Source organism: Macaca mulatta, chromosome 15 (assembly GCF_049350105.2).
Source record: "Macaca mulatta isolate MMU2019108-1 chromosome 15, T2T-MMU8v2.0, whole genome shotgun sequence".
NCBI classification, from domain to species: domain Eukaryota; kingdom Metazoa; phylum Chordata; class Mammalia; order Primates; family Cercopithecidae; genus Macaca; species Macaca mulatta.
Genome location: NC_133420.1, coordinates 24449528 through 25000000, shown reverse-complemented (window position 1 = coordinate 25000000; position 550473 = coordinate 24449528). Strand labels below are relative to the sequence as shown.

The following is a 550473-nucleotide window of genomic DNA, read 5'->3' as shown; positions in this document are numbered from 1 at the left end:
TCCGCCGTCCAGGGCAGGGGCCCCAGTGATTGGTCCAGGGAGGCTGGGTAGGTCTGACTATGAGGGGATGAGGAGGTCGGGGCCTCTTTCTGGCCCCTGTCACTGTCGGTAAAGATGGGATGCTCCTCTGGCTTGGATGTCTCATGTCATTGTTTAAGGGACAGTAAAGGGGGAAATGAAAGCTTATAGCAGGGAGAAAAAGACTTGGGGTTCATCTGGGGCTAGACCTAGAGCCAGACCCTAGACCAGGTTAATGTTGCTGTTGCAGTGCCTCAGGTTCTTCAACATTCAAAACATAAACGTTCAGCCAGGTACAGTGCCTCACGCCTGTAACCCCAGCACTTTGGGAGGCCGAAGCAGGAATTCAAGACCAGTCTGGACAACACAGGGAGACCCCATCTCTACAAAACAAAAAGAAGAAAAAAATGTTAAAAATAAGCTGGGCATGATGGCATACTATGCAGCCATAAAAAAGAAGGAGACGATATCCTTTGCAGGGACATGGATGGAGCTGGAGACCATTATCCTCAGCAAACTAATGCAGGATCAGAAAACCAAACACCACATGTTCTCACTTATAGGTGGGAGCTAAATGATGAGAACATGGGGACATATAGAGGGAACAACACACACTGGGGCTTATCGGAGGGTGGAGGGTAGGAGGACAGAGAGAAGCAAAAAACAAAAAATAAATAGTGGATACTAGGCTTAATATCGGGGTAGTAAAATAATCTGTGCAACCAACCCCCATGACACACATTTACCCGTGTGACAAACCTGCACATCCTGCACATGTACTACCCCTGAACTTAAGAGTTAAAAATAATAATACCTGTAATCCCAGCACTCTGGGAGGCCGAGGCGGGCAGATCAAAAGGTCAGGAGACCAAGACAATCCTGTCTAACATGGTGAAACCCCGTCTCTACTAAAAATACAAAAAAAAAAAAAAATTAGCCGGGCGTGGTGGCAGGCGCCTGTAGTCTCAGCTACTTGGCAGGTTGAGGCAGGAGAATGGCGTGAACCCGGGAGGGGGAGCTTGCAGTGAGCTAAGATCGCACCACAGCACTCCAGCCTGGGCTAAAGAGCAAGACTCCGTCTCAAAAAAATAATAATAATAACAATAATAAAATAATAAGTTAGCCAGGCGTGATGGTGCATGCCTGTAGTCCCAGCTACTCGGGAGGCTGCGGCAGGAGAATCACTTGAGCCCAGGAGGTCGAGGCTGACTTTGAGCTGTGATTGTGCCACTGCACTCCAGCCTGGGTAACAGAGCAAGACCCTATCTCAAAATAGTAATAATATAAAAGTCCCTATCTCAAAATAGTAATAATATGAAAGTTCCTAGATGTTACCAGGTAAAGGAATACAGGCTTATTTTCTACCTGTACTTATAAGAGGCTAATCCCCAGAAGCACCAAGTGAAAGCTATGTTAGCTCCAAGTGCTCCAAGTGTTCCTAGATTCTTGACGTTTTAAGCTTCTTCATGGCCAGTGTGTCTGCACCTGCCCTCCTCGGCCCCAGGAGAACATCTTCAGGATCCACTTAGACCAAAGAATGGGACTAAATCGGAAGAGGGAAACATCTGTCCCCTGTGGTCCATGTAATCCACGTCTCAGGAAAATGGCTTAATAGCCAGAACATGCACAAGTCACTTTTAAACTCCCAACAGCTGGGTTTGAATTTGGCCAAGGTTAGACTAGTTCAGGCTTATGATAGAAGTTAGGAAAGGATCAGGATTGAATGGTTAGAATAAGGTTAAGATAAGGTCTCAGGCTATTGCTAAGGATGGGGTTCAGTTAGGGTAGGTCAGGATTAGGGTTAGGGAGAATTAAGAAATGATCAGGTGGGGCGGAGCAAGATGGCCGAATAGGAGGAGCTCCAGTCTCCAACTCCCAGCGCGAGCGACACAGAAGACCGGTGATTTCTGCATTTTCAACTGAGGTACTGGGTTCATCTCACTAGGGAGTGCCAGACAATCGGTGCTGGTCAGCTGCTGCAGCCCAATCAGCGAGAGCTGAAGCAGGGCGAGGCATCGCCTCACCTGGGAAGCACAAGGGGAAAGGGAATCCCTTTTCCTAGCCAGGGGAACTGAGACACACAACACCTGGAAAATCGGGTAACTCCCACCCCAATACTGCGCTTTAAGCAAACAGGCTCACCAGGAGATTATATCCCACACCTGGCCAGGAGGGTCCCATGCCCACGGAGCCTCCCTCATTGCTAGCACAGCAGTCTGCGATATCGCAGCAAGGCAGCAGCGAGGCTGGGGGAGGGGCGCCTGCCATTGCTGAGGCTTAAGTAGGTAAACAAAGCCGCTGGGAAGCTCCAACTGGGTGGAGCTCACAGCAGCTCAAGGAAACCTGCCTGTCTCTGTAGACTCCACCTCTGGGGACAGGGCACAGTAAACAATAACAAAAGCAGCAGAAAGCTCTGCAGACGCAAACGACTCTGTCTGACAGCTTTGAAGAGTGCAGTGGATCTCCCAACACGGAGGTTGAGATCTGAGAAGGGACAGACTGCCTGCTCAAGTGGGTCCTGACCCCTGAGTAGCCTAACTGGGAGACATCCCCCACTAGGGGCAGTCTGACACCCCACACCTCACAGGGTGGAGTACACCCCTGAGAGGAAGCCTCCAAAGCAAGAATCAGACAGGGACACTCGCTGTTCAGCAATATTCTATCTTCTGCAGCCTCTGCTGCTGACACCCAGGCAAACAGGGTCTGGAGTGGACCTCAAGCAATCTCCAACAGACCTACAGCTGAGGGTCCTGACTGTTAGAAGGAAAACTATCAAACAGGAAGGACACCTACACCAAAACCCCATCAGTATGTCACCATCATCATCAAAGACCAGCGGCAGATAAAACCACAAAGATGGGGAAAAAGCAGGGCAGAAAAGCTGGAAATTCAAAAAATAAGAGCACATCTCCCCTGGCAAAGGAGCGCAAGCTCATCGCCAGCAACGGATCAAAGCTGGACGGAGAATGACTTTGACGAGATGAGAGAAGAAGGCTTCAGTCCATCAAACTTCTCAGAGCTAAAGGAGGAATTACATACCCAGCACAAAGAAACTAAAAATCTTGAAAAAAAAAGTGGAAGAATTGATGGCTAGAGTAATTAATGCAGAGAAGGTCATAAACGAAATGAAAGAGATGAAAACCATGACACGAGAAATACGTGACAAATGCACAAGCTTCAGTAACCGACTCGATCAACTGGAAGAAAGAGTATCAGCAATTGAGGATCAAATGAACGAAATGAAGCGAGAAGAGAAACCAAAAGAAAAAAGAAGAAAAAGAAATGAACAAAGCCTGCAAGAAGTATGGGATTATGTAAAAAGACCAAATCTACGTCTGATTGGGGTGCCTGAAAGTGAGGGGGAAAATGGAACCAAGTTGGAAAACACTCTTCAGGATATCATCCAGGAGAACTTCCCCAACCTAGTAGGGCAGGCCAACATTCAAATCCAGGAAATACAGAGAACGCCACAAAGATACTCCTCGAGAAGAGCAACTCCAAGACACATAATTGCCAGATTCACCAAAGTTGAAATGAAGGAAAAAATCTTAAGGGCAGCCAGAGAGAAAGGTCAGGTTACCCACAAAGGGAAGCCCATCAGACTAACAGCAGATCTCTCGGCAGACACCCTCCAAGCCAGAAGAGAGTGGGGGCCAATATTCAACATTCTTAAAGAAAAGAATTTTAAACCCAGAATTTCATATCCAGCCAAACTAAGTTTCATAAGTGAAGGAGAAATAAAATCCTTTACAGATAAGCAAATGCTTAGAGATTTTGTCACCACTAGGCCTGCCTTACAAGAGACCCTGAAGGAAGCACTCAACATGGAAAGGAACAACCGGTACCAGCCATTGCAAAAACATGCCAAAATGTAAAGACCATTTAGGCTAGGAAGAAACTGCATCAACTAACGAGCAAAATAAACAGTTAATATCATAATGGCAGGATCAAGTTCACACATAACAATCTTAACCTTAAATGTAAATGGACTAAATGCTCCAATTAAAAGACACAGACTGGCAAACTGGATAAAGAGTCAAGACCCATCAGTCTGCTGTATTCAGGAGACCCATCTCACACGCAGAGACATACATAGGCTCAAAATAAAGGGATGGAGGAAGATTTACCAAGCAAATGGAGAACAAAAAAAAGCGGGGGTTGCAATACTAGTCTCTGATAAAACAGACTTTAAACCATCAAAGACCAAAAGAGACAAAGAAGGCCATTACATAATGGTAAAAGGATTAATTCGACAGGAAGAGCTAACTATCCTAAATATATATGCACCCAATACAGGAGCACCCAGATTCACAAAGCAAGTCCTTAGAGACTTACAAAGAGACTTAGACTCCCATACAATAATAATGGGAGACTTCAACACTCCACTGTCAACATTAGACAGATCAACGAGACAGAAAGTTAACAAGGATATCCAGGAATTGAACTCATCTCTGTAGCAAGCAGACCTAATAGACATCTATAGAACTCTCCACCCCAAATCAACAGAACATACATTCTAGGCCGGGCGCGGTGGCTCAAGCCTGTAATCCCAGCACTTTGGGAGGCCGAGGCGGGCGGATCCCAAGGTCAGGAGATCGAGACCACAGTGAAACCCCGTCTCTACTAAAAATACAAAAAATTAGCCAGGCGCGGTGGCGGGCGCCTGTAGTCCTAGCTACTCAGGAGGCTGAGGCAGGAGAATGGCGTGAACCCAGGAGGCGGAGCTTGCAGTGAGCCGAGATCGTGCCACTGCACTCCAGCCTGGGCAACAGCGTGAGACTCCGTCTCAAAAAAAAAAAAAAAAAAAAAAAAGAACATACATTCTTCTCAGCACCACATCGCACTTATTCCAAAATTGACCACATAATTGGAAGTAAAGCACTCCTCAGCAAATGTACAAGAACAGAAATTATAACAAACTGTCTCTCAGACCACAGTGCAATCAAACTAGAACTCAGGACTAAGAAACTCAATCAAAATCGCTCAACTACATGAAAACTGAACAACCTGCTCCTGAATGACTACTGGGTACATAACGAAATGAAGGCAGAAATAAAGATGTTCTTTGAAACCAATGAGAACAAAGATACAACATACCAGAATCTCTGGGACACATTTAAAGCAGTGTGTAGAGGGAAATTTATAGCACTAAATGCCCACAAGAGAAAGCAGGAAAGATCTAAAATTAACACTCTAACATCACAATTAAAAGAACTAGAGAAGCAAGAGCAAACGCATTCAAAACCTAGCAAAAGGCAAGAAATAACTAAGATCAGAGCAGAACTGAAGGAGATAGAGACACAAAAAAACCTCCAAAAAATCAACGAATCCAGGAGTTGGTTTTTTGAAAAGATCAACAAAATTGACAGACCGCTAGCAAGACTAATAAAGAAGAAAAGAGAGAAGAATCAAATAGACGCAATTCCATTCACAATTGCTTCAAAGAGAATAAAATACCTAGGAATCCAACTTACAAGGGATGTAAAGGACCTCTTCAAGGAGAACTACAAACCACTGCTCAGTGAAATAAAAGAGGACACAAACAAATGGAAGAACATACCATGCTCATGGATAGGAAGAATCAATATCGTGAAAATGGCCATACTGCCCAAGGTAATTTATAGATTCAATGCCATCCCCATCAAGCTACCAATGAGTTTCTTCACAGAATTGGAAAAAGCTGCTTTAAAGTTCATATGGAACCAAAAAAGAGCCCGCATCTCCAAGACAATCCTAAGTCAAAAGAACAAAGCTGGAGGCATCACGCTACCTGACTTCAAACTATACTACAAGGCTACAGTCACCAAAACAGCATGGTACTGGTACCAAAACAGAGATATAGACCAATGGAACAGAACAGAGTCCTCAGAAATAATACAACACATCTACAGCCATCTGATCTTTGACAAACCTGAGGGAAACAAGAAATGGGGAAAGGATTCCCTATTTAATAAATGGTGCTGGGAAAATTGGCTAGCCATAAGTAGAAAGCTGAAACTGGATCCTTTCCTTACTCCTTATACGAAAATTAATTCAACATGGATTAGAGACTTAAATGTTAGACCTAATACCATAAAAACCCTAGAGGAAAACCTAGGTAGTACCATTCAGGACATAGGCATGGGCAAAGACTTCATGTCTAAAACACCAAAAGCAACGGCAGCAAAAGCCATAATTGACAAATGGGATCTAATTAAACTAAAGAGCTTCTGCACAGCAAAAGAAACTACCATCAGAGTGAACAGGCAACCTACAGAATGGGAGAAAATTTTTGCAATCTACTCATCTGACAAAGGGCTAATATCCAGAACCTACAAAGAACTCAAACAAATTTACAAGAAAAAAACAAACAACCCCATCAAAAAGTGGGCAAAGGATATGAACAGACATTTCTCAAAAGAAGACATTCATACAGCCAACAGACACATGAAAAAATGCTCAGCATCACTGGCCATCAGAGAAATGCAAATCAAAACCACAATGAGATACCATCTCACACCAGTTAGAATGGCGATCATTAAAAGTCAGGAAACAACAGGTGCTGGAGAGGATGTGGAGAAATAGGAACACTTTTACACTGTTGGTGGGATTGTAAACTGGTTCAACCATTATGGAAAACAGTATGGCGATTCCTCAAGGATCTAGAACTAGATGTACCATATGACCCAGCCATCCCATTACTGGGTATATACCCAAAGGATAATAAATCATGCTGCTATAAAGACACATGCACACGTATGTTTATTGCGGCACTATTCACAATAGCAAAGACTTGGAATCAACCCAAATGTCCATCAGTGACAGACTGGATTAAGAAAATGTGTCACATATACACCATGGAATACTATGCAGCCATAAAAAAGGATGAGTTTGTGTCCTTTGTAGGGACATGGATGCAGCTGGAAACCATCATTGTTAGCAAACTATCACAAGAACAGAAAACCAAACACCGCATGTTCTCACTCATAGGTGGGAACTGAACAATGAGATCACTTGGACTCGGGAAGGGGAACATCACACACCGGGGCCTATCATGGGGAGGGGGGAGGGGGAAGGGATTGCATTGGGAGTTATACCTGATGTAAATGACAAGTTGATGGGTGCTGACGAGTTGATGGGTGCAGCACACCAACATGGCACAAGTATACATATGTAACAAACCTGCACGTTATGCACATGTACCCTAGAACTTAAAGTGTAATAATAATAAAAAAAAAAAAAGAAATGATCAGGTAAATTTATGATTGAATTACAATTATGCAAACTTTATAATTTGGGCTGGTTGTTATTAGTGATAGATTTGGGATAAATTTAAGAGTTTGGGCCGGGTGCGGTGGCTCACGCCTGTAATCCCAACATTTTGGGAGGCCGAGGCAGGCAGATCATTTGAGGTCAGGAGTTCAAGACCAGACTGAGCAACATGGTGAAACCCTTTCTCTACTAAAAATACAAGAAAATTAGCCAGGCATGGTGGTACATGCCTGTAATCCCAGTCACTCGGGAGACTGAGGCAGGAGAATCACTTGAACCCAGGAGGCAGAGGTTGCAGTGAGCCAAGATCATGCCAGTGCACTCCAGCCAGGTTGACAGAGTGAGACTCCATGTAAAAGACCCAAAAAAGAGCCCGTACAGTCAAGACAATCCTAGGCAAAAAGAACAAAGCTGGAGACATCACGCTACCTGACTTCAAACTATGTAAATAAATAAATAAGAATTTGGATAAATCTTGTTAGAAATATTACAATTATTTTAGGGTTAGTGTTAGAATGGGAGATTAAATAAGACTGGAATTCAGATTTCATTTGTATTGCTCAATTAAATTGGAGTTAGAGTTTAGTTCATATTAGACTTAAGTTGGTGTATGGGTAATGTTTGTGGTAAGTCTAAGTCATAGTCTGGTTATTATTACAGGTAAGCTGGGATCAGAATCAGATGAAATTTAGGCATAACAGTCTTTTAGGTATCAAATTGGCATGCTTGTGGTCACTTTAAGATTTAGTTGGGGTTATAAATAATGTTACTTAAAGCCTAAGGGTGGGGGTTGGTTGTTGGTGAATTTCAGTTTCTTTAAGAGTTATGAGCATGAGGCCGGGCGCGGTGGCTCAAGCCTGTAATCCCAGCACTTTGGGAGGCCGAGACGGGCGGATCACGAGGTCAGGAGATCGAGACCATCCTGGCTAACACGGTGAAACCCCGTCTCTAATAAAAAATACAAAAAAAAAAAATTAGCCGGGCGCGGGTGCCTGTAGTCCCAGCTACTCGGGAGGCTGAGGCAGGAGAATGGCGTGAACCCGGGAGGCGGAGCTTGCAGTGAGCCGAGATCTGGCCATTGCACTCCAGCCTGGGTGACACAGCAAGACTCCGTCTCAAAAAAAAAAAAAAAAAAAAGAGTTATGAGCATGCCTGGATTTGCATGTGGTTGGGTAGGATTAATATCATGACTGTTTGGTGTTAAGATTCCAGCACTGAGGTAGGGTTGGAGATGGAGAGGGAATGCCATAACCCTGACCCCTTGGGCAACAGTAACTACACTGCCTCAAGCCTTGAGTCATGGAGGACCTCCAAGACCCAGAGCTCTTAGGACTTTTATTCACCCCGAGTTCACAATTTTGACAGATTTCTTTTGTCTCCATGACTCTTTTACACATAGGCAAGTCCCAAGGCACTGCATTCTCCCTGGGAAGCCTCTCTCTGCAGAAGCAGACAGGAATGGACCCTAGGAGTTACAGGAAAGAGCCTCCAAGAAGAGGTGGAGCATAGTCAGATTTAAGTGTCAGCTTCTACCTGATCCTCCCTCCAGTTTCCCTGATTATGGCCGAGGTGAGACCAGGGGTGGGAAAGGTATGGGACTCAAACAATGCTTCACCCAATAGGCTGCCCATGGAGTCTCTTCCTTGGGCCCCAGCCAGGTGCTGGCCTTGCCCCTCTACACTCTCCCTTCAAGGAGAAATCAACCACCTGGCACGTAGACTGCAGGAAAACTGAAGGCTTCGACCTGGCTCCCTGGGAAGAAGATGCCCCTTGTTGCCAGGACCAACACCCTCCCTCTTGGTAACTATGGCATTCTTGGAGGTCCCAGGCTAATAAGGAGAAGAATGTGGACAAGACCGTCTCCTCAAATCTTACAGAACTTTACAGGTTTCCTGACTCACCCCAGTTTTCCCAGAACAGTACCAGTTTTGTTTTTGTTTTTGTTTTTGTTTTGTTGTTGTTGTTGCTGTTGTTGTTTTGAGATGGAGTCTCACTCTGTCGCCCAGGCTGGAGTGCAGTGGCGCAATCTCGGCTCACTGCAAGTTCTGCCTCCCAGGTTCACGCCTTTCTCCTGCCTCAGCCTCCCGAGTAGCTGGGACTACAGGCACCTGCCACCACACCCAGCTAATTTTTTGTATTTTTAGTAGAGACAGGGTTTCACAGTGTTAGTCAGGATGGTCTCAATCTCCTGACCTTGTGATCCGCCCGCCTTGGCCTCCCAAAGTGCTGGGATTACAGGCATGAGCCACCGCACCCGCCAAACAATCCCAGTTTTAAAACTCCAAGTCCCATGTCCCAAGACACCCTCAGTCCTGGGCAAATCAAGATAATTGGTCACCCCACTTCCTGATGAAGCAGCATCTTGAGAGAAAAGGTAAAATTCCCAAATTCAGCACATTTTGAAAAGACTTAGATAAAATAAAACCCCTTCTCTCATCACAAGACTCAATCATCCTCTCCCAGTTCCCCAACTCCTCTTGCCTCCTATCACCATAGCAACTCAGATGCCATGACAAAAATTGGAGGCATTGTCAAAAGAGTTGGCAACCTGAGGACTGCGAATGTAAGGCTTACCCCAAATTTAACATTTAGACTCAAAGAACTCCTCTATGATCCTTTCTCTTTTTTGTGGGTTCTTAGGCTCTCATGACATACAGCAGCTGCCACAATCAGTGGAAAAGTTTCCAGAGGGATAAGGCCCCTCCCATCACCTTGGCCCTACAGGATGGCCATGGCTCCTTCCACATATTTAGCATCCATGGAGCAGCCAGATATAATAATTATATAAATCCTAGAAATCAGCTAAAAGAAATATCAAGTTTCAGGCTATTATACTGGGCCTACTTGATAGATAAGAAAACAAACAAGAGGGAAGGGGAAAGGGATCGGAAGACAGTAACAGAGCCCAACCTGGAGAATGAAGGAAGAGAGATAAATCACCCCTCCTAAAGTGAGATGCCCATAAGAATGTGCCCAATTCTGATAAAGCATTTCCCTTCAACACCACTTACTAAAGCAGGCAGTGAGGACAGGAAGATGGGGAAGACTGGGGCACTCATTGCACAAAATAAGTTGGGCCCTGCAACATGGGTAGAAATTGAGGGCAAGAGGCAATTGCACCAGGGGCATGAGGGGCAAGTATATACAAAGGCGTGGAAGTGAAATAAGCTCAGCATGAGCGGAAGACTCTAAGGAGACCAATTTAACTGACTTGAGGGGGTATGCTGGGAAAGTAGAGGGAAGTTTGAAGATTGAAAATTAGGGAATGAGAAGAGCACTCCATGGCTTCAATATTAGGTAGAAAATTTAGACTTTATTCAAGAGGCAACAGTAAATCGTTGGAAATTTATATATTCAGAATCGTTCTCTCTGGTTATTCCAACAGTGTTATGTAAAGCTATTCCCCCCTGGAATAGTACATACAGGTTCACTTCCCTTATACTGCAGTACACACCCAGAAACACATACCCCTTCAATAAAGACCTAATGTCCTATTAGAAATATTCCTCACCAGAAATAAGAGAGAACACAAACAAATGGAAAAACATGCCATGCTCAAGGATAGAAAGAATCAATATTGTGAAAATGGCCATACTGCCCAAAGTAATTCATAGATTCAATGCTATTCCTATCAAGCTACCAGTAACTTCCTTCACAGAATTAGAAAAAACTACTATAAATTTTATATGGAACCAAAAAAGAGCCCATACAGTCAAGACAATCCTAGGCAAAAAGAACAAAGCTGGAGACATCACACTACCTGACTTCAAACTATGCTAAAAGGCTACAGTAACCAAAACAGCATGGTATTAGTACCAAAACAGATATATAGACCAATGGAACAGAACAGAGACTTCAGAAATAACACCACACATTTACAACCATCCGATCTTCAACAAACCTGACAAAAACAAGCAATGGGGAAAGGATTCCCTATTAAATAAATGGTGCTGGGAGAACTGGTTAGCCATAGGCAGAAAACTGAAACTGGACCCCTTCCTTACTCCTTATACAAAAATTAACTGAAGGTGGATTAAAGACTTAAATGTAAAACCCAAAACCATAAAAACCCTAGAAGAAAACCTAGGCAACACCATTCAGGACATAGGCATGGGCAAAGACTTCATGACTAAAACACCAAAAGCAACAACAAAAAAAACCAAAATTGACAAATGGGACCTAATCAAACTAAAGAGCTTCTGCACAGTAAAAGAAACTATCATCAGAGTGAACAGGCAACCTACAGAATGGGAGAAAATTTTTGCAATCTACCCATTTGACAAAGGGCTAATATCCAGAATCTACAAGGAACTTAAACAAATTTACAAGAAAAAAACAAACAACCCCATCAAAAAGTGGGCAACGGATATTAACAGACACTTCTCAAAAGAAGAAATTTATGCACCCAACAAACATATGAAAAAATGCTCATTATCACTGGTCATTACAGAAATGCAAATCAAAACCACAATGAGATACCATCTCACACCAGTTAGAATGGCAATCATTAAAAAGTCAGGAAACACCTGGGCGTGGTGGCTTACACCTGTAATCCCTGCACTTTGGGAGGCCAAGGTGGGTGGATCACGTGGCCAGGAGTTCAAGATCAGCCTGGCCAAGATGATGAAACCCCATCTCTACTAAAAATACAAAAATTAGCCAGACATGGTGGTGGGGCCCTGTAATCCCAGCTACTTGGGAGCTGAGGCAGAGAATTGCTTGAGCCCGGGAGGTGGAGATTGCAGTGAGCCAAGATCGTGCCACTGCATTCCAGCCTGGGTGACAGAGCAAGACTCCATTTCAAAAGAAAAAAAAGGGAACAACAGATGCTGGCGAGGATGTGGAGAAATCGGAACACTTTTACACTGTTGGAGGGAATGTAAATTAATTCAACCATTGTGGAAGTCAGTGTGGCAATTCCTCAAGGATCTAACCAGAAATACATTTGACCCAGCAATCCCATTACTGGGTATATACCCAAAGGATTATAAATCATTCTACTATACAGACACATGCACAAGTATGTTTATTGCAGCACTATTTACAATAGCAAAGACTTGGAACCAACCCAAATGCCCATCAATGATAGACTGGATTAGGAAAATGTGGCACATATACACCACGGAATACTATGCAGCCATAAAAAAAGAATGAGTTCATGTCCCATGCAGGGACATGGATGAAGTTGGAAGCCATCATTCTCAGCAAACTAACACAGGAACAGACAACTAAACACCGCATGTTCTCACTCATAAGTGGGAGTTGAACAATGAGAACACATGGATACAGGGAGGGAAACATCACACACTGGGGCCTGTTGGGAGTGGTGGAGTAGGGGAAGGATAACATTAGGAGAAATACCTAATGTAGATGACAGGTTGATAGGTGCAGCAAACCACCATGGCACATATATACCTACATAACAAACCTGCACGTTCTGTACATGTATCCCAGAACTTAAAGTAAAATTTTTTAAAAAAAGAAATATTCCTTGTTAAAGAAACACTCTCATAGGTCTGGCACCCACACAGACACAGATGCAGCTGCACACTGGGACACACATCCGAGCTCATGGACAAATTGAGTTGCACAGAGGCACAATCGCTCTCACAAACACAGCTCTACAAATTGAGATCGTTGATAGTAGTTGTGATTGCCACAGTCACCAGGGGCACAATTCCTCCCACACTCCACACATCCTACAAGAAGTCACCAAGAGGTGACAGTGACAGGTGAGGGGAGAGAAGGGTTGGCTCCAGAAGCTACAGCTGTAAACCTGGGATCCCCAGGTCACTCTACTTGGGGCTGAGAGGTCAACTTGACCCTTCTCTCTCATCTTCACAAGACAGGGGCTGAGGAGCAGCAGCTTTGCAGTAGGGCTCCTGAACATCCCCTGAGTTAGAGGTGGCACCAATCACCTCCTCCTCCATCAAACTGATCCCTAGAAAGGAAGGATAACAAGCCCCACAGTCAGGCTGCCTTGTTCCCCAGGGATGAAGGCCACAAGAAGAGGTTGTTGCCTCTGGGGAAAAGCTAAGGTGCTCCCAGGGCTCTAAACCCCATAAGCATGGCCAATCATTCCTTCCTCAGACCCTCCAGTGTCAAGCCACTCCTGGGCCCCACAGCTTTTCCCTCCTGTGATGTGCAGAACCCAGAGGGTACACTTGGGGACAAGGGTCCAGGCTGCAGAGTGTGCAGATCTGTCTTCCTGTGTGTGACTGTCTGCACAAGTCATATGTGTGAGTATGAGAGTATGTGTTGTTTGCAAGGCTGTGATTGTACATTACCATCACTGCACAATGGTTTCATCGTAGGGGGTAGGAGGCAGTGTGTATGTGCATATGCCCCTTTAGCGTGGCACATCTCTGCCGTGATCCACCATGAGCCTACGTGAGTGCAGCCGTATATGTGAAGCTGTGAGGCTATGTGCAAAGATGTGATTGTATGATCAATGAGGGGATTCGGTGTGACTGGTCATGCATGGATGGGCACAGGGTAGAGTGCTCACACACAGTAGGCAGTCAGTGAGAACATGAATGTGCTTGATGGGTCACAGCAGCTGTGCATGGCGCTATGTCTCCATCAACAGGAGTATGTGAATGATTGTCACCCTCTGGCCTTAGTGCCATTTTGTGATTGCATTTGGCCATGTGTGCAGGTGTACAATGATCTTGGCCTTTGAATCCTGAGGTAATGGTTGTTTGCCTACTTTGCTGTGAATGCATGTGCTGGCTCCACATTTCTGTATATGACTGATTGTGCCTATGTATTTGCAGAGACCAGCCTGAGGATGCACATGTCTGCGTGTCTGCATGTGTGTTTGCAACTACATTTGAATGTTTCTACAAACACCTTTGTATATTTGAACGTTTATTGGGACCAATTTAGACACAGGTCAGAGCAGGTCCATTTCCCAAAAGCAATTTTGTAAATAGACTTCCCCTTCCATCCTCCCCAATCATCCTGATCCTCTTCCTCTCTCGGAAAGTGAGAAAGAATTAGGGGCTTAAGAAAAGATGCTTTAGAGGAAGCCAACACCAGAGATTCTTCTTAACCAATGGAGAGAAAAAAAAAAAAGGAATACAATAGGGTAGGGAGGTCCTTCATTTGACGTTTTTTTAATAGAGAAAGATGTGGAAATAAACTAAAAGATCATTTCCCTGTAAAGGTGGTTTCAACATAGTCTTCCGCAAAACTGTGCCCTAAAATTCCTCTCAGTTACTTCTATTCCCTTCTTGGAGAATTGCCCAAGATTTCTGCAATGAAGTTCAGACAGGAAAAAACTGAGACATTGAAAACAAGTTGCCTCTGTCCTTAAGAGTCAAGTTGCTATGCCTGGGCAGATGTGTCCATCTGTCCACACGAGTTTCTCACACTGTGATGTGCATCTACCTGGTGCTTGCTTGGTAAGTGTTTGATTTCATGGGGAACATTTTCAGGGATATGAGGAGTCATTCAAATTCTCTTGTTCTTTTTTTTTTTTTTTTGTGTGTGTGTGTGTGTGTGTGTGATGGAGTCTCGCTCTGTCACCCAGACTGGAGTGCAGTGGCACAATCTCAGTTCACTGTAACCTCCGCCTCCCAGGTTCAAGATATTCTCCTGCCTCAGCCTCCTGAGTAGCTGGGATTACAAGTGCGTGACACCACACCTGGCTAATTTTTGTGTGTGTTTGTTGTTGTTGTTGTTGTTGTTGTTGTTGTTAAGTAGAGACGGGGTTTCACCACATTGGCCAGGCTGGTCTTGAACTCCTGACCTCAGGTGATCTGCCTGCCTTAGCCTCCCAAAGTGCTGGGATTATAGGTGTGAGCCACCACGCCCAGCCTTGTTTTGTGTTTTAAGTCCGAAAATATCTGTATTCTTTACTCACACTTGAGTAGTATTTTTACCTAGTGGAGAATTCCAAGTTCGAAATATTTTTTTCAGAATTTGAAGATTGTTAAACTGTGTTCTATAATCTACTGTTGAATTGAAACACTCGATGGCAATCTAATTATATGGATATCATCAGTTCATTGTACCCCATGCCCTTAGGAAGTACTGGATTCTCCTCTTCATTACCAGTGTTCTAAAATTCCACTATTTGTGTCTAGGTGTTGTGGGTTCGTATTCATTTCAATGTAAACATATGTGCTCTTCAGACATTTTTTTTTTCTAGAGTTTCTTTCTTATGTTTCTCTCCTCCATCTTGGTTTGGTTTCATTCTTTCTTTTCCAAAATGAATGTCCATTGGTCAGATCTTTCTGTGTCGAACCTCTCTCGGTTTCATCTTTTCTTTCATATTTTCCTCCTTCCCTGATCTAAATCTTGTGCAATATCTTTTGTTCTATTTTTGCTTAAATCACAAACTATCAAAGTTGGACGTGACCTTGAAGATGAGCTACTTCAATTCTCTTCTTTCGCAGATTGAAAGTCTAAGGCCCAGAAAGAAAGAAGTTTCAGGGAGGTGAAATGACTTGCCCACAGTCACACCTGTGCCTAAGGACCAGGGCTACCTGACTCTAAACTCTTGATTTTTTCCCATGGCCAGGAAGCCTTGCACAATTTATCCCCTCCCCTTTTCCCTTAGACATCAGGGGGGTGACCCATCAATAGAAAGGAGCCCTTGAGGTTCCAGGTGAATAACCAGCCTGCCATGGAGGCTGCCAATGAGTCTTCAGAGGGAACCCCATTCATTTTATTGGGACTGACAACAAGTCCTGGACAGCAGCGGCCTCTCTTTGTGCTGTTCTTGCTCTTGTATGTGGTCGGCCTCCTGGGTAATGGACTCATTGTGGCTGCCATCTGGGCCAGTCCAGCCTTTCACGCACCCATGTACTTCTTGCTGGCCCACCTGTCTTTCGCTGACCTCTGCTTCACCTCCGTCACTGTGCCCAAGATGTTGGCCAGCTTGTTGGTCCATGACCGCTCCATCTCACTGGCTGGCTGCCTGACCCAAATGTACTTCTTCTTTGCCCTGGAGGTAACTGATAGCTGTCTCCTGGCCGCCATGACCTATGACCGCTACATGGCCATCCAGCACCCCCTCCACTATGCCACGAGGATGTCCCGGGCCATGTGTACAGCTCTGGTGGGGATGGCATGGCTGGTGTCCCACGTCCATTCCCTCCTGTGTATCCTGCTCATGGCTCACTTGTCCTTCTGTGCTTCCCACCAAGTGCCCCACTTCTTCTGTGACCACCAGCCTCTCTTAAGGCTCTCGTGCTCTGACACCCGCCACATCCAGCTGCTCATCTTCACCTAGGGCGCCGCGGTGGTGATCACTCCCTTCCTGCTCATCCTCGCCTCCTATGGGGCCATCACAGCTGCTGTGCTGCGGCTGCCCTCGGCCTCTGGGAGGCTCTGGGCTGTGTCCACCTGTGGCTCCCACCTGGCTGTGGTGAGGCTCTTCTATGGGACAGTCATTGCAGTCTACTTCCAGCCCACATCCCGATATGAGGCAGAGCAGGGCCATGTGGCCACTGTCATGTACACTGTAGTCACCCCCATGCTGCACCCCGTCATCTACAGTCTCCAGAATCGCGATGTACAGGGGCAGTCTGAGCCCTTGTCACTGAGCGAAGGATCTCAGCTAGTGACTCCTGAGGGCAGGACCCCACCGAGGACAGACCACATCACCCACGCTGGCAACTGTTGAACATGACCCTCTGTCCTCTGCTATGCCCAAAAATCATAATGGCTGTCATTTTCTGAGCACTTGTCCGGTAGCAGATCCTTGCCTGATCTCATTTTATTCCCACAGCCACCCAGGATGTAGATATTATGATCCTGTTTTACGTACAAGAAAATTTGTCTTTGGGCTCAGAGATAAGCAGTGACTTTCCAGCCAGGTGCATTGGCTCACGCCTGTAATCCCAGCACTTTGAGAAGCCAAGGGGGTGGATCACCTGAGGTCAGGAGTTCGAGATCAGCTGGCCAACATGGTGAAACCCTGTCTCTACTAAAAATACCAAAATTAGCCAAGCGTGGTGGCACGCAACTGTAATCCCATCTACTCGGGAGACTGAGGCAAGAGAATCACTTGAACCCAAAAGATGAAGGTTGAAGGGAGCCAAGATTGTGCCACTGAGCTCCACAGCCTGGGCGACAGAGCAAGACTCCACCTCAAAAAAAAAGAAAAGAAGAAGAAAGAAAAGAAGAAGTGACTTTCTCAAATTCATACAATTCTTAGCAGGCAAAGCTTGGACCCCTTCTGCCACATCATGCTTTTCTAATGATCACTCTTAGGCAGTTAGAATGCATTCCACCATTTCCTACAGACCAAGGGCAATCCAGGAGAGTGTGACATCCGTGGAACGTGCCTTGTATGAATGAGCACTTTCTCTTCAGTCCATGTGTTCTCAAATAAATTGGCTTCTCAGCTGGGACTGGAATAGAGAAATTCACACACTATTCCAGTGTGAAGGGCCGGCCCCTCCTAATGAGCTCAGTGTGGCACACAGGGGGCCCTCTGCACATCTGAGATGAATAAATGACTCTATGTTCACACTAACGTGCGTTTAGAAGAAGTCCGTTCTTCTTATTCTTTGTTCTTTCCCTTATTTGCTATCATGGCACCTGTTCTGCCACACCTGGCATTCTGTAGAAGGAGCACGTTGTGGACATGCACGGTCATGAATAAACAAAGCAAAGCTAAGAAGGAGGAGGCATAGGTGTTGGGGCAGATGGAACAGGCATTGGATAAGTCTTTATCGTATGCCAGCACTTCACTTATTTTTACCCACAAAAAGCATGGATATTCTTATTACCACTTTACGAACGAGGAAACTGAGGCTCAAAGCTGGTAACCTACTCAGTGTCGGAGCCAGAACAAGCCCTTATGCCACATAGGTCATGCAGGTGTATTTTACTGGGCCCCATAGAATCCACGCCCAGGTTTTGGTGCCTCAGAGGAAGTACTTGCAGGAAGAAGTCTCAGACCAGGGCAGGTTCCCTGCCTCAAGTAAGGGCACATTCTGGGGTCTGAAAGGGCCTCATGGTGCCCAAGTTTTTACCAAACAGGTTTGTGAGGGAGCGTTTAGGCCTATGTTTCTCTAAGAAATCTGCACCCACTTCCCCATCCCCTAGTCCCAACCCCACTCCTACCCCCTTTCCCGTGCTCTGGAGAGAAGGAGAGAGAGCTACAGTGGTCCTAGAGCCAGGTTAGCAATAGCCCCTTCCAGATCACACAGGTGTGCTGCCACTGCCCAGTCCCAGAGCTGCTGCACTATGCTGTTTAGATCAAAAGGGACCTTAAAGGTCTTTAGACTGGTAGCTTTAACCACAAAAAAAAAAAAAAAAAATCCATAACAAAACGAACAGAAAACAACAACAACCAAAAAAACCACATTATTTACATAGAAACACAATATATAAAACAGGTTGGGGGAGAAGCCGTGCAGTGCAGAAGAGGGAGGGTCAAAGGAGGCCCAGAATCTGCCTTCAATGCTTCTCCTCACCCCCACTTTGAAAGGTCTCTGATCTAACCCAACACCTTCCCTTTATAAATGGGGAAACTGAGGCCCAGAGTGGTTAAGGGACCTGCTCAAGATCACACAGAGTCAGTGGCAACCTTCAGGCTTCCTTGTTCAACCTGCCAGTGCCCCAAAGCCTGGCCCTGCCATGACACGGAGACCGTCCTTTCCCGGCCTCCCTTCCTCCCTCCCACGCCCAGGTTATTTGTTTGTGCTGTGATGCCAGATCCTTGCTACTCTGTCAATAACTCGTCCCTGCCCCCATGATCTACTTCCTCCCCTCTGCCTTCTCTAAAGCTTCAAAAACACACTGGCCATGATGCACATTCACTTGTGCCTGGAAACACCGGCGCCACCAGCCCTGCCCTATGGCTTGGAGTCAGCTGCTAATCATCAGGGACCTTGCCCAAGGCATCTCTGGGTCCCTTGAAGCTAGCACAGAGAACATGTCTGAGACACGCCGTGGCCTTGTGTGTCTCATGATCTCCTTCCAGGTGAGTCATCTGCATCAGGAAAGGGAAAGGGGTACAGCAGAGTTGGGGGTTGTTAGTGCTCCTGTCTCCTGGGCCACCAGCCCTGCCCCAGCCATCCTGCTCAGATGTCAGCCCAAAGAACAGGCCGCATCACTGAAGGGGCAGCGAACTCTCACTGGTCTCCACTGCCAACGGGGTAGCTTCTGTCCCTGGACTCTGACCACCAGCAAGCTACCTCTTGCTGCCTCAGCATGGTCAGTGCCTCCTACAGAATCACCACGACCAGAAGCACAAGCTCTTCCAGGTCTCACAATCACCCAGTGCCAAAACCCTATTTTGGATATCAGGAAACTGATTCTCAAAGAAGTGAGGAGACCTGTCCTTGTTCCTTCCGCCAGCCAATTTAAGTTATAATTCTCCTGTCCTCAGTATCATGCTGTTTCCTCCACACCATAAATCATCGCTCAAGTTAATTAATATGTATTGATCACTTGCTCTGTGCCAGGCACTGGGTTAGATGCTTAATATACCACCAGACAACCCAGGGACAATGAGGAGAAGGGAATGGTGGAAGCGGCAATAGCCCAGTCTCCAGGCATGTGACTCCCTGGACCACCGTTCCAACCCACCCCACCCCAACTAGACCTGACCTCTTGTTTTACTTTGGCTAGCCCTAGAAGATGAAGTGACCTGGAGACAAGATGAGGAATCCATCCTTTCCCTGTCCCCAGAGAGACCATAAGGCTGGGCGCAGTGCCTCATGCCTGTAATCCCAGCACTTTGGGAGGCCGAGGTGGGCAGATCATGAAGTCAGGAGTTGGAGACCAGCCTGGCCAATATGGTGAAACCCTGTCTCTACTAAAAATACAAAAATTAGCTGGGCGTGGTGGTGCATGCCTGTAGTCCCAGCTACTCAGGAGGCTGAGGAAGAAGAATCGCTTGAACCCAGGAGGCAGAGGTTGCAGTGAGCCGAGATCATGCCACTGCACTCCAGCCTGGGCAACAGAGAGACTCCATCTCAAAAAAAAAAAAAAAAAAAAAAAAGACTTCATAAATCCACTGAGGCAGTTTTCCCTGGATCTTTTTCACATAAAATATAAAGAGACCGATTTTTAACACCTTCAATAAAACAAGTATATCCAAATGACGGACTCCCTTCCCAGCAGTCCCCTTGGAAGAGCTTAGGCTTATTCCAGTGAGGCTGCTTCAGCTCAAAGGATTTTTGCAGCCCCTCTTTGCAAGGCCTTTGAGCCACACGAGGAAATCTACCTCTTCTCACCTGCTACATTTCCTGAGTTTGTCCTCAAGTGACTTCTGGCCATTTCAGAATCAATTCATCTCACCCTCCCAGCACCGATATTTTCAACCCTTCAGTTTATTCAAAATAATGTGCAGTGAACCACCTCCTCCAGGAAAAATAAATAATTGCATTGCAAGAAAAGAATTCCAGAGTCTGCCTCTACAGCCTCATTTGTAATGTAATCTTTGTGCACTGTAAAGTAAGGCAGCCTTCATTTCAAAGGTATAGCAATTGGAGATATTTTAGTAGTAAAAGAAGCTCAGATCACAAATGGTAAATTGATCACTCCTTCTAAGGGTGCAAAGAAAATTTCTAGAACCTAAACCTTCTTTTTTATTTTTTTATTTATTTATTTTTTTTTTTTGAGACGGAGTCTTGCTTTGTCGCCCAGGCTGTAGTGCAGTGGCCAGATCTCAGCTCACTGCAAGCTCCGCCTCCCGGGTTCACGCCATTCTCCTGCCTCAGCCTCCCGAGTAGCTGGGACTACAGGCGCACACCACCTCGCCCGGCTAGTTTTTTGTATTTTTTGGTAGAGACGGGGTTTCACCGGGTTAGCCAGGATGGTCTCGATCTCCTGACCTCGTGATCTGCCCGTCTCAGCCTCCCAAAGTGCTGGGATTACAGGCTTGAGCCACCGCGCCCGGCCCTAAACCTTCTTTCAATGCAAGGGCTTCCACAGGGAAAATGCAGCCATTAGGGATGCAAAATAACAACATAAGGACTTTTTCTTGATGCAGAAATGACTGCTTTAAAAATACTAGAAATGGGCCGGGTGCAGTGGCTCATGCCTATAATCCCAGCACTTTGGGAGACCAAGGCGGGTGGATCACCTGAGGTGAGGAGTTCGAGACCAGCCTGGCCAACAGGGCGAAACCCCATCTCTACTAAAAATACAAAAATTAGCTGGGCATGGTGGTGCGCACCTGTAATCCCAGCTACTCACTGGGGAGGCTGAGGCAGGAGAATCGCTTGAACCCAGGAAGCAGAGGTTGCAGTGAGCCGAGATGGCTCCATTGCACTCCAGTCTGGGTGACAAGAGTGAAACTCCATCTCAAATAATAAAATAAAATAAAATCCTAGAAATGGATCAACAGCCCAAGAAGCTGACAAAGCAAGCAGTTCAGCTCATTCTGAATCATTGATGCTTCCTCTAACTCACTCTCTCCACAGCTCTTCTATCCTGCTTCCTCCACATCCTTTACCTTTACATGCCTGTCCTGTTTTCTCCTTTCTTGTCATATATGTTCCTACTTCCTTCCCTTTTTGTTCTCTGCTCTCTCACTTATTTACTATTATTTACTGGTGCCAGCCTCCATACTAGACACCAAGACTATAAATAAAGTCCTTGCCTTCACATGCAATACAAGCGCACAGGTCATGATCAAAGCCAGGAGAGAGATACAATATGCTGTGGAGCAGGGGTCTCTAAGCCGCAGGCCACAGACAGGTACCAGTGCATGGCCTCTTAGTAGCCAGACCGCGCAGCAGGAGGTAAGCGGCAGGCAAGTGAGCACTGCCACCTGAGCTCCTGTCAGCTCAGTGGCAGCATTCGATTCTTATAGACGTGCAAACCCTATTGTAAACTGCACATGTGAGGGATCTAGGCTGCAAGCTCCTTACGAGAATCTAATGCCTGATGATCTGAGGTGGAACAGTTTCATCCCGAAACCATCTGCCACCTCTGTCCATGGAAAAATTGTCTTCCCTAGTGCCAAAAAGTTGGGGACCACTGCTATAGAGGAAGCAATGACTTGGGTTGGAAGGGAGGGGATAGTTAAGGAAAACTCACAGAGTGTGGTAGGTTACATCATTTGCCCTGGTTCCTCACCCATCCCTGATGCCATCATACCTTTGGCCACATAACTTTGCCCTCCAACCATGACTGGGGGCTCAGCCATGCAAGTCGCTTTAATCAGTAGGATATTAGGAAGCATGACTTTAGTAAAACTTGAAAAGTATCTGTGATATTGGCTGGGCGTGGTGGCTCACGCCTGTAATCCCAACACTTTAGGAGGCCAAGGCAGGCAGATCACCTGAGGTCAGGAGTTCAAGACCAGCCTGGCCAACATGGTGAAACCCTGTCTACTAAAAATACAAAAATTAGCCAGGCATGGTAGCACACGCCTGTGATTCCAGCTACTCGGGAGGCTGAGGCAAGAGAATCACTTGAGCCCAGGAGAATCACTTGGGCCCAGGAGTTGGAGGCTGCAGTGAGCTGAGATTGCACTGCTGCACTCCAGCCTGGGCAAGAGTGAGACTCCATCTCAAAAAAAAAAAGTATCTGTGATATTGGGCTTGTTTGCTTGTGTTTCTCTAATTGCCATGAGAAGGACATGTCCACCTAGTCCCCTGGTCCCAAGACGAGGAAGAGAGACACTTGGGACAGGGCTGCTATAGTGAAGGTGACCTAAGCAGAGCCCTCAGCTGACCTGCAGATGTAAGAGCAAGCCCAGCCAAAATCAGCCAAGCCCCAGCTGTCCCATTGACACATGAGTGACAATGAATGACTCATGTTTTAAACCACTGAATATTGGGATGGTTGTTACACAGTAATAGCAGACTGATACAGCTCCCATAACTATTTCTGATTTTGCCTTTTTCACTGGTGCAGTCTGGCTAGCCCCTTCAATGTCCTGGGGGCTGATTGATCCATCAACATATACTTGCTTTCTCTGTTTGCTTTTGGGGATTTAAATGTGAGTATGTCTCTGCCCTCAAGACTACACCAATCTACCAAGGAGTCTTTGAGGGTAAAAGTCAGGTTTTTCTACTGGCCTGGGAACTCCTGGAATAAGAGTCCCAGCTCCCCTTTTTTCAATCTCATTATCACATCCATGTCCTCACTATAGATACTGTTTCCTCTCCTGGTTGCCTTCTTTGGAGGCTGTCATTGAAATCCGCCCCCCACACACACAGATTCAATCTACACTGGAACATTTTCAGCTCATCTCTAGGGGGCAGGAAAATCGAAACTGGAAAGGCATTGGTTACTGGAAGGATGACATGAGTAAAACAAATCAAATCACCCTCTGTTTGGCAAAGAGCTTGACCTCACCCACACAGACTCCCACCTCATTTTCTCTCCAAGGACCACAATTGGCAGGTAGAGAAACCATGTCCAAGACCATCCCCACACACATCACGAAATCACGTAACCACAGACCTTGGAAACCACAATGACATGGTAAGAAGTTAACTCAGCATAGGCCAGATGTGGTGCCAGTGGCTTTACATTCCTTGTACCATTCAAAACTCATAACAATCCATTGTGGCACACATTATTGTCTCCATTTTACAGATGAGAAAATTGTGACTCAATGAGGTAACTTGCCCAAGGCTCCAAGCTAAAAAGCAGTGGAACTAATATTTGAGCACAGATCTGTCTCTGGGCAGAAATGAGGGATAGCAAAAGCCCTTCCCTCACCCGATTCTGACTCCAGATCCACTCATCATGCATCAGAATCATGTGACATGCTCATGGGAAAAGCTTTTTTTTTTTTTTTTTTTGAGTCAGAGTTTCACTCTTGTTGCCCAGGCTGGAGTGCAATGGTGCGATCTTGGCTCACTGCAACCTCCACCTCCCGGGTTCAAGTGATTCTCCTGCCTCGGCCTCCCAAGTAGCTGGGATTACAGGTGCCTGCCACCACACCAAGTTAAATTTCTTGTATTTTTAGTAGAGACAGAGTTTCACCATGTTGGTCAGGCTGATCTCAAACTTCTGACCTCAGGTGATCCACCAGCCTTGGTCTCCCAAAATGCTGGGATTACAGGCATGAGCCACCACACCCAGCCAAAATCGTTTTTAAAAAAGGAAATGGGATAAGGAAAGACTGGATGGGCTGGAGGTGCTTCCAGGCAGGTAGAGAACTCTTTGGCGTACCAAGATGATGACAAGGAACTGAGGCCTTCGGAGTAGAGAGAGAGCTACATCAAAGACAAAGTCACAGACTGTAAAAGCTGCATTTCCTGATCACCAACTGTAGTAGTCTGCTCAGCTGCCCTAAAAAAATACCACAAACTGAGTAATGATAGAAATATATCTTGTCACAGTTCTTGAGGCTGGAGGTCCACCAACACCATGGTGCCATAAGGGTTGATTTCTGGTGAGGGCTCTCTTCCTAGCTTGTAGACAGCTGCCTTCTAGCTGCATCCTAGCATGTATCTGCTCTGTGCACATGCAGAGAGCAAGGGAAGGGAGCTCTGGTGTCTCTTCTTATAAAGACAGTGGTCTTATTGGATTAGGTCCCCATGCTTATGATTCATTTAACCTTAGTTACCTCCTTCAGTGGCCTATCTCCAAATATAATCACTTGGGGGATTTGGGAATTTGTGCTAGATGGGGGACAGTTCAGTCCACAACACCAACTATAGGGCAGGCACCTTTCATCTCTTTCCAAGAACCTTTTTCGATAAACATTATTATTGCCTGTTCATGGGTAAGGCTGCCCAGACCGTGGTAAGAAATCTGAGTTCGGAGCTGAGTTCCTAGGTTTAAGTTCTGACTTTACTATGCGCTAACCAGATGATCTTGGGCAAATCATTTAACTAAAAAACGAAGATAATAATACAGCTCTGGAGTGGTGAGAATTATCTAAGAAATAAATATAAACTGCGTAGAAGCTGGGCATGGTGGCTCTCACTTGTAATCCCAGTACTCTGGCGGGCCAAGGTGGGAGGATTGCTTTAGTCCAGGAATTTGAGGCTGCAGTGATCTATGGCTGCACCACTGCATTCCAGTCTTGGCAACAGAGCAAGACCCTGTTTCAAAAAACAAACAAAAAAATGGAAAAACAAAGTTCTTGCTTACTCTCACTATGACAGCTCTAGGGGACAGAGGGATTAAGTCACTGGAAACAAATGGTGGGATTGGGATTTGAAACAAAGATTGTACTCTTAACTAAGAAGCTATGTCTCCTCGAGTCACCCATCTTGCAGCATCTTGGGACTGGTGGGTGACCCCTTACTTCCTGTTCTCTTCTGTCTCTTTTTTTCTCCCCCTTAGTTGACCATGATCTGAAAGTCAAGTGTATATATGTTGTCTTCATCAAATACCATTTTGTTTGATTTGTTACTCATTATTTAAAGTGCGTGTATTTAACACTTTCCTGTTCTCATTCCCAAAAACAAATTATCTAACGTTATTCTTTTTTTTTTTTAATTTATTTATTATTATTATACTTTAAGTTGTAGGGTACATGTGCATAACATGCAGGTTTGTTACATATGTATACTTGTGCCATGTTGGTGTGCTGCACCCATCAACTCGTCATTTACATCAGGTATAACTCCCAATGCAATCCCTCCCCCCTCCCCCCTCCCCATGATAGGCCCCTGTGTGTGATGTTCCCCTTCCTGAGTCCAAGTGATCTCATTGTTCAGTTCCCACCTATGAGTGAGAACATGCGGTGTTTGGTTTTCTGTTCTTGTGATAGTTTGCTAAGAATGATGGTTTCCAGCTGCATCCATGTCCCTACAAAGGACACAAACTCATCCTTTTTGATGGCTGCATAGTATTCCATGGTGTATATGTGCCACATTTTCTTAATCCAATCTGTCACTGATGGACATTTGGGTTGATTCCAAGTCTTTGCTATTGTGAATAGTGCTGCAATAAACATACGTGTGCATGTGTCTTTATAGCAGCATAATTTATAATCCTTTGGGTATATACCCCGTAATGGGATGGCTGGGCCGTATGGTACATCTAGTTCTAGATCCTTGAGGAATCGCCATACTGTTTTCCATAATGGTTGAACTAGTTTACAATGCCACCAACAGTGTAAAAGTGTTCCTATTTCTCCACATCCTCTCCAGCACCTGTTGTTTCCTGACTTTTTAATGATCGCCATTCTAACTGGTGTGAGATGGTATCTCATTGTGGTTTTGATTTGCATTTCTCTGATGGCCAGTGATGATGAGCATTTTTTCATGTGTCTGTTGGCTGTATGAATGTCTTCTTTTGAGAAATGTCTGTTATTCTTATATGGTGCTACGTATCTCCCTTAGGCCCCAACTCTGCAGTCTGTAGCACCGCGTGGGTAATGGGAACAAAACAATTCATTCCTTCTCCTCTGCTGCCACCACGTGGTCATTTTGAGTTATAACCCGCATTTCTACAAAGTAACCAGGAGGTAACAAACTCTTTGGCAAGGCTGAGGATTTAACTTGATCTTGTTACCCGGTTCTCAGTGAGCATAGGTAGTAGACGTCTAATTAAAAATATGTAACATTTATGGAAACATGATACAAGAGATGACCTTCTGCCCTATTGTGGTGAATTCCAGCCTACTCATGTTGCCTTGGGGATTTTCCCCACTGAAGGAACGTATATTAACTGATGCCGGCTCAGATCAGAGATCAGAGATGACAGGACACAGTCCCTGTCCCCAAAGAATTAATAGTCTGGTCTGTAAACAAATCCAGTTCAACTTTGGCTACCACACACGCTGAAGATGGAGTTACCCTACAGGAAAGGGAGACACAGCTATTCAAGTCACCAGGATTTCCCATCTCACACTTCAGGAAAACTTTAAATATTTCATTAAATTGAATTAAAATAATAGCATGATGACAACAACAGATAATTTATTGAGACATTTCTATGTGTTATGCAAGGTGCTAAGTGTATTAACGAGTATTAACCCACTGACCTCCTTTTTTCTGAGATGGAATCTCACTGTTGCCCAGGCTGGAGTGCAGTGGTGCAATCTCAGCTCACTGCAACCTCTGCCTCCCAGGTTCAAGCGATTCTCTTGCCTCAGCTCCCCCAGGTAGCTGGGATTACAGGCGTGAGCCACCACGACCAGCTAATTTTTTGTATTCAGTAATGACAGGGTTTCACCATGTTGGTCAGGCTAATCTGAAACTCCTGACCTCAGGTGATCCGCTCGCCTCAGCCTCCCAAAGTGCTGGGATTACAGACGTGAGCCACTGTGCCCGGCCTCATTGACCTTTTATCCCAACTACTGTTATCCCCCTTGTACAGGTGGGAAAATGGAGGCATGGCTAGTATTGGATGGACCCAGGTTTTGAGCCCTCAAACATTTTAACCAATGTCGCCATCACCTGTAAGAAGACATGTAACAGTATGACTGCCTCTCTCTGAAGAGATAGCAAAGACTTACTAAGGATCCAGAGAGGATGTGAGTGAGGTTTGAGCTGAGTTTTCAAGGATAAATAGGATTTATTTGAGTTGACAAGGGGGAAATGGGTGTTTTGTTTTGTTTTGTTTTGAGACGGAAACGTGCTCTGTCACCCAGGCTGGAGTGCAGTGGTGCGATCTTGGCTCACTGCAAACTCCACCTCCCGGGTTCACGCCATTCTCCTGCCTCAGCCTCCCAAGTAGCTGGGACTACAGGCGCCCGCCACTAGGCCCGGCTAATTTTTTGTTTTTGTATCTTTAGTAGAGATGGGATTTCACTGTGTTGGCCAGGATGGTCTTGATCTCCTGACCTCGTGATCCGCCCACCTCGGCCTCCCAAAGTGCTGGGATTACAGGCATGAGCCACTGCGCCTGGCTGGAATTGGGGTCTTAAAGCCCTTTTTTAATAAGTGGGATCAGGGTTTTGTAGAGGATGGATAGTTAAAAAAAAAAAAAAAAACTGATGACATCTATGGATCTAAGGAATGTTTGCTAGCTGCCTCACCATGCTAAGAACTTTAGCTCATTGAACACTTTCAGTCGCCCCGTGAGATAGTTACTATTTATCCTCACTTGGGAGATCACAGCTCAGAGATAGTAAGAAATTTGGCCGGGCGCGGTGGCTCAAGCCTGTAATCCCAGCACTTTGGGAGGCCGAGATGGGCGGATCACGAGGTCAGGAGATCGAGACCATCCTGGCTAACACGGTGAAACCCCGTCTCTACTAAAAAATACAAAAAACTAGCCGGGTGAAGTGGCGGGTGCCTGTAGTCCCAGCTACTCGGGAGGCTGAGGCAGGAGAATGGCGTGAACCCGAGAGGAGGAGTTTGCAGTGAGCTGAGATCCGGCCACTGCACTCCAGCCTGGGTGACAGAGCAAGACTCCGTCTCAAAAAAAAGAAATTTAACCACAAGCATTCACAATCAAAAATAAATTCTTGGGGTGGAGGGAATCGATGGGAGTGAGGCTTCTCTGAGAACACAACTTCATATTCTGCTGACTTTTAAACTGGGTAAATGTTTTATATGCTCAAAAAGGTGGAACCAAAAAGGATGTATTTTTTAAAAGTAAACTCTAGGTCAAACACAGCAGCTCACGCCTGTAATCCCAGCACTTTGGGAGGCTGAGGTGGGAGGATCGCTTGAGCCCAGGAACTTGAGGTTCCAGTGAGGTGTGATTGCGCCACTGCACCCCAGCCTGGGCAACAAAGTGAAACCCTCTGTCCTAAAAATGAAATGAAATGAAAATAAAGAAAATCACCTTTATGCATACCCCAATGTAATAATTTGGTTCAGGCAAGGATGCCAAAACTATTAGGTGAAACGTTATTGCAAGAAGAGTCTCAAAGTATCACAACACAGATTTCTTTCTGCTAACAAAAGGGAAATAATTTTACAATACGAAGATTTGTCATTCACCACCTTAACCAGGTGATTAAACTTAGCATTACCAAGCTGACATCAGATACTCCCTGACTTACTACACAACATCACCTCTGGTTGTATTATCGCCAAAAATAAGGAAACAATCTGAGAATTCAGAAATTGGAGCATTTTATGACAGTTGTGCCTTTAAAAAGCCACAGCAGAAGGGTGGCCAGGCTGCCAAGTGGGCTGGACATGATGGACCCAGCTGCTGGCCCAGGCTTAGGCCCATCCCCAGCCACCTAAATGAATAAATGATAAAATTCACTGATAAGGCTGGGTGTGGTGGCTCATGCCTGTAATCCCAGCACTGTGGGAGGCCTAGGCGGGCAGATCACTTGAGGTCAGGAGTTTGAAGCCAGCCTGGCCAACATAGTGAAACCCCATCTCTACTAAAAAAAATATATACGAAAATTAGCCGCATGTAGTGCACACCTGTAATCCCAGCTACTTAGAAGGCTGAGGCAGGGGAATCGCTTGAACCTGGGAGGCAGAGGTTACAATGAGCCGAGATCGTGCCACTCCACCTCCCAGCCTGGGTGACAGAGCAAGACTCCATCTCCAAAAAGAAAAAAAAAAAAAGGCCAGGTGCAGTGGCTCAAGCCTGTAATCCCAGCACTTTGGGAGGCCAAGGCGGGAGGATCACGAGGTCAGGAGATCGAGACCATCCCGGCTAACACTGTGAAACCCCGTTTCTACTAAAAATACAAAAAATTAGCCGGGCGTGGTGGTGGGCGCCTGTGGTCCCAGCTACTTAAGGGGCTGAGGCAGGAGAATGACGTGAACCCAGGAGGCTGAGGTTGCAGTGAGCTGAGATCATGCCACTGCACTCCAGCCTGGGCGACAGAGTGAGACTCCATCTTCAAAAAAAAAAAAAAAAAAAGTCTCCATTACCATTACATGTCTGCTTACTTTTTTTTAACTTTTTTTTTTTTTTTTTTTTTTTGAGACAGGGTCTCTGTCGCTCAGGTTGGAGTGCAATCATGGTTCACTGCAGCCTTGACCTCCCAAGCTCAAGAGATCCTCCTGACTCAGCCTCCCAAGCAGCTGGGACTACAGGTACACCACCACGCCCAGCTAATTTTTTCTATTTTTTGTAGAGATGAGGTCTCGCTGTGTCTGCCCCAGCCTCCCAAACTGCTGGGATTATAGGCATGAACCACCACACCCAGCCCTACTGTATTTTAGAACTTCTATTCTTGAAAAGCAAAGTCAAGTTCCCTGTAAGTGCATAATATATTCTCATTTTCAACGAGAATAGAAGATGGTTTGTAAAAGCTATTTTTAAGTGTCCCTATTTGCCCAGTAATTCCTCTTCTAGAAATCTATGAGAATAATTCAAAATATAGCCCAAAACACAAAGGCATTAAGTGTTCAGCAAAACACTGAGAATCTAAATATCCAATATAAAGAGATTGGTTAGGCTGTGCAGGGTGTTCACACCTGTAATCCCGGTACTTTGGGAGGCTGAGGCAGGCAGATCACCTGAGGTCAGGAGTTGGAGACCAGCCTGGTCAACATGGTGAAACCTCATCTCTAGTAAAAATACCAAAATTAGCCAGTCCCCGGCATGTGCCTGTAGTCCCAGCTACTCAGGGGGCTGAGGCAGGAAAACTGCTTGAACTCAGGAGGTGGAGGCTGCAGTGAGCCGAGATCACCCTATTGTACTCCAGCCTGGGTGATACAGCGAGTCTCCATCTCAAAGAAAACAAACAAAATAAATAAATAAAAATAGAAAGACTGGTTAAATAAATTATTGTATATCCAAATGATTAAATATTATGAAGCCACTGAAAATTATTTATTTAGAATTTTTGAAACATCAAAGTATTTATGAAACAATACTAAATAAGGAAGAGCACAGAACTAAATTCAATAAGTACTCAATGTTTTTTAAAATATTGAAAAAGACTGAAAGGAAATAAGCTAGACTAATAGTTCCCTGTTTCTAATAATTTTCTATACATTCCACATTCCACCCTTTCTACTACAATGAGCTTTCTTAGTCAAAAAAAAAAAAAAATGCACTCTGTTTGTTGATTAAATACAGCAAATACTTTCAAGACTCTTTTAGTTAGTCAATTCCTGAAAATCCAGGAAAATCAAAATTGTGAATTTTAAGGCTAATATTTAATTCCAGATTACATTTCCCCTGACCCTAGAACATGTATTTTTAAAGTAAAAAAGCAAAAGGAAAAAAACTCAAATGATAGTTATTATAAATACATAGAAAAAAAGGCTATAAAAATGACTACAAATATGACAACAGGGATTAATTTTGGTTGGTGGAATTATATGGCTTTTAAGTCTTAACAGTGTTTATTATATTTTCTACAATGAACATCCATCACTTTTGTGATTTAAAAAAAGTGTTTGCTATCTTTTTAAGAGACAACCATCAAGCAAATTATATCACATCTATATGATGGAATATTAATAGACATTAAAAAAAAGTTGCAGAATATTTGATAATATGAAAAAAGGTCTGATATATTATTAGCTGACCATACTATAAAACAGTATGTTCAGAATGATCCCATCGTTTTGTTTAAAAACAAACAAAATATCCACGTATACACAGAAAACACCTTGGCAGGAAATAGACCAAAATATAAATAGTGTTTTATTCTAGGTAGTAGGTAGTAGGATATTTTAATTTTCTTATTTTTTGCTTCTGTTTTGGTCAATTTTCCTCTACTGAATATGAATTATTTTTCCAATATGCAAAAAAAAAAAAAAAGTTTTAAAAAAAAATCTAGGTTAAACAAAAAGTTACCTTGTTAAACAAAAAAGAGACAAAGACAAGCGGGGCATCTTACCAAAAGATCCTCCTTTACAAAGATTTCCAGCCCCACTCCAGCTCTGATGTTTAAATCCATAAACCACTCGTCTTCCAACATCAGCAAGTCAGTAAGCATCGACCCTTCCTGCTGTTCCAGACTTAGTCATGCTGGAGGACGACATCAAATCCAGCAGCAGAGGCCACCCCTCAGGACCGGGTGCGGTGACTCACACCTTTAAACAAGACCCCAGTGGGGGGAAAAAAAAATCTAACCACCGTCTAGAGCTATGGAACTGATTACAAGTAAATATAATTTACAATCATTTGATTAAGAAAATGCATTATTTACACTGCAAATAACACACACTACCTACAGAATTATACTCTCGGACTTGGCAGAAACCTCTGAGATCATCTGAAGACAATTTCCAAGACATTGTTTTTAGGATGCTTTGTAAATATTGACTGGAAACAATAACAGAGATGTCTTGCCAGAGAATCTTAAGTAAACAGTTCAAAAGCCTGGCTTCCTGTTTATACAATTGTAAGTCACCTTATTGCTGGCTACAAGGTTATTCAGCATTCTGATTTAATCTAAGAATTTCTTGATGTTACACATAATAAAAGGGACTACAAAGAACAGCTGAAAAGCCAGAAGACAAAGAAGGAACAAAAATAAACAATGACATATGTATTCCAACCCAAACAATGAGAAATCTATGCAACTAGATTATCAGTTCAATCTATTTCTAGGTCACTATCCTCACTGTGACAGGTGGCAGAGTTACGCACAGATGTGAGCACCAAGACTTCCTTTTCTGGGAGTAATCCAAATTCCTGGAGAAAAGCTTCAAGGTCCACAGCAAAGAAATCATCCCCCAGCTGGTCAGTAACACGAACAAAATTGCCGATCAATTCACCCCCCTTATAGATCAGCAGGGCAGGAAGGGCATTCCTGGTGAACCGACTGCTGGCACCAATAACTGAGCTCTTCACCCTGCAGAACTTGACAGCTGGGTACTCTGCGGCAAGGCAGATCATGCAACCATTCATGGCTTCGGTCCCTGGAATGCCATCCTCATAAATATGAACCATGATGACAATGCTTTTCTGTTCTTTATCAATCATGTCTAAAAACCCTTCTCCACTGGAGATCTCAAAAACCTGCTTGAATTGGGGCCCCTTGTGAAGCTGCTGCCGCATCTCTTCCATTCGCTGCTTCCGGTACTGCTGCAGAAACTCCTCATCGTCTTGGTCCTCATTCATCATGGCAAACTCCTTCAGAGTCATCTGCAGCAGGACCAGCAAGTGAGCATAAATATGAAAACTGAACACTCGTGATCCAACAGTTAATATGGGCCGGGTGTGGTGGCTCACGCATGTAATCCTAGCACTTTGGGAGACGGGTGGATCACTTGAGGTCAGGAGTTCAAGACCAGCCTGGCCAACATGGCAAAATCCCATCTCTCCTAAAAAAATAATAATAATAAAATAAAAAATAAAAAAAGTTAGCTGGGCATGGTGGTGTGCACCTGTGGTCCCAGCTACTCGGGAGGCTGAGGCACGAGAATCACTTGAACCTGGGAGGCAGAGGCTGCAGTGAGCCAAGATCACACCACTGCACTCCAACCTGGGCGACAGGGGGATACCCTGCTCCAGAAAAGCATATAACAATAAAACAGTTAACATGTACTACATGCTGATAATATATGAGGCACCATGCTAAGTATTCTACATGCATTATATCTCACTGAATTCCATAACTCCATCGGGAAGGGGCTTTTAATAGCCCCACTTTATAAACAAGGTTCCAAAACTTGACATTATTTGAACAAGTTAACCCAGTAAGCATAAGACCAGGACTCGAACTAGATTTTTAAAACCCATGTTTTTAACTACAATATCACATTGCCTCTCAGTCCAAATAGGTGCATCATATAATCTCACTTCATGAGCTTTTTACTTTTTGTCAGTCTTGACAATATTTTATCTACCGTGTTTTTTTTTTTTTTTTGGAAAGATAACAAGACATTACAGAATTTTAGAAAGAACTCTCAAAACCCCTGCCCCACACCATCCCCAAACACACACACACAGTCATATGGACTCTAAAAATTCTTTTTATTACCAGTCATACTAAAATAGTTTTGCTTTTATAGCAGCAGCTGTGGGTGTACCAATTAAGCTATAACCTGCTTTCGAGACTTAGCATGATTATAAGTATTTCCTCATGTTTCCAAATATTTTTATGAAATCATATATAATGTGTCACTTTGCTTAACCACTTCCCTAATTCTGCCAGACAGTTTCCAGTTCTGTTCTACTGTAGATAAATCAGCAGGACAGGAACAGCCTCTCTCAAGACTGATTCATGTGATGATATGATGTTGCCTCATTCTGGCCTCTCACCTCGGTATCAGGAAGCAGCTGTGAGCAGAACGCACAATGCCCGAGAAACAGCTCAAGCTATGAAAGCATCTTCCCTCTGCCCCGGTGCAACAAGACATCCCCGCTCCTCTCATAAATCCTAACTCTGCCCAATGTTGCATAGATTAAGAGACCACACTAGATCAGAACACATGTTGTGACTGTATCATAACCAGCAACATTCTGAGTTCACTATTTTACTTATTGCCAATGTTCCTCCCATCTCATAGCCCTCCACTTCAACTCGGTCTACCACAGTGGCTTCTTCTGACCTACTGAAGTCTTTGGCTAAGTGTCATGTCCTAAAATCAGCCTCCTGGTCAAGGTGAATGATTCCCAGCTTAATCCTCTTATTTGCTCCCTGATCCTGTATGGTATTTTAGCTTTGGGCCATAACTAAATGATCTCAGGCACTCACAGACATTCATCCGCAGTCAGAGGGCATCCAGGGAAACAGTGAATCCCTTTTAATACTGATAGGATAAGAGGCCATCAGGGGCCGGACACCACGGCTCACACCTGTAATCTTAGCATTTTGGGAGGATACGGTGGGAGGGTCACTTGAGCTCAGTAGTTCTTAGACCAGCCTGGGCAACAGAGACCCTGTCTCTATTAAAAAAAAAAAAAACAAAAAATCAGGGACCTACTTCCAAATATCTTCCAGAGTGTCTGTTTGCTTATTATAATGCCTCCTTAGAATAAATTCTCATGAATAGGCTTCAAATGAAACAGCAACATCATGGAAAAAACAGGAATATTTGGGTTAGAACCCTAGCTCCTACTAGAATTTACCAGTTGCATTGCCCTGAACAAGTCTCTAATGCCCTCTAAGCATTGCTTCTATCATCTGTAAGAAGGGGATAATACCACCACCCTCAGAGGGTTATTTCTGGCCCAAGATAAAACCTCAATAAAAGAAGGGAAACTAAAATTTACTGAGCACTTTCAATGGGCCAGACACTGTGATGGGCATATTAACCACATAGCCCTGTACGGGGAGGATACTGACATCATTTAACCATTGAAACACTAGATTCAGAAGGGAAGAGACTTTCCCACAGTCACTAGTAGCAGAACTGAGATTCAAAACTGGGTGTGTTTGAGTTTTGACAGGGCTCTATGATTTCTCCTGCACTGCACAACTTCTTGGAGGTCAAATCAAGCATCCTCCACCTCTTGAATCACTCACCCAGCTCTAGCAGCCACAGCAGCCTCTAAGAAAAGCCTGGGTACTGCTAATTACCTTCCCACTGATCTTCTCCTGGAGGTCTTTCTGTTTCTGTTGCTCCTCCTCTTCATCCAGATGGGACCTGCAAGTCATTGACAGCTTCTTGATCAGCCTTTCCATCTCCCGACACTGCTCCTCTTTCTGCTCTGTCTCCAACTGCTTGAAGCGGCGCCAGTCATTGATCACACCTTTTGGGCCTGAGTAGGGTGAACACGGATGTGACCAAGGAGAATGGGCAAGGAATTATGGACCAGCTCACACCTGTAGGTAGGAGTAAACATCTGCCTGAAGTTTGCTTCATCTATTGCACAATTATCATAGGGACTCTGTGCACTCTGCCACGGGGCAGAGTGGCTATTACACAATGATGTGCCCTGCAACAGTCTGCAACAAGGGCCAAGCTAATGCCCAACATTAGGAGATGAGTTTAAAAAATTATAATCTACCGACTCAAAGGAAAATAAAGCAACTCTTAGAATAAAGCAGCTCTATGTTTCCTGCCATTAAAGATATTCCAAATATATCAGGTTATTACAAAAGCAAAATGAAGAATATCATAGTATAATCCTCTAGTTTCTATAAAAAAAGAACTGTATGTATGTACATAATTTATGTACATAGACATGCATACATGTTTGTGTATACACTTGTACGTTCATAGAAAAAGAGCTTGCAGGATCTGTAAACTGTGAACAGTGGTTGTCTCCAGGTAGTAGGATCTAAGGGGCTGGTGACAGAGATCTTTTACATTTTTTTTCTGTACTTCTATATTATCTGAATTTTTTTTTTTTTTTTTTTTTTTTTTGAGATGGAGTCTCACTCTGTCGCCCCAGCTGGAGTGCAATGGCGTGATCTCGGCTCACTGCAACCTACGCCTCCTGGGTTCAAGCGATCCCCCTGCCTCAGTTTCCCGAGTAGCTGGGACTACAGGCATGCGCCACCATGCCCAGCTAATATTTGTATTTTTAGTACAGACGGAGTTTCACCATGTTGGCCAGGATGGTCTCCAACTCCTGACCTCAGGTGATCCACCCGTCTTGGCCTCCCAAAGTGCTGGGATGATGGGTGTGAGCCACCGCACCTGGCCTCTGAATTTTTTATAACAAGATTGTGGCAGGTAGTATTACTGTTCTGTTATTCAAGCTACCCTTAACCCCCACCACGCCCTGTGCTGCTGAAGGACTTATATGTCCTTGCCCCTTGCTATGTGACTTATGGTACCTCCTGTGGGATGCGTACATATATCCCCAGCCCATTGATGCTGGGCTTGACTATGTGACTTGCTGGCCAACAGGATTGTGAGCAAACATGAAGTATGCCACGTCTGAGCAAAACAAAAAGTATGACGTGCATGAGTCATTCCATGTTTCCAGCAGCTCCTCTCTTGCTCTCTATGCTTCACCATGAAAACGGTGTGTCCCAAATACAGGAACACAGCCAAATGGAGGCTGTTACTCCTTCAGCCTAGCTCCTGGATGAAAGAACATATGAAGCATAAGCAGAGCTGCCATTGACCTATAGGCTGCATGTAACATGAATGAGATATAAACCTTTGTTGTCATAAGCCACTAAAGCTTTGGAGTCTTTTGTTACCACAGAAAAAAATAAATCTATATGAAGACAACTTTCAAATGCTCCCAAAAAATACTTGAAAGATTTGAATAAATAGAAACACAATACCATGTTCCTGAACAGACATACTCAACATCACAAAAGTGCCAATTATCCCTAAATTAATCTATATATTTAATGTATTCCCAATGAAAATACATGAACACATATATGTGTCCAGCTCCTAAATTTCCTTTGGAAAAAATAAAGCAAAGGTTAATTGAAGAGGGTCCAGCCTTACCAGATACTAAAATATAACATTACAATAATTAAAAACAGTATGACACAGCCCAGTAAAAGACCAATCAATGGAAGAGACTACAGAGTACAGCTAAAGACTCAACATAAACAGATAAATTCAGTACATAATAAAAGTGACATCTCAAGAAAATAAAGATGGCTTATTCACTAAGCGGTACTGAAACAACTGAGTAGCAATCTAAAAAAAATTAAACTGGAGCCCTACTGCACCCTGCATCAAAGTGAATTCCACAGAAATCAATACTTAAGTGTAAAAAATGAAATTACAAAAATACTAATGAAAAGTATAGAAGAACTTTTTTTTTTTTTTTTTTTGGAGACAGAGTCTTACTCTGTTGCCCAGGCTGGAGTACAGTGGCATGATCTTGGCTCACTGCAACCTCTGCCTCCAGGGTTCAAGCAATTTTCCCACCTCAGCCTCCTGAGTAGCTGGCCCTACAGGCGCATGCCGCCACACCTAGCTAATTTTTTGTATTTTAGTAGAGACAGGGTTTCACTGTGTTGCCCAGGCTGGTCTTGAACTCGTGAGCTCAGGCAATCCACCCGCCTCGATCTACCGAAGTGCTAGGATTACAGGCGTGAGCCACTGTGTCCAGCCAGGAGAACCTTTTTATACAGCAAAGTGAGGCCCTTTATAAAGTAGGGTGAAGAAAAGCCTTTTAAGTAAAAAGCAAAATTAAAAAACTATAAAATACTTTTAAGTACATAAAAATAAAATTTTTCATTCAGGAAAAGAACATAAAGTCAAAAGACAACAAGAAACTGAAATATTTACAACTCATATCACAGATTAATTTCCTTTATAGTTCCCCAAGAAAAAAAGACTAATCATGTAATTTTTTAAATGAGCAAAGGATATAAAAATCTCTCTTAAAATTATGAAAAGAAGTTTAAGTTCCCTCTTCAAAAGACATATGGGCCCGGTGCATTGGTTCATGACTATGGGAGGCTGTGACAGGATGATTGATTGAGGCCAGCAGTGTGAGGCCAGCCTGGGCAACAAAGTGAGGCCCCATCTCTACAAAAAATAAATAAATAAATTAGCTGGGCACAGTGGCAAGCGCCTGTGGTCCCAGCTACATGTGGTCCCAGCTTTTTAAGAAAGGAACCTCATGGAAGCTGAGGCAAAAGGATCATTTGAGCCCAGGAGGTTGAGGCTGCAGTGAGCCATTATGGCACCAAGGCACTCCAGCCTGAACAAGGTGAGAACTTGCCTTTAAAAAAAAAAAAAAAAAAAAAAAAAAGGTGGCAGGGGCAGAAATAAACCTACAATGAATTACTACAATAACAAAGATCAATGAGTTTCATAACACAGTAGCAGGACAAGTATATGGAGAAACACAGATTGCTGATTAAACTATAAATTACTGCCACCTCAACTGATAGCAATTTGACAATATTAAAAGGTACAAGTGTAAATATGCCATTTTTAGGAATTTGTACTACCCATATACTCATACTTGTGATTTATGAGATATCAAACTATTAATATGAGATGCAGGATTCAAATCCAGGCCAGTCTGTGTTCACTACCATGCTGCTATGCAGATACATTTGTATTGTGCACTAAAAGCCTAGAAGCACACATAATGAAAAGACTAGATTATCTCTGAAAGTGGGACCAGAGTTAAAAATGATCAGGAGACTTCTAATTAATATGTATTTAATGTACATTTTTTTAAGCCTGTTCCCAGAGCCCAGCGTTTCTCAGTACCTGTGTTAACTGAGATGCCTTCGCCTGCCAGCTCAGCCTCTGCAGGAACAGAACTGCTGGCCGGGGCACCTCTGCCTGGATCCTTGTCCTCGTGGTCACTGTCCTCATCCTCACTGCTGCTGTAGTAGTACTGCAGTTTCTCCCCCAGCAACTTATCATCAAGGGTGGTCATGGTGCCTGAAAAAAGAAAGCATATCAGGTTCTTTGCTGATTTGAGCTAGACAGACATGAATCTGAAGCATAGGGGGCTCGCCTGTGCTGAGATACTGCAATTTACAGCACACTAAAAGTGATTATTTTCATAACCAGAATCTTAACAAATCCCTACCATTACCCTGTGTGTTAGGGTTTATCACCCTGTTTAACAGAAGGTGAAACTGAAGCTCAGATAAAGGAAGTATCTTCACCAAGCTTAACAGCGAATGGTGGAGCTGGGACCAGACCCCAGAGATTCCTGACTCCAAAAGCCTGAGGTATAAATTACTCTCGTCTGAGTAAGTGTACAAGCCACCTGCACTGGCTTGGAGGAATCTACTGAGTAGTGGTTTTATCTGTGCTTTTAGTTTTCCCACCAGCTAAGACTGCTGCCTAATTGAAAAAGTGGGTAACTATCCTCTGGAAAAACTTCAAAAAGAGGCACCAAGAGTACAATGCTGAGTCACTATTTGTCTAGGCAATCACCCTCTGTCACTGCAGCCTTCAACCTCTCAGACAACACCCTGAGGGCTTGGATGGATGGTCTCTGAAACCCTACCTATTCTGACAGGTTAAAAGAAGAGCCCATACAAAAATTTTAATAACTCCCAAGGGTTTAAAGGACCATGATGGCCTGGATCACGCTGGTAATCCCAGCACTTAGGGAGGCCAAGGCGGGAGGATCACTTGAGACCAGGAATTCGAGACCAGCCTGGCTAACATGGTGAAATTGTCTCTACTGGTAAAAAAAAAAAAAAAAAAAAAAAGCCAGATGTGGTGGGGGGCGTCTGTAATCCCAGCTACTGGGAAGGCTGAGGCAGGAGAATCCTGTGAACCTGGGAGGCAGAGGTTGCAGTGAGCCGAGATCACACCACTGCACTCCAGCATGGGAGACAGAGCGAGACTCTGTCTCAAAAATAAAAACTAAAATAATAAAGGACCAGGCTTCTGCATCAGAAGCAGCCAAGGGCATTCTGATGAAAAGATGCAGCTTAGCCCCCAGAGGCCTGCTTGAGAAGTCAGCAAGAACGCGGCTGGCGGGGAGGAACCCTTCTAGTACTCCTTCCGCTAAGCAGTCCTACATTATGCTGCCTTAAAGACTTATCACCAGGCCTATCATACCCCATTTACAAAGTGACTCTCTCCCACGGGGCAAGTAGTTCTTGAAAGTAGGGACCTCTAGTCACTGTCTCCATCCCCAACGCCCAGCACAATGCCCCTGCACAATTTGCTAAACCAGCAGCCTGGGTCAACGGGAGAATCGGAGGACTACAGCAGTCAGATGCAAAGGAGACAGGGATCATGGAGAGAGAGGTGGAGGTGCCAGGAAGGGACAACACCAAACTTAAGGGACAAGGAGGTACCAGGAATGGGCCAAGCGAGGGGCACACCGGCGGCGGAGAGGAGGGAAGGAGTTGCGCTCCTGAGGGAGGGACCGCTGCGGGGAAGAGACGAGGGCGAGCCCCGTGGAGACAAGAGCAGAGGAGGCGGGGCCCCCGGAAGGGAAGCGGAGGGGTGTGTGGAGCTTTTGGGGGAAACCTGGAAGAGCCCGAGGGAGGTGGAGCCAGAAGACGAAAGGGGACGAGGAAGACGCGGAGACCTTGGGAGTCGAGACAGCGCGAAGAGGGAATTTTACCCAAGCTCGCCAACCCCACTCCCTCCCGTAGTCCACGGCCGCTGCTGCTTCCCAGTGGACCCCAATGCAGTTACCCGGCCTAGCTCGCTCCGGATCCCTTTGGGCCAGCAGCTCCGGGCGTCGGAAGAAATGGAGCACTCACTTAAGAGGAAGAGCAGTGGGTCAGCGCCCTGAGCGCTAAAGAGACAAGCCGCCGGAGCCCGACTGCGCGGACCAATGAGGCGGCCTTCCTGCGTCGTGGCGGACGCGCATTGTCCAATCAGAAGCTGCTACTCCAAGCTGCGGGACGGCGGAGAAGCTACGGGTCCTACCTTGGAACAAAACACCTCGACAACAACGCGCTCCTAATTGCTTTGTTTTGGTTTTAATCTGGACAACGAAAAAGTGAATTGTATGGCCCAGCGTCAAACAATAAGAAAAATGTATTCACAGGCCGGGCGCGGGGACTCACGCCTGTAATGCCAACACTTTAGGAGGCCGAGGCGGGCGGATCACTTAAAGTCGGGAGTTCAAGACCAGCCTGGCCAACGCGGTGAAACCCCGTCTCTACTAAAAATACAATAATTAGCCAGGCGTGGTGGCTGACGCCTGCAGTCCAAGCTACTCGGCAGGTTGAGGCAGGAGAATCGCTTAAACCCAGAAGGCGGAAGTTGAAGTGGGCCGAGATCGCGCCACTGCACTCCAGCCTGGGCGACAGAGCGAGACTGTCTCAAGAAAAAAAAAAAGAAAGAAAAGAAAAAGAAAAAAGAAAAGAAAAATGTATTCACTTCCCTTCGAAGTTTCCGAAGCCATTCCAAATTTTATTGGTTCTTCATCGCATCACGTCTATTTGACGGAAAAGTGACTCAGAGACATTTGGTAATTTGCCCGAGAACACAAATCCCTCAAGTACAGGGCGTAGATTAAAATAATTTCTTTTTTTTTTTTTTTTTTGACTGAGTTTCGCTCTTGTTGCCCAGGCTGGAGTGCAGTGCCGCGATCTCGGCTCACTGCAACTTCCGCCTCTCGGGTTCAAGGGATTATCCTGCCTCAGCCTCCAGAGTAGCTGGGATTACAGGCGCCCACCACCACACCCGGCTAATTTTTTGTATTTTTAGTAGAGACGGGGTTTCACCATTTTAAAGCAACAGCAGCCAGGAGTGGTGGCGCGCGCCTGTAGTCCCAGCTAAGCAGGAGGCTAAGGCGGGAGGATCGCTCCACCCAGGACTTGGATGTCAGCCTGGGTGCCAGAGCAGGAACGTAATGTGAAATCCGGAATTGGCTCCTGGTATAGAAAAACGACATGGGGCCGGGAGCGGTGATTCACTCCTGTAATCCCAGCACTTTGGGAGTCCAAGGCGGGTGGATCACCTGAGGTCAGGAGTTCGAGACCAGCCTGGCCAACATGGCGAAACCCCGTCTTTACTAAAAATACAAAAATTTCTCAGGTGTGGTGGCGCACACTTGTAATCCCAGCTACTGGGAGGCTGAAGCAGGAGAATCGCTTGAACCCGGAAGGCGGAGGTTGCAGTGAGCAGAGATCACACCACTGCACTCCAGCCTGGGGGACAAGAGTGAGACTTCGTCTCAAAAAAGAAAAAAAGGACATGAATGGGACAACTGACAAAATTTGAGTAAAGTCTATTAATTCGTATTAGTAGTATTTGTGTCAATAGTTTCAATAATTATACTATGTATGATGTTAACTTTTGGAGATTCTATTAGATAAAGAATCTAGGGAAACACTATCCTATTTTTTCAACTTTGTTTTCTTTTTCCAGAGTAAGGTCATACTATGGTATTTTGCAACTTTTTTTTCTTTTTCCTCAGGCATACCTTGTTGTCTGTTTTTGCAACTTTGTTAAAACCTAAAATGATTTCAAATTCTGAGTCCTTGTTGAAGTATCCAATACACAACCGTGAAGTTGCTCATAGAAAGCTTTGGGTAAATTGGATCTAGAAAATATTCTAGAAAGATACACTATTTAAAATAGGGCTCTTAATTTGTGGTTCTAGGACCACCTGACATTGTCTGCAAATTTCCGTACCTGCCTGTTTTTCGGAGAGGCTGTTTGTTGAGGCCCTCAGAGGAGTAAAAAAATAACACACACAAACACACACCCATTCAAGAACATTGTATTAATAAGTCCGTTTTCATACTGCTATAAAGAACTGCCCTTGGCCGGGCGCGGTGGCTCAAGCCTGTAATCCCAGCACTTTGGGAGGCCGAGACGGGCGGATCACGAGGTCAGGAGTTCGAGACCATCCTGGCTAACACGGTGAAACCCCGTCTCTACTAAAAAAAATACAAAAAACTAGCCGGGCGAGATGGCGGGCGCCTGTAGTCCCGGCTACTCGGGAGGCTGAGGCAGGAGAATGGCGTAAAAACCCGGGAGGCGGAGCTTGCAGTGAGTTGAGATCCGGCCACTGCACTCCACCCTGGGCGACATAGCGAGACTCCGTCTCAAAAAAAAAAAAAAAAAAAAAAAAAAAAAAAGAACTGCCCGACACTGGATTATTTATTTATTTAAGACAGAGTCTTGCTCTGTTGCCAAGGTTGGAGTGTAGTGGCACAATCTCGGCTCACTGCAACCTCCGCCTCGCAGGTTACAGGTGCCTGCCACCATGCCCAGCTAATTTTTATATTTTTTAGTAGAGATGGACAGGGTTTCACCGTGTTAGCCAGGATGGTCTCGATCTCCTGTCCTAGTGATCCACCCGCCTTGGCCTCCCAAAGTGCTGGGATTACAGGCGTGAGCCACTGCATCCGGCCATATTCAACCTTTTTTTTAAAAAAAAAGTAGAGATGGGGTCTTGCTATGTTGCCCAGGTTGGTCTCAAATTCAGACCGTTTAATATATTCAGTCTCCTGGTTGTATAGATATAGTGATGTCTTTGTTAGGAATGTAGCTTGCATCTGTCAGGAATATGTCTGTGTACATGAGTTAGCTATCTAATAATATTCAACAGGACCACTCATTTTTCCTGTTAGAAATGTGGAATGGGCCGGGCGTGGTGGCTCACGCCTGTAATCCCAGCACTTTGGGAGGCCGAGGTGGGCAGATCACGAGGTCAAGAGATCGAGACCATCCTGGCCAACATGGTGAAACCCCGTTGCTACTAAAAATACAAAAATTAGCTGCGCGTGGTGGCGCATGCCTGTAATCCCAGCTACCTGGGAGGCTAAGGCAGGAGAATCACTTGAACCCAGCAGGCAGAGGTTGCAATGAGCCGAGATCGTGCCACTGCACTCCAGCCTGGCGCCAGTGAGACTCCATCTCAAAAAGAAAAAAAAAAAAGAAATGTGGAATGATGTGGATAATGAAGTTTCTGTTTAATGAGAGTACCATATGCCATATGTAATTTATAGTTTTAAAGGCATTTTACCACTACTGTAAGGTTTTTGTTGGGCTGTTTATCAGTAGAGTATATTAAAGGTATTCCCTAGTGGGGAAAACAACCCATGAGCTGTTTTGTGACGGCTAAAGCATTTATCTTTAAGCGAGGGAAAACCTTAATCCAACCAGATTTATAGACTACTTTTAAACATATTTAAAATTTTGAAATAACTGAATGAAATTCATATATAAATGATTAATAGGCCAGGCACGATGGCCTATGCCTGTAATCCCACCATTCGGGGCTGAGGCGGGCAGATCATTTTAGGCCAGGAGTTCAAGACCAGCCTGGCTGACGTGGTGAAACCCCATCTCTACTAAAGATACAAAAATTAGCTGGGCAGAGTGGAGCATGCCTGTAATCCCAGCTACTTGGGAGGCTGAGGCAGGAGAATCACCTAAACCCAGGAGAAGGAGGTTGCAGTGAGCTGAGATCGTGCCACTGCACTCCAGCCTGGGAGACAGAGTGAGACTCCGTCTTCACACAAAAAAATAAATAGATAGATAGATAGATAGATAGATAGATAGATAGATAGATAGATAGATAGATAGATAAAATAAATGATTAAATTCCTTGAAGCATGAGTTCCAAGGCTTGCTCTACTCTTACAGTTTTTCCAAATCATAACAGAGGTAAAACAAGATTGGTCTTACATTGAGTTTCTCATGTTAAATTTTTTCCACCAATATTTTTGTAAATTTAGAACAAATTTGTCCAGCAGGCAGAGGTTGCAATGAGCCAAGATCGTGCCACTGCACTCCAGCCTGGCGCCTTATTTTTTTATATAAGAATTAAAGGTCCAGAGATGATTTTGAATGACAGCAAACCAGTTGAGGACTGTTTGAGATAAACAACTTGTCCATCTGTGTTGTCTTTTCTTTCTTTTTCTTCATTTCCTTAATTCTTTTACTTTTCTTTTCCTTCCCTTCCTTCTCCCTTCCTTTATCTTCCCTTCTCCCTTTTCTGCTCCCTCTCCTCTTGTCCTTTCCCCTCCCTTGTTTCTCTTTCTCTCTCACTCTAACTTTCCTTCTCTGGTGGTGGTGGTGGTGGTGGTGTGTGTATGGTGTGTGTATGGCACTGCCTCAGCCTCCTGAGTAGCATGCGCTCCTGATTACAGACAACGCGCCACCACGCCCAGCTAATTTTTGTATTTTTAGTAGAGACGGGGTTTCACTATGTTGGTCAGGCTGGTGTCAAACCCCTGACCACAAAGTGCTGGGATTACAGGCGTGAGCCACACCATGCCCAGCCTAAAAACCTTTTTTTGTGTTAATGAAGAGAAAACCAGTAAAGATAAGAACCACTTCCTTATATAATAGTCAGATTCTCTCTGTCTCTCTCAATTTTTTTTGAAATTTTAAAAGTGGTATCTTGGCTGGTGCAGTGGCTCACACCTATAAACCCAGCACTTTGGGAGGCTGAAGCAGGCAGATCACCTGAGGTCAGGAGTTTGAGACCAGCCTGGCCAACATGGTGAAACCCTGTCTCTACTAAAAATATAAAAATTAGCCAGCCATGGTTATGGTGGCACGCACCTGTAATCCCAGCTACTCGGAAGGCTGAGGGAAGAAAATTGCTTGAACCCAGGAGGTGGAGGTTGCAGTGAGCTGAGATTGTGCCACTCCAGCCTGGGTAATAGAGCGAGACTCCCTCTTTAAAAAAAAAAAAAAAAAAAAAAAAAAGCGGTATCTTTGGTATGGCCTTTAATTTTAATTTTTTATTTTATTTTATTTTTTTTTAGATGTTGGATTGTCTAAAAGCAACAACTAAATTACTATTTTTCCCCTTTGTTTCTTTTCAGAGACAGGGTCACACTCTGTCACCCAGGCAGGATGTCACCCAGTGCAGTGGGATGACCATAGCTCACTGTGGCCTAACCTCTGGGGCTCAAGCGATCATCCCCCTCAGCCTTCAAGCAGCTATAGGACGATAAGCATGAGCCACCATGCCTTGCTTTTTTTTTTTTTTTTAAGACAGAGTCTTGCTCTGTCACCCAGGCTGGAGTGCAATGGCATGATCTCAGCCCACTGCAACCTCCACCTGCCAGGTTCAAGCAATTCTCCTGCCTCAGCCTCCCGAGAAGCTGGAACTTCAGGCACCCATCACCACACCTGGCTAATTTTTGTATTTTTAATAGAGACGGGATTTCACCAAGTTGGCCAGGCTGGTCTCAAACTCCTGACCTCAGGTGATTCACCCACCTCGGCCTCCCAAAGTGCTGGGATTACAGGCATGAGTAATCGCACTGGTCCTTTTTTTTTTTTTTTTTTTTTTTTTTAAAGTAGAGATGGGGTCTTGCTATGTAGCCCAGGTTAGTCTCAAATTCCTGGCTTCAAACGATCCTCCCACCTCAGCCTCCCGAAGTGCTGGGATTATAAGTGTGAGCCACTGCACCCAGCCTTAAATTTCTTTTTTTAAAAGTTTGGATTAAGAAATCAAAGAAAATCAGAAAACCTCTGCTTTCATAGTTTTAGTAACAATACTTTTAGCAACTACCTTTTTCTTTAGCCCACACCTTTAAAATTTAAGAAGTAAAATCTCTTTTTCAGAAATACTTGAGGCTGGGACTGGTGGCTCATGCCTATAATCTGAGCACTTTGAGAGGCTGAGGCTGGGGATTACCTGAGCTCAGGAGTTTGAGACCAGCCTGGGCAACATAGCGAAACCCCATTTCTACTAAAAATACAAAAGAAAATTAGCTAGGTGTGGTGGCACGCACCTGTAATCCCAGCTACTCAGAAGGCTGAGGCAGGAGAATTGCTTGAACCCAGAAGGTGGATGTTAGAGGTCACAGTGAGCCGAGATCATGCCACTGCACTCCAGCCTAGGTGCAAAGAGTGAAACTCCATCTCAAAAAAAAAAAAAAAAAAAAAAAGAGTTTTTCTTATTTATGTATATATTTTTTAATTTCTACAAGCCAATCAGAATGGAATACCATTAAATTTTAAGAGACCTTATAATAATAGAATATAACCTTTACTTTGTTAATATGGTCAAGTACACAGATTGATTTTCAAATGCTAAAGCAACCTTGCATTCCTGAAATAAACACTATTTGGACTTGATGTATTATATCTGATATACATAGCTGGATTTACTAATATTTTAAGGATTTTTGCATCTATGTTCATGAGAGCTATTAATCTATGATTTTCTTTTTTTGTAATGTCACTCTGTGGTTATGTTTATCTAATAAAACTAGTTGTAAGTTCCCTCTTCCACTTTCTGAAGTAGCTTCTGTAAAATTGGCATTATTTCTCCCTAAATATTTATTAATAATAGAATAAACCTGTGAGGCCATCTGGACCTGGAGTTTTCTTTGTGGGAAGGTTTTTCAAAATTAATTCAATGTCTTTGGTAGTTATAGGGCTATGGCAGGCAGCTTCTAAAATGGCTCCTATGCTAATGATCAATGTATTGCCCCTCTGCTCCCAATCCCCCTTAAATATATGCTCTTCAGTAATGGATGGAATTCAGTGAAGCATCTCTCTCCTTTGCAGTGAGCACAGTGATGAGCTTTCTCAGTAGAGGGCGCTGGAGGGGCATTGCAGGAGGAGGGGCTCTCCTACTGTTTCCTACAGTTTCGTGGTAGGTCAGTGATGTGGATGTAAGGACATCCAGGGGAGCTCTTCCCCAGCCATGTGTCCAGCACATATGGTCCCTTGGTGACATTGCAACCTCAGTCTAGACCAGCAACAATTTTCCTGTGGCCCTCTCAATGTGAAAATTAGCTTTCTGAAGGCTTCCTGTCCCCTACCAGTTTCCTGTCCCCCACCAGCCAACTCTCTCTGCAGGCTCCTGTGTACCTCTCCTGCCGCCTGGAGAGTAGCTTTCTGTCTGCCAGTAACTAGTTCCAGCCTGGGCCAACTAGCAGACCTCTGGGCTGAACTATAGCTTCTCTGAGGTGTGACCTTCAGCCTTGAGAAGAGGACCCCTTTCCAAGTTTGTGTTTCCTTAGGTACTCTCCCTAAGCTATAGAGTACCATAAGGAATTTACTTTTAGCTGGTAGTCATTTATTAGCATTTAATGATTCTTTATATTAAGGTTTACCCCATATAACTTACTGTGTAGTTTCTACCTCCTGATTGGACACAGAGTGATACTACTCCCAAAGTTCCCTGCCTCCTGGTAGTCATGCCCTGTGTAATTGCTTTCCCTTGCTTCTAAGGATTAGAATACCACAAAAGTAATGGGATGTTACTTCCAAAATTTGGTTATAAAAGATCATGATGTCTTTTTAGCATGCTCTCTCTCTCTCTCACTCTCTGTTGTCTGTCTTGCTTGCTGCTTGGATGAGCCACTCTACCATATTGTGAGCTGCACTACAAGAGGTTTATGTGGCCAGAAACTAACAATAGCTGTATTAGTCCTTTCTTATGATGCTATAAAGAAATACTTGAGATGGCCGGGCACGGTGGCTCATGCCTGTAATCCCAGCACTTTGGGAGGCTGAGGTGGGTGGATCACAAGGTCAGGAGATCGAGACTATCCTGGCCAACATAGTGAAACACCATCTCTACTAAAAATACAAAAATTAGCTAGGTGTGGTGGTGTGCACCTGTAGTCCCAGCTACTCAGGAGGCTGATGCATAAGAATCACTTGAACCTGGGAGGCGGAGGTTGCAGTGAGCTGAGATCACACAACTGCACTCCAGCCTGGGCGACAGAGCAAGACTCTGTCTCAAAAAAAAAAAAAAAAAAAAAAAAAAAAGAAATACCTGAGACTGGTATTTCTACGTAAAGAAATAATGATTACTGGTAAAGAAAAGAGGTTTAATTTGGCTCACAGTTCCGCAGGTTGTACAGGCATGGCACCAATATTTGCTTAGCTCCTGGTGACGGCCTGAGGAAGCTTACAAGCATGACAGAAAGCAGAGAGGAGCCAGCATATCACGTGGTGAGAGCAGAAGCAAGGTGGCGGTGGGGGAGGTGTCACCCTCTTTTAAAACAACCAGATCTAGCAGGAACTGAGCAAGAACTCATCACCAAAGGGATGGCACTAAGCCATTTATGAGAAATCCATCCCCATGATCCAATACATCCCACTGGGCCCCACCTCCAACACAAGGTCACATTTCAACATGAGATTTGGAGGGGACAAATATCCAAATCATATCATTCCTCCCCTGACACCATCACACTCACACACACACATCTGATGTCCTTCTTACATTGCAAAATACAATAATCCCTTCTCAGAAATCCCCCAAAGTCTTAGCTCATTCCAACATCAAATCAAAAGTCCTAAATCTTCTCTGAGACTCACCTTCTTTCACCTATGAATCTGTAAAATCAAAAAGAGTTATTTATTTCCAAAAAACAATGGTGGTACAGGCATTGGGTAAACATTCCCATTCCAAAAGGGAGAAACTGACCAAGATAAAGGGGCTACAGGCCCCATGCAAGTCTGAAACTCAGCAGGGCAGATATTATATCTTACAACTCCAAAATAATCCTTGAGCCTGCGCAATATCGCGAAACCTGTCTCTACAAAAAATTTAAAAAATATATTATCCAGGCATGGTGGTGTGCACCTTGTAGTCCCAGCTACCCAGGAGGCTGAGGTTGGAGGATCAGTTTAGCCCCAGAGGTCAAGGCTGCAGTGAGCCATGATTGCGCCACTGCCCTGGGCAACAGAATGAGACCCTGTCTAAAACACACATAGAGTCCACAAAGACTGACTCCTGTCCTCTCGCTTTCCTCCCCAGACAGCATGAGCTTCACCACTCGCTCCACCTTCCCCACCAACCACCAGTCCCTGGGCTCTGTCCAGCTGCCCAGCTTCGGTGTCTGGCCAGTCAGCAGAGAGGCCAACATCTATGCAGGTGCTGGGGGCTCTGGTTTCTGGATCTCCATGTATGTCCTGCTTCACCCCTTCTGGGGTGGCTTGGGGTCTGTGGTCCTGGCCACAGGGATGGCCAGGGGTCTGGCAGGAATGGGAAGCATCCAGAACGAGAAGGAGACCATGCAAAGCTGAATGACCACCTGGCCCCCTACCTGGACAGAGTGAGGAGCCTGGAGACTGAGAACCAGAGGCTGGAGAGCAAAATCTGAGAGCACCTGGAGAAGAAGGGACCTCAGGCCAGAGACCGGGGCCATTACTTCAAGACCATCGAGGGCCTGAGGGCTGAGATCTTCACAAATACTGTGGACAATGCCAGCATCGTTCTGCAGATCGACAGTGCCCGTCTTGCTGCTGCTTACTTTAGAGTCAAGTATGAAACAGAGCTGGCCATGCACCAGTCTGTGGAGAGTGGCATCCATGGGCTCCACAAGGTCACTGATAACACCAGTGTCACTCAGCTGCAGCTGGAGACAGAGATCGAGGCTCTCAAGAAGGAGCTGCTCTTCATGAAGAACCACAAAGAGAAAGTAAAAGGCCTATAAGCCCAGGTTGCAGCTCTGGGTTGACTATGGAGGTGGATGCCCCCAAATCTCTGGACCTCACCAAGATCATGGCAGACATCTGGGCCCAATACAGTGAACTGGCTCAGAAGAACTAAAAGGAGCTAGACAAGTAATGGTCCCAGCAGATTGAGGAGAGCACCACAGTGGTCATGACGCAGTCTGCCAAGGTCGGAGCTGCTGAGATGACGCTCACGGAGCTAAGATGTATAGTCCAGTCCTTGGAGAGCAACCTGGACTCAGAAATCTGAAGGCCAGTTTGGAGAACAGCCTGAGGGAGGTGGAGGCTCACTATGCCCTGCAGATGAAGCAGCTCAACAGGATCCTGCTGCACCTGGAGTCAGAGCTGGCACAGGGTATAAGGGCAGTGCCAGGCCCAGAAGTACGAGGCCCTGCTGAACATCAAGGTCAAGCTGGAGGCTGAGATTGCCACCTACTGCCGCCTGCGGGAAGATGGCAAGGACTTCAATCTTGGTGATGCCCTGGACAGCAGCAATTCCACGCAAAACATCCAAAAGACCACCACCCAGATTGTGGATGGCGAAGTGGTGTCTGAGACCAACAACACCAAAGTTCTGAGACATTAAGCCAGCAGAAGCAGGGTACTCTTTGGGGAGCGAGAAGGCAACAAAAAGTTCAGAGGTCAAAAAAATACACACACACACACACACACACACACGCGCACATCCTTGACTCCATGTCTTGCATCCCGGACACATTGGTGCAAGATGTGCACTCCCAAGGCCCTGATCAGCTTCACCCCTGTGGCTTTGCAGGGTGCAGCCCCTGTGGCTACTCCCCTACCAGCTGGAGTTGGGCACCTGTGATTTTTCCAGGCTCAGGATGCAAGCTGCAGGTAGCTCTACTATTCTTGGGTCTAGAGAGCGGCAGTCACTTCCCACAGCTCCACAAGACAGTGACCCAATGGTGACTCTGTGTGGGGCCTCCAACCTCACATTTTCCCTTGGCATTGACCTAGTGGGTATCTTCTTTGGGGACTCTGTCCTGCAGCAGGTTTCTGCCTGGGCACCTAGGCTTTTCCATAAATCCTCTGAAATCTAGGGAGAAGCTCCAAGCTTCGTTCACTCTTGCATTCCATGTGCCTGCAGACTTAACAACACTTGGAAGCCACCAAGGCTTTGGGCAACTTGCACTCTCCAAAGTGGCAGATGGAACCATAGCCGGGGACCTTTGAGCCAAGACTGGAGCTGGAGCAGCCCACTGAGGTTGTGCAGGGCAGTAGTGCACAGGGCAGCAGCACCCTGGCCTCACCACAGAAACCATTCATTCCTCCTTGGCCTCTGGGCTGTGACTGGAGGGGCTGCCTCAAACATCTCTGAAATGTAATACAGGTCTTTCTCCCATTTTCTTAGATAGTACCACTTGGCTCCCTTTTAGTCATGCTCATTTCTCTAGCACGTGGTAGTTCTGCAGCCTGCTTGGATTCTTCCTCTTCCACAGGAAACAGTCTGCAAATTTTCCAAACTTTTCTACTCAGCTTCCCTTTTAAATATAAGTTCCAACTTTAAGTCATTCTTTTGCTCCCACATCTCATCATAGGCTGTTAGAAGCAACCATGCTACATCTTGAATGCTTTGCTGCTTAGAAATTTCTTCCACCAGATACCCTAAGTCATCACTCTTAAGTTCAAACTTCTACAGATCCCTGGGATATGAACACCATGCAGTCAAGTCTTTTCTAGGGCATAACAGGGGTGACCTTTACTCCAGCTTTCAATGACTTCCTTATTTCCATCTGAGACCTCATCAGCCTGGACTTCACTATCCACATTTCTATCGGCAATTTGGTCACAACCACTTAACAAGTCTCTAAGAAGTTCCAAAATTTCCCTTGTCTTCCTGTGTTCTTCTGAGCTCTCCAAACTCTTCCAACCTCAGCCTGTTACCCAGTTCCAAAGCCACTTCCACATTTTCAAGTATCTTTATAGCAATGCCACACTCCTCAGTACCAGTGTTCTGTATTAGTCTGTTCTTGTGTTGCTACAAAGAAATAACTGAGACTGGGTACTTTATAAAGAAAAGAGGTTTTTGTTTTTTTTTTTACTGTCAATAATTATTTATTATTATTATACTTTAAGTTGTAGGGTACATGTGCATAACGTGCAGGTTTGTTACATATGTATACTTGTGCCATGTTGGTGTCCTGCACCCATCAACTCATCATTTACATCAGGTATAACTCCCAATGCAATCCCTCCCCCCTCCCCCCTCCCCATGATAGGCCCCTGTGTGTGATGTTCCCCTTCCTGAGTCCAAGTGATCTTATTGTTCAGTTCCCACCTATGAGTGAGAACATGCGGTGTTTGGTTTTCTGTTCTTGCGATAGTTTGCTAAGAATGATGGTTTCCAGCTGCATCCATGTCCCTACAAAGGACACAAACTCATCCTTTTTGATGGCTGCATAGTATTCCATGGTGTATATGTGCCACATTTTCTTAATCCAATCTGTCACTGATGGACATTTGGGTTGATTCCAAGTCTTTGCTATTGTGAATAGTGCCGCAATAAACATACGTGTGCATGTGTCTTTATAGCAGCATAATTTATAATCCTTTGGGTATATACCCAGTAATGGGATGGCTGGGTCGTATGGTACGTCTAGTTCTAGATCCTTGAGGAATCGCCATACTGTTTTCCATAATGGTTGAACTAGTTTACAATCCCACCAACAGTGTAAAAGTGTTCCTATTTCTCCACATCCTCTCCAGCACCTGTTGTTTCCTGACTTTTTAATGATCGCCATTTTAACTGGTGTGAGATGGTATCTCATTGTGGTTTTGATTTGCATTTCTCTGATGGCCAGTGATGATGAGCATTTTTTCATGTGTCTGTTGGCTGTATGAATGTCTTCTTTTGAGAAATGTCTGTTCATATCCTTTGCCCACTTTTTGATGGGGTTGTTTGTTTTTTTCTTGTAAATTTGTTTGAGTTCTTTGTAGGTTCTGGATATTAGCCCTCTGTCAGATGAGTAGATTGCAAAAATTTTCTCCCATTCTGTAGGCTGCCTGTTCACTCTGATGGTAGTTTCTTTTGCTGTGCAGAAGCTCTTTAATTTAATGAGATCCCATTTGTCAATTTTGGCTTTTGCTGCCGTTGCTTTTGGTGTTTTAGACATGAAGTCTTTGCCCATGCCTATGTCCTGAATGGTACTACCTAGGTTTTCCTCTAGGATTTTTATGGTATTAGGTCTAACATTTAAGTCTCTAATCCATCTTGAATTAATTTTCATATAAGGAGTAAGGAAAGGATCCAGTTTCAGCTTTCTACTTATGGCTAGCCAGTTTTCCCAGCACCATTTATTAAATAGGGAATCCTTTCCCCATTTCTTGTTTCTCTCAGGTTTGTCAAAGATCAGATGGCTGTAGATGTGTGGTATTATTTCTGAGGACTCTGTTCTGTTCCATTGGTCTATATCTCTGTTTTGGTACCAGTACCATGCTGTTTTGGTGACTGTAGCCTTGTAGTATAGTTTGAAGTCAGGTAGCGTGATGCCTCCAGCTTTGTTCTTTTGACTTAGGATTGTCTTGGAGATGCGGGCTCTTTTTTGGTTCCATATGAACTTTAAAGCAGTTTTTTCCAATTCTGTGAAGAAACTCATTGGTAGCTTGATGGGGATGGCATTGAATCTATAAATTACCTTGGGCAGTATGGCCATTTTCACGATATTGATTCTTCCTATCCATGAGCATGGTATGTTCTTCCATTTATTTGTGTCCTCTTTTATTTCACTGAGCAGTGGTTTGTAGTTCTCCTTGAAGAGGTCCTTTACATGCCTTGTAAGTTGGATTCCTAGGTATTTTATTCTCTTTGAAGCAACTGTGAATGGAAGTTCATTCCTGATTTGGCTCTCTGTTTGTCTGTTACTGGTGTATAAGAATGCTTGTGATTTTTGCACATTAATTTTGTATCCTGAGACTTTGCTGAAGTTGTTTATCAGCTTAAGGAGATTTTGGGCTGAGACAATGGGGTTTTCTAAATATACAATCATGTCATCTGCAAACAGGGACACTTCGACTTCTTTTCCTAACTGAATACCCTTGATTTCTTTCTCTTGCCTAATTGCCCTAGCCAGAACTTCCAACACTATGTTGAATAGGAGTGGTGAGAGAGGGCATCCCTGTCTTGCGCCAGTTTTCAAAGGGAATTTTTCCAGTTTTTGCCCATTCAGTATGATATTGGCTGTGAGTTTGTCATAAATAGCTGTTATTATTTTGAGGTACGTTCCATGAATACCGAATTTATTGAGTGTTTTTAGCATGAAGGGCTGTTGAATTTTGTCAAAAGCCTTTTCTGCATCTATTGAGATAATCATGTGGTTCTTGTCTTTGGTTCTGTTTATATGCTGGATTATGTTTATTGATTTGCGAATGTTGAACCAGCCTTGCATCCCAGGGATGAAGCCCACTTGATCATGGTGGATAAGCTTTTTGATGTGTTGCTGAATCCGGTTTGCCAGTATTTTATTGAGAATTTTTGCATCGATGTTCATCAGGGATATTGGTCTAAAATTCTCTTTTTTTGTTGTGTCTCTGCCAGGCTGTGGTATCAGGATGATGTTGACCTCATAAAATGAGTTAGGGAGGATTCACTCTTTTTCTATTGATTGGAATATTTTCAGAAGGAATGGTACCAACTCCTCCTTGTAACTCTGGTAGAATTCAGCTGTGAATCCATCTGGTCCTGGACTTTTTTTGGTTGGTAGGCTATTAATTATTGCCTCAATTTCAGAGCCTGCTATTGGTCTATTCAGGGATTCAACTTCTTCCTGGTTTAGTCTTGGAAGAGTGTAAGTGTCCAGGAAATTATCCATTTCTTCTAGATTTTCCAGTTTATTTGCGTAGAGGTGTTTATAGTATTCTCTGATGGTAGTTTGTATTTCTGTGGGGTCGGTGGTGATATCCCCTTTATCATTTTAATTGCATCGATTTGATTCTTCTCTCTTTTCTTCTTTATTAGTCTTGCTAGTGGTCTGTCAATTTTGTTGATCTTTTCAAAAAACCAACTCCTGGATTCATTGATTTTTTGGAGAGTTTTTTGTGTCTCTATCTCCTTCAGTTCTGCTCTGATCTTAGTTATTTCTTGCCTTCTGCTAGCTTTCGAATGTGTTTGCTCTTGCTTCTCTAGTTCTTTTAATTGCAATGTTAGAGTGTCAATTTTAGATCTTTCCTGCTTTCTCTTGTGGGCATTTAGTGCTATAAATTTCCCTCTACACACTGCTTTAAATGTGTCCCAGAGATTCTGGTATGTTGTATCTTTGTTCTCATTGGTTTCAAAGAACATCTTTATTTCTGCCTTCATTTCGTTATGTACCCAGTAGTCATTCAGGAGCAGGTTGTTCAGTTTCCATGTAGTTGAGCGGTTTTGATTGAGTTTCTTAGTCCTGAGTTCTAGTTTCATTGCACTGTGGTCTGAGAGACAGTTTGTTATAATTTCTGTTCTTGTACATTTGCTGAGGAGTGCTTTACTTCCAATTACGTGGTCGATTTTGGAGTAAGTACGATGTGGTGCTGAGAAGAATGTATATTCTGTTGATTTGGGGTGGAGAGTTCTATAGATGTCTATTAGGTCTGCTTGCTACAGAGATGAGTTCAATTCCTGGATATCCTTGTTAACGTTCTGTCTCGTTGATCTGTCTAATGTTGACAGTGGAGTGTTGAAGTCTCCCATTATTATTGTATGGGAGTCTAAGTCTCTTTGTAAGTCTCTAAGGACTTGCTTGATGAATCTGGGTGCTCCTGTATTGGGTGCATATATATTTAGGATAGTTAGCTCTTCCTGTTGAATTGATCCCTTTACCATTATGTAATGGCCTTCTTTGTCTCTTTTGGTCTTTGATGGTTTAAAGTCTGTTTTATCAGAGACTAGTATTGCAACCCCCGCTTTTTTTTGTTCTCCATTTGCTTGGTAAATCTTCCTCCATCCCTTTATTTTGAGCCTATGTATGTCTCTGCATGTGAGATGGGTCTCCTGAATACAGCAGACTGATGGGTCTTGACTCTTTATCCAGTTTGCCAGTCTGTGTCTTTTAATTGGAGCATTTAGTCCATTTACATTTAAGGTTAAGATTGTTATGTGTGAACTTGATCCTGCCATTATGATATTAACTGGTTATTTTGCTCATTAGTTGATGCAGTTTCTTCCTAGCCTCGATGGTCTTTACATTTTGGCATGTTTTTGCAATGGCTGGTACCGGTTGTTCCTTTCCATGTTGAGTGCTTCCTTCAGGGTCTCTTGTAAGGCAGGCCTAGTGGTGACAAAATCTCTAAGCATTTGCTTACCTGTAAAGGATTTTATTTCTCCTTCACTTATGAAACTTAGTTTGGCTGGATATGAAATTCTGGGTTGAAAATTCTTTTCTTTAAGAATGTTGAATATTGGCCCCACTCTCTTCTGGCTTGGAAAGTTTCTGCCGAGAGATCTGCTGTTAGTCTGATGGGCTTCCCTTTGTAGGTAACCCGACCTTTCTCTCTGGCTGCCCTTAAGATTTTTTCCTTCATTTCAACTTTGGTGAATCTGGCAATGATGTGTCTTGGAGTTGCTCTTCTCGAGGAGTATCTTTGTGGCGTTCTCTGTATTTCCTGGATTTGAATGTTGGCCTGCCCTACTAGGTTGGGGAAGTTCTCCTGGATGATATCCTGAAGAGTGTTTTCCAACTTGGTTCCATTTTCCCCCTCACTTTCAGGCACCCCAATCAGACGTAGATTTGGTCTTTTTACATAATCCCATACTTCTTGCAGGCTTTGTTCATTTCTTTTTCTTCTTTTTTCTTTTGGTTTCTCTTCTCGCTTCATTTCGTTCATTTGATCCTCAATCGCAGATACTCTTTCTTCCAGTTGATCGAGTCGGTTACTGAAGCTTGTGCATTTGTCACGTATTTCTCGTGTCATGGTTTTCATCTCTTTCATTTCGTTTATGACCGTCTCTGCATTAATTACTCTAGCCATCAATTCTTCCACTTTTTTTTCAAGATTTTTAGTTTCTTCACGCTGGGTACGTAATTCCTCCTTTAGCTCTGAGAAATTTGATGGACTGAAGCCTTCTTCTCTCATCTCGTCAAAGTCATTCTCCGTCAAGCTTTGATCCGTTGCTGGCGATGAGCTGCGCTCCTTTGCCGGGGGAGATGCGCTCTTATTTTTTGAATTTCCAGCTTTTCTGCCCTGCTTTTTCCCCATCTTTGTGGTTTTATCTGCCTCTGGTCTTTGATGATGGTGATGTACTGATGGGGTTTTGGTGTAGGTGTCCTTCCTGTTTGATAGTTTTCCTTCTAACAGTCAGGACCCTCAGCTGTAGGTCTGTTGGAGATTGCTTGAGGTCCACTCCAGACCCTGTTTGCCTGGGTATCAGCAGCAGAGGCTGCAGAAGATAGAATATTTCTGAACAGCGAGTGTACCTGTCTGATTCTTGCTTTGGAAGCTTCCTCTCAGGGGTGTACTCCACCCTGTGAGGTGTGGCGTGTCAGACTGCCCCTAGTGGGGGATGTCTCCCAGTTAGGCTATTCAGGGGTCAGGGACCCACTTCAGCAGGGAGTCTGTCCCTTCTCAGATCTCAGCCTCCGTGTTGGGAGATCCACTGCTCTCTTCAAAGCTGTCAGACAGAGTCGTTTGCGTCTGCAGAGGTTTTGGCTGTGTTTGTTATTGCCCTGTCCCCAGAGGTGGAGTCTACAGAGACAGGCAGGTTTCCTTGAGCTGCTGTGAGCTCCACCCAGTTCGAGCTTCCCAGCAGCTTTGTTTACCTACTTAAGCCTCAGCAATGGCGGGCGCCCCTCCCCCAGCCTTGTTGCTGCCTTGCTGGTAGATCACAGACTGCTGTGCTAGCAATGAGGGAGGCTCCGTGGGTGTGGGATCCTCCTGGCCAGGTGTGGGATATGATCTCCTGGTGTGCCTGTTTGCTTAAAGCGCAGTATTGGGGTGGGAGTTACCCGATTTTCCAGGTGTTGTGTGTCTCGGTTCCCCTGGCTAGGAAAAGGGATTCCCTTCCCCCTTGCGCTTCCCAGGTGAGGCGATGCCTCGCCCTGCTTCAGCTCTCGCTGGTCGGGCTGCAGCAGCTGACCAGCACGGATCGTCTGGCACTCCCCAGTGAGATGAACCCAGTACCTCAGTTGAAAATGCAGAAATCACCGGTCTTCTGTGTCGCTCGCGCTGGGAGTTGGAGACTGGAGCTATTCCTATTCGGCCATCTTGCTCCGCCAAAAAAAAAAGAAGAAAAGAGGTTTAATTTGGTTCACAGTTCTGCAGGCTGTACAGGCATGACACCAACATCTGCTTAGTTTCTGTTGAGAGCCTCAGGAGGCTTACATTCATGGTGGAAAGCGAAGGGGAGCCAGTGTATCACATGGCAAGAGCAGGACCAAGGTGTGTGTGGTGTGCAGAAGTACAACACTCTTTTAAACAATCAGATCTAGCATGAACTGAGTGAGAACTCACTCATCAACAAGGGGATGGTGCTAAGCCATTCTTGATGGATCTGCCCCCATGATCCAATACATCCCACCAGGCCCCACCTCCAACGTGAGGTCACATTTCAACATGAGATTTGGAGGGGGCAAACATCCAAACCACTATCAGTAGCCTCCAGCCTCCAGCCTCCAGCCAGCAAAAAACTGATGCCCTCATTCCAAGGGGCATAAAGAATTGAATGAATCCTGCCAACAATCTCGTGAGTAAGCTTGGAAGCAGATCCTTCCCCAGTTGGGCTGTGAGATGACTGGAGTGCCAGCCAACACCTAGATTACAGCCTGTGAGAGACCCTGAAGCAGAGCACCTATTTAAGTCATATCCAGATTTCTGACCTACAGAAACTGAAGTGATAAATTTTGTGGTAAGCCCCTAAGTTTTAGGGTAATTTGTTATACCAATAGATAATTAATACAAGAGTTACTCCAATTTTTATTTTCATCTTGTATCTAGTTTGGTAAACTGTATTTTTAAGGAATTTGTCCATTTCCAAATTAAGACCTTATAGTCTAATTTATTGATTACCTTCAGAGGTAGACAAAGTATACCAATTCATTCACTATTAAAAAAAAAAAAAAAAAAACCTTCAGAAATAAAAACTTAACGTCCACACAGAAACGTGCATACAAATGTTCATAGCAGCTTTATTTGTAATAGCCAAAAATTTGAAACATTCCAAATGCCCTTCAATGGGTTAATGGCTAAAGACACCATTACCATGCTGTATAGTATACCATGTAGTATACCATGGTACTACGGATGTACCATGGCATATTACCCAGCAACATAAAGAAAAAACTATTAATACATGCAACCACTTAGATTAATTTCAAGGGAATTATGATGAGTGAAAAAAAAAGCCAATCTCGAGGTTACATATGGTATAATTCCAGTAATATAACATTCCCGAAATGACAAAATTATGAAGATGGAGAAGAGATTAGTGGTTGCCAGAGTTTAGGGATGGGAGAATAGGGATAAGCAAGGAAAATGGATGTGATATAAAGGGGTAGCATGAGGGATCACTGAGATGAAACAGTTCTTATCTTGATAGTAGTGGTGGTTCCACAAATCTACATGTGAAAACTACATAGAACTTACACACACACGAACATGCACATGCATGCAAATGAGTGCATGGGAAACTGGTGAAATCTAAATAAGCTCTGCATTGTAGGAATGTCAAGTTCCTGGTTTTAATATTATAATTAGGGGCTGGGCTTGGGTGGCTCATGGTTGTAATCCTAGCACTTTGGGAGGCTGAGGTGGGTAGAACCCTTGGGTTGAGGAGTTTGGGACCAGCCTGGACAACATGGCAAAACCCCATCTCTACAAAAACTAACCAGGCAAGGTTATGTGCACCTGTAGTCCCAGCTACTTAGGAGGCTGAGGTGGGAGGATCACCTAAGCCCGGAAGGCGAAAGTTGCAGATCACACCACTGCTGCACTCCAGCCTGAGTGACAGTGAAACCCTGTCTCAAAAAAAAAAAAAAAAAAAAAAGAAAAGAAAAAGGAAAGAAAAGAAAAGATATATATATATATACACACACACACACACATACTATAGTTATATAACATTTTACCATTGGAGAAAGTGTGTGAAGCTATATGGTCCTCTGTACAATTTTTTTGCACTTCTTGTGAATCTACAATTATTTCAAAATATAAAACTTTTTTAAAAAACTTCAATTGATCTTATCCAAAATCTTGGAATTTAAATATCTATTTAATTAATTAATTTGAGAAGGAGTCTCACTGTCACCCAGGCTGGAGTGCAGTGGCACAATCTTGGCTCACTGCAACCTCCAAATTTCAGGTTCCAGTGATTCTCTTGCCTCACCCTCCTGAGTTCCTGGAACTACAGGTGCATGCCACCATGCTTGGCTAATTTTTTTGTATTTTTAGTAGAGGCGGGGTTTCATCATGTTGGCCAGGCTGGCTCTAACTCCTGACCTGAAGTGATCTGCCCGCCTTGGCTTCCCAAAGTGCTGTGATTACAGGTGTGAGCCACCATGGCCGGCCCTAAATACCTATTTTAAATAGCACCCTCCATCTGATTCTCACTGGATCTGCCTTTTGAATAAAAACCTGAAGTGAAAGATCTAATCATGAAGCTACTCCATGGGTTTCTGGGATACTTTGTTAATGTGCATGATAATTATTTCAACAGATATTATAAAGGAAATAAAATCTCCCTGGAATTTCATTTCCTTAAGTTTCCTCTCCCTTACCACCCATCCATGGTTTTTCACCCTCTTCCTCCTTCCTGATCTCTGTTGTCACATACTTTAGGATGTATACAAGATTACACGTTTTACAAATATTGGACTGTTCTCAGCAATGGGGTCTGGGATTTTAAGCCAAATTTAATCCCCTATATTGATTGGGTAGATGTCCAATAGACTTCCTACACTACAAATCCTGTCAATTGCTGTCTCTTACTTTTAAAATCCATCTCTTTTCCTCCATCCCAGCTTGGCCATGCTCTCAACACTTCTTACCTAGATTGCTGACCTGGCTTCCCTGCTGGTCTATCTCCAGCTTTACTTTTCACCCCATGGCTAAAGGGATCTTTCTAAAATCCCAAGTTGTTTAGATTATATAAATTGTCTTTTTAGAATGGTATTTGCTGTCCTTCATGGAAGTCCCTACCTACCTCTTCTGTGACATTGGGCAAAATCTCTATGATCTCTGCCTCAGTTTTATGGTCCTAAGTCATGATATTATTATTGCACTTACAACCGTTCCTGGAACATACTAAGTGCTCTAAGAGTTGGCTATTTATATTAGTCACTGAAGCACCATTCCTTAAACACCTCTTCCATTGTAACACTTATGGTCAATATAAGTTCCGATCACTATCACCACCACCACCTCCTTGGGAGGTAGAAAAGAGGCAGACAAATCAGAATTCTGATTCTACTACTTTGTAGTTATAACATCTGGGCAAGTTATATAACATCTCAAACATAAGATACGGGCTGTAACATCTAAAGTAAAGGACGGTAGTTTTTTTCCTTTTTTTTTGAGACCGAGTCTCGCTCTGTCGCCCAGGCTGGAGTGCAACGGCACGATCTCGGCTCACTGCAAGCTCTGCCTCACGGGTTCATGCCATTCTCCTGCCTCAGCCTCCCGAGTAGCTGGGACTACAGGCACCCGCCACCACGCTCGGCTAATTTTTTGTACTTTTAGTATAGACAAGGTTTCACCGTGTTAGCCAGGATGGTCTCGATCTCCTGACTTTGTGATCCGGCCGCCTCGGCCTCCCAAAATGCTAGGATTACAGGTGTGAACCACCTCGCCCAGCCTGTTTTTTCCTCTTTTCTATCCAAGATAGTACTTCAAGGAATGATCATTCAAGATTGAGTGGGTTGTTGTGAAGATGGAGTTGGAACTCAGGGTACTTCCTCTACTTATCTCTGCTTGGTGCGATGTCATGTAGCTAAAAGTACAGCCGGAGGTCATTTTACAGAGAAGTACTTCCTTTTGCTCACCACTGCCACTAACCCCTTAATTTCCTTTTGGAGTTTCCCTACACCCTACATCAGAAGAATAGTTCACTGAATTATTCTAATTTGTCTTCTGATTTTCCATACTGTTTCTAGAGAAGAAACTCATGTTTCACGGACCTTTAACCTTACCGAACAGCGCAGACAGGGGTTTAAAATATACCAGCTGAATGAATGAATAAAACCACTTGAGGCCCAATAAAAATGGTGTCTAGACCAAGCCACTCTGCTGAGGTCCACAGAACTGTCTTCAAACTTCTATGATACATCACTTTGTATTAGTTGTGTATCTGTCCTGCTTTTCCCACTAGACAGTAAACTCAGTACTACCTGCATCCTCATCTCCCACACAGAAAGTGCTGTGTGTTGAATGAAGTGACTTGATAGAATTAAGGTATATCTCAACCTCCTTGGGTCTATTCATTTCTTTCAAACCCTTCCGTATGATATATAGATGAGGCAGGTAATCATTTAAATCTCAAGGAGTGGCCTGGTAGCTCTGTTAAGCCAAAAACTATGCCAAGAAAATCTAGATAACTAAAATATACCATGAACTTAATATTGACATTAAACAAACAACTTTTAAGGTGGACAAATAATTTTATTTTGTGCATGCAAATACATGTCAAGTACTGCAAACTTTTTCCATCAATTTTCTCTCAAACACTGAAAATCATGATGCTCTATTTTGTGAACAGCCAAAGCTAGTATCTCTTCACTTCAGTGCTACAGCAAAAACACACAGAATTCACTCCTTGCTATTCACTATCATCACAACCCTCATTGTTCCATCTCTGCCCTCCCCCCATATACAGGCCTTATAAATCCTAGTCTTCCCCCATTTAATCCTATTCCTATAGCACAAAGGGAAACATTACGATTTGGAAATTCAAATTGAAATAAATGGAATAGAATTTATTCCCATATATATTCCCCATTTCATTGTACAGAATTATTTTAAATTATAGTTTTAAATAGAAGCTGAGTATATGCCTTAAAAATGAGCATTAAATCCATCTTAGAGATGGTGCCTGCTTTTTACATGATGGGTGTACACCATCTTTAATTTCATTTACATTTCAATCGAACAATAGATTTGCAAAGAAAATGTCTAATACAGACGTAAAAATATTCACACTAGAGCTTCACAATCGGTTGTACAATTGACAAACAGGCCTCTTTTCCCAAACTTTCCAGCTAAGCAAATTTATAAAATGTAATCAATGCAACAAGAAAAACATTTCTCTTTCACTTCCAGGGAAAAGAATATGCAATAAACAGTATAAATGCAGACAGCAGTTGCTGCAAGCTAACCACGATACTCCCAAGTGGCTGTACAGTGGATATGTGCAGTACAAATAAAAGCCACATGTGTTGTATCACAACTACAGTATAATTGTTTGCCCAGCTAAGAGAATGCATGCACTTCCATGCCTTGGGTTATAAAGTGAGGCCTAATTCTTGACAGGTTGATGGAATATGTGCAAATGACCTTGGCTTTTGGTACTAAGTACAGCCAGTGTCTGTGTTCCACTGGTTTGGGGATATTTTAAAAATTTTATTAAAAAAAAGGAAAAACTGCCAATTTTAGACTCAAGGAGAATAACTGCTCTTGGAGTAAAAATAAGACTCCACTCAAATGTGGGGTGTTTTGATCTGTGGCCTTGACGCCTTGTATTCCCTTGCCAGCAAAGGGATACAAGGAAGTCGCAGTATAAAGACGTTACTAGCAAACTTATTCAATTTATCCAGAAAATGGGATAGTCCTTGAGCATGTTCTTTTGTGTTCTGCTTGCAGAAGGGGTCCTTATGTAGAAGGAGTTACAGTAAGTGATCCCATCAAGCCTCTTCATTCATTAAAACAAAAGTTCTTCCAGGAAACCAATGCATAGTTGCAATGCAACTTTTCCCTTTAATGCTTAGTTATCAATACTGGTGACAGTCTGCTCAGAAAATGACTCAAAGAAGATAGGGAAGAAATACTCAGATTCAAAGGTGAAATCATATGCTGAATCTGGTTGTTATAAATTCCACCCCTGTTAACAAGACAACACAGGCTTTAATGTCTAAAATCCAAAAGCAAGCTAGATGGTTTTTAAAATACTTTTTCAAATGTTTAAATGATCCCATTTGAAATACCTACAAATTGCTGTGCATCCTGTAATTTTCTCAAGGCAGCATATAAAATTGGGATATGCTTTATATACTTAACCTCAACTTGAAATCTAAATGAAAGTGACTAGATCCATACAAATGGAAAATTTCAGTTCTTGCATAGGAAATTTCTTTTATTATCCTCTTACTAGAATAAATAGCTACGATGGGAGGGAAAAGTCAGTGCCACTGGCCTAATGAACTCCCTTTTTTTGAAAATTACAATGCACAACTTTCATGTATGACACTGGTTTATCACGTGACATTGAACATAAGACACGGCAGCAAAGGCAAGGGAATCTGCTTTGTTCAGGTACCAAATAGAAAAAATATATATGTAACTTCCTCTGTATTCATAAAATGAAATGAAACCACAAAAAACTGATGCTACAACCACAGTAACTGAATGGGGCACATGGACTTCAGAATGGAACTTAGAAATTAAAAAACAAAAACAAAAAATGAAAGAAAATAACCACAACTTTCTTGCATTCCAGACCTCAGACTTTTTTTTTCTGACTAGACAATAGGTAACATAGGCAGTTTTGTTACCCCCATTACACATTTCCTCTCTTGTTGCTTTGTATCCTTTGATTCCAAATTTGTACATCACATCTTGTTGGTAAGGCGGCCAAATGACAGGAAATGCCTCAATTGTAAAAAGTCATATTCTAGGTCTGATTTGTAACATTTTCCTCGATGATATCAGTAGGTACCATTCTGAAGAAGGATCAGATGAACTGCCCTTTCTTCAAAAGTGGCAGAGAACCAATGGTTTTACTTCACATTAAACCCACCATGACAGACAGAAGGTGACCACTACACAGAGAATGGATGCAACACAGAATAATCTCAACACAGAAACAATTCCTATGTTGTTAGTGAAAAAGAGAGTAAGTTTTTAAGAACAGGGAGTTATTGTTTTATGGGATCACCTGCTGCAAGACAAGCATTACTTTAATATAAACGTTCTGAGACATACCAATAAGGTTGGCAGGTATATACATATACTGATGCAAATGTAATTTCACTGGACAAGTAGGCAAACATTTAAGCAGTTTATCCCAACCCCCTCCAGCAGAGCACAACCAAGTTTCAAAATTTCAATTTTAAAATTAAAAAGATAAGGTTAAATACACAAGATCAATTTATGTAGTATATATTCACCCTCAGAACGTGCTGAAGATGTTTTGTGTAGTTCTGTTGCACAGAGGGTTCTTTCCCTGAGGGCACATAAGGAGCTCTCAAACTGTTAATAGGTCTCTATTTTGTAACAAAATAGCAATTTTAAAATCTTAAAAAAAAATACATTACCTTCAACATGGAAGATCTCACTATTAAATATCCATGAAATAGACAGACTGGTTTGCATATCCTTTTTGGAATTACAAACAGCAAATAAAGTACATTGGAAGCATTTCAAATGTAAGAAGCACATATTTATAGAAAGGTTCTGATATAAATTATATAACAATCATGTTCCTGTAATATTCTAGGCTAATTTATAATGTCAGAAATAAGTTAATGTAACATGGTTTAAAACCCTTGTTCCTATTCATTTCAGGTTACAGAGTGAAATAAATAAAATGTCTTCATAGGGATGGGGAGCACTGGCCATGGCAAAAAGGTACAGTACTAACCAAAGGAAACTAAGTCAAGGCTACTGTGCTGTTGTTATGCTACAAACAAACATCTTCATACATTTGAGTATTAAATAAATGTGTAAGATCTTCCATACTGACACCAGAATATCAAAACTACCCCTTTGTTTCTCAGGTATATTTACAACTTATCAGTCACCTTATGAGCATGTTCATTAAGACAGGTATCAAACACCAGTATTTACTCATTCTAATCAAGAAATTTCAGGGAAATGTCAACCCTCCCGCCCCTGGAAATGTGCACAAAACTTTTTATCAAAATCTTATCTGATACAATGCTGTGGTTTTGTAAAACAACTAAATAGCTCAGACGACCAATAACATGATCCTGTTTAAGCATCTTGCTAGCAGGAAAAGCCCTTACATACAGTACACCTGGTGAAAGATCAGCTTGGCTTAAAATATTCCAGTACAATTTTCAGAGTAAACAACTTCACAGAAGTTAATTAAAAAAATAATAATAAAAGTCAAACTAATCTTAAAGAAACAAAAGAAAAACAGATAAACTATAGGTAAAGATCACCAGGAAGGAATGCCCAGCTTTTCTTTTCAAATGTTAACTGAAATTTAGGTTTCAATACAATACCTCCCACAAATCTGAGGCATGACTTGTTGAACACATTGTATACTTTCAGATGCCAAGTCAAAACCATTTCAGTCACATTTTAGCAAGGCAGAAATTATTCATGTTTCTAAGTATGAATAAATGTTAGCCAATGTTCTACTATTACATGGTTCATAGTCTTATCAACCTAACAGTCAAAAAACAAGAAAAACTAAATCCCAACATGAAGTAACAATAAACAATATTTAACCAAGATAATGCAATGAACATCCAAATTAATTAGTTTAAATTAAAAACCCAGCAATACCATCTTGTTAGTCAGTGCAAACGCTACATACAGGGTTTTCTCAAGAAAGCTGAAAGCACCTGATTCTTTTGCCAAGTCATCAGATTCAATAATGTACAGGCTTAAATCTGCATTTTAAAAAACTGCCATTACATTAGTGCATAATTTATCAAAATTGTAAAAACGATTCTGCATAACTTAGGAGAATTTAATATCTAGTACATCAGCTGAAAGACTTAGGCACTTGGTTATATTTTTAATTAATTACTTCAACAAGTAGCCTGTGTATAAATATTAACAAAGCAGAAACTACTCTTGAAAAATGGAAAATTAAAAAAAATTATATGCTACAGATAAAAGCACTGCACCACACTCCTACATATAATGCAGTAAAGAAAGCTGTATATAACCCTGTAAAATTCTATGGTAAGAACATCTAACTCCACTCTTCAAAATTAAAAAAAGAAAAAGAAATCCATGCAAAGTTCCATGAAAAAGATAAATAAAGCAGCTGGAATGAGATGGAAACTTCTCTCAGTGAAACATAAAATAGAAATAAATAAGTTAACTAAGTCTACTTTCACTAGATGTATCATTGTAGGATCCTGCTAGTTTAATAACTGAGTTGTTAATTTTCTATAGAAGCCATTTAAAATAGGAAATGGCTCAGTTACTGCACCGGATTGCTACAAACTCATAAAAAGCTGCTTGAAGCTTAAGTTAAATGTTGTCCAAATTCCAATCACTTCTGGAAAGTGAACATGTTACCCTAGTAAAGTAAATTTTCTTTTTTTTTTTTTCATAATGCTAATGCAAGAGGGCTTGAAGTATCAAAGAGTCCACAGGAAATGGATGCCCCCAGTAATATCTTTTTTTAAAAAAAATATACATTATATAATATATATTATATATATAAAAAGCTAGTGTAAATGCTTCCATGGTGTGGTCACAAATTTGAAAGATGAACCTCTTTTCAGCTGTTAACCATCTTCCCATTTGCAACAGGTTTTAAAAAGTCGTTTTTATCTTCAGACATAACATGAGTTTTCAGAATGAGGTTGCCAACACTGACAGACGTGGTGATGGGGAGGCAACTTGCATTGCTAATAGACACTGGGAGTGGCTGGCTAAAGCAAGAAGTTACCGGCAGAATTGTTTTTTGTTCCTCCCTGAGAAAAAAGAAATGACATTAAAAACAAGTTAGCTTTAAGTGAAAACTTTTAAGGGTAACTATACATACTTAAGGAAAGCTACATCAAACTTTAGGAGTCCCTAGCAAAGAGATGTCTTTATCACTAGAAGTATCAGAAGTAACTTGAAAAGTCCTATTTTCCTTTTTTCAGACAGTCTCCCTCTGTTGCCCAGGCTGGAGTGCCGTGGCATGATCTTGGCTCACTGCAACTTCCGCCTCCTGGGTTCAAGCAATTCTCCTGCCTCAGCCTCCCAACTAGCTGGAATTACAGGCGTGTACCACCACACTCAGCTATTTTGCATTTTTAGTAGAGACGGGGTTTCACCACGGTGGCTGGTCTACAACTCCTGACCTCAAACGATCCGCCTGCCTTGGCCTCCCAGAGTGCTGGGATTACAGGCGTGAGCCACTACTCCTGGCCTGAAATGTTCTATTTTCCAAAAGTTATGATAAAAATTAAAATACTAGTTAGTTTAAGGCCATACAAACTATTAAGTTGAAGATTTAAGCCCATATTTTGGGCAGTAATTATTCCAAATGGCAGTATTATAGCCAAGAAAAAAAAAGATATATATATATTTTTATATATATTTATATATAATATATATTTATATATAATATATATTATAAATGTATTATATATTTTTTATATATAATTATATAATAAAAATATTTTATATATAATTTTTTTCTTGGCTATAATACTGCCATTTGGAATAATTACTGCCCAAAATATGGGCTTAAATCTTCAACTTAACAGTTTGTATGACTTTAAACTATATATATATATATTTTTTGAGATGGAGTCTCAGTCTGTTGCCCAGGCTGGAGTGCAGTGTCACGATCTTGGCTCACTGCAACCTCCGCCTCCTGGGTTCAAGCAATTCTCTTGCCTCAGCCTCCCAAGCAGCTGAGACTACAGGTGCCTATCACTATGCCTGGCTTTTTTGTATTTTTGTAGAGACAGGGTTTCACTATGTTGGCCAGGGTGGTCTTGAACTCCTGACCTTGTGATCCACCCACCTCAGCCTTCCAAAGTGCTGGGATTACAGCCATGAGCCACTGCGCCTGGCCTAGCTGAGAAAATCTTAACATGATTTTCAAAAAGAGAAACCATTAATCCAGGTTTTCATTCTCCATTTTGTAATCTAGAAATCTGGCAACCAGATTAAAGAAGCATAACCTGATGCTGGAACACAGATTAACTTTATCTCAACAGGCCGGGCGCGGTGGCTCAAGCCTGTAATCCCAGCACTTTGGGAGGCCGAGGCGGGTGGATCACGAGGTCAGGAGATCGAGACCATCCTGGCTAACATGGTGAAACCCCGTCTCTACTAAAAATACAAAAAACTAGCCGGGCGTGGTGGCGGGCGCCTGTAGTCCCAGCTACTCGGAGGCTGAGGCAGGAGAATGGCGTGAACCTGGGAGGCGGAGCTTGCAGTGAGCCGAGATCGCGCCACTGCACTCCAGCCTGGGTGACACAGCGAGACTCCGTCTCAAAAAAAAAAACAAAAAAACAAAAAAAAACTTTATCTCAACAAAAAGCAAGTTTCAGGCTACCAAAATGGACTGCTTTGTTAGTTCAATTTTACTTTTTCTCCCCTCAAAATTCAGACTGACCAAATCATTGCCCACAAAAGGTCTTCCCCTTACAGCATAAAGCCAAAAATGAATTTAACATTTTTTTCTCTTTATTATGTCCTATGCCCACTGTTTATGAATTTTCTGTCTAACACTCACAGAATCACATGGTCTTCACCTAAACTCTGTTTCTTCTGCTTTGGTGGCTCCTTTTGGTGCTGCTGCACTGGATGCCCATTTTCCACTGCCGTTCCATTTAGCAACTGATCATTTTGAGAACTGATACCAAGCTGTATGTCCAGGATCTCCTAAGAAAATAAAATGTCAATCCTTCAGTATCAAAGTATTTTATACTTTTAAATTTTCAATCGAACAAAGCCTCTCAATTATCTAATTGTGGCACTTACTTCAATTGGTTCACTTTGTCCATCAGGTTCATCAGTATCAAGTGCTGAAAGCTCTAACTCGATATCCCTATCAGGTTTAGTATCTGTTGAATCTTCTGTATAATCACTCTGTAACTAAGAAAAATACTGATTTTATACCTGTGGAATCTGGGGCTTCCCTTTTAAATTAAAATAAAAAATCCCAATAATCAGCCAGATACGGTGGCTCACACCTGTAATCCTAGCACTTTGGGAAGGTGAGGCAAGCAGATCACTTGAGGTCAGGAATTCAAGACCAGCAACATGGTGAAACCCTGTCTCTACTAAAAATAGAAAAATTAGCTGGGCATGGTGGTGGGTGCCTGTAATCTCAGCTACTCGGGAGGCAGGAGAATCACTTGAACCTGAGAGCCAGAGGCTGCAGTGAACCGAGATTGTGCCACTACACTCCAGGCAATAGTGCAAGATTCCATCTCCAAAAAAAAAAAAAATTTTTCAATGATCTAGTTAAATAATTATTTAAGAAATCTAGGACTACAATTTTATTTCTATTATGAGTTTTAAAAGCAATCGATCATCTATCAGAGATATAGGCACACCAAAATACACTCAGTAATGGTATAACCAAGATGCAGCAGCAGAAAACAAATACATTAAGCATGAAGCCGAAAGATTCAGTTTCTTTACCTCTCCATTTCTTAGTTCAATTTCCTTGCTTAAAAGGTTTAAGGTAAGGTGACGGCCTTCATCCAGGGAATTCCACTTCTGTTGCATGGCCAAAGCATTGGCCTCTCTCTGAAGAAGTAATGAGTTGCTCTTGGCCTATATGAGGAGGAAAGAAAAGTAAAGTTAGCTTCCAACCATAGCTTTCAACTGGCATTCTATTTTTTAAAAATTCATAGCTAAGTTACAGAGCCTACCTGCTGAAGTTCAAGGCTCAAAAGGTCCCCAGTACTGGAATGCTTTCTATGACCAGATAAATCAGTAACAATGAATCTGTCCCTTTAAAGAGAAATATGTTTACTGTAATAAAAGTTAAGTCAATGAAGCAACAAAAGCAGTAATAACCATATGTTTTATGTGACAGATCAACCCTGAAAACTTCAGTCATTCCAAATTTAAATGCAAATATTTTTCAGAAATTTGTTACATAGCTCAGACAAGCAAAGCACATTTCATGAACTGGGGGTAGGATGTGTACTCTTAAGATACATACAAGTCTGAGAATGGAGAATCCTATAGAATTAAGAAAAACGTTACCTTTCAATATAGTGTGCTGATGATGTGGCCTCGTTGCCATATGAACTCCACCTTGAATCAACAGCATTGACATAAGGGACATAATCTACAGACATGTAGAATGAAACAATGGTCAAAAAAGTGACAAATTAGTGTACTGATATGAATGTATACTTCTCAAAATAGATCTGTACTTTATCCCACTAGCCATATGATGCTGGTTAAACCACCTAATTCTGAGTTTCCCATGGTTGTTAAATGGAGGGAAATGTTTTCCATCTCACAAGCTGGGGATTAAAAAGCATAGTGCTTAGGACGGGCACAGTGGCTCACACCTGTAATTTCAGCACTTTGGGAGGCTTAGGCAGGTGGATCACATGAGGCCAGGAGATCCAGACCAGCCTGGCCAACATGGCGAAACTAAAATACAAAATACTCTCTACTAAAAATACAAAAATTAGCCAGGCGTGGTAGTGCACGTCTGTAATCCCAGCTACTTTGGAGCTGAGGCAGGAGAATCACTTGAACCCAGGACACAGGTTGCAGTGAGCCGAGATCGCACCACTGCACTCCAGTCTGGGCAACAGAGTGAGACTCTGTCTCAATTAAAAAAAAAAAGAAAAGAAAAGAAAAAGCATAGTGCTTAGAACATATCAGGCTAGGTATTATCTAAATAGATTACCTGATACACTGATGGGCTTAGTCGCACTTCCTTGGGAAGCAGTGGCCTGGACAGGATCTGTGGTATGGTAACCTGTACGGGAAGATCTGGAAATTGCACCCCATTTTGAGATGATGGGTCCATCACTAAAGGGAATTATTGGATCTTCTTCTTTTGTCCTTCTCTGAGTTTCAAATAAATGTACTCTTCTCTTAACATCGCCACTGTCCAGGTCCTGTGTAAACCAAAGAAAATCAACAAAAGGACTGTTGGCTATTACCTCAGCTAGTAAATATACGCTATCAAAAGACATGTAACTAGGTTTTTTGGTTAATTTAAAACTAGCTCTAGACTCAATGATAATCCAACAAACTACCATTAAACCACCAATGTTCAAATAATCTAAACATTAAATATAATTTATTTCAGACTTACCTAAATATAACCCTGCTGCTACTAATGAGTTATAAGGCAACAATATGAACGAATGAATAGAAAACATTCATTCTACAACGTGAGTGAACATGCATCATCTCTCACCTCCAACCCCTGCAACCCCAGCAAAATCATACCATTAACACAGCATTTGAATTAGCAATTACATCTTTGGGCTCTGAATCAATGGCATTTATACAGGAGCCTATGGTGCCACAAGACCAGGGAGAATAATGGGAAAGATGATCTTCTTCAAATTTTGTACCACTCACACTCTCTGAGAACTGGTTAAAAAAAAATAAATAAAGCCAATTAGTAAGAAGCTTAAATTTACAAGCTTGTAACTACTATAAAGGAACTATTATAGAATTCAGAGGACTTCATAGCAAACAATTACACTCTTTCAATAACTAATATAAAAAACTGTAATAAGCAACAAATGGTATTTTTACAATAGAAAATGGCATGCTTTCTCTTTTCACTTTGTCCTTTAAGTGCTCATATGGAACATTTGACTAATACTATCAAAACCAATTAACTAACATTTATAGTATGCTACTAAATGGTATGGGGTGCTCCAAGAAAAAAAAAAGTAAGAGAAAACAAATACATAGATACACACAGAGGTCACAGTCCATATCCTAAAGAAGTTTATAATTTTCTTTTTTCTTTTGAGACAGAGTCTCATTCCTACCGCCCAGGCTAACGTGCAGTGGGGTGATCCCAGCTCACTGCAGCCTCGACTTCCCAGGCTCAGGTGATTTTCCCAGCTCAGCTTCCCAAGTAGCTGGGACTATAGGCATGCGCCACTATGCCCAGACAATTTTTTATATTTTTAGTAGAGGTGAAGTTTTGCCATATTGCCTAGGCTGGTATCAAACTCCTGGGCTCAAGCAATCCACCCACCTCGATCTTCCAAAGTGCTGGGATTATAGGCATGAGCCACTACACCAAGCTGTGTTTATAATTTTCTTGAGAAAAAGAATGACATGTGCAAATAAGGGAATATAACTGATAAATTATGCAGTATCAAATAACAAAAGGAATTCAAAGAAGGCTCTGGAGCTAAAGGGGAAATAAATAAATTTTAAAGGGACTGTGAATAAGGAATACTTACAGGACCAGAACACTAAAGTTATACGAATCATTAAATCTAGTTTACTAATTATTCAGATTTAAAAACTCAAGGCCAAAAAAGTTAAATAACTTTTCTCAAGTCAAACTCAGCAGATCTGAGTCTCAGGGAAATACTCACTTCCTGAAGCATACATTGTATACTAAAAAAGAAAACAGAAGTGGCATCTAGCAAGCAAGTGGCAGCTCTGTCACTCTGTTGTCAACATATTTACCTGCTTTGAAGAAGTCTAAGTTTGACAAGACCAATTTGGATCTAGTTTAAAATTTCAATGCTTTATTGAAATATTTATGGGTTAAAAAATATAATGCCTAGGATTACCTCAAAACAATTCAACGGGAAGAGGGGGTACAAATAAGACAGTACTGACTGAGTTGATAACTATGGAACCTGGGTGTTGGGTACATGGAGTTTATCATATTATTCTCTCTATAGCTGTATATGTTTGAAATTTTTTATAATGAAAATATTTTAAAAATTTTAATATCAGAACTTTTGGGGGTGGGGAATAAACCAGAAAAAACTTAAAAAAGAAATTAATGGTTTACTCTAAATATAACAGTACTGAAAACACCAGATTAAATTAAAATCATCCTGGTACAAAAACTTATTTTGTAATGCCAAGAACAATAATTAACAGTGATGTAAAGAGCATAAATAATACTGTAGGTATTTCTGCATCTCTTATGAAGTAGTGAAGAAATACCTCAGACAGCACAGGATTCAAACCCCAGCTATTTACAGCTGAAAGATCTTGGGCAAATCACTTCTGTAAGTAAGATTCCTACCCTGTAAAATATAGAAAATACCTGCCCCCTAAGGTTTTTGTGAGAATTAAATAAAATAGCTTTATGCAAATGCTTAGTACAGTGTTGGCATGAGTAGGTGCTCAATAAATGATAGATATAAATCACACTATTAATAAAAAACCATAAAATAATTACACTACTGGAAAGATTTTGAATTCCTGGTAAAGGACTATGCCTTAACAGTCTTCAGAGTCTCATAACACCTAGCCATTGTGCATATATATTCAGTGTTTACTGAACTAAACTCAACTGCACACCAAACCACTGCAAAATATCCAACATAGCTATTCCTGGTTTGAATGCATAATTTGAAGTCAGCTGTTTGACCTATCCCTGCAACATTAAGTAATTAAAACCTTTCTTACATCCGCACGGAAGTCTACACTGAATAGAGGAGAAGGTGGTGTTGGTGACTGTGTTGCCACAGGAAGAGTTGAAGAGACAAGAGGTGCTTTCTGAGTGTGGTACTGTGCCCACTGATCTGGCTTTCTTCTTATCTGCTCCTCGCAACTGGTCTTCAAATGACCACAAGGTTCCTAATGGGGGATAAAAGAAACAATCTTAATCATCTAGGGAGTGGTGAATAAATTTAACTGTGTGAAAATGATGTAAACAGTTTATGATATTGTTGGGATAAAAAAATACAGCAGGGAAAGTCACCCTAGTCTATTCTCCATACACTTAAAAAAAATGGTTAATATTTATTCAACTGATGTTAAAAGCAGAATCTGAGCATTCACTTTTCTTGTTTAGGAAAGTAATTTGTATGTATGTGGTGATACTGAAAAAAGGCCCTAACCTTGTATTTTTAAGAGTTTTCTACTTTCCCAACAATTACCTATCCGAACATAACATTTATTGAGCATTAACATGTATGAGGCCCAGTTCTAAGAGGTTTGATTTTCTGATTTAATTCTCACAACAGCCTTATGAGGTAGGTACTACTATTATTTCCATCAAACGAATGAAAGAACTGAGGCATAAGGAGGTCAAGTAACTTCCTTAAGTCACACAATTAGTAAGTGGAGGAGCCAGGATATATACCTGGGTGGTTTGACTCCAGACACTGGGCTCTTTTTTTTTTTTTCTTTTTTTTTTTTTTTTTTTTTGAGATGGAGTCTCGCTCTGTCGCCCAGGCTGGAGTGCAGTGGCCGGATCTCAGCTCACTGCAAGCTCCGCCTCCCAGGTTCATGCCATTCTCCTGCCTCAGCCTCCTGAGTAGCTGGGACTACAGGCGCCCGCCACCTCGCCCGGCTAGTTTTTTTTGTATTTTTTTAGTAGAGACGGGGTTTCACCGTGTTAGCCAGGATGGTCTCGATCTCCTGACCTCGTGATCCGCCCGTCTCGGCCTCCCAAAGTGCTGGGATTACAGGCTTCAGCCACCGCGCCCGGCCCAGACACTGGGCTCTTAATGACTACATTATAGTAGCATCTTTACTTACCCTTGGTAAAGGCACAGTTGTCCTTGGCTCACTTGGTGGCTGACAAGCCACCGAATAATATCCATCTAATGAGTTATATCTTTCCCGCAAAGATGTCTGATAGACAGATGAGTGCATCACATCCATTGGAGGTAAAGAATTGCTTCTAATAATGTCATCTCGTTGGTACATAGGTGGGCGCCAGATGCGCCTGCTGTCATACACAGGAGCATACATTCCAGAAGGTACTGGAGGAACTGGTCCATACGGCTGCGGAGGAGGAGGTTGGTAAGGAGAAGAATTCATTCGATCTCGAGGGGAAAATGTACTGTAATGATCGGCATATGGCATGGAAGCAGGTGGGAGGGAGGACTCTGGAACATTATTGGACCTCACAAAGCGAGGAACACAGGGAGCCACACCAGCTGGTACCGTTGGAGGTGGTGGATAGTATCCTTGAAAATTGGAAAGAGGAATATTTAATGTAATCTTAGTACAATCCAACATTTTATAATGGCTTAAATCTAAGGCAGCCCTTAATGCAGGAAAATACAATATGCTTTGAACCTTACCTTACCCTGCTTTATAAAGCTTTATACCTGGCTTTTTCTTTTATTTTTTAGTAGAGACAAGGTCTTGCTATGATGCAAGCCCAGGCTGGTCTCAAACTCCTGGGCTCAAGCAATTCTCCTGGGCCTCCCAAAGTGCTGGGATTACAGGTGTGAGCTACCACACCTGACCAGAAGCTACATATTTTCAAGATACCACTATATGAAAATCATTAACGTTCAATACTTTGCTAAAGTGCTCCTTAAAACACATGACAGAGCTATTAACAGATGGCTGGTAAATATCCTTCCAGGGCATCTATTGCCACTGGTTTTGGATTAAATAGTTACATCATTGATTTTTATTAACCTTTTTGGGAGCAGACGTTGAAGACCTCTCTCAAAATCTATGTGAGTTGTCCACTCTCTTTCCAAAATTGTACATAAGCATACATAAATAAAGCATTTTTTTACATCATTTCAGGGGACTTACAGAAAACCCCCTAAAGTTCATTCCTGACCCTATACTTGATTTGTAGGAATAACAACCTTAAAGCTGTTAGTATTTAGAAGCACAGATCCTTGGAGAAGGAAAATAACTTATGAGTCATATGGTCAAAAGGATTAATTTTTTAAATGTAGACATTCTAGAACTATTCACTCATTTATCTAAGGGAAACAATGTTTCTTTTTTTCTTAGAATCCTCTAAAATTACTCACCTGTCTGTGGGTACTGTGGGACTTCAAAGGGTATCTGAGTCCTTGGATCTTGAAAATACTGAATGTTTTCAGAATGCGGAGGATATACTGGTACTCTAGTTAGAAATGGGCTGGATTTTTGAGGCACAGAATTCAGCTCTGTTCCAACATTAGAGGGCCCAGCTGAGGTAGCTGCTACATTACTTACAGGAGTCTTGGGTGGAGAACCAATTTTACTGGAGAGAAAATTTAACAAAGGGCAAAGGATAAATCACTGTCTATGACTGTCCTCCTTAGTAGAAATTTTTAATAAAATTATATTCTGAAACCATTAATAGAAAACACTTCAGATATTGCCACATTGACAAATAAGGCAATGAATTTCACTGCCACCTTACACAGCTAATTTACATAATCATGGTAACAGAGTCATATTCCTGTGTAAGCCACAGGGAATAAAAACGATTCCCAGATATTAACGTGACTCATTAGTCACCATTTACCCTTTTTTTTTTTTTTTGAGACAGGGTGTCACTCTGTCACCCAGGCTGGAGTGCACTGGCACAATCACAATAACAGCTTACTGCAGCCTTGACCTCCTGGGCTTAAGCAATCCTCCCACCTCAGCCTCCCAAGCAGATGGGACTACAAGTGCAGGCCACCACACTCGGCTAATTTTTAATTTTTTTGTAGAGATGGGGTCTAGATTTGTTGCTCAGGAGGGTTTCAAACTTCTAGGCTCAGGCAATTCTCCCACCTTGGCCTCACAAATTGCTGGGATTACAGGCATGAGCCACCATGCCCGGCCATTACTCATTCTTTAAGCAAACATTTTTCCCTACTGAAGGTTAAAAAAAAGAAAATTCTGTTCAACAAGTTCTCAACCGAAATAATATAGTCCATTAGTAGAACTATTTGGGACAAAGAAAACAGACATGGTAAGAAAGGGTTGTTTTCTATGAGGAGTTAAATTAGCTGAACTATAAACTCCTTGAGGAAAGGCCACTTTTGTTTATTTTGATAACTCCTATATCCCCAGCACCTAAAACAGTTCCTGGAACAGAGTAGGCACTTGGTAAATATTTATCAGACAAATAAAACAGTTCCTGGCATGCAGTAGGTACTCAGTAAACACCTGCTGGGTGAATGAAATGGTAACTCATTAAATTGAGGCAAAACACACCAACCTTTTATTATTATTATTATTAACACAAAAGAATTTTCTTGGTTGAGTCACTAAGTAATCAGCTCGAAAGGATGTTATGGCTTTCTTAACTCCTTTTAAGAAGTCAAATTTTGGACGGGCACAGTGGCTCACGCCTGTAATTCCAGCACTCTGGGAGGCCGAGGCGGGCGGATCAACTGAGGTTGGGAATTCGTGACCAGCCTGACCAACATGGAGACACCCCGTCTCTACTAAAAATGCAAAATTAGCCAGGTGTGGTGGTGCATGCCTGTAATCCCAGCTACTCGGGAGGCTGAGGCAGGAGAATCACTTGAACCTAGGAGGCAGAGGTTGTGGTAAGCCGAGATCGCGCCATTGCACTCCAGCCTAGGCAACAAGAGTGAAACTCTGTCTCAAAAAAAAAAAAAAAAAGTCAAATTTTGACAGAGCTTTAGATATGTGATGACTGCAGAAAACGATCGTGTTAATTATGCAGGAACTCAATACACTGCATCTCAACCAGATTAGAGGGTTTTTTCTCAAATTAGAACAATCATTTTAAAGGTAGGGTATAGGCCGGGCGCGGTGGCTCACGCCTGTAATCCCAGCACTTTGGGAGGCCAAGACAGGCGGATCACGAGGTCAGGAGATCGAGACCATCCTGGCTAACATGGTGAAACCCCGTCTCTACTAAAAATACATTAAAAAAAATTAGGCAGGTGCGGTGGCGGGCGCCTGTAGTCCCAGCTACACGGGAGGCTGAGGCAGGATAATGGTGTGAACCCGGGAAGTGGAGCTTGCAGTGAGTGGAGATTGTGCCACTGCACTCCAGCCTGGGCAACAGAGCAAGACTCCGTCTCAAAAAAAAAAAAAAGGTAGGGTATAAAGAAAAAGGTACATGGGCTGCCTTTAAGTTTATCACAGATTAGTCTAGGAGATGTTTACTTGTATGTGTAACTGTGTATTAAAATGTAAAAAATAACTAAGGAACTGTGGGTAATAATAGTAGGTACAAATGTAAGGGTTTAGAGTATAAAGATATTTTAGGGCTGTGCTTATTCTTTACACAAGTAAAATAGAGACAACAAGGAAAATGATTAGGATTTCCTTGAAACAATAATAATTAATATTTATCAAGTGGTTATTTCAGTCTATTCCAGGCACTATGCTTTACATAGATTATCTGGTTGCTCCATGTCAAAATGTTATATACCTAAAATTTGGATTAGTACTTTGAAATGGTAAACTCATAGACTTTTGTTGATAAACAAAAAGGCAACAAGATCCATGATAAGGTCAACATTTATCGCCTCATGAAATCATGCAAGCTATCTCAAAAATTGGAACTTATGGGAAAAGCTAATCTTCAGTCACATCCTAGTGAGAATTAGATCACTATCCTAGATGACTTTCAGGATTCTAGGCTCTCCAATATGGCAGCTTCTCTCATATCTTATTGATTTTGCCTGTGCTGCCTTCTTCATTCACAAGGCCCTTCCTTCCTTGCTATCCATACTTTTGGATATAGCTCAGGTATCATCACTTCACCTCTAAGAAGCCATCCACAATACCTCTCATAGAATTATTATTTTTCCTGTGTTCCAATAACAACTGGAACAATTGTGTTCCAAAAAAAATTTAGATTTATTTTTTGAAAGTCTTTACCAGCTGGGTGCAATGGCTCATGCCTGTAATCCCAGCCTTTTGGGAGGCCAAGGGGGGCGGATCACTTGTGGTCATGAGTTCCAGACCAGTCCGGCCAACATGGCGAAACCCAGTCTCTACTAAAAATACAAAAATTAGCTGGGCATGGTGGCGGGTGCCTGTAATCCCAGCTACTTGGGATGCTGAGGCAGAAGAATCGCTTGAACCCAGCAGGTGGAGGTTGCAGTGAGCACCATTGCACTCCACCTGGGTGACAGAGCGACTGCATCTCAAAAAAAAAAAAGTTTTTACCCTAGTCTATTTTGTTAAAAAACTGAGATATAGTTCATTCTTTTAGGATGCTCAATTCAGTAATTTTTAGTATATTCACAAGGTTGTCCAATTATCACCACTATCTAATTCTGAAACATTTTCATCATCCCCAAGAGAAACCTATACACATTAGCATTCACTCCCCATTCCTGTCCCAGCCCTAAACCCCTAGAAACCATTAATCTACTTCCTATCTCTACGAATTTGTCTATTCTAGACATTTAACATAAATGGAGCCATATAAATATGTGACCTTTTGTATCCGGCTTCTTTCATTTAGCACAATGTTTTAAAGGTTCATCCATATCGTAGCACATAATAGTACTTCATTCCTTTTTTATGGCTGAATAATATTCCATTGTATGGATACAAAACAGTTTTACAACATTACCTTGCCAAAACTCTTCAAAAGCTTATTTCCTAAACATGTATACATAAGGTCTCCATAATCTGGCACCAACCTATCTAATCTTATTTTATACCAGTCCCTAACATAAGCCTTCAGATCTAAAAGGCTGGTCTCCTCAATATTCCATATAATTACAGACAGATTTAATCCATGTTATGTTGTTCTTTTTTTCTGTAATTCCCCATATTTCTCCCAGCAATATAACATTTTCCTGTCCTTTAATCCAGCTTCAGTATTGTTTCATATGTGTAAATGCTAATATTACATAAATCCACAACTATATCATAAATCACTTAAAAGCAAAGGTATCTTACGTTTCATGTGCCAAAAACAGAGCTCCAAGTTTGAGTGCATAAATAACATTTGTTAACTAGACAATGTTCTCGAATATATCTTTTCTAAAATCTTGCCCAGGGAAGATTGTAAAAGTCCTTTTTTTTCTTTTTTTTTTTTTTGAGACGGAGTTTTGCTCTTGTTGCCCAGGCTGGAGCACAATGGTGTGATCTCGGCTCACTGCAACCTCCGCCTCCCAGGTTCAAGCCATTCTCCTGCCTCAGCCTTCCCAGGTAGCTGGGATTACAGGCATGCGCCACCACGCCTGGCTAATTTTGTATTTTTAGTAGAGAAGGGGTTTCTCCATGTTGGTCAGGCTGGTCTTGAACTCCCAACCTCAGGTGATCCACCCACCAAGGCCTCCCAAAGTGTTGGGATTACAGGCCTGAGCCACCATGCCCAGTCTGTAAAAGTCCCTTAATAAACAATTTCTCCCATCATGTGCTGACTGCAGAAGTAGCAAACGTTATTGCTTATCTATCCATCATTGATTGCTATGTGCCTAGCACAATGCTTTTTTCCTAGCAGGCATATAACAGATACTGATAGACTATTTATAGGCAACAAAATCTGAACATCAACATAATTGATATTTTACTAAATCTTACTCAAGATTTTAGAGTTGGAAATAACTTTTCAGATCATCTGAAAATTTAAAAACTTTTTTCTAAAGGCACCAAAACCTTTTGACAAATGAAATCTTATGCTGACACTCAATAGCAATTAACAGTGACAATAATAATAAGGCAAATATTTACTGAGCGCTTACTATATGGCAGGCATTGTTCGAGGCATACTGAAGAATTAATTCACTTAATCCTCGCAACCAATATAGGAAGTTGACACCATTATAATTCTAGTTTTATGAATGAGTAAACTAAGGTAGACAGATTAAGTAGCTGGCCTAAGATCAAACAGCTGGGAAACCATGAGCCAGAACTTGAGCCCCGAGAGTGTGGTTCCAAAGAGTCCCCCCCTTTTTTTTTTTGAGATGGAGTCTCACTGTCACCCAGGCTGGAGTGCAGCGGTGTGATCTTGGCTCACTGCAAGCTCTGCCTCCCGGGTTCACACCATTCTCCTGCCTCAGCCTCCTGAGTAGCCGGGACTACAGGTGCCCGCCACCATGTCCGGCCAATTTTTTTTGTACTTTTAATAGAGACAGTGTTTCACCGTGTTAGTGAGGATGGTCTTGATCTCCTGACCTCATGATCCACACACCTCAGCCTCCCAAAGTGCTGGGATTACAGGCGTGAGCCACCGCGCCCGGCCAAGAGTCCCCTCTTAAGTGCTACACTTCATTACAGAGTATAAAGTGAAAGTGCTCTGACTGAAACAGAGCTAGAGGCTCAGCATTTTACCTGCTTAGGTTTCTGTTTAGTTCTTTTCTAGCATCTTTATGGAATCAATACTACAGTTCAAGAAAATAAGGTGTGAAAAAAAAATTCTGGTCCAGTCTCTTTGGGAGAGTTGAGGAAAACAAAATTCAGAGTTAAAGTCACTTTCCAAGTTCACAGGGCTATTCAGTTGCAAAGCCAAAGTAGAACTCAAATTTTTTAGTATTTAGTGTTTCTTCTACATCACAAAATATTCTGTGTAAAAATTCTGATTAACTGGTATTCATCAGGAGAAGTAAAAACACTCAGGCATTTCTAAAAAGTAAAAAGAATTTCTAGCAATCATTTTTACCTAATACCTACTTTTCAGTTACAGAATCTGCAGAGGGCCCAGCAGCATTCTGACCATTAGTGCCAACTTTTCCCACTTTCTTCACGGTCTCCAGAGCTCTTAAGGTACTGTCAGTACTACGTGAGATTAGCTGGGAAACACTGTTTTCTGCATTTGAAATTCCGTTTGTACTTGGAACAATTTTCCCTGTTGTTTCAGTACTTCCTATGACAGAAATGACATTTCCGGCTGTGGTTGTGACAGTGTTGTTTACACCAACTTTATTTAGAAGAGGAAACGTTCTTACAGTGGCATTGATCTTTTTGTTCCTTAATCGATACCTGTTTCAAAAACAATCAACAGATTGGTGAATATTTCACTAAATCTTACTCAAGAAAAAAAATGGCAATGGGCAATGGGAAAAGATTGAAAAAGGAGGAAACAGTTTTGACAACAAGTTTCTTCAGCTAAATAATCAAATACAGTCTGTATCAAATTCTACTGCAACAGATGCCACATGAAAATATATATGCCATTCACATATGTATATAATATACATGTAATTAATATAGCAAGCCGAGTATACATGTAATCTTTTTTTCCCCCTCATGCCACTCTGTCCAAGAATGTATTAAAAAGAACCTTTTGAGGGAGTGGAAAGAGATCATTTGAAAATTTTGTGTAACTAGAATATAAGGTATGTTATGTAAAAATGACGGGAACTGGCAACGAACTTGGTTGAGAACACAGAGTAAAGAGAAAAGGTATGCAAGAGCTGAAGCCATTCTCTGTTGTTACCAAACTGTAAAAGGATTATATAATTTTAAAAAATAATTTTAAAAACTCATTCTTAAACATTACACAAAAATAGAAATTCTTTATTACATTTTTCAGATTAGTTTATACCTATAGTTAAAAACATTTCTATTAGAGATTTTTCTGATACTAAGTTTTGAGTTTAAGGTGATCATTGGATATAATATTCTAATACACAAAAGGACTGGCAATTTGATTTTGGATTCCATTTAAGAAAATGTGTTTCCACTTATATACCAAAATTTCATTATAATGTAATCCTTAACAATGCTCCCTAATATATGTATGTGTGTGTGTGTGTGTGTGTGTGTGTATGTATATATTTTTTTATTTTTGAGATGAAGTTCCACTCTTGTCAACCAGGTTAGAGTGCAATGGTGTAATCTCGGCTCACTGCAACCTCCGCCTCCTGGGTTCAAGCGATTCTCCTGCCTCAGCCTCCCAAGTAGCTGGGATTACAGGCACCTGCCACTATGCCTGGTTAACTTTTGTATTTTTAGTAGAGATGGGATTTTGCCATGTTGGCCAGGCTGGTCTCGAAATCCTGACCTCAGGTGATCTGCCCACTTCCGCCTCCCAAAGTGCTGGGATTACAGGTGTGAGCCACCATGCCCTGCCCCTCCAATATTTTTAAAGTGGTGAAAAATTAAGTTCATGAACAGAAAGAAGGCTATACATATTTGGGGTCATAATTATATATGCCTAAAGTAATGTTATTAATATTATATATAAACATATGGCAATTAAATATGAACAGTGTTAGTAATAAGCAATGCCTTCACAATAGTTTCCCTTTTAGTCCTCTGGTATCTATAAACAGCTTCATTATTCAATCCTTTTCTTCTCCTTCTCTTTAACATGTAAACATTGGCAGAGGAACATGATGCTCAATAAGAGACAAGTGCTCCTAGATAAGACTGGCTAAAAGTGAAGTAACAGAACGTAAAAAAAAAAAAAACAGGTGATAGCCAGTTTACACAACCTTTTTTTTTTTTTTTTTTTGAGACGGAGTTTAGCTCTTGTCACCCAGGCTGGAGTACAATGGCGTGATCTCAGCTCACTGCAACCTCCGCTTCCTGGGTTCAAGCAATTCTCCTGCCTCAGCCTCCGGAGTAGCTGTCATTACAGGCGCGTGCCTACCACCACACCTGGCTAACTTTTGTATTTTTAGTAGAGATGGGGTTTCATCATGTTGGCCAAGCTGTTCTCGAACTCCTGACCTCAAGTGATCCGCCCGCCTTGGCCTCCCAAAGTGCTGGGATACAGGCATGAGCCACCGTGTCCGGCCAACATCATCTTACAGATAAGAGGAAAAGCAATAATTACATCTTTCAAGAAGGAAGGGCATGAGCAGACCTATATTTTAGGAAGGCAATCTGGTGGTCTGGAGGGGCCCAAAGATCCCTATACCTTCCTTCACATGCTCTCTGAAACCTACTCTCATTATTCTTTTCCTCAGAGTTTTTATACAAAATATCGTGTCTCCTTGCTTTCTATCTTCAAAAAACAAAACTTGGCCGGGCATGGTGGCTCACACCTGTAATCCCAGCACTTTGGGAGGCTGAGGAGAGTGGATTACCTGAGGTCAGGAGTTCGAGACCAGCCTGGCCAACATGGTGAAACCCTGTCTCTACTAAAAATACAAAAATTAGCCAGACATGGTGGCACATGCCTGTAATCCCAGCTACTCGGGAGGCTGAGGCAGAAGAATTGCTTGAGCCTAGGAGACAGAGGTTGCAGTGAGCCAAGATCGTGCCACTGCACTCCAGCCTGGTCAACAGAGCGAGACTCTGTCTCAAAAAAAAAAAAAAAAAAAAAAAAACCAAGAGATAATCCACAAGGTTGCTCTAGAAAGCAAAAAATAAAGTTTTGACTATGAACCTCTCAAAAGAGAGTCAGGAGAAATAAAATCTTAACCAAGTGAGTGAGGTAAAGTAAGTGACAACTAGTGATATACATTGGATTCTTAGTATTGGGGCAGCTACAGGCTGTCTTTTTAGAGACAGGGTCTCACTATGTTGCCTAGACTGCCTTAAATCCTAAATTCAAGTGATCCTCCCAGCTCTGACTCCAGAGTAGCTGGGACTACAGATGTGCACCACCATGCCTAACTCTCCCTATTCTTTTTAAATCCCTTCTTACCCATCTTAGAATCCACTATCTACCATTAACTCCTCCCTTGTAAATAATTTTTAACTCCCTTGATCCACACTCCCTCTGTACAACTCACTTGGTAAAAGCTCAATCCAATTCTTTATTTATTTTGTGCCTGCTCCCAAGCAGCTAAATGTTGGAGAAAAATCGTGCAGTCACAATCCCTTCAAAATTACAAATAAGCAATTCATTAACACCCTTCTTTACTAAGTTCATTTTCCCATCTCCAACAGCCTTTTCCCCTCCACTTTCAACCATCCCTCCTACAGCTAAATGATACTGTCTCCCACTTAACCACGAAAACAGATGAAAGCAGAGAATTACTTATCTTTCCACTACTAATTTCAGTAACCTTCCTGCACCTGTAGCCACATTCCTCTTAAAGATAAGGGGCAATGAGTTCCTGTTCCTGACTAAAGCCAGTCTCACCACCTGTGGCCTAGGTCTCAAGTCCATCTGCCTCCCTCTAAGACTTCACTTAGGTAATTATCTTTTTTTCTCTTGGACACCTTCTTCGACTATCAGTTCAAATGTTGTATCTTCTAAGAGTCTTTCCTAGACTATCCTATCTAAGAGATTTCCCCTTTCTCAATCATTCTTTTTCTCCTTTGTGTGTTTTTTTTCATACTGCCTGTCATTATAAGAGATGCTATATTTATTTATTTCATGTCTGTCTTCTTACTACAATGTAAGCCCCCGGAGGACAAGAATTTTGCCTTTCTTGCATCTATCTTTAGCACATAATACACTGCCTCATAACATCCTAAGTGCCCAATTATTATTATTTTAAAGGCAGGGCATGCCCAGACAATTTTTTTTTTTTTTTGGTAGTAGAGACAAGGTCTTGCTATGTTGCCCAGGCTGGTCACAAACTCCTGAGCTCAAGTGATCTTCTTGCCTCAGCCTTTCAAAGTGTTGGAATTACAGGCGTGAGCCACCTCACCCGGCCCCCAATTATTATTTGTTGCATGAATATAGAATAAGCTTCAAACTTCATATGGCCAAAAGAATCACTGATTTTCTGCCCTGATGCATTTCCCATTTCAGTAAAAGAGATCACTCAGTTATGCAGGCTCCATACCTTGGGGTCATCCTTGATTCCCCTCTTTTCTTTATAGCCCACATTCAATTGGTTCACATTGTCAGCTCTACTTCCAAAATATATTCTAAGTATGACTACTTTTCATAATTTCCATTGCTATAGTCCTACCTGAGCTACCAAACTACCACCTGTGGACCACTATGGAAGTTTACCTTGTCTCCATCCATGCAGACACCAGAGTGATATGTCTAAGACAAAATAAAAATCTCATTCCATTTAAAAAAAACTCTAAAATGACTTCCTATTGCAACCAGAATAAAATCCAAATTGTTTGCCATGGCCAAAATTGCTTATTTACATGTTTACTATTCCTTTTTCCATTAGAAACATCTTGAATAGTACCTAGTATATAATAATCTTTTATAACTTTTTTTTTTTTTTGAGACAAAGTCTCACTCTGTCACCCAGGCTGGAGTGCAGTGGTGCAATCTCGGCTCACTGCAACCTCTACCTCCCAGGTTCACACGATTCTCGTGCCTCAGCCTTCCCAGTAGCTTGGATTACAGGCATGCACCACCATGCCTGGCTAATTTTTGTATTTTTAGTAGAGACAGGGTTTCCCCCATGCTGGCCAGGCTGGTCTCAAACTTCTGACCTCAAGTGATCCACCAGCCTTGGCCTCCCGAAGTGCTGGGATTACAGGCATGAGCCACCACTCCTGGTCACTATTTGTTGAGTTGGTTGATCCCTCGCTTTTGACACTCTTCAGAATAGCAATTCTTAAGATCATAACCCCAACATTCTAGTTCTAAAACATATCCACATATTTACATAATATTTATTCTACATATTTTATGTTTACATATAATAAATACATATTCTAAAAAGGGATTATTGGGCATGCACATTTTGTTTCGTTAGAGGGGTGTATAATAAAGAAAATATAGATAAAATTAATTTATTTAAGTTGAACAAACATTTGCTGAGTTTCTGGTGTTACGTGAACCAAGACAAACAGCCTATCCTCAAAAAGCTCAGAGTGGGGTAGCAACATGTATTTTTTAAACTGAAAGGACAGTCACATTACCTACTTCTCTAATCCTTTGTATTATCCCTGTTTGTTTAAACAGCAATAGAGTGTGTGAAGCTGGCTGGAAATAAGAACTGTATATTATTTGCTCCTCCACATAAAGATACTGAGTTTATGTATCAGGTATTTTCTAGATGCAGGACATATAAAGATGAATAACCCTTGCCAGGCGCCATGGCTCATGCCTGTAATCCTAGCACTTTGGGAGGCTGAGGTGGGCAGATTGTTTGAGCTCAGGAGTTCGAGACCAGCCTGGGCAATATGGTGAATCCCCATCTCTACAAAAAATACAAAAAAAATTTAGCTAGACATGGTGGCCTGTGTCTGTGGTCCCAGCTACTCAAGAGGTTGAGGTGGGACAATCACCTGAGACCGGGAGGCAGAGGTTGCAGTGAGCCAAGATCATACCACTGCACTATAGAGTGAGGTCCTGTCTCCAAAAAAAAAAAAAAAAAAAAAAAAGATTAATAACCCGTGAGATAAATGAAGTCTAGTGAAAACACACATGTAAATAAACAATTATAAATTTATTTATTTATTTATTTATTTGAGACTGAATCTTGCTCTGTCATCCACACCGGAGTGCAATGGCGCGATCTCAGCTCACTGCAACCTCTGCCTCCCAGGTTCAAGCCATTCTCCTGCCTCAGTCTCCCGAGTAGCTGGGATTACAGGTGTGTGCCACCACACCCAGCTAATCATACCATAATTTTAAAACTACTATGTATGCAGTGCTGTGGCAGCACGGTGAAGGATGCAATTAACGCTGCCTAGGGAAGTCTGAGGGAAGGTAATATCTGAGTATGATTAGAAATAGCTCTCCAGATAAAAAAGAGAGAGAAAATAATACAATATGGAGTAAACAATATAGACAAGTGAAAAGAAGAGAGAAAAAAATTTATATAGTAATCAACAGTGATTGATTGAATATACCTTAAAAACCAAGTATACAAATGGCGGAGTAGGGTTAGAGTATAAGATCAGATGAGATTCTGTGATATACTGAAGAACTAATTAAGAATTTAAAGAAGACATACATATTTTAAAAATAAAATAGTGGAAGTGGAAAAGACAGTTTGAAACATAGGAAGATACTGGATAAAAAGTCATGGAAGCAGTAAAACAAACTGGATTACCATGTGAAACACTAAAAATGTGACCAATAATTTTGCTATTATTATTATTTTTGAATGAGTGATATTTTATACATTTATTCTTTTATTATTTTTATTTATTTATATTTTTGAGACAGAGTCTTGCTCTGTTGCCTGGGTTGGAATACAGTGGTATAATCTCAATTCATGGCATTCTTGACCTTCCCAGGTTCAAGCGATCCTCCCACCTCAGCCTCCTGAGTAGCTTAAGATGACAGGCGTATGCCACTATGCTCAGCCAATTTTGTTTATTTTTTTGTAGAGGCGAGGTCTCACTGTGTTGCCCAGGCTGGACTCAAACTCCTCGACTCAAGGTATCCACCTGCCTTTGCCTCCCAAAGTGCTGGGAAAACAAGTGTGAGCCACCACACCCAGCTTGGCTATTATTATTTTTACTACTACTATTTTTTTTTTTTTTTTTTTTTTTTTTGAGACGGAGTCTCGCTCTGTCACCCAGGCTGGAGTGCAGTGGCCGGATCTCAGCTCACTGCAAGCTCCGCCTCCCGGGTTTGCGCCATTCTCCTGCCTCAGCCTCCTGAGTAGCTGGGACTACAGGCGCCCGCCACCTCGCCCGGCTAGTTTTTTGTATTTTTAGTAGAGACGGGGTTTCACCGTGTTAGCCAGGATGGTCTCGATCTCCTGACCTCGTGATCCGCCCGTCTCGGCCTCCCAAAGTGCTGGGATTACAGGCTTGAGCCACTATACTACTACTATTATAAGTCTGGCAAAAGATAATAAAGTTCTGAACTAGGTACTGCAGATGAAGAATGTGAAGTCTGTTTGAAGGTATGAGAGAGAAGAAAATGGATTTTCAGCATGGGCACTAATTGAGGGTGGAATGGCAATGAAACCACAGTTTCTTCTCTGACTTTTTAAGTCTAACTGCTCCCCAGCAAAGTATTCTCAAAAGCTCCCCTTTTAGCTAAAAAGCTCTATTTCAGGTATGGACAAGCTGAACATATTTCCTAGAGTCTCCCAAATTATCTTGATGTGAAATTCTGTATATGGAACTAGTTTGACTGGGTGCAAACAGCATCTTTTTTCCTTAGGACTCCTGTATCCTCTCTCTAGGCTCTTCAAGTGGGGAAAAAAACTGAGAAGAGAAGCATGTTTCTGCTCTTTTCACTGCACACACACTTATCTTCTATCACACTGCTGCTGCTTGTAGAGCTCATTATGTACAGTGCCCATGCTAGCCACTGAGGAAAGGAGACAACAATATGGAAACAACATAGACCATGGGGGTTACACCTATGGAAGGTAGACAAACATTTAATAAACAGATCATGGGCCATAGTTTCTGTAAAGTATTTTTATAAATAAAGTTTACAGCCATGCCCAATTTATGCATTGTCTGCGGCTGTTTTTTTGCTACAATGGCACTGCTGAATGGTTGTAACAGATTCTGTGGCCCACAAAGCCAAAAATGTTTGCTATCTGGACTTCATAAAGAAGTTTGTCAAGCTCTAAAGCAGGCCATTAATTAATTTTATGTGATAGTATGAGAAAGAGGCAGCTGGTTAGTATGAAGTGTTGGGGCAATTACCCTGAAAAACTGAAGGATGAGCTTAACAAAGGAATGGTCTCAAAGGCAAGGCTGGGAGTAACAGCATTATGTAAAAGACCTGAGGTGGGAAAGAGCACAGTGCATACCATGAACCGAGACAAGGTCAGTGTGGCTTGAGTACAATTAGTGTTGTGTAATGAGATCAGATTACATGATGCAGGGTCTTAGAGGCCACAACACCGATTTTATATCTTAATCTATAGGACAATGAGAGCCTATCAAAGGCTTAGGTGAAGAAGGGTGGTTATGAGTAAATCTGTGCTTTTAAAATATTTCTGTTTTAAGGGAAATAATGGGAGAAGGGGTGGACAGCAAGAGATTTAAGACTAGTTAGAAGGCAACAAGAGATCGAGAAAAGGGGATGACAGCTTGGATCACAAGAAAGGAAGGAAAAAGAAAAAACAGAAATATATAGGAAGATGAATTGGCAGAATTTTTTGACTGATTAAGCGGAAAAAGCTGAAGGAAGGACAGCTGACAAAGATGATTATTATAACATAGCATATATAACAGGCTGGATGGCTAAACAGGGTACATGAGGTGAGTACAATGGAAGGCAGGAGGAGGAGATATGGGAGGAGAAAATTAGCTCAGTTTGTTTAAAGTATCCAAAAACAAAATGAATATGTCCACTAAGAGTTGATAAGACAGGGCCGGGCGCGGTGGCTCACGCCTGTAATCCTCACACTTTGGGAGGCCACGGCAGGCAGATCACTTGAGGTCAGGAGTTTGAGACCCACCTGGCCAACATGCTGAAACCCCGCCTCTACTAAAAATACAAAAACTGGCCAGGCGTGGTGGTGGGCACCTGTGGTTCCAGCTACTCGGGAGGCCGAGGCAGAAGTATCGCTTGAACAGGGGAGGCAGAGGTTGCAGTGAGCCAAGATCATGCCACTGCACTCCCCCCCTGGGTGACAGAGCAAGATTCCATCTCAAAAAAAAAAAAAAAAAAAAAAAGTTGATACACTGGCCAGCAGAAGTAGGAAGGCTGGGATGAATTTTTTGGTGAGGTCTCAATAATGAAAGTTTTGTTTAAAAAACAAAACAACAAAAATTGGATAATAGTATTAAACCTTATATACATTAACTTTTATGTCTCGGTTAAATGGACATAGAAAAAGAGGTTACCCACAGGAGAAGAGAAAGAATACACAGGAAAAAAGAATGTTAAAAAGACCAAAAGTCATAAAAAAGATATATATCTGTTTTACCATTTTGCCTGAGACTTTGCTGCTAGGTTTAACTGAATCTGAGCAAATAAGACTGCAAGTATTTTCATTCTCCACAGGTGCTCAGTAGAAATATGGATTCCAGCTATAAAATGGTCTCAAAATATATAAAATGGTCTCATTGAGTGAGGGTCTAAATGCACGTATGTTAATCTGGTACCCAGATCTTACATGCTTTGTTTTGTTTTGTTTTGAGGCGAGTCTTGCTGTGTCCCTCAGGCTGGAGTGCAGTGGTGTGAACAACTTACTGCAGCCTTGACCTCTGGGGTTCAAGCAATTCTTCCACCTCAGCCTTTTGAGCAGCTGGGACCACAACTGTGGGCCACACAGCTAATTTTAAAATTTTTCTGTAGAGACGGGGGTCTCCTTATCTTGCCCAGGCTGGTCTCAAACTCCTGAGCACAAGCAATCCTCCTGCCTCAGCCCCTCAAAGTGCTGGGAATACAGGCATGAGCTATGATGCCCAGCCCCCTTAACTTGCATTTTTGAAAGTCATCACCAACTTCAGGACTGTATATAACACTCCCATAAAAATAAAAAATTAAACCCATATAAAAGAGAATTCTCGACACTTACTTTTCAAGCTCTTCCTGAGAATGGGCAAATGTACAATTTGTTCCTCGTGGACAACCCCCTTGCTGTCGCAGATCTCGGCACATGCTAGTCTTGTATTTGCTGTTTGGCTGAGGCTACAAAAATGGAACACATTCAATGAGTGGCAAAGTGAAGATTCCATTTGTAATTCACTCTAGGAAGTTCAGAACTTTATAATTACACCTTTAATTCTTTTTCACATTAGACAAGTAATTCTTGTGCTGAAACAACTAATATTCCATTGTTTCCTGTTGTGAGTTATGTGACATAACCCTGAGTTGGCACTTTAGATATTCCTTCTGAAGATTATTTGAAACTGGCTCAAATGTTATTATGTCCATTTATTCATTAGTTAACAGAATGCCCAGAAAAAGACAATATTTTTTCATCAATTTATTGCTGTCTTAAAATTCTGCTACCAAAATCAAACAATTTTAAAAAGCATTTAAAAAAGCTGAAAGCTTTGTGTACTTAAACTTTCTCAGAAAAGGTAGAATACAATTCCCTCAAAAGTGAAAAATTACCAATTCACTTGTCAACTTGAGGGTACAACTCTCAGGCTTAAACTATCTGAGTTCACACAATGCGGCAGAATATTAAAATTTCACTATGACTTCTACAATTTGCATCAAAATCTAAGATATTCTTATGGGCCTAAGATGAAAACATTTGCTTTTCAGTCAACATTTTAAGTTATAATGTCTCCTAAGAATGAGGAAAGAAGAGTACAAAGTATGGGTTTGATCCCAGCTCTTACTGACAGCACAATCTTTTTTATTTATTTTTATTTTTATTTTTGAGACGGAGTCTGGCTCTGCTGCCCAGGCTGGAGTGCAGTGGCGCCATCTCGGCTCACTACAAGCTCCACTTCATGGGTTCACGCCATTCTCCCTGCCTCAGCCCCCAAGGAGCTGGGACTACAGGTGCCTGCCACCACGCCTGGCTAATTTGTATTTGTAGTAGAGATGGGGTTTCACTGTGTTAGCCAGGATGGTCTCGATCTCCTGACTTCGTGATCTGTCCCCCTTGGCCTCCCAAAGTGCTGAGATTATAGGCATGAGACACTGCACCCACCCCCTGACAGCACAATCTTATATTATTTAACCTCTTTGAATTTCAGCTTGGATATAGCAACTACATTGCAGGTGACTGTGAGGATAAGAAATAATATATGTAAAACATTGAATGTAGTGAATGGCTCATAATAACTTAATAAACAGAAGTTATTAGTATAAAGGATTATATCTTAACTTCTTTTTATTTTATTTTATATTTTTGGAGACAAGAGTCACTCTATTGCCCAGGCTGGAGTGCAGTGGCGCTATCTCGGCTCACTGTAGCCTCTATCTCCCGGGTTCAAGCGATTCTCCTGACTCAGCCTTCTGAGTAGCTGGGATTACAGGTGTCCATCACCATGCCAGGCTAATTTTTGTATTTTTTATTTTTTTTTTAGTAGAGACGGGGTTTCACCATGTTGGCCAGGCTGGTCTCGAACTTCTGACCTCAAGTGATCTGCTCACCTCGACCTCCCAAAGTGCTGGGATTACAGGCGTGAGCCACTGTGTCTGGCCAGGATTATATCTCAATTTCTAAAGTACATTGAAAATTACCTTGAAAATTCAAATTTCAGCTGAGCACGGTGGCTCACGCCTGTAATCCCAGCACTTTGGGAGGTCGAGGTGGGCAGATCACCTGAGGTCAGGAGTTTGAGACCAGCCTGGCCAACATGGTAAAACCCTATCTCTACAAAAAATACAAAAATTAGCAGGGCATGGTGGCGCTTGCCTGTAATCCCAGCTACTTGGGAGGCTGAGGCAGGAGAATTACTTGAACTCAGGAGGCAGAGGTTGCAGTGAGCTGAGATAGCATCACTGCACTCCAGCCTGGGCAACAGAGTGAGGCTTTGTCTCAAAAAAAGAAAAGAAAAAAGAAAATTCGAATTCCATAAATGACAATTTCCCACGGTAGAAAAGAAGTAGATAAAACGTTTGGAATCAATTATCTACATTTGGTCAAAAAAATTCTGTAATGAAGTATACTCACATCTAAGATACCCTCAAAACTCTTGCTGTGCTATAAAATGTTACCAAGTACATTAAAAACTGGGTTTCTCCCAAAAGAACAGAGATGGTAAAAACTTATGAGTCACATACTGAGTCCAATTAACAAAACAGCTTGTTAAGATGTTCAGGATGAAACTGAGTTAGAGATAATAGCAGTCAGAAATGTAATAAATATACTTACCTGAGGGGTCTCATGGCCTTTTCTACTATAATTTTGTATGAAGTCCACAAGGCCATGAACTACTGTTTTAACAGCTACCATTGCATTTTCTAGCTGCTCCCAAGTTGGTGAAACAGCATCTAAAATAAGCCACCAAGGGCATGGGGGTTGGGAGGGGAAGAATGTTAGCAGTAATTCTCTTGTATTATTCACCTCGAAAGTAGAAAAAAATATAAGCAACTGAGCATGTTCCCACATACCTGGATTAGGGTCTATGTTTGCAAGAAGCTCTAAATGAGGTCTCAGTCTATTTAAGTTAGCTGGGTCACCTGTTCGTTGCAAAACAATTGTCAATTCCTGGACACTCTTTGCAAATGACTCTGGAGACTGTAGCTAACAAACAGAAATGAGAATGCTTTTTACTTTGGTTCTCATGACACATTTATATTCAAATACTTTCAATTTTCAACACATTTAATAGGTTTTCAAGTGTCTTCAGATTCCATAGTAGGACTATCAGTGATGAATTAAATTTTCACCTCAGAATCTGCCCTATGAAATTCATCATTAGACACTTAGAAAACTTATAAGCTGTATTAACTCTCTGAGGTCAGAATATAGATAAGCTTGAAATTTTGTAAGCCTCACTGCTTTTATGCTAGTATCATGTATTTGTTTCCCTGTTGCATCCCTTTATTTTGCAAGTAGAAAAATAAAAAGAAAATAAGGATAATTTATAAGAGTCTGACATTTAAAAACACAGGAATCTCCAACTGTTTGTGTATAGACTCTTTAGAATATTCTATTACTCTTCAACGTAACAGCAATGGTAGAACATCAGCATCTCTAATTTCACAAACCTTATCAATGATAGACTGCATGTGTGATTTATGAGCCAAATCACCATACAAAAGAGAGGACCACTGTTCAGGTGAAATACGGAGTCCTGCTTCCATAGCAATATGAACAATTTGGGCATCATGTTCCCTGCGTAACGCTTCATAACTCCGAAATTCTTCCTTCAGCTGCATTAAGGAAGAGTCTTCATCTCTTTTGGTAACCTAAGAAATAGAAAAGAGAAAAAGAAACTCATCAGAATTGGTCTGTGCTTTCTCCCTTCAACTGATTCGTTTATTCTTTTTTCACGGAGGCTGGGGGATACTTACATATCAGACACCAAACAAATAAGGTACATAGATAAGATAATGTCCTGACCACAAATTCTTTCTGGAACAGAACAGAACTTACATAACTAAATACATAATCCCTGCCTTCAATGATTTCAGCCACTGTTAAGAAAGAGAAACTTGTAAGTAGAAAATTACAGTAAAAGTGCTATTATAAGGCTTGATGGCAACAAAGAGGAAAAGGAATTAAATTAGCGAGAAGAACGGGATTTCAGAAAAGGCTTCTCCCAGCTGAAAGCTACATGAATTGATTTGTGTACAATAAATATGAGTTTCCTGAGCAAAGAAAGGTGAGGAGGCCGGGGTGGTGGCTCATGCCTGTAATCCCAGCACTTTGAGAGGCCGAGGTGGGCGGGTCACTTGAAGTCAGGAGTTTGAGACCAGCCTGGTCAACGTGATGAAACCCCATCTCAAATAAAAATACAAAAATTAGTCTGGCGTGGTGGTGTGAGGCAACTGTAATCCCACCTACTCGGGAGGCAGAGGTTGCAGTGAGCTAAGATAGCACCATAGCACTCTAGCCTGAGGGACAGAGTGAGACTCCGTCTCAAAAAAAAAAAAAAAAAAAAAAAAACGAAAAAAAAAGGGGGAGAAATAGAATTTTTAAAAGAGCAGCAAGTGGTGAAACAGAAACATGAAAAAGCAGAACACATAGGGTTAAGGTATGATACAGGCTAGAGAATAATAATAGAAGGCATTATATACTACGGTAGGAAATTTGGATATTATCATGAAGGGAATGTGAACCCACTGATTTTTTTGGAGGGGTGGGGATGGGGAGGACAGGGGATGGGGGGGACAGGGTCTCACTTTGTCACCCAGGTTGGAGTGCAGTGGCACGATCTAGGCTTGCTGTAGCCTTGACTTTCTGGGCTCGAGCAATCTTCTCGCTTTGGCCTCCCAAAGTGCTGGGATTACAGGTATAAACCACTGTACAGGGCTGATTTAGGATTTTTAAGCAGAGAAGTGACATGATCAGATTTATGTTTTAAAAAACATCACTTTGGTAACAGGAGAGGATAAAGATAGACAAGCAAGGAATCCAGCTAATAGGTACACATATATTAGCACTACCACATGATAATTAAGAAATTTTCTTGGGAGGCTGAGGCAGGAGGATGGCCTGCGCCCAGGAGTTCAAGGCTGCAGTGAATTATGATGGCACCACTGCACTCCAGCCTAAGCAACAGAGCGAAAGTCCGTCACTTAAAAGAAGAAATTTTCTGCTACCCCAGAAATTATCATCAGGGTATATAGCTTTAACCTCTACTTAAGTAGTAAAAAACTATACATTAAAAAGTTAAAGAGTTTTATAGGGCCTAATGAAGTGTGTAGAACTAGAGATTAATTTCAATAGTTGCCCTAAGAGCATGAAACTAAACACTATGACTATGAGGCAGATAGTGTCCAAGTCTCATTAGTGGAGTTAAATGAATTAATCCCAACACATTTCTATTACCAATTACCTGTTATCTCAAACTAAGCGGTCTGCCAAGAAAACAGTTTTCTGTCTGTACTATTTTCACTCTTGGGAGCTATAAAACCAACAAAATAACCTAAATAAGCTTTGGTTTCAAATTTAAATGTTTTACTTTCATAGAAGCCAATAGGCCTTTCTACTTCCAAGTACATGAGACATTCTCAAGACCCAGGCAGCAACCTACACTCTTGGATCATAAAAACACTTTAAGGATTCAGCTTGCTTTCAGTATCTGTTACTACCTGCTAGCCTATTAGACAATGAAACTACATTTTAAAATATATTGGGGTTCTTCCCTACCCTTTCCACTAAACAAAAAACAACATCTAAAAGCAGAGTGGACCAATCTCCTCAACCTTCCATTTCCTTGTTGTATGTGAGATAACATGTAGGCCATTTTCAGATTAAAGGTATTAATCTAATCACTACAGAGAATGAGATAACAAAAATAATAATGGGTTACAAAGTTTACATACTCCTTATGAAGTTTTCAATATAGTTCCTGATTTCCTTTTAAGACACTAAATGTAAAGAAATTAGGTTTCTGCAGTCCACTTTTACTTGATAAGAGTCAAGTTTACCAAATGATTTCCTTATGTTCTTTCTGTTACTGACATCTTCACATATATACTCTTATTTTGCCAATAGATAGTAACAGGTACTACCAAAAAGGTGGTACCGCAGATGCAATCAATGCAGAAGGAAAGTTTCCTCTCAACTCTTGTAAGCATTCTGTATTGCTAGGGCCTCTAGACTGGGTAACAGGAATTTCAGGAAGTATCTGTCTCACAAACAGGCATGTCTTTCCATAGACACTTAGTGCTTACCTTAAAACAAGAAGCTCGATACAGTAGTTGCACAACATGACCAATACTTGTTTTTGATGCCTGAGGAAATCTTGGTTCTAGTCTCTGCACAACAAAAAGTACCAGAACTTTCCTTGAGAGGGCAGAACCATCTTCCAATGCCAGTAATACCAGCTTCAAGGCCTCTTCTTGCATAGCTAAAAATATTAAAGGAACATAAGTTCATGACAAATGAGGAACCCATCAGATCATGTGTGTCACAGACATCTTTGGGTATTAAGAGTTTATAGTGGCCCATTACCCATAATCTATATTTAATCAGCACAAAGAGGACATCACACGTACATAGTTTATTTAAAAGGTAATCAAGCAAAATAAAACATACTTTCCGTAAATAAAACATTCTTCCACTAAATACCAATCAGAACACAAGTTAACAGAACTTAAAGTATCTTCTGTATTTAACAGTCAATTAGATGATGATAAGGTTAAGGTAAAAAAAAGTCATTTATAAAACACATAGCTGGGTGTGGTGGTTCACACCTATAAATCCCACCACTTTGAGAGGCCAAGGCAGGGAGACTGTTTGAGCCCAGGAGTTTGAGACCAGCTTGGGTAATATAGGGAGACCCTGTCTCTACAAAAAATGTTAAGTATTAAAAAAATTAGCCAGGCATGGTGGCATGCGCCTGTGGTTCCAGCTCTTGGGAGGCGAAGTGGAGGATCACTTGAGCCCGGGAGGTTAAAGCTGTAGTGAGCTGTGATCACGTCACTGCACTCCAGCCTAGGTAACAGAGACGGACCCCATCTCAAATAAATATATAAAAATTAAATACACAGAACTGCTCTGACAACGATATGCAAAGGACCCACAGCACGCTTATAATAAATGGTATTGTTTTCATGCATGAGACTGTTACTTTGCCTGTCAGAACTATTTTGCATATAATTTAAAAAATATTAGCCTCTGAATGCAAAACCCAAAGAAGGTATTAATTTCATTTATGTTGCTTTATAACCAGGAATATATAGTATAATCTGAAGCTAATCATTAGAGAAAATCAGATTTCTAAATTAAGAAATATTCTGAGGCTGGGCACGCTGGCTCATGCTTGTAATTCCAGTACTTTGGGAGGCCGAGGCGGGCAGATCACCTGAGGTCCGGAGTTCGAGACCATCCTGACCAACATGGTGAAACCCCATCTCTACTAAAAATACAAAAATTAGCTGGGCATGGTGGTGTGCATCTGTACTCCCAGCTACTCAGGAGGCTGAGGCAGGAGAATCCCTTGAACCCGGGAGGCAGAGGTTGCAGTGAGCCGAGATTGCACCGAGCCGAGATTGCACCACTGCACTACAGCCTGGCGACATAGCGAAAGTCCATCTCAAAAAATAAAAATAAAAAAAGAAATATTCTGTAAAATAAATAGCCTGTATTCTTCAAGAATATGTGTCATGAAAGTTCCAGAATAAAGACGACTAAAAAGAGACATGACTAAAACATACAGAAAGTGATCTTGAACTGGATCTTACACTTGAAGAAAATAAATACTATAAAAGATATTTTTGGAATAGGTGACAAAACTGGAATATGAACTACAAATTGTATATAGTACTGTATTGTATCATTAATTTTTAAAAATTTAATGAATGTAATATTGTTATAAAAGAGAGTATCCTTGTTTTCAGGAAACACACCGAAGTATTAAAGGAACGGAGCATAAAATAAACAACCTACTCTCAAATGGTTCAGAAGAGAGGGAAAAAATAACAAATATGGCAAAATATTAGAAATTGCTGAATGTTGGTAAAGAATATACAAAAAATTCTCTGCACTATTCTTACAACTTTTCCAAAAATACGAAATTATTTCAAAATTACAAATTACAAATACATGGTTATCAATCAAAACAATACAGCTTAAGAGCTGAAATATTATCTGGATTCAAAATACCAACCCTTTTTCTAAGTGAGGCTATTGAGGTCCAGAGAAGTTAAGTGTTTAAGCCAAGGTAACATATCTAGTTACCAACAAAATTGGAACTATAATGGCAAAAACCACAATTACTTTTGCACCAATCTAATAGAACCAAGGACTTTTAAAATTTTTTTAATTTTTTCTTTTTTCTTTCTTTCTTTTTTTCACCTCCCAGTGTTTCTCTGCTAGCAAGGACTTCTTTTAAAAACTGAGATAAAATTAACCATTTTAACTGCACAATTCAGTGGTATCTACTATATTCACAATGTTGTACAACCATCAACTCTAATTTAAGACATTTTCATCACCCCAAAGGAAACTCACTGCCATTAAGCAGTCACTGTTCATACACTCTATACACAGCCCTGGCAACAGTAGGCTGTCTGGTTTCTTTAATTTAATGTGGGTTTTTTTTCTTTTTCTTTTTCTTTTTTTTTTTTTTTGAGACAAAATCTCACTCTGTCACCTAGGCTGGAGTGCAGTGGCACAATCTTGGCTCACTGCAACCTCCGCCTCCTGGGTTCAAATGATTCTTGTGCCTCAGCCTCCTGAATAGCTGGGATGACAGGTGTACACCACCATGCCCAGCTAATTTTTTTGTATTTTCAGTAGAGACAGAGTTTTGCCATGTTGGCCAGGCTGGTCTCAAACTCCTGACCTCAAGTTATCCACCTGCCTCAGCCTCCCACAGTGCTGGGATTACAGGTGTGAGCCACTGCGCCCAACCTAATGTAGTATTTTTGAAGCTCATCCACATGCAGCATATATATGCATTTATTCCTTTTATGGCTGAGGAATAGCCTATTTATGGACATACTACATTTTGTTAATCCATTTATCACTTGATGGACATTTGGATTGTTTCCACCTTTTGACTACTGCAAATAATGCTGCAATAAACACTTGCATACAAGTATTAGTTTGAATATCTGTTTTCTATTCTTTTGGGTATACACCTAGGAATAAAACTGCTGGGTCATATGGTAATTGTTTAACTTTTTAAGGAACTGACAAATTATTTTCCAAAGCAGCATACCATTTTACATGCCCACATTCTCCACATTCTCATCAACATTTGTTATGTTCCATTTTTAAAAATTATAGCTACTCCCAGCATTTTGGGAGGCCGAGATGGGAGGATTACTTGAGGCCAGGAGTTCTGAAGTTACAGTGGGCTAAAACCATGCCACTGCACTCCAACCTGAGCAATGGAGCAAGACCCTGTCTCTGAAAAAATGAAATAAAATAATGGCCAAGTGGGTATAAACAAGTATGTCACTGTGATTTTGATTTGCATCTCCCTAATAACTAAATACACTCAGGATTTTTTCATGTGCTTGTTAGCCATCATGTCTCTTCTTTGGAGAAATGTCTACTCAAGTTATGTGCCCATTTTTAAATTAGGCTGTCTTTTTGTTTCTGAGCTGTAGAAAAAAGAGATTTGACACCTAGTCTAGTGCTTCTTTAAAAGTAAACATCAGAAACATCTAAAGGTAACATTCTTTAATTCTGTATGAAACTAGATTTTTGAAATATTTTAAAAATTTGTATAACGGAAAATTTTAAACATACATAAAAGCAGAGATAACATGCACCCATAACACAGCTTTTGCCAGTCAGGTTTCATCTACTTCGTGCTCATTTTTGTAGTTTACTTTGGTTGGAGTATCTAAAAGTCCCAGACAATATATTACTTCATTCTTAAGTACTTCAGTATGTAATTCTAACAGATAAGACTTAAAAAATTGTTTTAATATAACACCACTATCACACCTAACAAAAGTAATATATTTTCTTTCTTTTTTGAGACAGGGTCTTGTTCTGTCATCCAGGCTGGAATGCAGTGGCATAACTGCACTCATTGCACTTCCACCTCCTGAGCTCAAATGATCCTCCTGACCACAGGCATGTGCCACCACACCTGACTCATTTCTGTAGAGATGGAGTTTCGACATATTGCCCAGACTGGTCTCCAACTCCAGGACTCAAGCAATGCGGCGCCTAGGCCTCCCAAAGTGATGGGATTACAGGCATGAGTCATCCCACCCAGCCACATTATTTTCTTAATGTGATCTAATATTCAGTCTGTTCTATTTTCTCCCATTGTCTCAAAAATGTCTTCTCAAAGTATCCAAAGTTCACATATTGCTTTTGATTGATGTATCTATAGGCTTTAGAAAAAAATCTGTATCAATTCTCCACCATCCTCTAACCCTCTCATTTAAAAGAAAATCCATTTGTTAAAGAAAAATTTTTCTGAAGTTTCCCACATTATAGATCTGATAATTTTGCGCTGACAATATTTTTAATTTTTTATATATTATTATTTTTTAAGACAAGGTGTTGCTTTGTCACCCAGGCTGGAGTGCAGTGGCATCATCAAGGCTCACTGCGGTCTCAACTTCGTGAGCCTCTGATCTTAGCCTCCTGAGGAGCTAGGACCACCGGTGCATGCCACCATGCCCGACTAATTTTTGTATTTTTGGTAGAGATGGGGTTTCACCATGTTTCCCAGGCTGGTTTCAAACTCCTGGGCTCAAGCGATCTGCCCAACTTGGCCTCTCAAAGCTCTGGGATTATAGGCATGAGCCACTGTGCCCAGCCTATGATATTTTTTTTTTTTTTTTTTTTTTGAGACGGAGTCTCGCTCTGTCGCCCAGGCTGGAGTGCAGTGGCCGGATCTCAGCTCACTGCAAGCTCTGCCTCCCGGGTTCATGCCATTCTCCTGCCTCAGCCTCCAGAGTAGCTGGGACTACAGGCGCCCGCCACCTCGCCCGGCTAGTTTTTTGTATTTTTTAGTAGAGATGGGATTTCACTGTGTTAGCCAGGATGGTCTCAATCTCCTGACCTCGTGATCCGCCCGTCTCGGCCTCCCAAAGTGCTGGGATTACAGGCTTGAGCCACCGCGCCCGGCCGCCTATGATATTTTTAAGTATGGTCCTCTAGCCTCCTTAATTCATGTAAAGTTTGTTTGCTGCCAAGGGCACCTCTTATTCCATGCATCATGTCAAGATATACACAGTACAGGCCTATTGTTTTCCACTTTCAGTAATGCTAAGATTTATCAGTGGGTTCAGACTTTATCCATCTATTATAAATTTCCCCAGTTACCCCTCATCTAAAGGGTTTAACAGCCATAAATAATTCTTGCTGAAGCCCATTAATACATTTGGGGATGCAAAATTGTGATTTTTCTAGTTGTATCATTTTCTAAATGTATTATTAGTTTGAATTCAGCTAAAAGAGGAAACTTTCCTCAATATGTAAGAATCGTTTTGTACATATTGTGTTTCAATGCATTGGAGTCATTCATTATAATGTTTAAATTGCCCTACTTACATCTAGTAGGAGCTCCTTCATGTTCAATTCTTTGTCCTTTCAACAAAATTGTCTCTCCCTTATCTCTTTCTCTGGGGGTCAACTGATCCTCCCACCTAAGCCTCCCAAAGTACTGGGATTATAAGCTTTTTTGCTTCCCCTCTCCCCACCCAGCACATGACTTCCTACCCCAGGACTGGAATAAGGCATTTACCCAAAGAGCTCTGCCTCTGTTTAGTGGGAAATGGTATATATGAAAGCCCACAATCTGGGTGTTAGGGTTATTCATCACTTCTAAGTATTTTCAGTGGACAGACCATGGACACTGGCATTTTTTAGAAATAGAAAAACAAATGAGTCTGTATTAAAATTGCCAATTCAAATTTAAGGCTGCAGGAGTTTTACTTAAATCTTTGATTTTATACTTTCTTTTTTTTCTTTTTTTTTTTTTTTTTTTGAGATGGAGTTTTGCTCTTTCACCCGGGATAGAGTGAAGTGGCATGATCTCGGCTCACTCAACCTCTGCCCCCAGGTTACAGCGATTCTCATGCCTCAGCCTCCCGACTAGCCGAAATTACAAACACCTGCCACCATGTCCGGCTAATTTTTGTATTTTTAGTAGAGATGGGTTTTTGCCATGTTGGCCAGGCTAGTCTTGAACTCCTGACCTCAGGTGATCCACCCGCCTTGGCCTCCCAATGTGCTGGGATTACAGGTGTGAGCCACCGTGCCTGGCCTTGTATCTTTTTTTTAAATGCTGAAAGTCTTGATTCTGGTGGCATTAACTTAATTATTTGCTTACTTGTTTTATGCTACTGTGTGTCTGTTTAAGTTTCTAAATAACAATACCAGTAGAATTATGAACAATATGACAAATGAATATAATTTAGGATTTATTGTATATTCCACTAGGGATATAAAGGTCAAAACACTGTGTTCTAAAGTAACCTGAAATAATTCATTCTCGAATGGATATGCTACCAACTTGTTTTAGCTTTATTTTTAGGTATTATTTTAATCATTTTTAATTAAATTTTAAAAATATTTAAAGTTGTTTTATAATTACATAAAACACTTATGTGGTTCCAAAGTACAAAACAAGATAGAGTTGACAAGGTATAGCTTCTGTCCCTGTCTGCTTTCCCTTGATTCCTTGTTCTTCTATATACTGGTATTAGTCTTTTTTTTTTTTTTTTTTTAAACCATTGTTTCTTTTGGAAAATTTAAATGATTAAGTTGGATTTTCTCCCTCCTTCTCTTACTTAGAAAGTACTATACTGAGCACATCATTCTGGACCTTGCTTTTATTTTTTAACTTACCAACGTATCTGGAGGTCACACCCTAGCAGAATATATACTTCTTCCTCATTTCTTTCGACAGCTGCATAGTACTACACTGGAAGGATATACCACAGTTTATTATACTAGTACCTTATTACGCATAGGCATTCAGGTTGTTTCCAGATGTTTGCTATTACAAATAGTTCTTTTAAAACTTTATGCATTCTATACCTTCTGTTGTCTCTTTGGGATAGATTCCTAGAAGTGGGATTGCTAGACCAAAGGGTAAACACAGAGGTAATATTTTCAGATGTTGCCAAATTCCTCTCTTGCACCACTTTGCATGCCCATGACTACTGGATGAGAGTACCTCACACACTTGCCAACAGAATTATTTTCAGACTTTAAGATTCTTCCATCTGATAGGTGAGAAATGGTATTTCTTGCATCTTTTGTCAATTTTTCAATTGGTTGTTGGTCTTTTTCTTCTGAATTTTTAGACGTACCATATATATTAGTTATATTAGCCCTCTGTGTACATTTGTTACATAATTTATATTTTCCCCAGTTGGCCTTCTTTTACCTTTGGTTATAATTTTTTTGTGATGTAAATTAAACATAAAAATTATACAGTCAAATATCAATTTCTTCCCTTATTGTTTCTAGATTTTGAGTTAAAGTTAGAAAAATGTTCCCTACTCACAGGTTATACAGAAATACATTCTTTTATTGGTTTTTATTACCTATATAATTTATTTTTATTTTTAATAAGGATTTCTGACATGTTTGTAATTTATATAGTTTATAGAGAATAAGAAATGCATCTAATTTTGTCTTTTTCCACATTTTGATCTAGTTGTCCCAATATCACTTATTAAAGTTTCCTTTCCAAAAATAAATTCTACCCAAACTGTAGTTCTAAATCACAAATTTCAAACAATAAACCTTCTGGAAGAAAACACAGCAGGGTACTTCATAACCTTGGTATAGGTGAAGATTTTTTAAGACAGAACATAGATAACACTAACCATAAATAATTATCCCCTAAAAACGATTAAGAGTTTAAACATTTTTTTCAGACCAAAAAACAGCTTACCTTTCTTTGGTTTATTACGTGTTCAATCTTAGGCCACTAACTTGGTTTTCTAATTTGTAAAACTGTAGCTATATTGCCTATCTTGACGGCAATTGAAGCTTAAATGAGAAATTTGTTTTAAAACACAAAAGCACTGTCTATCATATAAATTAAGATTAATAAAAACGGATATATCTTGGCTGGGTGCAGTGGCTATAATCCTAGAATTTTGGGAGGCCGGGCGGGCGGATCACCTGAGGTCAGGAGTTCAGATCAGCCTGGCCAACATGGTGAAACCCTGTCTGTACAAACAATAGAAAAATTAGCCGGGTGTGATGGTGTGTGCCTATAGTTCCAGCTACTTAAGGGGCTAAGTCAGGAGAATTGCTTGAACCTGGATGTCGAGGCTGCAGTGAGCCAAGACTGCGCCACTGCACTCCAGCCTGGGTGACAGAGTGAGACACTGTCTCAAACAAAACAAAACAAAACAGCAATAACAACAACAAAAACAAATTTATCTTTAATTATATCAATATTTGTACATATAAAGACAGGCTGAGTCTCAGGATTCACCGAGCTCCAGAAATTGGCATCCTCAAGCCCCTTACTAATAAAAAAGGTAAGATAGTAACCTATCTTACCTGGCCCTAAAAACTGGCATCCTCGAGCCCTGACAGCGGCCCATAGATTGGCAGACAACTGCTGAGGGTTCTGGTGCTGTAATATCAGTTCTGTTACAGTTCTTTCTCCAAGGGAACGAGCTGCTCGCATGGCTCTTACACGACCTTCTTCTTCCACCAGTTGACAGTTTACAAGTGTCACCAGTTTCCTTTGCATCGGACGGCTCAGTGCACTCTGGTTCAAACTAGCTACACCTTTAGGAAAAGGGAAACAAAGGGAGCTAAAGTTTTTTCAATAAAAAATAAAAGTCAATTTTCATTATCTGTATTTAATGATTAAGCCATAATTCCTAATGAGTCCCTTCTAATGTGCTTTCATTTTCCTAACAGTATTCTGTCTCTGTTATTACATTAATATTATATTAATAATATTATATTAATAAAAGCACTATTAAACAATGAATTCAAATACTGTACAGATTTCAAGATGCAGTGACTCTGGTAAATTTTTTTTTTTTTTTAGACAAGGTCTCACTCCCATTGCCCAGGCTGAGTGCAGTGGCACGATCACAGCTCACAGCAATCTCAACTTCCTGGGCTCATGTGATTCTCCTACACCGGCCTCCTCAGTAGCTGGGACTACAGGCATGTGCCACCATGCCCACCTAATTTTTTGTATTTTTAGTAGAGATGGGCTTGGTCTCAAACTTCTGGGGTCAAGAAATCCACCCACCTCAGCCTCATAAAGTGTTCAAATTATAGGCATGAAGCCACCACGCCCAGCTTTAATTTTTTTTTTTTTTGAGACGGAGTCTCGCTGTGTCGCCCAGGCTGGAGTGCACTGGTGCCATCTCGGCTTACTGCAAGCTCCACCTCCCAGGTTCATGCCATTCTCCTGCCTCAGCCTCCCGAGTAGCTGGGACTACAGGCGCCCTCCACCATGCCTGGCTAATTTTTTGTATTTTTAGTAGAGATGGGGTTTCACCGTGTTAGCCAGGATGGTCTCGATCTCCTGACCTTGTGATCCGCCCACCTAAGCCTCCCAAAGTGCTGGGATTACAGGCATGAGCCACTGCACCCGGCCCCAGCTTGAATTCTTAATGACAATATTGGTTATTTTCAGAAAATAGGACAAGGTAATTTTCTGAATCTATACATTTTTCTTATTTTTTTTTTTTTTTTTTTTTTTTTTGAGAAGGAGTCTCGCGCTGTCACCCAGGCTGGAGTGCAGTGGCCGAATCTCAGCTGACTACAAGCTCCGCCTCCCGGGTTCACGCCATTCTCCTGCCTCCGCCTCCCGAGTAGCTGGGACTACAGGCGTCCGCCACTTCGGCCGGCTAGTTTTTTGTATTTTTTAGTAGAGACGGGGTTTCACCGTGTTAACCAGGATGGTCTCGATCTCCTGACCTCGTGATCCGCCCGTCTCGGCCTCCCAAAGTGCTGGGATTACAGGCTTGAGCCACCGCGCCCGGCCATCTATACATTTTTCAAGGCATTTCTCAAGCAAACTCCTTTTCCACAAATTAATAGGGTATCCACATCAAGTCATTCCAGGTAAATGTACTACCAAGCCCTACTTATCAGTAAAAATGCATTTTATGAACTTACCTTTACCTCCACTTAGTGGTTTTAAGTAGAGTGCCAAATCCTCAACGCATTTCTTTGCAACCTCATAGTGTTTATTCTCACCTAGATTACTTAACTTAATTGACTGATGATCTGGTACCTTAAAAAAAAAAAAAGAAGTATTGCAGAAATATTCATTCAGCTCATGCAACTATTATTTATGTACTTGGTAATAATCTTGGTGACTATAAAATTACAACGCATAGATACTACATGAAAGCCATTTAAGTAAAATTAAAGTCAAACACCTAGCCAAACTGCTTTCTATAAACCAAAAATGAGGCCAGTCATGGTGGCTCAGGCCTGTAATCTCAGCACTTTGGGAGGCCAAGGAGGCAGATTAACTGAAGTCAGGAGTTTGAGACCAGCCTGGACAACATGGTGAAATTCCATCTCTACTAAAAACTACAAAAATTAGACAGGTGTGGTGGTGGATGCCTGTAATCCTAGCTACTCAGGAGGCTGAGGCAGGAGAATCTCTTGAACCCAGGAGGCTGAGGTTGGAGTGAGCTAAGATTGCACCGTGCACTCCAATCTGGGTGACAGAGCGAGACTCCATCTCAAAATAACAACAGCAGCAGCAACAACAAAAAATAACATACTTAATAGCAGGAGCTGTGTGGATTAATGAAGAAAGAAAAGAAGCAGAAAGTTAACAGTATTGTATCAATGCTAATTTCTTGGTGTTGGATGTTAACACTAGGTTAAGCTGCGGAAAGTTATACAAGTTCTCTGAATAGTATCTCTTGCAACTTTTTTGTAAGTCTGAAAGAATTTCAAAATTAAAGAGTGGAGAAAAAAGGCAGAGTTGTTTTTTCTTTTCCCCCCATAGCACTTATCACCTTTTCACTATATTATTTACTTAAGATAAGCATTATAAGATAGAGTGTTTCCATTCAAAGGTCAAAACTTGGGTAAAAATTGCAGCTCTGCTACTTCTATGAATGACCTTGAGTAAATTACTTAATTGCTCCAAGTCATAATTTCCATATCTGCAAAATGAAGATGGAAAATCTCTATTTTGTAGTGTCACTACGAAAGTGCAATATAATTCAACAAATATTTATATTTATGGAGAGCTTACCATGCACTGGGCACAGTTATAGGTACCAGGGATATATCAATGAGCAAAACAGACAAAATGTTTTGCCCTTGTGGAGCTCACATTCTAGTGGACAGTAGAAGAGGCAGCCAATCAATAAATTAAAAACATAATAAATAGATATGTAGTGTTTCAAGAGGTGAAATTATAGAGCAAAGATAAGGGGGACTGGAAATACTAGCGAGGGGTTACAATTTTAATTAGGGTAGTCAGGATTGGCTCCTTGAAAACTGCGAGATGTGAATAAAGAATGTGAAGAGAGAGGCTAGGCATGGTTGCTCACGCCAATAATCCCAGCATTTTGGGAGGCCAAGGTGGGCAGATCACTTGAGGTCAGGAGTTCGAGACCAGCCTGGCCAACATGGTGAGACCCCCATCTCTACTAAAAATACAACAGTTAGCTGGGCATGGTGGCGCGCACCTGTAATCCCAGCTACTCGGGAGGCTGAAGCAGGAGAATCACTTGAACCTGGAAAGTGGAGGATGCAATGAGCTGAGATTGGGCCATTGCACTCCAACCTAGATGACAGTGAGAGTCCATCTCAAAAAAAAAAAAAAAAAAAAAAGAAAATGGAGAGAGACTGAACATTCTAGGCAAAGGTAACAGTCACTATAAAAGCCATCAGGTGGCAATATACTTGGTATATCTGAGAACTGGCTAAGAAGCCAGTGTAGCTTAAGCAGAATAAGAACAGTAGTAGAAGAGGTAACAGAAGTCACATTGTAAAGACCTGTAAGCAATTTAAGGACCAACGGAGATAACATTTACAAATGATATTAACACAGTACCCGCTGACCTATAGCAAATGCTAAATAAATGGTAGCTAGTTTTTCTGCATTTTTTTTGAGATAGGGTCTTACTCCGATCACCCAGGCTGGAGTGCAGTGGCATGATCTTGGCTCTCTGCAGCCTTAACCTCCTGGGCTCAAATGAACCTCCCATCTCACCATCTCAGCCTCCCAAGTAGCTGGGACTACAGTCACACACCACCACGCCTGACTAATTTTTGTATTTTTTGTAGAGATGGGGTTTCACCATGTTGCCCAGGCTAGTCTCGAACTCCTGGCCTCAAGCGGCCTGCCCACCTCAGCCTCCCAAAGTGCTGAGATTACAGGCGTAAGCCACTGGGTCTCGTGGTTAGCTAGTATTCTGACAAAAAGTTTATATTTTATCAAATCTAAAATGTTATTGTTTGCAAGAGACATTATTTTATACTCCATTAACAAAAATATATTGCCAATTAAATTAAGATACACTATCGATTGTAGATGCACCTTGATTTCATGGTGTGTAACTTGATTATAAACACTGAAAAGAGATTTTGTGCTTTACAAGGAGGACTTCAAATTCAAGATACTAAGGGAATGAATGAAGTATTTTGGTTTATTGGATTTTCTATCAAATCAGAAAAATAATTCCTTTTTGGCTTTAATATGTAGTACATGATGTATAGAATTTCATCATCTTCGTAACCTGTAAAATGGGGATAATAACCACCTGAAAAGCTATGGTAAGAATTAGTAATAATAAATGCTGAATACTTACTGTCAAACCTAATGTAAAGTAGACCCTCATTAAATAGAAGTTATTTCAAATCTAGAATCTTGCTTTGATTCAATAAAATAATTACAAACACGAATTCTATAGCACATGTTCTTTTTTTTTCCCCTAACGTTCGACTCAGGCATCACATAGCTCAGAGGTGTCTTCTGGCTTCTGTGGGCCACACTGGAAGAACTGTCTTGGGCCACACATAAGATACACTAACACTAGCAATAGCTGATGAGCTTAAAAAAAAAGAAAGTTTACGAATTTGTGTTGGGCCACATTCAAAGCTGTCCTGGGCTGCATGCAGCCTGAAAGTCAGACAAGCTTGATATAGCACATGGTCATAAGAAATCATGCAGAATTTATTACTGACACATTGGTTTTTGGTTTTCCATATAAACATCCCTACATAGACCTTATTTTTTCATTTGCACTATTATACAAAAAGTTAAGTGGCCGGGCGCGGTGGCTCAAGCCTGTAATCCCAGCACTTTGGGAGGCCGAGACGGGTGGATCACGAGGTCAGGAGATCGAGACCATCCTGGCTAACACGGTGAAACCCCGTCTCTACTAAAAAATACAAAAAACTAGCCGGGCGAGATGGCGGGCGCCTGTAGTCCCAGTTACTTGGGAGGCTGAGGCAGGGGAATGGCGTAAACCCAGGAGGCGGAGCTTGCAGTGAGCTGAGATCCGGCCACTGCACTCCAGCCTGGGCGACAGAGCGAGACTCCGTCTCAAAAAAAAAAAAAAAAAAAAAAGTTAAGTGAAGTAACAAAGAGTAACAACGACAACAGAAAAACCTGTTTCTGCTCAAAGCTTTGATTACATTTCTTTTCATATCACCTAGTGAACACATATGTACACTTACATAAAAACGTTTCTTATCCACCAAAATCACTTACATACATAAATTTTAGCCACAGAATTAAAGAAATATGTAACTATAATATAATCTATGGTTTGTATAAGGATATGACATTATCTAAAGAAAATCTTTCGCAGAATACAATCCTGAAAATCAGGTACGTTGAGATTTATTTTTTACACCTTAATGATCACTAAACATACTTTATACCTATTACTGAACAAAGTTCAATAACTATTTCATGTAACAAATTATTAGGTTGCTGCAAAAGTAATTGCAGTTTTTGCCATTAAAGCCACGTAAGATGGCCGGGTGCAGTGGCTCATGCCTGTAATCCTAGCACACTGGGAGGCCGAGGTGGGTGGATCACTTAAGGTCAGGAGTTCCAGACCAGCCTGGCCAACATAGTGAAACCCTGTCTCCACTAAAAATACAAAAAAAATTAGCTGGGTATGTTGGTGCGTGCCTGTAGTCCCAGCTACTTGGGAGGCTGAAGCAGAAGAATCATTTGAACCTGGGAGGTGGGAATTGCAGTGAGCCCAGATTACGCCACTGCACTCCAGCCTGGGAGACAGAGAGAGACTCTGTTTCAAAAAAAAAAAAAGGCCACGTAAGATACACTAACGATAGCTGATGAGCTAAAAAAATAAAAATAAAAATAAATCACAAAAAAATCTCACAATGTTTTAAAAGTTTATGAATTTGTGTTGGGCTGCATTCAAAGATGTCCTGGACCGCATGTGGCCTGCAGGCTGGACAAGCCATTAAAATAATGGCAAAAACAGCGATCACTTTTGCACCAACATATAGTAAAATCTTGAACACTTACCTGGGCTCCAACTAACTGGAGAAGTGCAAAGTTGACAGGAAGTACATCAATATCTGTGTTGATGGCAGTCTGGTCAAAAGGACAAGCTTTTCGATGAAGTTTATTCAAGCAGGTCTTGCAAACAGTGTGTGAACAACCTAAACTGATGGGTTTGTGCACATTCTCATCAAATTCATTATAGCAGATTGGACAGGACAGAAATTCTGTCCATTGAGCTGCCTGCACAGGCATTGTGGAAGCTGGACGCTCGGGTTAGCAGTCTAGCAGATCATTATTTTGCTGTGTAGTGTTTTGTAAGCTAGAAATGGACAAAAGTATGAATTAACCACATATTCATCATTCACCTTTCAAGAGTTAATTGCTTAAGTCAACCAATAGCTGCAGACCTAAAATACTTCTGAATAATTTTATAACATTTGGATGTATTTTTTAAAAAACCTATTTACTGAATTAATTAAATTTCTGAAATTCTGCATGGAAACAATACCTTAATAGTGTTCCTTTCAATTAAACTGTATTTATATTGGTTGCTCACATAATAATCAAAGCTTTTATGTTTTTTTCTCAATGACCACATCAAACAAGCAAATTAACTTTCCATATTCCATCTTTAGGAACACAAATTACTTTGGACCGCTGGGGTGTTTGTCTTGTTGTTTTGTTTTTTAAGTGTTTCCCTTGGATAACCAGTACCCCAAAACATAATAAGGTACGGCCAGTAGTTAGTGAACTTTGGAAACCACTCATCCAAATAATATTGTAGAGACTCAAGTGTGAAGAAAACAGCCTTGCCACCTTAAAGAGGAAATCTCTGACAAGACTTGGCTAGGAAGCAAAATGAGGTACTGAAAATCAACATATAAGAGAAGACTGTGATGAGTGAGAGATGATTAAGAGAGCTGTTTGTTCATAAATGAAAGAATAATGCTGACCACAACATACAGTGCCAAAGTAAAACCAACAAAAAAATTGTCTTAAAAATCTTGTATTGTTCATTACAATACTTCTGATAAAACTATATTATTTAGTGATTGATATACATAACCAAAACTGTAAAGTCCAATGAGGAAGACGTAGAAGAAAAAACATCATTCTAAAATGGTATATAGTCATGATTAAAAACTGAAAAGGCACATGTGAAAAAAAACAGTGAGAGAATTTTTCTTGTTTCTAAGATCAAAATATTCCTGCCGGGCATGGTGGCTCACACCTATAATCGCAGCACTGTGGGAGGCCAAGGCGGGAGGATCACCTGAGGTCAGGAGCTCGGGACCAGACTAACTAACATGGATAAACCCGATCTCTACTAAAAATACAAAATTAGCCACGTGTGGTGGCACATGCCTGTAATCCCAGCTACTAGGAAGGCTGAGGCAGGAGAATTACTTGAATCTGGAAGGTGGAGGTTGCAGTGAGCCAAGATCACGCCACTGCACTCCAGCCTATTCAACAAGAGCGAAACTTTGTCTCAAAAAAAAAAAAAAATCCATAACTTTAGTAAAGTAAAAGATTTAGTAGCAAAACAACACTAATTTGAACACACTAAACTTCCTAGATTTTCTTTATCTTCCAATTCAAGACTTATATAAGTCTGACAAAAGCTCTCTGGTGAACAAGAAATCTAGGTATTTAGGGCAATTAAACAACCAATACTTTATTTCACAGGAATGTTTACCAACCCAAATATATTAGTTCCAAAGAAATTAGATGTTTAAAAATGTAGTCACATTCAGGAGAGAAAAAATATATAACTGAAACTATTTTCCATTATGCCAACATACAAAAAAATTCTATTAGCCTTTATTGTGTTTCTTTTTTTTTTTTTTTTTTGAGAGTCTTGCTCTGTCACCCAGACTGGAGTGCAATGGCGCGATCTCGGCTCACTGCAACCTTTGCCTCCTGGGTTCAAGTGATTGTCCCGCCTTGGCATCCCAAGTAGCTGGGATGGCACCTGCCATCATGCCTGGCTAATTTTCGTAGAGAAGGGGTTTCACCATGTTGGCCAGGCTGGTCTTGAACTCCTGACCTCATGTGTCTGGCTGCCTCAGCCTCCCAAAGTGCTGGGATTGCAGGCATGAGCCACCGTGCCTGGACCTGTGCTTTTATATTCACAAAAACTAAGATAAAAAAAAAAAAAACTTGGTAAAAATGAATTACAGAGCTTGCTATGTAAAAAAGCACCCGCATATAAACTTAACAGCTCTAACGCAAATTATCTAAAATCTTATCTTTAAAGTAACCAAATCTTCCAAGTTATTTATTTTACAACTTTCATCCTCAAATTACCACATCTATTAATGCCATCAATCTAAAAACCAATTAGTTTCCTTCCAACTTTAGAGATGAGCACTGAGCAGGTGAATATATCACTCCCTAAAACTACTGAACATTTTTAACATGCAGTTTTCTGGTTTGCAGAGTTATACAATTAGAGGCCTTTGAGGAAGAATGAATTTCATCTTAAATCTACTGAAAGCCCTAATTTAGTTAATAACTTGAACTGATTAAATATTTATCAAAACAGGACACTGCATGTAGTTTTTCATAATGGCCACCTGTTTGGAAATGTTAATTCTGTGGTTTAGGGTGTCACAGGCCACCTGGTAGTACAAAATAAGAGCAAATACCTTTTCCTTAGTTTTCCAAGGCCTTTCTCAAATGCTTTATATTAAAGCACGTAAGTGGGGAGTTGGGGGGGGAGTTTCAACTAAACAGAAAAATGCTATCTTTCATATTGTCACCTACTACATAGTTTTAAACTGCTTCAAACTATACCAGAGCACACTGAATAGTTTTATATTACAATAGTCCTTAGTGTGTTTAGGCATAGAAACATCAGAGGTTTTAACATAATTAATGCTGAGAAGTTTAATTTCTACCACAAATTGAATTAATACCTTTAAGATATAAAGAAAAAACACTGCCAAAATTTTGGCAATAACTCTACCAAATTTTCTTCTCTGTGTCAGAGTATAACTTTCTGATAGTAAATTATGAACTAAACTTCCCTTACACGATCAGATATAAGAAATGCTTTTTCTAAAAATGTTTTTCTTCAGTGATATTATCAGTAAATCCTAGATTCCTCAATTAAGATAAATACAATATAAAATTTTATCTGAAACACAGAAGAAACTTCATTCCTTCAAAACAGGCACTTGGCAAATGTTTACCTAAAAATATTTTTGTAACTACCCAAAATGGTAAATATTCTATGGTCTTTATAATTTAAAAAGCATATAAATGAACCATGGAGCACAAAGACTATATATTAATTTGCAAAACTTCTAGACCTATACTAATACATTTTATGCAACTCATTTGAGTCTATGTAAGTCTAAATTGCTACGAATATTTATAGTTACTACCGAAGTATTCTTCCCAAATAATCAAAACATTTCAAACTGAGATAAAATGGATTAAAAGGCCTACAACTCAAGATATCTAAAGTGATTCCTTAAGAAAAACATTCTAATTATTTGTATAAACTAATTTTAGTTACCAGTTACAAAAACTGAAGAAGGGTAACAAGATAAAGCATAGGAGTGAGAAATGCCAAATTAAAGGTGGGACCATAAACAGTTTTTCCCTCAAATAATTTTCCAGACTGCAAGTTCCTTGCTATGAGTGCTGACACACAAAACAGGAAGCATAATAGGCACCTCTTACATGATTCAAATTACAAACTGCTTTAATAAGAGCCAGCTAAATACTTTCATTTTCTCTTATTAGTCCACCATATTATGCAGCCAGTTCAGGTCTACAGCATCTGATTTTAAAATGCCAGAATAAAGTTTATGCTTCTTTAATTGTCATATATGTATATAGCATTTTATAATTCTCTTAATAAAAATGTAAACATTAGGGCTTAGTTCTTCTAATTAAAACAATCATTGTTTTCATTCTAGTTAACCCATGTGAGGAATATAAGCTACTGAAATGGACTGTCACAGTACTTCCCAGTTTAGAAAACTTAAAAATAATTAGTTTTGTTCTTAAAAAATGATATTTAAAGCATAAGTACAATTTGGATCTCAAGCTAACAGACAAGTAAAAACCAAAACACCAATGGAAACAACTTGTAAGCTAGAAACTCTGCATTGGAGAAAAAGGAATTGAATTGCAATTTAAAAGACTGCTATAATATGTGACTTTGCTGTTAACATGTGAAGTATATATGACTCAAATTTTACTTCTTAAATACACTATGTGGTTGAACTCAGTTTTAAAATAACTATTAGATATAACTTCCAATGCATTCTTATTTTTTTTTTCATTCTGTTGCCCAGGCTAGAGGGCAGTGGTGCGATCTTGGCTCACTGCAACCTCCGCCTCCCGGTTTCATGTGATTCTCCTGCCTCAGCCTCCTGAGTAACTGGGATTACAGATGCACACCACCATGCCTGGCTAATTTTTGTATTTTTAGTAGAGACGGGGTTTTACCTGTTGGTCAGGCTGGTCTCAAAGTCCTGACCTCGTGATCCACCCACCTTGTCCTCCCAAAGTCCTGGGACTACAGGCGTGAGCCACTGCGCCTGGCCTCAATGCATTCTAATAGGGCAGTAATGAGATAACTTCTTTTTTTTTTTTTTTGAGACGGAGTTTCACTCTCGTTGCCTACGCTGGAGTGCAATGGCGGGATTTCGGCTCACTGCAACGTCTGCCTCCCGGGTTCAAGTGATTCTCCTGCCTCAGCCTCCCGAGTAGCTGGGATTACAGGCATGCGCCACCAAGCCCGGCTAATTTTTTGTAATTTTAGTAGAGATGGGGTTTATCCATGTTGGTCAGGCTGGTCTTGAACTCCCGACCTCAGATGATTCACCCACCTCTGCCTTCCAAAGTGATGAGATTACAAGCATGAGCCATCTTTCTATTTTAACAAATATAACTAATATTAGTGATGACTAGAAAAATACTTTTTTTTGAGATAGAACTTACTTCTGCCTATCAAATAATAGCCAATGGATAACTTCATCCTTCATATTACCAAAGTCCTTAGCTCTTTAATTATTCTGATTGTAGCAGGATAATCTATCTGGAAGTTTTGGATTTTTATACATCTACTTTTATTCCAATATATTTCTTGGAAGAGTAATGCTGATCTACAACAGTAATGTCCAACAGAAATATGTGAGCCATTATAATCCAAGTAATTTTTAATTTTCTGGTAGTCACATTAAAAAAGGTTAAAAGAGGCCAGGTGAGGTGGCTCAGACCTGTGATCCCAGCACTTTGGAAGGCCAAGGTCGGAGGTGGGTGGATCACTTGATGTCAGGAGTTCTAGGCTCGCTTGGCCAACATAGCAAAACCCCATCTCTATTAAAAAATACAGAAACTAGCCTGGCGTAGTGGTGCCTTCCTGTAATCTCAACTACTCAGGAGGCTGAGGCGCAAGAATTGCTTAAACCTGCAGCGGAGGTTGCAGAGAACCCAGATGGTGCCACTGCACTCCAGCCTGGGTGACAGAGAGAGACTGTGTCTCAAAAAAAAAAAAAAAAAAAAAAAGTTAAAAGAAAATAGGTAAAATTATTTTTAGTAATACATTTTATTTATCCCAGTTTATACAAAATATCATTTCAACATGTTGTCAATATTAAAATTATTGAGATATTAAAAAAATTTTGGTACTGTCTTTGAAATCTGGTATTTTACACCTACGGCACATCTCAATTCACACTAGCCACATTTCAAATCCTTAACTGTCACATGTGGCCACTGGCTAGTACTGGACAGTGCAACTCTAGAATATTTAAGATTACAAAGTAATACTCAAAACTAACTTTTATCAAGAAATTGAGGTAAAACTCACACACTTAAAGCTTTAGTAAAATTAGAAAACGCTGATCATAACATTCATGAGACTGGATGCAAAACACGAATTTATTTTTAATTTTCAGCTAGCTTTATTTTACCCATGCTTCCTTTTCCCATCACTAAAAAGTGAAACTCCAACACAGTCCAAACTAAACAGTAAGTACTTACTACAACCTTGTTATAAAGTTTTTTTTTTTTTTTTTAGCGTTCTTAGTTATTGCAAACAATGTAGAAGTTCAATTTTTGAATATAAAATCCTGAGTGTAAAGAAGAATGCTTTGCCAAAATGGAATTTTTTGGTTTTTTCAAAGTGGAAGACAGCAAATCACAAAAGCAGAGTATGATTTAACAAAAATATATGAACAAAGGACATAAGTCTTCTTACATGTCAGGTTGCCACAACAGAAATAACAGATCGGGGTAACTCAAAGGATCCACTAATGAACATGAGTGTAATTAAATCCTCACAGAACAAGTGCCTGTTTGAATTATAACATCTGCTTTTCCTAAACGTAACTAGAATATATGTTTTACATTCTGTCCTCTAGCAATTTTCCAAACTCTAAAATTTTGAAAACATGAATCTCCAAATCAACGAAAATGCCCATACTGAAAAACAGTATTTACATTGTTTTTCCTTTAACAGGATGTAATGACCTCTACTTCTTCAAAAATTGAACGTGGAAGTAAACAACGTAAGAAAGGCTTGTGAAGCTAGAACAGTGGTATAGCTTTTTAGACAGATAAAAGGTGTTTTAAAAAGAAGAATCTATTAATATTCTTAATATTGTAAAAAGTGTTTAACTAAGTTTGTATGTTTAACCATTAAAAGGCTGCACCGGCTAACATTTGTTTCTTTGCTTTTGAGTGACATTTTACCACTGTGGTGTAGCAACATTAGCTTTCTCAGGTTAACCAAAAGTTCCTATTGGAACTTAAAGTTTGACCAATACAAAATTGGAAAAAAGATTACTTAAAGCACTTTATTTGGGATACAAAGTCACCCACCCACAATGGGTAGGGGGAGAGTAGAAATGAAAAAAAAGAAAGGCCCTGGGTAAGGGGAGAGGACGAATTAAAAAGGGAACCCAAGGGTTATGAAAATATAAATAAATCACTGGATTAGATTTACTTTATGCCAGTGATTACTTGAGTCAATTTTGGTGTGAAGGATGTATCCGCCGGTATCTTAAACTGTTGCCTTGTTATTTGAAGGATGGAAATGACAGCTACCCTTATCTTCTCCCATCCTGAAAGCTAAGGATAGAAAAAAGTACAGCTGCTTCTCTGAGAAACAAAGATGCTTTCTACCATTCTTCTAAGATGGTGGAAGAGTCTCCTCAAGAGGCTACACCAAGAAGGAAAAATCAGAGAGGTAAAGAAGAAAGCCATAGCAGAATTCCCTGGCTGTGTTTCATGCCATTGCTCCTAGCCACAACCCCTGTGCAACCACTCAGGTCCGGCCATCCCCATCGAGGGAGGTTAAGCCCTCCCAAGGCATTGTTTGGCCGGGGTTCCTATTTACCACTCAGATCGCCTCCACCATCCCCTACGCTAGGGTCTCGGGAAGCCCCAGGGTAGAAATCTGAAAAGCTAGGAGAGGACTTGCTTTCGAGGACCTCTTGCAAACCCCCTTACTAACTGGTGTAGGAAAGGGAGAGTGAAGCCGGGCCTCTGCTTGGGTGGGTTCCTTAGGGGTCAGAGGCGTCCGCTCAGCCAGTGTCGAAGGAAGGTGGCCATTTGAGCCGGTCGCTCCGCATCGAAAAAGCCCTACCAGAGAGAGGGGCCTCCGCAGGGCCCGGGTTCCGTCCGAGTGTCAGATGCGGCCCTCAGTTCCCAACCCTCGAGGCACCAGGGGCGACAGCTCACAGGCCCCAGGGCTGAGAGTGGTCTCCCGCCCGACCGCCGGGGACCAGGCACCCGGGCTGGGGCCCGAGCCGCATCGTGCCCGCCCCCGCCCTACCTGAGGGGGCCCGGGTGGGGTCGCTAAGGGCCGCTCCCGGGAGCCCCGCGACGGCGCGGCTCGGCGACGGAGGCGCCTCGTCTCGCCGGGGCAGAGCTCGGCGGAGGTTTCACGACCTCAAACTCCATCGGGAGCTACAGGGACAGCCCCGTTGGCGGCGGCGAAGGCCGCGACGGGGCCTCCTCCTCCTCCCTCTCCCTCCACCTCCGCCTCCTCCTCCTCCTCCTCCTCCTCACCACGGAGGCGGACCTGGAGGGATCCCGACCTAGCTCTCGCGAGAAGTTACTCCCAACTTAACGCGAGATTACGCAAGCCCGGGAGTCGGGAGTTGGAAGGAAAGCGTAGTAGCCCCAGCCACCCAAACTGCGTATCAACTTCCCTCTGCCTCAGCGAATCCACCCCGATCACGTGACAAGGGAGCCCCGGAGCACTGTGGGAGGTACTATGAGAAGGACTAGGCAAGCCGAAGGGATTGATGGGAAACTCCCTGCACATTCATCTGTGCCTTGAGCCGGCTTCCTAGACGCTGGTTTGAGCCAGTGTCTCCTTCGTGAAAAGCGTCGAATCCATTGAGCAGAATCTGATACATCTGTGTTACATTCTACTTCACGTTCCTGTAATGACATGCTGACAGGATCCCTCAATCCCTCCACAATGTCAAGTAATCTCCCAATTACAAAAACAAAAAAGAAAACATGTATTTGGCAGGCACTTCCATATCTCCGTTCTTTATTAAAGAGAGAGCTCTGTTCCTAGACAAAGAGTCCAAAGGAAAAAAAAAAAAAGCTCTGAGCTCCTCAAAAGCTGGCAAAGATAAAAATTTAAGCACAAATTCTGGCATCATATCTCAAATATTTGTTGAAGCTTTTTCCACAGCAAATTAAGGTAAGAATGATTCTTACTGTTTATAATTTATAGATGAAACAGACTTGGAATAGGGATAAGAGAATTAACATTTATAAACTACTTAGTATGTGTAAGGTCCTATGTTAGGTGATGTTTAATTTTAAATGTTTTAGTTTTATTTACATTTTATTTAATTAGCAAGGTGATCCTAGAAGGCAGATACAATGTACCTCTTGTTACTGATGAGAAGCTAAAGAATGTAGGCTAGAAAATGACCATGACGCCTGGCGCGGTGGCTCACGCCTGTAATACCAGCACTTTGGGAGGGCGAGGCGGGTGGATCACGAGGTCAGAAGTTAGAGACCAGTCTGGCCAACATAGTGAAACCCCGTGTCTACTAAAAATACAAAAATTAGTCGGGTGTGGTGGCGGGCACCTGTAATCCCAGCTACTCCGGGGACTGAGGCAAGAGAATCGCGTGAACCCGGGAGGCGGAGGTTGCCATGATGGAGACCGCCATTGCGCTACAGCCGGGGGGTGGTCAGTGCCAGACTCCGTCTCAAAAAAAGAAAAAGAAAAAGAAAAAAAAGGACCATGACTTGTAATTAAACTCAAGGCACTTTCCTATGTGAAATCAGATGTCCAACAACAAAAATATGCAAGTAAACCTACGATGAATTAGAATATGGAAAGGTTGCTTTTACAGTTTCATCAAAATATATGGTTATTACCTATTATATTTGTCTGAATGACAGGCAAAGATCAATGGTTTTGAAAAAAGATTCATTGGCCACATCAAAGACGTTTCTTCCACACATTATCTTTTTCGTTCTCTTCTCCTTTTTATTTTTTTGAGACGGAGTCTCGCTCTGTCCCCCTGGCTGGAGTGCGGTGGCGAGATCTCGGCTCACTGCAAGCTCCGCCTCCCGGGTTCACGCCATTCTCCTGCCTCAGCCTCCTCAGTAGCTGGGAGTACAGGCGCCCGCCACCGCCCCCCGGCTATTTTTTTTTTTGTATTTTTAGTAGAGACGGGGTTTAACCGTGTTAGCCAGGGTGGTCTCGATCTCCTGACCTTGTGATCCGCCCGCCTCGGCCTCCCAAAGTGCTGGGATTACAGGCGTGAGCCACCGCGCCCGGACACGTTCTCTTCTCTTTATGATACATATGCCAAGCCTAGAGAACTGTTAACAACCAATACTTGTTTCAGTAATTTCAACTGGACAGTGATAGGTGATTTTACATGTACATATTTGTTTTCCACACTACTGTGTGTATACACACACACAATACATATATAAATATATACACATATATGCATACATATTATATATATATATGTACATATATATATTTTTGAGATGGAGTCTCGCTGTGTCGCAGAGGCTGGAGTGCAATGGCGCAGTCTCGGCTCACTGCAACCTCCGGCTCCCGGGTTTAAGGGATTCTCCTGCCTTAGCCTCCCCAGTAGCTGGGATTACAGGCACCCGCCATCATGCCTGGCTAATTTTTTTTTTTTTTTTTTTTTTTTTTGTATTTTTGTAGAGACAGGGTTTCACCATGTTGGCCAGGCTGGGTTTGAACTCCTGACCCCAGAAGATCCTCCCGCCTCGGCCTCCAAAGTGTTGGGATTACAGGCGTGAGCCACCACGCCAGGCCATATTTTTCTATTCTACTGGATATATTTACATTTCACTAGACAGGAGAATGTTTATTTCTGATAATCTGAGATTTTTCAAAGGTGTCCTGACCACCATATTTATTTTTATTTTATTTTTGAGACGGGGTCTGGCTCCCTCACCCAGGCTGAACTGCAGCCGTGCGATCTCGGCTTATTGCAACCTCCGCCTCCCAGTTTCAAGGGATTCTCCTGCCTCAGACTCTGGAGTAGCTGGGATTACAGGCCAGCGCCACCATGCCCAGCTAACTTTTGTATTTTTAGTGAAGGGTTTTCATCAGGTTAGCCAGGCTTGCCTCGAACTCCTGACGTCAAGTGATCTGCCAGCCTCGGCCTCCCAAAGTGCTCCCAAAGTGTTGGGATTACAGGCGTGAGCCTCAGCGCCCAGCCATGACCACCATATTTAAAATTACAATCCCATCCCCCTTCTCTGATACTCCCTATTCCTGATTTTTCTCCAAATTCCTTCTCAAACTTTCACAGACATGGATTTTACTTACTTGTTTACTATTCGTCTCCCTTCACTACAATGTTTCACAAGAGCAGGAATTTTTGTCTGTATACCTAACTTATACTGCATTGTAAGGACTCAGAAGTATTTGCTAGATGAATGATTAATGAATAGCCAGGAGAAACTGTATCCTTTAAATTGTATCCTTTAAAATTCGAAGATGAAGACAAAACACATAGTCCATTCCCACCTCCAGTTTATTATTTCTTATGTAAACATGTAAGATAGTTACATCCCAGGAAAAAGGGCAAGTGTTTTCTCTTACAACAAAGTAACGACTACCTTTTTAAGATCTTTTATACGTAAATGGAGTAAATAAAGAGGTTGAACTCAAACACTTTGCATTTTTCTGTCATATCAGAAACACAAACTGTGAATATGTTAAATGAATAAATTCTATACTTTGTCATACCTTCACTTTAAAAAAAGATTCCATTTTCCTGAAAATTTTTAAACATATCATGCAAACAGACACTCTCCTAGGAATGTTTGGAGATCATTCTGTGCTACTGAACAGGAATAAATAATATAAATAATAACCATCACTTTCACAAAACCCCCCCGGCCAGCAAAAATCTCAAAGTGCTCACAAAAAATTTTACAACAATCTACAAGGCACACATAAAACTTAAACATAGTTTCAACCAATTTTTTGTTTTCAAATATCCAAGATAGTAGATACTAATTCCTAAAAAATCAGATTACTATTCTTTTACCCTCTCCTCCCATCTCCATCCTTCCCCCTTCCCCCCATGCCATTTTATCATAGGAAGCAAAAATAAGAAAAGTATTTCAATCACTAGTAAACTATTTCTGAAAAGAAAATATTTTCACACCAACAAATGGCCAGTGTTAGGTCAAATGGAAGCAATGAGCTATGAATGAAAAGTAAGCAATGAGCCATCATCCTTTCCAGTGGAAAGAGATCCACTATTTAGAAAAATTATGTCTCCAATGGAGTACTTAAGTAACAAAGTTCATAAAGACACAAAACCGTCCTCTCTTGCTTTCCCCTCTTCTGTTCTGAGGGAGAATTAAATATAAAATCATGGAATTTTAGACCTGGAAATGATCTTTCAAATGATGAAGATCAAAGTAATTTTACATATATAGTTTAAAAGTTCAAGGAGAAGTTCAGCACAATGTCACTAACTACTAACGTTGGGTTATGAAGTCGGTTTTCTCGTCAAATGAGACCTGCATTCTTAAAAGTCTCTAGGAAAGTTAAAATTCCGTGGAGAATGTCTTTCCCACAAAAGTATCAAAAGAAGGTTAACACTTACAACAACGAACATGTGATTCATCACACAATTTTTATAAATGGTACAAAGTATATTACATTTTAAAATATAGAAGGGCTTCAATAGAAATTAAATACAGTAGAAATTCTACATAAAGCTAAGTTAACTAGAGGAGGACTAGAACAGCTTGAAAGTAAGATGCATCTAGTCAGGCTTCTTTACCAAAAGCAGTTCTTGTGTTTTGAAGAATATTATTTGCCCTGCAGTATATTTTAATCTTTGTTAAAATAATTTTTTAAAGTTTCTTATGATATGTAGATGGGGATATTAGAGAACTATGGCTTGGAACACCATATCAAATATGACTGTCACTAAAATAATCATACAGTCATGGTTTTCCTTTTGGCGTAATTTTGGAAATATAAAACTCTAGGGATGGTTAAGATTCTTATCAACCCGGGGCCGGGCGCGGTGGCTCAAGCCTGTAATCCCAGCACTTTGGGAGGCCGAGACGGGCGGATCACGAGGTCAGGAGATCAAGACCATCCTGGCTAACCCGGCGAAACCCCGTCTCTACTAAAAAATACAAAAAGTAGCCGGGCGAGGTGGCGGGCGCCTGTAGTCCCAGCTACTCGGGAGGCTGAGGCAGGAGAATGGCGTGAACCCGGGAGGCGGAGCTTGCAGTGAGCTGAGATCCGGCCACTGCACTCCAGCCTGGGCGACATAGCGAGACTCCATCTCAAAAAAAAAAAAAAAAAAAAAAAAGATTCTTATCAACCCATAGTGAATGGAAATTCCATTAATGTAAATTTAAAAATACAACACTAAAGCTACCCCTTTTTAAATTGCTCATCGAATAACAGCTAAAATATATATTGCCAATTCAAAACTTAAAATGATATGGATGAACCTCAAAGTCATTATGCTGGGTGAAAAAGCATGTCAAGAAGGAACATACCGTTAAGAATCTGTTTATATGACAGTCCAGAAAAGGCAAAATAATAGTGACGGAGAACTGTTGCCAGGATTAGAGCTAGAAGAGCTGACTACAAAAGGACAGCATGAGAGAGCTGTTGAGTGAAGGAACTGTTCTGTACCGATTGCTGTAGTGGTGCATAAATCTTTGTGTTAAAATTCGCAGAACTATAAACCAGGAAGAAATTTCAGTTTTACTTCATGTTAAATAAAAAATAAAATAGAGAAGAAGTTTTAAAACAGTAGAACAGATATCTTTGGTAAAGGTAGAATTTCTCATTTTTCACAGCTTCATGCCAATGGTATAATTTTACTGGCCACAAAATTATTGATCCAATTGTATTAAATAAAATCAAGAAACTTGGGCCCAATTAACCATTTCTTAAATATGTATACTAACAAGGCCTGGAAATAAAAGTATTTTAAGGAATATTAACCCTTTATAAAAAATAATCTCCTATTCCCAAGTGAATGTGAATTGTTACTTTATACATTTTAAAATGAAAAGTATCTTGGTGTTTAGTTTGGAATCCAAGAACAGCTGGTAAAAAGTTAAAAAAAAAATTTCTTAGTGCCATCTGTTCTAAAGTGACTAGAAACACATAATAGTGTTTTTACCTTTATTTTCTCTGTTATCCTAATTCATTAGTTTTTATATGATTGGATTTTATACTTAAGTCAGTTACTTAGAGACTCCAAATCAGAATCTGCAAATACTGCTGGATCCTTTGTCACTAGAATCAAGAATGTGTAAGAAAGGAACTCTATTTCTCTAGGGATACTACTGAGACTTATATGTAATGTATGAGATGAGACAGAATCCCATCAGCTTTACTGTGCCTCCCATAACTTTGGAACTGTTAGAAGTTCAGAAAGAATGATTATGTGTAAGCCAACCAAATATAAGAAACAAAGATTAGGGGGGATGAAATATTACAAATGCTGCATCTCTATAGAAAGACTTGCCTAATAGAATAATACAAACTTTATATAACAAGTCTGTGATTATAATTATAGTAGACTTTGCCTTTTGAGATCAGGCCTAGATAGTTTTTCACCACTGCTTCTGCCATGGACGGAGGTTAAGTGCTTTTTGAGAGCAGACTTGTGCTTAAAATCCATATCACAACAGTGGCATTTGTATGGCCGATCCCCACTGTGTATGTTCAAGTGGTCCTGAAGTGTGCTTTTAGCAGTAAATGTCTTCAAGCACACAGAACACTGAAAGGGCCGTATGCCCATGTGTCCTCGAATGTGTCGGTTGAGATTTTTCTTCTGTGTAAATGTTTTCCCGCACTGTAAGCATAAGAATAGTTTATGCATTTTAAGGTGGCGCAGATAGTTTTCAACATGAAGAAAGCCTCGAGGACACCTGGGGCACTGGTGCCTCAGTGAATAACCTTCCTCCAGATTCTGAATCTCACTCACTGTACCATAACTTCCTTCAGTATTCTCACAAAATAAGCCCTGACCTTGATTCCCAGGAACTTCAGCCACTCTGCTCTCAACTGTAGAATTGATCAATGAATGCTGTGTTTCAGAGAAATACATGCTTGCTTTTGAAGAGGTACAAGGCTGTGAAAACTGCCCATTTTCAACACCAGCTGTACTGATGGATTCTACGTGAAGGATACAAATTTCATTGTCTTTAAAATCTATGTCTACCGCAGACAGCTCTGGTGACTTCATTTCCTTTCTCTCTGATGTCAGACTCTCTACTGTAGACTGCAAAGCATTGCTTTCCTCTTCTTTAACATGGAAATCTATGTTCACAGGACTATCTTCTGAAATTTCAATTATCTCACAGTCTTTATCAGAATTTTCATCTTCATTCTTAACATCAGGATCAGAAGACTGACACAGGTCAGTGTGTTGGTTGTTGTTTTTCATAGAAAGATCAATTTCCAGATATTTTGACAAAGCTTCTGTGCACTTTTCCACAATGTGAACCATTTGAAGGTAACTGGCAGCAGTCAAGTATTTCAAAAGCTCTTTCCTTTTAACTTCAAGTGCTCCAGTATAGCAAGAGAGTAACAATTTTCTGCCAACTTCTGCACTCTGCAAGATGGTGATTCTGACATGTTTTGACTGTGTGAGTAAAAACTGATCTCTCATAAAAGTGGAGCAAGCAGCCAAAATCACCTTGTGCCCCTGGAACTCAGTGTCATTAATGTAAATTGATACATCACAAAATAAATTCTGCTGTCTCAAAAGATTCATTTTCTGCAAGACCACATCTCCTTGCTGTTCAAACTGGAAATGCAGAACATCAGACTCAGCAGCCATGATCACAATCTAAGCAAAGTAAAACACAAACATTGATGTAATAAAGATAGGGAATGCTTTCTCATGCTGTAATAGTGAAAACAAACAAAAAACCCCAAACCTGAATTAGGAAAAAGAAGACTCAAAGTCTAATGTAGATGCTATGAACCCTTATGCCACCATCTGAAAACTGAGAACTTTATAATGCACTTCTCTATGATCTCATAGCACATTTTTCATAACTTTGTTACAACATTTATTACACTGAATTGTAGTGAACAGTTTCTAGCTTGTTTCTTTTGCTAAATGTTGTTTGCGTTGTGGTCAAGAACAATCTGTCAATTTTCAGTATCCAATAATGAGCATGACCACCACAAAGTTGATTTAACATAATATCCCCAATTACAAACCTTAACGTAATCTCTAAACTTCCTACTCCCCACCACTACAACAGGTCTCCCTTTCGGTTCACCTGAACAACTGCAATATCTTCCAACAGGTCTCCTTTATATGCCAGATTACCCTCCTGAGTGCCACCAGGATTAACATCCCTTAAGGTTTTTGTTTGGTTGGTTGGTTGTTTTTTAATTTCCCTTTTAAATCTTCCATCGCTCTCCTCTACCTCCGGGACAGACCAAATTTCTTAGGGAAGAATAAGAGACCCATCACGATTTGGCCATAACCCATCTTTATGGCTTTATCACCTTCTATTCTCTTTTTCATACTCGAACCTCCTTCATACTAAATTTTTCCATCATTGCCCAAACAAAAAGACAGGAATACACATTTCTTAAATTCGCGTTTCCAGTTCCTTTTTCCAGCTAGTGATTAGGCTCCTTTAAGCCCAAATCAAGTAAAACTAATATGACTCCACCTCCCGTTTCCACCAGAGAGTCAGTCGCTCTCTGAGCACCGCGAAATGGTGCCTGATTCATCTGTGTTCCTGCACCGAGCACAGGGGTCCACACAGAGCAGGAGGAGCTCAGGGAACATCTGCTGAACTGAAACCGGATCCCAGGTTCAGCACACAGGTATTCTCGAGGCAACCCTGCGAAGGGCCAAGGCCCTGTCGACCAACTGGTTGCAGCACCAGATTAGCCACTCCGGGGCCGAGCCAAGCTGTCCTCCTCCTCCTCCTCCTCTTCCTCAGGCACCCCCCACCTGAGGAAACTCCCTGGCACTCACTCACCGACTCAAAATACTATAGAGTCGAGGATTCCGCGGCAGCGTCTGCCCAGGCCGGAAGATGGACTTAGCCAGGAAGAAAACACATCCGGTGCCAACCAGCTTTATTCTTCACTGGGGCCCTCTGGGCGCCCCGGAAGGACATTCTGAGACGGTCTCCCTTCCTCACTTCCCCCCTCTTGGAATGACAGAAAGACACCTGAATGCCGGCAAGCCCCATCTCTCATGTCCCAGTTTCGGCACTCGAGCCGTTCCCCGCACCCCCCCCTCTTTTTTTTTTTAAGACGGAGTTTTGCTCTTGTTGCCCAGGCTCGAGTGCAATGGCGCAGTTTCCGCTCACTGCAATCTTCGCCTCCCGGGTTCAAGCGACTTTCGCACCGCAGCCTCCCAAGTAGCTGGTATTAGGCGCCCGCCACCACGCCCGGCTCATTTTTGTATTTTTAGTAGAGACGCGGTTTCACCATGTTGGCTAGGCTGGTCTGGAACTCCTGACCTCAGGTGATCCGCCCCCCTCGGCCTCCCTAAGTGCTCTGATTACAGGCTTCAGCCACCGCGCCCAGCCCGAGCCGTTTCCTTTTGTGAGTCCTCCTGAACATCCGAATTGGAGACGGGGTTTGAGGTTCGGTTACGGCAGGTCTGTCAGAGTAACGAGACCTTCAGAGTAACCAGACCTTTTATGGATTATTCTGGGACGATTTCTCTCCTTATCGGGGCCACCTACAACTTGAAAGGTAGCAGAGCAGAAACTATCGTAAGGGTCTGTATTCAAGATTACCTAGGTAATGCCCCATCAGGAGCTGGCCCCAACTTCTGGATCTAGCTTCACACTTAAATCCGTTACTCCCTCCCAAAACTTTTGGCCCAGCTGTTTCCTCTGACGTGCCCTAGCCTTTTCCCCACGTATCTTTTTTTTTTTTTTTTTTTTTTTTTGAGACGGAGTCTCGCTCTGTCGCCCAGGCTGGAGTGCAGTGCCGGATCTCAGCTCACTGCAAGCTCCGCCTCCCGGGTTCACGCCATTCTCCTGCCTCAGCCTCCCGAGTAGCTGAAACTACAGGCGTCTGCCTCCATGCCCGGGTAATTTTTTGTATTTTTAATAGAGACGGGGTTTCACCGTCTTAGCCAGGATGGTCTCGATCTCCTGACCTCGTGATCCGCCCGCCTCGGCCTCCCAAAAGTGCTAAGATTACAGGGGTGAGCTACTGCGCCCGGCCTTCCCCATCGTATCTTTAAAGAACCCGTTTATAAATCTCATCATCCCTGAAGCCATCCTGAACTGCCCTAAGATAATTGGTTCCCAGTTGGGAACCTGTAATCCCTTTGCCTGCCTTCATTATTGCACTTAACACTCCTGTATTAATTTGTGCCTCATCTAGGCAGAGGTATTTAGGACAGTGGCTTACTGATCTTTGTATTCTCGAAGTCTAGCACTTGGTAGGCATCAAGTATTTGTGCTGAATGAAGATATGTCTGAACCAATTTTTTTTTTTTTTGAGACGGAGTCTCACTCTGTCACCCAGGCTGGAGTGCAGTGGCACGATCTCAGTGTACTGCAACCTCTGCCTCCCGGGTTCAAGCAATCATCCTGCCTCAGCCTCCCGAGTAGCTGGGATTACGGGGGCCCGCCACCACGCCCAGTTAACTTTTGTATTTTAGTAGAGACGAGGTTTCACCATGTTGGCCAGGCTGGTCTCGAACTCCTGACCTCAGGTGATCCACCCGCCTTGGCCTTCCAAAGTGCTGGGATTACAGGCATGGGCACCCAGCCTTTGAACCAATTCTTTTTTTTTTTTTTTTTGAGACAGTCTCTAGCTCTGTCGCCCAGGCTGGAGTGCAGTGGGGCAATCTCGGCTTACTGCAAGATCCGCCTCTCAGGTTCACGCCATTCTCCTGCCTCAGCCTCCCGAGTAGCTGAAACTACAGGCACCAGCCACCAGGCCTGGCTAATTTTTTGTACTTTTAGTAGAGACAGGGTTTCACCGTGTTAGCCAGGCTGGTCTGGATCTCCTGACCTCGCGATCCGCCTGTCTCAGCCTCCCAAAGTGCTGGGGTTATAGGCATGAGCCACCGCGCCCAGGCGCCTCTGAACCAATTCAGAAAGGCAGTTGCTCTGCTCTTCCAGCAACAGATTCTCGTGGAAGTAACTGAATCCAGTAACAACTTTCTGATTAATTCCTATTTTCTTCTGAAGGCAATCTCAGCATGCTTAATATGTACTTTTAAGACTATACATAAAGAAGACATTCCTATATTCAAAGTAAAGCAATTAAAAAAGAATAGAAGGAGGGGAGAGTGAGAAAATAAACCACTGACACCAGAGCTTTAATCATCACACTTTTATTAAGGAAACTTCCCCATAATAAGTGAAGAGGTAGTTCATAGTATGTCTAACATACAACAGATTTAGAACAGCTATTCATGAGCTGAAATAAAATCTTCTGGGTTGTGTAGGACAGTATTTTAGAAGCAGTGACAATAGTCACCTTCCATTTATAGATCTGCTAATAAAGAAACTTAAACAAATTAAAACCATATCTGATTTACCTCAGAGCCACTTCAGTTTGGAGTTTATCTTTAGTATTAAATAATAAATAAATAACTGACACAGTAATTTTTTTTTAAAACCAAACTATGGTAGAGAGTCATCTCCTTTTTAGTTCTCTTGGGGATCCATAAAATACAAATGCTGAATGATAAAGGTTTTAAAAATCTTCCTCCTCTACAGAAGTATGACTAGTTTTGAAAGTCATCTTCTTCTATAAAATGTACTGGATATCAGTAACTTGACTTCTTTGCAATATAATCTAACAAACATGTATAAGCAAAGAAGGAGGAAAGTCAAGTTCCACAAAAATTAGAAAAATGTCTCACAGAAACAGAACACCTCTCCAGCCAAAAATGGAGGAGACTGTAAATCACTTCAGTGGTTTGCATTTTCAAAAGGTGAGAACTAAATGTTTTACTGATACAAAAGCACAAAGTTGCTGATTTTAACTGATGGAATACAGCAAGGCAGCTTTCTTTATTATTTCTAGTATAAAAGCAAATTGAGACTTTGTTTCACTAAGACCATATAAGACTATAAGCTCCATGAGGGCAGGGACTCTATCAATCTTACCTTCATTATCCTCAGTATCTAGCATAGTGTCTGGCAACAGTAGGTGCTTAACTAATGTTCCTTGAACAACTGAATGAACCCAGAAATAGTCTCCAACCAAAGAGACCAATCTTATTTGAACCCGTGCCTTTTAGTCTTCAAACCAGTAACAAAAACAGGACATGAATGTGAGCAAAGGAAGCACTCCAACTTGAAATTTTCCTGTGAAGAAATGATGTTGACAGAAAAAACCAAAAAATGCTGTTTGGTTGACAGGGTAGAGTCTCACTATTGCATAGAATTGGTACTCTTTGGCTGGATCATGTAAAAATCACAATGCTAGGAAGCATCATTAGACCATATAATGAGTGATGTTAGGCATAAGGTACCTATTAGCTTTATCACTCAACTGTATTATCATTTTAAATATCTGAACAAAAGACAAAAATCATACTTCACATCTGACACACATGATGATAATTTACATGTGATAACAATGATACATGTAAACGTATCAAATATAACAGTTTAAGATCCCCTCTGACTATACAAGCCTAATTTTTCAAATCTGCATGCACTCTCATAGCTCAAAAACAAAAACAGAAAATCCTGATGGAAACTAATAAACAGTTTTCCACACAAAATCAATTTCGCATTTAGATCTTCTCACATTATTCTTGCTTTTTCCCTCCCTAAACAACACCTAGCAAATCACTCACTTGGATGGGAAGAATATAATACTCATCTAACTAAAAAATAATTAATATAAATCCCTCTGTGATATTTTGTTGGCAAAATTCAGGTTGTCTCAGCCAACAGGGAGACACAAAGGGGAAACACAAACTAGGAGCTTTTTGCTAATGCATTATTCTTCATGTACTAAATCTTTTAAAGCCAAGGGATAGTGAGAAGAAGGAAGAAGATGCTAGCTCACATTTAGTTATACCTTGGCCAATATTGGCCAGGCCACCTCTTCAGGCTTTGGATACCCCAACTTAAAATGAAAGAGGTGGAGTAAATGACCTTTTAAGATTCTCTAAAGACTCTACTAACACTATTACCTAAATCTAACTCATGGGTGAGAAACAAATAAGACTCAAAATTTTAGGTCTGAAGTACAACATGTGTTTTAGGAAAAAGAGTTGTTTTGTTTTTCCTTTTTGAAAATTAACTTTGTATTCGCAATCAATCAAAGGCAGCAAGGTGGGACAGTGTACCTTTAAGAGGAATATCCGTATACAGAAATTTGATTGCCCTTTCTGTGTCCAACCTTTTATCATCCATTTTAGAAATTAAGGTACACGAGGAAATGAAAATTCAGAGACTTTTATGGTGCACAGGACAAAACTCTGATGGCCAAATTAATTCACCTTTCTGATGGCTCAACTCTGAAACAAAATTCAGAGACTCCCAAATAGACTCTTTTTGGAGAGCCCATTATACTTTAGCACATTTTTAGTGTGCCTGGAGCAGTCCTGATCTCAAAAGCATCAACAAATTACACATTAATTATAAGCAGATGGGCTGGGCACGGAGGCTCACGCCTGTAATCCCAGCACTTTGGGAGGCTGAGGCGGGCATATCACGAGGTCAGGAGATCGAGACCATCCTGGCTAACATGGTGAAACCCCAACTCTACTAAAAATACAAAAAATTAGCCAGGCGTGGCAGCATGCGCCTGTAGTCCCAGCTACTCAGGAGACTGAGGCAGGAGAATGGCATGAACCTGGGAGGTGGAGCTTGCAGTGAGCCGAGACCACACCACTGCATTCCAGCCTGGGCGACAGAGCGAGACTCTGTCTCAAAAAAAAAAACAAAAAATATATATATATAAAAAAGCATATGGCCACTTATGGGACATGCTACCAGAGAAAAACCTCCCATGTAAGTGCTGTTGTATAAGTGTACTTCTATCCCTGTTGATTATGCTCCTCATGGTCATCCCTAACTATCTGCCTGCAGGTGTTCCTCAAGAGAGGGTACTCTAGTATATTTGAACAATTCAATGAGATGAAATTGGGCTATGATACTGTTAAAAAGAGTACATAACAAACCAGCATACTTCTTTATAGCCAGCTCCAAGACAAGTACAAATGGTAGGCAGCAGATTCATTTATCAGACATGGAGGAATAATCAATAGGCAACCAGAAGTTCTACCACATTTTCAGGTCAATAGCAATACCGCCTTATATCTCAGCCTATTTTCTACCAAAGAAAGATTATTCACTTCTCTTAGCATAGCATCTATTAGTGGAGAGTAGGTGATGTTATTAACTTGTTGGTACCTTCGGAATGTGCCTAGTGAAAAGCCTAAAACAGTGTCAGTCTAAGACATAAGTCAATGTTAGGTAGACAAAAGGAATTATTCCTTGGGAAAGGAAAACAGACTTTACAAGATAAATAACTCAAAACAGAAAATGGGAGAGGGCAAAAGTAAGGCAAATCCACTCCAAGTGGTACGTTGCCTGGTCTATTAGTGCTTTGACTCACTCCCTACCACCTACACAGAGGCTTTGGAGAAGTCAAACTAGCAAAATCACTCCTAAAAAGACCGAGACTATTGCCACATTCTCAGTCAGCTCGAGTTGTGAGCATGAAGCCCCTACTCAATTCACACAAGTACTATCATTTCTTAAGTTCAGGACAGCTTGGGCCAGTTTACCTGCATCCAGGACCTGTGTTGCATCGGGTTGTGGCTGACACCCTTTAGAGTCTGTGACTGTTGTACATGCAAAAGAATCAAAATCCACTGTGAGGTCTTGTACATTTCTCTCATTGGCATTATCAAAGCTGTTTTTGCCATGCAGCTGTTTAAGGTGTTTCCTCAAAACTGGTTTATGTGCAAAAACCATATCACAATAGTTACACTTATGGGGCTTATCTCCACTGTGAAGGTTAAGATGATCCTGTAAGGAACACTTCTGAGAAAAGGTTTTCCCACAGATTTTACACTGGAAAGGTTTAATTCCGGCATGCACACGCATGTGTCGATGAAGGTTGCCTTTCTGAGTAAAAGTCTTGCCGCAGAGTAGACACATAAAGAGTTTGTGCATTTTTAAATGGTTGGCGTAGTTCTCCAGGTGACGAAACACCCTGGTACACTTTGGGCATTGGTGATGCCACTGTAGGCCTTTGTCTACACCTCGAATATTAGGGCCAAAGACATCTTTTGAGGCCATGATGATGTTATCACTGCCTGTATAAGAAAGGGCATAATTGTGGAGATGGTTTTGTTCTATTTCACTTACTCTGTTTTCCACAGTTGAATTTATCAGGGAGTGCTGGGGCTCTGATGAATGTAAAGCAGTGGGTTCAGAAGAAATAAACTGGTTCTGATCTTTTTTACTTCTAACCTCTGATACATCCCCAATAGATTCTACCTTAACAATCTGAATATCACTGTCCTCCATATCCATACTGTCTTCAGATGGATGAATACAAGGTGAGTCCTGCTTTGGGGAGCCTCTGGCATCTCCCTGCTGTTCTTTTGACTGGGGAGAAGCACTCTGTGGTTCACATCCCTCTTTACTATCCATTGGTTGTTTTGGCTTTATAAACTTCCACAGGGCCTGTGTGCACCGTTCTACAATGTGGCTCATCTGAAGAAAACTTGCAGCAGTCAAGTAATTTACCAGTTCCATCTCAGGGAATTCCAGCACACCACTATAACAGGATAAGAGCAATTGTCTCCCCACTTCGGAACTCTGTAATATGGAGATTTTCACCTCTCTGGAATCATTCAGTAAAAATTGGTCTCTTAAGAAGGGGGAACCTGCAGCAAACACAATTTTATGTCCCTGTACCTCAATATCATCTATGAGAACTGTAACATCACAAAATTTATTCTCTTCTCTTAATTTGTTCATTTTTTGTAACATTGAATCTCCATAATTTTCAAACTTGAAGTGAAGGAGATCTGATCTTTCAGACATTTTGGCAGACCTAAAGAACAGAAATGTAAAAAGGTTGAATTTAAGGAAATTCAAACAATTAAGAAAGCTGGATCTACCTTCCAAAAACAAATCTGTGTTGTCATATCTGTTTTGTATGTATCCAAATGAAATCTTCCTTGAAAGGAGAAGCCACTATAACAGGTTTCAAAGGCTGTTAAAAATTACTCCTTACCAACATCAAGTGCCAATTGCACCTAAAGAGTGGACTTGTATTTGTGTAAATAGCTTGGCATTCATTCAACTTTTAAAGATACTTAATACAAGAATAGTGTTTGGGCTAGTCCAAAAGTATCTTTTAACTTCTCAAATGAGAATTCTATCAGGTTTCTAAAGTAAACTAAAACATAACCCACACAAGTAAAGATGAAATAATTATCTTATTTTGTATAAAACGGTGAACCTGCTTCTTCTAAGACAAGAGAAATTGCCTTCTCACTTCAGAACTCTAATATGGAGATTTTCACCTCTCTGGAATCATTCAGTAAAATCTGGTCTCTGAAGAAGAGGGAACCTACAGCAAACACGGGTTCCTTTGCTCTTTTTCTTTGCTCTGTATTTTAAACAACTGCACTGACACTGCTTGCCCAATTCCTGGTCAAACCTTTTTCTGTTTAAATTGATAGGAACTTATCCATACAAGTATTTCTGCAATAAAATGAAAGTCACAGACCTAATGGGACAATGTTTAGGCAAAGACAAAGTTCTTTATCCTGTCCATTCTGGAAAAATCTAAAGTCTGTTTTAAGGAACATTTCTTGATATAGAAAATAAAACACTTGATGCAGAAAAACCAGATGAGCTATATGGTGGGAATCTGAGTAGCAGTAACATAGATCAAATCAATCCCTATTAGATTCTGTTCTTTAAACTTTATCCCTATTTATCAATCATTACTCATTATGTGGACTACTAGAACTGATTCATAAATGTTGCCTTGGCTTCCTTCTTATGTTCCCTCTAATACAGTTTTCACACCACCACATCTTTCAAAAACAGAGATCTGATTATACCCCACCCCTGCCTAAACTCCTTCAGTGACTTCCCATTATCTCCTGGATGAAGACTAACCTCTTGAATACAAACTGATTAACCAAACCCAATCATAATTAAGGTAAACACTGGAAAAACCCATTCAACAATGGAGAAGGTATCTTTCCCCAAACTGTCTGCATACTGATTCCTTAATACAGCAATTCCTTTGGAGAAAGTCTCCATATTCTGATTCCATACTCTCATAAATGATTTTCTCATAACCTGGCTTCCCATTTGTCTCTCTCAAGGGAAAAGATAAATTTGCCATGCCAACACGCTAATTCCAGTCCACCAGTCACTATAAACTAATGACATAATGAAGTGACATTCTCTTTATACACACACACACACACACACACACACACACACACACCAGTCTTCTATGAGATTGGTAGATATGTTAGGTCTGTCTTTGAGATATAGCTCTATAACCTCAGTGCGTCAAGAAATTCACTGAATTTTATGTATTAATCAACCACCTTAGTTCAGAGTCAGATGAGACAACCAGCTTCTCCTGGCCACATCTGGACCCCAAAGTTCAATCTTTACATCTTAACTTCTGTTTTATTCTTATTCCTTAGTGCCTGATACATAACATCACTCTCTTGGCTCCAGACCTAATGATACTTGTTTCCTTAGTTTAAAACACTACTTTCTAGGCCAGGCATGGTGGCTCACGCCTGTAATCCCAGCACTTCTGGTGGCCAAGGCAGGTGGATCACCTGAGGTCGGGAGTTCGAGACCAGCCTGACCAACCTGGAGAAACCTCGTCTCTACTAAAAATACAAAATTAGCTGGGCATAGTGGCACACGCCTGTAATCCCAGCTATTCGGGAATTTGAGGCAGGAGAATCACTTGAACCCGGGAGGCAGAGGTTGCAGTGACCCAAATTGTACCATTGCACTCCAGCCTGGGCAACAAGAGCAAAACTCCATTTAAAAACAAAAAAAAACAAGCTGGGCTTTGTGGCTCATGCCTGTTATCCCAGTACTTTGGGAGGCTGAGGTGGGTGGATCACGAGGCCAGGAGTTCGAGACTAGCCTGGCCAACACACTGAAACCCTGTCTGTACGAAAAATACAAAAATTACCCAGGTGTGGTGCCACGTGTCTGTAGTTCCAGCTTCTCAGGAGGCTAAGGCTGGAGAATCACTTGAACCTGGGAGGTAGAGGTTGCAGTGAGCCGAGATTGCGCCATTGCACTCCAGCCTGGGAGACAGAGTGAGGCTCTGTCTAAACAAAACAAAACAAAACAAACAAACACACCACTTTCTAAACAATTCTGACTCCTTTATTTTCTCTGAGAGGCCCTTCCCCGACCGTTTAATACAGTACAATTGTCTCTACTGGGCCCATTGCATACTTCTATTGTAACAGTCAACACACTTTATCAAATACTTATTCCTTCCCATCCAAACTCCAAGTTTCATGGTATTAAGGGAAAGCATCTCCATCTAATGCTGGGAACTTGCATCTTCTAAGACAAAATATTCTTTCCTTTTGCTTTGAATTATATTATACTTATTGCAGCTACATTGCTTGTCCCATTACTGGCCAAACCCTCTTCTGTTCAAATCAGTGTCTATTCCTATCACCTAATATTGCACTAAACACACAGCAAGTGCTCAGTTTGCATTAGTTGAATCTCTCAGATTAGTTTGACAGTGGTAAGGAAGAACTGTTGTTAGAAAAACCAGCTTGGCTGGGCGCAGTGGCTCAAGCCTGTAATCCCAGCACTTTGGGAGGCCGAGACGGGCAGATCACGAGGTCAGGAGATCGAGACCATCCTGGCTAACACAGTGAAACCCCGTCTCTACTAAAAATAGAAAAACTTAGCCGGGCGAGGTGGCCGGCGCCTGTAGTCCCAGCTACTCGGGAGGCTGAGGCAGGAGAATGGCGTGAACCCGGGAGGCGGAGCTTGCAGTGAGCTGAGATCCGGCCACTGCACTCCAGCCTGGGTGACAGAGCGAGACTCCGTCTCAAAAAAAAAAAAAAAAAGAAAAACCAGCTTAGTGTCTGCAGAAGCATTACAGGTCTGAGGCCATGATGGCCTAGAAAGAAAGAAAAATGGGAAGAAGAAGAAAGGAAAAATAACAAAAGATATTTCAAAGCACTTGGTAACTGACCGGATATAGAGAATGAATAAAAGGAATGTGTAAAGATTCTAAACTTAGGTGTTCATTTGAATGAGAATGGCATTGAAAGTGAGGTGACAGTGACTCACGCCTGTAACCCCAGCACTCTGGGAGGCCAAGGTGGGCAGATCACGACGTCAGGAGATCGAGACCATCCTGGCTAACACGGTGAAACCCCATCTCTATTAAAAATACAAAAAATTACCCAGGCATGGTGGCAGGCACCTGTAGTTTCAGCTACTCGGGAGGCTGAGGCAGGATAATTGTTTGAACCTGGGAGGTGGTGGTTGCAGTGAGCCAAGATTGTGCCACTGCACTCCAGCCTAGGTGACAGAGCAAGACTCCGTCTCAAAAAAAAAGAAAAAAAAAAAGAGGTGAAATTTAGGAGGGGAACTGGCGTGGCACCAGTATAATAATAAGTATATTAATAAAAATATAAACAAAGCATAAGCTTTCCCCTTGTATGACATTTTGAATGTACCGATAATAATCACAATAAATACAAAAACTGCATTGAGAGAGGAGTGATGTAGACAAGCAAATGAAACATCAGAGAAAAGAAACTCAGTATTAACTATGAAGGGAAAATCTAGAAGATATACAAGGAAAATGTCAGTAACTTAAAGCAGCAAAAGTATTATCATTGGTCCCTTTTAGCAACTGCAGTAGCTTAAAATATTCATTTTGGATTTGGAGTGGTGAATGTTCCAATTTGTAACCAGAGTTGTAAAAATGACTGTTTCAAGCAGCCAAACAAAAGTGGCATTCTATTTTAGCATTTAGCTGGTTTTGAAGGTGCCTATGAAACCCTCAGATCAGTATTTTCCTCCTCACACCCCAAAATAAGCATTCATTGCTTCTACCTATATTATGACAGTACTCACAATGCTTTAGACAGGTATCCTCAGAGACAATTGTTCCTTGCTCTAAAGATGAGCAGCTGTCATGTGTCATATGACAGTGTTTTGTTCAACAATGAACTGCATATACAATGATGGTCCCATAGACTGTAATACCATATTTTTACTGTACCTTTTCTATATTTAGATACACAAACACTTACTATTGTGTTACAGTTGCCTATAGTATTCAGTATAGTAACATGTGGTACAGGTTTATAACCAAGGGGCAACAGGCTGTATCATACAACCTAGGTGTGTAGTAGGCTATACCATCTAGGTTTGCATTAAGTATACTCCATGATGTTCACAAAATAATGAAATCACCTAATGACGCATTTCTCAAAACACATCACATTAAGTGATGCATGACTATGCTTACTATCCATCAGTTCTCAAGAAAATTATCAAGAAGAGCAGCCAACTGGATAGTTCAGGGAAGTGTTTGCTTTGATCTGTCTGCTGTAGTCTAAGAATGTGAGCAAAATTTATTGTTTTTTTAAAGGACATTTTCCCTAGGATGTGTCAGCCCACTCTATTGTCTCTCTTTGATAAATTATTTCCAGGCCTCACATCTTATCCCTTAATTGTTTCCTTTCACTACTTTCTCTTTCCAATAGACTGTTAGTTATTTGAGGGTAAGGACCAATGGTTTGTTATACTTTATACAGCTCATTTAACAAAAAACAGAATAATAATGAGTTCTTAATGTTCCCCCATGAAATTATTACTAGTCTATGATACAGATGCTCTTCATTACCATGATATCTTCTTTTGACTGACTAGGGAGAGCTTTCTTTCTAGGGTTTGTTTCCAAAATAGTTTTGGCAATATAAAACCAAATTTTATCTTTTTTTTTTTGAGACAAGGTCTCACTCTGTCATCTGTCACCTAGGCTAGAGTGCAGTGGCGTAATCATAGCTCACTGCTGTCTTGGCACCAAGGCTCAAACAATCGTCCTGCCTCAGCCTCCTGAGTAGCCAGGACTACAGGTGCACACCACCACACCTGGCTAATGTTTTTATTTTTTGTAGAGACATGGTCTTGCTGTGTTGCCTAGGCTGGAGTGTAGTGGCATAATCAAATCTCACCGTAACCTAAAACTCCTGGGTTCAAGCAGTCTTCCCACAAGGCCTCCCAAAGTGCTAGGATTACAGGCATGAGCCTGTTTTAAATACTTAAAAAAATTTTTTTTAATAGTTAAAAAAAATTTCTTATGAACTGTCTTAATTTTATTTAAAAATAAGAGAAATGATACCTAATCTTCCTTGCTACATTTCAGGTATAGATGTTATACCTAAATTGACCCATTTAGGCTGAGCACAGTGGCTCATGCCTGTATTCCAGCACTTTAGGAGGCTGAAGTGGGCATACTGCTTGAGCTCAGGAGTTCGAGACCAGCCTGGCCAACATGGTGAAACCCCATCTCTACAAAAATTACAAAAATTAGCTGGGCATGGTGGTGTGTGCCTGTAGTCCCAGCTTCTTGGGAGGCTGAAGTGGGAGGATGGCTTGAGCCCAGGAGGCAGAGGTTGCAGTGAGCCATGATCATGCCACTGCACTCCAGTGTGGGTGACAGAGCCAGATCCTATCTCAATAAATAAATAAATAGGCCGGGTGCGGTGGCTCAAGCCTGTAATCCCAGCACTTTGGGAGGCCGAGACGGGCGGATCACGAGGTCAGGAGATCGAGACCATCCTGGCTAACACGGTGAAACCCCGTCTCTACTAAAAAATACAAAAAGCTAGCCGGGCGAGGTGGCGGGCGCCTGTAGTCCCAGCTACTCGGGAGGCTGAGGCAGGAGAATGGCGTAAACCCAGGAGGCGGAGCTTGCAGTGAGCTGAGATCCAGCCACTGCACTCCAGCCTGGGGGACAGAGCGAGACTCCGTCTCAAAAAAAAAATAAAAATAAAAAATAAATAAATAAATAAATAAATAAATTGACCCATTTAATCATGGCAATTTCTACAGGTAGGTATTACCATTATCCCAGATTTTGTATATGAGGAAACTAAGTTTAGAAAACATAAATAATTTGTAAACCCTAACAGAGGTTGAAAGTGTTAAGTGTTAGATCTGGTACTTGTGTATACACTGCATGATGCCAAAATCCAGGTATGAAACTACTAACCTAGGTACAGTTTTTTTTTTTTTCTTTTTTTTGAGATGGAGTTTCGCTCTTGTTGCCCAGGCTAGAGTGCAATGGCGTGATCTCGGCTTGCTGCAACCTCTGCCTCCTGGGTTCGAGCGATTCTCCTGCCTCAGCTTCCTGAGTAGCCGGGATTACAGGTGCCTGCCACCATGCCAATTTTTTTTTTTTTTTTTTGAGACAGAGTTTCGCTCTTGTCACCCAGGCCAAAGCACAATGGGCTTGCCGCAACCTCCGCCTCCTGGATTCAAACTATTCTCCTGCCTCAGCCTCCCCAGTAGCTGCGATTACAGGCATGTGCCACCACGCCCAGCTAATTTTGTATTTTTAGTAGAGATGGGGTTTCTTCATGTTGGTCAAGCTGGTCTTGAACTCCCGACCCGGGTAATCTGCCCACTTCAGCCTCCCAAAGTGGTGGAATTACAGGCATGAGCCACTGTGCCAGGCCTAATTTTTGCATTTTTAGTAGAGACAGAGTTTCACCATGTTGGCCAGGCTGGTCTTCAACTCCTGACCTCTGGTGGTCTATCTGTCTGCCTCGGCTTCCCAAAGTGCTGGGATTACAGGCGTGAGCCACCGTGCCTGGCTGGTATGGTTTTATCTCAAGGATAATATTAATTGTGTAACTCTCAGGTTTCCTTCCTTACATTCGGTATCATAAATACAGGCCAAGAAAATTCATTGAGCTGCACACTTATGACTTGTATATTTTTGTTTTGGTTATGCTTCAAAAAAAGGTTTATGTTTAAAAACAAAAGTTGTAACTTCAAGCCAAATTTGCATGAAATTAGAAGACTTAAATGGCAAGCATATATGTATTAGTCATATTCCTGATTGCGTGTTATGCCCTTATCCTTATTATACCTTTCTCATCTATTTTACTTTATATTATTTTCCATCTTTTGTGTATTTATCTTTGTGGACTGAAACTTAATGCCATTTGCAAATAAAGCAAAAAATAAATATTATGAATATATTTGATTTCACAATCCCCAACTGTAGGTAACATCTAACTATAGCAGTAATTACTCAAAATAGTAATAAAAATCACTCACATAATTCTAGATTATAGTCAAGCTTCTTGTAACTGAAGGAAAGTAAAGAACTGATCAGGTAGATTAGAGACACAGTCATCATATTTTGTTGATTCTTTCCTCAGACTGATCACTAACTCCTCACTCCTCCATTCTTACATCACTGCCATAGTTCAGGTCTTTATTATCTATTGCCTCGGTTACTGAGATTAAATCTGAATACTGTTGAGTTTCTATTAGCAAGTTTTGAATGATATTTCTCAAACATCAATGTAACGGGAATATTCTCACTTCCTTTTCACTTATATTTATACAATCCTTCCACAATGATAACTAATTTGAAATTTTCCCTTTGTTCAAATGGGAATAGTAAAAAAGGACTAATTACTGAATATTCCAGGTAGGACAATGTTCATTGCTATACTATAGGCAGTGAGAAAATAGTTTCTTTTCTCAAATGCTTCTAATGACTACCGGCAAGTAAAATTTTTCTATCTGTACAATAAATTCCTAAGCTATGTATCAGTTTCCTTCCTCACTTGTCTCATAAAAGCGCCCTTATCTTTCAACTTACCACTCACAACTACTTGGAAATCTTTGTCCCTCATTGACATATGTTCTTTTTCTAAAGAGGCTTTATTATACTACAGCTTTTCTCTCTATAAACCTTAATCTTGTTCTTCTTTTAGGTAACTTTCATGACACAATACTCTCCAAGTTCTCAAGCTTTCGTTTCAACTTTTAAGTAATCTATACAGAATATATTCTTCTTGAAAAATTTTTGAAGATTTTAGATGTAATTACTTCTCAACTGCCTACCACTCAGTATTCAGTTTAAGTTTAATCCTTCCTGACTCTCCCTCCCTGTATTTTGTTTATTTATTTATATATTTATTTATTATTTTTTGAAACGGAGTCTTGCTGTGTTGCCCAGGCTGGAGTGCAGTGGTGCAATCTTGGCTCACTGCAACCTCCACCTCCCGAGTTCAAGCAATTCTCCTGCCTCAGCCTCCTGAGTAGCTAGGATTACAGGCACGCACCACCAAGCCCGGCTAATTTTTGCATTTTTAGTAGAGACGGGGTTTCACCGTGTTGGCCAGGCTGGTCTTGAACTCCTGACCTCAAGTGATCCACCCGCCTTGGCCTCCCAATGTGCTGAGATTATAGGCATGAGCCACTGTGCCCGGCTCCTCCTGGCATTTTAAAAACAATACTTCTATATGTCTAGCCACAGAAAGTATAACGTAATTAAGTTTCTTATACATAAACTAAACATATTGTTTTGCAACTTCTTTCACTTATTGTTTTTGAGAGCAATTTATGTTGATGAATACAGATTTAATTCTTCTTTTGATTTTTTTAAAAAATTTTTTGAGACTAAGTCTCATTCTGTTGCCCAGGCTGGAGTGCAGTGGTGCGATCTCGGCTCACCGCAACCTTGGCCTCCCAGGTTCAAGCGATTCTCATGCTTCAGCCTCCCACCTCCCAAAGTGCTGGGATTACAGGTGTGAGATACGGCACCAGGACTAGTTCTTCTTTTAAAACTGTTATGTGGAAGTGGGCAAATTACTTAACTATTGATCTGTTTTCCACCATTGTTTTGCTGGTCTGTTCTTTGAGGCTTCACTAAATTGTATAAGGATAAGTATCTCTTTCAAAGCTAAGTCTCCAATTTTTTGCTATGTTTTTTCAAAAAGCCTGTCTTCTGTTTCTCAATGTTTTATTACCTCTCTATGTTAACAATCCCTAAATCCCAATCCCCACGGCCAAACTTAACCAAACTAAATCTCAATTCAAGGTACTCAAAAATACCTGTTCTGGGCTTCTTCCCTATCACTTGAAATGCATGAAGCCTATACTCGTGCACTGTCTAAACTTCAATAAGCCAAAAAATTTTTTTATGGAGAATGGCTTGAAGAACAGTAAACGTAGAGACAAGGAAGCATTTTAGTATGTGATTACTCTAACAGATCAAGACAGAATGACATGGGCCTGAAGAGAGACAACAATAATATGGATGGAGAGGGGAAACAGATTTGAGAGACTTTTCAAACAAAGAACTGATGGGCTTGGTGACCAATGTGGGGAAAGGGTCAAGATAACTCCAAGATATTTGGTTTGAGTAACTGGATATCTCTGAGTGTCATTCAGTAAAGCAGGGAATATTGGAGGGCATGATCATGAGTCTGGTCTTGAGCCAGAGCAGCCTGCATGACATCAAGGTGAGGATCCATGAGCTGGCTGAAAATGAAGAAAAGATCTGATTACAGATGGTAAGTGATAAATGAAAGCATGAGAGTGGAAGAAATTAACCTAAATTGGCAGAGAGTAGAAACAGACTTAGGAAGAAAGAAATAAAAAAACGTATCAAACATAAATCCTTTACTTACCTTCTTCTCAACCTGGGTCTCCTTCCAAGCCTCTCCATTCTTATCAATGAGCCTCTCTTTGCTTAAATTTTTCCCACTCCTTTGGCTCCTATATTGTCACTGCATAGAGCAGTGGGTAAAACCATGGACTCTGGAGCCCTATTTCCTAGGATCAAAACCCTGCTCAACTACTTTCTGTGTAACCTCGAACCACTCTGCTTCAATGTTCCCACCTATCAACAGGAACTTATTTCATACGGTTGTTATGGAAAATAAATGATTTAATTTTTAAAGAGCTTAGAACAGTGTCTGGTATGTACACTATAAGCATGTGTTAGATATACAAATAAAGCCTGTCAATTTTCTTTGTGAAATCCTTTATAGATGTCCTATTCTTATTCCCATTTAACACCAAACCAACTGAGCTGCCTAATATTTCATAGAGTACCACCTCATCACTGCACTAAATTGCTTTTTAAAAGGTCACTAATGACCTCTTCATAAAGAAATGAAATACTCTCCCCTCCCCCAAGTCTCCAGATGCTCTGCATGAATTGATCCAGTGGTCTCTCCTCAAAATTCCCTTCTCTTGATTTCTGGGCCTTCTTGCTTGCTGTAACCCTGCACTCCTACACTTTATTGCCTACCTCTGTTTCTGCTACTCTGCTTACTACTACTAGCTCCAATTCCTCTTTCTGCTTCATAAATGTAAGCATTACCCCCCCCAAATTTCCTTCTTTTTCAAAATTCTCTTCCTGATGCCAGCTATTCCCGTGGCTTCCACTTCTATGCTGATAACTCAAACTTTTACCTCTAGCTACAATGGTTAGGCTGAGCTAAAGATTTGCATTTCCAACTCTATGCTGGACAGCTCTATGTGTCTATCGCATTAGACCTTTAATTCAACATGTCCAAAAAATGAATTCATAATCTACACTAAGCTCATGGCTTTATTTCTGATAATGGCATCACCATCCTTCAGCTCAGAGGTCTAAAACCTAAGAATTAGATTTGGTCCCTCTCGCTTCTTCAGCATTCAGTTAATTATGGAGTCTTGACATAATCATCTCTAGTATACTTGCCTTCTTACCAATGACACCATTTTAACTGTATTTCAGGAATTCTTTGCCTCTCACTAGGCTGATCCCATTGCCCCTTCAAAAGAATCTCCGATAAGAGTTCCTAGGTTTTAGCTAAAGAGTCTAAATGCAGTTAATAGAAAGTCCCTTCTCTATGGGCTTTCTACAGAACAAAATGATTTCCTGCAGTGCAAATCTGACCATATCAATCTTCTGTTCAGAACTCTTCAAAAAACTACCCATCTCCTTTAGGATTACACCATTCACCATCTGGACCTCAGCCGACTTTCCCAATCTCATATCCATTCTGTGCATAGGAATCCCCCCATTTCCTCCTCTTCCCACACAAGTTATGCCATTTCTCCACAGTATTGCAGCTGTTTTCCCTGAAAAACTCTTCAACACTTTACTCTCTCCAAGTACAATTCAGACATCACTTTCTTTCTAAAGCCTTCTCAGCAACTGTCCCTTGAGCAATTAACACATATGTGACTGATACATACATATATATATACACACACATAGGAGTACTTATTTATTCAGATCTGGCTCCCAAACTTAATTCTGAAAACTGGAACAATATCTTGCGAATCTCCAGTGTCTGGCATAGCGCCAGTAATATAAAAGGTGCTGCGGCCAGTGGCCAAATAGGGGAAAACCCCAGCAAAAGGGTAACCTAGCACTCACAGCGATTCTCAAGTACTGGCACTGAATGCCTGGGCTTCAGCTGGCTCCTGAGGCTCGTTTTATTAGGGCCTCACACCTCTGGTACTTCTTATTAGATGCCAGAGTCAGGCCCCCAAGCCAACTGCTGGGCCCTCAGCTGGGGTCCTAGGAGGCGGTCCCAGGGGCATCCTCAGGCTCCCCACTCCAGTCACAGGAAAGGGAAAGGGGCGGGGCGCAGCGTGGGCCGGGCCAAGGGCTCCTCAAGTCCCCAGGGGCCTAGGCCAGCCTCTCGGCTCCCATCCCAGTGCAGGTCCCGGCTGATCCAGGGCCCCAGGGGGGTTCCATTTTGAGAGACCCCGCACCCCAGCCCGGCGCTCCGGCCGTCTCCGCACTTACAGACCCGGGGGAAGGCCGCCGTCAGGATCCGGCACCGCCAGGAGCTCCGGCCCCTCGGGGCTCCGGGAAGGGGGAGGGGCAGGGAACCCGAGCCAAAGGGGGACCCAACGGAACCGGAAGGGCAGCCCTGGCCGGACAAAGACAACTTCCAGGTCCCATGGTCCTCTCCGCCAATCGGAAGGCTCGGAGGACAACGGGGCCCCGAGAGGGAATTTCTGCGTTGTGGGCGGGGCGCAGACGCCAGGCGCCGTACTCCCGGCGCTAGCTTCACTGCCTATTACCTCGAGGTGCGGTAGCCAGTTAGCGTCTGCGGCTCAGACCCTGTGCTGCTCGCACGGACCTGCTGCCCGGGACCCACGTCTCAGCGGCTCTTCTGCAGCTGGGCCTAGACGCTCCGCTGCCTCCTTGGGCCTGAGGGGCTCCTCTGTACTTAAACTTTGGTAAGTCCTTCTCGCCTAGGGGTGTAGACTCGTCGCTCGCGAGCCCAAGGAGCAGAACGCTGTCCCCTCACTTTTGGATGTTTTTCAGGGATCTTGCCTGGGGGTTCTTCCGAGGGCAATCTCTTGCATTCCCATGGCTTCCGTTACCTACTTCATGCTGACCATTCACAACCCAGCCAGCTACGTGGACGAGATCTCCAATTGATTGTTCTGATGTGAATGTACCTTTTAATTATCTCCAGTTCATCTCATCTCCTATCCAGACCGGAAAACTTGAGGATCCTTCTAGAGTTCTTTTCCTTGCCAATCCAGTTTACTGGTTTCTGCCCATTCTTTTCGTTTTTGGTGGTGGTGAGGGGCTTTTTATTGTGGTAAAAGATGCGTAATGTTTATTACTTTAATCATTTATAAAGTGTATAAAGCTCGATGGTCTTGAACTCTGGAGTTCAAGTGATCCGCCCTCCTCAGCCTCCCAAAGTGCTGAGATTACATGTGTGAGCCACTGCTCCCAGCCTTTCCCTCTTTTTAATGTAGTTATTTACAACTATAAATTTCCCTTTGATCACTGCTTTCACTACAGCTCATAAGTTTTGTATGTTGTGTTATTTTCATTCATTTCTATGTATTTTCTAATGTCCCTTTTGATTTCTTTTGTTTTTGTTTTTGTTTTTTTTTGAGATGGAGTTTTGCTCTTGTTGCCCAGGCTGGAGTGCAATGGTGTGATCTCGGCTCACCGCAACCTCCGCCTCCTGGGTTCAAGCGATTCTCCTGCTCTCGCCTCCCAAGTAGCTGGGATTACAGGCATGCGCCACCACGCCGGGCTAATTTTATATTTAGAGATATGGAGACGGAGTTTCTCCATGTTGTTCAGGCTGGTCTCCAACTCCCGACCTCAGGTGATCCACCCGCCTTGGCCTCCCAAAGTGCTGGTATTACAGGTGTGAGCCACCGTGCCCGACCTTGATTTCTTCTTTGACCCAGTGGTTAAGAGTGTTGTTTAACTTTCAGATATTTGTGACCTTTCCAGTTATCCTTCTGTTATTAATTTCTAACTTCATCTGTGTGGTCCGAGAAGATGCTTTGTATGATAGCTATCTTGTAAAATATTCTGAAACTTGAATTGTGGCATACAGTCTGGTGAATTCCTCATGTACTTTAGAGAAGAATGTGTATTCTGCTCTTGCTGGGTGGAATGTTCTGTATATGTCTTTTAAGTATAGCTGGTTTATTATGATATTTAGTTCTCTATTTCCTCACTTATCTTCTATCTGATTCTTCTCCCCATTATTGAAAATGGGGTATTGTAGTCTCCCACTATTATTGTAGAACTGTTTATTCTTTTAATTCTGTCCATTTTTGCTTCATGTATTTTGAGAGTCTGTTCCTAGCTAGGTAAATGTGTACAATTTTTATATAATCTTGTTGTAATGAGATTTTTATTAATATATGTCGTCTTTATCTCTTATAACATTTTTAAATTTTAAAATATTTTGTCTAATCGTAGTATAACTACATCAGTTCTTTTTCAGTAACTATTTGCATGTTATATCTTTTTTCATTATTATTATTATTATTTGAGAGGGAGTCTCACTGTGTCACCCAGGCTGGAATGCAGTGGTGCCATTTCAGCTCACTGCCACCTTCGCCTCCCGGGTTCAAGTGATTCTCCTGCCTCAGCTCCGGAGTAGCTGGGATTACAGGCGCCTGCCACCACGCCTGGCTACTTTTTGTAAATTATTATTATTTTCTGAGACAGAGTCTTGCTCTGTTGCCCAGGCTGAAGTGCAGTGGTGCAGTCTCGGCTCACTGCAACCTCCACTTCCTGGGTTCAAGCGATTCTCCTGCCTCAGCCTCCCGAGTAGCTGGGATTACAGGTGCACGCCACCATGCCCAGTTAATTTTTGTGGTTTTAGTAGAGATGGGGTTTCACCATATTAGCCAGGCTGGTCTCAAACTCCTGACCTTGTGATCTGCCCACCTCGGCCTCCCAAAGTGCTGGGATTACAGACGTGAGCCACTGCATCCAGCCCTTTTCCCTTAAATTATTGAAAATTTTTTTTTTTTTTTTTTGTAGAGACCAGGCCTTGCTATGTTCCTTAGGCTGGTCTTGAACTCCTGGCCTCAAGTTATCTTTGTTCTCCCTAAGTACTGGGACTGCATGTGTGAGCCACTGTACCTGGCTCTTTTTCTAACCTTTCATTTTCAAGCTATTTGTGTCTTTGGATGTCAAGTGATTCTCTTGTAGACAGTATTTAGTTGGATCATGTGGATCCGTGTGTATTTTTAAAATTAATTTGCCCTTTCTTTTTAAAAAATAAATATAATTTTAGAGACAGGGTCTGACTCTGTTGCCCAGGCTGGATTGTAGTGGCACAATCATAGCTCATTGAAGCCTTAACTCCTGAGCTCAAGTGGTCCTCTCGCCTCAGCCTCCCAAAGTAGCTGGGACTACAGGTGTGCAACACCACACTTGACCCGACCTGACACTCCCTTCCCCCCACCATCCCCTCCCTCCCTCCCCTCCCTTCCCCTCCCCTCCCCTCCCTTCCCCTCCCCTCCCCTCCCCTGCCTTCCCCTCCCCTCCCCTGCCTTCCCCTCCCCTCCCCTGCCTTCCCCTCCCCTCCCTTCCCTTCCCCTCCCCTCCCTTCCCCTCCCCTCTGCTACCCTCCGCTCCCTTCCCCTCCCCCTCCTTTCCCCTCCCCTCCCCTCCCCTCCCCTCCCCTCCCCTCTCTTGACAGAGTCTCACTCTGTTGCCCAGGCTGGAGTGCAGTGGCACAATCTTGGCTGATGGGACCTTGGCATGATGGGACCACAGGCATGCGGTCCCATCAAGCGATCTGCCTGTGCTGGCCTCCCAGAGTGCTGGGATTATAGGCATGAGCCACTGTGCGCAGCCTTGACTCCTTTCTGTCTTTAGATTGGAGGGTTTAAACCATTTAGATTTAAAGTAATTATTGATAAGGTGGGATTTATATTTGTCATTTCTCTATTTGGGTTTTATATGCTTTTTAAAATTCTTTTTTTTTTTTTTTTTTTTTTTTTGAGACGGAGTCTTGCTCTGTAGCCCGGGCTGGAGTACAGTGGCCGGATCTCAGCTCACTGAAAGCTCCGCCTCCCGGGTTTATGCCATTCTCCTGCCTCAGCCTCCGGAGTAGCTGGGACTACAGGCGCCCGCCACCTCGCCCGGCTAGTTTTTTTGTATTTTTAGTAGAGACGGGGTTTCACGGTGTTAGCCAGGATGGTCTCGATCTCCTGACCTCGTGATCCACCCGTCTCGGCCTCCCAAAGTGCTGGGATTACAGGCTTGAGCCACCGCGCCCGGCCTTAAAATTCTTATTTCCTCCATTACTGCTTTTTTGTGTTAGTGTTTAGTTGATTTTTTTTTATCATGAAACTTTTGATTCTCCTCTCATTTCCTTTTGTGTATATTCCATAGATATTTTATTAGTGGTTACCATAGGTATTACACTCAACATCCAAAAGTTATAACAATATAATTTGAATTGATACCAAGGAACTTCAATAGCATACAAAAACTCTGCCCATGTAAAGCTCTGCCCTTTCCTTTCTGTTACTGATGTCACAGATAACATTTTATACATTGTCTATCCAGTAACATAATTTTTTTTTTTTTTTGAGACAGAGTCTCGCTCTGTCACCCAGGCTGGAGTGCAATGGCACAATCTCAGCTCATTGCAACCTCCGCCTCCTGGGTTCAAGTGATTCTCCTGCCTCAGCCTCCCAAGTAGCTGGGATTACAGGCACCCACCACCACGCCCAGCTAATTTTTTTTGTATTCTTAGTAGAGATGGGGTTTCACCAATATTGGTCAGGCTGGTCTTGAACTCCTGACCTCAGGTGATCCACCCACCTCGGCCTCCCAAAGTGCTGGGATTACAGACATGAGCCACTGCGCCGAGCCCACATAAATATTTTTTATGCATTTGACTTTTAAATCAGAAAAAATAAAAAGTGGAGTTACAAATCATAATTACAATACTTGCTTTTATAGTTGCCAGTGTATTTGACTTACTAGGAATCTCTGTTTCTCTGTATGGCTTTGAGTTACTATTAAGTGTACTTGCATTTCAACCTGTCGGTTTCTCTTTAGCATTTCTTGAGGGGCAGGAATGCTGGTGGTAACAAACTCCCTTGGCTTGTCTTTGTCAGGAAATGTCTTAACTTTTTTGAAGAACTCATTTTTGAGTTACTATTGAGTGTACTTACATTTCAACCTGTCGGTTTCTCTTTAGCATTTCTTGAGGGGTAGGAATGCTGGTGGTAACAAACTCCCTTGGCTTGTCTTTGTCAGGAAATGTCTTAACTTTTTTGAAGAACTCATTTTTGAGTTACTATTGAGTGTACTTACATTTCAACCTGTCGGTTTCTCTTTAGCATTTCTTGAGGGGTAGGAATGCTGGTGGTAACAAACTCCCTTGGCTTGTCTTTGTCGGGAAATGTCTTAACTTTTTTGAAGAACTCATTTTTGAGTTACTATCGACTGTACTTGCATTTCAACCTGTCGGTTTCTCTTTAGCATTTCTTGAGGGGCAGGAATGCTGGTGGTAACAAACTCCCTTGGCTTGTCTTTGTCAAGAAATGTCTTAACTCATTTTTGAAGAACAATTTTGCCAGATATAGATTTTTCCATGATAGTTTTTTTTCTTTCGAGCCTCTAAGGATTCTTTATTGGCTGATAATCTTATTGCAATCCTTTGTATGGGACAAGTTGCTCATCTCTGGCTGCTTTCAGGATTCTTTTTTTTTTTTTTTTTGGTTTTTGACAGCTTAATTATAATACATTTGGTGGTTTCTTAGTATTTCCTATCAGGAGTCTGATAAACTTCTTGGATTTGTACACCATTGTTGTTCATAAAGTTTGGAGAGTTTTGACCATGATTTCTTGCAATATGTTCTGCCCTTTCTTCTCCTTTGAAACTCCCACAATTCATTATGTTTGTCCTCCTGATGGTATCTCACAGGGTCCCTTAGGTTTTATTTACTGTTCACTTTTCTTCATTTTTTCTGTTTTTCAGATGGAGTAGGAGTCACAAGGAATCTACCTCTCCACCTAGACAACAGTTGTACCAGCAGCAACTCTCTGAAGTAACTATGTTGGAACTCTGGAGTCTATTCGAATGCTGTTACACCTTCCAAGGGAGAGCTGGGCTGGTAAATAGAGGTTAATTTCAGTCTGTGTCAGCTTTTAGTGTGATAGCAGCTACTCATTCAGTGTTACTTAAAACTGTAGCACGCAGCTGTATCCACATTCCTGGTGCGGCTTGCTGGAGGCTGGGTGGGCAGTAAGAACTTTGTCCTCCAAATACTGGCTGTCGACACTCTGGTTGCTGATGACTGAGCTGCAGGTGCAGAGGCAGGTTGCCACTATTTTGACCCTTCACCAGCTGAACCTCTTTCCAAGGGTTTTAAAGGAATAGCACCTGTTTTGTTTGTTTGCTTTCCCTTTTACCCCATTTATGAGTCAGATATTGAAGGATTAGGATATTCAAAAGCAATCACTTAGGCAGGGGAAAGTAGAAAGCTACTGCATATAACCAGGGAAAGACACAGCTAAGAAAAGACCTAAGAAAACCTTAAGCTTTCACCCGAGGCTGATCCTGATCCTGATCCCCAGCACAGAGACAATTACAAAAGCCCAGCAAACGTGGGGGCAGAAGGAGAATCTTATTTTCAGATTCACCACATTATAAGATTCAAATGTTCAATTTTCAACAACAACAAATGATAAGGATTTAAAATTTAATTTTTTTTAAGTGCCATAATTAAAAAGTCAAGGGATGTAACCAGATGGAATTTATGGTTCTGAATTGGATGCTGATTTGGGAATACTGATTGTAGAAAAATTTAAAGGCATGTGGTTGTAGTCCCACTTAATTGGTTGTTACTAGGCAATACAGACCCCATCTCTAGTTGAAAAATAAAATTAAAAAAAAAAATCACAGCCGGATGCGGTGGCTCACGCCTGGAATCCCAGCACTTTAGGAGGCCGAGGCGGGTGGATAACGAGGTCAGGAGATCGAGACCATCCTGGCTAACACGGTGAAACCTCGTCTCTACTAAAAATTACAAAAAATTAGCCAGGCGTGGTGGTGGGTGCCTGTAGTCCCAGCTACTCGGGAGGTTGAGGCAGGAGAATGGCGTGAACCCAGGAGGCGGAGCTTGCAGTGAGCCAAGATCACACCACTGCACTCCAGCCTGGGTGACAGAGCAAGACTCCATCTCAAAAATAGAAAAAAAATCACAGGACATAGAAAGAAACAGGAAAGTATGGTCTATTCAGAAGAATAAAATAAATCAACTCCAACTATTTCCACAGAAGCCAAGATAGATATCTGACTTAATAGACAAAGGCTTTAAAACTATTTTGAAGTAGTTCAAAGAACTAACAGGGCTGGGCGCAGTGGCTCACGCCTGTAATCCCAGCACTTTGGGAGGCCAAGGCAGGCGGATCACCTGAGGTCAGGAGTTTGAGACCAGCCTGGCCAACATGGTGAAACCCTGTCTCTACTAAAATATAAAAATTAGCCAGGCTTGGTGGCGTACCCTTGTAATCTCAGCTTCTCGGGAGGCTGAGACAGGAGAATCGCTTGAACCTGGGAGGCAGAAGTTGCAGTGAGCCAAGTTCCTGCCACTGTACTCCAGCCTAGGTGAGAGAGACTCTGTCTCCAAACAAACAAACAAACAGGACTAAAGGAAGACATGAACAAAGTCAGGAGAACAATGTATGAATAAAATTAGACTATCATTAAAGAGAAATAAAAAGGAGCTGAGGTCAGGCGCGATGGCTCATGCTTGTAATCCCAACACTTTGGGAGGCAAAGGCGGGCGGATCATGAGGTCAGGAATTCGAGACCAGCCTGGCCTCCATGGTGAAACCCCATCTCTACTAAAAATACAAGAATTAGCTGGGCATGGTGGCGTGCCTGTGATCCCAGCTACTGGGGAGGCTGAGGCAGGAGAATCACTTGAACCCGGGAGTTGGAGGTTGCAGTATGTCGAGATTGCGCCACTGCACTCCAGCCTGGGTGACAGAGCGAGACTCTCTCTCAAAAAAAAAAAAAAGGAGCTGAAATGAAATTCTGGACCTGAAAGATACAGTAACTAAAATGAAAAATTTACATAGAGGGGTTCAAAAACAGATTTGAAGGAGCCGAAGAAGGAACCAGCAAATTTGAATATATTTCTTTGTTAAATACCCATGGAACCCTGTTCCTTCTTCTTTCCCCCTGCTTCCTTAGCTCAAGCCTTCTTCATCTTAGGCAGCTTCCAAACTATTTTATCAACCTCCTCTTTTCCCTGCTCTAGTTTTACTTAGAGTGATCTTTAAAAAAAAACCCAAATCTAATATTGTCACTGTCCTTTAAAATATCCAAGGGCACCCGTGTGTCTATAGAGTGAACTTCAGTTTCCTTATTTTAGCATTCAAGGACCTTCCTATTTTGGCTCCAGCCTACCACATTGCTTTATTTCACACCAGCCCCACATTCCATTCATATACTGTAACCACATTTTCTTGGGTACAAAGTCACTTACTGAAAAAAAGTTAAGCATATTTGGAAACCAAAATTCATTTTCTGTGAATGGGATATCGACATATAGCATTGGTAGGCATTGAAACAGACTATAGTCTATTTTTAATGACTTAGATGATAAAAACAACATGTATATCATCACTAATCCAGTGGTCAATATTAGCATAATTCTGTAAGATTCCGTAAATGTTGCATCTATTGTAGATACAATGTTACGTATCTAACATAACATCTAACAGGTTAGATTCATAACATTGTATGTAATATAATGAAACATGAAGTATGACCTGTCACTTGTGAGGTGTACTAGTCTGATATGTTTGACTTGAATCCACTGAGTCTTCAAATATAACTTTCTTGTTCAAGAAATACAAGGCTTGTAGGAACAAGCTCAATGACTTCATGAGGAAGCAACCACTCAGATAAAAACATTTTGCACTTCAAGTGGCCTGATTTCTACAGTGAACAAGAATCTTTTAATTTTTTTTTTTAAGTGCCATAATTAAAAAGTCAAGGGAGGTAACCAGATGGAATTTATGGTCCTGAATTGGATACTGATTTGGGAATACTGGTTGTAGAAAAATATAATTTGGTCAACAGAATATTTGATTGTAGTTAGGTATTGTATGAGAGGAAATTTTCCTGTAATATTACTCATTTAAGAAAGCCAACTGTAAAAATAACTTTAGGTTGACAGAAAATGTGAATGTGATCTAGGAATTAGGTGAGAAGAAAATGTACTGAAATAAGGTAGATATTTTTAATTGAAAAAGGAGATGACTAAAGTGATCTCATTTTGAAAAAAAAATACACACATGCAGAAGGATATACTCTAAAGTATTAACATTGGCGCTGGGAATGCCATGTTTTTTGTTTTTCATTAAAACATAGAGACAGGGTCTCACTATGTTGCCCAGGCTGGTCTCCAACTCCTAGGCGCAAGCCATTCTCCCACCTCAGCCTCCGAAAGTGTTAAAATTACAGGCATGAGCCTGTAATTAAAAAAAATTTTTTTTAATGCAATGCTTTTTGAAAAAATTTTATTTTAGCTTGTCTCTATTCTCCAAGGCATGTTGTATTGATTGTGTAGTACAATTTTATTTAAAAATGTATGTTAAGATTTACATAAATATTTGGGGTGTACATGAATCAAGAAATACATGAAAGTATGGGCACCAAAACGTTAAAAGTGGTTTTGTTGGGAGTTCAGGGGATTTTACTTTCTCCCTAATACTTTATTCTTTGAATATCTTGAAATGGATATTTTGTAACTACATAAGGAGAAAGGAAGCGAAACTCTTTTTCTGCAGGGGTACAGCCACTTCTGTTGTATTAGACAAATCACAGAGGGATTGCAACAGAACACAGCTTTTTCTTACTGTTTTTTCTCTGGTTGATCGGGATGCATTCATTATCCACCAGAAAACACTGTAGATGACTCATTCACCAGGAAAAGAGCATATGCCAGTTGGGATAAAGAAAGGGGAAGAGTAAGGAAGAGGCTGTAGAATTATTTTATGAATTATCACGTCTTTAGAGCCAGGTGCGGTGGTACATGCCTACATACAGTCCCAGCTACTCAGGAAGCTGAGGTGGTAGGAGAGCTTGCGCCCAGGAGTTCGAGGGTGGAGTGTGATATGATCGTCTGTGAATAGCCACTGCACTGCAGCCTGGACAAGATAGGGTCTCTTTAAAAATAAGACTTAACTAGCACTTTAATAATCATTGTTTTTGTTCCCCACTACATTGTACATTCATTGAGGACAGGGACTTTAAACTTCATTATATTGCTGTTGCTGTGTTTCACCTTTGAATGATATTAAAATAAAAATCTCATCTTTGAGTCACAATCTGATATAACCTTGTGCATTTCTGTCCTCTTGTGAGCCTTAAATGCCTTTAGGCAGCTATGTTGTACCAGTGGTTTTAGCACTTGGCAGTTGGAAGTTTTGACTTCTAGACTGGATTCTGGTCTAGACTCATTTTATAAAGCTAAATTACTTTATAAAATGAGAAAAATCGTACCATTCTCACAGATTTGTGGTAAAGCTGAAATGAGATAGCCACATAAAGACCCATCACAGTCCCTGACACACCGTGCGTCCTCAATAAATGCCAAGTGAATTTTATTACGCTGTGAAGTACTGATTTTCAAACAGGACTTGCAGCACATGAAAGATGAGCAGGGGGATTCCTTGCTCAAGCACCAGTACTCTGAGGTTGTACCCTTTGTTCGGCTCAACAGGTACTACCCAGTCCGCTTCCATATTCCCCAGTCCCGGCCGCCTGTCCAACTCCAGATACAGAGCGCAGCCAAAGTCCAGCTCACAGCCTGTGCACTTCGCGCAGGCGTACAGTCCTGAGGCGCGCTGAAAACCCAGGTGGGGCTCGGAAAGAGGAAGCTCCGCCTCGCTTCCCGGTATTGGGCCAATAGGGTCGCTCGTCGTGGTCGCGGACCTATGAGACGGGGCAGGGGGCGGGGCGGAGGGCGGAAGAAGTCGCTCTCACGTGAGTAAGGGGCTGGGGGGGCGGGGAAAGGGCGGCTTGGGAGGCCCAGGCGGTGGAGCCTCCGGGACGGCGAGCGGCGGGCGGCGGAGGAGGAGACGGCGGGTCGGGTAGGGCCGCGTTTCCCCTCCTCCTCCTCCCACTCTCCTACCTACCAACCCCAGGGGTATTTTCGACGGCCCCTGCGGAGAGCCAAGCCGTCTTCTCATCCCGCGGGGTCGGGCCAGTGGAGCTCCGCTCAGCTCCCTCGACGGGCCGAGTTCTGAGGGGAGCCGTGATTGGGGGGAGGGGGAGCTGCGACGGAGGGGAGAGGGCGCATGCGCAGGCTGGGCCGCTCTTGGGAGCCCCTGCCCAAACCGGTTCCCCCTGTCTGGGTGGGTGCCGGTCTTCTGAGTCTTGCGTATTTGGCCCTCCCTCTGGTCCCTCTGCAAAGCTGGTTTGTGTCTTGACTTTAATGTTTTAGGCTTGGTCCTATTTGGGAATCCAGCCGCTCCCCCCCGCCTCAGTTTCTCCCCATTGCCCACTAGGCCAGTATCTGTGTCTTAAGCTACCTTGGGCCTCAGGCTGTCCTGGGCTGCGCCTAAATTTCAAAGATTTGCTAGTTTTCACTGTCGCTTTGCCATCTCAGGTTGGTCTTTCTGTCTCATTTCCCCGTCTGCAATTAAAGTGTCCTTGGCATCCCAGTCTTCTCATCTTGAAGCAGCTACCCCAGTACCTCATCGCTGTGTCCTTTGATTATCCGCACCCTTAACGGTTTTACGTGTTGAACCAAAGAATAACGTCAAGACTTCATGAGTTCGCTGTCCATTGCCTGGTAGTACTTTGGTCTCTACTCTTCTACATCCAGACTGTTTATCATCTGCTCCTGCGTTTCACGCATCTGCATATCTTTGGTTACTCGAGAATTCTTTTTTGGAAACAAATGTCCTAGGAGACCGTGTTGAGTGATCATACTACTAGTGTTCCCGCTACTAGTGCTCCGTTAGTTTTAAATCATGTTCCAACTTGAATTTGAGGCCTTTTGACTTTCGTTGGCTTTTTATCAGGGGAAAAAAACCTGTTAGGGACAGGGTTTCACAATTCCTTTTGTATTTCCGTTCACATGTATTTACAAACATGTGCCTGGAGTAGTAAGTACACAGTGAGTGAGTTTCCAGCTGTTTTTGTTTCGGAAGGGAAAAAAAAAAACAATGGAAGGTGAATGGAATTGTGTTTGTAACATTAAACTGATGTTTGAAAAGTAGTTGGGAAAAAAAGCTTAGGTACCAAGGATGGCTCATCCAACATTTTTTTTAAACGAAGGACCTGTTGCCTTAGTTCAAGTTTGTATAAGGTGCTCTTTAATATGTATTGAAGACTTAACTAGAACTTACTTATAAAAACTGAAAATAGGGGCCAGGTGCGGTGGCTCACGCCTGTAATCCAGCATTTTGGGAGGCTGAGGCGGGCGGATCACCAGGTCAGGAGTTCGAGACCAGCCTGTCAAATATGGTGAAACCCCATCTCTACTAAAAATACAAAAATTAGACGGGCGTGGTGACGGGCGCCTGTAGTCCCAGCTAATTGGGAAGCTGAGGCAGGAGAATCGCTTGAACCCGGTAGGAAGAGGTTGCAGTGGGCCGAGATTGGCCACTGCACTCCAGCCTGGGCAACAGAGTGAGACTCGTCTCAAACAAAACAAAACAAAATAGGGAAGAGAAGTCTTTATAAATCTTCCTTTGTAGACCACTTTGTATTAATAAAATTTCAATCCATGATTGATTTGTATATATTGGTAACATTTAAAATTCACATGTAACTTGAATTCAAGATAATAACTCAGATTCATAAAGTTGAAATATTAGTGGCATACAGTGATTCATGCTTGTAATCCCAACACTTTGGGAGTCTGAGGTGGGAGGACCACTTGAGAATTTCCAGACTGCAGTAAGCTATGATGGGTGTTACCTGGGTGACACAGCCAGTTCCCATTAAAAAAAAAAACAAAAACAAAAAACTGAGTTATAGGCATATTGCCAGTTCCCATTTAAAAAAAACAACAACAAAAAAAACTGAGTTATAGTCATGTTGTGGTGCACTTTCTGTCTTTCTTTCTTTCTTTCTTTCTTTTTTTTTTTTTTTTTTTTTTTTTTGAGATGGAGTTTTGCTCTTGTTGCCCAGGCTGGAGCAATCTTGGCTCATTGCAACCTCCGCCTCCCGGGTTCAAGCGATTCTTCTGACTCAGCCTGGGATTACCTCCACCACGCCCAGCTAATTTTTTGTATTTTTAGTAGAGATGGGGTTTCATCGTGTTGGCCAGACTGGTCTTGAACTCCTGACCTCAGGTGATTCACCTGCCTCAGTCTCCCAAAGTGCAGGGATTACAGGCATGAGCCACCGCGCCCGGCCACTCTTTCTTTTAATTGTTTCAGTGTTATAATTCAGTTTACAGTTAACGCATTGACATTAATAGGTATATATTTGTTTGGAAAGTTAACCTGTCAGCTGCGTGCATTTTGGTATTTTTGGCATCGGATTTTGTTTGCAGTTTACAAGTGGTGTAGTAATGTAGTGGGAACAGAGACACCTGTTTCCTACCTTTTCTGCTGCATATTGAGAGAATTGTGTTATGCACTTTATCTACATGAGGGGACATGGTTTTCCGCACAATATATTAACTGAACTTTGTAGCCCAGCTTCTTTTAAATAAGTCTTTTTTTTATTCAGTATATTTCCAGCTAAAGGAAAGCCTCCTTTGGAGGTCTCATTATTTCCCACTAGTTTTAACAAGGAGCCTTTGAATACAGGTTTCAGAAAATAGTTTAAATTGGTGCTACAGTTGAGTATCTTTGTAAAAACACTGGTGTGCTAAGGTTCTGACATAGGCTGCCCATAATGTTATCTTTGTAATTTCAATATAATCAGATATCATTAGCCTTCTCAAGCATGTGGAATAAATGAATACAACACACCTTTTTTTTTTTTTTTTTTTTTTTTTAAGAGATAGGGTCTTGTTCTCTTTCCCAGACTGGAGTGCAGTAATGCTGTCATAGCTCACCTCAACCTTGAACTTCTGGGCACTAGTGATCCTCCTGCTTCAGCCTCCCAAATAGCTAGGACTGCAGACACCTGCCACCATACCCAGTTAATTTTGCTATTGTTTGTAGAGACTGGGTTTCACTATGTGGCCCAGGCTGTTATCAAACACCTGTCCTCAAGCAGTCCTCCCACCCTGGCCTTGCAAAGTGACAGCGTGACAACACTCTTAAGTAATCTTTTCTTTTTTTCTTTTTGAAACGGAGTCTCACTCTGTCGCCCAGGCTGGAGTGCGGTGGCGTGATCTCAGCTCACTGCAGTCTCCCAGGCTAGAGTGCAGTGGCGCAATCTCAGCTCACTGCAACCTCCGCCTCCCAGGTTCAAGAGATTCTCGTGCCTCTCAGCTTCCCGAGTAGCTGGGACTATAGGTGCGCGCCACCACACCCAGATAATTTTTTTTTTTTATTTTTAGTAGAGATGGGTTTTCACTATGTTGGCCAGGCTGGTCTCGAACTCCTGACCTCAGGTAATCCACCTGCCTCGGCCTCCCAAAGTGCTGGGATTACAGGAGTGAGCCACCACGCGTGGCCTAAATAATCTTTCTTAGCGAGACGGTACTTCAGGGATCGTTCCTATAGTTTGTTAAATAATCTTTCTTGGAGATAGAACTCAAATATTTAAGAAGTGAATTTAATGTACATAAAGCAGAGTTTAGCATGACATTTTGGTGCTTTGTATGTAGTTGCCTTGTTTTACTGAGTTTCCATAGTTAGATCCCAGCAAAAAAATTTCAAGGCTCAGGACTTGATGCCCCTAGGTATACCTGAAAAAACACCATATAAACATCACAGCTGTTGCTTTTTTTTTTTTTTTTTTTTTTTTAGCATAAACCGGTTATCTGGTCATCCCTACCACCCTAACCCCTCTCAGTTTTGTGTTGATCCTGAGATCATTATTGTTTAGAAACCTTGTAAATCAGAACAATATTGGATAGACATTTAAGCTTACATTGTAACCATTCACGTTGACCCTAATAGCCTTGTTTCTCTTCATGTGCAAAGACCAAATATGGAAGTGTGCAAGTGTTGAACACATTAGTTTATAGAATTTGGCCTGGAAGTTTCCCTCCTCTTTCCAAATCAACCATAATATTCTGAAGTACTCAGAATTTTTTGAAGATTGTTTTCCATCAGACTTTACCACCTAAATCCCTTTTTCTGATCACTATACAGTAAAATAAAGCCCTAATCCTACTTTTAAGCTCCTGTCTGACATTAAATAGTATGTATTTGTCTGTAAAGTATGAGAAATATATCTTCTTAATTGTATACCTCTCCAAGAATTAATGCATAGTTGTTATGTATTTCCTGTTAAGGTTGTGTCAGCATTTGTGTTATAAACTACTACTACTTGGGTTCTGTAAGTCTTTGTGGAAATAAATTTTTCTCTATACCTAAATCTGGCATTTCTGAAGGTACATTAACAAATGAGTTTCTGTGGTAACTTTAACATAATGTTACTAAGTCAAACCTTAACAACAATTTGACTGTTTTAAAACTTTCTTCCGTTTTCCCTTATTTATACATTTTGGTAACTATAACAAACAACTTACGGTTTATAATTTTGTTTTCCATTTTCTGAGGATGATCTTATATCAGTTAAGGAAATGATATGCAGAATCCTTCTTTGGGAATATATTTTATTTTTTAAGACTAGTAAAGTGTAGTAATGAGAAGGGAGAAAAGAGTAGAACAAGGAGTTTGTTCTGTTACTGACTGAACAATTGAGATAACTCACTACCTTTGGACCAGCTTTGGGAATATATTTTAACAATCATCAAGGATAATAAGAGACAGCATACTGAAAGGCACAGAAAACATGTATCTTCTGCCAAACATTTATGGTTGCCTACATGTATTCCCCTGAAAATCAAACAGGTCATAGAAAACACAAATTATATTACTGCATTTATCTTAGACTTTGATCATCTATTGAATGATTTGCTTGCTTAGTGTTAAATTCATGTAGATTAAAGAGAAGTGAATAATACATTTTAGATCTGAATGTAAACAGATGCATATTCTAACTGGAATAGATTTTTTTCTTTTTCTTTTTGTAAATAGCTTACTTAAATAGATTTTCTTTCTTTTTTTATTTTGAGACGGAGTCTCGCTCTGTCGCCCAGGCTGGAGTGCAGTGGCCGGATCTCAGCTCACTGCAAGCTCCGCCTCCCGCGTTTACGCCATTCTCCTGCCTCAGCCTCCCGAGTAGCTGGGACTACAGGCGCCTGCCACCTCGCCCGGCTAGTTTTTTGTATTTTTTAGTAGAGACGGGGTTTCACCGTGTTAGCCAGGGTGGTCTCGATCTCCTGACCTCGTGATCCGCCCGTCTCGGCCTCCCAAAGTGCTGGGATTACAGGCTTGAGCCACCGCGCCCGGCCAGATTTTCTTAATTGTAGATGAGAAAGAACTATATTGACTAACTTCCTAAAAAGAGGAAAAGTCTTTGGCTAACCCTGCATTGCTTAAAAATACTCATATTTTTACATTTATTAAATGCTAATGTAAATTATACTTTGAAATCTGTTCAGAAAAAGTAAAGAATGATTTTTAAAACCCATACTAGCAAGGTCGGGAATATAATCTGACCTTGTGAAGGAGTCGTACATTAACATTAAGCTAACTTTCCCTGTGTTCCCAGGGAATCCAAACAACAATTTAAATATTTGGTTTCACAGATATTGTGTTGAAATGGCATTAAGCCAGCATATGTAGAGTTCTGGAAAAAATTAAACTGTGTTTCCTGATACATCCACAGGAACATGAGAAAACCATTGGCAAGATTTTATTTTTTCAAGTGTCAACATTATCGCACTCATAATTAACAGAGTTAAATGAATTGTTTTATGCACATTTCATCCCCACTTCTTACCTCTTGTACCTTTCCTTAGAAGTATGAAGTATCAAGATACAGTGGGGAGAGTATGAATTTTGGGGTGAGAAAGTCATGGATATCCCAAGTCTCTGAGAAAGAGAGATTAAGTAGCCTACCCTCAGAAACTCCATTTTAAAATATGGAGCTGCTTATGTCTACCTCATGGAACTGTAATGGAAAACACCTGATATTCACCCCTTTAAAGATCCTACAAAGTTATAATTATTTTGAAACTTACTTTTATTGACGGGTAAATGTGGTATACATACAATGAAATATTCAGCCTTGAGGGAAATTCTGACACATGCTACAATATTAGTAAACCTTGAAGACATTGTACTAAATGAAATAAACCAGTTACAAAATGATAAATATTATGTAATTCCACTGCTTATATGATGCACCTAGGGCAGTAAATTTCTTAGAGACAGATAGTAGAATAGTGGTTTTTGGAGGAGGAGGAGAATAGGGAGTTAGTGTTAATGGGCACAGAGTTTCAGTTGGGGAGGAAAGGAAATGTTCTAAGGATAGATGATGGTGATGGTTGCATGACAATGTAAATGTATTTATTGACACAGAATTGTACGCTTCCGTAGCTAAGATGGTAATGTTTGTGTTATTACTTAAACACAATGCAAAAAGATTACAACTTACAAACAGTATTTTTAAAGTCTTATTTTGTTTTATAATTCCCTGTATTTGTTTAATTCATATATCTTTTTTAGTTAATCTAGAACTAAAAGTGATTTAATAGTTTAAAGAAGTAAATTGTCACAGTTATGGTAGGCTCACATTTGCCTAAAAGTGAGTTTTAGATAAGCTAGTTTTTCTTGCCTTTAAGTGCAAGTAGGGACCCAAGATGATTATTTTGATTCTTTTGGTTTTGGTTTTGGTTTTTTAATCTAACCTGAAATTAATCAGAAAGCTTAAATTATTACGATTCTCTTAGCCCACTAAAATAATTCAAAGACATAACCCTAAAATTCAGAGTCAGAATGAAAACAAAGACATCTATTGTCTGGCAGTTAGTAGTGGTGGAAAGGAATTTATTTTTATAAAGAAGGGATGGTGTTCCATTGAGTTTTGTTAGATTTGTCCCACCCTTTCCAGGGATAGGCTGTGCGAAATTCTTGTGAAAACCAGTGCAGCGAAACAAAGTTCAGAGCCAGGAAAACACACACACACACACACACACACACACACACACACACACACACACACACACACACACACACAAGCTGAGACTAACGCAATGTGATTTTTATAGCTTCTTTGTATCCTGTTTGTTTAATTTTAAAGAGCTACAAACCCACAGGAATTATCCTGCTACAGCATCTTTCAGACTTGATTCTTTTGCTACATCCTGTCTTTTTCTTTTTCTAAACAGAGAGTAAACTTACCAGATTTGTGTTTTAGAAGGGTACAACTGGGAACAGCATAGAGGATGGATTGGAATGGGGAGAGGATGGAGATAGCAACATCAGGAAGGAGAGAGATGCAATCCAGAAAAGGACAGAGACACCTAGATACCTGGGTTTGGATCAAGTTCCACAATTTTCTCTGTGGACTTAAGTGAGTTACTCAGCCTGGCCAAGCCTCAGTTTGTCTGTCATATGAAGTTAATACCCATCTGGCAAGGTTAGTGTGAAGATTAGTAATAATGCATGTAAAATTTGTTCGTACCATGTTGGGCATATAATTGACACTCAAGAAGTAATAAGTATTGTTTTCTCTTTAGATTTAGCAAGGTGATTTAGTCATCTTGCTTAAGATTCCCTATAGCTGTACCCATTTCTTCACTGGTTGAGCAAAAAAAAAAGATGGGGATTAGGAGGGAAGTGGTTAGTAGTGTTTGGTCCAAAGGGAACCCAAGGTATATTTTTTGTGACTGTGTTGTTAACTGTTTTTTGGTCATGACAGTTGGGGATTTGATGAAGAGTCATTCAGGTACACTCAAGGTAGCTTTTTTTTTTTTTTAGCCTGTTCATTTTAGTCTTCATGTCCACATCCCTAATACATGCATGTAGAGTAGCATGTTTGTTTCTTTTCCTCGTATTACTTAGACCCTACTAGTTAAACAGCGATGAAGTATATTCAACCAAATTTATTGAACACTGCCTGTAAGTAAGGATATGAAATTAATATGAGTAAAACATAAGACCCCCGTTCACAAGTAGTTCAGGGGGACTATTTGTGCCCATTATACTCCCAGCATTTGACATGGTGGTTTATACTCAGTAATTGCTTCTGGAATGAATGGATTGATCAATATTGTGGAGTGGAAAACAAGCGTTGGGCCAGGCACAGTGGCTCATGCCTGTAATCCAGCACTTTGGGAGGACGAGGCAGGTGGATTATTTGAGATCAGGAATTCAAGACCAGCTTGGTCAACATGGTGAAACCTCGTCTACTAAAAATACAAAAATTACAGCCAGCGCGGTGGCTCATGCCTGTAATCCCAGCACTTTGGGAGACCGAGGCGGGTGGATCCCCTGAAGTTAGGAGTTCAAGACCAGCCTGGCCCGACATAGTGAAACCCCATCTGTGCGAAAAATATAAAAATTAGCCAGGCTTGGTGGCGCGCGCCTGAAGTCCCAGCTACTTGGGAGCCTAGGCAGGAGAATCACTTGAACCCGGGAGGTGGAGGTTACAGCGAGCTGAGATCACACTATTGCACTCCAGCCTGGGCAACAAGAGTGAAACTCCATCTCAAAAACAACAACAACAAAACAAAAGCAAAAATTAGCTGGGCGTGGTGGTGTGTGCCTGTAATCCCAGCTATTCAGGAGACTGAGGCAGGAGAATCGCTTGAACCCTGGAGGCAGAGGTTACAGTGAGCCAAGATCATACCACTGCATCCAGCCTGGGTGACAAGGCAAGACTCTGTCTCAAAAAAAAAAAAGAAAAAAAGTGTTGATATTACTTTACTGTGTAGTAAATGCTGTAATTCTGTGATAGAACTAAAAAACAAAAAGCCTGAGGAGCCCTAGGAGAAAATAATGAACATTGCAGAAGGGAAAGGGGGAGGTTGAATACTTGATTGTATTATTAGGTTGCTGTTGGTGGAGAACGGCTGATTGGGGAAACAAAAACACATTCCCAGCTGAGCAAGCAGCATAGGAAAAGGCTTGAGAGCATTAAAATGCATGACGTATTTGTGTATATAGTATGGTGTGACAGAAGAAGATAAGACTAGAATGGAAATTGGCTCCAGATTTTGAAGAACTAAATAATATAAGGATTTAGGATTTTATTGTATTTTCAGTCAGAAGCAATAAATAGTTTTGAGGAAGGGGGAGGGATGGGATATATGATCAGATCTGAGTTTTAGAAATTAACTTTGGGGGCTAAATAATCAATAACTAGAGAGAGTCTAGAATGAAAGATGTTTGTTATAGTGAGGTTGAAAGAGAATAAAATACAAGTCAATGACATGAGGGATGGTGAAGAAGGAATAGATTTGGGATATGTTTTAGAACTAAAATCCATTATTCCAAGGGAGGGTAAGAAAAGGAGGAGTCAAGATTTGTTTTGGTTTGGTTTCTTGTGCTTTTTTTTCCTTTCTTTTTTCTTTTTTTGATGTTATTTTCAATCTGTGGCTGTTAACCAGGACAGAGAACCCAGGATAGAGAATCTAGGAAGAAGAATCTCCTGACACCTGGGGGTTAAATGGTTTAGTTTTGGATGCAAGGAATTGGTTTTGAGATGACCATAGGACACATATAGTAGAGCCCTGCTGTGTATTCTTATAACACCCTTTACACACCTCTTATTATAACAAGCGCTATACTTACCTGTTTACTAGTCTGTTTTCCCTAGCACCGTAGGCCTGTCAAAGGTAAGGAGTATCTTTTATTCCTCACCATAACACTATACCTGGTGTCTGGCACATAGCAGATTCTTTGATACTGAATAGAAGAAAAAGAAAATATAACACAAATACCCATGTGAAATTCAAGAGAAAAGATAGTGCTAGAGTATTATCAGCATACAATAGAAGGCTGTACCCATGTTAGCTAATGAGATAGCCAGGGAAAAGAGGGACGATGATGTAATTTTAAAAACAGAAGAAAAGGAACCTAAATGAGAACTAAGAAAAGATAGAGGTAGGAAATGGATGCAAAAGGATAAGAGTTTCAGAATAAGAAAATGGCCAGCATTTTCATTTACTTCAGCAGGTGGAAGTAAGATAAGAACTGAAATAGTTATTTGGGTTGTGAAATTTTGTAGTGTTGATGGTTTTTAAGAGGTTCAGTGATAGTGAGAAGTAAGGGGGTGGTATTTTTGAGAGGGGCTCAATAGAACAGTGGGGAGTTCCATTGAAGTGGTAGAGGTGGAGGCATTAATACTACTATTTCAAGAAGAAAATCTCAAGAAAACCAAAGAAATAAAGGTTAACCAAGTTTTGGACGAGGCACTAGCACATTTTGTCTCAAGTGTGTCAGGTTCAATTATTAGTACCACCCATACCTCTTATTAAGCTAGGTAGGTCACTTACTGGGAGGTGGTTTTGCCTCTGCTAATTGCACATTAGCAAACCCATGCCACTGCATGTCACTGTTTGTTACTTCTCAGATGTTAGTTAACTAGACACAATATAAATATCTGATAGTACTCTGTCTCAAAAGAAAAAGTTCAAGTTTTTAAAAAAGTAAACACTGATTTTTGAAGAACTGACTGCTTTTGAAGGACTTTTAAAAGAGGTTTTATCATGGTCAGTTCTTTCCATTTCACTCCATTAACCACAGTGCTTAAGAGGAGATTGAGAATGAATGTGAATTTTTTTGTTTTTGTTTTTGAGACAGGGTCTCACTCAGTCACTTAGGCTGGAGTGCAGTGGCTCCATCATAGTTCACTGCAGCCTAGAACCCCTGGCTCAAGCAGTCCTCTGGCTCAGCCTCCCAAGTAGCTGGCACTACAGGCACACACCACCTCACTTGACTAATTTTTAAATATCTTATTTTAGAGATGGGATCTAACTATATTGCCCAGGCTGGTCTTGAAATCCTAGTCTCAAGCGACCCTCCCACCTCAGCCTCCCAAGTTTTTGGGATAACAGACATGAGCCACTGCTCCTGGCTAAATGTGAATCTTTATTTAGCAATGTTGAGATGCATTTTATACTGGGGTACATAATTGAGCATAAAATTGGCACTTACAGCACGGAGCAGGCAAAAAGTTCATAGAGTTTTGGTATACGATACTAATTTACAATAAAAATCTCTAGTGATCTTTAATGTCTCTGTAAGAATAAAAGTAGTGAGAGTAGATATAATGAAAATAAAGCATAATTGAACTTTTAGGTGTGATGGAGGTGGCTGTATAGGTGTACATAATTGTCTATCACCTTAAGTGACTTGACTTTTTTGAAAGAGAGGTAAGTCTGGGTACAGTGGCTTATGCCTGTGATCCCAGCACTTTGGATGGCTGAGAACTCTTTTTTTTTTTTTTTTGAGACGGAGTCTCGCTCTGTCACCCAGGCTGGAGTGCAGTGGCTGGATCTCGGCTCACTGCAAGCTCCGCCTCCCAGGTTCATGCCATTCTCCTGCCTCAGCCTCCCGAGTAGCTGGGACTACAGGCGCCCGCCACCTCGCCCGGCTAGCTTTTTGTATTTTTTAGTAGAGACGGGGTTTCACCATGTTAGCCAGGATGTTCTCAATCTCCTGACCTCGTGATCCACCCGTCTCGGCCTCCCAAAGTGCTGGGATTACAGGCTTGAGCCACCGCGCCCGGCCAAGAATTTTTTTTTAAATTTTATTATTATTATTATTATTATTTTGAGACAGTCTCACTCTGTTGCCCAGGCTGGAGTGCAGTGGCATGACCTCGGCTCACTGCAAGCTCCGCCTCCCGGGTTCATGCAATTCTCCTGCCTCAGCCTCCCAAGTAGCTGGGACTACAGGCGCCCGCCACCATACTTGGCTAATTTTTTCTTTTTTTGTAGAGACAGGGTTTCACCATGTTAGCCAGGATGGTCTCGATCTCCTGACCTCGTGATCTGCCCGCCTCAGCCTCCTAGAGTGCTGGGATTACAGGTGTGAGCCACTGCGCCCAGCTGAGAAATTTTTAAAAAAGATTAGCTAGGTGTGGTGGCACACACTTGTGGTCCTAGCTACTCAGGAGGCGGAGGTAGGAGGATCGAGGCTGCAGTGAGCTATGATCACACTACCACATTCCAGCCTGGGCGACACAGCAAGAACCTGTCTCAAAAATACAAGCATCCTTGAACTTGCATCCACCAACCTGCGCTGTTGGTAATTGGACTTGTTACAAGGATCTGGGCTCGTCACTTCTTTAAAAGAAGAAGACAAACTGAATGCCTACGTACCAAATACCAGGCAATATGTATCTTATTTCAAATGGGATAATAATCCTTATTCTATCTATCTTATAGAATTGTTAGGATGATAAAATGAGATAAAAATGTGTACATTTTATTCCTTTCTGTGATATATAAAGGATTTTTATTCAAAGTGCTATTTTGCTTTTATTTAGATATTAACAACTTAGAATGTGAAATTAGGAAATTAATTTATTTTTTTCCTCAGTAATGTGTTTCCCAACTAACAACCAAATTAATTCATACAGGCACTATAGACATAAGCCAAGAAGTAGAGATAGTATGAAGTATTTTAATTTGGATTACTTAAATCAGTTAATAACTTAAATTTTTTTGAATTTGAAGTTAGTTTTTGAAAAGCTATAACTATTGGGTGCTTATAATGTTTTTTGTGTATTGTTAAATGTTTTATGTATAGTCCTTAGTAATTTGTACACTAGCTCTATGAGATCGATAGTATAACATCACCTCTATGGAAACTGAGGCTTGGTGTGACAGGCTTATACTATTAGTAGTAGAACCAGTATTTTTTTTTTTTTTTTGAGACGGAGTCTTGCTCTGTTGCCAGGCTGGAGTGGAGTGGCACGATCTTGGCTCACTGCAAGCTCCGCCTCCCGAGTTCAGGCAATTCTCCTTACTCAGCCTCCCGAGTAGCTGGGACTACAGGCGTGTGCCACCATGCCCAGCTAAGTTTTATATTTTTAGTACAGACGGGGTTTCACTATGTTGGCCAGGACGGTCTCAATCTCTTGACCTCGTGATCCACCCGCCTCGGCCTCCCAAAGTGCTGGGGTTACAGGCATGAGCCACTGTGCCTGCCCAGAACCAGTATTTTAACTTAGGTTTTTCTTAACTCATAATTGTAGGTTTTTCTTAATTCATAATTGTGTGCTTCAGCATCACAAATACGACCTCTGTTCTTTTTGTCAATTTATAAAAGGTGGGCTTACTTTCTCCTTGGGTGGCTCTGGCTCTTTTCCATCTTTATTTGCTATTTATCCTACTTCTTTAACAAATAGTTGAGCACCTGCTATGTGCCAGGCATTATTACAGGTGCCAGGGATCCAACACTTAATCAGACACAAAAATCCCTGCCCTCATGAACCTTAGGTTCTAGTTTACAATATACTTAAATTACTAAAATACATGTCAAGCGGTTATAGGTGCTATGGAGAAGTGAAGTGGCAGTGCAGGGTGTTGGAGGGAGGAATTTTGATATTTTATTGTCAATGGGAATTAGAATTAAAGTTTGAAGGATGAAGAATTAGAGTAGGGGACTTCTTATGGTAACTGATGTGAGTAGGGATTAAAAAGAAATCCCTTACGGTCTTGAGACAGAAGTTGTGAATCTCTAGAATTTGCCAGAAGTGCAGCAAGTTCTGGGGTACTTCTTCATTATGGAGGCCAGGGAATGGGTGGTTTTATCTAAGTTTGTGGAGCTGATGGACTGCTCCCTTTTCACTTCTGTCCATAGAGGCCAGAGAAAAGGAATCTTATTGTATAATTTTTCCTGTACTACTTAGTGTTTTGATAAACCTCATTCCTGCTGAGTGATTCAGTTACTTTCAGTTGCCAAAACAAATAATAAAGTATTTTATAAAGTGTATTTTCCTATCACCTTCTCAAGGAAAGTAGGTGGAACTTTGAGCTTGCCAAATCTCAGTTCTTTAGTGTAATTACCAAAGTACATTGCTTTTAAGTCCAGAGTAGTGGTATACAAAGTTGTTAGTGTCTCTGAGACCAGAGCTTTAGACCACTTTCCCAGGCCCTCTGCCATCCAACTGTTAATCACATTATAAAAGATGGATAAAAGACTTAATTGATTGAGCATGAAAACTTAAAGTACAAATTTTGGAAAAAAGATAAAGACTCCTTTACCCAATACTGAGTGTTTTGGGACAAGACCCAAATTTGTGGCATTAGAAAGGCTTCATAATCTAATGGAAAGAGTATAGCCTTTGGAGTCAGATAACTGGGTTTAATTTTTGACTTTGACTCTAACCACATTACATTGAACAAGTTACACCATCTCTCTAAGACTTAATTTCCTCATTTGTGAAATAGAGATGTGACAAATTAAAAGGCACCATTAAGAAACAACATAATAGATACTGTAGAAAAATCAAATGTAAAATGCTGTAGGAACAGATATAAGGGAAATAGTTCATTTGATTCTGGGTGGGAATGGGCAAGTGGACTGAGAAGACTACTAAAAGAGGGAGATTTTACATCATGAGTGATGAGTTGGAGTTGATTAAGTACAGAAGTGAGGAAACCACTTCAGGAAGAGAATCCTGTAAGGGCAAATATCTAAAGGAATAAAGTATATATCCTTAGCTAAGGTCTAAGTTAGTCCCTCTCCCAACATGTTCCCATAATTTTCTTTACCCTAAATCAGTACTTATTAAGTACGATTTGCCTCTGCTCTCTACTAAAGTATAAACTTTGGGGCAAGGATCTATTTTCTTTTGTTTACCGTAGCTTGCTCTTTATACATTAACCACTCAATAAGTATTCATTGAATGAATTAAGTAAAACATTTTTCTTTGAATTTTTCAAAAGTACAATTTGAAATGTTTTTGAATGCCATGCTATGTATTTAGATTTGGTCTTATGAAATGCAGATGTGTAATAGTTGTTAAGCAGGGGAATTAGTTTAAATAAAAGGCAACAGAGAGTCCAGGGTTCTAGCCTTAGCTGTGCCATTAACTGGTTAAATGACCTTTTCTCGGGGTTGCCATTTCTTTATCTAACAGTATTGATTTGTAAGGTTTTTTTTTTTTCCTTCTTTTTACCTTGCCATCAATTTGATTTTAGATTTCTAAGTTTTCTTCCAACTATAGTACTCAGGGATTGTGTAGTTTCTCCTGCCAGGTGTTTATATGTGGACCTTTTAGGGGAAAATTGTGTTTGACATATGGTGTATGCTCCATAAATATATAGTCGATGATCAAAAATCCAAAGCATAAATAAGGACTTCCCAGTCAGAAAATTAAACAGATTTTTAGAACCTTACATCTCTGGGGTACTAGATGAACGTGGAGCCACAGCTGCTTTTGTTAGTTAAATCTCTGAGTGTAACGTTATATTGTTTTGTTGATGTTTTGACAACCAAATGAAACATTGCCACAAAGTTTGCAGAACTAGGTTTAAAAATGATGGTGAGTTTAAGTTTTATTCCAAGAGTCAATAAATAATTGAATGAATTTTCTTAAGTGACACTTCTTTATACTTTTTGCTAGGAATTTTTGGTATAAAACTCTTATTTGGGTAATGTTCATATTGAGCTGAGTTCTAAGAAACTGGTGTGGGAAGATGCAGTTTTTAATGAACTTCTCATTTCTTGCTTTGTAAGGTATTTCCCAGCTCTAGAATTTATGCTAAAATTTAACTGCCTTGAATTTTTTTCCGTTGGGCGTAAATATGAAATTTGGCCTTTTAAAACCATGTTAGTATTTTAAACTTATGTATCAATAATTCTAGGAAAACCTTATTGTACCCTCACAATAACTAAGTGCTTTCCTTTTCATTTACATTTACAACTTTAAAAATTAAAGGGTAGAAAGCAGAAGGCTAGACTGGGCGCAGTGGCTCATGCCTGTAATCTCAGCTTTTTGGGAGGCTGAGGCGGGCGGATCATGAGGTCAGGAGATCGAGACCATCCTGGCTAACACGTTGAAACCCCGTCTCTACTAAAAATACCAAAAAAAAAATTAGCTGGGCATGGTGGCGGGTGCCTGTAGTCCCAGCTACTCAGGAGGCTGAGACAAGAGAATGGCATGAACCTGGGAGGCGGAGCTTGCAATGAGTTGAGATCGCACCGCTGCATTCCAGCCTGGGTGACAAAGCAAGACTCCGTCTCAAAAAAAAAAAAAAAAAAAGAAAAGAAAACAGAAGGCTAATACTTATATCTTTTTGGAGGCTAAGACTTGAATTGCAACTTAGCCCAAAGAAATCACTGTAAGTAGTTAGGGTTATCCTGAAGGGAATATGTTTTATTTATTTTTTTGAAGTCGGAAATATCTCTGCCTTGAATAGCATGAAATTCCTTTTTTATCTGGAATAAAAAAAAAAAAAACCAAAAAAACCCTAAGCTATAAGTAGTGAAAGTCTTAGAAAAGTATTTTTGAAGCATTTAAAAAGAATGCAGTATATGTTGTGTAAGAAGTAGAGTGTAATTGAATATCTGGCAGACATTCTATCTGAGTATCTTTATGGTTTTTGTTTTCCAGGCATTAAAAAATATTTAATCATTCATGTGTTGAGACTCATTCTTGAGTTATGGATGACAAGGCTTCTGTTGGAAAAATCAGTGTCTCTTCAGACTCAGTATCTACTCTTAATAGTGAAGATTTTGTCTTGGTTTCCAGGCAAGGAGATGAGACACCATCTACAAATAATGGAAGTGATGATGAGAAAACAGGACTCAAGGTAAAACTTCGTAACCTAAGTTTGTTTTGCTTAGCATTTCTAAGCCCATTGCAAAACTTAGCCTTAACAGAAAATGGATATGGGAGGAAAGTGAGAACATGGAAGTAATATACTGCTTTTTCTTTAATGTTAAAGAATTTTATTTGAACTTAGTGAGAAGTTTATATTTGATTAAAGATTTTCACTCTAATTAGCTTTTCCTAAATTTTTCAATAGCCCTAAATGTCAAAACTAGTGGTTATAGTATAAATATTTGTCATTTTAATATTGTTTTCACTTTTCTGTTGCACTACAAGTATTTGTTTTGTTTGGTCCTGGTTTACCTAATGTAAGGGCACTGGCAGGTCAAAGATGCTATTTACGAAAATCCGTTTTAGGATTATTGAAACAACTTTAAATACCTGGCCATTTTTGTTTATAATTCCTCAGCCACTATTACTTCTTTTCCAATGCCCTATTATTGTTCTACTCTTTATTGATATAAATAAAAACAGATTATCTGTTAAAGTTGTCATTTACACTATAAGTAGCTTTAAAAATGTATTAACTCCTGTTAACATCTTTTCATGCAACCGATGTTTACTCAGTGGTGACTATGTGCCAATTATTGTTCTAAATACTGGAGGTATAGTGGTGAACAACACAGGCAAAGCTCCCTGCCTTTCTAGAGCTTTAATTCTAATGGGGGAAATAGACTGTAAGCAAATAAGAAAATAAATATATCAAGTAAATTTTGGTGCTGTGAAGAATAACAAAACAGGATATGTGGATAAAGAGTGAACAACATTATGATTGTTCCTTGACTTTTAAAAAGTTTTGTCAAAATGAGAACACTTGGACACAGGGTGGGGAACATCATACACCTGGGCCTGTCATGGGGTGGAGGGAAGGGGGAGGGATAGCATTAGGAGAAATACCTAATGTAAATGATGAGTTAATGGGTGCAGCACACCAACATGGCACATGTATACATATGTAACAAACCTGCACGTCGTGAATATGTACCCTAGAACCTAAGGTATAATAAAAAAAATTTTGTCAAAATTTTGAAAACTTACCAGGTGTTGTGGCTCACACCTGTAATTTGGGAGGCCTTGGCAAGCGGATCACTTGAGCCCAGGAGTTGGAGACCAGTCTGGGGAACATGGCAAAACCCCATTTCTACAAAAGTTTAAAAAATTAACCAGGCGTAGTGGCACATACCTTTGGTCCCCACTACTCAGGAGGCTTAAGTGGGAGGATCGATTGAGGCCAGGAAGTGGAGGCTGCAGTGAACCATGATCACACCACTGCACTTCAGCTTGGGTGACAGAGTGAGATCCTGTCTCAAAAAAGAAAACAACCCTTACTCTTACTCATAAATGTATAGAGGAATAAATAAAAAACAGTAAAACTTAAAAAAATTCATAAGAGTGAATGACAGGTGCTGTTTTAGAGAAGGTCTTGAGATGACATTTGAGGTGAGGCCCAAATGAAGTGAGGAAGAAGGCCATGGAAAAATCTGGGAAAAGAGCTTTCCAGTGGGAGCGGCAAACAGACCATGAGGAGAACCACCCTTGCTAGGACGGGGGTTAGAACAGAGTGAACAAAGTAAAAAGCAGTAAAGGATGAGATCCATTAGTGGGCATGGGCTGGATTGTGTAGAACCCTGTGGAGCTTAGTAGGAACTGTGGGGCTTTGTTAAAAAAAAAAAAAAAAAAAAAAAGTGGAAATGTTGGAAAGTTTTGAATGGAATCATGATCTAATTTATATTTTTAAAAGCTCACTGGTTAAGAGGGACTTGTAGGATGACAGCATGTTCTTTCTACTCCCCAGCAGAACTGGTGACAATTACGAAAATAAAACATTTAAGGTCTCTGAAAGTATTTTAAAGGAAATACAGCAAATGAAAAAACATTTATTCAAGAAAATTTACTAAAATTTGGTCAGAGCAGCAAGAACCTGTTATTGGTAACAAGACCTGCCCTTTCCTTACCCTATCCCAGCTGAGACAGTTGGTAACTCCTCTCCATATTGGTGCAGTGAAGAAGACAAGAATCCCTGTCCCCCCACTGACTCCCATTCTGGGCTATCTTCCAGAGCAGGAGCAAGATATCAGTATTTCTCATCCTGCTTCCCCATGCCTGTTTCTGGCCAAGTGTGACTTAGAGTTGGGGGCCTCGTTTTTCTGCCCAGCTCCTTGCTCCCGGGACAGAGGCTTTACTTTGGGCAGAGCAACTAACCCTGGGGTGTCAGTGAGACAGTGTGTTATTGTCTCTACTTCCAGCTCCAAAGCCGTGTCTCAGAGATTTTACCTACAGGGAAAAGTTGGCCTTAAAGCAGCCTTCTTAAAGGAATAGGCTTCATTCACGACAGAGTGTAGAAAAGATTAAGCCTAAGGTTACTCTAAAAAAAATAGTGGAGGTTGTGGTGAAAGGTAATTGGGGAAGATTGGTAGGTTGATTGGACATTTAGACTTGACTATAGACATCCTAGTTTGCCTGAGGAAACTAGGGAAAAACACACCTGGGAGGAGATCACCAAGGAACTTTCAGTTGACCTCTGGAACTTTCACTTCAAAGTTACCCAAGTTTGATTGACTTAGACTATGAAGCAGTTTATACCGCAGTGCATTGTTGAAATCATTACAGCAGTCAGACAGCAATTAGTGTAATTTAACAAGCTAGATGTGGTCAGAGAAGCCAAGAGTCAGCGAGAGCCCTGCCCAAACCACTCTCATCCCAAGGTTACAGTGAGCAATCTCAAGTCTGAGCTCCCTGAGGAGCAACACCAGAGGCTTAACACTGGGGGTAGGACAATGGAATCTGCAAAAATCAACTAGCCAGTCACCCAATAAAGAAGCATAAACAATAACAAATCTTGCAGTGGGGAGGCCAGTACTCAGCATTGGTACTGTGTATTATCTCAAGTATCTAGTTTCTATCCGAAAATTATAAGACATTCAGAGAAACAAGAAAATGGGACCCAGACATCCCATTAAAAAAGCAAGCAGCAGTTACTACCTGTGAGAGTGACTGGTTGGATTTAGCACAGAGCTTTCAAGGTAGCCATTATTAATATATTCAGCAAACTAAAGGAAATCATGGTTAAAGAAATTAAGGCGTGATGATAGTTTCACATGAAATAGAGAATATTAATAAAGAGAAATCATTTTAAAAAGAACTAAATGGAAATTCTGGAAAGGAAAATCACAGTAACTGAAATGTAAAACTCACTTGTGGGGCACAACAGTACATTTCAACTGGCAAAAGAAAGAGTTAATGAACTTGACGATAGATTAATAGAAATTACACAAAGAACATGAAGAAAAACAATGTAGAAAAAAACAGGCTCAGAAAAATATGGGAAGCTGTTAAGTGTGCCAACATGCTTGTAATAGGAGTATCAAAAGGAGAGGAGAAAGAGAAATGACTAGAAAAAAATTTTAAGTAATAATATCCAAAAATATCCCAAATTTATTTAAAAACAATAATTTATACAAAATACAAAAAACAATAATTATATAATATAATATATGTGAAGTTCAGTGAACTCCACATGGAATAGATGCAAAGAGATTCACAAAAAGGAATATCTTGGTAAAAATGCTAAAAACCAAAGACAAGGAAAAAATCTTTAGAGCAGCAAGAGATAAGGGACTCATCAACTTACAAGGGAACTTTCCCATAAGATTTGTAGCTAACTTCTCAGCAAAAAAATGGAGGCAAGAAGCCAGTGGGACAACATATTCAAAGCACTTAAACCAAAAAACTGTTAACCAACAATTCTATGTCCAGCCAAGCTATTATTCAAAACTGAAAGTTCTTTGAAGTAAAGTGTTCTGAGGTAAAAACTCAGAGAATTTGCTGCTGGCAGACCCACCTTATAAGAAACACTAAAGGAAGTTCTTCAGGCTGAAAGCAAGTTACTCCAAATGATGCTTTTAATCCACATGAAAAATCAAAGAGCACCAGTAAAAATAATTATGTAGTAATGACACTATAAATGCATATTTTCTCCTTCTCTTTTGTGTTGTGTATATATCATGCATATCTATATAGGCACTTAACAGCTATAAATTTCCCTAAGAACTGTTGAAGCTGTATCCTATAAATTTCTCTAAGAACTGTTGAAGCTGTATCCCAGTAAAATCTGCATTTTACTGCAGTACTATATACTATGTATATAATATATTGTTGGGCCTATGAGATGTGGAAATGTAATATAGTTGCCAATAATAGGAAAAAGGAGATAAGATAGGGACAGATCTGTGTTTCGGCTAGGAAATAACTCCATATAGTAACTCATTCATAAGAATAAATGAAGAAAACCAAAAATAATAAACAAGAAGGTTAATATAAGAAAACTGTAAATATACATTGGTTTTTCTCTCAACTTCTTTTAAGGTATACATAAAATTATATAAAGTAATAATTGTGACAGATTATTGTTGGACCTCTAACAGTTATTTGTAGATATAGTGTATATAGCAATACCACAAAAGGCAGGGGGAAGGGATTAGAGCTGTGTGTGAATAATGTTTCTATTTCTCAGTGGAATTGAGTGAGTGTAAATCAGATGCTCATTCTGATAAGATATACATTGTTTCAAGTCCAACAGAGCTTAAAGATTAAAAAAAAAAAGGGGGGGTGGTAGTCCCAGCACTTTGGGAGAGTGAGGTGGGTGGATTGCTTGAGCCCAGGAGTTTAAGACCAACCTGGGCCACATGGTGAAACCCCATCTCTACAAAAACAAGCAAACAAAAAAACCCCCACAAATTAGCCAGGCATTGTGGTGTGTGCCTGTAGTCAGAAGGGGATTTGGGAGGCTGAGGTGGGAGAATTGCCTGAGCCCAGGAGGTTGAGGCTCTCGTGACCCATGATCACACCACTGCATTCTAGCCCAAGTGACAGAGTGAGACCCTCTCTAAAAAAATAATAATAAATAAAAATAGTACATTGTAAGTTCCCAGAGGAACTACCAACGATACAAGTGAAAACATACATGGAAAAAAATCATTAAAGAAATGTAAATGCTACATTAGAAAACATTTACTAAGTCCAAGAGAAAGCAATAATAGAGGCACAAGAAAGACAATACACACTAAAAAATTATGAAGTTGGCAGTCCTGAATCCAGCTGTATCAATAATAAATGTGAATAAATTAAGCAATGTAATCAAAAGGGCAGATACTGTTAGATTGGATAAAAATATAGGATCCAATTGTATGCTGTCTACAAGATATACTTTAGGTTTAGAGATACAAATATATTTAAAAGGATGGAAAAATATAATGCAAACTGCAATTGTAAGAAAGCTGGATTGGCTGTTCTGATTTTAGACAAAATAGACTTTAAAACAAAAAACTTTACTAGAGATAATATATGAGTAATGACATTTTGTAATGAGAAGGATCAGTCCATCACAAACATCTAACAATTACATATCTAATAACCAAGCACCAAAATGCATGAAGCAAAAACTGACAGAAATGAAGAGAAAATGGACAATTCAAGAATAATTGTTAGCCAGGCGTGGTGGCTCATGTCTGTAATCCCAGCAATTCAGGAGGCTGAGGTGGGTGGACGCTTGAGCTCAGGAGTTCAAGACCAGCCCGGGCAACATAGCAAGACCCTGTCTCATTTAAAAAAAAAAATTGCTGAAGATTATAATACACTGCTTTCAATACTGAAGGGGACAACTAGGCCAACCAATAAGGCGGTAGAAGCCTTGGATGACACTGTTGACCAAGTAGAGCTAACAGATCTCTATAGAACACTCACCGCAACAATAGCAGAACATTCATTCTATTCTTTTCAAGTGTACCCAAAGTATTAATCCAGCCATAAGGGCAGGAGACTATAAATCAATAACAGAAGTAAAACTGAAAATTCACTAATGTGAGGAAAGTAAACAACATACTTCTAAATAAGTCAGAAAAAATCAAAAAGGAAATTAGAAAATACTGAAATGAATGAAAATGCAGAAACAATATACTAAGACTTATGGGATACAGCTTAAACAATTCTTAGGGAAATTTATAGCTGTTACAGTTCTCAGGGAAATTTATAGCTGTTAAGTGCCTATATTAAGAAAGAAGAAAGACCTAAACTTAATATCCTAACCTTCCACCTTAAGACCCTGGTAGAAAGGTACACTAAACCTAAAACAATCAGAAGGAAAGAAAATAAAAGAACAGAAATTAATTAAACAGAATAGAAAAGCAATAGAGAAAAATCAGTGGAACCAGAAATTGATTCTTTGAAAATACCAACAAAATTGACAAAGCTTTAATTAGATTAACCACACAAAAAAGGACAATTTACTGGAATCATAAATGAAAGGGGATAATACTGCTGATAATACATACAATTATGAAGGAATACTAGAGTTGTGTGCCCATAAATAAGATAATTTAGATGAAATGTACAAATTTCTAGAGTGACACTAACAAAACTGATAAAATAGTCCGAACAGATCTATAACAAAGAGATTGAATTGGTAATCAAAAAAGTACCCCAAAGAAAACCCTGGATTCAGGTGTCTGTACTGTTGAATTCTACCAGATACTTAAATAAGAATTAATATCTATTCTGCACAAACTCTTCTCTGCAATAGAAAAGTAGGGAATACTTCCCAACTTACTGTATGAGAACACCATTAGCCTGATACCAAAATCAGACAAAGACATCAAAGGGAAACTGCACACCAATGTCTTTAATGCATATGGGCACAAAAATTCTTGAAATACTAGCAAAGTGAATTTAACTGGTATATAAATATAAAAAGGATTACATACCATGATCAAGTGGGAGTTATTCCAGGAATGTAAGGTTAGTTTAACATCTGAAAATTATTAATGTAATATACCGTATCTATAGAATAAAAAGCAAAACCCACACGATCATCTCAGTAGATGCAGAAAAAGCATTTGACAAAAATCTAACACCTTTTCATGAAAAAAAGAGATGAGAAAACTCAAACTAGAAATACAATGGAACATTTCAACCTGATAAAGGACATTTTCAAAAAGCTCACAGGTAAAATCATACTTGATGGTGAAAGAGTGACTCTTCCCCCGCTACGTTTAAGAATAAAGCAAGGACGTCTGCACTCACCACCAATCTTCAACATTGTGCTAGGGCCACGTGCAGTGGCTCATGCCTGTAATCCCAGCACTTTGAGAGGCTGAGATGGATCACTTGAGCCCACAAGTTTGAGAACAGCCTGGGCAACATACAGAGACTCCATCTCTACAAGAAAAAAAATTTTTTTAATTAGCTGAATGTGGTGGCATGCTCTTGTAGTCCCAGTTATTTGGGGGCTGAGGTGGGAGGATCGCTTGAGCCAGAGAGGTCAAGGCTGCAGTGCGTTGTGATCATACCCACTGCACTCCTACTTGGGCAACAGAGGGAGACCCTGTCTCTACTTAGAAAAAAAGATATTATCAAGAAAAGTGAAAAACAACAACAACAACAAAAATGCAATGAAAGAATTTGTAAATGATAATAGTTCTAGGAAGTATAAAGAACTAAACCATCAACTGCTGAATGGGTTAACAAAATGTGGTATACAATCGAATATTATTAAGCCATAAAATACTGATAGATGCTACAATGTAGATGAACCTTAAGAACATTATGCTGAATGACACGTCATCACAAAAGACTACAAATTACATAATTTCATTAATAGGAAATATTCAGAATAGGCAAATCTTTAGAGACAGAAAATTAGTGGTTGCTTAGGGGTGGTTGCTTAGGGCTGGTTGCGCGAGTCTGGGGGGAATAGAAAGGTGATAACTTAAGGGTATATTGTGCTGCTTTTTACAATTTTTTTATTAGAAAAAATTTTTTTTTGAGACAGTCTCTTTTGCACAGGCTGGAGTGCAGTGGTGTGATCTCAACTTACTTCAACCTCCACCTCCTGGGTTCAAGTGATTCTCTTGCCTCAGCCTCCTGAGTAACCAGGATTACAGGCACGCACCACCATGCCTGGCTACTTTTTGTATTTTTAGTAAAGATGGGGTTTCACCATGTTGGCCACGCTAGTCTCGAACTCCTGACCTCTGGTGATCCGCCTGCCTTGCCTTCCCAAAGTGCTGGGATTACAGGCATGAGCCACCGCACCTGGCCTGTGCCACTTTTTTGAGGTAATGAAAATGTTTTTAAATTGACTTTGGTAGTTGCATATATCTGCGAATATACTTAAACCATTGAACATACTTTTTAAATGAATGAATTATATGGTTTATGAATTATATCTCTAAATCTTTTCTAAAAAAGCTTCCTGGACAATTAGTAGGAAAGGGGCAAGAGTGGTAGCAAGGAGAGCAGGGGTAAATGTGCTCTGATTCAGAATATGTTTTGGTATTAATGTAGGTAAATTAGATGTAGGGTATGAGGTAAAGAGAAGTAGATGATTCCTAGATTTTGGCCTGGGCTGTTTAGTCCAATCCTGAGCTAAACAGTAATGGCATTACCTTAGTAATGCCGTTTACTGAGATGGGAAAGAGAAAGGTAAGTCAAGAATTGGGTCAGGAGAATATATTACATTTGAGTTGACTTTTAGCTGTCTCTTTGGAGATGTCAGTTTGATAGTTGGTTTGTTTGATAGTTGGATGTATGAGACTAATACTAAGGAGAGGTTGGTTGTAGCTGCCATCATAGTATTTATTTGCTATTTAAAGCTATGAAATTATGGTTGGGTGCAGTGGCTCACTCCTGTAATCCCAGCACTATGGGAGGCTGAGACAGGCAGATCACTTGAGGTCAGGAGTTTGTAATAGGCCTGGCCAACATGGTGAAACCCTATTTCTACTAAAAATACAAAATTAGCCAGGCGTGGTGGTGCAGCTTGTAATCCTAGCTACTTGGGAGGCTGAGGCAGGAGAATTGGTTGAACCGGGAGGCAGAGGTTGCAGTGAGCCTAGATTGTGCCATTGCCTTCCAGCCTGGGTTACAAGAGTGACACTCCGTCTCGAAAAAATTAAAAAATCTATAGAATTAGATAAGACCACTCACAATGTGAGTGTAGATATTGAAGAGACAAGTGATAACAGTTGGTTCTTGGGGTACTCCAATATTCAGAGATTGAGATGAATCTCTGAATTCGTCACCAATGCACCCAACCATAATTTCATAGCTTTAAATAGCAAGTAAATACTATTGATAGCAGCTACAACTAACCTCTCCTTAGTATTAGTCTCATACATCCAACTATCAAACAAACCAACTATCAAACTGACATCTCCAAAGAGACAGCTAAAAGTCAACTCAAATATAATATATTCTCCTGACCCAATTCTTGACTTACCTTTCTTTTTCCCATTACTGTTTAGCTCAGGATTAGACTAAACAGCCCAGGCCAAAATCTAGGAATCATCTACTTCTCTTTACCTCATACCCTACATCTAATTTACCCACATTAATACCAAAACATTTTCTGAATCAGAGCACATTTACCCCTGCTCTCCTTGCTACCACTCTTGCCCCTTTCCTGCTAATTGTCCAGATAACAGTTGGTTCTTGGGGTACTCCAATATTCAGAGATTGAGATGAAGAGAAATCAGCAGAAACAACTGAGAAGAAATAACTCATAAGATACAAGAAAACGCAGGTGTATTACTTCATTTTCACACTGCTGATAAAGACATACCTGAGACTGTGAAGAAAAAGAGCTTTAATGAACTTACAGTTTCACACGTCTGAGGCGGCCTCACAATCATGGCAGAAGGCAAGGAGGAGCAAGTCATGTCTTACCTGGATGGCAGCAGGCAAGAGAAGAGAGAGCTTGTGCAGGAAAACTCCCATTTTAAAAATCATCAGATCTCGTGAGACTCACTATCATGAGAACACGAAAGACCTGCCTTCATGATTCAGTTACCTCCCTCCAGGTTCCTCCCACAATACATGGGAATTGGGGGAGTTACAATTCAAAATGAGATTTGGGTGAGGGGCACAGCCAAACTGTATCACTAGGAGAGCAGAATTCCTTGAAAGACAGGTGGCAAAGGTGTTTCAGGAATGTCTGATTTGATCAGGTATGTCTGATTTGGCTAAAAGATTGATTTAGATAATAAGTGGAAAATAACAAGATGCAGGCCTTGGGGACCCTCAAGAATAATGAGTTTTTTGGAGAGAGTAGACTGTAGTAAGGTTAGTGTGGGTTCATTAGTAAATAGGAGATGAGAGAGAAGGGGAAATAAATATAGACAACTTTTTCAAGGACTTTTGCTATAAAATGAGGGCAGAAAAATTGAGTGGTAGCTGCAGGGGTTATGGATTTTATTGAATGATTGTAGGATATTTATATATTGGCAGGAATTATTTAGTAAAAAGGGTATGTTACTAGTATGAAGGAGAGCAGAATCTTTGATTAGGAAAAAGAGTTTCTTGTGTGTAAGTAGAATAGTTAGCCTAGGAACAGTTTCTAGAAATTAAGACAGCAGTAAATATGCAAGTAAATCCATCTTGTCTCCTTTTGGATTTCCTCCATTTGAAAATTTTCTTGTAAGTTTTCAAAGTAGTTTGACTTACTCTTCCTGTTTCTACTTTGATTAATCATTTATGTTACATGGGGGGGGAACCCTCAGGTATCTTCCAGAGAACTTCTTTTTTTGCTCTCTTATGTCTTTTTTTTTCCTTAAAAAAAATTTTTTTTTTTTTTGAGACAGAGTTTCACTCTTATTGCCCAGGCTGGAGTGCAGTGGCATGATCTCCGCCTCCCGGGTTCAAGTGATTCTCCTACCTCAGCCTCCTGAATAGCTGGGATTACAAGTGCACACCAGCACGCTTGACTAATTTTTTGTATTTTTAGAGAGACGGGATTTTACCATGTGGCTAGGCTGATCTTGAACTCCTGACCTCAGGTGATCTACCCGCCTTGGCCTCCCAAAGTGCTGGGATTACAGGTGGGAGCCACCATGCCCTGCCTTTTTTCTTAATTTTTAATTTTTGTGGGTACATAGTAGGTGTATTAATTATGCATTAATGTGTGTATATGCATTACATGAGACATTTTCATACAGATGTGCAATGAGTAATAATTACATCAGGGTAAATGGGGTATCCATCACATTAAGCATTTATTCTTTGTGTTACAAACAATTCAATTCTACCTTTTTTTTTTTTTTGAGGTGGAGTCTCACTGTGTTGCCCAGGTTGCAGTGCAGTGGTGTGATCTCAGCTCACTACAACGTCCACTTACTGGTTTCAAACGATTCTCATACCTCAGCCTCCTGAGTAGCTGGGACTGTAGGTGTGCACCACTATGCCTGGCTAATTCTCACAATTGTAGTAGACATGGGGTTTTGCCATGTTGGTCAGGCTGGTACTGAATTCCTGGCCTCAAGTGATCTGCCTGCCTTGGCCTCTCAAAGCACTAGGATTACAGGCATGAGAAACTGCATGCAGCACAATTATACTCTTTTAGTTATTTTTAAATGTACAATTAAATCATTTTTTACCAGCACAGTTATACTCTTTTATTTTTTATTTTATTTTATTATCATTATTATTTTTGAGGCAGAGTCTTGCTCTGTCGCCCAGGCTGGAGTAAAGTGGCAGGATCTTGGCTTACCACAATCTCTGCCTCCCAGGTTCAAGCGATTCTCCTGTCTCAGCCTCCTGAGTAGCCGGGATTACAGGTGCATGCCACCACTTCCAGCCAATTTTTGTATTTTTAGTAGAGATGGGGTTTTGCCATGTTGGCCAGGCTGGTCTTGAACTCCTGACCTCAGATGATCCGCCTGCGTTGGTCTCCCAAAGTGCTAGGATTACAGGTGTGAGCCACCACCCCCGGCTAGTTATTTTTAAATGCACAATTTTTTTTTTTTTTTTTTTTTTTTTTTTGAGATGGAGTCTCGCTCTGTCACCCAGGCTGGAGTGCAGTGGCCGGATCTCAGCTCACTGCAAGCTCCGCCTCCTGGGTTTACGCCATTCTCCTGCCTCAGCCTCCCGAGTAGCTGGGACTACAGGCGCCCGCCACCTCACCCGGCTAGTTTTTTGTTTGTATTTTTAGTAGAGACGGGGTTTCACCGTGTTAGCCAGGATGGTCTCGATCTCCTGACCTCATGATCCGCCCGTCTCGGCCTCCCAAAGTGCTGGGATTACAGGCTTGAGCCACCGCGCCCGGCCTAAATGTACAATTAAACCATTTTTACTGTAGTCATCCTATTGTGCTGGCAAATACTAGGTCATATTTATTCTTTCTAACTATCATTTGTCTCGTTTACCAGAAAGAAATACCTGTATAGTCATGTACTGCATGACAACATTTTAGTCAACAACCAACTACATGTATGAAGGTGGTCCCAAAAGATAATAATACCATATTTTTATTGTACCTTTTCTGTGTTTAGATATGTTTAATACACACATACGTACCATTGTGTTATAATTGCCTATAGTATTCAGTATAGGAACATGCTATACAGGTTTGTAGCCTAGGAGTAACAGGCTATACCATACAGCCTAGGTGTATAGTTGGCTATGCTTCCTAGGTTTATGTAAGTACAGTCTATGATGTTCATACAACAGAACTGCGCAACAGTGCATTTCTTAGAATGTATCCCTGTTGTTAAGCAATGCATGATTGTGTTTTGTAGATGAGGAAATTGAGGAACATGTTCTCCAAATTTAAAATATTTCCTTTGTGTGTTTTAATTTCATTACATCTGTATGTTATGAAGGGTTATTATATATAGAACTGGAATTGAGGAATAATTAAAATTGTTAAATCTATAAGATCTGTCATCAGAGGAAGGTATAATAGTGTTACTGGAGATACCTTGCGCAGTGGTACTCTCCTTTTTGAAACCTTGTATCGTTTCTCAGCCTCCAGTAGAATAACTAACAAAATGACTTTAAAAAAAAAGATTTATAGAACATCTTATCTACCTTCCTAACAATTTTTTTTTTTTTTTTGCCATTTCAATGTGGTATAATATGGAATTTAAAACATTTTATTTTGTTTTATTTTGTAGAGGCAAGGTCTTCATATGTTGCCCAGACTAGTCTCAAACTCCTGGCCTCAAGTGATCCTTCCACCTTGGCCTCCTAAAGTGTTGGGATTATTGTTGTGAGCCACCATGCCTGGCCAACATGACATTTAATAAATTCCAAGGCTCTCGAGTTTTGTTTGTTTGTTGAGATAGGAGTTTTGCTCTGTTGCCCAGGCTGGAGTGGAGTGGCACAATCTCTGTTCACTACAACCTGCGCCTCCTGGGTTCAGATGACTTGTGCCTTAGTCTCCTGAGTAGGTGGGGTTACAGTCATGTGCCAGTGTGCCACCATGCCCGGCTAATTTTTTTTTTTTTTTTCTTATTAGAGATGGGGTTTCGCCACGTTGGCCAGGCTGGTCTTGAATTCCTGTCCTCAAGTGGTCCACCTGCCTCAGCCTCCCATTGTGCTAGGATTACATGTGTGAGCCACTGTGCCAGGCCCTGGAATTTTTCTTTTGTTTCTGTTTTAGTGCTAACGTTTATGCTTGGGACATAAACATCAAAGTGGAACCATGAGGTGGGTGTGATTGTGTGTACCTGTAGTCCCAGCTACTTAGGAGGCTAATGTAGGAGGATTGCTCAAAGCCAGAGGAGTGCAAGGCTGCAGTGCTCTAAAAGCATGCCTGTGAATAGCCACTGCAGTTCAGCCTGGGCAACATAGTGATACCCTGTCTCAAAAAAGAAATTTTTGTTTTAAGCTTTTAGATTCAGGGGGTACATGTAGAGGTTTGTTACAAATGTATATTACATGATTCTGAGGTTTGGGGTACAATTAAACCCAGGTAGTAAGCACAGTACCCAATATAGTTTTTTCAACCCTTGTCCCCCTGTCTCCTTCCCTTCCTACCCTCTGTTGCAGTTCTCAGTGTTCATTGTTCCCATCTTTATGTCCATGTATACCCAGTGGAAAACACATTTTACAAGTCTGTCACTATTCCACCCCAAAACTCCAAAAGTCCCAGTTGAGTGTCTTGTTGAAAGGTCATTTGACAGCTGGTAATCTACCACAGGATAAGAATTCCCATTTATGATAATCTACACAGCCTAAGAAATTTCCAATATAAAATAATTATGAAAGCTGGCTGAAATGTAACACCTTTTTAATTGCCTAGCTGTATTTACAAGAAAGTAATGACAGTCTTCAAGGAACAAAAACAAAGAGGGAACTGAAAGCTTTAACTATACATATGGGCTGACATTTGATCTGCACTGAGGAATTTGCTATTCTTTATAACCAAAGTGCTTGGATTTTGATAACTACGTTGGGCAAGAGGTAAGTCCTTGGGTTTAGAGAGAGAGGTGTTGGAACTGAGATCTCCTCATAAAGTGTACTCAGAGGCTACATCCTAACTTGAAAGGATAAGGGTAGAAATTCTACCTGTAGTCACAGGAAGTACATAAGGAAATAAGGAAACTTACGTTTCTTAGCTTGGACATTAATTTGGAGGAGGGTCTTGCTGGAAATTTGTTCCCACAGGCTTGCCTTCATGTATGTTTGAATTTACGCTACTTTATGTTCCTTGATTGGTAATACTCCAGGCACCTTACAGAAGCAATTGCAGAACTACTCTGGAAGAACATGCTTGCCACTCAGGCTATGTGGTATTCCCCCAGATAACCCTCTTAAAGCAGAGCACACAATCCAGAATTTACAAATATATATAAAGAGTAACTTATTATGAGCAAGTTAGCAAACCCCAGCAAAATTGAATTCCACTAGAACTTGGGCATTAGAATTATTAGGTATAACCTTAAGGGAAATTTGATTAAAATAATTAAAGACTTAAAATTAGAAAACATTTAAAAAGAACAAAATACCAAAGAAATTTAAAAATTAAGCCAACTGAAACTAGAATTCTACAATTAAATTTAGAGCCAATGAAATTAAAAGTGCAGCGGATGTGTTAAACAGCAAACTACACATGGCTGAAGAGAGAATCAAATACCTGGAAAATGGATCTGAAGAAATTATCCAGAAGATAGCATTGAAAGATAAGATATGAAAGACCACTTAAGAGACATAAAAATTAAGATGAGAAGGACCAACCATCTTAAGTGTTCTATAACAAGAGAGTGGGGAAGATGGAAGAAAATACTTGAAGAGATAATAGTTGAATATTTTCCGGAAGTGATAAAAAATATAAATCATTGGCATCAAAGAACACAGTAAGTCCCAAGTGGAATGATAGTGGAACTGGAGAACATCATAGCCAGAGAGAAAATAATAAAAGGCTGAATGAGAACAGAGATGAACTGGACTTGGTGCCTGTATTTAAGTTGCTTATAGCTTGGGGTAGATGACAATTATTAAACATCTTGTTACATTTGTTTCTGTTAGTCTTTCCTTTGTAACAAATTACCTCTGCCCTATTGTAGTGGCACATGTCTGTAATCCCAGCACTTTGGGAGGCTGAGGCTGGAGGATCACTGGAGCCCAGGAGTTCAAGACTAGCCTGGGCAACAACAGTGAGACCCTGTCTCTTTTTTTAAAAAAAATAAAAATAGTAAGAAGAACCCCCAATTTGCCTCAATACTCAGTGGATTAAAACAGTTGATTTCTGTTGATTTTGTGATTGACTGGTTAGTTTTTGCCGATCTTGCATTCATACAACTTCATTCATCTGGTGGGTCGGGTGGGGACTGGGCTTAAGTAGGATGGCTGGGTCTCCCTCCATGTAGTCTCTCATGTTAGGCTTCTTCACAGCATGGTAGTCTTAGGACAGGAGTAGCAGCTGTAAGGCCCTTAGGGCTGAGGCTTAGAAATTATACCACGTGGATTCTGTTGTTCAAAACAAGTCACAAGTCCAGTTCTTATTCAAGGTTTTGGGTAAATAGGCTATATCTCTTGATTGGAGGTGCTGTAGAGATTCTCTGGCCATATTTAATTTTCAACATCAGTATAGTTAGATGAATGCTGTGGTATAGACAACCAAAGGGTGATACAGAACAGAGGATGGAAACCTAACTCAGCTTGAGGGGAGGGGTCAAGGAAGGCTTCTTGGAGTTGGTAATGCTTTAGGTAAGCCTTTTAAAGAAAAGTGTTACGTGATGGTGTGGTTATAGAAAACATAGAGGTATGGCCGGGCATGATGGCTCACACCTGTAATCCCAGCACTTGGGGAGGCCGAAGTGGGAGGATTGCTTGAGCTCAGGAGTTGGAGACCAGCCTAGGCAATATAGTGAGACCCCATCTGTTAAATACATAGAGATACATTTCCTTTTTTTTTTTTAACCTAGTCATCCATAAACAGGTATTTTTCCTAATAAAATGTTTTGACAGCTCATGTCAAAATGTGAGAACTCTCCATAAAAGCAGAACATGTATTTTCTCCATCTGCCTGACGATATGTTCCTCTCAGTTGAGAATCTTAGCTCTTACCCAGAGATACTCTATAAATACTGGTTGGGGATGCTTTGATGAAGTAGTGTTTCTTACGCAGAAAGATCAGTTAATTTTTTAAAGTCTTTAATTCTCATAGAGCTTTCTTCTTGAAAAATATAATTGATATTATTTAGATGGAAGAAAATTGCCAAACTTTATTAGGATAGCAGATAACAAAAGTCACTCTATCTCAGTAATGCCGAAACTGATCTTCTGATTTGGCTTCTGATACTGCTTTTTTAGAACCTGATAATCTGCTGGGCATGGTGGTTCATGCCTGTAATTCCAGCACTTTGGGAGGCTGAGGTGGGCAGATCACCTGAGATCAGGAGTTTCAGACAAGCCTGGCCAACATGGCAAAAAAAAAAAAAATACAAAACGTGTATTTTAATCTCTACTAAAAATACAAAAATTAGCCGGGTGTGGTGGCACGTACCTGTAATCCCAGCTACTTGGGAGGCTGAGGCAGGAGAATTGCTTGAATCTGGGAGGCAGAGGTTGCGGTGATCTGAGATCATGCCACTGCACTCCAGTCTGGGCGACAAGAGTGAAACTTCATCTCAAAAAAAAAAGAAAAAGAACCTGCTAATCTTGTCTTCTGTAATGCTTGATCTTTTATTCAGTTACTGAACATGAACTCAGTATAATTAAGAGGGTTAGAGTGGTGGTGGTCGTGGAGACACATCAGTAAATATGTCGTCATGATACAATTCATCATGTACTAGAATCTAGGTATGAGCGAACTGTGTGAGAACGTAATTGTTGCCTAAAGAAGAAAAGAAAGATTATGTGTAGTAGGTGATAGTTGAGAAAATATTAAGAATGTCCTGTACAGAGAAGTGAGTCTGTAATGTGGTAACATGCAGAAGCTTGAAAGAACATGGAGTCAAGACTACTGCATGTAGTAGAATTGATTGTATTTGCTTTTCTTTTCCTCCCAAGATACAAATGGCCTTGTCTTTTTTTTTTTTTTTTTTAGTTATAATAATGTCTGCTTGATATAGAAAACCAGACAGTAAGAGAAGTAACTAAAACCCAGCCATGGCCAGATGCTGTGGGTCATGCCTGTAATCCCCACACACTTTGGGAGGTGGAGGCAGGAGGATTGCCTGAGCCCAAGAGTTCTAGACCAGCCTATGTAATATGATGGAACCCTGTTTCTATTTTAAAAATAAAACATTAAAATAAATAAAAATAAATAAAACCCATCCATAATCCCACTACTTAGTGAAACAGTCGTAAATATTTTGGGCCTGTCTTCAGTTGACTTTTCAGGATAAATTCACAAGCTGCTGTTCTTTCCCTTCCTCTTTTTCAAAGTATTACTAGAAATTCCTAATGGTAACTTTATGTTGTTTGGTTCTTTCTTCATACAGTAAGATAAAGAGACTGATAATCAGAACAGCCACGGTTTGTAAAGTAAATCATAAATTTACTGGTTTAACAAGGATCACAGAATGAGTGTGTGAGCAGGTTTGAGATGAGTAACTAAATCTTCAAATATCCAAATTGGACTTTTGGTTATTTTGTGTCATGTATTCTGACACAGCTAAGGTTATTTAGTGTTATAAGTAACATACGTACTTCTTAATTGCTCATCTTTTACACTGAAGCTCAGCAATATTACTCAGTTTGAACCATTTTCATTTGTGTTTTTGCTGCAGTAGGATTAAAATAGTGGAAACTGTAGATCATCAGGAATTTGTCTTTAATTTTCTGATCATCTAGGGACTTCTCAAGCACAAACTGTCCCTTCCTAAGCATGTTTTCTTGAGGGCCTAAATATCCCTCAGAAAAGGATCCCAAACTGCCTGAAGTAGCTTTGTGTAACTGGCAAATCAAGTGGGGCCAAGTTGGTATTGTTGCAGTGAAAGGAAATAAGGACTATAAAATTAGAAGTAGAAAATTGAGACCAGGAAATGACTCTGGATTTTGCCTTTGGAACATTTTGTCCTTTGGTTTCATAAATGCAGTTTTGCGCTCAAGGAAACAGACTTGTAGCCAATTCTACCATATAAGTTATTGCCTTTATTTGATATATTTAGAAAGGACAAATGTTATTCCAATATGCTGCTTTTGTACATGAATAGTAGATGTGTTCTTTGAGTTCTTTGGGTCACGAAAAGTAGAACTACTTGCTTTCTAAGTTTATTGTTTGTTTTCAAACCTCAACTCTAATAGGGGAATCAGAGTTTCTTTAGAAAGAGCTGAGCGTGGATACCAACACTTATTGGATGCTAACTATTTGGCAGGTACTGTGGTGTGAGAGTTAAATGACATAGTTCTGTAAAAACCACTCGATACAGTGCCTGAAATATACATAAGTGCCCAATAATGTTATCAAACCCTAATAACAGTCCGGTGAGATAGATATTAACATCCTCATTTTAGAGATGAGATAGACAGTTGGGGCTCCCAGACATTAATCCTCAGTTACAGAGTTTATGTCAGAGCAATGTCCCAAAGCCAGATCTGTCTTACTTGGGAGCCCAAGTATGGCTCCTAAGTTCAGTTGCATAGGCTTTGCACAGTACAGTTCTCATGAGAGACATTCACATGATTCATGCTGTGAATGGGGCGCCTCTTGGAGTTGTGCCACAAAACAACTCTGAGCCCAGTTTTTTTTTTTTAGTACCACCTTGCTATGTAAACAGAATTACGAAGAAACGATTCATCATGCAGTCTTCATCCCTGCACACGTTTATGTCTTATGTTTACAGTAGCTGCTAAATGCTCAATTGGCCTCTTTATGTTTATTGTTTTCCTTCACAATTCAGGACTTTCCTAAAGAACTGTTCCTTCCTTTTAATGTAGAGTACATGGAAATAAACACAAATCTAAATGTAATTCTTAGTTGTACTATTCCTAAATATTTGTTTTGCTTTTTTTGTCTTCGTATTTGTGCTAAATTACATTAGAAGTCTTTGTTGGACTTCAAAATATATTGTTTGTGTTTTGCACTGGGCTCTTTGGTCTTGCCTGGTATTCTTATTGCAAATGTTACACCTTAATGATACTTGCTCAGAATAATGAAAAAAGATGGTATTTGTTTTTGTTTTTGTATTTTAGTAGATAAAGCTAAAGTCATTCAAATTTCCTTTCTATAATTAAACCAAAATTTGTGGAATATTCAGTATTCAAGTAGGATAAAATCATACTGCTTTGGCTTCCATTCTTTGCATTTCTAACATTCAGTTCAGTAAATGTGTATTTCAGGTGTATTCTGTCCCAGTCACTATCTGAAGCTTTGGGGATGTAAAGATAATTTAACAAACAGTCTCTGCCCAGTCTGGTTCAAGGGACTTTCTAAACAAATATTTTCTAAAACAAGTAGCAATGCTAGAATAAACATGTATGCTAATATTATGGTAGTCCTGAGAAGGGAGTGATTAAATCCTGTCTAGAAGAGTTAAGATCTCCCAGAGGAGGTAACAGAATTTAAGGTTGGTCTTAAAGAATACAAAGGAGGAGAGGATGGCTTTCCAGGAAAGGAAACCATGCAAAGTGTGGGTGCTTGAAAGTTTATGATGTGTCCTGAGAAAGTTGAGTAGTTTGCTGTAACTAAGTGACTGGAAAGGTAGATTGAGCAGAGTTGTGAAAAGACTCATAGGATATACTTATGAATTTGGCTTTATCTTGTGGGCATTGAGGAACCATGGAAGGATTTAAAAACAAGGCAGTGCTTGATCACAACTAAGATTGGCAATTATGAGTTGAATGGTGGCCATATATGAAAGAGGAGAGAGAGAAGGAAGGCAGGCAAACTACTAACTTTGTGGTAGGCTTAGGAGAGGTTGTACTAAGGTATTAGCTATGCAGAGAAGATAGAAGAAGGGAAAAATGGACAGACAAGGGTCAGTAGGATTTGTGAGTTACATGGGAATGAGAGAAATCAAGGATGATTGTAATTCTTAATTTGGCCATGGAGTGAATGGTAATACAACTCATTGATTAAAAAAGGATGCAGGAGGGCTGAGTGTGGTGGCTCCTGCTTATAATCCCAACAGGGAGGCCAAGGTGGGCAGATACTTGAGGCCAGGAGTTTGAGACCAGCCTGGCCAACATGGTGAAACCCCATCTCTACCAAAAATACAAAAATTGGCTGGTTGTGATGGCACATGCCTGTAATCTCAGCTACTCAGGAGGCTTAGACATGAGAATTGCTTGAACCTGGGAGGCAGAGGTTGTAGTGAGCAGAGATTGCACCACTGCACTCCAACCTGGGTGACAGAATGAGATTCTGTCCCCCCCCCCCAAAAAAAAAAAAAGGTGCAGGAAGAGGATCAGTGGCTTAAGTTTTGGACAGAATAAGTTTGATATATCCGACTGAAGGTATCTATCCAGTAGACAGTTGAGGAAGGGATTTTAGGTATAGATTTGGGATTGTTTGTATGGTGTTGGGAGTAGATACCGTACAGTGGCACAGAAGAGTCTAATAACATGAAGTTAATGCCAAAGACAGAATCCTGGATGAGCACCTTTAGGAGGGTAGGTAGAAAAAAGGAACAGTTGTCTTCTCAAATTGCATCTTTTGTGGAAATCATACTTTTTCTGTTTTGTTTTAGGTCAGATTTTTTAGATACAATTTATACCAATAAAATGCAACCCTCTTAGTTGTACAGTCCTGAGTTTTAACAAATGTAAAGTCTCATGTAACGACCAGCATAGTCAAGATGGAGAATATTTTTATTACTCCCAAAAGTCCCTCTGTGCTTCTATATAGTCATACCTTTATTCCCCTTCCCTGGTAACCAGTGATCTGATTTCTGTCCCTATAGTTTTGCCTTTTCCAGAATGCCAGGTAAGTGGAGTCATACAGTATGTAGTCCTTTTGTGTCTGGCTTCTTTTACATAGAATAATGCTTTTGAGATTTGTCCATGTTATTGTGTGTATTAGTAGTTTATTCCTTTTTATTGCTTAGTAGTATTCCATTTTATAGATCTATAAGAATCTTTTTATTAATCCACTCACCAGTGAATAAACATTTGGGTTGTATTCAGTTTTTGGCTTTATGAATAATGCATTAACATCTGCAGCCAGGCATTGGTGGCGTGTTCCTATAATCTCAGCAACTTGGGAGGCTGAGATGGGAAGATAGCTTGAGCCCAGAAGTTTGATGCTGCAGTGAGTTATGATTGTGCCACTCTCCTGCAGCTTGGTCAGTAGAGAAAAACCCTGTCTCTCAAAAAATAATTTGCAAACATTTTTGTGTAGACATATGTTTTTATTTTTCTTGAGTAAATAATACCTAAGAGTGAGTCATATGGTAAGTGTAATGTTTAACCTTATAAAACCTTATAAAAAAATGGATAATGTGACTAGACCATTTTGCATTCCCAACAGCAATGTACGAGAGTTTCTAGTTGCTCCTTGTTCTTGCCAGCCCCTCTGTTGTCAGAATTGTTTTGAATTTTAGTCATTCATTTTATTTTATGTTACATTATTTTATTTTAAACAGGGTCTCACTCTGTTGCCCAGGCTAGATATCAGTGGCGTAGTCTCACTGCAGCCTCAACCTCCTGCGTTCAAGTGATCCTCCCACCTCAGCCTCCTGAGTAGCTGGGACCAATGTGTGTGCCAATGCCTCTGGCTAATTTTTAAAATTTTTGTAGAGTCAGGGTCTCACCATGTTGCCCTGGCTAGTTTCAAACTCCTAGAGACAGACAGTCCACCTGCCTCAGCCTCCTAAAGTGCTGGGATCATAGGCATGAACCACCGCGCCCAGACTATAGTCATTCTTTTAGGGGTTTAGAGGCATCCTATTATAATTTTTATTTCCCTGATGGCTAGTGATGTTGAGTTTATTTTTATGTGCTAATTTGCCATCTGTGTATCTTTGGTGAAATGTGCTTTTTTTTTTGAGACGGAGTCTCGCTCTGTCGCCCAGGCTGGAGTGCAGTGGCCGGATCTCAGCTCACTGCAAGCTCCGCCTCCCAGGTTTACGCAATATTCTCCTGCCTCAGCCTCCCGAGTAGCTGGGACTACAGGCGCCTGCCACCTCACCCGGCTAGTTTTTTGTGTTTTTTAGTAGCGACGGGGTTTCACCGTGTTAGCCAGGATGGTCTCGATCTCCTGACCTCGTGATCCACCCGTCTCAGCCTCCCAAAGTGCTGGAATTACAATGCACTTTTTAATTGGGTAGTTTGTTTTCTTCTTAAGAGTTCTCTGTGTATTCTAGATAGAAGTCCTTCATCAGATATATGACCTGCAAATATTTTCTCTGGCTTATCTTTTCATTCTCTTAAGAGTTTCTTTTGAGCAGAACTTTCTAATTTTAATGAAGTTCATGTTCTCAAGTTTTTCTTTTATGATTCGTACGTTTTGTGTCCTAAGAAATCTCTATGTCACAAAGATTTCTCCTGTGTTTTATTCTGTGTGCTTTATAGTTTTATGGCACGCTTAGGTTTGTAATCCTTTTTGAGTTAATTTTTTGTATATGATGTGAACTCTTGAGATTCATGTACTTGCATATAGATGTCAGATTAATTGTTCCAGCTTCATTTGTTTTGTCACTTTCTCCATTTAATAACCTTGACAATTTGTTGAAAATCAGTTGGCCATATATGCACATCTATTTCTGGACTCTGTTCTGTTCTGTGCCATTGATCTATATATTTGCCTTTTCACTAATACCACAGTGTCTTCATTACTTTACCTGAAACTACATTTATTTTAGAGATGATTGTGGTATCTGTTAGGAATGCTATTGGCAGCAAGGAAGAGAGCCCTACTAAGAGTGGGTTTATTTTTCTGCTATAAGAAGTCTGGACATAGGCAGTTGCTAGTTGGTTTAACTTGTTCATCCATACCAGGGTTCAACAGACTATAGCCTGCTGGCCCAATCTGGCCTGCCACCTGTTTTTGTAAATAAAGTGTAATTGGAACATAGCCACATTAGTTTGTTTACACATTGTTTATGGCTGCTTTCATGCTACAAAGTCAGAGTTGAGTAGCTGCAAGAGAGACTACATATAAAGCCTGCAAAGCCTAAAATATTTATTATCTGGCCCTTTAAAGAAAATGTTTCTTAACTTCTGATCTATACCATTAAGGACCCAATTTCTTTTATCCGCTCATTGATTTTTGGCTCACTGACTCTTTTTTAAGATAGGGGGTCTTCTTATGTTGCCCAGACTGGCCTCAAGTGATCCTTCCCCACAGCCTCCTGAGTAGCTGGGACTGCAGGCACAGGCCACTGTGCTTGACTTGGTTTACTGACATTTTGTTCTGTGTCACCTCATTCATAGTACATCCCCCACGGTTCTATATGCATGTTCCAAGGCAAGAAGAAGAGAGAAAGGGGGTAACACCAGTCATGCTCATTTATTTTATTGAGAAAATCAACAGTCTTCCAGAAGCTTCCCAGCCAATTTCTGTTTACATCTGAAAGGCTAAAATTGTGTTATATGGTAAGCCATAGCCGTAAGGGAGGCTGGAAACTAAATAGGCAACTTTTCTAGCCTCTCTAGTGGAGATGGGCATGTGCCAAAAGTAACAGTCATTCGCAGTTAGTCCTTTTATCATAATGAACCATTCATATTAGAAAATAAATGTAGCCGTAAGGGAGGCTGGAAACTAAATAGGCAACTTTCCTAGCCTCTCTAGTGGAGATAAGCATGTGCCAAAAGTAACAGTCATTCGCAGTTAGTTCTTTTATCATAATGAATCATTCATATTAGAAAATAAATGAACTGTGTAAGTTCCTAGCCCAGTGGTTCTCAAACTTTGTTACATGTGAACGTCTCATGGGGTGCAGAATATAGATTCTTGGGGCCCATGCACAGAGGTTTTTCTTGGATGAAGTCAAGGGATTTGCATTTTCAAAAAGTACCATATGTATTTTGATGCATATGTGGACCGTCTGGTAAATAACTATGTTGGCATCGTACTTTGGGATTTTGATTTGAGGCAGTGTTTCTCAGTGATTCTGTGTATCAGAATCATCTGTGGAGGTTTTTTGTTTGTTTGTTTGTTTGTTTGTTTGAGATAGAGTCTCACTCTGTCGCCCAGACTGGGGTGCAGTGGTGCAATCTTGGCTCACTGCAACCTCCGCTCCCCCAGGTTCAACGATTCTCCTCTTTAACTCTAAGCCTCCTGAGTAGTTGGGACTACAGGTGCATGCCACAATGCCTGGCTGACTTTTGTATTTTTTAGTAGAGACAGGGTTGTGCCATGTTGGCCAGACTGGTCTAGAACTCCTGGCCTCAAGTAATCTGCCTGCCTCGGCCTCTCCAAGTGCTGGGATTATAGGTTTGAGCCACTGCACCCAGCAAAAAAACCAACTTTTTAAAGCAGAACTTCTGAAAAAAGATTAATATGTATTAATGTTGACTGTGTGACAGATACCATACTATATATTACATGCTTTTGTTCATTTCATATTCCCTAGTAATACTGATAATTTTTTTGGATAGTGATGGTCAAAAATCATTAAGATTGTTTCTCAGAGTGCAGTTCCTAGACTAGCAGCATCACTGTGATCTGGAAATTTTTTAGAAATTCAAATTATTGAGTACCACCCCAGACTTACTTAATTGGAAACTCAGGTAGGGCCCAACAGTCTGTTTCAACAAGCTCTCCTGGTGATTCTGATGCATGTCAAAGTTTCAGAACCTTGAAAGGCACTGCTGAATGTTTCCCAGCTTGGTTTAGACAAAATTAGTTGACTGTCTTAAAAATAAAAAATAGCTTAATTGATTAAAGTATATTGGCCGGGCATAGTGGCTCACGACTGTAATCCCAGCACTTTGGGAGGCCAAGGTGGGTGGATCACTTGAGGTCAGGAGTTCAAGACCAGCCTGGCCAACATGACGAAACCCCGTCTCTACTAAAAATACAAAAACTAGCTGGGTGTATTGGCACGCGCCTGTAATCCCAGCTACTTGGGATGTTGAGGCAGAAGAATCGGCTGAACCTGGGAGGCAGAGGTTGCACTAAGCTGAGTATGTGTCACTGCACTCCAGCCTGGGCAACACACAGAGCGAGACTGTGCCTCAAAAAAAAAAAAAAAAAGTATGTGTACTATACTGTCACAGGTAGTAATTTGGAATTGCATTGAAGGTTCACAAACCATCTAACATGATAATTGTTGAGTATTGTATTTGATAAGATTATTCAAGGCATTTGTTAGGTTACTATCTTTAAACCACTCTTAAAACTATTTTGTGTGTGTACATTACTTTTTCCTAGTTTTTAAGGAAGAGTTAAGGACATTGAAGACAGTTCTTATGTTTATAAAATTTATAAAGTAGGGAAGAATGCAAGATAAACATGTATAAACACAAGGCAAATATATAAACATGTTTTATTTTAGGGTTAGCTACATTTCTGTGATTGGTAAATATGTTACAACGTAGGCAGCCTATCCCAACAGAAAACTTGGGTGTATTCATAAGCCAAAGAGCAAAACAGTACTTCATAGCACATATTATGTCTTTCTTCAATTACAGTTGCATTCCCAATTGTAGTTACTAATTGCTTCAACAGGGAATCTAATATCTTCTCTCATCTGCTTTTGGGAAGCTATATAACTCTACTCCTATATTTCTCCCTACCCTTAGAAAAGTTTAGGTTCACTTGGGCTGTCTTTTGCTTACTGGAGGTGATACAGTATTTCTTCTCCAGTTTTGAAAAGAGGCTAATTGGATCTAAGCTTTAGTTTGATTTTTAGGTGCTTTAAGAACTTTTTAAGCTGGTCATGGTGGCACTGCCTGTAGTCACAGTTACTTGGGAGGCTGATGTGGGAGGATCACTTGAGCCCAGGAGTTCAAGTCCACCCTGGGCAACATAGTGATATGGTGTCTTTTTTAAAAAAAAGTTTTTGCGACAGAGTTTTGCTTTGTCACCCAGACTGGAATGCGGTGGTGTGATCTGAGGTCACTGCAGCCTCAACTCCACGGGCTCCAGCGATCCTCCCACCTCAGCCTCCCAATAGCTGGGACCACAGGCACATGCTACCACGCATGGCTAATTTTTGTATTTTTGGTAGAGATGGGGTTTCACCATGTTGCCCAGGCTGGTCTCGAACTCCTGAGGTCAAGCAGTCTGCCCACCTCGGCCTCTCAAAGTGCTGGGATTATAGGTGTGAGCCACTGTGCCCATCAAAGAAAAAAACAGAAAAAAACCCCAACTTTTTAAAGCAGAATTTCTGAGAAAAGAAATTCAGTTGCACTTGTGTATGTGTAGAATCTGATTTAACAAAGGGTTAAAATTACTCAGCCCACTTGTACTTCCATTAGCAATAACTCCAAACATGAAATGAAATTCGCAGAAACAGAAATTGTCATTGAAGCCAAGAAAGAGGTCTTTATTTCTAAGGCAAAAGTACTTGAAGTGTTGGAATTTCCTTGGGAGAATGTCAGCAAAAAAGACTTGTCTTTTTCTCAATTATAATTTGCAGCACAAGAGACTTGAAGTTTATGGAATTATGAAAGCCAGAATCAATAAAAATACTTGAATTGGATTTCTTGGTAGCCCAGAGATACCTACCTCTGTTATTGGAATTTTGCTTCCTAGCCTCTGTGTTAATTTTGCTAGGGTAGGCCTCATTCTCTTAGCCCTGACGAATTTAACTTTTTGTTAGATTTTAGTCTTCAGAAAGCCTCCTAAATCAGGGCTCCCTCTCTTTTCCCATGACTTCATTTTTCTAACTCAATTTTTTTTTTGTTAATTTTTTTAGTATTTCTTAAGCATTTAGTGACAACACTGTGTTGTGTCACTTGTGGTTTTCCTTGGCATTGACCAGTCTCCACTTGATTTTGCACTTACTTGCTTCCTTGTTGAGGAACTAGTAATAACCCATCATGACTCCATAAAATTACTTGATATTGAAATAGAGTGCTTTTATTTCTCAGGACTATTTTGTATGTTCATGTCAGCTTTACTCAAGTGTTTCAGAACTTTCAGAACTTGTTCATATCATGTAAGTCTTCCTCAGAAATACAAGAGACTTGCATATGACAGAAGTGGTAAAATACCTGTGAAAATGTATTGCCTAATATGTATGTTTCTGTTGATATCTTTTGGAAGCAAGCACATTTTCCCTTTTTTCTTAAGGGCTAGAGGAGACACTAAGATGTTCTTCTTAAAAGCATTATTTCTTATCAGACAAAATTATAAATCTTTTAATTATTGTTAGTTTAGGACACAGTAAAATACTTTAATAACATTGGCAGGCTATCACATATATTTCTGGGTATTAGTCTCAAGTTCACTATGTACTTTTTCATGAAAAACTATATAAATTGAGAGAGCAGCTGCGCCCTTGTTTGTTGCAGATCTTGATTTATTCTATTTTTTAAAAAAATTCAGAAGATATCTTTGTATCAAAAGAAATGCTAATGATTTTCTTTGGAATGTGGACCCATTTTAATCAGTACTGGCTAATCTTTCTCACTTTGCTGATTGCATGTATTTGTGACCCTTAGATTGTAGGGAATGGAAGTGAACAGCAGCTGCAAAAAGAGCTAGCAGATGTACTGATGGATCCTCCAATGGACGACCAGCCAGGGGAAAAGGAGCCTGTGAAAAGGTCACAACTGGATGGTGAAGGAGATGGGCCTCTTTCTAATCAGCTCTCCGCTTCATCCACCATTAACCCTGTGCCATTAGTAGGGCTCCAAAAACCAGAGATGAGCCTGCCAGTGAAACCTGGACAAGGAGGTTAGGATTGCTGCATTGCTTGCGTAACTGAAGGTTATTGTTTTTAATATGTGAGTGTCCACCCTGTACTAGGTTTTATTTAGAACAGGCAAAAACCATTGTCTACATTCTCTAGAATCTCTAAATTCTAAATCTAAAGGGATGTGAGAGGAGTAAAAATATATATACCATTCTGATTTCCTTTTAAATGTATTTCAGTTGTACCAAGGAAAGAGAAAATATAACTAAAGGAAACAGAGGGAATCTTCCCCCCCCCCCAGAATGCTTAAAGATTTTTCAAAGAAAGAAGGAATATGAGTACAATATTTGAGAAATGGAGGGATAATTCTGGGTGAACAGATGTTTGCTCCAGACCTGTATAGCTCTATAGGAGCAGTTGCCAAGTTGAAAAAGGAATACTAGAGCATGGGGCAGAAAGACATAGTATGGGAGGAGAAGGACAACTTAAAGGCTCATTTGGAAAAGCAAGGTGTTAAAACTATAGATGTTATTGGGAAAGGAACGCCAAAGAGATTGAGAGAACATAATGAAGTGGCTAAGATGATGAATAAGAGAAATAACTCTAACAGTGCAGGTCAGAAAGATGACAATTAGGCCAGGCGTGGTGGCTCATGCCTGTAATCCCAGCACGTTGGGAGGCCGAGGCAGGCAGATCACAAGGTCAGGAGATCAGGACCATCCTGGCCAACATGGTGAAACCCTGTCTCTATTAAAATACAAAAAATTAGCCAGGTGTGGTGGTGCGCACCTGTAGTCACAGCTACTTGGGAGGCTGAGGCAGGGGCATTGTTTGAAACCAGGAGGCAGAGGTTGCAATGAGCCGAGATTGTCCCACTGCACTTCAGCCTGGCGACAGAGTGAGACTCTGTCTCAAAAAAAAAAAAAAAAAAAGAAAGAAAAAAAAAGACAATCAGAGATAGGAGTTTTCAGAGTGAAAAAATACTAAATGTATATTTGACCTAAATGTAAATTACAAAGTCAGAACAAATTAGAAGAGGCAGAAAAGTGAGTCAAATCTGAATCTGATTAAGACTGACTTTAATAGCACTATATTTTGAGTATCCTTTGTCTGAAATGCTTGGGACCAGAAGTGTTTCAGATTTCAGATGTTTTTGGATTTTGAAATATGCATATAATTGCCTGCTGAGCACCCCAAATCCAATAATTAGAAATCTGAAATTCCCCAAATAGTATTTATTTTAAGTGTCATGTAAGTGCTCAAAAGGTTTTGAAATTTGAAACATTTCATATTTCAGAGTTTTGAATTTAGGATACTCAACCTGTACCTAAAAATCTTGGTGTTTCTGATAGAGTTCTAGTGTGAGATTTCTGGCTTTCATGGGCATTTCTTTTAGGCTATGGCATATTATCTCATTAATACTTAATTTTAGACCCTAAATGTTACTTGCAGATTTTTACTTGCTAATCATATCAACAAAATATCAAAGTGAAAATAATCACTTCCTTATTCTTTGTTTCTTTCAGATTCTGAAGCTTCAAGTCCTTTCACACCAGTGGCCGATGAGGACAGCGTAGTTTTCAGTAAACTGACTTACTTAGGCTGTGCCTCAGTAAATGCTCCCAGGAGTGAAGTGGAAGCCTTAAGGATGATGTCCATCTTAAGAAGCCAGTGTCAGATTTCACTAAATGTTACCCTTTCAGTGCCAAATGTATCTGAAGGAATTGTGAGGTGAGACTGGTTTATTGAAATATTTTAGTATTTACATCAGATCTCTGACCTGTTGCTTTAGAAAGAAGCAATAGTGAATAAAATACATATTAATACTTACTTTACTTGTGTAATGTTTCATTTACCTGACACTCATGTTATGTCTTCCAAGGACTGTAACCTTTGTGAAAAATGGTCTCTTATTTGTAATAGTTTTTCATCCTCTTCCTAGTCATGTGTAGTACATTAGACTTTCAATGTTTTGGGAATAAATGAAATACATTGACATGAGTCAGCCTAAAAGATTATATTTTCCATGTTCCTTTGATGAAAATACAAGCTTGACACATTGGTTCAAAATGGAGTTTCATGCTGAGTTTGAAAGTTACAAAAATTTATTGTTAAATATTAACTATACCAGTACACCCCTTAATTTTTATGATGAGAAAACTGGCCAGGTGCAGTGGTTCATGCCTGTAATCCCAGCACTTTGAGAGGCTGAGACGGGTTGATCACTTAAGTTCAGGGGTTTGAGACCAGCCTGGGCAACATGGTGAAACCCTGTCTCTACAAAACATAAAAAAATTAGCCAGGCGTGGTCGCACGCACCGGTAGTTCCAGCTACTCAGGAGCCTGAAATGGGAGGATCACCTGAGCCTGGGATTTGAAGGCTGCAGTGAGCTGTGATCATGCCACTTCACTCCAGACTGAGTGACAAAGTGAGACCCTCTCTCAACAAAACAAAAGGAAAAAAAGATGAAAAAACTGAGGCACAGAGAAGCCTCTAGAAATGGCTGTTTATACTAATAGAACAAATAACAATTGCAGATAGCTAACCAGATGTCTGTGTCAACCAGCTAAATATACAGTTGCTCAATAAGTCAGACGAGTGCAGCTAAAATAAATTTTTTTCTGCTGTTACCAAAGATTCATGCTTATTTAAATTACCACATAAAATAGCCTTAATTCTACTCTACCACTAATAAATACAGTTAACATCTTGGCTTATTAAGATCTTTGCATATTGGTATGTGTATATGTCTATGTATGTGTGACTATACCTGCATATATATACGTACGTAATTATACAACTGTTAGAATCAACTTTTTTTGAACAACAATGGAACTGTCCATACCATCTTGTACTTAGTTTTTTATCATAAACCCTTTTTCATGCCAGTAAATATGATTAAAAATTTTAATTTATGATGGCACATTAATGGGTTATACATAAATAACCCATCTCTTATATTAGACATCTTAAGGTTTTTATCTTTCAGAGAAAAAAGCATGACTTATGATAGCTAATTTTAATTATACGGGAATATCAGTGTTTTAGAAATAGGTATCTTTGAGCTCAATCTTTTTAGACTTCTGTTGATTTCCTTAGGATAAATTCCTAGAAGTAAACTTAATGAGTTTGTCTGTTTTTATTGCTTCTGATAACATTGCCAACTAGCCATCTAGAAATATTGATCCAGTTTATACTTTTATCAGCAGTATATAGAGTGTCCATTTCTCAGTATCCTCAGAAGTATTTTGGACTTTCATGGTGACAGAGTAATAGCTGTTTGTTGATTGTAGTAAATAATCTGTATATGTAATTTTTCCCCTGAAGTATTTAAAGAACTATTTCACAAAGACTCACAAATTCTATTTATTAATGATAAACTATTAATAAAATTTGTTTAGCGTTCATTTCTAAATGTTTCTTAGTCAATACTCATTCCTCTAACTGAAGTTATACTTTAATATATTTTTAATTTTATAAAAAAAGTTAGAAAGCTAGTTGGTCTTACCCCACATTTTCAGAGTTTTCATGAAAGTGCTTTCAAACTTGCATTAGATCTTCTTCCTAGGTATTTCCGTGATGAGCAAGGCCTTCTAGGCTTTCCCCATTAATGGCTCTACCCACGTAGCGTTGAAATTGCGTAGTTTCTTTTTAGACCTTTCATAGTTGTGCCTTAGTGCCCTGAATAGAGTCTGGAATGTTTTAGGTATCACATAAATATTCGTTGAATAAGTAGATTTTTGAATGAATGCTATCCCTTTGATTTTTTACTGAATGGCATTCTTTTGCTTTTATTCATGATTTTTTTTTTTTGAGTTAGCATTTTGTATAATCTCTGTCTTTATTTTTCATGAATTAAAAAAAAAAAACATGTTTCAGTCTGAGAAAAAGCATCAGTTTTTTGTTTTTTTATTTTTTCATAGCAGATTAGGTCGTTTTTAAAGGAGATAATTAGAAACTCAGCTTCGCCAGATGCGGTGGCCCACGCCTATAATACCAGCACTTTGGGAGGCCTAGGCGGGCAGATCACCTGAGGTCAGAAGATTGAGACCATCTGGCTAACATGCCCCGTCTCTACTAAAAATACAAAAAATAGCCAGGCATGGTGGCACATCCCTGTAATCCCAGGTCCTTGGGAGGCTGAGGCAGGAGAATCGCTTGAACCCAGGAGGTGGAGGTTGCGGTGAGCCAAGATCGCGCCATTGCACTCCAGCCTGGGCAACAAGAGCGAAACTCCGTCTCAAAAAAAAAAAAAACAGAGGCGCAGCTTGAGTGTATTTTGGTAGGCTAATTTACGTGTTAATCTTGTCTTTAGTTTGTTGCAGACTATATAAGAAATGTGCTTATTCATATTTTTTATACCTTTCTGTTTGCTTCCCTAAAACATGATACCATATAGTTTTTACTACTATGGAATTATGTAATCAATAGCTTCCAGAATTCACATAGGACTTACTTATTAAAATTTAAGGTTAATATTAGCATACCAAATATATGATCTTCTTACTAGAAAGGATGAGTCTCACATCTTAATATAAACGTAGTACAGATTGTTCATAATTCGTCTAATATCTCTATATCTTTTTCTCTGAACAGACTCTTAGATCCTCAGACAAACACTGAAATAGCAAACTACCCTATCTACAAAATCCTCTTCTGTGTCAGAGGGCATGATGGAACTCCTGAGAGTGACTGTTTTGCTTTCACTGAAAGTCATTACAATGCAGAGCTCTTCAGAATACACGTCTTCCGGTGTGAAATACAAGAAGCTGTAAGTCCTCAAGAGAAAACTCTCTGCAAATGAAACTTCACCAGTGCTCTCACTAGGTTGAAATGATTATGGTATTTATTATGGTCACTTATGAGCCAGATGAAATTCTCTGCTAGTGTTTTAGTGATTCTAGCCTGATGGGCCGACATATAAATTAACTAAAAATTCGATTAACCAGAACTTTGTTGTTACTACTAAGAATGTCAGAGGAGACCTGTTGGCTACTTTTGATTGGGTTAAGTAGGCATTCTGGTTCTAACGTTGTCAGATTTGCAAACCATTCTTTTAAATCAGAACTTGTTAGAACTGTTTTCATTGTAATATCTTCAGATAGTTTCTAACAATTTAGGAAATGATTTTTAATTGGATTTATAGTGCTTACAACCATTTCTTTTTTAAAACCCCTTGTCTGACCACTTTCAGTGTTGCTTGCTTTATAGGCCTAACAAATTAGGTAATTTACCAAAAGAAATAAGTGGGATAAAGATAATCATTGCCTTCCAAAGTAGGTAACCGTTCATCCTTAATAAAAGTATTTTATATCTTTTGATAACAGCCCATTTCCTAACATGTCTGGTTGTAGGTAAGCCGGATACTTTACAGTTTTGCCACTGCCTTCCGCCGTTCTGCCAAGCAGACCCCACTTTCAGCCACTGCTGCACCCCAGACTCCTGACAGTGACATCTTTACCTTCTCTGTGTCTTTAGAAATAAAAGAAGATGATGGTAAAGGTTATTTTAGGTAGGGAATCTTACTTTATTCATGTATTAACATGCTGTGGTTCAGGGGAAATTCTAGGTCAGATTATAACTTTCATACCATAAAATGATTGCTTTTAAAGGGAGGGCTTTTAAAAAAATGTGGGTGATAAAGGAAAATAAATACATAAATTTAACAGAGGCAAAGTTTGAAGAATTTTAAAGCAATTAAAAAAATTGTCATATGGGGAACATGTTACTACCTTCTTTTAGTCAGATACCAAGTGGCTAACTGCTCATAAAAATATGGCCAAAGCTCCGGGCGCTGTGGCTCATGCCTGTAATCCCAGCACTTTGGGTGGCTAAGGTGGGCAGATCACCTGAGGTCGGGAGTTTGAGACCAGCCTGACCAACATGGAGAAACCTTATCTCTACTAAAAATACAAAATTAGCCGGGCGTGGTGACAGGTGCCTTAATCTCAGCTACTCAGGAGGCTGAGGCAGGAGAATTGCTTGAACCTGGGAGGCAGAGGTTGTTGTAGTGAGCAGAGATCCTGCCATTGCACTCCAGCCTGGGCAACAAGAATGAAACTCCATCTCAAAAAAAAAAAAAAAAAAAAAAAAATATATATATATATATATATATATATATATGTGTGTGTATGTATAAACACACACATATGTATATATACACATATGTATATATACATGCGTATATACACATACACACACACGTGTATATATGTGTGTATATATGTATATACGTGTGTGTATATATGTATGTATATGGCCAAAGCTTAGCTGGATTTGTAGCTATATTTGTTTTGCTGATTGTATTTGCTTGTTTTAGTTGGTTGATTTACTTGTATTAGTAATCGAAAAATCTTAAGCATTTTCAAGTCAGGTTTTCCCAGTAAAGTTATCTGCATACATTGGAAGGGGAGAAATAAGGTCTGTATCTGAAGTCTAATCTTCTGTAGGGTTAGAAGCACTGATTTTAATTTTTAAATGTAATGATAATTCTTTGAGTGGTGGAAAAAAACATGGAATAGAAGTCAAAACTTAGCTTTAGTTTAATTGTTGTTACTATTAACAGTGTCCCCATTTCCAAGTTTCTTTACATCTGTCAATAATTTCCTCATTTATTAAATGAGGTGGCTAGACTCTAAAACCCTCTCTCACTTTAAAATTTTGTGGTTGCAAGATGACTTGATTTTTTAAAAATTATAGCCCATGTCACAAAATGATTGTATTATAATCAATAATTGCATGTCTGTTTCCTCCATGACTACTTCATTAAATTGGTAAAATGAAGTTATATAAAATTATGAATATTTCTAATATTTTGCTTTTAAATTAAGAAGCACAGTGATTGGTTTATTAGACTATTTATTAGAAAAACTGATAATTCTTAGTCTCTCTTCAGACTTTGGAATTGTCATGCCATCTGGTGGCCAATTTAGTGTACAGTTCAGCTTAAACTTTGAGGAGTAAAGTATGAGGCATTGTGCTCTGTGCTTTCTAATTATATACATTTCTATTCTCTCTCTCTCTTTTTTTTTTTTTGAGGTACGCCTCAATGCTGTTGCTCAGGCTGGAGTGCAGTGGTACAAACATGACTCACTGCAGCCTCAACCTTCTGGTCTCAAGCAGTCCTCCCACCTCACCCTCCTGAGTAGCAGGGACCATGGATGCACACCACTATGTCTGGCTACTTTTTTAAAAAAATTTTTCTAGAGATGGGGTCTTGCCACGTTGCCCAGGTTGGTCTTGAACTCCTGGGCTCAAGTGATAGTCTCGGCTTGTCCAAGTGTTGGGATTACAGGCATGAGCCACCATTCCTGGTCATTTCTATTCTCAAAGCAATGCTGTGAGATAGTCCTTCCTGCGGTGTACCTTCGTGCCCTGCAAAGTGGAAATTATTATCTGTATAATTTTAAGTAGTTTTTTACCTTGTTAAGCAACCTTTAAACTAAATATTTTTTCTTTCTTTTTTTTTTTGAGACAGCCTCTCTCTGTCACCAAGACTGGAATGCAGTGGCACGATCACGGTTCACTGCAACCTCCGTCTCCCGGGTTCAAGCAATTCTCGTGCCTCAGCCTCCTGAGTAGCTGGGATCACACGCGCCTGCCACCATGCCCGGCTAATTTTTTGTATTTTTTAGTAGAGACAGGGTTTCGCCGTGTTGGCCAGGCTGGTCTCAAACTCCCAGCCTCAAGTGATCCATTTACCTTGGCCTCCCAAAGTGCTGGGATTACAGGCATGTTTCACCACGCCTGGCCTTTTTTTCTTTATTGAAAATATTTATGTAATTTTGATCTGTAAATTCTAATTATTAAATAGGAAAGATTAAGATCCCTCAGAAGTATCAGTATAACTTCTCTTCCTTCTGAAATCAGGCATATTCAAGGTAGAATGATCATAAACATCTTTGTTCTATTTACCCTCATACTGACAAAGTGCTATTACAGAAAATCCCTGGATGGTCAAATTTGCTTTTCACATTTGTTAGGACTTTGTTTTCCTTTTGCTACATGACTTTACTGAATTTCTGGTTTATAATAAATACTGTTGTGTTAACTTAAATTTCATTTTTTTTTTGAGACCGTTTCGCTCTGTCGCCCAGGCTGGAGGGCAGTGGTGCGATCTTGGCTCACTGCAACCTCCGCCTCCCGGGTTCAAGCAATTCTCCTGCCTCAGCCTCCCAAGTAGTTGGGATTACAGGCGCCTCCCACCACACCCGACTAATTTTTGTACTTTTTAGTAGAGATGGGGTTTCACCATATTGGCCGGGTTGGAACTTAAATATATTATTTCAGTATAATGATCAATGTACCTAAATATATTAGGTTAAATATGTTTAGGTATAATAATAATTGTATATTATACATATAAATTATGTAGTCGTTGTATAATTATTATGCTATTATATAATTTTATAAAACCTATTATTTACTTACTATTATACCTAAATATTTTTACCTAAATATTATACCTAAATAATAATTATGCCGAAATAATTATTATACCTAAATGTATTAGGTTAACGCAACAGTACTTTAGATGTATGAAATCATAGCAAAACATACCTTGGTTTGTCAGATTTAAATTTGTCAAATGCAGTTCCTCTTATCCAGTCATTCTGTAATATGTATGGGAATTTATCTGCAGAAATAATCATTGAGGTTTTCAAAGAATTATTAACATGAATGTTCTTCAACGTATTGTGTATAATATTAATAGCAAATTTTAAAAGTAGAAATTAAATGTTGAATAGAGTAGTAAAACATGTTGGTTCATGGATATTACTTATCCCCTGTCCAACTCATATTTGTGTATAATACAACACAAGATTTACTATGGTTTTACTTTAACATAAATATAGACAAAGTGTGATAAGAATAATGCTCTTCTCGTTTCTGAAAAAGTCTAATTTTTAAATTATTATTATTACTATTTTTTGAGACGGAGTTTTGCTCTTGTTGCTCAGGCTGGAGTGCATTGGTGCGATCTTGGCTCACTGCAACCTCCTTCTCCCGGGTTCAAGCAATTCTCCTGCTTCAACCTCCCGAGTAGCTAGGATTATAGGTACCTGCTGCCACGCCTACCTACTTTTTGTACTTTTAGTACAGACAAGGTTTCACCATGTTGGCCAGGCTGGTCTCAAACTCCTAACTTCAGGTGATCCACCCGCCTCAGCCTCCCAAATTGCTGGGATTACAGGCATGAGCCACTGCGCCTGGCCAATTTTTAAATTTAATTATAATTGGAAACCTGCTTCTCCATTTTGCCCATGGGAAAACTGAGCATTTGTTTGTTTGTTGAGATAGGGTCTCACACTTTTTTTTCTTTTTGAGATGGAGTCTCTCTCTGTCACCCACGCTGGAGTGCAGTGGCGCAGTCTCGGCTCACGGCAACCTCTGCCTCCCAGGTTCAAGTGATTCTCCTGCCTCAGCCTCCCAGGTAGCTGGGATTACAGACATGTGCTGCGATGCCCGGCTAATTTTTGTGTTTTTAGTAGAGACAGGGTTTTACTATTTGGCCAGGCTGGTCTTGAACTCCTGACCTCAAATGATCCACCCACCTCAGCCTCCCAAAGTGCTGGGATTCCAAGCATGAGCCACCGTGCCTGACCTAAATTGAGCATTTTCATTCAATGCACCATTCAAAACACTTCTTTTTTTGTTTTACTTAGTCCACTTACCATCCTCCTGAGATAAATTGGGTAGTTTATATTGTGCTTATTTATAGGTAAACCCAGGGAAATTAAGCCTGGACTTCAGTTTCTTATTTTATACAATAGAAATTAAATACTAAATTCTCAGCTTGGATACATTCAATGATGTAGTTATTAGACCAGAAATATAATCTAGGACCCTGGTATTCAGTGAGGTGCACACCCGCTGATTACACTCTCCATTCTGCTTCATGTTACTGTAGTCCTGTAGATTCCGGACACCAAAGACAACTTTCTATCTGTTGTTGTTTTAAACTGCTAAACAATGAGATTATATTTACTTGAGCATCCAGAGAACATAGAGACCAGTGTATCTATTAGCAGTTGAAAATTGAGACCCTTCCATTTCAGAGTTGTGAAAACTCTGTCACAAATATTTAACAGTTTGGTATGCAAAGATTTTCTTTGAACATTTTTAGACTTCTTTGCTAAGGTTCTTTGATTTTCTAATGGAAGTATTCAAAAATGTTCTTGAATTAGTATAAATAGTAATAAAGTGCAGAAGGGCTTCAAATTAGTATTTGTTTAGGGCTACCTTTAATTTTGAGTAGGTATTCAGAGCTTTCATCTAGCCATTTACGGTAGCTACTAATGGTTCTATTGCCATTATCTTAAAGTTGTACAGAAATAAGATACAATTTAGATTTTTTGCATATTGACTGATGGCCACAGACATTTACCTTTGAGAACAATGAGCTAGAGAAAGTGGTATGTGGGAGAATAGGGGATTATTTTGTTAAACTGTCATTTTAAGAACTTTGCTGTGGTTCGCATCTGTAATCACAGCACTTGGGGAGGCCGAGGTGGGAGGTTTGCTTGAGCCCATGAGTTCGAGACCAGCCTGGGCAACATAGCAAGACCCATCTCTACAAAAAATTAAAAAATTAACCAGGCATGGCGGCGTGTAACTGTAATCCTCGGTATCCTGGAGGTTGAGGCAGGAAGATAGCTTGAGCCCAGGAGTTTGAGGCTGTAGTGAGCTATGAGATTGTGCCAGTGTACTGCAGCCTGGGCAACAGATCACGATCCTGTCTCAAAAAAAGAAAAAGAATATTTTTACCTTTTTAATTAAGCTGATGTTTATTAACTTTATCACTAGTTAGTATTTTATAATTATTATACTGGTTTATAATAAAGATAACAGTGCTTAAGGGAAGTGTTGGGCAACAGCTTATTATTGGCCATATCTTCCTCATTTCTATTACTTTTTAAAGATAACTTTTTTTGAAACTCAAAAGATCTATGATTAAGTATGTTTTTCTTCATGATATATTTAAGCAAAGAAGGTGATAATAATTTATCTGTAAAACCCAGTTATAAATATAAAGGAAAGAATACTTACTTTTTTTGAGTTCTGTATGTCAGATGCCATGCAAGATGTTTTACAGCAACAAAAGAGAGAAAATTGAGATTGCTTTAGGGGACGTAGGAGTGATTTTTCTAGCTTTATAAATGCTTTAGTGGTTTACCTGCAAATATCAAATGGTATTTTCTTTTTTTTTTTTTTTTTTTGAGATGTAGTCTCACTCTGTCACCCATGCTGGAGTGCAGTGACGCAATTTCGGCTCAGTGCAACCTCTCCCTCCCTGGTTCAAGTGATTCTCCTGCCTCAGCCTCCTGAATAGCTGGGACTATAGGCCTGTGCCACCACACTCAGCTTATTTTTATAGTTTTAGTAGAGATGGGGTTTCACCATGTTGCTCAGGCTGGTCTCAAACTCCTGACCTCAAGTGATCCACTCACCTCAGCCTCTTAAAGTTTTGGGATTACAGGTGTAAGCCATCATGCCCAGCCTCAAATGATATTTTCACATCAAGAGGCATACAATGATTTTTTTCTTTTTTGTTATTATTTGCAAACCAGGCACAGAAAAGAATCAGAGATTTGAGGTCTTTGTTTAAAAAAAATGGTTCTAGTATGTGACAAGAAAATGCTTTGCAAAATTAATGAAACATGTTGGTCTACAGTGCAGTTCCCAAAGATAAGGACAGACAATGCTTTAAACTACGCCAAGGAATTGATAAGAAGATTGTCATCTATGTGCAGCAAACAACTAATAAAGAACTTGCCATTGAAAGGTAAGCATTTTTAGCAAGTTTAGCTTAAATATAAATTTTGACTTTTATCAATCTAATGGCATAGTTTTACACTGTATTAAAAAATGTATTTTCAAAGTATTTTGTTCCCTAGGATACTATTTTGTTTACTGAAGTCAGTGCTTCATTACTTTGAAATAGCTACTAGAAATCATCAGCTAATATGCTCTCTTCAAGTATGTGGTAATAAAAGGCAAACAGAATTAGCTTATCTTGAAGCAAGGATTATTATTTTAGCAACACAAATGTATTGATAATTCTAATGTGTCCTCTTTTCTATCGGCAAGAATTTGTTTTTAAAGTGGCCTAATTTAAACGTTCTTTTGTGTTATCTTTTTTCTTAAATTTATGTCAGTTCTTTTTTTGCAGGTGTTTTGGTCTTCTCCTTAGTCCAGGAAAAGATGTACGAAATAGTGACATGCACTTATTAGATTTGGTAAGAATTTATTTTTGCTAGAAAGTTACATACTATTTCCTCAGTAAAGGTTGTTTCATTTTTTCTCATCTGAATCTAATGTTAAAACATGTTTATGAAGGTGATCTTTTAAGCTATAAAACAATATACAAAGATAAGGTAACTTCCTTTTTCCTGACTAGCTGTTTACAAGTCTGACTTCGGATAAGCCTTGGTCTGTTAACTGTGTGGTGATGATAAAATTCTTGTTTAAATATTTGAGTACGGTTGATGTGATAATCAAAAGAGAAAATTTATTGAAGAATTATTTATAGACTGTCATGTATCCTTACCAATAGTAGGAGTTATTAGTATTATTCCCATTATCTGAAAATCTTTATTTTCAGAACTTAAAATTATATGGTGATAATTCACTTGAAAGAAGAATCCAGCATCAGATTTAGGTTGTGGATTTTCTTAACGTGTATACAATTTGATATGTTTCATAAGCATTTACATATAACTTCAGGACAGTTGCATAAATAATTGCCACATTTTTTTACCATAAATGTAATCATTCACATACACTTATCTGATCCTCCTCCATATTCTTATATTTTTGCAGCTTCTGGTTTTTAAAGGCAGCAAGATAGGGGTTAACTGTTGTTCACTCACTTTGGCATTCAGATTTATCTTTACTCTTTTTTTCTAGGAATCTATGGGCAAAAGTTCAGATGGAAAGTCCTATGTTATTACTGGGAGCTGGAATCCAAAATCCCCACATTTTCAAGTTGTAAATGAAGAAACTCCTAAAGGTGATACTATTTGTTGACATCATGAACAGAAATTTTAGTCTCAAGAAGATACGCAAAACTAAGGACCACTTCTTTAACCAATATCCAGTGTTTACCTAATTCTGGTGAAACCAAAGAATTTGAATAGTTCTTCAGTTTATTATTAAATTTGATCTATAAGCAAAGTGTCACTTTTTCCCACTTTTCCATCCTTTTTTTCATTTTTTGCTTCCCCTCTTTCTTTTCTTTCTTTCTATTTATATGCTTATTTACTTACAGACTTCTAGGTTTTATTTTTGTACAGAGGTAATCCATGCAATAAATGGTTAAAAATTTCAAAGGATTTACAGGGAAAAGTGAGTCTACCACAGTCCCCACAGCTCCGTCCCAAAGGAATCACTGTTAGCAGTTTCTTGTGTAGGTTTTCAAATACTCTATGCATAAAGTATCTGGAAGATATTTCATATGCTCTTTGAATGACATTTAATAGCTGCATATTATCCCATTCTGAAAATGTAATTTGCTTAATAAATGCCTCTTACTGAGCATTTTCCCCCCTTCAATTTTGTGTTATTAATAGCAGTATAAATAAATAGTTAAAGGATATAAGCAGACCATTCAAATACCATTGTTAACCAAGTTTAAAACTTGAGAAGTCTCAGTGTTGATGAGGGTGCCATAAAGAAGTCATATGCCACTTGTGCAGAAAAATCTGACAGTACAGTGGGTTTTTTTTTGTTTGTTTTTGTTTTGTTGAGACAGAATCTCACTCTGTCACCCAGGCTGGAATGCTGTGGCACAGTCTTGACTCACTGTGGCCTCTACTTCCCGGGTTTAAGTGATTTTCCTACCTCAGCCTCCCAAGTAGCTGGGACTGCAGGCATGTGCCACCACACCTGGCTAATTTTTGTATTTTTATTAGAGACGATGTTTCACCATGTTGGCCAGGCTGGTCTCATGGGCTCTAGTGATCTGCCTGCCTTGGTCTCCCGATGACAGTACAGTTTTAAAAGTTTTGCAGTATATACTACTGTCAGTTACTTTAAAATAATTCTCAGTGTGGAATTTTTTTTTGAAACCAGTTATTTGTCTAATTATTTACATGTTTAGTTGATACTTAAGATATCTTGAAAGTTTATAATGAAATAGCTTTTATGGAATCTTATGAGCAAATACATTTGTGTTTCTGATTTACCTCTTCAGCCTCTCTCTTTCTTTGTTTAGATAAAGTCCTGTTTATGACCACAGCTGTAGATTTGGTAATAACAGAAGTACAGGAGCCTGTTCGATTTCTCCTGGAGACAAAAGTCCGTGTTTGCTCACCTAATGAAAGATTATTCTGGCCCTTCAGCAAACGGAGTACTACTGAAAATTTCTTTTTGAAACTAAAACAGGTACTGTACTTTTCTATTAATATAGAAGGGGGAATAAGAAGGGAGAAATCACTTCTGAGACTGATTTCTAAGCTCTCAGTTCTTTAAACAGTCATGTGTATTTTAAGAGGAAAAATTATATTTTTCGTATTTTCCCACCTGTTTATTATTTTCATTGCTCTTCATTTCTTCCCAAAGATCCACATTTCCATTTGGTCTCATTTTCTTTCAACCCGAAGAACAGCATTTCTTTTAGTGTAGATCTGCTAAAGATGTATTCTCTTAAACTTCTCTAGGTGAAAATGTCTTTTTTTGGCTTTCATCCCAGTAGGATATTTTCACTGGATAGGATTCTGGTTGACTTTTTTTTCTTTAAAGATGTCATTCCTATTCTTCCGGCTTTCATTTTTATTGTTGTTGTTGTTTGTTTGTTTGTTTGTTTTTGAGACAAAATCTTGCTCTGTCACCATCCAGGCTGGAGTGCAGTGGCGCAATCTTGGCTCACTGCAACCTCCGCCTCCTGGGTTCAAGTGATTTTCCTGCCTCAACCTCCAGAGTAGCTGGGACTACAAGTGGGTGCCAGCATGCCCAGCTAATTTGTGTGTGTGTGTGTGTTTTTAGTAGAGATAGGGTTTTGCCATGTTGGCCAGGCTGGTCTCGAACTCCTCACCTCAGGTGATCTGCCCACCTCGACCTTCCAAAGACCTGAGATTATAGATGTGAGCCACCTTGCGCAGCCAGCCCTTCCATTGTTTTTGATGAGAAGTCAGCGTTCATTTATGTTACTGTTCCTCTAGGTATAATGTGTCATTTTCTTCTTGCTGCTTTTAAGATTATTTATCTTTGGTTTTCAGATGTTTAACTGTGACATGATTAGGTATAGTTTTCTTTCGGTTTATCCTGCTTGGGATTTGTTGGGGTTCTTGCATTTTTAAATTTATGCTTTTTTAATTTTTTTTTTTTTTTAAAACCAGATTTGGGGGAAATCTGGCCCATTATTTCTTAAACTTTTATTTTTTTTTTATTTTATTTTTTTTTTTGAGACGGAGTCTCGCTCTGTCACCCAGGCTGGAGTGCAGTGGCCGGATCTCAGCTCACTGCAAGCTCCGCCTCCCGGGTTCACGCCATTCTCCTGCCTCAGCCTCCCGAGTAGCTGGGACTACAGGCGCCTGCCACCTCGCCCGGCTTAAGTTTTTGTATTTTTAGTAGAGACGGGGTTTCACTGTGTTACCCAGGATGGTCTCGATCTCCTGACCTCGTGATCCGCCCGTCTTGGCCTCCCAAAGTGCTGGGATTACAGGCTTGAGCCAGCGCGCCCGGCCCAGCCCGCAGTTATTCTACCACCTACTGCTTCCATTTTTTACTTTCCTTTGTAGCAAAACTCCTTGGAAGATATCAAGGTCACCACTGATTTAAATTGCTAATCTGAGTCCTCATCTTGACCTGTCTGTAGCATTTGCTATAGATGGTTACTTTCTTTTCGTTAAAGCTCCTCTTTCTCTTAGTTTTCAGGACATCTTAAACTTAACATGTCCAAAAAGATTCATTATCTCATCTCCATCTAATCACTTCTCACCAGCTAGAGTACGGTAATCCTCATCTGAGTCATCATTTATAGCAATAGCCTTTTTTTTTTTCTTTCTTAAAATACTGATGGGGTTTTGCCATGTTGCCCAGCCTGGTCTTGACCTCCTGGGCTCAAGAAGTCTGCCTACCTCAGCCTCCCAAAATGCTGGGATTACACTGCATGAGCCACCACACCTGGCCTAGCAGTAGCCTCTTTACCCATCACATTATTTCTATCTTTGTCCCCTTATGATTTCTTTTCAACATAATAGTAGCCTAAGGTAGATCTTACCACTTGACTGCATCAAACCCTCCAGCCTTGTTTTACTCAATAAAAGCCAAAGTTTTACTCAGTAAAAGCCGAAGTGCTGGGATTACAGGCTTGAGCCACCGCACCTGACCTTATTTTTTATTTAGTAGAGATGGGGTTTCACTATGTTGGCCAGGCTGGTCTCGAACTCCTGACCTCATGATCCGCCTGCCTTGGCCTCCCAAAGTGATGGGATTACAGGTGGGAGCCACCGTGCCTGGCCCTATTTTTTATATTTTTAGCCAGAACTTTTACATACTGATATGCCATGTAACATACTTTTATATTGTTTATTATCTGCTTTGCATATTAGAGTCCTCCACTAAGGAGAGATTCTTAATCTGTCTTACTCACTGATTTATGCCAAGTACCTGGAACATAGTAATTCTCAATAAATATATGTTGAATTGATTTTATTTATATGCAACTTCTGTTTTCTATTATATAAAATTAAAGTGTTGTATGTGGGACTTACTTGAATATACTTTTCCATATTACATTTTTTTATTTTGATAGCAAGAATTTTGACTCCAGTTTACCCAAGTTAGCCCTATTGGGTATATTTAGAAAAAAGAAATAAGCAGAGCAGGCATAGACACTTCTTTCCAGTGTTGTCCTAAGAGACAGAAAGTAAGCCTGAGTTCCAGCACTGTTCTTCCAGCTCTTCATTGTAGCAGGAGTAGAGGATTATTAGCATGGGGTCATCATCTAGAATTTGAATTTGAAGTCAGAGCACATGGATTTTTCTGCTAGCTTGTTAACTTTGAGCAAGTTCCCTCAGCTCTCTGAGTCTCAGTTTACTAAATTGTAAATTGTCAGCATAATAGAATCTTCCTCATAGTGTTAAAAACTGTACAACATGCTTAGAATAGTTCCCAGTACATAGTAAGTTCTCCCTACACATTTGCTGTTATTATTGAGAAGAATTATACAACCTCTGTGGGATACCAAATTAATAAAAAAGCGCTAAGTCTTGAAATCAGAACAGCATTGATGATTTAGATGGAGGGCGAGCCCCGGGAGAAGAATGCATCAGAAATTAAACCAGTTTACAAATATAACTTTGAAAATTTAGAGATTAAGAGAGAATGATCTTTAAAAGTTTCTAGATGGTCTGTAATCCCAGCCTTTGGGAGGCCAAGGATCCCAAAGGATCCCTTCGGGCGGATTGCCTGAGGTTGGGAGTTCGAGACCAGCCTGACCAATATGGAGAAACCCTGTCTTTACCAAAAATACAAAATTAACCAGGCCTGGTGGCGCACGCCTGTAATCCCAGCTACTTGGGAGGCTGAGGCAGGAGAATTGCTTGAACCCAGGAGGCAGAGGTTGCAGTGAGCCGAGATCATGCCATCGCACTCCAGCCTGGGCAACGAGCAAAACTCCATCAAAAAAAAAAAAAAAAAAGTTTCTAGATGGTAAATACAAATTAGTTGTATGCATATTTTTTATTTTATATATATATATATATATATATATATTTTTTTTTTTACTAGCCTGAGAATAGTCGTATAATACTTTTTAGTAAAAAGTTTTATGTAAAAATAGCTCTGTTTTATTAGCGTTCTAACCCTTTAATCTCATTTTAGTGAACATAAATAAGATTCCCCTGATCTTGCATTTCCTTTGACATCTAATGTTATACAACCTTGGAATCAAAGGCTGCATGGGTTTACAAGGTTTTGTGGTTGAGTGTAGAAGAATATATCTTTCTATGGAAACAAATTTATTTAATTTTTTAAAATTTATTTTTTATTTTTAGCAACCATAATCAGAGCTGCATGTTAATTCAATGTAAAACTTTTAAAATATTCTCATATAGTATGTTATTCAAATAATAACATAACTTCTATTAATAACTTCTTAATTTTTTTTTAGTTAGGCTAAAAAATGACTTGACAGGGTAAACTAGGCAAAAACATACCTGAGACGCAGCCTAAGAGACTGCTCTGGACTCTTTGTTAAGGCTATAAACTAAACTTAAGCCATGTTTTCACTATTTTCTTTTCAAAAAGCAGAAGTGTGTATGTGGAAGCTGGGGGAAGAGCAGGAAATTCCTTATGACAATCTTTTATTTTTCTCCTTATTGGGATAAGTCTTTGTGTTTGTGTAGGGCTTTAGGGGGAGTGCTAGGGAGTGGGAAAGGAGAGGTAGAATGGGAAGAATTTGAACAACTTTTCGCTGTCTTAATAAACTAAATTTATTCCCTCTTTTACATTCATGGCATTAAAAAGTAATTGAGGTTCAACTGTGACCATCACTGTCTTGGCTACTTCACTTTTTAAAATCTGATATAGTTTTCAGAGTGATTCAATGAGGATAACTAGTATTTTCACTTTATAGACGAGGAAACTGAGATCCAAAGATACTTAGCAGTAGATTTTATGGGATGTTATATGAACAAAATATGTATCTAAGCCTTTTAAAAGTCTCAGCCAGGACACTCTCCAGAGAAACAAGCTACTTTTGTCCTTTCATCTCTAACTCTAAGAGTATTTTTAGGATTTACTGAAATTAAGCGTAATTTAAAATTTTAACCATTTTCAGTTCTCCTTAGACTGAAAAGGAAATAGTGATATGGAGCAAATTTTAAGAATATACAACATACAGCATTTCTGGTTTTTTGCTGCCAGTGTGGGAAAACAATATGTAAATGCTTTTTAAGACGTGTTTAAAAATTGATTCTTTTTCCTTTCATTAAAATTATCTGGTGACTCAGCAACTCCTTTTTATCCTGGAAGCCTTCCCATCTGTGAGATTGTTATATTAAGATAGCATCATATTAGAGAAGAAACTAAAAATTAGTAGAGACAAGAGGATTGCTTTTTTAGACTTAAATTTTCTTATACTACTTACTGAAAGAGCAAGAAAATGATCTAATGAATAGATTTTCCAGTAGTGACGTAAGGCGAACAGAAGACCAATTAAACATTCTTAGAACTATAGAATAATAATATTTTTATTGCCAATTAAACTGTAGGGGTCTTAAAATCTTTCATAAAATTACTGTTTTATAAATGAAGAAGCTGATATCTGAAAGACTAAGTTGTATGGCCAAGGTTGTACAGATAATTAGTATAACTATAACTGGATACCCAGGCCTCTTAGTTTAATTTGCTGAGAGTGTATGTATGTGGCACACAACTACACCTCTCAAGATAAAAATATCCAAATGCTTTCTACTCCATTGCTAAATTGAGAGGTGTGTGATATTAGGTTGTTCCAGTATTTCTGATGGGAAGTGTGATCACTTAATTAAGGTGGTGACCACTAGATCTCTCCTTTGTAAAACAGGGTTTTTCTTGACATTTAGCAAGTAATCTTTGGGGGTGACACTTTGGCAACTTCCAAATATCCTGTTCCTCAACAAAGTCTTTTTTGTTTTTTTTCCTTCACTTTGTCACCCAGCCTGGAGTGCAGTGTCAGAAGCACGGCTTGCTACAGCCTTGACCTCCTGGGCTCACGTGGTCCTCCTGCATCAACCTCCCAAGTAGCTGGGATCAGGGTGCACCACTATGGCTGGCTAATTTTTTAATTTTTTGGAGAGATGGAGTTTCACCATGTTGCCCAGGCTGGTCTCAAACTGGAGTTCAAATGATACTCCCACCTCAGCCTCCCAAAGTGCTGAGATTATAGGCATGAGCCACTATGCCCAGTCAATAACTAATTAACTAATATTTTTAGTATCCGTTGGTGATACTTGCCTGAATCAGTTGAGTTCATTCACACGTTTTCAATAATAATTTGATATTACAGGATTTTCTTCTTTTTAAAATATTTATATGCATATATTTTATTTACAGTAACAGTAAATAATTTATTTGCCTTATCTTCATCAAAATCTAAAAAAGTCAGGCACAGTGGCTCATGCCTATAATCGCAGCACTTTGGGAGGCTGAGGCAGGTGGATCACCTGAGGTCAGGAGTTCAAGACCAGCCTGACCAACCTCTCTCTATTGAAAATACAAAATTAGCTGGGTGTGGTGGTGAACATCTGTAATCCCAGCTACTCAGGAGGCTGAGGCAGGAGAATCGCTTGAACCTGGGAGGCAGAAGTTGCAGTGAGCCAGGATAGCACCATTGCACTCCAGCCTGGGCAACAAGAGTGAAACTCCATCTCAAAAAAAGAAAGAAAAACAAAACAAAACAAAAAAGTATTGCAGTTAATGATAGAATTATTGGATAAAATTTAAGATTTTATAGAACTTCTTTTGGTCCTTTGAATGTGTTTCAGTAAGATTATAAAATGGTTGCTATTTAAAAATCACTGGGAATAATTTTTTTATTGTGGTTCTGTTACCATTTGACATATAATTAGGTTCATTTGTTTCCATTTATTTTAGTTTAGGGGCTTGGGATTTTTTTTTTCTTTTTGTTTTTTTGAATATGTAAAATACTTATAAATGTCATAATTATGTAGAAATGTGTACTTGAAATCTGCTTCCATTTGTATCTCCTTACCCCCATACCCATAGATAACAATTATTATGGTTTATGGTTTATTATCCCGATTTTATTTTTGTGAAGATAAAATTCTATATATTTTTAACTTCCTTCTAAAATAAAAGTATACATTGCTTTTTAAACTTAATATATGCTGGGGATCATTCCACATCAGTAGTTAGAGATTTCCTCATTTGCGTTTTAATGGCTATTTAGTACTGTCTTACTTGGGTGAACTATGGGCTTTTCAAGCAGTCCGCTATTGATGGACACTTGGACTGGCTTCCAAGTCGTTTGCTATTCCAAATAATGTTGCGGTGTGGAATGTTATGTATGTGTTATTTTGATTTTATGAAAGTGCATCTTAGAATAGACTCCTATTAGTATAATCACTGACACATAAGGTGAATGTATACATGATATTGTTATATTTGCCAAATTCCCTTCTATAGAGGGTGTAACCATGGACAGGGTATGAGAATACCTGTCTCTCTGCAGGCTTGTCAAGTGTGTTGTCAAACTTAAGGATCTGATCAATGAGGCAGTGGTGTCTACGAGTAGTTTTACTTCATCCTCTGCCTTTTTAATGTATAAAGGTGACTTTTCTGTGAATTTTCTATTCATATCTTTTGTTCATTTTTCACTTTTCTCTTTGATTTTGGTCTTTTTTGTCTTTATTTTCAGAACCTCTTTGTATATTCAAGAGATTAACCCTTTGAGATAATGATATTCCTCCCAGTTTGTCACTTATCTTTTAACTTATATCATGGTGATTCTTTTTGGGTTTGTCATGCAGTTTCTTTTTATGTACTTGAATTTATCAATATTTTCTTTTAAACCTTTCTGGATTTGGGATCAGTTAGAAAGGCTTTCCTAACTCCCAAGTTATAAAAAGAATACACTCTTCTGTTACTCTCCTGTTACTTACATGGTTTCATTTTACTACTTTTATATTTCTGATTCATTAGTATTTTATTCTGATGTACTCTGGTATATAGCATGAAGTGTGGATTTGATTTAATCTTTTTCCAAATGGCTATTCTCTTGTTCCAACACCATTCATTAAAAACTGTTAACTTTTCTACCCAGTGATTTGAAATGCTACACTTATATATGAAATTTCCATGTGTGTTTGGACCTCTTTCTGGTATTTATATTCTGTTCCACTGGTCTTGCATTAGAATCACACAGTCATAATTATGTAGACTTTATTTTATTTATTTATTTATTTATTTATTTATTTATTTATTTATTTTGAGATGGGGTCTCACTCTGTCACCCAGACTGGAGTGCAGTGGCATGATCTCGGCTCACTGCAGCCTCCACCTCCCAGGTTCAAGCAATTCCCCCACCTCAGCCTCCCAAGTAGCTGGGATTATAGGGGTGCACCACCATGCCTGGCTAATGTTTTGTATTTTTAATAGAAATGGGGTTTTACCATGTTGGTTAGGCTGGTCTTGAACTCCTGACCTCAGGTGATCCACCCGCCTCAGCCTCCTAAAGTACTGGGATTACAGGTGTGAGCCACCACACCTGGCAGTGTATAGACTTTATAATATGTTTTAATATCTGGTAGGTGCACCTTCCCTCCTCAAATACTCCTTTTTGTGGGTTTTCCTGGATTTTCTTACTTGTTCATTTTTCATATAAACTTTATGTTCAACTTGTCTGGCTCTGGAAAAAAAAAACTACTGGTGTTTTTCATTTGTTTGTGGGGTTGTGTTTTTTTTTTTTTTTTTTTTTTTTTTTGAGACAGAGTCTCGCTGCAGAGTGCAGTGGCATGATCCTGGCTCACTGCAACCTCTTTCTCCCAGATTCAAGCGATTCTCTTGTCTCTGCCTCCAGAGTAGCTGGGATTACAGGCATGTGCTGCCAGGCCCAGCTAATTTTTTGTATTTTTAGTACAGACGGGCTTTCGCCATGTTTGAACTCCTGGCCTCAAGTAATCCACTCCTAAAGTGCTGGGATTACAGGTGTGAGCGACTGAGCTTGGCTTTTTTTTTTTTTTTCCCGAGACAGAGTCTTGCTCTACTACACAGGCTGGAGTACAGTGGAACAATCTCAGCTCATTGCAGCCTCTGCCTTCGGGGCTCAAGTGATCCTCCTGTGTCAGCCTCCTGAATAGCTGGGACTACAGGTGCGTGCCACCACACCTGGCTAAGTTTGTGTGTGTGTGTGTGTGTATATATATATATATATATATATATTTTTTTTTTTTTTTTGTGGAAGAGATGAGCTTTTGCCTTTGTTGTCCAGGCTGATCTCAAACACCTCGGCTCAAGTGATCTGCCCACCTCGGCCTCCCAAAGTGCACAGCCTCCCAAAGTATTGGGATTACAGGGATGAGCCATCACGCCTGGCCACTACTGATGTTTTTATTGGGGAAAATTGATATCTTTATGATGTTGAGTCATATCCAGGAACATGGGATGTCTTTCCATTTATTCAAATCTACCCTTTTTTTTGGTCTCATCTGAGTGCTTTTAATTATTTTATATGTTTATAACATATATTTCATAAATAGATAATTTAAAAACTTATTTAAATTTTATATATAATTTAAAACCTATGTTTAAATTATATGTATAATTTAATAAATAAAAGTTTTGTATTTAACATATATAATTCAAAAAGCTTTTTACCATAGAAAATTGAAACATATGCAGAAATTATAAAATAGTACAGTGAATCCCCATGTACTATTACCCAGCTTCAACAATTAACATTTTTCATTGTTAGAGTTCTTGACTTACAAGTTTGGTGCGGTAAGCCAGGTACGGTGGCTCACACCTGTAATCCCAGCACTTTGGGAGGCTGAGGCAGGCGGATCACGAGGTTAAGAGATGGAGACCATTCCAGCTCACACGGTGAAACCCTCTCTCTACTAAAAATACAAAAAATTAGCCAGGTGTGGTGGCACACACCTATAGTCCCATGTACTCAGGAGGCTGAGGCAGGAAAATTGCTTGAACCTGAGAGGCGGAGATTGCAGCAAGCCAAGATCACACCACTGTACTCCAGCTTGGGTGATAAAGCGAGATTCCGTCTCAAAAAAAAAGAAAAACAAACGAAAAAAAAAACAAGTTTGGTCCGGTAATTGACTATATTTATCCTTCTTCAAAAGGCAGCATGTCCTTTGGTCATTGCGACATACAGAAGGGTTTCTAAGTGGACCATGTTGGTTTGTTTATTTTTAAGATAGAGAGCTATTGCTCACTGGGCACGGTGGCTCATGGCTGTGATCCCTGCACTTTGGGAGGCCGAGGCGGGTGAATCACGAGACCAGCCTGGCCAACATGGTGAAACCCCGTCTGTACTAAAAATACAAAAAATTAGTGGCGGGCGCCTGTAATCCCAGCTATTCGGGAGGCTGAGACAGGAGAATCCCCTTGAACCCAGGAGGTGGAGGTTGCAGTGAGCCGAGATGGCGCCACTGCCCTCCAGCCCTGGCGACAGAGACTCCATCTCAAAAAAAAAAAAAACCAAAAAAGAGCTATTGCTGATCTTTGAACTGTTTAGGGTACCAATTGTCTGATGTTTCAAAGAGCAGTGTATAACACAACAAAAATTTTGAATTGTTTCTTATTAAGGTATAATTTTCAAGAGTTAAAAATCATAATTATCAATTTGGAATGAACATGTATCAAATATTCTAATTCAGTGTATTAATTAATGAGAGAACCAGAAAGGTAGCAAAACTGAGTGAGGAACTTGTATTTACATGGTCCTTCCCTTCAAAAAAAGAATGTTACAATAAGATTACTAGGTTAGAAATAAAACTGGTTAATGTCCTATAGGTAACCTTTGGGTTATGTTCTCTCTTGGACAGAAATCATTTGCATATCTCCTGGACACAAATCTATACGTTAACATGTAACTTCAGAGTCTGAGTCCTTAATAGTCAGTAGCTAAATCAAAATGGCATATTCATCTAGAAAATTAAGTAATCCTTGGGTGGACATGTTAAACCAAAGCTGGCAAACTATAGCCTGTAGGTCCACCTGGCCTGTCACTTGCTTTTGTAAATAAAGTTCTATTGGAACACAGCCAGACTCACTCACTTACTGTCCGTGGCTGCTTTTCCACTATAATGGCAGAGTTGAGTAGTTGCAGTAGAGACAACTGACTCATATAGCCTAAAATGTTTACTATTTGGCCCTGTATAGAAAAGTTTACCGACTTCTGTATTAAACAGTGCTTCAGGATGATATTGAAAGAGCATGTTGCCACTATCTTGGCCTTACTTCCATGATAGGGATAATTTTTTTTAAGAACCCAAATGAACATTGCAATGATAAAAATCTGCTCTGGCTGATATTTCTATAGCTAATGAACATCTTATTCCCCCATCTCCCTTTCTGTGTTTTTACTTTGGTATGTGTATATATATTTTTTTGTATAGCCACCTTTCTAGTTTTCTCTGTACCTTTTCCTATAGCTCTCCCTTTTTATTCTTCCCTATATTTCATGCTACTTTTTTCTCCTCCTTGTATGGAAGGAAGAATGTTAATGTACTTACATGTAATATGGAATGTTAATGTACTTACTTACAATACATATTGTAGCGTAAAGTTTTATATTCCTGGTTTAAATTTTTAATTTAGGTCAGTTTAAATTATATGTTTGCCTCAGAATAAAACCAAAATACAATCAATTGGAGTAATCAAAATTATTGTGGTTACTGTTGATGTGCTCTCTGCCATTCAATCTCCCCGTGACCTCACCTCAACTCCAAGTTGTAGTTTTCAGTTGAAGAAAAAGTTCTCTAGACTGTTTTAAGCAAAAGGAGTGGGGCTAAAACACTGAAACATTAGAAGTAAGAGAATTTTCTTAGTCTTAACATTTATGTTTTAGAATAATTTAAAACACTTTTTCTATATAGTTTTATATAGGAAACCTTGAAGGATGCCTTAACTAATTTGGGAGATACAGAACTGTTAGCTCTTTAGTTGACAGTGTCAACTGGCTAAACATTGGTAGTTGGATATTTGACAATATGGTTTGAAGACAAATTGCAGAACTAGAGTACTGCTTGGTAAATGCCCTATTTTCCTAAGGATTTTAAGATCTAAACATATGCTTTTCTATTTAAAAAAGTTACTTTTAATGTAGATATTTTAAAAAATCATTTATTTTCACATCCTATATGAAATCAGAGGTGATTGCAGTGAGCCGAGATGACTGCAATTAGAAACATTTAAAACACTGCAATTAATTAAAAACATAAAGAATTTTACTGCTTAATAAATAATATTTTTTCTTCCTCAAGATAAAGCAAAAGGAGAGAAAGAATAATACTGACACTTTATATGAAGTTGTATGCTTGGAAAGTGAATCAGAAAGAGAGAGGAGGAAAACTACAGCCAGTCCTTCAGTTCGCCTGCCACAGTCTGGATCGCAGAGTTCAGTGATACCTTCTCCTCCAGAAGATGATGAAGAGGAAGGTAAACTATAGGGATAGGTTAATTTATTTTTGGGGGTGGAGGACCCTGCAAACTATTAAAATTGTATCGGGGATTGATAATGTGATACAGCATTTATAATTCATTTAATGAAATTCCTTATGAGAGTTTACTATATGTAAGTAGCTGTGGAAGATTTAAAAATGATTAACATTGAGTTTTCTTTAAGATACTTGTAACCCAGTTGGAAAAATGAGATATATAATTAGCTTCTTTTAAACAATCAGTGTAGTGCTAGCTTGGTATATTAGTACATTTTTTTAAGAACAAGTTTGACACAGCTTACACCTAAAGAAGTGTTCCTATCTCAACACATTCATTTTGCGGGAACAAATTGACTTTGCCAAAATGTGGCTTGCACACATGACCCTTTTTACCAAATATATATTTTTTATTTTATTTTTTATTTTTATTTTTTGAGATGGTGAAACCCCGTCTCTACTAAAAATTAAAAAAAAAAATTGCATTAACAAAAGCATGGAGATGACAAGAATGATCGATTGGGTTAAATGAAATATATATCCATGATTATATGTACTTCAAGTTTAGAGTGATCACTGACTTTCTTCATGTTGAGAGTGAGCACTGAGTTTCCAAAACCTACTGTTTGCTATAACTCTCACTGCCCTTATGATTAATCAATTTAGCATCATATATTAGTAATACTAATGGCCACCAATTACTAAGTGCTTAATATGTAGTAAGCAGGTGCTTTATTTATATAATCCTCACTATAATCCTGAAAAATAGGGTTTATTGTTAACCTAACTTTGCACATAAATAAATGGAATCTGGCCAGGCGCAGTGGCTCACGGCTGTAATCCCAGCACCTTGGGAGGCTGAAGTGGAAGGATCACTTGAGGTCAGGAGTTCGAGACCGGTCTGGCCAACATGGCAAAACCCTGTCTCTACTAAATACAAAACATTAGCTGGGCTTGATGGTGCATGCCTGTAATCCCAGCTACTTGGGAGGCTGAGGCAGGAGAGTTGATTGTACCCAGGAGGTGGAGGTTGCAGTGAGCCAAGGTTGTGCTGTTGCACTCCAGCCTGGGCAACAAGAGCAAAACTCTGTCTCAAAAAAAAAAAAAAAAAGAAGTGGAATCTCAGAAAAGTGAATTTGCCCAAGGTTACACAGGTAGAAATTGGCAGAGTCAGGATTTTGATCTAGGTCTGTGAGTCCACAGTCATAGCTGTAGTCTATCATCATCTCTTGCATTTAGTGCACATAAAGCATTTTGAAGTACAGAAAAAACACATGTATTGTTTTTGATGTCAGAGATGCAATTCAGAGTCCGCCTGGAGAGCCAATTTAAGTGATATGTTATATCTGGGAAAGGTGGATTATTCCCACTGTTTGAAATTGTCTGTTGTATAACAGGTTTGCAGTTTCTCTTCCAGGTCAACACTGGTTAAGATGACAGAGTGGGTAAAAGTTTACATAACTTTCCTCTCTTAACACTCAGCAATAAAAACAAACAAAAAAATTGAGAAAGACACTATTATGAAATCAGAGAATGCTCAAATCTTCATACCATAGATTTTGAGGACTATCTGCTGGTTACAAAGAAATCTGGGCCCAGCTAAAGGTTCCTCAGGACTGATATCAAGTTTTAATTTATAGCAGACATACCTTTTTTAAAAATAAAATTTTAGGGGGTTTAGAAGGCCTCTACTGATAGTTCTTAACTAGGGAGAGATAAGAACTAATGGCAGTGTGTACCCCTTGGGGGAAATCATGGAACACTAGAACATAAGCTCTGTGAAGGCAAAGAGTGTTTCTGCTTTTGCCTCATGTTGTTCCCTAGTGTATAATACAACATTTGGTATGCAGTAGGTGCTCAGTAAATATTGGCAGTATGGGTAACCCCCTAGGATTCATTTTTATAGTAAAGAGTTAATAACAGGAGAACTGGGAGAACTGGGACTAAAGAAAACTATGTAGCTATGCTGTCTTTTAATTCTCCCTAACCCAATGTACAAACCAGAAAAACCATTCCTGCTGTGATTTGTTTGCTTCCAGGGGCTTCTTACCCATGAGACATTTGGCAGAAACCCAGCAATTATAAAGGGGACATGTTTAGAAGCATCATTCTGAAACTGAGATATCTATCCCTTAGGCAGATGGGTTCTTAATACAGATTTTAAACTACTACAGCCCAGATTTATTGAAAGTATCCAAAATGTGAAAGAGAATTTTGTAAGATAAAGTTTGTCTAATATTTTTGAAGCAATTATCATCCCTTCTAAATTTCAGTGTGTTTTTCATAGCCACCTTTCCCCAAAGAGTTGTATTTAGTATATTGGTGTTTTAATAAATAGAAAATTACTTGAGAGTTTAGAAAGTAGGGTCAGTCTGGCAAGGTAGTGAAGTTGGGGACATTTACCTTAGTGCCCTTGAGCCTTTCTTTTTTTTTTCTTTTCTTTTTTTTTGTTTGAGATGGAGTCTCACTGTGTCACCCAGACTGGAGTACAATGGCACAATCTTGGCTCACTGCAACCTCTGCCTCCTGGGTTCAAGTGATTCTCCTGCCTCAGCCTCCTGAGTAGCTGGGATTACAGGTGCCCACACCACGCCTAGCTAATTTTTATATTTTTAGTAGAGATGAGGTTTCGCCAGGTTGGCCAGGCCTGTCTCAAATTCCTGACCTCAGATGATCCGCCCACCTTGGCCTCCCAAAGTGCTGGGATTACAGGCGTGAGCCACTGTGCCCGGCCTAGCCTTTTCTCTTCTTTACCTTATTCATCCATATACAGAAGATCTCTCACATTCTGTCTATCATTTTCTGTGTCTCACTAGCGAAACTGATGATGATGTCCAAAGCATTATAATATAAAGAAGTTCAATAAGAAGTATCACAGATTTCCGAGTCTTTAAAATTAGTGCTTTCAGATAATTGTTGTCTCTGTTGGGGATGCAGATTCAACATGTAGTCATTAGGGGTGTAAAGAGCCAGAGTTTGTTTAGGCAAGTTAAGCTAAAAAATAAACAAAGTCTAGAAAGAGCATTGGTAAAGATCCATGGAAACAAGTACTGTTGTAACCCAGTTAGTGGAATTGTAAATTGGTAGAACATTTTGGAAGTCAGTTTGTCGGAAATTTTCAGTATTCTTAAAAATATGCTTTCTTTTTAAAACTGAGAAAGTCAGTTTCTGGGCATATACCCGATGAAAGCAGTGAGATATATTCATCCTGATTCTGTTTGTAGCAAAAAGTTAAAAACTCCCAAGTGTCCAATAAGAGGATTAAGTAGATATCTTAGTCCATGTTGATTCTCTGCTTTCATTATGCTTTTTAGTTCCTCTAATGCCTTGATCAGTGTCACTTTTTTCACTGTCTTTGTATCTTATAATCTCTAACTTCTGACTTGAATTTACTTTCCTTAATTGAATTAAATTAGAAATGATTTAATTTGGCCTTTTAAAGTATTTTTGTGCTTTCTTTTATAAATTATTATTTCCCATTTTAGAAAATTTAGAAAGTCATAAAAACATAAAACAGCAGAGAAAAATACCAATCATAACTTTGTCACTCAGAGGGAGCAATTGTTAGTGTTTGGTATAGTTTATACTGATCTGTTTTCTATTTTATAACATAGATTAGATCATAATGAATATTAAGCTCTTTATATTTTCATTTTATACTGTATTTTGCCATATCATTTGTATTAGTCCATTCTCATACTGCTGATAAAGACATACCCAACCGAGACTGAGTAATTTATATAGAAAAGAGGTTTAGGCCGGGCACGGTGGCTCAAGCCTGTAATCCCAGCACTTTGGGAGGCCGAGACGGGCGGATCACGAGGTCAGGAGATCGAGACCATCCTGGCTAACATGGTGAAACCCCGTCTCTACTAAAAATACAAAAAACTAGCCGGGCGAGGTGGCGGGCGCCTGTGGTCCCAGCTACCCCGGAGGCTGAGGCAAGAGAATGGCGTAAACCTGGGAGGCGGAGCTTGCAGTGAGCTGAGATCTGGCCACTGCACTCCAGCCCGGGCTACAGAGCAAGACTCCGTCTCAAAAAAAAAAAAAAAAGAAAAAAAGAAAAGAGGTTTAATTTTTTCTTTTTTTTTGAGACAGAGTCTTGCTCTGTTGTCCAGGCTGGAGTTCTGTGGTACGATCTCAGCTCACTGCAAAATTTATAAACAAAAGAGGTTTAATTGATTCTACAGGGCAGGGGAGGCCTCAGGAAACTTAGAATCATGGCAGAAGGGGAAGCAAACATGTCCTTCACATGGCAGCAGGAAAGAAGAATGAGTGACAGCAGGGGAAATGCCAGATGCTTATAAAACCATCAGATCTCATGAGAACTCACTGTCATGAGAATAGCATGGGGGAAATGGCCCCCAAGATTCAGTTACCTCCCTTCCGGTCCCTCCCATGACATGTGGGATTATGGGAACTACAGTTCAAGATGAGATTTGGGTGGGGACACAGAGCCAAACCATATCATCATTATATAAACATAAATGTCAACATGCAATTGCATTATATACATATATTATAATTTCTTCAACCATTCTGTACTCCCGTTGTTGGACACTTAGGTAGTTTGAAACTTTTTAAGTGTTTTGAATAAGACTTAAACATATTTTCATGCATAAAGCTGTTTGCTTTAGAAAATGAGAGAAAATACCATATTTTGAATCCTATAGTTTTATAATTAAATAGCTCCTTTTTTTTTTTTTTTGAGATTGACATAATATGGACCTATGTGGAAAACAAAAGAGGATTAAAGAGATTACAGCATTTTACCTAGAACCATTTTTATTTTTTTTTTGTACTTATCCATAAATACTAAAAGAGAGAAATTGTGACTTTATGCTCCCAGTAAAGTCTTTCAAATTTGACTCTTAAACATTCCAGTGTTGTGGCTAGCATAGCCACCCCTGTTACCGTTTTTGTGTGTTTTGTTTATTATAGATAATGATGAACCTCTCCTGAGTGGATCTGGTGATGTATCCAAAGAATGTGCAGAAAAAATTCTTGAAACATGGGGAGAACTGTTGTCAAAATGGTAAGTTATGTTAGAATAGTTTTTATCTGCAAATTCTCTTTTTATGGGTAGAGAATCTTACCTAACTATAATATTCAATTTTGGAACCAATAGTAGAAACCTAAGCTCAAGGTTTGCATTCTGTGATCTATTTTAGAGATTTATATGAGTAGTAGTAGAGAATTGAAATCAATTTTCAGAATATCAGGAACCTAATAAGTTCTCATTGCTGGAGAAAATATTTATCCGAACGTGGAATTCATGTACAGAATAAATAAGAAAAGTATCTTTTATATTGAAAAGGTTAGGAACCACTGAGTGGTTCAGATAATACATAGCAGTCCGTTTAGAGGATGTTCACACAATGCATAGAGCCATGGTAGAGACCGCAGGTAGGATTTTTCCCTTATCTGTGATAAGTATCTAGAATGACAGAGCAAAGTGTCATGAGCATGGTATATATTACCTGCTCTATTGATTACTAACTCTTACAAAATTCCTACTAACACTTAAAAAAATTTAGGAATTTATCATCAGCTCAAGAGATGGTTTGACAGCAGTGTTAAGAAGCGCTATCCAATAGGCTATCTAAAAAGAATACATTGCCTTCAGGCTGAGTGTGGTGGTTCATACCTGTAAACTCAGCCTTTTGGGAGGTCAAGGCGGGAGGATTGCTTGACCCCAGGAAGTCAAGACCAGCCCGGGCAACTTGGTGAAACCCCATCTCTACAAAACATGAAAAAGTTAACCGGGCATGGTGGCGCGCACCTGTGGTTCCAGCTACTCTGGAGGCTGAGGCAGGAGGATCGCTTGAGCCTAGGAGTTTGAGGCTGCAGTGAGCCTTGATTGCACCACTGCACTCCAGCCTGGGTGACAGAGTTGAGACCCTTTCTCCAAAAAACAAAAAAAAGAAAAAACACCAAACAAAAAGAATATATTGCCTTTAGGTGTTTATTAACATGACCACAGATATTCTGGTAAGTCAGATTGGTGAGACATTTATGCAGTTTCCTTTTCTCCTTGAGTAGGATGCCAGCATATGCTGAAAAAAGCTGAGCTTGGAAGAGATCTGAACATTTCTCTATTTCTGACGTTCTGGTTACTAGGGTTGTCATATAAACTCCCTATTGGCCCATTACTTTGGGGTTTGATTTTTCTCAGACATTTTAACTGTTGAAGTATTTCACTGCATTGTTAGAGTAAAGCTCTGTCTCAGAATTTTAAAGCATTTTATGCCCTTCAGGGATAGGACTACAAATGGGCATTATCTGCTTTTGTATTACTCTCACAATGCTTTACACTTTTGACAAAACACTCTCCACACTGGAAAATGTCAAAATGTGTACAGGAGAAAAAAGCAAACCAAAGCACAATTTGTCTTTACACAAGTTGTTTTAATAAATGAACTCTGCAAAAAACCCCAGAGTAATAGTTTTCTTATATTTTTGATATTTCTTTACGCCAGGAGACAAAACTTCTGGTGCTCTTATCACAATTATATTTTCAGTTCAGTGAATTTGGAGTGTTTGGGATGCTGCTGGCAGGAATTTTATCTTTATTAAAAGGTTTCTGCTCTAAAACAGAAATGTAATTGAGTTTTGATATGGTTACATAATAATATATTTAAAATCATGTAGATATAGCATTAAGACTCTAGTTAGCTTTTATTACACGAACCCATCAGCATCTTATACAACAGCTTGGAATTCGTTTTGTTATCAAGCTTTGTTATTAATTTAATTAACATGTCTTCCTATTCCCTCAGATGTATTTGTTGAGTTTCCATCTGTCTCTACTATCTTTCAGGGTATTTAAACTATTTTTGCTTGCTTTAGTCATGTCTTCAGATATGATATAATAGTGTCTCTTCTTTAGTTCATTACATTGTGATTTTTTCTCATTATTATGTGTGTTCTAGGGATATGTGTCCTGTGGATAAGAAGCATTGTAATAATGGAATTTTAAAGCATGGTAGACCTGGTTTCAAATTCTACCTCTCCTACTTTTAAGCTGTGTGGTCTTAGACAAGTCACTTAACTCTTTTGAGTCTGTTTCTTCATTTAGAAAATAGAAGTCTATAAAATTACCATTTGTAATTATTATAGATTAAAAATAATGGATACCATGGTTGTAGTTACAATAACATAGAATGAATGAATTTACCATATTTTAGGCACTGTGCTGTTATGTGCTGTATTTCAACTCTAACAACCTTATAAAGTATTTGTTTTTTTACAGATGAGACTGGTTCATAGGTTAAGGCATTCTAGTTAGTAAATATCACAGCCAGAATTTTTAGCACAGTCAAGTCTGATCCCAAAGATAGTTTATTTAACTATTTAACTCTACATTAGATTTTAGTGGTAGTATTAATAGTATCTTTGAGCTCTAATTCTCCAAGTTCATTTTAATATGACTCTTAATGGATAAGAGAACTAATGTCAGTATAAAATAGGTTGCTAAGTTGGATAAAGTTAGTATTATCAATGAGATGGAATTATTCTGAAAGTAATTTTATCAATGTAAATTAAGCTAGTAAGGTTAGCAGACTTTGTAAAGAGCCAAATAATAAATATTTTAGGTTTTGCAGGCTAATAGTCTGTCACAACTACTCAGTTCTACTATTGTAGTGCAGAAGTTATCATACACAATACTTAGACAAGTAAGCGTGGCTGTGTTTCAATAAAAGTTTATTTACGAAAACAGGTGATAGGCCCAGTTTGGCCCACAGGCCATAGCATACCAGGGATTGAATTAGCAACAGAACTATGTCTGTTCTTTCTGCTCATAACTCTTCAACTTTTGTATAATGTTTTTATCTAAACAAGGACAAAACTATTGAATTGTCTATAGCACTTGCATTAGGGTACCAGTGTCACAGAATAAATCACTTTTAAATGTACTGTGCAGAATTCTCATAGGATTCTATGAACATTTTGAGAAAAATCACGGCCTTTTTATAATTTGATAGTGGTTATTTTGTATCAGTAACTTCTGCTTACGTGTGATAGTCACAGCATCTTTTTAATGTCAGGATCCTGCTTTATTGACTCAGTAATGGTGGCTCTCAAGTCACAAACCAGCTGCTCTATAATATTAGTCTTAAGAATTTGAGGACTACTTCAGTCATTTAATTGACCTCCCTGAAATTTTTTCTGCATCTGTAAAACTAGAAACACTACCATCTACCCGAGATGGTTGTTCTGAAGATCAAATAAGATACTGTATGCAGAAGCACTTTGTACATTTATACCAACGTGTCAAGGCTAGTGTAATTTTCTCCATTTTATAGGTGACATAAATGAAGTCCAAAGATTTTGGCAACTTGTAGTGATACAGTAGTTCAGTGGAAATGTTACTAGCCACCATAAGCATTCAGAAAAGTTATTTGAAGGAAGGCATCATAAAAACTGTTGGAAACATACTTGAGATGTTTTATTTTAACTTAGAACGTATAAATATACAATATTCTTGTCAATTTTGTTTTTTCTAGACAGAATCTGTCTCTGTCACCCAGGCTGGAGTGCAGTGGTGCGATCTCTTGTTGCAGCCTTGAACTCCTAGGCTCAAGCGATCTTCTTGCCACAGCCTCCCAAGTAGCTAGGAATATAACCATCATGCCAGCTTATTTTTATTTTTCTGTAGAGACGGGGTTCTTGCTGTATTACCTAGGCTGGTCCCAAACTCCTGGGTTCAAGAAATCTTCCCACCTTGGCCTCTCAAAGCAGTGGAACTACCTGAGTCACCGCGCCCCTCTGACCACTTGTCAATTTTGATGTAGAGCTAGGTTCTTGTCCTTTATTATATGTCCACTGATTAGAATTTTGCTCTTTTTTGTTTGTTTGTTTTTTTAGACGGTGTCTCACTCTGTCACCCAGGCTGGAGTGCTGTGGTGCAATCTTGGCTAATTGCAACCTCCGCCTCCCGGTTCAAGCAGTTCTTCTGCCTCAGTCTCTCAAATAGCTGGGATTACAGTCATGTGCCACCATGATGGGCTACTTTTTGTATTTACACGGAGTTTTACCGTGTTGCCCAGGCTGGTCTTGAACTGCTGACCTCAGGTGATAACGCCCACCTCGGCGTCCCAAATTTCTGGGATCACGGGCGTGAGCCACCGTACCCGGCCATCTTTTTTACATAAACCATAGCCATAGAGCATCATCTGTGATTTCCAGTTTTGCCTTTTTTTTTTTTTTAAAGTAGAGAAGTAATTTAAAGATACTTAAGAAGCAGTTTACAGAATCTATGTGGATTTTTATTTTCTTCCACCCAATCTCTCATAGTTATCTTCAATTCAGAAGCACTTTTTTTTCCCCTTTATTACTTTGTTACCTTGTCACGTATTTGTAAGCCATTTAGATTGACTTTGAGAAAAGTAACAGTCTTTAGGGAATCTTCTTCTTGTGATTTGTGGTTTATGGCTTTATTTTTAGGCATCTCAACTTGAATGTGAGACCGAAGCAGTTGTCAACCTTAGTAAGAAACGGTGTCCCTGAAGCTCTTCGGGGAGAAGTCTGGCAGCTACTAGCAGGCTGTCATAACAATGACCACCTGGTAGAAAAATACCGCATTCTTATCACAAAGGTAAGGGGGTGATAATTCAGCTTCAGCATTAATTCTTTAGAGATTTGTGATGAAAAGATCATTGTAGTTATTTGACTTATAAGAAGTTTTTATGATTATTTATTTAAGGATAGAACTGTTAATACTTCTAGCTCTTACATGTTTTTTCTGTTGCACAAAGGAGAAGTCATAGTTTTTTCTCCTTGATTCATATCACCTCAGACCAAAGAAGTCTTCTAGCCCATTGTATATCCAGATCCTTTTTTGACTGTAAAAAACATTTTTAGTCAAACCACTTGTGCTGTGCAATATGTAAAAATTTTCTTTTGATTATTTTAATACTTTTCACATTTTACAGAAATGTGCTCTTAGTAGGGAAGGCTTAGTTCCAGTTTCTGCAATTGTAAGAAAATAATTTTTTAATCTTAAACCATATTCTCTTTTAGCTCATTCCTCTAAAGTGAAAAAAATCCTCATTTGTATGGTGTTCCCCTTCTGAAGTTCATGCATTCCTCAAAGTTTTGCAAGAAAAACTATTTCTTGTACAAGCATATCAGGATTTAAAATAATTTTCTGCAAGGTTAGGCAATGTTTTGTGCCTTTGTGTTCGTGTTTTCGGTTTTGGTTTTAATTTTCTCAAATTCTTGAAGTATTTACCTTTAGGAAGCAGTTTCTCCAATAGTATGCAAATCCCAAACCTGGGTTGTGAATGGATTGCTCAGAATCTTCAAAAATATAGGAGATTTTTCAATGTGACAGAAGGTAAAACCTTGTCTTAAAAAAAAAAAAGTTAAAACCTTATATATGAATGATATCTCTCTATAAAGCTCTTATTAAAAAACACCTTATAAGGGAAGAGCAGGTTTTTTTTTTTTTTTTTTTTTCTTTGAGACGGAGTCTTGCTCTGTCGCCCATGTTGGAGTGCAGTGGCATGGTCTAGGTTCACTGCAACCTCCGCCTCCCAGCTTTAAGCAGTTGTTGTGCCTCAGCCTCTCAAGAAGCTGGGATTACAGGTGTGCACCACCACGCCTGACTGATTTTTGTATTTTTAATAGAGAGTGGGGTTTTTCCATTTTGGACAGGCTGGTCTTGAATTCCTGGCCTCAAGCAATCCGACTGCCTTGGCCTCCCAAAGTGCTGGAATTACAGGTGTGAGCTGCCTCACCTGGCCTGGAAGAACAGCATTCAAACATGAGATAGGACCTTCACCAGAAAATGACTTTTATGTCCTCAGAATATTAATATTCTTTCTCGTCGTCTTATTTCCAGACAGAATTTTTTTTGTTTCAATAGTAAGTATTCTGATTCCTTCTATTAAGTTGATATAATTGTTTAACTAGTATTTATTGTTGAGTAACTATTACAACCACAGTGTTGGAGCTAGGACGTTAAACACAAAAGCAAGTAACTGTCTTATGATAGAATGTGTCTGAAAAAGCACAGTGGGAGCCACCAAAAGTAGTTATTAATTCTGCCTGGGAGAACAGGGGAGTCTCTCAGGAATGTAACACTTGAGATGAATTCCAGGCATAGAAAGATGGGTAGAGCATTGTACTCATAGTATGAATGGAGCCACTGAAGAATGAGGTTATATGACATCTATGTCTATTAGAGATACACCTAGTTTTTATTTTCTTTTGTTGGCAAATCATATTTTAGATTTGTGACACTATTTAGTTTTTTTGAACTCCTTTGAAATGTTTGGTCAAAAATGATTTCTTAAGAGCTTATTGCTTTAAACTAAATATTTTTGGTAAGACTATTCATAAGACATGAAGTGTCTGTAACTGAATGGATTCTGTTTTTCTGGTTCCATGAAAGTGGTGACATCTATTGATAGAAAAGGAACCTGGTAGTTATATATAAAAGAAAGACTATTAAAAAATACGAAACATTGGCCGGGCGCGGTGGCTCAAGCCTGTAATCCCAGCACTTTGGGAGGCCGAGATGGGCGGATCATGAGGTCAGGAGATCGAGACCATGCTGGCTAACACGGTGAAACCCCATCTCTACTAAAAAATACAAAAAATTAGCCGGGCGAGGTGGCGGGCGCCTGTAGTCCCAGCTACTCGGGAGGCTGAGGCAGGAGAATGGCGTGAACCCAGGAGGCGGAGCTTGCAGTGAGCTGAGATCCGGCCACTGCACTCCAGCCTGGGCGACAGAGCGAAACTCCGTCTCAAAAAAAAAAAAAAAAAAAAAATACGAAACATTTAATTGATTTGTATATACTGGTGATGTGTACTTTATATTTCACATTGAACTTACATTTTTTTTTTTTCTTTTTGAGACAGAGTCTAGCTCTGTCACCCTGGCTGGAGTGCAGTGGTGCGATCTCGGCTCACTGCAACCTCTGCCTCCTGGGTTTAAGCAATTCTCCTGCCTCAGCCTCCTGAGTAGGTGGGATTACAGGCACCCGCCACCACTCCCAGCTAATTTTTTTATTTTCAGTAGAGACGGGGTTTCACCATATTGGCCAGGCTGGTCTCGAATTCCTGATCTCATGATCCGCCTGCCTCAGCCCCCCAAAGTGCTGGGATTACAAGTGTGAGCCACAGCGCCCAGCTCCCAAATTTTTTAATGGATATGTATTAATTTAAATTGCTAGTAGATGATCAGAAAATAGAAATTATTTAACCACCATAATATTTGTGAATTTAAAAAAATGACAGTGATAGCTAATGTAAGTTGGTATTGCTTTTCTTTTCTGTCTTCCTGGAATTAAGAGTTACCATTGTATGGAAATGGTAATTGACATTTTTTAACTTACTCTGAAATGTTTTTGCGGGCAGTAAGGTACTTTTTACAGTCCTCTACCCTACCAGCCGAGCTATCAAAGTTTGCATATAAGCTACTTTTTAAAAAGTATATAGCTCCATGACATTTTGCATGTAAATACACTTCAGTGACCACTATGAAGAGCAAGAACATATCTGTAACCCCCCAAAATTATTCATGTACTTTCTAGTCATAAATACCCTTACTACACCCCTGAGTCGTCATTATTCTGACTTTTCTCTCCTTAGGTTAGTTTTGATTGTTCTTGAATTTTTTTCTTTTTTGGATATGGAGTCTTGCTGTGTCATCTAGGCTGGAGTGCAGTTGCAGGATCTCGGCTTGCTGCAGCCTCCGCCTCCTGGATTAAATGATTCTCCTGCCTCAGCCTCTGAGTAGCTGGGATTACAGGCACACGCCACCCAGCCTGCCTAATTTTTGTATTTTTAGTAGAGAAAGGATATCCCCATGTTGGCTAGGCTGGTCTCGAATTCCTGACCTTAGGTGATTCCCCCCGCCCTGGCCTCCCAAAGTGCTGGGATTACAGACGTGAGCTACCGCGCCCATCCTTGAATTTAATTTAAATGCAGTTATACAGTCACACAGCATGTGCTCATTTGTATCTCACTTCTTTTGCTCCTCTATTTTGAGAGTGTATCAGTAGCTTGTTTTTTGTTGTCTTTTAAAAAAGTTGTTTAGAGTATTCCATTATATGAATAAACTACACTTTAAAAATATAATCTGCTATTACAAACGTTTGATTTTTTCCAATTTTAGCTATTACGAATAAAACTAAACATCTTGCACACAGCAGGATTTGTACATATTACACTTATTTAGAAAATATTTATGTATATATACACCCTACTAATTTCTAGAAAGTATTTATTCTGAACATGGCTTCTTTGCCAGATAATATGCTTTGTGTTCTGAAATTTTGCATATAATATTACTTTCAAGATTTTTTTTTTGCTTAGCTTCTTCAAAGACTAGAGCAGGAAAGAGTGATGTGATTCATAGAGTGAAGATCAAAAAAATTAACCTGGCAAACAAAACTGATTAATGTCTGTGTTATCGTCTTGCATTAGTTGTCAAGCCTGTCTTGTATGGGGTACATGTGGGAATTTTTCCATATACCTTTTTAACCCAAGGACAAATGACCTTTTAGTCACATAAAATACATAGTATGCTTTTAAAGGTGTTTCTTATTTCAGTAAGCAATGGAGTTAGTTTCTTCTTCCTGTTTTGCTTTTTAAAGTGAAAACTTTTTAGGTTTTTAAATTTCAGTAGGGATCTAGAAGGGAAATAATAATAGAACAATAATAGTAGCTACCTTTTTGAGCACTAAGTATGTGTCGGATACTGTGCAGTGCACTCAGATGTGACAGTTCACAGTTCTGCCAACAATGTAGTTGCATATAGTTGCACCAGCAGAGTACCTGCTGCCCCATATCTCAACCAGTATTAGTTATTAATTTTTACTATCAGTAGATGTAAGTGATGCCAGCTTTTTTTTTTTTTTTTTGAAGACTCTGTCTGTTGCCCAAGTTGGAGTGCAATGATGCGATCTTGGCTCACTGCAACCTCTGCCTCACGGGTTCAAATGATTCTCCTCCCTTAGCCTCCTGAGTAGCTCGGATTACAGGTGCACGCCACCACGCGTGGCTAATTTTTGTATTTTTAGTAGAGACTGAATTTCACCATGTTGGTTAGGCTGGTCTCGAACTCCTGACCTCGTGATCCTCCCACTTCGGCCTCCCAGAGTTCTGGGATTACGGGCATGAGCCACTGCGCCTGGCCTACCATATCTTTAGTTTGCAATTCTCTGGTTACCAGTAAATGTGAATGATTTGCTCTTCTATAAATTACCTTTTCATGTTCTTTGTACATTTATCTATGAAGTCTTTTTAAGATAACAGTTTCTAAACACTCTCCATATATTATGTTTACTAATCCTTTTCATATGCATTATACATGTATTTTTTAATGATTTTATTTATGGTTTTATGCCATACAAGACGTTTTCAATTTTTATGTAGAAAACTGTTTCTTGGTTAAGGCCTCTTCTATCTCTCTATTTTGTAAATGTGGCTTCCAACGTTTTCTTGCAAGATTTTTATTCTATGTGTTAATTTTTATGTCTTTAATCCATCTGGAATTTATTTTTGTATGTGGCATGAGAAAGCAGTTTGATTTTACTTTCTTCCAGATGGATAACCAGTTGTGCTGCTCCTATTTTCCTACTCAGTAGAACTACCATCTTTGTCATATTTTAAATTCTCATATATACTGGGATTGATTTCTAGATTGTTCTCTGTATTATCTGTTTGCATATTCCTGTCCCCACACTGTTTTGATTAAAGAGGCTTTGTATTCTTTCTGATAGCTGTGAAAGCAAATCTTTTTGTTTTCTATTTCATACCTTACTTGACTATTCTGCAAATTTAGTCTGCCATAAAAACCTTAAAACCTTTTATTCAATCTCACTACCACCACCGCCCTATAAGGTTATGTGGAGATTCTTATTTGAATTGCATTTAATTTACATACCAGTTCAGGGTGTAAGTTCAACACGTGAGAATACAGTATGTCTTTTTGTTCATTCAGGTTTTTTGTTTGTTTGTTTTTATTTTTGTTTTTTTGCCTTCAAGAATTCTGAATTGCCTTCATAGGGATCTTGTGGCTTTGTTGTTAAACCAGTTCCTAAGAATTAGCGGGTTTGCACTACAGCAGATGGAATGGTTTTGTCAGTTTCTGTTTGTAGGTGCTAACTGCTACAATAGAGAAAAGACAGTGATTTTTACATTTTTTCTATTTGCCTCTTAATATTTTGATTAATTATCCTAACTTTATATTGTCATCTTTTGAGATTTTCAGGCGTGTAATAATATCAGCAGTAAAAACAGTTTCACCTCTTTTACAATGTTTATACAGCCTACTAAATTTTCTTGGTTTTGTCTTTATATTTTATAAAAGCATTAAGACAATGTTAAATGATGATGGTGATAACTAGCACCCCTGTCTAATTCCTGAATTTAATTAAAATGGTTTTAGTTTTTCAATCTTTTGGAAAACATATTCTTTTTTTTTTTTTTTGATAAACAATTTGTGTTTGGCCGGGCACAGTGGCTCACGCCTGTAATCCCAGCACTTTCGAAGACCGAGGCTGGTGGATCACCTGAGGTCAGGAGTTCGAGACCAGCCTGGGCAACATGGTGAAACCCCGTCTCTACTGAAAATACAAGAATTAGCCGGGCCTGGTGGTGGGCACCTGTAATCCCAGCTACTCAGAGGCTGAGGCAGGAGAATCGCTTGAACCCAGGAGGCAGAGGTTGCAGTGAGCCAAAATAGTGCCACTGCACTCCAGCCCAGGTGACAGAGTGAGACTACATCTCAATAAATTAATAAATAAATAATAATAATTTGTGTTTCATTTAAGTGGTTTCCTTCTATCCCTGGTTTGGATTTTTTATTAGGAATGTTACTGAATTTTATCAGCTTTCTCAGGACTATTACTAATTTTCTTTAATTTGTTAATGGAGTAAATTACATAATCTATCAACATATGATAGACTTCTTATATTGAACTACTACCCTTGGCTTCATGGGATAAATTTTTATAGACCAAGCACCCCAGTAGTCTTTTGTCTTCTGGTGTTTGATTAAGAGCTCCTCAACCCTGGCCTCTAGGTAGAACTTGTCAGACTCAGAGGGAAGAAAGTTTAATAAGTAATCCACAGGGACTCTCATGGCTTCTCTTACCTCCAGTTGCCTGTAATTCTTACAGCTATTTGGATCTTGTGAATCAAATAAGTTGGAGTTGAAAATGAAGGGGAAGCAAAAGCACTTTCTTGTTTCCAGGTTCCAGAATCCTCTTCTGTCCCTTCTTTCTGATGGTTATTTTTTGCCTTCTGTGTTGGTGGCTTTGCTCCTTGCAATTCAGTGCTTAGTAGCAAAAATTTACAACAAACTGCTTCTTCAGTAGATCATTTTAATAATGAGAGAATAATGAAATAGCAACCTATTCTGATGTTTTTCTTTCCTTTATCCAATTGGCCTTGCTTATCTTTTCTTAAACTTATTTGCATCATTTTCTCTAGTTTCAACTTCAGTGATAAGAATCTTTTGCCACTAACAGCAAGCTTTTATCCAGAAGCAAACTAATAGCAAGCTCATATAACCAATGTTTACATTTCTTTTTTTCTTTTTTTTTTTTTGAAACGGAGTCACGCTCTGTTGCCAGACTGGAGTGCAGTGGCACGATCTCAGATCACTGCAACCTCCACCTCCCGGGTTCAAGTGATTCTCTTGTCACAGCCTCCTGAGTAGCTGGGACTAAAGCCATGCACCACCACGCCCAGCTAATTTTTGTATTTGTAGTAGAGACGGGGTTTCACCATGTTGGCCAGTATGTTCTTGATCTCTTGACCTTGTGATCTGCCCGGCTTGGCCTCCCAAAGTGCTGGGATTACAGGCGTGATCCACCGTGCCCTGCCAACCAATATTTACATTTCTAATTGTTGAAAAGAATCCCTGGAGGCCCAGCCACATTTTGCTAGTCTGGAAAAAATAATTTATTCAATTATAATGTTATTAGTAAGCAGATTGTTTTACTTTTTAATTAATAATTTGTCTGGTAGGTTTGTAATAGGTAAGAATTGAATAATATTTAATCATAAGAATCTGCCTGTGGATACCCAACAATAAAAGGAGATCGATTTAGCAAAAAAGAATGTTGGCGATGGAGGAGGAAGCCTGGATACTAGTTTCAGTTCTGCCACTTCATTTCCTCTTCTCTGAGGTAGCTGAGGTAGTCTGTTGATTTTTCCTTAAGCTTTGTGACATTCTGGAAAATCAGACAGTGTGTTTGAGTCCTGCCCTCCAAAATAGGCCATAATTCCATTTTTTCACAACTGAGCACTCTTGCTGTCTTGTTCTACATGAAAATAGTGGCTGGTGGATGTTAGAACTGTATTGTCTGCTGTCATACAGCATTTGCTGCAGTAGGTCCCTCTAAATTATTACTTGTGAACATAATTTTAAGCCCTGTATCTTATCCCTGTGAAGTTATTTTTCTTCGTGTGAGTTTACGCAAGTCATACTTGCTGGGAGTTCTAAAGGTTTCCTGAATTACAAGACTGGAAACATATTTGGTTTGTCCGTGTTAAAATTACTATTCAACAGTTTTTTACCCACAAATAGGCAATTTCATATGCCTCGACTTAATAATTACAGGTGAGTTAAACAGTTACCATACTGGGGTTTTACTTGAACGATCTTTCAACCTAAAAGCAGAATTGCCTTTTGTTTTATTGGGCATTCATTGTTTATTCAATAAAAAATACATTTTGAATGCCTACCCTGTGCCAACCCTGTGGTAGGCCTCATGGATATGCCCATAAATAAAATAAACTTGTTCACTGATTTCAGGAAGTCTGCAATCTAATGGAGGAAATAGGCAGTTAACTATAAACAGTCATAAAGTTGCATGGGAGTTGTAGAAGAAAGAATACATACTTCTGTACTGCATATGACATGAAGGATTTCTTACCTAAGTGTTCTAAAAGGTCTCTTGTTCAGAAATTAGCCAGGGGTTGGATAGTTGGGGTGGGATAAGGTGCTATATAGCACACGTGGTCTTAAAAGTCACAGGTAACAGCATGTGCTCAAGGGTGAGGAAAAGCTTGGCAGTTTCATAGAGTATGAATGAAGATAAGACCAGAGAGGTGGTAGATAGGGAGCAGATCTTTGAAAGCTTCAGAAGGCATATTTAAGGTTTTGGGCAATAGAAGCCAATGAAGGATTTTAAGCAGGCAGGTTATATATTCCAGTTTATAAGGCAATATGCAAAGTGGTTTCCATCTAAAGGCAAATTGTCTTAATTCAGATCCTACTTCTACTGTATTCTAGCCATTGAAATTGGACACTTTAACATTCATAGGCTTTGGTTTCCTTATCTGTAAAATGGAACAGTAATCGTATTTTATTTGTAGAGTTGTTAGAATTAACGTAGATAATGTGTGAAAATACTTAGTATAATTCATATTCCATACTAAGTGTAAATAACAATATTTTTTATATATTTTTTTGCTTATTATCTGTATTATTAGGCTTAGAAAGATCACTGCGTTATTTGGGTTAGAGTGGAGTAAGAATAATTGCAGCGAGACCTGTTAGGCAAGAGATAATTTCGACTTGGATTGGGGTGTGGTGGCAAAGGGATGGGGAAAAAGATGCTATTTAAGAGGATTTCAGAGGTAGAATCCTTGGCACTCACTTGATAACTGAATGAATGTGGGAGATGAGGGAGAGGGAGAAATAAAAGAAGAGTCAGAGTATCTCAAATCATTTTTGGAATGACAGTTATATAAATAAACTCACATCAGCTGCACTATAATATGATAATCAGTTTAAAGCTCATTTTTTTTTTAATTAATAAAGTTTTATTTTTCCAAATGTACAGTTGCTTGGACCTGTTCATGCATCTCCAGCAGCTGGAGCATCTCTGCCCTTGGTATTTCTGGTGTAAATTACTTGAGCTTTGTGCTTTGAAACCAGTTTGATAAGTCCTTTACTAAGGAGCTCCGGAAAGGCTGCCCTGGCCAGGGAACCTCAAATCTTCAGTCTCTTAGAGACCACAGCTGGAGTTATAAGTTTATAGTTGGGGATTTCCTTACAGAGTTTGTCATAGGTAGCTTTGTCAAACAAGACAAGTTATTGAGCTTGTCCCCAACTTTGCCTTTGGACCATTTCTTCTTTTTGGCCTTGCCCCCACATTTGTTCACTGGGTCTGTGTCTTTCTTGGCTGACTTTCTGGTGTCTTCCTTCTTCTTGTAGTCCTTGGGTGCGTCATGAAGCTCGGAGAGCAGTGGCGAACACTGCAACCTTGCCAAGATGTCGGACAAAAAGTGAAGCTCATTTTTACTAAATAATAAGTGATAGTTGACACTAATGCCCAAAGGTGAAACTTAGGAATTTGAAGAACTGAGATCATTTCTCATCTACAAGTAGTTAAGTCTCTGAATAGGTTGGGAGAAAAAGAAATATAATTTGAACAGGTTTTTTCCTTTTTTTGTACATTTCATTTCTTGTTCTGCTTTTTAAGTCTGTCATTTTGTTATTTTAATTATTTTGGCTTTTAAAGTTGTTTTAATTTTATTAGGTTGAACCATATAGAAGTTGGTGTGTTTGCAGATCAGAAAATATTTAGCTAGCAATGAAATGTTTAAGTATCGGTAAGTTCGTAATTATATTCTTGTTCTGTAAGAGGTTTTAACTGACGTTTTGGGAGTCCATTTTGAGTTAGATTGAGTACCAAAGACTGAAGGAGTGTTGCTCTGATGGCATAAGAACAAGGGGAACAGAGCCCCATGAAGTAGAGAACTTCAACCCAGCATCATTCTATCTTGCTAAATCAATATGGTTCTGAGGGTATATAGAAATTGGAAAATTCAGAAAATATAGAAAGCTGTAAAGAAGAAAGATTTTTTATAAATGACTGTTATCCCACCGTCCAATAATAGTGTTGATTTTTAATGTATTTCCTTTTAGTCATATATATACAGAAACTTACTCAGCCTTCAAAGTAAATATAGAGAGAATATATCATGAAACTACATTATTTTATTTGTTATGGTATTTTTTAATCAGTATATAATGTACATACTTATAAGGTATATAATGATGTCTTGATACATATAGTATATACTGATCAGATCGTGGTAATTGTACACATACCCATCATCTCTAACATTTATCATTTCTCTGTGTTGGGAACATTCAGTAACCTCCTTCTAGCTATTTGAAACTTTGTAATATTAACTATAGTCTTCCTAGAGTGGTGTAGAACACTAGAATGAGACTGTGTTATGGTTAAAGCCTAGATTTATTAGGCTATTGGGCTTTTTTTTTTTTTTAAGTTTCTTAAATGAATATTTTGATTTTAGTTCCTAGACTGGTTTCACTAAAATAGAAACAAAGTTGAAATAACTGTTATTGTACTAATGACAGTAATGTAACAGCTTGTAGTTTTATTGCAATTTAATAAATTTTTAATTCTTTCAAATTTTCAGCCATTGTATTGTCTGTTTTTATCAGCGTAACTGTCTTGTTTTATACATGGGAAACACAGAGAGAATAAGTTACATGCCCAAATTCACAAGTAGTAGTAGAAAAGCCTAGACTTTTAACTGTGGTGAATACTTTTTCTATTTATTGAAATACATTAGTAACTCTCGAAAATCACTCCTTTATTCTGCATTTATTAAGGTACTCAGTAAATATCGTTTAAAAATAAAGTCTATGGCAAGTGTATAGAATAAGAAGTAATCTGATTTGACTGGAGGGCAAGTTATTTGGAGGAAGTAAAATAATTGAGATCAGACTAGAAAGGCAGTAAGGGAGCCATTGACTCTTCTTGAACAATGGGGTACAATAATAAAATGTACGTTTTGGATATTTAACCAGGCAGAAATGAAAAAATTGGAAAAATGAACAAAACTATAAGTCTAGGTGGTAATTATCTTCCGTGGTAAGTGTATTAAAAACTGAAAGGAGGAAATGCATTTGAGAACTATTGTGGAAATATATTTTCAGGACTTGGTGACTAAGAACAGTGCTTTGAGGGAGAGAGTGGTCAAGATGATTCCTCAGTTTCATACTGGAGCGCCTGGGAAAATGTCGGAAAAATACGGAGGCTTATTTGGTAGGAAGTTTTTGATTTTAGACATGCTGTGGTTGAAATCTCTACAGGACATCTAGGTGGAAGATGTGTAACTAGCAGGCAAATTGTAGATGGAAAAGGGAGCTTAGGAGTGAAGTCAGGGCTGGAGACCTAGGCAGAGAAATTATTTGTGTTGAGGGAATAATTGACGCCGTGTCATCATTCCTTAACAGCTACCTTCAGTGCTTTGTATGTGCATAGCCTCAATGTATTTGAGTAATGTGTGACAGCAGTGTATTCAGATAGCTGTTGTATGACTTAGAACTGTATAGCCTCAGTAAGAGCGGGCCCTTCAGGATTCAGAGGAGCCCAGCCTTAACATTTTCAACATGATTGGCAGGAAAACACTGGCTCTTTAGGAAGGCTATTTTAGTTGTAGGAGCAGAAAGTAAGTAAAGTTATATATCCTCTCTGTGCTAGGTGTTGGTAAGCCTTTTGTATATACTTTATTTCTCAACAACCCTGTGAAGTACGGAGTGTTGTTCTCATTTTACAAATGATGAAACAGAGGCTTAAGAGAGGGTAAGTTATTTTAGAGCAAGAATTTGAACCTGATTATTGTTCCTTCGATGTTATTGGTCTTTTTACTGTGCCACACACTTTGCTCTGTTTCCCAGTAAGACCTGTCAGATATTACTGTCAGGATTATGGTTAAATAGGTTTTTTATTTTGGGGCTATGGCCGCGTCTGGGACTGGCCAGACAACTGCTGCTGCTTCAGATTTAAAATGTAATTCATTGCATTCTGATTATGGGTGGCCATTTGTCTGTAATAAGAAAGCATGTGTATAAAATGAATTAAAAATGAAAGTTGGATCACACATTTTACTCAGTTGCCTACCTCTTGGAAAGCTTTCAAATGATAGCATTTGTTTATTGTCTTTTACTCTGCTGGATACTTTCAATTAATCCTTCTAAATACTAAAATTACACATTTTCATAGCACCCAACTCTGTTACCTGAAAATTGTCATCATTTATGACATTACTAGGAAAACCACAATATAATCCCAGTTTGCATTGTTTTAAATAGGCAGAAACAAGATTGTATATTCTAAGATACAAAGGCTTATTTGTACCATGAAACCTCCTGTAATATCCATGCCTGAGTAGAAGAAGGTACATTTACTTTTCTATCTTTTGTTTGTATTCTTGTATACTGCTCAGCAAATTAGAAGCAAGAAATGTATCTCAAAACTATAGGGTAGTGTCAAATATGGGAACAATGTAATTTCTCTGTGCTATTTCTGTAGTATTCAGAATGGGAAATACTTTACTTTTCTCTTGAAAAAGTGATTTTAAAGTTTCTTGGCCAATATTCAGTGAATCATGAGAGACAAAATTAATGGTGAATAGCCTTCTAGCTAGAACTTCTTGTGCAGCTGAATTATGATTGTCAGTTGCCATATGCCATACACTTAAAGGAGGTTAATATACTTCCTTTCTTTAATATTGCTCTTTGTTCTTTGGGAAAATGCCATGAGAAAATAGGAATTACCACTCTGGCAGTGTGTTTCAGTCTAACTCCTGACACCCTGTTCTGCTCCTGCCCCTTCTCCTTGCTAGCAGCCTGAATTCTGCTTATCTACTAAAAGGGGGATTCCAGACAGACGAGGAAACAGCTTTCAAATGAGGCACTGCAGGCATAGCAAGCCATTCCCACACTGTGCAATCTGGAAATCAGGGGGCACCTCTCTGACGATGAATTCCAATTAGTTGCTAAAGATTCCGGAGTGTGTGCACATACAGGCGTTTTCTTTCCCCTCCCCCTTTCTTCTTTTTCCCAAGCCCCCTCTTCTCCCTGTTTCCCCTCCTACTCCTTTATCCCCTCCCTTCGTGTCTCAGTTCTGCAGTACGCGAGTTGAAGCACATTCCTGCTTTGCAAGGCTTTCTGTTAAGGATGTATTGTGGCTTTTGTTTGGATTGCAGCATGCAGAATTACAGGTAACATTCTGAAATTGAACTAAACAGCAAATTCTGTTGAAATGTTTTCAAAGAGGCAAAATATTATATTGGAATCAATGAAGAAAGTAAATTATTTTGGCTATTTTTATTAGTGGTAATTGTAGTGAAAGGTTTTCATAAATATTATAAGCAAATTCCCTTTTTCCCCCAAGTCTCAAATGAAAGGAAATGGGGGTAAATTAATCTGACTGTGATTGGTTTTGTTTTATGCTGATCTTGAAAGCTTGATGTTGCTGCTGCTCCTCTATACAGTACAGATCAGTTATGTGGGGTGCTATTGAGGGTAGCCATGAATAGTGGTGCTAGTAGGGGTGGAGTGGGAGGGATGATGCCAGCCTGAGCTAGCCAGGTTCTTTGATTAGGGCATTGGATGTGAAATGTAAAATGCTCTCTCCTTTTCTTCTATCAGCTGTTCAGAGGAGACTCATTACAACTCCTGCTGAAGCTCCTAATCTTCTTCCCTTCTCTTCTACCCTTTCCCCCTACCCTCACTTGGCCTGAAGACGTTGTCCCCAGAGTTTACGTTGCTCCCCTGGTGCTATGTGTATGGTGAACCTGGCGCTATGGCCACGTCTGGGACTGGCCAGACAACTACTGCTGGCTCTCCTTATTCCAGGAAGGATTTAAAGGGGAATTGCACTGCAGGCAATGCACCAGAGCAGCAGCATCGGGAGCTTGGGGACTAAGGCTCCTCTGGCATTATTACACACATGCAAAGCTGACCGCAATGACAGCAGCTGCTTCTTTGAACTGTTGGCAGCAGCCAAGCGGCAGCATGAAGTGACAGATCACTCCTGAGCTCAAGATGAACTCCACCTTGGATGGTAATCAGAGCAGCCACCCTTTTTGCCTCTTGGCATTTGGCTATTTGGAAACTGTCAATTTTTGCCTTTTGGAAGTATTGATTATTGTCTTTCTAACTGTATTGATTATTTCTGGCAACATCATTGTGATTTTTGTATTTCACTGTGCACCTTTGTTGAACCATCACACTACAAGTTATTTTATCCAGACTATGGCATATGCTGACCTTTTTGTTGGGGTGAGCTGCCTGGTCCCTTCTTTATCACTCCTCCATCACCCCCTTCCAGTAGAGGAGTCCTTGACTTGCCAGATATTTGGTTTCGTAGTATCAGTTCTGAAGAGCGTCTCCATGGCTTCTCTGGCTTGTATCAGCATTGATAGATACATTGCCATTACTAAACCTTTAACCTATAATACTCTGGTTACACCCTGGAGACTACGCCTGTGTATTTTCCTGATTTGGCTATACTCGACCCTGGTCTTCCTGCCTTCCTTTTTCCACTGGGGCAAACCTGGATATCATGGAGATGTGTTTCAGTGGTGTGCGGAATCCTGGCACACTGACTCCTACTTCACCCTGTTCATCGTGATGATGTTATATGCCCCAGCAGCCCTTATTGTCTGCTTCACCTATTTCAACATCTTCCGCATCTGTCAACAGCACACAAAAGAAATCAGCGAAAGGCAAGCCCGCTTCAGCAGCCAGAGTGGGGAGACTGGGGAAGTGCAGGCCTGTCCTGATAAGCGCTATGCCATGGTCCTGTTTCGAATCACTAGTGTATTTTACATCCTCTGGTTGCCATATATCATCTACTTCTTGTTGGAAAGCTCCACTGGCCACAGCAACCGCTTCGCATCCTTCTTGACCACCTGGCTTGCTATTAGTAACAGTTTCTGCAACTGTGTCATTTATAGTCTCTCCAACAGTGTATTCCAAAGAGGACTAAAGCGCCTCTCAGGGGCTATGTGTACTTCTTGTGCAAGTCAGACTACAGCCAACGACCCTTACACAGTTAGAAGCAAAGGCCCTCTTAATGGATGTCGTATCTGAAGTGGCTCAGTTACGGGGTTCCCCTGTGTGTGTGTGTGTGTGTGTGTTTTATCTCTAAGTATTCCTCATTCACTAGGAAATCTGAGACAGAATACTTTGACTCTAAGCAATAGCATGCAAATTATTCGTACGGATACCTTCTAAGTTTGTAGAAATGGTTTTCAAAAGTGCTTTTGAATTAGAAGACTTAAGATCATGAAGACAAATTGCTGTTGCTTTCAATTTTTGAAATGTCTTGGAAATGACTACAGTTCTCAGATTTAGAATGAATAAAGCCATATCTAACACCTCTTTCCAGCTGGCATGACTGAACCTGAGTGTGAAAAGCGTCAGCATTTTAAAAAGTCATCATTTTGTTGTCACTTTGTGGGTTATTTCCAGCTATTTAGGCTTCATGTGCAATTGATTTCTTCTAACAGGGAATAGTAAAATATAAATTAAAAGGTTTTAGAAATTATTTTTTATGTATGCCAAAGCATAACTACACTGCAAGTTTCAACACTGTCATTTAGAAAGCCAAATGTTCTATGTTTTATTCTCTTGAGAGAATTCTCAGTAGGGTGAATAATGTGAGCACATAAACACTAATTTTAGAATTTTACAGTGAACCATGAAGCAAAAGTGCAATCAAATTATACAGTTTATGAAAAACTGTGCTACTTTTTGTGCCATACTTCACAGAGATCTAAAGATATGTGTGCATAGAAGTGATCATGTTGTAGTATTTTTGCCTGTGCCTTTGTGTTATGTCTATATTTAGAATATCTGAATTGTTAGATTTATCTTTTATGGCAAAATGTGTTTAAGCTAAAAAATAATTCAGTGATAGGCTGTTGGCTGTACATTTTATAACAGTGACTATGTACAAAAATGTGTCTTTAATATTGTCTGTTCTTTCTATTCAAAGACTTCCGAAATATTAGAACATCAGGGAGAAGGGTATCTGTCATAAGCAACTGAGTCAGAAAGTATCCCATAGTATACTGATTGTTTTTTAAAAATATAAGGGAGCTGAGACATTTTCTTTGTGGTTAAATGGAATCAACTAGTTATTTTTGAAAAGTATTCTTTCAGTTAGTGCTAAGGAATCCACATTTGAAGAGGGGAAGGGGAAACTCTTAAGTCTCTTATTGCTATTCTCTTTCTGGAAAAAAATCCTTTGGCATACAGTTCTTAATAGTCTTTTTTTCTTCCCTGCCAAAGTACTAGCAAACCTATAGGATTTTACTATTCTTCATAGAATTATTATTGAGTTATGTGTTTGTATATAGTAGTGATGTTTGTTCTTAAAAGTGATGATCTTCAGAGCAAGAGGTTTATTTTTCTAAAAGGAGAGAAGGAATTCCAGCAGCTCCAAGCACGAAAGTATTTCCTCTACTTTTCTGCAGGCTTTAATGTTTTGGAAATCTTCAGGGGACTTACTTGATCTCTGCCTTTGGCTAGAGGTTGTAATCTGAATGCGACAATGGTGTTCAGTGAGATGGAAGACGGAAGAAACCCGGGGAACATGGGTTAAAGTGGGTTTCTGAATCCAAGAAAGGACATGGATATTTATAAAGCAGGCAGATAAGCTTTGGTTTTCCATCATGATGCCAGTGTTCTTATGATTTTAGGCTTTAGACATCAACTTGATTTTAACCTCAGTTGTGTTCTATTTAAACTTTCTTATTTTAAGTGACTAAGCATTATATAAACATTCAAACTTCAGATTCTGGATTTTTCCCAAAAGCTTGCTTGCTCTTTATGTTTAGTGTTAGCAAATTTTATTCTAAGCTGTTTCAAAATTTAGAACTCATACTGAAATTCCAAGTTATGTTAGAAATGGCTTGCCATTTCAAATGGGAAACCTTTTCTGTTGGATTCTGAAAAATGGTTGTATTGTAAACATTTCCCCTTTAAGTGGTACAGATCTAAAAAAACAAAATTTACCTTTTTCATATATGTTAGAGAATGTAACCTGTTCACATTTGCAGTTTGCTTATGCATTTTTAGTTTAGAAAATATGGTGATTTTAAACACTTAATTTTTGTTGAAAAATTGATGTTAAATCAGTAGGTTTGATCTCATTTTGTTGTGTGTGTATGTGTTGGGAGAGAGGAGGTGCTCCTGGACACAGTAACGTCTTCTTCAGTGACTGGGGGTGTTTTCTGTGTGATGTGTTTGGAAAGTTAATATTTAACTGATCTTTTCATCCTGGCATATTTAATGCAACATTTCATGACATTTAGTTTAAATACCAGTCTGATTTCAAAAAAAGTGTATTTTTAGAATCAGTTACCATGGCGTTGACAGGATAACTCGTTTAACTTTATATGGCATGTGACTGGTATCAGAGGAAACATACTTTTGGTGATTATGTTGAAATTATTTCATAGTAAATTTTAAAGTAGGCTTATACTAATGTTATATTTGTAAACTAGTTGTATTTTTTAATGCAGTGATTTCAGTGAAAGTGTTTTTCCCCCCTTCTTAGAGTTGAAAAGCAATTACAGATGGACTACTGTGCTCTACTTTAGTGAGAGCATTATCTTAACACTAGATTGGATATTTGCATTTTTTTATGGGCCTGTCGACTCTTACTCAGAATTCCATTTTGGAAAAGGTTTTCTTTAAGCTTTATTACTGGATAAATTCTTTTCAAACCTTTTATAATGGCTTTTCCTTTTTACTTGAATAATGGTCTCAGTATTTTAAGGATTGGGAAAACTTGAATTTTTATACCATAAATGCATTGCCCACCTCCTTGAACTTGAAAATGAAGCAACAGGGTTACAGACTCCCAGATGGCCCAGATGGTAGAGTGGTTTCTAGGAGGGTTTCCTCAGCTTTTCAGGTTTGTTTGAAAAATCTGCATGGTGGCTTGGTATAGGAATTGTCTTAATTTCACTGACTGTGTTTTTGTTTCATAAGTGGTTGGTGAAATTATCAGCAAGCCAGAATTTATTGTTATATGAGCAAATTTTGGGAAATTTAAGAATGGGAAAATGGTGGCATTGAGATTTTTTGAAGTCCTCATAAATCATTTTGTGTGTTGATTTTTGTATAATTTTTTTCATTTCAGGTTGAAGAAAAGCTAAATATAAGTATTTATATTAAAAGTATATATTATTAATATTATGTTGCAGACCTTGGAAATACTGTGGACATTTCTTATGGCTGTAAATGAGTCATTTGGCCTTTCTTCAAAATTTGCATGACAAAAGGGCATCATATAGTAAAAATGAAGTTGGAACTGAGAGTAAAAAAATGTAGGCTTGTGTTTCTAATTAAGTAGTTTTGTAAATGAGGGCAAGTCACTTCTCTAAATGCTTAATTTATCCTAAAAGGAGATACTGATCCCTTCATACCTCATAGGGTTAGTTTGAGGCTTGAGTTAGATAATAGATGTGAAAGTACTTTGTAAATTGTAAAGTGCTTTGCAAATAAAAATGATTACTGTTATTTGTATCTGCCATTCTTCTACATGTCTACACATCATACATCATGATGTGTTCCCCCACACTTAGATTTTAAATAACAGATAATATCTCTTTTTGGTATCAAGAGATTAATGTGGTAATTTGAGTCCTCTATATGGTTAGATAACTTTACTCCTGGAAACTCTGTAGCTTCAGCCCAGAGAGCTTCAGGCAGTGCTTTCAAGTTGCCAGTTTTTCACAGAATGGATTAGCAAGTATGGAGCTGGATCACACCTTCTTGGCTCTGGATCCAGATAAAGCTCTGTAAAATAGGTCACAAGGCCAAAGGAACTATAGAAATCCTTGGTGAAAGAAACTTTCTGTGTGATATTGCTTTGTCTCCCTTTCAGCCTTTCCCAGTTTTCTGGCTCTGTCTTTCCTTCTTCCTTCCTTTTCTTACCACACTATTGGTCATGTATCCAGAAAGAAGTATTTCCTTGATACTGCCATAGGGTATGGAAAATTGTATTATGTAAGAGCAGTGACTTTTAGGGAAAGTTTAAGAAGCAATCAAGAAGCACTTATCTAGCAAGTTCTGCTGTGTGCTAGGTAGTATAACTAGCCTCAGAGAGGGATCAAAGAAGGATCATTTCTTTCTTGTAGAACTATACAGTTTTTAGATGTTTCATGTGTAAAAATTCTGTGATTATCTGTCTTCCAGGAAGCCTCACTGTTCTCTACTTTATCTGGAAGAATGTACCAAGACTTCCTGGTGGGCCACCCCCACAGCATTGTTTTTTGTGGGGTGCAATCATTTGATGCTGGTGTATAAAATCATATCACTTTATTAGTTTAAGAAATAGATGCTGGTAATTCAGAGCAGTCTTCTCTATCAGCAGATGTTTATGGGAAGCCAAACCATATTCAGAAGGTTGTTTGGTGGGAATGGAATCTCAGAACATGGTTCTGTAATGTGAACGTTATTGGGATCATAGTAAAAGATGAAATCATCCCTGCTTCCATTATTGACTATCCTACCTTCTCATTGACATATTGCGGTATTTCCTTGGTTCAATTAACTTCTTCTGTTACTTGTCTTTTAGTCAAATTCCTTGCAAGTCTTTGTAGTGTGCAAGCCTGCAACTCATTCTTTCTCTTTAAGGTGATTTTATATCCCCAGCCTTATCTTTTATCATGAAACATACTAGTTTTATGATTTATTATTATTTGAAACACATCTTTATTCTTTACATTAGTTTGGGGGAGCAGCTCATCTTAGTTTTCATGTAGTTCCTAGTTAGAAAAGCAAAATACGTGACACTCACTATAAAAATTAATAATATCAGATAATTAGGGTTGTGATATTCATGTCAGATCATGTCTAGCAAAGGAGTCAGGGAGAGGCAGATGAGTTGGAAAGAACCTTAGAAATCATTTGGTCTGATTCTGTTATTTTGCAGATGAGAAACCAGCCCAGTGGCCCCTCCCAGACTTCATGCTTCCTAATCCATTGCCCTTTTCTAGTATATCCCATTGCTTTTGCAGAGGAGTTGGAATTTGACTTGACTCAGCCGTGCCATGGGATGGGCATGTATGTACATGTGTAATTCTAAGGATAAGAAGTATGAGCAGTAATATAAATGTAATTGAGACTCGTTTCAGGAGAATTTTATAAACTTTATGTTAATACCAGCACTGTAGGAGCTAGTGACTATTATTAACCCCATTATACAGATGAAACAGATTTTGAGTTGCCAGAGTCAGACAGCTTATAAGTGGAAGATCTGGGATTCCAACCCAGGACTTCCTGACTCCAAAACCTATATTCTTACATTAATTTTTTCTTACATTCTACATTTAATTTTCACAGCAACTTATCAGGTAGTTATTTTTAATTTTCCTATTTTATAGGTGAGAAAACATAGGCTTAGACAGGTTAAGAAGCTTCTAAGGTTACATATATAGTAAGTGTTATGAATCAAATCCAATTCTTTGACTCTAAAGCTTGTGTTCTGTACCATTATATAAGCCTAGGCTTTAGAAACATATGACAGACCTTCTGCTAAATATAGCAGATTGAATTGAATATGCATATTTCTGTTAACTCCGCTATAAAGAATAGCAAAGGTATACTATGGACAAAAAGAGGGAGAACAGAGATGATGGCAGACAGTGATGCCAGCAGAGTTTTGGAATATAGAAATCCAGTGGACAAGTAGTAACTGACTCAGCGGAATCAACAGAGCTGCTTCCTAAAGTCAAAGGAGGAAGAGGAGCAAAAAGAAACAGACTGATTTGTCTGTTGGCTACAGTAACTACTTGGGAATTGGATTCCTAAGATGTCCCTATAAGCATAGAGACTGAAAAACAAGAATTGTTAGAAGCCAAAAAACAGAATAATTGGTAGAAAGTTTATACAAGGAATATTTAGACATCGTCACCCCTTACTCCTCTTCCCCGTCCCACCTGAATCCCCATCCCAAGCAGGCAACTGGTTTTCACCATTGCAGCAGAAGATGGGAGATTTACTCTTTGGAAAAGCTGAACCACGCTAGATGCCAGGCATAGCTGAGAATGGGACTAAGGTGTGTTTTGTTGCAAACGTGACTGCTGTAAGAAAGTCTGTATGTTAAATAATCAGCACCCTTGCCACACTACACTCTCAGAATGTTCTAAGCAGGATATGAGAGGAGTGTATTCTGGGGATGGACATTTGAGGGCTCACAAACAAAATAGCCACATTCCCTGCCCAGTCACTTTAAGGCGATGCCCATCAATCAACACATCCCACCCATGCACACAGAGCTCACAGCTTTTTATTGCTTCCCTTTTAATATTAACAGCCAGAGATAATTGCGCTTTTGAGAAGAAGTTCTCACATAAAGTACAGAGCCCAAAACAGTCAAGCAAATGACAGAAATCAGAAGAAACAGAAAGAATGTAGGTTACTGAAGAAAACAACCAAAAAAAAAAAAACCCAACTATAAAATTCTCAGATACTATTTTGCATCCATTAAAGGAGGGGAGAACAAAGTGCAGTAAAAATGAATAGGAAGAGAACAAGAAAGAACTCTTGCAATTTAAAGTATAATAAGATTTTTTTAAATTTTTTATTAGTAAGCAGGCTAGAAAATGAACTAGGCCAGATACTGAAACAAAAAGAGAGCTAGAAAATAGGTGAAAAAGCAAAACAATTGGAGGCTTAATCAGGGAAACCCAATAGCTGACTAACAGATCTTCAGAAACAGAATAGAGGAAAAGAAAGGAAGAAATTATTAAATATCACAAGAAAATTTTCCAGTGCGGAAAGATACGTGTTTTCATAATGAAAAGGCCCATTTCAGTGTAATAAAAAGATTCGCATGATGGCAAATTGTTATAAAATTTCAGAACAATGGGGATAAAAATTCCTAAAAGCTTCTTGAATGGGGTGGGGTGTGGATGGTGGAGTCTAAATATACAAAGTATAGGGATTTGAGTAGCAGAGGACTTTTTGCCACAGTAAAGCTAGAAGATAAAGGGTAATAGCTTCAAAATTTTGAGAAGTGATTTCCAACCCACAATTTTATGTGCAAACTGTCATTCAAGTGTGAGGGTAAACTAAACTCATTTTGAGATCTGCAAAATCACAAAATGTTCACCTGCCTTACATACTTTCTTGGGAAGTTACTGAAGGACGTGCTTCTTCAGAATGAGGGAGGAAATCAAGAAAGAGATACAGAACCCAGGAAACAGGGTCTCTGACACGGGAGGATGGTGAAAAGAATTCCCACAGGAAGGAAAGCTCTAGGAAAGCAACTATGCAGGAGACCTAAAGAGCACCCAGTGTGAATAGGAGCAGGAAGAAAGAAGGCACTAGGTGGTATGTCTCTAGGAAAATATAGTTGGAGTTTTCACCCTGGTGAGAAGAATTTAGTTTTGTGAGATTTTTAGGGGAAGAATTGGTGATACATACATAGAAAACCAAGGAAAAGAAAAAGATAGGCAATTAATAACTTCTGAAAAAAATAGAAAATTGAAGAAAGGAAATAAGATCATGACATACTCTGGTTCAGTTATGTGTTGCTGTGTATAGTTTGGTGTTTAGCCAAAAATGATAGCAACACTATGTTGATAGGATGAGGGGAAGGAAAGTGTTTGGGGGGTGAGGGGAAGGAGGGTGGGTGTAACAGAACTACAGTAGCATCTTCCACACTGTAAACTCTGAAACTGATGTCTAAAGTGGAAAAACCCAGAAAATAGCAACTTAAGCATTTTATTCAGAAATAGGAATTAAAAACAAACAGCTTTAAAAAAAGGAGAGATGAAAATGGTTGCCTCTAAGGAATAGGGTATGAGGAGTGAAGGGAATTTCATTGTAAGCTTTGTACTGTTTGACCTTTTCACTTATGTAAGTGTATTGTTTTCTATGAAAAGCATAGACCACATTTAGGAAAAGAGAGATGTATTTTAACAGAAGTAAAGGGAAGTCGGAAAGGAGGCCCAGGTTTAGAACATTACTGAAATAGTAAATGGGGGCATAATAGCACTATTTTACTTACGGCTCTTTATAAAGCCATTTCCTATTAATTGTCTCATTTAATCCCCCTAGAGATACAGGCAAAGTTAATACTGTCCCTCTTTTCCAGTTGTGGGAATGGAGTTTTGGGGCTTTAAGACCTTTTTGGTTTCCAGTCTGCTGTATCACTACGCCTCCATAGGTGTCTGTTTGGAACTTTTTAGATTTTGTTATTTTGTTTTTTACCAAGAGAAGACAGAAGGTGCTGGAATGCATCCTTCTTTGACATCGTGGGAAGGAATATAGGAAAACACGTTTGTGTGTGTGTGTGTGTGTGTGTGCGCGCGCGTGTGTGTATGTATATAATGAGTATGTGTGCTGGTGCATGAGTATTTATAATACAAGACATGGTATAATGAAATGATGAGAGGAATGCAAAATGTCATATAGTGTTCAAAGGCAAGGAAGTGCATGTTAAATAGATTTCCTTAGAAGGCAACGTGAGAGATGGGCTAGTCTCAGGGTAGAGTAGAATTTCTGTAGTCTGATTCCTCTCCTCACACCAGACCCCCTCCTTGAATGAGATTTCATAAAGTATCTAGCTGGACAGAATTAAAGGAACCCAAAGGATCAATAGACTAAAGACCATAATGAAGTGATCTACAATTTAACAAACAATATATGACATGAGAAAGCCCTTTGCAAAGTCAAAAGCCTGTCTTTACAAGAAATTATTATGAGTGTAGTCATTTAATGAAAGATTTGTTGGCTTATTACAAAACGACTGAATTGGCTTTGAGCAAAATATAAAAGTAATCATATTTTCAAAGTAAAGTTTTAAATTCTGTGTCTATCAGCTTTCAGCAAATACTGAGTTGAATTGTTAAGGCAATATTTTGGGGAGAAACACAAAAGTTATAGCACTTAAATAGCATTATTAATTTCGGAAATTTCTTCCAGAAAAACGGAGAAAACCTCCACTGCCAAAGCCATTTATTTTTAGCTAGACCAAAAAATAAAGTTTAAGAAGGCCATTTGTGGGTCTCTGTCTTTAAAGCCCCTGGGGAACTGAATCAGAGTAAAGCCTTTTTTCATTTATAAAAGTTCCCCTTCTTCGTGATACGTATTTGTAGAAATCTAAATCATTCCTACTTAAGTTTTGTTAACATTATATATCATTAACATCATTTTACAATACTGAGGATGTGTATTGTAGCCTATAGAACACTGGAAATAAAGTTAAAACAAAATGTAGATTCTAGTTCTGGCAGTTAATTAGGTAATCTTAATCCGTCTGAATGTTAGAAGGATCTTCATCTTTGAATGAAGATGACACCAGTATTATAGCAGTTAGTTTAAGATCAGATGCATATTATGTTAATAGTAAGGCTTTTAAAGTTGTTACTGTGATTACTTCATACCGTTGGATAATTTTTTTCCTCTGAGATAAAGAGGAAAGTAGTGGAAAAAGCATGGATTTTTGGAGTCTTTGGCCTTTGGTTTTCTACTCTGCAAAATGGGATAATACTACTTCATTAGAATTATTGTGAAAATAGGTACTATCACATCTAAAGTATGTAAAATTGTACTTAGGGGCATTGTAGAAACTCAGTAAAAGATTTCAGCTATTATTTCTTTGCCACACAGAGGTCAGAATCTCCCAGTGACTTCCAGGTGATGCAGATTGGCACATACCATCAGAGGAAAGGCCTCGGGTGAATATGGAGTGGCCTGGTGTGCTTCCTTCTCTCAGGGATGGTAAATCCCTTAAGTACTGCCTTCACAGTTAGCTTCAGTTCTTCAACTGATGTTTTATATATTTTGTCCTGCTTTTAATAATACGTTTTGCAGTAGGGTTAGTCCTATACAAATCTCGGACATTAAGATACACATACAATACTTGGATGTACTTAAAGGGAATAGTAAGTCATTGGGGTTTACAGTAAGAATTTTAAATACTTTAGGAGGTGGAAAGGAAATTTGAGGCTCAAGCGGTAAAGAGGGGTCGCTTTAACCAAACTTTAAAAATGAGTTGGTCTTAGGCAGAAAATACAATTTTGGCAGCTCCTATTTTAAGCTTAAAAGGCCTGCTGAAGGGGGGCCGTTTATATACTTAAGGAATAAGGAGACTGGACCTGGGGCAAAGTACATAATCGTTCTTAGTCTCAGTTGTCTTAACTACTAACACTGTCTCGTGTAAGTATTGTAAAGATTAAATGAGCTAATGCACGTGAAGCTCTTAGCATAGTACTTGGCATGCAGTAAGCACTCAGTACATGTTAGCTGGTGCAGCTGTCTTGTGAATAGGGTAGTATGGATGAAGCAGAAGTTTTAAGTTGGGATATAAGGGAGAATAAATTCAGAAAGATAAACCGGTGATAGCTGGTCTGGAATACATGGCTAAGGGATTTAATTCTAATTAGGAATTGGAGGTAGACTTAAGACTTCTGAGAAAATGAATGACAAATGCAGAATCCTCGAGTGACAGAGCTTAGAAGATCCCTTAGCAGTCTTAATCTGGACTCCTGCTTTCACAGACAGGGAAAGAGAGACCCAGAATAGTGACAGAGTTAATTATTTGCAGAATTAGGGCTAGAATCCAGGTATTAAACCTCCTTTAGACTCAGTCATTCCACTAGAATAAGTCCAAAGGGTTATTCAACATTTGTCAAGTGCTTAGAAAATAGGAGTTTCCAGCAGGTTTGGAAAAAAAGGAAACTGTTCAGATTTTGGTTTGTGTTAAGTAAAACCAAAGCATTGTCTTTCCGTTGGTACTTTCATTCAAATGAATTAAGATTTTTTTTCAATACTAATCAAAATATTCTCTTAATTACTAGTAACAACCTCAGAAATGTTTGTTCGAGGAGGTAAAAAATAAATGGGTATTTCAAGAATTCCTTCATTGATATTTATAATTGTACTGTTAGTAAGATTGAAGGGTAAAGTTTTTGCTTAAATAAAATGGAAGATCATACGTTATCTAGTAACTTTTAAAGTAGCTGTTTCTCAAGAATTTTAAATAGAAAAATATGAAGAGTTTAATTCTAGGAGAGTCCTTTAAGGCATTACTACGTACATACTAATATACTTTGCTTGGGATTATTTCCTATGTGCTGATAAGTTTTAAGTTTTTAAGTTCATAGGAAAAGATCTGGTTTACTTATAGCTTTATACTTTAATTCTAAAATAAGATAGCTTTTAAGTATTGTTTTTTGATTCTTATTAAGATTCTTCCATAGAAAAATTAAAATCTTCAATTTGATTTTTCTTATATGTTGAGTTCGAAAATATTTTTGCCTGAAAGCTATATAAAAATTCAAAATTAAAATAAAGGTTGGAACTCAGAGTGTATACCTATAACCTTTGAATATGTGTGTGAATGCAGACCTCTTAAGGAATTCTTAATGCAGTACAGCAGTTCACTGCTGCTGTTGCATGACCAGTACCATTCAGATTTTTCATTTAATATTTGTGAATTGTTATAAGAGCAAGAAACTTCCATAGAATTAAATATGTCTAGCCATTTTACAGCTGCTGGGTTGTTTTTTTTTTTTTTTTGAGACGGAGTCTTGCTCTTGCCATCCAGGCTGGAGTGCAATGGCGTGATCTCGGCTCTCTGCAAACCTCCGCCTCCCAGGTTCAAGCGATTCTCCTGCCTCAGCTTCCTGAGAAGCTGGAATTACAGGTGTGCATCACCACGCCCAGCTAATTTTGTATTTTTAGTAGAGATGGGGTTTCACCACGTTGGCCAGGCTGGTCTCGAACTCCTGACCTCAGGTGATCCATCCACCTTGGCCTCCCAAAGTGCTAGGATTACAGGCGTGAGCCATCTTGCCCAGTTAGTTCCTGTATATTTTTGCTACTCAATAGGCACATTTAAATCTCTGATTTGAGACTTATTTCAGAAGAAGTTAAGTTTGTAAAGTAAAACTGAGCATTTGTTAAGCATTTTGAAGCATTTATAAGCATTTTCTTGGAAATAATTTAATCCATTGATCTGATTATGTAAAAATACAGCTTGAGGAATATGAGACTTGGTCCTCTGTGTCTGTGTGTTGTATGTTATTAGCAAGTGATTTTGAGAAGATTTTATCCATAGCATATAATGCTTTACAAAATCTTTAAACAAATAGTAAAAGCCAAACAATGCAGTACGTATTAAGCTGTACTAAGAGAGCATTTGATATGCAGTTTACTTGGTAATAATACAATGAAATAAGTATTTGGAAGTTCATCACGGTTGTCAGAAACATTTGTTTGGAATATGACTTTGCATATAATAATTTTATGTTTTAGTTCACCCATAAATTGCCTTCCCCCTTTGACCATCACCACCTCTTTAATCAAAATGGTATTTTGTGTGTTCACTTTTGTCAGGTAACAGTACTTGAGTATTTCCTGCTTCTTGGGCCTCTCCATGATGGATTGCTGTGAAGGAGAATCAACAATAGCAAACCAGGAAAAGGTTGACAGTGCAGTTAGCATTTATGCCTTATCTATACATGATTTGGGACCGTTTTGCCAAACATTGAATGATTTTCCTGTGGGAAACTTGAGCCCTAAAAGGAAATGAACATAGCTAAAAGGCTGCATATCACATGGGACTTAGATTTATTTTTAGAATGGCACTATAATGCCATATTTGGATTGAAACAATGTGATAGCAGTACAATATTTTATTAAATAAAGAGCCATCTTTTCTGAGGAAGTCATCTGCTTTTCTATTACATTGTATGGTATAGATTGAACATAATACTTATATAATCATTCAGCTAATATTCTAAAGTATATGTTAAAGTTAGAGGAGCTTATTTGGCAGACATTTCTAGAACCAGCTTATTGAGTCTGGTGTAGTAAAGGCTCTGTGACAGTTCAATGATTATAGCATGTGGTGTTTTTTTGTTGTTGTTGTTTTGTATATTTGGAGTAAGTTGTTTGGAGGGAAAAGAGAGTAAAGACAGTAGAGTCATTTGGAATGTTTATATTATTTTTCTTGAAATGGCTGAACTCGTTACTAAATTAGACAATGATAATAGACAAACCTAGATGGATTTTTGCCTCTGAGAAATGATTTTGCAAGAAAAAAGATAATCAGCAAAGGTATTTAATATTGAGCTCTACAGTGTTTTCGTTAGTATGGTTCATAGGCTAAAAACAAAATACTCTTATTGTATCACTTATATTTCAAGTATCAGTTTTTCTGCCACCTGATTTCTTTATAATTTCATTTGGTTAAAATGTGATGTTCATAACATTCAGGAGATTTCTGAATTGTATACTGTCTAATTGCAGATTCCTCACAGGGCACTAAGTCCCAAACAGGAAAACTCGCCAAATACGGATTTTGTCCCTTGGCTTCTCTCCCAAGGTTGGAAATATGCCAACGTCATAAATCTCAAGTCTGGTGAGAAAGAGCTACTTCTGATACACCAGGCCTTAAGCCACCAGCTTTCCATGCAGTGTTTCATTTGCTTCTCATAAACTGTGAGGCAGGGACCATTGCATAGATTTTATAGATAGGGATGTTAAGGTTCAGATTAGTTAAATGACTTGCCCAAGGTCACACAAATTAGTAAGTGGGAGAAGCAGTATCCAGAGACAGAACAGTCTGGCCCTAGATTTTGTGTTCTGTTGGTCGCATTGTGATCTAAGTAGAGCACCTAAAGTCCATCGTCTACATTCTTTGTCAAAAGTCCAACTCCAGTCTCCACACAATTGTGACCAGATTCTGAAATGCCTTTAGTTACCTCCATGTTCATGGGTATCTAATTCCAGTCTGCTCTGTGTGATGTGTTGGAGCTTTGGAGTAGAAATTTTAAAGCATTAATTACTGAATACTTAAACAATATGTCATATATTTAAATGTATAGAGATCAGTTTGCTATTTCTTTTTGGTTTTGAATTGTTACTAATTGTTAATCAGTGGCAGTTTTACTGTAAGTATGGTTTTTGCCTTCAAGAGCAAATCACCAGATATTCAAAGCAATATCTACACACAAATCCAACTTCCACTAAAATCCCTGCTTTTTGTTTGCTGTGGAAGAATAGCACCACAGGACAGAGAGGTCCCATGGTACCTAGTTGAAAATACTGACTTAAAGGGCGATGTTGCTAGACATGTAGGGACAAGTAAAAATTTCTTCTATATAATTGCATTCTTCAGAGCTACATTAAGATGAAGATGTTTTTGTATTGTCAGTGTTAAGTGAGCCCACCAATCGATACCTATTTCTAAAATTCTTACTGATTTGACTGTATAATTGATTTTGAGAGGCTTTAATTTGTTTGATACAAATACACTATAACTCCTATTACTGATGTACAGGCTGTGAAGTCGTTTATTATGTAAGATTGAGCTGCAGATTTGTTTCTGAGCTTCCTGGAGGCCAAAGCAAAAATGAATATTGGATCATTTCCATGGGGAAAAATATGCATAATTTTTTAGGAGAAACCGTTTTTTGATGGGGACACTGAGTAAACTAGATGTCCTCACCACCATGAAATACAAAGTTTCAATAGCAGGGTCTTTTTTTTGTTGGTTGTTTTCTTTTTTTGACAGAGTCTTACAACATGCTGATACCACAACTTAGTGAAGGTAGTTCTGTGAAAGGCCAAGATATTGTGATCTAAAAATATATCTATCCAGTGGTCAGCCTTAAAGAATAAAACTCAGAACATTTAAAAGAATACTCATTTTTTTTTTTTTTTAAGATCTCAAATGGTTAAGATACATGCCCCCTAGGATTTAGCGACTGTGCCTTTTCTTTGAATAAGTTACAGTGGAGCCACATGTTGAGATTTTATTCACCTTTTTTTTTTTTTGACACGGAGTTTCGCTTTTACTGCCCAGGCTGGAGTTCAATGGCGCAATCTTGGCCCACTGCAACCTCTGCCTCCCAGATTTAAGTGTTTCTCCTGCCTCAGCCTCCCGAGTTGCTGGGATTACAGGCATGTGCCACCACGCCCGGCTAATTTTGTATTTTTAGTAGAGATGGGGTTTCTCCATGTTGATCAGGCTGGTCTCAAACTCCCAACCTCAGGTGATCTTCCCTCCTTGGCCTTCCAAAGTGCTGATATTACAGACATGAGCCACCGTGCCTGGCCTCACTTTGGTTTTATGTTTAAGAATGTCATATATTTCTCTGGCTACATATTACTAGGGCCTTAGTTATTTCTGTTTTTCATAAACACTGAGCGGCCTTCATACAAGGAAGCATGTTCAAATTAGTAAAAAGAAACTTCATTTTCAAAGTCTATGTCATACCAATTTTAGTTAAAAGAGTCTGGAAGAGAAAAGCATTTTATTTTATTATTATCTTTTTTTGAGACAGAGTCTTACTCTGTTGCCCAGGATGGAATGCAGTGGCCCAATCTCAGCTCACTGCAAGCTCCGCCTCCCGGGTTCTTGCCATTCTCCTGCCTCAGCCTCCCAAGTAGCTGGGACTACAGGCACCTGCCACCATGCCCAGCTAATTTTTTTTTTGTATTATTAGTAGAGACGGGGTTTCACCATGTTAGCCAGGATGGTCTCAATCTCCTGACCTGGTGATCTGCCCGTCTTGGCCTTCCAAAGTGCTGGGATAACAGGTGTGAGCCACCGTGCCTGGCCACGAGAAAAGCATTTTTTAAAATATATTAGAAATTATAACTCCAACACAATACTGATAACAGAATATTTTCACTTTTACAATACGTTCATTTGGGTTAGGAAGGTGATCTAGGAAACCAGACCAGTTGGGTTCCAGAGCTAGCTTCCCACTTTCTAGCCAAGTGATTTAACTTTTTTCCTCATCTGTCAAGTGGGGGAGATAATAGAACCCACCTCAAAAGGTTATTAAGATAGACCTACATGTTGTTACTTAAATAATTATTTTTAGGTCTGTGAAAGTACATCTGGCAATAGAAAATTTCTTTTAGATCTTTTAGATAAGTGGCTCTGACCCTTACTATGTGTCTTATATCCTTTTGAGAATTAATTTATTCAATAAGTTTTTATCAGTTGCTTACTGTGTGTCAGATACTCTTCTCTGGGCTTAGAGATATATGTGAACAAAACAGAAATCTCTCTCTTCATGAAGCTTAACGTTCTAGTGAACATGTTTAAAACCCTGAGCACTCCTCTGAGAAAAATGCTCACAAAACTTTGCATACAGGCCAGGCGCGGTGGCCCACGCCTGTAATCCCAGCACTTTGGGAGGCTGAGGTGAGCAGATACTTGAGGCTGGGAGTTCGAGAACAGCCTGGCCAACATAGCGAAACCCCATCTCTACCAATAAAAAAATTAGCTGGGCGTGATGGTGTGCGCCTGTAATCCCAGCTACTTGGGAGTCTGAGGCAGGAAAATCTCTTGAACCTGGGAGGTGGAGGTTGCAGTGAGCCAACATCACGGCCTCTGTACTCCAGCCTGGGCAACAGAGTGCAACTCTGTCTCAAAAACAAAGGAAAATGAAACAAAAAACTTTGCATACAAAGTCAGATAATTTATAGAAACCCGTAAGTCTGTTTATTAAATCTTAGGCTAAGAATACTATACACACCTTGTTTTTGTTTTGTCATAATTCTTGTGAGGCATTCCTTAGATGGGTTCAGTACTTAATTTTAAAAGACAAAGCAATTAAGAGACAAAATAATGTTACTGTTTTTCTTTGTCACTTTTCTTGGCTCTATCAAATTGGAAGTGCTTGAGATGTGACATGACCAATTGAAATAAAATTTCCAGATTTTGCAGACTTTTGTAGGACCATCTTGGTTTTACCCAAACATAAGACATCTGTTTTCATAGGCTTAACAGTCTTATTCTCATTCTTTATTTTGCTCAGTTCTACTTCCAAACATATGAAATGAAATGGCAAATGACATGAGTGCTATGTAATTAGGAGAGAATTATTTTACCTCTGAGAGATTTTTGGTCCTCATTTATTTTATATTAAGCATACCACACTTTCAATTTCATTTTCCTTCTTTTGAATTTTTATCCCATCTGTTTAGGGGATTTTAAAAACTTAGTCTTTAAAATGACTTCTGATAAGCAGTAGCTGACTTTTTAAAAAGAAAATGTAACCAAAAATTGTTACTTTATTCTTGTGAAGTATATTGTAAAGATAGGACATGGTATATAATGTATTGGAGTGGGTTTTGGCATTGTTTTTGTTTTATTCTGTTTTCTTAAATATTACATGATGGCATTTAATAAAGCATCTGTCACATTCTGGGTTAGTCTTAAGAAGAACTGACTTTTTCTTTGGGCAACAAGCTACTTTGGAAATAATAATTTTCCCTATGCTGGTTATTTCTCATGGCAGCCTTCCACTGCGTTTTCTTTGTTTGGGTACTTTCTTTTTCTTCCTGCCATTCTTAGCTTTCTATTTTTCAACTTGAGTTTACAAAAGGGTGTGTATTTAAAGGGTTTCCTACAGTTCCCAGTACCTTGTTGATCCTGAGAAATTACACAGTGAGCCAATTCTCACAGTAAGGTATAAAAATAGTCATCCAGAAAGATTACAGAATGTGGTACCACTGTGGTTTTAACTAATGGGAGACTTTTAAAACCAAGATAGGGAGAAGAAAACAGCACAAATGTTACTGTTTCCTTAGATTTTTTATCTGCATAATCTATTTTAGGAGAGCCTTCAAATTTAAGAAAGTAATAGAGCTTCACCACTGTATTATTGTACACACTCAAAGATCATCATAACTGGGGAGAAGAAAGAAATCACCTGCAAATAAATTACAAAAACAGAGCCTACCTGTGATTACTATTGAGCATATATCCACAATGTTCATTACACCAATTTTATTGCACAAATTTAGTCCAGCATTTTATTGAGGGCTTTAATAAGTTCTGGTGTGTGAAGTTGGGTGGCTTAATTTCTCTTAAGTCTGAATTTCCATATTGTAGAATAAGGAGGTAATATCTTTTTGCTTTTAATAAACTTTATTTTTAAGAACAGTTTTAGATTTACAGAAATACTGTAAAAATAGTACAAAGAATTCCCGTATACTCTGTTATTAACTCTATTATTATCACCTTGTATTTATGGTACATTTATTATAATTAATAACACAATATCAAGATATTATTAACCAAATCCCAAACTTCATTTACATTTCTTTAGTTTTTATCTAATATCCTTTTTCTGCTCCAGGATTCCATCCAGGATAGTGCATTACATTTAGTCTCATATTTCCTTAGGTTCCCGTTGACTGTAACAGTTTCTGAGGCTTGCCTTGTTTTTAATGACTTTGACAGTTTTAAGAAATACTGTTCAAGTATTTTGTAGAATATCCCTCAAGTGAAATTTGTCTGACATGAAGTCATGAATTTTGAGGAGGAATAATACAGAGGTAAAGCACCATTTTTATGACATCAAGGGTACATGCTGTCAGTGTGACATCACTGCTTTTGACCTCAATCATCTGGCCAAAGTCATCTTTGTCAGTTTTCTCCACCATAAGGTTTCTTTTTCCCACTGCGTTATACTGTACTATACTATTCTGAAGGAATAATACAGAGGTAAAGCGCCATTTTTATGACATCAAGGGTACATGCTGTCAGTGTGACATCACTGCTTTTGACCTCAATCATCTGGCCAAAGTCGTCTTTGTCAGTTTTCTCCACCATAAGGTTTCTTTTTCCCACTGTGTTATACTGTACTGTACTATTCTGAAGGAAGTCACTGTGCACAGCCCACACTTAAGGAGTGGGGAGTTTTGCTCTCCTTCCTCGAAGGTGAGGTATCTACATAAATTATTTGGGATTCTTCTGCGTGGAGGATTTGTCTCTTCTCCCCCATTTATTTGTTCAATCATTTATTTATGTAAGTATGGACTCCTGGATATTTCTTTTATTGATTGACTGGAGACAGGGTCTTGTTCTGTCACAGAGGCTGAAATGCAATGGCACGATCACAGCTCACTGCAGCTTTGACCTCCCAGGCTCAAGCAATCCTCCCACCTCAGCCTCCTGAGTAGGTGGGACTACATGTGCCGCCATGCCTGGTTAATTTTTTGTGTGTTTTTTGTTTGCTTGTTTTGTTGAGGTTTTTTTTTAATTTTATTTTTTTAATTTTTTAAAATTATTTTATTTTATTTTATTTTTCTGTAGAGACGGCATTTCACCATGCTGCCCAGGCTGGTCTTGAACTCCTTGGTTCAAGCAGTCCTCCTGTCTTGGCCTCCTAAAGTGCTGGGATTACAATGTGAGCCACCATGCCCAGCCAGATATTTCTTCCTCTCCTTTTTTTTTTTTTTTTTTTTGGTGAGATGGAGTTTCTCTCTTGTCGCCCAGGCTGGAGTGCAATGGCACAATCTTGGCTCACTGCAACTTGCGCCTCCTGGGTTCAAGCGATTCTCCTGCCTTAGCCTCCTGAGTAGCTGGGATTACAGGCACCCACCATCACGCCCAGCTAATTTTTGTATTTTTAGTAGAGATGGGGTTTCGCCATTTTAGCCAGGCTGGTCTTGAACTCCTGACCTCAGGTGATCCGACCACCTCGGCCTCCCAGGGTGCTGAGATTATAGGCGTGAGCCACCATGCCTGGCCATTTCTTTTATACTTATATAACCCAGTTTATTTTGTTGCTAAAATTGCTCCAGCTTTGACCATTGATTGGGAACTCTTTCACTTGGCTCCCGTGTCCCTTTGGCATACCCCTATCGATGTAGGTTTGTTTTCTTTGTGGTGGGGGTGAAGGGAGACAATTGCCTGTTTTTTGCCAATACAATATGTTCCAGGCTATCTGCCCTAGTCCTAGAAGCAGCCATTTCTCCAAGGAGGGTTCGTTCCTTTTGTTAGTAAATGATACTAGATACCAAAATATAGATGCTAGGTGTGCTCCTTGCTACTGGATGTTATTGCTTCTAGGCCCTCTCAACTGACAGAGCAAGCAAATGTATGTATGGTAATACCTTTTTAAATGTTGACAGCAAATCATGTATTGCAGTTAGAATAGGATAGAGTCAATAAACTTTATGTGCAATTTTTTGCAACTTTAGATTCAATTCTTACAGACTAGAAGGAGCGTAGGACAAGTATACAAATGACTATTCAAGAACAGAGTAATTGCTGTAAGAGTGGTATCAATGTGGTTTGTAAATTGTTACAACTTTTCTGAAGGGCAAATTAGCAGGACCACTCAAAATCCAAAAACAAGGATTATGCTGTATCTTCAGGGAAATGGAGTGTTTGTGGAAACTGTCTTTTCTCCCTTAAGAATCACTGCTCTACTTTACAGCCTTGTTTATAGCAAAAGGGGTAGAATAGCTGCATATCCCAAAGCGGAGATTTTGGCAGAGTAAATTATGATACGACCATGTGACAGGTTACTGTGCATTAAAAATACTAAGGTAGGATAATGGCCAAATAATATAAGATACAATATTTTGTAGTTAGCAAAAACATATTTTCTAAAATCATTTTATAAAAATAAATGGTTATAACCTAAAAAGTTTGGCATATGCCAGCCAAATATTACCCATGGTTATATCTGAATGGTAAAATTCTTCTTTTTCCTTCCAGTATTATTATTACAGAAAAGCAAAACAATTTTATTAAAATAAGAAAACAAAAAAGTTTTATTATACTAAGAAAGCCAAAAGTTAGATTTTCCCTTTAAAATGCACTAAGGTGTATCATTATAATGCTTATGTTTGGGGAAGAGATTTGGATTTTAGCATGAGGCGTTAATTCTCAGTATTTGCTTAGTGAATACATTTAAGAAGTGCTGATATTTTAGAGTATGGTTTTAAATAGACCTCCTTCCAACAATGCCCAAATTCTGCCATGCCAGTCACCGCTTTTTCTCTTTAAGTTTTCAAAGAAATAGAAACACAAGGAAGAGTGACAAGTGGAAAACAAGGTTTAATTTGTTAACTGGCAGCCACCAGCAGCACATTGGACTTGAATATGTGTCTGGGTTTAAAGGCTTTTCTCTTCCTAATGCTCCAGTCTTCCCCCAGCATGCCCCAGATCCTCAGGATTTTCCAGCATGCGTTTGAGAGAGAGAGCAGAATGTCCTGGGTGCCTTTTGCAGCAGTGACCCTACTTACTACATGGTTCAAGTGGTATTCTGAAATCAGATTGGTGTTCACTCTACTTGTGAAGTGGTCATTATGGAGAAGGAGGCATGGACTTCCTCCTCCGGTGTGCATAGTAATAATGACTCATAAAAGTTTATGACCAGCAAATGATCTGATTGGTCCATGCATTTCAGGAAAATTAATCGGACATGGTTGTGCTGGTAGAAGTAAAGAGATAAAGGAAGATCAGTGTTATGGTCTGAATGTTTATGTCCCCCCAAAATTCATATGTCAAAACCTAATCATGGCTGGGCGTGGTGGCTCACGCCTGTAATCCCAGCACTTTGGGAGGCTGAGGTGGGTGGATCGCGAGGTCAGGAGATGGAGACTATCCTGGCTAACACGGTGAAACCTCGTCTCTACTAAAAAAATACAAAAAATTAGGCGGTTGTGGTGGTGGGCACCTGTAGTCCCAGCTGCTTGGGAGGCTGAGGCAGGAGAATGGCGTGAACCCGGGAGGCAGAGCTTGCAGTGAGGCGAGATCGTGCCAGTGCACTCCAGTCTGGGCGACAGAGCGAGACTGTGTCTCAAAATAAATAAATAAATAAAAATTAAAAAAACAAAAACAAAAAAGCCTAATCACTAATGTGATGCCGTTAGGAGATGGGGCCTTTGGGAAGTGTTTAGGTCATGGGGGCAAAGTCCTTATGCATGGGATTTGTGCCCTTAGAAAGAAGAGGCCTAGAGAGCTGCCCTGCCCCATATGAGAACACAGTGAGCACATGCCACCTATGAGCCGTACAGCGAGCCTTCACCAAACACTGCATTTTCCAGCATCTTGATCTTGGAATTTCCAGCCTCCCGAACTATAAAAACAATTCCTGTTGTTTATAAGCCACCCAGTTTTTAGTATTTTGTTAGAGTAGCCCGAAGCGACTAAGACAATCATTTAGGCTGTTATATTAGTCTTGGTAAGATGAAGCATGGGTCTGCCTTTGGGTGATGCACTAGAAGTGGAAAGAGAGAGACAGAATCCAGACTCTGCAGAGAGATCTCAAGATCAGTGATCATTCATGGTAGCTAGAATCAGAAACAAGGTGGTAAAACCTGCTGCCATTCACAAGAATAGAGAAGTGTTGAGAAACGTTGGTGGAGGGAGGTGGGGAATGTGAGATTACAGTTTTTGTGAGTGTACTATAATTTACATACAATAAACATACACCTTACATGTTCATTTTGATGAATTTTGACAATTTTTTATATTTGTATAAACACCAATCAAAGAAAATGTAAACTTTTCTATCATCTCAGAAAGTTCCCTTATGCCCCTTTTCTTTTGATTTCCCACCCACTCCCAGGTAACCATTTCGATTTCTGTCACCATGGGCTTTTGCTCAACATAATGTTTTTGAGATTTATTTGTGTTGTTTCATGTATTAGAGGTTCATTTATATTGCTGGGTAGTAGTCCATTAAATGGATATATCATAATTTATCACTTTTTCTATAGATGGACATTTGAGGTTTCTAGTTGGGCTATTACACATGAGGCTATTAGGAATGGAATTGCTGGGTCATGGTAGTTAGATATATATTTAACTTTATGGGAAACTGCTATGTTCTTTACCAAAATGGTTATATCATTTACACACCCATTAGCAACCATTGAGAGTTCCAGTAATTTCATATCCTCACCAACATTTGGTATTTTTATTTTAGCCAGTCTCATGGGTGTCATTTTATGTGTTTATAATTTATGAGCTGTATATACTGTTTATTTTGCTGCTTGAAATATCAGGGACTATATACCACTACAATTGCAAGGTTTTATTTAAACGTTTACTCGCTGCATATACAGGAATATACTGACTTTTGCAAAATGCAGCAAACATTTTTAACATTTGTTATTACATGAAAAAGTATGAAAGTGTTCAAAGAGATAGACATTTCAAGCTGTAGCAGGTTGTGACAGAGTTTTTGAGGGCAAAGCATGTATAAAATTAATAACATGTTAGTATATTTAAAATCATAACGAAAATCTTCTCTCTGGTCATGCTGACCATAACAAATTATGTGTTGTAGTATACTTATAACAAGGGTTAACAGACTACCACCTCAGGGCCAAGTTCAGTTTGCCTCTCACTTTTGTTTATTCGTTTTTGTTGTTGTTGTTGTTTAAGACAGGTTTTCTCTCTTATGGCCCAGGCTGGAGCACAGTGACACAGTGTTGGCTCACTGCAACCTCCACCTCCTGGGCTCAAGGGATCCTCCTGCTTCAGCCTCCCGAATAGCTAAGACAAGTGTGTGCCACTACGCCCAGCTAATTTTTGTATTTTTGTAGAGATGAGATTTCACCGTGTTGCCCAGGCTGGTCTCGATCTGCTGGGCTCAAGTGGTTTACTCGCCTCGGCCTCCCAAAGTGCTAGGATTACAGGCATAAGCTACTGTGCCTGGCCTGCTCTTGCTTTTATAAATAAAGTTTTGTTAGGACACAGCAGTGCTTGTTTATTTACGTATTGTCTATGGGTGCTCTACAAGGGAACAGTTGAAAAACTGCAGCACTGAATGGCTTGCAAAGCCAAAAATTTTTACCTGACCCTTTATAGAAAAAGTTGCAAGATGTCCGTACTGCATAATCCTATTGCATTTTTGTTTTCTTCTGAAGATTAAAGGTGTTTTTCTTGGGATAAATGAATTAGCCAAAACACAAAACCAGTTGATCAAAAAAAAAAACCTACCTCTGTTATAACAGCAGTAATTTTCAGAACATAACAACTGACAATATTTTTGCCATTCATTCCGTGTTCTTTTAAAGTCACCATCTGTGCACTGTTGCCGTAAGTACATTTATAAAAGTACATTTATAAGAACTTGTCTGTTAAGCCATTTTGCTAACTACAGCCTCCTTGAGAGGATGTATTTGGTTGACTCGATCAGTTTGGTCATGAATAGTGTTATATGTGTTGAATTGGCGGGCTCTCTACATCAGTTACATTTATGTTTAACTCCTTAGAAATGAATACAGCTGGGTTTTGTGGCTCACACCTGTAATCCCAACACTTTGGGAGGCCGAGGCAGGCGCATCACCTGAGGTCAGGAGTTCAGGAGTTCAAGACCAGCCTGACCAGGAGAAAACCCATCTCTACTAAAAATACAAAAATTAGCCGGGCATGGTAGCACATGCCTGTAATCCCGGCTACTTGGGAGGCTGAGGCAGGAGAATCACTTGAACTGGGGAGGTGGAGGTTATGGTGAGCCAGGATTGCTCCATTGCACTCCAGCCTGGGCAACAAGAGCAAAACAAGAAAGAAAAGGAATATATATTGTTGTATAAAGCTTAATTTTATAAGCACTTGCTTTGACTATTTTGCAAAAGCTCTTTGCTTTTTTCCTCTAGGGGATCATCCATAATGTTGCTGTGTTTTATTTTCGAACCTTTTCAAATTTAATATCATTCTGATAGGAACTTACTAAATTTATCATTATTAGAATTTCTGCATCATTTTTGCATGATGTGGCCTCCAGCAAGTCAAATGAATTTATTCCAAGTTCTTCAGCATATTTCCTAAGGCCAAATATTTTAAGCAAATGATTCACATGGAACTCCTCAATTTATTATCATTCTTGAAGGCATCAAAAATTGAGTGTGAATTTTCAAATTGACCTTCTCTTAAGGACATTTTGCCCTTTCATTCTCTTATAATTCCATGATTAATGGATATGGGATGGCAGATTGACAAGAACCCAGTTATAGAGAGTATTTTCAGTTTTTTTGTTATTTTTTACATCCTGTGTACAGTTGGATTTCCAAATCTCATCCCCTCTCTCTCTCTTTTTTTTTTAAATTGAGACAGGTCTCACTGTGTTGTGCAGGCTGGAGTGCAGTGCCATGATGTTGGCTCACTACAACCTCTGCCTCACGGGCTTAAGCAATTCTCGTGTCTCAGCCTTCCAAGTAGCTGGGATTACAGGCGCCTGCCACCATGCCTGGCTAATTTTGGTATTTGTAGTAGAGACGGGGTTTCACCATGTTGCCAGACCGGTCTCAAACTGCTGGCCTCAAGTGATCCACCTGTCTCAGCCTCTGAAAGTTGCTCGGATTACAGGCGAGAGCCACCATGCCCAGCCCAAATCTCATACCTCTAATAACTGTATCCTTTTTCGGGTTGTCATCTCCATCATCAGTATGATATGATTGATGTAACTGATGTAAAATATTTTGAAGGTTTCCATATTCCTCTCCATTCTCAATTTAATTTTCTAACCTGCATAGTTGTCTTAAACCACAGTCTATCATTCTTAGCATTTTTTAGAGCTTCTGTTGTTTTATAGAATTCCTAAATTCATCTGACTCTCTTTGGATTGTTTCCAGTTTTGGCTGTTAGAAATAAAGCTGCTGTAAACATTGAGTTTGTCTTTTCATGCATTTATATTTTCAGTTCTCTTTGGTAAATACCTAGGAATGGAATCATTGGGTTGTATGGTAATTTTGTGTTTACTGTTGTAAGAAACTGCCAAACTGTTTCCAAAGTGTTTGTACCATTTTGCATTGTATAGGAGTTCCAGTTGTTTCTTATCCTTTGCCAACACTTCTTAATTTTAGCATTTTGTAGATATGTAGTGGAGTCTCATTGTGGTTTTAATTTGCACTGCCCTGAGGACTCGTAATGTTGACATCTTTTCAAGTGCTTATTTGCCATGTGTTAGATCTTCCTTAATGAAACGCCTGAATCATTTACACCCTCCCACTTTTTAAAAAATTGTCTTTCTCATTAGAGAGTTATATATTCTGGATACAACTCCAACTTTATTTATTTATTTATTTTTTGAGACGGAGTCTCGCTCTGTCGCCCAGGCTGGAGTGCAGTGGCCGGATCTCAGCTCACTGCAAGCTTCGCCTCCCGGGTTTATGCCATTCTCCTGCCTCAGCCTCCCGAGTAGCTGGGACTACAGGTGTCCGCCACCTCGCCCGGCTAGTTTTTTGTATTTTTTAGTAGAGACAGGGTTTCACCGTGTTAGCCAGGATGGTCTCGATCTCCTGACCTCGTGATCCGCCCATCTCGGCCTCCCAAAGTGCTGGGATTACAGGTCTCCAACTTTATTATCAAATATGTTTTGTAGGTATTGTGTCCTGGCCTATGACTTAACTTTTCATATTTTAAACAGTTTTTTGAATAGTAAGATTTTAAAATTTTGATGAAGTATCCAGTTTGTCATTTTTTTATGATTCATGTCTCATAGGGACCCCTCTTCTAACTCTTCAGTTCTCTATTCAGCTTATTCCTCACTAGCACTCTACCCTACAGTTCTAGCTACCTTGCCTTCCCCAAAATCTGTGCGTGTGCTCACTCAATCTGTCGGTCACTCTCGCTTGCTCTCCCTCTCTCCCCAACTTTCTCAACTTTTGGAGGTACCTCCAACGCCGAGCTCTATTTCATTCTGGAAGCTACCACCATGTAATTAGTTGCTGTAGTCATAGATATCCCTTGGATTTTTTCCTTTTGTTGAAGAGCACCACAGTCCTGAGCTGCCATTAACTGTTAAGACTATGTTAATAACTAGAAGTAACATATGCCACTCAAACTCTTTGAAAAGCAATTTGGCGACTTCCTTGAAGGTATAAATAGTTTACTGTTTAAGAAAGAGCATAGGCTTTAAAGTTAGTTCAGATCCCACAACCATAAAATATTCATGGCCTTGGGAACATAATTACCCAAAAGGCTAGAGAAATTATTGGACAAGAGAAGAATAGCACTTGCATTTTTCATCTTAAAACAGAGGTATCATGTTCTTTGGTAGTATACTGATGATGATGTATTCTTACCAAGGAGAATCAACTCTATTGTCTTAGCTATGAAGACACTGCATTGTTAAAAATAGAAGGTCATGTTTCTGTATTCCAGTTCTTTACTGTGTCAGCAAATGAAATTTAACAAGGGGAGAATATTGGAAATAACTGGGTACTTGGTGTATTTTACAAAGGTTTGTTGACATTATTGACATTTGTTCAGTTTTAGTTAACTCATTATAGAAGAGGAAACAGTTTTTGTCCGTTGGAAAAAGCAAAGGATATTTTCCCATAGCCTGCTTGAATCCCTTGGCATTTGGTGTTCTGGTTCATTCTGAGTAGATTGCTTTGTGCATTCTTATGCCATTTGCCTCTAGGACAAACCCCAATTAAGTAACTACTCTTTTCCATTTGAAAACTGGCATATGGGCTTCATTCCAAAGCATCAATTAAAGCAGCAGTTTTTCTACTGGGAGCACTTTACCTCCTCCTTTTGCGATTAGTTTGAGTATTTTCCTATGAGAAATCCATTCTTAATAGCATATTTTCCATCTTACAATAGAAGGGGCAGCAGCTGCAGTTCTTTGCAGTAAGAATGGAGTATAATATGGAAGTGTATAGATGAAATGGGTTGCTTTTCTTCCATCTTTTTTTCCCTTTTACATTTGCTTTTGCTTGAGTGGTTGGTGCCTGAAGAGGCAGTAACTATGGGCATGCATATATGTATGTATGTCCCCGCAACATTTAAAGTGTGTAAATGAGAAGACCTTGCGTAAACCTGAATATTTACATAACTAACCTAACTAAAACCTCTCTTTCCTTATGTTTCCACAGGAGTCTCCCCAGGACAGTGCTATCACCCGGGATATTAACCGAACGTTCCCAGCCCATGACTACTTTAAGGACACAGGAGGAGATGGACAAGATTCCTTATATAAAATATGCAAGGTATTTCAAGTCAAAAGAAAAAAAAAAAAGACTCAATTTTGAGTGGTGGTTCTGCTTTGAAATTATATAAGAAACAACTACAAAGTATAATTTGTATTTGATGTTCAAGAATTCAAAAAAGAGAGAAGACATTGCAAAGTCAAAGGTGAGAACAGAATTTTAGACTCATTAAAGAGTAGAAAATAATTAGAAATAAAACGGTAGGGTTTCCTTTCCCTATCTAATCAAGATTTTTTAGATGACAGTTGCACATTTAGACTTTCAAAATTTGTTTTTATGTTAAGAACCTCTGAACCCTGTGACATTGCAGACTCCTTTTCAGTATTCACTTTATAAGTGATGAACTTGGTACCTATGGTACCATCTCACAGTGGGAAGTGTCATTGCCTATCCAGGTGGACTTACAGCACTGCAGCATAGTAAATGATGGGAGATTCTGATTTCTCTCAAAAGGTCTGTACCCAAACACTAAAGGAAGTGATAACCTGTTCAATTTCAGTATTCCATTTTCAAATAGATTTTGGCACATTAGAGCGATTGGGTTATAAAAGGAGGAGGTAGGAACGGAGTTTTTCGATCTTCGTCTGTCCTCAGAATTCGTCTTTAGTCTTTTCCTCCCAAAAGTAATCAAGTACTTATTTAGCATCTCCTATGTAGTAAGTACAGATAAAGCATGAGACATGTCCCTAATGCTATATGACAACGGGTTTTAGGACAGGCTAGCAATAAAGGATAGGCTCACCAGTGAAAAGTTAGATGATTTAAACTATAAGGACAGTTGAGTTTAGAGAAATATTTTTTAGATTTAATTTTAACTTTTACATAGGATACATAAAGCTATGATTTCTGTGGTAATCTTCCTCTCTGATCATCCTTTTTTAGCCCCTTCTCAGTTTTATTTCCTGCTTAAACAGTGACCCCTGCCATCTCTCACTTTACCACAGAATTTCTTGGAAAGTAACACTGTGTCCACTCCCTCTGGTCCCTCGTTACATACTTTTGACCCCACTATATTCTAATTCCTATTTGATGATGCTTTTCCTTGCAGAGCTTTCTGCTCTTGAGCATAAGACATGTCAGCCTCTTGGGTATGGGCTCACTCTCATGACTTCACTGACTTCATCATTTTATCTCACACTACCTGCCGCTAAACCAGAGGCCTTCCTCTGGGTGATCAGTTGGTAGTTTCGCTAGCTCTACACCATCTCCCTGGGTAATCTGTTCCACCCCCAGAGCTTCAGCTATCACCACTGTACAGATGTTCTCAAATCTATATTAACTCAAGGTCTAAATTTCCAGCAGACAATTAGTCTCCATGTAAAAGTCTGTCAAGTATATCAAACAGAATGGGTTTAAAAATAGAGTTCATTTTAAAACATGGTTTATTATGAAAAATTTCAAGCATAAACATTAATTAATATAATGATTAGTCTAACTGATAAGTATAGTTAATATCCCCCACGCTAATTCATTATTTGTCAATGTATTGTCACAGTTGCTTTGTCTCTTTTTTTCCTTTTTCCTGAAGTACTTTAAAACAAATCTTAGACATCATGATCCTAATTTTTTAATACTACATCTCTAAAAAATAAGTTTATCCATCTTTACCAATTAGTAGCTACTCCATATTCAAATATCCTTAATATGGCTGGGTAGAATCAAGATCCAACAAGACCCACATTACATTAAGTTGTATCTTTTTAAATGAAACATAGTCCTCCTCTTCTCCCATACCATTGTCCTGCTGGAGACAATAATTTCTGTTAGTTTTCAGTCCTGTCTTTGTCTAGGTTGTGTTAGGTATGACTGATGTCTCCCTTAGCTTCATTCTGTCTCTTCACCTCCCTGGTAGAGGCCAGTATCTTACATTGCTGGCAGTTTTACAAAAGCTGCTCTGCCTTTGGGTTCTAGCCTGTTTATTCTTTACTCCTTGCCTAACACAGAATTAGATCATTTCAGTGGCCTCCACAGAAACCTTTATAACGGCTACTTTATAACCCATGGAATTAAATGAAAAGTCCTAGTTCATTTCCCTGGATTCCTTAGCTTAGTGTTGAAGATACTTTGTATTATATCCTGACTTTGCCCTTATTGCTGCTTCTCCAAATATTGTATGCATTAGCCACATTGAACTTCTCACTGTGCTCTCGTTGATTCACTTGTCTAACTTCCCCCTGAACTGTGATGTCTTCAAGGGCAGGGATCATTTCTTAGATATGGTAGCATCTGTAGCACTTGGCACAGTGCTTGGTCTATAGTAGGTGTTCATTAAGTGTTGATGAATTAGTGAAATGTCTTTTCCTCCCCCAGATTTCATTACAGCCAACATGAAACTTACACTCCAAACATTTTCCAAATATATCATATAATTTCACACCTGTATGATTCCTTTATCTTCCATCAGCCTGAAAAATATTCTCCCCTCCATTTTCTACCTGTAGAAATTCAGTACAATTTCATCCTATTATTAATACATAATTGCTGAAGCTCCGTGCTGAGCATGTTAAATGAGAGGACTAAATGAGAAGAATACATCAACTCTGTGATATTAATACTAGGCTTATTCTCATATTACAAATAAAGTAAGTTACACACTCAAGATCCATATCTAGGCCAGGCGCAGTGGCTTACGCCTGCAATCCCAGGACTTTGGGAGGCCAAGGTGGGTGGATCACCTGAGTTCAGGAGTTCGAGACCAGCCTAGCCAACATGATGAAATCCCATCTCTACTAAAAATACAAAGATTAGCTGGGTGTGGTGGTGGGCATCTGTAATCCCAGCTACTTGGGAGTCCCAGCTACTGAGGCAGGAGAATTGCTTGAACCTGAGAGGCGGAGGTTGCAGTGAGCCAAGATCGTGCCACTGCACTCCAGCTTGGGTGACAGAGCGAGACTCCATCTCAAAAAAAAAAAAAAAAAAAGAAAGAAAGAAAGAAAAGATCCATATCTAGACATTGGCAGTTGTGGGATTTTAACCCAACTCTGACTAACTCTAAAGCCTCTGTTCTTTTGTAACTGATAAAACTACTAATGGCTGATAAAACTACTAATGGATATCTTCAGAGACATTGCCTGTTTTCCAAAGACTTGTTTTAGCATATATTACTACTCATTTTTAACACAGTGTTAATACTGGTATTAACATTTGTTAATTGTTATTAATTTGATAGGAAAGTGGTGCCTCGTTGTATTATAAACTGATAATTTCTAAAGCCCTTTTTGCACATCTTGTCTCTGGAAAAGTGTATGTGTTTCTCATCCTGTAGCCTTCTTATCAGATAAACTGTGATGAAATGGGTATGGTATAATAAGATTACATTGAATTCTATGAAAATTTCTGAATGCATGATCATAATATATGCATTTTTAAAAGCTATAGTTTCACCAAAGCTAGTGATAAACTTTGGTTGCATATTAACTTGACTAGCATCTATTAAGTATTGGCACCATATTTTGCTAAGAGTTATATATTCTAAACATACCCAATTCTAAGTTGCTTTCTTGGAACACAGAGGAACCTTGGCACAAAAAATAAGTGGAAAACAAAGGGAGTTTCACAAGAAATAAATTTGTCAAACAAGGAATAACATCTTGAAGATACAGGAATTTCCCTTTGTACCACATTTACATGAGAACTACAAATACCAGATATAAAAACAGAACTCTGAAAAAGAACTAAAAAACCAAAGAGTAAACCATGAAGAATGTTAGATGTCAATATTCTATTCAAAATAATGTTCAGAGGAGATGGGTAGTAATCATTTGCTGCCAAGAAAAATAAAAATAAGATTTCCAGAGGAACCCACAAATGTTTTCAGAGTAATCTCGCTTATCAGAAAAGTTATTATGATATTGTGGAAAGAATTATATTTTGGTGTCTTTGCCAAAAGAGCTTTTCCCAGAAAGAAAAATGAATAACATTAACAGTGTTTAGTGAGTGCATGCTGTATATGAGGTGCTGACTAGGTTGAACAGGACATCACCCTATCCCTCACAAAGCCTACTCGTCTGGCAGAGAAGATGGACATGTAAAATGCAGTGTGGGGCTGGGCTTGGTGGCTCAAGCCTGTAATCCTAGCACTTTGAGAGGCTGAGGCAGAAGGATCACTTGAGCTCAAGAGTTTGAGACCAGCCTGGGCAACATAGTGAGACCCTATCTCTATTAAAAAAAAAAAAAATGCAGTGTGGGCCAGGTGCATTGGCTCACACATATAATCCCAGTACTTTGGGAGGCCAAGGCAGGAGGATAGCCTGAGCCCAGGGGCTAGAGACCAGCCTGCACAACATAGTTGAGATCTCATCTCTATAAAAAATTTTTAAAAATTAGCCAGGCTGGCTCACGCCTGTTATCCCAGCACTTTGGGAGGCCGAAGCGGGCAGATCATGAGGTCAGGAGACCGAGACCATCCTGGCGAACATGGTGAAACCCCGTCTCTACTAAAAATACAAAAAAAAAATTAGCCAGGCGTGGTGGCAGACGCCTGTAGTCCCAGCTTCTCGGGAGGCTGAGGCAGGAGAACAGCGTGAACCCGGGAGGCGGCGGAGCTTGCAGTGAGCTGATATCGCGCCACTGCACTCCAGCCTGGGTGACAGAACGAGACTCCGTCTCAAAAAAAAAAAAAATTTTAGCCAGGCATGATGGTGCAAGCCTGTGGTCCCAGCTACTCAGGAGGCTGATGGGGCAAGATCCCTTGAGCCCAGGAGGTTGAGGCTGCAGTGAGCCGTAATTGTACCACTGCATTCCAGCCTGAGCAAGAGAGCAAGACCCTGTCTCTAAAAATAAAATAAAATGCAATGTGGTGGTAATATAATAATAACCATGCTTGTGTAGCAGGTGCCATAGAGGCAGAGAAGAGAGGGATTCATTCTGGGGGAATTGAAATAAGTTTGGTGCCTGAAGGAAGAGTGCATGTTTCAGGCAGAGAGAGGGAACATCATGAACAACAACAAGGAAATATGAAAAGTTTTTTTAGTGCAGAAGTGGTTTTTGCTTACTCTTCCCTACTCCTTCACCACAGGAAATGGAGTGGTGATAGCTGTATTCATTGTAAAGAAAAAATTAAGATTGGAGAGAAGTATTGGCACCACTTATTGCCTGTCAAAATGCTGTCCCAGTGTGGGTAGCATCCTCCAGGGTTCTGTATTCAAGGTCCTATAGTACCACCATGGCCCACAAGTGGATACATTCATTTACATATCCTCTGTGTGTTTTATTTTCCAGGCTTATTCTGTGTATGATGAAGAGATTGGTTATTGCCAGGGCCAGTCATTTCTTGCTGCTGTGCTCCTTCTCCATGTGAGTAATTAGGTCTCTGTTATGACTTAACACATGGCCTGCCTCAGCTTATACTAACCTTAGGCTTGAGCATGGTTTTATATTGTTTTTGGACAGACTCTTAGGCATGAATTTTAACTCCTCTAGCTGGAACTTTTTCCTTAAATTAACTTAATGTCATTGTGGAGGAGATACATGATGAGAATAAATGGCAATGTTGAAAACTAGTACAAGGGTAGACTTCCTTTTTATTAATAGGATGATGGGAGAGACTTTAATGTTGGTTGAACCCTTGGGGATGTTTTATCTTCTCTAAAGTAGCCATCGTCATTAATATTTGTTTTGAGATTTATGTATTTTGGGGTAGGAGGAAGGCAGAAAGGTTGGCTTTCATTTAGTACCATTTTATTCATTCATTTGCTTAGCAGACACCTTTGCCCTCCACCTTTTTTATTTTCTTTCAAATCCACAGAAAACTCTAAACAGTGTTAAGGTGAACAGTCTTTATCTAGTTTACCAATTAGTATTTTCCACATTGCTTTTTCTGTTTGTCTCCCTCTGCATCTCTTTTTCTCTTTTCTGCATAAACACACATTTTCTTTTTTACTTAAATTTTATTTTGAAATTATTCTTGAAAGTAAATAATAAACATCAAGACTCCTAAATACTTGATCATTCATATGCCTTCTGGAAGCAACAGAATTCTGTATCATAACCATAATACCGTGATCACATCCAAGAAATTCCACATTGATTCAGTAATGTCTGATACACAGTACACATTCAATTTTCTCCCCCTTGTCTACTCCATAGAGTCTAGCTTTTTTTTCTAATCAAGACCTAATGCGGATTCAAATATTGAATTTTCATTTCTCTTTATTAATCTAAATTACTCCTTTGCCTTTTTTTGTGTTTCATGCCATTGATTGTTTTGAAAAATTCAGACAAATTGTGATATAAAATGTCCCACATTCTTGATTTGTCTCATTTTCTCATGATTCAGTTTAAAATGCTTGGCAGGAATACCACACAGGTGATGTTAGCAAAGAGTTTTGAGTACCTGTTATGATCTGTACTGTGCTGAAGATCAGAGGTAAATAAGAGACATGGTCTCAATCTTCATGGATACAGAGCTTGTGAATCCAACTAGCTTTAAGCAGATAATCACACAAGTATATCATTTATTACTTTCAGTGGTGCTATTAAGGTATAATAAAAAGGTTGGTGTAAGACTGTAACAAGGGAGTCTTACTTAGATTAAAGGCTTCTCAGGGGAAGTGACCTTTAAGGAGCAGCCTGGAAAATGATAAGGGATATCATTTTCTTTTGTACTTTTCTGTGTTAACTTTTGAAAATGTTGTTATGAAAATAATAGATCTATTTGAAAAGGGAGTAGAGAATAGAGTGTTAATGGCAAAGTGAATGGTACAGTATATAGAAGTCCTAAATTGGGGAAACAGTTGGTGTATGGGAGGAACTGAAAGGAGAACAGTATGACTGGAGTATCCTGAGTGATTGGGAGTTGAGGAGAAAGTTAGGGGAAGCTTTGGAGCCCAGGTAAGGAGTCTGAATGTTGCTTCTCTAAGCAACAGGAAGTTATTCAAGGGTATTAAGCCATTCTGTGTAGATTGCAATGCAAGTTTGAGTATCACTTATCTGAAATGCTTGGGACCGGAAGTGTTGTGGATTTTGGATTTTGGAATATTTACTGTATACTGGTTGAGCATCCCAAATCCAAAAATCCAGAGTGTTCCAATGAGCATTTCCTTTTAGCATCATGTCAGTGTTTAAAGTTTCAGATTTTGGAGCATTTTATATTTTCAGATATGGGTTGCTCAACCTGTACAAGTAAAACAAAAGCAACTTTGGTTTTTCTTGACTGAACCCAGCTTGTTGCTATTGGTAGTCATGTAAAAATATGATAAAGCTATGACATGAGTAAAGAGGTTAAGTTTTTACTTTGTTTTGTTGTTTTAATGAAACTTTATATCTCAAAGTCCCACAAGCCTGGGTGATTTATCTTCGTTCTCACCTTCAGTTCAAGGACATTTATCCCCTTGAAAATGGGTTTTCCAATCAGACCCTCCATGTCTTGTTTTGAACTCTTGCTGCTTGTTTTAGAGTGAGGGGAGATGGGCTACCTAGCATCAGAATCACCACTGTGGGTTAGGCCACATCTCCTTGCATGTGGCAAAGTAAATTTGCCTTCCATGACAAAGACTTCAAAAATCTGGGCTTTTGCCCCAAATACTCTTAACTTTCCAGTAATGATCTGCTATGCTTTTCTTACTTACTACTTAATCTGATTTGCTCTTTAGTTCTGCTTTCTTCTCAGTGATTTCTGTGCTCAGCCCGCCTCCATCATCTTGTTCCACAGAAGCCTGCCCACCTTCTTGACTTTTTTGAAGGCTTGCTACGTTCACACCAATCCTTAAATAACATTTCCAGTGCTTCTTTTTTCTCTTTTGAAAGTATCTTGCCAGGTTCTCAGGGAAATAGTTAACCATAAAACTATGGAAAATGTAGGTATTGTTATAAATATAAATAGAAGTGAAGGAGACTTTTGTAGAAGCATTACTGCGAGCCTTAGAATGTGTAAGGTTCTTCTATAACAAGCTATGTTTTTAACAACAGCGAGGAAGAAAAACAATTTTGCTAGAATGAAATAGCAGCTAAGGAAGGAAAAATGGTTAAACAGAGGTCCCAGGATTTGGGAAAGATGACACCTGCACTGTTTATCAGCTTATTTCTGCTCAGTTCAAATTCTATCCTTCGTACAGAGTCTGTTTCTGACTGCCTTAGGCAGATACAGGCCTTCCTGTTCTTGTATTATCACTGATATCTAATTCCTATTACAGTTATTTTAATACTGGTTGTGTGGGAGACTCCTTGAGGACAGGAACCGTGCTGACAGAGTTAACTATTCCTTGTCTGAGTAAATAAATGTTTTAAACACAACCTTAGGCCTGAGTTTCTGCATAGCACTAAATTTTCTGGTAAGACAATAATATAAAGCTGGATTTAATATCCTGAGAAAACTTCTGTATGTTTTGTGATTCCCCACCACCATCCTACCTACCCAACAACTTGCCTATCTGTTACAGATGCCTGAAGAACAGGCATTCAGTGTTCTGGTCAAGATCATGTTTGACTATGGGCTGAGGGAACTTTTCAAGCAAAACTTTGAAGATTTGCATTGCAAATTTTACCAATTGGAGCGCCTCATGCAGGTAAAAAGAGAAACCAGCTTGTGTTTGACAAAAAGAGTACAGGACTAAGGAGCACCAAATTGAGGAAATGGTGCCAGGGAGCAGTGGTAATTGCCTTAGCGATTTGTGGCTAAGGATGGGTTTCATTTTTACTACTTCTCACTATGTGATTACGATGCAAAGATTAACAAAGTGTTAAACTTTCACACCTCATGGATGTGAGCTGATAAACTCCCAAAAGATCAGATGACTTTGTAGGGGTCTTTTCCACAGCTAACTCAGTCAAGAAGTACTCCCCAAGGCTCTGAAGCTGACTGGTTAGGAATCTCGTAACAAAAGTGAAACAAACTTTCCCAAATGTTTTATAATTTGGAGGGAAAAACAGACTTTCCAAATACTTGTCACCATTTTGGGGATTCCTCTTTCTTTAGAACTAGTTTGTGGTCTGGAAAAAAGAGTTTAGTGCCAGCTTAATACCAGATGATAAGTGTTCTGAGCACTTTGGAGATTTTTAGAAAAACACAAGTATTTTACTGTTTTGACCTATTCCTGGTAGATTTATGTGCCTCCTTAGTGGGAATTGGACAGATGCATAAGTGCCCAGAAGTAATTGGTTTGCTATTTCAGGAATACATTCCCGACCTGTACAACCACTTCCTGGATATAAGCCTTGAAGCGCACATGTATGCCTCCCAGTGGTTTCTTACTCTCTTCACTGCAAAATTCCCTCTCTACATGGTCTTCCATATCATCGACCTGCTTTTATGTGAGGTATGTATCAGAGGCCGCAGCACTTTGGCTTTTGTTTGCAGTGTACTTGAGAACAAATTCTGTTTTGAGGGTCAGCTCTGTCAAAACAGAATTGGTCTCTTTAGTTATTTTATTTTATTGCTAGGGAATCTAGGTTTAAGTGACTTTTCCTTGGACTAAAGCTAATGATCATATTTGTTAAAGGTGTACTCTGATATGAAAAGACATACTGAATTAGACATTTGTATTAGTTCATATTAAGTTTGACTGTATTGAATGAAGAAACCCAAAATAACAGTGATTTTAAAAAATAGCTTTTTTCTCTCTCATGAAAAGAAGTCAGAATGTTGGCAGTAGCGTGCCTTCCCTCCACTCTGACTGTTAGCCATATGGAGGAGTAGTGCACTAGCCATTATATCTATATTCAAGCCAGCAGGATTAGAGGATGGGAGAGGGTGCATCCTCTGTTTTTAAAGGAGATTTCCTGGAAGTTCCATCCAGTATTTCCACTTTATGGTTAGAACTTAGTTATACGACCACACCTAACTGCAAGGGAGACTTTTTAAAAAATAAGCTGAGCAGGAATTTGCTAAAAATTAGAGATTTATTACTAAAGAGAAAATAGATATTAGAGTAAATAACAGTCTTTGCCATGGTGTAATTTTGGATTTTGCGTGGTGTATTCATTTGTTTAAGAAAAACATAATTATAAAAATAATATATGTTTATAGAAAATATAAGTAAAAATAATTAAAAATACTTCAAATCCCACTGTCTGTAGGTTAGCTGCTTTTTAACAGTTTGGTTAAAAGTAGTAGCCTTTCATCCTTTTTTGTATGTTCATATATGTGTATATATAATTACTATACAGAATAATATGGTTTCCATATAGATGGAACACTATATATTGTGGTTCTCTATGTGTATATTTAAAAATATGATTGTTATTTATACTCTTTGGTATCCTTTTTAAATTTCATGTACTTGAACATACACATCTGTACTATCCTTTCTAATTATGCTATATTCAAAACATAAAAAAATTCATAAAGAATTTGTATCGACCAGTGAGCTTGAAATATTCTAAGAAACAGAAGAAATAAATATTACCAAATATGCCATTTTTCTTAGTTGCTGCGAAGTATCCCATTATTTGGATGTTCCATACTTTATGTAACCAATTTCTAATCACCTTTAAATTGTATCTAGCTTTTCACTAGTATAAACAACCATCTGTTAAGTAGTTACTAAGGGCCAGTGGCATGCCAAGTAATTTACATAAACTTTTCAGCTAATTATCTCAGAAAACCCTTAAGAGAGTATTAGTTATGGAAACTGAGGCCCAGCAGCTTAAGCAGTTTAACTTGATCAACAGATAGTGCTTCCTCTCCTTTGTTCTTAGTCCCAGGATTTGCAGAATGGAGGGAGCCCTGAGCAGATTCAGTTCTGGAATACAGGGCTTATGGACAGAGTGGTTGCTGTACATGGATTGGGACAGCACAAGATAAAGGAAAAGTTCCCCAGGAGTTATTTCCTGAGAGATCACAACTTTATGACTGATCTTTTGGTTTGGAAGCATGGAATACTTTGGAAAAGCATTTCTTCTTATTGAATATGAGAATAGGACAAGAAAAGCTCTTTTCTCAGAAAAATGGGAAACTAAGTGTTTAAGCAGCTTTTCAATGGCCCGTTAGGTTTTATTTTTCAAGGTAGTTCTGAGATAATTCATTTCCTTCCTTAAGTTTTCACAATTTCTTTAAAAATGTGGGGTATTCTGAGGACAAATAGCATAGTAGTCGAGATATAAATGCTGACAGTGTTCTTTTTGTCTGTTCTCTTTCAGGGAATAAGTGTCATTTTTAATGTCGCCCTTGGATTATTAAAGGTACTCATTTATTTATTAGCCGAGTTATCTGTCCTTCCCTGCTCTGCACTTGCAACACATTCATTGTAGTCTGATTCTGAGCAGTCACTGTGCACTAGCACTACCCCTGAGAGTGGATGTATGCAGGTGGCTCTGACAAAAGCTAAGAAATATCTTCTGGGAATTATAAAAGTGCTGGAAATCTAGCATTACCCCTAACAGTGGATGTATGCAGGTGGCTCTGACAGAAGTTAAGAAGTATCTTCTGGGGATTGTAAAAGTGCTGAAAAGTGCTGGGAATATAAAAAACTTCTTGTGCATCCTTATAGCAACACATTTTTTCTATATATGTTTGTATTTTCTTACTTCAAGACTTCGAAAGATGACCTGCTGTTGACAGACTTTGAAGGTGCCTTGAAGTTCTTTAGGGTTCAGCTTCCTAAGAGATACCGCTCAGAAGAAAATGCAAAAAAACTAATGGAATTAGCCTGCAACATGAAGGTAAAATAATTTTGCGTTAGTTAAGATTCTGTTTTTCACTTAGTGTCTCACTGTTCCTGATCAAACATTTATAATACATAATTATTTATGTATTATATTTATAACACTTATAATACATACATAATATTAATGTTAACATTTATAATATATAAATATTAGTGATGATGTTTTCTTCTGTAATATATGACTCTTAACCTTTTTTCCCCAAAATACTTTCCTATATATTGTAATCCTATGAATGAAATCTCATTGTCTCCCCCAACCCCCAAACTGTGGGAAGAGTATTAATATCCCTATTTTGAAGACAAAACAAAAAGAGGTTGTAGTTCCCTAGTCGTACACCTAGTTAGTGGCAGAATTCAGGTTTCATGATTTCTTCTACTGTGCTGGTTTAAGACAAGGCTAGAGTGCAGTGGCGCAATCATAACTCATTGCAGCCTCAACCTCCCAGGCTCAAGCAGTCCTCCCACCTCAGCCTCCTGAGTAGCTGGGACTACAGGTATGCGCCACTACACCCAGCTGATTTTTAACTTTTTTTTTTTTTGTAGATTTGGGTTCTCACTATATTGTCCAGGCTAGTCTCAAACCCCTAGGCTCAAGTGATCCTCCCACTTTGGCCTCCCAAAGTGCTGGAATTACAGGAGTGAGCCACCACGCCTGGCCTTAACTTTCAGCAATTTGTTCTGGTCAGAAATTCCCTAAAACGAAGCTAATGATACATGAAGAAAACTCCGTTTTATCACTTCAAATGGCATTTGTGATTTGCACAATTTTTTTTAAAGTAAAAAGATACAGGGTATTGTGTTCGTGTTATCATAACATTGTATTGTATTGTATTGTATTGTATTGTATTGTATTGTATTGTATTGTATTGTATTGTATTGTATTGTATTTATTTTCTGTGGGGCTTTTTTTTGAGACAGGGTCTCACTCTTGTTACCCAGGCTGGAGTGCAGTGGTACAGTCACAGCTCACTGTAGCCTCAACCTCCCTGGGCTCACTTATTTAGGGCTCAGTTTCTGCTTCTGTAAAATAATATTTTACTTCTCATTCTGGTTATGTGTCAGACTGAGCTAACTCAGATTACCCTTTTTTTTTAACACGTAGGCTAAGTAAAATATACCCCAAGAAATGTTTAAATGCCTGGAAGAACTTGAAATAGAAATGCACAGGTATTTAAAACAAAGTAGCTCAACTACTCTCAGGGGAGTATGGAACTATGTGTAGCTATTAGGGGTTTAATGCTCACACAGACATAGTGGATATGATTTTGGGCCTTTAGGAGGTAGCTGAAAAGTGAGGCCTTGGCCGGGTGCGGTGGCTCAAGCCTGTAATCCCAGCACTTTGGGAGGCCAATACGGGCAGATCATGAGGTCAAGAGATCGAGACCATCCTGGCTAACACGGTGAAACCCCGTCTCTACTAAAAAAATACAAAAAAAAAACTAGCCGGGCAAGGTGGCGGGCGCCTGTTGTCCCAGCTACTCGGGAGGCTAAGGCAGGAGAATGGCATAAACCCGGGAGGCGGAGCTTGCAGTGAGCTGAGATCCGGCCACTGCACTCCAGCCTGGGCAACAGAGTGAGACTCTGTCTCAAAAAAAAAAAAAAAGAAAGAAAAAGAAAAGTGAGGCCTTTGCATAAAGTTAGGACCTCTGAATGGCTCCCCTGTCTGTTAAAGGAGAAATATAAAAACTCTACCTATTAGCTAGAGAAATAGTAGAAATCATAATATAAAATGAATAGTGGATTGGAAAAAAAACAGGAAATAGAACTTCTGGTAATTAAAATAATCATCAAAGTTTACATTCCATTTAAAATGTTACATAATTTGTAGGTATTACGGCTAACACTTAATGATAGTTTACCGTGTGCTTGGTAATATGGTTAAATGCTTTTATATGTGGGGATTAGCTACAATATCGTATGTACAGTGTTTAGCATAGTGCCTGGTAGTTAGTAAGGGTTCAAGAAACGATGGCTATGACTATAATTATTTCCTCCCTGATTGTTAAGTAGATAACAAACATTTTTACAGTAATATTTTCAAAGAGAATAGGTTTGCACAAAGCATAGAACCAGATGAGTTCTGAGATTCTTTGAGTCACTCTTCCCATCTCAGCCTGGTTCAGCACACAAGAGGATGCTGCCTCTTTTTTGCTGATGATTTCTTTGCCTCCAAAATCTACTCCTTTCTCAGTATCCCAGTCTCAATTAGGGGTACCTGGTTGCTCAGGCCAAAAACCTTGCTGTCCTCTTGACTCCTCTCTTTCTCACACTCCACATCTATGCCTGTTGTCAGAATATATCCTGACTCTGATCACTACCACCTTCATTATTAACATCCTAATCTAACCATCATCATCCTTTCCTGTTTCCATAGTGGCTTCCTACGTGGCTCTTCTCTATCGCATGTCTCCTTTGCTGAAAACTCAACGTTTCCACCACCCAGAGGCATCCCGCATTCAATTTTGCTCCTTTTTTTCCCAAATGTTTTTTATGCGTTCTTAAATAATTGAGTTCATACAGTATCACTTTTCTTCCTGTTTCATGCAATTACACGGATTTTCCTCACTGAGATATTGTGTGTAAATAATCAGTCGTAAATGGTTATATAATTCCTCTGCTTGAATTTGTCTCACTGTGCCACAGTTTATTTAACTGTGCCCCTCGCTTTTCTTGTTTCTTTGTTTGTTTTGAGATAAGGTCTCGCTCTGTCACCCAGGCCGGAATGCAGTGGCACAGTCTCAGCTCACTGCAACCTCTGCCTCCCAGGTTCAAGTAATTCTCCTGTTTCAGCCTCCCAAGTAACTGAGATTACAGGTGTGCCACCATGCCCAGCTACTTTTTTGTATTTTTAGTAGACACAGTGTTTTGCCATGTTGGCCAGGCTGGTCTCAAACTCCTGACCTCAAGTGATCCACCTGCCTCAGCCTCCCAGAGTGCTGGGATTATAGGCATGAGCCACCACACCCAGCCCGCCACTCTTACTTTAAGTTTTGTTGTGGTGTGAACGGTTTTATACATAAAGATTCATTGGATTTTAGAGTTTTTCCTTAAACTCTGATTCTGTCTCCTACTATATTTCCCCCTTATCCTTCCAATTCAGATACCCTGGCCTCCTTGCTTTTCTTAGACCTTTGCACTGGTCAGTCTCTCCGCTTGTAATGTTCTCCTGAATGTCTGCATGGCTTCACTGTCCCCTCATCCAGTCTTCGGCTCATATATCCACACCTTCTCAAATTGCAGTATCTAAAGTAGCAGCTCCCCCAACCTTTTATGCCGTTACCTCCTTACCCTGTCTTATTTTCCCTACTGGAATGGAGGCTGTGCAGCAGAAGAGACCATCTCTTTGGTTTACTGCTGAATCCACAGTACCAAGAACAGGATCTGGCTTACAAATATTGATTGAATAAGTGAATGAATAAATACACTATTGAGTTTCTACCATGTGTTTTACAAAGAAGAGTTAACATGGATTTGGGCAAAGCTTAATAGTTTCCAGCCAGAAGTTTTACCTTTTGGATGTTCGTTAGCTTGAAACACTTTAATGATATATGGATCCTTTATTTCCATATATGGAAAGGTGGGGAAAGTCCAGGTAGGAGGAATCTAATGTCTTGTTTTTTCTTGCCTATGCCTTCAATGAGACAAGTCTGACAAGGCTGCCTTTAGTGTGTCTGCACAGCACATATATTTTGTGCTTAGATATATAATTCCTTCTAGCCCTGGAGAACTTTGCATGTTTGGGGTACACTTTGGATGTTTCCCCCTATTTGCACGTGATTTCAGGTGAGATAGTAGTTTTTCTTGAAATTGGCTTACAGCCTGAAAAGTGTAGATTCACCAGAACATGAGAGAATGGGATTTTTCAGCCAGAAGGTGAGATATGGTATGTATGGTAGTTAGTGATGATTGGTTATCTTCTGGCAGTTACACTTAATCCCAAAAAATATTAAGAGAGATACACATAATAGTTGAACCTGTTATTGGCAAAGTGGTAATTCAGTGGTAACTTGCCAGTTCAAAATTAGGAAAAGTCATCATCGGCAAGTGCATCATGAGCCCTGCATTCTGCGGCTTGCGTGAGGTATGAGTACACATGATCATCTGTGGTTTGAGCCCAGTAGACATTGAAAGGGTGGTTTGTGATATGTGGTTCCAAAAGCTTGTTTGGAAACAAGCTTTTGAAGTTTTTCTTGTGGAATTTACAAAGGTAACTTTTGCTTCGCAACTCACTGAAATCCTTTCCATGATTTTTTAAATGTTTGTAAATTGTGGCTTGGTTTACTCAGTTGTACAGTTGACCTTTGAGCAACATGGTATGAACTGCATGGGTCCACTTATACGTGGATTTTTTTCAATAAAAGTTACACCAACTATGCCTCCTGTCTCCCCTTCTACCTCTGCCTCCTCCACTTCTGCCTCTGCTACCTTTGAGACAGAAAAACCAACCTCTCTTCTTCCTTCTCAGCCTACACATCATGACAACCAGGATGAAGACCTTTATGATGATCCACTTCCACTTAGTGAATAGTAAATATATTTTCTCTTCCTTACGATTTTCTTAATTTTTTCTCTAGCTTATTATTTTGTAAGAATTCAGTATATAATACCTGTAACATACAAAATATGTATTAATTGACTTTATGTTATCAGTATGGCTTCTGGTCAATAGTAAGCCATTAGTAAGTAAATTTTGGGGGAGTCAGAAGTTACATATGGATTTTCAGCTGCGCAGGGCGTCAGTGCCCCTAACTCGTGTTGTTCAAGGGTTAACTGTACTTCCTGATTAAGGTGAGAATTGGAAATTCTCTGCCTCACATGCCAGTCTAGGAAACAGATAGCTACTTTTGTTTTCATTGTTGTGATTTTTTATCTTTTGAGAAGGGTCTTGCCCTGTCACCCCTGCTGGAATGTAGCTGCACAATCATGGCTCACTGCAGCCTTGACCTCCCAGACTCAAACAATCCTCCCACGTCACCCTTCCAAGTAGCTGCGAGTACAGGCCTGCACCACCATCTCCTGGCTATTTTGTTTTGTTTTGTTTTGTTTTGTGTAGAGACAAGGTCTCACTGTGTTGCCCAGGCTGGTCTCGAACTCCTGGACCCAAGTGATCGACCCACCTCTCCCTTCCAGAGTGCTGGGATTACAGGTGTGCGCCACTGCACTGGCCATTGTTGTGTTTTAATGTTATGATATTGTTGTAATTTGTAGTATTGATATAGTTCTTAAAAGCATCTTATTTCTTCCTCACAATACCCTGTGAAATACAGTAAGGCACATCAAGTGACTTACCCAAGTCATACCAGCTGTATAGTGACAGAGCACCCTAGTGGAACTCGGGCCTCTGACTCTGTGTTCCCAGTGCTTTCCAACCCATTCCACTGCCTCTTACCATTGCAAAAGTTCAATAATTAAATTTGGTGTGGCAGTATCTGAAACGGCCACAAGATGGGTGTGTTGCTCAAAAATGTCTATATTCTTCTCCGTGCCCTTGGGATTTTCTTTTTCTTTATAAATCTTTTTCTGTCTCTGTCCTTACTTGCCTCTCTCTTCTTTTGTCTTTTTTCAGGCCTTTTACTTCTCCTATTCTCCCTCTTTCCCCTTAAAGTGAACTTGTTATGGGACTGAAATGTTTAATTTATTTCTTGAGGAGTTTAGATCCCCTGCTGCTAATCTAAAATTTAACAGTGTACCTCAAAACTCATTTAGCTATCCATTGACCTCTCCCCCTTTATGGGTAAGTGACCTGAGATAGAAAAATTGTTCCACTTCTGATAGAGGATCTAAAAGGCATTCCATTCTAAATAGATTATTCTAGAAGATCATTTATGGTCCTGGGAGCCCCACAGCCCTTTCATACAACTGTGCCTTGCATAGTCTTTAGAGGGGAATGTTGAAAGGTCTTTTAAATTTTTGATTCAAGAAATATGCGAGGGAAACTCTTTCTTCATATCTGTATAGGCATTTTTGAGAACAAGTGAGATATATGAGGCTAGTTTAGAAGACACAAGAATCATGCTCTAAGAGATGGCCCAGTCAGTCTCCTAGATCAAACCTGAAGACTTGACCATTTTGCCATAGAATCCTGCCTAAGATGAAATGGAATTGCTGAACCATTGCTTCATTTGAACGTATCATTTTAAACATCACTTGAATGTGCCAGACTTCAAACTACTTATAAGAAAAGATACTAGTACAAAAACCAAATAGCAGTGTCTCCAAATTAATATAATGCTTAACCATTTGCTGTTCAGAGAAACAGAAAACTCTTCAGCATTCGGGAGTATTTTCCCTTGGGGGATATTTTTATTCCAGAGCTTAAAAACAACACTAGTTTGAACTTCATTCTCTGTTCAAATTATTTGTGTAGTTAGTATGTATTAGATTTAAGCTGTCTAAGGGCTGCGACTTCATCAGTCTTTGTTGATGGATTCACAGAATTGTACACAATGGTCTCATATAGTGAAATAATCCTCACAGTGACCATATGAGGGCCTTTTAGGGATGTGCGTACTGAGACGTAGAGAATTGATGTAAACTCTCAAAGGATATAAAGTTAGTAACTGATGGAGTTGGGATTAGATCCCAAGAGTTTCACACTCTAAAGTCAATTCTTATGGGCATTCTGCTTTACTGTAAATGGCGGATTGAATGAATGGGACAGGAGTCATTTGTGTGTTACCCCTTTTTGGTGATTTTAGTAATGTAATGATGGGTACCTTTATCTCTATGTCAGAGTTGAAACTTAATTCTCTATACACTACACAAAGTTCAGCTTTTCTTATAACTAGACCACACTCTAGTTTTATTTCTTTGTTCCTACCTTTTAGAATCAGATTTTATGAGGAAACTTCTGAATGGGTGCTCTCTTTCTCTGTAATAAACCCTAAATTTTGCCAGTTGTTGCAAGGGTAGCGATGGGCACTGCCTTCTTATTTTAATAAGCTGGTCTCCCTTAGTCCTTACCTGTTTGTGTTCTTTGCTACTAATTTGCTTCTTCCATTTTAGAAAAACACTATGGTGGTAGAACCAGAATATCTAATTCTACTTAGTGATCTTTGAAGGAGTTAAACTGTTTGAACAAATTAAATTAAAAGGCTCAGAAATTAAATAGAATGTTTATTTCCATTGATGAAGAATGCAGGCCTTCGAGACCCACAGACCTTGACTTTTATCCTGGCTCTGCCTCTGCTGTGTGACCCCAGGGTAGGTTAACATCGCAGGGTTGTGAGAGAATAAGATGATGCCTTGAAAGTGGCTGCTGCTTCCATCCCTCAAATACCAGTGTTCTTCTGGCCTGCCCTGTTTTGACCTTTGCCCAGGCATCCAGAGCACTTTCCTTAAGTCAGTTCAAGTCAACAAACACTTACAGATTTTCTTGCGTGTTCAGCACTGAGTAGGCCACAGATAAATAAGAAACAGGAATTACCCCAGACTTGCATTCTCATGCTGGCACTGCCACTGAACCCTGGGTCCTTGACTTTGGACAAGTCACCTATCTATGATATGGTATGATGTGATCCATCTATGGTATGATAAGTATCACCTGCTATATAATCTATATAATCTAGATAGATAGATAGGTCTAGGTCTTACTTCCTCATCAGTAAAATGAGGGAGATAATCCCTGCTCTGCTCATCTAAGTAAGTTGTTTTGAGAAGTAAATAAAATAGTAGATTTGTAGACATCTTGTTATCTTGAAAGTCCTGAGTAAATCTCAGGTTCTTTTTAATCAATAACTGAAAAATCAGTCCCTGTCCTGAACGTTAAACAGGAAGATAGACTTGTGTCAGATTTCTTTATTTAGCTTTCTGATAGTCCTACCACATGAAGCAATGAAGACTTTGGAGTCAGGATCTCCTTAATGTACCAGACTCTTGCCCCATACTGTCCACCCACTCACCCAACAACGTGCTTCTCTCTCGCCATGCAGAGCTACTAATGTTCAACCTCCCACCTCACTGGACTCCCTGTGACTCCAGCTCAGCACGGATTCTGATTTTTGCAACACTTTTTTAAGCCAAACTTGGAAAGCAGCTCCACTTCCAATGATAGCCTGTTTCATGCTTTTCTGTGTTAAATTGACTTTGTTTAAAATGGCTCTTTGTTTGCAGCACATATTCAGAGGGATAGCTGTGTCCCTTGATTCAGGACAGGATGCCAGGTAATAATGACAAATAGTAGCTAAAATTTATTGAAAATACTCCACTGTGTGCTAGGAACTTTTCTGAGGACTTTATATGTATTTTGTTTTTTGATCTTCATAACAGTAGTCTTCATAAGGACTGTTAGGATTTTTACAGATGAGGAAATAGAGGCTTAAGATTAGGCAGCTTGCCCTTGGTCACACAGTAAGTTATTGGCAGAACCAGGACTCCAGCCTTGGTCCGTTCCACCTGCACAGCCCAAGCTCTTAGTGGGCAGGTTGTACCATGTCACGCCTGCCCAGGTGAGCAGCCACTCTCACTCTTTCTCCATGTGTGTGGCCCTTGCCGTCACTGTCTATTCCAGGGGCTGATCAGAGACCAGCTTCCCCAGGGCAAGTGGCATAGATTTTAAGACAGCACATTATCCACTTCCTGTGACAGATTAATGACAAGTGAGTGACCAAAGGAGAGATGTTTTCGACTGAATTTGTGCTTCTATCAAAATAACAAACTGGCAAGTATCAAGTCTGTACTTTCTCTCTAATTTAAGGTTTCTTAATCTGGGACAATGCACAGGCCTCAGGGGTTCCATGAGCCCTCTGAAATGGTATGTAGAATGTTTGATTGTGGAGGGAGAGGGGAAGTTGGCTTTTGTGCACTCTTTATTACAGAGGAACCATGGCTCTCAAAAGACTTTCAAGTAGTGCTATTTCTAATGGTGTTAAGAGTCCTGGTGCTAATACAGTGGGGTATAAGGTTGGTTTTACCAACAAACCCAGTCTTAAGTATTTGTTAGGCTTCTTTTCCCCCCACAAAGTATATTTAAACAGAACAAGGATTGAATTTCAAATTAATTTTCTTTGAGGGCAAAAATACCTCTGTGTGAAGCTGTGATTTCCAAAGCCTTCTGATAGGAATCAGTGAACAGCGGGTATGATTCAGAGCTCTGAGTCTAAATCCATAGCTTCCCTTGCTTCTTGAATTCAATTAAAAGTTAAAAGTAAGAGAGAGAGAAAATGAATCTTGGACTTCTGAATCTCTGTTCATTAAGTATTTTCAAGCTTACTGTGTGAAACGCATTAGGAATTTCACAATGAATAGGACTTCCTGCCCTAATGGAGTTTGTGCGTTGGCACCTATATATATCTTTGTATTGCTAATGCCATTGCACATGGTAGTGCTCAACTACTGGTTAAATAAATGTCCCTATTGCATCTTTATTAAGGTAAAAAGAAAGCCTTTGGCTTTGATTTGTTTAACATCCTGTTATTATGAGTCCCAGTTACTTTCCAAGCATTGAGCACTGGAGATACTGTAGTAAGGATAACATATATGGCCTGTCTCCTGGTGGGAAGACAGAAAATTAAGTAGAAATATAAGTAATTGTGAGCTTGGATTGCTGCCATGGAGGAATTGACTTGATGCTATGAGAAGAGTTATATAACTGAAAGACCTGGCCTGACAGGACAAGAGTATGAGGGAAGGGTTTGCTAAAGAAGGGGTATTGGAACTGTAATCCCAAAAGTGAAGAGGAGTGAGCCAGGTGTGAGTTTGTCTAGGCAAAAGGAACATGCTTGCATTGCACGCCCACTTTGGTTGCCATTTCCATTCAGAAGAAAAGTCAATGCAAGGAAAAGAGAGTACTTTCTCAGTAATTTAGCAAGCATTTCTGGGTACTCGCTATGCATGAACAGGGGACAACAATGAGTGAGAGACAGTTCTGGCCTGAAGAAGACATTCATAATGTCATAGGCAGGCCAAGAGGTGCTGGCCTCTCCCAGGTGTGGCCTCAAAAGGAGGCTTAAAATGTTCCTGCTGCTGCTGGCACCATTTGGTTCCCCATTCGGGTTTCAGGCATCAGTCTTTATCTTGGAGTTGGTGCCTCAAAGGCAGCCTAAACTAGTTGATGCATGCTGCAAAAGTCAGCATCAACCGTCAACCCATGAGAAGCTTTGGTGTTTTTATTGATTTTGTGTTTGTGGTGAGTGTTTAAGGGAGAGGGGAAGGGTGGGAGGGAGAAAGAGAGAGACTGAGAAGAGGTGAGGGTGAAGATGGGGAAAAGACTGAGCTGGTGAAGAAGTCAGGACTCTGGACCAGCAAAGTCTGTGAAGACAGCAGAGCTTTGTGTACACCCATTCCTGAGAGGTGACCCCTGAGGACTGATTCGGAAGTAAATGAAGACCGTCAGCTAGAGAAACAAGCAGAACTCTTAGAGAAACCCTGGATAATTATGAAAATGATAGTTAAACAGCATTTCTGTTTTTCCTAATTATAAAAATAATTCATACTCAATGCAGAAAACTTGGAAGACATAGGAAAAATGAAAAGAAACACCCATATCCTATCATGAGAATGTAAGAAACAAATGAGATGTTGGTCCATGTAAAGGTTCTGTTATTTACCAGGTACTTATCACACACTCTTGTTACATATGATACTGAGAGAGAATCAACCCTATTACTGTGAGGGTGAGGCAGCTATAATAAGGGTTAATGAAATATAGAAGACATTGTTTTGTAGTTAGCCTATTAAAACATATATCTATGGGGAAAAATGTTAATTCTTCCTTATCCAGCAAGAGAATGAAAAGTTGAAGAATCTTGAAGATTTGTGAAAATGTTTTACAGGATTTGGTGTCAATTCGTTTTTTTAAATAAAGTGCCATGGGAGCCTCATAACCACCGCCTTTCCTTCCATTTACTCAGAATGCAAAAGTACTGGGATGAAGTGTTTGCTGTTCACAGCCTCATTTATTTTCTGTTCCACTACTATTGATCTGTTAGGATTGTCTATACACTTATTGATTGCATAACATTTTACTTAGATGTTGTCTTCGTGAGTCACTTAAGTACACAGCAGAAGTTCACCCTAGCATTGGCCTGAAACTGCAGAAGATCTCAGCTTAAAGATGTCCTGCTCCAGTTTGTGGCCTTACCCCAGGTGTTGAGTGAGCATCTTTCTATAGAGGTCAGCTGGAGCAGAATGCTGTCTTCCTGGCTGCCTAACCTTGGGCAATAGCCAGACTCCAGAAATAGAGCTCTGATTGAGGCAGACCTGCAAACAGCCTGACTAGGGGAGGTGTCCACAGTCAGTGGGAGAGGAACACACTCTCCCACTGAGAGCGTCTGGAGACACACCAACACGCAGCAAACGTGGGCCTATCCCTTCCCCTTTCTAGGTCTTATTTCTTCATCTATAAAATAAGAAATTTGGAGTGGAGTAGATCTGAGAGTCCTAGTTACCTGGACCTGGGGACTAACAGGCAGATTTCCAAGTCATCACTTTAGTGCTGATTACTAAAGCTTCAGGAAGGGATGACCATTAGTTTTATAATCATTCTTTTAAAATATATATATATTTAGATGGGATCTCACTCTGTCACCCAGATGGGACACAGTGGTGCAGTCTTGGCTCACTCCATTCTCAACCTCCTGGGCTCCAGGGATCCTCCCACCTCAGCCTCCTGAGTAGCTGGGACTACAGGCACATGCCACCATACCTGGCCAATTTTTGTATTTTTTTGTAGAGACAGTCTTGCTGTGTTGCCCAGGCTGGTCTCAAACTCCTGGCCTCAAGTGATCCTTCTGCCTTGGCTTCCCAAAGTGCTGAGATTACAGGTGTGAGCCACTGCACCCAGCCATAATCAGTCTTTAAACTACACACATCTGGTTTTTTTTAATCACTTTTCTATTATATCTCATAATTTTTGAACATGTAATTTTAAAAAATGTCATAGGGAATGGCTAGCTGTTCAAAGGAAGGAAAGATAGTCACCACCCAGCCTGGGCAACATAGCAAAGCTCCATCCCTAGAAAAAAGTAAAAATCAGCCAGGTGTGGTGGTGTGTGCCTGTAGTCCCAGCTCCTCGGGAGGCTGGGGCGGGAGGATCAACTTACCACAGGTTGTCAAGGCTGCAGTGAGCTGAGATCACACCACTGTACTCCAGCTTGGGTGATAGAGAGACCCTGTCTCAAAGAGGAAAAAAAAAGGCAGTTACATCTTGAAGGTGTGTTGCCCTTGGTTATAATTTAGTTTGAAGAAGGAGACAGAACCAGCCAGTAAAGAGGGGAAAGCCTGTTACATAGAAGGAAAGCCAAGAGAATAAAGGGAGAAAAGATTTTCTAGAAGAAAGCAGAGTGGATTGGTCATGTTAAAGCATGAAAGTCAGGGAGTTTTGAAGTTTAGTTGGGGAGATGTAAGACCACTGGACAGAGTAAAAAGACACCACTGGAGTCCTTCAACAGGGTTCTTTCATAGAGAAGTCAGAGCAAAGGCCTGACTTACATTAAGGAGGGGCAGGTCTTGAAGCAACAGAGGTGAAGATCTAGGCCTGTGGTTTGCAGTGGTTTGTAAGAAAAGGCTTGAGAGAAAGAGAACAATAATCTGATGGGGTGAGAGGGCATCTAAGCAGAGTAGTCAGCAGAGCTGTGTTTTTAAGGGTAGAGATAATTGTCTATTTGAAAGCAGCACGGAAGGAGGTAGGAGAGAGGAAAGGGAGGGGATAGAGAGGTGCTAAGATAGTGAGGACTTCAGATGGAGTCCAACTGCCAGGGCTCACATCCCAGATCTCCCAGTCCCTTATTGTGTGACTTTGGTCAAGTTACATAACCAACCTCCTTATACCTCAGTTAACTTGCCTATAAGATGAGGATGAGAATAGCACACTTTGTAGAGGTGGTGTGAGGTCACAGATTTAAAGGATTTAGCAGCAGCACTCACATGTGCTAAATAAAATGGTGGCATTATTATTATTAGGGACAAATAGGACCTAGAACTTGTAGGAGGAGCCATCTGTAGGGTGTTCATTCTAATACTGTCAGTTAAAGCCTTAGGAACCAAACATCTCCAACAGAACTCGAAACACATTGAAAATTTGGGGTCCTGGGCTTATACCCTATTCAGATGATTTCCCTCCAAACAATAGGAAATACCACGTCCATAATGACTGAGATTGCCCAGGCCACCAGAAGTCTTCGTCTTCAGTGCAGGCACTGAAGCACCCACTACTTTCTAATACTTCTTAATTTACCCTATGATTTATCCTACAGATTAGTCAGAAGAAGTTGAAAAAATACGAGAAAGAGTATCACACCATGAGGGAACAGCAGGCCCAGCAAGAAGACCCCATCGAGCGATTTGAGGTTTGTTTGCTTATGGCCTACGTGTGAGGAGCTCCCAGGCTTTCATTTCCTATGATTGTGCCTGTAACTAGCTTCATTGAGTCCTTTTTAAAATTCAGTTCCTCTGTAGGTTCAAGTTTTAGTTTGAGTTTGCAAATTAGCAAGCAAGATCTGTTTTTGTTTCAAACCAGCTGCCTGGTTTGTTATAGTTCAGTGGCTTTTCATCACGGTTAGTAAATAGTAGCTGCTTGACAAGGTCACTTGAATCAGTTAAGTATTTCTTTATGGAGCTAGAAAATAAGTAATTGTTGATTTGGAAGCACATGAGGTCCAGCCATTTATCTTATTGTTTCCATAGGACTTAGAAATTTATTTTGAGGTTTAGCCCTGAGAAATGACATTTCCATCTGATTTTTATGTGTCTATAACTGGTTTCTTTCTACTCTTCAGCGGGAGAATAGGCGTCTACAAGAAGCTAACATGAGATTGGAACAGGAAAATGATGACTTAGCCCATGAGCTGGTGACCAGCAAGATTGCACTACGGAAGGACCTGGATAACGTAAGTCCAACGGGTCTGAAGGGAAAGACTGCACTGAGACACTTGACTTTTCCCCTCAAGAGATCCTGGAATTTTGGTATTCCTTATTCTAGCCACCTGTAAAGTTTCCCTCTTGTGATACAACTTGCTTGTCAGTGTCACTTCCCTCCTTTCCTTCAGGAATTATCTGTTGTCTCACAAAGCTCTCCTTACCACCTTCTTTTCTCATTGTGCACATAATCCTTGAGCTCCTTTCCCAAACATCATTTGATTAAGAGACTTTGTGGTTAATTCTTACATTACTATAATTGGCAGGAGCATTTAATCATCATAATTACCTTAACCTCCCCCCTCAGACAAATGATTTTGTTATCCTACATATTTTGTGCCTGTTGAAAAGGCACTGCCAGTTGGAATGCAGCTCAGTACCTCAGCAACTTACAGTTTTATCAGGAGTTTCTGTTGACAGATGTTTCATTTTTCTTTGCTTCTCCTAATCTTAACAATTTTGGAATGATGTCTTTTCTGGCAGAAACCCTTTACTATTTTCTGTACTACAAACTAACCTTAGAAGAAATGGTATAATCTCTCGATCATGGTTTAGGTCAGAAGTTGGCAAACATTTTCTGTAAAGGGATGGATAATAAGTGTTTGAGGCTTGTTGCCCTACAGTCTCCATCGCTGCTACTTAGCAAAAGCAGACATAGATGATATGCAAATGAATGAGCATGTGTGTATTGCAATTAAAAGCTTTATTTACAAAAATAGGTGACAGGCTGGATTTGACCCTTGGACTGTAGTTTGCCACCCCTTTAGATTTCCCTGCCAGGCTCCTAGGATTACCTTTTTGCTCATTGGTTTCCTAAAGTTCCAGGGATGGGCTCAGGCTGTTGAGGATTTTTATGGGGGTCTTACATTATATGCACTGAAATAGGGTCCATGAATTTCAGGATGTCCTTGACATCCACCAGAAGCGTAGGAACATTTTGTGTACTCATGCATTTCCTTGAAAGGCTGTGCTTTTGTTTAGTTCTCCTAGGTAGAAAGACTATGGTTTCATCAGATTCTCAAAGTGGTTAACAGGCAAGATAGAGCCCACAGTATCTACCAGTTCAGAAAATGTAGGATAGACCTGGATACTAATGCCAACTACTCTACTTTCAGCTTACCTTGGACACCCTGTAAAATGAGGGGTGGTAGAATAATAGCTATGTCACAGGGTATAGAGAGAATTACATAATTAGATGTATATGAAAGCATCATAAAAAAATCAGGCACAGGCAATGTTAGCTCCCTCTGCTTGTCTGCTTGTCATCTACAAATAACTGAATTTAACAGGGAAGGCTCCTCTTTGCAGTTTTTGCAGGGAGAATGTTTCAAGGTCATTAGCCCTCAATGACCAGAACCTGAGCTCTTTTGATGGCTTTTTGGCTTACCACAGTCTGCTCATCAGGGTTGAGTTTCCTCCTTACGGTGCAAATTCCCAGCATATCCTCTGTTCCTCTTTGTAGAAACACTATATGGGTCATTCACTCCCTGTTTGGGTATTTCTGCCTAGTGAGTGGAGGGAGGCAGGTGTACATGGAGCAGGGACTACTGAGGCAGGGCCAGAGGTGTGCGCCTAACACAGCCCTCAAAGCAGCTGGGGGTCATGCAGAAAGGAGAAAAGAAAGGAAAAGAAAAAAATACGGGTCTTGAACAGGAGCCTTTGTGTCCTACAATGAAATTAAGAGGCAGCTTAGGCCAAAATTCCAGGTGGATTTTTAGTTTGAGCTGTTGCATTTTCCAGTCTAACAGGCCCAGTATTAACAGTGACACCCACTAGTGAGTCATAGACTACTTATGTTCTTAAAACCTGCCCCTAAACAATATAAACCCTTTTTCAAGTCGTCTTATCCTGACACAGTAGTCAGAGAACTAGGTTTCATTCCTGATATTAGGAGTGCAAAATAATAAGAATTATAATATTAGCTCCCATTTACTGATGATTTGTGGTGCCAGGCACTATGATAAACATTTTACTAAACTTTCATCTCTCTCACCGTTACCTCAGCCTTGAGAGAACAGTAATGTACGTTCCATTTATGGATGAGGATTTTTTTTTTTGCAGCTATAAAACTTGAGATTCAGTTGAAGGCACCCAGGAAGAAGCAGAGCCAGGCCCATGGAACTGGAATGTCCAGGGTTTTTTTTTTTGTGTTTTTTTTTTTTTTTTTTTACAGTGCCACCCTGTTTCCACAGTACATATGGGACAAGGAGCTATGAATCGATGTCATAACCATATCAAAAACATGAGGACCAGGGATTGTGACAGAAGGGCTAACATTTCTTGAGCACTTACCAAGTGCTAGGCACTGTTCTAAGTGCTTTCTATATATTATCAAATCCTCAGAGTAGCCCATGTTGTAGTAGGGATATAATTATGATCCCCATTTTACTGATGAGGAAACTGAAGCAAAAAGAGGTTAAATATCCCACACAGATCACCCAGCTACTGGCCAAGCCCTCAAATTGAAGGCCTGACACCAGAGCTCACCCTCCTACGCAGGCAGCAGGGCTCAGGAGCGTCACACCAGGGCCCATCCTGCAGTCATCTAAAATGCTGCAGAGACACACCTTTCCCACACTCACTTTCCCTTCCCAAGTTAGACTTCTCTCTATAGTTTCTTGTGAATCGTCACTGAAAATCAGCCAGATTCTTCCTCACTGAAGGGAGGATTGTGGGGCCCTTTCATTATATTTTTACTTTAGGGACTTAGGTTTTTGAAAGAACTTCATTCCTTTGAGCTCTTTCCTTCCTGCATCTCAGAGAAAAGCTCTGGTGTGAGGCTTTAAAATTTCCATAGCCCTCTTGTATTTTCGGTTAATTATACATCACTTTTGTTATTCATCACCTGTCACTTTTGCTGTTCTTCACACAGCAGCTGTGGAGAAATTCCATGACAGCCACTTAATTCCTAGGTGACCCCAATCATGACTGGACCTGACACTGGTGCTGAAAGGATGAGGGGAACCTATAGAAGGTCCCTGCAGAGCTGATAGGACCATGTTCGAGTCCCCTCTAGCAGGGTCACTCCTCTGTGTTGAGACAGATGTGGGAGTGAAGGAAACTGGCTGGTGAGCCCACCTGCTGTCCAGCAGGATGTGAACTCTGGCATGGCTGCTTATTAGTTCTGTGACATTTTGCAGATTGCTGAACTTGCCCCATTGAGTTAACTTGGCCCCTTTATTAAAAATCAATTGACCCTAAATTTGCAGGTTCACTTCTTGATTCTGTCTGCTCCATCTATTTGTGTGTCTATCCTTAAGTCAATACCACACTGTCTTGCTTACTGTAGCTTTATAATAAATCTTAAAATCAGTTCATGTGAGTTCTCTGACTTTGTTGTTCTTTGCATTTCTGTATCAGTGTTAGAATCAGCTTGTCAACTTCTAGAAATAAAAGCATCTGGCTTTTGAGGGAGGTTCATGGAATCTGTAAATCAGTTTGGGGAGAATTGACATCTGAACAATTGAGGCTTTCAATCCAGAACATGTTAAATTTTTCATTTATTAAGGTCTTTTTCAGTTTCTCTCAGCAGCAATGTTTTTTAGTGTTCAATTTACAAGACATGCACGTTTTAATCTATTGTAAAGTGGTATTGTTTTTTAAATTTCATTTTCCAGTTGTGTATTGCTAGTCTCTAGAGATGCAACTGGTTTTTGTGTTGTGACCTTGTATCCTGTGACCTTGTAAAAACTCATTTGTTAGTCTGGCAACTTTTAAACATATTTTTTGGGATTTTCCACATATATAATCATATCATCTCTGAATACAGTTTTTCTTCCTTTCATATTTATCTGCCTCTCTTTTTCTTGTCTCACTGCACTGACTAGCATCTTCAGAACGATGCTGAATGGTGAGAGTGGACATCATTGCCTGGTTCCAGACCTTAGCTGTAGGTTTTTCATAGAGTAGGTTGAAGAAATAAATTCTCCTCTGTTCCTGTTTGCTGAGAGTTTTTGTCATGAATGGGTGTTGAATTTTGTCACATGCTTTTCCTGTGTCTGTTGAGAGAATCATTTGGTACTTCTCCTTAATTCTATTAATATAGTGAAATAAATTCACTTTTCAATGTAAACCAACCTTGTATTCCTAGGATAAACTCCAGTTGGGGTTTCTATTTTTTATTAAAGATTTTAATTTTTATTAAATATTTATATGTTCATACGGAATATTTGGAGTTTTCTTTAATATTTTTGTCTGGTTTTGTCATTGGGGAATGCTGGCCTCATAAAATGAAGTGAGAAGTGTTCCCTCCTGCTTTCTTGAGGACTTTATGTATGATTGTTCTTTAATTAAATCTTTAGTTCCCTAGTGAAGTCATGCAGACCTGAAATTTTCTTTGCAGGAAATTAATTGTGAATTCTTTTTCTTTCTAGATATGGAGCGATGCAAATTTTCTAATTTTTTGTGTGTCTGTTTTTATAATTTGTGTCAAGTAATTTATCCATTTCATCTTAAGTCTGTTGATATAAGGTTGTGTGTATTTCCCTATTCTCTTAATGTTTGTAAGATCTGTATAGAGATGTTTCATTTTCATTCCTGATGTACGTCATTTCTTTTTCCCACTTTGACATAACCAGCCTAGCTAGAAGTTTATCAATTGTTTTGATCTTTTCAAAAGCCAGCTTTAGCCTGGGCAACATGGCAAAAATTAGCTGGCTGTGGTGTCACGTGCCTATATTCCCAGCTACATAGGAGGCTTAGGTGAGAGGATCACTTGAACCCAGGAGGCAAGGGCTGCAGTAAACCGAGATAATGCCACTGCACTCAGCCTGGGTGACAGAGTGAAACGTTGTCTCAAAAAGAAAAAAAAGCCAACTTTTGGTTTTATTGAGTTTTCTCTGTTGTCCTGTTTCATTGATTTCTGCTTTTACTTTCTTTGGGTTTCATTTGCTCTTTTTCTGGCTTCTTAAAGAGGAAGCTTGAATAACTCTGGACCTTCTTTTCTAAAATAAGCATTTAAAGTTATTAATCTCAGCCAGGCACAATGGCTCATTCCTGTAATCCTAGCATTTTGGAGGCCAAAGCAGGAAGATTGCTTGAGCCCAAGAGTTTGAGACCAGCCTGGGCAATATAGCAAGACTTCGTCTCTACAAAAAAATTTTGAAAAATAGCTGAGCATGGTGACACATGCCTATAGTCCCAGCTACTTGGGAGGCTGAGATGGGAGTATTGTTTGAGCCCAGGAGTTCAAGGTTACAGTGAGCTGTGATCGTACCACTGCATTTTAAAAAGCCTGGGCAACAGAATGTAACCCTGTCTCTTTGAAGAAAAAAAAAATCATAAATCTCCATGTAAGCACTATTTTCAGCTGCATTCCACATACTCTGATGTGTTATGCTTTTATTTTCATTCAGTTCTTGTGATTTATTCTTTCACTTATACAAGTTTATTAGTAGTATGTAATTTAATTTCCAACTATTGTTTTTCCCAGAAACTTTTCTGTTGTTTATTTTTCATTTAATTCTGTTGTGATCAGAGATTATATCCTGCCTGATTTTAATCCTTTTAAAATATACCGTTACTTATTTTATGGCTTATCATATAATCAGTTTGGGTGAATGTACCACATAGACTTGGAAAGTATATATGTTCTATTGTGAGTGGAGTGTACTGTGTCAGTTAGGCCAAATTGGTTGATAGTGTTCAAGTCTTATATAGAACGACTTGATTTTCTCTGGTGGTTCTGTCGCTTACTGAGAGAGCGCAGTGGAAGTTTCTGTGACTCTAATTGTGCATTTTTCTTTTTCTCCTTTTAGTTACGTAGGGATTTGTTTCATGTAATTTGAATTTCTGCATACATTTTGGATTGTTAACACTTTCTTAATGGAGTGACTCTTTTATCATTATGAAGTGTCCCTCTTTGTCCTTGGTAATATCCTTTGTCCTGAAATCTGCTATATCTGACATTTTTATAGCCAGTCCAGATTTCATGGTATTGTGTGGTATGTACATCTTTTTCCATCCTTTTACTTTTAACGTGTCTGTGTCTTTATATATAAAATGGGTTTTTGTTTTATCCAAATGATCATTTGTTTTCTATTTGTCCTCTTTGCATTTTTTTTCTCTTTCTGTATTCTTTGGTTTAATTAGGTATTTTCATTATTTCATTTTATCTCCTGTGTTGCCTGATAAGCTATTCTAGAGCTTCCTCTTCTCCAGAGCCCTGTCCCATGCCTTCCAGCCACCCTGACTTCCTGTCTCCTTAACCCTTTGAGGCTCTCATGCTCTGCTTGGAACCTAAGCAGAAAGTCAGGGTGAAAGCAGGACCTTGTTTGTTTTCTTCCTTCCAGAAACCTCAGTTCTGCATTTATTGTTCTCAGTGTCCGAAAATAGCTGTTTCATATGTTTTATCCAGTTTTCTGTTTATAGTAGGAGGATAAACTTGCTCCCTGTTAATCCTTCATGACTAGAAGTCTGGATTTATGTTTATTGTGACAAGATGCCCTCTCCTCATAGGCTGATGTAAATAGAATGTGCAGTGGGTATGGTGCCGTTAGAGGACCCTGGTTGGGTCAGGCCAGTATCCTCTGTGCACCTTCCCATTGGCATGACCTTGAGAGTCAGCTTTAGGAGTGGTGGCGCAAATGCTGGGCTCAATGTCAGAAGACTTGGTTTCAGATTCCAGCTATGCCACATGCTAGTGAGAGCTTGGGGAAATCATTTCCCCGCCTAACTGCTTTATAAACTGGGGAGTTGGGGTGGGCAGGGAAGATTGTTGTGTTAGAAGACCCATTCCATCAGCAGGCTCCTCCATACTCCTCAGAATCAGTCTTAGTATGAATCATCATCTACCAAGGTAGTGATGATGAGAAAAGGACAGAACATAAGTGTGTAGCACATGCTTCAATGTAATGCTCAAAAGATGTTAACCGAGTCCAAGCGAGAGAGGATAGGTTGTTCTGTTGGTTAAAGTAAAATAGAATCTTTAACAGGACTTCATTCTCCTTACTAGTCATTTTCCCTGTTGTTTGAGTCTCTTCATTTCCTTTTTTGATTGCTTCTTGGGTTTGAGCTAAAGAAGGAGATGATAAGCTACTCCCCATGAAGGACATAACTGCAGGGCCCAATTTAATTGCATGCATTTGCAATTTACCAGTAATTAATGGCCTTTTGAATCTGCATATCATGCCATTCTCAGTTCCCCCCTATTTTTCTCTCTCTTTTGAGATGGAGTCTCGCACTGTTGCCCAGGCTGGAGCGCAATCTCAGCTCACTGCAACCTCCGCCTCCTGGGTTCAAGCGATTTTCCTGCCCTAGCCTCCCGAGTAGCTGGGATTACAGGCGCCTGTACCACGCCCAGCTAATTTTTTGTATATTTTTAGTAGAGACAGGGTTTCACTATGTTGGCTGGGCTTTTCTCAAATTCCTGACCTTGTGATCTGCCCACCTCGGCCTCCCAAGGTGCTGGGATTACAGGCATGAGCCACCGCGCCTGGCCCAGTTCCCCATTTAAGGACCCAGCTCTCTGGAACCTGTTTCTTCCAAAGAAGATACAGGAAAGGAAGTAGAGTATAGTGGAAAACTCAGTGGCCCAGTTACACTACTTTAGGTGATGTCAGAATTTCAGGGAAATCCTATCCACATCAGGAGCCCAGCAGAGACCCTCTGTATTTAGTCCTTGAGTCTCCTCTAATATGGTATAGTCAGTCATCCTTGGAGTGACCAGCACCAGGAACTCGTATGTCAGGCAAAAGTATATCATTTTCACTAGGACACACAGTTACACCCACTAGACCTTTGCATGCTTTAGAAAAAGACGGGTGGAGAGTGGCCATTAAAGATAAGAAAAAGTGCCAGGAAAGGGACTGCCTCCTTTATCAGGTAATAACAAGAAAAATGCCAGACGGGTTGGATGAAGGAGAGGAAACACAGTTTGGAGGAAGAAAACCAGTTTATTAATAATAATAATGGGCCGGGCGCGGTGGCTCAAGCCTGTAATCCCAGCACTTTGGGAGGCCGAGACGGGCGGATCACGAGGTCAGGAGATCAAGACCATCCTGGCTAACACGGTGAAACCCCGTCTCTACTAAAAAATACAAAAAACTAGCTGGGCGAGGTGGCAGGCGCCTGTAGTCCTAGCTACTCGGGAGGCTGAGGCAGGAGAATGGCGTAAACTCGGGCGGAGGAGCTTGCAGTGAGCTGAGATCCGGCCACTGCACTCCAGCTTGGGCGACAGAGCGAGACTCCGTCTCAAAAAAAATAAATAAATAATAATAATGACGGCTACCTTTTATTGGTATTTACTGTATTCCAGGCACTGTGCTGAATGCTTTTCATGCCTTATCCCTCAGATGAAGAGCTGGAAGCTTAGAGAGGGTCTCAATGACTTGTCCAAGTGGCACATGGTCAGTGAACAATGGGCATTGAACCCAGGCTGTGATGCCAGAGGCTAAGCTCCTAACTAGTGCCCTGTACTACCTCTGAGCAAGAGACTGGGACAGGTACTTAGGCATGAGTGTATTCTCATTGCGACCCTGGGGATATAATTTCCCCTCTCTGAATCAGAGTTTCCCCATCATCTTAAGATGGGATTATGCTAAGTAATGTAAACCCTTTGCAGTTCCCAATTCTTGTTTTGTGACAGCATATCTTAAATGTTTCAGGCTGAGGAAAAGGCAGATGCTCTGAATAAGGAGCTGCTGATGACCAAACAGAAGTTGATTGATGCAGAAGAAGAGAAAAGACGGCTGGAAGAAGAGTCTGCTCAGGTAAGGGAACACTCCTACATTCCTGTCTCACAAATGCTTGAGAATTGGGAGTTCAGCTGGTGGCTTCCTGTTGGCACTAGAAAACCTGGAGACACCTGGCTTCAGTTTCTCTCCAGAGACCTTTTTTTTTTCCTACTATGTAAAATCCAATGGTTCCTAATTAAAGCCTAGGAGGAGACAGTGGGTTGAGGCCCATCCTTTGTTGGGGCAGGAGAATTTCTGTGTATCGGCATCTGAGTGTAACAATGAAGAGGGGGTAGAATTTCTGCAGAAGGAAAGCACACATCATATAATGCCTGGCTCTTTCCCTACTTGTCCTCTGCTGTCTCCCTCGTAGAGCAAGCTTGGGAAGTCTTGTTCTGAGCCAGTGCTCCATAGTCATTGGAGACACAGAGCTGCAGGCATGAGAAGAGCTCTGGGTGCTGTGCGCCCAGGAGCAACCCCCTCCCCTGTCGCACCTGGTCCTCCAGGAGGCAAGACTGGCTGGGGTGAGAGACTGCAAAGCCCTTTCTACAGAAACCATGAGATGCTGAAAACCCGCAGTCCTCTTATGAGCTCTTTGGTTTGTGCCTGGTTTGTGCTGCCGTCTCAGTGAAGGTCCACAGGTTGGCTTGTACTGGCAGGGAAGACCTTCAGCAGAAGCCTCAATCTGAAATGGGGTCTGACGTTTTTGGAAGTTTTAACTGTTCTCTCCCTCTCCTGCATCAGGAACAGGGGATTAGTGCTGCCAAGATTGAAGGAAGAAGGTAGCTGAATTAGAGGACTTCCAGGGTTTGGTTCAGCACTTTTTGGGTAGCCTAGCACTAAGCGATTGGTGACAGAACTTCCTTTTTTTTTATGTTAACATAGTCACTTTTGCCTTTTTATGTGTGCAGTTAAAAGAAATGTGCCGTCGGGAACTTGACAAGGCAGAATCTGAGATTAAAAAAAACAGTTCTATCATTGGTGACTATAAGCAGGTAAGTTCCAGTACCCTGGGACTGGGCTGTGTAATCTGGAAGCCTGTAGTCGGGAAAAAATGTATACCCACCTCCCACCCCCAAACCCAAATGCAAGCACTCTGGTTTCCTATCCTGGCTCTGCCCCTTGCATTGACAAGTGGCTTCACTTATTCTCAGTTGTAAAAGAAGGAAAATCATCCCTGTCTGGGAAGGTTGTTACGAGGATTTAAAAAGACCATGTTTGTAGAGTGCCTGGCAGTGCCCAGCACAGAGTAGGTACTTAAAACCACAGTATGTTTTGGTGTGTATTTCAGATTCAGAATTATGAACTTTTGTTTATGTGTAGTTTTAAACCGGTTCTCTCCCTGACTGGTTGAGTTTTAAGAACATAACAAATGGTCATTTTCCCTCCTACACTAGGATCTCATGCTAGCTTATGAGTCTGGCAGGTGTTCAGAAACCATTGGCCATTGAGTGTGGTGCTGCTTGGTTTCTGCAAGTCCTAGGCCAGTGAATGCAGAGGCGGCATACCTAGAAGAACCCCTACTTATCCACCAACTTCATATCCCCTCTTGAGTGGTAGCAGCCTATTTGCTACTATGTTAATTCCAATTTACATATTCCAGCTTCCACTACAGAATTTATGCAAATGATTACAGTTGCTCAAGAGATTATTGTTTTATATTTGTTTCTTTAGATTTGTTCTCAGTTGAGTGAAAGACTGGAGAAGCAACAGACAGCCAATAAGGTGGAAATTGAGAAAATTCGGGTAAGACTTATCTTTACCTAAAAGATTTTATACCACCTACTTCATTTTATGGCTGTATAAACAGGTTTTGGGAGGAGGCAGTTGATTTCAAAAGAGAGAGAATCTAAGCAATAAGGCACCTGTCACAGGTCCTGGCTCTATAGTGAACAACTAACATTATGCCTGTTTTCTCTGGAAGGGCGTACAGATGAAATTAAACAAGCTCTAGCTTTAGCTCTCAACGTGCAAGTGCCCCCACGATTTCCAAATGTTGTCTGTAAGGCAGTCGGTGTCAGCAGTGTGATGCTGAGGAGAGGGAGTCATGCAAGTGACAGGTCTTGCTTGAGGTGGTCGGAGTGCAGAGGTCAGAACCATGTGCTGTGGCTTGTCACTCTCCAGTGTTGTTCTGAGTTCATGCCTTCTGCTGTAGCATATCCAAGTACAATGAGGACCTTAGTTTATTTATTTTTTTTATTTTTAGAGACAGGGTCTCACTGTGTTGCCCAGGCTGGCCTTGAAATCCTGGGCTCAAGTGAAATCCCTACCTCAGCCTGAGCTGCTGGACTCCAGGTGGGCACCATTGTGCCCAGTTTAGAACTTTAATTGTTTAATGTTTTGTTGGCAGCTTAGGAGCTTTTATAATGTGGTGCTTTCTTTCTTTAAGCTCTACCTATATTACAGTACTTGTCAGATTTTACTAAGATAAACAATTTACTGAAAGGTACCTCACTAACATATTTACAGCTCAGAGGACAGGAACTTGGGTAGGTTCTGTGCTCATGGCCATGTTTGCGCAAAGCAACATTATACCTGGAGCAAGATGACACTGGCCTTCGTCATAATTAATGTTTAACCAGATCTGTTTTTGTGTGTTTTTTTGTTTGTTTTGAGACGGAGTCTTACTCTTGTCACCTAGGCTAGAGTGCAGTGGCGCCATCTCGGCTCACTGCAACCTCTGCCTCCTGGGTTCAAGCTGTTCTCCTGCCTCGCCTCCCAGCTAGCTGGGATTACAGGCTTGTGCCACCACGCCAGCTAATTTTTGTATTTTTAGTAGAGACAGGGTTTCACCATCTTGGCCAGGCTGGTCTTGAACTCCTGACCTCGTGATCCACCCGCCTTGGCCTCCCAGAGTGCTGGGATTACAGCTGTGAGCCACCATGGCTGGCTATCCAGATCTGGTTTTTAAATATAACTTATTTTCTGATTCTAAAACTTTAATATTCTTGCAGAAAATTTGGAAGAGTAAATAAGGGAAAAAAGCCCTTATGATCCATTTTCCACATATAACATCATTATTAACACTGTGGTGTGTATTCTTTCAATCTTTGTTCTGTGTTTAACATATAAAATTTCATTCATTCTAAGATAAGCATTTTTTTCCACATTTAAACATCTTTGAAAGTGGGATGTTTTATAATTGGCTTTTTGTGGTTTAACTGGCAGAATGTTTTCTTAGAGGAACATAAAATGACATTTCTTATAGTTAATGGCATCTTATTTTGATGAAATGTGGAATACATTTTATTTGTAATCATAGTTTATGTACATTTTTGTGTTCTATTTCAACCACTATGCATCCATTTTCCAATGTTATAAAAAGTTCCTCAAAAACCTTTTAGAGGCGGTGTACTTCCTTGTATAAATATAGCACAGTATATTTAATATTTAATTGTTTTGAATAGTTTATCCGCTGCTTTTTTGCCTGTCTCCAGTTCTATAGTGAAAATTTTGTACATAAATTTTTATCTAGTTAACAGCTTCATTTTTCACCCTGGGTTCCTAGAAGTGAGATTACTGAATTAAGACAATGGTATTTTTATTATTTTTGGTATATAATACCAAGTGGCTTTTCCAGTAGGTTATCTGCTAGTTTACAAAGAGCACAGGTTTTCAGAAACTGTAGTGCTCAACAGAGAAGCCGTCTCTTGGCGTCCCCCAAAGGGGATGCTCACACCATCCTAAAGGGCCAGTTCCTCTTCTTTGCATCTTCACATCTAACATTCAATTTCAGCAAAAAGTGGATGACTGTGAGCGGTGCCGGGAATTTTTCAACAAAGAAGGGCGTGTAAAAGGCATAAGCTCAACCAAGGAGGTTTTAGATGAGGACACGGATGAAGAGAAAGAGACGCTCAAGAACCAGCTGAGAGAGATGGAGCTAGAACTGGCACAGACCAAACTCCAGCTGGTGGAGGCCGAGTGTAAGATACAGGTAACAGCAGCCAAGCTCAGACACGTGCCTGCGGGCTGAGTTTCCTGATGTGGACTAGAAGCCCCAGAAATTATCTTTATGGTTTGGGTTTTTCCCTACCTTCTAAACTTTGATCACAGTTGTCATGAAAAGAAATACAGGACTTGTTATTGGCCAGTGGATGTCTCATCAGTATTTGCCCTGTCTTGAGGATTTTCACTTTGTCATATTGAGAATGATACACAGAGCTTGGAATCTTTTGATGGGATGAGAAGACAGTGCTTTAGAAACACAGCTCTACCACTGAACTGTTTGACCTTGGGTTAGTAACCTCCCTACATCTCAGGTTCCTTATCTACAAATGGAAATGATGAGTCCCTATCTGATGGGTTGGTTTGAGGACTAAGATAGTGTGCACAAATGGCTTGGCAGAATGCTGGGGGCTTTATAAATGCAAGCTTTTATTGTTCCAGTTCCCACCACTTAACTAGCTTCGTGACTGTGAATATGCTACCTATCTGAACCTCCTTTCCTGATAAAGAAGTTAGGGCTTGTTTTGGTCATCTTTATATGCGTTGGTAGGTCCACCAGCACCTCTAAACCCTAAGCACTGTTTATGGACAGTTCAGGATAAAAGCTTTAGGGCTGATTCTCCCTCACTGCACACATTCACTGGGCATCTGCTCTTTGGCAGGCCCTGTTATAGGTCTGGGACTGCAAAGCTAACACCTGGTAGTGTGACTACCCAGGATAATCAGGAAAGGCATCACCAAAGCAGCAGTAGCTGTGCTGTGATCAAAGAATGCACAGGGATTGTAGCTACAGGAGAGGGAGAACAGTGGCAATTCCAGGCAGAGGGAATGGCATGTTCACAGCACAAGGAGGAGAGTGGCTGCCCAGGAAGGAGCCTCAGGAGTTCTTTCCTTGCAGTAGGGGGCGGAGGTGGCGCTAAGGCTGGAAGAGAGTGTGTGGATCCAGATTGCGAAGCATTTCAAACGCCATGCTAGGGAGTTTAAAGATTTTTGCCGAAATGAAATTATGTCATCAGAAGTAGAGCATTAGCTGTCTGCCTGGTGTGCATTAGGTGGACAGAAGAGGGAGACATAGAAAGTAGAAGACTGTTTTAATAAATAGACCAGGCAAGAAATTAGATCCTAACTAAAAACTCCCAAATCTTTAGGCATCCGAGGCATTTCAAGCCAGTTTGAGACAGGGAATTTCCCAAGGCCTCTCCAGAGTAAACAGACTACATTCTTGTCTTGGCTCTCCTCTGGGGAGCCAATGTCATTGACACCAAGCCCAGCATCCTCATGCGCACTGTTCCTCTTGCAGGACTTGGAGCACCATTTAGGGCTTGCCCTCAACGAGGTGCAGGCAGCCAAGAAGACGTGGTTTAACCGAACACTGAGCTCCATAAAGACAGCAACCGGGGTTCAAGGGAAAGAGACTTGCTGAGAGCAGCTGCCGCCTCCCGACACCTTCAGAAAACATGACACCTTTTGTTGCCTTCTTTGGCCAGATGTGTGATTCTGTGACTTGTCCTAGGACCAGAATGTACCTAAGTCAGATCCATAGACGCATGTTGGTAGGTCACTGGACCAGAGCTCATGAAGCAGGCAACCTCTGGGGTAAGACTACTGATACTAACAGGCCTGCTAGCTCAGCCGATGCTCTGGACACTCTAGAAATCACTCCTCAGTGTGACCTTCCAGGCCTCTTCCCCGTGTAGGTCAACACCTCACCCAGCCTGAAGGCTGAGTTTACATGATCAGAGTTAGGGGATCCTTCAGTCTGTTTTTTTTTTTTCCTAAACCTTTTTTTTTTTTTAAATATACATATTATATATATATATATAGTGGGGGTGGGGCAGGGGATCAGAGATTCAAATAATTCTTTTCTGCTTCAATGCCAGCAGAAGGTCCCCCAGGTAGACATGGAGAAGCACTTTGTTTTAAATAGGAGGGTTTCATAGTTGCATCTGAAGGCACCTGGTTCTGTTAAACTGTATCATGCGCAGGTTTTGGGTTTGGCATTATTCATGTTTCTGATCAATTCTATGCAACTCTCATAGTTCCTGTTATTTTTTAGCATTAGCTGCCAAATGACTTCAAAAGGCGGGGGTGGGTGACTTGACTGTGAGACTGGATTATAACATGGACAAATCTTATTTTGCTTAACGTGTCGTGTGTGTGTGTGTGTGTGTGTGTGTGTATGTGTGTGTATATATATAAATATCTTTCCCAATATGCCCAGTTGACGGTGTTTAAATTCCAGACTAGGACTGCCGATCTGCACAATTTTATTATGTGGTTATTTGAGCACTTAATTTCACTCAAGGTTCATTGGGCTCTGCTCTCCTCCCTGCCATTGCGGGAGCTGTGGACAGAGCTCCCTCACTTCAAGATTCCTAGTGTTTTTGCACAACAGGTTGTCCAAGCGAGAAAGACTGAGCTGCGTGTCTGTAAATGTCTGCGCAGGGTGCACATGCTGCAAGGTCTCCATCCTGCGGGCCTGTCCCTCCCAGATGGGCTGGGCCTTTGGGCCCTCCTCAGAGTATGCCTGGGTGCAAACCTCACTGTTCAGATGGGCTGCAAGTTCTCACTTCAAAGCTATGGAATGGAGATTTTAGCACCTTTAAAAAAAAAAAAAACTTTGACTTCTAATTTATATAGTGATATGCTGACAGGCTGACACGCAGATGGTTTTGTCCTCTTCTCTGCGTTCAGTGTTGAGGTGGCTGCTTACAAGAGGCACTGGTTTTGTATATAAAGACACTCGGGTTGTTTTGTAGCTCTTTTTCTTATTGGCTGTACTAACGCTTGCTGAGGTTATCTGTAATAAAGGAGGTAACAAGTGGCAACCCCCTCCCCACCAACCATCCCCTTTGCTGCTTTCTGTGTCTTTCTTGTTCAGTTACCAAAATAGCTGTAAGCCTATCTAATGCTAGGTGTGTGGACATTGTGCTAGGGTAGTTTCAGTGTGTCAACTTTATGAATTGAAATATAAACCAGTAAAATTGTATTACTGTTTCTTTTGTTGGTTTTATTTTAACAGCATATTCATTAAATATTTTGGTACAAACAGCATTGCTTTGTAAAAACCAGTTTGATCATCATGTGCTCCTGTCGCCTCCCCTTCTCCCCCCCATCCCCTTCTTCCCCCCCATCCCCTTCTCCCCCCCCATCCCCTTCTCCCCCCCATCCCCTTCTCCCCCCGTCCCCTTCTCCCCCCGTCCCCTTCTCCCTCCCCGTCCCCTTCTTCCCCCCGTCCCCTTCTCCCCCCCCGTCCCCTTCTCCCTCCCCGTCCCCTTCTTCCCCCCGTCCCCTTCTCCCCCCCCGTCCCCTTCTCCCCCCCATTCCCTTCTCCCCCCCCGTCCCCTTCTCCCCTCCCCGTCCCCTTCTTCCCCCCATCCCCTGCACACAGAAGCAGAGTCAGAGAAGACCACCGTGTGTGCTGTCAGAGAGGCATGTGTGAGTGCGAGGCAGCCCCTCACCCACCTGTTCAGATGTATGGAGTGGTAGGGTGTGGCGGGCCACATGGGGCAAGATGACTGATGCCTCTGTGTTTATGATGAACATTGCCCCTCTGAGAAATAATGTGCTGCAGTAGCAGGGATAAGGGATACTTGGTGTTTTTGAGGCTTAAGGAAGCCTTACGGGAGGTAAGGGTCAAATTAGACCTTCAAAGGCAAAAGCATCTCACCAAGCAGAGATGGAAGAGGGAATTCCAGGGCCAGAATGTGCACGTGCAGGGGAAATAGCTGAAGAGTAGAAAGGCAGACTGAGCACCTGGGGGACAGGTGTGGTCTGCTAAAAGCTTTAGGGAAAGCAGTGACATGGAGTTGTATCTTCAGAGCCTCTTTCTTCCCACTGCTTGTCCTCCACATCCCTGCACCATACAGATGAGGCTCCCAGGCCTTCTGCTGCCCCTCTTTACCACCTCAACCCCCTTCTCCATAGCAGGAAGAAGAATGATGCTTCCCTAATCTTATGGTTCCCCCTCCCCGCTTGACCTGCCCTCCAGGACCCCACTTATGCCTAGCCTTTAAGTGGATGCAGGCTGAACAGACCATAGCTTCATGCCTGCAAGGAAGGAAGGGAGGGAGGAAGGAAGGGGGGGGAGGGGGAGGAGGGAAGTAGGAAGGAGATTAGATAGATGAGAGATAATAGATAAGATGGATAGATGATTGATAGGGATAGAGATATAGATGAGAGAGCAGGTGGGCCCTGCGCTGTCTTTCTCCACTGCAAGGAAACTAGGAAAGTTTCTAGCTTAGGACTCAGCCCCTGGCAGGTACTCTTGCAGAAGCCAGGACTGTGGCTCCAGAGCACAGCTAGGTCCCTTTGATGCTCACAGGCTGCAGGCTGGAGGACACATTTCTGGGATCCACATTCTGCATCAGCCTGCTCCATGCTTTTCCTGTCACATGGCTTCGATGTTCAGTAGTGTAGGGACTCGGCAGAAATCCTCATCCCTGCAGCTGCGTATTGGCCCAAGAAAAGGAGTCCGTATACTATTCAGTCTTGGCACACAGGCCTAAAACAACTCAGATGAGGGTCCTGCTTTTGGGGAGGTCCCCTGGTTATGTTGAGGCTGAGATTGAGAATAATAATAGTGACACTGTGTGGTAAGTCGTGTACAGGTGTATGGGATTCTGTGGGAAGGTATGTGTAAATGCAGGAGGGACAAAGTGGTAGGGACAGTGTGACTGACAACTAAGGGACCTGCTAGCTAGGTAGAGCAGCAAGAGGACAGCAGCATTTAGGTGGGAAGAACAGTAGTAGTTAAGTCTGCTTGAGATGGGGTGATTGAGAGATGAAACTGGGTAATTAGGTTGTGGCCATGCCATGGAGTTTGGAGCTGATGAGGAGTCACTGGAGAGTTTTAACCCATTTATGCCAGAGGTTACAAATTTTTTTGTGTGAAAAATCAGACCTTGGCGATGACCTTGAGCAGTAGGATAGAAATAACTCCCACAAGCTTAGCGTTCCAATAATGGAACACTAGGCATAAATGGGTTAAGCTAACTTGCACTTTGAGCAGTTCCCTGTTGATCCTTTAGGAAGGAAAATTGGGAGAAGAAATTAAGGGTGTGAGCAGAGGTGATACATGATAGAATAAGGAATGGAGAACGGAGTCAGTAAAATTTGGTGAGAGTGACGACACACCAGGAAGATACATTTAGCTGTCAGTGTAGAGATTTGAAATAGTCTGGGACTTGCAAGTTGGAGATACTGGCAATCTGCAGCGGCTCAGTTGTTGGTTAGGCATCTCTAGCACAGGGTTTCTAGAACTCATTGTTGATGGTTTGGTTGATTGATACTTTTGTGCTGTAGGGGGTCTGTCCTGTGTAATCCCAGCAGCATCCCTGGCCTCTGTCCACTGGATGCTAGTGCATATACCCCACTCCAACTGGCACAACCAAAAATGTCTTCAGGTATTGCCGAATATTCCCTGAGGGGGCCAAATGATTGAGAACCATTGCTTGAGCAAGCCGAAGCTAGGAGCCTGGAGAGACTGCCTAGGTAATGTACAGCTTAAGCAAGGGCTAGGAGCTGCCATCCAAGGAGCAGGAGGGAAGACATGGAGAATGGAGCACGGACGGCCAGAGAAGAGCAAGAGTACTTTGCGGTGGGGATGAGGGCAGGACTGGAAAAGCTTCATTGGATTTGGGAGCTGGAAGGTTGTTAGGGCAGTGGCCACTACAGTTGAGGTGGGAGGGCAGGAGGCAGAGACAAGCAAGTATAGATTTTAAGAAACCTGGCTATGAGGGAAGTGGGCAAGCAAGGCCAATGGTCAGAGGGGACTATGGCAGGAAGTGCAGTTGTGCTGGGCCACTCAGACTGTGGTTCCAACCTTGGGCACCTGTTGTCTCCTGCTCACGAGGTCAGCAAGCATGCACCGCAGGCTGAGTGGACCTTCTTTGGCAGGCCCTGCTGCAAACCAAGCTGATTTCCAGGGCCTTGATAATTCTCAGTGGGGAGGCAGTGGCTCAGACCGAATGCCAAGAGCCCCAAAGTGTCTGCACCTCTTCTGAATTCCAAGTCCCAGGGGCAGGGGTTGAGTAGTGAAAGGGTGAAGAGCCACGGGCTACCAGAATAAGCCCAGAACGCAGCTCCCATGTCTGAGCTGCCCCAACAGTTGTGACAAGCAGAGCCTGTGTGGAGGGGGCGCAGCAGGGGCATGGGCCCCTTGGGCCTTGGAGACTCACTCCACTGCTTAGGGATGTGCCTGATTCTGACGCTGGGATTTTAATCCTCTTCTAAGATTCATTTGGGGGGTGATGAAAGAACAGGAGAGCTGGAGCAGGCAGACATGAGGACTGGAGCCGCCCAGAATGGGCACTGACGCACTCCCAGAACAACAGACATGAGTGCTGAGTTCTCTGCCCTCCCCATTTGATAGGTGAAGAGAGATGGGCTCAGAGAGACGGCTGGGATGCTGACTCGTACTTCTGTCAGTAACCACAGGGTGGCTGCTTAAAGATGGCCCTGTGGGCTGCAGGTAGGTATAAACTGTCAGCACTATACTGCAAGCCACACACACAGAAACTCAAAAGGGTTCAAGGTCAGGCCATACCCTTGAATGCACATTTCACTTAACCTTCCCGAGTTCTGATCTGTGCAGTGGGTCCAGTACCTGGCTCATCAGGGCTGCTGGGCTCTCCTGTGACGCCCTTGGCTCTTTTCCTGTATTCTTCTCCCTCCAGTCGTCAGAACACCCCTGAGTTCAGTGATGTTATTCCCAAATTTGAAAGTGAAGGTGAAAGGTCTGCCTGTGACCACACCATTGGGAAGTTGAGTCTTTCCTACCACACACCATCACCTTCACCTCTTTCAGGGCCCAAGAGCAAGAAAGACAATGCTCCCTCCCTTCCTCTCTCCCAGATACACCTCAACAACCTGTCTCCTGTGCTGCTGAGCCCTGTGGCAATTGTGAACAAGAAAGCCTGGCTGTCCCTCAATCTCAGAAAGGGAAACCTGAGAAGGAGGATGGTAATAGCAGAGGGCTGGCCCGGCCGGCTCTTCTTTCAGTCAATTCTTGTTTCGTTGTAGATCCAGCCTGATGATGTATAGGGAGAAGACGGGGCCCTGAGTTACAAAGTGAGGCAAAAACAGGCAGCGCCATTGCCCACACAACTCTCCACTTACCTGGAGGCAGCAGCAGCAGCCCCTGGCCTGATTCCCCACCAGGCCACTTCCCTGGGCTGCCGGATCTTCGTCCTCGTCCCTCCAAGTGGGCTGGGACTACATTGTGGTCTTGAGCTCTCAATTACTAGGGCAGCTCAACTGCAGAAGCCCTGCAGGGGACCAGGCAGCAGGAGGAAGAACCTCAGCTTTGGGTTCCAATTGCTGCCGCCCTCTAGAAGCTCGACACCATTGGGCAGGGTCCTTTAACCCTGAGCCTCGGTTCCCGATCTGTATTGTCTGTCCGGGTATTACTGACCCCGGGAACAGGTGTGACGATTTAAGAGGTCAGCACTCAACATGACATCACTTACCACTCACTGTGCCAGGCTGCCAGGTTCATGTTGAGGAAACTTCACACCACAGAGAGGCAGGGTTTTAAGGATCATTAATAGGATCACAAATTAGGCCCTGGCCTCACCCAAATCACTGTCCATTATCAGGAGCCACCCACCCCCTTCAAACGTCCTCGGCCCCTCCATCCCTTTGCATGAATGGAAGAACCTGTAACATGTACTGAACTAGAGCCTTAAGGGCCACGAAAAGGGAGCCTGCACTTGAACCTTTCACCAAAGCTGTATCCTTCATTTTACCAGAGTGGGTCCTGCACAGAACAGTCCATTACTGTGTGTGACAGAAGCATTTGTTTTTATTTATCCAAATGGGGAAAATGCAACATGTCAGGGCATTACAGACAAACTGCAGCAGCCAGACAAGAGGGTCAGTCTATGGCAGAGTCCAACATACTCAGCGCGAAGGAGCCACAGTGTGGGTGCTGCCTGGAGGACTTGTGGCAGCAGGGTCCCTTTGGATGAAGGCCAGGCATCTCTGGGCGAGGCACTGATGACCGTCCACATGTGCAGGCTGCTGCTTCAGTCACGCTGAAGGTTTAAAGTTCAGAGTCCTACATGTAATAATTGCCTCAGAGGGGAAGGGCAGTCCATGGTGGTCGTGGTTTCCAGTGTTTTTAAACATAATACACAAACTTATTGCCAAGGACTTTGCACTGCAAATTATACTATTTACACTTGCGTATTCAGAAAAACACAGTAAATAGATACATGATAGATAACTTTAAATCGATTTCTAAAAACTAACTTGGTCTTCAGTGGACCCGAGTGAGCTACAGCCAGGAGTCCAATGCCATGTGTGTGACCGTGCAGTAGGGAAAGGTTTCTATCCACGACTACGCTCAGCCGCCTCCTGCCTCCCCCACCCTTGGGGCTGCTGAAGGGCTAAGGCTGAGCAGGCCTACCTTACTCCTTAGTGTGAGAGCTTCAGGTCTAGACTGGCTGCACCTCCCACCTCCTTCCCCGACAGTTCTGCTTGGAGTGGGTGAGAAGCAAGTCCTACAGGCTCCACTCCTGCAGGACCACTGCACGGCGGGGAAACCAGGACACAAAGGCATGGGGCTGTAGGGCTAATGGTATGATGAACCTGGCCCTAGGCCGGCCCCTTCCCTGGCACCCCCTGCCAAAGCAGCCTTGGGAACAGGCCCATCAGCCTCACTGTTCCCGGAAGTACAATTGCCCTAACTGATGATTACCTTAGGAAACCTCCTTTTGAAGAAGTAGCTGGACCAACCAACCACTTAGACCAAAGGTTCAGCACAACAGCCCAGACAGATGGGTCCAGGATGAAAGGCCTGAGTCCAAGGATGCTTTGGGGAAAACAGGATGAACACTGCTAGGCGCTAAAAAGTGTATGATGTCTGCCCAAGGAAAGGACAACAGCAGGGGGTTCCCACGTGGACCAGCTTTCATTTTGCCTCCATAAGCCCTGGTATGCTGGGAAGGACGTCCACCTGGAGGCTGGAGACAGCTCCTCAGAGAGCCAGAGCAACCCTTGATTCCTGGGAGGCAGAGAGCGAGGCCCTCTGGTTGGATGCCTACAATTTGGCTCCCCAGCAGCATTTCTAAAAATGAGCTGCCCTCCCTAGGAAAGGTAGTAAAGTAGTAGCGAAGCATCTCCCACAGCCATGGTAGGTTCCATCCCTGAGAAGCTGCCATATTAAGTGAGCTAAAGGAAAAGCAGTGCTCAGTACCCCATCTAAGAAATGGGGGTGCAGAGTGAACGGAACCTGATTGTGCAAGGCTGGCCTGAGCATGAAAAGTGATCGGGGGTAGGTAGAGGGATGCATCTAATGGCAGCACCTCTGGCCTACTGTTGGGACAGAAGAGGTATTTTTTGCAACCAGGGCTTGCCTGGTTACTTCCAAATCATACCTCATGCACCGGCTGCCATCACTACCTTGGGGGTCAGGACTGCAGCCTAAGGGAGCCAGTGAATTGATACCTGCACACAAGGAGGCTTGGTAAGTGACATGAAAGTGCCTTGGAAATGTGTGTGTCTGGATCGAGTGTCTTGCACTGACCCACCACACCAAAATCCCTCAAGGGTGGAGAGCACAAGATACCCAGAACAGAGGAAAGAGGCTGGAAACCTAAAACACAATTTGCAAATTACAGGTGGAGAAGGAACTTCTCACCACCTCTCTCGCTAAAACTCCTGTTCTTGATCCATTTCCGTGAACAATGAAAAGAATCTGACTTGCAAAAGCAGCAGAAATATTTTGGTTAGAGTCAAGAAATGTTCTGACCATCATGTTTCCCTAAGCAGGAAAACAGGGCAGACGGCGAAGCGCCTGTGCCTGCCGGCAGAGGCAGGGGCAGGGCTGGCCTGAGCAAGGCTCTTGTCTGTAACTCCACTGCCTGACAGACAAGAGCCTTCCTATGAAGCTGGAGACACAGTAAGTGACTTGCTGCCACATGAAAGGCCACGCCTGGCACTGCAGCCAGGGACGGGCTGCATTCTCTTTACCCAATGTCCATCTGTGCCAGGCTCCAGTTTGTCAGTTTCCCTTCCATGAACCCAGAAACTTCTCTAGAAAATGTAGCAAGTGCTTCTCCTTAGAGCTGAGAAGTTCCACACCTACCATAAGAACTTGAGAGCCACTCCATGTCCATAAGAGAGGAGACCAGGCAGCAAAATCCTAGAGGCACTTCTGTACCAGAGGGAGCCCGACAAGTCTAAAGACAGCAGCCACCCAGGGACAACTCTCTTCTGTAGCCCTCACCTGATTCTCAGAGATGAGCAAAACACAACTTCACTGAGAGTAAGCAGCACCCAGTTCCTCAAGTATACGGTGGCTTCCTGCCTCTCCAGGGCCCGCCAGGCTGCTCAGAGCACAGCACCTCTCCCTCCTGCCTTTCCCCACGCCTCGCCCGACTGCGCTGGGACAGCACCACAGGCTTCACCTCCTGACTCTGTCCTGGAGGGCCAGAAACAAGGCTGGGCCCTGTGGAAGGGGGTCACGGTGCAGCGCCGCCAGCCCATGGCTGGTCCCGCCTCGCCAGCATCTTGGGACAGCGCTATGTGGAGCTGGCCACCACCTCCCAGCTCAGGCAGGGGGGCAAGTGCCTTGCCTTCTCCGAGCTGCATGTGATCCTCACCTCCCCCACAGGGCTGACGGGGCTTCACTGAATCAGCATCTGTGGAGGCGCTTGTATTAGGCCATCCTTCTCCAGCCTTACCTGCCCCTTCACAGCGGACACTGTGCTCCTGGCTATGCACAGCGACAGTAGCTACTCCCAACTTCTGTTCATATCAGGCTGGCGGCAGCTCACGTCCCTGGCACCTCTCCGATGTGCTGAATGGGAGCTCCCTTCAACATGCCTAGAAACCCCTCTGAGAGGAAAGACCATGCTCAGCAGAAGGCGCCACAAACACCCGTGGGTTTGTTCCTCACCCCAACTACACTGGGCATTCCTCAATGTGACCACCATGTCTGATTCACCTCAGTCCCCTACGCCTGGCATCAGGCCCGGCCCAGAGCAGTCCACCCCCAAGGGTAGTCGGTTCAACCTCCCTTAGCAGCTGGCAGCCTCTGGAGACGAGAGGTCAGCATCTCTTCTTCTCTGAGGCCTGCTGGCCACAGGCCCAGGGCATGTACAAAGGAAGCAATCTGCTCCACAGAGCGCTGCCGCCATGTGACTTGATTCTGAAGTAAGGGGCAGTCCGTCCCCGCCTCTTTACCTTCATATTCTGAGGCCCCAAGCCGACCTTAGATTGGAGACAGAATGTTTCATTTATCCTGCCCTTGTACATGATCTTTAGGATAGCAGGAAAAGAAAAAGGCTGAAGAAGGAAGATTGTCAAGCTCTGTCATGTCAAAATAAAGGTGGGGCGCTCACTGACTACAAGCCAGTGGTCAGACCATCTGTCCAACTCTCTGGGCCTCTCTTCCCCACTCTAACACCAAAAGTACCTTGACCAAAAAGTCCAGACTAAACTGAAAGATATAACTTAGAACCACAGACATGGTCCTCCATAGCCAGTGACATTTCTAATAAGCATTTGTGATCACATTACCCTCCTGAGCACAGCTGTCCAATGGCTCCCTACTGCCCAGAGAATCCAGTCCATGCTCCTGAGCCTGGCCCTCCTGGTCCTTTATGAGCGGACCCCATGAGCCTGTGTGACTATGCGGAAGTCCTCATTGTTCAACACAATCTCATCCGTCATCTGGTCCTGTTTCCCTTCCTGGAGAACTGCAGCCTCCTCCTCATCTAAGCCCGACTCCAGAGCTGCCTGCCTTCAGAGCTTTCCTGATTCCCCCTCAGCCCTTCTCTTTGAGACCCTACCACCCTGGACTTCTCTGAGCCCTGTTCTGTACGATGTTACTCAAAACCTAAGTTCCATATGGGCAGGAATTACACCGTCCTGTGCATTGAGCCAGTGCTCACACAGAGGAGATGCTCAGGAAGCCTTTGTGGGGAGGTGGATGGGTCCAGGCAGCAGATGGGAAGGAAGTTTCCAGTCAAGATTAAGCCAAAGGGTAAGTCATCTCTATAGTCTAAGGGGTTGGCGAAATACAGCCAACTTTGGCAAAATACTCCCTACTTTGCAGGGGTTGGCAAACTACGGCCCTGTGTATTTGTAAATGAAGCTTTATCAGAACACAGCCATGCTATCTATTTACGTAGTGTCTCTGGCTGCTTTTGTGCTAATAGTGGCAGGGCTGAGCAGCTGTGGCAGAGACCACATGGTCCATAAAGCCTGAAATGCTCACTATCTGGCCCTTTACAGAAAAGATTTGTGGACACAGGTCTAAGGCGGTGCTTCCCATATATTTTCACATTTCACCTCTTTAGACGTGAGATTTGTGTAGCCTGCTGGTTAACAGTGAAGGCTGCTTGCAGCTAAGAGACACCTGGCCCTGGAGCTCTGGCCACCCAAAGGCTGACTGGATCCATGTCCACAGCTGCCACCTGAGCTGCAGTCCCCAGCAGAGCTGTAGGAAACAGGTGCAGAAACTCACGCTGGCCTTCAGCGCTCTCTGTCCATTTCGAAGCAAAAGTGGCAGCACTGGGACAGACCGAAAACTGACACCAAAAACCAATCCTCTGGTCACAAGTTCATGGTCCTTTCCGTCCTTCAAGAACTTGGGAAAGAATATCCACACCTTCCCATGGGCTACAGACTGTTCCACAGACGCTGAATCCAACAACCTCCAGCCCTTGCTTAGGTTAAAAATGAACAAAACCGGATTAACTTTTTGCCAAGCAAAAGGCCTCAGTATGAACGACCACCCGGTACCTGTGACTCCTGGCTGGAAAGCCCAGCCCAGCAGAAACTCGGAAAGGGTGAAGATGCTGATAGATCACAAGCCCCTCCCCACCCACCACCAGTGGAGAAGCCGGAGCGCTCCAGCATGATGGAGTGTGGCCCACCAAAGCCCCATTTCCTAGCCCAGTGGAGATGGCCCTCGCTCCATTCGACCTCCTCTGTACCCTGTCAGTATCTTCCTCCACTCCCCTGCCTTCCCCCGTCCTGGTCAGAGACACCATTGTTCTCTCTCTTGCCCACTGAGCAGTGGTCCAGAAGTACTCCAGCAGGTCCCCTCCCCTGGATGGGTGCTGTTGTTCCTTGGCCCAGGGTTGGGGGCCATCATCTTCCCATCCCTACCCAGTCCGGCAGAGGAGCCTGGCCTGTGAGGAGATGTCATTCCTGCTTCTCCATCCCTCTGCTGCTGCACTCCATCAGCCTCCCTCATGCCTCACCTGGCCGATGGCAACAGCCTCGTGCTCATCAGTCCTCCCTCCTGACTCTGGTCCTTGGCTATCCAACTGTCCCAATCGACCCTCTGGAACTTACCATCGTGGAGGATGGTCATCACTGAAGGACACACCACCCAGGGCCATTCAAGAAGTGACTGCAAACTGTGTGTCCCACCTGCCACTTCACTCTTAACCATCTCAGGTCCGACGGCAAGGCCCTTCATGCTCTCCAAGTGGGCACACTCTCTCTGTGCATGCCAGGCCCGCCTCTGACTCCCCTCCTGGGGATCCCCTGTCTGTCTCAGTGGGAAGCCTATAGATCTTGGTAAATTACTCAGTAAGCACTTCTCTCCTGAGGCCTGGCTCCTCTGCTGCCCTCGGCAGGAGACCTGGGAATGGGTCTGCCAGCCCCCAGCCCAGAGCCGACAAGGAGGAGCCCTAGCAGGGAGGGGGAGACCCACTGAAGCCTTTCTGCCTGCACAGAAGAGGATGACTCTCATTCTGTTCAAATCCCCTGAGCCTCTTTCTTCCCCTCCCTGTACTCCCCATCTGGGTCAATGATTTCACCTTCTACTCAGTTGTCTAAGCTGCAAATTCTGACATTTTCTCCACTGCTCCTTCTGCCCCAACACAAAGCCTGGTAAGAAGCAGTAGGTGACGGTGAATGTTTTCTCTCAATAAATCTACGTGCCCAAGAAGGGAGACACGGTCTTGGCAGCATCACCAATCACATCAGAGTTCGTCCAAACTGACATTCCACAGAATTTCCTCTTTGCCATCCACACGACCGGCTTCTTGCTGGAACATGCCGATTACAGGGAGCTCATGTCGCACCTCAGCTGCTCTCTCAAGGCCGTGTCTGTCATCGCGGGAGGTGTATTTTAGCTCAAATTGCCCCACTGGCTTCCCATAATTGTCTTTTACCCTTTGGAACCACATACAATAAATAAACATAATCCCTTAAAAAATACCTGGCGGGAGTGCCCACGTTCTCTCCAGTCTCCTCTTCACCAGCCTTAACCTGGTCCTTCCATCTCATTTCAAGGTGCTTTCAGCTTTCCTGAGTTCCCCAGGTGCCAATTTCCATAGGTCTTTGACCTCCCAGATGATGCCTACCATATTCCTTTAACATAGCCTCTGCAGGAACGAGGGGTTTTAGAAAGCTGAGACTTCCGAGAAGTCCCATGACAGAAGAATCCAAGGGGATCCCAACACCAGATTGCTCTGGAAAATGTGTTATTGTGGCCGTGATCCCATGGGTTAGAGTACATGTTTGAAGGCCGAGCCAGGAACGGAGGATGTGGCCAAAAACCAAAACGTAGATGAGGCTGAACATAACATACTTCCAACAGTACATCCGCTGTCCGCCTTCCCAGCCCTGAGGAGCTCTCCAAGTGGCAATTAACGAATTTGCACTTTATTATAGGGTTCAGTTACAGCATGAAATGATCATCTGTAGAAACTGACCCCAACTGTGTAGCTGGCAAAAAAAAAAAAAAAACCCAGGCTGCCGGGCCCAGAGCTGACCGTTTGGCCGCCTTGTCCAGTAGCACACGGACAAAGGAACCAGAAACATAATGAGCCAGGAAGGCTGGATTTTAGGGGGCTGAGGAAGGATCAGGGAGACATGGGTTGGTTTCTGCTTGGTTTCAAGGCGCACAGGGGATAGCCCAGAAGCCTAGAGGAAAGGTGAGCAGAACACATCGCAGAGAAGCCAAGGGGGCTTGGGAGACAGAACAGACGCTGGTCTGCACTAGCGACGCAAACCACCCGCTCAGAGCACAGCCTCAGACTGGGTGAGCGCCGCCACTCACCGCACTGTCATTTGGGGCAGATCACCTTATCTAAGCATCTGTTTCCTCATCTGTAAAAGGAGAAAATTTCTAATTCCAGTCGTGGTGAAATTCAAAACTAATTCCTCGGAAAGGGCTGCTGTTAAGTCTAAGAACAGTCTAAGAAATGTTATTTCTTCTGGTGGGTAAAAACTAGTGAGGAGCCACAATGTTTTCCCACAGACGAGCAGGGTGGTCTGGAGAGCTCTCTGGGCTCCGCTCTCCCTGTCTGCAGGGTGGGAACGACAATCTATGCACCGCGCTTCTCCAAGGGCTACCAGTGCAGCAAGCCATGAGATGACAAGTGGGAAAGGGCTTCAGAGAGGACTGTGTTCTACGAATGCCAGGCGCTCATTCTCCCTGACACAGTCATGATCTAGAACACGACAACCTGGGTTTCAAAGGTTCCTTTTTCCTGTTCCCCTCCAGGATTACAGCAGGGTGCACAGAAACATTGCCAAGTGCCAAGAAAGATGACGACTTGGGGTGGATGAGGAATACCTTTCCCTGAAAAGGATCCCGCAGCCATCCCTGCACCCACCCATGCCTAAGCAGAGACCCAGCTGTCATTCATTAGCCAAGGAGCTGGTAAAGTGGTTGACAGCAGCAGAAGAATCCAACACGTTCAGCAGGGTGGTTCACAGGCAGCAATTTAGAGACCCCAAAGCTATCCAAGCAGGGCTTACCATACACGGGTCCAACTTAGAGGAAAGACAGCAAACTCCAGGCTGGCAGCCTGCCCTGAGGCCTACTCCACGGAAAACTCCTGGCAATGACCACTGACCTCTGCAGTCTGCCACCACCCATCTCTGCTGAGTACTTGTCCAGGGACACCCCCTTGTACTTACAGCCCAGACCTGGGCTGCTGCCCCTCTGTGTTCCTCTTCCTTGTCCCCAATGAGCCAAAGCCTCACCAGCCTGCCTTCAGAGTCTGGCTTCAATTGTTGAAGACATCCTCATGACCTATCTCAGGCCAGGCAGAGAACATGCACTCAGGAAATATAAGCTAAGTGAAAACACATACCTCAGATTCCACTGAAATTCAGAGAAAAACAAGCTTGAGATAAAAATGCTTCTTCCTCTGTTGATACAGATGCAATGCAGCCATTCAGTCTGTCCTTCCAGCATGTTAGATCGTTCTTCACAACCAATGTAAATGAAAAGAGCCCTATTTTAGGCCAGTTTATCTGATCTGGAGGCACCTCAAGTCAGAAGGCCTAGCTTCCAGGAGAGCCGGTCCTGTCAACCCCAGCCTTGTAATCCACAGCAGATGGAACAGAAAAAGCTTTAGAACAGAGCTAGGTTCCATGAATGGTTCTAGCACTTAACTTGGAGCATCAGTTTCTTTTGTAAACTAGGGATACCACTACTTCCAAGAAGGTAGTTGGAGAATTCAGAAGAATGTCCAAATGCCCGGCGCACAAGATACAAATGGTGGCATCTCTCCTTCCCCTTCCCTTCCTACTTCTTCAATCTACTGCTGCCCCAAATGACCTAAACTGAGGGCTACTGTTCACCTCATTACTTGGGGCATTTAGCGGACACCTGAATGCAGAGACCTTTAGTCCAGTGTGAAACTGCCTGGGCAAATGGTGGCTATCTTCACCCTGCCCACCAGCAGGATGGCACAGTTCATTTGCAGAAATGGCAAAGTTCTGCCAAGAGAGACCAAGACCCTCCTCAGAAGGAGTAATTAATTAGAATGTTAACGACTGATGAGTCAAGGCAAAAAAAGAAGTCCTCCCTCAATGCTGGCTGACCGAGGCAAAGACTCCACCAAACAGCCTCCCCGGGGGGAATGCACTACCTTTTGCCAAGACATTAGCTAAACAAGTATTTCTTAGATTTAAGAAAAACCTCTTGACTACAAGGTGAATCTTATTTGCCTCCTTAAAGGTAACAGTCCTTGTCTATACACAGTTTTTATAAACTTGGAGCATCTGAGGGCTCCAGTCTATGTTTCCCACTTAGCTCACCTCTTACCAACAGCCAAGGATGCATCTGACCACCTTTCTGCAGAGGCCCCCAGAATCTTTGCAGACACACAAAGGAATGGAAGGTAAGACGTGCACCCTCTGTTTAATCCAAAAGCACCAATTTCATCATGTACCCATTTTCCTCTTATCGAAAAGAAACTTCCCAACTGTGTCCAGATAGATGGATAAGTAAATGGATAGACAAAAAGAAAGAAGAATAGATGGGCAGATACGTTTTCTCTAAGACTAATAGGCAGAAGGGAGGCCTCATATGGTGAGGAGTGCAGATTTTTCCCCCAGAAGTATCAAAGCTAACTAGAAGAGACAAGCTATAGGAGTGCTTTTCAGAGAAGCATCCTAGTCAACGGCCTTTTAAGCACACCAGTTTCCTCCTTTCCTTTCTGTGCTGTAAAGGAACTTGCTTTCCACCTACTAAACACGGGTAAGCCCTGAAGGTTACATTCTGGAGGCAGCTATAACCAAACACCTTTTTTAAAAATTATTAACGCACTGGTTGGACACTTGGACTCAGCAGGTAGATATTCTAAGATCAGCCCTTATGAAGTTCTAAGCACCCTTAAATACCACCCCCCCAACGCAAAAAAAAAAAAAAAAAAAAGTATTTACAAACCCTTGGCAGCAGATTGGCTGGTAATTTAACTACTGTAACAGACGCATGAGCAATTTCCTGAAGCTTGGATCCACAGCAACGCCACCACACTAGCTCTCACGAGGTCCTTGGGGTGCGTTTCTTGTCTAAGCCCTAGATACCAGGAGTCCTCTCCCAAAGCCTGGCAGTGAAGCCTATCAGCACCAATGAACCGACACAGCTCCACCCTGAGCAGGCCATGCACCTGCCTCTCCAACACCTATTGGCACAGCCTCGCCCCCCTCACATTCATCCTCACCTCGGCCAACCATGGTAACAACACTCAACATATTACTGAGTACGTACTATGCACCAGGTACTGTTCAAAACATATTATGTGTATTAACTCATCTAATTCCTGAGCCCCATGGGAATGTGCTGGAAGGAGAGAAATTCTTTGGCCCAGATTCCCACATGGTTTCTAGTCTCTATTTCTAGCTGTGCTGTAAAGCTTACATAACCTAATTTGCATTATGGTACTATTTTTAAAAACCTCCGAAGATTGCTGCTTCAAAGCATCAATGGAATCTGTTAGTTCCTACCTAAAATGATAATGTGGGAAAGGATATCTATTCTTACAACCAACTCAACTGGAATTATTGACTTAAAACAGTCTTTCGGGAAGAGGCTATTAAGGAAGGAAGGGACTCATTCTTATATAAGTACTAGCTCTGTGCTCTGTAAATAAGGGCTACAGAGAAACACATCAATACTGAAACCCACCTCAGCAGTAGTCTCTTGGCTCTGCTGTTGTTACCTATTTACCACCCGTCTCCTTTCCAGGACTCCTAGTAACACTGAGGAATCTGTGTTCACTGGACAGCATGGCGTCAGACTGTACAGAGTATGAGTTTGAATGCGCACAGCCTTTCTCATTCAGGGATTCAGAGGTAGCCACACCCTCTCTCAGGAGGCACTGGCATAAGATGAATGGGAATTAGGGGAAGACCATTCACAGAGCAGGTTGTTTTCAGCCTTAACTGCTCTTAATGACCCTGGTGTATAGGGCTCTGGATTGCTTGAAATCTAATTCCTGGGGTGGGGGCGGGGAAGGCAGGGGGGATCTCCTTAGTTCTTTCCCCTAACTCACTACTGAAGATTTTCCTCCAGTTATTAATGAAATCTAGGAAACAGGGAAATTATGGTGAATGATTGATTATAAGGGTGAAACTTTCTCATTTGTCATTAAAAAAATGTGCTCAGTGTTTAAATTAACCACCTTGTCCTTTGCTCTACTATAAAAACTAACCGGAAAGGACTGGAGTATTTGTTATTCATTTCATTACATTCACATATTGGACCGAGGTCCATGAACATAAACCAGAGTAGGTTTCAGGCTCTCAAAACTGCCAGGGAAATATTTTAAATGAGTGAATTTCCAAGTGACACCTATTTTGGTGATGTCAGAGGGCCTACATTAAATAGTTTACAGTTAAACTAATGACTGGGCTAATATTCTTTTTTGCCACAGTTAACAAAGTATCTGGTTCCCAAAGTAAGATATTTGTAATAGGCCCAATTCCAACAACAAGGAGACTGTCAGAATTAAAATGCTTCCACTGGTCACAGCCTCTGTTCACTTGTACCCAGAAGAGGACCTGGCACCTAACAGGCAACGGGCTGCTTCAGCACGACTGGACCACACTCAGTACTAGTCAGCTATACCTCGTACAGCCTTTTATAGATGCCAAAGCCACGTTAAATGTACATACAGATTCTGCGTGGAAAAAACAAGAGTTGTTCCAGCAACTTTAAAGTGAGTAATCAAAAGAAACTGCTACTTAGAAACAAATATGAAACATGAAATTCATTTTAATCTACATATATCAAATACAGCCTTAGCACAGAACATCTAACACAATTAAATGCATTTATGGGACACACCTAAATGAAGCAAATCTTTATTAAAATATCTGCCTAACCCTCACATCTTTACATGAACTCCATGATGGTTGAATAAGATGGGAAATAAATAATCTAGCTACCTAACCTGGAAAAGACAGATGGATTGCTTTAAGTCTATTCGGTCTCCGCAGACTCGATATTCACCACCCCGAGTCTTGCTGAAGTTGGTTCTGCAAATAATTAACTTAGCTCAGTCAATTATACACTTTTCCATAGTTACCATCATATTTTGTTTGTTTGTTTGTTTGTTTTTTTCATTTTCTATTGCTTTTTTTTTTATGGCTTCTTGCTGTTGTTGTATTAGGGCATACAACACAGACCAGAGACTTTCATTTCTCGGAGAAGTTTCTCCCCTTGAGAAATTGGCACTTTGATCCTCAGCTTGTGTAACAGCTTACACACACGGATCCCACCAGCACTGGTACCAACCTTGCTGCTCAGGAAATTCCACTGCTTTGGCCAAAAGAGTGCCCTGTCATTAAAATCTTCTTAGATGAACTGTTCCTATCACTGAATTCTTACATTTAAACAGGTATGTGTAATTTACATACATGTTATATCCTAAGTTTTTACACACACACACACACACACACTTAGTGTAAGTGAAATGTCTGTCTTGAATAAAAAGCAGTTACAAGGGTATTAAAACAAATGTTGAAAAATAACTATTTTACATTTAGACCATACAATTTTTAAAGGTAATGTGATGACATATGACCTAAGAGATCAAATACATCATATATGATTGTCATATATGCATGTTGTGTTAATTGATTATTTTTCTCTTTAATCAGAAAATAAAAGAGCTTACCTTTGTATACTGAGATCACAGCTTACAGTCACTATATCTCAGCCTATTTTATACAAGTGATATGGCTACGAAGGTCCGAGGAGAACGAGAATAAAGTGAGATAAACGTGCTGAAAACTGCTTAAAAGTATTAACCTGAAATACACAGAGGGTCCAACACCAGTTTTAAAAATACATTAAAGAGGTATTCCTAGCTCTTCAATTAATAACGGTGGCTGATTCATGATTTTCAAACATTCACCCAAAATTTAAAAAAAAAGAAAAGAAAAGAAAAGGCGAATACCAGCAAAATCTCTCAGTGGTTGGTTCCCCAGGCTAACAATTTGAGAGAGACTACAAACGACTTCAGAACTATGTAAACTCAACTCCTTACTGTATCACCACCCATGCACTTCATCTAGTCAGCATGAGGTATGTTGGAAATCTACTGGACCAATTACCTTGCACAAGAGATGGGGTACTCCTGCAGCCTGAGGAAACACAAGCTGCAAGCCACATCCCTGGCTAGTCATGGGGCCAGTCCCCATGCAGAGGATATGGCTTCAAGGAGGACCCCTGTTTCTGAGAAATTATAACAACACTAACTGACGCAGTCAGGAATGTAACTATTTATATGCTAAAAAGTGTAAAAACTGTGAAAACATAGCACAGCTCACACGCGAATTTTAAGCTCTACACTCATCTATAAACTCCCTGACAAGAAACTATGCTAAAAAGGGGTTAAGTACAGATATTGCTAGGTTTCCAAAGGAAAAGTTTTAAAACAGACACCGTGGCTTTGAACAGAGTATTGCTCTTCTTTAAAATGATCAGTCATTGCTTTCAAAAAGAAGGTGTCAGAGTGGTGTCTGAAAGCTGGATAGCCTCAGGGTGTCACATTGCTCTTAAGACCAAGACATAGAAATTGCCATTTCAAGCCAGACAACCTGATGGTTCTAGAAGTCAGAGAAGAAATCTTGAGGGCCCAAGTGAATAATAAATGGTGCGACGCTCAGAGGCTGGCAATAGGGGCTGTCAATGAAAAAACCACCTACAGTGGAGAAAAGAGCAGAGAAGCAAAACTTTATGTTAATTTCAGGCAATTTGGTGAAGCCAAGAGCTTCATTTATATTTCTCTGCTCTTTCAGCTGTAAGTGGAATTTTCATTACAAAATGGAAGGGTGGGAAGGGCAACAGGTGGAGGGGGGGAACGCTTAATTCATTACAGAATTTAAACAGTTGAACTTGCATGGTTACCACTTCTAACAAAGGACTGACAGCTCGATTATTTTAAGTAAAGCAGAGAAATGTAAAAGTTTGCAGCAACTGGGCAGGTTTACAACATGGTTAGTAACTTCCAACAAACAACAAAATTAAAAAAAAAAAAAGACTTGGTAGAAACCATTTGAAATGACTGCCATCATGTTGGAAAACAGCACAGCTCCCTTTTCACCATTACAGAGGGCATGAGTTATGAAGCAGAGTCAGCTACTTCAAAAGAATTTTCTAACGAGAAATCTCTAGAGAGATTCCAACGTGGAATCCAAATTTGATGACCAATTTCAAATAACAATACAGCTGCAGCTGCCAATTAATAGTATTCCAAAGACAATGAGGACTACTGTAAAGATTTAATTAATAAAAACTGTACACTATCAGCCATGCTTTTTCTTCTCAGTGATGGCTCTGTTTCATCCATAGGTCAGCAAAACGCATCAATGAAACATGAAAACTCCCAGCTGAAATGGGCCCTCTTGTTTATGTCTAGCCACTAATGCACAGGATGAGAATGATAAGTTACAGCTATTTCCAGCAAGTGATGAGGTTTTATTAAAGTATCACCCACCACTAATAAAGACAAAAGACCAAGGAGAAGAAACAAACTAATCATTGTGTAATATATATCTGAGCAGTGACACTAACATTTGTTGTACATTGCCCGTTCCACCTTTATTTAGTGGCCCCAGAGAAATTTGGTACATAAATTTGCCATATTTTGTGAAGCCCATTCTCATGGATGGGCCCTGTCAAGTTCCCAAAAGCAGAATTTAACAGGGAAAACGAAAGCTAATTCATACTAAAAACAGACATTTTTAAGACATGGTGCCTTATAAATATTGACAGGGGACCACACTGCTGCTCTTTCATGGGGGTGAGTACCTTAATGAAACCATTTACCTTCTAGTAACATCATTGGCTTTCCAAACAAGGTGAGAATGCAAGTGGAGGACTTATGTCTGCACCCTTTACAGAACAGCACAATGTTACCCACTGATCCATTTCCACCAGCATCATCAGGTGTCTTAAAAAGAAATGCTGACCCATGGCTGAAACCTGTCACTTTTCACAGCAGCACTCAACAAGAACTGGGACAATCGAAGAGCAAGTTTTTATGGGGACCCTGTTGCTGCTTTAGATTCTGATGTAATTGAAGAGGAAAGGAGACCCTTCAATGAATCCCAGCAAAATCGCTAATCTTCTATCTGCATGAAAAAAGCCAGGGAGTGAACACAATATCTTACAGAGTGAAGAAGGCCACAAGAACAAGAGAGGGTGATTGATTAATTTATTATTTTTAAAAACTTGGAAATTCATAAACTAGGATAATCACATTCTCCTTCCCCATCTCTGGGTAGTGCCATCATTTTAATAAGCGATGCTCGAATAACAAAATGGAACCTTTATCATGGGGATGCCCTTGTACAACAGGAGGACAAAGGGCTTACAAAGTAAGTAGACTGGCTCAAACTAACAATCACCTTTGCTTTGTTTTAGCAGTTTGCTTACAAGTGAATGGGCTTCTAGGGCTAAGTTATTAGTTTTCAATTCCTTGTAATTTGATACCAAAACATATCAAAAATAATAAGCTAAAACAATATTCAAACCCATATTTTATTGGCTTTATTACACACTTCAATATTTACAAAGTTAAAGTTTAAATGAAAAGTCTCTATTGTATTAAAAAAAATAACTACAGCCCAAATTAAAGTGCCCTGGGGCAAATACATATCAATCAACTAAGAATCAGTGACTGCATCAGGAACCAGGCAGTACTCTGTGTTACAACAAAGCAGTTTATTTGTGATCCGTGTTTGAGACTCTATACATCCTTCACAAATTTAATTTTACATAATCTGATACGTCTCTTAAAACTTAAACTTTGAACTGCTAGACTTTTATTTCCCTAGAACAGAAGGGCTGGTATAAGTTATTTTCCAGAAATGAGGTACCGTTTTCACAGAACTGGTTTCTTTTTTTTTTTTTTTTTTTCAAGTTTTAGAGAACTAAATTTGCATTTGTTAAAATCAAAAAGTAGGAAAGATGTTCTTTACAAATAATTTTGATCAAGTATGTGTTCAAAGAAAGCAGGATAAAAAGGCTTTTTCTCTAACATTCTGTATTGTACTGTATTGTTGTTCAATAGGAATTAGCTTCTGTCATTTGCTAAAAGAATGAGTAGTGGGGAACAGGATATGTTGGAAATTTCATAACGGGTAACAGAACCATTCTCTTGGGTAAACCTACAGAGAAAAGAAACGGAGAGGACTCCAAATAAGTTGTAATACTCCAATAAAAATTTCAGGTAAAAAAATATCTGACAGTAATTATCATTAACCTTTTCCAGATCAGTCAGCCAACATGTATACCATTTTGCAAGAGGCCCACAAATCACTCACAGATCTATTTTGAAATTGCTCTTAATATTTTGATAAATAATATTTTCCACTCTCAAAATCAGGATGGCTACATCTAGGAAGCAATTTCATTGAGTGAGCTGCCATGAATTCTGAAAATCAAAAGCAATGCTATTGAATGATGTTCTAAATTGACTGTAGAAATCCATATTGGTTCTCAATGTGGCATATCACATATTCCAGGAGAAACGGGTTGTCAAGGTTCAAAGCATAGCTTTCCATGCAGACCTCAGCTCCAGCTGGAGCCATGGCCAGGCATTTATTTAACTTCTTAATGGCTATGGCCAATATTAGCATGGCAAATCTGGAAAGATTAATTGCTTTCTGAATTTGTAATTAATACGTTCTTGTGGCCTCACAAACTTCTGCATACTCAAGCATGATTTGAAATCTGCTCCTATCCCTATTCTACTGTTTAACCTACGGAGAAATCACAAAGCAGCAACAGCAGGTGTTCAAGAGCACCAGATGACCAGAGGGAGACCACCCCACATGCAACAGCTTCACAAAGGCCAAAGACATATTTACCTCACAGCCAAATAAAGCATCATTTTAGTAGGTTTGCATCACAGTAACATTTAAAAACCAAATCTTTTATGTGAAAAATGGGGGCATCAAATTTCACCAGCTTTGGAAGTCAGTTATATGGCACATGGGAAAGAGGAGCTTCTGATGTGGGGGCTCAGAGGCCACAAGGTGAAAGTGTAATGTTAAAGGAGGAAAGGGAAGAACAAGACAGAAAAAAAGACCAAGGAAAAACAGGAATGTAACTTAGAATCTAGATACAAAAGTATTTTCAAAGGAAAAATCAAACTCTTAGCAAACCTTTACTGAAGAATCTGAAACTTACTGTACGTCTAAAAGAAAGACACAGATTTAAATATCTGCCCCAAGCAGCAGATGCGCTGGCGCTTATACAAGACATAGTACAGTGAGTCTAGTGAGCCAAAATGTATTTGGATAAATGGACCAGACCTAAATCACAGAGAGGATGAGGTGGTCAGGAGACCCAGAAGCCAGCTGAATAGTTAAAAGCAAATGGCCAAACCCAAAGGAACTAGAGAGTTTGAATTTAGAAGGAAATCTGGGTAAGCTTATTATTGCATTAGTCTCCAATTCCTAGTTACCCAATATGGCTCAGTTCAAAATATGGGGAAGCCTTGACCACACCTGAGTGTGCCAGAAGATTTAAAGGATGTAGCTCCAGGCTCTGCACTTTGCCTAAAAGAAAATTTGCTCCGAATGTTTGACCCTCGTAGCTTCACATCTTTCTAGGATATAAACTATTTTAATGGTCAAACTGGTCAAACTATTCACTTTCTACTTATATCCAGTTACAAAATCAGATGAAGCTTCAGTTCAGCAGTGTTTTAGGAACACAATTTGCATCCAAACAAAAATGGCAAAGCAGATGCGTGAAGAGAAAAAGCACAACGCGAAGGTCTGAGGCTCATGTAGAGGACTAACGCTGAGACTGGCAATATGGGAAGAGCCTTTCCCTTCTGTGTGCATGCACACCCAGCCTGGGGCATGCTGACACACACACTCTTGCACATACACTCTCTCATGCTCTCCTCTCTCAATGACAACACCCTGCAGATGGCTGATTCTATAACATGTAGCACCTGAATAGAAAAAAATGTCTAAAAGCATATCACTGACTCCAAACCTATTGCCTCCATTGCCACATAAACCTCATTCAAAAGTTATCCAAAGGGCCACTGGGGTTCATTTATGCATTTGCTTTTATTTTTTTATTTTAGAGGGGAGGAGAGAAACACCTATGATACTCTAGCATGTACTACAGACTTCCTGCAGTGAGCACTTAAGACTGCTGGTGAAACCCACTATCACTTCCTCTCTAGGGCCAATGATATCCATTTACTTCAACCCCAAAGCAAAGTTATGGAAAAGAATGAAGACTACAAATTTGAAGTAAGCAGTTCCTATTCTTGACTTAAGTTACCCACAATTCACACGGTTCCAAACCAGAAACTTAAGTATGGCTTTATAACTGGTAGGCAGCCAAGCTAGCAACTGGGTATGGCCCTTCAGTAGCCTTTGAATGGAGTATCAGTTGGCTGTAAGAAGAACTACTTAAAATATTTAATTTCAATATGGTCAGAAACAGGCAATTAGAACAAGCAGTCCTTCAATCAGGCAAAGCGGAGAGAAGAGCAACTCCAACCAAACCAAGAACCACAAGGTTGTGGCATTTTCAAAGGGAATTTAAGTTGGGTCACTAGAATGAATAAATCTGAGATCCTCCAATTAATTTACAAAAACCCTAGATAGAAACTGTGCTTTGGATTGCTGTGACAGTCGCTAAGAGGAGATATCAGTAAGACGGTGTACATACCATAGGCAGGGGCAGCTGTGCTGTAACCATATGGTGTTCCATAGCCTAGTGCAAAGAAGAAGGAGGCAGATCAGTCCAAGACCCAGGGCAATCATCACTGGCCCAATTCACAAGCACCACCTGCTCAGCACCCTAGGCCTGAAGGACTTCTTTCAGATGTTCGATGAATGAGAACCACTGCCAGAATGGTCCCAGTCTAGCCACTCTCTGTGTGCCTGCTTAAGATGTGGGAGCTCCTCACCATGGCCTACAAGGCTCTCCTAGATATGCTAGACTCTCCTACATCTCTTTCTCACTGCACTCACTGACCCCACATTCTATTTTAACTATCAGTTCCTTGTCTGTGTTCCCCACTAGAGTAGCAGAGACCTGGCCAACCTTATCCAGCGTTGCATCATCTGAACCTAGCAGAATGTATGATATATATAGTAGCCACTCACTAAATATACTTTGTTGAATGAAAGAATACTTAAAACCACTCAAACTACCAGTTTCTCAAAGTTGGCAAACAGAACTTTCCAAGTCTCTTCAGAAAGTAGTGAGAGAGCAGGCTGAGGTCTCTATGGTCATTAAAACGGGCATATGAGTCAGGTCGTGAGCCCAAGGGCAAGGTCTATGACTTGCTGATATTTCAATTTCTGGCCCAAGTACAGGGTCTCTCTGTAAATGCTGGTGACTTTGACATCAGCCTCTGGTACCTATGAAAAAGGCCCACATTATTAAGTAAAAGCTAGTACAAAGAAGTTTTTATACCATATTAGTAGGGATTAGAAATATTATCTATATTAACAGAAGCTGCAATCTTTACTCTTTCAGTGAAAGAGCTTAGATATAGGTAATATATAAATAAAAATCACTTGGGGCCAGGTGTGGTGGTTCATGCCTGTAATTCCAGCAATTTTGGAGGCTACAGCAGGAGGACTGCTTGAGCCCAGGAGTTAGAGACCAGCCTGGGCAATATAGTGAGACCCCATCTCTACAGAAAAACAAAAAATTAGCTGGGCATGGTGGTGCATGCCGTAGTCCTGGCTACTCAGGAGGCTGAGGTGGGAGTATCACTTGAGCCCAGGAGGTCGAGGCTGCAGTGAGCCATGATCACACCACTGCACTCCAGGCTGGGCAACAGAGAGAGATCATGTCTCAATAATAACAATAACAACTTATTATTCATTTATTAATGAAAAAAATTTATAAAGTAGAACAAGGGCACAAAATCACCATGGCACTTTTACACAGTACCCAAAACAAATGGCGCTTTTTCACATTACAACTCCTTTTTTTTGTAACCATTTCTGCTATTCAGAATGATTTCGTTCCCTCCTTCTCTGGATTACCAACTGCAACTCACCCTTGAGACCAGGATCAATTATCACCTCCTCTACGAAGTCTCCCAGGCTTGCTGTTCTCTTTTGCCCAACCCATGTTACACTTGCATCATACTGCATTGTGTTTATTCAATTATCTGGTCCTACTCCAGGCAGTCACTGGGGCAGAGGCTAGGTCTTCTTTGAATGCCCAGTTCTAAATCTCCTGTTTGAGACAGTGCATTTGAATGTATGCTGAAGAAGTAAACTGCTTTTAGGGAACAACTGAAACAGTTCTGAGGGATGAAAAATTTTTAGTCTACAGTTATAAGTCATTTAACTCAGGCTGAGCGCTCACTAAATCATACACAAGAGGACATATGTAGCTGAAATAAGCAGTAGGAAGAGGAGACAGATCAGAGGCCAAAAAAGAAATTAATGCTTAAAAAAGGTTGGCTATCAAATTTATTCCAGAAAGCAGAAGCTGTTTGGCTAAGGCTGCAGTTCTAAGGATTATACCAAAACCTCCTTACGAAGAAATGAGACCGTAAATACTAACTAGGTCATTAATCAGGCCATTGGAGTCCTGATTCTGACTTCACCTTTTACTAGCAAAGGCGTCTGTGAATGGCACCTGTTATTTAACCTCTCTGAGCTTCAGTGTTCTACGTACAGTAACTGAGTTGCCAGGGGAATTTAATTAAATAATACATGTAAATATACTGACAGCAGTCCCTGCTGCACAGAATATACTCTGCAAATGGCATATAACCTATTCATAATCTAAAGGGACCTAATCTGAATCTTTTCTAGGCTATAAAATAACTTCATTTTTAAAAGCTTTGGGAGACAGGCCTTTCAGGGAGGTCAATGCAATGACACAAGAGAGGAGTTACTATAGAGTAAAGCCTGGCAACCAGCGGCCATAAACAGTTCCTTTCATGATTACTGCCACTGGACCACAGCCATTTACCACTCTAGCAGGCGGTAAATGGTCCGCAGCAACAAGAGACATGACCAGATTAAGCCCCAATAGAACACATCATCAAAGACAAGAAAGATGGTTCATCTCTATAACCTGCCCATCATTGTGAATGAAAGCTTTGCCCTTTCAATAATACATTGAATAAGGCTAAAATTATTAAATATCAGTAGAAATAGTGAGACACACAGAAGACTGTCTTAATTTTAGACACATAAACTATATCACACCATAAGAAATTCATAATCTTTTCCTTTTTCCCCCCAGTGCTCCAGCTAAAAGTCCTAGGAGTTGAGATATCCTTGAAATATCACTCTTCTTTCTATATATTCAATATATCAATTTTGCCTCCTTTATATTCCTCCCATCTGTTCTCTTCTTGTCTCCCCCTATCTTCTTCCCTGCCTCCAGTAGCAATACTATCAATGTCTCTTGCCTGGGTTAGAAGTCTTCAGTAGCCTTTTTTTAACTGAGGCATAATAGATGTACATAGTTCCAGAGTTCATGTGATAATTTAATATACTCATGTAATTTATAAAGATCAAATCAGTGAACTTAGGATACCCATCATCTCAAATATTTGTCCTTTCTTTATGCTAGAACCATTTGAATTCTTCTCTTCTAGCCAGTTTGAAATGTACAATACATTATTGTAAACTATACGCCTTCTAACTGATCTTGGCAATGCTCACACCTATCCCTACAACCTGTTCTTCACACTATAGAAAGACTAACCTTCACAAATAAAGTCTGATCTTGTCACTGTTCTCCTTAGAACCGAATCCATCAAGACTTAACACTGTGCTTTGGGTTCTAAGACCAAAATCCAAATAACGGCCTCCAGGTCTGGAACTGAGTCGTCCAGCTTCAATTCACATCATTCCCCAGTCTCTTCACTTCTGCCGCCCAGTGCTCTCCATATTCCACACATTTTGGACTTCTGCTTCTTCAATTGAGCCAAATTCCCCAACAGCAGCAACACAGGGTCTCTGCACATGCCGTTCCTTCTGTGTGCAACACTCTCCCATCCCAGTCTTCTTTGAGTTAACTCCTATTCATTCTCCAAAGCTCAATTCAAATGTCCCTTCTTCTGGGAAGCATCCAGGGACCCACTAAACTAGACCAGGTTCCTCTGTTACATGCTGTAATAGCAGCATGTCCTTCTTTTTCATCGTACTCATCTCAGTTTCTCGTTGTTACTACTTGATTAATCTATGTCTCACCCTTCAGACTATAAGCTGCATGAGAACAAAATCCATGTCTGCTGTGTGCCAAAGCAGGCATACTCCTTGAGCAGTTCACCTACTAGGATCAGCTTCTAGAAGAATCACTCCAAAGCCACATCATAAAATTTCCCAAATGGCCTAGTCTTATTCTTTCTTAGAGGAAAGCACAAAGTGAACCCTTAGGGATGTTACCTAAAAAACAATGACTGGATAAGAGCCAATCTTCATGACAATTTCATCTTGATCAATATCTACAAGTGGTTTACTTGTCCAGTTAAAAGTACTATACTTTCAATATTGTGAAGAACTTGATTTTAACAAGACAGTTGGATAATCTACTGTTAAAATGACATAAGAATTAGAAGGGAAGGCAGAGAGAGGACATCTCCCAAATCTTCTTTAAGCTATGTGGTGGAATGGAAAGAATATGAACTTTGGAAATGCAAACACCTACATTCAAATCCTTGCTCTGCGGTTTAGTGGTTGCTTCACCCTGAGCTAGCTGCCTTATCTCCCTAAATCCCAGCTTCCCTTCCTTGGAAAATAATTTCTACCTGACGAAACACTGACGAAGATTTAAAACAATTAAATTTAAGTAATTAAATTAAAAACAATTTAATAAGTAAAATTATTTACATGGAAATATCTAGTATATACAGTAAGCTCTGGATAAATGTTTCTTTTTTTTTTTTTTCCTTTGTGTACTTCTTTAGTCTTTGATGGTTCCCAAACATTAAGTTTAGCAAACACTAATAATGCCAGGCTTCACCCTAATTAAGTAACCTCTTAGTAGTTTTTCTCTCCTGTTATACCCAACCTGTCATCTATGTCCTCAATGAATACACCCTGCTCAGACATCCACATTCTCAGTCTATGGAACATCCTTTAATTCCTTGTCAAAATACAGTCCCACAACAAAATGCAACATTGCTCATCTGTCATCTCCCTCCAGGTAGCCTCTCCTCACTCAGCAGATTCCAGGAGAACACCTATGACATTGTGTCAATTCTCTACTTTTAAATTTCTGTGTACATTCACGCCTGTGTTTATATTTCCACAAACCCTGTACAAACTCAGAAAATGAAGGGGATGCTATTCTTTGAATTTTGGCCCAGTAAAGGGGGCCAATCTCTTGCAGTTTGTACTATACCTGGAGCTATGTAGCCAGGAGCAGCTGTTGCCCCAACAAAAGCTCCCCTTGTTAGAGTTCCTCTTCCTCTGCCCCGAACAGCTTGGACTGCTGCGGACACAGCCGTATTCACAACACCCTTTGCCTGTTAAAATAACACATTTTCATTACTGAAAGAAATAAGAACCATCTTATTTCTTCTATCTTCTCTTCAATGCACAACCACTATGAGAAACTGTGAGTACGTGGGTGAGACCATGAGCTGTCTGTGATGTTGAACCTTCAATTTATCATCTGAAAAACAAAAATGATACCTACCTTACAGAGATGTTGAGAACATGCAAATAACTTTTCGCTTGAGTGTCACCCAGAAAGAGTTCATTTTCTACACCAAATTTTAGTAATCAATTTATAACCAAAGTCATTTTAGGCTTTACTAAAGTAATCATACACACTTGGTACCTAGGTTCCAAATCCATTAAATTATCTGCCTACAGGCAGAAAATATCTCAGCAACTAACTACATAGAATTAACTGCAAATCTGAGTGGGGCTAGTGGGGGAAAAACATAAAGGGCTAAGACAGGAGGACCAAAGATGAGGATGCCAGTTCCTGCTCTAAGTAACTGGGACCTCGGGAAGGTAATATGATTTCTTTGAGCCCGATTCCTCTGCTGTTTGTGTATGCATGTATCCACTATTAAATATCTTTTTTTTGTGTGTGTGAGACAGAGTCTCGCTCTGTCACCCAGGCTGGAGTGCAATGGTGTGATCTCTACTCAACTGCAACCTCCGCCTCCCAGGTTCAAGCGATTCTCCTGCCTCAGCCTCCCAAGTAGCTGGAATTACAGGCACCCACCACCATGCCTGGCTAATTTTTGTATTTTTAGTAGAGACAGGGTTTCACCGTGTTGACCAGGCTGGTCTTGAAATCCTGACCTCAAGTGATCTGCCCACCTCAGCTTCCTTTCAAAGTGCTGGGATTACAGGTGTGAGCCACTGCATCTGACCCCATTATTAAACAAATAAATACCACTTTGAAAGCCCCTTCTTGCTCTAAAATGCCATAATCTATGGAAATCTCCCCACTAATTAAAAACGTGGATAATGATACCCACTTTGTTCTCCTTAGAGTAGAAAGAGTAACCGAGAATTATAAAATGAGAATAACGATACTTTGTTTTCCTTACTTTAGAGTAGAAAGAACAAGAGAGAACAAATATAAAAACATTCTAAAAGCGCAACAGATAATACCGTGAGTAGCAGTAAACAAGACTGTTGAAAAAACCCTTTTCCAAACTGAAATTTTAACAAAATCAAAAGGTGTCTAGTTTCAAATTGAATATATTATACTTACAGAAATGCAACAAAAACTCAAGCTAGAAACAAGATTCCCCACTAAAACTAAGGTGCAAGAAAGTGATGCAATGCCTCAAAGCGTACTCTATGATAAAGTCAACAGTGTCTAAGAAGCTGAAAGAGTCAGAATACACATACGCTTATCTCACTCTGAAAATGTACCATCCTTTATTCTTTCCAGGGTAACCTCTACCTCTAGTATGAATGGGCAGGAGACAGTTTCAAGGTTAACTGTGTCATGCACAGGGACTGCCATTTTTGTTTTTCTCTGAAATAAACCAACCCATATATCCAAAATAGATTGTTTCTTGGCCAGCAAGCACATCGAACACATGAGTTTTATAGCTTTCTAGTATTGAAAATGTCTAAAAATGAGTGAACTTCAAGTAGACATCTTTCTCTTTTTAATATGACGTAGTCAAAAGTAGTCAGGAAGCAACAATCTGGCAGTAGCGGAGTGATTCCACACTAATCTAGCTCATGTCTAGTAGAAACAAACTTAACTACCTAATAAATATTTGCACACGGGCTTTTTAAACTAAAATTAACTGACCAAATATAAGAGGTAATATGGGAAAAAATACCATAAAACAAGGTCATAAAACAAGAATCATCTTTCAACTAATTTAGAACATACTTTGTTCTATATTTACCAGAAGATTTTAGAAAAAAAATCTACTTGTTTTCGACATGTGTAACTTAAGGGCTTTAAAAACTTTTTCATCTCAGTAAAAGTAAGTTTCTTCTACCTTTTGGATCCCAGAATGTAGGCAGTGTTTATTATAGCAAATACAAGAAATTTAAATGAATACAAAACAAATTTTAGATGGATACAATATACAATAGTAAAATGTCCATGGCTGTTGGAAGAACCACCTGGTTTTAGAAGGAACCCCTATTGTCAATGACTGTGTTACCACAGGCAAGTATTTCAATTTCTTTGGGACTTGTTCCTTACCTGTAAAATAAGATCAATTCTATCATCCTACAATGGACTTAGCATATACAACAGAACCTAAATATAATGTTTAACGTAGAATTAAACAATCTAAGCTTCCTTTTATCAGTTTAAGCATTTTTAATTTCTATCATATAATATATTCAGATGTTATGTTATTATACCAGGACTCTCCATGAGGCACAATGTGTCTTATATCTACTGACGCAACTCTTTCCCTCACTGTCAGGCATATGGTGTATGACTAGAAAATGTTTTTTGAATGCATAAATGAATGGATGGAAGAATCTCATATCCATAAGCATGTAATTAGAGGGCCATCTTTTCTAAATACCTTGCTAAGATCCTGGACATTCAGTAGCGCTGACATTTTCCAATGTCAGTAATGAACAGAAGCAATACAGCACCAAATTTTATGCGGTCTGCAAGGAAACCCAAAGTAAACAATGCAAAAGGACAAAACTGCAAAGGAACTGGAAGAGCACCTGCAGGCTGATGAAAGCAAAGCCCCAGGTGCTCCTGGCAGCTTCCCCAAACTAAACTGTTTAGAACTCATTAAGGTCCAAATCACCTCAAAACTTGACTTCATCAAGAATGACTTCAACCCTCCAAATAATGCTAATAGCCTCATATATACATATACATATAAATATACATGTACATATATATTTTGTTTACGAAGACCATAGAACAGGTAACCACCAATCAGATTTATATTATTCATGACCTAACCCAAAGCAAAGGTTGCCAAGTCCGAGAAAAAGAAACAACTTCAGAAAAAGCTAAAATAGCACATGGACAGGAAAGAAAATTTAATTCCTGTAACATTTTTCCCAGGTTCTGCAAAGGTTTAATGTTTACTCATACCTGAGGGATAATCTTCTTTTTCTTATTATTTGCCGCATTGGGTCCAGAAAACAGCTTCTCCAAGGCAGCTAAAGCTGCACTCGCCTTTGCCACTTTCTTATTTGGACCTGCGCCTCTGAATTTCTGTCCATCTACTTCTACCTACAATCAAGAATAACACCTTGCAATTACCCCATGCAATTCCTCTATGTGCTTTTAATTTAAATAGATTATGACATAGAAAAACCAAAAATCAAACAGTGCCACAAGAACTGACTCAGTCTAAAACTTTACATGAAGTTCAGGATATCCTATGTCTTTGAGAAGAAAGATAAGGCTAGGTTGTGTCTGGCTACACACCTCCATTACAAAGCGCTTGTCATGGCTTCCACCAGTCTCTGAGATGAGTTCATACTTGAGACCTCTTCTTTTTTCATTGAGCTCCATTACAGGGTTTTTGCCACTTGCTGTGAGGATAGGGCCCTGAGTTCTTACCTATAAGAGAAAGGGAATCTGAAGGTTCAATCAAGTAAGATTTTAGAATATTACATTTCTTGTTAATACAATTATGCCAAGAAGGAGGCTCAAAAATTCACTTTAAAGCACTCAGGGGCTAGAATGAGTCACCTCTGTACACAAATGGCAAAATATCATTAAAGCTATAAAAACTCTACAAGCAGTAAACATTGCAGTCATCTGACCAGCCTTCTTTCGAAGCAGTATTCAAGACCAATGCAACCATGCCACTGTGGGCCACTCCAGGCTCTGCTCTGTAGTGTTCATGATCTAAGAATAATACTTTAAATTACTAATAACGAGAAGAGAACAGTTTGGATTCACATGATGCCTGAGGGTTCATTTTTCTTCTTTAGGGTTAGGAAGAAATAACTCTCAATTTGCGATGTTAGAGGGGAAATGTTCCTATACACCTCTCAGTCACTCTAAACAGATTTAAGGGGACCTAAGATAAAAACAGTTGGCTATAGACTACGGATTCTGAAATTTTAAAATAACAATAAAGGCAGTCACTTCCTACCCTCAAGGAGCTAAAGTGTAGTGGGAGGGACAGATATCATCACTGCAAAATAACGCATGTTAGAGAGCAGATATATGCTATGGAAATAACTGATTTGAGGAAGGATAAGAATAGAAGTGAAATAATTCATGTCAGAGCATGAAGGTGCAAATGAAAACAGAGGCTAGCGTCAAAAACAAATAAATCCACAAAATACAACTATAATTTTGAGAAAGGAGAAACCAAAAGATAGAGCACTTTTTGAGGTCAGAGATCATGTCTGTAATTCCACCACACAAGAAATGCTGAACACACAAAATACATGCCCAAAAGTGTTAATTTTTTTTTTTTTTTTATTTTTGAGACGGAGTCTCGCTCTGTGGCCCAGGCTGGAGTGCAGTGGTGCAATCTTGGCTCACTGCAACCTCCACCTCCCAGGTTCAGGTAATTCTCCTGCCTCAGCCTCCCAAGTAGCTGGAATTATAGGCACCTGCCACCACACTCGGCTAATTTTTGTATTTTTAGTAGAGACAGGGTTTTACCACGTTGGCCAGGGTGCACTCAAACTCCTGACCTCAGGTGAGCCGCCTGCCTCAGCCTCCCAAAGTGCTGGGATTACAGGTGTGCACTACCACGCCTGGCCCAAAGTATTAAGTATTAATATATAAACCTAATGAAAATCAAGATTCTATCAGTAAAGTATCCTGTGCAGGTTTGATAAGTGGTTAACGCTTTAGAGGTGAACCATCAAAGGACAATTTTTAAGGACAAGTTTAAAAACATCAATAACATCAATAAACATCTTTTCCTGATGGGTTTTTATAATCTGCATTTTTTGAATTTCAAGGCAAATTTCTAGTCACTGTCTTTAAAAGATAATGAGTGATTTTTGAAACTAGGTCTATAGTAATCACTCTATGCTTTCCAAACCTGAAATCATGTCTACAAAAATGAGTCGTCATAAAAAATCTGAATTTTAATAAATTACTATTATTCTAAATGAGGAAATAAATAAGGGCTTTCTTTTCTCCTTGCTTCCCACCATTACTACAATATACAGAAACAAAATATAAATGTAGTCACTACCAAAACTTTTTATGTCAGTGTGGCTCCTACTAGCACAGCCCACACTGCTCTCTTCAATTACCTTTGTACTTAATGGTCTGGACCTCATAATTAATGAGCCCTTTTTTTTTTTTTTGAGACGGAGTCTCGCTCTGTCACCCAGGCTGAAGTGCAGTGGCATCATCTCGACTCACTGCAAGCTCCGCCTCCCAGGTTCACGCCATTCTCCTGCCTCAGCCTCCCGAGTAGCTGGGACTACAGGCGCCCGCCACCATGCCTGGCTAATATTTTCATATGTTTTTTAGTAGAGACGGGATTTCACCATGTTAGCCAGGATGGTCTCGATCTCCCGACCTCATGATCTGCCTGCCTCGGCCTCCCAAAGTGCTGGGATTACAGGCGTGAGCCACCACACCCAGCCCAGCCCTTTTTTCTTTTAATAGATATAACATTGTCAGCAAAACAACATCTTGACCTGTGACTGCCACCTGTAATGACTGGTCCCTCTGAGCAGCCAGCCATGACATCATCTGTCCTCTATAGCATCACACGAAGTGCCAAGTGTGGCTTTCTCAGGCTTCAGCCCCATCAATCCTGTCCACACTGGCCCACTTGGCACTTCTTCAACATTTACTTTCACAACTCAAAGTCATCATACCTCCTCTTCCTTTAGTCCAGAATGCTTTCTCTTCCCCACACAGCAAAACTCATCATCTGAAGCCTTGCTGTTCTGCGTGATTGTGTAAGCGTATGTCTAAGAGTCTCACCACCCCTTCCTCCTTCAAGATTTGACATGATTACATTCATTTTGCCATCACAGTGCTTATCGCATTATATTGCCATTTGTTATAAACATGTCTTTTTACCCTTTTAGCCTGGGAGCAGCTCTAGGCTCTGCACACAACTTCTGCAACACTTGGCACTAAGCAGGTATTAAAAGGGCTTTATGGACTGAAAAAAATAGTTTACTAATTAAGTCCTTAATAAATACTTATTCGTACAAATGACAAAGTAAACATTTTTTTTATGTAAGCTCTTGCTGTTACTTTAAAGCTAAAGTTCTTTACATAGACTGCAGTAAACATGGGTTCCATGAACTCCCCAATGTATTGTGTATACTCAGTACTTGGATTTCATCCCATTCTATTATCGGTGACAATAAGTTCACAGGTCAGGACTTAATTAGGGTCTGAGGTACATACTGTGTGAGGCTATGCCTTCCTTCAGGGCTGGACCAACTAAATGATGACCCAATGCACCCCACAGCTTAGCATAAACCTCAAATAATCCCAGTTTCCTCCACTACATCTTGTAGTTTTCTGCCCATCAGTTATTGCAGATAGTCTTGGTATGTTATGAAATGTTGGAAGCAGCTTCCATGGCCAGCAATCAGGAAATACGAGTTCAATTAGGGTATACTCAAATGTTGTGCAATTTACAGATATTTTTAAAGTGAAAAAAATCAAGATATAAAACTGCATGAAAATATGACTGCCTTTATAGAGATTCATTAAAAAAACTGGATGGAAATAAACCAAAATAATAATTATGTCTGTCTCAGTAATATATGTACAGGTTTGTATACGCTTTTTATTTATACTTTTCCACATCTCTCAAATTTCCTACAATGCACATACATATTACTTTTTTTCTGAGAAAAAAATAAGTATACCTCTAAGGTACTGGAGGTTTCAGTTGTAGAATTTCCAGTATTATTGCTTGAGTTTGAAGACACTGTTTCATTTTTACTTTCATTATCTGATTTTTCATCGGAACTCATACATTCAATATCTGCATCAAAGCCTGTTGGATATCCCATTGCCTGCAATACCTGTACAAATTACATTAAGATGCAGTTTTATTCAGACACGAGACACCAGGGAATAGACAAAACAATGAGAACAAAAGCTTCAAACTCACAGCGTTTGAACCATAAAACACCTTGCAGGAAGAGCGAGATGGTACTAAATCTCTAAGTCCTTGGTTAAATAGGGTATACCTACCAGGGTAGCACCATGGAAAAATGGGGAAAACCTCCTCAGGGTAATTGAGTTTAAATACAGGATGACAAATATAAACCTGACGCTACTCCTGGTTCATTTAATTTGGAGGTGAGAGGTAGAGAAAATAAAGAGGATAGCTAGGTTCAAACCAATAGGATACAGACAAAAATAGCATACTATAAAAAGTACCCTGGTCTAGAAAGGAAAAAATCTGAGAGTCTAATCCTGTATTTCTTTTCTGGCCCTCAATTTTCCAAACTACAAAACAGGAAGACTGTATTGGTTGACCTCTAAGTTCTATGACTCAATCCATTAGGAGAAATTGGCCCAGAAAGGCAATCAAGAAATTTTTTATCTTCAAACCAACTTGCCTGTCAATTACAAAGTAACATCTAAAACTTTCTACTTTGCTTCCAACATAAACCACAATCAAAACTTAAAAGATTCAGTCTCAGCCAGATGCAGTGGCTCATGCCTGTAATCCCAGCACTTTGGGAAGCCGAGGCAGGTGGATCATTTGAGGTCAGGAGTTCGAGACCAGCCTGGCCAACATGGTAAAACCCAGTCTCTACTAAAGTTACAAAAATTAGCTGGGTGTGGCGGTGCACGCCTGTAATTCCAGCTGCTTCAGATGCTAAGGCAGGAGAAGTGCTTGAACCTGGGAGGCAGAGGTTGCAGTGAGCCAAGATTGCGCCACTGCACTCCAGCGTAGGCAACAGAGCAAGGCTCTGTCTCAGGGAAAAAAAAAAAAAACGCAAAAACAAGATTCAGTTTCTAGGTTTATTCTCTATACTAAGTAAGCCAGGAACAATTTTAGTCTTGTATTTCCATCCTTCTCTCTCAAGGGTTATGGCTACCTCCAATGTTCAAACTTGTTATACTTTCATTCGATCCTTAGGATTTTTCTTACTTTTTCGAAATAAAGCTTTAAGAACAATGTGTATGTGTGTGTGCATGACTGTGCACAGGCATGCCCACACAGGTGAGTGCCTTTTAATACCTTCCTGATTATACTGCTTTTTAGATGTTTACAAGAGAATATGTTCACATTTTGTAAGCCTCTTTCAAAGGAGGTTGATATAGCTTTGTCACTAATTAGAGGCTTACGCCAGAGGATATAGGGATAGATTCCTAAAGACCTTTGCATTCGTTTCCACTTTTAACTGTTTTAAGTTGCTGAGATTTAAAAGCAACATCGTATATCTTTATAATAACAACTGTACGTAATAGGTGTTCCAAAAAATGGTTATGGTGACCACACAAATGAGAAGCCAGCCTTTACAAACAATCACATCTTGTATAAAGGATTTTGCCAATATAAATAAAACAGTGTTACCCTAAACCAAAAAACGGACCTACATAGAATTCTGTACCAAGAGAACTTGAAATTAATTCACACAATTCATATGGATAACTTGGCATTCTTATCATAAATAAATGTCTTGTATTTGCTTGGGAGTAAAGCCAAGAACCCTTTTTTTAACATCTTAAGTTCTGAAAGTGCTCAGGTAGTACTTTATACTAAGTACATTAACATCATTTGTTTATATCCTTATTAATATTTGATTTTAAAAACACCTTCTCCACTGTCTGAGTCCTGTAAGTATGCTCTCTCTGAGAAATCGCATCTCCGAGAATAGCTATCATTCCAAATTAACACTAGCCAACACAGGCTGCAAGTCAAAAGCCAAACATCACAAATAAGTTTGATTTGTGTATTCCAATAAAAGCTAAAGACATTCATCTTTTCTTAACACAGACAATAAAAATAGGCTAATATACATTATTTAACACTTCTCTCCATCCTTTTCTCACATATCAGATTCGCTTATTATTACAGCAACGTATTTCAATACGTTTACAAATATTTTATATAACTGGTGGATTATATCTCAGGGAAGTGTCCAACACAGTGTAACCAAGAAATTCAAATTAAATCATTTTTTATGAACAGTTATTCTAAGAGTATTTACTAGCATATGCTAAGAAGTCAAAAAAGCAGAGTTCTCAGACCTCTGCAACTGATATTCTCTTCTTAACCAAACTCTAGACAGGATCCGCTGAGCCATGTTTTTATCTAGGCCCCATCCTTGGGCCTTGTCCTTAAGAGCCACGTTGTAACAAGAATCCTGCTAAATTGGTTTAGCCAGAATCCCTCACCCTCAATATTTAATCACCCTTAATCACCCTTGGTATCTGATCAAATTTCCTCATCCCCCACTGATACGGTTTGTGTCCTCACCCAAATCTCATGTCAAATTGTAATCCCGAATGCTGGAGGCGGGGCCTGGTGGGAGGTGATTGGATCATAGGGGCAGTCTCTAATGGTTTAGCACCATCCCTAGTGCTGTCTCATGACACAGTTCTCAAGAGATCTGGTTGATTTAAAAGTATGTGGCACCTCCTAGCCCTTCTCTCTTCCTTCTGCTTGGGCCACATAAGATGTGCCTGCTTCCCCTCCCACCATGATTAAAAGTTTCCTGAGGTCTCCCTAGAAGTCACTATGCTTCCTGTACAGCCTGCAGAATCGTGAGCCAGTTAAATCTATTTCCTTTAAAAATTACCCAGTCTCAGGAATTTCTTTATAGCAGTGCAAGAATGGACTAGCATGCCCATCACTGCCCAGGTGGTATCTGAATACCCTGGCCTGTTCTGAGCAAGAATCCTGATAGGTCCCGTTTAGCCAGAAATTACCCCTTCATCCTGATGCTTCCCCTTAGTAATTTTCCATCCACTGATCCATCCCTGTTCCTTGGCTACAAATCCTCACTTGTCCATGTTGAACTCGGAATTGAGCCCAGTTCCATACCGAGGTCTCTTTTCGTTATTGCAGTAATAGTTCCTGAGTACACACTTTTTTTCTTACTGTTTTAACAACTGTCCAGCTCTGGTTTTCTTTGACAGAACCAAGTTTGTTTGGAATCCATGTTAATTCTAAAAAAAACCAGTATACCAAAGAAAAGTGAATTTCAAGTATCTGGCAAACAAATTCAAACCTAATACATCAACTGAGCTTAAAAATGACAAGATCACTCATAGAAACAAGGTGACTGGGAAATCATCTGTGTGTAACCAAATCCCCCTCTTCCTGGAAGAGGGCTGGCGTTAGCAAAGGCTGAGACTGAGAACGATGATCCCCTCGAATACTAGGGGCCAAGAGTGAAAAGAAAAGCACTCTACATCATGGCTCTCTACTCAAAAGAGAGTAACATCCATGGCTTATGTATGATAGAGATCTGATTTCATCAGATTCTCAGGCAATTTGATGTCTCTAAGAACCTCTCCAAAGAGCCTTCCCTTCACCTTCTCCCTTCTAGCTGATCTTTTCCTCACAATGACTAAGATTCTTTTCATGTAATATGGATGATTATGACCCAAAGGTATCCTTTGTGGGGGGCTGCCAGGATAGAGAAGTGGAAGAGTGAAGGGAAGACTGGCCACTAATTCTCCATCACTTTAGGGTGCTTGCTGCTCTGCAGCCAGGCCAGACTCATGCGAAACAACTGATTTCTTCTTTTCTTTTGATTTGATTCTCTGGTGTGATTTGTCTTAATAGGTACACGGCCCTCACCAAGCAATTGAGTAAGAACTAAAAGGATTTTTATTCAGTTGGACCTACTTTCATAAACACATTAGATGCAAAATTCTTTCTCACTCATTTATAAACAACGCATAACATGTGATATAACCTTTATGGATGACAATTTGGCAATATATGTCTGGCATATAATAAGAATTCCAATGCATTTTTTAAACAAATTAATGAATCACTAAAATGTATTGACCTTTTGACCCAGTAATTCTATCTCTAGAATATATCTTAAGGAATCATCAGACAAATTCAAAAAGATTTTTTGTAAAGCAATAAAATGGAAGAATCTAAATCCAAAATGATTAGTTACATTATGATAATGTAACAGACCATCTGCTAATAATGAAATGTTAGACTATCACTAAAAATAAGAGCAATCTTTGAGTTAGCTATTTAAAAATTCATAATACATTTTTAGATGAAGAGAGTATCGGCTGGGCGCAGTGGCTCAAACCTGTAATCCCAGCACTTTGGGGGGCCAAGGTGGGAGGATCACCTGAGTTCAGGAGTTCAAGACCAGCCTGACCAACATGGCGAAACACTGTCTCTACTAAAACTATAAAAATTAGCTGGGTGTGGTGGCAGGTGCCTGTAATCCCAGCTACCCAGGAGGCTGAGGCAGGAGAATCACTGGAACCCAGGAAGCAGAGGCTGCAGTGAGCTGAGACTGCGCCACTGCACTCCAGCCTGGGCAACACAGCAAGACTCCATCTAAGAAAGAAAGAAAGAAAGATCCTATTTTTAAAAAATACATTTTTACAGACATTATGTAGGTTCACCATTCCTTATCTGAAACCCTTAGTGCCAGGTTGTTTTGAGAATTCATAATTTTTCAATTCTGACAGCTAATACAATACATATACCACATATTTTCCAAATCCCCAGTGGATTCTCAGGTGCTGCCCCATGTTTATGCAAAGGAACATATAAAATAATCACACTAAATAGAACACTAAAGACTAAAAATAGCTCCCTATCAATTCAGGTCATGTTTTGCCACCAGGTAATTTACATCAAACCTAGGGAAATTTTTTTCATTTTTAATGCTTTCTGAAGTTAGAATTGTAAGTTAAAATAAGAAGGCTTGGAAGAATAAATACCAAAATGTTAATGGTTATTATTTCTGGGCATTAGAACTATGAATTTTTTCCCCTCATTTTCTAAACCATTTATAACAAACACACATTATGCATTTATAACAAGTTTTAAAAAGCCAAAAGTAACTTTTAGAAAACAAGACATAAAATAAAAAATCTATGAAGACCTCAGGGAGAACAATCTACCTCAAAATGGCAAATTCTGGAATAAAGCTATCGGGTCATAAACCTGAGATGTGAGAGGCCTAGAAAAGACTGCAGGCCACTTGAGACTGACAGCTAGTAATAGGTTTTCATATCATATAGCTGATAAACCAAAGAAAATAAGCAGAGTTTTTCAAACCTTCAAAGCTAGTTTACTCTGATTCGTAATTCATTTTACATGAATGGATCAAAAGTTTAGTTTATCCCATTTTCAAAAAGGGAAAATCTTAACTCTTCATAAATTTCAGATTTACCAGTTACTGCACATTCTACCCAAAATGCCACTCAAGGTAAATAAAAGTATGAAGGCCATCTACCCACCACACCAGTCACAAGAAACCATTAAGAATTTCCTCAGGTCCAGTGTCATTCAGATTATAACTGATATCTACATTTCCAAAATTTGTCAGGGAGCTTAACTTAATCCCAAGCTTACAGGCCCTCCATGTTTACCAAAAGCTCAGGTGAATAAAACATAATATTTGGAATTGAAGACAAAAGCATACCCTGTCCAACCAAGTTCCATTATATCATAAAAAGATATCACTGCATCAAATGAAAACAGCATCCAAATCTTGTCACATTGCAAAATTTGCCACTCTACTCGCTCTCCCAAATTTTACTGAATTAGAATTTGCTATGAGGCCACTAGCTTATGTTAAAGGTTACTGTACTAAACAACCCACAAAATTTATCACTGTATCGTAGATGCCTTTAAAAGAGATCACTGATGTCCTTGGTTTGTGAAGATCTACCCAAGGATAAATGCCCACCCGATCAAATACCACAACTGTGACTCTCATAACCAAATTCTCTGTACTTAAGACAAAGAGAGTGAACTGTATATTTCACAAGCTTTTTGTGTCAGCTGCTACAGAACTTAGCTCTAAACTTGTGGCTCATTCTCAGTGTATGTTGTTATTAAACTGTATGTTTAGTCTTATTCCTGGATTTACTTTTCCCCTCATTGTTAGTTTTCTTTTTCTGTCTCATTTTAAATTCATACTCTTTCATCATACTTTAGATATCCCTTTTCTAGTGAAGACAGAGCATAAGTACTATGTAGTGTTTGGTATTTTTAAAGCTTAGTGATTGTTTTTCTGCATGTATTGTTCTCATCAGTATCTGACATCTACATGCTTCTTTGTATATTTGTTGTCTATCTTCCCATCCTATACACACTAGAATGTAAGCTCCATGAGAGCAGGAACTTTGTTTCATTAACTGTCATATCCCCGGTAGCTAGGATGGTGTTCGCATCTACATTAATAATATATACAAAATGACCATGAAAATAGTCCAATTATAACGTATGCCATACTGTTACATAAAATAACTTTTCTTAAGTGAATTGAATCTGATCTTCAGTCTACATGATCTTTAACATTTTTGCACTAGTCTGCAAGAGGTCAAATATACTTATAGAGAGATCCCATTACTTGGAAATTTTCTACAAACCTACATGCATAACTGGTCATTATTCCCTATGGAAATATTCTAAAAATACAGATGAAGCACCATATACAAAGATACTGATCAAATTTATAATAGAAACAATCTGAAATAAGCAAAATATCCAATGATAGGAGAATGTTTAAACAAATAGCTTACTCGCAGCATGTTAATCGTACAGCCATTAAAAATTATTTATGAAGATTTTCATAATGAGGAAAAACAGTAATGAAACATTACAAGAAAAACAGGAGATAAAATTACATATATACTGTGAGCTCACTTAAAAAATAAACAGCAAAATAGAAAATGATTGGAAATAAACCAACATACTAGATACAAATACTAATGGTCTTTGCTTCAACAATGGTCAGTTGACGTATTTTAATTTCTTTACTTCTTTCTATATTTTCCAAATTTTATATAATTACCACATAATATTTTACAACAACAAAACTTTGTTATCCAGAAGTAACAAAAGTCTATATATAATAATATTGCTATTAAAATGCTTAAAAAATGATAATTTATTATAGGAAAATAAGCATATTATGTGGAACATAAAATAAGAAAGCATTGCGAAGTAAAACAAATACTGTACCTTCACCGCTACGTGAAGTTTTGCTGTCTTCTTGGATGGTCCTGAGGCTTCATATGTTGTGCCATCTACATCTACAGACATTGTGAAGACTGGGGCATGAACAGGGCCAGACTGAGATAAAAGCTTATACTGAAGCCCAGGCCTGATCTGATTTAGCCTCATTAATGCATTCATAAGGTCTATTGCTTTACTATCCAGAACTGTTAAAGAAAGAGGAATGAGGTCAGAAATTAACTAGAAGGTAATCAGTAACTGCTGTAAATTCACCAGATTTTTTAAAAATGAGGATTTCAAAACACACAGATTACCCTCATAAGTAATTCTAAAATTACTATGCTAACATCACTATAAAAATGGTATGCATTATTTAACTACACATTAACTTTCGCTTGTCAATATTCATATATCCTAAGCAAAAAAGCTTGGAAACAAAAAAGTTATTCAATTATCAATTGCTCAGTTAAGATCTAGTCTGAAAACTCTAATTCAAATCAATCAAATTCTTCACTTTTTGGCCAGGCACAGTGGCTCATGCCTGTAATCCCAGCACTTGGAGAGGCCGAGGAGGGTGAATTGCTTGAACTCAGGAGTTCAAGAACAGCCTGGGCAACTTGGCGAAATTCTGTCTCTACCAAAAATACAAAAACTTGGCAGGGTGTGGTGGCATGCACCTGTGATCCCTGCTATTTGAGAAGGCTGAGGTTGAAGGATCACTTGAGCCCAGGAGGTGGAGACTGCAGTGAGCCGAGATCATGCCACAGAACTCCAGTCTCGGTGAGAACCGATCTCATTAAAAAAAAAAACCTTCACTTCTAATTTTTCTATCTGAGGCTACAAGTCCTCTCTAGTTTGCATCTATAAGAATAAAGGTTTTACACACTTTTCCTTAAGTTTCGTTTCATCTTCTTATTGGGGTCTTTATCATCTCCTAATCCATCTTCAAATGGCCTCTTTAGAGCTGAAGACCCAGCACCTAAAAAAAATTATGAGGGATTCATTATCAGTCAAAACAACAATTCCCTTACCGTACCACATGTATCTAACATGTTCAGGTAGGAAAATCTTAGGAATCACACCAAGGATCATACAGCTTTTTCACTGATCAGTTAAGTTACCATTATTTATAATCTAGAAAAGCAAATTTTTTTAAAGCAAATCTTGAAACAATATTATCACTTTTTATATTTATTTTTTTCCATTTATTCATATATACACACCAATATCTATGCCTATGGTATGGTCTGAATATGTTCCCCCAAAATTCATATGTTGGAACTTAATCCCCAGTGCAGTGGGATTAGGAGGTGGGGAACCTGGAAGGTGATGAGGTTATGAGGGTGGAGCTTTTATAAATTTGAAAAGATGCCTGAGAGGGACTGTTTGCCCCTTCTGCCATGTGGGGATACACAGCAGGCACCATCTGTGAGGAATGAGCCCTCACGAGACAGCAAATCTGCTAAAGCCTTGATTTTGGACTTTCAAGCCCCTGAGGGCAATAAATTTCTGTTACTTGTAAGTTACCCAGTCTAAGGTATTTTGTTTTAGCAGCCACACAGACAGCATATATTCACATTATATGCATGAAGAGAAAAAGTCTAGAAGGCTATGTATCAAAATGTTAAAAAGTAGTTACCTCTGGTAGGATTTATTTTTACTTAATATCATTTCAAACATCTCTAAAATTTAACATTTATAACTTGTATAAACTTTAGAAGTCCACATGTTAAATCTTATACCTTTGGAAATCTGACTATCAAACTATAAAATATCCTTCTGCCTCTTCAAATCCTATTCAAAATTGTATTTACAGTTCACCTCCTCTATAAAAATGTTCTCTCATATCAAAGAGTTTTTATGGTATCAGAAATGTAAAGTCTTGTATCATTGTCTATTTCATATTTCTTGTGTGTCTTCAGTGCTCTTTGAAGGTCAAAGATATTTTCTCCTTGTCTTGTATCTTACAAACTACTACAAGACTTAGAAGCAACACAATGAGCACTGAGCAAAAACTAACCGAACTGATTAATAATCAGTTTCTTGGATAAAGCAGCCACCAGTTTATAATGTTGTCAAGCAAAAGGCAGGAGCTTTGCTGTCCAAGTTAAAAATTATTAGAGAAAAGTTCATCAACCTATCCAAGTAATTTGAAGATCTCTTTATGTCTTCACTTTAAAAGTTAGTTGTTTTTCCTAAGGAAAATTATGCTCAAGATACTCATGCCACAAGATTTCCAGATTCTTCTAGTGAAAGCCTGTAATAATAATGAGATTATATATTTTCTGATCAAGATTTATTCTCCCTTGAAGTAAACACTGACTTCAGCATTTGCTTGGGTCAATATTTACCACTCAGGTCAATCAATCTTGATGTTCTCTTCAACAGAAGGCAACACTGGCTGAGTATTATATTTCATTTGCATTACATAAAACTATGAGTATGCCAGTCTCCTAGAATGCAGTCTTTAAGAGATAAAAGTTAAAAAAGAACTATGTCTATTCACTCTTCTGCTCATTAAGTTACATTAAAAGCAGTTCCTTGATTGCCTGGAAATCACAAACTAGCTTAAATGCACAGATCTCTTCTCTAAATCCTCCAGCTACATAGAGTTCCATGGATTAAGCTTCATTCTATCATTCCAGCCATTGGAAAGGGGCTGCAAAATGTGGGGTTAATCATAATAGCAACCTAAGGAGAAAAACGGCCTTGCTTTACAGAAAGTAGGTAGTTTTCAATCTTTACAATATCTGGTAATGAGAAGTGATCATTTCTGAGGCAACAATTTTTAAAAATAATATTTTCATATTTACCATATGCCTGACACTGTTAACATCTTACAGGTTATTAACTTACTTAATCCTCATGAGCACCCTCATGAAGCCATTACCTTTATTGTCCCCATTATAAATTCATTCACATATTCAACAATAAACAATAAATATTAATTGAGCATTTACTATGTGAAAGACAATTTTAGGCACTAGACACATAGCAGGTAACAAAACAATCTCCCTTTTCTCAAAGAGCTTACATATACTATCCAAAACTAATTACCACATATACTATGGTAGTGAGTGTAATGGAGAACAATTTATATGTCATGCGCATCAGAAAGGTATCACTAATGAGGAGACCTTTTGATGAAGACCTGAGAAAGTAAAAGAGTGAACTATTCAGCCGTTTGGAGAAAGAGTCCCAGGCAGAGAAAAACAAACAGCAATTACAAAAGTCTTAAGGCAGAAACATGCTAAGAAATGATACAAAGGCCTAAGCAGTTGGAGTGAAACGAACAAGGAGAGGGTGCTAGCAGTAGGTGAGAAGAGCCAAGCAGTAGTTCTCAAACTTCGGTGCCATTAATTGACAAAATATCAAGGATCCACTTCCATAGAGAGTAAATAAGTCCAAAAAGGCTTCCTGACTAGCACAATTAGAAAAACTGGACAAAACAAACAATAAACATCTGTTTCTGGACAATGAAGAATTTTAAAATCAAGATATGGGAGGTGAGCCTGGCACGGTGCCACATGCCTGTAGTCCCAGCTACTCAGGAGGCTGAGGCAGAAGGATTCATTGAGTCCAGGAGTTTGAGGCTAAAGTGGGTTAATGACTGCACCTGCAAATAGCCACTGGACTCCAGCCTGGGCAACATTGCCAAGCCATGTTTTAATTAAAAAAAAAAAAAAAGATATGGAAGGTGAAAGAAATTCTCTGCATTGGGAGTCACAACCTAGGGGCATCTTCCAAATCCAGAAGAGGTCACTAAGAACTGAAGAGAGTAATGTCAACAAACTACCAGGTCTCAAGGAGTCCAAAACTAAGTTCAAGGTCCAAGCAGAGAAGGGCTGGTGAACACTATACACTCTGGGTTGGGCCTCTGAAACGTTATACACTAGAAGTAAGATGAACTGGAAATAGTGTGACTCTCACAAGGACGAAAGCCCAGCTTCAAATTATCTTAATCCCTGACTGCACTGAAATGATCTAAGACTGCCAATTCCATTAGCCACCTCCCAGAAACAAATATAAATCCTCCCTGGAGGAAGATAGCATTACTCTACACTAATTTAAATTATCTACAATTGCTTATTTTAAAAATCCAGCTTCATAATAACCAGGTACATGAAGATATCATGATCAAAAATCAAGAGAAAGCACACACAATAGAAACAGACCCAAAATGGCCCCAGATGATGGACCTTTCAAAAACAAACTTTCTTAAAAATAATTTCAGGCAGAAAATCTGAAACTATAACAGAGCCAAAAATCTATACATGAAAAATATAAACTAAAATCTGGAAGGCCTGAAGGGGAAATGACAAATCCACAATAGATGGGAATTGTCAGAGTTCTCTCAGTAATTAATAACATCTGAAAAGCACAATGAACAAGTGACCTGACATGACCTAACATGAAAAAAATATTATGACCCTCAACTGCAGAATATACATTTTCAGAGCAAAAAAAGACCATGTGCTGGGCCATAAAATAGGTCTCAAGAAATATCAAAGGACACAAATCATACAACACATGTTCTTCAATGACAGCAGAATAAGTAAAAACTCAAAAACAAAAGAATTAACTACAAAATCTTCATTTGTCCGCAAATTAAGCAATGACATCTAAATACCCCATGGGTCAAAAAACTAGGAATAAAAGTAAAAAATAGCTTTAACTAAATGATAATAAACATACAAATGTCCAAAGACTGTGATGTATGTAAATCTGTGCTTAAAGGAAAATTTACCATCTTAATAGTATATACAATAAAAGGCTGAAAAATCAATGATGTATTCATCCACCTCATACAGTTTAAAAAGAAGAGAAGCAAATTAAACCCAAAGAAAGTCATAAGGAAGGGAAACTACAGATAAGAGCATAAACCAATAAAACAGAATACAAACATACAACAGAAGACAATGAACAAAGCCAAAAGTTAATTTTCCTATAAAGACTAATAAAAATAATAATCCCCTAGGTGAGAGTCATTAGCAAAAAAAAACAAGGTACAAAATATATAAAAGAAGACATTACTACAAATACTACAGACAATAAAATGAGGATCTTATAAATTACTTTATTCCAAAATATTTTAAAATTTAGGTGAAATAGATATATTCTTAGAAAAACACAGCTTACCAACACTGTCAAAAGAAGATGGAAGTCCTATGCTTATTAAGGGAATTAGATCCATAATTTAAAATATTTCCACAAAGAAAACACAAGCCAATGGCTTCCCTGATTAATTCTTCCAACAGTTAAGGAAAAACTAACATCAAATTTATGCAAACTTTTCCAACAATAGAAAAAGAAGGAACATGTCCTAACTCACTTTATGAAGCCAGCATAACCTTGAAGCCAAAACACAGAATTGGTGGCAAATCTAACACACAAATACCTGTGTTTTTGTGACTCGCCCACAAAAACCTACATTTTATATATATATATATACACACACACACACACACACACACACACACACACACACATATATATATGAGAGTGTTCATAAAGGCTTCAACTGTAAAAAGCCCAAACTGGAAACTAACTAAATGTCCTACAATAGGGTAAGTAGTTAAATAAACTCTAGCTCATTCATACCATGGAATACTACTGAACAAGAAGGTACAAACTATTGACACATACAACAACCTGGATGGACCCTAAGGGCATTATGCTGAGTGTAAAAAAAAAAAAAAAAAAAAATCGCAAAAGGTCACTTATTGTAGAATTCCATTTATATAAAATCATTGAAATGATAAAATTATGGAGATAGATAAATCTTAGTGGTTTCCAGGGATTAGGGATGACTGAGCAGAGACAGGCGGGTATGACTATAAAGGGGCAGCATGAAGGAGATCTTAATGGTGCTGGAACAGTTCTGTATGTTGATTGTGGTGGTGGCTACAGAAATCTACACATGTAACAAATGGCATAAAACTTATACATACGCATTGTATCACTGTCAATTTCCTGGTTTTGATATTGTACTATAAATTTACATAGATACAGCCATCAAGAGAAACTGGGTGAAGGGTAAACGGGACCTCTCCTTATCATCTTTACAACTACCTATGAATATGCAAGTATTTTAAGATAAAAAGTTGAAGAGGGGTGGCGTTCTCCACAAACAGAATTGTTTCTTTGTGGAGAACAGATAGAAGGGCAAGAACAGAAGCAAAAAGACCGGACAGGAGGTGACTGCAAGAATCCAGGTGAGAGATGATGGCAGCTTAGATAAGGATGTTAGCAGTGAAGAAGCTAAATTCTACTTTTTTTTTTTTGGAGATAGAGTCTCGCTCTGTCACCAAGGCTGGAGTGTAGTGGCATGATCTGGGCTCACTGAAACCTCTGCCTCCCAGATTCAAGCAATTCTCTTGCCTCAGCCTCCCACGTAGCTGGGATTACAGGCACATGCCACCATGCCCAGCTAATTTTTATGTTTTCAGTAGAGATGGGGTTTCGCCATGTTGGCTAGGCTGGTCTTGAACTCCTGGTCTCAAGTGATCTGCCCACCTCAGCCTCCCAAAGTTCTGGGATCACAGGTGTGAGCTACCACCCGGCCTGAACACACTTTAAAACCAAAAAGGATTTGCTGACGTTTAGGATATCGGTGAACAAAAGAGGGGATTCAAGGGCAACTCGAAGAATCCGGGCCTGAGCAAACAGAGAGTTTCCAACGACTGGGACAGAGATAACTATAGAAAGAGAAGAGCAAAGGGAGAGCAAGGGCAGGAGCTTAGATCTTAGACATCTTAAGTTTGAGATGACTGCTGGACATCATGTATATTGAGGAGGCATTTTGACACTTGGGTCTGAGTTCAAGAGCTGGTAGTCTAGGATGGAAGTATTAATTTGGGACAATCTTCAGTATAAAAAGGTATTTGAAGACAAGAGACTAAATGAGGTCCCCCAAAGCATCAGTGTAAATAAAGAGAAATGGTCTCAGGACTGAACCCTAGGACACTTTAACATTCAGAAGTCAGGAAGATGAGAAAGAACAAAGACAGCTGAGGAGATGGCAACAGAGCTAGAAGAACCAAGGAAGCTGATGACTTGAAAGTCAAATGAAAAGTGGTATTTAATTTCAGAAAACGTGGCAATACCAAATGTTGTTGAGGATACAGGGCAAAAGGAATTTTCATATACTGCTGGTGGGAGTGTAAATGGGTATGTGCAACCATTTACTAGATTGTTTATGTGTATACTTCAGGAGGCATGCAGAAGAATGCTCATGGCAACACAGCAGGTGGTAGTCAAAACTAAAGAATCTAAATGTCCTTCAAAAGTAGAATGAGTAAACTGTAGTATATTCATAATGGATACTACATACCTATTAAAATGAACTATATCTATGTGCAGCGACATAAATTAATCCCAAAGAATGCTGAACAGAAAGAAGCCAGTCACAAAAGATTAAACCTAGGACCCATTTCTGGGAAGTTCCAGGCAAACTCAAATTATTTAGGAAAGCATACACAGGTGGAAAATCGGTAAAGAAAATCTAGGAAATGGATTTATTTTCAGAAAGTCAGAAATGGTACTTCTTCATACAGGAAGGTAATGAGAAGGATAAAACAGATGGCTTCTGGGGCACTGATAAAGTTCTGTTTCTTAACCATGGCATGCACTGGTTTTACGAGTTTGAAAAAAATAATTATTTTTTAAACTGTATTTTTTGTACTTTTCTATATATGCACTATATCTCATTATAAAATAAATATGGGAGAGAAAAGTGTTCCTCTGTGTCAAATGTTGCTGAAAATGGCTAAGATGAGGACTGAAAACTAACCACTGAATGCAGTAATGTGAAGGTCACAAGGGATACTTCAGGCAAGTGGTGAGGAAGAAAACCTGTTTAGAACAGGTTCAATGAGAATTCAAAGTGAGGAAATGGAGAAAAGAGAAAAAGGCTGCTCTTTCCCAAAGTGCTGCTTATAAAGAGGAGAGAAACGCAACTCTGTTGCGGGACCTACGGAATGAAGGGAGAGTTTGTTGGGCTTTTGTCTTTCAGATGGGAGACACTGCAGCAGGTTTTTAGGTTGATGAGAAGCATTCAGTAGACAGGGAGGAACTGACACTAGTGAGAGAAGAGATAATTTCTGGAACAATGTCCACTGGGAGGCAAGAGGGGATGTGATATAGTGGATAAGTAGAAAGGTCAGTCTTAAGAGGCAAGGCAGTTTCTGCATAGGCAAGGGAGGGAAAAGCAAAGATAGGAGTTGATGCAGTGGGGCTTGGAGACAGTGATGAGAATATATAGAAGTTATCTCTTAATTATTTATCTGAGAAAATGGAAGCAAACAAGCTCATCAGATGAGTAAGGAGGTAGAGAAGGAGGTGTGAAATGTGAGAAAATGTGGAACAGTTATCTAGGAAACAGGAGAAGTCTCAAACTTACAGGATTGCCTGGCAACACAAATAGTCCCTATTAGATTAGTGTCACTGACTTAAAGGGAGAACAGTCAAGATGGCTGTTCTCCAACCATGTTGAACGACCCAGTACAGACACAGAGAAGGTAGAGAGATGGATTTCAAACGGTTAGAATTTTGCCAGAAACAGAGGATCAAGGAAGTGAAGGTACGTGCTAGGGAGAGATAATCAAGGATCATGTAGTACAAGCACGGTAAGGACAGAAGAGAGAACACGAAGAGGATGAAGGACTATGCAAAAGTACTGGAATCAATGACAAGATTCCAGAAGTGAAATAAGGGTAGGAGACACAGTAATGACAAGAGATTGGAAAGTGGGATTCTTGAAAACATAATTACGGAAATAATACAGGTACAGTTACTGATGAAGACAAGAACTAGGCTATGTCCATAGAATAAGTAACCAAGGTAAGGCAGAAGATAAAATATGTGTAAGAGAAGAAGTCACAGAACTGAGACATTAGAGTCTTGAAAAAAAATCATCTGAGATGCATACGGAAATCACCAAGAATAACAGGAACAAAGTTTAAACGTGAATGTCAGGAAGCTAGGTGCTGAAAGCATGAAAGTATTGGAGAGATCATTGTATAGCCAAAGCACAAAATGGTAAAGTGACTTGCCCAGGCCATGTAACTTTGACAGAACCATAACAGGAACACGGGCAGTCTGGTTCTATTTTATGCCATCAACTGACAAACCAGCAGTTCTCAAACTTTTGAGAAAGATCTTTAAAGTTAAAAAAAAACTAAGTCACATAATAGTAAACATACTTTTACTATCCAGTGAAGGGGAAAATATAAAACCAAAAGAGTGGTTGTGAATTTGGTGACTGAAATAAAATTTTCTGATACTAATCATAAGAATCTAGATATATTTGTAACATTTTTATTCAGTCGTTCCATAGACAATGCTTGATGTCACATGGGTATGTAAATCCCTTTCAATAATTTCTTCACCACTAAGCAAGCACCTGCTGGAAGAAAATAGTCTTCATTCCTCAAGTTACATTGAGCATTGGTTTATAACAATCATAGAATAGAATCTGGAGGATTCTTTCCCCTCAGGAGTTTACAGTGAGGCACTGATTCTCAAACTTTTTAGCTGAGGAGTACTTTACACTATTAAAAAATTATTGAGCACCCAAAGTGCTATGCTTTGTGGGTAATATCTGTCAATATTGAGCATATTGAAAATAAAACAAACCAATTTTAAACACAAGAGTATAGAAAAGAAAACATTCCATTAGCCATCAGAGCAATGATCTCATCACATGTCACATGTAGCCTCTGGAAACTATACACTTAGGAAAGAAAGAGTGAAAAAGGAAAAAAAAAAAAAAAACCCTTAATATTATTATTACTATTAAAACAGCTCCGATCTTGTAGACTCTCTGAAAGTCTTCAGACCCACTGGAATTCTGTCATTTAAATAAGCAGACTGGGCAACTGCACTATTTTGGTGTATCTAAAAGTAGAATAATTTCCATTGTTAGAGGTAGGCTGCATTCCAGGTGAAGAATATCTGGTATTAAATATCCCACTTTCTAGTTTAAAAGGAGAGAAAGAGAGAGGAAAAATATTTTTGAGGCCTAAGGAAGGCAGTAAGTGGATTCACATTTGAGTATCCACTGTACTCTAGGCACTAAGTCAGGCATTTTAACCGGATAAGAGTCAATAAAATAAGAAAGAGGGTAGTATCCCTACTGAGAGAGATAAGCTAATTGCTCAAGGCCTAAAACTAGGAAGTGGTGGAGCTATGACTGGAACCCAGGTCATACTGACCCCAAAACCTACATTCTTTCCACTGAAACTCTGAATTCAACAGACTAATACAAATGGAAGATAATCCTGAATTTTCCAATATGCTTTTCTTCTCTTCTGTATTTTTGTTCTTTCCTTTGCCATTAGATAACATTTCCAAGCATGAGAAAGATAATCAAACTGATTAGTGATCGTGATAATGTCTCCTCCTAGCTTATGGTTGACTTATTCTCCTTAGACCAGGGGTTCTGAAACGATAGTCTATGCAGTAATGGCATCTGGCTAACATAGCCAAATGAGTTAGTCACTAATAAGAAAACATGATTATGTTACATCAGCTGATGTTACCTGATGGGAACAGAAGAGAAGAAAGTCAGTGTACTAGTCCGTTCTATTTACTGTATTAGTTCATTCTCATGCTACTAATAAAGACATACCAGTGACTGGTAATTTATAAAGGAAAGAGGTTTAATGGACTCACAGTTCCACATAACTGGAGAGGCCTCAGGAAACTTACAATCATGGCAGAAAGGGAAGCAAACACATCCTTCTTCACACGGTGGCAGACGTGCAGAGTGAAGTTGGGGAAAAGCCTCTTATAAAACCATCAGATCCTGTGAGAACTCACTCACTATTACAAGAACAGCATGGAGGTAACCGCCTCCATGATTCAATTACCTTCCACCGGGTCCGTCCCACAACTTCTGGGGATTACGGGAACTACAATTCAACATGAGATTTGGGTGGGGACACAGCCAACCCACATCAGTCAGGAAGAAAGCTTCTTATACATGATTTGGATGCACAATTATTAAGTTCCCCAAGTTGTAACAAGAGATGCATCCCATGATCATCTCTACCAGTGCCAACCCCCAATCCTAATAAAAAACTTCCACACTCACCTTCTTTATCAGTAACTGACCAGGAATACTTCTGAAAAGGCTTACTAGATGGAAGGGGGTCCATCTCCAGCACTTTGTAAATCTGGCCAAAGGCTGATAGTCTCAGTGCGTGCTAAAGAACAAAGCATTATATTTAATCACATTTCAGTAGCCATTCATAAAGCCCTTAGAACATCTAGCTAAAAAGATACTCATAAATTCTGACATTATAACAGCAGAAGTCCCTAACAACACACAAGAAACAAGTGTTCGAACACAACAATTGAGAAAATCAAGTTACTTTATCTCGCTAGTAAGTCAGAGTGGCATGCTCAATCTTCTACCTGTGCACTGTGGGTAATATCTTCTTTTTGCTGGATGGTCATATAGCTCAGAGCATCTGTTGGGTCTCGCTCACAAGGATCATGAAGACCAGGACCACCTTTGGCAAAGGAAAAACACAAGTGTCATTTAGAACTGAATTTAGAATTCAGTAAACTGAAACAAAAGAGAGACAGTTGGGGAGAATGAAGAGAAAATGAAAACAAAAACTGAGGAACTAAGTTAAAAGTCTGCTCAGTTAAGTGGAGTAAAAAGGACACACTCTCATTTTCAACATGTTAGCACTTGTATGTCCTTATTTTATACTGGAAGTCATTGTATATCTAAGGCCAAAACTGAGTCTTACTCTGAGAATTTAGAAACAGCACAATGAATCAGCCCAAATCTTAAAAGGGATTACATATGGAAAATAAGACCAAATTTAATTCTTCCAAATTTAAAACCAGACTACAAACAGAATGAACTTCATACATTTTAACTAAACATCTGCAATTTCAAATTCGGAGTTCGAGGTAAAGCAAATTCAAAGCAGACACAATATATTATTAGTACCCTTTATGTTAGTACATATAAAACACAAATTATAATTATTGAAAAAGAGTTTTATAGCACTTTTCCAACACGCATTCTAGTTGTCAAAATTCCAAGCAAAAGAACTCCTATGCAACATTTTCCTGTGTAGAGGACAAACTTGGCATATATTTAGAAAAAATAAACTAAACTGAGATTTGCTGATTGTTCTGCTTCCAGAGTTTGAAACCCTTACCAGGAAGTAGTATTCCAGATGCCAAACACTCCATTACTCGTCTCAAGGCCTCCCCAGCGCCCAAAGGTCTATTACAAGTACCTATAGACTTTTCACATATAAGTTCTAGTGGCTAGAAGATATTAAATTACAAATTAGTACATGCACCAAGGGTTAAAAGGATTCCAGTTAAATGTGAGCTAACATTTCTATCTACAAGGGAGGCCAAAGAGTGCAATTCAATTTAATATTTAGGGCCCACTCAACATTTTCCCCATGATTATCAACCTTTACCATGGGCAGAGTTTTTAAATCAAGCATTTTTAAGATTGTATCTTCAGAAGACATTTTTGTAACAAAAACTTTTATTTATTTACCCAGAAACGATCACTAAAGAAACTATAGTCTCTAATTCATTTAACAAAGACTTAACAAGCCCTCATATAAGTTAGTAATAGCTAATAACTAGCCAGTGTGCAAAACCCAGCCCACCTATCTCCCACTTAGGAAGCACACAAACCACAAATATTTCAATATAATAATAAGACTTCACTTCAGACAGCCTGTCTCAAGTATTACAATTAGAACAAAGGACCAAATCTCCAGATTCAGTAAACTAAGAACCCATGATATTTTGTCAAAGTAATCATTGCTACATTCATTTATAAAATGATCTTTCATGGCTTTATTTAAATTGTTTCATAATGTTCTTAAGTTGTCTTGATTGGAGCAGGCATAATTTCCAAGTTAAGTCAATTTTACAATATATATAAATGATATCCATATGGGGTTAAGTGTACTGTTTGCCTGACTTTAATTACTAACATGAACTTATTTGTAAATGTCTCCACTCAAAGAGAAAGCTACAGAGGTATAGGATCCTTATACCAGCCTATCGGGTAATTTTCATGGTAATGCAAGGGGGCACCAAAAGAGAAGTGGGTCAGCCAAGGAGGCTTTTGTGGGCAGCAGGTGAACAGTAAGTGATTAACCACCAGTGTAAGAAGACACTCACTTCTAAAAGATATAAAACCTTTTTGTCAGAAAAAAATATTTCAAGCCCTGTAACATGAATACAATGAAGTAGAAGAGGCAGGTTATACGCACAAAAGAAGGATTCATTTAAAAAGATGCTTTATTTTTTTCATGGCAAACATACATAATGCATGCCTTAACTAACTTAGGAGATAGCCATTTTAAAGTAACATCTCATTTCTATAGGATTTTCTCCGCTGCAGCTTCCAAATTTGCTTTTAGCCATATTTAAGTACTTACCCATCCTTTCAATGGTGCCCATGTGGGGACTCTGTTGCACAAATCACGCAGAATGCGGAGGACAATTACACATGATTTTAATCCATTTGCCCTTGCCTAAAACAAACAAAATGATTCCAGATATCCCTATTGAGATCTATTCTTCATTTTGGGCAGGTTCTTTCAAGCGAATACTAAGTAGCAAATTATTCATCAGTTATCAAGCAAACAACAAAAAAAAAAAACCAATTAATCAAAAGTAGTAAAATTGAGGTTTAAAAGGTACATTTTAAAAATAAAAGGACCATAATATTAAAATTAATTTCTTAGTCTCATGGCAACCCCACTCCAGGCAATCAACTAATTTAACCTTTATCCTTTCTCACGCATTTTGATTTTATAAGCAACCATCTGAAATTCAGAATACTAGGCCAAAAAGAATTATATGATAATAAAACATCATGAACTACAGAAGCTATACTAGGCACATATCTAAATTAACTCAATTACTCCAACAACCACACTATGAGCTAGAAAGCACCCCTCATTTTATGTAGTACACAGAAACCAATTAAGTGGCAGGTGTTCCAAATGAAACTTGCGCAAAGCTTAATAACAATAAGATAGTAACAAAAAGCCAACCTGAAACCATTTGGCATGTCGAAGAGACGCCAAGGCGTTCAGGCATTTCTGCCTGTCCAATAAGTCCGGAGGATCTTTCATCGAAACATTTTCTAACGGTAAAATGGGATAAAGAGAGACAGATACAATTTGACCAAGGGATTCCTATCAAATTATCAAACAATAAAAAATAAAAAGAATAATAGCATTTGAGTGAACTAATAAGACTCCCAGAAAATTTCCTGATTGGGCTGTGTTACTTTTTAAAAAAATTATGTGCACTATGATTATTATTTAAGTAAAGAGTCATCAGAGTAGTTCTGTGCACAAATACAATGAAGCATGAAAAGTTCATTCTGTAAACAAATCAATGACAGCTGCTACTTACAATCTGGGATCTTATTAAGCATGTATAACATCTCGGGCACAAAATAAGTACATAGCACTTTTTCCTTTGGCAGGACATAAAGAAGGGAAATCTGGGACCAATAGCATTAACAACTTTTTTAACAGAAGAAATCTCTAACCATTTTTAAGGAACACTGGAAATCAATTATGTCTCATATCAATGAGATATATTGAGAATATACTGAGGATGACAATTTTTTTACACTAGTTAAACTCATTCAACAAGATAACCATTAACAGAAACTTCACCCCATGATTGAGAACTCAAGTATCACTTTGGAATTCCCTATTCTAAACCAAAATTATTAAAATTACAAATATAAAATACAGTGAACTATGTTTCAAGTTTTATATGCCTTTTTAAAATAAAAAGCAACAAAGAATACTATTTAATTATGGCTATTCAGCTTGCCTTAGTTGGATGAAATGGCCCAAAGCAGCAAATACGCATATTTGAGAAGATGTCATATGATACGAAATTCCAGTTTAGACAGCCAAATTTATCTCCTCTAAGCTACTGAAAAATGGGCTTTTAAATTTTGGGGGTTGGTACATTATTTAAATGTACACAATATGCAAATGCTTCTTGAGTAATAATTCTTTGTTTAATACAATTAAGTCAGATTTACCATTCTCTTTAAGAATTCTCTTAAATATAAGACAGCCCACTAACACTTCTTCCCAGCATTGCCATGACAGTAACAGATCGGATAGAGGTAGTGCGTTTGTGTGGGCCAACTAATACAAGGTATGTATTTCTAAATGGGAGGCAAGAACAATGATACTTTTTGATTCCTTCAATTATCAGAGGATCCTATTACAGCAATCAATGTTTATTTTGTTGTTGTTGGTTTTTTTTCCTTTTTTTGAGACAGATTCTTCCTCTGTCACCCAAGCTGGAGTGCACTGGCATGATCTCAGCTCAATGCAACCTCCTCCTCCCAGGCTCGAGCGATGTTCCCACCTCACCCTCCTGAGTAGCTGGGACTACAGGCATGTGCCACCATGCCCAGCTAATTTTTTTGTAGATATGGGATCTCACTATGTTACCTAGGCTGGTCTCGAACTCCTGGACTCAAGCAATCTGCCTGCCTTGGCCTCCCAAAGTGCTGGGACTACAAATGTGAGCCATCACACCTAGTCAATGTTTATTCTAATTGATGAAATGTCATTAACTAAAAAAGGCATAACGCCAATAGAAAACAAATTTATTAAAGGAAGAACTGTGGTTCTCTTTACTGGCCATGACACTGTAAAGGCTGAAGTGCTATACACTTATTTTCTGACCAGGTGAGCTCTACACCAGTTATTTGCATTGTTTCCCATTAACCACTGCTAACAAAATCAGAATACAATGTTTTAATACTCCCTTTTACTCATAAAATGGGAAGCCTCAAAAAGGATTATTACTCTGATTTATAAATATAAATAAATGTAACATGGGTATTCATTTCATAGGTGATATAGCTCAATTTTGTCTTTATAGTGATGCAAAATATACAAGTAGCTCAGTTTAATGTTTCTATGTCAAAATGCTTAACTGTGGTCAATACAAGCATCTGTGTAAAGCTCACATATCAGATAAAACAAACTACTGTAAATGAATGTTTAGAATCTCTTAAAAGTTAGATATGACAAAAGTTGACTGACTGCTAAGTAATGTAATCCCAATAAATAGTATGGACCTTATTTTTTAAGATGTCAATTTTTAAATGAATACTATGACAAGCTAAATTTTATTCTATCATCTTACCAAGTAGGAATGCCAGGAAGAGGGAGACAATGGAAGAGGGAAGTAAGGCAGAGGATAGGAAAAGGCAAGGCAAGCCAAAATTCTTATTGTACTTTCTAATATTTTCATCCAGGGATCAGAGCTTGTAATCAGCATCTTACTCTGATTGTAACACAGATATTTTTAATGGGAGACAATGGCAAAAATATTTTGGTAAGTTATTTTATCCCAAAGTCCGATTGTAACCACAAACTCTTATTTTAGAAAACTGAGACAGCAGCTTGCTACAGACAGTCAACATTTGAAGACAACAGATTCTACCAAAAAGAAATGAAAGGGACAGGCACTGAACAGAAGACTTGCACCAGGTTCCCTCTTCCATCACCATCAGAATGACCATGTTTCTTCATGCTCTGATAGTCAGAAAATCAAAAGATCCAAAATGGCTTCAATATTCAGGAGGTAGAAACAGTAGAGGAGATATAATAATTCATCTCATTTTATCTTTTTCAAAGTTCTTAATACTAAAACAATATAAATTCATACAGTAGTACAGTGCTACCTATAAGCATAGATTTCCTGTTTCCTTTATATAATTAATAATATACAGTTTTATGTATGTTTTCATTCCTTTGAAAATAACTTCATTTAATCTGGCAATCGCAAAGCTGCTGCTGGGAAAACACTGCTACTCCTGGTAGCAGAATCTCAAGTTTAATATTTCTGAACTTTAATGTAGGCATTTAAATTTTGAGGAGGATCAAAACTTTTCTGATAACACATCTTGGAGTTCTTAATTAGAAACAATAGAACTGTGAGCCATTTCATTATCTCCTACAGTGACCAGTGAAACAGATAAGGAAGAGCATGGGAGGCAGGGGTTAGAAGGTGACAAAAATGCCAAAAGCAAAGAAATATAGCGGGTTTTTTGGGGGTTTTGTTTTGTTTTGTTTTGTTTTTTGAGACAGAATCTCACTCTTGTCTCCTCCCTGGAGTGCAGTGGCATGATCTCGGCTCACTGCAACCTCCACCTCCTGGGTTCAAGCAATTCTCGTGCCTTGGCCTCCCAAATAGCTGGGACTACAGGTGCACGCCACCATGCCCTGCTAATTTTTTGCATTTTTAGTAGAGACAGGGTTTCAGCATGTTGGCCAGACTGGTCTCAAACTCCTGACCTCAGGTGATCTGCCCGCCCCAGCCTCCCAAAGTGCTGCGATTACAGGTGTGAGCCACTGCACCCGGCCAGAAATACAGCTTTTAAGAAAATCTACCACTCAGTAACCTAGCATCAGGGCATGAAGGTACACACAACATTCTGGCAACGGAAGCACTAGAAAGTCTATTATGCCTAACCATGTTCATTTGGTTAGAGTTTTAAATCAGTGACCAGAATCACACTATACTACAGGAAATGTTGGTTGGTTTCTCTCAATGCCTTACATGCAAGCTAGCTATCCATCCCTGTTAACAAAACACTAACCTGGAGAAGGGGCAGGCAAAAAAACAAAACATGATTGCATTAAACAGGAGTTATATGTCTGGAACCCAGGCTCTTCAAAGTTAAAATAATTGAGCTCAGTATCATGAGGGGCTCCTTGACAATCAGGATGAAACGGAGCTACCAAGTCTATGCTGACAGAATTTTCTAATCAGCCTAAGAATATCGTGGCAGCCCCTTCTCTCTCGACACCTTGACGCTTTCTGGAGAAAAGACATGCCCTAAGCCACTGTCCATGCAAAACATGGGCACATAATAATATAAACAGGTAAATGTAGCAATAAGGTAGAACAGAGAAAGCACTGTTCTCCTAATTTATGTGACTAACGTCACTCGGTATGACTTTTCTTCAGTGGCATTCTGCCACTGGAAAGACAGTGCCTAAAAGTTTGCCCTGGATTGACCGGGTGCAGTGGCGCACACCTATAATCCCAGCACTTTGGGAGGCCAAGGCAGGCATATCACAAGGTTAAGAGATCAAGACCATCCTGGCCAACATGGTGAAACCCCATCTCTACTGAAAACATAAAAATTAGCTGGGCATGGTGGCCTGTGCCTGTAGTCCCAGCTATTCAGGAGGCTGAGGCAGAAGAATCTCTTGAACCCGGGAGGTGGATGTTGCAGTGAACTGAAATCGCGCCACTGCACTCCACTCCAGCCTGGTGACAGAGCGAGACTCCGTCTCAAAAAAAAAAAAAAAAAAAAAAAAAGTTTGCCCTGGATAACATAGATCCAGACACTAGGGAAGGCAGGAAAATAAAGCCTGCTGCATCATTATCATCACAGTTGTGATGGCTGTGCTGTAAAACCTACTGCCTTGACCCTAGCAAGACACATGCTAGTGAATTTCTGCCAAGAAGAGCGAGTTCACACTGGCACCAATATGAAGGGACTATGAGGCAACTTCTCTGAGAGTCCCCGAAAATCTGCCCCAGTACTGAGGAGAGAGGTGTGTCTTAGTCTAAGCCACAAGTGTCTCTGTAGTTTCCTTATCCACCTGGTTTCAAATTGCATTATAAATAAGCAGATAATCTATCACCCCCTTCAATAGCAAATATATTTCTAATTTAAAATCACAAGCACCAAAAGAAATTGAGACTCTGTGTGAAGCTCAGAATGACCAGATCAGCCTAACCACTCATGCAGTAATCTTAGACAATAATGGGAAGTGGCCTGCATACTAGACGTAAAGTCAGGAGAGCTGGGTAAAATGTGAGATTTTCCTCATTTATAAAATGGCAATTAGCTACCCCATAGGGCCGTGTGAGGGCTTTTAAAATAAATCATATATGAGGAAGTGCTTATCACATGGTAGGTTATAAAAATATCTTAACAGAGATTAATCTTCAATATATATTACTTGAGCTATGAGATGCCCATTAATACTTCTTACACACTGGAGAGTCCTATTTAATCAGACAATATGCTGACTATGTTAATTCACTTAACAGATTTATAGGGCTTTTTAAAAAATCATCTACTATGTATCAGGTATCCTTAGAGATGCTAAGGATAAAGGACAGGCAAAAAGACACCTGAATTATAAGATACAATATACCAGGTTTTTATCATTAGCACTGCATAAACCAGTATACTGATTCTAATACTACACATCACTGGGTGTTGAAGAGTTTAACTGTGCTTGGGTTGACTTCTTCTGACCCACCATGTGCACATGATTTTCACTGTTAAGGCAGTTTGAGTAGGTGGGTTCAATAAGTTGACAACTACTATTTACTGAGCAACTGCTTTGTGCCAGTTATTGTACAAGTCACATTACATAAATTCTCTCACTTAAAACAACTTTCTAAGGTATTTATAATCCACACTTAAAAATGAGGAAACCTACCCAAGGTCACACAGCAATAGCAACTAATGGAGTTAAGAGTCAAACAAGGCCAGGCACACTGACTCACACCTGTAATCCTAGCAGTTTGGGAGGCCGAGGCGGGCAAATTGCCTGAGCTCAGGAATTCGAGGCCAGTCTGGGCAACATGGCAAAACCTCATCTCTACTAAAATAGAAAAAATTAGCCGGGCATGGTGGCATGAGCCTATAGTCCCAGCTACTCAGGTGGCTGAGGCACGAGAATTGCTTGAACCCGGGAGGCAGAGGTTGCAGTGAGCTGAAATCATGCAACTGCACTCCAGCCTGGGAAACAAAGCAAGACTGTCTCCAACAACAACAACAAACAACAAAATAAGCCAAACAAAAGACTGCTGCACACCAAGATCTGTGCTTCTATGCCTTCATTAGCAGGAAACATGTAGTAATGGGGACACGGTTATTCTACAGGGCCTTCAAGTAAAGGGTTAGAATACAGAAAGAAGACGCACAACATGGGAGGAAACTTACCTATGAAACAGTAAACAATACCAAAGAGATTCACTCTGTATTATGGCAATTTAAAATGTAAATCGTGATTTGAAAGGAGTAGGTACTTAGATCCATTCTGCACAATTCTGAGAAAGTAAGTTTCACGCCCTAGTCCTCTGGTTCTGTCTGCTTTCAACCATGCTATTTTTTTTTTCTTTTTTAGATTTTACCCAAATATGTGGCAAGAGAGAGAAAAGAAAGATGTGAAGTGTGTATGTATTGTGAACAGTTTGTTTGGGTGGGGGTAGGTGAAGGAAAGTTGAGATACGTAGGAAAATGTCTCCAAGAAAAAAGTTACAATAGATTTTTTTTTTAACTTGGAGAAAAAAAAAAAAAAAAGAGTATAAATTCGGAGAAAAAAGGATAACTTTCAGCCCCACAAATTCCTGGGACCCGAATGAATCTTGTGCTTTTATTCCATGCAGCTGAAAAGAATTGCATCAAGGGGATGAGGAGCTGTCTAGTGTGAGAAAACAGAATGGTAGAGCCCAGGTCTGAAGTGCATAATGATAGACCAGATCCTCCAAGTTGCCTGGGAAAATGCAAACCAGTAGCAAAGATCAAAAATTGTCTTTGACAAAGCCCAGGTTAGACAAAATGAGCAAACTATAAAAGATATCAAGTGAGTCAACAGGGCTGGGATGTTAAGGACAACAGCAAAGCAAATCTTTCTGTCATTCAAAAAAAAAAACTAAGATGTATAAAACTTTAGATCAAAGCTGATTCCTTCACCTTACCTGATCCCATATAACAGCTGATGAGAATCAGCTCATAGAGGTCTTTGGATCCTTCAGTAATTCAAACACCTTGAACAGAGACTATGACTCTCTTACTTTATTACAAAATCTATTCTATAATAGTGTTCTAGCAAGGGTACAATATACTAGGAATGTTTTCAGCTTCTCTAAACAGAAGTTAAAGGCAACAGACCAAGTTTAAAGGTATCACTGAAAGCTATGACAAAATCTCATGTAAGTACACAAAACCATAGGAATAATGATGACTGAGGTTCCCTTAATACTTTCAAAAAAGAAATGAAAGAGATGCTGACAGATATAAGCAAACATGTAATTAACCTAGCCTTTGGCAACTTCAGTCTTTTTCTCATCTCCCTATATACTCAGATAATTTTTAGTAATACCTGTAATTACAACACTACTTAGAAATGGTTGGTTTTATACTAGAGGGTCAAGTAGAACACATCTTACCAGAATTAACATTTATCTTGACACTGCAGAAATCATTTTATAGTTCTACAGTTAATGGTGAACTGTAAAGCTGTTAAAAAAATTAAGCCATTTAAGATTGGTTCTTCAGAGGTGCCATAGATACTACATACAGCAAAAAAAAATTTAATGCATAGGCATAAGCTCAATTATAGATTGGATGCCCTTTGATTTTAAAATATGACTCATAAATGTGTCTGGTTTATATCTGTTGAGTTATGATACAGATGATTTTAGTTATCCCAAAAAGCATTTTTTTAAAAAAGAGTCTACCACTTTTACCTTAAGTGATTCTATGAGTCATGTCTCTCAAAAATTAAAATTCTAACTTTACTGGTACCTTTTTCTCTACCCTTATCACCAAGTTGAAATAAACTAAGAAACTGACCAATATTTATTGTGGCACTGGTATTTCAGGTAAGGGAGTAAGCAATGGGACTTGTTGAAAGTCTGGTGATGAAAAATAGCAACAGGGAGTCCCCACTGGCCCAGATAGGCTGCACTGCCTCTAAACTGTCATGACAGAGTGGCCAGTTGGTCAAAGGTTTGACACAGGAGAAATACCACCTGGCAAGTTTCAAGGGAATGAGAGGCAGAAACAAGCTAACTTGACAAGATAAAAACATCAGAAACAGAAGCCCACCACAACCCCATCATGAACTTCTCAAAACTACCAATAACTGAATAGATTTCTCACTCTACTTTTATGAGCATGACATTGCCAGACAGCAATTCTTCTTAACTTCAGAAGAAAGTTAGTTTAAAGAATGATTCTCACATAAATCATATTCAAAATGTTAACAGGGTCACAAACCTCCTAGAAAAAATTTACTCAACATTATCCATTAAAAAAATTCAGTTACCCAATTTACGTCCCTTACACTATAAAACAAATCTAGACACAGACATGTACAAATCTTACAAGATTATATAGCTATTAGAAGTCAAGAGCAATATGATGCAAGTAATTTTTTTTTTTTTTTTTGGTGGAGTCTTGCTCTGTCACCCAGGCTGGAGTGCAGTGTTGTGATCTCAGCTCAATGCAACCTCCGCTTCCTAGGTTCAAGCAATTCTCGTGTGTCAGCCTCCCGAGTAGCTGGGATTACAGGTGCCCACCACCACGCCTGGCTAATTTTTTTGTATTTTCAGTAGACGGGGTTTCGCCAAGTTGGCCAGGTTTGTCTCGAACTCCTGGCCTCAATCAATCCACCCACCTCGGCCTCCCAAAGTGCTGGGATTACAGGCATGAGCCACCACGTCCAACCAGGATGCAAGTAATTTTGGAACAATGAGTAAATTTGAAAACAATTCTGTTTTGGACTACATTTAATCCTGAAATCTGACCATTAAGACAAACTACATAGAATAAGTTGGCTGATACCAATAACTTAATGTAATACTAGACAAAGTAAAACAGAACAGCAAATGGTATAAAAATTAAAGCAGAGTTAAAACCAACAAGACAAGCACAGGTTTTTGAAATAACATTTTATATTTTGAATTCATACATTTTTGCAAAATATACTGATTATGTAGAAACAAAGCCATTTAAAATACTATTAAATAGAGTGGCATAAAACAAACGAAGGCTGTTATTTCCTAAATCCATAAAACATTGTTAACATAGCTTTTATATGAAGAAAACAAACAACAACAAATATATACATATATATGCATGTGTACCTCCATCCTTCTTCTCCAATTCGTCCCTAATTAGAGGTGAGGTAAGTATCACCTTCAAAGTTAGTGTGGGCTCTTTTGTATTCCGAATTACAATAGATGCCTCATTTACACATTGTTCCACTTGATACTTCTCTTCTGTGAGTTTCTGAAAGTCACCAAGATTTCAAAATCACCCAGTTAATTAGACTGAAATCTCAAAAGAAAAAAAACGAATGGTTGTACTAAGTTCTCAAATGTTATTAACTATTAATATTACTGTGCTCAAACGGCAAAGAAAGCCTGTAACTAGTTCTTTACTGGGGATAACACTTTTCTCTCCTCCCAACTTACAAGAAAACCCTCTTTCTCCATTCTTTACAAAGCAACCACAATGTCAACCATCCATACAATTACGAAACAATATTTAAAACCATTCTAATATTTGAAAGTAAAATGCCAACAGCATCAGTATGTGATAAATGGTAAATTATTGTTCTTAAAATTATTACAGGAACTATTATAAAATAACAAATAGCTGGGACTGCTCTCCAAAACAATAGCTCTTTTTGTAGAACAGCCTAAACAGGAACTCCTACTTGGCAAAAACTTACAAGATTATGGAGCTTTTCAAAGAGCACCAAATAAGCACGAATGAAAAAGTATCTCTGCACAGTCACTCACCAGGAGGAAACAATGAGTATAAACAAGTAACTCCTTCCCTTCTCTGATAACAGGTCTCAGAGATCTTCCAATGGGACCTACCGCTATGGGACAAGTCATCTGACATCTACAGAAAACCTACATTGCTTCTTTTAACATACAAATATAAACAAACATACAATTTAAGTAGGGGCCTCCCACAAAGTAATCGCCCAGTCAGAATTATATATTAAGTTATGTTTACTATATTATTATACATTAAATATATGATTTAATAAGTTACACAGGGCTTTTCTTTTTTTTCTTTTTTTTTTTTTTTGAGACGGAGTCTCGCTCTGTCACCCAAGCTGGAGTGCAGTGGCCGGATCTCAGCTCACTGCAAGCTCCACCTCCCGGGTTCACGCCATTCTCCTGCCTCAGCCTCCCGAGTAGCTGGGACTACAGGCGTCCGCCACCTCGCCCGGCTAGTTTTTTGTATTTTTTTAGTAGAGACGGGGTTTCACCATGTTAGCCAGGATGGTCTCGATCTCCTGACCTTGTGATCCGCCCGTCTCGGCCTCCCAAAGTGCTGGGATTACAGGCTTGAGCCACCGCGCCCGGCCCGGCTTTTCTTCTTAGTGGTGAAATTCAGTATCTATTACCTGACATACAGTAGCCAGGCTGAATGGAGACACTACCAGGTCCCTGCTCATCAGTGTGTATTCAAAGAATTCAAAGTCACTTACATAAAAATAGCATTTTACCATTAAACTATCCCAAAAAAGTAGGAAAGGGAAAACTCATTATCCTACTTTTGAATAGAGGAAGCCAAGGAAGGGAAAGGCCATACAGTAGATAAAAGAACCAGAATATAAAGAAACTGCAAAAAACAGCTCACATTCATTTTGTCACTAAAAGAGCATTAAAGATGTCTATCAATGAATAAATTGAACTTCATTTTTCAATTATGCATGTCAATCACCATAAGACACACCCAAAATAATAAACATGATATGCATTTTGTGCTAGACTAATTTTCAGTGATTTCTGGTTTTAGTCATCCTCCTCCTTTGCTCAAAGAAGTTCTAAAATCATCTTAGGAAAGAATATGAAGAGAAAAGGTAAGGTATAACCTCAGCTAACTAAAGTAGTTAGATAACTGAAAGGTTTGCTATGTTAAGTGCTCAGGAAAAAGATTTTTGGTCCATAAGAAAATATTATCATATCAGATACTGGTTTTCCACACAAACACCATGAAAACTGGGCAGGGCAGGGGGAGGCGGGGGTGGAGGGTGCTCGGGGGGAAAGGTTTAATTGTAAAAGTCACACTTAAAACAATTTCATGAATATTATTAGTAACAATACACGTACACATATGTGTATATATGTGGGCATGTGTGTACATGTCTATATTTTAATCTGAGATTAGTGTACAATCATCATTCCCATTTTACAAGAAAATGTATCATTACCCAAACATAGATTTATTGTTGGAGAAATCTATTGGCTATGTTAAATTGAAAGATACTTCTCCTAATTTCCACCATTAATCTTAAGAGTTCATACCTCTTTTACCTTCTGCCAGATAACATTTCGAAGACCTAAAGATATTTATATCTTTTTTAGTCTTCTTTAGCCTAAAAACCTTCAGTCTCCTAAAATTTGAGATGGTGTGTATACCCTGTACACCCTCCAGTGTAACCCCCTTGAATACTTGCTAACTAGAAAGGAACATTTTTAAACTGCGGTGCTCATAAACACCCTCACTCAAGAGAGAAACAATGTGGAGTTCACAAAGTTGTGATCCGCACAGAGAAAGCTCTAACAATGCCAACTAAAGCTTGGCCCAATCTTCTATATCTTCAAAACAGGAAAGATGTGACAGATTTTCTGAATACGAACTCCGATTTACTACTGCACTGGTTCTCAACCCCTTTTCAATGCTGCAACATCTGAGGATGAGGAATATGATCATTCTCATAAGAAACAAGATTCATGAAAGGAACAGAAAGGGGGTGAGGTGGGTGAAAAAGCCACTAGTATGTCTGATTCTGATAATTCTAGATTTAAGAGTAACGATGTTTACTATACTAACAGCAGAAATACAGATTAAATGTTAAAACAACATAAAAAATTGAAATGGGAACTTTATTAATATTCTAATAAACTACAAGTATAGTTAGCCAGAAAGCCCATTAATGAGCTTTCCACTTTGTAAAGCTTTACTCCATGTTTAATACATAAAGCTATATTCCACTCTCCTTCCCCCAAATGATCACAAAAGGATTTTTTTAAAAGGGAGGGAAAGGTAAATAAATTCAACCCTATGAAAGACCAGAAAACATTTCTCCATCAAAATTGAAAGTGGAAAAGCCAAGTATGTTCTGTCACTTTAAAAACCATATATTAAGACAAAATGATAAAATAGTGTCCCCAAAATTAATACAGGAGAATGTGCCAATCAGTAAAATAAATCTGAGTGTCAAGAATGGTACTAAAAAATCAGAGATGGTTTTGAGGGTCTATTGGTGAATATAAAAGAAAATGATCTAGTAACAAAGCGAATAAAAACAAACTTAGAATTCATACATCTTGAAAAAAAGACCCCTTTTAAAAGATATACAAATAAAAGAAACTAAATTTTAAAAAGTGAGTGGTGGAGGGAAGCATTCAACAATTCACAAGTTTGGACCTATGGACCAACATTTATTTCTATGACATTGATATGAAGTCAAACTGATATAAAATTATCAAAAGCTGTAATTTAATTGGACCACAGACAATACGCATCTGATACTGAAAGATGATCACAGATTCCCAGTGATGCAATGAGTCCTTGGGGTAGGCTAGCAGGGCAGGTCCTAGAATGACCAGAACCCCAGAATGGTTACCTTCATCCCTAAGGAGGCTTCAGCCTTCAGCAGCATCCTTCAGGGAACATGCCAACATCAAATTTTTCTAAATGCATCCCAGTGTAAAAAAGGTTTGGAGACAAGAAATGAACAGTGATTTCCCATTAACAGAACAAATAGGTGACAAAAAACTGAGTCTTCAGTTTTAAAAATTACTTTCTATGAAAGTCTCTCATTGATAAGAAAGTCTCTTAGTCTCTAGAAAGTATCTAGTCTAGGTTGTTTTCAATCTTCCAATTATTTTCTGCATTATACCAACCCTTCCAAGAACTTTATAATGGTGAGACCTAGTCTGGAAAAAATGAAGATTCTCAGCAAGACACAACGGAAAAGTTTAAGACAGTTCCTTAATGGCCATCTTAATTTAGTAAATATATCCTGAGTACAAATCACCAGAAGTTTGCTTTAACTGTGATGAATTAGTCATTGACCCAGAGTAGCAGTACTTATTTTGTCTGTGTCTATCCTTGCTATTATCAATTCTGGTTAATAATTTTTTCAAAATCACTACCTATTTTCACCTTTTTACAAATTCGCCTAGAGGTGCAGTTAAACTGTACTCACCTGAATCTGAATAGGAAGATTATCTTTGACTGTATTTAACAGGGTCTCTGTGGGTTTGTCTTTGCACATTAAAACCAGCTCCAAGTCCATATCATCTTTAATCAGCAAGCCTTTTGCAACCAGGCCAATCCTCATTACACCACACAATGTCCGACCACCTTGATCCCTAAAAATAAAAGTCTGCATGATTACTTTCACAACCTATTTCCCAAACTATAACTTAATCATCACTTGGCTTCCTGAATATCCTAATGAACTGATAAGGAAGTATGTAAATCCAAACATCCAGGTATCCACAAAATTAAGTCTCAGATTTGAGGCTTATAAAGTATCTATCTTTCCTCAAGGATTCAATGGGGAACATATTTCATACTACAGATCTTGTAATTCTTTACTACATTTATATTGCTTAAGAAAACTAAAAAATGCTGCATCCTCTTAAATATTTTTTCAAATTGTTCTTTTAAAATTTCCTTCTGACCAGGTGCAGTGGCTCATGCCTGTAATCCCAACACTTTGGGAGGTCAACGCAGGAGGATCACTTGAGCCCAGTAGTTCAAGACCAACCTGGGCCAACACAGAAAGACCCTGTCACCACAAAAAAAATTTTTTTAAATTAGCCAGGCATAGTGGCATGCACCTGTAGTGCCAGCTACTCAGGAAGCTAAGAAGAGAGGATTGAGCCCAGGAGTTCGAGGCTGCACTGAACCATGTTTGCACCACTGCACTCCAGCCTGGGTGACAGAATGAGATCCTGTCTCAAAAAATAAAAATAAAATAAACTTCCTTCTGTTTTAGGAGTAATTAGGGAATTTGTGAGGAACATGAATACCACAGTATATTGAGAAAGAATATCAGCACAGAAATCGAAAAGACCTGGATTCTACTCATGGTGCCTGCTGACTCAGTATCCACAACAGTAAAATGACTATTGGCTAGATGAGCTAAAGTTCCTCCCAACTATATCACTCTAAAATGCCTCCCATTCTATATCAGCTTATGGGGAAGGGAGAAAAATGTGATAAAAGTATAGAGCTAAGGAAGGAAAGATTAAACTGCCAGCATATGTATTCCAAATCCAGGAGTAGCTAAAAGAGCAAACACTCAAAGAACATCAACTCATGAATGGTGCATAAGAAAAGTGCTCATCTATCCTTGATTTTAATTCTAAAAGTTTCTTATTGGTTCATTTCCCTTAATCACAAGTGAAAATATTAACTAAGCTTAACCGTCTTTCAACAAATAAGCAACTGTTTGAATATGGCAAACATATTACAGGAGTTGCAGTCTCTCTTGCTCCTGAGGCTTACTCTGTAGTTAAGCAACAAAAGCAGTAACAGTTTAAGTGCCCTGCTTAAAAGGGGAAAAGAAAGTAACATCTGAGCACAAACAGGTGTCACATATTCTCACTTAAATCTCACCACAAGCTTCCATTTGGAAGACAAGAAATGTGAGCCTCAGAAAAGTTAATTGTTCAAGTTCACCACGAAAGTAAAATGGCAAAGCCTAAATTCAAACCTAAGTTGTTTTGACCACAACATTCAGGTCCCTTACATTATATGATTGCTTCCCAAGTTCAGAAAAGGGAGAGGTCAAAATTAGAGATGTCAAGCAAGGCAAACTGAAAGTCTGACTTCAGCAGAATCTTGATCTGCCTAGATGGAAAACAGTCATTCTAGCTATAAGCAAAGAATCAGCAGAGTTGGGCAAGAATCAGTAGAGTTGAGAATAAAATGGAAAGAGAGAAAGGAGAGAAACAAATTGTGGCAGTGGAAACTAGAAAGGAAGTTATAAATAATCCAGCCATGGGTTCAGTGCCTGGCACACTTATAGAGATTCAATAAACATTAAATCAATGAAAAACGATAAAGGTGGTATAAATATAGACATAAAAAGCATTTTAAAGCAGGTGACCCAAGTGTAAGCAATTGTCTGATAATAACAATAGAGAATCAGTCATCTTTGATTTCTTCTTCCTCTGTATCCTTGTCCTCTCATTCTTCCAAATCTAATATTGTAATGGTTTATAAATTCTCCCTGTATAATCACCATCAAACTTGCAAACCAGCTTCTTCAGGCTTTTATTACCTCTCATGTAGACCACCTCAATAACCTCCTCCTCACTGGCCTTTCTGACTGACCTCTGTCATCTCCAAAGTACTGTATACAGCAACCAGAATAATCTTCCAAAGGCACAGATTGGATAACACTCTACCTACTATTTCCTTGGTGTCCCACTGAACACTTGGACACCTACCATATTGGAAAGCAATTTAGAAAATGACATCGCTTCCTGGTTCAAATCCTGGCTCTGCTACTTACTGTGTGACACTGGACAAATTTCAAATAACTTGACTTCTTTTGAACCTGCTTCCTCATTTGTAAAACAGGAATAATACCTTTCTCACAGAGTGGTAGTGAGAATGTATGTAATAAACCTTGACCAGAGCCCAAGAGATATTAACAGCTCAGTAAATAACAGTTATTATTCCTCAAACAATTCCTATACTTTCTCATACCTAGATCAGTGCTGAGATTTATTTTTTTCTTTCACTTTCACCACCTGCCAAAACCCTACCCACCCATCCATCCTCTGAGCCTATTCCAAGTGCTACCTCCTTCATAGAGCTTTTGCAGACTCCCAGAACCAGCACACCATCGTCTCTCCCTGCTCTGTATTTTCACATGTTATTCACAGGAAATTGAAGCATAGATGCTCAGAAACCTGGATCTGGAGTCAGAGAAACTTGAATATGAATCCTGGCTCAACCACACATATTTACTAAGTAGCCTTAAGCAAGTTAAAGTTTGTTAATGATTCTGAGTCACTCGTTTTTTATAACCAAGTTTGGAGCACAGGAAATTTCACAAGTAAAACAGGAGTGGAGGAAGGAAGATAATAATATTAGAGACTAGTAGATTTGTTGCAAGATAATAGGAAAAGTACTGTGGTACAATAGTTGGCACTCAATAAACAGTAGCTATTATTAGCTCAGTTATTAAATTCTAAGCCAAAATTATGATATACTTGGTCTTATCAGCCCACAGGTAGAAGACAGCATGATTGAGCAGAAAATAAATTCCTAATTCACACAGTTGAATTTGAATTTAAAAACGGACCATAGCAATTACTGTAAAGCAAGCAACCCAATGTATTTGAATTTAGTATATGTAAATTTCTTAAAATTAACAAAATTATAATATTCCTAATAATATATATTGTAGGACCTTGTATAAGTTGACTTTTGAATCCATTTTTAAAAAGGTAAAGCATTAAGTCAAATTAAGAGTGCATAGGTAAAAGCTGCCTAACAGTGCCTCGCAATGGAAAATGCTTAATTGCTTAATAAATACAAGCTACCCCCCACCCATCTCTGTGTCCTTCAGAGTGTTTAACACTCACCAGGCACACAATATATGTTTATTACCAGAATACAACTCTGTCCTTGGAAGACATGCCTGCCTCTGATATAAGAATAGAATCATTCTGCACTCCTTGAGTTCCACCACATGGGAAGGATCACAGGCAAGGGCTCAACCAGGGACTATTCCACAAAACGGAAAGACTGTATATAGACAACCAAGAGCATCCACACACAGAAGTGTATTTTAAAATCCAGGCACGGCATGGTGGCTCATGTCTGTAATCCCAGCACTTTGTGAGGCCAAAGCAGGAGGATTGCTTCAGGTCAGGAATTCGAGACCAGATTGGGCAATGTAGCAAGATGCTGTCTCTCAAAAAAAAAAAAATTTTTTTTTTTAATTAGCCAGGCATGATAGCACACACTTACAGTCCTAGCTATTCAAGAGGCTGATGCAGGAGGATCACTTGAGCCCAGGAGTTCAAGGCTACAATAAGCTATGATCACACCACTACACTCCAGCCTGAGCAACAGAGCACCCTATCTCTAAAAAAATAAAAATAAAACTTCAAATAAAAGTGTGGAGCATATTATCCTGTAAAAGTCTTTAAATCACAGACCTCATCCAGTTAAGCAAGTCTATAGGAGTGCTTTCCAAAATATGCCAGGCTTGAGAAGCAACAAAATTAGAAAATTAAAAAGACCTAAACTTCACTGAAATGTACACTTAAAATCAGTAAAAATAGCAAATCTTATGTTATATATTTTACCACAATAAAAAGTTTTTAACATGACATAAACATGTAGCAAAGTGCAATTTAAATCTAGAATGCATGACTATTTAACTTGCACAAGAGTTGAGATACACATAGAACTAAATAGATACTACTACTAATGAACATGAACTCTAAATCTAACAGTAACATTTGTACAGACATCATACATGAGAAAAATTACACTACATTTCCAAGAACCTTCAAACTGACAAGACTATGACCAGACACAATGTATAAACTGCCTGTAAATAGTTAAAAAAAAATTATGCTCTTCAGCAATAAAACTGACACACTGATTATCTTTCATCTGAAGATAAAAAAGGTTATACTACCTTTCAGTGAAGAAAATCCATTTATCAATACTTTCCTACTATTATTTACCACACTGATTTAAAGTTAAAAGCTGCAAAAACTCTGTAACCTCTTTCATTTACAAACTGTAGCCAAAGCAATGTTTTTAAATTTATTCATACAGTATAGTCAAATGAGTTCCATCTTTCAAAGTTAAGACACTTATTCCAATCATAGTGACAACTGCTCAAAACAGCAACTTTAAGCTTAGCCTGGCATAAAAAGGTTATAATCTAACTCCAGGTACCATTTCAGTTTCACTAATCTATTATTGTCACAGCACTTAGAATATGCTACTATAATTGTTGAAGGGTGTGGCTCCCATTAGATCTTTATCCAATCCACAAATATACAAATAGCAATTACGATATGCAAGACACTGCTAAATTTCTGGGAATCAATGAGGTAGATATAGTCAAAAATACCTTTAAAATATATTTTCCTACACTCTTTCTTCTATACAAGGATTTTTAAATGCCTTACAAAAATGATACTTTATGATCTCCCCAGAGATCAAAAACACTACTATTTATTTCAAAATTTAGGAGGCTGAATCAACACCAGAAAAAGATCATAACTTTCAAACATAATGATTTTAAAGGACTTGGTGTTCTCTCAAAAGGGATCCTAAACAGGTCCATTTTCTTTCTCTGACTCTAATCTTTATTCTTTTCTTGCTTTCCTTTCAAATTTAACTCAGAAAATCTCCATGTAACATTTACTTCCTTGGTTATAGTCTTATATAAGCATAAGACAAAATCCAAAAAACAGCATTAACACACACTCAATCCAGCAGACCTTAGAGCTTTGCTGCGCACTCTAGCACAGCGTCCCAGAGGTCAGTCCACACTCACTTGGAATAGTTTTCTCCGGCCTCATCTTTCTTCACTTCTGTCTCACCCTCTGTTTTTGTGCCTTTATTTGTTTCATCCAACCAATCTGAGACATGTTTAAGAGCACATTCAACAGTAGATACCATATTCTGAACAGCTTCAAGTTCCTCCGGAGATGGATAGATTGTTGAATGTTTCACCATAACATGGCGATCATCATTAGCAAAAGATCGAATAGATCTCTGTTAAGAAGAATGAAAACAATTACTTCAACAAAAGAAACATCACCTGAAAAGGATAATATACAACTATATCTTTAGCCAATCCATAGCACTGACTGTCTACTGTAAGAGTTAATACTGAAACAAGAAAAAACTGCTCAGGAGTGGGAAGTAAAACCGCATTCTATTGAACTCCTCACCAGAAAACAAGAGATCTTCCACTCATGTTTTGGTAAGATTCACCTCAGTCACTCTTGGCATTATTTATAAATGATGTTATCTTGGCCAGGCACAGTGGCACATGCCTGTAATCCCAGCACTCTGGGAGACTGAGGTGGGCAGATTACTTGAGGTCAGGAGTTTGAGACCAGCAGGCCAACATGGTAAAACCCCGTCTCTACTAAAAATACAAAAGTAGCCGGGTGTCGTGGCATGCACCTATAGTCCCGGCTACTGAAGAGGCAGAGGTTGCAGTGAGCCGAGATCATGCCACCGCACTCCAGCCTGGGCAACAGAGTGAACTCTGTCTCTAAAATAAATGAATAAAGTTATCTTTTAGCTGAACTGACATATTCTGAATAATACTTCAAAAATGTCATCCACATCATGCATCATCTACAAGAATTAGATACTTCTTAGCTTCAAGAGAGTCCCAGAAATGCAGGATGGTGAGTGACTCATAAACTGCCAAAGACTTCTAACCTTTCCAAACTGCCAAAGACTTCTAACCTTAAAAAAATTAAGATTTCAGGGCTGGGCATGGTGGCTCATGCCTATAATCCAGCACTTTGGGAGGCTGAGGTGGGAGGATCGCTTGAAGGCCAGAAGTTGGAGACCAGCCTGGGTAATGTAGCAAGATAGAATCTCTCCAAAACATAAAAAAAGTTAGCTGGACATGGCAGCAGGCACCTATAGTCCTAGCTACTCAGGAGGCTGAGGCAAGAGGATCCCTAGAGCCCAGGAGTTCAAGGTTAAGTGAACTACCACTGTTGTCACTGCACTCCAACCTGGGCAACAGAGTAAGACCCATATCTCTATTTAAATTTTAGAATGTGGGATTTCACAATATAGAATAATACAAAATAAAAAGCTATCTGTGAACACTATAAGAAAACTATTAAAAAACATTAAAATAGTGTTCACTATTTAACATTCAAACCTTTGGTGCAAGGCTTTAATTTTTTAAATAGATTAGTGGGAGACATTCCAAATGCAGAGTGGGAAAAATACACACTGCAAAATGACAAGCTAACTTTCAAATACATTATATTCTCAATCAAAATCTCCTCAGGATTGATTTACTTAAACCTCAACAAAAATCATTTTAAAGCTCATTTGGGGAAAAACATAAATGAGAGTATCAAGAAATACCCTACAAAGATGGATGGGTGGTACCATTAACTAAAATGAAATATCAAATCAGTGGAACAGACCAGCACCCAGAAAATGAATGAATTTCATGAAAATTTAACAGAGTAGATTCTATACGCTCATGAGTCACACATGCAAAAACCTTTAAATTTTTCCAAATTTACAAATATCACGAACACACTTATACCAATACACAGCAAAATGAACAAGGATAACTTAGTGAGTTTTCCATAAAGTCTAAAATATTCTATTTAAAAGCTGGTTATACTGTCTTTACTTACATGAAATTATGTGTTAGTACATGGTAAATATTTTGTTTTGAAGTCCGTCGCAAACTAAAACATTCTCAATTTTTATGAACAGTCTTGTCTCTTTTGTTCTTGTCTGAATATCTATGTTTAAAAATCACATTATTTTTGGGTAACAGTAAATTAACACTATAGTGTCACTGTCCTCTATAAAGCAAAGAAAACTTTGGTTGAAAAGGTAATCATTTGAAAACCTCCATCATTATATAAAAACACAGCTAAAATAGATTATAAAGCTTTTCTTTTTCTCAATAAAAATCACCTGCCCAGATGTTTTTCCTGCTCAACGTCCACAACCAGTTTTCCAACTGGTGCAGTTTGCCACAAAGAAACAAATTTTTTAAACACTTAGTGAGACATATTCGTATATTCCAAAATAAGTACTAGAGAACAAAAGAGTTGGAAATGCTAGGCTGTTAGCTAGGCTTATGTACTTGCTAAATTACCTGGTCCTGCACACTGGCCACACCTGAGCAAAACTGCATCCTGCTACATTACATAAACATTTGTCATTTATCACACAAATAACACTGCCAGTGTTAAATCTAAACATGTGACATCTAACATTCTACTGGATGTGACAGGATAAGCATTATGAAACAACAGTAGACACGCCGGGCATGGTGGTCCACGCCTGTAATCCCAGCACTTTGGGAGGGCAAGGCAGGCAGATCACCTGAGTTTGAGACCACTCTGACCAACACGAAGAAACTTTGTCTCTAGTAAAAGTATAAATTTAGCCAGACGTGGTGGTGCATGCCTGTAATCCCAGCTACTTGGGAGGCTGAGGCAGGAGAATCGCTTGAACCCAGGAGGCAGAGGTTGCAGTGAGCTGAGATCACGCCATTGCACTCCAGCCTGTGCAACAAGAGCAAAACTTCATCTCAAAAAAAAAAAAAAAGAAACAACAGTGACAGGTAAAACTGAAGAAATGCAGAGAAATTTTATTTACTCAAATAAGCGCTAAACAACAGATTTTCTTTGAGTATTAAAAAAATAAATCAGACTGGGCACAGTGGCTCACACCTGTAATCCCAACATTTTGGGAGGCCGAGGAGGATGGATCATCAGAGGTCAAGGAGTTGGCCAACATGGTGAAACCCCATCTCTACTAAAAAAAAACAAAAATCAGCCGGGTGTGGTAGCACACACATGGAATCTCAGCTACTCAGGAAGCTGAGGCAGGACAATCACTTGAACCTGGGAGGCAGAGGATGCAGTGAGCCGAGATCGTGCCATTGCACTCCAGCCTGGGCAACAGAGCGAGACTCCGTTTCTTAAAAAAAAAAAAAAAAAGACAAAAAATTTTATCAGAAGAACTATGCAGAAAGAGAAAATTCTCATTGCAATCTGAGATCTAAAAGGCAAGTAATAAGAGAAACCAGAAAATACTCATCAATTAAATTATATAAAAACACAAAATTTATACAACAGAAAATCTAAGCTGAATTTAAAAAGAATAAACTAAGGAAGACATCTTCATCCATTCTGACAAATAATAAAGCATTTCTTTTAGTTGTTAAGAATATCAAGACTATAAGAAATGAGCAGAATGAGAGGTAAATAATTCACATGGTAAGATACAAAAGAATCAGTGTGGTTTTTTCACATTTCACCACATAACTAAATGACAGGGAAAATCCCAAGTTAACATTTGTTCCCACCATCTAGATCTAAAATATCAGAATTTCTTCTCTAAGGAGTCAGCTGATTAAGTTATAATCCTTGGCACAAATATTTTTAAAAGCAAGTAACATTTAAAAAACCACCACCAGGCTGGGCATGGTGCCTCATGCCTATAATCCCAGCACTTCGGAAGGCTAAGGCAGCAGCAGGACTCCTTGAGCCAAGGCGTTCCAGACCAGCCTGGGCAACAAAGCAAAACCCTGTCTCTACAAAAAATTTAAACATTTGCCAGATGTGGTGGCATGCACCTATAAGGCCCAGCTACTTGGGAGGCTTAAAGAAAGAAGATACTTTGAGCCCAAGGAGTTGGAGTTTGCAGTGAGCTATGATCATGTCACTGCACTCCAGCCTGCATGATAGAGCAAGACCTTGTCCCAAAAAAAAAAAAGCAAAAACAAAAAATCAAAAAACATAATCACCAACAGACCAGCTAAACAACATATTCGAAACATACTGGAGATAAATATTTTCTGCTTTTTCTCTCATTTGTAATGTGTTTTTAAAATCTTCGCCGGGCACGGTGGCTGATGCCTGTAGTAATCCCAGCACTTTGGGGGGCTGAGGCAGGTGGATCACCTGGGGTCAGTTCGAGGCCAACCTGGTCAACATGGCGAAACCCCGTCTCTACTAAAAATACAAAAAATTAGCTGGGCATGGTGGCGGGCACCTGTAATCCCAGCTACTCAGGAGTCTAAGGCAGGGATAATCGCTTGAACTTGGGAGACGGAGGTTGCAGTAAGCCGAGATCACGCCATTGCACTCTAGCCTGGGTGACAGGGTGGGACTCCATCTTAAAAAAAAAAAAAAAAAAGAAAAAAAGAAACCTTTTCTCGCTTCTACTTAGGAGAAAAAAATTCACATAACACCCTCCAGAACTCATAATACTAAGGGGGAAAAAAATCAGCACATTTTACCAATTAAAAGCCTAGGCACCAGAGATTATGACCTCATCTAACATCACAAATTCAATTTAGGTCTGAACTCTTCACAAAAAGCAAGGTTTCTTTGATTCTCAATTCAGTGCCCCTACTATACTCAGCACTTGACCCTATTATTCGAAAAGGATGTGAAAGAGGTGGCTTTTTCAGTTAAACATTCACACAAATTATAAACTTCTACATCATTCATATCACTAATTAAAGGACTGGTTCAGAATTTTTAATTTCCACGAGAAAAAAACTGAACTTAAAAACATAGCTATTTGTATCAGTTTGCTAATGCCAGTTTTATTAGAAAATATTATTTATGAGCATTTCCTCCTTTAATAATTCATGGTCAACAGGCTCACGGGGCCCTACCTTGTGGTTTACAGGGCTTGTAATAAATCTGAATTCATTCGCTTTGAATAGTAGAGTGCCATCTTTATATGATACACTAAAGCCAAAAATTAACACCATTGTTTTTCATTTGCCCTCACTGTTAACATTCCCAATTTTAAATTACTAGAGTCTTTTGTAACTAAATTATGAAAATATCCACAATAACCTACCATGGTTTTCTATATAGTATTTTAGCTTCTTTTTCCGATCTTTTCCCCTCTTTCTTGTCGTCTTCACTAGACACTGTTTTGTGTAACAATACCTCCTCATAAGCCTGAGTCCCCTGACAGCTCAGTGTCAATATAGCAAATATGTTTGAAGGCTTGTTCTCTGGAACACACCTGCAAGAGAAGAGGAAAACAACTTCAAAAATGCTTATTTACTATTAGCTTCCAATCTGAGTGTGCAGCCCATAAACATGTTCCTGATAAAAAAGAAATAAACTCAACAGAGGAAAATTCCCTAAGTTCGAACAAAAAGCTAACACATATTTGAAGGTCTGGGCCCAGGAGCCTAGGTGATATGGCCAGAAAAGCAAGCCTCCTGTAGCTACAATGTGGCAGATGGCTGACTTGTACTCAATGAGATAAATACATTTGCAAAGAAATTCAGTCAAGAAGCACCACCTGAAAGAGTAACACTACTACTGATGGCAACAATGTTGCAATTAACCATCGGATTTTCAATTAGAAATTGGCATTGCTCAGATCCATCTGAAAATTCAGTAAAGACACCTGAAAATACAACACCATGATGATTATTCCATGATGCTTTTACATTGGATACTGCCGTTAAAGAGTACATGTTGGCACAATGTTCTTTAATTTTTTTTTCAGTCTAAAATTCAGCATGCTTTGTTGACTCTACTCCCTAACTCCCAAAAGACCCTATTTATCCCTGGGCCTGTATGCACTGCTATGCCAGACTCCTGAATATTCACTAGATCCTGACTTCATTACCCCTGGATGTCTCTCACCAGAATTCCACCGCATTATTTCTATCTAGAGGCCTAATCATTGTTATCTATTTTGTTCCACTTTTATGAAATTTTATTCCAGACAGAGTAAAAGTAAACTTTTCTGAGCACGGATGAAATACCTTATTATAAACCCAGCTACAAGAAGAAAAAAATTAAAAAAAAAAAAAAAAAAAAAAAGCAGAGCTAACATCGAAATACAGCACATGCTTTAACTATGTGGCTATAAGATGACATAATTTACATGCCATATATCATATAAATTCACAAAGAAAATAACTTTCTCTTCATTTAAATATCTTTCCTTTAAACTAACTTTTCTTTAATAAGGAAACACCCTATTGTCAGTAACAGTTTCTTAATATTATCAGTTAGACCAAGTGAGGTGACTCATGCCTGTAATCCCAGTGTTTTGGGAGGCCAAGATGAGAGGATTGCTTGAAGCCAGAAGTTCGAGACCAGACTGGGCAACAAAGCGAGACCCTATCTCTTTAAAAAAATAATGATACTATTTAACAGAACAGGTTCTAATAAATGGGACTTACTTTATTACTACTCATATCACATTAAAGAAGGAATGCACAAGTGCTGCAATTCATGGGATCCTTTTGGACAATCAAAAAACAGGGATTAAAATATGATCCCATAAGAGATATCTCAAAAATGTTCTGTCTAACATAATACTAAATATAATACTAAAATTATACCTTTCATATAAAGACCTTACTATATAACTAAAGTCTTCAGCATCTCCCATTCCCAACCCTATTCCATTCTAAGGGATTCGGCTGTTCACTATTTAGCTGTGAATCCAGCAGCCAAAAAGGATTGCTATGTGTTCAGTCAATAACTGAAACAAAGTACACAAGCTTTCTTTACATAAGTGAAGCCAGTTCTAGACCATCCTGGCTAATAGAGTGAAACTAACAATACAAACTAACAATACAAAAACTAAAAATACAAAAAAACTAGCCGGGCGTGGTGGCGGGCCCCTGTAGTCCCAGCTACTCAGGAGGCTGAGGCAGGAGAATGGCATGAACCTGGGAGGCGGGGCTTGCAGTCAGTCAAGATCACACCACTACACTCCAGCCTGGGTGACAGAGCAAGACTCTGTCTCAAAAAAAAAAAAAAAGTGGAGCCAGCCAGGCATGGGGGCTCATGCCTGTAATCCCAGCACTTTGGGAGGCTGAGGCCAGGGGGATCACTTGAACCTAGGAGTTCAAGAGCAGCTTGAGCAACACAGTGAGACCCCATCTCTACAAAAAAAAATTAACAAATTAGGTGGGCATAGTGGCACATGCCTGTAGTCCCAGGTGCTCAGGAAGCTGAGGTGGAAGGATCACTTGAGCCCAGTAGGGTGAGGCCGCAGTGAGCCATGAACACGCCACTGCACTCCAGCCTGAGCAACAGAGCAAGACCCTGGTCTCAAAATAATTGAATAGATTGAAGGCAGAAGAGGAAGAACAATACTATGTGAAACAGCGTCAGATGTAGTGGAAAAATCACTGATCACCAATATAAAAGTACAGCACTCCACAGTCATTTAGCATGGAGGGTAACTACCCTAACATCAAGAACCTCTGGGAACTTCAGAGTATGACAGCATAGTGCAACAACTCATGAAAAAAAAAAAACAAAAAAAACCTGTATCTCTATTCACTGTAATATCACTGTATGTTCTATTGGTGCTTTAAAACAAACTTAAAAATCATCTGACCAACTCTACCCTCATTTTACAAATGAAACAGAATCAGCAAACCAGGGACAAGACATGGTCTGGAATCTGAATTATAGACCAATGCTTTTTCCCCACTATTTATCAATCTGATTGAGAAAAAGGCCAAATTTATAATATATCTGGTTTACCCTAAACTGACATGGAGAAACTACAATCGCTTTTAAGAGTTTTTCTTTAAAAAAAAAAAAAAAAAAGTCAACTTAGGGGATAAAATTCTGGTCTTAAAATTTTTTAAAAAACTAACTTTGCTAGTTAATAGCTATGTGACCTTAGAAGCTATGTGACTCAAAGAGTCAATTTCCTTGGGTCTCTGTTTCCTTTCTCAACAAAATGAGAAATAATTCCACTATTAAGTAGGAGATAACATGTATGTAGCTCAGACACTTACACTTGGCACTGTTCTAAGACTTTTCATATATTAACTCAAGTCTCCCAACAATCTCAATTACTGTCTCCAATTAACACATAAGGACACTAAAGCATAAACAGATAACACAACCTAAATAAGACTATAAACAGTAGAGCCAAGATTCATATCTAGACCATCCTCTTTAATATTGTTTTGGCTCCAAAGGACTTACATTTCCTATAGAGGACAAACTTCAGCTATTTCCAAAAAAAAAAAAAAATTCTATGTGACCATAGAGCACAGAGGCTTTGAAGTCAAGCATCAGCTTTACCACTTCCCTTATCTGAGTCAGAGTTTTCTCACCCATGAAATGGGGTGACTAGTATCTACTCCAAACTAAATGGACAGGTATCTACTCCAAACTAAAATACCTAATAATATCTTACAAATAGTATACACTCAATAAATGGTTTCAGGGGAAAAAACACATCTCAAATTTCCTATCAAAAAAAAAAATTTTGTTTATACATCAGATATATGTACATTTCTCTGAAAAACTGAGCCTAGAAAAATATTAACTATGCTCTCCTTAGTAAGAACAGCTTACGCAGAAGGTGGCATTACATGTAAAGGAATGTGTGTCACTTTTTAATTGAGCACATTTTTTCAATTAATGGAGATTATTTTTTAGAGCAGCTTTAGGTTTATAGAAAAGTTGAGTGGAAAGTGGAAAGAACTCCCATATACCTCTTCTCCCCACTACCCACCACACATAGTTTCTCCTGTTCTGAACATATTACCTTAATGTGGTACATTTGTTACCACTGATAAACCAATGTTGATACATTATTATTAACTAAAGTTCATAGTTTACATTAGAGTTCACTCTTCGCATTGTACATTCTATGGATTTTTACAAATGACATGCATTCACCATTACAGTATCATATAAAACAGTTTTAGTTTAATGGCCCTGAAAATCCCCTGTGCTCCACCTATCTGACCTTCCCACCTTCCCCACCCCCAAGCCCTTGGTAACCACTAATTTTTACCACAGTCTATAATTCTGCCTTTTCAAGAATGTCATATAGTTGGAATTATATGTCATATGTAGTCTTTTGAGACTAGCTTCTTTCACTTAGCAATATGCATTTAAGGTTTCTCCATCTTTTCATAGATAGCTCATTTCTTTTTATTGCTGAATAATACTCTGTTGTATGGATATACCACAATTTATCCATTCACCTACTGAAGGACATCTTGACTGATTCCAAATTTTGGCACTTATGAATAAATTCCCAAAAACATTCATGTGCAGGTTTCTGTGTAGACATAAGTTTTCCAAGTTTTTGGGTAAATCTCAAAACTAGGTCAGACACGGTGGCTCATACCTGTTAATCCCAGCACTCTGGGAGGCCGAGGTGGGCGGACCACAAGGTCAGGAGATCGAGGCCAGCCTGGCTAACATGATGAAACCCCGTCTCTACTAAAAAATACAAAAAATTAGCCAGGCATGGTGGTGGACACCTGTAGTCCCAGCTACTTGGGAGGCTGAGGCAGGAGAATGGCGTGAACCCAGGAGGTGAAGCTTGCAGTGAGCTGAGATTGCACCAATGCAGTCCAGCCTGGGCGACAGAGCGTGACTCCATCTCAAAACTAAAAATAAAAATCTGAAAACTAACAAACAACTATGTTACCTATATTCAAACTATGAAACTTAAATATTTAGGGATTTTTTTTTCCCCTAAAATACAATGGAGAGAATATAAAAATACCTTCTTTAAAAATCCCAAGTAATGTTTTGCAAACAGTTTGTTATGGAATCCAGTAAATTCTCAAAACAGTAACTGAATAGGAAACCTTCAATTTTGCTAATACTAATACAAGCCACCTCTCTAAAACAAGCTATGTAAAAATAAACAGGTTTTATTTCATTATGAAAGAACCACCACACATCTATTATATTAAATATGGGCAAGAAAAAATTAGAAAAAGACACCTCACTGGCTCTCCAAGAAGATCACTTTAAGAAAAATTATGTGAGATTTACAAGTAAATACATACTTACTAATTGCCTATTAATTTGTATGTATATGCTTAGTAGTATGGTGAATACAAAGATGAATCAACTCAGAAGACACTAAGGGGCCAGGCACGGTGGCTCACACCTGTAATCCCAGCACTTTGGGAGGCCGAGGTGGGTGGATCACTTGAGGTCAAGAGTTCAAGGCCAGCCTGGTCAATACGGTGAAACCTTGTCTCTACTAAAAATACAAAAATTAACCAAACGTGGTGGCACCTACCTGTAATCCCAGCCACTCGGGAGACTGAGGCAGGAGAATCACTTGAACCCAGGAGGCAGAGGTTGCAGTGAGCCAAGATCATGCCACTGCACTCTACCCTGGGCAACAGAGTGAGACTCCATCTCAAAAAAAAAAAAAAAAGAGCAAATACATAATAAATCCAATACTCTCCCCAAATCCCTTCAAATTAATTCAACTTTCTCTACATGGTGGCATTATTTCTACGCACTACTAATGTGAAAAGAACACTGAGTTTCCATATTTTCTTCTGGAAGTTTCCTTTTTATGTTTTTTTTTTTTTTTTTTTTTAAGGCACATGCAAGAAGGTTAAACCTATCAATTACTAATCAACAGCTAATATAAAATCCTCACCCAGTTCCAAACTCCAGTTATTCCTCCTTACCCAAAAACACCTAAAATGGGGGAAAAGCTCTATTCTACCATATCACTTGAAGGCTTGCAATAATGGGCAGAGGCCAAAAGGTCTTTTCTCAACTAACGGTATGTACAAAGATGATGTGATGGCTATAATCCAAACCTAAAATAAACTGAATGAGCCAGCTAAGTCGAACCAGAATGAGATTCCTGAATATTGACTGTCAGTGAGCAAAATGGAAAAGCTCTTATTGAATAACCAATCAAAGGAGTGGAAAACAGAAAAACACATCTCTTCACTAAAATAAACAGTTATTAGCCCTTCTCAATCACTGGCACCTTATGTGACAAAACAACATTCAGCCAGACAGATGACTCACTTGATGAAAGAACCAAAAATTCAATGTATTTCAACAAGTATTACTGAACACCTATAATACCCCAGGTACTGTCCTAGGCACTTTGGCTACCAACAGTGAACAAAACAGACAAAAATCTTTGCCCTTGTGGTTTAAGCCCAGAAGAGGGAAATAATCAAAAAATAAGAAAATTAAGCAGTATGTCAGAAGGTGTGAAATGCTTGGAAAAGCAAGGAAGTTGAGAAGGCAACGGAGTAAGCACACACAGATAATACATGGAGGGGGAGTGCAATTTTAAACAGATAATTAAGGGTTCACTGCAAAGGCGGCACCTAAGCAAAGACTTGATGGGGTGAACAGTTAGCCATGCAGATTATCTATGAATTGAGGACTTCTGGAGGGGAAAGAGTTAAAGCAGTGGTCCCAAGGAAGGGTGTGCCTGCATTAAGTGGAAGAATAATAATGAGTCCAAAGTGCCTGCAGTGGGGTGGGTTGGAAGACAAGGGCAGAGACATCAGAAAGGTGGGGGTGATGGGACCAGACCATATATGGCAGAGACTGGCAAACTTTTCCTTTAAAGTGCCAGATAGTAAACATATCAGGCTTTTGATGCCATAAGGTCTCTACTACTCAACTCTGCCTTTGTGGTGCAAATGTAGCCATACACAATATGTGAACAAATGGGTGTGGCTCTGTTCCAATAAAACTTAACTATGGGCACTGACATTTGAATTACATGTAATTTTCACATCAAAAAAGATCAATTTTTGATATTTTTTAACCACTTAAAAGTATAAAAACCATTCTTAGCTCACTGGTTATACAAAAACAGGCAATGGGCCAAATTTGGTCATGGGTCAGTTTGTCAAGTCCTAATTTAGGGTCCTTCTGGTCACTTTGAAGACTGTAGCTTTTACTCTGAGATGGGGAGCCCTTAAAGGGTTTTCAGCACAGAGTGACAACATCTAAGTCATATCTTTAAAAGATCACTATGGTTACTATGTTGAAAACACTGTATAAGAGTGGAAGGAAGGAGGCCACTTAAGGAGGTTTAGTGATCTGGATATACTTTGAAGGTAAAAGCCACAGCATTTCCAATAGATTGGATGTGGGACATGAAGGAACTGGAGGCATCAGGATTGACTTCAAGGTTACTGGCCTGAGCAATTGAGTTAAGGAAGGCACCAGGGAGAGGCGGTTTTGGGAATAGGTCAGAAATTCAGCTTTGGACATGCTGACATTGAATTTGAGGTATATATTAGACATCCAAGAATTTCCTGGATGGACCTAGTGTTCAGCAGAGAGGTCTGGATTAGGATATAAATTTGGTAGTTTTCAGTAGTTTAGTATGTTAAGGCACAAAATGGCCAAGGGAGTGGGTATACCAATGAATACAAAAAAAGCAAAAGGAGAAGCACAACTATACTCAGAGAAGGAGTAACCTGAGAGATGGGAGGAAAATGAGACTGCTGTTTGGAAAGTCAACTGAAGAAAAATTACGAAGGAGGCAAGATGTCTAAATTAAAACACAAACAAAGGGCTGGGTGGAGTGACACAGGCCTATAGTCCCAGCTACTCAGAAGGCTGAGGTGAGGGGATCATTCGAGCTCAGGGGAGGATCATTTGAGCTCAGAAGTTCAAGCCCAGCCTAGCCAACATACAGAGACCCCCGTCTCAATTTTTAAAAAGGGAAGGGGGGGATACTGCATAGGAACAGGAATCTTGTTTTAATCCTTGTTTTACTACTATAGATATGTAATAATTCAAGGATACTTACATATTTGGAAGTCTTGTATACTACTGTGTAAAGTTGTTTTACTATATTTTACCATTTACGGGGATTTATCCTCTCCTACACTATACTATTACCACTTCAGCCCATCATTGAGGAAAATTTTACCTTGAGAATATCAAACGCCTCTTCAAAACCTTTGATAACCACTAATTACCTAAGAAACTGGCACTAAACTCAAATATTCAGTGGCATCCAAGGTCCTAACGTAATTCTTGTCATTTCTCTCACCACCATAGCTCCAGTCAACACGGGAATAATGACTCTACTCCAGAACACCTTGCAATGTGCTACTGCAAAGCTTGAAGTTAAACGATTCCCTTACCTGGACTGCAGCCACTATACCATCCTGATTTGTCATTGTTCTATTCATCAAATGCCCATCTCAAATCTACCCCTCCATGAAGCCTTACCTAATACTTTAGTTTATATAATTTCTTCCTCCTTGGAGCTATCCAGCACTTTTTCAGCTTCCTTTATATTTCTGTTACTCAGTTTTAATGATAAGATTTACTATTATCTCCACAGCACCTAGTACATCACCTTGCACTCAGCAGAGGCTCAACAGAATTTGAATTCAACCCTAAATTTATCCTTCCTTAGAGTGCCATAACCACAGAATCTAAGGAGGTTCCATCCAAAAGGTCACCATCTCTTCCCATTATTTCCATGGCAGTCATCACCACAGTGACTAACAGGGAATTTCTGACTCATCCTCCATAAGCAACAGATTTCATTACTTATTTGACTTATCCATGTTGGATTAATCCCCCAAACCCTCTTCCATTCCTTCAGGACTTTAGTACTGTACTTAGCTCAGTGACACACACTCAGCTTTACTTCTGGCATAAATATTAGAATTTTAATAACTGCAGAGATGACCCTTCTAAAATTCTGGCTTCTCCAGTCCTTGTCTTCCTTTCCTCCAATGTTCTCATCTTCTTTCCTATTGTAGACAAACACGCCCCACCAGGACCTATAATCGCTAATGCTACCACCTTTCACAGTCCCTCATCCTTTTCATGCCCTCATTTCTGTCCTTATCCAACCGAAATTACGTGATCCATCATTTATCATTCACACCAGCAATTGGTCCTGGCAAAATTCTAACCCTGCTAAATTCAACCCTCTTGGCCATACCACACCATTAACCAAGTACCATTAAATATAACTAAGAAAAAAAAAGTATCACATAATCATGCTAATTAGTCTTTTTCATAACCGTTAGCCTCAAAAGGCCCAATAATCAATAGTTCTAAAGGGATCTGAAAATGTGAAGTCAAGTTTTTTTGGCTGTAAGAATGACCAGGTAGGTAACCCTGCCATCTGGTACCCTGGAATGCGAAATATCCTGCAATGTTCAAGATCTGTCCCACCTAAAATGCAAGTAGGAGTCTCAATGAAAAAGTTAAATGTTCATTCACTTCCTCACTCTCCTAATGATTTTCTCACACTTCTCTTGTCTCTTCAAACATCTATACTACTACCTCCTCACATTCAACAGGTCACCCTGCTTCCTACTTCACGCAAATTGCCAACCTTGCTGCATCATTAACCATATATTCTTCCTTCCTGTTGTTATAGATGAGCGGTCCCCATTCCTATCTAATGCAAATACCTGAACTCAAACTCTACTAGATCCCACCTCCTTTTGCCTACTTGGGATGTCACTCAGTAATCATCCCCTCTTCTCTCTCTCCTCTCCTGCATCATCAATTTTCCCCATTCTACTGGATCACTTCTATCAGCATTCCCACATCTTGTAATAGCACCCATCTATAAAAATAAAAAGGGAAAAAACATTAAAAACCTTCCTTGACCTCTTGCTTTGCTACAGCTACTAGTCCAATTCTCTGCTCTCATTTTAGAGCACAACTGAGTTTACACTTGGGGTTTTTATTTCCTCTCCTTCCATTCTCTCTTAAATCCACCCCAATCAGCCTCTCATCCCGATGCACCATTAAAATTGCTCTTGTCAAGGTCCCCTAGGATTTCCATGGTATTTAATGCTGTGAACAATTCTCAGTCCTCCTCTTAGTTGACTTCTCAGCAAAAGGTGACACAGTTGACTGTTCCCTACACTTTACTTCCCTTGGCTTCCATCCAAGACACCACTCTCTTAGTTCTCCTCCTACTTCATAAATTACTCCCTTGTATCCTTTTCTTCTTTATCTCCACAACCTCTAAATGCTGAAGTGCCTCAAGACTCATCTCTTCTCTATCTTACCTTCAACATCCCCTTGGCAATGTCATCTAGGTTTGAGACTTTAAATACCATCTATATACTAAGCATCTCCCAAATTCATATGGACCTGAGTTCCAAATTCCCATTCAAATAAATAATCAACACATCCACTTGGATGTTTAATAAGCATCTTAAACCTAATGTGTCAAAACAAAACAAAACAAAACAAAAACCACACAACTTTGCTCCTCCTGGTCTTCCCTCCCTCAAGAGAAGGCAACTACTTCATCCGTTCAATTGTTCATGCCAAAAACTTGAAAGTCACTCCTGACTCCTTTCTTCCTCCCACATCTCACATTTGATCCATCATCAAATCCTGTTACCTATAACCTTACAACACTATCTAAAATCTGACCACTGGGAAGTCCTAGCTAGAATAATCCGACAAGAGAAAGAAATAAGGGGCATTCAAACTGGAAAGGAAGACACCAAATCCTTAATTGCAGATAATATGATCTCGTATTTGCAAAAATCTGAAAACTGCACCAAAAAACTATTAGAACTGATAAACAGATTCAGTAAAGTTGCAGGATACAAAATCAACATACAAAAATCAGTAGCATTTCTATATGCCAACAGCAAACACTCTGAAAGAAATCAAGAAAATAATCCCATTTATAATGGCTTTGAATAAAACTAAATAACTAGGACTAAACTTAACCAAAGAAGTGAAAGATCTCTACAAGGAATACTATAAAGTGCTGATGGAAGAAATTGAAGAGGACACAAAAAAATTGAAGAGATATTCTATGTTCATGGATTGGAAGCATCAATATTGTTAAAATGTCCATACCACCCAAAGCAATCTACTACAGGTTCAATGCAATCTCTATTAAAATACTTATGACACTCTTCACAGAAATAGAAAAAAATAAAATCCTAAAATTTATACAGTACCACAAAAGACCCAGACGAGCCAAAGCTATCATGAGTAAAAAGAACAAAACTGGAGGAATCACATTATCTGACTTCAAATTATACAACAGAGCTGTTGTAACCAAAACAGCATGGTGCTGGCATAAAAAAAGACACAAAGACCAATGGAACATATAGAGAACCCAGAAGTAAATCCATACATCTACAGTGGATTCATTTGTGACAAAGGTGCAAAGAACATACACTATGGAAAAGACAGGGTCTTCAATAAATGGTGCTGGGAAAACTGGATATCCATATGCAAAAGAATGAAATTAGACCCCTATCTCTCATCATATACAAAAATCAAATCAAAGTGCATTAAATAATTAAATCTAAGGCCTGAAACTATGAAACTACTAAAAGAAAACGTTGGGAAACTATCCAGGACATTGGACGGGCCATGCTGTATTGAGTAATGCCCCACAGCAAAGGCAACCAAGGCAAAAATGGACAAATGGGATCACATCAAGTTGAAAACCTTCTGCAAAACAAAGTAAACAATCAACAAAGAGACAACCCAAAGAATGGAAGAAAATGAAAATATTTGCAAACTATCCATCTGACAAGGGATTAATAACCAAAATATATAGGGAGCTCAAACAACTCAATAGGAAAAAAAATCTAATAACCCAATTAAAAAATGGGCAAAAAATCTAAATAGGTTATTTCTCAAAAGAAGGCATACTAATGGCAAACAGGTGTATGAAACGGTACTCAACAACACTGATCATCACAGAAGTGCAAGGCAAAATAAAATAAGATATAATCTTATCCCAGTTAAAATGGCTTTTACCCAAAAAGCAGGCAATAACAAATGCTGACAAGGGTATATAGAAAAGGAAACCCTTGTATACTGTTGGTAGCAATGTAAGTTAGAAAAACCAGTTTGGAGAACAGTTTGAAGGTTCCTCAAAAAACGAAACATGGAACTACCATATGATTCAGCAATCTCACAGCTAGGTGTATACCCAAAAGACAATGAATCAGTACATCAAAAAGGTAACTGCACTCCCGTGTTTACTGCAGAACTATTAACAATAGCCAAGATTTGGAAGCAACCTAAATGTCCACTAAGAGACGAATGAATAAAGTAAATGTGGTGCATATACATAATGGAGTACTATTCTGCCACAAAAAAGAATGAGATCCTGTTATCTGTGACAACATGGATGGAACTGGAAGTCATTATGTTAAATGAAGTAAGCCAGGCACAGAAAAACAAACTTTGAACATTCTTACTCATTTGTGGAAGCTAACAATTAAACGCAAAGAAATAGAGAGCAGAATAGTAGTTATCAGAGGCCAAGAGGGTGGGGAAGAAGTGGAGATAGTTAACGGGTATAAAAAACATACTTAAACAGAATGAACAGTCTAGTATTTGATAACACAACAGGGTGATTACAGTCAGTAATTTTTTTTATTTCAGTTCCTTTTGGGGTACAAGTGGCTTTTGTTACATGGATGAACTATATAATGGTAAATTCTGAAATTTTAGTGCACTCATCACCCAAGTGGTGTATGTACATTGTAGTTTTTTTTTAAATCCTAGGCTTGCCTCCCGCCGTCCCTCTTCTGGGTCTCTGAAGTTCATTATATCACTCTGTATGCCTTTGGGTACGCATAGCTCAGTTTTCACTTACTCATAGCTTGGCTTTCCACTCCTTTGATACTTCACTTAGAATAATGGCCTCTAGCTCCACACAAGTTGCTGTGAAACACACTTTTTTTTTAGATGGAGTCTCGCTCTGTCACCCAGGCTGGAATGCAGCGGCGCAATCTCAGCTCACTGCAACCACCTTCAGGATCAAGCGATTCTCCTGCCTCAGCTTCCCGAGTAGCTGGGATTATAGGCACCTGCCACCACGTTCAGCTAATTTTTGTATTTTTAGTAGAGACAGGGTTTTATCCTGTTGGCCAGGCTTGCCTCCGAACTCCTGACCTCAAGTTACCTGTTTGCATAGGCCTCTCAAAGTGCTGGGATTAGGCCCTTTTGTCTTTTTAATAATGACCATTCTTTCAGGAGTAGGGTAGTATCTCATTGTGGTTTTAATCTGCATTTCCCTGATGATTAGTGATGTTGAGTATTTTTTTCGTATGTATCCTGGCCATTTGTATATTTTCTTTTCAGAAACGTCTATTCATGTCTTTTGCCTACTTCTTATTTTTCATTTTTCTGAGACAGAGTCTCACTCCATCACCCAGGCTGAAGTGCAATGGCACGATCTGAGCTCACTGCAATCTCCACTTCCTAGGTTCAAGCAAATCTCCCACCTCAGCCTCCTGAGTAGCTAAACAGGCACCTGCCATCATGCCAGGCTAATATTTTTTGTATTTTTGTAGAGATACATTTTCACCACATTGGCCAGGCTGGTCTTGAACTCCTGACATCAGGTAATCCGCCCACCTCAGCCTTCCAAAGTTCTGGGACTACAGGTATGAGCCATGGCACCCAGCCTTTGGCCTACTTTTTAGTGGGAATTTTTTTTTTTTTTCCTTGATTTGAGCTCCTTATAGATTCTAGATACTAGTCCTTGGTTGGATATGTAGTTTGCAAATATTTTCTCCTATTGTGTGGGTTGTCTGTTTATTCTTATTTCTTTTGCTGTGCAGAAGCTTTTTAGTTTAATAAGGTCTCGTTTATTTATTTTCGTTTTTGTTGCATTTGCTTTTGGGGTCTTCGCCATAAATTCTCTGCCTAGGCCAATGTCTAAAAGAAGTTTTCCAACACTATCTTCTAGAATTTTTATGGTCTCAGATCTTATATTTAAGTCCTTGTTCCATCTTGATTTTTGTATATAGTGAGTGACACAGTTTCATTCATCTACTACGTGTGGCTGGACAGTTTTCCCAGGACCATTTATTAAATAGTGTCCATTCCCCAATTTATGTTTATGTATGCCTCATCAAGGATCAGCTGGCTGTACATATCTGGCTTATTTCTGGGCTCTCTATTCTGTTTCATTTGTCTATGTGCCTACTTTTATTTTTGAGACCGAGTCTCGCTCTGTTGCCAGGCTGGAGTGCAGTGGCACGATCTGGGCTCACTGCAACCTCTGCCTCCTGGGTTCAAGCGATTCTCTTGTCTCAGCCTCCCGAGTAGCTGGGACTACAGGCACATGCCACCACACCCGGCTAATTTTCAGTAGAGATGGGGTTTCATCATGTTGGCCAGGATGGTCTCAATCTTTTGACCTGTGATCTGCCTGCCTCGGCCTCCCAAAGTGCTGGAATTACAGGCGCAAGCCACCGCGCCTAGCCTATGTGCCTACTTTTATACCAGCACCATATACTATTTTAGTAACTGTATCCTTGTAGTACAGTTTGAAGTCTGGTAATGTGATGCCTCCAGATTTGTAATTTTTGCTTAGAATGGCTTTGACTACACAGGTTCTTTTATGGTTCCACATGAATTTTAGGATTGTTTTTTCTAATTCTGTGAAAAATCATGTTGGTATTTTGATGGGAATTGCACTGAATCTGTAGATTGTTTTGGGCAGTATAGTCATTTTCACAATATTGATTCTTCCAATCCATAAGCATGGGATGTGTTTCCATTTGTATCATCTACAGTTTTTTTCAGCAGTGCTTTGTACTTCTCCTTGTAGAGATCTTTCACCTCCTTGGTTAGGTATATTCCTAGGTATTTTATTTTATTTGCAGATGTTATAAAAGGGACTGAGTTCTTGATTTGATTCTAACCTTGATCGCTGTTGGTGTATAGCAGTGCTATTGATCTGTGTACCCTGATTTTGTAACCTGAGACTTTAGTGAATTTGTTTATCTAACAGTCTTTATGACTTTCTAGCCATACAATCATATCATCTGCAAACAGCAATAATCTGACTCTCTCTTTTCCAGTTTGGATACCTTTTATTTCATTCTCTTGCCTAATTGATCTGGCTAATACTTCCAGAACTATGTTTAATAGGAGTGGTGAAAGTGGGCATGCTTGTCTTGTTCCTGTTCTTGGGGGAATGCTTTCAACTTTTCCCCATTCTATATGATGTTGGCTGTGCATATGTCATAGATGGCTTTTATTATTTTAAGGTAGGTCCCTTCTATGCCTACTCTCAATAGTTTGTTGACAGTTTTTAATCATAAAGTGTGCTGGATTTTGTCGAATGCTTTTTCTGCATCTATTGAGATGATCATAAGGTTTTTAATTGTTTATGTGTTGTATCACATTTACTGACTTGCATATGTTAAACTACTCCTACTAAATGAGTTTCTTGAAGACAGCAGATATTTTGATTCTGTACCCATTCTACCATGAAACCCACTTGATCATGATGAATTATCTTTTTGATGTGTTGTTGGATTCAGTTAGATAATATTTTTTTGAGGATTTTTGCATCTATGTTCATCACAATAATAGATCTGCAGTTTTCTTCTTTTGTTGTATCCTTTCCTAGTTTTCTAATTAGGGTGATACTGATTTCACAGAATGATCTAGGGAGGATTCCTTCTCTCAATCTTTTGGAATAGTGTCAGTAGAATTGTTACCAAGTTTTTGAATGTCTGGAAGAATTCAGCTGTGAATCCATCTGGTCCTGGGATTTTTTTTTTTTTTTTTTTTTTGGTTGGCAATTTTTAAATTACTGATTCAGTCTCACTGCTGTTATTGGTCTGTTCAAGGTTTTATTTCTTCCTGATTTAATCTAGCAAGGTTGTATGTTTCCAGGAATTTGTCCATTTCCTCTGGCTTTTCTAGTTTGTGCACATAAAGGTGTTCATAGTAGTCTGGAATGATCTTTTGTATTTCTGTGATGTCAACTGCAATGTCACCAGTTTCATTTCTAATTGAGCTTATTTGGGTCTTCTCTCTTCTTGATTAATCTAGCTCATGGTCTACCAATTTTATTTTTTCAAAGCGACAGCATGTTTCACTGATCTTTTGTATTTTTGTGTGTGTGCTTGAATTTCATTTAGTTCTGCTCTGATCTTTGTTACTTCTTTTCTTCTTCTAGCTTTTAGTTTGTTCTTGTTTCTCCAGTTCCTTGAGGTGTGACATTAGGTTGTCAATTTGTGCTCTTTCAGACTTATTGATGTAGGCATTTAGTGCTATAAGCTTTCCCTCAGCACTGCTTTTGCTGTATCCCAAAGGTTTTGATAACTTGTCTCATTATTATCATTCAATTCAAATAATTTTTAAATTTCCATCTTGGTTTCATTGTTAACCCAGATATCATTCAGGAGCAGAATATTTAATTTCCATTTATTTGTATGGTTTTGAGAGTTCCTTTTTGACTAGTACTTCCAGAACAGTACTTCTTTGACTAGTACAAACCAGAGTTGATTTCTAGTTTTATGCCACTGTGGTCTGCATGGATACTGGATATAATTTCGATTTTTAAAAATTTATTGAGACTTGCTTTGTGGCCTATCATATGATCTATCTTGGACAATGTTCCGTGTGCTGATAAAAACGTATATTCTGCAGATCTTTGGTAGAATGTTCTCTAAATATCAGTCTATTTGTTCTAGTATGTCATTTGAGTTGTTTCTCAGTTGACTTTTAGTCGCAAAGATTTGACTAGTGCTGTCAGTGGTGTACTGAAATCTACCACTACTATTGTTGTGCTATCTATCATTTCTTAGGTCTAGTAGTAATTGTTTTACAAATCCGGGAGCTCCAGTGTTAGGTGCGTATAACTTTAAAATTGTAAAATCTTGTTGAATTGATTATCATTATATACTGACTATATTTGTCTTTACTGTTGCTGCTTTGAAGTTTGTTTTGTCTAATAATAGCTACTCCTGTTTGCTTTTGGTTTCCATTTATGTGGAAGACCTTTTTCCACTTTTCTGAGTTTATAGGACTCCTTCTGTGTTCGGTGAATTTCTTGAAGACAGCAGATATTTGGATTCCGTATCCATTCTGCCATTCTGCATCTGTTAGATGGAGCGTTTAGGCCACTGACATTCAATGCTAATACTGAGATGTGAAGTATCATTCTCTTCATCATGTTGTTACCTAGTTTGTTTGTTTGTTTCATTGTGTAATTGTTTTATAGATCCTGTGGGTTTTAAGCTTTCTATTTTGGTGCATATCAGGCTTTTGTTTCAAGGTTTAGAACTCCTTTTAGCATTTCTTGTAGTGCTGGTTTGATAGGGACAAATTCCCCTGGCATTTGTTTAAAATGACTTTATTCCTCCTTCATTTACAAAACTTAGTTTTGTAGGATAAAAAATTCTTGGCTGACAGTTGTTCTGTTTAAGGAGGTTGAAGACAGGACCCCCAATCTCTTTTGGCTTGTAAGGTTTCTGCTGAGAAGTCTGCTGTTACTTTGATAGGTTTTCCTTTGTAGATCTGATGGTTTTGTCTTACTGGCTTGAGAATTCTTTCCTGCCTCAGTTAACAAAAATTTACTGTACATTTAAAAATAAATAAAAGAGTATAACTGGAATGTCTGTTACATAAAGAAATGAAAAATACTTAAAGTGATAGATGCCCCATTTACCCTAATGTGATTATTATCCATTGTATGCCTATCAGAACATCACATCTACTCCATAAATAAATACACCTACTATATACCCTTAAACACTGAAAATTACAATTTAAAAATCTAAAAAATAAAAATAAAATCTGACGACTTTTAACCACATCCACTATAACCAACCTCGTCGGAGCAATGACCATCTCTCACTTGGATTATACATTGCCTTCCAACTAGTCATCTTACTTCCCCACCTGAAAATAAACCCTTCCCCAGAGTTTATTCTCAGCAAAAGCATCCAGAGTATTCCTGCTAATCTATATTAGCATCCAGGCACAGTGACTCACACCCGTAATCCTAACACTTGGGGAGGCTAAGATGGGAGGACTGCTTGAGGCCAGCAGTTCAAGACAGCCTGGGCAATATAACAAGACCCTCTCTCTCTCTACAAAAAATTTAGCCAGGCACAGTGGCATGTGCCTTTAGTCCTAGCTACTTGGGAGGCTGAGGCAGGAGGATCACTTGAGCCTGGGAGTTTGAGGCTGCCGTGAGCTATGATCACTCCATTGCATGCCAGCCTGGGCAACACAGAAAGATCCCATCCCTAAAAAAGAAAAAAAAATAGGTAACGGCATTCCTCTGTTCAAAACCTTCTAATAGTTTCCTGTCTCTGAGTAAATACTTCATAATAATTAAGGCTATAAGGCCCTAATAATCTGATTCCCATTAACTTCTTGGCCTCAATCTCTAGCACTATTCCTCACTCACTGTGCTCTATTCACACTAGTATCCTTGCTGAGGCTCCCACCTCAGAGCCTTTCCACTTGCTAGTTTGCCCCCAATATCTACATCACCCCTTCTCTCACTTCTTCAGGTGTTTGCTCAAATGTCATCTTATGAGACTATCTCTGACCACCCTATGTAAAATAGCTACCTTGGCCAGGCGCAGTGGCTCACACCTGTAATCCCAGCACTTTGGGAGGCAAAGGCAGGTGCATCACCTGATGTCAAAAGTTCGTGACCAGCCTGACCAATATGGTGAAGCCCCATCTCTACTAAAATTAGAAAAATTATCCAGGCATGGTGACAGGTGCCTGTAGTCTCAGCTATTCGGGAGTCTGAGGCAGGAGAACTGCTTGAACCTGTGAGGCGGAGGTTGCAGTGAGCCAAGATCGTGCCACTGCACTCCAGTCTGGACAACAGAGCAAGACTCTGTCTCAAAAAAAAAAAAAAAAAAAAAAAAAAAAAAAAAAAAAAGCAACCTCTCTCACAGCAGCCCCTCCCGAAGCACATCTGTTTTATTTTTCTGCATAGGATTTACAACTGGCAGATGGTGCCTCTGTTTACTCTGTATTGCATACCTAGAACAATGTCTGGCATAAAGGAGAAACACAAACGAATTTCTCAAATATTTTCTCATACAGGATCACATTCAATGCTCACATGATCCTGAAAAGTAGTAAAGAACAAATTTGTTTTATAATCTTTTAAAATGGGAAAGCACAAATATACAAAGATGTTAAATGATTTGTCTATGATCACACAGTGAAGTACTTGCAGAACTAACCCTAGAATTGGGGTCCCCATCATCTTTTCCAATTCACATCACTGTCTCCACAAACAAATCAAAGAGCAGGTAGATATTTGATTTCACACAGTGATCTTTAAAAAGCTCAAGTTGGCATCTATTCCTTTAAACCACGATCAAACATGAAACAGCACCAGAACAGTACATGACTCTGTAGCTATTTATTTTTTTCTAACTAAAAGGGAGTAATAGAGGTCATCAGACTATTTTTAGAATTTACAGATTTTGTGACAATCTGACCAAAAGGAAAAACGGGTAATGTGCCAAGAAACAGTTAAGAATTCAAATATTTGGCCGGGCACAGTAGCTCACACGCCTGTAATCCCAGCACTTTGGGAGGCCGAGGCGGGCGGATCACCTGAGGTCCGGTGTTCAAGACCAGCCTGGCCAACATGGCGAAACCCCGTCTCTACTAAAAATACAAAAATTAGCCGGGTGTGGTGGCAGGCACCTGTAACCGCAGCTACTCGAGAGGCTGAGGCAGAAGAATTGTTTGAACCTGGGAGGTGGAGTTTGCAGAGAGCCAAGATCCCACCACTGCACTCTAGCTGGGCAACAAGAGCAAAACTCTGTCTCAAAAACAAAAAGAATTCAAATATTCTCTGTACTCCTCTGTCTGCTGAAGCACACTTAACACTGAAGGGTAAACCAATACCTTGGTAAACAAGCTTAAAATAGTGTCTTTGATTCTCAAAAGACCTTCTGTTGCCGTTCTGTACCACAAAGCATGGCAAAACAAAATGAAACAAAACAAAACCCGTGATCTGGAGACAGAATGGACACAATTATTTCTCTTAATGAGGCAAGTTTGCAAAAGGAACTTAGAACTTGCAATCCAGTCATAAGCAAGCAGTAATGTTAACAAATTACCAATTCTGAAACAAGTAGAAGTCATTTTATTTTCAGCTTGGCAAAATAAATAGGTTTTAACCTACCAAAAAAAAAAAAAAAAAAAAACATAGATTCACCAATATTGTGTCCATACAGGAAAATTCTCTTATACTACTTAAAAGTGCTAAAAATTAATAAGTATATTAGATCCTTCAGTAATACAGTAACTTAATTTCCAGGCTCCTGCTAATACGCATTCTTCTCTTTCTGGCATTCTCTGCCACAGTTGGAAACTGTGTATCTAGGTCAGAAAAGACAAGTAGCTTTTCAGAACAATTCAATATCTTTGGCTCAAGTGTTGATATTATAATTCAACCCTTTCACAAACTCCTTTTAAAACCTGACATAAATCACAAGATTAGTACTACTGATATTTATGAAAAGCCACTGGAAAAATAATTCTGAGGTAACGGACAAAAGAAGAATCTAAGATAGGCCATCCAGTGTAATTGGTGTAAAAGCAATAGATCGGGGTCAAAAGATCTGTATTATAGTTCCAGCTCGATTCCTAATGTGCTCACCAATTATGAACAAACCTCAATTCTGAGCCTCAATTCCATCGTTTATAAAGGAAAAGGGGTGAACTATACCTAGATTATTTTCTACTTTTTTAAGTCTACTTAAATATGATTCTATGATACATGAGAAATCTGCAAGTACATTCCTAAGAGATCAATTAAAACTATTCCTTAGAAGTATACGTTTTTGCAATGTAATCATACTTTAAATACCGTAAAGCTAAAAAACAGACAACTGGGGAAATTTGGACACTGAATATTTGACATTTGGGAATTAATTCTGGAGTGTGATAATGGTATTATGTGAGTTTCATTTTGGGATGAGAGAGTCATACCTTTTAGAGATATATACCAAACTACTTACAGATGAACGTATGTGGAAATCTGGGATTTTAAAAAAATTATCCAGTTGCAGGGGCAAGGAAGTAAAATACAATTGGCCATATGTTGATAGGTATTGAAAATAAATGACAGGGGGTTCTTGCTACTTGTGTATGTTTGAACATTTCCACAATAAGATTTTTTCTTTCTTTCTTCTTTTTTTTTTTTTTTTTTTGAGATGGGTTTCACTCTGGTTGCCCAAGCTGGAGAGCAATAGCACAATCTCGGCTCACTACGACCTCCGCCTCCCATGTTCAAGCAATTCTCCTGCCTCAGCCTCCTGAGTAGCTGGGATTACAGGCGCCCGCCACCACACTCAGCTAATTTTGTATTTTTAGTAGAGACAGGGTTTCGCCATGTTGGTCAGGCTGGTCGCGAACTCCTGACCTCAGGTGATCTGCCTGTCTTGGCCTCCCAAAGTGTTGGGATTACAGGCGTGAGCCACCGTGCCCGGCAAAGAAGATTTTTCAAAACATGAACAAATTTATCAAGAATCTAAACAACCAACTTTCCATGTTTCTGTGGTAAAATGAGATTTTCATGTCATATTTTCTTCAGGCACAGCACGTCTGCTTTGGAAAGTCCATTATGTCTAATTGCCGAAAACCAAAGCAGGTGAAACTGTAAAAGAATAAAAAAAAACAGCTCGAGGAGCAATTAATAATAACTGATAACGTCAAAGATGTGGATACCCTATAAGCAAAGACACTGCTTCTGGTTACAGCACCTAGAGTAACTTCAACACAGAAAACCAGTAAGACAGACAACAACAACATTTATTGTAGCACTGATTTTGCGCATAATCACAAAATACTGGCAATCTAAATGTCCTTCAACAAGAGAATAAAGATATACACTGCATGGTTTATGAATGACAGTGATCCATTTCATCATATCTAAAGTCAAAAACAATGTTGGAGGAAAAAGCTAGTTGCAGAATAGCATGAACAAAGTGATGCCCTGAATATAAGCTCCAAAAAACGTAAGATAATCTTACATATCATTTATGGAGAGAGATACAGACATACATTTTTAGTATAAAAAACATTCAAAGTAATGACAAAAAATTCAGGAGAGTGGTTACCTTATTTTACCCAATAAAGAAGGATTAGAATACATCAGGGAAGCGGGGTGGGGGGCTAGGGGAGGCATAGCATTAGGAGAAATACCTAATGTAGATGACGGGTTGATGGGTGCAGCAAACCACTATGGCTACATGCATACCTATGTAACAAACCTGCAACTTCTGCACATGTATCCCAGAACTTAAAGTATAATAAAAAGTTCAAAAAAAGGACACATCAGGGAGGGATATACACATAATACATATCTGAGCTACTATTTCTTAGGGTAAAAAATCTGAAACAAGTGTGGTAAAACATTAGAATATGAGAGATATATTTGTGGTGAATACACAGTTGTTTATCATATTCTATTGTCTATAAGCTTTAAACAATTTCTAATTTCAAAATATTTTTAAAATCATGTGAATATGTTAAGATATGTAGAAACAAAACAAACTTTGCTCCTCTTTAGCAAGAAGCTACTTTAGCTTTGGTTTTAGCCTTCCAGTACTAGCAAAATAAGTACTCAACGTAAACTAAATGTTGATATTGAGTAGAAGATGTAATAAAGTTCTCCATCAAAGAAGATTGTAAGTTTTTTTTTTAAGTGGAATGAGACATATTCCAACACAGAATTATCTAGGGGAGTAAACAAGATATTCAAAGTATTAGAGGGTGCTGGCTAAAGTCACTGTCACTACTACGAAGGTTGCAAAAAGCACAAAAGAAGGTAATACTGTTCCAAAACATTCTAATTTTAACTCCAGTAATACTTTTGTTAGGACAGATCTATGGAAAGCCCAAGATGTTTCCCAAGTCCTATAACCTGGCAGAACTCAGCCGCCAAGTTCTGCCTTCCCTGCAGATTTTGTCAGGATTTGCTTACAGACCTTAGCTAGTGCACAGTCAGTCGTCAGGAGAGTCCTAGAGTAGGACTTACTCTAGGGCAGGAGTCAGCAAACTTTTTCTTAAGGGGCAAAATAGTAAATATTGTAGTTCTGTGGGCCACACAGTCTCTTTGGCAACTACTGACCCTTGCCATTGTAGTATAAAAGCATCCATAAACAATATATACATTAATAAGTATGGCTATGATTTAATAGTATTGCTTATCCCAGCTTTACCACACGGTCTCCCTAGCATTTCATCCAGATGCCTGGGAGGTCTCTCAATTGTGGCTGAGACAAAGTTATAACATCCCCTAGCCATATACTTCTAGTATTTGTTCCACTGCCAACCCTGTGGCAGCCACCTGATAAACCCTCCACAGTCTTTCCCAATCATGGATAGCCCAAAACTGCCAAGAATTCACAAGAGGCTCACACACAAACATTTGAGAACCTCTCTTGTACAGCTTCTTCTTGTCTGGTTCCCTTCCCCGAAGACGTTAGCTGTCTCAAGTGTACCAAACTCTAACTTCTGCCTCCTTGGCATGGTTAGGTGACCACGCTCTGCTTGCACTCCAGTTCAGCAAATTGTCCTCAGGCAGAGAACAGGAGTAATCACTGAGCCCTCCTCATCAATGTCAAGATTACAATCCTGTGATGCCTGTTGCCCAAAGCCTGAAAATGTCCCCACATATATTCTGTTGAGTTTCATAGTTGGTTATGGCAAGAAGGCTAGTCTAGAACTAGTTACCCATAATACTTAGAAGTCTTAGTCAATAAACATTCTACTTTCTACTACATATCAAGACCTCAGCTGGGGCACAGTTAAATATGATGCTATGGTGTAATCAAAAGAACATTAGGGTGAGCATAACTAGCCATTTATTCATCCATCTAACCAACAAATACTTACTAGGCATCTACAAATACCAGGAAAGCACTTGACTTTATGTCTTCAAGCTTCGGTATTAACAACACACCCTAAAGAGGAATGATAACCTGCCCAGCTAATCCCATTGATTTGTGCTAAGAATTAAATGAAAAAATGTAAAAGCATTTGATAAAGTACTATACATTATGTTATTTTTGTGATGGCAACAATCATACTCTTATTAGTAAACCACAAGAAGTTCACCATGTACACTTTCCCAACAGCAGAAACAACATGTAAAGAGGATGGCTCTAAAAGAGTATGGGGTGTATGTGTACATGTATGTGTGCACATGTGTGCTGGTGAGAGAGGTTTCCAGATTTCAAATCGGCTAGAAAACAGAGTGCATATATGGAAGTGACAGGAGATATGGGTATTTACCATACAATGTTGATAAGCAGAACGAAATATTTTCAAGCTCAGCAATAAAAATAATTTTCAAAATAAATAATAAGTTTGTCTAGATAAATCACACAGGTCATACTCATTTTTCTCACCAATGGTCACCATACCAAAAAAAAATATATATATATATATGTGTGTGTAAAGGTTCAGAGAAAGGGTAAATCATTCAAGAAACATACAGGCTGCTGAGAGTTTAGGGCAAAGTCATGGCAGCAGACCAGTGAACCTTATTCAGATACTTGTATTAAAAAAAAAAAAGTGAATCTAACTTTTAACAGAGGCTTATTTTCTATTCAGGGATTGGGAATGAGCAATTTGTAGTAATACATATCAGTATATTTGAAAATGCTTCCTGTTCTTTCATTTTCTTAAACTATCTTCTTCCTTTTCATCTACTCTACCACTGCAATCTCAAGCCTTTAAATAAGTGTCAGCTATAGAGTTAACAGAAATGGGCATACAAAATGAGAGAAACAAAAGTCAATTATTTCTTAAAGACACAAAAGTGTAACTATAAAATAAACCTGAGTATTAAAATCAAGAACTTTTGGTCATCAAATATACCCTAAGATGGTGAAAAAACAAGTTACAAACAAGATTTTTGGAATACATACATCCAACAAAAGATAAACATCAAGAATATAAAAAGAAGTCTTAAAATCCAAAAGAAAAGAAAAAAAAAATCCAGGAGTAGGGGAAGAAAAAAAAAACAGAAAAAAAAAAAGGCAAGAACAAGCATTTCACAGAAGGTAAAACACAAAACCAAGAAAAATAGAAGAAACATTATTATAAAAAATGATCAAGCAGGCCGGGTGCGGTGGCTCACGCCTGTAATCCCAGCACTTTGGGAGGCTGAGGCAGGTGGATCACGAGGTCAGGAGTTCGAGACCAGCCTGGCCAAGATGGTGAAACCCCATCTCTACTAAAAATACACAAAAATTAGCTGGGCACAGTGGCAGGCGCCTGTAATTCCAGCTACTCAGGAGGCTGAGGTATGAGAATCACTTGAACCCAGGAGGCAGAGGTTGTAGTGAGCCGAGACCATGCCACTGCACTCTAGTCTGGGCGACAGAGCAAGAATCCGTCTCAAAAAAAAAAAAAAAAAAAAAAAAAAAGATCAACTAAATGCAATAAAAATGAAATACCATTTTACATCTATTCAAGTTCCAAAAACATTAGAAGTCTAAAAATACCAAGAACTGGAAAAAATGTGGACCCACAGGGGCTTTTTACGTATTGACGGTGGGAAAAAATGTTCAGTCTTACTTCCACAAATTGAACAGTCCCATAACCTATTATGCAGGGATTTTACTCCTAGGTATATGCCAAGAGAAACTCACATCATGTACAAACAAGAGACACATATTAGAATGTTCACAGCAAAACTGTTCACAACAGCAAAAACCCAGAAAAAATGTGAAACGTCCATTCACAGGTAAATGAATTAAACTACGTACATTAAGATAATAGATTATTTGACAAAGTGAATGAACTACAATGACATGCAACAATATGAATAAATTTTAGCATTACACTAAGTAAAAACACTAAGTCCCAAATAATTACATCATAGAATAACCTTTTTATAAAAAATAAAATAAAAATAAAAAAGGATTCCTTCTAAGAATCCATAAAGATGTGATAAAGACATATAAAAACAGGAAGAGGATGAATACAAAATTCAAGCTTCAATTCTGTCGGGGGAAGGCATGGCGATAGGATGGTTGGGGAAACCTGGAAGTCACATATAGGTTATTACAGTAAGTACCTACCTTATTTTCCCTCCCAGTGGTGGTTAAACAAGTGCTTATTGCAGACCAATGAAACTTTGTCATAAACAAGGATTATAACTAATCCATTATCTAATTCTGTGCACATTATATCCAATTCTTTAAAAAGCTTCTCAGCCTATATTAAATTTTTGCTAAATTAAGTTTTGGTCTTCCTGACTGATGTATAATTTTTTAAATTTAGGCCAAATCGGTTCAACTATAAAGAGCTGCTATACTATTTTCCTAATATGGATAACTTTAAAATAATGAATTGCTAATATAGTATTCTCCTAACTTACTTATCACATCAGAGTAATAATTCACAGACTATAATTTGACTCATGGTATATCCAATATAATAGTATTAATAAACTGCAACTGAATAAGTACTCAGTTTGCTACATACTAGAAAGAGAACAAAAACTTCCATAATCTATAGAAAATAATCTTGCTTTTTACAAGATGACTTCTCACCTAACCCCTAAAATAGACACCAACTCAAAAAGAACCTTCTTACTCCTGAATGACACTTTCAAGTCAACCTTAGTATTTTTCCCAATCTTTTGCTCTGAAAAAGAAAAGTAAAATGCAAAACTTCTTCCTTAATACAGATTTTTCTCAGTTATTAGAAAACTCAACATTAGGATTTTCCTAACAACTCAGCCACTTAATAAATAAAAGCATGGTTATACATTTAACACTTCAGGGGAAGGTAAGACTATAAAAAGAATTTGCTCTAATGAGTTTCAATTACCGTATTTTGTCATTTCCAATATGGTACTTACAGAACTTTATATTCACCTACCTCGGACAGGGGATCAGGAGGAAAACAGTATATATTAATAATTGATAAGCATTTGTAGAATGATTTTCGTATGTAAAAAGGATCTCCTGCCTGAATTTCCAGTGGAAAACAAACTTCAAACTACTAAAATTTGTGTATTTATTAGCTGCAAGATTTTAAACTGTCCAACTATTTGAATAATACTGACACCCCTAAGCCCCCTCCCTAGCCAAAAACGAGAGAGAAAAAGGCGAAAGAACAAGCAACGCCAGTAATGATGTGGGAAGCGGATTCAGTTATTTAGTTGTTATTCACCTGTCAAACATTCCCAGATGTCCTTGGCTTTCCCAAGATAGATCCTTCACACCACTATCAAGAATATTATCCACAGATAAGCAGGATAAGAACACTGAAGACAATCTAGAAATACAGACATTTCCTACCAGGCAAGACACCAATAAGTGAATAAATTTGAGTCTTAAACACACAAATACATGTTCCCATACAGCATTATATGAAGCAATTCTTATTAAAAATTAAGCAAAATAAATCCTGCATCAAGACATTCCTGTATGGTTCAAAATCTCAATGTTTCACAGATGAAAGAGCCAGACTCATAAATTGTAAAACTCTTACAAGATCATGCAACTAGTAAATGGCAGAGATTAAGTGCAAATTCAGGTCTGATGACTAGACTTCACAGAAAATTAAAGAAAAAAATAGAACTATGTCAGGAGACCAGGGTTATAGTATTGAAATGGCCACTCAGCCATAAAGGCTTTTCCCCGGCTCTGTAGATTCTGTTTCCTGAAAAATAATCATCACCCGCCTATGTGCTCCCCAAAGCTACAATGAACGTCCACTTACTAACAGTCACAGAAGTAGTTTGAAAAGTACAGTCTTACATAAGCAGGGAAGCTCACCCTTCCAACCTAATCAGTGGACTGAAACTCAAGGGAGAGCAATACAATGCAATGAACTTGTGACTGGTGTTTTCTCAGTCTGCAACAAATTCTCCAATTCAAGAAGAATCCTGACAAAATCTCAGTTATTCAGAGTGTGTAACTGATAAATGGAAAAGTATAGCCACCAGGTTCATTTTTTGAAACTTGATAACTTTATTAAGGCAGGAGAACAGAATTGACTAAATTCAGCTTCAAAAGGCCTACCCACAAAACTGTAATAGTTAAAATGACCAGATACTCAGCTACATCTTTTACATGAATTACTTCATTTAATCCTCAAAAACTGTCTGTGGAGAATATGATTATACCAACTGGACAGAGGAAACAATAGTTTAGAGGAATGAAGTCACTTACCTGAGATCAAGCAGCTAGTCTGCGACAGAGCCAGGACTAGAATCAGACCACCTGCGGCTGGTCGCGGTGGCTCATACCTGTAATTCCAGCACTTTAGGAGGCCACGGCGGATGGATCACCTGAGGTCAGGAGTTTGAGACCAGCCTGGCCAACATGGTGAAACCCTGTCTCTACTAAAAATACAAAAATTAGCCAGACATGGTGGTGCGCACCTGTAGTCCCAGCTACTCAGGAGGCCGAGGCAGCAGAATTGCTTGAACCTGGGAGGTGGAGATTGCAATGAGCCAAGATTGCGCCACTGCACTCCAGCCTGGTTGACAAAGCAAGACTACGTCTCAAAAAAAAGAATCACTAAAAGTAGAACTACCATTTGATCCAACAATCACACTACTGGGTATCAACCCAGAGGAAAAGAAGTCATTATATGAAAAAGATACTTGCACATGCATGTTTACAGCAGCACAATTCACAAAATTGCAAAAATGTGGACCAACCCAAATGCCCATCATCAATGAGTGGATAATGTGTGGTATATATACATGTATAAACACACACACACATATACATATACACACACACACACACAATGGAATACTACTCAGCCCTAAAATGGAATGAATGACATTCTCAACAACCTGGATGGGACTGGAGACCATTATTCTAAGTGAGGTAACTCAGGAATGGAAAACCAAACATCGTATGTTCTCACTAATAAGTGGGAGCTAAGGTATGAGGACGCAAAGGTGTAAGAATGATGGGTGGTGAGCAATAAAAGACTATAAATCAGGTTCAGTATACTGCTTGGGTGATGGGTGCACCAAAATCTCACAAATCACAGCTAAAGAATTTACTCATGTATCCAAATACTACCTGTTCCCCAAAAACCTATGGAAATAATTTTTTTAATTAAAAATTAAGAGGAAAAAAAAAGAATCAGACCACCTGTCTACAGAGCTGAGACTCTTCATTACTCATTATGCTAATAAAGGTTCTGCAAAAAAGACCATCCCTCTCTTGAGAGTCAGGTCAAACGCGACCTCTCCAGAAAGACTTCCCTCATCCCATCCCAAGTGTAATATTAATTCTCCCTCCTCTTCGTTCTCAAAAAAGTTTTATTTCCTCTCTAACACCTGTACCTACCTATACTATATTCATACAGATATGAACAAATATGAAAATCTTAGTATTATCAATCTTGACATTTATGTACATGTGTTCATATGTGTGTGGGTGTATCTATATGTACAAAATCCTGGCTGATATTTTAAAACAAAATTTTATAGACTGCTTCACATTATAGTTTCTGGTGTCCACATTTTTGTTCCTCTCGTTAATAATCACTTGGTATGGGGAGTGATTCCACTGTTCCTGGGTTAGTGGTCTTAGGCAAGCATGTAACTAAGTCAGTGGAGTTGCCTGATGCCAAAACCCAATTTCTTTTTTTTTTTTTTCTTAAAGAGATGGGATCTCACTCTGTCACCCAGGTTGGAGTGCAGTGGCACAATCACAGGTCACTGCAGCCTTGAACTCCTGGGCTCAAGCGATCCTCCCACCTCAGCCTCCCAAGTAGCTAGGACTACAGGCATGCACCACCATAACTGACTAATTGTTTTATTGTAGAGCCAGGTTCTCGCTATGTTGCCCAGGCTGGTTTCCAACTCCTGAGCTCAAGCGATTCTCCAGCCTCAGCCTTCCAAAGGTCTGGGATTATAGGCATGAGCCACTGTGCCCAGTCTGAAGCCCATTACTTACATAGCTCACCCAATCATTACAGCCACTCTGATCTTAATTCTTAAAGCTGGGGTTAGGGTAAGAACCAGAACCATGCCAATCTCATTTACTATTCAGTTAACAAATATCTACTGTATATAAATCATAAAAATTCAATAAGGCCAGGCATGGTGGCTCACGCCTGTAATCCCAGAAATTTGGGAGGCCAAGGTGGGTGGATTACCTGAGGTCAGGAGGTCAAGACCAGCCTGGCCAACATGGTGAAACCTAGTCTCTACTAAAAATATAAAAATTAGCCGGGCATGGCGATGCGTGCCTGTAATCCAAGATACTGGGGAGGCGGAGGCAGGAGAATTGTTTGAACCCAGGAGGTTGCAGTGAGCCGAGATTGTGCCATTGCACTCCAGCTTGGGAGACAAGAGAGAAACTCCATCTCAAAAAAATAAAATAAATAAATTCAATAAATACAGTGTTGGTAACATTCTAAACTCCATCAACAAGAAGGCCCTCAGCTTACAAGCTAGATTCTGGATTCTTATCTTTCCAAAGCACAAAATTAGGTCTACTCTTAATCTCTGATAACAGTGAAACAAAGATTTCGCAAATCTGATTTCCCACTCTTCTGCTGAAAATTAGACTCAACCATGCTTACTCAATAACCTACTCACAGAAATAAGACGTTTAACCCTTGGAATGAAATTTTTCAAAATACCATCCTTAGCATCTTAAACCCTCCACCTTTATCCTGCATTCAACTTAAGACAGTGCCTTCTCCCGCAGGAAGCGTCCTCTCATCTTGAGCTGAACCTCTACCCCCTTCTCAATTCTTTTCCTGACATGGACTGAATTAAGTAGACCTCTCATTATCTCCCACTGCACTAATTTTGCCTTAATGTTTTACCAGCTCTGTAACTACATGTTCCTAGAAGGCAGATACTGTGTTTTGCTCTCTGCTGTATACTCCTAGTATATATCACAATGCCTAGATAGTAAGCTCTCAAACAATTGTCAAGTGAATAATCAAATGAATAAATGATTGATGACCCAATTATAACTCCTGATACTTCAGGGTGGGAATATGTGCAACTCCTCATCATTCTTTACAGCTGGAGCACAGCTAGGCTCATAATTTACAACAGACAGTCTTGCCATAGAGATGTCTATCATGCTCCATGCAAATATATGCTGTGACCACAGCTGTTGTGCTTACCATCCTTTAGTCACTAAGAAGCAAATCCAAACTTAACAGAGTGTACTTGAACTGAGGTCCTGACCACGATTCATTCTGAAGATGCTTTATTCCCAGATAAAGGGAACTACCCATATAAATAGCAAATGCAGCTAGGATATCATGTACAATTACATGTCCCATCTTGTAAAACTGATTACCTTGGCAAGTGAGCCTTCATTTTTTATCTCCCATGTTCCATAGAGTATACAGGACACTTCACATTAATTATCTAAGTTAATATTTACATCAACTCTACAATGTAAATGTGATATGATCAGTCTCCATTTTAAGGTTTACAAACTGAAACTCAGTTAAGTCACTTGTCCAAAGGCACACAAGGGAAAATCTACAATTTAAATCCAAGTCTGTTAGGTGCCAAAACCTATGGTTCTCTACAATTTTAAGTGCCCTCAAGTAAAAGATACCTGCCTTACCTGCTTCTCAAGATGCTATGAATCAACTAAAAATTGAGCTACCGGTGTCAGGAAGAAATAATCCCCCAATAACTTCAAGTCAGGCTTCCCATTTAGTATGATATATAAATACAAACTCAACCCAAAAAATAAAAGGAACTTCAAGAATCAAAGCTGCCATAATAAACAAGCTACTGATACTACCATGTAAAAAATTAAGTCACTGTTAGAAGTTGGGCTTTTTCAAAACAAAGTTATTCGAAATGATAGAGTAGAAGGATAATCTGACCATCTGTTAACAGGGTGGTTAAAGGTTAGGAAAACAGACCAGAAAGAAAAAAAAAGCATCTTATTCCAAGAATAACAAACCATATGCAAAGATACTCCCTTGCCAATTTATAAGAAACACAAAGAATGTGAAAAAGAAATGGGAAAAATAAGACAGTATTTAAAGAATGTCTTTTCTAAGTTGTCCATTAAAACAAGGTACTTGTTTAAAACATTGGCAATTAGATCACAGAAAATCTGAAATACAACCTAAGAAACAGCACCATGTGTTTACTTCCTCTGAAATTAAAAGCATGCCCACTTAAAGGGATATTCTCTCGTGAAATCATTCTAATTAATGCAAACAGTCACCAGATAAAGCTAAACCTCCCTTAAAATTATAATTAGCTACTAGCTAGGTTATTTTCAATAAAGGCATTTGATATAATGCTGAACCATTTTAAACTTAAACATATAAGTAGTGTCCATTCTTATTTCCCACTGTCCTTTACTGACAATATTTGAAGATGCTGGCATTTAGTATTGCAAATCCACACTGGCTTCTCTGCCACATACATTTGCTTTTCAACTTCTTAAAGATTACTGAGCCTTCACTTAAATGCATTTCTAACTTGTCAGTCCAGATGCTTCAATGGCTTTATACAATTTCTCTTGGAATAAAATTTTAACAGACAAGGCAGTTTTTTATTCTTTATACTTACGGTGGAAGCTCAGTGAGCATCCTCACACTGCAAACAATTTCTAAAGAAACCAAATTAAACAATGCCCATAGATAATGTTTCTAAATTCAGCACCCAGCACAATTCCTACATCTTTCCCATGGCATCTTCACAGCTTCTGTCTATGATACACTGTCTTATCACAGATTTAACTAACATTACCTCCTTCTCTCTCTTCTTACTACACATTCTTAGCATAGAATGTTTTCTTCAGTGTTCTTCACCATTATTTTTATAAATATAATGAGTTGAGGAGTGGACTGGGAATGATATGTAACATAATCAAAAACAATGCAATGAGGAAATAACCTAAATGAAGTATACAGCTTATTTATACATTAAATATGACTTTTAAAGGACATAAATTTCCTATAGGTGCAGGGTGGGAAAATATAATTTGGTAATTATCCCATATATATTCCATTGGTGACTAGAATTATGATTAACCATGTGCCAGGCATCAGGGTGAATACTAACATATATAACCTAATTTAATAACAATAACAATAATAATAAAATGCCACCTAACATTTACATAGTGCTTACTGTTCTAAGTACATTGCACATATCATTTCATTTATCCTTGCAACAACCCTATAAAATAAGTACTATTACTTCCAGTTCACGGACAAGGAAATAGAGGCCTGAAAAATTTAACTAACGCATAGTATAAATGAGGAAGTGACAAAGTCATAAATGAGATTTAGGTTGGAAGATAAAACCAAGCCAAGCTCTTGCCCTGTAAATAATCACTGTATCACCCTACTCCTAAACAATTCTACAAGGGCTCTCTATGCCCTAAAAGACAGAGAACAGGAGTTTACGACTTCCATAATGAGACACCACCTCACATACAACCTTATCTTCAACATTTATAAACTTCAGCTAGAGCCAAATCAACCTCGCTGCCATTCCCCCAAATCCAGCATTCAGTCCCCAAGCCTTTATTCACGTAACTTCCCCCTGACCCAGGGAGCCTCTACGATTTCAACCCCCCACAAACTCTGCCTGGGGTTCGGACCAAGTCCCACTTCCTTCACAGGATATTCTCTGGCATATCCAGTCAATTGTAAAATTCTCTTTGCATTAAACTCTTTTAGTAATTACCACAGGCTATCACCATTTTAGCTATTAATCACATACTGCCCATATTACAAATTGAATGTTTTCAACATGCTTTTCTCCAAACTATAAATTGAAGGCCAGAATTATGTCCGAAAATCCACTATCCACCTCAGTTCACAGCAAAGTTATACATATAAGAGAAGCTTAATAAATATTGTTAAATCAATGAACGTGTACTTTTATTTAGTGAGACGCAGTAAGGCAAAGTGGGGGAAAGTATAGGCTTTGATGTCTCACAGACTTGGATTTAAATCCACTATTTTCTAGCTGTGTGAAAGGGACAAGTTATCCAGAGTTTTTTTCTCATCTGTACTAACAAAAATAAAACCTGTATTTCACAGAGTTGCTACAAAATTTAAATGAGAGAAAAAAGACAATTACCTTCAAAGGAGGGACACACTGCCAGCTCTCAATATTAACAACGGATCCAGAAAACAGAGGAATGGGAGCTTCCCTGTGCTTAAAGAAAATAACTGCCAATACACAATTCTATATCTAGTAAATATATAGCCTTCAGGAATGATTGCAAAGGAACTTTCAGATAAACAAAAACAGAGTATGCCACAGACAAACCTGTATTAAAAGAAATTCTAAAGGGTATTCTTCAGGCAGAAAGAAAATTATTACAGATAAAAAATTACAGATTCAGATGGAAAAAGAGCAAATAAAGTGGTAAGCATATGGGTAAATCTAAGTGAATATGAACAGTTATAACAGTATTTTTTAAACGATAAATGTTACTTAATACAGTGATGCATCTCTTAACAAAAGTGATACAACCTGATAAATGTGTCACTAGGCAATTTCATCATTGTGTGATATCATAAAGTGTACTTATGCAAACCCAGATGGTATAGCCTTCTATATACCTAGGTTATTATAGCCTATTGCTTCTAGGCTACAAACCTGTACAGCAAGTTATTATACTGAATACTGTTGTAGGCAACTGTAACACAATCTAAATGTACCCACACACAGAAAAAGTACAGTAAAAATATGATATAATCTCATGGAACCATTGTACATTGTACAGTCTGTTATTGAAACATCATTATACAGTGAATGACTAAATTTGTGGGCTTAAATGTATACAAAAATGTACACAACTGAAATGGCATGTGAGTTGAAAAAGGGTAAAGGAAGTTAAAGTATTCTAAGATGCAGACATTGTCAGTACTACCAGTTACCAATTAACAATAGACTCCAACAAGTCAACAATGTATCATTGTATTTTCTAAGAAAACCACTATAAGGACTGTATAACTAACTTCCAAATAACTGAGGAGAAAACATGATTTATTTTTTAAAATACCCCAGTACAATGCCACTTTCTTTCAAAGCAGGAAGAAGTAACTTTTCAAAAATGAAGAAACCAAGACTTAGCAGGGTTGAATGACTTCCAAGTTGTAGAGCTAGTACACAGGATTGGAATTTGAAATCAGTTCTGTCTAGCTCCAAAATTTATATTATTTCCATGACATCATGTTAATTCTTGGTGGAAAAAGCAAAATGACAAACTGACAATAAAATAGAGTTAAGTTTTTTTTTTTAAGGTAGTGGAAAGAGTAACTAGAGAAATAAAACAACAAAGAATTTTTAAAAAAGAGAAAAGAAGGAGCTAAGCTGGGTGAAGCATTGGGTCTCTTGGGCCTGCCTGTGTTTCAGGTCATAATCTCCTTCATCTTGGCTGTGGCTGTGACCCACAACATGCTCCTACTAAGGGGTGCCCCTTTCCTACCATGACTCCGGAGAGCCCTTCCTCCCAAAGACTCTCTCTGTCCCTTTGCCATCCCTCCCACATCCTGCCACTCACATCCTCCACGGGTGGCAGCAAAAGAGAATAGGCATACTCTTCACGCTCTCAGTAACCAGCTGATGTGTCCTCAGACAAGTCTCTCTGGGTCACACTTTCCCCATTTGTAAAATGAGGGGTTGGATTAGAAGATCTCTTAAGACCCTTCAGAGTCATATTTTATTATCAATTAACTTTTAAAAATCTACATTTTGAAAACATAAAAACCCTCAAAAAAATAAAAAGACCATTACAATTAACACTTGTGTACTCTTCATTTAGGTTCATCAATAGTTAACGTTTTGCTACATTTGCTACATTTGCTGTATCTCTGTGTTTCCTGAAACCATTTGAAAGTAAGTTACAGACATCTTGACTTCACCCCTAAATACTTCAGTGTCTTTTTTAAGAATCCAGGCCAAGTGTTTTATAGAATGCTCCACATTCTGATTTCTCTGATTGTTTCTTCATTTCTGGCAATGATTTAAACAAAGATGTGATGTTGCATAGTTCTTACTACATCAAGTCAGGGGGTACTTAATGCCAGCTCCTTGATCTTAAGTTTTAATCACTCCATTAAGGTGGTGAATGACAGATCTCCATATTGTAAAATTATTTTCCCTTTATTAGGTAGAAAGTAATCTGTAAAGTGATACTTTCATTAACTCTCTCGCAGTTCAGGAACTAAACAGGGCTACCTATTACTTACTGAATCAGATTCCACCTGACTTAATTCAATCCTATCACCCAATGTTCCCATCACTTCTAATTCCAGTCAGAGCAGTTAGTTCTCTGTTCTAAAAAATGCCAAGATAATTTCCACCCACAGACATACTCTTTATTCGTCCTTTCACGCAACTTTCACTGAGCATTTACTATGTGTTCTAGGCCTGTACTCGGTACTAAGAGGAAAAAGATAAAACAAGAAATCCCACCTCAAAGAGTTAATAACATTATAGGAAAGAGATACTTGTAACTGATTAGGTAGACTCAAACAAGTACTATACTGGGGTACAAAGTCCTACTGAAAACACAGTAAGATGTCAAAAAGATGTGACCAACTGGAACTTACACGTACTGCTGGTAGTAGTGGAAAGTGGAAAAAGATACTTAAGAAAATTTTTCAGGAGTCTCTCCTAAAGCTGAACATACACAGAACCCATGACTTATTAGTTTCACTCCATGTTACATACTTACAGAAACATATATATGTAAACCAGAGAATGTGCAAATATGTTCATAGCAGTACTTACTTATATTAGTCAAAAACTGGAAATAGTCCATGTGTCCATCAATAACACAATGGATAGTACTATACTCACACAATGGAACAATATGAAACCAATAAAAAATGAAGTCCACAAATATTGAAAGAAATGCTGAAAGAAAGAAACCACACACACACAATTTTGATTATATAAAGTTTGAAAACAGGCAAAACTAGTCAAAACCAGTGATTACGTGGTGGAGTGGGGAGTGTGCAGTGATGAAGATGAGGATACGGGAGAAGTTTATGGGTGCTGGCAATGTTCTATGTCTTTTGGGTACTGGTTATAAGGATGAATTCACTTCATGAAAATTCATCAAGCTATACACACTTATGATTTATGTAGTTTGTTTTACACTTTAACAAAAATTTTACTTACAAAAGACAGATGGGAAAAAGGAAAACAGAAACGTAAACTAGCATTTACATTCTAGTAAGTTCCTAGACACCATGAAAATTATTCTATCTAATAACAGCCACCTCTGGAGGTTGTGGTATACACGTGTTATTTCTTTTTTCAGCCCCACATCTGAATCCTCTTTCCTATGTCTGGGGAATCCCCCACTTTATGAGGCAGAGCCTACCTCCAGATGGTGATTCAAAGAAGCTCGGTCCTCAGAAAACCTATTCTGGCAAGTGAAAGCAGCAAGCACAGCAGCTTCGTCCAGTTTCCAGAGACAGTAATTCTACTTACAGTGTCTAGCACCCCCTGATGGTATTGGTGATTCAACCTCCAGTGTCTGTGCCTAGAATCTTGTTCCTGGATACTAACTTCTCAGCCTATTTCTCCAGCCCTCCAAGAGATTCTGTGAGCCACCTAACACCCTATTCATAAGTTCCTTTCCCAGACTCAATTTCTACTGCTCGCATCTAAAAGTCTTGACTATTATCCCATGTGATAAATGTGAAAAAAAACTAATAACTTTGAAAAACAGTTTGGTGGTTTTTTATAAAGTTAAATTCACTTATCATACAATCCAGCCAAGGTATTTGCCCAAGAGAAATGAAAATGTTTACAGCAACTTTACTCATAATGGCCGAAAACTAGAAATAATCCCAAAATCCATCAACTGGTAAATGAATAAACTGTGGTAAATCCATACACTGGAATACTTCTGGGCAATAAAAAGAAATGAACTCCTGATACACACAATTACACAGACGCATCTCACAAGCACAGAGGCTAAATGAAAGCGGTTTGACTAAAAATGAGTCACACTTAAGAAATCAGATCAATGGTTTCCAGGAGCAGGAGGTGGAGGGAACTGACTACATGGCACCGAAAGGAACATTTTGTAGTGATAGAAACACATCTTGATGGTGGTTACATGACTAAGTGTCAAAATTCACAGAACTGCATACTCAAAAAATGTATTTTACTATATTCAAAGTATATGTCAATAAAAATGACTTTTTATTATTAAAAGGGACTCAAGAATGGCCAGAAATCTTCCTCAAGGTCACATATATACTAAGAAGCAGATTCAAACTCAGGTTCTAATTCAGATGCCATGCCTTGAAGGTTAAAGAGATCTTGCTAAAGGCACAGAAAAGAGAAGATTGGGAAAGATAAAAGAAACTAAGTTGTCCTTTTCTCCCCAAAAGTTTATCAAAATTTTTCAAGGCCTGCCTCAGATCCCCACCTCTGCCATATAGCCATCCATTTATTTATTCCACAAATATTATCTTGAAAGGTTACCACGTGCCATGCACTGTGACACTTAGGTTACATCTGTAAACAAAACAGATATCCCTGTCCTCATGGAGCTTCAGCTTGGCGGGGGGCGGGGGGGGATGGGGGGGGAAGAATAATGTATCACTGTCTTAGTCTGTTTTATGCTATTATAACAGAATATCACAGATTGGGTAATTTATAATAAATGAAAATATATTTGGCTCATGGTTCTAGAGTCTTGGAAATCCAAGACTGAGGGGCCACATCTAGTGAGAGCTTTCTTGCTGCATAACATGGCGGAAGGCATCACATGGGTGAGATAGAGTAAGAGATCTAATTCACAGCCTCAAGTTCTTTTATAATCAGCATTAATCCATTCATGAGGGTAAATTCCTCATGACCTAAACACCTCCCATTAGGTCTCACCTCCCCAAGTTGCTGCACTGGGGATTAAGTTTCCAACACGTGGTTTTTGGGAGACGCATTCAAACCATGGCCATCATAAACATAAGTCAACAATGTACTCAATCAATTTTAAGTATTATGCAAAAATTTAAAAGAGCAGAGTAAGAGGAATCCAGAATGTGGGAGCAGCAAGTTACATAATTCAAGGTAACTAGGGTAAGCTTACTGAATATGGTAAGCTTTGAGGAGATCTGAAAATGGTAAAGAACATTTCCAGCAGAAAGAACATCAAGTGCAAAGGCCCTGAGTCTAACACACACCTGTTGGAGGAACAGCAAGGAGGTGAATGCAGTGAGCCAAGCGATAACAACAGCAGATGTAGTCAGAGAGGTAACAGGGTCAGATGAAGTAGGGCCTAGTTTGGCTGTTACTGAGTGAAACAGGGAGACAGTGCAGGGTTTTGAGCAGAAAATGCATATGATCTGACATATTTCCTTTTTTTGGACACAGAGTTTCACTCTGTCACCCGGGCTGGAGTACAGTAGCGCAATCTCAGCTCACTGCAACCTCCGCCTCCCAGATTCAAGCTGTTCTTGAGCCTCAGTCTCCCAAGTAGCTGGGATTACAGGTATGCACCCCACACCTGGCTAATTTTTACATTTTTAGTAGAGACAGGGTTTCACCATGTTGGCCAGGCTGGTCTCAAACTCCCAACCTCAGGTCATTCACCCACCTCAGCCTCCCAAAGTGCTGGGATTACAGGCATGAGCCACCGCACCCGGCCTGATCTGACATATTTTTGAAGTATTATTCTGGCTACTATGTTGAGCTAGACTGTTGGAGGTAAAGATACAGCAGAGGATTAGGAAACCATCACAACGATCCAGGTGAGACACGATAATGAGACGAGGATAATGGCAACAGCAGAGGTGGTAAGAAGTGTTATGACACTGCAGATACTTTAAGGTGAGGTCAACGAAACTTCCCAGCAGACTGGATGTGGGATGGGAGAAAAGGAGTGCAGGTTAACTCCATCGGTTTTGGCCTGAACAACTGGAGGATGGCATTGCCTTGATCAGAGATGGGGGAACTATGGGTGGCGCATATTTTTAAAGAAAGAAAAGGATTTGGGTTTTAGACATGTTCCATTTAAAATGTCTAACATCCTGGTGGGTAGGCAGCAGGATACATGGCTCAGAAGGACAAAAAGAAGAGATCTAGGTTAGAGATATCAACTTGAGAGCCAGTTCAAGGATAGTACTTAGAGATGTGTAAGTCTAGATAAAGATCCCCAATGGACATTCCAATTTTTAAAGGTAGGAGAGAAAGGAGTATATAACAAAGGAAACTGACAAGGATTGACCAATAAAATGTGTGTGTGTGTGTGTGTGTGTGTGTGTGTGTGTGTGTGTGTGTGTGTGTGTTGGCGGGGCAGGGGTGGGGGGGGCACACAACATGCAATATCCTGGAAGCCAAAAGTGAAAAAAGTGAATTGCGAAGGAATGAATAATGTGTCGAATGCCATGCATAGGTCAAACAAAATGAGGACTGTGAACTGACTGTTGAATTAGGTACTTTGATGTTACTAAGGACCTTGTCAAGGGCACGTTCAACTGAGAAATTTGGGAAATAGAGGAAAAACCTGATTAAAGTTGGCTTAAGAGAAAACAAAATGAAGAAACTTGAACTCTGGTGGAAATGTAAAATGGTACAGTCATTTTTGAAAAACAATTTGGCAGTTCCTCAAAATGTTAAATACAGGGCTATAACATGACGCAGAAAGTCTACCTTACTAAGTATGTACCCAAAATAATTGAAAAGATACACCCACACAAAAATCTGAACACAAATGTTCACGGCAGCATTTTTTGTAACAGCCAAAATGTAGAACCACCTAAATGTCCATTGACTTATGAATGGACAAAATGTGGCATACTCATAAATGGAATATTAGCCATAAGAAGGAATGAAACACTCATACATATTATAATATGCATGAACCTTGAAAACATTATGCTAAGGGAAAGAAGCTAGTCACAAAAGACCAAATATTGTATGATTTCATTTACATGAAACATCCAGAATAGGCAAATCCACACAGACAGAAAGTAGATTAGTAGCTGCCAGGAACTGGAGGAAGGGTGAAACAGGGAGTGGCCGCTAAAGGGTACAGAGTTTCTTCTTCAGTGATGAAAATGTTCTGGAATTAGACAGTGGTGATGGATGCACAACTCTGTAAACATACTAAAAACCAATGAATCACACATTTAAAATAGCGAATTTTAGGGCATGTGACATATCTCAATAAAGAAATAGAAGAGGGATCATGGGACGAAAGAAATTAAAAACAGTTGAATAGAGACTACTCCTTCTAGATGTTTCACTGCAAAGAAGGGCAAAGAAATGAGACAGTAGCTGGCAAAGAAAGTGGGATCAAATATTTTTAATGTAGGATAAATAACATGTTTAAATGTTGATGAATGATCCCACAGAAAACAAAATATTGATGATGCAGGAAAATCTGGAGAGGGATTCTCGGGTCAATATCCTTGAGAAGTTGATAGACGATAATATCTAGTACACAAGTAAAGAGCTTGTCTTTCAGAGAAGCACATATAGTTTATCTATGGTGAGAGGAATGAGGGCAGAATGCACAAGTACATGCTCCAGTTTTCTTAGTGAAGAAGCAAGGTCATCAGTTGAATGGGAGAGAGGGTATTATGGATTTTAAAAGGAAGGGGTTGGGGTAACCAAACAACTGTCTAACAGAGTGACAGAGTGAATAGGCCAGGTACATATGATTGCCTAGGAGCATTAAGGACCCATTTGAGGTTCAAGGTTATGAATTTTAAAAAATAAATAAGATCATTCAGCATAGGGTGTGTGAAGGCATGTGTTTTCCAGCTATGTTCAGATGCACAGGTACAGGTGCAGATTAGGAAGAGAGTCAGATTTAACCAGGGTTGTAAGTTTTGCCAAGTAAGTATGATTAAAGCATCGCAATTGAGGACTATACAGGAGTCAGCACAATGACTACGGAATTTAAGCTGAGTGAGGAAGGGAATGTGAACATCAAGGATATAAAGGACGATGAAAAAGCGGTAGGATCAACGGATCTGGGGTCCATGGTCTGACAGATGTCCACAGAAAACAAGATCACTAGATGAATAGCGCTCAAGAAAATAGGAGGCCAATGTGTTGCAAGAATCATTCTTTACTCTCAAGCACAAGAAATAATTCCAGTCTCTGAACAGCAGTTCTTATTATAACTATCACATAACTTGACATTCAACTGTAATTTACATAGCCTTCCCCAACTCAAACGCAAGTCCCATGTATTTTTGTCTATTTTATCTAGTTACTTATTTGGTAACTTACATACATTTCCTAATACACTTCTGGGAAGACAGTAAGTGCTAATAAATACTTATTGATGGATACAGATACAGGACCCTGATGGGTTATAAAGCCATGCAGTGAGGGAATGAAAAGACAGACAAGTAAGCAACCGTCCTTTCCGTATCAGATACATCACAGACAGTTGCTCACCATTTACAGATATCTGCCTTCCAGACTACATCACCCAATTCATTTACCCATCACTGTCTTCTATATTTATTTTTCAAAGACACTGTAGTTGATGAGGCAATCTATATTTGGCTGCAAAAGCTATCCACTATTAATAATTAAAACTAGGTAAGACATGGCCATTTCAGTTAATAACAGGAAAGTTTCTGTTTTAAAATTGCTTTAACTAAACAGCTTGTGTCTTCCACATACTTTTTTCAAGAACGCATGTGCATCATTATTTTAATGAAAAGCATACATACTTTTTAAAATTTCTGGTATTAGTAGGGGGAAAACACAGGGTACGATAATTGTACCCAAAACAAAAAGGTTAAACCTATATTGAGTTCTAAAGCAATTACAAAATCCTCTTTGCAGAACTCTGTCAGTCACAGAATGTAGGGAGTAAGTGATCTTTCTGTAACCCAGTAGTTCTTTAACTCTGTGTATTAGAAGAAAATGCACAGGGAGCTTTTTAAGCTAGACATGGTACCCTCACACCCCTAGAGGTCAATTTAATTCATCTGGGGTGGAATCTAGGTTAGCAATATATTTTTTTAACTCTACAGTGATTTTAATGTACAACAAGGCTTGAGAACTATAGACCTAACTTAATCCTTTCACCTGTATCAGCAGCCCATACTCCTCTATTGCACTTCCAATTTTACTGCACTTCCAACTGCCTTCTACACATCTCCATCTGGAGGGTTGCATGGACACTGCAAATGCAAAAGTCCAATCCTAAAGTCAGCATCTTCTTTCCCAAACTTATCTTCTCTTGTTCCTTTCTGGTCTTTTAGATTGTGAAATACAATTTACAAATGGAAAAATGCATAAACCATATAAGCACAATTTAATATCCTTAAACAGTACCCTTGTAGTCATCAGCCAAATCAAGAAATATAACACTGCCAACACCACAGTCTCCCATATTTCTTATCTTAGCTAGTATACTAATTAATCCAGTTACTCAGGTCAAGAGACCAGGGACATCATCTTAAGATTCCTCCCCTTCTCCTGACATCAAATAAATCACAAGTACTAAAGATTTTACTACCTAAGTATCTCCCCTCCTCTTTTTTACTGCCATTTTCTTAGTCTAAGCCCTCAAAAGATTTTCTGTCTCTGCCCCACTTGCCTCCAGTTCATTCCATGAAATGATCTCTTAAGGAAACAAATCTGTCACCCACCTTCCCTGACTCCCCATATCTTAACAAGATAGGGTTCTCCATAAACTGGCCTGGATCTCCCTCTCTCTCTGGTCTCTAATGAACCTACCCCACTTCAAAACTTATGCTGCAAATGTACCAATCTCCTTACAGTTACCTAAACACACTATGCCATTTCCTATCTTTCTCCTACTGTTCTTCTATAAGGAATATCCTTCCTTGCCACTGTTGTACTTGAATTCATCTTTCAAAACCCAACTTAGCCAGCTGGATGCAGGGGCTCACACCTGTAATACCAGCACTTTGGGAGGCTGAGGCAGGTGGATCACTTAAGGTCAGGAATTCGAGACCAGCCTGGCCAACATGGTGAAACCTCGTCTCTACTAAAAATACAAAAATTAGCCAGGCTTGGTGGTGCATGCTTGAAATTCCAGCTACTCAGGAGGCTGAGGCAGGAGAATCACTCGAACCCAGGAGGCAGAGGTTGTAGCAGGGAACCGAGATTGAGCCTCTGCACTCCAGCCTGGGCAACACAGCTAGACTCCATCTCAAAAAAAAAAAAAAAAAAAAAAAAAAAAAAAAAAAGCAAGAGTTGAATGTGTGTAATAATACTTGCAAACCATAGCAGTGAGCTATTCTAAGATTCCTACTGAAATCTACAATGTTACAGCTGTGGCAGAGAATTGCTAACTACCAAAATCCACCCTGTTTCTTCCAAATAACAGAGCTGTAGCTAGGACAAAACTCTCACCTTTACATTCTGTAACAGAAAATGCACTCCCAAGAACATTTCAACACTGATGAAATACTCAAAATAGTACAGAATGACACCTTACCTCCTAGTGTCAGCAAAGAGAAAGAACACTCCAATTCCCAATCCCCTGCAGCTAGATGAGGCAATGAGACTAAGCCTTCAGCAATGGGAGGAGAAATTATATTTGTACAACTTTCACCTCACTTCCTTAAGATAAAATTTCTTACCCTGTGCTTCTAACAAGAACAACCTTGAAAGCTGTGCATTCAAGATGATACAGTCCCCATTCACCTATGTCCCCAAATGCCTGCATTTATAAAGGACAGCCACATGCTGACGTGGAACACCTGCCCTCAACTACTGTGCATGGAATTCTGGGGTTTCGGCCATTGTATTTCAGGGCTCTAATTCAGCAACTGGGTTACTTAACTAATACAATGGCAAACCCCTTATAGAGGGAGAAGGGTGCAACTATAAAATCCCAAACAGGAACAAGCTTTTAATGCCTTCACACACACAAGGTAACACAAAAAAGTAAAGTTCTCAATAGGACAGCGTTTCCCAAAAAGGTGTTACCTGAGGGGAGTGTGAAGCATGGTAGATAAGAGAATAGGCCCTGAAGTCAGATTGCCTGGGTTCAAATCCCTGCTCCACCACTTGCTACCTGTGTAACCTTGGGATCCGAACTTAACCTTTGTCTCTGTAAAACGAGAATAAAAGCAGGACTCACCTCACTTAATTGTTGTGATGTTTAAATGAAAATAAAACTCCACACTTTAAAGCCGCTTAGCAAAGTGCATAGCACACAGCAGTAACAGTAAATGTTAGTTTTTCTTATTGGAAATCTGGCCAAATGAGGTAGCTCATGCCTGTAATCCCAGCACTTTGGGAGGCCAAGACCAGAGGATCACTTGACGCCAGGAGTTCAAGACCAGACTAGGCAACATAGCAAGACTCCCATTTCTAAAAAATACAATAAAAGAATACATGATACTGCACAATTTCAGTGAGGTGATCATGTATCAATAAGGCTACTAGAATGCTAACAAAGATTCTCTACAACCTACTTGGTGGTGCAAAGTGTCCTAGGAGATAATACAATTAAATCTAGATTCCCTTAAAGGCAAACTAAGAGCCATCCAACTTTCAGTAACCAAGGAAGACAGCTGCATAAAAGCAGCATGACCTAGGGTTTAGCTACTTACAAAACCATTATAGTGACTAAGAGAGAACAGTACATCGTACTAGGGCACCCTAATTCAGCACAGACTGTACAGGAACTCTGATAGCACTGTTTTTCAAAACAAAGAGTCATCCTAACATCCCATATATGCAAATGAATTGATAAATAGTTAAGATTCAAATAAGCTAAAGATGAGAAGGGAGACTACCCAAGGAAATTTCAGAAATTTGCCCTGCCTTTCTAACAATAAATCTCACAGCATGAAACAGAGCTTTATTATTTTTACACACAAAAGAGAAAAGCTATAACAGAATTACACTTAAGTATATAATAAAAACAGTTCCATATTTTTACAAAAGAGACACCCCCCCCCAAAATAAATTCTACATTAGAATGCCATCTGGGAACAGGCAAAAGTTCAGTAAACTGTAGAGGCAGGAAGGTAAATTCGATTACAATATTACAAAAGTTTCAGGATGAGAATCTTTAAGTATTACTAAAGATTTCCTTAACAGTGGCAGTAACATTTATGCTTTGCTGACCCTAAAAATAAAAATACATAAAATAAACATCTTCTGGCCAGGCGCGGTGGCTCAAGCCTGTAATCCCAGCACTTTGGGAGGCCGAGACGGGCGGATCACAAGGTCAGGAGATGGAGACCATCCTGGCTAACACGGTGAAACCCCATCTCTACTAAAAAAAATACAAAAAACTAGCCAGGCATGGTGGCGGGCGCCTGTAGTCCCAGCTACTCCGGAGGCTGAGGCAGGAGAATGGCGTAAACCCGGGAGGCGGAGCTTGCAGTGAGCCGAGACTGCGTCACTGCACTCCAGCCTGGGCAACAGAGTGAGACTCCGTCTCAAAAAAATAAACAAAAATAAATAAACATCTTTTTAATATGGAATGCCTAGGCTGGGCACAGTGGCTCACGTCTGTAATCCCAGCACTTTGGGAGGCCAAGGCAGGTGGACCACGAGGTCAGGGGATGGAGACCATCCTGGCTAACACTACTAAAATATACAAAATACTACTAAAAATACAAAAAATTAGGCAGGCGTGGTGGTGGGCGCCTGTAGTCCCAGCTACTCAGAAGGCTGAGGCGGGAGAATGGCATGAACCTGAGAGGTGGAGCTTGCAGTGAGCCAAGATCACGCCAATGCACTCCAGCCTGGGCGACAGAGCAAGACTCCGAGACTCCGTCTCAGGAAAAAAAAAAAAAAAGAAAAAGAAAATTACAATGGAATGCCTACTGGGTTTTCCTCTTGTCTATCCAAATCTTATCTTTTTTCCTGGGCCTTTTTTCCTTAGACTCACTGCCAAAAAAAGGCCTGTCCCAATGACAAGCCTACTCTGACCTCATTTGTACCTGACACCACAAATTTAGGACCAGGGCACAGAATGTCTTGCATTTTCCCCCAACTTCTTATGAATATGACTTATTACTGAAAGTAAGAACTCCTGAAGGGCAAAGACTGTAATCTCTTTTTCCTATGCTATTCTTATAACAACAGCAGAGCAACAATATCACCTACAATTTACTAAATGTCTGGCACTGAGCTAGGAACTATACACATAAGTTTTAAAGGTTATAAAATATTTGATAAATACAAATGACTCAATGTAGCATCTGAATTTATGAAATGTTCCTAAAATGAGTATCTGCAAACTAGCCACCTGACACTAGAACTACTACATTACTATTACTGTTGAACCTATAAACAGTCTTACCTTCACAGCAGACTTATGAGGCAAGTACAGGTACGCCCCTAAGGGAATACAGGCCCAAAGAAGTCAAGTGATTCATGCAACATCACAAACTATTAGGTGAGTCCTTACTCAAACCAGGTCTTCTGATCAAAAAAATAAGCTCATTTTCTTTCCACCATACCTTACTCTATTATGGGATTTGCTCTTCTCCTCTACCCACCTAAGTCCTACTTATTCTTCAAGTTCCAACTCCTCCAAGAAATCCTTTTCAACTACCATAGCTTATACTTTTTTACATCTCCTTTCATCAAAATTCAATGAAAGCAAGGTCTATATTTAACATTCCTTTTGTCTCCTTCAATTTAGCATTATGCTAGACCCAGAGTAGTTACTCAACCACTTAATATACTGTATATGATGCTTTCTTGATGAAACCATTAATTACATTATTATGTATAAAAATGTTATTATCTGCCCACCACACTGAAATTTAGAGATCCTGCATTTTCTTTAATGTTATCAAGTCTTTGAATTCAAGGAGGCAAAGCAAAAGGAGACAGAAACACAGAGGATGTATTTTACTAGCATTTCACTAAAAGCAAATATCACTAGCTAATTTTCTCACAAAAAGTAGTTTCTATTATTTGTCTCCTCTTACCTTTCAACAGGATTGATAGAATCAATGGATATCACAAAATTCAGGTTTCAGAGAAGGCATTGACAGAATTCATTTTTCTATATCCTCATCTTTCTATAACTTTAGTCGCAAACATATAAGAACATCAATGGCTAAACCATCCTAGGCTTTCTTGGCTCTGCCTTCCCCTCCTCCAGACCTCGTAATGTGCCAATGCTCCAAGGCTCTGCCCCAGGCCCCCTCCTCTGGTATCACATTGTCTTCTCAGCGGCCTCTCCCAGTTTCGTAACTCTGTATAATGTCTATATACAAATCACCACACTATATCAATAATCCTGACCTCCACCTGGACTCCAAATTTGTATATCCAATTGATGGCAGACATCAGTTAAAACATAAAGTGATTGGCAGGGTATGGTGGCTCACAACTATAATCCCAGCACTTTGGGAGGCTGAGGCGGGCGGATCACCTGAGGTTGGGAGTTCCTGACCAGCCTGACCAACATGGAGAAACCTGATCTCTACTAAAAATACAAAATTAGCTGGGCATGGTGGCACATGCCTGTAATCCCAGCTACTCGGGAGCAGAGGAGAATCACTTGAATCCAGGAGGCGGAGGTTGTGGTGAGCCAAGATCACGCCATTGCACTCCAGCCTGGGCAACAAGAACAAAACTCCGTCTCAAAAAAATAAAATAAAATAAAGTGATTAAAAAAGGACTATCAGCTGGGCACAGTGGTGCACGCCTATAATGAAATGGATCAGCACTTTGGGAGGCTAAGGCAGGAGAATCCCTGGAGCCTAGGAGTTCAAGACTAGCCTGGGCAACAAAGGGAGAACTTGTCTCTAAAAAAAAGAATTTTTTTCAATTAGCTGGGTGTGGTGGTGCGCATGCCTATGATCCCAGCTACTCGAGAGGCTGAGGTGGGAGGGTCACTTGAGCCCAGGAGCTCAAGCTTGCAGAGAGCCGTGATTGTGCCACCGCACTCCAGCCTGGGTAACAGAGCAAGACCTTGTCACCCCGCACAAAAAAAAAAAAAATCAATTCTTTTTTTCTCTAAAACATACCTTGTTCCTCTCCCAAGTCTTACCAATCTCACTGAACAACAATAATCATCCACCCAACTTTTAAAAGGAAAAAAAAAAAAAACTAGGGATTATCTTTGATTCCCTTTTCCTGTGGCCATGAAATACAGAACACAACCTGTTGACTCTACCTTCAAAATATATCCTGAATCCTTTCCTAGAATAATCACCTTTCACCTGGTCTGAAATAGCTTCCTGATTCATCCTCCTGCTTTTGTTCTGGTCCCTCTCCATACAGCAACCTTTTCACTCCCTTAATCGAAACATTCCAGTGGCTTCTCATCACCCTCAGAATAAAAATCATACTCCTTACCTTGGCTTACAAAGTCCCAGGTGATCTGGCCCCTGCCTACCTCACCAACCTCATTTGTACTACTCTCCCTCTTGCTCATTACACTCCAGACACCCTGTCCTCCTTTTTAGTTCCTTCCACACACCCACTGGTCCCTAGCTGTTCCACTAGCTGTTCCCTCTGCCTGGAATAGTCTTCTCCCTTTTCTTCAAAAGGCTAGCTCTTTCTTGACATTCAGATCTCACCACCACAAACAAATAAGATTTCTTCAGAGGCCTTCCCTGATTTAATCAATCAATCAGCCACCCCACTATTTCAAGGTCAACCTGTTTCGATTATCTCCATAGCACTTAATTGAGGTATATCGTTATTACTCATATACTATGTCTTCATTAGAATGTAAGGTCAATGATTAGGGACCTTTACCACTGTATTCTGGTGCCTAAAACAGTGCCTGGCCCATAACAGAAGTTCATAAAGATGCTGAGTGAAAATTTTATGAATAAATGAATAGCCAGGCGTGGTGGCTCATGCCTGTAATCCCAGCACTTTGAGAGGCCAAGGTGGGCAGATCACTTGAGGCCAGGAGTTTGAGACCAGCCTGGCCAACATGGCAAAACCCTGTCTCTACTAAAAATACAAAAAATTAGCTGGGCATGGTGGCATGCACCTGTAGTCACAGCTACTTGGGAGGCTGAGGCAGGAGAATCACTTGAACCCAGGACGAAAAGGTTGCAGTAAGCAGAGATCACACCACAGCACTCCAGCCTGGGTGACAGAGTGAGACCCTGTCTCAAATAAATAAATACACAGAATCGAAAGGAAATGAAATGGATCAACAATTGCTTCTACTTTCACAGCTCTATTAATGATAGTTTTTTAACATCAAAAAGGGAGGGAGGGCTAAAAAGTTTAACATTTTGCTAATTACAAAGAATTCTTTCCATACAATTTTAAGTAATTTGAGTATTTTCTTTACATAATCTTTCTAATCTCATTCCAATCTATTAAAATCCAATGGTAGAGACACTCCATAGTAAAAATGTCATTCTTCCCAAATTGATCTATAGATGTAATAAAATTTTTACCAAGGTTTTTATAGACATAACCAAACTTATTCTAAAACTTATATGGAAAGACACAAGACCAAGAATAGCTAAAACAATTTTTAAAATAAAATGGGAGAAATTCTACCAAATTTCAAGACTTACTATATAGCTACAGTAATCAAGATTGTGTGGTATTGGTAGACGGACAGACACAGAGATCAATGAAGTAGAATAGAGAACCCAAAAATAGATCCACACAAAGATGTCCAACTAATTTCTTAGAAAAATGCAAAGCAATTAAATGGAAGAAGGATAGCCCTTGCAACAAATGCAGCTAGAGGAATTAGACATCAGTAAGACAAAAAAAAAATAAATAAAGCTTTCATCTAGACTTCACACCTTACACAAAACCTAATTTGAAATGAATCACAGACTTAAAACTATAAAACTTTCAGGAATAAACACACTTTTAGGAAAAAATCTTTGGGGCACAGGGCTAGTTGAAGAGTTCTTGGACTTGACACCAAAAGCAAGATTCATAAAAGAAAAACCTGATAAACTGGACTTGGTCAAAATTAATTTTTGTTCTATGAAAGACACAATTAAGAGGATATAAAGACAAGCTACAGCCTAGGAGAAAGTAATTGCAAGCCGCATACCCAATAAAGGACTTCTAACTATTATATATAAAGAACCGTCAAAACTCAACAGTTAAAACAAATAAAAATTAAAAAATAAGCAATCCAATCAGAAAATGGGCAAAAGACATGAACAAACATTTCACTGAAAAGGACAGATGGCAAATAAGCATATGAAAACATGTTCAAAGTCATTATTCAGAGACATGCAAATCAAATCATAATGAAGCATTACTACATATGTACCTGAATGGTTAAAATAAAAAATAATACACTGCTGAGGGAAATGTAAAATGGTACTTTGGAAAAGTTTAGAAGTTTCTTACAAGGCTAAACGTAGTCTTACAAAACAATACAATAGGAATTGTGCTCCTAGATATTTTTCTAAATGATCTGAAAACTTATATCCACACAAAAGTCCACACACAAATGTTATAGCAGTTCTGTTCATAATTTCCAAAAACTGGGAACGACCAAGATGTTTTTCAATAGGTGAATGGATAAACAAATTCTGATATAATCACAGTTGAATGTGGTTCATCCACTGTAGGATATTATTCAGCAATAAAGAGAGATGGAGGGAGAGCAAGAGTTACCAAGCCATGTAAAGACATGGAGAAACCTTAAATGCATATTGCCTAGCAAAAGAAGCCAGTCTGAAAAGGCCAGATACTATATTCTTTCAACCATATGACATTCTGGAAAAGGTAAAACTATGTTGACAGTAAAAGGATCAGTGGTTGCCATGAACTGGGGGTACAGGGGGCTGAACAGGTAGAGAACAGAATTTTAGGGCAGTAAAACTATTCTGTATGATACTGTAAGGGTAGACACATGTTATTATACATTTGTTGTCAAAATGCACAGACCTGTACAAGTCACAGAGGCCTAATATAAGCTATAGACTAGTTAATAATAATGGATTAATACTGCATTATTGTTCAACAATTTTCACAAATTTACCATGGTAACAGATGTTAATAAAAGGGGAAAGTCGTGAGGGAAGAAGGTGTATGGGAACTCTCTGAATAATCTGCCCAACTTTCTGTAAACCTAAAACTGCTCTAATGAAGTCTACTAATTTTTCTCAAAAAATAGTAATGATGTCAAACACCGGCGAAGATGTAGAGAAACTGGATCACACATACACTGCTGGTGGGAATGTAAAATGATACAGCCACTCAGAAAAACTACAGCAGTATCTGAGAAAACTAAAAATGCATTTATCACATAACCCAGCAACTGTACTCTTGGGCATTTATCCCAAAGAAATGGAAAATTATGACCATTCAGAAGCCTGTCCACAAATGTTCACAGCAGCTTTATTAGTAATAGCCACTATGGAAACAATCCAAATGTCCTTCAACAGGTGAATGACTAAACTGTGATACTTCCCTACCTACCATGGAATACTACTTAGCTATAAAAAGGAACGAACTATTGATACATGCAACAACTTGGATGGATCTCAAAGGAATGAGCCTGAGTGAAAAAGCCAAGCTGAAAAGTTTACATACTGTATTATTTCATTTACATAAAATTCTTGAAATGATAAAATTATAGAGATGGATTACTCAGTACATTATTTTCTACAACAGCATGTGAATCTACAACCACCTCAAAAAAAAAAAAAGTTTTATAAACTCCAAAGGTAAAGATATATTCTCTAAAATCAAATTATTTCCCCTTGAGTGGGCTAACAAATTTCCCAGAGCAGGAGTTCTAAGCCTCACATGCACACTGGAATTACCTCTAAAACTCCAGATGCTTAGGTAGCATCCCAAACCAATTAAATTAGAATCCTTCAAGGTGAAATCCAAGCATCTGTATTTCTTTTCATTCTCAGGTAATTCTAATGTTCAATCAAGAATGAGAATCAGTATCCTCCAGAGCTACAGAGTCTTTCTAAAAGCAACCTTTACTAACATGTTAATAAGACAATTAACAGTTATTAAAGATCTGGCTGTTAACAATTCACTAAAATCTTAGCCACAAAAATTATTTCACTAATAAATGGAAACTTTAACCCAAACCTCACTCAGCTTCCAGAAACAAAAGGATTTAACCCAAGAAAGACAATAGTTCATTATGGTTTATTTTTAAATATTCCTACTTGGCAATGGAGTTTGAGTCTGAAATTGAATGGTAGGTTCACTTTTATCTGTGAAACTTCTATGAGTACAAAAATGGAACTATTAATCTGGCTTTCCAAAATCTCTCATTCGAACAGGCCACCATATTCCATTTTAGATTTAACCTAAAATCAAAAGGAAAGATTTAAAATAACCTTGTGACTTTCACAAATTTAACTACCCACAAACCATGAGAACGAGGTACAGAACATGAAACATTTCGAATGAAGTATTCTTTTCCAACTGCATGTGAAAAGGCAACATTGACAGCATCACAAAAACCTTAATTTAAAACTAAATGTCACACAAGAACACCATATACACCCAAACAAACCCACATACCACATAATTCAACACATCGGGGCAGCAGTGGCTAAATAATGGAATAGCATGAATACTGCAAGGATTTTGGCAGACTGACGTACAGTCGGCTCACATTTCCTTTGCCTTTAACAGTGCCTGTTACATTACTAATGTAGTTTTTGGTTTTTAGGTGTGGAGTTTCATCAGGGGTTGGGGGGATGAGATTCCAATTACATTGTATAAATTATTAACTTAGATTCTCGGCCCAGGAAAATTAAGTAAAACAACAATACTATACAACAGAATTTGACAGTTGTGTATTGCTTAAAACATTAAAGTGATAAGGGCATTTTTAAATATGTGTAATCTTTTTACAAGTTCAGAAGAACCACAAATTATGGAGCTACAAACCACCGGCTATTCAAAGGAAAATTGTAGCTTATAAAATATTGGCTGACTGCCAATACAAATAAACTTTTTTCCCCTCAAAAGAGCTTTGTAAGCCAAAATACTGTTTCAAAAGTGACTATAACCATCTTATTCAATCAAGTAGTAATGTTATTAAACAGTAAAGGTAAGTCAAATCTTGGTCTAAAACAACCTGTAAAAACCTACAAACTATTTCTCACCAATATAGTAAAATATCCCCTTGAACTTGGAAATCGAGACTTGGAAAATGTTAATCCATTACTATTTTACCAAAATTTCATCAGGCAATTAATTAAATAACATCAATAATTTTAAAAAAAAGTTTTGAAGTCTCAATACCAATCAATGAACTTATTATAAAAGGGGAGAATAGCCACCACCCAACGCCCCCCTCAAAAAGCTGTCCTTTGAAAAACAGCAAAAACTCCTCTACAATCCAAAAATATTTTTTTCAACTTACTGCCCACATGGAAAGGTAACAGAAGACAGAGAAGTGGATTCAAATCCCAGCTGCACTTTTTTGGGGGGGTTGGAGGGGGGACAGAGTTTTGCTCGTCACCCAGGCTGGAGTGCAGTGCCACAATCTCGGCTGACTGCAACCTCCACCTCCTGCGATCAAACGATTCTCCTGCCTCAGCCCCCTGAGTAGCTCGGATTACAGGAACACGCCACCATGTCTGCCTAATTTTTTGTACTTTTAGTAGAGACGGGGTTTTATCATGTTGGCCAGGCTGGTCTCGAACTCCTGACCTCAGGTGATCCACCCACCTCAGCCTCCCAAAGTGCTGGGATTACAGGTATAAGCCACCGCGCCCAGCCTTCCAGCTGTACTTTTAACTAGTAAGCACCTTGGGCAGCTGATGAGTCCAGGCCTGTTTTCTCATTTATAAAATGGAAACACCATCACTCATCTCACGGTGAAACTGCTGTGAGGATCTAAAGATGAAATGTGTGTAAAATGTGTATCACAGTATCTGAACAGAGTAGTAAGTGCCCCATAAATACAGTCCAGAATTACTGCATTCACCAAATGGAGAAATGAGAATCTCTACACGGATGGACAATTTAGATATTGTAAGTAAATAAAATATATCTAACATACCTGATTCAGAATTTGGATGTCTTAAGTAACATCAGAGCTGAGTTGAAAAAGTTGAAAAAACAACAATAATAATAGTTGCCATGAGTGCCTTCTATTGCTAGGTACTTTGTAATTTTTTTAAAATCGTTATAATAATTCAGTAAAGGAACAACTAAGCACAAGGTATATACAAGGTGCTTTAGGAAGCATTAAAACATTTCTATGAAGTCTTGAGTGGAGATCTTTACTCTGTATATGTATATATTTTTCCCCCAAAGCAAGGTATCTGAGTATTCCTATTCCATTCTAATGAGACACATAAATGCAAATAACATAATACTCATATCTCTATGATCTTGGCATATTTAACTCAGTCTTTTCTCATCTATCAAATAGCAATAACATACTTGTCCTACCACTATCGTGTTGAATTTTTTTTTTTTTTTTTGAGACGGAGTCTCACCCTGTTGCCCAGGCTAGAGCGCAATGGCGCGATCTCGGCTCACTGCAACCTCTGCCTCCTGGGTTCAAACAATTCTCCTGCCTCAGGCTCCCGAGCAGCTGGGATTACAGGCACACGCCACCATGCCCAGTTTTTTGGTTTTTGTTTTTGTTTTTTTTACATTTTTAGTAGAGACGGTGTTTTACCATGTTGGCCAGGCTGGTCTTGAACTCCTGACCTTGTGTTCCGCCCACCTTGGCCTCCCAAAGTGGTGGTATGAGCCACCGCGCCCAGTCTAATTATTTTTTTAAGGCAAATAAAAACCGGTAAAAATACTGGAAACTACATAAACCTATAAAAATAGGGTACCAATGTGAGAATAAAAATATAAATTGCAACATAATTTTGTAAGCCTAACATAATTATTCAATATTAATTCTCCAGTATAACCTGATGTAATGATTACCTGAAAGAGCACTGTACTTCCCCATAATAAAGAATGGCTTTCTCTCTCCTTGTATGTCACCCTGTTATGTAGAACTTGCATTAGTCATATTTTACAAGGTTATACGTCTTACCCCTTCAGCTAGACTATAAACTACTAAAAAGAAGGAAGCTTTTTTTCATAATTCATATCTTTAACAGTACCTAATACACTGCTTTGTCTACAAAAAACACTCAAATATTTAATGACCAATTCACTGCATTTCAAAATTAGGCAGCTCTTTACTTCAAGGAATAAGATGGTTTCTAAGACTAAGGCTCATAGTCATTTCCAGATTATCTATTATTAAGGCTGCAGGCTGAGCCACGTGGCTCTCACCTGTAATCCCAACACCCTGGGAGGCTGAGACAGGAGGATCACTTAAGCTCAGGAGCTGGAGACCACAGGTCACAGTGAGACCCCATTTCCACACACACAAAAATGTTTTAATTAGCCAGGCAAGGTGGTGTGCACCTGTAGTCCCAGCTACTCGGGAGGCTGAGGTGGGAGGATCACTTGAGCCCAGGAGGTCAAGGCTGCAGTGAGTTGGGATCATGCCACTGCACCCCAGCCTGGGCAACAGTGTGAGACCCTGTCTCAAAAAAATAAAAATACGCTTTGGAAGGCTGAGGCAAGAGGATCACTTGAAGCCAGGAGCTTCAGACCAGCCAGGGCAACATAGCAAGACTCCATCTGTACAAAAAATTAAAAAGCTGGGCATGATGATACATGCCTGTAGTCCCAGCCACCGAGGAGGGTGGAGTGGGAGGATCACTTCAGCCCAGGAGTTCAGGGCTATAGTGAGGTATCATTGTACCACCGCACTTCAGCCTGGGTGGCACAGCAAGACCCTGTCTCAAAAATTATTTTTTAAACCTGTTTTTAAATTATTTTTAATTAAAAAATAAAGCAATTGAGTCACTCCTTTTAATTTACCAATTTTTCTAACTTTGCAGTTCTCCAAGTGTGGTTTAGGAACCCCTGGAGGTCCTCAAGACCCTTTCAGGGGTCTGCAAGGCCAAAACTATTTTCCAAGTAGTATGAAGGCATTATGTTTCTTTTCCACTCTCACTCTTTCCAGAGTACAGAGTTTCCCAGAGGCTACATAACTTTGAAGACGGAACATAATGAAATAGGTCACATTTGGAAGACCAACATAATTCAATGAATAAATATTTTCCAATGGCCAATGCATAATGTTATAAAACCATGTATAGATAAAAGATCCAATCAAAATGCAAAGACCAGTGGATTTTAATGTAACAGGACACAAAATGTTCACTGATCTGGTTTCAGATTCTATCAAGATACTACCATTTGTCAAGTTTTGGTGTAGTATCAAAGGAGATTATCCAAAATTATCTGAAAAAGCTATTAAAATATTTCTCCCTTTTCCAGCTATATATCTGTGCAAAGGCAGATTTTCTTCTTCATATACTTCATCGAGAACATACTAAAACAGACAATGCAGAAGCAGCTATCCGAACTCAGCTGTCTTCTAGTAAGCTAGGCATTAGTGAGAATTACGAAAATGTAAAACAATGCTAGTCTTCTCACTAGTTTTCTTCTGTCTTGGAAAAGATACTTTTCACTAAAAATATATCACTTGTGTTAACATACAATAGTTTATTAGCATTTTTAAATATTTAAATGTTTATCAGATATAATTTCTGATAAATACCAAGAGACACAACTCATATAAACAAGAGATCACTGGGGTCCTCAATAATGTTTAAGATTGTAAAAGGGTCTAGAGTTAAAAAAAAAATTTTTTTTTTGAGAACTGCTGACCTAACTATATGTAGGTTGATTTGGTGTTCCCAATGCTAGGTTTTCTATCCATTTCACTAGGGAAATGCAGACATTTCTCAGGAATGAACCATGTCAACACTGTACAACTTGGAGCAGTGGTCACTAAGCTCTTGACAAACGTTTTGCACTCATTTTGCAGTGAGCAATCCCCCAATGAACAACAGATTTTCAGCAAAAGGTTTTGGCAAAAACATCAACCATTCTCTTTAATTCCCATTTCATAACGAGTATCACTTAGCTATATGATCTGTTTTAAAGGAAAGCAGGGCTGGCTACAGCGGCTCACACTTATAAGCCCAACAGTTAGAGAGACTGAAGCAGGAGGATGGCTTGTAGCCAGGAGTTCAAGACCAGGGTGACATAACGAGACCCCATTTCTATTTAAAAAAATCTTTTTTTTTTATTAGCCAAGTCTGGTAATCCTGTAATCCTAGCTACTTGTGAGGCTGAGGCAGGCAGATCACTTGAACTCTAGGAGTTCGAGGCTGCAGTGAGCCATGATCATACCACTGCACTCCAGCCTGGGCAATGGAGAGAGAGACCCTCTTTGTCTGTCTCTGTTTCTTTTTTTGTTCTCTTTCTCTGTCTCTCTCTCTCAAAGAAAAATAGTACAAGAGAAGAGACAGCACTTACTGAGCCCATCGCAAATGCCAGGCTCTGTGCTTTACTTACATTATCCCATAATCCTCAAGACCCCGCAAAGTAACACAGAGCAGGAAACTGACTCAGACTTACTTGCCAAAGGTCACACAGTTAATAAATGGTGGAATGAGGACTCAAAATCAGGCCTGTGTGACTCCAAAGTCCAGTGCTCTCTCCACTTTACCAGGTAACCTTCATAATACTGGATTGGAAATCAAACCTGTCACTTACTTTCTATGTCCCTGAGTGAGTCAAAACTTCTCTCAGCCAGCTTTTTCATGTACAAGGTAAGACGGTTAGTATGGCTGACCTCCAAAGTCCCCTCCATAGCTAATATTCTTAGATTGCAATTCATCACAACCTCAACCGTACAGTTACAGTGTAAAAGGCCTTTTGTATGTCTTTCTAAACAGAACAAGAGAAACAGTGCAAATAATGGGGAAGTAATGAGTAAAATTGTTAGGCTAAGATATGACTTTTCATGCTTTAACATTAACAATCATCATGAAATACACTATAAGCATTTAGTAGGCATTGTATACTTTTCATTCCAGATAACAAAAGCTCCCTTCTTTGACATAAGCTTAGGCATTCAGCCATCTGACATCTCTAAGGGTGGTAAGCACCTGTTAGCACGCACACAGGAATACCTAACTGAAAAGGATTGCTATAAGGGAGCAAATGCCTCATCATTAGCTTGCAGAGCCCCATCTTTTTTTTTTTTTAAGCTAAATTATACAATAACCAATGAAGGTATTTGCCAAGCATTTCTGAGAAAAAAGAAAAGTTGCAGGAAATGGTGAAAACTGACACATGGCACTTCAACACACAAACAAAACACAAATCCAAGAAGAAATGTGCTGATTGCAGGACAGTATACAGATGAGGTTTTACTGTATTTGCAATGATGTTGGCTAGGCTATCAAAATTTATACTTCTTCCTATAATACCGACCATTTGAACACAATTCACTATGTGCTAGATACTGTGCTGAGCCCTTTAGAGACATCACCTCTAACTCTACAGAGTTGTGACATAAGATATTCATTTTAAAAGAGGAAAGGTCTTACAGCTAGTAAGTGACAAAGACTTGAAAACAAATCCGACCAACTCCAAAGCCTGTACTCTTCACGGCACATTTTTGCTGGTTCCAGAGAGAATGAAATGTCATCACTAGGTCAAAACAGAAAAGCAATGTGTAATATTTGAGCCAAGTTACAAGGGCATTATAAAACATTAAGTTTTTAAAAGCTTAAAATCCATTTACGGAAGTACCTAGTATTTAGATACTAGCAAAAGTCACAAGGTCACTGTCAAAAATCTGTACTTCTTTGGATAACTATCAATACACACATTCAAGACATCTGTAGATGGCCACTATTGCTATACCTTATATTCTTGTCATGCTCACATAACCTTAAAAAAATCTCTTTGTTCAAAGTAGCCAAAGAGCTGTATTTTACATGATACCATCCTTTTTACCCAAAGCCAGCACGTTGGAACATATTACCCCAGGGCCTATTACTGAAGGGAAGTAACATGATTCAGGCCAAAACACAGTAGAAAAATGACAAGGTTTATGAGGTGACTTACCAGGGGCATTCAAAGGAATGACTGACAACTGGTCTACCAAAATTTCTTTCAAACTTTAAAAAAGCTAAAATAAAGTGTTTTAATAGGGGCAAAAATGTAATTACAAAAGTCTTCAATACACACAATTTGAGTTATGCTTCATTGGAATTGAATCACGATTTTTTAAAAGGATCTTAAAATGAGAAATCAATCAAGTTCCAATACTGCTAAGACTAATCATTAACCACTCAAGCACATCAATTTATGACTTTAAAATAAAATCATATAAAGACTCATTACAAGAGAAGAAAAAGGTCGGGCACGGGCCCAGTGGCTCACGCCTGCAATCCCAGCACTCTGGGAGGCAAAAGTGGGTGGACACGAGGTCAGGGAATCGAGACCATCCTGGCTAACACAGTGAAACCCCGTCTCTACTAAAAAACACAAAAAAATCAGCCAGGCCTAGTGGCGGGTGCCTGTAGTCCCAGCTACTTGGGAGGCTGAGGCAGCAGAATGGCGTGAACCCAGGAGGCTGAGCTTGCAACGAGACGAGATCGTGCCACTGCACTCCAGCACTCCAGCACTCCAGCACTCCAGCACTCCAGCTTGGGTGACAGAGTGAGACTCCGTCTCAAAAAAAAAACAAAAACAAAAAAGAAATAGATAATTTCTAACAACAAATTTCAGAAGCTACATTGCAATTTCTTCTAATTGTTTATGATAATGTCTATAAAGAGTTCCAAAGATTATTTCCTATTTTGTTTTTCCTCTTTTGCATACAGATAGATAACAGCGGGTCAGGAGAAAGTGGCAACTAATACACAAACATCAACAGGACTAACAAACTCAAATCCCCTTCCCTTACACACTGTACTGCTAAGAGAGTACTGAATCCCTCAAACAAGATGATTCCATGTGTTTCTTTTTGCCTGCTCATTCCCAAATTTAGTGACAAGAACACCCAACTTTTCTAGCCAAATAGATATGGATTTGAATCCCAGATTGGCCACTTATTAGCTAAGTGATTCTAGAATTAGTGAACAAGACTTCATTTTCTCATCAGAAATACAGTAACCACTTTGAAAGGCTAGTGTGAAGATTAACAATAATATGCATAACGCATGTCTGCTATCAGCATTATTATTCATTATGTGCCTAACACATTCTTTTTTGACGTTGCTGTTTGTAATATATCACTATTAAATAGCATAAGGAGGAGTCTCTGTTTCTCACTGGCAAATCAGAAGTGGGCGACAAAGCACTGGAGTGCGCTGTAATACAAACTTGCCCTAGTCCACCTTACTTGTCACAGCAAAGATTTTTATTCTAATTGCTTAAAAACTTTTCAAACTGCATAATGGGTAAGGGGTTTTATTTTGAAGTGATGAAAATGTTCTGGAACTACATAAAGTGGTGGTTGCTCAACATTGTGAATGAAATGCCACTGAATCGTTCAGTTTAAAATGGTTAGCCTTTTTAAAAAATGTTTTCAGAAGGAACGAGGGGGAAAAAAATCTTAATTATTCCTACTGAACATTATTAGGTGTTAGTAATAACACCCAATAATGACCAACCAACTAAGCAGGTTAGTGACCAACTCAGCTACGTTTATTTAAGATTTCCTGGTACACATTTCTAAACAGCAGCCTGACATGGTGAAAGGAGCCCAAGACTGAAGGTCAAGAAATCTACCTCTTGCCGATCAGGAAATTGAGACCACCCTGGCTAACACAGTGAAACCCCATCTCTATTAAAAATACAAAAACTTAGCCGGGCGTGGTGGTGGACACCTGTAGTCCCAGCTACTTGGGAGGCTGAGGCAGAATGGCGTGAACCCAAGAGGCGGAGCTTGCAGTGAGCCCAGATCGCACCACTGCACTCCAGCCTGGGTGACAGAGCAAGACTCCATCTCAAAAAAAAGAAAAAGAAAAAAGAAATATATCTCTTGCCCCAACTCTGTCACTAGTTGGGAGTGTGATTTTCAACTAGTGCCTTAACCTCTCTGCAACAAAGCAGGACTAAAAGGATCTCGCAGGTTTCTCACAAGGGTAAGACTTTATATTCTTAGCAAACCAATTATGTGAAACAAAATTGCCCAGATTTTTAAAAAATTTACAATATACTCCAAATCTGACAAACTAAAAGCCATCACACCTCCAGTGAGGTGAAAAATATAAATTATACTAAATACGAAAATTTTCTCATTTCAGGACAGTTGGGTCCTACTGACTCCTATTTAATGGAAAACAAAAGGCTCCATAATGACAGTGTCAAAATAACACTCACTGACAATATTATCTAAGGGCAAAGAAAAAAGACTTAATAAAGAGATGACTAATGTTGTAAGCTCAAGGTCACCTTCTAAACGTAGCTGGTAAACTGCAAGTTTTTAACAAACTCATGTCTTTTTTTCAACTATTAAAAAATGCATTAAATATAAAAATGTAAACATCATACATCATTAGCCTATAAATAAAAAGTGTACACAATTATCATTATTTTGCAAATAATTTGTTTGCCTATAAATAATCTTTGGGTTAAAAACACCTCCTGCTACAAGGCTGTGAAAGTGCTATAAATCTAAAAGAACCTTACACTGTTCTTTAATCTGCCTGGCACAGAAAGCTACATCCTCTGATATCTTCCAGTATTTTGTTAAATGTAGGCTGTTAAAGAAATGTTTTGGCAACTAACACCTTAACTACCATTAATTAGGTTAAAAGCCTTGTCCTCTTCCAACGTGTCTCTAAGTCCTAAGGGGAAAAATAGGAGTATGGTATGGCAAGATCATGCAAACCTTTTAATTCAAATAAACACTGCCTTGATCTCAAGGTGATCAAGTTTACTAGTTGGGAACACTCATTTGCTCAGTGTGTTTTCTTCAAAGAGGTAAGAAAGGCACTGTTTAGATATCCATAGCCAATGACACAGCAGTAAAGGAGAGTTCAAAGGATGTAAGTTGTATCAAGCTTCTGAGAATACATAAGTGTTTTTACAACCAGAGCAACTTATCTAACACACTTAGTGAAAAGGGTTGAGCTACTTACAGATGAAAAGAAAAATTCAGGTGCTGTGTCAAAGTTTTCCAAATCAATTATCTAGATTCTGATGCCAGCAATAGATTCAGCAATTGAGTCTTACTTCTCTTTCTGGGAGTCAGCTATATCAAAATGAAGGCACGAAAGCAACAGATGCACATCCTTTCTAAAGAGATCACTAACTTTTTTTATCAGAATCATCATCACCTGTATACAACCATCACACCTGCAAACGTTATACCAAAACTAAACGAAATTTTCCTCCTAATCTCACTTCTCTTGGGTTCCTGCTTATATTGAGGGAACCCCAGCCTAACAATCAACTGGCTTGAAACCCTGTCAGGCTTGTTGCTCAGCCCTCACATCCAGTAGTTTACCAAGTTGCAACAGTTCCAAGACATCCTTTCTTTCTGTTTTCTGTTTGTTTTTTTTGCTAGTCTTGCTCTGTTTTTGTTTTGTTTTGTTTTGTTTTTTTGCTAGTCTTGCTCTGTTGCCTAGTGGAGTGCAGTGGCATGATCACAGCTCACTACAGCTTCAACCTCTTGGGTTCAAGCAATCCTCCAACCTCAGGCTCCCAAGTAACTGAGACTACAGGCAAGCACCACCACACCCAGCTACTTTTTTTCTATAAAGATGTGGTCTCACTATGTTGTCGAGGTTGGTCTCCAACTCCTGAGCTCAAGTGATCTTCCTGCCTTGGTGTCCCAAAATGCTGAGATTATATATATATACCTATTTCCACTACCTTTATGGCTTTTTCCCCCCAAATTATTACAGTAGCATTTTAATCAGTGTACAGTGAGATGTCACTTAATGTACTTGATAGGTTCTTGGAAACTGTGACTTCAGGGGAAATAACATATAATTAAACCAATTTATCATAGGCTAACTGATATATACAGCAGTTAAGTTCTTCTTGTCACAAAAACATCACCAAACTTCTAAATAAAAACCAAAATGCTTCAAATATTAAACACTGAAATAAATGTGAGCTATACATACATGTAAGAAAGGTTAATAAAAAACAAGATGACTACTTAATTATTCCAGTTCAAGACTGCAGGTGGCCAGAGCCTATCCCATCAGCTCAGGGCACAAGGTGGGCACCAATCCTAGACAGAACACCATTCCGTCACAGCGCACACTCACACACACACCCTCACTCACTCATCCTGGGACCACTTAGACCAATTAACCTAAACTGCGCATCCTTCAGATATGGAGGAAACAAGAGTACTCAGAGAAAACCCACACAGACATGGGGAGAATGTGAAAACTCCACGTAGACAGTGGCTCTGGCCAGGAATCTTTTTTTTTTTCATCAACATTATAATGAAACGACATTGAATGAAACATTATTCGAGGACCAGTTGTATTTATTTCAGTCTGTCTTTCCACATAAAGTTGTCAAACTCATGAAGATAGTCCTGATAACGTCCTTCATCGCTGGAGCTTTCAAACAGTAAGGCTTGAATTCCTGATTCTTGCATTCAAATCCTTCTATCAGCAGCTCCAACATTCCTCTCCAAACTTACACTCTACTAATTCCTTTCACATATCCCATGAACCACTTGTTATTTCCCATACAAATCTTGAGCACTCTTATTTTGCTAATGCTATTCCCTCCATATGGAATTCTCTTTTCCATTTTCTCATAATCCAGTTCTACTTGTTTTCTGTGGCTCATACTAGACACTACACACACCCTCACTGAAGTCGCTCCATTATTCCCCTCCACTAGAAATAATTTCTTGTTCTTCTGAATTCTGGACCACTCTCTCAGGTACTTACCTTTTTAAAACACACAAACACACACACGCATCATATTATCAACTCCCCTAATAGACTGTAAGCTCATAAAAGTATAAAAGGGTCTATGAATACTTTATCTCTGGCTGGGCACAGCGGCTCATGACTGTAATCCCAGGGCTTTGGGATACCCAGGCAGGAGGATGGATTGAGCCCAGCAGTTCAAGACCAACCTGGGCAACATAGCAAGACTTATCTCTACAAAATAATTTTTTTTTTATTAGCCAGGCATAGTGGCACATGTCTGTAGTCCCAGCTACTCAGCAGACTGAGGTGGTAGGATTGGTTGAGCCTAGGAGGTTGAGCTACAGTGAGCCGTGATCACACCACTGTACTTCAGCCTGGGCAACAGAACAAGACCCTGTCTCAAAAAATAATAATAATTTTTATATATATATAAATTATATAAAAGATATATATTTTTATTATGCATAATTTTATTTATATATTCTATACTTATTTATAAAATTGTATATAATTATTATATTGATATCTTTGTATATCCCAATGCAACTAGCACAGTGCTTAATAAGGACTCAAGATGAATAAACTAATAAGGATACTCATCAAGAAAAACAGAAATACAGCAAAAAGACGACTTCAAGGTGCATAATATTCCAAAGAAAAACTGAAATTAAAACTTTAAAAAATTAAACCTTTTCCAAGTAATAGACTACAATTAATAAAATAATTCATTCAAATACTCAGGTTCCTACTAAATGCCAGGCACTGTTCTATTAGGTGCTTGAAATCTACAGAAAACAAAACCAACAAAAATCCTTGCTTTCATGGAGCTTATATCAAGTGGAGAAACAAAGGCAATAAACAATATAAGCAAAATATATCATAAGTGAAATGGTTAAGTGGCATGGAGAAAAAGAAGATGGGAAAGGTTGGGTAGGGAGAACCAGAAATGGAGGAGCTGCCATTTTAATAGGGTGGTAAGAGAAGGCCTCACTGAAAATGAGAGATAAGATGGAGCCAAGCAAATGTCTGAAAAACTACATTTTGGACAGGGTAAACAACAAGTGCAAAGGACCTGAGACAGAAATATGCCTGGAATGTTAAAGAATCCGCAAGAAGGCCGGACAGGGTGGTTCACGACTGTAATCCCAGCTCTTTGGGAGGCCGAGGTGGGCGAATCATGAGGTCAGGAGATCGAGACCATCCTGGCTAACACAGTGAAACCCTGTCTCTACTAAAAATACAAAAAAATTAGCTGGGCGTGGTGGCGGGCGCCTGCAGTCCCAGCTACTTGGGAGGCTGAGGCAGGAGAATGGCGTGAACCCGGGAGGCGGAGCTTGCAGTGAGCCGAGATCACACCACTGCACTCCAGACTGGGTGACAGAGTGAGACTCTGTCTCAAAAAAAAAAAAAAGAATCCGTAAGAAGACCATTGTGGCCAGAATGGAGTAAGCAAAAAGAAGAGTAAGAGAAGATGAGATCAGACAGCCAAGAAGGCATTCAATCACAGAAGGACTTGACAGGACTTTGTGTTTTACTTTAAGCAAGACAAGATGGGCAATCACTAGAGGGTTTTGACCAGAGAAGACAAAATCTGACTTACTTTTTTTTAAAGATCATTCTTGTTACTGTATTAAGAATAGACTATAAGGAGGAAAGGGCAAAAAAAAAAGGGGGGGTGATTACTGCAAAAAACTTGGAGAAGGTAATGTAGGCTTACGCTGGTGCAAGTGATGAGAAGTGGTCAGATTCTGGATATATTTTAAACAGGGCTGGTAAGATTTCCTAAGGGATCAGATGTGATGTGTGAGGAAAGAGTCAAGAATGTCTCCACGTTTTGACCTCAGAAAATGGAAAGATGAAGCTGCTATTTACTGAGATATGGAAGATTATAAAAGGGGCAAGGGGAAGAGGAGACATGGTAAGTTCAATTTGAAATAAGGATAAAAGATATAAGAGATGTCAGGTAGGCAGTAGCATATACAAGCCTGGAGTTCCAGGCTACAGATAAAAATTTGAGAGTTGGCCAGTCGCAATGGCTCACACCTGTAATTCCAGCACTTTGGGAAGCCAAGGCAGGTGGATCACTTGAGGTCAGGAGTTCAAGACCAGCCTGGTGAAACCCCGTCTCTACTAAAACTACAAAAAAATTAGCTGGGTGTGGTGGCGTACCTGTAATCCCAGCTACTTGGGAGGCTGAGGCAGGAAAATCACTTGAACCCAGAAGGTGGAGGCTCAGTGAGCCAAGACTGCACCATTGCACTCTAGCCTGGGCAACAAGAACAAAATTCTGACTCAAAAAAAAAAAAAAAAAAAACAAGAAGATCTGAGAGTCATCATCACACGCATTTAAAGCTACAAGAATGGGTGACAGCACCAAGGAAATGAGAATAACGACCAGAGGGGCAGGGCACGGTGGCTCATGCCTGTAATCCCAGCACTTTGGGAGGCCGAGGCGGGTGGAGCACCTGAGGTCCGGAGTTCGAGACCAGCCTGACAAACATGGAGAAACCCCGTCTCTACTAAAAAAATACAAAAAATTAGCTGGGTGTGGTGGCGCATGCCTGTAATCCCAGATACTCAGGAGGCTGAGGCAGGAGAATCGCTTGAACCCGGGAGGCGGAGGTTGCGGTAAGCCGAGATCACGCTATTGCACTCCAGCCTGGGCAACAAGAGTGAAACTCTATCTCAAAAAAAAAAAAAAAAAAAAAACCAGAGATCCCATGGGGCAGTCCAATATTAAGAGGTAGGTGTAATAATGAAGAACCAAAAAAGAAACTATGAAGCCAAGTAGGTAGAAAAACCGGTAAGTAGTATGGTATCCTAGAAACCAAAGCAGAAAGTGTTTCACAAAAGGAGGTACCCATTTGTGCCAAACACAGCTAATAGGTCAAATAAGAATTAAACTTCATAGTTTTGACAGTTACAGTTTCAGTAGAGTGGTGGGGTTAAAAAATTCACTAGAGTGGTTTCAGGAGAGAACACGCGAACTAAAGATGAATAGAAGAAACAACTCTTTAAAAAAGTTTTGCTGTAAAGGGGAGCAGAGAAATTGGGTAGCAGCTAAAAAAGGCATGTGGTCAAGAAATGGTTGTTTAAAAAAACAGATGAAACATAGTATGTGTGCGCCAACTGGAATGAGCCAGTAGACGGGAATAATGATGTTGCAGAAGAGACAGAGACGTCATTTCAGCTGTTAACAGAATTTCACTAGAAGAGTCAAATAGCCCAATGAAGAGAAATCTCACTAGGCTCGTGGGCAATAATTCCAGAGTACTGTTACTCTTTGTGATACTAAAGAAGGGAGGAGAGCAGTCCATAATTCTAATTCACATGTCACAGGAGGCTCAGATGAGAGGCTGGACCACTTGCCAAGAACCTCTGTGTTCAACATTTTATATGTTATTTCATTTAAGCACAAAATAACTTCATGAGGTATCATCTTTATGTTACAGATAAGGAACCAGAAGCTCTGAGAGAGTAAATAATATGCTTAACTCACAAAGCTGGTAAGTGGTTTCTAAGAGCTATGTTTTAAATCCACGTCCTTCTGAGTAGAAGATAAGGAATTACTGTTAATTTAGGGAGTTAAAATAATGTTGTGGTTATGTGGTTTTTTTGGTTCTTATCAGTCAGAAATACATACTGAAGTGTTTATGGATCAAAGTATATGATGTCTAAGATTTGCTATAAATTCTCTAGCCAAAAAAAAAATAGTAAAATGCAATTGTGAGTGAGGGCTGAGCAGCAAAATGTTGATAATTGGTGAAGCTGATTGATGGCTATATGGAAATTTAATCTTCAATACAACCCTAAGTTAGGAGTATTATTCCTATTTCAGACTTAAGGAGAGAGATCTACAACTAGTAAATAGGATTAGATCTCACAGCTAAGTCTTTTAGTACCAAAAACATTCTGCTAATATAGCAATTAAGGTTGCACACCAGGCACCGTGAGCATCCCCATACTCCACCCAGTGCCAGTACTTTTTCTCAGATTCATTACTACCCCATAATCCTGGGACTCTGAGCTTCCTAGGAGGACGAAGCACTATCCCATTCAGTCCATGAAAAGACTTGTACTCAACAGCTTGATTAAAAGAGGCAGATTTCAAATTTGCTCAGCCATCAATCTTCCTTGCCAAATTCAGAAACTAACATGAATTTGATATGCAACTTGTGAGTGATCTGATAGTCTGCCAATCTCTGCTCTAAAGTGAACTCCTTGTGCCTCCATTTCCCTAAATGCAATATTCTACTGTTCACCTACACTATACAGCCATCACAGGGACCAAAGTTCAGGTATACAACTCTGAGCTCTAGAAATAAAGGAACGATAAGGCTGACCAACTTCAAAAGTCAATTTTGTATAGTTCTACAACATTTACCACGAAACTGGCAGATCAAAAAAATCGCAATTAGTACTTATTTTTAAGATACCGTGTTTTTAAAAGCCTCATCACAATGTTTGATATCTGTCCTTCTATGCTAACCTTGGCATTATAAGCTCATTCACAGCTTACTTCAAAAACAACTGAAAATATTCACACTAAAGGCTTGAGATTTTATTCTCTCCAGCTTTTAACCATCAAAACTGCAACACTTTTCCCCTCTAGTTCACTAGCTTTGTGAGTTAGAGTTATTTAACTCAAGAGTTATCCAGTATCCAAAACTTCATTAGGTTAAAATTTAGGTTGCCTAAGCTGTACAGAAGCCAATGATTACATGCAATGTTAATGAGTTTCGGATTTACTTGAACTATAAACATCTTAAAAATGAACTGCCTCCATCTTAACTTTTGCAAACCAACCGCTTATTTGTTAGGTCACTGCCTAGCTGTCTTAAACTGTACTGATTTCCATTTAGGTTGACTAAACATAAGTAACCAGTTATAAACTCCATTTTCACATTAAGGGCCAATATATCTAGAGAAGAATCTATTTTTTACTCAAACCAGTATTATCGAGGCATACTAAGAAATCTTAGGTCTGGCACAAAACACGCCGTTGAGCCTAAATGTCAATTTATGCTTGCTGAATTAACTGGCAAAACAGGCTTAATAATGGCATACTGAAACAAGCATGGTAAGAAAAAAATCTAGACAGAGCCCTTTAGGACAATTACTAGTCACTATATGTCAACAGCACTACATTGGTTAAATTAAAATCATAAACAAAATGCTGATCAGCCCAATAGGATATTGTGAAAAATCCTGGCACCTGGAAAACTGCAAAGAACAGGAAATTCTGCAGGTGCAGTAAGAAACTACATCTTACCCATGACCCAGAAATGCCTCAGAATTTATTACACAACCTGCTGCAGAATTCTCACTTTTCAAGTGGAAATGAACCATGAAGTCACACAATGCAAGGCTGTGATTTTATTATTGATGTAATCAACTGTACCCTTTCAAGTTATGCTAAAGTTAACTAAAGAAAGCAGATGTTTTACACAGTGCTAGTTATGTCAGAAGTTAAGAGAATTTGAATACCAAATAAAATTTAGGACTGCTTCATTCAGCCACATGCACATGTGTGAGGCAGGCACTATACTTCTCAAATAGGATGCACTTAACGGACACTTAAGACAAGAAATAATTCAAATTAGACATGAAAGTTACAAACCAGGTCATTTGGTCACCTCACTATTCAATGCAAGAACTAAAAGCTATATTAAAGATTAACACAACTTTCGGGCTCAAATCACCTAATTATCTATATCACCATTAATCTGGCCTTATTTACTTTATTTCTATTTTAACTGATATATACATTAAACTTACATCTCTCAATAAAGTTTTCTAAAATTAGACTTGATCCACTAGCCTCTTAGAATTACTAGTCAGAAATAGTTTCTGTAAACGAATTTTGAAAAACAACCAATCTTCCCATAAAAGGACCTATGCAAAACAAATGAAAACAGAAAAGCAGTAAAATGGGTAACAGCGTCCAAGCATGTTACCTAAGAGAGTAAACTATTAGAGTAGATCACATAGCAAAGATAGATCACTATCGGAGCTGGGTATTACCAAGCTCACGGCAAATTAATGCGTAATAAAGCAACCTATGCTGAGGCAGGAGGATCGCTTGAGCCCAGGAGTCCAAGATCAGCCTGGGCAACACAACAAGCCCTTGAGACCTGGTCTCTACTAAAAGTAAAAAAATAGCCAGATGTGGTGGCACATGCCTGTAGTCCCAGCTACTTGAGATTCTAAGGCGAGAGGATCACTTGAGCTCTGGAGTTCAAAGTTACAATAAGCTATGATCACACCACTGCACTCTAGCCTGGGCCACAAAGCAAGACTCTGTCTCTTAAAAAAAAAAAAAAAAAAAAAAAGCAATTTGCTATTTACATTTTGGCTGTGTCAATCATGACCAGCACCTGGAAGGCTCTTTACAACTTGTAAACCAAACACAACATTAAGAAAGCATTTAAAAATCATTCCCCCTCAGATAGAGCAAAACCTGTCAACGCATATGGAAATACCAAGTGATAGGTAATTATTTGATAACTAAAACTTGAAAAAGGAAGGAGTATTCAGTAAATCAGAAGAAGGAAGCTTGATGTCACTAGCAGAAGGGATAGCTCTATTTTTTCTATTCCAGTCACTCAGTCAGTAATCAATTTTCTGCAAAATACATAGGAAAATGTATCATGTTTACTATTTCTAATATAAGAATTGAATTCGGCCGGGTGCGATGGCTCACGCCTGTAATCCCAGCACTTTGGGATGCCGAGGCAGGCAGATCACGAGGTCAGGAGATCGAGACCATCCTGGCCTACATGGTGAAACCCCGTCTCTACTAAAAATACAAAAAATTAGCCAGGCGTGGTGGCAGGCGCCTGTAGTCCCAGCTACTTGGGAGGCTGGGGCAGGAGAATCACTTGAACCCGGGAGGTGGAGCTTGCAGTGAGCCGAGATTGTGCCACTGCACTCCAGCCTGGCAACAGAGCGAGACTCCATCTCAAAAAAAAAAGCAAAAAAAAAGACTTGAATTCACTGAGCCAAAGAAGTACTCTGTCTCTGGAAATTCCTGCTTAGAAACAATCTTGAGCTATAGCTGGAATCCAATGTCTCTCACAAGCTTTTGCTCAGGCTGAAGAATTCAAACCAGCACTAATACTCAGCTGAGAAATTGGAAAGGTAAGCAGACAGCAAAGAATGAATAAACTTCAATTTGCAGACATCTCTGATAGTCACATAAATTTCATCTCTATTCAACTTTCACACAAATTAATCCACCTAATGGCAAATTATGAAGTACTAATATTTGACCAGTCTAAAAACCACAAGGGAGAAAAAAGGAACTAAATAACATCTATCCCCATATTTGCATAGTTCTAGTCTTCCCGAAAGACTTAAACTTGTTTTACATAAACCACCTTGATTCTCATAGGAGATGGATAGAGTCAGGTTTCTGGAGAATAAACCAGCAGGAAGGGATTAAATATCTTGTCCAGCAAGTCACCAGTGAAAATAAAACCAGAACCCAACTATTCAGCCTACAAAGCCTAAATAACCTGCTTTCCTTGGTTCATAAACTTAGGATATCTAAAGTGCCTACAAATTGTACCAATTCATAGAACTTCACAGAACAATACATATAATCAGAACACTATGCCAGAATTGAGTATTCTGAGCAAGAAAGTAGTGCGCACCTCAAGTCAATAAAAGGAACACAACGGACTTAAAAAATACAAGGAGGAAACAATGGCTATGTTGAAGAGAATTTTCAAAGCTCATTCTATTCATCTTATATCCTACTGCTCAAATTCTCTGCCAAAAAGCAAATGAGGTCAGACACGCTCCCTATAATTATACTGTATACATACCTCAAATCTCAAAATACTCAAAGAGTTTCAATCGAAGGGATATTACACCTTTAAAATCTTTCCCTCCAAAAATAAAATCTCACAGCAACGCCTTCAGAGCATTCTTTTGCTGCCATGACACACTTCAAATTTGGATTTTACAAATCATTTGCTTCCAGTTTATTTTTTAATATTTTTATTAGCAGATTCCGATTACTTAAAATTTGGTGTTCTGCTCCGCCCTCATTATGTTTAGGCAAGATTCCCACTTCCACTCAAACTTATTATTCAAACATACAATGGCTGCATTAAGATACTTCCTAAATCGACAAAAGAAGAAAACTAATCAACCCAGAAAGCTCCCAAGCTACCAAAGCGACCTTTTATTTGAAATCATACTAGGTACCACACTACACATTATGTGAAGCCCACAGAGTGATAATTGAAGTTATTTCTGCAACATGACGAAATTTATTTTTTAGCAAAATCTGACAAGACTTAATTTTCAACTGTCAAAAGGGAAGTCGTTTTCCAAGATTCTAGGAAACCTTGCTTACTGAAGCAGTCTCAAAGTAGTTTGCTTAATCCTTTCAAATCCCTAAGAATCTAACACAAGCCACAGAACAGTGAATGAGACTTGCACTGAAATAAGTGTCTGTGTTCAAACCCCTAAAGGTTACTTCCCATGTGTTTGGCAAGATGAAGGCCATATGTCCGCCCAACCCCATAAGTGTCTTTCCTCAATAAAGCTAACATTACACTTCCCAACTCAAATCAAAATACCAGAGAATCCAAAAGCCTCCAACTAAATTTTACCTGAACTATTTGGGAGGACAAGTCAACAATCCAGATCAGTTACTCACATCTTGAAAGAGTCAGAAAGCTCCAATTCTGCCACTTTCAGGAGCCAGGTGTACATTACTTCTGTCTGCCTACAGCATGGGACTCAGATATTACATCACCCCATGCCTGAATACTGACCCATTACCCAGAAAGCCCCAGGATATCTGAGACATTGCACCAAGGTATCCCTTTCTCCCTCTCTTATACATAGCCCTTAAATGCAACTGGCTACTGGGCCTGGTCTCTTGCAGTTTCACAAAGACATCTGCCCTGCACCTGCTGCAATCCCATTTCCATTCACTCTTGGTGCACTCCTCATGACCCTGTGTGGCTCTTCTGTCCACTCATCAAACCAATATGCTAGGATGATACCCACTACACACCTCTTTCAAATTTGGGGATGTGCACTCAGCTCTCCCTTACCCCTTCGTCATTTACCGGGTTCTGGAATTAAAAGCAGGCTCAATGATCTCTCTGACCGTAGGAGTATGAACTTTCAGATATGACACTGGGTTTAATGTCCTCCATTTTCCATTAATATCATTCCAGAATTCAGGTCCCCGCACCCCTCAATCTCCAGTTTCTCTTAGTATGGAATTTAAGCCTCTCCATTTAGTTATTTTTCCAACTTCTACACTCTGCCTGCCCTTCCTTATACTTCCAATGACCTAAAAATCTTGGCCCCTTTCATCTCTTGAAACTCAAAGTGTTCGAATCTCTCCCCATACTCCCACTCCTTGGATCTTCCATACTCTCTCAAGCAACCTGTGTTCCTAGCTCTCTCCAACTTAAAGTCATTTCCTGCCCTAAACCTGGGCATCCTACTTCCACCACCACCACTCCAATCCATCACCTATGCCTTTCTAGTTACAGACATGTCCACATACACCTCTACCTTGCCCTTCTCTTACTCCACTATAGGTATTAAGCATTCTTCTACATTCTCTACCCCAAAATAGTCTGTCCACCTTCCTTCTCCCTACCTCCCTTCTCCCTACAGCACAAAACTCAGTGGCCCAAACCTGTGCTTCCCTCCCTCCACCTACTGTACTCCAGACCTGTCCACCTTCCCCTCCAGTGTGTCCCATTGTCCCCCTCTACTGATTTCCTTCTCACACTCTCCTCCACCTCCCTCCTCCCCAGCCTCTCCACACTTCCTGCCTCAGAAATCTTTCATTCCATTTGCTCCCACACTTTACCTGCCACTCCAAGAACACTTCCTTTCCCCACCCGCTTTTGCCCTCCACCTCACACACTCCATGCCACCCCACACACCTGTCCCTCTCCCCCAACTCCTGCCCCTAATGTCCTCCAACACTTGCCAAGAACCCCTCACCCTCCGTCCTACCTCAAAGTTCCCTCTCTTGCTGCTCCCACCTTCTTCCATACTTCCTGCATAAACACCCTCCATTTCACGCACTTCTCCCGCAATCCTTTAAATGCCCCCACACACCTCCTGCTCTCCATCCCCATCACCCTTCTCCTACTGTCCCCACCTCTCTCTGCAAGCCCTCAAACTCAAGTCTCTGCCCCAATCAACTTCCCCCTTCCACCCCATACTCCTCTTCCCTGAGCACCAGATACCTGCCTTTTTATCCTCACATGTCAACCCCCTTCCGCCTCCCTGCAGTCACCCCTATACTCCTGGCCACACACTACCTCACACCCCTCGCAGGTCTCCTGGAGCCCCTGGGCCTACCCTTCATTTCCCTACCACACCAGACGCCTAGGCACCCTGCTTTCCTCCCTCCCTTTCAGGCGCTCCCTGCCTGCCCTCACTTCCCCCTGCCCCGACCCCCTCCTCCATCGTTCCCCTTCACGAGCGTCCCAGTGGCCTTCCTAATACCCGCCCCACTCCCTGCTCCTGGCACGCAGTGCTCCTTCCAGTTCTGCTCGAGTCCCCAGTCTTCTCCCTCCATTCCCACCCCACTCGTCCCAGCCCTCCCCAAAGGCCCCCTGACTCCCTCTTGAACCCCACAATATAGTGCCCCCCCCACCGGCCAGAACGTCCTCCATCTCGCACTCGCCTGGCCCAGGGGGCCCCCCAAACCTGCCTGAAGGCTCTCCTCCTCCATTGGGCCGGATCCCTCTGCACCCCTATTTATCCCCAAATCTGCCCACACCCTCCGCCTGCCCCCCGAAGCCTCTCCCCAGCTCCTGCCCCTAATGTCCTCCAACACCTGCCCCGAGCCCCGAGCCCTCCGTCCCGGAAGACCTCCCGACACCGCGTCCCCCCACCCTGCCCACGCCCTCCCCTGCTCGGCCGGGACCCCGTCCCCGCGAAGGTGAGGAAAGCTGCCCGCTGCCCTTGCCCGAAGCGGCCGGGGCACCGCAGCGGCGGCGGCGGCGGCGGCCACAATGCCGGAGCCGCGGGGCTGGGATTGCTCCCTGCTCTCCTCCTCGGCCGCCACCGCCGCCGCCGCTGCTAAGGACGCACAACAAACAATGCGGGGCCCGGGCCGGCTCCGCCAACCGCCTCAACCGCCGCCTTAACCGCCGCCCGCCCGGGACGGCCCGTCGCGCAGGCGCCCGCCCCGCCGCCGGAGCCTACCCGCGCCGCCGCGCTCTGCCCGCGCCCGGTACCCGCTCCCGCTCCGCCGCCGCCGCCACCTCGCCCGCTCGAGTCTCCGGCTCCTCTGCCCAGCGGCGGCGGCTGCGGCGGCTGCTGCCCTGGTGGCGCTCGCGGCTCCGGTCTCCGCTTCGGCGGCGGCAGCGGCGGCGGTGAGCACGTGACACCGCCGAGCGCGCCCATTGGCCAGGCCAGGGGGCGGGCCCCGCGGCTGCTGGGGAACGGAAAGCCCGCCCCCTCGTTCGCCGCGCGCCCCCTCCACGCGCGCCCTGCCGCACCTGAGAGCGCCGGCCAGCGCCCGCCGCCACTGTGCTGCGCCGCGGCCTGCGCCAACTGCGCACCTGGGAGCGCGCAGGGAGCAGTCGCGGCCGGCGGCCGCATGCACCTGCGAGCGGACGGTTACGTAAACTGCGTCCCCGCCTTCCTCTCGGCCCCAGGCCCCCGCCCGCTGCAGCACCTGAGTCTCGCTGCGCTAGCGGCGTAACTGCGGCGGAGCGGAGACGAGCTGCGCTGGGAGGCTAGCGAAATGCACGGAAACTTCGTAACTTCCGAACCTGGGAGCTGCGCCGAGCCGCGGCGGCGAGCCGCCCTCCCCGGACCCCGCACCCCAGGGGTGCCCCCCAACCCCAGCAGCCACACAAACGGAGTAGGCGTCGCTCTGCCTCCCGAGGTGGAGGGGCAGGCCAGTAGGCTTTGACTTGTGCCTCCGCCCACCTACTTGCTGGCTGTGTGACCTTGGCCAAGTTACAGAACCGCTCTGAGCCTCAGTTTCCTCATCAGGAAAGCTGGTACAATAATTCCAATTTAGGAGCTGTTGGGGAGATAGCATAAGACAATAGGTATGAATTCTCCTGGCACACAGCAGTCACTGAACAGAAGCTGCTACAATCACCTCTCCTTCACCCGCCTATAATGAACCTCCCTGGGATTGAGTTTGGGCCCAGGACCTCTCTGACCTCCTTATGGTTGGGTCAGATTTTGACTGAACACCTACCAGCTCTGTGCCAGGGGCGGCGCTGGGGAAGAAATAAAGGTTCGCTTTCTAGCCTACAGTCCCTGGCCTCACGTTCTTGGTGCCCAGCATTCTGCTGGCGGGTTCAGTCCCTGCTGAGTACCTTGTGTATACCGGGCGCTGTGCAGGGTGCGGGGATGCACTGGCAAATGAGACAATGTCCTTGCCCTAAGGCAATTCCCAGCTTGGGGCAGAAACGACCTGACCGCTCAATGCCAAGACAAGAGGTTCTTGAAGAGCCCAGGGATTGAGGAGGGACCTCCCACAACAGCCCCCTTGGGGCCCCTTTTCATCTTTCTAACACACCAGGCTCAAATATTCAAACAGCTCTGTTTCGTTCACAGAATAAAGTGTAAAAACCCAGTTTCAACTGAAAAGGCCTTGGTGATCTGGCCTTAAGCTTCAAGGTGCACGTCCTTCCCTTTGCCCCTCCTTCAGGCCAATTTGACCCTCCAGCCACACAGAACTACAGAACTGTTGTTTCCAGAGTATGCCCAGGTGTATAGGAGCCCTGAGTCTCCTGAGACAGATGCCAGGCCTCAAATCCCTTTCTAAACCCTCTCCCCACCTCTGACCACTCACACCTTCCTTGACCCTCCTGAAAAAATCCTGGGTATCCTTATCAATCAGCTCAAGGTATATTCTCTGGAGATCCTTGGCTGCCTCAGACATGTGGTCTAAGCTCCCTCGGCTTGAACAGAGTCCTGTTAAGCTATATGTATTCTCATGGCACTAGATTGTAATTGTTTAGCTGGCTCTCTCCTCCCTGGTCTCTCAGTCCCTTGAGGACAGGGTCATCTTCGTGCCTAAGTGTGTTCGGGAAGACTACACGTGCACATGAGATGAAATCATTAAAGCTGGGTTTTGTAGGATGTCCATAAGTATCAGAGGGAGAAGAGGTGCCGCACTGTAAAGATCCAGGTTCACTGCACACTGGCTGTGTGATCTTGGAAAATCAATCTCTCCAGGTCTAAGTTTACTCACCTGTCAAGTGAGACTAATAGGATTGCATATTGTAGGGTTGTTAGGATTCAGTGCAATAGTATATCTGAGGTACTCAGCATGGTGTCCAGCACTTGGTTAAATTTTTAATTTTTTTAAAATTGAAGAATAGCATGGCATTAAGGATTCAATAGTATTTCTTGTTTCAATATGTTTATTGGGTTTGTAACTCCAAACACTGATGACAAAAGCATGCAAAGGATATAAAAGCAAAGAAAGTAAAAAGTTAGGCCAGACGCGGTGGCTCACGCTTGTAATCCTAGCACTTTGGGAGGCCGAGGCATGTGGATTACCTGAGGTCAGGAGTTCAAGACCAGCTTGGCCAATGGGGCGAAACCCCATCTCTACTAAAAATACAAAAATTAGCCAGACGTGTTGGAGTGTGCCTGTAATCCTAGCTACACGGGAGGCTGAGGCAGGAGAATTGCTTGAACCTGGAGGGGCGGAGGTTGCAATGAACCGAGATCACATGATTGCACTCTAGCCTGGGCAACAAGAGCGAAACTCAGTCTCAAAAAAAAAAAAAAAAAAAGTTAATGCACCTCTCCCTTCCTGCCGTTGACTCCACTCCCACTACCTCAATCCCAACTCCAGAGTAGCTACTGTTAATTTTTCATGTCCCACATTACCTGTCCAAAGAAAAAATAAAGTTGCAGAAAATTATTTATCTGTAATGTGTATGTTGGATTCTCCGTAGAAAAACGTCAGAAAGGATTAAACACCAACCACTATTGGTTATGCGTGGAAGATAGAATTGGGTGTGGGGATAGAGGACTTCAAAATTTCTGCATTGTTTTAATTTTTTAAGGATATATACGCAGATTTTTGTTTTGTTTTGTTTTTGACAGGGAGTCTTGCTCTGTCACCCAGGCTGGAGTGCAGTGACGCAATCTTGGCTCACTGTAACCTCTGCCTCCTGGGTTCAAGTGATTCTCTTGCCTCAGCTTCCTGAGTAGCTGAGATTACAGGCGCCTGCCACCACGCCTGGCTAACTTTTGTATTTTAGTAGAGACGAGGTTTCAGAATGTTGGTCTGGCTAGTCTTGAACTCCTGACCTCAAATGATCTACCCGCCTCAGCCTCCCAAAGCGTTGGGATTACAAACGTGAGCCACCGTGCCCAGCCTGTTTTGTTTTGAGACAGAGTCTCACTCTGTCACCCAGTCTGGAGTGCAGTGACACAATGCAACCTCAGTCTCCTGGATTCAAGCGATTCTCCTGCCTCAGCCTCCCAAGTAGCTGGGACTACAGGCGTGTGCCTCCACACCCATCTAATTTTTTTGTATTTTTAGTAGAGATGGGCCAGGCTGGTCTTGAACTCCTGGCCTCGAGTGATTCTCCTGCCTTGGCCTCCCAAAGTGCTGTGATTACAGGCATGTAATTACACATAGATTTTTAACAATGTATTTGAGGTATAGTTTACACATAAAATTATGCATTTCAAAAATGTACAATCCAATGATTTTCAGTAACTTTACTGAGTGGTGCAACATTAACATAAGTCAGTTTTAGAACATTTAGCATACCTTATGGATCCCCCATAAGTCCCCTCATGCTCATTAAGTGTTAATCCCCATTTCCACCCCTAGCCACAAGCAAACACCAGTCTACTTTCTGTCTCTATTTTTTGCTTTTTCTGGTGTATTTGATACTTCTTTTTTTTTTTTTTTTTTTAGACAGAGTTTTGTTCTGTCACCCAGGCTGAAGTGCAGTGGCACAATCTCGGGTCACTGAAACCTCCATCTCCCAGGTTCAAGCCTCCTGAGTAGCTGGGACTACAGGCGTGCCATTGTGCCAGGTTAACTTTTTGTATTTTTTTTTTTTTTTTTTTTGAGATGGAGTCTCGCTCTGTCGCCCAGGCTGGAGTACAGTGGCGCAATCTCGGCTCACTGCAAGTTCCATCTCCCGGGTTCACGCCATTCTCCTGCCTCAGTCTCCCGAGTAGCTGGGACTACAGGCGCCCACCACCACGCCTAGCTAATTTTTTTGTATTTTTGGTGGAGACAGGGTTTCACCATGTTAGCCAGGTTGGTCTCAATCTCCTGACCTCGTGATCTGCCTGCCTTAGCCTCCCAAAGTGCTGGGATTACAGGCGTGAGCCACCGCGCCAGGCCAACTTTTTGTATTTTTTTAGTAGAGACTGGGTTTCATCATGTTGCCCAGGCTGGTCTCAAACTCTGGGCTCAAGGGATCCTCTCTCCTCAGCCTCCCAAAGGCTGCAACTACAGGTGTGAGCCTCTGCACAGGGCCTGATACATTCGTGTAAAAAAATCAAATAGACTGGTCAGGTGCCAGGGGCTCATGCCTGTAATCCCAGCACTTTGGGAGGTGGAGGTGAGCGGATCGCCTGAGGTCAGGAGTTAGGGACCAGTCTGGCTAACATGGTGAAACCATGTCTCTACTAAAAATACAAAAATTAGTCGGGTGCAGTGGCACGTGCCTATAGTCCTAGCTACTCAGGAGGCTGAGACAGGAGAATCACTTGAACCCGGGAGGCGGAGGTTGCAGTCAGCTGAGATCGTGCCACTGCACTCCAGCCTGGGTGACACACCAAGACTCAAATAAACAAACAAAAAAATAAAATAGGCTTTTTCAGCCTGGCATAGTGGCTTACACCTGTAATCCCAGCAATTTTGGATGCCGAGACGGATGGATCTCTTGAGGCCAGAAATTCAAAACCAGTCTGGCCAACATGGTGAAACCTTGTCTCTACCAAAACATACACAAATTAGCCAGGTGTGGTGGCACATGCCTGTAGTTCCAACTACTTGGGAGGCTGAGGTGGGAGAATCACTTGAACCTGAGAGACAGAGGTTGCAGGGAGCCAAGATTACACCACTGCACTCCAGCCTGGGTGACAGAACCTCTTGAAAGAAAAAAAAAAAAAAAAAAGAAAGAAAGAGAGAAGAAAAATCAAATAGACCTTTTAGAAAAAGAAGAATAAAAGCCAGGTACTGTGGCTCATGCCTGTAATCCCAGCACTTTGGGAGGCTGAGGCACGTGGATCACCTGAGGTCAGGAGTTCAAGACTAGGTTGGCCAACATGGTGAAACCCCATCTCTACTAAAAATACAAAAAACTAGCTGGGCATGGTGGCAGGCACCTGTAATCCCAGATACTCGGAAGACTGAGGCAAGAGAGTTGCTTGAACCCAGGAGGCAGAGTTGAAGTGAGCCAAGATCATGCCATTGCACTCCAGCCTGGATGACAAGAGGAAAACTCTGTCTCAAAAAAAAAGAAAAAGAAAAAGAAATAGAAAGCGAAAAGAAAAAAGGAATAAAACTGTTACCTCCTAATCCCACCCAGTAATAATAACTCAACCTTTTCCTATGTATATTGTTCCAACCTTTTTTATGCATATAAATATATCTCTTTTACAAAGTGAGATAATTGTATGCCTTCTGTTTTGATTGTTTTCACTTAATATATAATGAATACACTTCCTTTTGTGTAACTAAATATTCTTCTGCATAATGTTGTACTTTAAGAAACATTTAATTAAACCAAGTACCTATGTTGGGTATTTGGGTCCTTTCCAGTATTTTCACAATTATAAACAGGGAAAGGTAATAGATGTTGTAAAGCTCTTGAGCTCAGTGCACTTTGAAATCACACCTAAGTTCAAGTACCAGCATCTCCTGTTTTATCCATTTATTGCTCAAACATTTACTGAAAACCTATGACATGCTAGTTCCTAGGAATACAAAAGCAAGCAAACAGCTACACTGCCCCAGCTGAAGGTGGGCTCTGGTCTAACTCCCAGTCCCAGGCTGTTGGTCCCAAGCCACACTGCCCTCTATAGAAGGTGCTCACCTTTAAAGAACCACACTGAAGGCCGGGCGCGGTGGCTCACACCTGTAATCCTAGCACTTTGGGAGGCCGAGGCAGGTGGATCACCTGAGGTTGGGAGTTTGAAACCAGCCTGGCCAAAATGGTGAAACCCCGTCTCTACTAAAAATAAAAAAATTAGCCGGGCGTGGTGGCAGGCGCCTGCAATCCCACCTACTTGGGAGGCTGAGGCAGGAGAATCATTTGAACCCGGCAGGCGGAGGTTGCAGTGAGCTGAGATCACACCGTTGCACTCCAGCCTGGGCAACAAGAGTGAAACTCCATTGCAAACAAAAGAAAACACAAAAAACCACACTGAAACAGAGGCGGTAAACATCTAGAACTGTGCTATCCGCCCAACAGACACTAACCAAATGTGGCTATTTAAATTTAATCAAAATTTCAATACAATTTGAAATTCAGCTGCACGAGACCCATTGTATGTGCTCTATAGCCACATGTGGCTAGTGGCTACCATGCTGGACGCACTGATATAAAACATTTTCATCATTGCAGGAAGGCCTATTGGTCAGCACTTACCTAGAGGAACAATAATTATACAGCAGTAGTCACAAGAAGAATATCTCTACCTGCCCTGGGAGGTAGAAAAGTTGGTCTGGCCTCTACTCTTTATTTCCCACCCCTTCCCCAACTGTATGCCAGTTCTATAGAAAGAAACTGAAGACAAAAAGCTGGCTGGTTGTGCTGTGGGTGAGGGGTAGGGTCATGGGGGATGTGACATTCCTCAACTTCTTGCCATCATTTCTAAATCAACATTCATCTCCAGTCATTCTGTCCTCCTTCCCTCCTTTTACCAAAACTAGCTCCTCTCAACAAAGGCCAGATCCCTTCCCCAGTGCCTGGATGCCCTCCTTTGTTGCCCTCTAAGGAAATACATTTCCTAGTTTGTTCCTCTCTGGTATGGCCAACCTCTCCCTCTCTACTGGATTATTTCAATTATTATCCAAACAGTCTCTTCCATTGTTTAAAAAGAAAAAGAAAGAAACAAGATCTCCAGGTGATTCACCTGCACCTTACCATTCGGGAAGCACAGACCCAATTTCAGCAGGTACAGATGCCAATCAGAGCCTCAAATGCCATAGCAGAATTGTTGTTGCTGATACGATGTTCTGAAATGGTGAATAACTCTTGGTAGGGTCTAAGCAAAACAAGATATAATCTTCATTCACTTTGCATAGTATTTGCCTCCCTAGAGTATTAAAATCATACTAGAATGTACTTTGTGTTTATATTAAAAATGGAAGTTAGTTGTTAAGCTCACATAATTATATCTGGGACTTTCACCCATGTAAGTGTCCAGTGGGACATTCATGTGATGTGAGGCCAGGCATGGTGGCTCGTGCTTGTAATCCCAGCACTTTGGGAGGCTGAGGCGAGTGGATCACTTGAGGTCAAGAGTTTGAGACCACATTGGCCAACATAGTGAAACCCCATCTCTACTAAAAATACAAAAGTTAGCCGGGCACGGTGGTGGGTGCCTGTAATCCCAGCTACTTGGGAGGCTGAGACAGGAAAATCGCTTGAACCTGGGAGGCAGAGGCTGCAGTGAGCCGAGATCATGCCACTGCACTCCAGCCTAGGTGATGGACTCCATCTCAAAAAAAAAAAAAAAAATCATGCAATGCTATCCAAGCATCATATGACATCTAGCATCTCAGGCTTCTTCCCCCTCAATCAATACCATTATGATTACCCAACTCCACCACAAATGTCTAAAAGCTCCCAATGAAAACCATGGCTTTAGAATCTCATTCAACAGCCTACTCAGGATCCGCTTGGATGTCACATGCTACTCAACTGTCCATGATTACCTAATGTTTCTCCTAAATTCCAAAACCAGTTCTCCTACTGTTCCTCATTTTCAATTTCCTTATTGAGACTATTATAGCTACTGATACTATAGGATCTATGTGGGTAGAATTTTTTTTATTTGTTCTTTTTGTATCCCTTAGAATAGTGCTGGGCATGTAGTAGTCACTTATTAAATATTTGTTGAATGAATACCCAGCAAAATTTCCCATTCCCCTACCTTGAGTAACAAACCCCAAAGCAATTTGGAAGAGGAGAAATCTACAAGAACAGAGCACAGACTCAGAAGCCCCTGCTTCCTACAGAATCTTTTCTAATATCCTTGATAATTATATTGGCCCAAGATGCAAAAAAGCCCAGAACTACGGCTTAAACTTTCCCACCAAAGTACTCTCGCCTGGCTTGGAAGACTGAGTCAGCCCCCTTGGAGGTCTGGAAATGAGGCCCAGATTCACCAACCTCAAGCATAAAATTTCTTTGAAGTCTGGCCGGGCAGGGTGGCTCATGCCTGTAATCCCAGCACTTTGGGAGGCTGAGGCAAGCAGATCACTTGAGTCCAGGAGTTCGAGACCAGCCTGGCCAACATGGCGAAACGCTGTCTCTACTAAAAATACAAAAATCAGCTGGGCATAGTGGCGGGCACCTGTAATCCCAGCTACTTGGGAGGCTGAGGCCAGAAGAATTGCTTGAACCCAGGAGGCAAAGGTTGCAGTGAGCCAAGCTTGCGCCACTGTACTCCAGCCTGGGCAACAGAGTGAATCTTTGTCTCAAAAACAAAACAAAACAAAACAAAACAAAATTCTTTGAAGTCTCACATTTTATCTTTAAAATTCATGCAAATTTTATGTTTTATTCCCGTGTTTGTTTTAACATGAAAATAATGTTTTTAATTACCACTCTTTAGGAGAAAATTTCAAAGCCTGTTTTTCCAACTCTTCAAGTAGAAATTCACACTCCAGGAAGATATTTCTTGTTTATGCTGTGGCTCTGAGTAATTCCTGGCATACCACCACCTAGCTCTGGTGGTAATTATACTAACAGCCAACATTTATTAAGCACTTATTATGTGCCAGGCAATATATTAAGCACTTAACATGCATTATGTCTTTAAACCTTGCAACAGTCTGTGAAGTTGGTACAATTTTTATCTTAATTTATAGATGAGGAGACTAAGACTCCAAGAAGGTAAGTAATTTGCACTACATCACTGAGCCAATAAGTGGAAGACATGGGATTCAGCTCAGTGTTCTCAATTACTGTGCTGCCCATTCCAGTTTGAACAGCAAGGTCCTAGACTTCTAGAACAAGAAGGGCTTAAGGCAGCAGGAAAGTCCTAAGAAATCATCCAGCCCCAGTACTTCACAGACCAGGCAAAGTGCTGAGGTGTCTGTGGATTTCTTGGTGGACATATTTTCAGGGGTCCACAAGTGCTAAGAAAAGTTTCTAAATGGGTATCTTGGTTTCAATTATAATCTACAAATGATAATAATATGAGTAGGAATCACTAAGACAACCATCTTATAAACAATCCCTGGCACCCCAAAATTTAGTGATGATGTTTGTGCAAAGTGATCACCTAAAGTGATAGAGTTTAACAGATGCGGATATCTTAGATTGGAGGCCAGATTTTCAAGGGTCAGCAAGAAATTGATTCCTTTAAAACAGTGATCCTCAACAAGGTGTGATTTTGACTTCCTCTCCCTAGCACACTTGGCAATCTCCAGATATTTTTAGTTGAAACAACTGGCAGCTCGGGGTAGGGGTTAGAGATGTCTCTAATCATCCTACAACACACAGGACAGCTCTCCACAACAAAGAATCATCTGGCCTGAAATATCAATACTGTGGGTGAAGTTGAAAAACCCAAACTTTAAAAGAGTGTCTATAAGGAGAAAAAGAACAGAGTGGAGGGGAAAGGACTGTAAATGAGGCTTCTCTGAATGAAGCTTGTTAGATAGCTTTGACTTTGAAATTGTGTAAATGATTCATGAAAATGTTTAAATCATTAAGTCATATACATTTTTAAATAATCCCTAAAATTAAAAACAAGCCAAAACTCTGACATATGTTTATATCAGGTTGATAACATGACCATACAGAAACAAAGAAATACTCTAGTTGACTTTTAAACAAAGTATTTTGGGTCAAGCATCTTCAGTGGGATATGTTCTAAAGATAAAGGGGAAAAAAACAACAAAGAAATCTTAAACTTCTTTCAATAGTCTTATTGCTAGTGCGCTGGTTTAAATGTGCCCTGCCAAAAGTTCGTGTGTTAGAAACTTGGTCCTCAATGCAACAGTGTTGAGTGGTGGAACCTTTGGGAGGTGATTGGGTCATGGTGGCTCTGCCTTCATGAATGGTGATATGGTTTGGCTGTGTCCCCACCCAAATCTCATCTTGAATTCCCATGTGTTGTGGGAAGGACCTGGTGAGAGGTAATTAAATCATGGGGGCAGGTCTTTCCCATGCTGTTCTCATGATAGTGAATAAGTCTCACAAGAGCTGATGGTTCTATAAGGGGGAGTTTCTCTGCACAAGTTCTCTCTCTTTGACTGCTGCCATCCATGTAAGACATGACGTGCTCCTCCTTGCCTTCCGCCACAATTGTGAGTCTTCCTCAGCCACATGGAACTGAAGTCCATTAAACCCTTTTTTCCTGTATAAATTATCAAATCTGGGGTATGTCTTTACCAGCAGCATGAAAATGGACTAATACAAATGGATTAACCCATTCATAGATTAGTGAACTAATGTATTAATGAGTTATTGAGGAAGTGAGTTAATTATCACAAAAGTGGCTCTGTTATAAAAGCCAGTTTGGCTGTCCTTCATGAGTACCCTGACCGCATGATGCCCTTCAGCACCTTGGAAATCTGCAGAGTCCCCACTAGCAAGAAGGACTTCACCAGATGCAGCTCTCTGACCTCAGACTTCCCAACCTCCGGAACTGTAAGAAATAAATGTATTTTCTTTATAAGTTACTCAGTCTCAGGTATTCAGTGATAGCAATAGAAAATGGACTAAGACAGCTAGTAATAATATTGATACCACTATTCTGAAGTATGTCTATTGTGGGAAAAAATAAATTAGTAATTATATTAATGTTGCTAGGATCCAAGATTGTCAGGACAAAAGAGGTGCAAATGTGACATCAAAGCAGTTAAGCAAAAAACTTATCATTCTTAAATTTGAGTTGGAAATCTCAGCACCACTTAGTAATTTTCCCCTTGGTTAAAAAAATACATATCTCTAGCTCTTTACACTTTAAAGGTCTAGAAGCAATAGCAACCCAGTAGCAACATGTAACCCCAGCAGGCACAGAGTGAAATCTCTAAATGCCATTCCACACAAAAATGGGCCAGGGCTTTCCACATTGTCTTATACAGGAAATGTATAAGGTGAGCCTGGGATGTCTTGTCATGTAAGAAGGCATGGAAGTTCTCAAAGGCCAAGGAGGTCACACCAAAAGGCTATCAGAGCCAGCTTAAGGGGTCCCTAAGCCAGCAAAGACTGGACAATGAGGCCGACAGGAAGAACAATTATAACAAACAATGAAAAGACTTTGAATATATATACAAAGTCATGAGGTCATGCTGATTCTCCATATTTTTTTTAACGGCAAGAAGAAACAAAATAATTGACCAGATACCACGGGATGTTTCTTTTTTGTTGTTGTTGTTTGAGACAGAGTCTCACTCTGTCACCAGACTGGAGTGCAGTGGCGTGATTTCGGCTCACTGTGACCTCCACCTCCTGGGTTCAAACAATCCTCCTACCTCAGCCTCCCTAGTAGCTGGGACTACAGCCACAAGCCACCACGCCCAGCTAATGTTTTGTATTTTCAGTTGAGATGGGGTTTCCCTGTGTTGGCCAGGATGGTCTCAATCTCTTGACCTCATGATCCGCCCACCTTGGCCTCCCAAAGTGCTGGGATTACAGGCATGAGCCACCGTGCCTGGCCACCACTGGGTGTTTCTAAGGCAACAACTTGTTATCTAAAAATTGATCATTAAAGAGTTAAGCATTTATCAGGAAGAAGAATCCTAATAATAATAGTGGACACTTAATCAGTGCTCTGAAGTTTACAGAGTGTTTTCCTGTGTCTTTTTTCTTTTAAGTCCACCACAGCTTGTATCTGGATGTTCTCAGCATCTCTGAGAAATACAGAAGCCTCTTCAGACCAGCAAGAGCAAGGAGACTACTTCTACTTTGAGGATCACTAAAGAAATGTGAAAGTGGCCAGGGGTGGTGGCTCAAGCCTATAATCCCAGCACTTTGGGAAGCCAAGGCAGGTGGATCACCTGAGGTCAGGAGTTTGAGAACCAGCCTGGCCAACATGTCAAAATTCCGTCTCTACTAAAAATACAGAAAACTAGCCGGGTGTGGTTGTGGACACCTGTAACCCTAGCTTCTTGGGAGACTGAGGCAGGAGAATCACTTGAACCTGGGAGGCGGAGGTGGCAGTGAGCTGAGATCAGGCCATTGCACATTAGCCTGGGCAAAAAGAGTGTGTCAAAACAAAAACAAAAACAAAAAGAAAGCAAGGAATTGCCCTAGGAAAGGGCATTTAATTCTCTCTTGGAAATTTAATAAAACCTGGTTTTCTTTTTTGAGACGGAGTCTCGCTCTGTCGCCCAGGCTGGAGTGCAGTGGCCAGATCTCAGCTCACTGCAAGCTCCGCCTCCCGGGTTTACGCCATTCTCCTGCCTCAGCCTCCCAAGTAGCTGGGACTACAGGCACCCGCCACCTCGCCCGGCTAGTTTTTTGTATTTTTTAGTAGAGGCGGGGTTTCACCGGGTTAGCCAGGATGGTCTGGATCTCCTGACCTCGTGATCCGCCCGTCTCGGCCTCCCAAAGTGCTGGGATTACAGGCTTGAGCCACCGCGCCCGGCCAAAAACCTGGTTTTCTAAAAAAGAAGAAAGTTAAGGATTTATCCTGCCTTCCATCATAAACTGTATTTCAAGGTAATATAGTTAAAACATCCGCACTGGACCACCTGCATGCAGCTTCTTCATATGTCTTGAGCTTCTTACAGCAATAGTTGACAAGCTGCTTAGACCAATACTTAGGACTAGCCCAGTGTCACTTTTCCTAAGTTCAACTGGTCAAAGTAGTCACAGACTCAGCCCAGATTCAAGGGGGTAGAGAAACAGTGGGGGAGTTCTCTGCATGTACAGAAAAGGAAAGAATTGATGGTCCTTCCAGAGAGGAGAGGAGACAAGCTCAATAGACATGCAGTGACAATTCTGAAGCATAGGGAGACGCTTTTCCCCCTTCGCTCATTCCACCTTTTAAACCTCTCTCAAATCTATTCTCTTGTCGTCATCCCTCCCATCATTATCTTAGTCCAACTCCGGGAGAGTGATGTCCTCATCTCCCCTCATTCTGTTATTGGCTAATTTTTGCAAACTCCCTGAGAGTTTTCCAGAAGGCCAGATAGCCCAGATAAAACGAGCAACCTAGTAAGGTGAAACTGCTCACAGACTCACTGAACATTGAAAGGAAAGAATTGCCAGGTCCTCTGATTCTGCCGCCGCTGGTCACTATGTTCCTTTGCAAAGCTCACTTCTTAAAACCAGGTCACAGAAATCGTCCTTGCTGGGTCCCAGAGAGTTTGAATTTCTTTAAAAATAGCTCGTTCTTCAAGTGCAAAAAATAACATCTGAGACGTTTGTTTAAGTGTGAAACACACCTTTGTCATGACTCAGTACAGGCTGAACGGAAGTTTATTAAACTTCCCAAAAAGAAAATTTTTCTCTTGAACTAAGGGAGCCTGGGAGATGACAGCTTGGGAAACGGGAGGCGGGGGAGCAGAAAGAAGAAAAGAGGCAGGTGGAGCAGAGAGAAGTCATGGAGGCTGTTTCTCATCTCTGTGGCTTTCACACACTATTCTTTCCACCTTGAATGACCTTCCTCCTCTGGCAACCTTCCTCCTCTAGCGAGCTTGATAATGTTCTTGCCTTCCTTGAAGCCTAATTTAAATGTCACCTCTGTGGAGCCTTCTCTGACCCCTCCAGGCAGAGTTTCTCACTCCCTCTTTGTTCTCAAAACACTTTGTACATGTCTTTATTATTAGCACATCGTATTGAAGTTGTCAGTTTACAGGTCTGTCTCTCTTCCTAGGCTGTGAGCTTCTCACCAGCAGGGACACTGGGTGAGTCATCTGTGAACCCCTCCGCCTGGCATTGGGCCTGGCACAGGGAGAGCGTTGGCAAAGGTTGTTGATAAGAGATAGTCTCCAGGCTCAGCAGGAGATGCCTTAAATCCTGAGATGACTTCTTTCATCGCTCGTTCTACTTTGCAAAAGATTCCTGACTCTCTCCATACCCTTCTACTGCCAAATCTTTCAGTCTACCTGCCTCTGAACTCATATGCTCTGCCTTCACTCCTTTACAATGGAAGAACTGTCCTCATGCTACCTAAGGCCAGCTGCTCCCTGTGTCCACCAGATCCCATGCCCTTTGTTCCCGCAATTATCCTCCTTTCTCCTGCGTCATTGATAATTTACCCTTTCTATTTCCACCAATGTACAAATACTCTGTGCTTCTCCCAATTAAGCACAAACACACACACGTGCACACACACACAGTCCCATTTCTCTGCATTTATTCTATTCTCTGCTCAACCCACTCTACTCTGCCCACTCATTTAATCTTGTCAAGGTCACCAGTAATTTCCATGTTGCCACATCAAAATGGTCAATTCGGTTTTGGCCTCAACTTACCTGACTCAGTAGCATTCAGCACCATTAATCCCACTCTTTGCTGGAAACACTTTCTTCCCGGGTGACCAGGACTCCACAGCCCCTCCTCATCTCTTCACCTCACCGGCCACTCCTTCTCAGTCTCTATGGCTGTGAAGGAGTTGGATGCTCCTCCCTGTCATCCCTATCTCTAACGTTGTAGTGCCCCAAGGCTCAGTCTCCCGACAGCCCCACTATCAAACTCCGTGTGATCCATCCAGTCTCATGATTTGATATAACCATGGACAATACTCAAATTTCTATCTGCTGCCCCACTCTGAGTGGCTAAGTGCCTACTCAGCATCTGGACTTGGAGATCTAAAAGGCATCTCAAACTTAACATAATCAAAACCAAACTTGTGATTCACTACTTCTTCACAAGGGTCCCCAATATCTCCATAAAGGGTACCACAGTTCACCTAGTTGCTCAAGCCAAAAGCTTTGAAATTCTCTTTAATCTTTTTTTTTTTTTTTTTTTTTTTTTTTTTTTGAGACAGAGTCTCGCTCTGTCACCCAGGCTGGAGTGCAGTGGCGTGATCTCGGCTCACTGCGACCTTTGCTTCCCAGGTTCAAGCTATTTTCCTGCCTCAGCCTCCCCAGTAGCTGGGATTACAGGTGTACGCCACCATGCCCAGCTAATTTTTTTACTTTTAGTAGAGACGGGGTTTCACTATGTTGGCTAGGCTGGTCTCGAACTCCTGACCTCAGGTGATCCGCCTGCCTCGGCCTCCCAAAGTATTGGGATTACAGGCATGAGCCACCACACCCGGCCTCTTTAATCTTTTCTTCTCCACACCCTACATTCAGTATTTCAGGAAATTGTACTGGCTCTACCTTCAAAATATACCTAGAATCTAATCTTCATTCACCACATTCCCCTGCTACAACTGTTGCCAAACAATAACCTCTTTTCATTTTATTTTCTTCTTCTTCTTTTTTTTTTTTTTTTTTTTTGAGACAGGCTCTTGTTCCATTGTTGCTTAGGCTGGAGTACAGTAGTGCGATCACAGCTCACAGCAGTCTCAACCTCCTGGGCTCAAGCAATCTTCCCACCTCAGCCTCCTTAGTAGCTAGGACTACAGGCATATTTCACCACACCCAGCTGATTTTTGTATTTTTTTGTAGAGACAGGATTTCACCATGTTGCCTAGGCTGGTCTCAAACTGCTGACCTCACATGATCCGCCTGCCTCAGCCTCCCAAAGTGCTGGGATTACAGGCGTGAGCCACAGTACTCAGCCTCAAACAATAACCACTTAATTGGTCTCCCTGCTTTCAATCTTTTTCAACCCAGTCACTAGGATGAGCCTTTTGAAAGAAAGGATCGGGAGCAATCCCACAAACAATGCACCAGTGGTTTCTCCCTTTAAAATGAAATAAAGTACAAAATCCTTGTCATGGTCTAGGTCCCACACTCTGTTTCCCGCCTCTCTCACTTCATCATCTTTTACCTTTTCCCTTTCCCAGTGTGCCCCAACCACACTGGACTCCTTGCTGTTTCTCAAACAGATGTAGCATACTCCTGCCTCAGGGCCTTTGCACTTGCTGTTCTCGTTGCCCTGAACATTCTTTCCTATGCAGGTCTTTGGAGGTTAGGAAAGAATGTTCAGGTCTCCACTCCTTCATTTAGGTTTCCGCTCAGATTCTACTTCCTCAAAGAGGCCTCCCAGTAGAAACACCCCATCTAAAATAGCACTCTCTAATCCCTTATCCTGATTCATGCTTTGTCTTTTTTTTAGAGACAGAGTTTCACTCCTATTGCCCAGGCTGGAGTGCAATGACGCAATCTTGGCTCACCACAACCTCCGCCTCCCGGGTTCAAGTGATTCTCCTGCCTCAGCCTCCCGAGTAGCTAGGATTACAGCATGGCCCACCATGCCTGGCTAATTTTGTATTTTTAGTAGAGACAGTGTTTCTCCATGTTGGTCATGTTGGTCTCGAACTCCCGACCTCAGGTGATTCACCCACCTCGGCCTCTCAAAGTGCTAGGATTACAGGTGTAAGCCACCACACCTGGCCTCTGATTCATGTTTCTTCATAAGCACTTAGGAATTTCACATTGTATGGTATATCAATTTGCTATTTATTTGTTTATTTATTTATTTTTTTTGAGACAGAGTCTTGCTCTATTGCCCAGGCTGGAATGCAGTGGCACGATGTTGGCTCACTGCAACCTCTGCCTGCCAGGTTCAAGCGATTCTCCTGCCTTAGCCTCCTGAGTAGCTGGGATTCCATGTGTGCACTACCACACCCGGCTGATTTTTGTTTTTTTAGTAGAGATGGGGTTTTGCCATGTTGACCAGGCTGGTCTCGAACTCCTGACCTCAGGTGATCTGCCCGCTTCAGCCTCCCAAAGTGCTGGAATTATAGGCATGAGCCACAGTACCTGGCCTTGATTTGCTTTTCATGGCTGTCTCATCCACCTCCTAGATTGTTAGCACCACAAGAGCATTGTCATTTATAGCTTTCTCCCCAATGCCTAGAAAAGTGCCTACTATACAGGAGTCAATAAATATTTATTGAATGAATGACTACCTTAATATCTGACTGAATGAGTCCATGTCTTTCTTCTGCCCCTACCCTAAGCCAGGCTTCAACATCTTCCATCTGTGTAGTAGATCTCAAAATATGGCCACAAATTTCTCCTACCAAATGCACACCCCTCTGCAATGTGATGTTGCCTTACCTCCTATCCTGTAGTCTCAGCACTTTGGGAGGCCGAGGCGGGTGGATCGCTTGAGGCCAGGAATCCAACACCAGCCTGGCCAACATGGTGAAACCCTGTCTGTATTTTAAAAATACAAAAATTCGCCAGGCATGGTGGCACGTGCCTGTAATCCCAGCTACACGGGAGGCTAAGGCAGGAGAATCAATTGAACCTGGGAGGCAGAGGTTGCAATGAGCTAAGCCAGGAGGTGGAGGTTGCAGTGAGCCACTGCACTCCAACCTGGGCCACAGAGCAAGGCTCCATCTCAAAAAAAAAAAAAAAAGATATAGAGCTTATTTCCCTACCCACGGGGTCTGGGCTGATCTTGTGACCTGCTCTGGCCAATAGAATGAGGCAGAAGTGATCATTATATGACTCACAAGGAAAGCCTTAAGAATGCTTGGGCCAGGCCCAAGGACTCATGCCTGTAATCCCAGTACTTTGGGAGGCCGAGGCAGAAGGATCTCTTGAGCACAAGAGTTTGAGACCAGCCTAGGCAACATCGGGAGACCTCAACTCTACAAAAAATATTTTAAAATTAGCCAGGTGCCATGTCATGCATCTGTGGTCCCAACTACTTGAGATTGCTTGAGCCCAGGAGTTCAAGGCTGCAGTGAGCCATGATCACACCACTGCACTCCAACCTGGGCAACAGAGCAAGACCCTACCTCAAAAATAAGCAAGAGGCCAGGTGCGGGGACTCATGCCTGTAATCCCAGCACTTTGAGAGGCTGAGGCAGGTGCATCACTTGAGGTCAGGAGTTTGAGACCGGCCTGGCCAACATGGTGAAACCCTGTCTCCACTAAAAATGCAAAAATTAGCCGGCCGTGGTGGCTTGTGCCTGTAATCTCAGCTACTTGGGGGAGGCTGAGGCAAGAGAATCGCTTGAACCCTGGAGGCTTGAACCTGGGAGGTTGCAGTGAGCTGAGATCGTGCCACTGTACTCCAGCCTGGGCAATAGCGTGAGACTCCATCTCAATTAAAAAAAATTAAAAATAGGGCCAGGAGTGGTCCGTGGCTCACGCCTGTAATCCCAGCACTTTGGGAGGCTGAGGCAGGTGGATCACGAGGTCAGGAGTTTGAGACCAGCCTGACCAGCATGGTGAAACTCCATCTCTACTAAAAATACAAAAATTAGCTAGGCTGGTGGTGTGCGCCTGTAATCCCAGCTACTCAGGAGGCTGAGGCAGGAGAATCTCTTGAACTTGGAAGACAGAGGTTGCAGTGAACCGAGATCGTGCCACTGCACTCCAGCCCGGGCGAGGGAGCGAGACTCCATCTCAAAATAAATAAATAAATAAAATAATAAAAATAAATAAATAAGTGAATAAGAATCCTTGCAATTTCTACCTCCTCTCTCTTACAACACTGCTCTGAGTCCTCCATGCTGAGAAGAAGTCAAAGATGAAAGACCGCGCTGGAGAGAGAGACGCAGCTGTTGCCAGTGAGCCCAGGCCCCAGCCATCCCGCTAGCTGAAAGCAGCTGTATGAGGCACGCAGGAGAGACCTGCAGAAGAACTGCCCTGGCATTCCACAGAATCATGAGAAATGATGAATTGTTTTTGTTTTTGTTTTTGTTTTTGATACGGAGTCTCGCTCTGTCACCCAGGCTGGAGTACAGTGGCGAGATCTTGACTCACTGCAAGCTCCGCCTCCCGGGTTCACACCATTATCTTGCTTCAGCCTCCCCAGTAGCTGGGACTACAGGCACCCATCACCATGCCCGGCTAATTTTTTATGTTTTTAGTAGAGACGGAGTTTCACAGTGTTAGCCAGGATGGTCTTGATCTCCTAACCTCGTGATCCGCCTGCCTCAGCCTGCCAAAGTGCTGGGATTACAGGCGTGAGCCACCGTGCCCAGCGACGAATAGTTTTTTAAAGCAATTAAGCTTTAGGGCTGTTTTGTTTCACAGTAAAAATAACTAACACGATCTAGATAGTTCCAGTGGCTTTCACTCTAGGTTTTTTTTTTCTCCAGTCTTACAAGTCCAGTGCACCACCACAGGTCACCAAAATGGTCATTCTAACTTGAACTGTCACTGTATTAAAAATTTTGTTAAAAGTCTTCAGTGGCTCTCCTTTTTTTTTTCCTTTTGTTTAGAGATAGGGTCTCACTCTGTCCCCCAGGCTAGAGTGCAGTGGTGGGATCAACTGGACTCAAGAAATCTTTTTTGTTGAAATGGATGTCTCACTATGTTGCCCAAGCTGATCTTGAACTCTTGGCCTCACGTGATTCTCCCAGCTTAGCCTCCTGAGTCACTGGGATTACAGGAAGTGGCTCCACATTTTATGTGATAACACTGAGCCTCCGAATTGTAGTGTATGAAACCTTCTGTGGCCCAACCTCTGCAGACATCTTTGGTCTCATCTCCACGTACCATGGCACCCTCTGCGAGTTAGGCCCCTACTAGGAGGAACAGTTTACCTGTGGAGCTTCAAAAATTCCAGCACTCGGGCTCCACCCCTAGACACTCAGATTTAATTGGTCTGAAATGGGACCCGGGCAACGGTATTTTTTAAAAGCTCCCCAGTGGATGCTAATATATAGCCAGGGTTGAGAACCATTCAGCTAGAGGATCCAAAAGTGTATTTTAAAATTGCTGATCTTGCCTTCAAGGAAATTCAAAAGCTTCAAGGAAAGACTGAATTATGCTGTGTGCCTTTTAGCATTAAGTAAGCAATATTGTGTTCTAAGTTTTGGGAAATTGGTAATAGATGCTATGAGAACATTCTTTAATTATTTGAAACATTGATTTATCAATATTTTATTTCCTCAGTGTTAGACTCACCCTTTTCATAGTCTAATGTTTCTGATCAAATTCCACCTTATTATTACATGTATGCATTTAATACTTCCTTATTTTATGGAAAACTAGTAATTTCACTAAAGGTGTTTCTTATTGTCAGCAGTGATCACAATCAAAAAAACATCTTTCTGGGACATGGCATTTTTCCATGTGCAAAGTGCTGTAACTTCTTTGATCCCAACTGATCTTTCCATCAACCTGGTGAGGTGGAGCTTTTTAACTTCATTTTATGTGCCGTAACTGCTACGACTTACTTAGCACTTACCACTGTTCTAAGTACTTTACAAATACTATCTCATTTAAGCCCCACAGCAGCCAGAAATGTGACCATATTTTATGCAGTGGGAAGCTGAGGCAGAGATGTTAGGTCAGTTGCCTAGGGTCATGGTCACACAGCTGAGCGAGGACAGAGCTGTGGCCTCGCTCAGGGACTCTGAGTGTGCCATGGGGTTGTCAGGAGATGGTCCTTCTGCTTGTTTCTCAGAATAAAGTACAGATGTCTTAATATGGCATTTGAAGCCTTTTGCAATTCTTCCCAAACATACATTGCAATGGTAATAAAAAATCCGGCTGGGCACGGTGGCTCACACCTGTAATCCCAGCACTTTGAGAGGCAAAAGCAGTCGGATCATGAGGTCAGGAGATTGAGACCATCCTGGTTAACATGGTGAAAACTTGTCTCTACTAAAAATACAAAAAAATTAGCCGGGCACGGTGGCACATGCCTGTAGTCCCAGCTACTAGGGAGGCTGAGGCACAAGAATCACTTGAACCTGGGAGGCAGAGGTTGCAATGAGCCGAGATCGTATCACTAAACTCCAGCCTGGGCAACAGAGTGAGACACCATCTCAAAAAAAAAAGCCAGACGCAGTGGCTCACTCCTATAATCCCAGCACTTTGGGAGGCCGAGGCGGGCGGATCACGAGGTCAGGAGATTGAGATCATCCTGGCTAACAAGATGAAACCCCGTCTCTACTAAAAATACAAAAAAAAAAAAAAAAAAATCCACAACCCCCTAATAAAGAGAGCTGAGAATAAGGATCCCAGTAATTAAGGGTGACTACATGCCAGACACTTTGCACATATTATCTCTAATCCTCCTAACAACATTGTGTGAGGGGATTTGCAGGGGGCCTGGGTTGGTTTTGCTCTTAGGCACCCCTCCCCTTTCTTCTAGATTCTCTTCTGGGTATCATCCTACAGGCTTAGCAGGGCTGTCAATCAAGTTGCCTCACCCTTCTCTGGGCAAGAGGTGTTCATCACACTCTTTAGGGATTTGAACCTTGAACAGAGCTATACGTCGTAAGAAAAGAAAAAAAAAATGGGTAGAGTTTAATTATCCCAGGGACAAAGTCCTGTTAATGGTAATAATAGTATTTATTGGGAATTTACAAGTGTGAGCATAATAAGAATTGTATATATATTAATTCATTTCATCCTGCAAACAGTTCTTTCAAGGAGGCCCTGATATACTCCCTGTCTTCCCTATCTAAGAGATGGATAAACCAAGGCAACAAAACAAGCTCATGCAGGTTTATGGGCAGAGCTAGATTTGAACATAGACAGCCCGATGAGGAACCCCTTGCTTCTGCAGTCACTCCACGGCTTCTCAGCTGGTCTTTTCTGTAGATTCTATCCTTTGGGCCTTTTCTTTCTGAGTCTGGTTCTTAAGTCTGTCCCTTTAATTCAGTCATCTACACCGCAGGCTTGCTATTAATCCCCCTTTTGACTCATGAGGCAGAGTAGGTTTCTGTTGCTCGTGACTACGAAACCCTAAATAATTAAAGTCTTGTTATGCCTGCTTGCAGGTGAGAGGTTGATGCTCTGGAGAGGTGAACAGACGAAAATCACCAGCTACTAATAGTAATAATAATAATAGCAATGGTAATAATGTTAGTAACAGATAACATTCGAGTTACTTAGCATTTAATGAGTCCTTACTACAAGGCAGGCTCTGTGCTAAGGAATTTATATAAATTATCTCACTTAAACTTCACAACAACCCTAAAAGGTAAAACTTTTTAAATTAAGATATAACTCACTTACCACAAAATTCACTCCGTGAAAGCGTACACTTCAGCGGATTTTAGAATATTCACAAGACTGAGCAACTATCACCACTATTTAATTCCAGAATATTTTCATCACCGCATATAGAAATCCTGTGCCCATTAATTAGCCTTCATTCAGCTGGGCGCGGTGGCTCATGCCTGTAATCCCAGCACTTTGGGAGGCCGAGGCGGGCAGATCACGAGGTCAGGAGATCAAGACCATCCTGGCTAACACGGTGAAACCCCATCTCTACAAAAAAAAAAAAAAACACAAAAAAAAATACAAAAAATTAGCCAGGCGTGGTTGCGGATGCCTATAGTCCCAGCTACTCGGGAGGCTGAGGCAGGAGAATGGCGTGAACACAGGAGGCAGAGCTTGCAGTGAGCCGATATCGTGCCACTGCACTCCAGCCTGGGCGAAAGAGCAAGACCCCATCTCCAAAAAAAAAAAAAAAAAAATTAGCCTTCATTCTCCATTCTCCCCTACCCCCGACCCCTTGGCAACGATGAATCTAGAATCTACTTTCTGTTTCTATGAATTTGCCTATTCTGGACTTTTTATATAAATGGAATTATAAAATATGTGGTCTTTTATGGCTGTTCTTTTTTTGCTCAGAATAATGTTTTCAAGGTTCATCCATGTTGTAATATGTTTTTGTTTGTTTGTTTGTTTGTTTTTTGAGATGGAGTCTCGCTCTGTTGCCCAGGCTGGAGTACAGTGGCGTGATCTCGGCTCACTGCAACCTCCACCTACCTGGTTCAAGCAATTCCCCTGACTCAGCCTCCCAAGTAGCTGGGATTACAGGCGCACACCTCCACACCCGGCTAATTTTTTTTTGTATTTTTAGAAGAGACAGGTTTCACCATGTTGGCCAGACTGGTCTCAAACTCCTGACCTCAGGCAATCCACCCACCTTGGCCTCCCAAAGTGTTGGGATTACAGGCGTGAGCCACTGCGCCCAGCCAGTTTTTTTTTTTTTAAATTGTAGTAAATTATACAAAGTATTCATCATTTTAATCATTTGTAAATATACAATTAAGCAGCATTAAACACATTTACAATGTTGTGTAACCATCACCACTATTCATACCAAAAAGTTTTTCATAATCTCTAACATAAACTCAGTAACAATTAAACAATAACTCCCCATCCCTCTCTCCCCACTGCCCTGGTAACATCTGTACTATTTTCTGTCTCTAGGAATTTGCCCATTCTTTTCTTTTTCTTTCTTTCTTTTTTTTTCCCCCCCCCGAGATGGAGTTTTGCTCTTTTTGCCCAGGCTGGAGTGCAATGGCACAATCTCGGCTCACTGCAACCTCCACCTTCCGGGTTCAAGTGATTCTCCTGCCTCAGCCTCCCAAGTAGCTGGGATTACAAACATGTACCACCACGCCTGGCTAATTTTGTATTTTCAGTAGAGACAGGGTTTCACCATGTTGGTCAGGCTGTTCTCAAACTCCTGATCTCAGGTGATCTGCCTGCCTCGGCCTCTCGGAGTGCTGGGATTACAGGCATGAGCCACCACGCCTGGTCGGAAGTTGCCTATTCTAAGTACTTCATACAAGTGAAATCATACAATACTTGTATGTTCTTTGGGTTTGGTTTATTTCAATTCATATAATATTTTCAAGGCCTATCCACATTGTAGCATGTCAAAATGTCATTTGTTTTTGTGGCTGAATAATATTCCATTGCATGCCTGTGACACATTTTGTTTATCCACTCACCTGCTGATGGATACTTTGGTCATTTCCATATTTTGGCTCCTGTGAACAATGCTGCTGTGAACATTGGTGACACTTATCTGTTCAAGTCCCTGGTTTTAATTCTTCTGGATGTACACCTAGGAGTGGAATTGCTGTTTTACACAGTGGCTGCACCAGTTTACATTCCCACCAGCAATGCATGGGGGTTCTGTTTTTTGTTTTTTCAAGACCGAGTCTCGCTCTGTCACCCAGACTGGAGTGCAGTGGTGTGATCTCGGCTCACTTCAACCTCCGTGTCCTGGGTTCAAGCAATTCTCCTGCCTCAGCCTCCTGAGTAGCTGAGATTACAGGTACCTGCCACCATGCCCAGCTAATTTTTTGTATTTTTAGTAGAGACAGGGTTTCACCATGTTGGCCAGGCTGGTCTCGAACTCCTGACCTCAGGTGACCCACCCACCTCAGCCTCCCAAAGAGCTAGGATTACAGGCATGAGCCACTGCCCCCAACCAGCAATTCTTGTGCCTCAGCCCTCTGAGTAAGTGAGACCACAGGCACGTGCCACCACTGCTGGCTAATTTTTGTATTTTTTGGTAGAGATTGGGTTTTACTACGCTGACCAGGCTGATCTCAAACTCCTGACCTCAAGCGCTCTGCCTACCTCAGTCTCCCAAAGTGCTGGGATTTCAGGTATGAGCCACTGTGCCTAGCCCGCATGAGGGTTCTGATTTCTCTACATGCTCACCATTATTTTCCCATTTTAAAAAAAGTATTACAGCCATATCAATAGGTATAAAGTGGTATCTCATTGTGGGTTTGACAGATTTCATTCCTTTTAATGGCTAGATAATATTTCATTGTACGGACAAGCCATATTTTCTTATTCATTCATCAGTTGGTAGAGATTTGGGCTGTTCCCACTTTTTGGCCTTTATGAATGATGCTGCTATTATGAATGATGCATTTGAGCACAAGTTTTTGTGGGAGCCTGTGTTTTCAATTTTCTTGAGACTGTAACTAGAAGTAGGATTGCCAGGTCATGTGGCAACTCCACGTTTAAGGAGGCAACTAGGTAGAACCATTTTTATCCTCATGTTATACATAAAGAAATGAGTCTCTGAGAAGTTAGGTTGCCCAGAGCCACACACTAAAAAGTGGTTGCTGGGCTTTGAGTCTGGTTGGCTGTCTCAGGAGATCAAAAGCAGACAACACCATCCTCCCTGAGGAAAGCAATACTTGTTCTAAACACAATCACTTACAGTGTGGGATTTTACCAGCGATTTTGACACCTGAAGAATTAATGCTACCATAACCCTCAGTAAAACAATTTAATTAAAATTAAAATGTTTTAATTTTTATTATCTTATTATTAGTAGTAGCTATTATTTGTTGGATGTCTATTTTGTGCCTAGTATTTTACACACTCTAAACCTTAAAACAGGGAAGGCTTGGGGGGCTTTGGAGTTAGACAGCCTCCAGGTTTGTGTCCTGCTCTGTCACTTGGGCAATGAACGTAACCTCTCTGAGTCTCATTGTCCTCATGTGGGGACAACAATATTAACTATCTTATAGAGTTATTATAAGGCTACATGAGTCAGCACCATAAGAAATCCACAAATACTACTTTTGACAATAAGCTTGTTTAAAAAAAACACTACCTCCCTGCACATTTTACAGATGAGAAAACTGAGGCTTGGCAGCTGGTATGATCTGTCCATGGTCCTGAAGACAGAAGTAACAATGATGATGCTTTTTCGTCTCTGCTGTTTCTGCTACTGGTTCATCCCTTGTTCTGCCCATTCCATTTGTGGACAATACAAAACACCTGGGATTTCTCTACTCTATTCTTATGAAAGTTGAGCAAGTACAACCCTCTGGGGTCTCTACTGACTCCCTGCTCACATCCCCTTTCCCTCCACATCAGACTGTCTGCAACTCTCAGCACAGAACTCCCACATCTCCCAGGAGCTCTGGCTGCAGCTTCAACTTTCAGTACCTAGCAGCTGGGCATACTCCAGGAAGACACTGATGGAATGGAGAGAGCAGAGGCTTTCAGTTCAAATTCTGACTCCATCACTCAGGCAAATAGCTAATCCCCCGATCATCAGCTTCCTCAAATGTCAAGTGAGGACAATTGTTATACTTTGCAGGATTGCTGCGAAGATGTGAGAGTGATGAAAAGTATCTGGTTCTGGTACCTAATGCAACATGGGTGCTCGATAAATGCTCATTATCCTTTTATAGCCCTGTTCCCCTTGTGGGGTGACAAGGAGAGGCTGAGGTTTCTGGAAGACAAAGCTCAAAGATGGAGTCCACCAGGCTAGGAAACAGCTTGGCATCTGGAGTGAGAGCAAGGGAGTATTCAGGGGTGGCAGAGATCAAAGGCTAAATTATGCAGATTATTCCTTTGTTCCTTGTAGTTTGCACTTGCTTTGGTGCCTCCTGGGGTGTAAGGAAAGACAAGCTCACATCATATGCACACAAATACACAAAAGCACACAGGGACAAACATACACATGAATCTAAATGTGCATGAAAATAAACCCTACCATAATACACACAAACACACATATGCATGCTCACAAGTGTGTGTATGCACTCTGAACACAAATTTATCTACGTGTTCAGAAGCTCATGTGCCCATGAACATGTGTAAATGCACAATCGTGTGTGTTCATGCAAGCACATATGCAAACACACATGTTCACAACCACTAGCCCACACTGGTATGCAGAAATGCTTGTCCACATGTGTGCACACTCCCTTTCCAAATCCCCAGCTCTAAATAGAAGCATAAGGTGTAACATATGTGCCTCTCTGTGGTTAAGACAGAGGAGGCTTTAGAAAGACAGCCTTGCAAAAGAATGTAGAGAAATTGACAGGGATTCCATGCATTTCAGGAAAGGTTAAGAGGTGGAGGGTGTCCAATAGCAACAGCTGGATGAAAGGGTACAGAGGATGAGGTGGGTCTATTAGGGGGAGGGGATAACCCAAGCCATCCACTATCAACCTGAATCCAAATTAACCAAAGATTTATACCAGAGGCCCCCAACCACTTGATCACCATACTAGTCACAGTCCAATAAGGCTCAATTATGAACACGTAGCACCTCCAATAGGTCAAGCTCAGTTTGAAGCCCTTTACACATATTAACTTATTTAATCCTCAACAATAATAAGGTAGTTTTTTTCTTTCAATTTTCAGACTGGGGAAACTGAGTCAGGGTACCTGCCCTCTCCAAAAGATTAAACACCCAGATTCAAGCTTGACTTCCAACTTTTGAATCCTTCCCTAAACTCGTTCAGATGCCACTTCACATTCCCTACAGACTGGTCCCCTTCTCACTCCTGGAGATTATATGGCTCTTTACTTGGTCTGTGACCAGGGGTCATTGTTCTCTGTCCACAGGCTGAACATCCTCTGCCCTCACTCATTCATTCATCACCACGTCAGACATCAATCATTTACTTATTCTCATGGTTTATGTTAGAGAAGGCTAACAAGGTTTTGAAGATTTGGGGATAGGGTTAGGGGAGCTCAAGACCTGTCTCACTGGGCAAGTGATTTCTTTTTATAGTTTCGTTGAAGTAAAATTAATATGCAATAAACTGCACATATATTGAATGTGTACAGTGTGATGTATTTTGACATATGTGTACACCCATAAAACCATCACCACAATCATGTAAATAAGTATAACCATCATCTCCAAAAGTAGGAAGTGACCTTTAAGATGAAACCTGAAGCAGAAGTGGGCAGGTGAAGGGGGAGCAGAAAGAGAAGAATATTTGAGGGAGAAGGGACCCTTTAGCTAAGGCTCTGGGATTTGAAATTTGCAAGAAAATGCAAATTTCAACTGAGAAACTGAAAGAAGCTCTGAATGCTGGAATGCAGTATTGGGGCTGGGGTGGAGACAGGGAGAAGGGGGCTGAGTGATTTGAAGGGGTCCTATTATGGCAGTCTGCACTGGGCCCAGCCCCTAGCCTCAGGCCAGCCCTTGTGGTCTAGGCCTCTTCCAGCCTCGCCGCTCCCCCCAACCCCCTGCTCCTGCTACGGAACAGCTGGTCTGGTTGGGCTGGTACCCAGGATGCAGGCAAATGAAGTGTTTTTCCCATGGACCATGAGAGGATGGCTCTCAGTCATCCAGGGAAGCTCTTGTAGCCCATTCCTGGAGGCTAATCCTGCAAAACCCGTAATAGCACTCACTCTTGGGTCTGAGCACTCTGTCAGCCTGTTAACTGGTGGATGGCTTTTTAAAAAAATTTCTCGGCTGGGCACGGTGGCTCATGCCTGTAATCCCAGCACTTTGGGAGGCCAAGGCGGGCAGATCATGAGGTCAGGAGATGGAGACCATCCTGGCCAACATGGTGAAACCCCGTCATGCCTGCCTGTAGTCCCAGCTACTCAGGAGGCTGAGGCAGGAGAATTGCTTGAACCCAGGAGGCGGAGGCTGCAGTGAGCCGAGATCGCCACTGCACTCCAGCCTGGGTGACAGAGTGAGATTCTGTCTCAAAAACAAAACAAAACAAAACAAAAAACAACAAAAAAGAAACAAAACAAAAACAAAACAAAAAACCCTCTATTTAATTCTTTTTATTGATTTTTTTTTTTCTTTTTTTTGAGATAGGGTCTTGCTCTGTCATGAAGGCCAAAGTGCAATGGCATGATCACAGCTCACTGCAGCCTCAACTTCCAGGGCTCAAGAGATCCTCCCCACCTTAGCCTCCCAAGTAGCTCGGACCACAGATGGGCACCACTACGCCTGGCTAATTTTAAAATTTTTTGAAGCAGTAAGGGCTCCCCATGTTGCCCAGGCTGGTCTCAAACTCCTGGGCTCAAGTGATCTTCCCACCTCAGGCTCCCAAAGTGCTGCAATTACAGGTGTAAACCATCTTGTCTGGCCTTAAATTGGTTTTGAGATGATTATTTTGGAGGCATTTTAAAATAGCAATAATCCCATCTAATCAGATATGGGGTGTGTCTTGGAAATCTGTTTTGTGTAGCTAATTATTCTCTCTCTCTCTAACTCTATATACATATATATATATATATGTGTGTGTGTACCTGCATTTGGTATACATAAAAAAATGAATAATTTTTAAAGGGATTACACTAAATGCAAGTTTTTATCTATGTTTTAAAATTTAGTAATATACACATGTTTACACATCCATAAATGTAATTCCATAATATCAAACAACTTTTTTCCAGTGTATTAAGAAAATGCAGTGATAGGCTTTCTTGCTCATATACCTGTACGCAGTTCTTTAGTTTTTTCCTTAAAATGTCCAAGGAATAGAATTCTATATCTTTAAAATAAACTTCATTGAGAAATTACACATCTTAAAACATTTTGATATATATTGCCAAAATGTTCTTCAGAAAGTCTTAACAGAATTATACTCACATTTGCAGTATACAGTTGTTTCTCTTACCATATTGTTGCTAGTACATATTGCATTCTAGCAGGTTTTATTATTCTAAAGTTCACAGGCTAAAACATATCATCACAACTCTGATTTAATTTACATTGTAATAATTAACAAGGTTGTACTTTTTTATGTTTAATACCCATTTGCATCATTTCTACCCTCATGGATTTCCTTTGCCTTTTTAAAACTTAAAATATAATCTCATTGCTTTATTTAGCTTTTTAAGCATTATATGTTCATCGCAGAAAATTTAGAAAGTAATGATATAAGAAATAAAATTTAGTCACTCAGCCATATTGTAGATTTTTTAGAGAGATTTAGAAACAGAAATCACATACTTATCACATATACCAAATAATATTATGCCCTTTGTAGCTTTATAGACTGCTTTTAAATTATAGAACAGTTATTTTCCTGCTTTAGGTATTGTTTTTAAAACATGATTGTAACATATGCATGAATGTATTTATATCTTAACTTACTTGATAATTGTCCTAACTTGGACTTGTAGGTTTCTTCCAAGTTTTGCTTTCGTAAATCACAGAGTAATAAACATCTTTATCCTCAAGTTTTTTCATCTTTTACTATTATCCTCAGGATAAATTCCTGGAGGCAACATTTCTATATAAAAAGTCATGAAGAGGTTTTTTTTTTTTTTGAGGCTTTTGATATACATCGTCAAACCCTATTCCACGTAAACCCAGGAGGTGGAGCTTGCAGTGAGCTGAGATCTGGCCACTGCACTCCAGCCTGGGCGACAGAGCTAGACTCCGTCTCAAAAAAAAAAAAAAAAAAAAAAAAACAACCCTATTCCAGTATACACAGTCACCACGGAGTGGAAAAGCGCCTGTTTTGTGGCACTCTTGCCAAGCTGGGTATTAAAATGTTAGGTGAAATCTGGCACCTCATTGTTACTTTCATGTTTGTTTCTTTGCTTACAATGAGCCTGACCATGCGTGTTCGGTTTCCAATCTAATGGGCAGCAGCGGGGAGTGGAGAAAGTGGGTTTTCTATGCTTGACTTTTTCCTCCACCTCCGGTCACAGAGTAAGGCAAAATGTTTTAAAACCATGTTTGTTAGTTAATTAGAATTTTAAAATAATTTTAGTAATGTTAATACCTTTCACTAAAAACCTACCATTCTTTTCTGCCTTCAGCCTCACCCTCTTATAAGTCACTCTCCTCATATCATCAGAGTGATCTTTCCAAAACGCAGACCTGATTGTTTCACCCCCCCCCCCTCTGCCTACAACCTTCAGTGGCTCACTATTACCTACAGGATAAAGTTCAAGCTCCTTGTCCTGACATTTGAGGCCCCCATGGTGTTACCTCAACCTTCCTTTCCAGCCTCATCTCCTATAGGTGCCCCAGACCTCCCCTTCCTGATGCCATGACTAATGTATTAACCACATCATTCCTACTTGCTGTTTTTTTTTTTTTTTTTTTGAGACAGAGTCTTGCTCTGTTGCCCAGGCTGGAGTGCAGTGGTGCGATCTCCACTCACTGCAAGCTCCGCCTTCCAGGTTCATGCCATTCTCCTGCCTCAGCCTCCCGTGTAGCTGGGACTACAGGCGCCCGCTGCCACTGCGCCCGGCTAATTTTTGTATTTTTTTAGTAGAGACGGGGTTTCACCGTGTTAGTCAGGATGGTCTCGATCTCCTGACCTCATGATCCGCCCGTCTCGGCCTCCCAAAGTGCTGGGATTACAGGCGTGAGCCATCGCGCCCGGCCACTACTTGCTGTTTTTATTTCAGATGTAAGGCCTTTATTCACACTGTTCCCCTTGCCTGAAATACCTTCTCTCTTTTTCACCTGGCAAAGGCTTTCTGAGCCTTTGAGATTTAGCTCAATGTCTGCTTTCCTGCTTCCCCGAAGAGAGAGCACTTTGGTCCTGTCCCTGTGTCTCATAACACAATGTTCACATCTCGTCATTATTTGTGCGTGTTCCCAGCTCCTCTGCTACACTTTGAGTCCTTAAGGGCGGGAACTTAGTTCTCACATTTACCTCCCCGGTGCATAGACTAGTGCCTGGCAGAGAGTAAGGGCCTTAGAAATGTTTGTTGTTAGAGAACTGTGTCTCTCAGATAATTTAATATTTGATTATAAAGCTCACAGTCTGACACAAAAGCTGTCATTGAAGACATATAAATTAAAACACAAAATTCCTCACCAAAATGTCTCCCAGGAATGGCTGGGTCAGAGCAGTTGGCTAGCTGCTAAGGTGTTTAATAAAACCCCAGTTAATTAACAAGAAAAAGATTCCTTTGTGGTTTGCCTCACGGCAGAGGACAGCAAGAAGCTTACGCTGGCGACAGGTCTGGGTTTCACTTCACGTTTCTTTCAGAAATTGTAGGGATAGAAGAGTAGAGGGGAGATAGGGGCTGTTTTTGACCCAGGCTAAGCTACTGAAGGGTTGCCCTACTTTCCCCGAGCCTGCGGTTCTCAGTCCGCCACACACTGTTACCCTGATGCTGGGAGAATACATTAGGGCCATCTCTTTGAAGAGCAACGTGATAGTATGACAATGTGCACCCACTTTGACCTAGCATTCCACTGATAGGAATTCCGAGCTACAGAAATACCAGCTCAAATATGCAAGGAAATGGGTATGATGATGTGTTGTCACTTCATTGCTTGGGGTAAGAATAAGCAATCTAAGCTTTATCCAACTACAGAATCCACAGAAATGTTAAAAAGAATAAGGTAGATTTGTATGTTCTGAGATGAAAGTGACAGCCGATACAGGATTCCATTTTACAAAATAACAACAAAACTTTATACATGAACACACACACACACACACACACACACACACACATACACACAGAGTTTGCAAAGCTATAAAGAAAGATCTAGTAGGATGCACATCTAACTTCTAGGGAGCACATTATGGAAGAATTGAAGGAATACTTTCATTGTTTATTCCCACAAATATGGATTGTTTCAATTTTTACAAGCATTTGTTAATTTTGAAGTAAAAGAGAAAACAAAGCACTTTATAAAGCTAGTTCTCAACTCTCTTTTCAATTCTGACTCACAGGGCTTCCGAATCGTGTTTTCTTTTTAAACATATCTTATCTATTATGTGGTTTGATTGTCACAACAGACCCATGGTACATATCATTATTATCATTTCCATTTCACATATCAGGAAACTTGAATTCGTGAATTCTGGTCTTTAATGTATCAAATTCACGATGAGAAAAGACCATAGCCAGTGGTAGTACAAATGCTAAGAAAATAGCACCCTATATTCTGCTAGTGAGAGAATAAATCTGTACAAGCCTTCTAGGGAGCAATTTGACAATAACATACCAACATTCTTTAAAATCTGCATATCCTTTATCCTAGCAATTCCTTTTCTAGAAATTTATCCCAAGGACATAATTAAGGATGTGCACAGAGTTTCAGCTACAAGGATATTCATTTAAGAAGATGCTTATGATACTGAAAAATTGGAAACCACTTAAGTATCCAAGAATAGAAAATTACTTAAATAAATTATGTTCCATTCATACGAGAGAATACTATAAAGTCATTAAGTAGCGGTGAAAAGGCATATTTAATGGCAGGGAACACGGTTCATGATACATTTTTAAAAGTAGGTCACAAACAGACCTGGTGCAGTGGCACATGCCTATAATCCCTGTACTTTGGGAGGCTGAGGCAGGAGGATTACTTGAGCCTAGGCATTCGAGGCTGCAGTGAGCTATTATGATGGCACTGCACTCTGGCCTGGGTGACAGAGTAAAACTCTGTCTCTGGGGAAAAAAAAAAAAAAAGTAGGTCACAAACTGCATATTACATGAGTCTAGTTTTGTTTTTGTTTTTTAACATATTTAGGCCGGGTGCAGTGGCTCACGCCTGCAATCCCAGCCAAGGATTGCAGATCACTTGAGGCTGGGAGTTCAAGACCAGCCTGGCCAATATGGTGAAACCCCGTCTCTACTAAAAACACAAAAATTAGCTGGGCATGGTGGCTCGTGCCTGTAGTCCCACCCACTCGGGAGGCTGAGGCAGGAAAATCTCTTGAACCCAGGAGGCAGGGGTTGCAGTGAGCCGAGATCGCACCACTGCACTCTAGCCTGGGTGACAGAGAGATCCTGTCTCGAAAACAAAAAACAAAAACAAAAAGAAAAACATATGTAATATACTTTTTTAAAAAATAGAAGAAAAGCACACCAAAATGTTCATACTAATTACCCCTAGCGACTGAGAATATAGGATTTTTTTTTTTCATTTTCTCCTTTTCTTAGCTGTATTTTCACAACTCCCTCTGGCTAAATTTCTTACAATGAAAATGCATCCCTTGAATAAGACAAAAATCGTATTGATTTGTTTTCAAGAAGATGCATCTGCTTATTCCTCCCACGAAGCAAATTTTATAGTCTTGCCTATGTGCCTCCTTCCCTCCTAGATCAATGACCTATCCATGGCTACCCTGGTATTCTATAAAGCCAGCTCCTCCAGGAAGTCTGCCATGATCTCTGCTGGCTTCTGGGCTTCCTAGCTCACGTTCAGCTTTCAGTCGGCTTGCATGGTCATGTGACACTTACTGCCAAAGCCTGCTGGGATATGACTTATCAGCCCAGGAAGCTTAAGGCATCCCCAAAGCGGCTGCTCAGTCCCTGTTTCTTTAAATAGATCTGGCTGCTTACAAAGCAGGTATTTGAGTGCCTAAAAGCCCAGCAGCCTTCAGAAGCCCCTGCCTCTGGCATTCACTGGAGACTTTCCCACTCAACTGGTTTCACTCTGTTCTTCATGCTCAGCTTTCAGACGCCTTGGCTCCGTCTCAATGCTTCCCGCACCCTGTGGCTCCCCTTGCCCTGACCACTGGTCTGCATGTGCTTTGGCGTTCACCTTCTGGTTGCATTGATGCTCCAGATAATAATCAAAGCCATCTCCCCCTGGCCCTCAAACCCTGCGCGACTCACCCACGCAAAGACAGGGGATGATAAAAACCATAGTTCTCGTGTGCTAAGCATCTGCTATATGCTAGGCACTTTACATGCCTATCTCCTTTACTCTGTAAAAATAATAACCGTAGCTATCATTGAGTCCTTTTTCTGTGCCAGGTACTGTAGTCTTTATATGCGTCTGTATTTCCCAGAGTATGAAAGAGAGGCTCAGAGGAATAAAGTGAGTTGTAAGGAAGTGACTAGTAAATAGTGACTAGTAAGTAATAAATACTTACTAGTAAGTAATAAATAGTGACTAGTAAGTAATAGTGTAATAAAGTGACTAGTAAGGAAGTGGTGGTACCTCTTTTCAAACCAACCCTTGTCTGACTGCCAGCCTCATGCCCCTAATCCCTACCCTGTGCTGCTCTTATAACCACCCTGTGGGATAGGCAGGAAAGATGAGAAAACTGGGTTTCAGCAAGGTTAAGTCTCAGTTCAGGGTCATTTTAACAGTGTCAGAGGGGCCTGAAAGCTTGCAGTGAGAAGATGCTGGTCTGGGTGAGGAACTGGGTGAAAAGGAAAGTCACAGAAGGTGAGAGTCTGGTGTGGGTGAGGAATGGGGCTGGATGCTCCGCCAGGGAGGCAGGGATCCAAGGCTGGGCTCTAATCCTGGCAGGAGAAGTGCAGGCTGAGAAGGCAGCTTCCCAGGGCTCCCCTCCACCCGAGAAACACTACCCACCCATCTGGGACAGCATAGCCATTTCTCAATCATATCTGCCATTGTTCTTTGCCCTGGGACTCAGGGACCATGTGGGGTTGTGTGTGCCAACAGGGGTGGAGGAGGGGGATTCAGGGCTTCTGGTGTCCCGGAGGCTCAGCTAGGACAGGTTGGTCTCTGTTAACCTGCTGGACACTGGGCTGTCATGCTCAGGGGCAATGGCTCATACCCCGTCCTATCTATCTGGAGTGTAATAAAAAAATCCAGGTGCCTAAGGCAGCAAGGTGAATCTGGGCCCCAAAGTTCTCGGCTCAGGTCCTGGTTTACCACTGACTTGCCTGGGACTTCAGGTACATCACTTTCTGTCTTGGCACTATAATAGCCCCCTTTGGCGCAGTGGAGCAGTGGTGTGTGGGAAAGTGTGGGAAGTAGAGTCAAGAGTAGCTAGCGTCAGCTGGCCATGGTAGCTGCAATCCCAGTACTCTGGGAGCCCAAGGCAGGTGAATCTCTTGAACCTGGAAGTTCAAGACAAGCCGGAACAACATGGCAAAACCCTGTGTCTACAGAAAACACAAAAAAATTAGCCAGGCGTGTTGGCGTGTGCCTATAGTCCCAGCTACTCTGGAGACAGGCTGGAGGATTGCTTGAACCCAAGAGGTTGAGGCTGCAGTGAGCTGTGATTGTACCACTGCACACTCCAGCCTGGGTAACAGAGTGAGACCCTGTCTCAAAACAAAACAAAACAAAAAAAAGCAGGTGTGTGACTTTGGAAAACAGTCTGGCAGTTCACCTAAAAGTTAAACATAGCATCCCCATATGACCCAGCAGTTGCCCTCCTTAGGTATACACCCAACAGAAATGAAAACATAATGTTCACACAAAAACTTTTACATGAATGTTCATAGCAGCGTTATTCATAGTTGTCAAAAAGCGGAAATAACCCAAAGCCACCAACCGATGAACGGATACACGAAATGCAGTGTTTCCATATAATAGAATATTATTCAGCCATAAAAAAGAATGAAGTACTGATGCATGTTATGACACAGAAGAATCTTGAAAACAGAAGCTAGGCACGAAAGGTCACATACTGTATGATTCCATTTTTATGAACTGTCCAGAATAGGCCAATCCATAGAGACAGAAAGTAAGAGCAGGGGAAGTTAGGGAGAGGGAAAGCTAATGGTACAAGATTTCTTTAGGGGTATTGAAAATGTTCTGGAAATAGTGGTGACGGGTGCACAACCTTATGAATAGAATAAAAACCACTGAAGTGAGCACTTTCAGGAAGAATTTAAATGTAGGAGAATGGTTTGTTTTTGCTTTTGAGACAGTCTTGCTCTGTCACCTGGGCTGGTGTGCAGTGGCATGATCTCAGCTCACTGCGACTTCTCCCTCCCGGGTTCAAGTGAAGCGATTTTCCTGCCTTAGTGTCCTGTGTAACTGGGATTACAGGCACCCACCACCATGCCCAGCTAATTTTTGTATTTTAGTAGAGACAGGGTTTCACCATGTTGGCCAGGCTGATCTCGAACTCCTGACCTCAAGTGATCTGCCTACCTCAGCCTCCAAAGTGCTGGGAGAGTGTTTTTTGTTTTTTGTTTTTTTTGTTTTTTTTTTTTGAGACGGAGTCTCACTCAGTCACCCAGGCTGGAGTGCAGTGGCCGGATCTCAGCTCACTGCAAGCTCCGCCTCCCAGGTTTACACCATTCTCCTGCCTCAGCCTCCCAAGTAGCTGGGACTACAGGCGCCCACCGCCTCGCCCGGCTAGTTTTTTGTATTTTTTTTTAGTAGAGACGGGGTTTCACCGTGTTAGCCAGGATGGTCTCGATTTCCTGACCTCGTGATCCGCCCATCTCGGCCTCCCAAAGTGCTGGAATTACAGGCTTGAGCCACCGCGCCCGGCCGGGAGAATGTTCTTTAAAGAGAGAATAGCGAGCACTTCCTTCTCCAGATTCCGTGCTAAGCACTTCCCATGTGCCTTGTGTAATCCCCACATCAAGCCTAGAAGAGAAGAACTCTCATTATGCCTATTTTGTAGGTGAGCAAACTGAGGTAGGGGAAGGTACAATGCTTCCCCAAGGTGGCACAGCTCTGATGCTACATGCAAATGCAAGGTCAGTGTGGACAGCATTGCACCTCCACTGAGACCACATGGTACTTTGTACAAGCTTTTCTCCTGGACAGTCTCCTTGTTTATTTCCCCCACCAGCCCACGCGGGCCTGGAGAGCAGACGCCTTATTCAGCGACTCCCCACAACACAGCTCAAGGCCTGGCTCATAGACGTCTGTTGAATGGAAGGAGCCCTGCACTATCTTTGCCCTCGGCTGGTTTGCAGAAAAATCGACTTTTCACAAAAGCGCAGCATCCGCTGTGAAATCTTTAGGCTGCCAGAGGCTGCTTCACACTCACCCTGAGGTTGCTGAGATGAGAGGCAAGAACCACCTCAAATCGAGACAAAATGCATTTGTGGTTTTGAAGGAAAGTCGTTAGAAGACAAAGTCTGTCTTCCAAGGCCAAGGTTGCTCCAATTCCGTTTACTTAAAGTAGAAAGAAGACGATCCCTGCCCCGATGGGTCTGCGCTGGCTTGTAGGAAGGAGAGATTTTGCTGAGTATCCAACACTAACCGCAGGAGAGAGCAGAGGGGAGACAGTGGGAGCCAAAGCAAACATTCTGAAGTCAGAGATAATGGGAGAAGGTAAGAGGAAGAATAGGCTTGGAGGCCAAGCAGGAAGCAGGTCTGAAAGGAAGGGTGGGAAGGCAGGAAGCATCCCGAGCACTTATGAGAAGACGGCCCTCCAGAGTCTGAGGGGGAGGTCTTGGAGGAGCCTGGGCTGGCTGAGCCAGGGCTGAGCTGGAGTCACAGCTGGCCCGGCCGAGACTCCTCCAACAGCCTGCTTCCGGGCCTCCCTGACTTGGGCCTCGCCCTGCCCTGTCATCCTCCATTTGAACCCAAAGTGTCCTTTCAACACATAGATTGTTCCTGTCCCAAAACCCTTCCAGGGCTCCCCACTGAGAAGCATTCAGACGAGGCACTCCAGGCTTCAGAGTCCAAATGAGGTCTCAGGCCAGGCGCGGTGGCTCATGCCTGTAATCCCAGGACTTTGGGAGGCCAAGGCAGGAGAATTACTTGAGTCCAGGAGTTCGAGACCAACCTGGCCAACATGGTGAAACCCCATCTCTACTAAAAATACAAAAATTAGCCTGGCATGGTGGCATACGCCTATAATCCCAGCTACTCAGGAGGCTGAGGCACGAGAGTCACTCGAACCCGGGAGGCATAGGTTGCAGTGAGCCGAGATCATGCCATTGCACTCCAGCCGGGGTGACAGAGCGAGACCCTCCCTTTGTCCTTTCAGCTTCCCTTCCCCACTTCTCTCTGTGGCAATCTCCTAGGATCTCATGCACCAACCTTCTTGTTCTTCCCCAAGTGAACTCTGCCTTTCCTGCTTTTTCCATATTTTCTCTTTTACCCAGGTATGTCTTGTCTCCTCCAATAACTCCTTGTGGGACTATTTTCTCCACTTCTTTCAATCTCCCTCGGTGTCTAATCCGGGGCTTGCCATGGATGCATGCTCAGTAACTACCAGAAAAATGAATCCGGTAGCCAGAAGGATGGAACACAGAAGGATCCCGGGCAACTGACCGGCCTAGTCCATGCTTATAAAGCTTGATGTGTTAGGCCGGGTTCACAGGTTTGCCAGGAAGCAGACCCTAGGGAAAGGGTGGGGTCCAAATGGCATATCTGGGAGGTGGAAACTAACACAGAGTATATTCAAGGGTGGCCACCTTTCTGAGCACCTGGGGCTCCATCCTGCTGGGGTCCTCTGGGAAATGGGAAAAAGCACAACTTCTAGTTGTCCTACTGGAGAGTAAAGGATGCTGAAGTATTTACCTCCCATCTCCCACTCACCTGGCTCAGGGCAGTTCCTGGGGTGTTTACACCTGTGGCCTGCTCCTGGCTCAGGCTGAGGGACACCTGCGGCGTGAGAGTCACAGATGCTTGTAGCAGGACCCCATGGGCAGGCTCCAGATGAGTGGGAGGGGATCAGACAGGCCCCCACTCTCCCAGCCTCTGTGCCTTTGCTGTGCTATTCCATCCCTGAACTGCCCTCTTCCAGGTCTCTTCTCCACTAGCAGTGAGCTCCTGCACCTCCTTCGAGGCCCAGCTAAACGTTCTCCCTCTGGGAGGCTTCCCCTGACCACCGCAGAAGAGTTAGCGCCTCTCTCCTGTGGACTCCCACAGCATCCTTCCTCTCTCTTTTTAAATTTTATTTTCTCATCATTATTATTATTATTTTTGAGACAGGGTCTCATTCTGTCATCAGGCTGGAGTGCAGTGGCACGATCTTGGCTCACTGCAGCCTTGACTTCCTGGGCTCAAGTGATCCTCCCACCTCACCCCTCTTCTCTTATCACCTTGTGCAGTGGCTCCCACAACACCCACCCGCTGTTATCACCCGGCAACTGTGGTCTTGTCTGCCTGCCTCGTGGACTGTGAACTCCGCAAGGGTGAGGTCTCCGTCTGATTCACTGTGCCCCTAGCAGCAGCAGAGAGAAGGTGTCCTGTGAGTGACTGCACGAGAACAGCTGAATGAATAAGCAACAGTAATAACCAACCACGTGCCGGACTGTAAGCTAACTTCCTTACACATGATGCTTGTTTAATCTACCCGGACACTTACAAGGTAGGTGCTACTGTCAATGTCGACTTACAGATGAGGTGGCAGAAGCACAGAGGATGAAAGGAACTTGCCCCAGCACCGCCGCCTCCCGCCCCCCGCACCTCGCAACCCACAAGCAGCAACCCACAAGTGAGGAGTGATGGAGAGGCCCCTCCCAGTCCCTTGGGAGCGCCGTACTCACCGCATGCAAGTGGAGGATGGGAGACTATTAGCTAAGCCCATCAGCCCACGATGGCTCTTCACAGCTACTTTGGGCTAGGAAAGGATCTGATGGATCTGCTGGGAGGATATAGAGAAAGGAAGATAAATGGGGCAGCAGAGAGGGCGGGTCCTGGAGCCTGCCCACCTGTGAGCAGGGAGTTTGAGGAGGTGGGTGTGGGGTCCTGTAGGAGCAGCCAGAGGGTGAAGTGCAGGATGAGGGGTGTTGGGCCACATGGTAGCTGGGAGGGCAGGTGTGACAGTAGATCCTCCCAGCCACACAGCCCCGTCCAAATTTCTTCCTTCCTTCCTTCTGTTCTTTTCTCTTTTCTTTTCTTGTTTTCTTTTCTTTCCTTTCTTTCGACGGAGTTCCACTCTGTCGCCCGGGTTGGAGTGCAATGATGTGATCTCAGCTCACTGCAACTGAGAAAAGGAGATAATGATCCTTTTCTCATAAGGTGTGATAAGGACGGAATGATTTTTTTTTTTTTTTTTTTTGGAGACACAGTCTCACTCACTCTGTTGCAATAAACTCTGCCTCCCAGGTCCAAGTGATGCTTCTGCCTCAGCCTCCTGAGTAGCTGGGATTACAGGCACCCACCACCACGCCCGGCTAATTTTTGTATTTTTAGTAGAGACGGGGTTTCACCACGTTGGCCAGGCTGGTCTCGAACTCCTGACCTCAGGTGATCCGCCCACCTCAGCCTCCCAAAGTGCTGGGATTACAGGTGTGAGCCACTGCACCTGGCTGCCTTCCAGATTTCTAAGCAGTTTCTTACCCATAATCCCATGTACTCCTCACCTCACCCCAGCCTGGGTGGCATGGGAAGGTGTGGGTTAGACGAGTCTGCACAAGATCACGAGCCAGAACTGGGACTTCAAATTAGGTCACTTGGTCTGACCCCAAGTGCAGTACTCTTTCCACTGCCTCATAGCTCTCAGTTCAGCCAGGATGGACCTCGTGGGTCAGATCTTGCTTTCCTGGAAGGACATTTGGGATCATAGAGGAGAGAGAGCCAACATTAGTGCATACCAGACAAATTTCATGCCATCCTTGCCGGGAGTGGTGGCTCACGTCTAATCCCAGCACTTTGGGAGGCCAGCGTGGGTGGATCACTTGAGGCCAGGAGTTGAAGACCAACCTGGCCAAAATAGTGAAACCCTGTCTCTACTAAAAATACAAAAATTAGCTGGGCATGGTGGTGCACACCTGCAATCCCAGCTACTTGGGAGGCTGAGGCAGGAGAATCTCTTGAACCTGGGAGGTGGAGGTTGCAGTGAGCTAAGATGATGCCACTGAACTCCATCCTGGGCAACAGAGTGAGTGAGACTCTGTCTCAAAAAAAAAAAAAATTAATTCCATCCTTATCACACTTTATGAGAAAAGGATCATTATCTCCTTTTCACAGTTGGAGAACCTGAAGCTCAGAGAGGTTCAGCAATTCAGCCAAAGACACAGTGAGCGATTAGAGGGCTACGATGCGGACCCAGTTTGATCAGGTCCCAGAGCGTAGAGTCTAACAGGCAGATAGGAGAATAGGTCATTGGAAGGATTCATAAATTAGGATTTTTCCAGTTGGATTTGGCAACTGCAGTTTACCTACAAGCTACTCACCTTGATGGAGTTTATACCTAGCAAAACAGGAGACAGACTGCCTGAGAGACCTGCAACTCACACAGATTACTCAGGAGCAGGCATGAGACACCCAGCCAAGGTCACAAGTAAGAGGACGGTGCCCATTGCTTCTGTGGCCACAGGCCACTGAGTGGACTAGCCACACAGTGGTCACTAAGGGTTACACCTCAGGAGATAGGGGGCCTCTGTCTGCTCCCTCTGAGGCCCAGGGATGGACAGAGGTGCACGGCGGTGCCTCAGAGGGTGAGCAAGGATTTTGTTAGCCTCTGTCTAGATCCTGACTGTTTTATGAAATTTGATTTGGCCTCTAGGGAAAAACTAGCTGTGACCCAACAAGGGCAAAAGCACAGATGCAGTGGGGGGGGGGGGGGGAACTTGTCTCTTAAAATGCAAAAGCTTGAAGGTGCTTTCTGAAGATTGCAGTGAGATACATTCAATGGTAAAAGAGACATCCGTTCAGAACGGATAACAATTTTGCAGGAATCACAGGGCAGGTTTAGGAAGATGTTTTTGTAAGTAATATGAGACTAAGCTTGCAGGGACTGTTGAAGTTAGCTTTTAAGGAGAGGTGGAATTTTCCTTATTACATTAGGAAGATTTGGAATGAATAGAGAATCCTCCATGCAGTTAGGGTGGAAGGCACATAGGAAATACCGAAGGTATTTAAAAATTAAAAACCAAAGGCTACAATTGTTTTTGCCTTTGCAGAGTTTTCCAAACACATTCATTTCCATGATATCATGTGATCTGCATGACCTTATTATGGCAAAAGAATAGTAAACTTTGCACCTTTTTTTTTTTTTATAAAAGCAGCTTTAATGAGATGTAATTCACAGATCATACAGTTCAAGCATTTAAAGTGTGTAATTCGCCGGGCGCAGTGGCTCACACCTGTAATCCCAGTACTTTGGGAGGCTGAGGCAGGAGGATCACTTGAGGTTAGGAGTTTGAGACCAGCCTGGCCAACATGGTGAAACCCCATCTCTACTAAAAATATAAAAAGAAGTCGGGCATGGCAGTGGGTGCCTGTAATCCCAGCTACTCTGGAGGCTGAGGCAGGAGAATGGCTTGAGTCCAGGAGGCGGAAGTTGCAGTGAGTCGAGATTGGGCCACTGCACACCAGCGTGGGCAACAGAGTAAGACTCCATTTCAAAACAAAAACAAAAACAAAAACAGTGTGTAATTCATTGAATTTTAGTATCATAGTCCCCCTTCTCTGTGGGGGATATGTTCCAAGGCCCTCAGTGGATGACTGAAACTGTAGATACCACTAGACTTACTTGTTCTGTTTTTTCCTCTATGTACATACCTAGGAAAAGTTTAATTTATAAATTAGGGATGGCAAGAGATTGATGAAAGTAACTAATAATAAAATAGAACAATTTTAACAATAAGCCAGCATCACTGCTCTTGCACTCTGGGGGCATTATTGAAATAAGGGGCTACTTAAACCCTTATTTTAAACACAAGCACTGCAGTATCAATGCTGGCACTGATAACCAAGGTGGCTACTAAGTGACTTACAGGTGGGTATTCATACAGCGTGGAGATGCTGGACAAAAGAATGTTTTGCATGCCAAGTGGGATGGACCGAGACAACACAGGATTTCATCATGTCACTCAGAATGGAATACAATGTAAAACTTATGAATTATTTCTGGAATTTTCTTTTTTAAAATTTTTTTTTATTTTGAGATGGAGTCTCTCTCTGTCACCCAGGCTGGAGTGCAGTGGCACGATCTCGGCTCACTGCAACCTCCACCTCCTGGGTTCAAGGGATTCTCCTGCCTCAGCCTCCCAAATAGCTGGAATCTTACAACATGTGGTATTATAGATTGAACTGTGTCTCTCTCACCCCTACCAAATTCATAAATCGAAGTCTTAACACCAGTATCTCGGAATGTGGCTTTATGTGAAAACAGGGTCATTGCAGATACAATTAGTTTAAGAGAGGGTCATTAGAATGGGCCTTAATCCAGTATGACTGGTGTCCTTATAAAAAGGGGAAATTTAGATATGAAGATATACACCGGGAGAACATCATGTGAAGATGAAAGCAGAGATTGAGGTGATGCTTCTCTATGCCAAGGAACGCCAAAGATTGCCAGCAAACCACCAGAAACTATGTGTGAGTCATAGAACAGATTCTCCTTCACAGGCCTCAGGGGGAAGCAACTCTGGATACCTTGATCTTAGACTTCCAGCCTCTAGGACTGTGAGACAATAAATTTCTGTTGCTTAAGCCACCCAGTTTGTGCTGCTTTGTTATGGCAGCCCTGGGAAACTAATACGTAATGGTCTTTTGTATCTGGCTTTTTTCACTTAGCATAATGTTTATTTTATTTTATTTTATTATTTTATTTATTTATTTTTTTTGAGACGGAGTCTCGCTCTGTCGCCCAGGCTGGAGTGCAGTGGCCGGATCTCAGCTCACTGCAAGCTCTACCTCCCGGGTTTATGCCATTCTCCTGCCTCAGCCTCCCAAGTAGCTGGGACTACAGGTGCCTGCCACCTCGCCCGGCTAGTTTTTTGTATTTTTTAGTAGAGACGGGGTTTCACCATATTAGCCAGGATGGTCTCGATCTCCTGACCTCATGATCCGCCCATCTCGGCCTCCCAAAGTGCTGGGTATTATTATTTTTGAGATGGAGTCTTGCTCTGTGGCCAAGACTGGAGTGCAGTGGCATGATCTCTGCTTACTGCAACCTCCACCTCCCAGGTTCAAGCGATTCTCCTGCCTCAGCCTCCTGAGTAGCTGGGACTACAGGCGTGCACCAGCATGCCTGGCGAATCTTTGTATTTTTAGTAGAGATGGGGTTTTGCCACGTTGGCCAGGCTGGTCTCAAACTCCTGACCTCAGGTAATCTGCCCATCGCAGCCTCCCAAAGTGCTGGGATTACAGGCGTGAGCCACCGCGCCCAGTTGGCATAATGTTTACAAGGCTTTTTTCACTTAGCATAGTGTTGTAACCTATATTAGTACTTCATCCCTTTTTATGAATGAATAATATTCCACGGTATGGATATAAAACCTTTCATTCATCTATTCATCAGTTAATGACATTTAATTGGTTTCCAGCTTTGGTTTATAATTTTAAAAGCTGGTTGTGCATGGTGGCTCATGCCCATAATCCCAATACTTTGGGAGGCTGAGGCAGGAGGAACACTTAAGCCCAGGAGTTCAAGGCTGCAGTGGGCTATGATTACATCACTGTACTCCAGCCTGGGTGACAGAGACCCCACCCGTAAAAAAAAAAAAAAAAAAGCTGCCATGAACATTCATGTACAAGTGCTATTAAATTATTATTAGAGACAGGGTCTTGCTATGTTGCCCAGGCTGGTCTCAAACTCCTGGGCTCATGTGATCCTCCTGCCTCAGCCTCAGTCCCCCGAAGTGCTGGGATTACAGGTGAGAGCCACCGCACTTGGCCCATGTACAAGTTTTTGCTGTATGTACATATGTTTACATGTCTCTTGGATATATACCTATATTTTTGCTTTATCGGTGTGGAAACTGAGGCCCCAAGAGGTTACCTGCTCAAAGTTACCAGCTAGAACTCAAAAGAACTGTCCCTCTAACCTAGATGTGTTTGATTTCGAACTCAGAGCTCTTTCAACTATTTCACACACACACACGCACTCATGTGCATGTAAATTCGTTCACACATACACATGCAAGCACCAGCACAACAAACGCTCCTTTGAGCCCTTTGCTTTGTCCAGAGTGCAAAAGTTCAAGAGAGGAAAACAGAAGTGGCACGATGCTGAGAGAGATAAATGAGGCTTCCAAAGAATAAATAAGTCAGAACATTGATTTGAATATTACCAAGGGATAGACCAGAAACAGTTAACAGATTATAAAGAGGTTGGTGAAGAGCGAATGGCCCGAACTTGGCCTTAGGAGCATGCACACCACGCCTATTGATTGCGATGAGGTTTCTGGAAGTGAATACACTTTACCAGAAAAATAGTATGCGAGTCAAAGATGTTGCTGTGGAGACAGAGCTGCACTGGAAATCGGGACACGGCCCTGATCGTGGAAGGCTGTGACCACCCAGTTATTTACTCACGGAGGGCGGGGGCGGCTTACATCAGGAAAGTTGCTTACTCTCAGGGTTAGTACAGGAAGATTCGATTTCACCGTTTCTGTGAGGGAGCCGGATCAGAGGCTATTCTGAGCGTCCTCAAAGGAAATGTGCCAGAAATCATAAATAAAGAAGTCAAGTGCATCCAGTGGCCATATCAAATGTGACATTCCTGAAGAATGTGGGAACATGCTCTCTTTCAAGCTGCCGATTCTTAAAAAAGGAAAAAATATGCCGGGCACAGTGGCTCACGCCTGTAATCCCAGCACTTTGGAAGGCCGAGGCGGGGGGATCACGAGGTCAGGAGATCCAGACCATCCTGGCTAACACGGTGAAACCCCATCTCTACTAAAAAATACAAAAAACTAGCCGGGCGAGGTGGCGGGCGCCTGTAGTCCCAGCTACTCGGGAGGCTGAGGCAGGAGAATGGCGTGAACCCGGGAGGCGGAGCTTGCAGTGAGCCGAGATCGCGCCACTGCACTCCAGCCTGGGCGACAGAGCGAGACTCCGTCTCAAAAAAAAAAAAAAAAAAAAAGGAAAAAGTAGAAAATACCTTAGTCCCAGGGAACAAGAGAAAACTCTAGAGTTAAAACCTAAACCGAGACAACATAATTCAGGATGTAAAGAGAAAAGCAGTGTTTATCAAAGCGTGAGACTCAACCATTCATTGAACATCTCTTTATTTTTGACAGTCTCTGCGCCAGTCATTCCATCCCCACCGTTCTCTAGCCCCTGGCTGTGCTTTATTTTTTCTTGCAGTCGTGTTTCCTACATGTTTACTGTTCCCTGGACACATGGTATAAGTGTATTGTTTACTTGCTTATTGTTTACCTTCCAGGCAGCAACTAAAAGTTCTGAAACAGAAACCTGTTTCTTCTTGCTCACCTCACTTCCAGATGTTGGATCCAATTTCCTAACTTATCTCCCTGGCTCTCCTTTGACCTCTTTCCAGTCCATTTTCCTGAAACCAGGCATTTCCCTGCTAAAAGTCCTCTGGGTGTCTCCTGGCCTGTGGGACCTACAGGGTCGCATGTTGAAAGGGGCCTGGACTCCCCATTCTTGGTTACCTGATATCAGGAGGTTCCAGATGAAAATGCTTTTTGACCCCCGTCTCTGGCTTAGGGCATTTGACATTTTTCCAGGAGCTCTCACCTCTCAGGGCTACTCTCCCCTGATTTCAGCATGACTCCCTTGGGTGAGAAGAAAGGAAGGAAGGAAGGAAGGAAGGAAGGAAGGAAGGAAGGAAGGAAGGAAGGAAGGAAGGAAGGGAGGGAGGGAGGGAGGCAGGGAGGGAGGGAAGATTTTTTCACCATGCTTTGATTTAATTTGCTCAACTACTAATCAAGATGTTACTCATCCCTCCTGGGACATATCCCTGAACTGTCCAGGCCGAAGGCAGGTGATGCCTCGACTGATGCCATTGCATTGCATAAGGGTCCTTCCTGCAATCAGCCCCTGACAGCGCCCCCTCTGGGGAAGAGAGGGTCCAGGGACAGACAAGAGGAAGGACTTTGCTGAGTTGTGCTGACACTGGCCAGGAGTGGCCTCGCTCTGCTGAGCCAGACATTGTATGGGGTATGTGTGGCTGCATTAAGGAATAGAGACCACTCTGGTGGCTGCTGTTGAGGATGGCCAAGGTCATCGGAGGACAGGAAGCTAAGCCACCTGTCTACTCTCTCTGGAGCTCAGAATGGTGTTCAGGACCAGGAACATCCTTCAGGGACCAGTGCTGTTCTAGTGTCCTCCAGGCTTTGGGGTGCCACCTGCCAGCGGCACTCTCTGCTCTAGGGCCCCTCCATCAGCTCCTCCACCTCTATGACCCAGATGGTCATGGGTACTTCCCCATCGACTAATGTCTCTCTCCTACCTTCATCCCGCCTCCCTCCTGACTTCTGCCTCTACTTCTCATTTATTCTTATCTTCCTCTTACTACCTTCTGTCTGTGTCATTTGGCTTCTGCCCTTGCGAAACCAGAGTCCTGCCTCCCTCCAGAGGCTCACTCTCAAAAGTCTGCCACAGAGGCTGTGTGGGCTCAGCTGGTCACCCATACTCCGGCAGTGCTGCCTCAGAAGTCACTACCGTGTTCATAGGGTGGCTGCCTTTGCAACAAGCACCTACCTTAATCCAGTGTGCAAGGGGTGGGCACACGGGTAGCTTTTTTCTAGAAGGGGCTGTGGGCATAGTAATTCCTTTGTGTTTTTTGTTTGTTTGTTTTTTGAGACTGAGTTTCACTCTTGCTGCCCAGGCTGGAGTGCAATGGTGCGATCTCAACTCACTGCAACCTCTGCCTCCCTGGTTCAAGAAATGCTCCTGCCTCGGCCTCCCAAGTAGCTGGAATTACAGGCATGCGCCACCATGCCCAGCTAATTTTGTATTTTTAGTAGAGACGGGGTTTCTCCATGTTCATCAGGCTGGTCCCGACCTCAGGTGATCCCCCCACCTCAGCCTCCCAAAGTGCTGGGATTACAGGCCTGGGACACCACACCTGCCCCCCCACGGCAACTCTTAGAACATAATACATCTTTCTCCCAGCCAGCTGCTGCGGCTCATGCCTGCAGCTCATCCCAGCACTTCAGGAGGCCAAGGTGCGAGGATAGCTTGAGCCCAGAAGTTTGAGCCCAGCCTGGGCAACACAGGGAGACCACATCTCCACAAAAAATTACAAAATTAGCTAGGTGTGGTGGTGTGTGTCTGTGGTCCCAGCTACTTGGAAGGCTTAGGCAGGAAGATTACTTGAGCCTGAGAGGTCGAGGCTGCAGTGAGCCATGATTGCACCACTGCATTCCAGCCTGGGCAAGAGAGCAAGATTCTGTCTCTAAACAAAATTTAAAAGTAAAAAAAATACATCTTTCCCAATATAGATGGCAAAGGAGCAAATGAGATTGTGGAGGTGGATATGCTTTGGAAGGTACAACAGGCTATATTGGCACAAAATAATAATAATTGTTGATAATTATTGATAACTAATGTAGCCATTATTGTGGCTACTAATGAAAGTTTTGCTTCCCTGGAACTTGTGGACCGAGGGCAGTGATTACCAATGGTCATGGTCTTTGATTCCCAAACTCTCTCCAGCAAAGTTGCTGGGACACCCAGCCTCCCTCTGCCTCCCTGCGTTAAAGCTGCTTCATCCAGAATCCTCTGAACCTGCCTCCCTGTCTCACTGTTGCTCCTCTGGTGGCTCAGGGCTTCCCCCATCCCAAAGTACACAGATCTTCAGGCCCCAAAGGTTCCCAGGTGCTTTCATTCCAGAGCTACTTCCACCGAGGACCCACAACCTTCCAAAGGGCTGGGACCGGCTTGCTCTTCTTCTCAGCCCTGCCCAGGGAATGGGCAAGGGGGTCATGGCTGCCCACAACCCCTAGTCCACATACTCCAGTCCCATGGAGAGAAGGACTCTTCCTCTGTCGAAGTCTCAAATTCCAGAGAAGGGACAATGACTGATTGAGCTTGAGTCAGAGGTCCACACAGGATAATCAGCCACAACCAAGGGCCATGTTGTACAAACATAGCTGCCAGGAGCCCACCTCTGAGACAGGGAGTGGGCAATGGTTGAGGGGGTCATTCAGGACCAAGCAGACAACACTGACGAGGTCCTTTACACCAAGGAAGCTGGCGTACATCAGAGGGCTTGGAGCCTGTCGCAGTGACACGCTGCTACTAGATCTCTCCTAGATCCTTGGTTTTCTCTACTCCTGTGGAGCTCACAGCTCACAGCAGGACCTAGGAGACAATATTCCGTGTAATGGAATTCCCCACAACAAAATTCATGTCATGTGGCATTTGCAACTCAAATAATGCCACAGAGGGTTGCATGTTATGGTCAAAGTCAGAACCAGTTTCCCTATGGCAATGTGGTGTGATTGGTGAAGTTTTTTTTTTTTTTTTTTTTTTGAGACAGAGTCTCGCTCTGTTGTCAGGCTGGAGTGCTGGAGTGCAGTGGCACAATCTTGGTTCACTGCAACCTCCGCCTCCTGAGTTCAAGGGATTCTCCTGCCTCAGCCTCCCGAGTAGCTGGGACTACAGGCATGCACCAGCACACCTGGCTAATTTTTGTATTTTTAGTAGAGATGGGGTTTCACCATGTTGGTCTCGATCTATTGACCTTGTGATCCTCCCACCTCGGCTTCCCAAAGTGCTGGGATTACAGGTGTGAGCCACCGCACCCAGCTGACTGGTGATGATATTTTAAAAAGCCTAAGCAAAACCAGCTCCCACGACCTGTTGCCACAGGTGCAAGTTTCCTTTAGAGCCACTCCCCCGGTTCCAGGTGCCGGCCCTGTGCTTAGTCAGGGCTTGCTTGGTCATAAAACAGAAATTCACTGAACTCCTGGGAATGATCATCTGTTGCTTTTGCCTATTTGGATTCTTTCCCCATCATTCTGAAAACGGCCCTGTGATTTCTTTTTTTAAAGGATTCTTCACCCTATCTTAGTGTGTTTGGCTTAGGTGGGTCTGACCGCAATCCTCAGACACAGAGGTAAGTACTTGGATTGCAATATGTCAAGGGGGTCACGTGACCCAGTCTGGGCCAATGACAGTCAGCCCTGGGACCTTTTCTAGATGAGCCAATGGGTCAGCAGAAAACATGGTCTGCAGAGGCAAGAAAAAGGACCAGACATGCAGAGAAAAGCAGAAATGGGAGATTATGTGGCGGGGGGGGGGAGAGAGAGAGAGAGAGAGAGAGAGAGAGAGAAATGGAGGCAGAAGCAACCTTCTCATTCCTGTGACTTCTGGTTATTCTTCCTACAGCAGGAGTCCATGACTTTCCCCTTTGCTTTATAATAACCTCCATTTTTAGTTGAAATTCTCTATTAGTCAAGATTCATTCAATTTTTACATGACAGAAACTCAGATTAAATTAGTTTAAACAAGAAAAGGGGAATGTATTGGTTTATATAATTGGAAAACTCAGGGGATGAATTCAGGTATGGCTGGATCTAGGGCTTCGAATAATATCACCAAGATACTATCTTTTAGCTGAATGTGGTGGTGGCTCATGGCTGGCTGTAGTTCCAGGTACTTAGGAGGTTGAGGCTGGAGGGTCACTTGAGCCCAGGAGTTTGCCACTGCACTCCAGTGTGAGGGACAGAATGAGACCCTATCTAAAAAAAAAAAAAAAGACACTTCTTTTTGTTTTTCTTTGTGTTGGCTTCATTATTTGTTAAGTTTTTCCCATGAGGTAGAAAAGATGGCCCCCAGTAACTCCAGGCTTACATAAAAACCCCTGAAAGACAGCACACCTCTCTCTAATAGTTTGGCAAAGTCCTGCCGATTCCCCTGCTGTTGGTCATGGCTGTTTGCTTTCAACCCTGTGAGGATGGGGGTTGGAAGGTACAGAGAAAGAGGAAGGAAGGGCATGACATTTTTTTAGCATCCACCAATGTGAAGTCCCTGTCAAGCCCATTTACATGTGACAGTGACAGAGTCCATTTACAATCTCAACTAGGAGGGCCAGTCCTATGCAATGAAACCTCCTGTTTCTGAGCTTTTCATGGGCTTGTATTTTAAAATAATATATATTTATATATTATAAAATTATATTGAATATGATATACACACACACACACACACACACACATATATGTATATATAGAGAGAGAAGCAAGTCTCGCAATGTTGCCTAGGCTGGTCTTGAACTCCTGGCCTCAAGTGATCCTCTTGCCTTGGCCTCACAAAGTGCTGAGATTACAGGTGTGAGCCACCACTCCCTGCCTCTTCATGGGTTTGAATAGGCAAAGACAGGCAGGATTAGGGAAAGGGTATGGGAAGAATTTGAAGGGGTGAACAACAGCAACAACAGCTAACATGATGGAACTGGCACTCTGTTAAGTGTCTCCCATAGCTGTTTTATGAAATCCTCACCACCAACCCTACTATCTTCAACTTTTATTATCCTCACTTGCAGATGCAATTAAGGTTCAGAGAGGTTAGGTAACTCTCCTATGATCACACAACTGATAAAATGCAGAGCCAGGCCAGGCGCGATGGCTCACGACTGTAATCCCAGCACTTTGGGAGGCTGAGATGGGTGGATCACAAGGTCAAGAGTTCAAGACCAGCCTGGCCAACATAATGAAACAATCGCAACTAAAAATACAAAAACTTAGCCAGGTGTAGTGGCGGGTGCCTGTAATGACAGCTACTCAGGAGGCTGAGGCAGGAGAATCGCTTGAACCCAGGAGGGAGGTATTGCAGTGAGTGGAGATGGTGCCACCGCACTCTAGCCTGGGCGATAGAGTGAGACTCTGTCTCAAAAATAAATAAATAAATAAAAATTAAAAAAAAAGCAGAGCCAGGTTCACAGTCAGGTCACGTGGGAGCAGAACCCTTGCATTTAACCACGGCACTGTCTTGCCTATCAAGGGAGAGAGATGCACAAAGGATGAATGAAAAAGCCTGAGGAGGCTGGGAGTTGTGGCACCATGGGAGGTAAAGGAGCCAGAGAAAACTTCCTGAAGTGGGAGTTAACAAAAGAACTTTTATTTATTTTTTTATTTGTGTTTTTTTTTTGAGATGGAGTCTCGCTCTGTCGCCCAAGCTGGAGTGCAGTGGCGCGATCTCAGCTCACTGCAACTTCTGCCACCTGGGTTCAAGTAATTCTCCTGCCTCTGCCTCCTGAGTAGCTGGGATTACAGGCACCTGCCACCACACCCAGCTAATTTTTGTATTTTTAGTGAAGATGTGGTTTCGCCATGTTGGCCTGGCTGGTCTCGAACTCCTGACCTCAGGTGATCTGCCCACCTTGGCCTCCCAAAGTGTTGGATGAGCCACCGCGCCCAGCCACAAAAGAACTTTTAGGAACAGGATTGTCCGGTGTTTGTTGGAAGGTATAAGAATTGCAGCACTTCTTAAAACCATCCTTTTGACCTCCCTAAATCTCCCTCTGTCTGCTTTATACACAAATACCTTCTGAGATAGGTTTCTGGTGAAATAGAGGAAGGTGCTGGCTGAGTTCCACGTCTCAGTTAGAGCTGTGTCAAAATGAAAGAGTAGGCCTGGCCTCAGCAGCCCAAGCCAGACACTAAACGAATTTAGCAGAAGCCGCAGCTCTGATGCAGAGGGGAGTGTGAAAAGGCCAGCCATTCCAGAACTCTCCGAAATATTGGGGACAGCGTTGCACTTCCGTAGGGTCTGAAATATGCATTTGAACTGATATTTTTGAAATAGTCAAGAGGAAGGGAGGCCCAGATGACAAATGGATTACACAAAGATGGCAAACTGATGCTCCAAACCCTGGGAACATCAGCTACCCCTCTACGCCCCCATGCCTCCTCTTGGGCTGGAGCTGGAGGATGAATACTCTAGTGTATGTTTGGCATGGGGTGGGCTGATGGTATATGCAAGAAAAAGGCCAGAGAGGGGCTTGGAGTCCTTGGGTCCCAGCTTCTGACCCAGAGCAAAAACCTTCTTATTGGTACTGGGGCATAAGGACAGTCAAATGAACTTCTAAGGGGTACCTTGTTGCTGGCTCCCAGATCCTGGGCTGGCTTTGCTGCCATTAGTGGAAGGGTCCCAGGGCTTGGTGTGGAGCTGACTCTGAAGACAGGCCTCCATTGGCTCCTGTTCTAAGGAGAAGGGAAGAGAGGGGCAGGGAGCCAGGCAGAACTTGGCAAGGGACAGGGAGGAGGGAATGAGAGCAGGCTGGTAAACTCTGATGAGGAGAAAGTCTGCAACGCTGGGCCTGGAATGGGAGGGCGGCGCGGGCCTGGAGGGGCTGCCTCAGAGGCGGCCGGAGCAGCAGCCAGAGCTGGGAAGAGGGAGATGGCAGGAAGCAGGGAGGTAAACTTGTCCCGCTGCCCACCTGGGCAGACTCAAAAGCCATTAGGTTTCCCAGAGCAGCAGGCTTGGTGAGAGATGCATCTTGTCTGCTGCCGGAGGGGAGGTCTGGCCCGGAAGACAGTCAGGAGCTGGATCTGGCAGCTGTGGGGCTCTTAGGTGAGTTCCTAGTTTTCCTCCCTTCCCTCGGTGTCGGCTTCTCCAAGGCTTCTTTCTTCCTGCTGCCGCTTCTCTCCCTCTATGCTCTCCCTCCGAGGCTTGCAGTGTCAGCTGCCTCCTGACGACTCCCAGAGTTCCAGCTTCTTCCCAGAGTTCTCTCCTGGGAGCCCCTGATCTGGCATCCTTCACCCCATGCTGTGCCACAGACCCTCAAAGTCAGGGGGTCCCAAACTGAATTCTTCTGCCACCCTAGGGATAGGGAGCAAAAGGTGACAAGTACTCCTTTCTTCGCCCCCCGACCCCCGCCCGCAGAGGGGAGAGCTACGCCCCAGGCCTCAAGCCCCCTGCCTAAGCCAGCTTCCCAAGAATCCGACCCCACCCTTGGCCTCACGCCTCCCTGCCTCATGCTGGTGCTCTCCTTCCTTTCCATCCAATCTGGGCTCTCCCTCTCGGCTGCCTTCGCACTGTGATGTGGAAGTCATGATCCCTGCTCCCCGGGAAAATGCAAGGTGAGGGGATCCTGAGATTCAGTTTGGCCTTGGAGGGAGAGGCCACCCTGAGCTTTAAGTCAACCTAGAGAGGGCATGAGGCAGAGGACAGAAACCCAACCAACAGCACAGGGACCTGTTTCCTTCCATAGTCTGTTCCCTGCAGAGATGGCTCCTTGGGGACTGTGTAGGGAAGAATGAAGGGAAAGACGGTGTCAGACCTTCCTGGGTCCCTCTGTCTAAAACTTCTCAGTAAAACCTCATTCTGCCCTTATCTCCAACATTTTTCCTCATTCAAATCCACGCTTGCTTTTGTATTTACTTTATAAACAGCTGAGGACCTCAGCTCTTACATTTCCAATTATGACACAATTTTATTTTTCCAGTAACTGCCACCAACAGGATGCCACGAAGCCCTCTGCCTGGCTGGGAGTTATGTGTCTTTGACCACACCTGGGTTCCATTTCGTTCAGATAGTGTTGGCTATAAGAACAATCTTATTCTAGTTAAGACCTGGTAATTTTAAGACCTCAGGTTTAGGACCGGCATGTGGCTCACACTGCAATCCCAGCACTTTGGGAGGCCGAGGCGGGCAAATCACCTGAGGTCAGGAGTTCGAGACCAGCCCTGGTCAACACGGTGAAACCCTGTCTCTACTAAAAATACAAAAATTATCTGGGCGTGGTGGCACGTGCGTGTAATCCCAGCTACTTGGGAGGCTGAGGCGAGAGAATCGCAGACCCAGGAAGCAGAGGTTGCAGTGAGCCGAGATCATACCATTGCACTCCAGCCTGGGCAACAACAGCGAAACTCTGCCTCCAAAACAAATAAACAAAACAAAACAAACAACAACAAAAAACCTTCAGGTTCGGATTTGTCTCAAAATTTTCATCTTCCTCTGTAAGGCAAGCTGGGCTGGGAGCTCTAAGAGCTTGAAGTGTGAGTGTGTGTGTGTTTGGGGAGTTCAGAGGTCACACACACATACACACACCCCTTCTCTGGGCTCACCCCTAGGGTTGGGGCTTGGGGAGAAGAAAGGACATAGCTGTCTTTAGACTGACCCTTGGCTAGAAGATTGTGTGGTTCCCCTTCTGTGAGCCATGGCTATGGTGGGCTGAGCTCAAAGCCTGGCGGTTGTAGGTGAAGGCCCCTATAGACCCCACTGATCAGGGACTCAATTCCAGGCCCCTTCCTCAGGCACTGATGGTTTCTCCCCAGACAGTTGATACCCTCCAGTTAATCCTCGGCTGGCCCCTGCACCACACCCCTCCCTTACGTTGAGATTCTTGGACCCATGCTGAGAGGGTCCATGCATGGGTTCAAGAATCTGCAGCCCCTGAGTCTTACCTCCCATAGCTTCTGCTCCCAGACCTCCATGTCTCCCAGGAACCGGAACCCCAGGGGCCTTTCCCTGGCACTGCTCTCCACAACCCCATCTGGTGGCCCTGGGGCTGAGCAGATGTCTGGCCAGGGAATGACATGTGAGTCCCCGCTTCTTACAGTCACCCCCAGACTTGGTCAGCAGATCAAGTCTCCCCTGCTCTGCAGAGTTCTGAGGGGTAGAGAAGACATTTTTATGTCTGAAAAGGTGTATGTGTGCAAATTCTGGTGTCTCTCAGGGTAAAACTCAACCAGACCGATTTGGCCTTTCTCCCCCTAGGGGCACAGAGTCTCAGGGTGGCTCTCACTGGTGACCCCCGGAACAGAAGATTCCTATCAGGACCTCCCATTGTGCCTTTACACCCGCCTTGCCCACAGCATCTTCCCAGACACAGGGTAAGACATCCAGAGGTCAGGGAGTCATCCTAACTGCCCTCTCCTTTTTCCTCTCCCGCAACACCTCCTCGGTCACCAGGCCCTACTTCTCTGCTCCTGGTTCAGGTTCAGGTTCATGGCCTGGACGTTGGCACAGGCCTCACTGGTTTCCCTGCCCAAGTTCCTCCCTTCCACTGGCAGTGACCTTCCTAAGCCTTAGTCTTCGTTTCATCACTCCCCTTCGTGTCTGATGGCTCCCTATTACCCAGAGAATCATATTTCAACTTCTTACTCTCAAATTCTAGGCTTCTCTTGATGTGATCTCCACCCTCATCTCCAGCTAGGTACACACAGTGTGACAGTTGGTAATGACTGGCCCCAGAGCACTGTGTTGAGGGCTGTGAGGTTGAATCAGTGTTCAGTGGGAAGGAGAATGCGGTGATCAATTAGTGATGCCTGCCATGGATGCAGAGGTGGCAGAACTGCAAGGTTTTTGTCACCCTGTGCTAGCCATATTAAACTGTCTACATTTTCCCACCTGGAATCCAGCTGGACTCCCCTTCCTTCCTTTCTCCATGGCTCAGGATTGGGGTATAAAGACCCATGTCTCAGGTTATTACCACCATGAACTCACCATTCTCCCCCAAACTTGCCAAATATTAACACATGTTGTTCCCTCCTGCCAAGACTCCCTTCCACTTGTCCTCCACTGGACAAATCTCTCCTCATTTTTCTGTCCTAATGAACTTGGGTGACCATGTTTCTCAGTTGCCTGGGCTTGCACTGTGGTGCTGGCATTATAAATCACCAATAATTATTAATAGCACCCTTTCACTTTCACACCTGTCTCAGTTTGCACTATGAATCATCCATGCTGACCTGGATTCTAGCACATGTGATGCCAAAGACCCTTGTGTCATTTAGGTCTGTCTTGTCAGCGCTCAGCCCAGATAGGATCGTTGGAGTGGAGTGGAATTGAGCTGATGGGAAGAAGGAGAGAAAGCAGGCAGAAGGGTGAGGTGGGGAGACCCAGTGGCCCCAGTCAGAGGAGTGGAGTAGTCAATAACAACATCAGAGAAGAAACCAGGGCTTCCAATCAGGCCTGCAGATCACGCCTGGGAGGGGAGGGGGCGTGATAGAGACACCGATGGGGTAGAACATAAACAATCTGATGAGGAAGGCCCAGGCCTTGCTGGCCCACTCATGGCATCGGAAAGTAAGAGATCTAAAAATAAAGCCGGCAGACAGAGAGGAAGTGGGCGCAGCTGAAGCACAGCCCTGTGCCACTGGCTGCCGGCTCCCTGTGGCCAGGCTCCGAGGGGGTCCTGGTGACAGGACTAAAGCCTCAGGGTCTCCATACTTGCAGTTCTCGCTGCTTGGAATGCGCCTTCCCTGGTCCCTTCCCCCAGCAAACTCCTCTTCCTGAAGACTTCAGCCTACAGGACCCTTCTAATCATTCTCCGACTCTCACCCCCTCCCGCAACCCACATCCTGGATAGATCAGTCCTCCCTGTTATACTCCCCATGATCTTTCCTTCATGGTTCTGTCTTTAGATCTTACTTACATGATCATCTACCTAACGTCTGCTGACCTCCTTCACATGACTTTGAGCAGAGGCTGAGAGCAGGGGCTTGAAATCTGAAGCCTGGGCTCAAATTCTGCTCAGTTTACACAGGCTGTGTGACATTGGGCATCTCTTTGTACCTCTCTGTGCCTCAGCTGTAAAATCTTTCCTTATCTAAAATGGAGGTAACACTCAGGGCACAGTGGCTCACACCTGTAATCCCAGTACTCTGGGAGGCCGAGGCAGACAGATCACTTAAGCCCAGGGGTTCAGGACTAGCCTGGGCAACCTGGTGAAACCCCATCTCTACTAAAAATACAAAAATTAGCCAGACATGATGGCACTTACCTGTGGCCCCAGCTACTCAGGAGGCTGAGGCTGGAGGATCACTTGAGCCTGGGAGGTCGGTGCTGCAGTGAGAGCCACGATTGCATCACTGCACTCTAGCCTAGGCGAGAGTGAGACCTAGTCTTAAAAAAAGAAAAAAAAAAAAAGGAGACAATGCCAGCAGCTGCTTGTCAGGGTTGTTGTAAGGATAATGTATGTTGAAGCACACATTAAACATGGGGTATTAATACACGGGGTTCTAAATACATGGGGTATTTAGAACCTGCCATCTCTGACACATGGCAGGTCCCTTTACTAGTGGCTTTCAGTACTGTTATCACCCGAGGCCAGGGTCAAATCTGTATTCTTACCTCACTTTGCAGCACCTAGCAAAGTGCCTGGCAAGCTCAGTAATGACTGTTGAATGAATGTGTATTTATTTATGCACCACCTTGTTCCAAAAAAGACTTGAGGCTGCAAGATGACATATGTCATTGAGAGCATTGTGATTTTTTTTTTTTTTTTTTTTTTTTTTTGAGACAGGGTCTTGCTCTGTCACCAGGCTGGAGTACAGTGGCACGATCATAGCTCACTTCAGCCTCAACCTCCCAGGTTCAAGCAATCCTCCCACCTCAGCCTCCTAGGTAGCTGGGACCACAGCTATGCGCCACCACATCCAGCTAATTTTTAAGTATTTTTATAGAGATGGGGGTCTCGCTATGTTGCCCAGGCTGGTCTTGAACTCGTGGGCTCAAGCCATCCACCCACCTCAGCCTCCCAAAGGATTACAGGTGTGAGCCACAATGCCCCAACAGCACGGTGAATTGTGAAGCACATTTAAAAATCTAGTTGTTACCATCAACAGCCCTTGACTCTCCCCATAGATAGATAGCCTTCCTAATGATAGTCCACCCGCACCGTCATGCACCTGTGTGGATGACTAGCTCCCTGCCTCCCAGAGTGTCTGTTTTTGTCTGGTGATAAGAAAAGTCTGGGTCTCAACTGCTCACGAGGCTGACGCGGGAGAATCGCTTGAACCCACGAGGTCGTGACACTGCACCCCAGCCTGGGCAACAGAGACTCTATCTTAAAAAAAAAAAAAAGAAAGAAAGAAAAGTCTGGGTCTTGCAGAACGGCAGAACAGAACCAAAACCTGCCTCAGGTAACTTCTGGTGACTGGTCCCAGTTCTGTCTTCAGGGCTTCAGCCCTTTCAGCCCAGGACCTCCTCCAAGGGATTTGAGGGCCAGGAAGCTCCAGTCTGATCTGTGAGTTGGGAAGGGGAGTGAGGGGCTGGGGCAGATGTGTGCTTGGCTGCCCGGGGAGGTGCCCTGGCTGTCCACCTGCGCCCAGGCCTCTGAGGGCAAGTTGGGGGTGTGAGGCCAATGGAGCTGTATTTTAGTTAAACCGTGGCTCTCGGTGAAATCCCAGGGCGCCTGAATAATTGACAGTGTGGTCAGCAGCTGACCGCTGACTTCCAGGCGTGGCGGAAATCGATCTGGTCGACATTTACTGCCCTGGCCCCGGGAGGCCCCGGGGGTCAGAGGTGAAAAGTATTGCCCCATCCTGAGTCCTAATCAAACGGTGTGGAGTTGGCGTTAGGTGGACTCACTTGTGTGATTCCGCGCTGTCCGTCTCTGAGCCTGTTTCCTTCTGCCTTCAGTGTGGCTAGGAATCCGGTCCTCATGGGGAGACTGAATGGGAAAGAGCTGTGTGCATCGTAACGAGGGGAAGAGGATGAACCTGGTTTGGGATGTGTCTGAGTCTAACGGCCCATGGGGAAGCCTGGAGGTGAAGGTCCAGCCACTGGATAACTGGGTCTAGAGCTGAGAGGAAGCAGAAGGTTAGAAGTCCCATCTCTAAGTAGGCTCTGAAGCCACAAGAATGGATGAAGTTGTACAGCATGGACATAGAGCCAGGAGAGGACCCAGCACAGACACTGGGAGGCCACCAACTTCTAAGGTACAGTTATGGCCCCAGGAAAGGGAGACACACAGAGGGACAGAGGAGCCACTGGGAAGGAACAGTGTGGGTCCAGGTCAGAATGTAGAAGGCAGCAGAAAGGTCAGGAAGAATCAGGACTGAAAAGGGTTTGGCTGGACCCAGCCACAAGGAGGCTTCACAGAGCCCCCTGTGAGGGCAGTTTCAGGAGAGTTGTTCGGAGTGCAGGGGTAGAACCGAGTTTCCTCAATAGCAGGATTTCTAGGGGTGAGGAGACACGGGGAGCGTACAGGCACCCACGTCTTCACTTCCATGGATGGCACTCTGCGTGGAGCTCTGGCCATTTTTTGTTGTCGTCGTTTGAAACAGAGTCTTGCTCTGTTGCCCAGGCTGGAGTGCAGTGGTGTGATCTCAGCTCACTGCAACCTCTGCCTCCAGGGTTCAAGCAATTCTCCTACCTCAGCCTCCAGAGTAGCTCAGATTATAGGCACCTGCCACCATACCCGGCTTTTTTTTTTTTTTTTTTTTTTTTTTTAAAGTAGCGATGGAGTTTCACCATGTTGGTCAGGCTGGTCTCAAACTCCTGACCTAAGGTGATCTGCCCGCCTCCCAAAGTGCCGGGATTACAGGCATGAGCCACCGTGCCCAACCTGAGCTCTGGCCATTTTTAGAAACACCTGCGCTGGCCGGGCGCGGTGGCTCAAGCCTGTAATCCCAGCACTTTGGGAGGCCGAGATGGGCGGATCACAAGGTCAGGAGATCGAGACTATCCTGGCTAACACGGTGAAACCCCGTCTCTACTAAAAAATACAAAAAACTAGCCGGGTGAGGTGGCGGGCGCCTGTAGTCCCAGCTACTCGGGAGGCTGAGGCAGGAGAATGGCGTGAACCCAGGAGGCGGAGCTTGCAGTGAGCTGAGATCCGGCCACTGCACCCCAGCCTGGGCGACAGAGCAAGATGCCGTCTCAAAAAAAAAAAAAAAAAAAAAAGAAAGAAAGAAAAAAGAAACACCTGGGCTTTAGACCTAGTTCAGCCACAAGTTGTGAAGTCCTCATTTCCAGTCTGATAGTTAAGCCTTTTTTCAATCTAGTCCCAGCTGTTTTCTTTAGCCTCAACTACCGTCCCTCCCTATCTTCCCCCGCTGTAGCCATCCAGAAACCTCCTCTCGTCTTTGAATGTCTCCTCCCACCCCAGCAGTTCCTGACATCCCCCCATGGAGAGTTAATTCCTCTCTCCTCTGGACCTTGTACATTTTTTCCTATGCCCGTGTTTGTACAGTCACTTGTTCACAGATGTTAGCTATACACCTACTATGTGCCCGGCTCTGTGCAGACTCTAGGATTCAGCAGAACAAGACAGGCAGTGGTAAACTCCATTTCTAACTAACTGGGGCAAGAAGCAGGGAACTCAAGGAGGCAATAAATAACCATACTGCCAGGAGGGCGGGGCCACAGCCAGACCCCAGACGGACGGACGGCCAGCTCCCTCCCTTCCCCCACTCCTCTCTTCTCTCCACCTCTCCTCTCCCCGTCAGCATCCTTCTGCTACTCAATTGGCTTCCCCTACTTTGTGGAAAACAAGACAGCTCTCAGCTCCAAAGGCCTCACCAGGGAGAGTATAACTGTTTTCCCCCCAAGTTTAAAACGAAACCAAAAACAGCTGCGGGAAAGGATCTGGTTGGCCTGGCTTGGGCCAGCAGCCCATCCCACCTCCTGAGCCAGTAGCTATGGCTGGAGGGTGAGGTCATGTGCCAACTCCTGTAACAATGAGGTCATATGGCAACATGAGGACACGTGACAACTGTAGGGACCACCTGCCTACACAGAGTGGGGAGAGGAGCTGGTCTCAAAAGGAGCAAGTGCTTTTGAGAAGGAATGGTGGGGGGAGGGTGGGTTGGCCCCCAAACCGGTAGGGGTCTCACAAGGCCAGCGGGATGCTTGTTGTGGAGCCTTTGGGAGGCTGCAGTCCCAAGCGATCCTTACCTTTTTCATGCCCTCGACCCCTTTGGCATCAAGTGAAACCTGTGGACCCTGTCTCAGGATTTTTTTTTTTTTTTTTTTTTTTTTTTTTTGAGACGGAGTTTCACTCTTGCTGCCCAGGCTGGAGCACGCGATCTCGGCTCACTGCAATCTCTGCCTCCCGGGTTCAAGCAATTCTCCTGCCTCAGCCTCCTGAGTAGATGGGATTACAGGCACACACCACCAAACCCAGCTAATTTTTATATTTTTAGTAGAGACAGGGTTTCGCCATGTTGGCCAGGCTGGTCTTGAGTTCCTGACCTCAAGTGATCCACCCGCCTTGGCCTCCCAAAGTGCTGGAATTACAGGCATGAGCCACTGTGCCAGACCTCTCAGGATCATATTTTTAAATGCATCAAATAAAATATCTAGCATCGCAGAGTATACCAATTACGTTGGTTCTGTCCACAGCCCTCTGGAGGACTCTGAATATTGAAGGAGTGTGAAAAGACAGGTTAATTAGAAATTTGCTCAGACATCTCCTGGAGGCAGGTGGTGGGAGTCGTGGCCTTTCCCTTGAGGGTGGAAGGTGGTGGACCCGTCTGGGTCTGGGGTGGCCCTGGGGAAGCTGGTAGTGAAGGGAAATGGGAGTGGGTTGACTACAGGACAAAGATGACACCAGTCAGGGAGCTTGGCTGCTGGTCACAAGCAAAGACTCCAGCTAACCTGAAGGAGTGGTTTGTAAAAGTATCGGGTAGCTCATGCAATTGACAGAGAAACTGGAGAAACAGGCTTGACGAGAACCCAGAGAGTTAAGATCTGCCAAGGTGCCACCTGGGAGCTGACTGCTGGCCAGCTGGTCACTGTGGCCCCATCTGACACCTCCAGTCATGGAGATGACGCCCACATAGCACGAGATGTCCTATGGCGGCAGCCTTTAAATGGCAGACTGACTCTGTGCCTTGATGTCACTCTACAAAGTCCTGGGAGGGCATGTCCAGTTGGCCACACTCTAGGCTGCACACCTATATTCTAGACACTGGAAGCACAGAAGATCTGTCCAGGTGGCTTCTGTGGGGAGAGCTGGAGGTCCTTCCACTGTCTTGGGATTATCCTAATAGATGCTGGTCAACCAAAGGGGTGAATGTCTGATGGCTGGTTCTGAGGTGTGTGTACGTATGTATACACAGAGGGAGTGTGTGTACATGTACACAGGGCCAGGTGCTGTGACTCACGCCTATAATCAAAGCCAGGAGTTTGAGACCAGCCTGGGCAATATGGCGAAATCCCATCTCTACTAAAAATACAAAAATTAGCTAGATGTGGTGGTTCATGCTTGTAATCCCAGCTACTCGGGTGGCTAAGACATGAGAATCGCTTGAACCCGGGAGGTGGAGGTTGCAGTGAGCCAAGACTGTGCCATTGCACTCCAGGCAGCCTGGGGGACAGAGTGAGACTGTCTTAAAAAAAAAAAAAAAAAAAAAGGGTACGTGTCTGTGTGTGTGTGTGTGAACTAAGCTATGTCCTCTCAAGTGCTGTTTTGTTGGGATCTCAGGCCTGTGGCATTATCCAATGACATGAAACTCAGGAAAGAGCCTCCCGCCTTTCCCTTCAAAAAGGAAATACTGCTGGGCTTGAGACAGAGAATAGGATGAATAGGACCTTTCAGGAAATAAACCAGACCTTCCAGCTTCTTCTCTGCAATCTTTTAGAAACCAGGACTGCTGGCTGGGCGTGGTGGCTGACGCCTGTAATCCCAACACTTTGGGAGGCTGAGGTGGGCAGATCACGAGGTCAGGAGTTCAAGACCAGCCTGGCCAACATGGTGAAACCCCATCTCTACTAAAAATACAAAATTAGCCGGGTGTGGTGGCAGGCGCCTGTAATCCCAGCTACTCGGGAGGCTGAGGCAGGAGAATAGCTTGAACCCAGGAGGCAGAGGTTGCAGTGAGCGGAGACTGTGCCACTCCACTCTAGCCTGGGTGACAGTGCGAGGCTCTGTCTGGAAAAGAAAAAAAACAGGACTGCTGACTTCTTTTGGACTGACTTAGGAAGGACACTGGGAGTCTTGGTCTTGAACTTATACTGGCATGGGAGTTCTCTCTTGTGAAAAGTAAGTGGACTTCTGGTGATCAATGGGATGAAGATGCAAAAAGATGGTCCTTATTCTGAACCTCAAGCTGGGGATATAAGTGACCTGTGTTTGCTGTTGCTTTCCCATCCCCACCTCGCAACACTGGACTGTGAGCTCTGGGAGGGCAGGTCTGCTGTCCCATTCTTCTCTGCCCATGCAGCTTCCAGCCCAAGCACCAACACCTGGCCAGTTGCTCACCAGCCTTTCTCTTCCTCCTGGGCACAGAGTCAGGCAACAGCTCCCAGCCTCCCTGTGGTTAGGCATGACATGGGACTGAGGCTTGACTAGTGGGACATGGGCAGAAGTGACATGGGCCACTTCTGGCCTGGCCCATGAAAGCCTTCAATGTGCAATCCTCCAAATTATTCCCTCATCCAGATGAAAGCAGTTGATTCTGAGTTCTAGGAAAAGGTGTCACCACAATAAGGAGGGAGCCCCCTGGGTCCCTGAATCACCTAGTGGAAGGCTCATTGACCAACCAGGAACTCTGTCCTGTGAGCAAGAAAAGTCTATCATGTCACTGGGATGGGGGTGTTTATTAGAGCAGCTAGGATGATACTAATACACAGAAAATAGTTGCCAAACCAAGTTGTTCTGTGATCCTGGATAAAGCACTGCCCTGTGCGGGCCTCCGCCTCCTGGGTTCAAGCGATTCTCCTGCCTCAGCCTCCCAAGTAGCTGGGATTACAGGCGCCTGCCACCACGCCTGGCTGATTTTGTATTCCTCAACTATATGTGGAGTCTGGACCAGGTAATCCCTAGGCACCCTTGCCCCTAGGAAAAAGGAAGACTTTAGCTACACACACACGCACACACGCGCACGCACTCACACTCACGCAGTCACGCACACTCCTGCAGTGGAGCTGTTTCCATAGGGACAGGTCCTGAAATGCCTTTCTGGATGCAATTTCTCACGAGCACCCAGACAAGGACAGTGTTCCAGAACCCTGTTTCTAACAAATGTCGGTAAAACAAAAACACCCGCTACAGACCCATAAAATGTGAAGAGCAACTCCAGTGATAAAATATGTTCATTTCGATGTATTTTTAGAGCTTCCCGGATAATAAAAGGAACCGCGTTCTAATCGGATGCTTTTGTTAAATCGGTGTGCAGCGCCTCTACCCTCCTCTCCATGCATAGAGAGCGCTGCAGGGAGACAGGAAGTGGCAGCTTTTGTTATTACCTTGGGAACCTTTGGGACCAAACGCCATCCTTGTTGCTGTTTTCCCAACTCCTCCAGGAATGGTGGGAAGCAGCATGCATCAGGGAAGGTAGGAACAGCAGAAGTTGCCAAAGATACTTCTTCCCTGGCTTCTAGGACAGTTTCTCTTTTTGTTCTCGAGGGGAGAGAGGTACCAGGGTGGCTGCAGAGATGGGCTGAGGCTTGGTCAGGTAGGCTCTTGGATCACGACGGGGGTTCACACATACGTGCCAGGCACTGTTGTAAATGCTTTGGATATATAATACTAACGTTTAAAAAAAACTTCAGCTTTTATTTTAGATACAGGAGGTACATATGCAGGTCTGTTACATGGGTATATTGACTGACTTGTCTAAGCTTCATGATAACCTTTGTGTAGGCCCTCATTTTACAGAGAGGGAAACTGAGGCATAGGGAGGTTGAGAACTTGGCCAAGGTCACACAGCCAGTGAGTAGCCAAGTTGGTGTTCTCATGCAGCCAGCTTTGTCTCCAGATCTGCCTCTCTAGGCTAAGAGAAGGTTTTTTTTGAGACGGAGTCTCGCTCTGTCACCCAGGTTGGAGTGCAGTGGTGCAATCTCTGTTGCAGAGACTGCAACCTCTGTCTCCTGGGTTCAAGTGATTCTCATGTCTCAGTCTCCTGAGTAGCTAGGATTACAGGCACATGCCACCACGCCCAGCTAATTTTAAAAATATTTTTAGTAGAGACGGGGTTTCTCCATGTTGGGCAGACTGATCTCAAACTCCGGACCTCAGGAGATCCGCCCACCTCAGCCTCCCACAGTGTTGGGATTACAGGTGTGAGCCACCATGCCTGGCCTGAGAGAAGGGTTTTAATCCATATCCTAAAAGCAGAGGAAGAGAGCAGCAAAGTGAACACAGACTGTATACTGTGGTCTGTAATTTTGCCCCACAGGTGACATTGGGCAATATCTTGAGACATGTTTGGTTGTCACAAGTGGGGATGAGGTGCTACTGGCATCTGGTACATAGAGGACAGGGATGCTGCTAGACACCCCACACTGCACAGAACAGCCCCCAACACAAAGAATGCTCCAGCCCCGAAGGTCAATAACACAAGGTTGAGAAACCCTGCTTAGAGGTCAGACGGGCTGCAGCCTCTGCCACTCTCCAGCTGTGTGGCCCTGGGGAACTGACTTCCCCTCTCTGTGCCTCAATGACTTTAGGAGAACATTGGGTAAGGCAGTCATGACACAAAGCCTGACACATAGGAAGCACCCAATAAATAACAATGACTGTTTTCCTCTGATTCTCCCCTGACCGTCCCCATCTCTCACCCTGCCCCAGGCCCTGTCGCATTTCTTCACCAAAAAACAGAACCAAGCTCTTCACAGTGAACTTGGGAGAGTTATGAGTTTATATTCCCCTGCTCCCTTCTAGCTGTGCCGACGTCTTCAGCTCCTCTAATTACTTATTTAAAGACTATCGATTCCTTGGGCTGCTGCTGGGAGGCCTCGCAGAATTGCATGTCTCGCAAATAGCAAGAGAGCCGTGGCCTAGCGACTGGGGCCGCAGCCTGACATAACCAGGCGGGGGGTTATTTTCACCCGGGATGCTAGTGAAATATTCATGTGCTGATTTAAATACCAAGGATGTCAGTGCTGGAAAGGGCCAGAGAGATCATATCGGCAGAGCTTGCCCTCACTGGAGAGGCGGAGGGTGCCTGGCAGAGATGGGCACTGGCAGAAGGAGGATCAAAATGGATAGATACGAAGGCCTCAGACTCAGTGCGTTGTGACCTTGGGAAGGTCACTTGCCCTTCCTGGGCCGCTGATTCCTCATCTGTAATGAAAGGGGGTTGTGAGGCTGAAATGGGATGGACGTGTAAGAATAACTCAGTGTAGAGTAGGCCTGCAAAATGTAATTGCATTTGAAGTCAGCAAGCCTGTCTGAGCCTGGATTTCCTCCTCTGGAAGCTTCCTGGGGCTGATCAAGTTATATAAGATGACAGATGTGAACACTTTATACCAAGCAAAGTGATGGCTGACAAATGTTAAGTGTGTTTAATTAGCATGTGTGAGTGCCCACTATATCCCAGGTGTTGTGCTAAGTGTTTAAAAAAACAGGCAATAGCTTTCTGAAACTCCCAACATGCATGGTGGAAGGTATCATTATCTGAGTTCCAGTGGTGTGCTGGTAAACTGCTGGGGGAAGGTGAGGGGGGATTCCTGATTTGTAATGTTTGCCAATTTCCTTGGTGTAAATACTCCCACTATGGTTGATTTCAAGCTACCAATATGATATCACTGAACACAGAATTGGGAAGAATCTGCACCAATGGATCTCTATCTCACAGAGGAGGAAACAGAGGTCCAAAGAGGTAGATTGAGTGCCTTGCCCCAGATAATTGGCTGAACCAGGTTGATCTGCCTCTAAAGCTCACCTCTTAACTACCTCCTGGGGTTGAGCCAAATGGGGTCGCTGAGGCTCAGAGATGGGAGTGACTTGGCCAAGGTCATACCTCATGATGGGCTAGAACTAGGACAGGGCTACACCTCCTTTCTCCCAGTCCAGTGTTCTCCCCATCAAGGGCTCAGGTCAATGTTGGGAGCCACACTTGCCCTCCCTCCTACCCCAAGCTTGCTCAGGAAGGCAACAGAACCGCACTTTACAAAGCGCCAACCCTAGGCTGGGCCCTGTGCCAGATAATTACATATGACATTCTCTCATTGATTATTCCCAGCCAACATGTGAGGCAGGAATTCTGACTGCTAATTGATGGAGGAGGAAGCCCAGGCTCAGATTGGTGAAGTGACTTTCCCGAGGCCACAGAGCTAGGATGTTGTAAAATTCAAACCCACGTATACAGTCGCTCCAAAACCCACATGCTTTCCTCTCTAGCATCCAGCCAGGCCCTCACCCAGCCCACAGACTGCCTGACTCATGGAGGGCTTCAGGTGGAAAGCTGCAGGCATTTATAGACCCATTTGTTAAAAAAACAAAACAAAAAAAAGTACCTTTCTCTGCCTCAGTGATTTTTTTTTTCTTTTTTTTTTTTTTTTTTTGAGACGGAATCTTGCTTTGTCATCCAGGCTGGAGTGCAATGGCACAATCTTGGCTTACTGCAACCTCCGCCTTCTGAGTTCAAGCAATTCTCCTGCCTCAGCCTCCTGTGTAGCTGGGATTACAGGTACATGCCACCATGCCCAGCTAATTTTGTGTTTTCAGTAGAGACAGGGTTTCACCATGTTGGCCAGGCTGGTCTCAAACCCCTGACCTCAGGTGATCCTCCTGCCTCGGCCTCCCAAAGGGCTGGGATTATAGGCGTGAGCCACCATGCCTGGCCCTCAGTGATACATTTTTGAATCAGCTATGATTTTTAAATAAAAAAAACTATCAGGCCCCACACCAGACCATTTGAATCAGGATCTCAGGGGAACCTGACCTCCAAGTGGCTCTGGTGTTCCAAAGCTTCCCAGGGGCTTCTGATGTGCAGCTGGTTTGGGGAACCACTGTCCTGTGTCTTAGTCACCCTTGGTGACAGTTGCTGATGGGAAAGCATCAGACCTGTGGGTGAAGAAGGATCCCCAAGTGCTAATATGCACATGACTTTTGAAAAGGCCAAGACTGTATCGGGCAGGTGGTTATTTCTGAGGTCTGAAATGGACACACATCAGTATCAGCCTCTTCCTGACTGCAAGTAGGGACCAAATCAGGCCCCTTGCCACACAACTGACCTGACAGCTGAGGGCACTGGACAACCACATGATTCTCCCCCAGCTCAAGAGCGCCTTTCCCTGTCATTTATTTATTTACTCACTGTGTGTTTCAGATCTGCCTCTTGGGGGCCAGATATTGCCCTGGGTGTTGGGGAAGCAACAGTGAACAGGGCACATTGCTGCGTCCCTCAAGGGGTGTTACAGACCCATGGCTGTAACTGGACGAAGATGACTATGTTCACCACAGTTCCTGAGAAGAGAGGCTACAGTGTAGACCCACCCCTGTTTATGAAATCTATAGCAGAGAGTGCATTGCTCATGCCTGATTTGTGACAGGCTCAAGGAGTTGAGTCTCACATTGAGGTCGACATCTTGCAGATAGATGAGTAGAGGAGAAGGGGCTGTGGAAAAGTGGTCTCAGAGGGGTTTGCAGAAATAGCAGGGGTGACAGGGTCTGGCTGGGTCCAGAAGCCTTTTTTTTTTTTTTTTTTTTTTTTTTTTTTTTTGAGACGGAGTCTCGCTCTGTCACCCGGGCTGGAGTGCAGCGGCCGGATCTCAGCTCACTGCAAGCTCTGCCTCCCAGGTTTATGCCATTCTCCTGCCTCAGCCTCCCGAGTAGCTGGGACTACAGGCGCCCGCCACCTCACCCGGCTAGTTTTTTGTATTTTTTAGTAGAGACGGGGTTTCACTGTGTTAGCCAGGATGGTCTTGATCTCCTGACCTTGTGATCCGCCCGTCTCGGCCTCCCAAAGTGCTGGGATTACAGGCTTGAGCCACTGCGCCCGGCCCAGAAGCTTTTAATCTATTACTTGCAAGTGTGAGGAAACCCCTGAAGGAGATGTGTGTGATATGATGGAATACAATGAGGCTGTCATACTAGCCTGGGGAGGTGGAGGGAATCATCGTGACCATTTATTGAGCCACACTTGTGTGCCAGGTTTTGTGCCACACACGCCATATGCATCATGTCTCAAGTCCTTGTAAACATTTTACAAGATAGAGACTATTATTCTATGGGTCGAGGAAATAGAGGCTCAGAGAGGTAATATGACCTGCCTAAAGACACGCAGCTGGTGTGTTGTACAGCCAGAAGTGTTTTTTGTTTGTTTGTTTTGTTTTTTGTTTTGAGACAGGGTCTCACTCTGTCACTCAGGCTAGAGTGCAGTGGTGTGATCTTGGCTCATGGCAACCTTCGTCTCCTGGTCTCAAGCGATCCTCCCTGCTACTCTGGAATTACAGGCATTAACCCTTAACCTCCAGAGTAGCTGGGACTATACGTGTGTGCCACCATGCCCAACTGATTTTTAAATTTTTTATAGAGACTGGGTTTTTTCATGTTGTCCAGGCTGGTCTGGAACTCCTGGGCTCAAGTGATCTGATCTGCCCATATCAGCCTCCCCAAATGCTGAGATTATAGGCGTGAGCCACTGTGCCTGGCCAGAGCCAGGATTTGAACCCAAGTTTTTATGATCTGAAAAGTCGTGCTCATAGCCCCTACACTGTAGAAGCTGCCTTGGTATCTATTTCTCCCTTATTAGAAGGCCCTCATGCCTGCGGTTAGAGGAAGGGACAGAACTTGTGCACACCGGGCCACCTAACAGTGACACACAAGATGAGCATTGTCAACCCCATGTTATGGCTGAGGGACTCAGGCTCAGAGAAGTAAATGAACTTGCCCAAGGTCATAGATGAGAAATAGCAGAACTGGGCTTGGAGCCCAGGGTCTTTGCCTGTTCCCCACCTGCCCTCTGCCCTCTGCCCTCACAGTCCTATTACTTCTTCCATGATGGGGGTGGCAGACATCCCAGGCTGGGTCTCCAGAGGAGGCCCAAGTCTGGACCTCAGGGCAACGTCATCGGGAGGCCAAAAAGGGAAATCTTTAAATGGTGTCAGGTTCATTGCCTTTGTGGCAGAAGGAAGAAAAAAAAAAGAAGAGGTACAGGAGCAAGGAAGACGGAGCCAATTCCTGCTTAACTCACACCCTCCCATTTGGCTGAGTCAGCGATGCAGGGAGGCCTCCCTAGCCTCTGCACAGAAACGCAGGAATCTGCAGATCTGCTGGAATTTCTCTGCACTGGCTGGCACGGGAGGTGATGAGAGCAGAGGAAAACGACCGCTGTTTTTATCCTCTGGGGCTGGTTTCTTTCTGTCCCCACTCCCCCCGGGCTTCTTGCTCATGTCTCTGAAAGGCCACTTGTCTCTGACTTGCACAGCACTCAACAGTCTAGAAAAAGCCCCTACAAAGAGCTCTTCGGTCCCCAAAGTGATTTATGATTTTGAAGTGCTTTTTGGATTACAAAAGGCTAACCTACAATAGCCTCCTTACTGCGGCAACATTTACAAAGTGCTTTGCAAGTCACAGGGCATTTTATAGTTTGCAACATCCTTTGCAGCCAAAAGGTGCTTACCTCTCCAGAAGGGGTCTCGAGAGTTTGCAAACCCTGGTCACCCCTCTTCCTTTATTTAAACTGCAGTACAGCTCTGTGATAAAGGCTGATAATAATATCTGTCACTCATATGGCGCTCACAGTGTCCTAGATATTCTTATGAGCGCTTTACATACATTCACACGTTAATGGTTCAACAACCCTGTAAGGTTGCCACGATTATGATACCCACTTACAAATAAGGATGTTGAGGCACAGTCAGGTAAACCTTGCCCAAGATCACAGGGCTGTTAAGGAGCGGAGCTTGGATTTGAGGCATTGATGTTTGATAGGATGACGGCACATTTTGTATCCATTTTTCAGACAAGAAAAACAGAGGCCTAGGGCCGCAGCCAGCTCTGTCCTGCCCCCCTGTGTGACCTCAGACTGGTCTTGGCATGTCTCTTGGTCTCTTTTTTTTTTTTTCCTTCTCTGCAGAACTGAAAGGATAAGCCCTGCCCTGCTCTCTTCTCAACTCTGAACAAACATGAGGTGTGGGGGTGATGATGGTGGCAGGACGACGCTAAGCCTGAGCACCCCCACACTGGCCTTGCTGTCTGTGCCAAGGTCACTGTGTGTTGGGAGCCTTGCGGCCTTTCCTGAGACCTCCTGTCTTATGCACAGGTGGAGGGAGAGTAGGGTGATGGGATGGCATGGAGCAGGGAACTTGGCCGAGGGCCCGACTCCCATCTTCTGGGTAAAGTCCTGAAGTGAGAGCCCAGAAAAATCACAAGGGTCCAGCTCCCTAGCCATTGACCAGATGGAGAAACTGAGGCCCCAAAAGTGGAGGTACTCACAGTCACTCAGAGAAGTGGATGCAGAGGTGGGGCTAGAATTCATCTCCATGCCCTTCCCATTGCCTGTGCTAGGAGTGTGGCTTCAGATCTGAGGAGGCCTTAGACCATTGGTTCATTCCTTTCTTCATTTGTTCGTTCATCCTTTCATTCAGCTAGTCAACAAACATTTCCTGAGTGTCCACTCTGTCAGATGCTAGATTTAATAATTGTAGGTATGACTGTGGTCCCTGCCCTCATGGAGTTTCTAGTCTAGCACTGTGCTGCCCAATGCAGTAGCCTCTGGCCACATGTGGCTGTTGAGCACTTGAACTGCAGCTGTCCCAACCTGAGATGTGACACGAGTGTGAAATACACACTGGATTTTGAAGACTTAGTATGGAAGAAAAAAGTAAGATATCTCAATATTTTTTTTTTTTTAAAGACAGAGTCTTTCTCTGTCACCCAGGCTAGAGTGCAACAGTGCAATCTTGGCTCACTGCAGACTCTGCCTCCCAGGATCAAGCAATTCTCCCGTCTCAGCCTCCTGAGTAGCTGGGACTACAGGCATGCGCCACCAAGCCTGGCTAATTTTTGTATTTTTAGTAGAGACGGGGTTTCACCATGTTGGTCAGGCTGGTCTTGAACTCCTGACCTCAGGTGATCTGCCTACCTCGGCCTCTCAAAATGCTGGGATTACAGGTGTGAGCCACGGCGCCCAGCCATTAATAACTTTTTATCTTGATTACATGTAGGAATGATATTTGGAGTATATTGGGTTAAACAAAACATTAGATTAACTTCTTCTGCATCTTTTTACTTTCTTAAACAGTGGTTACAGGAGATGGTGGTTCATATCTGTAATCCCAGCACTTTGGAAGGCTGAGGCAGGAGGATTGCTTGAGTCCAGGAGTTTGAGACCAGCCTGAGCT

General features: G+C 40.8%; 9 protein-coding genes, 2 non-coding genes and 1 pseudogene across 30 annotated transcripts in view; 4 read left to right on the top strand and 8 right to left on the bottom strand.

Moving 5' to 3' along the window:
* The window catches only part of OR5C1 (olfactory receptor family 5 subfamily C member 1), a 1508-nt gene extending 1131 nt beyond the window's left edge, over positions 1-377 (top strand). The window contains exon 1 of the mRNA XM_001087079.5: positions 1-377. This exon is cut by the window's left edge and continues 1131 nt beyond it. Within this exon, the coding sequence (XP_001087079.4) occupies positions 1-29 (29 nt within the window). The 3' untranslated portion in view covers positions 30-377.
* A 15524-nt stretch (positions 378-15901) lies between these two features.
* OR1K1 (olfactory receptor family 1 subfamily K member 1) lies at positions 15902-17577 on the top strand. Its single transcript, XM_015116895.3, is given in 2 exon segments — positions 15902-16799; positions 16802-17577. Coding segments are annotated over 2 exon segments (948 nt in total). The 3' UTR covers positions 16852-17577.
* A 14311-nt stretch (positions 17578-31888) lies between these two features.
* PDCL (phosducin like) lies at positions 31889-41113 on the bottom strand. Its single transcript, NM_001257666.1, is given in 4 exon segments — positions 31889-33129; positions 35510-35691; positions 39081-39257; positions 40986-41113. Coding segments are annotated over 3 exon segments (906 nt in total). The 5' UTR covers positions 39253-39257; positions 40986-41113; the 3' UTR covers positions 31889-32577.
* A 22144-nt stretch (positions 41114-63257) lies between these two features.
* RC3H2 (ring finger and CCCH-type domains 2) lies at positions 63258-120648 on the bottom strand. Of its 5 annotated transcripts, none has more exons than XM_015116855.3 (21): positions 120361-120648; positions 112584-112881; positions 108221-108338; positions 106634-106867; positions 98362-98537; positions 95728-95928; positions 95128-95260; positions 94889-95007; positions 92627-92739; positions 83031-83339; positions 77471-77685; positions 76224-76657; positions 75147-75317; positions 72975-73121; positions 72424-72637; positions 71763-71847; positions 71423-71504; positions 71190-71324; positions 70524-70637; positions 70295-70424; positions 63258-68512 (listed from the first exon to the last, which is right to left on the bottom strand). In XM_015116855.3, exons 2-21 carry the CDS (start codon positions 112812-112814, stop codon positions 68484-68486), a joined length of 3390 nt encoding a protein of 1129 aa, XP_014972341.1. In that variant the 5' UTR covers positions 112815-112881; positions 120361-120648; the 3' UTR covers positions 63258-68483.
* Positions 95347-95457, bottom strand: LOC114672917 (small nucleolar RNA SNORD90). The gene has a single exon (XR_003723442.1). It is a non-coding gene; the product is annotated as a small nucleolar RNA SNORD90 (small nucleolar RNA).
* Positions 120649-123571: 2923 nt separating the features above from the next.
* Positions 123572-129116, bottom strand: ZBTB6 (zinc finger and BTB domain containing 6). 2 transcript variants are annotated; one of them, XM_077965015.1, is made up of 2 exons: positions 128346-128505; positions 123572-127903 (listed from the first exon to the last, which is right to left on the bottom strand). In XM_077965015.1, the coding sequence occupies exon 2, from the start codon at positions 127892-127894 to the stop codon at positions 126620-126622; it is 1275 nt and encodes a 424-aa protein (XP_077821141.1). In that variant the 5' UTR covers positions 127895-127903; positions 128346-128505; the 3' UTR covers positions 123572-126619.
* A 2260-nt stretch (positions 129117-131376) lies between these two features.
* Positions 131377-148002, bottom strand: ZBTB26 (zinc finger and BTB domain containing 26). 4 transcript variants are annotated; one of them, XM_015116860.3, is made up of 2 exons: positions 147865-148002; positions 131377-136095 (listed from the first exon to the last, which is right to left on the bottom strand). In XM_015116860.3, exon 2 carries the CDS (start codon positions 136083-136085, stop codon positions 134760-134762), a length of 1326 nt encoding a protein of 441 aa, XP_014972346.1. In that variant the 5' UTR covers positions 136086-136095; positions 147865-148002; the 3' UTR covers positions 131377-134759. The 4 variants fall into 4 exon arrangements, with proteins under 4 accessions (XP_014972346.1, XP_014972345.1, XP_077821182.1 ...); XM_015116859.3 differs by having other exon boundaries at positions 147869-147990; XM_077965056.1 differs by lacking the exon at positions 147865-148002 and adding an exon at positions 138229-138370.
* Positions 148003-148097: 95 nt separating this feature from the next.
* Positions 148098-322856, top strand: RABGAP1 (RAB GTPase activating protein 1). 7 transcript variants are annotated; one of them, XM_015116891.3, is made up of 27 exons: positions 148098-148304; positions 153341-153476; positions 174884-175082; positions 202874-203108; positions 204594-204798; positions 207665-207839; positions 208423-208580; positions 214743-214853; positions 215241-215307; positions 215978-216080; positions 217284-217453; positions 229018-229192; positions 234133-234226; positions 238639-238789; positions 281615-281728; positions 286949-287023; positions 290107-290232; positions 290839-290982; positions 292805-292846; positions 293198-293326; positions 306525-306617; positions 307047-307157; positions 315789-315893; positions 316769-316852; positions 317532-317603; positions 319594-319791; positions 321103-322856. In XM_015116891.3, the coding sequence occupies exons 3-27, from the start codon at positions 174933-174935 to the stop codon at positions 321223-321225; spliced, it is 3210 nt and encodes a 1069-aa protein (XP_014972377.1). In that variant the 5' UTR covers positions 148098-148304; positions 153341-153476; positions 174884-174932; the 3' UTR covers positions 321226-322856. The 7 variants fall into 7 exon arrangements, with proteins under 7 accessions (XP_014972377.1, XP_077824180.1, XP_077824182.1 ...); XM_077968054.1 differs by having other exon boundaries at positions 202874-203158; XM_077968056.1 differs by lacking the exon at positions 202874-203108.
* Positions 247916-252132, bottom strand: LOC144334874 (small ribosomal subunit protein eS25 pseudogene; annotated as a pseudogene).
* On the top strand, positions 252426-254951 carry GPR21 (G protein-coupled receptor 21). The gene has a single exon (XM_077968057.1). It carries the CDS (start codon positions 253031-253033, stop codon positions 254078-254080), a length of 1050 nt encoding a protein of 349 aa, XP_077824183.1. The 5' UTR covers positions 252426-253030; the 3' UTR covers positions 254081-254951.
* Positions 322857-327582: 4726 nt separating the features above from the next.
* Positions 327583-478154, bottom strand: STRBP (spermatid perinuclear RNA binding protein). Of its 6 annotated transcripts, XR_013404580.1 has the most exons (20): positions 478004-478154; positions 402498-402668; positions 399296-399406; positions 397444-397664; positions 392101-392266; positions 388007-388151; positions 379105-379196; positions 378484-378579; positions 377230-377341; positions 376466-376563; positions 376143-376254; positions 365934-366026; positions 365054-365253; positions 357777-357935; positions 354385-354519; positions 354046-354186; positions 350884-351007; positions 346222-346266; positions 340190-340323; positions 339268-339548 (listed from the first exon to the last, which is right to left on the bottom strand). XR_013404580.1 is itself a non-coding variant. In XM_028834224.2 (19 exons), exons 4-19 carry the CDS (start codon positions 397623-397625, stop codon positions 343612-343614), a joined length of 1977 nt encoding a protein of 658 aa, XP_028690057.1. In that variant the 5' UTR covers positions 397626-397664; positions 399296-399406; positions 402498-402668; positions 478004-478154; the 3' UTR covers positions 343224-343611.
* On the bottom strand, positions 329624-329717 carry MIR600 (microRNA mir-600). Its single transcript, NR_032639.1, is given in 1 exon segment — positions 329624-329717. It is a non-coding gene; the product is annotated as a microRNA mir-600 (primary transcript).
* Positions 478155-550473: the final 72319 nt, after the last annotated feature.

Excerpts from the sequence above, each read along its gene's own strand:
- RABGAP1 (XM_015116891.3), top strand. The coding sequence starts at position 174,933 with ATGGATGACAAGGCTTCTGTTGGAAAAATCAGTGTCTCTTCAGACTCA. Across the intron at positions 203,109-204,593 it reads AGTGAAACCTGGACAAGGAG|ATTCTGAAGCTTCAAGTCCT; the intron begins GTTAGGATTGCT and ends TGTTTCTTTCAG. Across the intron at positions 290,983-292,804 it reads TCGACCTGCTTTTATGTGAG|GGAATAAGTGTCATTTTTAA; the intron begins GTATGTATCAGA and ends GTTCTCTTTCAG.
- RC3H2 (XM_028834229.2), bottom strand. The coding sequence starts at position 112,814 with ATGCCTGTGCAGGCAGCTCAATGGACAGAATTTCTGTCCTGTCCAATC. Across the intron at positions 92,740-94,888 it reads AAGGCCATGAGACCCCTCAG|CCTCAGCCAAACAGCAAATA; the intron begins GTAAGTATATTT and ends CCATTTTTGTAG. Across the intron at positions 71,325-71,422 it reads TGAGCCTTGAACTTCAGCAG|GCCAAGAGCAACTCATTACT; the intron begins GTAGGCTCTGTA and ends CTCCTCATATAG.
- GPR21 (XM_077968057.1), top strand. The coding sequence starts at position 253,031 with ATGAACTCCACCTTGGATGGTAATCAGAGCAGCCACCCTTTTTGCCTC.
- ZBTB26 (XM_015116860.3), bottom strand. The coding sequence starts at position 136,085 with ATGTCTGAAAGATCAGATCTCCTTCACTTCAAGTTTGAAAATTATGGA.
- STRBP (XM_028834224.2), bottom strand. The coding sequence starts at position 397,625 with ATGGTGAAACATTCAACAATCTATCCATCTCCGGAGGAACTTGAAGCT. Across the intron at positions 354,520-357,776 it reads AAACCTCCAGTACCTTAGAG|GTAAGAACTCAGGGCCCTAT; the intron begins GTATACTTATTT and ends TTTCTCTTATAG. Across the intron at positions 343,689-346,221 it reads CACAGCTGCCCCTGCCTATG|GTTTACCCAAGAGAATGGTT; the intron begins GTATGTACACCG and ends TTTTCTCTGTAG.
- ZBTB6 (XM_077965015.1), bottom strand. The coding sequence starts at position 127,894 with ATGGCTGCTGAGTCTGATGTTCTGCATTTCCAGTTTGAACAGCAAGGA.